This window comes from Bactrocera oleae, chromosome 5, assembly GCF_042242935.1.
Source record: "Bactrocera oleae isolate idBacOlea1 chromosome 5, idBacOlea1, whole genome shotgun sequence".
In the NCBI taxonomy this organism is placed as follows: Eukaryota; Metazoa; Arthropoda; class Insecta; order Diptera; family Tephritidae; genus Bactrocera; species Bactrocera oleae.
In genome coordinates, this window is record NC_091539.1 from 63,156,155 (window position 1) to 63,715,300 (window position 559,146).

General features: G+C 34.3%; 29 protein-coding genes and 1 long non-coding RNA gene across 67 annotated transcripts in view; 13 read left to right on the forward strand and 17 right to left on the reverse strand.

Annotated features, from left to right (window-relative positions):
- Positions 1-7,444, reverse strand: part of HDAC6 (histone deacetylase 6) — a 10,050-nt gene extending 2,606 nt beyond the window's left edge. The window contains exons 1-12 of one of the 6 annotated variants that reach the window (XM_070110392.1): positions 6,875-7,443; positions 5,530-5,715; positions 5,318-5,448; positions 4,109-4,292; positions 3,904-4,040; positions 3,683-3,817; positions 2,916-3,616; positions 2,345-2,849; positions 1,569-1,764; positions 880-1,497; positions 625-712; positions 227-281 (exon numbers count right to left, since the gene is read on the reverse strand). In XM_070110392.1, coding sequence (XP_069966493.1) covers positions 268-281; positions 625-712; positions 880-1,497; positions 1,569-1,764; positions 2,345-2,849; positions 2,916-3,616; positions 3,683-3,817; positions 3,904-4,040; positions 4,109-4,292; positions 5,318-5,448; positions 5,530-5,715; positions 6,875-6,877 — 2,898 coding nt within the window. In that variant the 5' untranslated portion in view covers positions 6,878-7,443 and the 3' untranslated portion in view covers positions 227-267. Of the gene's footprint in view, positions 1-226; positions 282-557; positions 713-879; positions 1,498-1,568; positions 1,765-2,344; positions 2,850-2,915; positions 3,617-3,682; positions 3,818-3,903; positions 4,041-4,108; positions 4,293-5,317; positions 5,449-5,529; positions 5,716-6,874 lie in introns of all 6 variants that reach the window. The other 5 variants (XM_014232262.3, XM_070110394.1, XM_014232263.3 and 2 more) reach the window with 5 other exon arrangements.
- A 183-nt stretch (positions 7,445-7,627) lies between these two features.
- On the forward strand, positions 7,628-10,256 carry LOC106615865 (solute carrier family 35 member E1 homolog). Its single transcript, XM_014232235.3, has 5 exons — positions 7,628-8,351; positions 8,831-9,039; positions 9,095-9,220; positions 9,289-9,528; positions 9,596-10,256. Exons 1-5 carry the CDS (start codon positions 8,018-8,020, stop codon positions 9,845-9,847), a joined length of 1,161 nt encoding a protein of 386 aa, XP_014087710.2. The 5' UTR covers positions 7,628-8,017; the 3' UTR covers positions 9,848-10,256.
- LOC138857552 (uncharacterized) lies at positions 8,477-9,423 on the reverse strand. The gene is made up of 3 exons (XR_011396672.1): positions 9,281-9,423; positions 9,084-9,215; positions 8,477-9,031 (listed from the first exon to the last, which is right to left on the reverse strand). It is a non-coding gene; the product is annotated as an uncharacterized lncRNA (long non-coding RNA).
- Positions 10,257-10,568: 312 nt separating the features above from the next.
- Positions 10,569-12,104, reverse strand: LOC106615877 (uncharacterized). 2 transcript variants are annotated; one of them, XM_014232249.3, is made up of 5 exons: positions 11,942-12,104; positions 11,591-11,861; positions 11,288-11,523; positions 11,027-11,224; positions 10,569-10,967 (listed from the first exon to the last, which is right to left on the reverse strand). In XM_014232249.3, exons 2-5 carry the CDS (start codon positions 11,858-11,860, stop codon positions 10,763-10,765), a joined length of 909 nt encoding a protein of 302 aa, XP_014087724.2. In that variant the 5' UTR covers position 11,861; positions 11,942-12,104; the 3' UTR covers positions 10,569-10,762. The 2 variants fall into 2 exon arrangements, with proteins under 2 accessions (XP_014087724.2, XP_036224950.2); XM_036369057.2 differs by lacking the exon at positions 11,942-12,104 and having other exon boundaries at positions 11,591-11,910.
- A 1,865-nt stretch (positions 12,105-13,969) lies between these two features.
- Positions 13,970-16,933, forward strand: tilB (touch insensitive larva B). Its single transcript, XM_014232247.3, has 5 exons — positions 13,970-14,383; positions 14,447-15,293; positions 15,357-15,565; positions 15,854-15,893; positions 16,784-16,933. Exons 1-5 carry the CDS (start codon positions 14,374-14,376, stop codon positions 16,863-16,865), a joined length of 1,188 nt encoding a protein of 395 aa, XP_014087722.2. The 5' UTR covers positions 13,970-14,373; the 3' UTR covers positions 16,866-16,933.
- A 4,316-nt stretch (positions 16,934-21,249) lies between these two features.
- Positions 21,250-23,902, reverse strand: wap (DDB1 and CUL4 associated factor wap). 2 transcript variants are annotated; one of them, XM_036369053.2, is made up of 6 exons: positions 23,456-23,902; positions 22,729-22,921; positions 22,583-22,668; positions 22,136-22,509; positions 21,891-22,072; positions 21,250-21,821 (listed from the first exon to the last, which is right to left on the reverse strand). In XM_036369053.2, the coding sequence occupies exons 2-6, from the start codon at positions 22,917-22,919 to the stop codon at positions 21,623-21,625; spliced, it is 1,032 nt and encodes a 343-aa protein (XP_036224946.1). In that variant the 5' UTR covers positions 22,920-22,921; positions 23,456-23,902; the 3' UTR covers positions 21,250-21,622. The 2 variants fall into 2 exon arrangements, with proteins under 2 accessions (XP_036224946.1, XP_036224947.1); XM_036369054.2 differs by lacking the exon at positions 23,456-23,902 and adding an exon at positions 23,073-23,203.
- A 920-nt stretch (positions 23,903-24,822) lies between these two features.
- Positions 24,823-27,722, reverse strand: LOC106615864 (aminoacylase-1B). Its single transcript, XM_014232234.3, has 6 exons — positions 27,560-27,722; positions 27,157-27,501; positions 25,770-25,916; positions 25,412-25,695; positions 25,207-25,340; positions 24,823-25,146 (listed from the first exon to the last, which is right to left on the reverse strand). Exons 1-6 carry the CDS (start codon positions 27,651-27,653, stop codon positions 24,942-24,944), a joined length of 1,209 nt encoding a protein of 402 aa, XP_014087709.2. The 5' UTR covers positions 27,654-27,722; the 3' UTR covers positions 24,823-24,941.
- A 5,130-nt stretch (positions 27,723-32,852) lies between these two features.
- On the forward strand, positions 32,853-37,300 carry LOC106615891 (aminoacylase-1). 4 transcript variants are annotated; one of them, XM_070109582.1, is made up of 7 exons: positions 32,853-33,037; positions 34,073-34,171; positions 34,926-35,270; positions 35,443-35,589; positions 35,677-35,960; positions 36,764-36,897; positions 36,979-37,300. In XM_070109582.1, exons 2-7 carry the CDS (start codon positions 34,087-34,089, stop codon positions 37,181-37,183), a joined length of 1,200 nt encoding a protein of 399 aa, XP_069965683.1. In that variant the 5' UTR covers positions 32,853-33,037; positions 34,073-34,086; the 3' UTR covers positions 37,184-37,300. The 4 variants fall into 4 exon arrangements, with proteins under 4 accessions (XP_069965683.1, XP_069965682.1, XP_069965680.1 ...); XM_070109581.1 differs by having other exon boundaries at positions 32,853-33,029; positions 34,004-34,171; XM_070109579.1 differs by having other exon boundaries at positions 32,853-33,029; positions 34,029-34,171.
- Positions 37,301-38,681: 1,381 nt separating this feature from the next.
- LOC106615890 (aminoacylase-1) lies at positions 38,682-41,812 on the forward strand. The gene is made up of 6 exons (XM_014232268.3): positions 38,682-39,086; positions 40,359-40,703; positions 40,757-40,903; positions 40,964-41,247; positions 41,365-41,498; positions 41,572-41,812. The coding sequence occupies exons 1-6, from the start codon at positions 39,002-39,004 to the stop codon at positions 41,780-41,782; spliced, it is 1,206 nt and encodes a 401-aa protein (XP_014087743.2). The 5' UTR covers positions 38,682-39,001; the 3' UTR covers positions 41,783-41,812.
- Positions 41,813-44,304: 2,492 nt separating this feature from the next.
- On the forward strand, positions 44,305-46,939 carry LOC138857375 (aminoacylase-1-like). Of its 3 annotated transcripts, XM_070109834.1 has the most exons (7): positions 44,306-44,433; positions 44,501-44,593; positions 45,213-45,557; positions 45,895-46,041; positions 46,101-46,384; positions 46,447-46,580; positions 46,651-46,939. In XM_070109834.1, the coding sequence occupies exons 2-7, from the start codon at positions 44,509-44,511 to the stop codon at positions 46,853-46,855; spliced, it is 1,200 nt and encodes a 399-aa protein (XP_069965935.1). In that variant the 5' UTR covers positions 44,306-44,433; positions 44,501-44,508; the 3' UTR covers positions 46,856-46,939. The 3 variants fall into 3 exon arrangements, with proteins under 3 accessions (XP_069965937.1, XP_069965935.1, XP_069965936.1); XM_070109836.1 differs by lacking the exon at positions 45,895-46,041 and having other exon boundaries at positions 44,305-44,433; XM_070109835.1 differs by having other exon boundaries at positions 44,389-44,593.
- A 1,173-nt stretch (positions 46,940-48,112) lies between these two features.
- LOC106615870 (band 7 protein AGAP004871) lies at positions 48,113-49,711 on the reverse strand. The gene is made up of 6 exons (XM_070109838.1): positions 49,535-49,711; positions 49,313-49,463; positions 48,887-49,252; positions 48,637-48,802; positions 48,407-48,575; positions 48,113-48,342 (listed from the first exon to the last, which is right to left on the reverse strand). Exons 1-6 carry the CDS (start codon positions 49,572-49,574, stop codon positions 48,257-48,259), a joined length of 978 nt encoding a protein of 325 aa, XP_069965939.1. The 5' UTR covers positions 49,575-49,711; the 3' UTR covers positions 48,113-48,256.
- Positions 49,712-50,367: 656 nt separating this feature from the next.
- LOC106615867 (band 7 protein AGAP004871) lies at positions 50,368-51,702 on the reverse strand. Its single transcript, XM_014232238.3, has 5 exons — positions 51,537-51,702; positions 51,324-51,474; positions 50,894-51,259; positions 50,662-50,827; positions 50,368-50,605 (listed from the first exon to the last, which is right to left on the reverse strand). The coding sequence occupies exons 1-5, from the start codon at positions 51,592-51,594 to the stop codon at positions 50,516-50,518; spliced, it is 831 nt and encodes a 276-aa protein (XP_014087713.2). The 5' UTR covers positions 51,595-51,702; the 3' UTR covers positions 50,368-50,515.
- A 735-nt stretch (positions 51,703-52,437) lies between these two features.
- Positions 52,438-61,439, forward strand: LOC106615889 (cell division cycle and apoptosis regulator protein 1). The gene is made up of 13 exons (XM_014232267.3): positions 52,438-52,967; positions 53,041-53,284; positions 53,346-53,686; positions 53,755-54,258; positions 56,926-57,370; positions 58,169-58,271; positions 58,338-58,654; positions 59,221-59,409; positions 59,561-60,102; positions 60,169-60,350; positions 60,424-60,659; positions 60,727-60,824; positions 60,889-61,439. Exons 1-13 carry the CDS (start codon positions 52,540-52,542, stop codon positions 61,178-61,180), a joined length of 3,921 nt encoding a protein of 1,306 aa, XP_014087742.2. The 5' UTR covers positions 52,438-52,539; the 3' UTR covers positions 61,181-61,439.
- Positions 61,440-62,136: 697 nt separating this feature from the next.
- Positions 62,137-64,544, reverse strand: LOC106615872 (uncharacterized). Of its 2 annotated transcripts, none has more exons than XM_014232244.3 (5): positions 64,332-64,544; positions 64,089-64,212; positions 63,393-63,600; positions 63,059-63,323; positions 62,137-62,975 (listed from the first exon to the last, which is right to left on the reverse strand). In XM_014232244.3, exons 2-4 carry the CDS (start codon positions 64,209-64,211, stop codon positions 63,073-63,075), a joined length of 582 nt encoding a protein of 193 aa, XP_014087719.2. In that variant the 5' UTR covers position 64,212; positions 64,332-64,544; the 3' UTR covers positions 62,137-62,975; positions 63,059-63,072. The 2 variants fall into 2 exon arrangements, with proteins under 2 accessions (XP_014087719.2, XP_014087718.2); XM_014232243.3 differs by having other exon boundaries at positions 63,077-63,323; positions 64,332-64,540.
- Positions 64,545-64,993: 449 nt separating this feature from the next.
- Positions 64,994-71,580, forward strand: LOC106615884 (peptidyl-prolyl cis-trans isomerase). 3 transcript variants are annotated; one of them, XM_036369062.2, is made up of 2 exons: positions 64,994-65,433; positions 70,821-71,580. In XM_036369062.2, exons 1-2 carry the CDS (start codon positions 65,167-65,169, stop codon positions 71,247-71,249), a joined length of 696 nt encoding a protein of 231 aa, XP_036224955.2. In that variant the 5' UTR covers positions 64,994-65,166; the 3' UTR covers positions 71,250-71,580. The 3 variants fall into 3 exon arrangements, with proteins under 3 accessions (XP_036224955.2, XP_014087733.1, XP_036224956.1); XM_014232258.3 differs by lacking the exon at positions 70,821-71,580 and adding an exon at positions 70,004-70,590 and having other exon boundaries at positions 64,995-65,433; XM_036369063.2 differs by lacking the exon at positions 70,821-71,580 and adding an exon at positions 68,257-68,760 and having other exon boundaries at positions 64,996-65,433.
- On the forward strand, positions 69,064-69,730 carry LOC138855626 (peptidyl-prolyl cis-trans isomerase-like). Its single transcript, XM_070109840.1, has one exon. The coding sequence runs from the start codon at positions 69,064-69,066 to the stop codon at positions 69,496-69,498; it is 435 nt and encodes a 144-aa protein (XP_069965941.1). The 3' UTR covers positions 69,499-69,730.
- Positions 71,581-72,490: 910 nt separating the features above from the next.
- Positions 72,491-77,705, reverse strand: LOC106615883 (synaptic vesicle glycoprotein 2B). Its single transcript, XM_070109839.1, is given in 8 exon segments — positions 72,491-72,863; positions 73,938-74,094; positions 74,160-74,307; positions 74,380-74,700; positions 74,760-75,132; positions 75,880-75,940; positions 75,943-76,203; positions 77,470-77,705. Coding segments are annotated over 8 exon segments (1,587 nt in total). The 5' UTR covers positions 77,528-77,705; the 3' UTR covers positions 72,491-72,655.
- Positions 77,706-81,157: 3,452 nt separating this feature from the next.
- On the forward strand, positions 81,158-92,463 carry LOC106615904 (cytokine receptor). Of its 2 annotated transcripts, none has more exons than XM_070109408.1 (12): positions 81,158-81,625; positions 82,744-82,826; positions 82,917-83,065; positions 83,131-83,242; positions 83,343-83,473; positions 86,018-86,228; positions 86,311-86,776; positions 86,853-87,156; positions 89,082-89,532; positions 89,596-89,707; positions 89,775-89,989; positions 90,052-92,463. In XM_070109408.1, exons 1-12 carry the CDS (start codon positions 81,621-81,623, stop codon positions 91,158-91,160), a joined length of 3,348 nt encoding a protein of 1,115 aa, XP_069965509.1. In that variant the 5' UTR covers positions 81,158-81,620; the 3' UTR covers positions 91,161-92,463. The 2 variants fall into 2 exon arrangements, with proteins under 2 accessions (XP_069965509.1, XP_014087768.2); XM_014232293.3 differs by having other exon boundaries at positions 81,159-81,625; positions 86,054-86,228.
- A 4,450-nt stretch (positions 92,464-96,913) lies between these two features.
- Positions 96,914-256,802, reverse strand: LOC106615863 (uncharacterized). 14 transcript variants are annotated; one of them, XR_004977756.2, is made up of 30 exons: positions 256,288-256,793; positions 213,920-213,967; positions 182,343-182,390; positions 142,179-143,713; positions 133,479-134,406; positions 129,666-129,865; positions 127,316-128,755; positions 126,832-127,044; positions 126,297-126,495; positions 125,515-126,227; positions 123,449-123,466; positions 121,237-121,390; positions 121,057-121,180; positions 120,754-120,985; positions 118,859-119,947; positions 118,590-118,798; positions 117,885-118,215; positions 117,673-117,811; positions 117,531-117,606; positions 117,341-117,459; positions 116,368-116,582; positions 114,514-114,756; positions 110,338-110,711; positions 108,897-109,796; positions 106,209-106,645; positions 104,626-105,869; positions 104,492-104,562; positions 104,315-104,418; positions 103,654-104,033; positions 96,914-101,480 (listed from the first exon to the last, which is right to left on the reverse strand). XR_004977756.2 is itself a non-coding variant. In XM_036369035.2 (29 exons), the coding sequence occupies exons 4-29, from the start codon at positions 143,068-143,070 to the stop codon at positions 103,760-103,762; spliced, it is 10,935 nt and encodes a 3,644-aa protein (XP_036224928.2). In that variant the 5' UTR covers positions 143,071-143,713; positions 182,343-182,390; positions 213,920-213,967; positions 256,288-256,793; the 3' UTR covers positions 96,914-103,759. The 14 variants fall into 14 exon arrangements, 13 of the variants coding, with proteins under 13 accessions (XP_036224928.2, XP_036224926.2, XP_036224930.2 ...); XM_036369035.2 differs by having other exon boundaries at positions 96,914-104,033; positions 106,209-106,642; XM_036369033.2 differs by having other exon boundaries at positions 96,914-104,033.
- Positions 256,803-261,432: 4,630 nt separating this feature from the next.
- Positions 261,433-262,369, reverse strand: LOC106615876 (uncharacterized). The gene is made up of 2 exons (XM_014232248.3): positions 262,219-262,369; positions 261,433-262,150 (listed from the first exon to the last, which is right to left on the reverse strand). The coding sequence occupies exons 1-2, from the start codon at positions 262,231-262,233 to the stop codon at positions 261,554-261,556; spliced, it is 612 nt and encodes a 203-aa protein (XP_014087723.2). The 5' UTR covers positions 262,234-262,369; the 3' UTR covers positions 261,433-261,553.
- A 4,367-nt stretch (positions 262,370-266,736) lies between these two features.
- On the forward strand, positions 266,737-269,261 carry Alr (Evr1_Alr domain-containing protein Alr). The gene is made up of 3 exons (XM_014232241.3): positions 266,737-267,062; positions 267,161-267,384; positions 267,461-269,261. The coding sequence occupies exons 1-3, from the start codon at positions 266,952-266,954 to the stop codon at positions 267,621-267,623; spliced, it is 498 nt and encodes a 165-aa protein (XP_014087716.1). The 5' UTR covers positions 266,737-266,951; the 3' UTR covers positions 267,624-269,261.
- LOC106615899 (cytochrome c oxidase subunit 6B2) lies at positions 268,350-272,682 on the reverse strand. Of its 2 annotated transcripts, XM_014232287.3 has the most exons (2): positions 272,543-272,682; positions 268,350-268,876 (listed from the first exon to the last, which is right to left on the reverse strand). In XM_014232287.3, the coding sequence occupies exon 2, from the start codon at positions 268,852-268,854 to the stop codon at positions 268,597-268,599; it is 258 nt and encodes an 85-aa protein (XP_014087762.1). In that variant the 5' UTR covers positions 268,855-268,876; positions 272,543-272,682; the 3' UTR covers positions 268,350-268,596. The 2 variants fall into 2 exon arrangements, with proteins under 2 accessions (XP_014087762.1, XP_036224961.1); XM_036369068.2 differs by lacking the exon at positions 272,543-272,682 and having other exon boundaries at positions 268,350-268,827.
- Positions 269,556-272,661, reverse strand: LOC106615898 (uncharacterized). 4 transcript variants are annotated; one of them, XM_070110469.1, is made up of 3 exons: positions 272,543-272,661; positions 271,992-272,199; positions 270,513-271,686 (listed from the first exon to the last, which is right to left on the reverse strand). In XM_070110469.1, exon 3 carries the CDS (start codon positions 271,639-271,641, stop codon positions 270,649-270,651), a length of 993 nt encoding a protein of 330 aa, XP_069966570.1. In that variant the 5' UTR covers positions 271,642-271,686; positions 271,992-272,199; positions 272,543-272,661; the 3' UTR covers positions 270,513-270,648. The 4 variants fall into 4 exon arrangements, with proteins under 4 accessions (XP_014087761.1, XP_069966570.1, XP_069966571.1 ...); XM_070110470.1 differs by having other exon boundaries at positions 270,513-271,698; XM_070110471.1 differs by lacking the exon at positions 272,543-272,661 and adding an exon at positions 272,359-272,536.
- A 570-nt stretch (positions 272,683-273,252) lies between the features above and the next one.
- Abcd3 (ATP binding cassette subfamily D member Pmp70) lies at positions 273,253-297,419 on the forward strand. The gene is made up of 11 exons (XM_014232278.3): positions 273,253-273,863; positions 288,024-288,136; positions 293,695-293,885; positions 293,951-294,048; positions 294,115-294,295; positions 294,358-294,640; positions 294,731-294,828; positions 295,360-295,450; positions 295,522-295,741; positions 295,805-295,979; positions 296,041-297,419. Exons 1-11 carry the CDS (start codon positions 273,751-273,753, stop codon positions 296,452-296,454), a joined length of 1,977 nt encoding a protein of 658 aa, XP_014087753.2. The 5' UTR covers positions 273,253-273,750; the 3' UTR covers positions 296,455-297,419.
- Positions 292,095-293,122, reverse strand: LOC106615895 (uncharacterized). Its single transcript, XM_014232279.3, has 2 exons — positions 292,990-293,122; positions 292,095-292,922 (listed from the first exon to the last, which is right to left on the reverse strand). Exon 2 carries the CDS (start codon positions 292,904-292,906, stop codon positions 292,295-292,297), a length of 612 nt encoding a protein of 203 aa, XP_014087754.1. The 5' UTR covers positions 292,907-292,922; positions 292,990-293,122; the 3' UTR covers positions 292,095-292,294.
- Positions 297,420-302,519: 5,100 nt separating the features above from the next.
- stx (ubiquitin-like domain-containing protein stuxnet) lies at positions 302,520-367,060 on the reverse strand. Its single transcript, XM_014232261.3, has 4 exons — positions 365,280-367,060; positions 334,004-334,091; positions 306,139-308,094; positions 302,520-306,053 (listed from the first exon to the last, which is right to left on the reverse strand). Exons 1-4 carry the CDS (start codon positions 366,005-366,007, stop codon positions 305,403-305,405), a joined length of 3,423 nt encoding a protein of 1,140 aa, XP_014087736.2. The 5' UTR covers positions 366,008-367,060; the 3' UTR covers positions 302,520-305,402.
- A 4,848-nt stretch (positions 367,061-371,908) lies between these two features.
- On the reverse strand, positions 371,909-521,482 carry X11Lbeta. Of its 5 annotated transcripts, none has more exons than XM_070109583.1 (13): positions 520,538-521,482; positions 419,514-419,560; positions 387,581-390,072; positions 386,192-386,479; positions 385,833-386,119; positions 385,247-385,750; positions 383,742-384,450; positions 382,473-383,018; positions 381,139-382,395; positions 378,514-378,644; positions 376,377-377,144; positions 376,161-376,301; positions 371,909-375,230 (listed from the first exon to the last, which is right to left on the reverse strand). In XM_070109583.1, the coding sequence occupies exons 3-13, from the start codon at positions 390,054-390,056 to the stop codon at positions 375,159-375,161; spliced, it is 7,179 nt and encodes a 2,392-aa protein (XP_069965684.1). In that variant the 5' UTR covers positions 390,057-390,072; positions 419,514-419,560; positions 520,538-521,482; the 3' UTR covers positions 371,909-375,158. The 5 variants fall into 5 exon arrangements, with proteins under 5 accessions (XP_069965684.1, XP_036224922.2, XP_036224925.2 ...); XM_036369029.2 differs by lacking the exon at positions 520,538-521,482 and adding an exon at positions 515,688-516,128 and having other exon boundaries at positions 378,514-378,635; XM_036369032.2 differs by lacking the exon at positions 520,538-521,482 and adding an exon at positions 515,688-516,127 and having other exon boundaries at positions 378,514-378,635; positions 381,154-382,395.
- An 8,256-nt stretch (positions 521,483-529,738) lies between these two features.
- Positions 529,739-546,072, forward strand: LOC106615858 (uncharacterized). Its single transcript, XM_014232228.3, has 8 exons — positions 529,739-531,535; positions 535,670-537,195; positions 537,262-537,618; positions 539,666-539,867; positions 539,964-540,127; positions 540,197-541,707; positions 541,777-542,549; positions 542,610-546,072. Exons 1-8 carry the CDS (start codon positions 530,187-530,189, stop codon positions 543,634-543,636), a joined length of 6,909 nt encoding a protein of 2,302 aa, XP_014087703.3. The 5' UTR covers positions 529,739-530,186; the 3' UTR covers positions 543,637-546,072.
- A 5,487-nt stretch (positions 546,073-551,559) lies between these two features.
- LOC106615397 (mitochondrial ornithine transporter 2) lies at positions 551,560-555,467 on the forward strand. Its single transcript, XM_014231599.3, has 5 exons — positions 551,560-552,351; positions 554,085-554,449; positions 554,524-554,605; positions 554,671-554,776; positions 554,839-555,467. The coding sequence occupies exons 1-5, from the start codon at positions 552,252-552,254 to the stop codon at positions 555,158-555,160; spliced, it is 975 nt and encodes a 324-aa protein (XP_014087074.1). The 5' UTR covers positions 551,560-552,251; the 3' UTR covers positions 555,161-555,467.
- Positions 553,268-558,280, reverse strand: LOC106615396 (FAST kinase domain-containing protein 5, mitochondrial). The gene is made up of 3 exons (XM_036369022.2): positions 556,174-558,280; positions 555,930-556,102; positions 553,268-555,346 (listed from the first exon to the last, which is right to left on the reverse strand). The coding sequence occupies exons 1-3, from the start codon at positions 557,882-557,884 to the stop codon at positions 555,257-555,259; spliced, it is 1,974 nt and encodes a 657-aa protein (XP_036224915.1). The 5' UTR covers positions 557,885-558,280; the 3' UTR covers positions 553,268-555,256.
- Positions 558,281-559,146: the final 866 nt, after the last annotated feature.

Consider the following 559,146-nt stretch of genomic DNA (forward strand, 5'->3'; position numbering starts at 1 on the left):
CGAACTTCGATTTTCTTTTTTCGAAAAGTAATAATTTTAAAAGTACTCTCGATTTAATTACCAATAACTAACTTAGAGCAATAAAAAGCACAAATACATATAAACATATTATAATACTGAAAGAGCGATGAAATATGAACACAATATAATAAATATTTATTTGAAAAATAAAGTTGTTTTGGCAAACCTAAGAAATTATAGATTAAAAAAAAATGATAACGAATACCTCCACTCTCTCTCTCTCTAACAGACGGCTATATCATCCAATCACATTGCGGTATGTATGTAGAAACAGTTATTTTTTGAAACATGCAAATTATAATTTAAGATATATAAAGCAATTTGCAACATGCATAGGCGACAGAGATGTATGTGATAAATATGTATGTATGTATGTACAATGTATTGAGACAGCCGCAATCACACACACAGACACGCACAAACGAAAAGCGAAAGGAGAAGAAGCGACAAATTGAATCATGTATAAACATCAGAAAATAAAAGAAAGCCACAATAACAACAATAAACAATTAAAAGTGTAACAATTTGAAACAAACCTACAAAGTCTAAAACACGACATTGAATTAATGTGTTTTCAAACAAAACAAAAGACACGCTGCTTACTTTTCGGCGCCTCCTCAGGACGCAACTGTTTTAAATGAGGACATGTCTTTAATGGAACAACGGCGAACATTTCGTTATTTTGCAAAGCCTGATGATGATTTGATTTGGAGTTTTTTTTTTTTGAATTTCGCAATTTTTTTATTTTTCATATAGTTAATGTTTGTTTTTGTTTATGTGCAGTCATGAAAAGTAAGAACAAAAACGTAAAGGTTAGCTGGTGATCTCGCACACATAATTCGGTAAATGATAAATTACCTCTAAGTTTTCGGTGAGAAATTCGGTTAGGGTTTTAACTTTTACCTTCGGCTTACTGCCGCTCGGTTCCAACGCCACCTCTGTGTCAGCAACATTTTCACAGCCAACGGCGCCTTTTGCCTCATCCGTTGTGATATCTAAATTTCTCAAAGTAGCAGAAAGAAAATCCTCATTGTTATTTTCGCCAGCGAACTGTGGCAGCCGCTTGTTGAAGACCAAACTCTTCCAATAGCGTTGTTGCACATTCAAACAATTCTGTATAGTCTCAATGCAACTTGTATATGCAGCGCTCAGCCCACGTGCCGCATTGCCGTTAACTTGTATAGCTGGTATTGGATCACCCAGCAGTGATTTCGTGCACATGGTCATCGCATAGGAAATGGAGTGGACATTGTAGCCACCTTCCAAACACAAAATCAGGCGTCCACCGGCCAGTGCTGAGAGCCAATGTGTGAACAGACCATAAGCTTCGGGTGTTACTTTACAGCCGCCAAGTGGATCGCCGATGGCGGCATCAAAGCCGGCTGAGACGAGCACTAATTCCGGATCGAATTCATAAGCAATTGGCATAACGAGCTGTTGGAAGGCCATTACATATTCCATATCGCCCATGCCTTTCTGTAGAGTTAATTTTGTAGGAAAATAATATATTATTATTTTTCTGTTAGTTTACAACAATGCCTGCTCACCTTATTCCAGGGTATATTCACATTAAAGCCGACACCGGCACCTTTACCAACCACATCGTGATCGGCATCTTTACTCTTGGGGAAGAAAGTGCCGTTATCATAGCGATGTATGCTTATATAGAGCACATTCGGGTTCGATTCGAAGATATGTTGTGTGCCGTTGCCATGATGCACGTCCCAGTCAATTATTAAAACGCTAAAATTAGGATTTCAATAAAAAAAGAACGTTCATTTCGGTTGCACCGAAGCTATAATACCCTTCGTAGATACAAAAGATTCCATACAAGAACTTGATTTTGATCGGTCAGTTTGTATGGCAACTATATGCTATAGTGGTCCGATCTGAACAATTTCTGCAGAGATTGTAGAATTGCCTTGGACAATAAGCCATAACAAATTTTGTAAAGATATCTTCTCAAATGAAAATGTATATGAAATACAAGAACTGTATTTTGATCGATTAGTTTGTATGGTAGTTATATGCTATAGTGGTCCGATCTGAACAATTACTTGTCTAAAGCAACGGTACCGCCTCAGACAATAATCGGTTCCGACAAATGAGCAACTTCCTGGAGAGAAAATAACGTGTGCAAAATTTCAGATCGATATCTCAAAAACAAAGGGACTAGTACGCGTATATACAAACAGAAGGACTTTCTGACGGACAGACAGACGGTCATGTCTGAATCGACTGGGTATTACAAACTTCGTGGCAAACTTATTATACTATGTTCAAGGCATAAAAAGTTGCCATATAACCATATGACGAAATTTACCGTTTAAGTCCATGATCGCGTATGGCATACTGCGCCGCGATTGCAACATTATTGAATATACAAAAGCCATGTGGTATATCAGGCTCTGCATGATGACCGGGCGGCCGCACAATGCACACACCGCTGCGCGCTTCGCCTGTCAGCACTTTGTCAACCACTTGCAGCACCGAACCGGCGGCCAGCGTGGCGCAATCGAAAGTCTTCGGATGAAAATAGACCGAATTATATTTCTCGCCCATACCCTGCAGCTCATCCTTATCGCTAATGCGTCGTATGAAGTTGACGTGCGCGCGTGTGTGCGCCAAACAAATCTCATCTGTGGTGGCGATGCGTATCGGCAATTGGTTCATGCGTTCGGTGAGCCTGTAATCGACGTGCATTTCGTAGATACGTCTTATGCGCTCTGGCTGCTCCGGATGACCTTCTTCAAAGGTATTGCTGTGCTGCAACATAAGTTCATCGTAAACATAGCACACACGTACTTTTGGTGCCAACAATTTGGTTTCTAAATAATTTGAGATTTCATTAAAACATATATATTTCGCACTAATTTAAAAAAAAACTGAATTACCTTTTTTAAGAAATTGCAAGCGCTTCGTGTTCTGCGCCACCACTTCGGGTATCGTGACCGGTGCCGTGTCTCTAGTGGGGAAACGTTCGGGCAGTGGTTGGCCGCCAATGAACAGGCGACTGACTTTATGCAATTTCGGTTGTGGATTTACATTATTCAGCTCCTCCATAGTATACATCGGCTGGATTTGTAGGCAGCGCCAGTATTGACGATGTGCATAAATGCAATTGAGTATTGTATCTTGTAGTATATCACTAGGTGGCTCGATTTTCTCCACCAACGTGGGGCATGTGCCGCCCAACAGGGTGCGTAATGTGAGTGCTGCACCCTCAGAGAGGGAGTCAAGGCAGTAGCCACCTTCTAGAACCACGGCAATGCGTGATTGTGCCAATTTCATGAGTGAACTTAGTAAATGTGGATAGAAAGCGGGTGTGACCTCCATTTCACCCTCTGGACAACCTAAAGCTGCATCATAACCGGCCGATATGATTATCAATTCGGGTTGATACTCAACAGCTACGGGTATAACCAACTGTTGGAATATGGCCAGATAATCACCATTACCCATTTTGGTTTTATTTAACGGTACATTGAAATTATAACCCAAACCATTGCCATAACCGATAGCATCAAAATCAGATTCCTGTAGATTTGGCCAAAATGTGCCATGCTCATAACGGTGTATGGAGAAGTAGAGCACCCTATATATATGGGTAAATGAGATATTATACGCTCAATTTTAAATATGGCAAATTTTAGCCACCCACCTTGGATCATTGTAGAAGAAACGCTGTGTGCCTTGCCCATGATGTATGTCCCAATCGACGATCATTATTTTGCTTAACTTCAAAATGTCCAAAGCGTATTGTGCTGCAATGGCCACATTGTTGAAGAAACAGTAACTGAGGAATATACACATACACATACAGTCACAAGCGTTGCATACTATCGAAACTACAGAGACTAGTGTAAGACAATTGTAAAGTACCCATTGAATTCTGCCTTCATCGCATGATGACCCGGTGGCCGTATGATCGCCATGCCATTCTGTACATTGCCGGTTATTATGTTCTCAATTAAGTCAATGGTCGAACCGGTGGCCAGTAGCGACAATTCAAATGTGGACTGAAGCAAGTGGGAGGCAAAATATATATGCAAATCAGAAAAAACAATCAGCTTGTAATAATACCAACCGGATGTAGATAAATTGCATTGAATTTTGAGCTTAGATCTTCCATTCCCGCTTCATCTTGCACACCAGATGTTTGTTGCAGTAGGTCATAATGCTCCCCGCTGTGCAGCAAGAGCACTTCATCCTTTGTCGCACGGCGTGATGGAATTCTCTGGCATTGTTCAATGAGTTGCAGTTCTTTACATCTGGATTTTAGAGCACAAAAAAAAATATACATAAGTTTTTTATTAGTAATTATTCAAAAAAACTTATTTAATTGAATTAATGACTATTTATTATGTTAATAACTTTTTAAAGTATTTAAGATATGCATACAATATTTATTGTAACAGATCATATGATCAATAGAACAAGAGAAAACTTCGGTTGCACCCAATACCCTTCACAAATAAAAAAGTTTTCTCTTAAAAAAAAACTTGATTTTTATTGGTCAGTTTGTATGGCAGCTATATGCTATAGTGGTTCGATCCGAACAATTTGTTTTGTAGGGTGATATCTTGTAAAATGATGTTTTCCATACAACAACTTTCGCTCAGTTTGTATGACAGCTATATGGTATAGTGGCCCGTTATTGGCGTTTCCGACAAATGAGCAGCATCTTGGTGAGAAAAGGACGTGTGAAAATTTCAGATCGATATCTCAAAAACTGAGGGACTAGTTTGCGTATAGCTAGACAGACGGATGGACATGACTACATGTTGTTGCTGTTGTTGTAGCGGCAGACTTCTGCTGAGTTGACAGTCCTTGGCCGGATAAAAATCCGGGTCCGTTCCGGTTACGTAGGCCCGAATGTCGTGCGAACGGGACATAGCTACATCGACTCAGCCAGTTATTCTGATTTTATATATACATACATATATACTTTATACAATAGGTCATAATTACGTTATGTTAATTGTTGGAATACATTGTTGTTGCTGAAATAAGTGTGTTGCTAACTTTGTTTTCTATCTATCTGTCTATATTATCTAAGTTGCTTTGAAATCGAAATATAAATATAGGTGTGACATTAAGTGCAATTGCATTTATATACCAATATAAAAGTGATAAGATTTAACGTGTGATTACAAACGCCTTTATGCATACTAAATGCATATAATACGCCGTTATAGGTACAAATGCTCTCAATAAATTTCCATTATCTTTATATTAATTGAAAGTGCAAGTTAACAATATAATATTATATATGAGCTTTTTCAAAAGTACTCACCTCTCCAGCACACGAGTAAAGCGTTCCGGTCGCTCTGGATGATTTTCGTCCCAGAGGCAACGATGCTGCGCCATCGATTCATCATAAACAATACCAGTAGGCTTTTGTATTATTGTTTTTGCGTTAACCGCCTTAAAACAAAAACAAAAATACATTTCCATAAACCTTGGAATGTCAGTTATTGTATACTATTAAAGCAAATAGAAGCTTACATTTTGGAACACATCCTTTACAACTTGATCTTGTTGGTTTTGTTCCTGCATTTTGAGTAATTTCGCTTTGCGTTTAGCTTCTAGTAGCGCTGCGCTCGGCTTGCTAGCTGCGACTGCAGACTTGACCATTGCGCGAGTTTGTATTTTAGCTTTTTGCGCACCACGACGTGTAACAATTGGAGAGCTCTACAGTTGGTTGTATGTATCAGTATAAGAGAGATGAGTAAAGCGTAAAAAAGCTCGCTAATTAGTATAACTAATATGTATGTATGTTTATGTTTTTTATAAAATATATAAATTAGCACTGTTATCAGATAATTAGGCCACAATTGATAAATTCGAATTTTGTTAAATTTATAGAATCTTTAAGAAAATACGTGTGGTCTTGATGCGGTGATCTAACAGACTGCGGCCTGCAACCAAAAATCAATGCAATATTAATGAAATTGATTTCCGGTTTCTTAAATACGCCAAATAAGTGCAAGTGTTGATGATGTGGGTGTCAACAATATTGATACCAAATCTGTATGTATGTTTGTATTGACATGCTTTTATACCCAATAGTCATTTCTAATTAGTGGCAGCTGTTGAAGTCAAAACAATTAAAATTTTATAATTTGTGATGAGAATGAAAATGTTATTAATGTGAAATAATCAATAGCTAATATGATATAAATAATTCAACTTATATTATATTCGTGAATCACAAATCTTTGAGGTGCTGAAACCTTCTACCAAAAGTTTTCATACTTATTAGTATGTTTAGCATATTTTCATGAAAACAGGAGTTTGAACATCTGATAATCAGGAACAATGGTTACGAGAATTTCGCAATTATTCAATAAACATATATTCCACGATGTTTTTAAACTAGGTACTTCGAGCAGCTCTGTTTATAAAAAAATTTTTTATATGTATATCCTAAGAAGGGTATGTAACAACTTTGATATGCAACAATGATTTTTCTTCTGATTTGCGTACAAATATATAGTCATTGTTACAGTTTATGACCATCTAATACAATTGCTAAAGGTAAGGAAACCGGTTCTTAATAAAGAATAAAAAACGCACAGTGGTTCAATGCACCAGCAAATTATGGCAGTCATCTATGAATCCAGTTCCAGCAATATTTTTTTACCGGCAAGAGAAGAAAAGGAGCTTTCGAAAAGATATGCAAAAGGAGCTGCTCTTTTTATTATTGCCCAAATTTATAACCATTTATGGTATTTCTACGTTATGTCAGCCTATTGTATTTAGGGCTAAATTATTTTTAGGTAGGTATCTTTAGACCTTATAGTTTGACAAAGGTAAAATGAAAGGCTTTTATATTTTATGGTATACTTACCATTTCCGTTTAATAAAAAAATAACAAATATTTTGATTATTTTGTCGCTGTTGTTATATCGACATCAAATCTATTGGCTTTTGGAGTATACAAAACGTATGTTAGACAATATGTAAAGAAATTCTAACAATACATTTCTTTCTTATCCTCCTGTATTTATAAGATTAAATACAATTATAGTTCCATGCAACAAACGCGTCAAGTATAAACTAGCAGTAATGCGAAGCTTCTTATTATTTCAAATAAACCAATATTTTACATGCACTATCGAATTTTCCTTAATTAAATGTATGCGAAATGTTTTTCTTTAGTTTCTTTAGAGTAACGCGCCTAATCACAAAAATTCCGACACACAGACAACAAAAATGGACACACGTTTTAATACTGCTTCTTCTTCTCATTCACCCTAGTCTTGTTTGTTTACATCAACACTGCTCCTGTCAGCTGTAGTTTTGCAATACGTTCAATTTTTAATTTTCAATGTTCTAAATTTAATATATATTTCACGAAGTTTGTGACAATTTTTTAAATTTTATAAGTTGATGTCAACCCGTAAAAACTTGGAAACTATATGAAAATCTGCGTGTAGTTAACAAATTGTGTTTGTCAATCAATGTGACAAATATTCTGCAAAAATTGCCAGATTAAGTTTTAATTGAATACCAATTTAATAATTGAGGAATTTCAATTCTCAAAAGTTAATAATTTCTTGTAGAAAGGCCTATATTTCTTCCTTCCGAAAATTTCAGCGAAATGAGAAGAAATTTTATAAAATATACCATTTTGCATTTTACATGTAACACTAAAGGCTTCCGGAAGCAACTTAAAATGAGAGGATATGCAACAGTTTATGTTAAAATATTACATGTACCGCTATTTTATTTTATTCACGGAAATAACACCAATAACAAGGCCTGGTAACCCTATGTCAGATATTTTGCAATATCTCTCTTCTCCTTTTGCCAACGTAATAATTAAAACAATCTGCCAAAAACTCGGTTTGTTGTAGTTCCCTTACGTATTTTCCCTTAACTTAAAGGGATGTGGTAAAAAGTGTAGAAATTTTATTTTATTAAAATAAACAGCTGTAGAAGGCTGCACTTGAATCGAAGTGTGAATGATTACGTAGTCTAGTGGACAAAAATGCGGAACCGATTACAAACTGAATCAACCAGACATGTCCTGGCTGTTGTAACGTTATGCGTACTGTGGTATGTGATCTCTTCGAGCAACAATGTCATCGGAAAAATGGTATTAAACGAGTTCCCATTTCCTATGACGGTGACAATGGTGCAACTGTGTAGTATAGCCTTGTATAGTGGACCATTCTTTAATCTCTGGCGTATACGAAAGTATCAAAACATTTCTAGAGGATACTATTGGCGATTGATTATTCCACTAGCATTGGGAAAGTTTCTTGCATCTGTCACTTCACACATTTCTCTATGGAAAGTGCCTGTTTCCTATGCTCACACGGGTAAGTAAATAAGTGGTAATATTACTTGCAGCATCTTAAGCATTGAAAATTAGTTAAAATCATCATTTCTTGACACGTTTACCTATTATCTTTGACGTGGTAAGCGTGGACAAAAAAACTATAAGTTGTGATTTTTTATCTTGTTGTTTATTACAAATATATGTAGTTCGTATGTTAAGTGATTTTAAATGATAAAGTTTAAATGTGAAGTACCTACCAAAATAAAGTTTCAGTGTGGAAATGTGTCTAGCAAGTTTTTTTTTATGCTAAAACTCAAATTTGCGCCTGATTATTCTGTGAATTCGAAAAAAAAAAAATATTTTAATAATTTCTTTCCAAAAACTGTTTACTTCTAAAATGCCAGAAGTTTATGGTAAAGTTGTCCCGAATTCATATATATCGAAACAGAAGGAATAACATATAGTATTAAATTTTTTTATAAACGCCACATATTGTATGTACAAATATATATTTTGCAGTCAAAGCGACAATGCCGATGTTTACTGTAATCTTGACACGTTTGTTGTTTCGTGAAAAGCAACCTACTCTCGTGTACCTCAGCTTGGTGCCAATTATAACAGGTGTTGCAATAGCTACCTTAACTGAGATTTCATTCGACATGGTTGGTTTGATAAGTGCGCTCATATCGACGATGGGCTTTTCATTGCAGAACATCTTCTCTAAAAAGGTATTTATTTAAAAAATTTTATTTACAGTTTAATATATACTCACATATCTTAAAGGTGCTTAAGGATACCGGAATGCATCATCTGCGTCTTCTACAGTTATTAGGCAAATTAGCGTTAATCATGTTCTTGCCAATTTGGATATTTGTGGACAGCTTTAAAGTCATACAACATCCTGCTATAGTGAGAAATTTTTTATTATAATTATTTTAACAAAAATTTACAAAAAATATGTAACTTTACAATTTTAGACCAGCTTCGATTATCGCGTGATTGCTTTGCTATTTACTGATGGCCTTTTGAACTGGTTACAAAATGTTATAGCTTTTAATGTGCTTTCACTAGTTTCGCCACTGACTTATGCCGTTGCGAGCGCGTCTAAGCGCATTTTTGTGATAGCCGTGTCACTCTTCATTTTAGGGAATCCCGTGACGTGGTTAAACTGCGTGGGTATGACTTTGGCAATATGCGGCGTATTGTGTTATAATCGGGTAATTGCTTTATACGCATGTTTATTTGTATTTTTGCACACTTTTTCATATACAATTTTATTTACAGGCCAAACAAATTACACGGAAGGCTGAGACGGTATTACCTCTAACCCAGAATCATCGTATTAAATACGAACCACTCAATGGAAATTTTGACTCTTATTATCAGGGTGCAACGACAAGTAACCTAAATGGTTTCGCTAACAAACGTGGTGAAAAACCATTCACAAATACTAATACAATACCAACAAATAGTTTACTAACAAATGGGAATATATTTCCAAATGGTAGTACGGCGACGCGTTTACTTTTTGTTTAATTTATGAAGATATATATTTGTTTAGTAGATGTAAGTAATAATACCGATAGGCAAAGCGTAGTTAGATAGATAATATTTTTTGTTGGCGCATATTACAAAAGATACGGATACAAACCAAATTGTTCAGCTGTGTAAATATAGTATTTTTTACAACTAACTTCAGGAAAATAAAGTCTCGACACAGAGGTAAAAAAATAGTATGCGTATGCAATGCAAAAATAACTATTTTTATGTATATAAATAATAAATATTCCCAGCGAGATTTGTAGCATGTAAATAAATTAAATGTCTGTAAAACAGGGCTAATTTGTATGAATTTATACTAACATTACTTTTCGTTAGCAAATTGTATGTGAAAACAAAATGAAGCAATAAAAAAAGGTGACGCAATTATAAAGCAAACAAACAACTGCTGTTTACATAATTAGGATTTTTTAATTTACTTATATCATACTTGATTTATTGTAATTTTTTCAAATACTCTAGGTGAAAATGTATAATATTTCTTCATTTCTTTGGTGTGAATTTTGAATTATAATAATACTTTCTTAATATGCTATGCTTCTTGCAAAATTTTAAAAATTCTGTAATGATTGAATAATTCAACAACGAACTGCAAAAGTGCTGTTTCTAAAAATTTAACCTTACATATAGGAAGTTTTCGTAAAATGTAAAGTTCAGAATATGTTAAACTAAACATAACTATGAAAAATGCCTAACATAATATTAAATTACAATATTTTTTATTTGTGTTACAACTTTTAAATGGAACATTTAACATTGAGGTTAAAAAAAAAGCATCGTTGTTGTAAAAAATTTTTATGTCAATAATAGTTGTTTGCCAAAAATTTCCAAATGTTTCGTACTATACTGTATATACTTTTACTTTATATCGTTGTTCACATTTTTGATTATCTAAGCTTTGTTTAATTGTATCCACTCGGCCTTGGCCACTACCTGAAAGCCGAGCTTTTCCAACAGTGCTTTAGATTTGAAATTTTCACTAACAATCCAAGCAGATAAAACCACTTTCTCCACAGTTGCCACTTGTTTGCATAAATATGCTGCTAAGAAGGCACCAAAACCCTTCCTTTGTTCCGTTGGCAGAACTTGTAGTATGCTGAATAAAAAAAAAAAAGAATTATTAATAAACACAATAAAATACGAAGGCGCGCTCACCCTAGACCAGAAAAATCATTTTGAAAAGCCCATGCCACCAATTCACCGTCAGTATCTCTATAAATGCCCGCTGTCTGATTTAACGCGATTAGACCACTTACATACGCCAACGAGCCTTCCTTCTTATTGGGCCACACCTCATGCACGAGCGACGCATTATTAACGTTCAGATTTTTAACAGTGTAACCATCTTTTAAGCTTATGAGAGACAGAAAATTTTACGAAAATGTAAATATTTCATATAAAACGATTTTTCCCCACCTCTCCAAAGCATAAGCAGCGGCCTTTTCATGCTCCAATATTAAATATAGGCATAAACGCGCGCGTTGCACACTTGCTCCGTTAGCAAAAGCAATATTTTTAACCACGTCACAGAATTCAAGGTCAACATTTGTTAGTAACGGCCCCTCACGCCACTTGATCAATTTAGTTTCACGCAAGCATTTCAATATTTCCGTCTGACTTGGCTCCCACGAATGAAATAAGACACTTTGCATCTGCGAATAAGTTGCTTATTTGCTTTAAATTAACAAAAAACATTTGAATACACATATCCATACTTACAATATCATAATGCAGACTCACATAGGTGCCATATTTCCTAAAATCACCATCTCGATAGGTGTAAAAGTCTTTCCGGAATGACAGCCATTCGTCTGCCTCGCTAGTTTTCACCTTACAATTCAAATTTTTCAGCTGCTGATTCCATTTATTTTGATTGTACATCAACAGGTAATGGGTATTTTGCTCGCCATATTTTTCACGATATAATTGTAGTAATTCTTGAAATTCGTCCTCGGAAAGTGGACGTAAAATATCGCTGTGGCTGTCCATGCTGGTAATAGAACGTAGTATTTTGATCAATTGTGCTAATATATTTATTAGTTTTCATCTTGATATTGATAGGCTACTTACTAGCAATTGATTACGAATTAATTTAGAATAGAGTTGCCAAACCACAGATACGCATTGTTTTGTTTGTTGTTGTTTTGCCAAATAAAAAAATTTAAAAAAACGCAAATGTCTGAACTTCCGCGTTCGTTGAACTTCAATAAACTCCGACACCGAGTTAAATGAATACAAAACAAAACATTCAAAAACAACAACAACATATGTATGTATGTAAGTACCTACGAATATATTGAGACAAATATGTGTTCGTGTACATACATATGTAAATACGAGTATAATATTTGTTTCTAATTGTATAAGCGGGGGCTTATAAGTTTAATGTAAACATGTATGTCAATTTGTAAATCACATCCACTTGACAGCTTAATTAAAATCAGATAAGAATTACTTGAAGTCGACTGTACTTATACGGCATATAGCCCACACACTTAAGGGCTTATATGGTTTCACGGCTTAAAAAAAAATGTATTGTCTTATTTAATTCTATAACATCTCTAGAATATTGTCCTAAATTCTCAAGTTAAACCCAGTAATAGTGTTGGAGATAAAGCTTTGAAAAGTTGCGCACTCGAGGTCAGCTATATAATTGCTTAAAACTTTAAACGCGTTTTTCTCGAAACTGCGTTTTCAAAGTCGGTTGTCAAGATTTCTCACGAACTACTCAATCGATCTTAATGAAATTTTGCACGTCTTTGAGATATAATTTACAAGGTTTTGCCGTGGTTGATTTTGTTTTCTTCAATTACAACTATTTAAAAAACAAAAACTGTAGAGAAATTTTCACCAAAATATGCATGGTTTTGTAAAAACGTCTGCCAAAAATAAAATTTTCACTTTATTTGTTTTTTTTCGGTCCAATACCTATGTAATGGTCTTAGTTCAAACACGTGTTTTTTTTTCTTTTTACTTTTGATGATCCTGTCAGATATTCTGCTGTCAACACGGAAGCATCTTTTTTCTGAGGGACTGCCGTAAATGACGGCGTAATGACCGAATTGTGAATATTTTCCTTTGAAAATTTCACAAAATCTTTATCAAATATGTATCTTGGGAATAATAAAAAGTTTGAATAAGATATTTCATTTTTTATATAAAAAAAAAATTATTGAAAATAGGGCATTTTTTGCTCGACGAAACCTATGTAATCCTTAAACCAATACTTTTCTACGATAGTCGATTCTACGTAACCGGAATGGAACTCGACTTTTATCCGTCCAAGTATTGATAACTCGGCAGCATTCCTCAAAATTGTTTGAAAAATAACGCCTGTCGCTATAACAACAACCTTTATTGATTCGTTTAAGTCCTATTACTATAGATCGTTCAATATGCTACATGAAATTCAATACAGCAAATACATACTCTATATCCAGCTATACATTTTTAAATTTCTCGAAGTACTTCTTAACGACAGTATCCTAATCAACAAGAGCAACATAAACATAGTTAAATATTGTATGTCTGTCTTTGAAAAGCGTAAAAAGCTCCAACATCATTTTCTATCGAACCATTAGCAGAGCTACTTTACGATCTTATACGTGTTGTATTTTATTACCCCACTGTTTGCTGAGCTTTGGAAGCTCGATCTCGATTTTAGAATACAGGATGTATTCAGAGACAATTTTCGGCTAGAACACTAGTGAATATATGAGCTCCCTCAACAAGCAATAATCGGCATTCGCGATGTGATAGTTAAAGCAAAAGATTGGACATTTGAGTGCGAACTACGAGAGTTCTTCCGTCCAGAAGAATCTTCAGCTGATATCTGCCGACAGAGGAATACTAGGTCATGGCCATGGTCCATGTATTCCGGTTTTCAGTTTATTATTTTGTTAAAACTATGAATTTCATCATTCTGTAGCTTTCTTCTTTTAACAATCATGGACTTAGTAATATTTTTGGAGAAATACGTAGAACTTGCCACCTTAATCATCTTCTGATATATATACAGTATTCTTTATTAAAATAATCATTCAGACAAATTTATAGCTATCCTAACTATCCTTAGGCAAGATCAAAGTATTAGGTTACAGTTTTGAAAACGTGCAATTTCAAAATTTATTTCAAGAACGCTCCGTCTGAGTACTGGTTCAAAAAAGTTCTCACTACATAGATTATATGACGTTCTTCAAACAAATTGTCAGATACTTCGCTCATCCACTCAACCGACCATATATGTTTAAAAGACCTGAGTGCCAAACCTCCCCTTTGTCAAAAGATATTTGTTTTGCTGAAAAATTGAGCCTGAGTGCTCCGTAGACACAAGAAGCCACAGTACTCAACATTATTGTAAGGTTATGTAAAGGTTAAAAAATATTATTATTTGTTGTCAAGGAAACGCGAACTCACTCGTATTGATTTATTTGAAATTAAAACTTGTTTATGCAACAATCATTTTATCAAAACCTGTGTAAAGTCATTAAGTTTTCGAAACAATGGTAAAGAGTAAGTTCGAAAAGCAAATTTGTTAAAATAACGGTACTAAAAATGCTAAACATAATACTGCAGTCACAGAAGAATTGGTTCGCAAGAAATCCGAACATAATGAATGCCTCATCAGCACACTGGAAGAGCTCTCGCTGCACCAAGAAGACATTGAGCGCATTGAGCACTTGCAGAATTGGTGTCGCGATCTGAAGATTTTGCTGCTGCAATCGAATCTGATTGCCAAAATAGAGAATCTGCACAAATTGAAGAACCTAGAATACTTGAACTTGGCCATAAATAATATAGAACGTGTCGAAAATCTCGAGGCACTCGAGGCGCTCAACAAATTAGATTTAACTTTGAATTTCATTGGCGAACTCACATCGATTGAGTGTCTGAAGGGCAACTACAATCTACGCGAGCTCATACTCACTGGCAATCCGTGCTGTGACTACCCACATTATCAAGATTACGTGATGGCCACGTTGCCGCAACTGAATCGGTTGGATTGTGAAGAGATCTACATCTCAGAAAAGTTGCAGGCACAAAAGTTCCTCACCACCTATCGTGCTGTTATTGTACAAAAACAAGCCAATTACTGCATGGAACGGGATGAGCAAAAATTGCGTGTGGCCGAGAAGAAGGCGCAATTGGAAAGCGAAATGGCGCAAATCGACAATGAAGACAGTCGTTTGAAAAAGTTTTGGGACACCAAAAGCGAGCATTGCCCCGAAACACGCATGGATATTGCCAAATATCATAAATTGGGGCGTGAGAAGAAAAACGCAGCGGAGCAAGAAAAGCCAGTTCGTCGAACATTAACACTCTTTGCCCCCTGCGGTCGGCCCTACAATCTTAATCAACCGAAATTGTCATTCAATTTAAAGGACGAATACAATGAGTATATACTGGAGCTCGGGGTTTATAAGTTAGTGTCTGTTTTCACTTTTTCTGTTTTATAATATTTCCTATTTACTAATTTCTTCCGCAGATACTTGGATACATCACAGATCCAAGTGGATGTCGAGTCAAATTATGTGCGCGTCTCAGTGAAAGGGAAAATTTTCCAAATGGCTTTTTCGGAAGAGATCAACATAACCGAGGCAAAAGTCAAGCGTTCGCAGATAACGGGTTATTTACTTGTAACTATGCCAAAGTTACACGTCAAAGAGATGCTCACATTGCGACCGAAAAAATCAGGTAAAATTTTTTAGATCTATATAGTAATGGTTCCCAGTCAGAGTTAAGCAGTAAAGAAGTCTCGAGAATTTTCGATTAAAGCAATATTTTTCGAAGTGATATTAAATCGATCTCTAGCAATCATATTTTTTTAAGCTTATCTGTAAGGTACAATTTTTTATTCTCGAGTATTGGAGAGGTAACGGTGGTTTTGTATGCTGAGAACACAAGACTATTAAATTAAAGCGTAAAATTTTGTCGAAACCGTTTTTGAAAAATAATTTTAGATTCATAATATTTTATTTACAGATAATGCGGACATGAATGTAAAGCCTCAAGAAACGAATTGGTAATTATAATATTATATTTAATTATTTAACTTTTATTTGAAAATGATATCAGTCGAGCTTTTCTAAAAAATGTGGTCTGTGTGCCTTCAGTTTACTAATACTTTTTTTTTATTTTCAATAATGTTTTCTGTGCAGATTTGGTCAACTACAAGCACCAAATAAAACAAAGATCTCAATTAGTTTTTTGGCAGCAGAATCTGAGAGGTCCTACAACTTAGTAAATATTAGGATGTAAACCTAAAAATTTTATGATAAAATCTCATACTCCACGGGTCCTATGAGATAGAAGTTAGATATCTCATGCCGCGATATCTAGTTGAAACGTCGTTGTACTTGGTCAATTTCACCAAAACTTTTTATATCGTGGCGAGGAAAGAGCTCTGTGAGATGACTTAGGTCGCCTCTACCAAATTTGGGGAGAACGGAAACTCAAAGAATATAGCGTTTTTCGGTCTTGCCACTTTTTGTTGTTGTAGCTACATATGTAGTTATCTCACGAATACCTGAATATTTTCATCGCCTATCGAGCTGGTCCAACTTAACTGATAACTTTTGTAGGAATCTTTAGAGTTTTGATTGTCAGATTGATAGGGTAGCCGTTCGCTAGAATGTTCGTAAGTGCGGGCAATTGATGATGTGAAACTATTGTATGGCGACACAAATAAATTTGAGTACTTCGGGTCCGTTTCGGTTACGCAAACCCGATTGATGTGGTTGGCCTCAGGGCGGGTCCAACAACCTGTTTCGGTTGGTTTTAGATTTCGTCAAGATCTCCAGCTGCAAGCCTTTAGTTAGTATATGTTCGACCAATACTACCGATTTCTGATACTCAGTTTACCATTTAAATGCAATTAAACTTTAGATTAATTTCGCCTTCTTTCTTTCGCAGCAAAATGGAATTAAAGGGGTCTGTGGATATAAAAAATATTTACAGCAACGAACATGCGGATCTTCCCGAGCTAATCGATTAAATTATTTATAACCATCGCTAATACTGAATAAAAAAATATTTACTTTATATATATTTTTTAAATAAAAATCGCATTTTTTTATTTCTTGAAAGGGTAGTACTCATTTCTATGTATGTATGTATGTATGTTTGTTGGTTTGTATGTTTTTATGCTTGTAGATTCTTACAGAACAGTGAGTAATTGTTCGTACAACTACCGTTATATATACTATATATATATTATATATATGTATATGTACATACTATGTATATACTTGGAAAATTGTTTGTGTACGTTGTTGGAACCCAATGCATTTATATAAATATGTATGTTCGTTTGTATGTTTTTATTGCGATTGTGAAAAATACGCAATTTCATATTAATTTTTTACATATTAAATACTTTTACGAGTTTATAGTATATGCATTTATGTACATACTTTTATGAGGCGCCTGGTGTCCTTTTTGTCTTGTGAATGCGAAATGAAAATTTCAAATTTTGCTTTTGATGTCCTGTTATGTGACTGCACATACATACATATGCACTCTGTACATATGTACATATGTGTATGTGAGTCTGTGTAGTATTACGAATTCTATATATAATAATTGGTTTTGTTTTTTTTGAATTTTCGTTTTTCATGTATTTTGTTACCCCCTTCTTCATTGGTCTGTGTCTTTTTGTTTGATTTCCTTTAGAAAATTATAAATTCAGCTGCACTTGTTCTTGTTATTTGGTTATTTTGCTTAATTGCTTACTTTTATTGTATTTTTTGCTTTTGTTTTTGTAATCAAAAATGTTGTTCTTGCTATCGATCCGTTATATATAATAAATTATTGCTTTAAAAATTGCAATTAAAAATTAATTTCACATCTTGCTTGCTGCTTTCTAAGTATGTGTCTATGCCCAACTGTTGTTGTTGTAATTTATTTTATTTTCATTTCATTTTTCTTTTTTTTAATTTTCTCACTGCTTTTATTTTTGCTTCCTTGTAGTCATACTCATAAAAATAATAGATTTTATCTATTTCTTGCATTTATGTTTGTTTTGCTTTTGCTTTTGTTTTGTTTTTGTTTCTGGTTTTCGGTTTGCTTTTGTAAAAAATGTAAAGTAGGTCTGTATCTCTTTAACATACTGATATCTGAAGGCGTAAAATATTCGTTTGAAATCAACTTTGAATTTGAGTTGTTAATCTTCTCCTTTTCTTGTTTAGATTTTTGTTCTCTTGTTCTTCTTCCTCTTCTACATATCGATTGCTTCTTAATGCTAAATCTAATTTAATATTTTTTGTTCTGTTTTTTATTTAATTGTCTTCATACAAAATAAATATGTACTTAATTTTTTTCGGTGATTTATTTTACTCGAAGGTTATGTATGTATGCACGAGTATGTTTGTATGTATGTATGTATGTATGGCTTGTGTATTCTATATATCTTATTGCAGTTATGTATGTATATTTACAGCGGTTATACTAATTTACATTTATATATGTATGTATGCATATAGAATGTGCGTGAGAATTTTTTCGATATTTTATTGTGGTTATGGCTATGCAGGTGATGGAGCATTAGGGTTGTTCGAAAGTTGAAATAGTGTGATTTTTATTAAAACATTTCCAGAAGCGATAAAAGACTGAACACAAATGTAATGTGCAACTGAAATACGAGTTTCTAGATGCTCGCTATATCAAATGTAATCTAATTGGTTGCACGCAGAAAAGTATGCTACGACACAAGTAATTTTCACTGTATAAATAGTGTCTTTAATTAATTTATAAAAAAACGGTAAATAAATTTTTCTTGATATATTTTAACTGCAAAATTTTTTTAATTATTTGATTTCAAATAATATTCAAAAACAAATTTTCATCAAATTTTTTAAATAAGTTTTTTTTTTGTTTTTATTTTAATAATTTCAAACGCTGTGTGTCATAAAGACCTGATAACTTCAATACTACACTTTAAAGTGAAAAATTTTCAGCATAACGCTGTTGAACAAAATTCCAAATTAATTTGGAAAAAATGATTTAGCGTTGAATCCGCATAAAATTCATTAAAACTAATAAATAAACGAGAAAATTTGAAAAAACTAATAATTGGTTGCTAAATTCTACAGTCTTAAATTAATGAATTTTATCAAACTTGTATGTTCATATGTATTGGAATTCGAAAATGAATATCTTTGACTCATAAGCATATTTATTAAAAATAACCTTAAATTTTATTAAAAAGAGTGTATTTTTCAAGCAGCAAAGAAAATTCTAAATATTTTTTTTATTCAAAAGTCAAGAAAAGCATATAATCACATAGTTGTACATACATATATGAATTTATAAATGAAATAAGCAATAGTTATAATTTTTAGTTAAAACCTTTTAAAATAAAAATGTTTTTGAAATTCGAAAATAAATATAATTAATTTTCATATATTTTTTGTAAGGAATTCATATGTATATAAATTCATATGTATACAAGTATGTTAAAAATAGTGTCAGATCTTATTAAAATCTATAAAAAAAAATTATCAGTGGCGAAGAAAATTCTAAATTTTTTTTAATTGGCAAAAATATACTAACACAATGTATGTATGTATATACATACAAATTTATATTTGATATGAGAAAAAGTTATTATTATTAGTTTGAAAAAAAAATGGCGAAATACAAAAAAATTAAAATTCCACAAAAGTTTTCAACTTTTTTAAAATAAATGTCAAATATATTTAATATATTTAATATATGGATGTATGTATGTATAAGTTGTGCATGGAGAAATATATGTATGTATAAATATGAATATCTATAGCTTTAACTGATTGAATCTCTTAATTTTTTTGAGTTTAATCTCTTTGGAAATTATCTTAAGCAAAGCTTAAGGCGCATTTTTTTTTAACGATTTCAGAACTAAATCTTCAATGAAAACAATTCGTTTTCCAAAAAAAAAAACTAAATACCATATATTAGGCTTAAAAAGACTTTAAGGTAAAAGGAAAACGCAAAAATCTTATCGCTAACTAAAAACGAAATTAAATACAATAAAAAATACTATTTAATGCATTAAACAATTGATTACAATAACTATAGAAATTGAGATAAACAACATTTTCTGCAAAAAATTGTGTTTTATGAAATAATAACAGTCTCTTGACTTCAAAATTTATTGACGAAACCTTTTGTAAGTAATGTATATGCGAAAATATAGTACATACATTCGATGAACTGTTTTTTTTATAAATTTACATACACATCTTTTATTTGTTGTTTAGCAGGTGGTTGTTCATTTTGTTGTTGTTGTTGTTAGGGAGCACTTCTATTCTATGTCTTTAGTTGCTAGTCATGTGTATTTGAATTTCTTTGCATCCTTTTGTTGATTTGTTTGTTTTTCTTTTTGTCTTTTGTTTCTTGTTGTTTTGGTTTTTTTTTTGTTTTGTTTATTTTTATTTACTCATTTGGTTTTGGCAACAATCTTGTTTTCTCTCTCGCAAAATATTGTTAAATTGTATTTCTTTTTAAGTTGGATTTCTTTGTTTTTGTTGTTTTGTTTCTGTTAATGGTACCATTTGAAATTTCAGTTACTCTACATATTTATTACTTAGTCTGTGCACCTATTTTTATTTGCTTATATTTTTTTATTATTATTATTTACTTCTTCGTGTGTGTAGTTCATTTACGTTTCGATTCGGTTCGCATTGCTGATATAATATATAAAGAAAATTAGAATTATATATATATGTATATATATATATATATACTATTTGTTTTTTGTTGTTGTTTTTTTCTTTTTGTTTTTATTGCATTTACGAGTAAGTAATAATTAGTTTTAGTAAGTTGTAATCAGTTCTATTGATGTGGCTCTGGCTCATGTTATGTATGTATAAATGTATAGTTCGTATTGCTAGGCTAATTTTAGGTTTAGTCACTTTTCCACTGCTTCATTTTTTATATTTATATAAGTGTTTTGCTTTTTAAATCTTAATCGCTTTTGAGTCACTGAAATCGGTATGTATGTATGTATGTTTGTAATTATACATTATGTGTACGTGAATTGCAGAGGTCGTAAGAAATATAGTACATACAATGAAATGTTAAATTACAAATGTTTTAGTGTTATACACGCTGCCACACACACACACAGCACTGTTGACTTCAGTACATGCATATATTAATCGGATTCAGATTCAGATTCAGTATTGCATACGTTAGTTGTCAGTTTGTAATCGTAAACAAAAATAACGGACAGCACACCATAAAGGTCAGCTGTCAGCTGTCAATACAGGCGGATTTGTTAACAAATATAAAAATATAAACAGCTTATACATGAGGATTTGCTTTATATGCATAACTCTTATTTTGTATGGATGTATGTAGGTGTAGGGTAAACAGCAGTAAAATAAAATAAAATGGTATGGAATTTTGTAAAATAAAAACGGTATCCAATTTTTATTTGTGTGTATTTTTCTTTTTGCTAAACTTAAGTTAAACTTAAAAGTTATATGTGTATTAGAAACTAAAGCAAATAAATACAGGCAATTACATATTTGAATAAAATGAACAAAGTTAGCAAGTCTAGCTGCAAAGCAACGCCGGTTGATTGATGTGTTTACATTTGTTACTCAACTGTCAAACGCAAAAATATATATAAGTAACTATATTTGTAATTATCGTCAGATGCGCTACAGAAATTATGTTTGTTGTTGTTGTTTTGGTTGCTGTTGAAAATGTGAGGCGTCGACGTATGTATGTGCGCATGCGTATATTCGAAGTTAACGTACGCCATTTCTAGACACGCAGTATTTCACATGCTTTCTTATAGCAAATCGCTATCCAATCGGGCTGTGTCGCGCCCCATTGTATTTGATTCACTTCGCCTTCAGCGGCTGTGTACGCTAATATTGGATCTTCAATCGCCCGCGGCATTTGTTGAATATCCCAGATCAGTGCTTGGTGATCATCACCGGCAGTGCATATGTGACAGGAACTATTCAAAGAACAAATGGTATGAATTTTCCAATAAGATTGCTCTTTTACAAAAACAAAAACAATTTACCTGTGCGGCGCCCACGCAATACCGTTAACGCACGCTCTATGATTGCTCAGTCTTGCAACTGGTGTACAAGGAACACGAACATCTAAAATAATAACCTCACATGAATCCATCGCTACTGTGGCCAAATAATTTGGGTCCTGCTTATTCCAGGCTAAACGTAGTAAAGCCGTATGCGTTGGATCCTAATAACAAAATTGTATGAAAATAAAGCAATATTACAAAATATGTAATGTTTGGCCGCTTACCTCATAAATAATGGTCGAATGTTCTAAATGTCGCAGATCAAACATTCGAACGGAGCCGTCGGCGCCCACCGATGCGAACATGTCACGTCCACCGCCGGCGCGTGAAAAGGCTATGTCGTAGACTTCTTTGTCGTGCGCAATTAACTGTGTTTTAACATGTCCAGATACATAGACTCGTCCATGGGGTTGCCCTGTTTCCAAGCCCCAGATTGTACACGTCGTATCGATGGATGAGGTACCAACTAAATTCGGGTCTACTTCATTCCAGTCAAAAGATGTCAGTGGTGCGCAGAAATCACTATTTTTGTTGTTATTAAGTATACATTCTAGTCGTGTGTCCGGCTCACCAGCACGCCAAACGCGCAAGTAATCACCTGTAATTTAAAATATTCATGTATTGTATATAGTGGTTACATAACAAACACTATATTTAGAGTTGTCTAGTACCGCTGGTTGCTAGTAAGTCAGGATAGATTCCCTTGGAATCTGGTATCCACATTATTTTCGTCGTGGGGTATGGATGGTCGAAAGTGCTGAAAAATAAATTAGAAACTTAGTCATGTATAAGTAAAATGCATTAACTATCACATTACCTCTTAGCACTGAATTCGCTGGTATCTTCATCGAGGCTGATAATTTGCACCTTGTTGTTGTACTCCTCTATAAAACTACCTAACGCCAAACGGAAACGTTTGTCGGGACGAACACTCCAGTTCATTGAATATAGCGGCCATGGCGCTAAGTACTTGTAGATTTCTTTTCTTTTGCTGGCGGTTGATGACATAACTACAAATGAAAGTAAAATTTATGAGTTTTTAAATAAGTAATCGATATAAATTTTAATGAATTTGAGATTATTGTTATTACTTATATGTTATATAAAAAATAAAAGTATTAGCATCGTTCTACACACGTCATTAAACAAATTTTCTTTTACATGTTTTGCTTGAAATTTTCTGCTGCGAGAGGGTGGCAATTTTATATGTTAGCAGCTTAATATAACTTAGCGTCTTATGGATATTCGAGCTATTATTTAAGATATTTTTTAACAGATTTTTTGTTTTACTAAATTAATACTTGTTTAATATAGTTTGGCAAGCCAACCGAAAGCAACATCTGCATGTGGCAAAGAACTTTCAGCGGTCAATGGCACTTAGTGCGTCAATAAATCAACAAAGCAGTAAAAATAATATAAGTGACTTTCAATTGCTACATATGCATGCAATATTTACCTAATAACACATATCAATATACATACATATGTACATGCATATGTGCATAGTTGTAAATAAGGAAGTACTTATACGTGTGTAGACTTACCTTAGCCTTTTGTTTATATACTGGTATATATGTGAAACGTATTAATTGTGAAAAATCGAAGAGATTCCTTAAAATTAACACAATCTAAATAAAACAAATCTTGAAAATGAAAACGCAAAATTAACGAAATCACTCAGCTAAAAACGACCGATGCACACTAAAAACCCGGTCTCCGGTAATATTTTCACACCATTTTAGCTTTGTTCCTTAATTTGGCTGCCGTCTGATCTGACGCCCGTTCGCTTTGGTCTCACGTTCCGATTATGGAAAAAATGCGTTTCTCTTGCTTGGAGCAAGATTTTCAAATTGTTGTAATGCAAAATATGCAACACCTTATATTTTTAACATTGATTCACTTTTGAATAACACTCGAATATTTAAATAATCTGTTTTAACTTCGTAGTAGCAAAACGAATTCGTCTTCGCAGACGACAAAAAAAGTGTATATAACAACGCGCTATTCTGACACTTTCTTTACTTATGTACAACTTGAGCGAGTGTTTGTGCGGTGCTGCCAGCTGGTGGGAAATAGTAAATCGCTGCAACAGAAGTAAATAATGCTGTTCAATCAGAGAACTTAGAAGAAGCTCTCTGGTTCAATAGTGAATTCTATATTAATAAAACATAATATAATAACGTGTTAAAACAAATAAATCTTTTATAAACACGTTTATTGCCGATGTTCAAAGAAAATAATAATATATAATATTTTTGCAATGTGTACTCCCTTCAAATATATATATTCCTTAAAAAATATATATTTAAGCATATTTTCTGTTACTTTATTTTTTTTCTTAAACCTTTGGAAAATTAAATAATTTTGCAATAAAATTATTTTAAATTATTTGATTTAAATTCATTTCTGTACTAAATACAACCTTGTTAACGGCATATGTATTTATTGTGAATGATTCATATTATTAAAGAAGAGTAAGAAAATATTCATAAAAATATGTAGCATTTGTAAAACGTTAATGCGAAGTAAATGTAAAGAAATATTTATAATTTTATAGTTTATTATATCCAATAACGGAACAACATTGTACATTGCTAACACAATCTGTTAAGTTGTATTCCTTAGTAATATGCTGCAATTTTGTGTAAGTGGCAATGTGGCACAATTTATTGCTTTCGGTACGCTGCTTACGGACATAAATCGCGAATTCCGTTTCCTATTTCCTAATCGGTAATTTAAGTGTTTATAATGTATCTAAGAGTGCGGTTTTGTAAATTAAGTGTCTAAATTATATGTCTAAACGAAAGAAAACTATATTAGCTCTCTAACCGCGGATTTTTATACACATCCATACTAACAAATACATACGAATTTCCATGAGTAAGTAAATAGTAAATATGCAAGACGGCCGTGTTTTTAAAGACTTTTATTGGTATGAGAGTACGTATATTTTATACATTTCTTTACTTACTTTTTACAAATATATAACAATGATAAATAGATATACATATATATTTATAATATGCTAATTTAAGCTTCAGCTAATTTTGGTATAATTTTCTTGTAAATCTCAATTCCACGTAAATACGTATCTGCTCTTATGAATTCATCGTGATCATGCAACAACACTGGAGTGTGGTTCATCGGTGAGAAACCCAAAGCTGGTATACCAACTTCTCTAATATAACGACTATCGGTGCCGCCAGCAAAAATTTGTTTAGATATTTTTAAGTCCCTGGTAAAAATAAATAAATAAATTTTTGTCAAAAAAAAAAAGTAGTTTGCAAAAACTTACAACTCACTGGTGGCACTTTCAAATGCCACCCAAAAAGGATTAGTTTTATCTGTCGGTGTTGGGTTGACACGTGGACGTTTTTGCTCATACTCAAGCTTAATGCCACCGCCAACATCGTTACACCATTGATGAAGCTTAGTGGAATGAAGAAAAGTCGAAAGTACAATCTTAAAAAATATTTTTAAATAACTTTTATTGAATTTACCTTGTTTTCAAACTCCACTTGATCCACATCAATCGCCAAGCGCACATCGAAGCAAACCATCAACAACGGCGGCACAACATTGCTTTGTACTCCACCGCCAGCACGCGTTAAATTGATTGTGGTCACATCGCCAATAGTTAATTCCGGATTATTTTCCAACTTGCGTAGCTCTTGTGCACGCATGGACATCATTTTATTGACAATATAATTCAGTTTCTCGCCAGCTGTGTTCTTCAAGAGTAGTGAACCATGGCCAGCTGTGCCCGAAATCTGGAAATATATACCTGAGAAAGGTGTCGTTATTTTAGCATCCTGTCTTACTCTTGTGATAATTGCAATGTAAGTATATAGTACTTACGCCACACACTCCGCTCGGCATAGAAAACGGGTAGCACGTCGGTGGGTGATGCTAGACCTTCGTCTAGTGAGAATCCGATATTCAGATTTTTGAATGCTGCGGTATGTACAAATGGGCGCATGCCATAACGTCCACCCATTTCCTCATCTACATATATAAAATAGTGAGTTTATTTATTTGTTTTTTTTTCTTTATAGTTACTTAAAAAATGTTTGAGTAGTATATTTTTAGAACTTGTTGGTGGGAATAGAATATAATTTTTATGTTAGAATAAACAAATAATGTGTAAACGGAAAAAAATATTATTAAAAGATAAAAGTTGAAACATCAAATTTTAGAAAAAATTGAATAATAGCTGAATCTTTTGTATATTGTTCTGTGAATAATAAAATTTTTAATGGGAAAAAAAACAGCTATTTTTTGGAATTAATAATATCTTATGTCAGGTGAGAGATATTTACTTTTGAGGGTTAGGGTGTGTAGAAAAAAAATAAAAACTTGATTAATCTCTTATAGTGTTTCCTTTGTTTTCTGGTTAACTGCATTTTTTTGCCTCGGCCAGCTTTGAGGAACTCTTTAGATATTATGTATTAAAGTGTTTTTTTTCTTTTGTAATTTTAGGATTATATAAGCTGCTGTGGAAAATAAATAACCAGCAACTTAATATACACCTGTTAGGGTATAATACTTTCGGTAACCTTATAAAATATATATATAAACGATAACCATGACGAGCTATGTCATATGCGAACTAGTCGCTCAATTTTCGAGATATCGATCCGAAATTGTGTACACGTCCTTTTATCACCATGAGGCTGTTCATTTGACGGAACCGCCGATATTGCACAGCTATAGCTTATAGCTGTCATACAAACTGACCAACAAAATCAAGTCCTTGTATGAAATTTTTTTTTATTTGACAAAGTATCTTCATGAAATTTGGCACAGATTAGCAGCAAATATATTGTTCAGATCGGACCACTATAGCATGTAACTGCCATACAAACTGGCCGATCAAAATCAAGATAAAGCTCATTTTATACTCTCTTATGCTATAAAAAATGCACCTGTGAAGGGTATACAGTGATATCAACAAAACAGGTGCTAAATTTTGTCAAATTTTGTGAAAATCCACTTAACTTACTTACCACTTAATTGTCAAAATGTCCCTCCTATGAGAAACTCTTGTGAAACACCCTCTATATGTACATCTATTACGCGTTAACTACACAGAAAGTATTCTAGATTTACTCGCAGATTAGTTAATGAAAACAAATGGCTAGCTCTCATCTGTGTAATTACGGTATCTCTATTTACTCGCTCTCATAGAATCACTTCTAATTGATATTTTCTAATCTCTCACACACATGCACATCCATACACCCACCTGCGATAAACGATATGTGAATTGTGCGCTTGAATTTTGCTCCGCTCTGCTTGAGAGCACGAATCGCGCCCAGATACTGCATACCCACACATTTCATATCTTGTGTGCCGCGTGCAAATATTCGTCCTTCATCATCGATTTCAGCACCGAATGGTGGGTGCGTCCAATTCTCCACAAATACTGGCACAACATCCATGTGGGAGTGTAATAAGATTGCCGGCAAAGAGGGCTCCTGGCCTTGCCATGTCAAGATCACCGCAGGATTGCGCTCGTTAACGGGATAGTGTACTTGTATCGGCAAATCGAGCAGTTTGGCTTGTTCTCTCAAAAATGCCACGCATGGCTCTGACAAAACAAGAAAATATAGTGATAATAAGCATACAAATTTGTATTCGAAAAGTACCGTAATCGGGATCTGGATGTACACTTGGAATGCGTAGATATTCTTGAAAATATTGTATCTCCTCATTCGCCTGCCAATCTGTTTTTGTCGCCATGTTTTGTTTTGCTTTAGAACAGCGTTCAACACCGAGACTCAACAATGCACTGAACACAATTTCCAACAACGATCCAGCGTTTTAAGTTATTTAAACAAAATTTACATCAATTTGTCTTTTTCTACCATACCCAGTGGTGGGTTGCTGCAAGTTTGGTAGTGAACTCATTTCGTTTAAGTACAATGTGTTACTAGTTGGTAACTAGTTAATGAGGGGTTTATGATAATTCGGTGAGGTTTGGAAGTGCTATTGGTATTTGATTTATAAAAAATTTAATGGAACTTTTAAATTAATTAATACCTATATTTTTCAAAAGAAATCGAGGCAATAAACTTATAATAAATAATAAAATAAAACTTTGGCCAATATCAAACCACCGAATGTATTTCTGTCATAAAAATATTTTTTTTATCACAAAAGTAGATATAAGTCTATCAGCTTTTCGATAGCTATATCAATGTATGTATATCATCAACCATAATAGGTATTCTAAACAATTCTTTGGGAGCAGGAATAATCTGAATATAATTCTTAGAAACTGTTTTAGTAATTTCTTACAAATTCATTATGAAGTTACACTTCAACTTTTCGACAAAGAAAATCTATATAATCGCAAAAGAATCATACCGATTCTTTACTGCTTTTTCCAATTTGTGAATTCGCTAAGAACTTGAAAGAACATCTATTTCGATGGAATTCAAAATCGTCGTAATAAAGTTTTGTTATTCTTCTCATCACTGGGATTTCTAAGTACACAAATTTTTCAACTGCTAGTTTGCTTGAACATATATACATACACAACACCCTGTAGGAAATATCTGTGAAACTTGAGCAATATATTTTATGGAAAAAGTAAATAAAACTCGAATGCGTTTCAGACAAGCAAAGCAGCAGTACAGTAGATTTTATTTTTTGCTTTCTTTCGGCATTCGGATTGTCAAATTTCAGTCAATTTAAATGTATTGTAGTAAGTAGGGAAGGGGTAAGGTAATTATTTAATATTAAATTTAAATAACTTTCAAATGAAAAAATGTCGATGCATATTTTTCTAAAATAGCCTATTATGTATATTTCCCTTAAAAAAAATCATTACTATTTTATATTTCGAATCTTCCTTAAGAAAGCGACTAAATATAATAATATTATATATCCCTTTCAATATACTAAAATTACTAAGTAAATTACTATTACAAAATAATTACCTAGGATAAAACACCACGCCGAGTCGCTTATAAGCTGGAAGTCAGAATAAATCAAATCGGCTTCTTTTACTTAAGTCAACTTAAAATAATTAACATTTTATTGATTCATGCCAGTATAATTTTTTTTATTAAAAAGATTCATTAACCTAAACTTCAATTTGATCTTTCAACAAAAAAAGCTACAACTTTTAGCTGAAATCAAATTTTCCAGTCGAAAATGCTCTCTACTAAATCTACAATAGATACAACTAACTACTATTTTCGCCGATATGGCAACACTTTCAATCCAAAAATAATAAACACCGCTTAATAAATTCACTATTAACTATTTCTTAAACACAATTAATTAAAAACTCATTTTCCGTTTCACAAGTCCACTATTTTCCTACTGGGTCTGTCAACATGCACATATCACTTCAGTACATAGGTGAGACTAACTGCAGCAACGAATGAATACAAGTAGAACGATTTCAACAAGTTGCGTTTGATCAACGGATTTACTTAGTTAATTTATTTAAATTTATGTGCCCCTTATTTACTACTACAACCACAACTAAAGGTATTGTATAAACAACAACCAATACAACAAACTCACTACCTCTCATGCAACTGGTTGGTTTAGTTTTTGTGGTTTTCTCATTGAATAACGAGGCACGTATAATTTTGCATTGGTGCATGTATTAGTTCAAAATAAAGTAAAATATCTAAATAATATTACTCAGCAGTTTCTTGAGATTACCGAGATTATCTGATAGCGCATTTAAGACAAGACAAGTAATAACACTTACTTTTTATCCAGGTGAATGTGCTAGAAGTCATGTTGATTCGTGCTTGTTCGCTATGTTGCATATTATACTTTTAATACATAATAACAAAGTTGTTGAATATAACTCAATTCATCAAAGCTTGAAGAGTGGCGAATCGATAAGCAACTAGCATAAATCACAATATTCTAGCAAAATCAAATCGGGAATTAAACTATATATGACATTTTATTAAGGTATCCACATAATATGAAACGATACCGAGGGCACGAGTGCATGATTCTGAGCAGTGTTTGGGGCAGTTTAATGCTAACTAAACCAAATTTTTGATTCGATATTAGGCAATCGATGATATTTATTAGGCATTTTATTCGGAAATCATCCGAGTGGACTGTACGGAATGAACCGGGTCCGAAATTTGGAAAAACACAACAGTCAGCTAGCAAAGCTGTGGCATCTATATTTTGGAATTATTTTCAAACATTGTCTAGAAAAACATGAATGACTATTCTATAGCCTTATTGGAACGTTTGAAGTATGAAATCGCAGAATAATGGCTCCACTCAAAAACGAAGGAAGGACTGCTCTATCAAAAAAAATATTACACCGTGTCTCAAAGCAATGAAAACGATCGCAAAATGCATGAGTATGAAACCGTTGTTCGCCAGATTTGGTTCTCATCGACATTTTCAGATTCTCAAATCTCAGGAAAGAAAGAGTCAGAGACTGAGGTCCATTTTGAAGAAATAAAAAAATAATAAATCCTTATGACTATAATTAAAAGTTGATGCAAGTTGAATAATAAAATTGAATTTTAAGAGATAAATGGTTTTGTGTAAAACAATACGAACTTTCTAACTTGCCCCTGCCATCTCTAAATCTTATCAAAAAATTTTGCTTCTGAAACTACAATATAAATAAATTAAAAACGAATTAATTTTTTGACAGTTTGTGTTAGAAAAATTTTACTTTTTTTTTTTTTATTCTACATTACGAAATTTGCCAATAATTTATATTATCTCACAACAATTTAAAAATAAATTATTACAAAATTACACTTTGATTGAAAATCAAAAGAGATTTGCTCTTAAAAATTAAAATTTTAAATTTCATGCAACAAAGAGTAAAACACTCCTTTTAATTGCTAAAGTGATCATGCTCTCACTATATCTTTAATTTCTCTCTCACTTTTGTCATATGCTGAGAAGGAAATGTTTACAGGTGGTTGTTGTTTTTGTTTCTGCTCAATGTATTATGCCGGTTTGCATTTTCTCAACAAAAAATAAAGTAAAATAAAAATAATAAAAACAAAAATGGAAGAAACTAAACAAATGTTTGCTTTAACTTTGAGAAGAAAGGCGGCTGTGTATTTACCTTAGTATGCACGCACACTAATGTATACTATACTTGTAATAAGTAACGTACATAACTAGCTAAGAATCATTCAAAATTAAGTTTTACAATTTTCAGTTATTATTTGTCAGTTATAACTATATAAAAGACGTCTGAGTGATTAATATAACTTTTATGAATCCATGCAATTTCATGCTTCTTTAAATCTCTTGTGATAAGATTTATAAGGAATTTAAATAATCGTAAAATTTATATAGTATGTACATATAAGTATGTATAGACGCTATGTGCTTATAATTCAAATTTGTCTTTGGGGTATATGTATATATGATAGATAAACCAAAACATTGCTTTAAGAGAGAAAAGCCTAAACAGAAAAGTATGTTAAAGATGAGTAATGGTGGTTCAAAAACCAATTGGTTCTAAAACGTAAAAAAGAAAATTGCTTGATTAGTGTGGTTTATTTAATTAAATTGCTTAAAAAACACGTTATAATTTTTTCATTAAAAAAAAATAATAATAATAATACATTTCTATTTAAAAAATAAGATACCTTTCATTTGATTTTGATCGTTCAATTTGTATGGCAGCCATATGCTATAGTGCTCCCATATCGGTGGTTCGAATAAATAATCAGCTTCTTGGGAAGAAAAGACCGTGTGCAAAATATCAGATCGATATCTCAAAAACTGTCGAGCATATACAGACGGGCATGGCTGAATCGACTCAAGACCTAATGCCGATCATTGCTATATACATATGTATATTTTATAGGCTCTCCGACGTTTCCTTTTGGGTGTTGCAAACTTCGTAGCAAATTTAATATATCCTGTTCAGGTGTTTCTTCGATTCGTCATTCTTAGTCAATAGCTTATTATGCTTTATGATCTCTATGTTATATTGTTATCATAGCATGTCCTTCTTAAGAAATATGTAATGAATAATTATCGGACCCATCCATTATAACTCTCAAATATCTCATAACTATTCTGCAAAAGTTTGATGAACAGGTGATCCATTTGGGCAACGATTTGAAGTAGACCTGGGTACATGTCAAAAATTGAACATCTCAATTTTCGTGATTGTTTGGCTATTTGATTCGGCTCTGCCAAAGTACAGCCAGACGTCATTGTTAATAATTTCGTAGGAGGGTAAAAACTTCACTGGTCGTAAATTTGTATTCGTGAATTTTGGTGATTATAATGACTATATCACAGTGAAAATTTGTATACATTAAATATTTATTTGGTGATTCGTGAGTGATTAAAGTGCTGTGTTCAAAAAATCACTTGGAACGTGTTTTTCAAGAAAAAAAAAGATTTATATGATTATGAGGCATATCACAAATTCGTGGAACGACGACACTACAGTGGATATTATATTATATAGTATATATATATAATATATATATTTATAACTTAATTAAATATCATTAACATACCTACATTGATTTATTTTTATATATTATAAATAACTGGAAAAAAAGGCATTGCCAGCTGGTTGTCATAGTAAAAAATAGTCTAATTTAAATAGCCAGATTCTGCTTTTTGCGGGAAAATAATATATTGTATATACTATATTGGAGGTCAAAAAATACACCAAATTCTTATTTCAAATATAAAACCTGCTACACAAAAAATTAATTTTTTGTATATACAAAATTCCTAATTTTAATACAAATACATTATCATCTTAACTTGCCGTTAAATTGTTCGAGCAACATTGCAGTTAACTAATGCATTTCCCTAAAGGGTCTATCACACATTGACGGCATCATACTCGCAGATCTCATAGCTTCGCATGAGCATTCGTAAAACGTACGTCTGCTTATCGGCCGGCGCAAAATGCTTAAATACTCTGACGTATCGGTCCAACTCTCCAGTATTAAAAGAGTCTTCGCGATTTGTGTGTAGTTTGCAAATATATTAAAGAAAGTGTAGTAATAGAAAAAAAAACGTATTTCCTACGCAAACACAGCTGATTTATGAGAAAAAATATATAACGCGCAAAAGACTGTGCCTATTCCAATATTACTTAATAAAATACGAAATAAGAAGGTGATTTGGTAGTGTTTCTGGCCAATGTAAACTTTATAAAATGTTTCACTTTCCAAAAAATTTGTGTTTACTATATTACAAACGATAAAGAGCCAAGTTTATTCTGTTTTCCATCTAAAAATTGACGTTGGTCGCAACGATCGCAATGTTGTCCTAAAAAGCTTCGAGTGTCACCCATTGCAGCTCTTTTGTTATTAGTTGTGGGATAATTAAAGTCAATATGGGTTTTTGCTAGTTTCGCTCGCGATCAACATACATTCATACATACCATACTCGTACATATGTATATACCTACTGAATGTATTTGGATTAATCATGAGAGAAAAGTATGCCGATATTTCGCATAAAAACGATGTTTGGACGTGCGTTTATTATTATATTTACCGGTACACAATAAAGAATTCATCCAATGTGATTTTCAATTACTATTGTTATTGTAGTAGTAACTATATAATTCATTAGCCACAATCGTTTGCTAAATGTCGCTGGAATGGCATTCCCCGACCGGATGCAAATTTAGGTCAATTCGGTAATTGTCGTGTGAATGTCGCCATGGTCTAAAAGTATTTCAATGGGCACTTAATTTTGATGACCAGTAGTAAAATGATGACAAAATTTGGCTTTAAAATTTTTTCGAAAATATTCATACAAACATATGTGCAAGAACTCACTTTGGTCCAGCACCCCTATAAATTGAAGTATTGTGCTAGGAGAGTCGATGCGTTCACTGCTAGAATATGTGGATCTCAGGGCCTTGCTCCTAGGTCTACAAGTTGCTACTTACTCTAGAGCAGCACCACATTTTTCAGGATGATATTGAATATTTAATTTTAATTTTAATTGATAGCATAACAGTTGTTATTTTCTTTTTGAAAAGTTGTATCTTCTATCAAGATCTAACTTCAAAGAACATATTGATCATCTATTCTATTTTTAAAAATCTAAGCGGCTTTGATCCGTTCGTCAACTTACAGTTCTCTATAAATTTATTAAAAATAGTGTTTAGTTCCTGAAATTCGTAACTTTAATTGCTTTGTATACAGAGTTTGCCGACAAAATGAGCTCTTGGGAGAATAATCAAGAGATCGAAATATTTCGTGAATACCTGCGTATACCAAGTGTGCATCCGGACATTGATTATTGTAAGTATAAAGTGGATATATGTACCAAAAATTAGAAGGCAATTGTAGCTGGAAATGTTTACATTCTGTTGTCAAACAAATGTGTGATATAAGAGTCAGGTTAGGTATGGACGAGTCCGATAATCATAATAGTGAGGAATCTCTTTCTTCAGTGACAACTTTAAAACTCAATCTTTACTTTTCAGTATTATTTATTGCCGTGTTCCAAATCTGATTTTCATAATTTGTCCATTGTTATAGAAACCAGTGCCATTTTTCACGCGAGATCCTCAAAAGTTTATTGTCCTCAAGAAATCAAAATGTGATTAATTTTAACTTCTCTATAAGCTTTCGGTTTGACCATATTTGAAACTAAATTTTGCAGATCTGAAGCGCCGTTAGTTGCCAACAATTTGTATTATTATTTTTCAATAATTCGCCGAATATCGTCATCGAAAATCTGCTATCAGTTAGAGTCGCCGGTTATGCCATTTATAAACTACATAGGTTTTGTCTGCCACTGTCCATCGCATCCGGTTGTTGTCAGCTCATATTTCCATCATAAGTATAGAGTAACTTGATCTAAAAACATGGCAAACGATCTACCAATTTCAAAGAGTTTCTATACTAAAAAAACTGTTCAGCGTACACCTAAAAACTATTGAGGTTTGCTGAGGTTTATCCTTATTTCTGTGTACTATAAAAACGGTTGCCTCAAAACACTCTCTAAACCACCTCGAATTCAAAAATTCACCAAATAAATCACTCCCCTCAGCGCCCTGCGTGGAATTTCTGAAACGTCAGGCTATCGATTTGGGACTACCTATTGAAATTTACTCTCCCGCGGGTCCGACAAAACCGGTTGTTATCATAACATGGATAGGAAAACAACCAGATTTGCCATCGGTTGTCTTAAATTCACACATGGATGTGGTGCCGGTGTTTCCCGAGAAGTGGACCCACCCACCATTCGCTGCCGACATCGACAAGGAAGGCCGAATATTTGCGCGAGGCGCACAGGACATGAAATGTGTGGGCATGCAATATCTGGCCGCGATAAGGGCGCTGCGTAAAAACGATGTGATCTTAAAGCGTACCATTCATGTGATTTTCGTGCCAGGTAAGTAATTGTGAATATGAATATATGTACATATGTATGTGATCGTAAACATCGCGTAAGAATATTAATCTCATGGTTTAATACAGCGCTTTATGATTTGTTCACGTTCGCATTTATGATAAACCTTTTATCAAATAATAAACATGACTATAAAATGATGACATACTTACAGATGAGGAAATCGGTGGCGCAGAGGGCATGCGCGTGTTCGTCCAATCGAATGAATATAAAAAATTAAATGTTGGCTTCTCGCTTGACGAAGGCATCGCTTCGGCCGATGAAACTTTTCCAGTTTACTATGCGGAGCGCAGCATTTGGCGTAAGAATCGAATGTTTTCCTTATTATTTGTATTTATATTTATTTCCGCATTATAAATTTTAATTTATGTTATCAATTTTCTTCCAGATGTACACTTTATACTTAGCGGCACTGCTGGTCACGGTTCCTTGTTGCATAAAAATACCGTTGGTGAGAAACTTCATTTTATTCTCAACAAACTGATGGAATTCAGAAAACGCGAGGTGGAGCGTTTAGAAAGCGATAGTTCGCTTTCGATTGGTGACGTCACCACTATTAACTTGACCAGTCTGAATGGCGGTGTGCAGAGCAATGTTGTGCCACCAACGTTGGTTGCTGTTTTCGACATGCGCTTGGCGTTGAGTGTTGATCATGACGTCTACGAGAAACAGGTAAGTCGGAAATATTTTTTATTACTACCACATAGGGTTTTAGGAAAATCAAGCAACGGTTACGAAACTTTTATGAAGATTTCAAAGAAATGTGGAACTTGATCAAAAATCATTAACAGGAAAAGGTGCGGTTCACAATGTTAGAGACCCGAAATCCCTCTAGCATTCTAATTTTAAATTTCTATTAATACTCTCTGAGATAACTGAAATAATTTGTAATAGAAATTTTTTTTCAAAAATATATATATTATAGACAGATACTGCTATAGAGTGGTCTCACGATTGCACTTCTTATCCGGAGTGGGCAAACGCAGCACTTGTATGTTGAATTTATATTGTCTTAGCCTTAAATGGGCGCGCTGTTAATAAGAGATTGTGGACTTGGATCTCGTTATCCTCCATGGTGGCCATTTTCGAGACACCATGGCTCATCAAAAACCGACGGCGGATACTTTGAAATTCGTAAAACCAAATTTTGCTGGCGTACAAACGCTTTTTGATTGCACTACGCAAATTCACTTCCAAAAACATAAACTAAAACACCGACAGATATTACTCTTTTTTCAATTTTTCTAATTGCCGCGAACGCGATGCTCGCTTCATTACACGGTCTACACAAAACTAAGATTCGGCTGAAATAAGAGTAGTACTCGACAGTAACCTTTTTCTTACGAGTAGTTATCAGACTGTCCTCGTATTTACAGCCTTAAATGTATGCTGCCACGATACATATACATACATATCTATATATTTTTAAATTTCTTTTGTACTAATTATTTATATTTTACTCCATATTTATACAGCTTAATAAATGGTGCGAGGAAGCTGGTGGCGGTATCGAAATAAAATTTGAACAAAAGCAACCCAAAGTAGAAGCCACGAAAATTGATGATTCCAATCCCTTCTGGTTGGCATTCAAAAAAGCAACAACGGAGCTGTAAGTATTTAATCTATTTGTTAAACTTATTAATTTTACTTGATTGAGTTGTTTTATTTCAAAAACTTCTCATTGTTTTAGTGGCCTGAAAATCAAACCACTTGTATTCCCCGGTGGCACCGACAGTCGCTACATTCGTCAAGTTGGCATTCCAGCCATCGGTTTCTCGCCGATGAACCACACACCCGTCTTGTTGCATGATCATGATGAATTTTTGCAAGCGGATGTTTACTTGAAAGGAATTGAATACTATAAAAAAATCATACCAGCTGTTACAAATGTTTAGTTATTTTCATTGTTTAACTGTATATTATTGTTGATTTGATGGTGTTAAGTTAAATATTAAAATGATTGATTTATATATATTAATGTATGATAAATATAAAAATTATAGATTTATAAATATTTTTTTCTTCTCAAAATAAAATATTGGTAAATATTGCAAGTATTTGGAAAATAAGGAGAAATAGAACTAAGTTTGCTGTTGGTATCGCTCTTGAGCGTATAGCTGGAAAGCCGAAAGAATTCTCTATGATTGACATATACTTGTATATATATATGTATATATATTGTATATATCATTTACTTAAGTATGTGTGTAATTGCACATGCATTTATGCATTACTTTCCCATACCAGCTATCTATTTACATTGCATTATCACAACAATAATTGTTATATGCGTTATCATTCAGTTAAATTGTGGTGTCACAATGATAAGAGCAACAATAATTCAATTCTCTTGTAAATTGAGTGCAATAAACTTCGTGTAGATTAACTGTGAAATTGTGTTCAAATGTAATTACGTATTGAAACATATTAAAATGTAGATACATGCTATTAAACGTCATTTAAACGTCACCGCCACCCATATTTAATGATCAGTATTTTTAGATAAGTGCTTGGATTGATGCTTATCAGTTGATTGGCAGTTAAATCATATGCATATAGTTATGACATAAAAGAGAAAAACATAATTAGACTGGATTTGAATTTTGATTTGATAAAATTGCTCGGAATCGAAGTGCCCGTGATTTTTATACTGAGAAACTTGTTCTCGTTCGACTGACAATAAAACAAGCTACATTTTAATACAAATTATCCATTCAATCCAATTTTTAAACCACTTGTCATAAGCCTCGGCTGGGGTGGTCTTAATTGTATTCTGCGAATTTTGGCTTTTTCGGTTTCGTTTAATTTTTGGAGCGCCATTTGCTTAATTGTTGAACAGTTTGAAGGTCTTCACTGAAAGTTTTGCGTCACTCAAATACTTGTGATCTTGATAACAAAACACTTTTGCAACATTTTCCCAGATAAAATTTCACACATACATAAAAAAAGGGTTTCTAATCTACAATAGAAATTTTAATGAGCCAGTCCAGGTCAAATTTGATCAGATGGTACAACCCTGTGGGATAAATAACTCGTGTAATTACATTTATTGTGTCGACAGAGCCCTTCACAAATGCATCAGAAATCTGCTTATGTGATTTACTTCTATTCCCGTCAAACACTAATTAAAGCATAAGGACAAATAAACTCTTAGCAAACTTTGAAAAACATATGGCCCCATTTTCAATTACATGCTAAACGTAATATTCAAACATAGAAGAACTGTATTGCGGTCGAGTAAAATTATTTGTGGTCACCTTATATTTATCTATACCAATATATACTCGTACATAGTGTTTACATATTCAAATACACTCTTTAGTAAATTTTTCAGTGGTTAACGCTTTACCATACCATATAAATTTTCATAAATATTTAAACAAATCCCCACAAGTGCTCAGTATTTAATGTTCTCTTTAAAGGGACATAGCTAAACAATTGGTGTATTTGAATTTTTTGAGTGTGAAAGTCTAATTGTGTTAAATGCGCGTATTGTATCATAAAGATAATTACAGAGATAAGAATAAACTTATTTACAAAGAGTGGGGACTTGAAAATGCAAAAATTGCAAAAAGTTTAAAAACACAAAATATTACAATTTTTACTGATAACGCGAATGTTAGACCAATTATAAAACCGTTATTTAATTAACTTCAGTTTTATTCTAAGCGATTTGTTCTTAGTGGCTAATTGTTATTATCATTGCTGTTGAAATGAGCTCTTGGAAAGATAATAAAGAGATCGAAATATTTCGTGAATATCTGCGAATACCAAGTGTACATCCGGACATAGACTATGGTGGGTATAAAAAAAATATTTCAAATAAAAGCAGTTAGATTCCTTTATTTACGTGGATATTATTTTAATATAGTATCTTTTGTACGGAAATCTTATTATGCAGTTTGTCACTTGTATTTATGGTCTTAGACGCTTCTTTTGTTGTCCAGCGCGCCTTATGGCTTTTCCTTTGTGAAGTTCGACATATTTTCCTGAAAGCATTTCTGATAAACGTCTTTTGATGATACCGTCCAGTTTTAGAAAAAGGAAAGAGTCCACTATAGCTAAATTCGCTAAATACGATTAATGTTTTTAGCCAAATTGGCTTGGCATAGTCTCCATCTTCTTTCAAGAAATTGCATTATCAGAACCACAGCATGTTTGAACGTTCTTTACTTATGAACTCACTTTATACCATTCTCAATATTACAAGTTTTTTTAAGCATTGCAGTAAATATTTTATAAATTATCAGGCCAAAGCAAACCTTAATTTCCAATTGATTGCCTCAATTATTTTAAATGTAAAGAGGGAAAACAATTTTTGACCACCCAAAAATCGAATTGGTGGACCATCAGCCGTACAGACTTAATTTTGTACCCACATGACATTTTTGTCTTCCTTCACCGAAAATAGAGATTACGACAATTTCCTTCTGCCACTCTTTTGGGGTGCCTTTGACAGAAAATACGTTTTTTCATGACGTCAAAGATTAAAGGGGTCAGTCCACCAAAAAGGCTTAAATGTAACAATTTATTCTGGGAGTACGGAATCAAATTTCTGTCTTTCAGTTTTTATTTAATTATTTTCTTAAATGTTTTAACCAAATGAGAACTACTGGGCTAATGCTCGAAATCACCTCCTTCAAGAGAGCCTCTACATAATACTTGATTGACATCAATTATGATTTATAAAAAAAGTTAAAGTTGCAGTTTGTTGAATATAGAAAAAAACTATTTTGCCAAAATTCAAAAATTCAAATTTTTGAAACGAAAAAGCACACTCCTCTGAAAATTTCAGAATCTCTTTAGATATGTAAGAGGTATAATAAAAAAAATTTTGAGGCCAAAATTTTCCGCGATGGTTACTTTTTGCGATTTTGAAAAATTGTTTAATTTTGGTAATTTTCGAAATTTTTAATACAAGTTTTGATAAACAAAACTTTCCACCGGTGGGGGTCGCGTCCAACTATTCTTCGATTTGACATGGAATGACCCATTACCTAACTGTCTTTCCGTCCGTTTTTAATTAATTAAATCAGATCGCATCAGTAAAATAAGTTGCATTACTTTTAGCACCCACTGTGGAGTTTCTGAAAAAACAGGCCAATGACTTAGGTTTGCCAATTGCGGTGCATCATCCCGGCAGTGTGGAGAAGCCAACTGTTGTAATTACATGGGTGGGACAACAGCCGGAACTACCGACAATTATGTTGAACTCACACATGGATGTGGTGCCAGTTTATCCCGACAAATGGACACATCCACCTTTTGCTGCTGAAATCGATAAGGAGGGTCGAATATTTGCACGTGGGTCACAGGATATGAAATGCGTGGGCATGCAATATCTGGCAGCGATACGAGCGCTGCGTAAAAGCGGTGTCACATTGAAACGCACAGTACATGTGACATTTCTACCAGGTTGGTGAGAACGATAAGTTATTTGAGTTGTTTAAACTTGGTTTACTTTACAGACGAGGAAATAACTGGTCCAATGGGTATGAAGGCTTTTCTACAATCTGAAGATTTTAAAAAACTAAATGTGGGCTTCTGCTTTGACGAAGGCATTGCATCAGCCGATGAAACATTTCCAGTATTCTATGCGGAAAGATGTCTTTGGCGTGAGCATTATCAGTTCACAAATATTTTTTTACTTAAGTTTTCTATTTTATTACCTTTAGATGTACATTTTTTAATTAGTGGCACTGCTGGCCACGGTTCGTTGCTGCACAAAAACACCGTTGGCGAAAAGTTGAACTATATTCTGAATAAATTGTTTGAGTTTAGACAACACGAAGTCGATCGTTTGGATAGAGATAAATCTTTGCTACTTGGCGATGTCACAACCATCAATTTAACCGTTGTGAAAGGTGGTGTACAAAGCAATGTGGTGCCACCGGTTATTGAAGCCGTCTTCGATATGCGTTTAGCGTTGAATGTAGACCACGATGCTTTTGATAGACAGGTACGAAAATACATTTCTAAGTATATGGTATAATTATTAGTTTTTATTCAAAATTAAAGTAAGGTTATGAAACATTTTTTTAAAACCTAAGCAATTTCTATACTTTTTGCGCTAAAGCTCAAGGCGTGGTGTGAAGAAGCTGGCGGTGGTGTGGAAATCGTATATGAACAAAAAGAACCGAAGGTAGCGGCTACAAAAATTGATAACTCTAATCCGTACTGGATGGCATTTGATAAAGCTATAAAAGATTTGTATGTTCTAAAGTTTTTTAGTTGATATTTGAAAAGTTGTAAGTTTGAAAATTTTCTTTTCGCCATATTTTAGAAACCTTAAAATCCAACCACTTGTATTTCCTGCCGGCACAGATAGCTATTATATACGCGGACTGGGCTTACCCGCTTTAGGGTTTTCGCCTATAAACCACACACCCGTGTTGTTGCATGATCACGATGAATTTCTGCAAGCGGACGTCTACTTAAAAGGCATTGAAATTTATAAATACGTTATATCGGCTGTTGCTAATGTTGAAAAATAAAAACCTGAAATTTCAACGTATTTACCTGAATTGAATATCGTTTTTTGACTTGTTTGGTGTAATACTCGGATAGTTTAAAAGAAACGGCCAGAAAGTTACCATCTGTTTAAAGTTTTTAAGTCAACGATATTTTTAAAGTAAAGAAAAATTACAATAGCTGGAAGCTTACAGGTGAAATATTTCATTGAAAATGTTGCCGCAGTGTTTTGGAGCGTCTAATTTATCACGAACACAGGTATTTAAGTAGAATTAAGCATTCAGTGAAGGTCGTGAAGTCAACGAAAACTTCCCTTATGCCAGTCATCTATCCATTGAAAAAGTTAAAGAAACAGTCGTTGAAAAACGTCGTATTGGCACCAGAGATATAACAGAGAACCTCAACACTTCTTATGGGCCAACTTAATACATTTAGGGAAATAGTTTGTGTGTGAAGTGTATTAATGTTAGACTTTTACCAAAAGACCTGAATCTTTTGCTAAAACAATCTCTAGTGGGGATGGCCAAAGAGATGCTGCCAATATAGCTGAGTACCCTACATTCATCGAACGCATCATTACTGATGACGAGATGTGAGATTTTGAATATGATGACGAAACTGTCAAACAATCTAGCAAATGGCGCTGCAAATATGAGCCAAAACCGAGAAAACCAAAATTCGCTGAAGGCATTGAAATCCATCCCAGCCTAGGCTTATGTTATAACAAGTGTATGGAAAATCGGATTAAATGCTGGAATGTTTGAATTGGCTCAAGAGTGATAATAAAGATTTGTATTAAAATACGTGAAAATTTTGTTTTTTCAGTCCGGGTTAAATTTAATCGGACGGGTATATAACTTACATTTTCGGTTAATTTAGTGTAGTCAGTATATAAGATAATTGGATAGAGTTTTTCTCGTAACATTGTGTGATATGGCATAATAAATTTATAAAATCGGTCAATATTTTCCTTGGTCTCACATAAACTTCAGCTGCCCCCTAACTTTAATTTAAGTGCTATATTATTATAATATGCAATAATACTGTCGTACATTACTGACATGATATTTATGATTAAACTGAAACTAATGGGGAAGAATCAAGCGAAAAGATTACAAATGTTTTCAATGTTATCCCATTATCATTTCATTGCTTTAACGGTTGTAAATACTACTTTTACATATAGGTATGTCAACAAAAACATTTTAGTTTATATGAAGGCATATTTAGTATAGTATATACAATAGTAGGCATGTATATGATATTGGTGCATATGATTATATGTATAATTCTTTGATAGAAGTTTTAAATTTTAATTAATTATTATTATTTATTATAAATTAAACTCTTCTTACATTTTTAACAATCCGAAATTATGGTCTAGTAAAAACAAATCCATTATTTTTTAATTATTGATCCGATTTAGGTCAAGTGTGCACCGTTTCGTTCGATAACTCTTTGCTCCTATTGGAAAAAATTAGGATAGTAAATTTTTACAAGTTTCTTTAGAGCCGAATTTTTCACCAGAAAAATCGTTCGCCATATAAAAAACAGATAGTAGGAACTTGGCGCCAGGTGCGAATATAAGGTGGATGTATAGAACCACCAAAACAAGCTACCGGAGCATCTGGCGAGTCACTGTCAATATGCCTGGCCTGGCGTTGTTCCTCTCCTATTGGCCAAAGCTGGTCGCTTCTGAACGATTGCTTGCTTTAGACGCTCCAATCGTTGACAGTAGAGGTAGAACTGGTTACAGCTTTCTAGGATAAGCAAACAAATGTTATTATCGACCCTTTTTCTTAAGCGTGTATACTTTGGGTTGTTCATAAGAAGCTTCTAAAATCTGCTTGTTGTTTTTTGTGAAGAGAAATATTTTATTTAATGATTTGAACAAATATCGAGTCTAATTCGGTTCCTAAGCATTTTTTAGAGTACAAAAAATCGGTTAAAACTGTATTATATGCATATACACTAAATGCATACAATTAAGTCTAAATAAACATTTTTAGCGACTACAGGATTTATATTTAAATTACTGTTTATGATATTATGATGATGGTGATAAGATTCAGAGATGGGAAAGAGACTGAAAGCATTTAACACACGCATTACCAAGCCTCAGCTATATGCAATTCATTTCTTATCAATTGTTGAAAATTACGACCTAAACAAATGCGATTCGACAATGATAGCGGTGACATGATATACTTATGTGTACCGATATATGTATGTTTATTATCGAAAAGCTAATTATATCCTGAACAAGGTATATTAAGTTTGCCACGACATTTGTAACACTCCGAAGGAAAAGTCGGAGACCCTTTAAAATAAATATATATAAATGATCAACTTGATGAGATGAGTCGATTAAGCCATATGCGTCTGCTGTCTGTCTGTCTGTCTGTATATACGCAAACTACTTCCTCAGTTCTAGAGATATCGATCATAAAATGCCATACAAACTGCACGATCCAAATTCAATTCTTGTATGTATCCAGTCCTTGTATGAAAAACTTTTTTATCGGTATCGGCATCGATATTTATCGAAAATACTTCGCCTAAATATATTCTACCTACTTCCATGCTCTTCACACTGATATATAATGGGAAGTTCGGCGAGATAAAAAATAGTTCTATAGGTACTTACACAGCAGGTGGTCTTCCTTAAGTGCAAGTGAGCGTATTAAATATTAGGCACAATCAAAGACTCATTTTAAATTTAATTATAAACAAATTAATAGTTGAAAATATGAGCGACTGGAAGAACAATAAGGAAATACAATTATTTCGAGAATATTTGCGGATACCCAGCGTCCATCCGAACATAGATTACAGTAAGTTTTATATATATACTATATACTAGGGTGGAGCGAAAAAATTTTTTTTTTTGTTTGCTTAGCCTGAGGGTAAAATCTGTAGATGCTAAAAAAAAAAGAAAATTTTTGGACAAAAACAGTTTTAAAGTAAATTTCGAGTTAAAATTTTTTTTGGACAAGAAAAAAATATTTTTGGTTTAAACTCTTTACATTTATATAAAAATTACCGAATGTGACGGTTTTTGACTCAAATTTTATTTTAACGCTTAAGAAAAGCATGTTGTCGTTTAAGACTTTTTTTTAAAACTCCAATAATGACCACAAAATTTTTTTTTTAAGTTGGTAACTTTTAATTGGCCGGAAAGAGGACTCTTCACAGCTGCTAGAACACTTATCAACAAATTTTTACGAGATAAAAATTGTAACTCGAAAATTTACTTTAAAACTGAGTGGGCTGCCTCTAAATGTTAAAAAAACTGTTTTTATTTCCTATATTTTCTTTTTTTATAATTTACAAATTTTATCCTCAGGCTAAGCAAAAAAAAAATGTTTTTTTCCGCACCACCCTACTATATACAATACATATTTATTAAACTTCAAAGTTTTTTAAACTTATTTTAATTTAAATAAAAAATAGCACCTTGCGTGGAGTTTTTGAACAAGCAATCCAAAGATTTAGGCTTAACTGTAGAAATATGCTACCCTGGCGGCCCTACTAAGCCCATTGTTATCATGACATGGTTGGGACAACAACCTGAACTAGCATCGATAATGCTCAATTCACATATGGATGTGGTACCGGTTTATCCAGAAAAGTGGTCGCATCCACCTTTTGCTGCCGAAATGGACGAGCAAGGTCGAATATTTGCACGTGGGTCACAGGATATGAAATGTGTGGGTATGCAGTATTTAGCAGCTATACGAGCACTTAAAAAGAAAGGCGCTACATTCAAACGAACTATACATGTCACTTTTGTGCCCGGTAAGAATATTATTTATTAGCTTTTCGATGCATTTTATGGGGAAAAGGAATATTTTATAATTATTCAACCCGATAAAAATAGAAGCGTTGATTCTATAGAATGAAATACCCACGATAAAACAATTTTGCAATTATGAACCTAGATGTCCCCATTAAATGTTAAAAAATATAAGTAAAATTTATTTATTTGCCAAAGAATATAATATGCAGTCGTATGAAGTAAGTTTAGATAGAGAACAAACAAACCTTTTTAACAAAATTCCCTAAAAACTCGAAAGGTGCGGTAATACCGATTCATTTACTGCCTTAAACTACCTAAATTTTGCAATTATTTTAGATGAGGAAATCAGTGGAGTCCTGGGAATGAAATGTTTCGTACAAACCGATAATTTTCGAAAACTGAATGTTGGTTTTTGTTTAGACGAAGGCATAGCGAGTGTAAAAGATGAATATGCCGTGTACTATGCTGAAAAGACTATTTGGTGTAAGCACCAAAAAAATTTTTAATAAATATCATTTGAAGGAATTATTATTTTTGTTTAGATGTTCATTTCACTATAAGTGGCACAACGGGACATGGATCCTTGTTGCATAAAAATACAGCTGCTCAAAAATTCCAATATATTCTCGGTAAAATGTTGGAGCTAAGGAAAAGAGCAGAAAGTCTCTTAAGCAGCGACCGGTCGCTTGAACTTGGTAATGTCAGTACCGTTAATTTGACAGTGGTGAAAGGTGGCCTGCAGAACAATGTTATACCACCTGTGATTAAGGCAACTTTCGACCTACGCTTGGGCATCCATGAAGACCTTGAGGCACTACAAAAGCAGGTTTGCTAAATGAATAATTATTATTTTTATGGATTTTATTTCATTTTTTTTTTTAATTACAGCTAAAAGTTTGGTGTGACGAAGCTGGTGGTGATATTACAATCAAGTTCCCTACTCAAGACAAAAAAATTCCAGCTACTGTTATAAATGAAACCAATCCCTATTGGGTGGGCATGCAAAATGCGATGAAAAAACTGTAAGACTAAGCCTTCCCAAACATTTTATTGTCTACTTGTACTTATATTTTATGTAAAATTTTTTTTTAGTGGTTTGAAAGTGCGTACTGCAGTGCTTCCCGGTGTCACAGACAGCCGATACGTGCGTCAAATGAATATACCAGCCTTGGGTTTCTCTCCAATGACGAATACACCGATTCTGCTGCACGATAATGATGAGTATTTGCAGGCAGACACCTATTTAAGGGGCATAGAAATATACGAAAATATATTACCAGGCATTGCAAATGCTTGAACTAAATCTTACTATGTATAAAAAATATTTTCAATAAAGAATTTACTTTTAAAATAAATGTAAAAATATTGCAAAGAAATCGAATATCCTGATCGTTTTATACGATTTAAGGCATTCAGAGTGAGGGAGATGATCGGTATATGGGCGCTAGGAGAAGGTGTAGACTTAATTCTCCCATATTTATTATGCCCAATTTCAGATTTTTTTCCAATTTTCATTATAGATATACCTCATAACGGTTTTTATTAGACGTATGGTTTACAATGAGGCAATACTTTTTTCGGACTTGGTCTTTTTTACAGCTGTTACTTGATTTATACTCAGTTTGGTTTACCTTTTCATAATCCAGAAGAACGTTTGCAAATCGTGCAAATTTATTACCGCAACGCACGCTGCGTCCAATATTCGGTCGACATAATCGGCCAGCAGAGTCGGTAATTCGAGCAACCATGGAACAGTTCCGCACCACGTTTACTCTAGTAGTAGTATCCTCAGAGACACTGAATGTCTCAAATGAGTTCATCCGCCATTACGCGCAACTATTCCGGCTATACCATCCACTTTATGGAAGATTTTACGGAAGAATCTTGGTTTGCAGGCTTACAAAATTCGACACGTGTAAGAGTTAAACTTGAACGACCATCAAGCCCGTTGCAAGTTCGGTGAATAGGTCCAAAAGAGGCCTCCCGGTCGGAATTTGTTCTAGCCAACCGCGGCAGCCACTTGCCCGAAACTATTTTTAAAACATAGTGGCAAAATTATATAAATATAATATAAATTATTTGTATGCGTTTTATTTCTTCTGGAAAACCATATGTCAAATGAAAAACACCCTTTAGTATTGGAAAAGTAAGAAGATAAGTGGATAAAATATGTCTACTAGTACCTCTGGTGACAACTTCTGATCACACTATGTTATGTTCAGTTTTGCTAGAATAGACCTCATGACATCTCCTATGACCCCATTAAAAGATGGGTTGACTTGTCGTTTTTTGTCAGTACGGGTCAAAATTGATTATACGGTATACTCGTACATCGATCTTTGTTTCAAAATCACTTTTATAGAAGCTGGTATTGAAATGGTATAAACTAATTAATTTCGTTTTCTTTTTCGGTGTCTTTTGGGACTGTGTCCTTCGTGTTTTCTGATGGGGTGTTAAAAGTTTCGGTGATACTTACTACGCTATGGACTACATTTACTTGTATATCATCATAGTCTTAGGTTTTTGTTGTGGAGATAAAAAATTAAAGCATTAAGAAATAATACGCTGATATTTATTAAGCATTTAGCAAGATAATAAACATATTACGTATAATTTAAATTAAGTAATCTTTATCAAATCAATATGTCGTTTTTCCAAAAGAGTAGTTTGAAATATTCTCACGACTTTTTGATTCTTTTTAGCTTTCCTGTGATAACTTTACAATCTTGCAATCCAAAACTCTATATGCTTCCTCTAATGCTTCGTCAACCTCGCGATTAATTTCTGATTAGTAATATAAAATAAATTAATTAAGGTCATTAAACATATTTACACATAAGACCTCTACCTAATTCTTCCTTTAGATTACTTGAAACTCGTTTCTTGGATGAGCTTCCCTGACTTGGTTCATTACATTTGCCCATCACTAATTGTCTTATCAAATTCACAGGGAATGGAAATATGATATTTTTATTTTGATCACCGGAAATAAGACTTAGGGTTTGCAAATAGCGCAGCTAGAAAAAATATGATCATAAATGTGAATTAAAATATATTCATATATGCGTAGATACTCACCTGCAGCGCTACTGGATTCGATGCTATAACATCGGATGCGGCTTTCAATGATTTCGAGGCGCTCAATTCACCTTCGGCTGAAACCACCTTCGCTTTTGCTTCGCGTATAGCTTCGGCTTCAGCAGCCATAGCACGCTGCAATTGAAGTGGCAAGCGAACATCTTTGCTGAAAATTATTTTTGAAAAAAAAAACATATATATAAATAGTTAGACATTGAGCTCATCGAATGGGAAAAATGTAAAAACTTACATTTCAACACGCTCAACATACACCCCCCACGGTGCTGAAGCGCTTTTTAGTAACGCCGCCATAGCCATCGAGACCGAATCCTTTTCGGACATCAATTCCAGAACGTGCTTCTGTCCGGCTATATTTCGCAGCGTCGCCTGCGCTAACATGCGCGTTGCTAAATGCACATTCTCCACTTGTATTACCGCTAGTAAAGGGTCGAAAATTCGATAGTAAACCGCAGCGTCCAGACTGATTGTCACGTGATCTTTTGTGAGAATTTCTTGCGCTGGGACATCGTAAGAAGTCGTTCGCAAATCAACTTTTACACAAAAATCTACACATGGTATTTTAAAGACAAGACCCGGACCACGTGCTCCACCATGTCTGCAACAAAGTCATAACGCCTCTAATAATAACAAACGAAAATAAGAAAATTAGCAATACCTCAGACGTCCACATCTAAATATGACGGCCCTTTGGTATTCGGATAAGACGATCAGTGACAGAAAGATTGATAACGGAAACGTTAGTATTATCAATATGTGGCTTATGAAGACAACGACCTGTTCAATGCCGCTGGGTGGATTGTTTTCACCTGAAAATAATTAGTAACCTCAATTATACCTATAATATACATATATAGTTTTTATGTGGGTACGATCTCACTTGTTGCAAAATATTTCACTTCTCTTCGCTGACGAGTCATAGTTTGTTGACTGAAAATTTTGCAAAACAAATTAAAATAAATGTGATTTCTTAACGACTTTAATTTTATTCCAATTGACTTTTTATGTTGTTTCAGTTTCTTGAAAATATTGAGGTAGGTACTTTGTTATCCAACGTTCTCTTTGTTGCTACGTTGTTGTATACCTGTTATTAGCATAACTATCAAAATGCGATTCAATTTTTACGCTATTAATTTTTTTTAATTACCAATAACCTCAGATCAGAGGTCCGAAATTAACCAATTTTGCTAACACAATTGGTGGAGTAATTTTTTGATATCTAGTCAACTCATAACCGGAATTTTGAAGTCATCGGCTTTAATGGCACGATCAAGTTAGTGCTTTGTCGTCAATCATTGACAATTTTGTTGAGAATACGGTTGGGCTGCTTGCAGTGAATGAGCGTAGAAAGTTGGTAAGGTAGCTGTTTACTTTGAAGGATGTATCATCAATTCTAGTGTCCGATATCACTATCCGACAATCTTTAGCATTTGAAGTGAGTGAAGTTTTTATATTGACTTGAAAAGATTACTGAAAATTGTCGATAACGATTATAGTCGACCTTTTCAGCCTTCGCTCGGTCGTAATATAATCTCTAGCATTTTCACTGCGCTATCAAATCAGATGCTATAACTTCCGTTCGTTAACGGTTTAACCATAATTTAATAGTGAAACCAACATTTCGAATTGTAACTAATAAGGACTTTTTGCGAAAAAATTTATATCAATGGGACAAGTGAATAACTTATAAAACTAAAATTTCATTAACACAAATATTGTGATCCCTACGATGGACCTGGATGCCTTCATTTTCGTTCATAACTTTAAAAGTCTATCACAGGTTTAGCTAAAAATTCGCACAATTTAATATATTATATATACATCATTAAAAACACTTCGTCCCACAATTCTAATAAAACACTTAAACATCCATAAGCTCAATCGGAAACGGAAATATAATTGTTGTATTGCGTTCCGCCGATATTGTGTTCATTGTTTGCAAGTACCGCAACTAAAAAAAAAACAAATATTTTGTTTTCATTTAGCCAGTTATAGCAGAAGCAATACCTGTAATGCAATTGGATTCATTCCAATTATATCCGAAGCCTGCTTCAGCGCAGTCGACGCTTTGTATTCACCTTCTGCAGCAACAATTTTCGCTTTGGCCTCACGTGCAGCTTCCGCTTCGGCGGCCATGGCGCGTTGCAGCGCAAAAGGCAGGCGGACATCTTTGCTAAAAAAATTAGAGGTGATCATAAGTTTTTCAATACACCTATATACAGCTACACATTTTAGTTACATTTCCACAAGCTCCACCTTTACACCCCAAGGATCGGTTGCTACATCTAAAATATCTTCGATAGATTTGGAAATTGAGTCCTTATCGGCCAAAAGCTCCATGAGCATTTTGGTGCCTGCAACATTACGCAGAGTCGTCTGAGCTAACAGCATTGTCGATGACATAACATTAGCGACTTGAATGACCGCTCTTAGGGGATCATGTACACGGTAGTAGATGACAGCATCGAGTGTAACTGTCACCGAATCTCTTGTGAGTACTTCTTGCGGCGGAACATCAATTGAAACCGTACGCAAATCGACACTGACGATACTATCTATGCAAGGTAAAATGAAAAATATACCCGGACCGCGTGGACCACCCTTTCTATATATTTAAAAATAAAATATAAGTTTATACATATTTGAATTATTATATAGCAGTAGTTTACCTTAATCGTCCCAACCGAAATACAACTGCGCGTTGGAATTCCAACATTACAACCAGACATGCAAATATTGAAATCGGAAAAAGGACTAAAAATAAAATGAACGAAGTCACAAAAGCCAATTTTTCGATTGTGCTGTTGGCTTGATTTTCGGCTAAAACGCACAGTAATTTAAACATTATGAACTTCATGTTCTGGAATTACAAGGGTACCTACTTGTCACAACCGGACGTCCCGTAACATCGTAGCGATTACTTTCGTTTGTCCCGCTCATAACTAGAAATTTTGTATTTCGACTGATATTTGTATTTTACAATATTTTTTATTTCAATTGTCACCAAAATGAATTTTTATTACATTTTATTCTCCTTCGATTTGAAAAAAAATTAGATTGCCGTACTGCTAAAAGCCACTTAGTTGTGAAGGGCTTGAGCAAATAATTACAAAATAATAACAATAACACATCATTTAAAGAAAAAAGTTCATGAAAAATATTGCATGATACTTACGAAATACACAATTTAATTCCCTGAACTTTGCCATGATGTTTGTAGCACCCAAAAACCTCGGAGACCGTTTAAAATATGAATATATATTATATAAATGATCAGCGTGACGAGCTGAGTCGATTTAGCTATGCATATCTGTCTATCCACTGTCTGTCGGTCTGTTTGTCTGTAGTCCTTCAGTTTTTGAGATATCACTCTGAAATTTTGCACATGTTCTTTTCTTCCCAACCCGTCATACAAACTGAACGCACAAAATTAAAACCTTGTATGGCAAACTTTTTTATTTGACAAGATATATACACAAAATTTGGTATGGATTATTTTCTAAGGCAACGCTATAATCTTCAATCAAAACTTTTAGCTCGGTCTGCTATAGCACATAGCTGTTATATAAACTGAATGATGGGAATCAAGTTCTTGTATGGAACACTTTTTTGTTAGACAAGATATTTTTGGCATGTATTATTCAGATCGGACCACTAAAATTAACGTTTTTTCTTGTTTTCATAAAAAATAACTCAACAACTAGTATGTGAACACCCTTAATATAAATGGTACTATTTAAATGCAATACTGAATTGCGTAAAATACCACCCTGTCAAGTTTGACAACTGCAATTATCGGCATAGCAAGAAAAGTGTATAAGCGTGTAGTTCTAACGTTAGAAATTTAATTTTTGCTAATATAATTGTTTTAAAAAAGACAAAATAATGTCTTATGGTGGCCAACAAAATCAGGCTTGGCAGCGAAAAGGCGGTTTTTATCAGGGAGGCGCAAATCAAAGCGGAATGTTTATGCAGCAACAACATGCTGCTTCACAATCTGCTTTTGGGCACTCGGCCATTTTTTCGCAAGGTGGTGGCGGTGCACCCTCTGTAGCTTACCCACAGCAACGGTCGACAACTTTGAACCCAGTTGCTTTTCAGCAACCAAATGCCGGTGGTCAAACGATGACCAATTCTATAGGCACGGTAACAAAAATCAATAATGATTGCGGACTGATCAACGATGAAGTCTTCTTCTACCGCAATGCATGTAAGGGAGCCATTCCTAAATTGGGTGATCGCGTAATGTTTGAAGCATCCTATTCTACAACAGGACAATTTAAGTGGAATGCAACGCTGATACAACTAATGGGGTGAGATATTAATAATTTATTTACAAAAAAATTAAAAATATATATGTATGTATTACCACTTTTATTTCAAAAGTGGAAACATGTCCCACCAAGCTCAACAATTGCCGCCTTTAATGGGCAGCGGAGGTGGCGGTAGAAGTGGAAGTGGTTATAATGCTGTGCCGCCACCGAATGAATATCAACTGGCACAGATGCAGCTACAACAACGACATGGCTCACCGCGCCACTCTTCACCCTTGCGTGGTGAACGAAGAAATGACAGGGAACGAGAACGCCGCGAACGTGAGCGCAATATTCGCTCCCGTGATAGTGAAGATGTAAATAACTAAAACACAAAATAGGTATTAAAAATAATAATGTACTCCTTTTTTTATGAAGTTGGAAAGAGACCGGAAACGTCGACGTGAAGATAATGAACGAAGTCGTGAACGCACCATGTCAGGCATGGGACGAGGTCATGATAGAGATCGTGAACATGAGCGCGAACGAGATCGTACTCGTCCTGATGGCAAGCCTGATCACGCTTTGGAGCGTAGTAATCGTGATCGGGAGCGTGAACGTGAAAAGGAACGAGAAAAGGAAAGGGACCGCGAACGCGAACGTGATAGAGAGCGTGGGGATCGTGTTGAACGCAGTCCACATCGTCCAGCAGCGAAGGGACGCCGTACTCGTGCAATTCGTCGTTATATGGTTCAAATACCCAAAAATATATTAGCCTAGTAAGTTATATATAAAATATCGTGTCTATGGAATGGATCTTACTCAAGAATTCTTTACAAATTTGCAGCAATTCAGCCGATTTGCAAGAATTACGTCAACGTTACTCAACATTGTACATTCCATCGGACTTCTTTCATGCCAACATCTTGTGGCCTAAAGTTTTCACACCCGAAAATGCTTTCTCGCTACGCCGTCCATGCCAATTTCATATAATGCATCGCATTGTGGACTCGCCATTCGAGCTAAACAACGATATACTAGAACCATCGGATGCAGATTATTTGTATTCCGCTAAGGTTATGCTTATGGCTTGCCCACCCATCGTCGATCTTTATCAAAAATGCTTTGAAGATGACGAGAACGACAACGAGCAGAACACGGTGCATCCTTCACGTTTAATTAGTTTCCTCGTAGGTACTAGGGGACGAAATGAACCCATGGCTATTGGTGGTCCATGGAGTCCCTCGCTTGATGGTGAAAATCCAGATAAGGATCCGGCCGTATTAATACGTACAGCTATACGCACTTGCAAAGCACTAACTGGCGTCGATCTATCACAGTGCACCCAATGGTATGTATTTCCCGGTATTTTTAGGGCAATATTTCGAATATTATTAAGAAAGTACGCCACGTTATAAAACAGTTATTTGTATGTTTATAGGATTGGAGTTGAAGGCAGTGTTTCGAAAAGCAAATATTATTTTGATTATGCGATGAAAATAGTTTTTCCTTATTACTCAATTATTAATAAATGACTAAATAGTTTAATAAATAATGTTATAATAATGAACACCTATGGGATTATCTCATAAGTACATAAAATACGCTTTCAAATACAAATAATGTTCAGACCGTTAAGGACCTCTGCCGTTCAAATATCGTATTGAAAATAGGTTTTGTAGGTTATTACCAATATTTCAAAATATTCCAATTCTCAACTTTTATGTCTGACAAGTACTTTGGACTTAGAGGTATGATAGAAAAAATCTATAAGCAAAGTACACAACCCAGCAAAATAACATTAGTTCAAGACGATTAGGGTGAGATATAGTTATAATTGGCATAAACGTTTTTATATTATAAATAGAATTTAATTTTTTAAGGTTATATTCCTGAAAACAAAAATGAGTAATTGCTATATAATTTGAGGTTTTTGTGTATTGTTTACATTATATTATCTGATGAAATTTTATCCGGACTGTCAAAAAAAAAACTATATTTTCACGTATATTTTAATACAAATCTTTATTGTTGCCTTCAAAAAAGGCTACATTATAAATACATACTTGCTTCAATTTTCCATACACTTGTTAGAAGCCTCGGCTGTGGTGCCTTCGGTGCCTTAGCGATTTTTGAAGCGCCATTTGCTAGATTGTTGGATAGTTTCGAAATCATATTAATAAACCCATGTATCGTCACCAGTATTAATGCGTTTAATGAACGTAGGAGCCTCAGTTAAGTTGTCAAGCGTCTCTTTTGCGACCTCTATCGGGCGTCGTTTGTGCTTCAGATCCTTTGATATGAGTCTAGCACTGGCACGCTTTATACCCAAAACATTAACCAAAATGTGTTGAGTCGATCCTTAATAGATGCTGAGATCCTCTGCTATCTATCTAAAGGCAGCACGATGATTTTCAAGCACTGTAATTAAATGAGGTGGATAAACGACTCGCATGAGGCAAGATTTCGATGACTTCACGACCACACACACTAAATATAAATACTTTATACAACTCAACTTTTCTACATAATTTTCAACGATTCCGTAGCCGCCATTGGAAGCACAAAATTTCAAGCAAACTCTTTGATTAATTTAAAAAAAAATGTTCGTATTTAAAATCGACAGATCGCCTTTCGCGTCGTAAAAAAAAAACAGTTGCCGACACACATACTTATTGACATATGGAGATCAAACTTCATCCAAACATACAAAAGGTTGCGCCGATTTAGGCATACCGTGGTTTTATGTACCAGTCCGGGCCAAATTTGATCTGATGGTATAATATATTGCAGACTTATACATAATATATCATATTCAATGGCATCTCATGCGAAATTTAAGATTTCTATTAAATATTAGTTTTTAATATTTATTTTTTCTGGTCTATATTTTACATAGTAGTGTATTTTTTTTATTTTTTCGCTAAATGAAAAACTAAAATTAATAAAACACAAGTACGTTCTAATAAACATAAGCGAGCGCATATTATAATACACACTTTTCAGTATAAAACTAACGAGTACTCATATTCGGTTACAAACAACTATAGTTTTTATAGGTGTCAAATATCTACACATAAATTACTGGTAAACAAAATAATTGTGCTGAGAAGTATACAATTATAAAGCGCACACTAACTTCTAGGTTATGTAATTTTCCGTACTTTAGTTTTCAAATGTACGACATTTCGTGCATTAAAGAGGCATACCTGACTCTGATTAACAGTATGTTATGAATTATTAAAGTAATCTCAAGTAATACCATTGTATTTATTATTAACAAAGTATAATTCTTTACAGCAAGGTGCACACAATTTTATGCAACGAATACAAAACTTATTTCCTAACGTCAATATATCTATTGTGATTGTAAACCACGTTTCCCCTCTCTCATTAAAAAAACAAAAAAAAAAAAAAAAAACTAAATAACTTCAAAACAAAAAAATCAAATCGAGCACATAAAAATTTTCCACATTCCTTATGATTTTTTTCTTTCTTTTCCATGTTTCGTAAATGCGTCTGCTTTGCTTCACCATTTCACTGGTGATTGCACTCATTATATACAATAACAATAAAAATAATCAAAAACCAAATTCACATACTGCATTCTGGACGGACACAACCAACAACCCAACGGAACGACTGAAACGAATGTCAACACAACGTCTTGGTACAACAAAACATAAAAATCAACAATGTGAATGCACTTGGCTGGGCGCCGTAACTGGAACCGATGGTGGCTAATTGCAACTGCGTTCCTTCTCTAATATTTTGTTACTTTTTCTCATTGTTGTTCGATGTGATTACTCAACACCCACAAACAACTTGACGTGCCTGATCTTGAACCGCAACCTAACCACCACACACCACACACTAACAACAACTCTACAATGATGCCGCTGCTGCTACAACTGCTGCAAATTGCCGGGGGCTTTATGTGAAATGGTCAAATATCGCACGGCGCTTGAATATCGATGTAATCGCTTGGGGTTTCTCTTGTTCGAAATTGTTTGCATAGGTATCGCTTTGTGGAGCTTCACTATCATCGTCAAGATCACAAGAAGAAGGACGCACCACCGCGTATCGAAACTGTTGTTATATATTTGCCCGATGTGCATTCGTGTATGCCGAACGCCGCCCAATGGCAAGAGCTTAGTCAAGTCTACAAGAGCGCCGTGGAGAATGTAATCGCGCGTAAAAGTGCTGCTGCAAAGACAGCCGCCGCCAATAATGCCACCACTGATTTAGCTGACGCATCGCCAAACGGTGACGCTGACGATGCTGCTGCTGATACTTCAAATGCCGACGCTGCAACGGATGATGCGGACAAGTCAATGGAAGCTGCCGACACCACAGCAAACAATGAAAATGACGCGCAAGCCACAACCGTCACATCGAACGGAAACGACGAGGCTGCTGCTGCTGCTGCGGATACTACGGCGGAAGTTATTACTATAGAGGAGGTAGAAATGAGCGCTGCTGGCGACAACAGTGATGATCTAAAAGCACACATGCAAATGCTAATTATAAGTTATTAACATAAATACGTTTTTTTTTCTTGATTCTTTAGTATGTTTTGTATGTATGCCGTTGTAGAACTACTGAACCAATTTTTTTTTTTCTGTTTCGTCGAATTCGTTTTTGTATACGTACGATTCGGTTACGCTTTCTTATGCTCACTTTCCTATAAAGCGAGTATAAAACGAAATTGTTATCCAGCCGCAGCGCATAGTTTGAATACAAACGCTTTGTCGTTGTAACAACACCAAAAAAAGGACAAAGTTTTACATAACATATACATATATGCATGTCGTTTTGTAAACCCTTGTAAAGGCTAGCCGATTATGTAACGCCGTGAGCAATGCACATGTCGTAACGCATGCGCACACAACTGCGTCTGCCAAAGCAGCATAATATTTAAGCCTAACGACCGACTTTCAAACCGAACCGCTCCGTTTAATTAGCACGCATTCAGCTTATGCGCAGTTCTGTTCAAATTTTAAAATTCATATTCATATCCCTTTGAATATATTTAATTAAAAAGAAAAAGTATCAAGTATCAACAAAGTTGGTCTGCAATCGGTAAATCAACACACCTCGTGACCAACCCCCCGTTGTGCATATCTATGTGTATATCGTTAACAATACTTATACTAGCTAAAAATTGAATATGAATAATTGCAAACAAGCAAAAAAAAAAAAAATACTGCTCCGAGAAGCTCCGTGCGCAATTTCATTTTAATAACTGTCGCTGATTTCAGAATGACCTACCGGAAGCTACACATTATTCCAAATTGGATTTGAAGTCGATGAAGGTGCAGGACATACGCGATGAGCTAACAGCACGTAATCTATCACCAAAAGGTATTTTATAGCAAATATTGGCAGACAATATTTATTCATGCTTTAAAACTCCACTCTCTCCAACAGGTGCTCGTAATATAATTATGGCACGTTTGGCCAAGGCTTTAAACACAGAAAAGGCTGAGGATAAGGCTGCAAAGAAAACAGCGCCGAAGAATGAGCCTACCAAAGCCCAATCAAAGCCCGCTAAAACGGTTGAGACTAATGCTAATAAGAAAGCAGAAACCAAAACTGAAGAAGTCGAACAGAAAGAAGAAGAAGAAGAAAACGATAAGCCTAAGGATGAAGAGAACGAAGAGCAAGAGGAATGGAACGATGTTATTGATGTGGATATGAGTGACATAGTCATACTGGATGAATATGACTCGAGCAAGAACCCGGAGGTAGCAATGCAATAGACATTTTTTTCGTTTTTAATTTATTTTTTGGTTGTTATTTATAAATTTGTTTTTTGTGTGTTGCCAATATAATTATTTTTTAAGTAATTATTGTTTTTTATAGTAATATGTTTTTATATTATATTGTTATTTATTTATTTTTTATTCATATATTTTTTCTTGTTAATTTAATTTTTATTTATCTTTCATTTGTATTTATTTTTTAATTTTATATAATTTTAATTTTTTTTGTGACATATAAACCTAAAAGCGTTGGTTCTCATACAAAGGAAACCCCCTATACGGGTAGCAATGTAATAGAAATCTATTTATATTTTTTTTACATAATTTTGTGGTTATCATTTTTATTAATTTTTTTTAATGTATTATTATTTCCTAATACTCTATTTTTATAATATTTTTTTTATTACATTATTATTTTATTAGTATTATAATTTTATTATTATTATTTTATCATTATTATTATTATTTATTTATTTATTTTTTTTTTTTTTTAATTTAACTCTATTTTGTTTTGCTAAACAAATCTAATATACATTACTTATACACAGGAGACACCCAAAGAATTAAACGAAAAGGAGAAAAATCAATTAATACGCCGTTATAAATTGCCAACTAAAGAACACATTATTGTACATCCCAATAAAACCGTTAAAGGTGGAAAATTTGATTGCTCAATGATGTCATTATCTGTCTTATTGGATTATGGCCCAGCAGATACAAAGGAGCGCTTCTTTGAGGTTAGTAAATGCCTAGTGAATAAAAAAGAAAGTGAAAATAGATTCTTCTATTAGCTTTTATTGCAGTCTACTATAATAATTGCATTATTACATTGTATACCTTAATATAAGTTATTTGTTTTGTACTCCTTTACCTTTCTTATATATTCAGGTGTCCATTTTCGCTGAGTTATTTAACGAAATGTTAATGCGCGACTTCGGTTTCAACATCTACAAAGAAATGTATCTACACAAGGAGGAAAATAATGAGACCACAGATGAGTCCAAAGACAAACACGATGAGGGCGTCAATGGTGGCAATAAAACGGACGTTGCTCAAACTATGGAAGTGGATGAAGAGTCGAAAACCTCTGCCGATGCAAAATCCAATGTTGATGGCGGCAACGGTAAATCCATAACCGAACGTAGAGCTTCAAAACGTAGTATTGCCGATGACGCTGAAAGCGAACGTAGACACAAATCGGCGGGCGTCAACGGCAAGGAAAAGGAGCGTGAACATGTTTCGGACAAAAAAATGATTGTGGTGAAGCCACAGCTTTTGCTATCTTTCATCTACTTCGACACCACACATTGTGGTTATATTTTTGAAAAAGATTTGGAGGATTTATTCACGGTGTTGGGCTTGAATTTATCGCGTGGCCAAATACGTCGAGTGCTGGGAAAACTTTCAATACGTCAAGCATTTTATTACCGGTAAAATTTGATTTAACGAAAAGTTATAGTAACTTTTTATGCAATCAATGAATTTGCTGCTTTTAGAAAACTTACCGACAAGGAAGAATCCAACGAAGCGCCACCTAAACTTGAGGATGCTGATGATATACCCAGTGAGGAGTTGAGGAAAATTGCGCAGGGCAACGGTATATACATACCGAAAGAGAATGAGTTTAGCGGTGAGGAGAGCGCCATCGCTTCTAATAACGATTCGAATGATAATGATGGTAATTACATAACAATGAATACTATATCACTTTATAAATATGAATAAAATAATTGCTTTTGGTCGCTACTCAGGTCTGGTCAACTATAATGGCATTGTCATACACGTTGGCAAATTATTGGAGCAAATCAAGCGCACCGAGAAGAACTATGGTGATTTGGAGAAATTATATAACGATCTCAGAAAACAACATACCGATTTGCAGCGCGATCATTCCAAGTCAAGCAACAAAGTCAAAGACTTGCAGTCGGAAGTTAAGAGCTTAACACGTAAACTCTCCGATGCAGATCAAGACCTATTCGCGGTGAATGTAAGTATTTTGGAAATATAGTTCTAAAAGTTGGCACTTCAAAAACTTATCGTTTATTTGTTTTCAGCGTAAGTATCGGGATCAGCATAGCACACTCTCGCTCATTTACAGCCGTGTAGCACCATACTTCAGTCGTGAGAAAGACAAGGATCACAAGTCGGACAGGTAAAATATGCTGCTAACGGTTGTTTCTATTAATGCTAATATATCAAACGCTCAAATTATTTAGCGCACGCGATAAGGACGCTGATAAGGATAAAGATAAAGATAAGGACAAAACTAAAGAAAGTACGAAGTCCAGCAAAGATAAGGAGAAGGAAAAGGATAAAGATAAGGAAAAGGAGAAGGAGAAGGAGAAGAATAAAGAAAAAGATAAATCAAAGGTATCTGGCAAAGATGCCGAGAAGGTCCATGAAGTCAAGGATAAAAATGAGAATAAGAAAACAGAAACCGTAAAAGAAGAAACAGATACAACTGAACAGAATGAGCAAGAGGAAGAGCAGGAACCAATGGAAGACTAAAAATGCATTTATTCTAGATCATTGGTTTAATAAGTGTTTTATGCGTGTTATGGTTTTATGTGAACTTGAAAATATTTACAAAACATTTACACAATTTGTCCCATCTTCACTAAAACAACATTAAACAGGACTTGTTATTTGAATATTCCTCTGGCTAAGGATTAGATACATATACACATTAATAAATATTTTATGAATTTTCCAAAATATATATATATATATAATAAAATAAAGGCTGCAAAGGTTTGCTAACGGAAAATATGTCGTCATTTTTTTTTCAAACAAAAACAATTCGTCAATTTTATTGAAATTTAGTTATTTAGAAAGGAGAAAAGTAATTGTTGGTATATCAGCATAATCATTTTCTAAATGATTCGGTTGAATAATGCTGTGTGGTAAATTATGCGGACCAATTCTCACAACAGCAGGTTCTGCGTTACCGGAATTGACCCGGATATTATCTGGCCAAGTTTTGTTATTTCGAGGATCTAACCCTGTTTGAATCGGTAAGTAACAAATCCATTTTGTCATCACTACAGCAACTGCAGGGAGCTGGGCTCCTCTATATCCGCAACTTCGTTTTGGATACTGTAGCAGGTTAACCTCCTACATATCCGAAATAGATCCCGAAATACAAAACTTATGTCCTGCCTGCAAAGAGTCCCCGCGCGACACTACTTCTTCGCATGACCCGCTAAACCAACTTAACACCCCTCCCCCTTTGGCTCGACCCCATCGAAGCAGCTCGGGTTAGGCACTCGCTTCAACAGCAACAACAACATATTATTCGTTTGTTATCGTATTATCGTCAGTTCAGCGGTGATATCGATGGCAAACGTGGCTCATAGCAGACACTTTGGGTCTTTCTATCACTGCAGACAAGGTTAAAGACCTTCAAAAGCTTACCAAGTATGGATGATAATTTTCTTATATAATACAAATAGTTAATTATACCGTTATTTGATTTAAAAAATAAGTATTTACGTTATTTTATTGTTTAAGAAAGCAAATATGTACTTAAATAAATTACAACAAATACGTTTAGAGTAAAATATATATTGCACAAAATAAACAGTTCCACATGATTTCGCGCTTCGTTTGCGTGTACTGCTTAAGTGCTTTATTTATAAATACTTATAAATACATATGTGAACGGACATTTTCCAAAAGTACTAATAATTTAGAGTTACTTATTTGTAGTTAATTACAATATAATTTTATTTTATTTTTATTTGAATTTTCATTTCTTATTTTCATTTTTATTTTACACGAATTAATGTGTTTTTGTGTGTGCGTGGATCAACAAATTGCTGAACTTTGTCTAAGCAATAAATAGTAGCTTACAATTACGAGATTATTTCAATTCTTTTGCTAAGTAAGCCAATGTAAAATTTAATTTATTACATAATTGAGAGCTAAAATCTCCTGTTTTGTGAAAATTAGTTAAATCCTTGTTATTTTAGAAGATCAATAGAAATGAAAAAATCTCACTTAATATATTATTTAAAGCATTTGAAACATTCAAAACTAGTGTTAGTTCCATAACACAACTCTCTAACTAGCTTAACATAATTAAAATTGTAATAATTTAGTGGGTACACAAAATATGAGTAGAATCTCTACAGTTAAATTGACAGTAACAGTAAAGTTACCGCCATACCTCAGCCAGCTGCATAATTTGTCCAATTCCTTCCTTTTCGTTCGATCTTAAGCATCATCTAAGCGACCCATTGGCCGCAAAACAATACGTGGATCTGGCTCCAGCATACGATCCGACTCTTCAGCGCTGCTGAGACTGTAAATTTTAGAAAATAAACAGCAATTATAAATACACGTGCTAATAATAGTTTGTGTAATTCTCTAAAACATCTTATGTACGATAAATGATAAAATCACCAATCTTTGTTGTCGGGCATCAAATTTCTGCGTTCTTCTTCATCGCCTCGATGTGGCAGTTCTGATACCGGTGCGTATTGTGTATGTGAAACCAGAGGATCTGTTGAAGGATTTAACGCCATTATGCCTTCACCACAACCACCTCCGTTTTGGCATTGCAGTTGTCGAGCTAACGATTTCTTCTTATCAAATAATGGACAACGGCAAACACAACTACGTCGCCAATCAGCAACTGATACATATACGCCTGAAAATATGCAATAATTGATCAAGTACTGTAGTAAAATGAAAAGAAAAATAAGTTTCTTCTACTTACCAACGCATACTACACCGGTTACTATGAAAAAAACACACAGAACAACAATACCAGTTGGAATTTCTGAACAGGTCACCACAATATCGTTGTCGGACAGATCTTCGGTATGCTCATTGTAAAATAAATTACTGGGCATACTTGCTAGAACGCTAGAAAATATTGCTAAACCAGTTGCAATTGACAAGAGTCCAAAAATCAGCAGAAATAGCTGAAAGTAGTATGCATGTGTAATTAGAGTTAAGAATAATAAATCAGGGCACGAAAACATAGTTTTATTTCTTTTATGGATAAATGTATTTTTACTAGTACTAAAAACTACATGGGTGCACAATAGTGATACGTATATATGCACATGTACATATATAGTATGTATAAGCATTTATATAGCAAATTGTGTAAACAATTCAGCTTATTTGAGCGTCCCTACCAGCACTTTTAAACAATTTATGCGCATATGTATGTTTGAGTGTTCAAAAAATATTTTGCTGATTAAAAGCATAAATTTAGGAGGATTCGAAATATAAATAAAGAATCGGAGAAATTTATTTTGTTTATCCTGCAGAACTATTTTGTTGATTATTTGAAATAAAAAGTTAAACAAAATTATACTTTGAAATCTAATAAGTACCTAAATTTAATTTAAGCTGAATATCACTTTGGTAATAATAACAAAAAAAACACACATTTCACCAATACCTGAAATCGTGAATTCCTCAGTATTTTAAATGGTAGTAAACGGACATTGTTTCTTCCTGGTCGTGGTTCATATGAGACCGAGACGGTCGTCGGTTGATAAACAGGCTCTGCTCCCATGGGCATTCTATATAAAAATAAAACTTTTTCAATTTTTCTTGTGCTTCATTTAAACAATCATTAAAGTGATTGTTATTTACGATATGAGTGAATTCTTTTGAAGGTCAACATATCCTGATATCATACCTTAATTTTAGCTTTGAACTTGTAATTTATATCTTTAGAAATATTTATGTGTTTTTGTTGGCAAACTTGATTTCTTTTCTAGTTGTGAAAAATTCAATATATTATTTCTCTTACAAAATATATACTCGATTGTCAAATTGGTGTTTTCTTTAACAAAGCAAATGCATCCTTCGATGTCCAGTATGAGCAACGATGCTGCCAAATTAGTCGAATGTCACTGCTAAGAAAAATTTGTAATAAAAAATCTAGACCTTGTCAACCCTCAGAGGTACTTAGATTGTGATTATACTCACTATATAGCAGTTTTAAATAAATATTCAACCATACCATGTAAGATGAGGTTTTCTGTTATCTACGTAAACAATAAATTCGAGAAAATACAATTGTCTATAAATTTTAATTTTTTTATTTTTTTAATATGTTGCTAAAGGAAACATTTGAATGTAAAAGATTATATGTGAACATTGAGTTATTATAAATTTAATAAATAAGTTAAATTCACCTTTTTTATCTTATGAACCTAAATTAAAGAGTAATTATATATAATAAATAAATATCCATTCATGAATAAGCCTCCCTAAGGCATAGAAATAGCAACCCTGTATGTTAAACAACGATGCCTTGCTTAAAAGCGATAACAAACTTTCCATCGCTAAGAAAAATGATTAGGTAACACTAATCTTGACCCGCAAACGGTAAATAAAATAGCTGATCTTTTTTATATTGTTCAGTAGACAGACCGGCTGCAGTTCTGCTTTTGGGTGTGTTCTGGAATTTGAGTGTGCTCAAACATTAATCGGTCTTATCAATTCTCACGTGTTGTTATCGAGTGAAAATGGCGCTTTTCGGTGCAACAGCAACACTGTTACGAGGCTGCTGCCGCCAGCAACGACCGCTCGCCATCTTGGCAAAAAAATCGAATTTTCTACAAACCGGAATCGAAGTTGGGCAGCTTCATTTTGAATTTCAGTCTCAAATAGGATTTCTTGGTGTTCGTTTCGTAAGTAATAGCAGTAAAAGCAATAAGGGCAAAATGGGTCTTCCCCGTGTATTTTTTGATATGGCTGCTGACGGACAGCCGCTTGGACGCATCGTTATGGAGGTAAGCATTGCATTTCCAATCACCATATGTTAATGAAAATTCCGGAGATAGATCATTTCATGCATGAAACATAGAAATTCGATAATTTTAAGTATATCTAATTAGCCGTATATAATTAAACGTGGATTGAGTGTATAACTGAATGTGAAAATGTTAACATTTTTGGGGTTTTTAATCGAAGGAACAGTAACATATTCAAGTTTGAGGTTATGATAATATTACGGAATGTGAAAAAGTACGATTAATCTAAGTGAAATGTATGATTAAATTGTAATTTACAAGTATGTGGATATGTGATATGTAGGTAGTTGCGAATGGCGGGGCCCCAGTGCAATTTCTGTACATCGTTGCGCATATGTATACATACGAGAATACACATATAGTGCTTGCTTTCGCCGGATTTTGTATGTGTTGGTTTATGCGGTGGCCGATGACGCCAACTTTTGGTTAAGTGGCCTGTTTATAATTTATTTCTTTAGTTTTTATTTTCATTTCATATATTGGAGTAAATCAAGTGATTTGTTTGTACATATATTTAAAAGGGATTCTTAAGTCCCCACCAGTATTTGATAATAGATCATGAAGCGGCTGTAATTGAATCAAATAGCTTATTTCCAGGTGGATGTGACACGTGTTAATTTGAATAATCTAGAAAGTATTCTTTAAATTGCATTTTAAAGGGTTTAAGTGTTTTGATTAAAGTCGTTTCTATTTTTATTTAATCAGTTTCAATGATATGTCGGTTAATGGCCGGCTGGATACTCGGTGAGTGTTCATGCTTTTGGGTGAAATCGTGTAAATGCCGATGTTTGCAGCTCTGCTTGTATTATATTGAAAATAGGTATATTAATGTGTGAGTAATATTTTAAAGGGGAGACTGATAGTAATTTTCCATTGCCTACCTTACCAAACTAATTTTTTTTAGCAAATCGTAAAAACTATATTATTTTGTGTGTTTGATGGGTGTTCATCGATATCTTTTTAACATATTTGTTATTTGTATATGCATATTGCACGTGTACACTTGATAAACGTGTATAGCCGAAATGACCATGTGACCTTGAGTGAACAAGTTGTAAATGGCATTGTACGACAGTTCTAGTAAATGGCATAAGAAAGGGATGGGGATATGTTACCTACTTTTTGTATCTATAATTTCAATGGGCAGTGTCCAAAGTTTTAATTTTAAATATTGATTTATTTGTGGTGTACATGCTGCATTTTCGATTGAATTTTGTTTTCTTTAAATAATAAATTAATCTCGGGTTATAATTTAAACCTATACAGAATTCTATTGTATAAACATAACATTTATATGCAAATGTTACTTTCAAGTAATGTAAATAATTGGTAATTATCGAAATGTCGTTTTTTTATTTATATTATTATAATTGTTTTTTTTTTTATTATAATTTTTTTTTTTTTTGTTTTTTAATTATCGCTTTCATATATCCTTATCGATAGCTGCACATTACCACTCAAACGCCAACTTCTTAAATATTGTACACATCTTAATACTTATGTATACGCAAAGAAATAAGTATGTTTTAGCGCCATAACTTACCAAATTTTATTTTAAAAAAAATGTAAATCGTTTTTAATAATTTTTTTCCTCCAATGATGTTTCAAGGAGTTAAAAGTTTAAAACAAATTCTATTATGTACAAATATTATATATTACTGCATCTTCGAAATTCCTTTTCTAAATGTGTATATATGTACATATATTCTAGTATTTACGTTTGTTTATCTAATATTATTTTTTTTAAATTGTTTTCTCAGGTGATGGTTGGATTCATTCCAACATTTTGTTTATTTATTAACAGTCCTAGTACCTTGAACCTTGTGAAACAATTTGAAGTAAAAAATCTGTTAATTGAAATTTTTTTAACTAAATAATTGCTGCAATTTCATGTTGGGCTATTACAATATTTGTATGATGATTCGTATGTGTGCGAATGCTTGCAATATTATCTCTATATGTATGAATGGTGTAGGCAAGTTTGGTTGGACAGTATTTACTAGACAGTAAATTGTGTCGCGACGTGTAGTGAAGCTACGCCTCCTGTCCTTCGTTCTGCATAAACCATTCGCAAGTTCGGGCAAGTGTGGGTTTAATTAGGTATTCCTAGTCGTTGTAAATTTGTGTGTTTTATTTTAGGAGCACAAAAGTGTCCTTAGTCATGCTATAACACACCTAACTACATTTGCATAATTTTAAAACGTTTTGGTTTAAATTTCAACGGCGTGATCTGTATACCGACTAGAACTGTTTATCGATCGATAAGAATATAGGTGGTAACTTTGCAAAGAAATGTACTTACTATAATCGAAATTTTTAAATAATTTATGGTATTTACAATCAGAATTGGGCCACAACAAGCAGAATATGTTTGCTATTATATACACCAGTGTACATTTGTATGCCAAATTTTTTAAACAAATTCATTTTTGAACCACTTGTTATTAATAGTAATTTAACCTTTTTTTTATTTTTATTTTTTTTACCTTTCTACAATTCAACAAATGTCTTTGCTATTGTAGGTGGCTGGTTATTGAGTCATAACTGTATGTATGTACATATGTATATATTTGAATGTTTTACTTTGTTATTTGTTATAACCCGCTTATAAAATAGCTTACGTAACGCAAATTTGATGTCATATTTAAGAAGCAAGTACTATATTAAGTTAATTTTATTGTAGACATTAATGAGTCAGAAATATGAAAATTATTATTTTAATATAATTTGGCATAATTATTAATTATGTAGGAGGTTACATTATATATGTTTGTACAAAACTCTTATACATCATTCTTGTAGCTACGCACAGATGTTGTGCCCAAAACTGCCGAGAATTTTCGTGCCTTGTGCACAGGTGAAAAAGGTTTCGGCTATAAAGGATCGTGCTTTCATCGAGTCATACCGAATTTCATGTGCCAAGGCGGTGACTTCACACAACACAATGGCACTGGCGGAAAATCTATCTTCGGCAATAAGTTTGATGATGAGAATTTTACTTTAAAACATACAGGACCCGGCATTCTATCCATGGCAAATGCTGGACCAAATACCAATGGGTCGCAGTTTTTTGTGTGTACCGTGAAAACTACGTGGTTGGACAATCGCCATGTCGTTTTTGGACAAGTGGTGGAGGGAATGGATGTTGTAAAACGTATTGAAGCACTTGGTAGTCAATCGGGCAAAACATCTAAGAAAATTCTTATCGAAGATTCAGGACAATTAGAATAAAACAATTTATATAAGTACACATACACATTTCGAATAATTTTTGTGAATTATATGAATATGTATTAAATTAAATTAGATTGTCTTATTTATTTGTCTGAAAGATTGTTATGGAAAAATTTTGTGTGTAATTTAAGGAAACACTTTGTATGCAAATTTGCCATTTGGAAATATGTGTGTATATGTTTTAAGTGTTTACAATTTTTTGCTTGCCTTTCTTTGTGATTGTTGTGATTTTGTTGTTGAATATATGAGTGCTGGTTGCAAAATGGAAATCTGCTAAGTTTGACGTGTGATGGTGTGTCGTCTAACCCGTAAATAAGCTAAAATTTTAAGTGAAATCCTAACATAGAAATTGCTAATCATAAATAAACTTGTAATATGTTACAGCTCCGTCCCGATGTTGTGCCCAAAACTGCTGAGAATTTCCGTGCCTTGTGCACCGGCGAAAAAGGCTTCGGTTATAAAGGCTCCTGTTTCCACCGTGTGATCCCCAACTTCATGTGTCAAGGTGGTGATTTCACAAATCACAATGGCACTGGTGGCAAATCGATTTACGGCGCTAAGTTTGCTGATGAGAACTTCTCCTTGAAGCACACCGAACCCGGTATTTTGTCAATGGCTAATGCTGGACCCAACACCAACGGCTCGCAGTTCTTTATTTGTACTGTGAAGACAGCTTGGTTGGACAACAAGCATGTGGTTTTCGGCAAGGTTGTCGAAGGCATGGATGTAGTTAAAGCTATTGAGGGTTTGGGTTCACAATCTGGCAAGACCAGCAAGAAGATTGTCGTCGCTGAGTCTGGAGCGCTTTAAGCAGCGTTTTAAATTAACACACACCTAATATATATATATATATAAAAGCTAAAAGAAATAGCTAAGTATAATGTAACATTCAAGCAGCATTGTCGCATTTAAATTGATCAGTACTTCAACTTTCTAGTAAAGTGTTTGGAAACATGAGTTTAATAATGATTCCCCTGCAGTTTATTTTTTCTATCATGAGCGAATAAAAATTCAATTTGGAACTCTATTAGAATAATCACAATTTTTTGTTTCATTTTCCAATTCTTTCGAGAAAATCAATTCTCCTTTGTTATATTATGGGCGTATTATATGTTCTAAACTTCAGTAGTGTTTTCAGAGTAGTAAAAATATTGCAGCAGACATATCCGGACATTATTGTTGACTGAAACATTACAGTTAGCTGTTTGCGTTTATTTATTGCTCTTGAAGCTTTCAAAATAAATGTCCGGATATGTCTTATTAACGCAAATTTAAGTGTCATACAAAAAGTAAATAAATTTTTCCGAAATTACAGCTTCGCTCAGATGTTGTACCAAAGACTTGTGAAAATTTTCGTGCTTTATGCACTGGCGAAAAAGGCTACGGTTACAAAGGTTCCGCTTTTCATCGTGTCATACCGAATTTTATGTGTCAGGGTGGCGATTTCACCGATAACAACGGCACTGGTGGCAAGTCTATTTATGGCACTAAATTTAAGGATGAGAATTTTACCTTGAAACATGAAGGCCCCGGTACACTATCCATGGCAAATGCTGGTCCGAATACAAACGGTTCTCAATTTTTCATTTGCACTGAAAAGACTGAATGGTTGGATAATAAGCATGTAGTTTTTGGCAAAGTCGTCGAGGGCTTAGATATAGTGAAGAAAATTGAAGGTTTCGGTTCGGATTCTGGCAAGACTAAGCGCAAGATTTTAATTGCCGACTCTGGCGTTTTGGAGTAATGAAATTATTATTGATTTACTGATTTTAGTTTTAAACACATTTTGTGAGCTTGGTTTGGTTGTTGTGTTGGAATGATCTCAATGTCGACTTCATTATTTAATAAAATTGTTTACAATCCCTATGAATCATTTCAAATAAAGGATTGAAATATATCAAACAGTATTAGTTATATTTTGGAATGCACTGCTACATAAACATCAAAACTTTTACACGCATGTGCGCATATTTTAGAAGCATTAAAGTACTGTAAAAATGTATCTTAACGGCATCGGCACATATTTTGTAGAACTCTCATTAGTGTGCATCAAACGATTCCATACATTTCGAGCTCTAATGGAAAATGTTTTCTTTTTTTCTAAAGAAAAAACGAAACTCAATTATTTCCAGCTCCGTAAGGATGTTGTACCCAAAACTGCTGAGAACTTTCGCGTTTTATGCACCGGCAAGAAGGGATACGGCTATAAGGGATGCACATTCCATCGTGTAATACCGAATTTCATGTGTCAAGGTGGTGATTTTACGAACCATGATGGCACTGGTGGCAAATCCATTTATGGCAATACATTCAAGGATGAAAACTTCAAATTGAAGCACACCATACCCGGTGTCTTGTCTATGGCCAATGCCGGACCGAATACCAATGGTTCACAATTCTTCATTTGCACTGTAAAGACACCTTGGCTGGATGGTCAGCATGTAGTTTTTGGGCAGGTCATTCAAGGTATGGAGGTGGTAAAAGCCATGGAAGCTTTGGGCTGTGCAAGCGGCGGGCCGATGAAGAAAATTGTCATTGCTGATTGTGGTGAATTAAAATAGATTTGAAAATCAATAATGTGGCATACAAAGTTATACTGTGATTGTAATAGGTGTGAATTGAAAATTGCATACAAACATATATATATGTAGTATGTATGTTTGGGTGTGTACTAGCAGAGTAATTATATGTTAATAAGAGTGTTAGCATGGAATTAAAATTTTATGGCATTATTAAACGATTTCAAAAGTAAGTAAACTTTAATGTAGCTAATTAAATAGTGTTGAATCAAAGATAAATTGCATATTGCATATGTATGTGTAAAAATTGATTTAAAAACAATTTGAAACAAATTAAATTGGGCTGTGTTGTTTCCCAAAGAATATAGTATAATGTGGATTTGTTTTGAGATATCTAAATTTGGACAAAAATATCTATATCATCAAGCAGATAATCAGGTTGTAATTTATTTACTATATGATGAGAAAACCCATAATTCCCTTGTACCAGAACTACTACCGAGAATATCCGATCAAATGCGGTTTTTAGAGATTTGACCCTTTCTAGTTCGAAAATTGTTAATTTCGGTTGCACCGAAGCTATTGTAGGAGTATAACACACCGGTCTTATGGCATAAAATGGTATAAAAAGATCTTTATCTTGTTTTCGATTGATCAGTTTTTATTGCACCTCTATGTTATTGTGGTCCAATCTGAAAAAATTCTACGCAAATTATATATGGCAAATTTCGGGAGGATATCTGGACACATAAAAAAGTTGTTCATACAAGGACTTTATTTTGATCGTTCAGTTTGTATGGCAGCTACATGCTAGAGCAGAACGATCTGAAATATTTTTTTTTTGTAAATTACAGCGTTGCCTTGGATATTAATCCATGCCAAATTTCGTGATGATATCTTGACATATAAAAAAGTTGTCCACACAAGGACTTTATTTTGATCGTTCAGTTTGTATGGCAGTTATCGGAGGTTCCGACAAATGAGCAGCTTCTTTGTATGAAAAAGATGTATCCGAAAATGATCGATATCAAAAATTAGACTAGTTCACGTATATACAGACGGTCGGTTTCGACGTTTGCTTCTGTGCCTTACAAACTTCGTGGCTAACTTAATGTATCCTGTACAGAGTATACAAGTTGTGAACCCTGTAGCAGGGCTCCATAACTTCTTAATTCCAGATCCGGAGGACTATATCCAAACTCGGTAAGGCGTAATACATGGACCTGGTGACAACTATCTAATTTCAGTACGACACATAGTCGAAATAACGGTTACAACAAAAATTTTAACTAGGAAAAATATAAAATATTTATTATTTATGATTATTTAAATATATCTACAAAGTTATTGTTTTTATCAAATTTTCTGTTTCTTAAATAAATTTATTTCAAACTAGTATTTTTGCATTTTATGTCAAAATCAATTATTAACTTGTGTTAACACGTAAGCTATGAAGTATTTTCCAGATCTTTTGGTTTAGCAACAGGGCTGTTCGAATTCGGTAAAAGGAATCCCAAAGCGCCGGCAGCAATTAGGCCCACCGCTGGGCCATAGAGCGCCATCTCGCAATGTGTTTCAATGAGTATACCTAAAATGTTTGATCCCGAGACGCTGCCAATACGTCCGATCATCAGAGATATGCAAACAGCCATACCCCTAAAAAGAAATTAAAGAATTTAATACAAATACATATATATTTATGTATATCCAAATGTGTGTCCACTATTAACTAAAATTACGTCTTTTGAGAACTTTCGCTCTTCGGTTTAAAGGTAACTTGAAAATTCCGAAATTATTCTCTAAATTGACGGAAAAGTTTGTACCTTCGACGGCTTATAACTATTTTGGAGTTACTTCGATAAAAAGTGAAGTAAAAGGTTACTAAAGAGTGAAGCTCCACTCTCCTTGCTACAATTAAAAGGGGAGTAGGGGTTTTAATTTGTTTTTCGATGAAATGAATGCATAATATTACGAATGTAGGGTCTAAGTTTCAAGCCAATTATAGCAAAATTGACGAGGTTACTATTTCTTTAGTATTTTTATGAATGTTTTACATCAGATTTCAAAACTTTAAAGCGTTTTTTCCCACAATTCATGTTTTCAAAGTCAGTGCCCATCTTAACTTCAAAAATACTGCAACGATTGTTTTGAAATTTTGAATACTCATTCTACACATAAGGTAACATACGAGGTAACGTTGAAGAGTTTTTTTTTAAAATATTTTAATTATAATTTTCAGCAAAAAATATCAATTTTTTTCCTTTAAAATGTCCCAAAAAAAAAATTTTAAATTGCGATTAAGAAGAAGACCCCAGCTTTACCTAGGCAAAGCGATTACCTAACAATAAAATTTTAATTTTTTGATTTCACATGATCCAGCACTGAGTTATGAGGGATACCATAATTCAACTTTTTTTCGAAACACTCCAGAATAATTGCTGGAATTTCTGAATATTTTAATATTTCTCCATTAAAATTCTACATAATATTTTTGAATTGTATACCATGAGTTTTTACATATATATATTTTACCGTTAAAAAAAAATATATATATATAAATAGGCATTGTTTTACACGAATTAACCCTACTCCTTCGTAAACATATTTAATTAAATTTTCTCTACATTTAAGACTAAAGTTTTGCAGACGGAGGAATACCACTAAATATACGCCGTAATGGTCACGCAATCCATTAACTACTTGTGATTTGAGAAGCATTCTTTTATTTACCTTAAATTTGTTGGGAATATTTCGACAGCAATGGCATTGACCACCGTTGTGCCAAGACCGCAGGAAAGCTGAATGACGAATAGATAAATGGCCAGCAAGGGTGTTTTTATGGAAAAGGCTAGAATGCCACAAGTTCCACAAACAAAAAGGATTATAACTACAAAAAATAAAAGTAATTATGAAATGACATTTGCACTGAAGTCACATTATTTTTTTACTCACAAAGCATGGGTTTTCGTCCAACTCGACTAATGACAAACATAATGGTCAGTAGTAGTGATACATATATAACTTCCAGGAATATGGTATGCATATATGTTGATAATTCCAAGTGCATTGCGCACTCTTCAGTCTGTCCATGCTGTCCATGCTGTCCATGTAAAAATATCACAACAAAATTATTAACTTGTGCCCTGTACCAAGGTTGAATAGTGGTACTTACATCTGCTTCCATACTCGTAAGATTTCCCGAGCGTACGAATTTGATAATGTCACAAATGCGCAGTGGCTCGGTAACCTTCTCGGTATATTGCATGGTGTTATTTAGAATATACGGGAACCACATGTAGACGCCGTGGGCGGTAAAGAATATTATATAAAATATTAGGCTACACAGAAAGGTTTTCCTCAAGTGCTCGCGCATGAAAAGTGGCGCTGTCTGTTGCCACATTGACTTCAGAATGGATGCCAATAGAGGTTTGTCCTTTTCTAAACCTTTCACTTTTGCCATTGGTGTATCGGCGTCCGGCAGTATGGTGGTAACCTGCAAATATTAGAAAAAATTAAGAAAAGATTCGTAACGAAATCTTTTTAAGCGCATACCGTGAATGCATTGTCACGTTCCTTGCTCTTAAGATTTATCCTATGCATACGCTTCAAGACTTCTATAGCTTCTTCAGGCCGTCCGGCAGTTAGCAGATATTTCGGACTCTCCGGCAAGAAAAACATTGACAAACCACAAATAAATCCTGGCACACCGCAGGTCAGGAAGTAAGAACGCCATGGCTTGAAAATTATATTAATGTAGGGCACGTGGAACTCCCAGTTTTGATTGATGAACAGCCAGGCGATGACGGGGAAGAGTATTGATACGACTGCACTAACCAAAGCACTGCCTAGTATTGCGCCACTGCGATATTTCTGGCAATGGAACTCTCCGAGGTAAGCGAAAATCGTCGCGGAACCGGCGGAAAGTCTGTTAACAGAATTGTAAAAATATTTTTTTTTATTAAATATATTATATTTGCTGTTTGTCGTTTTAAATTCGACAATAGCTTTAATTATTTTTCCGGAGAAAAGATATTTTACGACTTTCAATTGTTTTTCTATTTTTAATAGCCTTCGTTTCGCCAAAACTTTTACGTCGAACTTCGGTCGAACAAAAAAGAGATTATTTGCCTTGAAATATAAATGCTTGACAAAAGAAAAAAGCTCAAAGAAGTGAGAATTTGTAAAATAAAAAAAGATACAAATTGCGAATTCGCCTCATATCATACAGTGTAAGGTTCCAGCTGTGATATTATTAAAAAAAATAATAAGAAAATATAATTTTTTTTCTAGAGCATATTCTTTCTTATATCCATTAGAATCCAATCAGAAGAATTATGGAAGAATTGAAGTAGTTTAGGACTACACTTCACCAGATAAAATGATGTCAGAGTGGGGGTCCCGCGACAGGACAAGGACGATAAGGACTGTCAATAGGGCGGCATTCATGAAGTTTACTACCGGGGTGTTTTCTGTCGCTACAACAACAACACAACAGATAATTTTTCGAGTCATATCGTCTACATCAGACAAAAAGACGAGTAATCTTAGTTAAATTTGCGCTATGGCTTCCGAAGCTGGTTAAGTTTCTGTAACCAAAGCTTGTGTTGGTGTGATACCTGACAGTTTATTAAAGAAACAAATTATACTTGTTTAAATTACAATAGGTACTTACAGTATGCCATTTAAAAATCGCAGCACAGCGAAGGTTATGAAATTCGGCGATAAACTTGAAGGGCCGTAACAAAAAAGCCCATGAGTAATGCCGGTTGCATTATCCGCTTGCGACCTGTGGTATCGGCTAGAAATCCCCAAAAGTGTGAACTCGTAATGACACCGGCAAAGGAAACAGCGCCTATTATGCCCTGCTCCCGGTGAGATAGATTCAGGTCACATTCTAAGACGGGCAGTGCAAAGCTAACGCCCACCGATTCGAGAACCACATTATTGAGCACGAAGCCGCAAAATAAAATTACGAATATGTTAAATTTGCCATAACCTGTGGGAAGACAAAAATTTTTTTTACAAATATTAAAAAAAAAAAAATATACAACATAAAGCTAATAAATTTCTCAAATGTACATATATGATATCGTTTCACAAAAGTTACAAATTTGCATAAATATTAGGTTTAGGATGCGGATTCAAGCTTAGTATGTGTCTAACAGAAGAAAACCTGTTAGCTTCGGTTGCAACGAAACTATAATAGCCTTCTCAAATAAAATAGATTCCATACAAAAACTTGATTTTGATGTGTGGGCTTGTAAGACAGCTAAATATATGCTATATTGGTCTGATCTGAACAATTTCTTCGGAGATTGTACCGTAGTGATGTAACAATATTTCTAGCCGAATTTCGTGTAGATATTTCGTCAAATAAAAAAGTCTTCCATACAAGGATATGATTTTGAACGTCCAGTTTGTATGGCAGCTGTATGCTAGAGTGGTCCCATATCGGCGGTTCCGGTATATGATATATTGTTTCCGATATTTTCTATTAGCTGTTACAAACACTACAGCGTATAACTAGTTTCTAAAAGCGAGAAGTATTGCCAAACCTCCGAGCATACATATTTCTGCTTTGAAAAATTATCACATAGAAAATCACCATCCTTTGAGAATTGCGTTAAAAATGTGTTCTGTTAATTAACTCGAAGCCTACATATAGGTTATGAAGCTCTACCAAGCATTTGACAATTTCATAAGCTATTTTTTATAATTTGAGGTTATGTTCCTTTGCATTTTAATATTTAATATTTTTAATGTACGTATGTTAAAAGTTGCACGAGTATTGCATAATGGGATTATTTTTACAAGTAAAAGGTCTTGAAAAATCGAAGTCTCGAAATAGAAGCTTAAAAAAACACTAATTTTGGATTGATGATGCCAAAATTTTTGTTAAAAATTGTTATATTTTAGTTATTTCATTTGACGAAACAACTCGATATTATTATGGTTTCCGCGTAGAAAGCGACCGGTTAAATCTGCAATCTTATTGTTTTATAAGAATATCCGCTAGATGCACAACGTTTTTTTTTTAAATTCCCGGTTAGTTATCATTTTATCTTAAATGTAAAGTTAAATGTTTTGAATAAGTTGAAGTAGTGAGGATCCGATGTCATTTTATACTTTTTCCGTCCAACAAATTTTTTAAATATAATTTATTAAAAATCGTATAAATTAAAAAAAAATGTTTTTCACTGTTGATTGAATATTTTTCAACACTTTTGAATTTTAAATTTACTATTTATAGATAGATTCTCACCCGTCCTTTCTAGCGCTTCATCTATAACCACAGTATCCTCTTTATTCTCTCTCGCCATTTTGTTGTTCGAGTCACTTTAAGGGCTAAGCGTTTAAGAAAAAAATCGGTAATTCTACACTTTGGCTACGTTCTTGCTTTTTGCACTACGAATTCACTCGAGAACCGCCACAGATTTAAATTGTCATCTGCGTTCAGTTATTCAACCCCATCGTTAACGGCTAGCAAATGCCATGAGAGAACCCCTCACGGTTTTATTTAAATATCTAAAATAAGTGGTTAGACAGACAGCAGATGCTGAGATAGCATTTGGGTAAATAACTGTTAACGTGCTTTTGTTTGTATGTCTGTGCCTGTTATTGTGTGCTTAAAAATTTGACTGATTACTTAAAGGAAAAGTTTTCTAAATACTCAGACAAATAAATGTAATTACTTCTGATATACAATTGTCCCTACATATATAGAGACGTGATCAAATAAAGGTTTGTTGTCGGAGATAGTTAAACTGTCGGAATAAAATCAAAACAATTGTAATACTATTCATATAAAAATATTCGAGAAAAGTGGTACAGTTATGTTAAAACAGTACAGCAATACAGTCGGCTGACGTTATATATTTGCGGTACACACAAATAATAAATTTCCCCGTTAGACTAATATAATATACTTGTAATGACGGCATTGATATATGTATGTAAATATGAATATGTGTAAAAATGTATCCAAATCTGACATCCGGTATAAATCTTTTTGAAAATATGCATTCGTATATTTTAATTAAATATTTTGCATGCTATACCGTCATTCAAATAGTCTCAGAGAGACCAAATTGCTCGAGAAAGCAAGAAAAAAATTGTGAAATTGAATTCAAGAGAGAGGATAAGGAGAGTGATATAAGCGCTAGCAATTCTAGCTCAATTGTTTACCATTCCATTTGCTAGTTGTTTGTTCTATTCGTAAAAACTTGTAGAGTGGGTAAGAACAATTTATTTACTAGTGGCATTAGCTTGAGTGTGACCTCAGCTAAAGAAGGAGCCAAATAGTTGCTTTTAATGGGAGTTTACGTTACTACTCTAGTTTGAACCAGTCATCAACCCAACGCATTGGTATGAATTCAAAAAAAATGTTTGCTTAGATTGCCGAAAGTGCCACACACACACACACCAGAAATACCATAAATTATATTATATATTATATTTTTCACAGCTTCTCAGACAAAACACATTATGTTTATCTTATAACTAAGGGTATAAATAGATACATTTAGCTCAAAGTAAATGCCGCGGCGGATTAGAAAGACTTAGTTAAAAGTAGGCGTTATTTTCGAAATCCGAAACTTCTCTGGTTGTTTAGATGTGAAAGTTAAACCTTGCAATTATTTGCGTGGATATCAAAATTTTATGAAGATTACTGTAAATGCGTTGAATAACAATAGTAAGTGTTATTATTTATTGCGCTTATACCATTACTAGAAGGCTGGCAGAGATCATTTGCCTGTTTGTGCCCGAATGTTTGTTGTACCTTCACATCAGCGGTATTGCGGTGAATATGAAGCCACCTGTTTTCCAAAAAAGCACAAATTTCTTATCGAAAATAAAGAAAAAACAGTAACGTAATGTTAGCTAAAATACCATTCGCGAATAAAAACGTTTTCCCTGCAAGAACTTGATCAGCTATGTATATGCTATAGTGATCCGATTTGAAACTTTTTTCGGAGATTGTACCGCTGCCTTGAACAATAATCTATGACAAATGTCGTGAAGATATTTTGTTAAATAAGACAGTTTTCCGTACACGAACTAGTTTTTGATGGTTCAGTTTGTATCGCAGCTGTATGCTGTAGTGGTCCGAATCTGAGGTTAAGACAAATGAGCAGCTTATTGTGAGGAAAAGGATGTACAGATATATATATTTGATAGAGTCTCCGATGTTTCCTTTTGGGTGTTATAAACATCGTGGCAAACTTAATATACCTTGTTCAGGGTAATATATAAAATTTAACTGTGTTGCTACTCTGTATCAAAATCTCGAAGCGACATAGGAACTGAGGCGTGGCCAAGCAAATAGAGTGATTTTTTTTATTAAATTAATTAAATATGTATACAGCTCTTTTCTAAAAATAGAAGTGTAAACATTTGGTGGCAACAAATTTGTAGTCAAGTGGTGCGGCCACCTTCAAGATAAGATATCATTTGACACGATTATGCAAAGTGTCTTTTTATTTCATTAAAATGCATTTTTAACTGAGATCATCGCCAGATTAAATATGCAAAAACATGTTTACACAAATAATAACATGAATCTGCTTAGGAACAGTAAAAGTTAAGAACACTTTTTTTATACTTACAAATAAATTACAAAAGTGATCGATTTTGAGGATTTTGAAACAATATTTGAAATGCTTGATTGGTTAAAATTCAAAAGATGGTCGGAAATCGTTATATTTGGTGAATGATGATTAGAGGTTTCAACACTTTCACCGAACTTTACATTTCACAACTTATCTGAGACGACGCAAAACAATATTTAATGAGTGCAGTTAGTATACAAACATATGTATGTATATAACACAAGTAGTTTATGAGATTTATATAGCAAGCGTATTAGAGGCGGGGTCTCGCATCTTTCTCAAACATATTAAAGCTATATATTTTAATTTACTTAGTTTTCTATCTTAATTTGCTTGAGAATTAAAATAGACAATATTTTTTCCGCAATAAATATTTACTCAAGTTAATTAGTGGACAAACAGCTAGACATTACGAAATCGAACATTTCTGAAACACGCACATGAACATGTGTTTTTATAAGAAATATTTTAAAGCACATACATGTGCATGAGCAAAATATGCATTAATGTGCTGCTCATGAGGATGCAAATACGAACCCTAGTTTTACGGCCCCGCTATGACATACAGAAATTCCCAGAAGCAATTTACTATTAACTGATTTTTTTCAAAATTAACACTTCCATACATGTGAGTACATTTGATTTGTTTTGGACAGACTTCAGGGGTTATCTACTAATAATTCTATTTAAAAGGGGCTCCTTCAAAAAATCGTTCTAATTCTTCTGGCTTGGTTAATATACAGTGACTGTAGCTGCGGTAGATGAGTTTCATTTCCGCCTTATACGTAACTTCTAATTTCAATTGCAGATATTCGATTGAAATACTTAAACTTTTATGCTTTATACTATTCAATTATCCTATTATACTTTTAAATTTATAACTTAACCTCCTTTCGTTTTTATGTCACTTGCAAATCAGCTCTTCTCAGTTTTTGAATTTATTAGATGATGTTTTGCCTGCCGACAGAATATGTTTGTAGAATTTGTTGGTTCTTGTCTATGATAGTGCATTTGTAGATCATTCACAGTTCAAGAGTAGAAGTACCGTTTCCGCTACGTTCATGTGTTAAACCATTCACAATGGAGAAAACATTTTGTGTTATAAAACGCAAATAATCTATTTTCTAAGATTTTATTTTTGTATTTACAGAACACAAATAATTTTCTTAGACTAAACGGGTTATATAAATATATACAATCTAGCTACATCAAAATAAACAAGTTTTGACTTTTAGCACAAGTGTCTGCACTTTGGATAAACACAGCCATTCACAGTAGAATTTCTTGCGATTAATAAAAAGTCTACTCAGTATCGATTATCATTTGGTATATATCGTGTTATATCAGTAAACATATAAGAAGGTCGTAAACCGCGCAAGCAAAAATAAAACGATGAAACAATCTAAAATATTCACACACCGTCGATAGGTGTTTTTGAAGTTGTTTTGTTAGTGTGGAAACAATTCATAACTACTGAAATGAATTAATATTCTACAGTGCCTTAGTGTCAAATATATGTTTTATTTAAACAAAATAATAAAGATTTATAACATGAGTGCTTTACAAACAGCAGAATTAATTGAAATTGAGTTATAGGCGTCAGAAAATAGCGATAAAAAATATTTAGTGGTGCTGCGCCGTAATGGAGGCGATATTCATGTGCGTGTAAAATCCTTAAATTTCACATTTCAAATTGTCTGTGTTCTTTGCAAATTCGTTCATTGAGTTATCTGGCTTTCGTATCGCTTTATCAATTACCAAATTCGAAGAATATTATCATCTAACACAGGAAATACCCCGAGCTATGAGGTGAGTACGGTGTCATTGGTAATTTAGAGGGGCGACGTAAAATGTATGCATATACATACGTATATTTAGATAAAGTGTAGGTAGCTAATATAAATACGCATATAAAGATGTGTGTACATGTATGGCATACTAATGTAAATAAGAAGGAACAAAAACAGATGCGACAAGTAGATATGCGCAAATATGTTTGTGCATATGTTAATGGCTATATGATAGCGTTCCGTTGAAATAATGTGCAACAGTGGTAAACTTGTTTTTCAATACCAAATTCGAAATGTTTTATTATGATTTCTAATGAAATATGCAGATCGCAACACAAAAAAAGATAAAACGAAAACAATAACAACTACATATATATAATATGATGATATATAAGGTATTAGCTTAATGACTAGCAATTCGTGGAATTGTTTATTTTGATACATTTAAAAGGCAAAGAAATGTATTTAAAAAAGTTTTGAGTGGTGAAGTAATACTTAAGGTAATGGCTTTTTAAACGTATTCTGATAAATGTTCATATGTAAACCATTTTAAGTATTTTTTCATCAAACACAAAAGCTTTTATCCATGAACTGTCTTACAAATTTGTTAATTAATTTGCATGTTCTTGACTTGATTGAACAAATATTTGAAAATTAATTATAAGTAAGCACATATTTTTGTTATCTTTGGGTATGTTAATGGCGTACAAATTGTGATAAATACGAAAAACAAAGTAAATTAATTTTATGGACTTTTTGATAACATAGTTTTTTATTTTGAAATTTTAGCAACTTACCTTTTTTATGGTTGTCGTTATAAATATTTGCATATGTCATCAGCTTTATCTTCTATTATGTTTACCAAGGCATTTTTATTTCTTTTTTTTATTTGACATTGTTCTACAAACCTAATATTATTAACAAATATGTTTGGAACATTGTATATGAGAAATTTAAAGAATAAAATTAAAAAAGTTTAGATTTTTTTACTTTTGTATAGACGTGTATGTGCTAAAATTAGTTGACAAATCATTACAACTTCCAAATATTCATTAAAAAATAAATCTATATTTTTATATTTTTTAATGCAAAGTAAATATTATAAATAGAATTCCTACACTTCTTTTTTTTGTTTAGTTTCAGATGTCTTCTACTCGCTATTTTTTATTGCATATGTACACTATGTACAATCTCCAACATTTTTGCGCAATCACCAGGTGGTATGTATTGTTAATTAATAATAATATTTATTGATAATTTTGTTTTATTTTTTAATTTAATAACACATCATTGTATGCCTACCTTTTCAGAAACCAGTCCTCGGATTATAATCGAAATCGGTCACAATGCGAACATCACTTGTCGCATGAATTTGAAAATGTTTGACGGTGAAAATAGTTCGTCATTATACTTCACCTCCGATGAACCAGAACAAGAAGTTGTGCATACTAATATAAGAGTAAATAAAACTAAATTTTGCATGCAACGCATTTGTAATTTATTTACTAATTTCATCCGTCATAGATCATTAACGCAACAACGATTGTTTACATGCTGCGCAACGCGAGCGAGCAGTTTACGACTTACACGTGTAAAAGTGGTCAATATGCAATTTCAAGCACGGACGTCATTGTGGGTAAGCTAATTTGTAACAAAAATGTGACTGAAATTTTTATATGCAGTAAAATGATATTCAAATAAAATTGTTTACGCATAAATGTAATTGACTTCCGTAGGTACCAAGCCCACAGAGGTTAAAGATTTCCACTGCCAGGCATTTGACTTCACCTACATGACGTGTGCGTTTACAATACCACAAAATATGGTTCCAACCACATATAATTTGAAATATATAACACAAAATGCTGTAAGTATTTATAATATGATATTGCTTTATAAAATGCATAATAATATTTATTGATATTTGTGTTTATATATACAAATATGCATGTAATATATTAATAATCTTATTAATTGTGTTGAATAAAGGTCATGTCTGTGATTATTGTACTAATTGTTATGCATACAGACATTCATACACAATTTTCTTATTACATATATAATTTTGCTTAGAAATCATTTATTTATAATTCGTTTTATATAAAGTATATATTTTAGACTTACTAATTTTATTATTCCATGGAACAATTTATTCGAAGAATTTTGTTAAATTTATTTACAGTAACATCCGTTTAATAAATAAATATCGTAAAACTTGTTGAATTCACTAATCCGTTTTTAATAAAAAAAAATATCTTAACTTACTAATATTAAACTAATATAGAACACTTAAAACTTATTAAATTCTTTGAAATCAACATCCGTCATTAATAAAAAAAGAAACATGAACAAGTAAGGAAGGGCTAAGTTCGCATGTAACCGAACATTTTATACTCTCGCAAAGTCAAATGGTATACTCGTTTTAGATTTCTTTGTGGATCTTACCGCCTTGTTCTATGTTGAGCGATATTTTCGGTAAAAAGTCAGCTATAGGCACTGGGGTCCACATATTCATTACCTAGGGGCTTGAACAGTTTTGACGCGATTTAGAAAATTTTTGGTCACAAGGTGGCATACTTCAAACGCATTATTCACGCAAAGTTTTACCCCGATACAATCATTTTTGCTTGATATGCATGGTGGAAAGTGAAAGATTTAGATGGAATTGAAAATGGTGTTATATGGGAAATAGGCGTGGTTGTAGTCCGATTTCGCCCATTTTCGCACTATGACATAGAAATATGAAAAGAACGTTATGCACCGAATTTGGTTGAAATCGGTTAAGCAGATCCCAAGATATGGGTTTTCATCTATAAGTGGGCTGTGCCACGCCCACTGTCTAATTTTGAACGCGGTTCCTATAAAGTCATCTCATACCATCCCAGAGATAAGATTTAATGTCTCTGGCGTGTTTAGTGCTTGATTTATCGCGCTTTTAGTAGTTTTTAACAGTACCGTTATATGGGAAGTGGGCGGCGTTGCCATCCGATTTCAACTATTTTCACACTGTAGGTAGAAGTTCTAAAAACATTTGCTTCCAGTGAATTTTGTTATTATAGCATTAGTGGTATAGGAAATATGTACATAAAACTTATTAGGGGCGGGACCACGCCTACTTTAAAAAAAATTTTTAACTGCAGATGCCCCTCCCTAGTGTGATCTCGTGTACCAAATAACAGTCTCTTGTATCTTATTTCGGAGCTTAGTTATGACAATTTATTGTGGGTTTTGTAGGCGTGGCAGTGGTCCGATTACGCCCATCTGCAATACCAACCGTCTTCTGTACCAAGAAACATGTGTACCAAGTTTCATAAAGATATCTCAATTTTTACTCAAGTTACAGCTTGCACGGACGGACGGACGCACAGACGGACATTTATATATACATAACCCTATATCTAACTCTATTAGTTTTAGGTGATACAAACAACCGTTAGGTGAACAAAACTATTATACCCTGTAGCAACATGTTGCGAGAGTATAAAAACGTTAACTTCCGTTGCACCGAAACTATAATAATACCCTTCACAAATCAATTCCATACATGAAGTTGATTTCAGTGATCGGTCAGTTTGTATGGCAGTTATATGCTATAAGAGGCCGATCTGAACAATTTGTTCGAAAATTGTACCGTTGCTTTGGATATTAATTCGTGCCAAATTTCGTAAAGATATCTCTTTAAATTAAAAATTTTTCCATACAAGGTCTTCTTTTGATCGTTAATTTTGTATGACAGCTATATGCTATAGTGGTCCGATCCGAGCACTTTATTCACAGATTGTACCGTTGTCAAATAAAAAGTTTTTCTATACAAAAAAAGCTGAATTTTCATCGATCAGTTTGTATGGGAGCTGTATGCTAAGTGGTCCGATATTGTGTTCAGGGTATAAAAATATTGCTTAACTTACTAATATTAAATGTCTATAGAATACATAAAACGGTGTTGTGGAATGACTAATTTATTTTATAAACGAAATATTTTTTAATTGGAAACTCAATTTGGCGGAAAGTAACACTTAGAATGTGAAAATACAGATTTCTATATTTGAGATCGTATATCCATGTATTGCAGTTATACAATGATCATAGTCATATTATTGTTATAAGGCATTTATTGATTTCCTTTTACACTAATTAGTTTTTTTTAATAATTACGACTTTTTATTTCATTTTGGGTTTGCATGTCATTTACTTACGTATATTTTGTTACTAACATTGAATGAACGGCACGTTTAACACTACTACTGCAACTACTACTCGTTATCACACACACCCACACAAACATACTTCCAACTAAACTTTGAATGCACTTGTGTGTCTTGTCTATAAAATATAACTGTACTAATATGGCAATCGCAAATCGCAATGACACAAAAAAAAAACACCTAAAAAAATTGAAATAAAACTTAAGGCAAGAACGGCTGATAATCGTACGATATATTCACAGAATTACATACTGAATTGTGTAAGGTTGGTGAAAGAAGGCGACAAAGCCACTTGTAACTTTACACTGGAGGATGGCAGCTATAAGCCCAACTTTGAGTTCTACAATTTTCGCTTGACAAGCAACAATACATTGGGCGCGCTTACACAGAATTTCACCATAAATCACAAAGAAATTGGTGAGTGCAAAAATTCTAATCAAAAATATTAATTATTATTATTTTTAAAAATATTTAATATCGTACGCCTTTTAAATTGCAGTTAAACCCGCTATTAGCAACTTTCACATGGAGGACATCTCAACCAACGCTTGTGTGCTGAATTGGGAAATGGAGCGTTACTCTTCGTATAAGCTAAATCGTTTGCAAATGGAGGTGCATTTACAATCACCGCACTATGAAAGCACGAAGACCTTCACTTGCATGAAATGCAACAATCGCGAAATATTTAATTTGTCCATCGACGATCTGCCCTACGCATACTACGAATACAATATAAGTTTGCGCATTAAGATGAGAATGCCAGCGGCAACTTGGAGCGATGCATATAGCATTGTTTTCCGCACGCTGCCGCTGGCGCCCGAAACGCCGCCCGAAGTGGATGTGAGCAGTTTCTACTTGAACGCCACGCATCTGCGTTTGTTTTGGTATCCCACGGCGGAGTATCATCGAAACGGCTCGAATTTTCATTATATTGTGAAGCTTTTGCAACAGGATGGCGCTGCAGTGTATGTGTGATATACAAACAACTCTTTGTGCATTTCATAAACATTAACTAACTGAATACTTCAATTTCTTGTTTAGAAATCAGCCAGCGCTGCATACGGTAGTGCCCACTGTGGCTTTTCCCTGGAACAGCGCGCACAGTTATGATTTCAGCATATGGAGTGGTAATGAGATGGGCGTGTCTTTGCGTAGTAGTCGCATATATGTGCCTGCGCTGCAGAAAAACTACGACAGCCGTACGCCACTGGGTATAAGAAATGTGTATCACTCTTTGGATCGCACTTATACGTTGCTCTGGAATGCGCCGGAAGATTGGAAGCGCGTAGAGAATTATACAGTTTTTTGGTGTCAACCCAAAAGTGTGGCGTCGAATGAGTGTCACGTATGTATACATTTATTTAATTAATAAAATTTTCGAAAGCATGATAAATTTAGGTTATGACTGTCAGATTCTTTTTTTAATATAATTATGAATTCTTAAAATATTGAAATTTTAGCAACATTTTGTTGCTTGAAATTTATTTGTAACGGTTTTATACAAGAAGTGATTTTAAAAATGTCGAACATTGTGCACTCAAAACCTAGATTTGAGGTTATATTTAATATGGTTAAGCCGCTATTGATTGTTCAGTATATAGAGCATTAGAGAGTCTTTATAAAGTTTATATGTATATAAATTATCAGCGTGACGAGCTGAGTCGATTTAGCCATGTCCATTCTGTCTGTATATACCCGAACTAGTCCCTTAGTTTTTGAGATATCGGTCTGAAAATTTGCACATGTCCGTTAATCCATAAGAAGCGGCGCATTTGGTACCAATATCAGACATCTATAGCATATAGCTGTTATACAAACTGAACGATCAAAATGAACTTTTTTATTTGACGAGATTTCTATACGAAATTTTGCATGGATTATTATTTAAGGCAATGGTACAACACCGAACTTATTGTTAAGATCGGATTATTAGCTTCTATAAAAACTGATCTCTCATTTTCCAGTCCTTGTATGTAAAACTTTTTTATTTGGCAATTCACGAAATTTGGCATGGTTTTTATCCAAGACAATGCTACAATCTCCGAGCTTATTGTTCCTATCGGATTACTATGGTAAAGCAAAGAGCTGCCATTCGAACTCACCGATCTAAATCAAGATAAAGTTTCTGCTGGATGCAAATCGTTTGGTTTTGGCTACGTTTTCATATTTATGGTTTCTATAAGAAATGCAGTTGTGAAGAATATTATAGCTTCGTCGAAGTTGACGGGTTTGTTCATTACACAAAGATTTTTTTTTAATTATTATACATACATGCGGTCATATGTACGTTATATATATATAAATGCGGATTCGTTTCGATAATGTATACTCGCATGTCGTGAGAACTCTTAATAATGCTTGTAGCGACAAAAAATATTTCCTGAACTATTTTGCGATTGCTGTGGAGGTCAACAATCTTTCATGTATAAAACGGAAAGCGTATTAGCCACGTAACCCGACGGTCGTAGAAACGATTGTTTGGGTGTAGAATCTCCAATTGATTTAATTATTTTTTATTATTGTATTAATTTACTTTTTTTTATCAGAAATGCATTACGAATTTTGAAGGGCTAAAAACGGGTTTTCTCGATTTACGGCAAAATCTATGAGACTTATTGAAAAAAGTAATATGTCTAAGTTAGTTTTTTATAAGATACTAGCAGATCCCGCCTACGATATGCGATGGCTAAGATGTAATTAAATTATATTATATTATTTATCACGACGAAAAAATACAGGTTTCTAAGTACACAGACACAAATTTCAACGATTACGATCAAAATATGATCACGAATCAATTGTAATGTGAAATGTGAGAATCGACGGTGATTTTGCAAAAAAGGCCTTCGTTAGAATCTTCTGCGGGAATAAACGATTAAATGTGCAAATTTACACGTTTTTTCGTGCTATGGTTCGGACAGTCTGCAGTACATAACGATGATATATAAGATTTAATGTAAACATATCTTTTTTTTTATTTATTTAATATCGGAACATCATCCTAATATTTAATTGAAAACTCTCATGTCAAAATATCTGTTATTTTGTTTATAAAAGTTGGTGGATTTTTTCTCCGTTGAAATCTCTATTTTCTTATGGTATATATATACATACATTACTATGGCAAATTTTCTCAGAAAATGCTAAAGAAGAGCAATTAAAAAATCTATATATCAAATCTGAGAAACATATTACGGTGCCTTAAAGATAATTTTTTTTCATGATATTTACAAATGACAAATAACACAAGCACTTCCTTTATATTTGCAGAACATTATCGGATTTACGCAGCTAGATAAGAACGCGCTCAATTTCTCAATACAGCAGAGTGAATCGTTGGTCTTAGCAGTTGCGGCCAATTATCGCGATTATTACACGGGCATGCACTGGGCAAAGTGCACGGCAGACGTATTAAATGATCTTGAGAAATTAGAACCAGAAATTGAAATAAATGCATATTCGATAACCGCACGATGGAAGTCGGAGCATGTGTGCGCCTCACTTATCAAAGGCTATACAATTAACTACTGCCAAACGAAATCCGCGAAGAAACCAAAGTGTTCGGCTAAACTCGAACACATTAATGTGGACAAAGGAGAAAACAAATATGAGATTGCCGGACTAGTACCAAACTCGCACTATCAAATGCAGATGTATATGTACTCGGACCTAAAGGAGGGACCAATAAGCGATATGCTACACATCCTAACGAAGGAGGCCGGTATGTGACGATTTTAAGTTGTATAATTGAGAAAGTTTAACTTTCATATTTTTCGTTTTACAGCGCCCACACCACCAAGAAACCTGACATTTGCACACATAACAAGTCAGTCGGTGTCGCTGTCATGGCAGTCGCCGCAAGAGGCTAACGGCAAAATACGCTACTATATTGTGACGTAAGTGTGCGCCGTTATTTAACTGCATTAAACAAATCCAATAATTCATGTTTCTTTAACGTTGCAGTTATAATCGCGAAAATCTAACTGTGCCCTGCAATAACTTAAGTGGTTCGCACTGCTTCGGTGCGAGCAAGCGTAGTGAACGTTACGGCATTGAGTATTTATCGTACACGCTGCAAAACCTAAGCAGTTTCACTAACTACAAAATTTGCATAAAAGCATTCACGGTTGCTGAATCGCTACCCAGCAATTGTGTGTATGTAAAAACACACGTTGGCGGTAAGTTTTTCGTTAGCAAGATTTTCTCTATATATTTGACTAATAAATTTACGCATTTGCAGTGCCCAGCAGTCCCACACAGATCAAAGTTGACAGTGCAGGCGACATTGCGATACGTTGGCATGAGCCCGAAGTGCCATCGGGACGTGTAGACTACTATGAAGTGATTGTTGAAGCCAAATTGCGGCAAGTTATCGAAGGTCGTTATATTTCGCGCATAAAAACGGGCAGGCTATGCACTATAAGAAAGAATTGCGATAATGAGAATTTCGAGTATACAATTAGCTTACGCAGCGTTAATATTGCCTATGCGAATGAAACCGATACAAAACTGTCGCAGCACTCCAAAAAGCATTCCGACGATGGCCATTATGTATCGTCCGACAATTATGAGTTGGGTTGCGCTGAAGCGGCGCCCATGTCACCGGTGATTGCGAGTAGTGAATACACCGAATATAGATCGGTTGAGGTGTACGTCTTCAACAACTTTTGTACTCCACCAGCTAAAGCTGATAGCAAATTATGGATTATTATATTTTGTATAATAATGGGCGCTTCATTCATATTCATATGTGGTCTGCTCATCTATAGACGATGTCATGCAATGGCTTCTATTAACTGCAAGATACCAGACAACTTGGAAGATTTGGTTAATCGCACCGAAGACAAATTGCGTGAACATGAGAAGTTTATGAGCTCCTCTACCAAACCAAATCATTATAATAGCGAAAATGGCAGTTTACTAACAAGCATTTCAAATGATTCCAATTACTCTTACAATGGCACACGTTCTTCGGCCACAACAAAAATTAGTTATTGTGATAGCAATACGGGCGATTATTGTGACAGCCATGCGACCGATTACTGTATACAAGATCCCTTGACATTACCTAACGCGGAATTGCTAACGACCGTGCCCGAAACGGGCTACATGGCAATGACCACGCCGCTAAACCACGAGCCGGCTCAAATGAAATCCACAAATGTGGGTAATACTTGTATGTTGGATAACGGTTATGTGCTACAGAATGCATTGCCAACGAATGCCAGCGAAAAGCCATTCATGATCGCCTTTGCTGCAGACGATGGTTACGTACATCCGAATAATAATCGGCAGTCCTTCAATAATGCGGCTATAACTAGCACAAATTATGTAACCACTATGAGGTAGAAGAAATAGCGACGAGCGAAAAGTGTTAAATATACACTGTTATGGCGTACCAAAAAGTAATAGCAAGTGATTTTTGCTTCTGCGTAGCGCCGAGCGTACACGCGCATGTGCACTATGTGGAGACTTTGCAAAAATAATGCTGTTCGCCACATAGCACAAGTGAACGCAGAAATAAAGTCAGATGTGCCTATTATTTATTAATTATAGCACACAGGTGTCCTTTTCTAACAACAAAAACAACAAAGTGAAACGAAGAAGTGCGATTAAATTGTTAGGCAACTGAAAGCTTAACATTTTTAATTTGCTTCACAGCATTTAACATTCTAATTGTTATGTATTATTTGTTTTAAAATTCTAACGAAAGTATAAAACACACCAAAAACAAAAAACAACAACAAAAAAGGAAAGCGGTGGTCACAAATCACATTGTACTACAATACATCACAACGGTATTAGTGAATATTTATTATAGCTTTAAATAACAGTGAATTGGCGTTTATAATTAGACAACGAAGACTAGCAAATAGCAGAAAGTCGTATGGAATTTCATAACCTCAATTTCCTATAATTTAATATAAACTACATATGATATACCTCTATATGTATGTATGTTATATGGTATACGAGTCTATACTAGGCTGTCTGTTATTTCCCAAGTTGATTTTTTTTTTGATCAGACGCTCCCGGAAGTTTCAGTTTTTGCCCTAAAAAGAATTATCCAAGAAAACAAATTTTTTATTCTCAATTCTAACCTTGCTTGCCTAAATCTTTTTATTTTTCTCCTTGTATTTAACATGGGATTTTTTGATATTTTGCAATAAGCAAGTAACTTTACAACTTTGAAAAAATGATATACTAAACTAAAATTTTCCGCTTTACATAAAACGTCTTAGAATAATTTTTATAAAAAAATTCTCTTAAAAGTTATAAGTAGTCAAAGTCAAACATTAAATGTACTGTGCGTTCATACAAGTGAATTACACATTTTGTGTTGCTCATACGACATGGTGTACTGTATGAATTCAGTACATTTGATGCATAACTTTAGCTGCGTATAACTTTTAACGCAGTGGTTTTGTGGCAAAAATTATTAAGCCTTTTTTTGTAGAGCGGAAAATTTTGTTTATCAATATCAAGGATGTAGGTTTACTTGCTTAATACAAAATATTAAAAAAAATTCCATGTAATATACTTGAGAAATGAAATATGATTTAGGCAGGGTGTAAATTGAAAATTTAGCGCTTATTTATGTTAGATAATTCTTTTTAGGGCAAAATCGTCTGCGAAAAAGCATAAAATTTGGGAAATAACGGAAATTCTTATATAGATTTACCTCGCCTAGCGTGAATGCATTACAAGCCAAATTCACTGTTCAAAAACGAAGTGCAGCTACAAATATAATATATAATATATAAATACATATATTATTAAATATATTTATGTATTATAAACACAAAGTCTGTCAAGTGCCTTTATTAAGCAAATTATTAATTGTTTAGCTCATTAATTTAGTTTTATGTATTTTTAGTAAAACACGCTGTATATAAGTATAAATATTATTTTTAAGTTTTTGCATGTATATATATATATATATATATAGAAGCATATACAGCTATCACTTGACGTGAATGTTAACGAAAAAACATAATTTTATTATTAATTTAATTATCACTAAGGTGGCCTTTTACGCAATATTTGTATTAGAAATCTTTAGATTTATAAGCCTCAACAGCATTTTTAGCTTAAATGAAAAAAATGTATTGCAAAAATTAAAATATATTTATAAAAACAACAAACCAAACGATGATTTAATATTTCCTGCCCGCTACCGCACGCAGTACACTGGTTAACTACACCGTTAAGTCTAAATTTTGACACTGAAATTCAATTTAAAGCAAATGCTTAAAAAATATAAACAATAAACTTGTTTAATAAAATATTTTGTTAAATTGAGTTCCAACAAGCTTTACGGATACTAAATGAATTGCTTTGCTATTCGTATTTTCCGCTTAAAAATCTGTTTTGCCTTAAAAATTGTGTGAATGCTACTATTTGTATTTCAAACCGGTTTGGGTTACATAAAGGACCTAAAGTGTAGATAAGTTCATTATAATTTTAAGGAATACACTTGGAGTTTGCATGAATTAACGAATTGGCTCGTCAGGTTTTAAAGGTTTTATGTTATAAAGCGAAAATGTATTTGTATAATTTTTATGAATTTTAGTGAACAAGTATTTGAGTAAAAATTAATTTTTTTAACTAAAAAATGGAGTTTTAATTAATAAATATATATATTTTATACTCTTCCAACATGTTGCTAGAGAGTATAATAGTTTTATCTTAATTTCAGAATTATCCATTTTTAGCTTAAATATTAAATTCATGATTTAAAAACATAAATTTATTAGTTAACAGATTTTCTTTTATTAATAAATTTATTTTATTGTAATTAAAAAAAAATCATAATTAAAAAATATTTTAAGAGGAGAACTATTCATTTTTAATATTTTAACAAGTTAACATGCAATAAAAAAAATTTAATATACAAAAATAATTTTCCATTATTAGTTTAAAAATTAAATTTATGGATACAAAAATCTTTCATTATTTTTATTATATGAATTAGAAAATAAAAAATAAAATTAAAAAATATTTTAGGAGTGCTATATTTTTAATATTTTATCAGTTACAACACAAAAAAAATATATATATTTAATTGCAATACTTTTTTAAAATAAAAAAATACTTCTTTTGAAGTAAATAAAATCCTTTTTTTTTAAAATAAATAATATACTTTTTTGAAATAAATAATATACTTTTTTGAAATAAATAATATACTTTTTTTAAAATAAATAATATACTTTTTCTTAAATAAAATAAATATTTATATTATATTGGAATAAAAGAATTTTTAATAATATCTAAAAATAATATTTTTTTTTATTTTCAATATTAAAATAATTTTTTTTTTTATTTTCAATATTAAAATAATTTTTTTTTATTTTCAATATTAAAATAATTTTTTTTTATTTATACATATATTTTTTATAATGAATTAAATTTATTTATTAAAAATATATCTATAAATAAAAAATAATAATTTATTATAACCTTATTATTAATAGAAATACATTAGCTAATAAAAACTTTTAGTTAATAAAAATTATATTATTAATAAAAAAATACTGAATAATCAATTTTTTTAATCCATAAATTTATTTTTTAAGCTAAAAAAATAAATAAAAATAAAATAATTTTTTTTTTATATAAATATATTTCGTTATATGTACATATTTATTATATAAAATATATTTCTATATGTTTTAATTCTTAATTTAAGTTATAAAATTTAATGGAGATTATTTTCTATATAAGTAATTAGACTAGCTATCAGCACTTTCAGCTTTTGTAGTGTCATATTGAGATTACAAGGTTAGTTCGCAAGTCCTCGTTTATATTTATAAATATTTATTCCAAATGTTTTAAAATTTATTGAAAGTCGCAAACAAATTAAACACATTAAATATTTTTTTTTTCGAAATTTAATTTAATTTTGAACTTTATACAGTGCCTTAATTGTGTGAAAAAGTAATTTTGATATGCATTTTAATTGACGAATCCGAAAAATTTTAAACTAAAACAAACAAACATTGGCAAAAGTGTAATAAATTAAAATTTTTACATAAAATTTTCTATATATTTACACTAATATATAAAACGTACTGAGTAAACTCTAAACAACAAAATAAAAATTTAATTGCTTTCTAACGCAAAGTTATTTTTTATTTTTAAAATATTTTATTCAAATTAACATCTAATGCTTTACTGATTTACGTGTCCATGTCCATTGTACTACTATAAATTAAAAATAATATCTTTACATACCTTTATGCTGTATATAAATTAATTTAGAGTGAAGCAAGTAGAAAATTCTGTAAATTTATATAAATCTTGTTTTCGAAATAAAATTGAAGTTTATTGACTGTTTAACAAATTAATTTTGTTTTTGTTGCTCTTCTCATATATGAAAGCTGTGTTGTTGTTTTTAATGTTTACTAATGATTTATATATGTATACTTTTACCATAAGTGCATAAATTTATGTATTGTAGAACATACTGTTGTGAAAAGGAACTGTTTTTTATATTGTCGACTGGCTGTCCACTCAAGAATATGAAGCCTATAAATATTTTGTAACTCCATACTAGTTTAATTAAATTGGAAACTGGTGGGGGTTATTATCAGTAAAATCCACGCTCCCGTGCCAAATTTTGTATATTTAACCATCTGAAAACCTGTGTACCGACGGTGCTACCGATACCTGTTTTTGATCCAATCTTCTTCTCTTGTAGACGATTATAACCCGTCTCCCAAGAAAGCATGCTTTTATTGGTCAGATGTTCACTATTGCCAGAATTTTATAATTAGGTCGAGTAATACAACGTTTCTCTAATGTTTCGGGTAAGCACCCACATACATAACTAGCATGAAATCGATAAGCCATTTTATTTGAACTCATTAATAGCTCTATAGTTTTTCGTTTTTCTCTTAAAAACCTCTTAAAAAAAATTTGTGTTTAATTTAGGTATCGAATGCGTATGCGGTCGTCATCCATACTTAAGGGGTTGCTTGGCTTTCCTCGAGCAGAAAACGGCATTTTTTTAATAATTTTTTTTTCCATAAAAAATTAAATAATTTATTCAAACTTTTTATTATTCCAAAGATACATATTTTACTAAGATTTTGTGAAATTTTCAAAGGAAAATATTCAAAGCTCGATCATTAGGACGTCATTTCCGGCAGTCCCTCGGGTGCTTCCACGTTGACAGCAGAACTTCTTACAGGATCATTTGAAGTAAAAAGAAAAAAATATGTGTTTAAATTAACATCATAACTACAAGGTGCGTTCCAAAGTAAACAGGAATTTAAAAAAAAAGACAGAACAAATGGATTTATCGGCAAAATCAATTAAATTTATTCAAAATAGTCTCCTTCTGCTTTAATACAGCTTTTTGCACGGTCCAAAAGCATGTCGAACAAGTGTTTTAGCTCGTTGCCCGGTATGGCCGCCAGTATGCCGGTGCAAGCCTTTTGAATGGCCTACACGTCTGCATAACGTTTTCCTTTCATCGGCAAATGCATTTTTCCGAAAAGGTAGAAGTCGCACGATGCCATATCAGGTTAATACGGTGAGTGGTTGATTGTTAAAATGTGATTTTTGGTCAAATAATCGGCCAGAAGCGTCGATCGATAAGCTCGAAACATTTGAAAAATTTCATGACACCTATCAACATATCTGCGACATCAGTAATTTCTCGCATTTATTATTTTGAATAACATATTCAGAGCATATATGTACATATACGAGTATATATGTATGTATGCTCGATAGACGATGCTGTAGTCGAAATATCTCTCAAACCTGCAATCCACCTTATGTTTATACATTTCTTAGGTATTAGACATTTCTGACTAGAAACGAGAAACGAAAAATTTTCCATCTTGCCAACACTCTCCCTTATGTCGCAAGAAAAAAGGAAAACTATTTGTAAAACAGCGGCTGAGAAGTTTTGCTTCAACCGCCTTATTGCCCAGACTTTGCTACTTCTGTCTACCAGGCTCAGCTTTAAGATCTTTACGGGCTACTCGCTAGTTGCTTATGCTTCTAAGAATCCGCTGACAATCCTAAACTTAAGTTCAATACTTACCCAAGTCTCTTAATTGAAGTATATATGTATATAGACAGAAGAGCAGTCATTATCAACATAATTTATTATTTTCAACGTAATTTGGTTTATTCATACGAGTATTCTTACAATTGCATTTATTTTTCGGACAATTCTGGGTTCGTGGATCACGTGACTTTTTTTCTTTCATACGATAGTTTATATTTTTAAATTATTTTTTATTTATTTTTACAATATATATTTGTGGCTTTGCAATAGACAAGTGAACTATTCGGTGTGGGTGTGTAAGTGTGAGGGCGTGAGAGTTGAAGGTGCATTAGAAAAAATATGCCTAAATATATTTATTTATATTATTTTACTTTTCATTCATTTTTCTAATACATATTTGCATGTATTTATATATATATATAATATTTTATTTATATAACTATTTTTTCTCTCTTTTAGCTTAAGTAAAACTTGAATAGCAATATATGCGTAATTAATTATATAGTTTTTTTTGTTTGACTAACTTTTATAGCATTTTCTCTAGCCAACACTGTGCTTGTACATATACATACTCGTATAACACATAATATATAATATGTATGTATATGTAGGTATGTATGCATGTGTGCATGGCCTAACAGTAAAATGAGACTTTAATATAATTCGTTCGCCACTTAAAGACTATTCTCTATTCTATATTCTCTCTTTTCCGCTCTGAAGTTACGACTAGACACTTATTATAGGTGAATGGGTGTGCGATTTGTTTTTGTTAGGTCTTCTACCCCAAATATACATGTACCATATAATATTTTCGAATTAACAGTTGGACACGAACGGCTGGCGTGAGAATTCTCACTTCTTTTGGTTTTTATTTTGAAAATAAATATTGCTCTATAATTTTCACTTTAGTTTCGCTTTCAATTGTCATAATAAGTATAACTTTTACTTTTTTTAGCTCTACAAGTATACCATTTATATTGTATGTATGTAAATATATCATTTATCTTATCGAATACGTTTAGCTTAGTTAGTTTTTTCTATTTAAGATACCACTTTTGAAATTGCAGTGAACTTATTTCAAACACTCTTATATTTGTATGTATGTTTGCAGGTAAGTAAAAGTAGTATGTAGTGCTCTCTGTCTTCAGACTTACAGTCGCGCGCAAGTGTAATGGGACACAGCGTAAGTTTTTATAGAAAAAAATATAATAATGGAATTAAAGTTGTAGAAATTTAAAATTAATGCATATGAAAGAATTCTATGGGACCCTAAAATAACGAGTTATTTGTCCTTAAAATGCTAAAGTGCTAAAATTTAATTTTTAATTCGAACCAGTCATCAATTTTACAGTCGAAAAAAAAAATTGCTCAGAAGCGGTCAGCTTTGGTCATTAGGAGAGAAATTGTGTTCCGTTAAGACAACGCCGGGCCACATACATCAATAGTGACTCGCCAGAAGCTCGGAGAGCTTAGTTGGGAGGGTCTTAACCACCCAGAAAGAAAGTTTGAACTTGGAACCAAGTGAATACAACCTATTCCTGTCTATGCTGAATGATGGTTTTTGGGAAAAAATTGGCTTCAAGAGAGGCTTTTGAAAATCGATTGTCCCAATTTTTTGCCAATAAAGACGAGGAATTCTGAGAGTGTTGAATATTTTTTTACTAGACCTCGTATACTCGGCATGAGGACATTACTATAACGGAAAGTGGTTAAAAAAGTTATATAAATAATTAGGTTGAAAGTGTGCATAGTAAGGCCGACATTTTAAGAGACTTCTTTTGTAGAACATTTCAAACCTCCAAAAATCATAGAATAAAAGAACGGTCCATACTAATAAATGCGCTCTTTAATTTTACTACCTCTTTTTAAAGACGATGTATTGAATTTAGTTTTAGTGGAAATTAATAAAATAATTAGTAATTTGTTTAGCTCTGTCCCATTTCTTTTTCTTGCAACTGTATGCATTCTGCGAATCAACCTACGCAGGCATTTTCGTTTTGATCTATTTTAACAAATTCTTTTAGTTCTTTGTGATTTTTGTATTATTTGTTACATTCACTATAGGATTCCGTTAGACATGCTCATTTATTACGTTTTATGTAGAAGCATAAAATGTGGTGTAAAGTGTTGTTGTTGGTTTATTTTTTTTAATACCCGTTTAAATTTCTGCAAGGATCGTATTTTGAAACTTTTATCACAGAATTTTTATCTAATAGTTATAATACACACGCACATTTATATAGTATTATTTGTGTATGCTATTTGTGTGTGTGTGTGTAAAGCGTTTTTGCACAAAAGCTTTTAAAAAACTGCTATCCACTTCTTTAATTTGAATTAGATCTTTTGGTCTAAATCCTTTATATATGAGAAAAGTAAAAATCATGACAGAAAAACTTCTATAATTGAAAAAATATCGATGAATGCACACAGACCTCCAGAAATCGTTTTTGAGACGGATCAAATAAATTGGAACATCTCAGGGTCAAGCGTATCGAGCCAAAAGCAGACTACTCATACGATGAAAACTAATTCGTAATTTTTCTGAAATTTACATTTTTGTTTTCTTGACTCAGTAATTACCGCACCGCCCTCCTAGGCCATTAGAGGAATTTTGTAAAATATAATTTTCGAAGTAAAGAATTTTTATGTGCAGCAGCATTTCTCCCGATAAATAGCGTGCATGCTTCGCTTATATACCGTGTTTATATGTGTATATGTTTATTAGTTATTTGCCTAGCTAGTATTTGGTAGTGTGCAGTATTTGTTGTAAATATACAACATGTTTTTTTTTTGTAATATGTGATTGCCAGCCAAAATTGCAGCTTGTTATTATTGCAATATTTATATTTTTCTGTGCAAGTAACAACAAATAAAGTACTTAAACGACGTTAATTATACATATACATATACTATATAATATATATTAATTTAAATTTCACAAATTGTTGCAACTAACCGCAAATATTTTTAATTATTTTTATTTAATTAACCACAAATAATATTGCATTAATTTCACAACTATTCACATTTAATTAATTCAATAATTTATATTCAAGATTTGTATTGCAATGGTTTTATCATAACACTGTTTGTTGTTTTTGTTGTTTATTTTTTCATTAGAGTTATCCAATTGTACATTTGCTTAATTATGTATTATTTTTATGTTTAAATTTAGTTTTTATTACAAAATCAGTCTCAATACAATAAGCCATCATCAAAAATTTGCTTAACTGTAAAATCTGAACGCGAAAAAAGAAACGTTTGCCTATATAATATACATGTGTATCATACAAATACATACATATGTACATATGTTATGTCCTTATATACTACCTATTTTATATATCATATATCTATCATATAATTTTCTCTTTGCCGTAATGTTACGTATACGCCTAGTCGACCTGTCACACTGAATAAGGTTTGAGGTGAGGAAATTTTAATGTAATTGTTGTTGTGTTTATGTGAATTTAATGGTAATTGTATGTATACAGTTTGAAAATATTGATAGTTAGAAATATTTAAAATTTTCTTTTTAGTTAAAGATATATAATGTTTGCTGGAACAGTTGTTGTATAACTTTAGCGCATTATTACAATAGAAAAAACGTTGAAATTTAAATGATACTCATTTTTTTTAACAGATATCAACTAAATTTGTAGAATACACACAAAATATACAAAAGAAAAACTAAATTTCTGAATATTTTTGGAATCATGCTTAAATATTATTTTAAAAATTTGTAAAAGTAAAAATTTAAATGAATAAATATCGAAAATTTGCATAATATTTAAATAATTTTCGAGTTTAAATCGAACTTTTGAAATATCACTAACATTAGAACCACAAAACCAACACTTTGCGTATATTTTTGGATTGTTTTGTTTGTAAAGCGCTTAATTTGGCATATTTAAAAAAATTTACAATATTTTTAAAAAATGTCTCTATATGAATTCCGTATAAAAAAAGAAATATTTTTAAGTTTAAAATATATATTAAAGAGTGTAGAAGTAAGAGATAAAAATCATAATTTCAAGAAAATATTGCAGCGAAGTATCTACTGAGGAGATAATGTAATGAGTGCTATTTCAAAAATATCAAGCGCTACATACTTCTATCTACAGTAATCCTTCTTCGTATATTTTGTTAACACAAATTTATTTCTTGAACTTCAAAACCATCAAAATCAATATATTTAAAAGCATTTTCTTCGATGGGTCTTATAATTTATATGGGTGTATATACCCTGTATAATTGCAAAGTGCTTTATAACCTACATTACTCTAGTTTTTTTTGCAAATTACTTGTAATTAACCATAACTACATTTGCTGTTACATAACTAGGTGAATATCGAACTGTTCTTAATTTTGTGCTAGGCTTTGTTATATTATCTGTATTTATATATGTACAGTACAGTTAACTCATTTAGGACTACTACAGTTTTGCACAAGCAATAGTTATTAATGCTTATCTAAAGGTTTACATTCTAAAATTAATCGGTTTTGTTTAGAGTTTTTCATTATTTATTATTATTTTTTTGTATTCAATAAAAATTATATGAACCTTATTGCTAACTGACATATATTATATCGAAATTATTTAATTAATTTATTATTTATGCATGCTTCCTTATCTGCTTATATTGCTTTGGGTTTTGGAGTAGTTTATACGAATTGTGAATATAAAAAATGAATAAAAATCAGAAAAGGTATCAACACGAATAACTATTAGTACATATGTTAAACTATAATTTAATGATTTTATTAACTAAAGTATACTTTTGCGAGGACTAGTAATACATATGTGTGTGCTTTAACATTTGTTTGTGTTTTTAAACAATATCTTAGAGCAATCGATAGAAAAAAATAGATAAATTTTGAAGATATTTAGAAATTTAAGCAATCATACTATATGTAAGTATGTACGGAGGATTTGAAATGAAGGAAGTAAACGAAAGGTTTATAACTTTAAAAAATAATTTTTAGTGTATGAGATCATTGCTTTTGTCTATTTTTCAGATTTAAAGCATCAAACATTTATATGTTTCACCTATTAAATGTGTCTCCTAAATCACATAATGAGATTCAAATAAGAAACTAAGGCTAAATACAAAGTAAAATAGTATTTGAATGAAATTCCACTATATGTTCAGCTTAATATCATCTGATCAAATTGCACTCGGACTGGTCCATTTAAATAACGAGGGCAAACCAATTCGATAAAATCTTGCGAGGTTTCATCAAACAAACAGTATTTTAAAGAAATAGTGCTTCAAAATCGTCGTGTTGTCATCATAGAGATAGCGGAAAATCTTAACATCTCTTATGGATCCACTCAACCCATTTTGTTAAAGGTTTTGTGTATGACGCGTGCCATTATTCGACTCAACGATTTGAATCTTTTGCAAAACGTCGTTGAGTAGAGGTCGCAAAAGAGATGTTTGGCAATGTCGCTGAGTACCCTATATTCATAAATGCATCATAATTGGTGACGAGACGTAGATTATGAAATTGACGACAAAACTTTACAACAATCTAGCAAATGGAAAAAACAAAATTCGCTGAAGCCACTGTCAGCCATCCCAGCCGAGGCTCATAACAAGTGTATGGAAAATTGGATTAAGCGTTGGCATGCTGGTATTGGCTGAGGAGCCTATTGTGAAGGCGATAATAAGAATTTGTATTAAAGTAAAAATAAAATAGAATACGTAGGAATGTTGTTGTTTTTTTTTGTTAGTTTTGATCGAATTTGCTAAGATAGTATTTTTAGTTAAAAAAATATAAATTCTTGCAGTTTTATTTAATTTTTAAGCTAAATAGTTTCCTCCAGTGCTTGGTTATGTATGGTATGCATTTAAAATAAATAGTTGATCTATACAAGCTTAGTTCTTAAAAAACTTAACAAAAAAAATTGTGTTTAAATACGATAAATTAAAATGTTCTAATAATTAGTCTATAAACACTCACAATCGTTTGTTTGATAATTAATAAACTCATTTATATGACAGTAATGATCTATTTTTATACCCGTACAACGTATTGTATAGGGTAGAATACTTTTGTGTTTTGTTTTTTTTTGTCTAATTTGTTGTTTTTGTGTTAGTTTATCATCAAACAAAATTAACACAGCGCAAATTGTTGAGCACATTTCACCTATTATAACTAATTTAATGCTTAAGTTAAGTAATTACTTTATATTATATACTTATATATACTAACTATATATGTATGTACATATATATGGATATACCATGTACATATGTAACATTTGCATATTTTGCTTTTAAGAACTTCGTGTAGCTCAAGTGGAATTTAGAATGCTTTTGCAATGCTATTGCTTCGGATACAACTGTACATATGTTACATACAAGTGGATTTAGGCGTGTCCATTTTCGGTAAGGGCGCACAATAAAACATGTTATTTGTATGTAAATTTTATATATATTCTATATATTCTAACTCACATCTGCAACTGTGTGCGTGTGTATGTGTGGTTCTAAGTACTGGGCACAGTTACTTAGGTCTATGCATATTTACTGCTTAAACATGTATGCATGTAATATACATACGCTATATGTAGCATATACATATATATTATACATACATACAAGTGGATTTATATGTATATTTAACTATGTGCCTACCACTGTTTTACATTCACGAAAAATCAATTCCATATTTAACTAACTTTAATATCTATACTTAAATATATAAGCACTAGTGTCTGCACTATAATCTAGTTTTTTTATAAGCTACAACCTATACAACTACACTTTACGCTATTAATGCATATTTGTTGTAAACACAGTGTATACACACCTAAATATTACGTAATATTCGTAAATTTCAGCCTTACGCTACGCCCCTTAGCGGTTCGCGGCAAACACAACCAACTCGTGCCCGACTTCGTTATAGCGGCATTTGTCTAATCGCTATTTAGATCGTCGCCGATGAGACTGCGATCCATGCCCTTCCAGTTGCTGGAGTTGAGTGCAGCGGCTGTGATGCCATAAGTACCGCTAGGCAGGCGCTTTTGCCGACATAACGCTATGCGCGTCTTGTTGGGCGATGTCGGTTGTAGCAACGGCGATGTGGCTTGTGGTGAGTCCATGTCGTCGGTATTCTCTTCGGGACAACTATCCGATGGTGAGGCTAGACGCTCACGAGTTTTTATGGACTTTTTCAAGCGACGCAAAAATCTATATTGAAGCAATGGGATTAGAATTTTGCAAAATATTTCTGAGAATTTTCGAGTAAGAGGTGTGAAAGGATGTGGATGTGTGGACCTTCAGGTAAGGCTAGCCTTCAACTGTTCCTATTTTAACTTTAAAGCAGAAGCAAAGACTTTTTGGGAATTTGCTTGCCGTGGTTCTTGTTCTATTCTGACTTCAACTTCAGTAGTTATAGGATTAAGGATTGTTAGCACTTGGTTTTACGAACACAATTATATAATCTTACATTAAATATATTAAAACCTTACCTTATTTGATTGCCGATCGCACGCAAACGATTTATTTTACATTTCGGCTTAACAGTTTCAGTATCTTCCTTTACAATGCTGGGTGATATACGACGCAATAAAGCCTTTGTACAGATAGAATGAAAATTTGTATAAACCATAAAAATTAATTTTGAAATTTAAACTAAAAACCCTTACATCGGCCACCTCTTCTTCGCTGAGGCTCTCCTGTTTTCGTGGACGCTTCTCACGATTCGGAGAATTGAGACCTGTAAGAAACAGAAAATATAATTTGAATCGGTATAGAGATCGAGTCATACGCTTTAACTTACGCCGCGGTAGAGGTCGTGTTAGAGCCAACTCTTTGGGTGAAACTAGACTCTCCGATGAGGATGAGCTGCTCGCTACTGGTGGTCGGCTATTGAGACGTCTCTTTGGGCTCTTACGTGTGGTAACTGCCGAAACTGGGCAGGGGTGATGATGCGAAAGACAATGCTTACTACATGTATGTGTACTACTGCTCGGCGTAGTGGTCGATGCAGTCAGCGACTCCTTGCTCGGTAAATCAAGTTGTTGCTTTGTCGGCGATTGTGTGGCTGAACATTTCGATGATTTGCGTTCGCGCTTTTTACTGCTGCTGCGACGCTGATGTGTGAAGGAGCCGCCTTTACCATCCGACGATGGAAAGTCATAGAGGCCATCTGAATCGGTGAATGGCAATTGATCCTTACGTCCATAAAAATGTGGCGAAAAGCGTCCCATACTGGCGCGTTCACTTAGCGGACTTTCCGAACGCGACGACACCGGTGACAGACCCTTTTCGTTACCATCAATTTGTATCACAATAGAAGGCAGTTGTAGTTGTGCCATTTGATGGCTGGCACTCGTGCTGCTGACGGTGCTGGTATTTGCCGCTTGTTGCGGTTCGTCTACCTCGATTAGCACGTGCTCGGCCATGTAGGCACCGAGAGTTTTGAAGCGATTGCTGCTCAAGCGACAGTCATCCATTTTCTCGTCGACGTGATCAGTACCAATACCTTCGTCATTCGACTCCAATATGATTTCGTCCGAGAACGTCTCAGAATCGGAACGTGGTCTATGCAAATGATCAGTACTGCTGCCTGTCGCGCCACTTTCAGCGCCCGCACCTTTACCATTCGTTATGTTCTCTTTACAGCTGGCTAATGCAGAGTTTTTTCGCCTATTCAAAAGATTTACATGCAGTGAAAGACCACCACCGGAATGTCCACTGCCTGGCTCATCCATTTCGCCAGGACATAATGGATTACTAGAGCCGCAGCGACTCGGACCGGGGCTCGCCATGCTTGAATAGCCGGAAGAGCTGAGATTGCTTTCAGAGATGGTGCGATCAGCGCGACTGCACATTGTGAATGGACTCAGGTAGCACATACCAACAGGGTTTGGTGGCATCAAACCGCCTGGATTGCCGGTTTTCGTGGCTGGTGACAATGGCTCGGTATCCGATTCCAGTTCACTCATATTGGAAGTGACGGTAATCATTGGCGGTACAAAGGGAAATTCTAGCGAGTTCGGTTTTTCAAATTGTTTTAAGAGCCTGTCGAAAAGAGTCGGAGGAAAAATTAGATATTTATTTAGTTTTACATATATGATTGAGGATTGTTTTCAGTTTCCAGGCTAGAAAATATAAGCTATGAACTTCTAGGTGATATAGTAGGTGGATTCACTAATACACACGCATGTACATTTCAACATGTGCGCTCGAATAAGTGAGTTAAGAACTAAAACGCTGTGAATGGCTCGCCTAAATGAAGCTAAGGAATACGACTGCACATAATATTAGTGTGAATATAGATAAATAATTAATTGAATTTCGAACACAGTATGGAACAACGAAAAATGAAGAAACGAAAAGCGATGTGCACTACTTATATACCTTTTTTGTTGTTGCTTATTTGGAAACATAAAACTGGTTTCACCTATGCTGGCTCGTTGCGGTGGTGGTGATCCCGGGAATATGATCATCGGGTGACGATTTCTCGTTGGACTCGGATGCTCCACCGTCAATGTTGGTATGATGAGATCACGTGGTCGCGGTGTTCTCTCCTCCGGTGTTGGCGGTTCCACATCAATGACAATCGCTGGTGGCTTCAATGCCACAACTCCAGCATTCATAATGGTGTTAGTTGCCTGGAGACCGCTTGCTGTCGGCGTGGGTGGTGAGAATCTCAAGAGCGGTAGTTTATTCAGTAAATCCGCTCCACGGTTCTGACCTGCCATGGAGGTGGTGGCGGTGTCAGTGGGCGTTGTCTCCACATCACTATCAATAATGACATGCGTTTTACCCGTATGCAGATCCAGTACGATCTTCTCCTTGGACAATGTTTATGAGAAATAAAAACGAAAAATGCAACATTAGAGAAGAAGTAACATCGGAATTTTAAGGGTTTTGCATAGTTTTAAAGCAGCATGGTAAAAATAAATCAATGTAACTGATTTTTAAAAATTACTATGTAATGGAGATAGTAAATCTGATGAATCTTGCGTTCTGCTTTAAATGAGTATTATTAAAGGTCTACCGTTTTGAACCCTTTGGAACATGCTTTACTTTTTATCTCAAGATCTTGTGAACTTCTTGTTGTGTAAGATGTGGTTTAGATAAGGGTAGTGTTAAGTTATAATTATTTTCCTAGTCCATATGTCTTTATTGAACTCGCCTCCATTATTTCATATAGTGTAATATAAAGCGCCGTATGAAAAAAGTTTATAGATCTATATATCGAAGAATGGTTCTCACTAACGTAATTGATCCATCAATCCATCACGATGGGCTTAAATTGCGAGGCAACTCACACGGATTTCAATACGGTACGAGATCATTTGAATACACAAGAATATTTTCTCTCATTTTCTAAATATATTTTTAGGTCTTTCTTAAATTATTGCAAAATTACTAGCTCATCCTACACGTATACGAAATATAAAATACTTCCACCATTGTCGATTAAATATTCAAGAGGTTTTGATGAAGATCGCAGAAAATATCGGATACGGCGAGATTATATCGGTTTTATGGATTGTTAAGAGTGTTCTTTGACTATACCTTTGTAAACTATTTTATTTAGCTATCTATTTAAGAATGTTCTTCTTCCTTACTTAAGACTGTAATTTTTAAGATCTAATAAGTTTTTTAAGCGTTAATATAGATGTATAAGTTTAGCAGTAACCTTAATTTTACATGGTTAGAATAGATGTTCTATAAATTTGTGTTAAGAGGCTAGCATTAAATATGAAATATGAAAGCATGTCCAAGAGTAGAGTAATAGCTTTACATAGCAACAGAGTTTGTAGTTTTTCTCAGCTAAACCACCTATGGTTTTTGCGTCCGAATTGTATAATTATACCATCATCTGAGTCAATCTGCGTTGATTGTGTTTATTAAGAAAAAATGTTTAACCTGATAAATAAGTCTCAAAATGTATTATATGTTATATTCACTTAAGGAAACATTTAGAAATATGCATACGTACAAATTATATGGGAATGAAAAATTAAATGCGATCATGACTCTCTATATATATTATATATATCTCATAACTCTATCAACCATGCTGTGGTTGGTTTAAGGACGGCGGAGTAAACCGAAAACACGAGATTGTTCGTGTTGTTTAGGGCTATGATTTTACTTAGATGAGTGAAATAAGATCATTTTGGGTAATTCGTTGAAGGAGGAAGCAATGTGATTAGTCATCGTCTCTTTTACATGCATTGCTCTTTGAATATAACTAAATTTTTATGTAAACAGCCTTAACAAAGAAATTTTCCGGGAATGAAGAAAATTAGGGCAAACCTAGGTTAAGTTAGGTTAGATGGCTGATCTTTCAACATGACACTTAGACTGTTATGTAAGGTCCTTTGTGAAGCCAGACGAAAAACTGCTGTGGTGGGATATCAGCTAACCTTCCAAACAGCCGATGTAGCAAGCATAATCCCGATCGGACAGTGTCCACTTAGAACTTTCCCTAGACCTCTAACGATTTACCCTGCACCAGAAGGACCTTGCGACTGCACAGCTGCTGATAGTTGACCTACGCTTGTTGAGCTGGTCTGAGATCCAACAGTCCAATAAGCGAAAAACCTAACATTTAAATGAAAATGGATAAATTTACTCATGGGCAAATCTGTCTCTAACTTCTACTCATTTTTTTTAAATGTACTGCTTGAATAGTAGGCTATATCTCAACTTCTATTTCGCTTAGAAAAATGTAGTAAACGCGTTGGATCGAAGATGAAAGAAAGTCGATCACTAAGGATCCTGGATCACTTTGCTGGACTGGCTTTTTGATGGCGGTTGGTAGGACCGAGAATAAATTTTATTCAATTTTAATTCCTATCGGCAATAGTTTTAAGAGATATAGGTTAAAAAGTTATTCATATATTAAGGCTTCTTGACTTTGTGACTTTCAGACTTCGGAGTGGATAGAGGAATTTTCAACTTAAAAATAGTCCAACAAGATAGTTCGGACAGTAATATATTGTATCAACAAATAATGGAGGATATGTGTAGAGTTTATCTTTCGCATATCTTCCTAACCTCAATATTAGTACGGACAATCTTACTCACCGACATCTGTTCATCACTGCAGTCACTGCGTATGCTCTTCTGCTCATCGTCGCTGTAATCACAGGTCGACAGTGGATCTTCCTGGAATATCGGACTGTTTGAACGCTGTGGCCGTGGCATAATCGGTGTGAGAGCTGGCGACGGCATCGGTGTAGGCATCTCACGTATTGGCGATAGACACTTATTATTAATACCATTGCTAGGTATCTCAAGCAGTATAGTCGGTGGGTGCAGTAAGTTCGTAGACGATGACGAGTTCGATGACGATGGTGTTGATGAAGATTTGTGCGCATTAAGAACATCGAGCACGGGCACCTCAATCGTGGTTTGACGATAGAATATCGGCGAATCGGGTGGACCACTCGAAAAACTAACCGGCGTATGCATAGACGAAGTGGAGGATTCATCATCGCCGGGTGCATCATCTTGTGGACTAGAAGCGTTTGGGGTTGTTGATGGTGATACATATACAGATGCACTATGCGTTATGTTAGCAGTGTTTGTGTTGGTACTTGAGGCAGTTGTTATTGCATAGGCGTTTGCATTTGATGAAGAGGAAGCAAGATTACGGAACATAGCTAAAATGGAGTCGGCACTTGAGACTTTCGGGCGTGCAATTGTGCCGATACGACTACGTGATGGTCCGCCAAAGCCCGCGGCAATACCGAGCGGCAGATGGGTATTGTGATTTGTGCCACCGATATCACTGCCACTGGTCTGCATCGAACGCAAACCGAAATCGGTAAGTGCTAAGTCGGAACTGGATAGTGAGTCGCTACCCTGATTCGATGAGGTGCTGTGCGGTGAACGTATATCGTTTGTGCACGGTGACGCAGGCACTGAGCTGCCGCGAAACTGTAAATCAGTTGGTAGGCTGAGGGCACTCGAGTTCCGTGCGTTCTAAGGGTGTGCAGTGATGAGGGAGTAGCGCAGGAGGAGGAGAGAAAAGACAATGTAAGTGAATGAGTTTCAAGTTATATGACAGAAAATGAAAGTAAAACATAAATAATATGATTGGTGCGGTCCTCATCCTTTTTATATTTTAATTTAACATTACCTATAAATGTATTTGAAAATTCGACAACGGACTTAAAAACTTTCGGACAATAATGCACACATTTTCATTTTTTTTTTGACTAGTACTACTTAGAGTAGGGCTTAATGTTAGAAAAGTACAGTTCTGTGATAACAAATAGCAGTTGTTTGTTTGTGGAATGAAGAGTGCAGCGAGTATAAGCACTATATAGCGTTGGTAGTGTTCAAAGAAAAGCCTCTCTCTCTTCCGGATCCTGAGTATATGGACATAAATATTTTGATTTCTTTGCCTGAGAATTTAAAACTCACTTTAGTATACTGTCACAATGTCTAGACTAGAATTTTCTATTAGCTATTATCGTCAGTAATCATTTATCGACCATCTAACATCCAACACCATACTCACCGTCATATGTCCAATATCCATATCCGAACCAGAGCTCATTTCAGCAGACACTTTATTCAGCAGTCGCGCGAATGTCACCTTCTTCTCGAGTTTCGGATCGGCAATTGTGCGTGCAACATTCGCTACATTTGTCGATGTCAGCGAGCCAGAATTCTCAGAGAATGTAGTCTCTTTAACATCGCTCTCGGAGTCGACATTGCTGGCCGAAGCGCGCAGACGATTCTCCGTCATGTTGATGAGCTCGCCGAGGCTAACTTTCGGCTTGTCCACATTCGTTGCCGGCGAGACTAGTTGTTGTAAAATTTGTTTCTTTTCGGCAGCATTTTTCTTTACCGGCGTAGAGTTGTTGCGCTTCTTGCGTGGCGACGGCGAACCTGTGATAGCGTAAAAAATTTTACATATTAGCAGCGGTTCTTCGGAGATTATTCTCTGTATATGTAACTACAAAGATGTCTCACATATAAAACACAAACAAATGCTAGGTAAATAAAGCACATTCAATTACATACAAATGAGTGAAGAGGAGAAAAAGCAGTTGTGTAAGCGTAATGTGATGGTGTTATGTGCTGGGAAATTGGAAAAAGTACAGGTAACTCTCCTTTAAAACTTAGAGAATATATTGACAGCTATTTGAACTGACAGCTTAGGTTCGATGGTTGATACTTAAGATGGTGACCGCACTTGGACTGCTTTGTGTCCTTTGTGTAGCCATAAAAATGGAACTGCTGTATCCGATCTTTTAAGTCGACAAAGTGCCTTGAGGTCAATACAAATTTGATTAGGTGTTTAATTTCTATTTTCACCAGCTCAGTGATATCTCAGATATCTGAAATTGTGAGCTCCCAATTGTTTAAGATTTGTTCTAGCTAAGGCGGTACAATCAAAAATGACGTGTGAGATGTTTCCATTTCGTCTTTTACTATACAGCTGGTCCGTTTACTAACTACAAAATAAAGTTTTCGAATACTTCTTAGGTAATCGGCTAGTATCTGGCTTTAATTGAAGAAAGTCGTTAAGCAAAGTTAAGTCTCTTATAAATTCCGCGTATTCGTATTTACTTTCCAAGATGCAAACATAATACTTAATAATTTTAATGATTTTCATTCTCTTAAAGAAGTGTTACCTGTAACAGATGGTGCTTTTTTTCAAGAAACAAGTGCTTATGTGCGGTTTGTAGAGTACGGCAAGCAGAATATCGTTCAAAAATGTATAGTTTTCGGTGTAAAAATAAATGGCAATGATGTAGATATGTATGTAAATATGTTATACATGTTTGTATGACAATAAGATTGAAATCAACAAGACATACCTCTATAACAGCTAACTACAATACATGGAAATATGTAAATTAAATTGAATAAAATTGTATATATTCAAAATTAAAACAGCATTCACAAAATACTTTCTAAGACTACATAGTAAAAACGATAGTTCTTTTACGCCCACCAGCAGCCGCAATTCGGCGATCAAGAGTAGTTTTGTCGTTTTGTCATTTTCATGTATGTCAGCTGATCAAATCGGGGTCACAATTTTATATTTCAGATATATTTAAGAAAATATATGCTTTATTTGCTCAGATTGTGAATTTATATTTGTATGTAGTTATAATAGAATTGGTTTTAAATTTGTAATTTTATGATGATACACATACACCCTATACACCAAGTTGTAATTAGCTTTTAGAGCTTTTATAGCATCTGATTGAAGCATTTGTTTTCCAATTAACATTAAGCACAAAAAGCTAGCTAAAGTTACATAACTTATTTGTATGAGATCAATCCTTAAAAAAATATTTGCTATGTAAAAGGCCTATCAGTGATGGAGAAGCTCAAGCTAATTTAGACAATCTGCAATTAACAATTTTGCGTATTTAATATTATTTGTTTTGTAAATGAACCTATTACATAAATGGTTTTAAAAATTACATTTACATTATTAGTTCGGAAGAAGAACTTGTTCACGTTTGTATGAAATTGAATTTTATTTAATTTACATTAAAAAATAATCGATTTTTCAGGAGATTAAAATTTTTTAAATAATTTGAATTACAAACAAAAAAAATACTTTTTTCTTACAAAACGCGGCATCAATTGAAATATCGACTTTAGTATTATGAATGTTAAAATTTTATAGTTTATAAAAATTTTTTTTTTGAAAAAAAATAATGGTTTTGATTCGGAATATTTGACTACAAGTTCTGTACGTAATTCACTAACTTTTAATTATTTTTAATATTTGAGAAATTATTGAGTTTCGGGCTGATGATGAAATTTTAGTTATTACTTCCGTTGTTTTGCAAGATCCAAAACCACCTATTTTGGCGGTACTAGCTTGACGACACCTTTTTTTTTATGAGTTCGTAATTGTCACCGCGATTGTAAGCAGCATACTACTTAATAAAATAAATATATTCAAAAACAAAGATAAAATAATAAATATCGGCTTATAGTAGATTCTAAGCATTGTGCAGGTATAGAAATTATTCTAAGCTGCTGTTACGCGGAGCTTCAATAATTATGTACCTCTATGACCTATTTTCAATTTCATACGATTGGAAAATATTTTATACAGTTTGATTTTTTTTGTTGGTGGCAACTCAGTTTTAAATAGGGCTAAATGAAATATTTTTAGAATATTTCTAGTTCATTAGGATCCTCATTTGTTTAAAGTAGTCTCTGAGATGGAAAGTCAATTTTGATGAGCGACGCGGCCCATTTCATAATGCCTTTCGACGTTAAGAATTAACAAGAAAAAACGTTTACTATAATATCCTTCACAAGTACATAATATTTCTTATAAGAGCTTGATTTTGTATGGCAGCTATATGCTCGACTCAGCTTTTTATGGTGGTCATTTATAGAAATCAAATTTTTTTATATGGTCTTCTCCTATTCCTTCTGGCTGTTACAAACTTTGTGGCAATTTTAGTATACCCTGTTTAGGGTATAAAAAGAAGAGATTGTTTGGTCTTGTTTGTTAAAAAGAGGTGATATTGACTGGGCAACCCCTTCAGTTTTTACCATACCTGACAATTTTCACGATTTTGTAGAGTGCTAAAATCATCGCTATATTACCTGAATATAACCTATAATAAATAGTTTTTCGGATTGGTGTAAAAAATCTGTCGTACCCTAATCCTAACACTGCAGCTCCACTTTCAATATTACAGATTATCACACAACCAAACGCGAGTGACTCTGTATGTCAAAAACAAAAGCTCATGTGAAGCGTGCTAGCTAGTGTAAGCACCTAAATATTATACAGCTTTTATGTAGAAATGTTGGGTTTAAGATATCATATATTAATACAGATATACTTGACTTTTGGGATTAACATTTATATTTACATGGTTTTGTATGTATTATATGTGCGTTAGTAGAATTATACTTATTTACGATTAGGTGCTAAGGGGATAGATGAAGCTAGTCTCTACTTGGTTTAGGATTGCTTTTATTTGGTTAGACAACAAAATGTTGAAATTTTAATTCTAAGCAAAATCCAATATTCATTGTATATAGTGCGTATTTGTTGAAGTATAATTTTATTTAATTTATTCAGCATTCTTTTTAGATTTGCGGTGCAGTTTTTTGTGATTTAAGCATACATACATACGAGTACATACTAGGTATATGTATATATACGAGTACATGAATGGCGGTGATGTAACTTAAAGAAATAATGTGTGCAACAATTTAATATTTAATAGGTTATTATGGAAAATTTTGAGTTCAAAACTGTAACGCTTGTTTGAGGAGAGGGGGGGATATACAGCACTGTGTGTACACAACGAGATATTCGTTAAGAGGAAATTTTGCAAAAAAAAAAAACATATTTTTGATAAAAATACGAATCATAAACCAATCAAGTACTTATATGCATATAAAGCTTAACTTATACATACATATGTTAGGGGAAAGTGACAGACAAAAAGAGAGAGAGCGAGAGAGAGAGAGAGAAAGAAACAGGTAGATAGAAATACAACGCTTGAAGTGAGTTGCGGTGGAGTAATTTGCTTTTAGTATATAACTTTTTGTTTTTTGCTATAAAAAGGGTTCATAAATATTTTTGTTGAACAAATTTTTTTGTTTTTGGTTTGTGCTTGCAAATTTGTTTTAATAGTTGTTGTTGTATTGTTTTTTTCGTTTTCAAAATCAAACTCAATTTAGCCTATCTTACGTCGGGGAGGCGGTCGTAATAGATCGTCAAGTGAAAATGTACGCGCTGCTGCCCCTCCCCCTCCGGGTATTGGATTGGGGCTGCTGAGGCTCAAAAGTGACGGTTTTCTGATACCCAATCTGTTGAATATGGAACGCTGTGTGCCCGGTGCTATATTGCCGGTTGACTGTGGAATGGCAGTAGTAAATTGCAATTGCTCGCGTAATGATGTGTGATGATGATGTCCATGTATGGAACCAGGTGCTATATATTTATGAAGAAGAAAAAAAGTTTTCGTAAAAATATACAAACAAACAAACGAGTAGTAGAAGAAACAAAAACAAAAAAACAACAGAGAGAAAAAGAGAAAAAGAGAGAGAGAGAGAGACAGTAAGTGGTAGAAAAAAATTTCTTGCACAAATTTGCAAAATGAGCGCATACACGAGTATCTCAACAAAAGTAAATCGTATGTATTCGGACAAAAATAGATGTTTGCTAGCAATTTTAGTAAATACAGATATACGTATATGCGTAAAAATAAAATATTTATAAGAATCGTAGTTATATAATCTATGTATAACTTATACAAAGGTTCGGGGTTTGATATATTTACTACGCTTCAGTGGTATAGGGTAAACCAGTTTAATAAATCTTCCATATTCTCTGCTTTAGAGTGAATTTAAATAATATTTTTTTTTCATTTCTTTGTTATGTGGTCACTATTACATACACTTATATGTATATAATGAAAACATCATAAGGATTGTTTCCAGTTCTGGTTACTCGTCTAAACTTGAAACAAAACTTGAATGCGTGCATATTATCTATCGGCGATTATATAATTTTTGAAGCATTAAATTTAAAACGAGAACATGAAATCTCAACTTTATCTTTATATTTCTGTAAGGATCTCTTAGTGTGGAAGATTGCATAAATGTATCTTTGAGGAAGCAAAACGAATTTTGAAAGCGATATCAGATGTACTATCCACATGCAATCAATAGATTTCGAGTAACAAATGACATTTTTGCTACAATTTGCAACTTATTTTGACACCTTCTGTGGAATTATTTTTGAAAACTCGATGTTAATGAGACATTCATTTTGACAATTACTAAAATTTCAGAATGTTTCAAATAAGCATACATATATTAAAAAAAAATCGTTTGTAACTACAATATTATAGAAATCAGTAGATAGCTGAAGAAGAAATTGACATGTCGCTATAGGTTGTCATCAGGTTTAAAATAATTGGGAGCTAAACATCTCAGATATTTATAGAAACATTAATGCTAAGTGAGGTTTGGTCACTTAGGCAGTTAAATAACTGTATGGCTTAACTAAATCCTAACAGTTTGTGAACGGAGCCGCTCAAAAGGCTAAGACAATAACTCAGTACTGAAAATTAATAAAATATTTTATACATCAAGTCAAGGTTACACCATTTGATAAACAATTTACAAATAGTTATCTAGATAATGATTTTCATATACTATATGTTAGTTTCAATACTGATATGATATCTACTTAATATAGATATATACATAAACATATAAAATAGTTATATATATTTACATTTCTACTGATTTCAGTTGAAGAAATACAGCTCAATAAACATTAAGTCACTGTTGTTTCCATAGATTACAAAATAAGTAATACTTAAAGTACACTAAACAACTTTGAAGATAGACTTCTAAAACGTGTGCTTTCCAAGCGCTACTTTTGCTCACAATAAGTTACTTTCAATCCTATATCTTTCACCGTCCCCTAATTTAATATTCAAATATACACATATTGATACACATACATATACAATAAACTAGCTTTTAACCTATCAACTCTTAACCTATAAATATATATAAGAGAAACACTTACGTCGATTTCGATCCGCTTCCTCAGCGAGTAACTTTTCGATTTTCTCCGGAAAATGCCGTTTGGCACACCAAACCAAACCGATGACAGCCAATACAACAAATACTGTTATCAATCCCAACCAAAATGGTTCTTGTAGCATGCGTTCCGATAACGGTTTATAGGGTATGTGCAGCATACGACGCTCGCAACGCGCGCCTTCCCACCAAGCGTGACAGCTGTTTAAGAGACAGTAAATTATTGAATCAGCTGTTTATATTGTAAGAACGATTGAGTTAAAAAAAATATATTATATACATATATAACAACAAATTATATTTATGGTATACGTAATTGATTATTTTGAAGTTTATAGCATCCTCATATACGAAAAGAAATATGTCAATAACACCGTATTAGTCGAGAAAACAAAAAAGCCGACGGACGACCCACCTAGCAAAGTTAATTCAGCAATTTAGTATTCTACTTCACTTAACTCACTTAAAAGACTCCACTTTTTCACTCAAATATTTAATCTCACTAAATTTGAATAGTTTTGATTCAAATACATAAGTCTAATTATTATTGTAAAATTAACCGTTTTACTCAAAATCGATGGCGCCTAGTATATTCTTCGCTTTTCTCATTGCAATCAAACTTCTAAAAAATAAATGGGTCATTCCATCCAAAATTTATATTGTATATTTTTATTGTTGTATTTTTTGAGGCAAATATTGGAGACGTATTTTTTTATTTCAACTCAATATTAAAAATTTGGAATTATGAATTTTTAAAATTTCAGCGCTCGAAAAGAGTACAATACCGACTTTTTTCCGACTGTTACAACACCTTGTGGCAAACTTATATACCTTGTTCAGGGTATAAAATATATAATATTTTCTTGAACAATTAAAACTTTTTTTCAAATATTCTAGCAACAATTTTTTACAAATAAATCTGGGGCGAGTAATTTTAGATTTCTTTTAATTATACGCACCGACAAAAGTAGCCACCATTTCTTTCGAAACAAGCGCCGCGACCTTCACAAGGATTCTCAGCACAAGGTCTTTGCTTTAGCTCGCATGTGTGACCCATATAACCCGGCTGGCATTGACACTAGACAGGTGATAACATTAAATATTATTATAATTCAACAGGTAAGTTATAAAAAAAATTTCTAGGCATACCTTGAAGCTATTAGTAGTTAGTTCACATTTACCAAAGACGCACGGCTCCAACTCACAAATGTTTAAGCCACAAAACCTGCGAATGATATTCCCTTATTATATAAGTAGCCAAGAAATACAATATTTAAATCCCAACACGCACCTGCCGGTATAGTGACCTTGGCACTGACAGTAGTTCGAACCATTATTGAACACACATTTACCATTGAACTGACAGGGATTCGGTTGGCATGATTCGACGGTTTTCTCATCAGCAGTCAATTTCATTTTGTATGTGTTGTCTGAGCACAGATTAGGAATGGAAAATTTAGATAATTAAAATTTTTTTAAAAACTATGTTAATATCCAATTTACCCCACTGTATGGTCACGGTTGCATTGAGCAACGCATTGGAGTGTTGGCCTGTGCGTTGGCGTATGTGCAGCGTATTCAAATATGAGGTTATGTATACTGGTGGCGCTGCGGTCGCGACTGTCCTGAGCTGTAGTCTACTGCTCGATTTAGTTGGTGGTAACATCGAATGAGTGCGACTGTAAAATATATCCTGTGGTTGCAAATAATCGTAGGCTGCATTCGGTCGCTCTGCTGGATGCTTTGGTGGACCTGTGTGTGGAAGCGTTGTTGGTGGTTGGAATTTGCACAGCTGCCATCTTGTGCCATTATTATCGGCGTAGTTGTCAAAAACCTAATTTGGAAAGTAAGAGGTGGTAAGGTAAAAATGTCCGAATTAAAGCTTAAAGTTCGGATTTTCAAAACTAAAACGAGCGAATAATGAAGAAGAAAACTTCGTAAACTTGGGAAAAAATCATGGACTGTGAATGAAGTCCTCTAACAGGAAGGAAATTTAAATTGTTGGTAACTTCTCGGAAATTACGTCGAGTATCAGGTCTTTAGGGAGAGACCAGTCATATAGATCTATTTCAGATTAATTATTGATACAATAGTTACTTGAATGTGAGAGGAGACCTACCTAGTTCAAACTTCATGCAGTTATGTCAGAAGTTCATATATCGATGATCTTTAAGAATTTTTAATGAATTTTCAATACAAATTTATTACCTCTAGAAGACTACCATCCGGACAACCGCCGTTGTCGCTGAACTCAACGCCATGTAATTCCAACAGGATATTCTGACCGAAGGGTGCCACCAAATGATGAGTGAAGTCCACATTTTCCGGCATCGGATGTGGATAATTCAGTTGATAAAGAGAACCGCTTGAATTGAGTTGCAAGCTGATGATTCGCTCACGACGTTCCAGTGGCACCACTGTAACATTAGTAAACAGTATGGAAAATGTATATAAATATGAACAATTAATTAACGCACCTGTGCGATAGACAGCTTGGAAGCCTTTGCCACGCGGATGTTGTCCGGTTCGAAATTGTATGCGCAACTGTTCACGTTCACTTACGAATATGCCCTCACTGAGCAGTTCTCTAGTATGAAATGGCCGTAGAAGGCCACTACCAGTATCTACCTCCAAAATCGCGTCCACTTTCAAGTCGAACTCATTGAACTCCAGCCAGACGCGTCTGCCCGTCGGCGCTTGTATCACATAAGCACAATTCAAGTTGTTGAGTAAAAAATTTGGATAGTTGGGACTGTAGACGGTGCCCTCGCGTGAAGTGAGTGTCTGCAGCGGACAGCCCGAAACATCGATTGCCTTCCATGTAGCTGCAAACCCGATGCCATTGACCGAATAATCGCTATGGAAATTCAGCATAGCCTCATTGGACCTAGAGACAAAGTCGAATTTCGACATATTGGAGGTATGTGTGCCGCACCAGCGTACATATGGCAGGAATGATTGTGCATTATCTACAGGTAGTGGTATCATTAATGGATCACTATCCTCTAAAATACTGTTACGTTTCCGTCGCGCCATTTTCGCTTTTCGCCGGCGATGTTTGGGATTTTGATATTTTGTTATTGTACCACTCGCTGTGTTTAACTGACTATTGTTAGTTTGTATTGTTTTCGAGCGCAATTCACTACTAAAATGCTGACTACCCTTGTGCGTTCTTTTGCTATTCTCATATTTCTTCGCATGTGCTAGTTTTGTATATTCAGTACTGGCAGTGTTAGTGGTGGTTTGGTAGCTCCACCGTTTTTTTCTTCTTATACTACGTTTAGGCCTTTGACTATACTTTGTGTCGAACTCGCCTATGCTCACTTCATTGTCGATGGATGTTAGTTCTTCCTCCGACGTAAGCATGGCCATTGGCAGTGGATTGCTGCCGGGCTCCAATGTTATGTGCGAGACTAATTCGTAGTCTTGTATGCTAACGTAATCATAGAGACACTCATCCTGTGGCTCGAGATCGATTTTCTGGAACTGCAGTATTATGCGGGTGCGTTCCGGTGTTTTGATGTGCACCCAATAATCCAGATTTATTGGATATGTGCTGGGATAGGCTTTTTAAGGGCGAATAGAGAACATGAACCGGTTATGAGTAAGTAATTTTCTAAAAATTATAATGGCTCCTTAGGTTAAGAACTAGGGTCGATTATGTTTGGAATAAAATTAAATTGGATTATGTATTATAAATTTAAGATAGACAATCTAACGACGAGTTACACTAATCTAATTTACTCTTAATTTGATTTTTTATGAGATTAAGATCATTCTCCGATAAATTTATTTTAATTCTAAGCTTTGAAACCATATTGTTTAGTTTAACTTCAAAACTGAGCTCTTGGACTGTGTTGGACTGACAGAAATGGTTTCTAGATAGATTGAATCTAAGTAAGGGATTATATGAAAAAGTTGTTTTTAGGGTTTTAATCCACTTAATTGTCATGTTATATTGTAGTACCAGAGTGGTATGTGGTTGGTTTAATGGTATAAATTAGACTTGGGATTCGTCTAAAGCTTCTTGGAAGGGAGTTTTAAAGCTTCACTGTGCCGACAGAGTACGAATACTACAGAAAAGATACAGAAAATATTTCTTGGAAATCTCTCAAAATAAGTTGGTTTCAATAATAAATGTTGTGGCTAAACTTTAGTCTTGAGCTCTTTAGTCGAAGAGACCGAAACCCAAATCGTCGCCTATTTCCGACTTTGACACCTACTTTTGACTTCTGACTCAAACCAAAACAATTATTTGGTTAACATTTTTTGGGTTCAAAATTGTTTCAAATAAATAATTTATTTTATAAGAAAGAAAAATCATAACAGCTTCAGATATCACGCCCAAAATTAAAACATGTAAGCAGCTCACCTGGTGACACAAGTCTGCCCTCAGCACCCGTTATAGTGAGATTATTGGCGGAAAATGTACCAAATGAATCCTTCGGCTTTTTGCACACATAACCGCCGACCTTACTGCATTTTTGTGATTGCCAATACAGGCCCGATGGTAGCATTGGCGTTGGCGACATCTTCCATTGCAGACCCAAACATATGGCGTCTGTAGGCAGTTCTTCGAATTGACCCTGACCGGGTAACCAGCCCTAGAAAAGAAGAAAATAGTAAAATCAGTTTGAAACAATATATGTATTTCCAAACTGTCTGTCTTTCATACCTGAAAGCTCATTCTAGTATCATCGGTCCACTCGAATTGACCGCTTTTCTCCAGCTCGGCACCCAGCCAGTATATCAGCTGCGGCGAATAGTCTATTTGGTTTCGTATGTTCGATGTGATAAATCTGCAAACAAAAAAATTACAAGCCTTCGGTATATAATAACTTTTCCTAGCACCCACCTGTGCTCATCCGAGGACGACACCGACGACAGTTGTGCACCCATACCACGACACACTTGCTGCGCCGTCCACCAATCCACTTCGGGATAGGATATGAAGAGATAACAGGAACCATTGTAATACTTGAGACGTTCGTTGGCGCACTCCGAGGCGGCTGGAATAGAAATGTAGAAAAGCACAAAAGCAATAGGCGATTAATTTCATTAAACAGAAAACGATACTTTTCGCTATTTACAAAATGCTCAATCCATAAAAAGTTAGGCAACACATACACACGCACGTACACGCTAATATTATAACTTCGGCTAAACGTGCAATAAACTACTTACAAACATACATACATGTATTGGTATTAATTTCGGTTTATATTTCATTACACATTATTAGCTTGAATAATAAAAACAGTTATTGCGTGCCTAGTTGGGAACTGCTGTGCTATTTGTTGTTGTGTCTGGTAAGAGCATGTCTTCAACGTAAAGAAAAGTATTATATTGTGTAAAATAATAAATCTATACAAGGGATATTTAGTAATATATTATTTGATTACATAAAACAACTATAAATTTGACAAATATTGCTATAGTTAAATACAACAATGGGTACTGAAATTTTTTTTATAAAAAAGTATATTTAAATTTACATTTAATAAATAAAAATATTCCTATATTATTTTAAATTAGTTACAAAATTAAGGAAGCAGGTCTGGAATACAAATATATACCATAACATGATCAGTAAAACAATTTTAACATATATACGAGGGCGGTCCGACAAGTACTTAGTCTCATCGCGCGATGTAGAATTTTGTTTTGACTTCGTGTGAAGGCTGGCGTGTTCGCAAATTTTAGAAAAATGGAGAAAGATCAATATCGATCGGTTACTCGATTCTGGTTTTTGAAAGGGAAGTCATGCACTGAAAGAAAAGAGCGCTTGTATGATAAACATGGTGACGGTGAGGCTTCTACTTTGGCGGAAACTAACAAACATTGGTTTAACGAGTGACCTGTGTGTCCCACAAACGGCCCCCACGAAGAACAGCGTAACGCGAGAGAACTGAGACAGTAGACAGCTCAAAATACCGCGTGAATTATATCCTGCATCAAATATTGCTTATATGAAGGTTTCGATCAACAAGCGCAACTCAAAGAGTTATAATCGAGTTTGACGCTGTTTAAACGTAATTGGAAGCAGTTTCTGCGTCGTTGGTGATAGTCGACAAAACCTGGGTTCAGTGCTACAAATCAGAGACGAGAAGCCAAGAAATAGACGAAGCTGTGAAATTCACACAGTCTTTTTAGGCGGAAAGGTGAATCGACGCTAAATCGCAGAAAAAGCAGAATCATTTCGTGAGAAAAAAAACTCTTTCACTATGAAAATATACTATTTCACACCTCTTCCTCTGCCACGGTAAAATTAATTAGGCGACGAATCACTATATTTCCACAATTTTCCGTTTTCTAGGCCAAGTACTTATCCGATCGTTCTCGTATGTCTAATTTAATTTCTGGCAATGTCCACTTGTGTCTTTTAACTCATTGAGAAAGAAAAGGGCTTAACAATTTGAATATAGGTAGTTATGTTAACAGAGGAATCACTTGATTAAAAAAGTTTAAATAAATAAAAATTTGAAGAAAAGGACACATTCCTGCAAGCATTGGCTAATTTTAATTAGACTCATTAGTTAAGTAACTCAAAATAACGCTTCATAAGCTAGAAAAATAAATATTTGAAAAATTATTAATAAATAAATAAGTATATACCATAGATAAAAGATAACATAGATAAATGTAATTTGAAATAGAAATAATTTAATACATTGGCAAAAAATATTTATCTAATTCGCCACATCTCTAACAGATAAACATATATTTTGTAAATAAAAACACGCATGCAAATATCCAGGCTAAATACTATAAACCATGTTTAAACTAAACGAAAACTCTAATGAAATTAAAACATTCAGAAAATAGCTGCGGGCGTTGTGTGCTTGCATGGCTTCGATGACATGTATACATACCCTGTTGGAAAAATAACTTAATATGAGTAATAATCCTTTAAAAAATTACTTTGAAGTTATCACATGGTTTTTCGCATTTGCCTTAAAGCCTTCATTTTATTTACAACTTTATCCGTTCGTCTAAAACAATTCTTACAGGGTATGTATAATGCCAACAAAGCACACTGATCTACCTGTGGCACTGAAGAGACTTACCACGGAACGTATAACTTCCTAGTAGTATGTTCAATATTTAAGTTTCGTAGAAATAGTTGGCAATACAAGGTAAAAGTAAAAGTAATTTTACAATAGTAATACATATGTGAATGTGTGATAGAGAAAGAGAGAGAGAGAGCGAGAGAGAGTGGGCATGAAAAATAAAGTGATTTACATGAAATTGAAGAACGAAGAACAAGTGGTGGGCAAGTTGTAAGACAAAGCGTGTTGTAGAAAGTGCCTTAGGACTGTGATGTATGGCAATATGTTTGTGAAATGCGTGAGAGTCCTAGATAGATACATATATCTTATGTATATAAATAACTTTGAAGCAAAAAATTTTGAAACGTACATATGTATGTATATCTTTGAAATATTTTATATAGACACGAAAAAAAACGGCTAATATACCAAAGATGATACTTATTTAGTTAGACATATTAGTAGTTAATAGATATATAGGTATGTACAGATTTACTTTGCATAAAATTTAGTTGAAAGCATTCATCGAGACAAACATACACGCATGTTATTATAGTTAAATATATTAGGTAATTCGAATTTTTGTGTAATTTTTCGAAACTCCGTTAAAAGCAATAAAAATTATATAATCTTCATTATATAGTATTTCTATAAATCCAATTCGAGATTTTAAACTTAATATTTTTTAATTTTTATCTACTTTTAAAATATATCGTAGACTTCTTTGGGAAATGTGTTATGAGAAAAATTGTGATGCAAGTTTTTCGTATTTTTTTTAAAGGAGAGTTCAAAGTCGCGTGAGAGAACTTCAGATTTAAGGTGTTTTTAGAGTTAAAAATTTTATTTGAAATGAAAGTATTTTGGGCTATCTTGTTAGTCCAATTTCGCATCACTTTTTCAGCACCTTGGCTTGCTACTGATCAGAAGGTGAGTGTTTTATCAGCTTAGATTATGGAAACATGATAACAAATTGTTTGATAAAGTTAAAGTGACAAGTGACCATTTGATCAATCTCTTTCTTGACGATCGTATAATATCGAATATATATATAGACTTGTACTGTAAGCAATTGACAGCAAAATCGGCTCTTAGGCTGAGAGAATTCTCTCTATTAGTCGTCTGTAATAAGGGACATTCTAATCTACTTAGCAAATTCACGTTTCTACTCAATAACATGAATACTCGTAGTCGTTTCGAATTGAACTTAAATTCGTTTTTAATTCCCTCCCAGAGAGGTGTGGGATAGGGGTGAAGTGGACGAATATGGGTCCAATCTGGATAAGCGAGTAGGAGCTGGTGTTTTTTCAACAAAATTAGATACCAAAATCATCTTCCGACTACCAAGCCACTCAGTATCTTCCAAGCGGAGATTACAGTAATTAAAGAAAGCCTTCTTGTTTGACAAAAAGGGAGCATACAGTGGATCTAACATCCTATTTCACGTTAAGCCTGATATGGGTTCCATCACATATCACTATGTGGTACGGGTAACCTACAATTAGACTCGGATAAAGAGGGTATATATATGCTTCTGGCTACTTGTAGATATTTAATCGACAAATGTGTTATAGATATAGCTGAGTCTCTGGGTATGGTAGAAGCTGCCAAGAGGTAGAAAAAGAAGATACTGTAAAATACCTACTTTGTGAATGCAAGGCTCAGTACAAGAAAATAATCGAACTATTGGACGAGCGTTTCTTGGCAATTTCTCGAAATTTGCACATATGTATAAAACTTTTTGAATTGGTGGTTCAGAGAGCACATAATACTTGCAGAGTAAGGGGATTTTAGTCTCGATGGTTTCACAATGGGCCCTCTAAAGATCTAGGTGCGTCGTCTAAGAAGCTTTTACAAAAATGAAAATACTATATGATATTTTCAAACTGAGCGGCCAAAAACTTGCAGATGAGTATTATATTGAATGAAATGTTTTATAGTGAAAAAAATGATGTTAACTTCTTTTGATAATGTAATTATAATCGACTACTGCGTGTTTAGCATGAGGCGCGTTATGAACGTTCTCGAGTTTCTTGTAAGCAAATATAAGTATGTGATGATGTTGTTTCCTCAAAAATAATACTCACTATTTTCCATATAAGTTTTTGCTTTATAGCCGCCAAAATGATGCGAGTAATCGGAAACGAAATGCAAGCCTAAGTAGGAGCCAGTGGAGACGTGACGCAGCAGCTTCAGCTTGGAACTCCAATCGCCGCATAAGCGCTTCGGCAAAGCGTTCGTTTCCGCATTTGCATCCGAACGTAAACGATTGTGATGATTCGTTGGATAGTTCGGATTGCCATGTGGATAGTCGGGTGTTTGTATTAGGTAATTCGTATGCGGTCGGTAGAGACTCGAGAAGATGTGCAGGAGCTTTTGATAATTCGTTTGCGCGAGATTGTAGTTGTTATAGCTATTCGAATACAAGTAGTTGTTGTTGTTATTATTGTTATTGTTGTTGGTGTTAGTGTTGAAATTCGCATTCGCATTCGCATTTACATTCGTATTTATATTATTTACAGCATTCGTACTAGCATAATTTGTATAAGTATTAGAATAAGCGTTCGTATTAGAATTACTAGATGTATATGTAGATGTAGATGTAGACATAGGCATAGTATACGATGAACTAAGGCTAGGTTTCTCATAAGAACTTCGCTTTCGAAATGTTTTATTTATATTTATATTACTTTTACTACTATTATTTATATTTAACATATTTTTGTTTTTGGAAGATTTTGTAGTTTTGAAGTTATCGTAGTGTGTTGGTTCGGTAATTTCCAAATAGTCATAGGTACAACTGTGAAAAATTAATAGAACATGAAATTTTATGCAGGTAATTCTATTTGCTTATTGAGAGATTACTCACCCCGCTTCATTCTCGATCACCAGCTCTTCGAATTCGATGACGACACGATAGCCCGTTGGCGCTGTTATTGTTGTAAAACAATTTGCATTATCGGGATATTGTCGTGGAAACGACGGACTCCAAATTGAAGCGCGCGGATGCTCCTTAGTTAATGAGACCGTCTTATTACAGTCGTTTATCCAACTACGTCTCAAAGAGTCTGTGGCATATATAGAGAAATTATTAAAAGCATGATCTATGATGATCCAATAACAAATTTCGTGAAGATGGGTATTAAATCTATAAAAGTATCTATAAAATATGATTAATAGCTATACTTCTTAATAGTATTTTAGTTTTATTAAATCCCGACTGAATATTGTGGGTTCATGATTAAATGAGGTATAATTTTAGAAACTTATTAATAAATTAAATCGAGAAATATTACTTATATTCGTAATATTCTGTTAGAGAGGGAGAGAAACTGTGTATTGAAATGATTTATAATACAGAGTTTCTCTTTCACCAACTCTACATTATTCTTTACACAACTTACCATCGCTCAAAGGCCGCTCACAGATTAGAAAATTCTTTGCACTGCAATCACGATCATTCCACATAAAAGTGCTCGTCAACGGACTGCGATTCGTTTGTATACCCGGTGGTGTACGAAAAAAGCGACGTAACTCTATGCAATCTTGACTGCTAAGACCATCATCGTTGGGCTGCTTATTGTAATGACTGTGTTCCGTCCATCCAGGAAACCAGTCTGTATAAAGAGGGGAAGAGAGAGAAATTTAATATGCCATTTGTACAGGTTTATGTTGGTTAGGATCTTCAACTAAGTCAAAAACTACTATGTAATTGTAACCGACTTTTATTCCTAAATTTATCAGAAATTTTATTCTCTCTCTTTTACGACGACTTAAGCCTGGTCAAACCCTATATTGAAGTGATGGAAAAGTATCTCGTCCGATTATTTTAATTCATTTTATATTTTAATTTTTAGCTTTTCCCTCATATATTAATTTTCTACTCACTTGTATACTGAAACAGCAGTCCGTCGCTCCAGCGAAAGTCACCCTCATAGCTGCTATCCGAGCCACCAACCCAATAGGCATTCTGATCATCATAGCCGGGACTACGAAAAAGGATTTCATGTATGACTTGTTGTTGTTGCTCATTGCGGATGGAAGCCAAGTGACCGCCCAAGTTTACACAATGCTCCTCCGCATCTGGCCACGACATGGCTACTTCAATGGCATTTATGCAAAACTGTTGCATGGCGACCCAACCGAAGTCGCAGCTGGAAATGAGCTCTGCAATGGGTTGCGCCGCATATGACAGATAAACTGTGGGCAGTGAGGTAATGGGCGTGTTGTGATCGATACCGGGCAACGTATCAGCCATAAACGGTATATTGTTGTTGTAGTTTATACGCGTCGCTTTGAAGAGATGTATATTCAGTGTATTGCCAGTTGAGGTTAGAAGAAAGGCTTGCATGCGATTGGTATCGTTTATGCAATAGGACCATCGCGCGGCATCGCTTTCGAATATTTTAACGATAACGCCATCACAGTTAGAGATTTCAATGGCTCCTTGTATAGACTTGCCGCTCGCAGCGAAGCTGAACTCTTTGATTTTGCTCTCCATAATTCTGAGGAAACCATCTAATGAACTTGTGGAACGCTTGTTGACATGCTCTCGCGTTGCATTATACGCACGAAGCGTGTACGCGCTTTGTTCTTGCACTTGCGTACGCGCCGCCGCTTTGGGTTCGGCGCGTCTAAACACTGTCGTTGCAGCGCCACTTTTTTTACTACTCCCGCTACCACTACTCAGCAGGGTCAAATTTATGCGCTGAGTGTCGATTTGTATACCCTCGTTGGTGTAGATATTGAACGTGTCCTCTTCGCCGGCCGCATTTAATTGAATGCCATCATTCGGCTGCATAATCGCGCTGTCGTTGTTCGTCACGAGTGTCAGACTTATGCGATTTCCATACGGCAGGTGTATACGAAAGTAGCACTCGACTGCGTCGCGCATACTCGGTCGTATGTAATACCTGCCGGTTTGATTGCTCGTCGTTATATTATAACAATAGTCCACAAGCTTGTAGCTGAGGCTGAACATTGGACTTTTATGGAAGTATACTGTGGTGTGGCTGCGCACATCGAAGTGATAACTGCGATCGGCGGCGTTGAGTTCTTCCAGTTTTCCGCATAAGCGCGTCCGCTCATTGAAGCGTATGTAGCCGCCACTGTTGCAGGGCACATTCAGTCGTTGGAGCTCAACGAGTATACCAGCCGCTGGGATGTCGCCATTTGCGGCACTCGCAGACCCAGTTGGGTTGTTCTGGTTGTGTTCAGTCTCAAAGAGTCGATACGGAGGGAAATGTACGGTACAATCGATGCTGTACAATGGAAGTGCTGTGTAGTCCAAAGTTCCTCTGGTGACTTCACGCAACAACAATTGGCAGTCTGTGCGGAAGGAGGAGGGGAAAGAAATATAAATAATGGCAAACAATAACTTTTCTAAACGGATCGAAATGTTAAAGAGTTGTGTAGCGTTTATTAAAGAAATGCTTCTTGTGAAAGTTACAGCGATTGTATTGCATTGAAGAACCGAACAATTCGACAGATAAAAGGGTGAATATTGATGGAGATGAAATTATTTTAATGGTGACAAAGCCGCGGTTTAAGACATGGAAGGCTTCAGAGCTCTTACTAAGGTCTTATTAATAAAATTAATTATAAATATCTTATAACTAATTGGTTCAAAGAGTTTAAAAGTGATTGTTCTTGGGTTTTGGATGAGCTATGACCAGGTGCCAGAATATCCTGACAAAAGTCTACTACCTCGTATTGACAGATCGCCAATTTAATGAAGTTTTTGCATAGTTTCACGACTGTCGTTGAAAAATAGCCTCAGAAGTAGACACCAGATACCAAGGAACAGTTGAAACACTGAACTTCACAGGACGGAGGAGGAAAAAAGGATCCTACTATGCCAAAAACCGTCTCATTTGGCGGGGAAGTGACCAAATTGGTCGAACTATCTTAGGAACAGCCTTCACGACCACCATATTCCCAAATTTTGGCGCCGCCTTTTGCTTCCAAACTTGAAAGAATTACTCATTAAACCGCCTTCGTATATACGAGTACCTTTTATATTTATGCAAAAACATAAAGCAATCACTGAGACGTTCTCACCCTAAACAAACTGCCACGAACCAAAAATTTTGAGCAATTAAAAGACTTAAAAGCAAATTTGTTAAGTTTTCCACTTGTACGTTGTTGTAGTGTTGTTAAAATTTCTTGTAATTGTTTCTTTTCACTTCTTTTTCTGTATTTATTGTTTTTGTTTTTGCAATGCTGCTCGTGTACTCACCTTTGCGTAGTTGAAATTTAAAAGTTTTTTTGAACACCACATGTTGTGCGTCGACTTTTATGTTGTTGTTGTTATTATTATTGTTGTTGTTGTTACTGCTGTAACTACTGCCATTGGCATTGTTCATGTGGCTGTTGCTGCTACTGCGACTTCTTGTGTTCCCGGCATGGTCACTATCAAAAGTCGCCCGAAAAAACACTCTGCAAAAAAAGAAAAAAATTAAAGGCGAAATGAAAAGTAAAGAGAGCCAAAAAGAATTGAGGAAAACAAATAGAAATGAGACTTTGTGAGTTTGCCGCCGTTCAAGTCCAAGTTTTCACCATAAAATATCCATTCTTTGAAATTCAACGCATTACCGCAACGGTGGCGAAAAGTTGAAATGTGGTCAAGTTTAATTTGGCTTTGGAATAACGAAATGTCGAGAGCATTTTGCGAGCGAATTCTATTAAGGCACAAGTTTTAGTGGAACTAGCAATTAGTTTGTTCCACTGAAATGCCTTCAGGAAGCTAGTGATCTAATTTTAAGCAATTTACAATACAATAGAAACAAATTTAAACACTTGTATTAATTTATAAGAGGGATTGTCAATTGATGGAAAGGAGAAGCAAACTTCAGCAATAATAATATTGGATTGTGCAGGTGAGGCCTTGATTCTTAATCGTTCAAAACTATTGTTCCGAACCTAATTTGTTTTTATAAGATCGTTTAATGCGACTTATTAGCGGTGTATCGGTATGAACATGAAATATTAATTTTATATAAGAAAGAAAAAAAATTTTATTCAAAGTATTGCCCATTGCTTTTTACACATTTTGACCACCTTTCCGGCAATTTGTAGATACCATATAAATAGAAATGTTCGTCTTCTGAAGCAAACCAATCAGACACCCAATTTTCGATTTCTGCGTAGGAATCCAAGTGCTGCTCAGTCAATGCGTTTCCAATCGATGAAAACAAATGGTAATCGAAAGGTGCCAAGTCTGGTGAATACGGCGGATGGGGTGGCAGCTCCCAGCCAAGTACCTTGATTGTATCCTGAACCGATTCTGCTTTGTGTGCAGGTGCATTGTCGTGTAACAAAATTACTTTGCCGTGTCTTCTGCCGCATTTTCTGGTCGTTGTCCGAGTAGTAACAGAAGATAAACTCGTCTTTGAATACGAGTACGGTATATTAGCAATCAACATCAAATTCATTTATCCATCTGGATTTTGAAGATTTACGCAATATTTTGCTATTCTATTATATTATATTTTACTAAGAACCCTCTCGCCTCAAATATGGCTTTACTAACGTAGTTGGCTGCTAGAAAGCCAACAAGACAGTGCTCGTGTTGGACTTGTGTCAACAAACCACAGAACTTAGATGTTGATACTACATAAATTCACTTTGTCGGTTAATTGCGTATAAATAACTGTTAATGACGCTGTTCATTTCGAATAGTACTTATGTACGCACTTCAACAACAGATCTTCTCGTAATTAAATGCGTTTTACTAACAAATGATGATTTAATCAAATGAACCCAGTACCGCTTCCACTACAAAGTAAATTAAATTAACTGCTCCACTTTGCCCATTTCATTCGTAAAGCAAACCACAATTATGACCTGGCAATTATCTGCTCATTACGCACACATACATAGTATACAATATACGCACACCACATACTCCTCTTATGATTGTGAGTTCCTCAGCTGGCCTTGCCACATTCGGAGCAGACGAGCAATTATAATTCATTTACAAAAGAAGAACATGGAAGATGACAAGACGTGAAAGTACTCTTTCACACACAGACAATGCATATGTACAAAGTGCAATTCAAAAGTTTCAGGACTTATATTAAAAAATGTATATTATTTGTTTTTTTTTGAAAAATTTATTGGTTGCTTTCAAAATAGTCTCCTTCCGCCTGAATACAACGTTTTGCACGTTCAAGAAGGTTATCGAATGACTTTTTTAGGTCATTTGTCGGTATAGCGTTGAGGATGGCGGTCGTCGCCTTTTGGATGGCATCAACGTCAGCATAGCGGTTTTCTTTCATGGCCAAATGTAGTTTTCCGAACAAATAATAATACAGGGTGCCATATCAGGCGAATAGGGTGAATGGTTGATGATATGAATGCGATTTTTGGTCAAAAAATCTGTCTGATTCTGAGGTCTTTTTCGTGTTGTTTCAAAGTGTGCGGGACAAATCGAGCACAAACCTTTCTGAGGCCCAAATTTTCTGTCAAAATACGATAAATCGATGCTGCGGATATTGATAATTCCGATTCCATATATCTAAGCGATAATTTCGGCACAATTTCCGTGTTTTTTTCGTTCACAACATCTTTTGGCCGGACCGAACGTTCGTCGTCTTCCAAGTCCTCCCGTCCCTCTTGAAAACGTTTAAACCACTCGACTACGGGATAGACAATCATCGCCATAAACTTGTTTCATCATTTGATGAGTTTTGGTAAAAGGTTTACCAAGTTTAAAACAAAACTTAATGTTGGCTCTTTGTTCGATGCTCATTTTCTGACCGACACTACAAATGTAATGTCACATGTAGCGCGATATCTCAGCTGTTATATAAATTTTATACGACAACACTGAAGAACACACAATTGAGGGATAACAATTTCAGACAGATGGCGCCACTAGAAGCCGCGTTGTTTGAAAAGTCCTGGAACTTTTGAATTGTACCTTGTATACATATATATTTTTATGAAAGATGCCGAAATTTTAAAACTAGGAGTCAAGTTTGTTGTAAAAAAAGGCTGTAACACCAGAAAACCCAAAAAAATAATATCTTTAAGGAAAGTTAAAGGAAAACTTTTTGTATGGCAAATGTCATGTTTATTAGTAGCTTTTATTGCCAAACGCTAGAATATTCAATAACCTCGAATTTTAGGTTCACAAAATTTGCAGAAAATTGATATTTTTAATCACCGTAGTATACAAAAGAATTAATCGAAAATCTTTTGATCATCTTAATTTTTGTCACTTTTGTACTAAACTCTTTTTCTTCAGTTTATGTAAATAGAAATATTTCTGCACAAGATATGGTTAAACTAAGCTCAGTTAGTTCTTGCATAACTTCGTTCTGGATACTGTGGTAGTTTAAATTACTATTTATCTAGAAGTGAACTTGACATACCTATCTATATACTGCATGTAATAATTCCCCGCATGACTGTAATCACCTCTTTGTATGCCCTACGAAACCAACTCATCTAACACCCTTTTCCTGATGGTCCGACACCGTCGAAACTGCAAGTTTCACGGAAGGCCCCATTAGAGGATTTTGATAAGAATTAACTTTGGCTTTGCTATCCAAACAGCGTCTCAATAACCGCTACAAATACATTAACCGAACTTATGGAACTTGAGTTGGAAACTTAAGATTTGTCTTCGAATGTCATCTACATTGGAATCTCCCACTAATAGGTATTATGAAGTCCTACTAGACCTAAGTTTTTTAAGGAAACAGGGATGTCATATTGAGGATTACTCCTAATTTTGGCTATTTTAATAATATTCAAAAAGCCTTTAGCTTCCTCATTAACTTCACCATTTAATGCATATAATTTTTACATTTAGAGTCAAACCACTCTGCGCTGCTCTACTATTTAGTAATCAGATTAAAACAAATTACAAAATTTTTACACAAATTTTAAAATAGTAAAATTTTTTACTGTACCGTTAAAGCCGAAAATTGTCTTGGCGTCTAGGCACTAGTATACACACATACCTATACCCTACGTAACATCACCAACGATGGACCTTAATGGCTGTTCATCTGCAATTCAAAAGAGACTTTAGTTAACTCACCTAAATTCGATGGTATCATCCTGTTCGCATAGCTCATTTAACATCCAGAAGCCCAAAGACTCTGTGTGCACTTCGTTTCCGTTTGCGTTGTTCTCATCCCTCACATTCGCACCACTCCCACTCCCCGCAACGGGTACGCCACGTACGTGGTACTCACTGCTACCTGTGCTACTGGAGTCACGCTGTCCATTGTGTTGTTGTTGTTGTTGACTTTTAGCACTACCATGCCATTTATTTTCTGGGCACATTTTTCTAGCATTCCGACTACTGTTATTCTGTGACCGTCGATTAGTTGCTTTATCCCAACTTTGTTGCAGCCACTTGGTGGCGAACATCTGTTGCTGTTGTTGTTGCTGTTGCTGCTGCTGCTGCTGTTGAAAGTGGCCATGGCCACTACCAATGGCATCGTAATTATGACCGAAAGCGAAATTCTCTTCATCCGACGCCGATGTGGCCGAGTCGAAATCATTTTTTTCCGCCTCGAAATCCCGACTGTCATCATCGCCAGCGTCAGCATCATCGCCGTTATGGTTGGCGTCGTTGCGCTGAAGTGAACTGAACCATGAAATTGGCAACTTGTTGCTCGTCGCTGCTGAATGGTGATCAACAAAACTGCCACGTTCGCGACCGCTTAATGTCGAAAGTGTTTCCACGAAAAATTCCCCCGTGTAATGCAGCTCGTTGCCGTTGCCGCTGCCACCGTCACCACCGTCAGGGCCGCTGTCATTGTCATTGCCAGCATTAGCCGTATTGCTGTGGTCCCTCATGTCTTCCTGGCTATTCACTTTCGCTTTTGTACTCATATTTTCCGTGGTAGTGGCTTCCACAAAGGCGTTGCCGTCTAATGGCTGCGTTTGTGCGGCATCGGCTCTTGTCGCACGGCCGGCTGCCTTGAGCGTTGATGGCTTGGCGTATGTCAGCAGACGCACTGGAAATATGAGAAGCACAAATTATATTTACTTTTATTTGCCATTTGCCAGTGAAATTAAGTTACAACATTGCCTTGAATGCAAAAAAAAAATGCAATAAAAGTATAATTTTTTGTGGAGACTTGGAGAAGTTTCAATTTGAATGTGAAAATATAAATATATGTGCAATTTTATTATGGATCTGCCTATTAAATCGAATGAGCAAGCAAATAAACATAAATAGTTGGGGTAATTCAGACAAATATCAATGGGGTTCCATCCTTAAGTTTATGTCCGTGTTGACGTCATTGCATGGTGCATTTAATTTGAATTAATTAGTCAAAATGAAATTCTATTAAACACGAAGAGAGGGAGATGTAGAAAGAGAGTGGGAGAGGAAAAGAAGTAGAACGACTCGAAGACGAGTATTCACCAGTATTTCCTAGGATAATAAAAACGTCTTTATATGAAGCTTTTAACTAAGCTCAACTCTAATTCCTTCCGTGGCCATCTATCGATATACTCGTAAAAATATTTGGGGGACAAGTGGTGGGTTTCATAAGACTTACGTCGCATTGGAATAATTACTAAAATTCATTAGATTTTTTCTAATTTAATTTAACGACTACTTTTGTAACGTATTTTAAGTCCTGCTGCCACTTTTGTTATGTGCTTTTGTAATACATCTCACACAAGTGTAATAAGAGCACTAAAAAAGAGGCAATTGGCAGCACTAGTACGTAAATGGATAGAAGTTGTACTGCTCCCTAGGATAGCCGAGACTACTCTTTGGAGAGAGCAAGATTTAGTTTAGCTACTACAAGAGGATACCCTCAGGGCGGAACAAGTTAGAAAACACTCGCCGCTATATCGTACGAAAGGGCTTAAGCCTAGCAAAGGGTATTGCACCATCCCTTTGTTGGGTTGGGTTATATTATATATTAAGTCGTCAAAAAGCGATCTCAGCTTATAAGATCAAATCGCTATTAATGCAGGATCAAAACAGCTTATCGATTTGCAACCTTGTGCACCGTATCTGGGTGCTGGGGCATAAAGGAGTAGCCGGCAATGAACTGATGAACGTGCTTGCTCTGCTGCTGTTTCTAGGCTGGTCGGTCCATAATCTTGTATTGCGGTAAGTTTCCATACCAAAAAGGTGCTGCTTCGCAAAGAGAGAGAGAAAGAGTGGTCAGATAAAGATATTGGCAGCAAGCAACAAGTATTCGCCAAGCCAAGCTGCTAAAGGAGGTTTTACCTCCTAACATGGTTTAAAAGCATCACAAACTTTCCAGAGACAAAAGCCGTGTAGGCTCAGGAAGCACTTGTCCAATATGGGCATTGCCTCTTGTGAAAACTACCCCCCCAAAACCCCTGAGCACCTGATTCTAGACTGTACAGCAATCTACAGACGTAGGTTAAAAGCTCTTGTATCCATATATCCAAATAGGAATCACAGTACCCTAATAGCACCCAGCGTGTTCCTGGAATTCATCACAGTGCTTGACCTTTGAGAGTGTAAAAAAACTTAGGTCGCCGTGCAAACTTCAATTAAATTCTATTCTAGTCTATTTCTCTGAGTTTAGAATTCTTTTAGTTAGAAAAATTTTCAAAAATATACCTAGAACTGAAACAATAGCCAGTTATTATCGAAGTTTTATTTTCATATGCTCCGCGATGGAATTTTTTCTATCTAGGCTGCCAGAAGCGTAGTCTCTACTGGCGGCAAATACGTCTATGATATAAAAATAATATCGCTTATTTAAGCTAAATTGAACGTTTTTGAAACCAGTGAATATCAGTCATCTGCAACCCCAGAAGTATAATTTTGTGAAAAAGACTACTCTTGAAAGCTGTTCATATAACATTAAACCCTACTAATTTAAATCCAGGAGGTACATTGTATTTTCTACCTGTACCAAAATCACCGAAAATAATTTTATTTTTTAGAAGAAAAGAGTATCAAGCTTTCATCTCAGTATTTTAATTCTTAGCCAACAATAACATAGCACTTGAGTAAATTAAAGAAGAGAAACTAAATTCAGCAAAATTTATCAATTTCCGTTCTCAGCGTCCGAAAATAATACAAATTCTGTGAAAATTTCTAACAAAATTAAATGAAAACATACTCATAACACAATTCCCAACACATATAAATGAAAAACTAATTGACGTTCGCAACGAAAACACTGAAATATTTATTACCCAATTACAATTTGTTGAGCTACACATTATCCTCTTTTATCCACTTCTCGTTTGAGTAAGCAAAGTGTTGAAATTCCGCGCACGTAAAATCCAAACAACAACAACGACAATAATAAAGGCAAACCAAGTTTAATACGGATGCAGTATTCTGGTGGCAGATGAATTTATAGATTTTTACCTTTTTACCATTTTTTTCGCAATAACGAAATGTATGTACATATGTATTTACAAGTATTAAAAAAAATGTCTGCAAATGACAGACGAGATTGTACAATCAGCATGGAAGCTCTATAACTCTTTTCGGCTAAAAAATGTGAGTAATTTTATTCAAAAGGCTTGGGTCAGCTCAAAAATTAATGCTTAATAAAACTTTTGCATTGAAATGAGCGCTGAAGTGCGCACGTGATCAATGTGAATTTAAATAAAACTAAATATTATTTTTGCATTTTTTTTGTAATTGTTGGATAAAGGGTGTAACAAGTAAATTGTGATCAATTTTTTTTTTTACTTTTTTAAATAATTTAATATGAGTACAAATTCACATAATTTTTTTTTATCGCCAGTTCTTACCAGCTGGCAACACTATTGAAAGTGTTAATATTCAAATTGCTTAAACAATGACTTCTTTAATTTCAAAAAAAAGTTACCAACAAATTAACATTTTAAAGAGTTAACAACTAAATACCCCTCTGTATTTTCAATAATTCTTGTATTTTTCAAAAAACATTAAAAAAAAGTATTACACACAAATAAACAAGGTTACATATTACAACTACCCAATTTTGCCACATAACTAATAATGTTGAATAAATTAACAGATGGCAAAGGCTCATAAACTATAAATAGTTGGCAACCTTAACAATTTGTTTCAAATAAATATTCAAAGCAATAATTTTTCCAAAAATTTATATGCTTTCTTATTCCAAATACATTTATTTTCAACTTTAAGTAGCAGCTCTATGGAAAAATATATGATAAGCCTTCCCTGATATATTGATAACATGGTCAATACTTAATTAACTTTTTACCTTTTCAGTAACAACAATTTACGGCCAGAAAGTTTTTGCTATATATTATATTTGGTGGGACTAGCAGGGAATAATCTACTATGAACTGCGCACATACGACGAAATTCTTGCTTACGACTTTTACTAAGAACAAGCATTCAATCGTCCAGAAGCTTCGGCTGGTTGGGATCTATAGTGAATGATTTTCTAAATACTTTTTTGTAGAGTGTTAAATTTCCTATAAGAACTATCCGTTAAACCGGTTCAGAGTTGCAATATTCCAAAATTAAGGAAACATTTTTTTGTGTTATTTAAATGGGAAATAGGAATATGCGATGCGCGACCTCTTAATATTAATATTAAGGGTACTGGTTTTCACAGGCGTTTTTTTACATCTCCACGAAAGTTATTACGTGAGGATTTCGAGAAAAAAATTTAATATTTTATTTGAATCAGCCTACTATATAATGATATTTTTTGTTCCAAAACTAAATTTAGATTCTCTCTTGTTTTATTCCAACGGTTTTTGGAAGATCAAAAAAAGACAACGCGTAACGCGATACAGTGGTCTCCGGATGTCTCTCGTACTTCTGATTTTTTACTACGTTCCATTAGCACATTAATTTCTAACGGACTTCAACCAAGCCGACTTACGACCTACCATTACAGCTCAGTTACCTTTACAACTAAAATTCAATTATCAAGAAAGATATCGGAATTGAACTTAGCGCAGCGCAAATAGTGCCTTTGAGATATAGCAATGCTAATATTAAATTAGTCGCCGTCGATACATTCTTTTTAAAAGCCTTCATATACTGAATATGAGGACTGTTTTTGATTGACTTTGTGCCATATATCTCTGGTCAATAAGCGAGGTATCTTAGTGAAATTTAGTGGGGCATTTAATCAAGCATATTTGCTTTTGGTGCCAAATCATAAAATCTATCAGCTCAGAAATTCTCATAGCTGCCATAAATAAATAAATTGAATGACTTTCGCTTCTATGTTCGACTGTATCATGTTCGACTCAAACTTAACTCTTCCATTTCTTATGAAATATTTTAAGCTCTTAAAGTAATACTTTTTTTTAGGATTACGTCGTCTTGTAAATAGATTTCGGTGAAGAAAACTTTTATTTAAAAAAATTTATATTCAAAATACTTTGGCTTTAAAATAATTTCATTTACTTTGTAATCAAACATTTATATCATGTAGTTAGGTGAGTTGGAGTTAATAATCTTTTACTTAATATTTTAATATATTATATGTATTGCATACATATGTATATGCGTACACAACAACGTGCTTCTGCTATGTTGCTTTGAGAATTTGCATCCACCTGTAATTGACAAACATCTATAAGTGCATAACTCTGTAATTACATTGTGGATTTGAGTGATCTGCTGCCAACTTAGCTGTCAACTCGAAAATATCAAATCCCAATTTGCTATGCCCATTCAAGTTCGTCGTTGTGACTGCTTGTTGCATTTGCCTAAAGTATGAGTAGGTACATTGTAGAGACATGCGACTAAAAATATTGACACTTACAATGTAAACATTAGGGTATGTCACGACGTGGTGGAAGTTAAAAATTCAATAAGCTATTAATTATGTTAGCCTACGCAATTCAAAAACAAGTAAGATGACAAGAGGAGAGAGAATTTTAGAGAAATTGTTGGTTGAAACGAAATGATTCGCATAAGAGTGCAGTTGAATAAGAAAGAAATCGGCGAAGCTCCACGCTTCTATCTCATATTTGTAAAATGTTATTTGATAAACATAATGGGTGATGGTGTGGAGTATATGTATTAAAATACAATCAAAATATACTATATCACATACAGCTATATACTACAAGTACATCAAAATTTCGAAAAATAGGCGTGGCTTTAAGATATAACTCAAGAATACATAAAAATTATAAAAGATTTGAGATCTTTCTTATGTCTTCTGTATATGAATAAAATATTTATTTTTTTTAAAAAAATTAGCTTTTCAAAAAAAAAAAACATTATTGCACATATCACTGAACATTTCTGACCAACCCTAATACACAAAAGCGCTTGGGGTGCGATTGTAAAAGTAGCTCAAAATGAAAATGTCACATTGACTTCGACATCGATTGCAGTGCTGACAACAACAAGTGGCAAGGACACACAACCAACATACATTTATCCGATGCGAGCCGTGAAGCCCATAAATATGTTTGTGTGTGTGCAGCGATAAGCGAATAACTGTTGTTGATGGTAGTGCATCATTTGTTAAAGCTATTAAACCCCGTCAACCCCGCCAACCCCGCCGACACCAGCGCGCAACAGTTGCTTTGAGCGATTGTGTTCAACAAATCAGCTCTTGCCACAAGCGAATTCCACACTTGATATGAATGTGAACAATTTTAATGAGCAGCTACTCAAGCATATTCGTTTCCAGAGAATACCGACATGCAGACTTCGATTATACTTGGTAAATTGAGATGTTGAATGCATTTGCAATGTTGCCACCAGGTCATAGTATACATTGTTAGATTATAACTGTTTTTACAGCATATTGTTTCTATGGAATTCGCGCTTTTACTCGATGTGCTGCTCGATTGATTGGTTAAGTGGTTGAATGTGTTAAATCGATAGGGTTCCACAAAATGAAAAGGAATGATATTATTGAGCTTGGATAATAGGTATATGGTCTTAAGATGTGAAATACATATCCCTCTCATATAATATACAAGATATATGTTACGTTGATTGCAGGGCATAAGTACCGTCATAACCTATCTTCGATCCGAAACACAAGTTGTATTGACGAGATTGGACCAAAGGAATATATGTTGTCCGACTGGCATATGGCTTTGTAAATATTTATAAATTTTATAAGAAAATAGGCGAGAAATGGTTTCCATTGTTCAAATCTGTCTTCTTTATAAGAGATTTGTCTCATGGACCTAGGTCTTAGGTGTGTTATTGGACGAATCTCTTGATGTTATTGGTGGGAAAAGCAAGCGCTTTTAACAGGAGTTATTTGAAGACATCTTAAGAATGTACTTAGCGTGATCTCCCGGGGACTTAAGTACGCTTAATGTGTGGTTTATTATCAGTTGACTGAAAGCAGTAATTGGAAGATTGTTCTCTTGTTCTTGCTCAAAAACTCCCGCTCAGTGATAACGCGAGCACAAAGGCAGCGTTACAAAGAGGTAGATAGATATGCAAGACGTATTTACTAAAATAAAAAAAACAGGAGTATGAATATAAAGAGTTAGAAATTAAGACAGATGGAAAGACTCTACGAGATTTTTACTAGCCGGCTAGGTTATGTCGTAGGGCTGAACCTCGTACAAAGGTAACGCCAGATCCTATTTGGAAAGCTGTAAACGCTGATCCTTTGTGATTCCCGAAACACCTAGATATGGACCCGACCCTTAAAAATTGATGGAGCGTTTTAAACCTACTAAAAATTTATTAATGCGGCTAATATTTATCCCAGCCACTTCGTCAGGTTCGCCGAAAGTGTGTCTACCTACAGGTTTCTACCTCAGTCTGCCATAAGCTGGACAGCTGAGAGAAAGTCTCTAGACGAATCCTTCTCGTTTTCTTTTATACAGCTTTGCTATTTTGCGTCCGCTAAAATATATAACCTCATCGCTTGTGAGTTTCTTGGATTCCAGTTAGAATGCCTATCATGGCGGTGAGATGAACTTTGATAAAAGCAAGTAGTTCATAGGACCTTAGCGTTCCACATTAGGCCAGAAGGAGTTGAGGCCAAGAAGGAGGAGAGGCCACACAAGTTTGATTACTAACCAACGCTTGCCAAGCTCAATGGAGGTACATAGATCCAGCGCTAGAACGTAAGAGGGCATCGGAGTATCGACCCGCTGCTGATCTGATGAACTTGGGGTAATGGTGCCTTTTCCAACAAGCTCATCGGCTTTGCAGTTCCGCTGTGACCCGGCATCCAAACAAATGGAATAAGAAGAAGATTCACCAACACGCTTAGCTGGGGAAGAAGCAACGTTTCTATAACAATCGGCTTTACGCAACAGGAATCGATCCATATTTTTATACGACCAGGAATTCTCAACCCAGTAGCGTCCTTAAAAATTATTTGAGGGATATTTCTGCCGCTATACCTCGACAATCTGGTTGAAAATAACCCAATGAAATGCAAGATACTTCGGTGTCTGATTAAGTTTATCTTATACCGAAACGGAAACGTTCTTTCGAACTGTGTGGGAAAGGGCTGCTTAAAGAAGAATTTTAAGGGAGAGAACTAGAAATTACTGGTAGGCAAATGGTGTAAAAAGGCGCTATTTGCTAAAAGTGACCATATGACGTCGGAGCTCAAATTGTGTAGCCTGTGGAAAAAAATTCCACATAAAAACAAAAAACAAATAGGAACTGCGAATACCGAGGCTCGAGCTATTGTCGGATAAAAAATATTATTTCAACTCATTAAATTTCGTAAGGTTCGAGATATTAGAAACAACTGAATCTATTTTGATTTTTAGCAAAATTTCTTTAAAGCGAGTATTGAGCTTAATCAATATTAAATAAAGCACTTTACTCTGAAAACGTATCAACTCAGCCACTTACCTTGATACATCAAACCGCAATTGATGCCAACCGCTGACGTTTCAAAGACATGATGTTCCAGCCGCAAATCGATAAACAAATGATGTCCCATGTGGCCTCCGACTCGTGTGCGGTCATCGAAAACATCCTCGCCATTCGTCTCCGACTGCTCCTCCTCCTCCACGTCGACCACATCGTTGAGGAAGTGGCTAAAGCCATCATGACAGCTTCTAGTATTGCTGATGGTGTTCGTTTTTGTCTGCTGCGCAATTAGCGCTTCAGCGGCAGCCGAGGCACCTGTGGCAGTATTCCTTGAAAGCTCACCGCCATTTGCCACACGCGCCGACGCCATGTGAGCCAAATTATCGTATGTGTAGTGCTCGTCAGTGCGGCCTAAAGCGGAATCGGACACCGTTGCCGCTGCACTGCCGTCGCTGCTCGAGGGTAATTTGCTCAAATTGATGTTAATCTCATCGGTGTTGGTTAACTCTGTGCTACGGGAAACTAATTGTTGTTCGTTGTTGGTGTTTGTATTGCCGTTATTGCTGTTGCCGCTCCTAACTGCTCTCCCATCTTTGTTATTGTTACTATTATTGCCGTAATTGCGGTCGACCGAGTGCGCGCCGTAATGCTCGTTGCCCGCCTGGTTGTTTGGGCCATTGCGGCCATCGGTTTGTGTCGCCGTGGTGGCAGAAGTGGCGAACGCCGGTGCGGGTGCCGTCACAGTGTTGGTATTGGCATCATTTGTCGCACTCGCATTGAGCACAACGGGTGGCAGCGCAGCTGTGGCGAGATTTCGTTTGGCAGGAGGTGGTCCGGGCGAGCGACCTGGCGCTGGGTCACTGTTCATATGGCCGACCGTTTGGATGGCGAATAGTCCGAAAAATAGAAGGCATATAACTAATTTCGTCATTATAACTACTACAACTACAGCGTGAGTTCGCGCTCGGTGGCTGCTGTGGTTCTGATTCTGGCTGTGGCTGTGGCTGAGACTGTCGTTGTTGTTTTAGTGTCTTTTGTTGTGTTTGTTTGTATTGCTGTTGCTTGCTGGTGTATTTTAACTGCTTTGGCAGTTGTCGGTATGGTTGTGGTTGTTGTTGTTGTTGTCGTTGTTGCAATGTTGGTCTTAGTCTTCGCAATGGGATTTCCATAGACGTTGACTGCACTTTTGCCTGTACAAACGGAAGATGTTCTTTGGCTGCTATAATGTTGTTGTTGGTGGTATTATTTTATACTAAGCTAATAGCAATTAACGGCTTCACTAATTACCACCGTTATGCTCACTTCATAAATTTTTTACTTTATTAAACCGTTTATATTGTCTGCCTTGCGCGAAGAGTCCTTTTAACGGTTGTCTTATGAATTTTAATTCTTTTATGACTTATTTAGCATCAGCCACTTTAACCGCGTTCGATGTTTTTGCTGATTGCTAGTTCTTTTGTTGTTGTTCTCGTCGTTATGAAAATCCATTTGGATGCCTCGCTTGCCTTTGGCATTTCAGCCGTGGAAGGGTATTTGTTCGCTAGTAACGGTTTATTTATAGTTAACGGTTTTAGCTGTAAATAAATAAAATAATAAATTATTAGATTTGAGTTAGTGTACAGAAAAAAAATAGATAAACTGTAACAAATGTTTCAATTGGATGAATTCCTAAAGTGTTTCGTAAAGCTTTCTGAATCGTTTATACTATACACAAGTTTTTCATATTTCTTGTTATTTTTTTTAATAGTTGGCAACTCTAAATTGTTTATATTACATATATATGAATTTGCGGAATCATTTCCCATTTAATACCCATATTGTATAATAATTTTTCTAGCTTTCCACGTTCATTTTAGAAATGATATTTAGATGCAAATATCGGAGACGGATTAAGTTCCAATATATAGTATTCCAGGGCGTTTTGGTAAGTACTTTATAACCAATGAAACACGAAAATGTTCTAAAAACGTTGATTTATTGTGTTGGAAGAGCAAAGAGAATTTTTTCCTCGGCAAATATTACAGTTTTTCTACACTTTGGCATACGATTGACCCAATACTGCGACATAATACTACTCGACCATACCTTGTGAATAACAGAAAATGATGGCCATCCCTTTCTGGCCATTAAGACAGTCTCGGTGCATATTCACCGGTGAAGTCCGCTGATTTGATTTGGTATCCAGTGGTTACCAGTCTATCCATATTTCGTCGAAGGTTACGAAACATGCCAGATACTCCTTCATACTGTGCTTAAATAGTGTCAAACACTTAGGTGAAGCGATCCTACCGCTGTGCTTAAAGTCCAAAATTTCGTGCTTAATATGATCCATCACCTCAATCAGCGGTCTGTCAATATTAGATCGGGAACTTTTGACTTGTACTTGTAAGTTTCTCTTCCGATATAGGCGTAATCGGGAGAAGCTAATTACTTATTGGACCGTCGTCGTATTTCATTATTCAGAGTTCGTCGACTCAGTCAAACCTTTTATAATTGACGACTAAATTATTTGACTTCTCCTGATTTTTTTTCTGGCATTAACAGGATAATGCATGTCGTGACATGACCACCTAAATATGTAATTTTACAAAATAGCTACATATAAGCACTTCGATGTGTACGAAAATGTTGAGGAGTCATTAACCGCTGTATTTTTTCATAGAAAACTCAGGTGTGCCATGCTCTTAATAAAATAACTAAACAAAAACCAATTAAATGATTAACACTAATTGAAAAATTGAACCTCTCGAGATTCCACTTAATTAGTAGGCGTACACATACATCAAAAATGTACACGAAAAGCTATATGTACATATGTACTCACATGTAGATGATGCGGTGAACAACATTTTTAATCAAGCCGCAGTCAAATATGTAAACATACTTTAATGTTATACATACAAACACATATTCGAACTCTCTATTAACAAGTATCTACAGTTTACAGTACAACAGAAATTTTGTGCATGGTAAATGGATAATATATTTAATATATTGTAATATGGATATAATAATTATATTTTTTTTATAAAAAATTATTAAAAAAGCTTAGAGTTTTTTATAAATTCATATCTAAAAAAGTATTCTGATAAAAGTTTTGTATTTTTTATTTTTCACTTGGCAAATATATATTAGTAAATAAGTAATTAATAATTATAGGAATATTGAAATACCAACAGATGGCGCTAGAGTCGAACTATTGTAAGAACCCTTATTTATGATTTGATTTGGGTTTTATTCGTTATATTTATTGGCAGGGAAAAGCAAATTTGATCTCACAAACAACTTAAGTACATTGCTGTTCAGTTTCCAGTTATTTAAGCGAGATTAAGCTATTTTTAACCAAACTTTTGCTCCGTGATACCTCAACGTAAAAGCTTATCTCCCTTAAGCAAGCGGGACTTGAAGAACTGCGAAATCCCTAGTGAGGATTTGGTCTGCTTGAGAAACGCAGCAGTATTCTGGGGATAAAGCCGTCTGAGCTAATAAAAAAGTTCGCAACAGTAGGTTGCCTATCAGTCTTTCACTAAGCATAGAGTCGAAACCTCAAGGAAGTTTAAAGCGTTCACACTAGTAGATCTATAATAAAAAGATTTGTGGGTCCGGTATGTATTTAAATCCTAGTAAGCCAATAAACTACTGCTGCTGGTACATTTCATCTGTGATTAGCCCTAGATTTCGAATTAAAAATGATTATCCTTCTTGGTGGGAGCAACAGCACTCTGATTTTAAAATTTTTCCGTGAATATAGCTAATTTAAGCTTACTGAGAATGATGTCAAGACCATGGCGGATATTCCAACAATCTAGGGGACTCGTATTGTTGCAAATGTCATACCCTATATTTAACGCAGTTTATATATTAATTACTTTTTGTCTTCTTTTCTAACTACTCATCTATCAGGCCACGCAATGGATTAGAAAAGCCACAAGGTTCCTACATGAAACTTCAACGCCAATGCCACCAAATCGCTCATTGGGGAGTTGAATGCACTTTGATCTCTAACGTGTAATGCCATTTAAATAAAAGCTAATTGACTTATAACAAAAACTTTATATCAAAGATTTTAATAAGGAAGATTTATAAATTTTTTTCATCACACATTTTAAACTCACTGTATGTGGACAGCCCACATGACATGCCTCAGCGTGTGTTTTATCGCTTACGCCTGCACAATATACGCAAACATCGAAAGTACCTAAATATTAAAACGTGGCTTACCGATGTCGACCGACGAAGTGTGTGAGAAATGCGTTTTCATGGTTTTCATTTCCCCAAAGGATTGCTGTTGCTTCGGGGAAGTTTGCAAATATTCTTCCTACACAATATATATCAGCTTACTTGTTGTATGTCAACACTTATAAGAGCATATACACATATATACATATCTATAGTGGAAAACCTCTGTAAGTGCGTGCCTATATTATGTGGGTATAACCTCATGGGTACTCAAAATAATTTTAAATGTGAATATTATGTTTATTTAGCTTAAAGTCTCTTATCGGTGCAAGCAATTGTATAGGTGTGCGAATTTTCTGAGAACTCAAGTTCTAAGTTTTATTTATTGTGATTTCAGCTTAGATGATTTGCATGAATTTACGTTTAAAGTTAAAAAAAGGCATACATTTTGTTACTATTAGGATTTCTTCATCGTATAGGTCTATATTTTTGCCTGAGAGAAGGTTGATGTTGAGGTTCCCACCAAAACTGTTTTAGTACAATAGAAGAGAAACGTTAGTCAGAATCACTCTCAAAGCTTATGATATTGTCTGAAAAGTAACGACTTACAATTGTAAGTTTCATCTCAACCAGATCTTCTGGGTAATAAACGTGTATCCTAGTTTTATCAGTGATAAATGGAAACATCTATAACAAAAGAGAGACGAGTAGCGTACTAGTTCCCCCTGGCTCTAAGTTCCCGAAGGAGTTTGTTATCGCAGAAGTGCTGACGGCTACTTATTGATTTGACGACAGGTACGGCTGTGGCAAAGAAACTTGCAAGAGTACAACGCTATGCAATTAGACCAGCGTTCCGCCTTTGTAAGCTCTTCCATAACATCTAACTGTCCGGAATACATTTCGGGTGTTAAGTACTATTTTTAAGAGAGAAAGAATATAATTACCTCAGTCTCACTCAGTCTCACTCGGTTTGATGAGCATGTCAGGTATTTCAATTAGCCATAGATCTTCTATTTTCATAAATATTCCAACGTACATTTTTGACGCATTTTTTTAGGGCACACTCATAGCTACTCATCCATCACGCCACGCAATGGATTAGAGAAGCCAGAAGGTTCAAGCATGAAACTTCAACGCCAATGCCACCAAATCACTCTTTGGGGAGTTGAATGCACTTTCACCTCTAACGCATAACGGCATTCAATTCTACCTTCACACACACACGCACACGACCACATGCACGTATTCACACGCCACGCATAAACATATTTACGCCGGAATTTAACTACGCATGTGCTCGGAAATCAGCTTAAATATGCGATATTTCCACTCGCTTGTGGCAAGAAGCTCGACTCGCGCTACCGCACACTTAAACATACACAAGTATATGTGTGGCTGTGCATGTGAGCTCGTTCTCATACTTGGCAACTTGTTGCGACGCGAACTTGTGCTTGTTATCCGCTTAGCATCCGCTTAGCTGACACTGTTGCTTCGAGTGCTCGCTTGCAAGAGTTCACCCGGTTCTCTTTTTTTTTTATTTTCGCCACTTTGTTTTTCGGTTTTACGTTTTATGCTGCTTTGTCGGTTTTATGGTTTTGCGGAATCGCAAAATTATGCGCGGTAAACATTTGCAGCCAAATGCTTTTAGTGTGTGCTTGTATGCGTGGAACGAATGCGCTCGGAGGAGGAAATGAAGTTTTTTATTTCAACACAAAAAAGTTTTGAAATTTTCTTACTTAATTAAGAGTGTGCTACAATATGCAATTTATATGTGAATATAGAGTGGAAACATTTATTATTCGAAAAGATGAAAATTAATGGCAACACTGGCAGACATATGCTTAGGTTAACATTACAAGTTGAATGCTTACGAAAGTGAGATTAGGTTGCGATAAAGTGTGTGAGGTTAGGTTAGAGATTATTTGTAGCTCAACAACACAAGTGTAGATCTCTTGTCTGCTAAAGAAAAGCTGAAGGAGAGCAAAATATATAATTTGTAAGAACTATAGATTACTTAGATAAAAGTTGCTATAAAAGAACTATGTTGGTTAAACGAAAACGCAAAACTAGCTGTTGTCTTTGAGGACCCGGAATAGTAATTATTAAATTAAAAGAGTGTGTATACTGCATAGTCCGGAACACATGACAGTCTGGTAATGTAAGAGTTGAGCTACAGCGTTTATCAGTAGAAATGACGTGATCTTGTCGGGCCTTATTTCTATCGAAAAGAGGCAGGAAATGCATTTACCATCAATAGCAAGCGTTATAGCAGGACAAAAAGTCGGTTACTTTTTTCCCGGAATTTGATGAAATCGACGCCAAAATTCAACGCCTCTAGATTATTTTCTGTAGGGATATGGTAAAACAAAGATTTACGTCCAGTCCCATTTTGACCAAAATTGAGTGTTTTATTTCATTTTATCATCACGTTGTGCTTGTTGGCAGTTCCTTTACAATGCGGTCAAGCTTGAACTTCTCAATTAGTCTCACCGTGAGATCGCTATTGCGATATCTGGCGTAACAATATCTCTTTCGTGGATCCAAGAACTTATATCTGAACGCATTTCCTAGTATATAAGCAAACATAGTAGACTATAAAGAAACGATTTACCCAACGATCTCCGATGACATCAAAATTGTTCACGGTATCAACAACCATGACTACGTTGGCTTTAATACTCTAGTCTACAGTGGCCGGCATGAGTTTAACCTGGCAACTGTTGTTAGAAAAGGTAGAGAGAAGTCTTAATAACCTTAATAATATTACGTGAAGTGCTTGACTACAGTTTATCAGTATTTGTTGCAAAATTCCATAGAGCTGCCAAATGCTGCTCCAGCAATATTTCTTAAATTTGGCAAGGCAAACACTTGTATTTTTTCTGATTAAAGAACTTTTTTTACTATGAATAAGGACTGGCAATCTGAAAAGAATCTTTTATGCATCATCGCAAAATGTTGCCATAGAAAAGCTGCTTCATAACAAGCAAATTTTACTTCTTCAGCTTCTTACTCAGTATTTCTCACATATTATGGATCCTTTCACTTACGATTAAATGAATTAAATTAAGTTGAAATTTTCATTCCACGATGATTTATTTCAATGGAATTCCTCTTTGAATTAAGAGAAATATTAATATCTGAACATACATTTAGTAAGATGCAGGTATTTTTAGTGGACTATATATAGGTGTATGTATGTATGCACCTTTGTCTGCCTTACAAGAGTTCCTTTGGAATTTGCGGGTATGCTTTATGAAATTTTCCGCCACATATTGCCTTTTAACTGTCCGCCATATATTTGTAAGGCTTGAGTTTTGTTGGTTTCCTCTGCCAAGCATCAAAAGAAAACGATAAATGCCATACACCATATGTATATGATTACACATACCTTTATGATGGTGCATTGTGCTAGAGTGACAGCAGAAAGAACTCCTGTCTATATAATTATTAACTAATATATTTTGGAATATAGTAAGTAATAGGTTCTCGGAATAGTTAGTGTTCGCAGTTAATAAGAAATCGTTACAGACAAAAACACAAAAAATCCGCAAAAAGATTTTAGATAAGTATAGTTTAATCTTAAAAACTACCAAGTCCAAAATGGATACCCCTCGAGCTTACAATTAAAGAGCTTCTTCATCTATCATATGCTCCAGATTTGAACCCCAGTGATATTTGTCTGTTCTCCGACTTCAAAAAAAGGCTCGTTGGAAAAAACCGGCGAAACTGAGAACTATTTTTAAGCAACAGACAGGAATGGTTTCGAAAAATAGTAAGTCGGTGTATATTCCTCGATAGCAACTAGGTAAGGTCAGTGAGGTTGTGTTATATCACAGAAGAAACTGATGTACACAAACCAATAAGATAACAAATCGATCACAACGAATCTCATGAATATATTGAAAATTCTGTAAAATTATATAAAGAGCAATTCTTTATTGAACAGGTTAAGACAAAAAGATCAGTTGGGTTTTTTTTACAGACTTTCAGACTATAGATCGAACTGTTATATAACAGCCTCTGCCACTGTCAAGCTATTGTAAGACACAAAACACACAAATTGCAGAAAGTCTCCACTGGTCTACTTAAATTATTAACTATTAGCAATGACTCATTGAGATACGAAAAAACGAAAAAATAACATTTTATGAGCAAGTCGATCAAAATGACGCTCCATACATCACTTGTGCCTTTGTAGTTCACACTGACGGCGCCCACGACCCGTCAACAATCCACCACGCGTCATTGTTCCGTTACATTAAGTGCCAAGATGGTCTATACACAATCGCACAGTGCGGTAGAACTGTATCTCAACTACTTAAAATGCATTTCGGTCGAGGTTTGATTGTTGTACTCCCACATCCGCATTGTAATGTAATACCTAAGAAAGTGTCGAACAAAGGCATAAAGAGAACATTGCAGCAAAGGAAGCGGGCACTTGCGGAAAAAAAACTTGCACGTGGGCACATTTTCACTCACACACACAAACACTAAGTGATTTCTTATTATATGTATTTATTTCTATGTGCTCCTTAGTTGCACTTAGATTTATATGCCAAATGTGCCGATAAAACACGCAAACGTCCAGTCTGGCAATATCGGACGAGTGCAACGCAATGTCCAAAAGTCGAACCAAAGCTTAGATAGTGCCAAGTTAGCGAAGATAGCTTTGTAGGGTGACCAGAAAAATTGTTGATGAAAATAGAGGTTGACTTTTGGCGAAAATTATCGGAGTTGTAAAATTTAGTTAACACTCAGTCTACAGATTAACTATGAAGAAGTAAACATTTGGTCAGCTTATACCTGAAAATACTTGGTGTTACGTTTGACCATATGAAGTGGATAAATTCGCTTAAGATCACGAGATATCGAAAAAATCATCCCGATTGACCCTATTTGTAGGAAACTTGCTGACAGTATCATAAAGAAAGGCTACCTTTAACATAACGACTCTGTTCATTTAAAGATGAAATCATTCTCAAGGGTCCAGTCAATACCAGCTTCTTCAGAGGTATCTTCCCGTGAATAGTATCCTGGCAGTCGAGTTGAGTATTTATCTACGATCGATTCCTTTTTAGTCGGATAAATAAAAAATATCATCCAATTCACTTAATGATTAGACGGAAAACCCGGTTTAACACCAACTACCCTTCAATCAAGTTTCAAGAAGAATTGCTCTTATGACATATCTTCATGTGTTTTTCAATCCACAACCCAGATATATTGCAGTTGAAGAGCTCTTAAGCCATAAATGGCCGGTAAAGGCTCTAAGGAGTCAATAAGTGTTGATTGGTGGATGCAGTTTTTGGGTTATGGGATTCAAACTTTCCGATTTCTCAGTTATTGAATCAACCCATCATAACAAGTCGGAAATTCGTAAACATTTTCGATGAGAAAAGGCTCAAGAGATTGGCAAATCTTATCACATATGTTCTCAGCTGGATACTAATGGCAAATTGTGGGAAAATCTATTATTACTATCTGGTCACCTTTTTATATATAATCATACCTACATATACCTATGTATGTATGTACTCACTTCAGCATTACATAATATTTCCTCTTAGTTGGCGTAACTTTTATATTGGAATTCCACAGCTGTGTAAGACTATATACTCGTATGTGTGCATTTCTGTGTGTGATAGCCCTACTTTTCGGGTGGGAAGTTGGTAATAAATTTTGGCAGAAGTGCACAAGCAAACAGAATGTCAACTTAAATGCACTGCGAAGGTCGCCGATAAGCTGCCGCACCGTTTGTCCGTCATCCGCCCGCCCGTCCGTTGAACTGCGCAATGCGTCACACACCCATACGAGTAGTTTCACCAGTGTGGACTCGTATATTGACTGCCAGATTGCTACCTATAACGTTGGCGCCGCCAACGGTGCAGTCAATTGTCTTGTAGGCCAGTTCACATTACCTCGAGCGTCCTTAAGGCACCACCTCGTTGGCGCGGCACGCCTTTTGGCATTGCGGGAAATGTTGCTTGCCAATGGCGTTTATTGCCAAAATAATATTATCGTTTTGTTTGTTGTCATTATGCACAAAAGATAGCTGCTGAGAAAGCGGATTTCCCATGTTTTTCTGCGCGCTGCATAATGTGCATAAATATTTGTGTAAGTAACTTGAATAAATATATGTCAAGTGAGTTTTTAGGTAATGTCTTCCAAGTGAGTAACGATGAATGGTGAATACAATGCAATTATGTAATCGCGGATCGATTATAATGTTTGTTTGTTTTTCGGCGGAATTGTCAATTATTTCCGGTTGTTTTTATTTTTGAAAACACCTTGAACGTACATGCGTTCTTGTCTTGGGTTCGAGTCGGGGTTGCTATGGGAGCATAGTTTTAAAGCTTATAAGATCATTTGAGAATATATTCAGATTTTTAATAATTATTGGAGCAATGTCCAGCTGCTGACATGTACCTTAATTTCTGCAATCTGCATGGCAATTATTTTCCTGATATTAAATGCATTCCGTTTTAAGCTGGTATGGGTCTTATGAGTCTCAGTTTTGTCTCGGCGGTCACCACTTACGCAGACAAAACCTTCACAAGCCACAAATAGCAATTTGAGTTTCGCAGATTCTGGTATTTTAAAAAAAATTAATATACGTAAAAAGGAATTCCTTTAGCTCATAAAAGGCAAAAGGTTTGCGAAATTCCGTAAAAGTTATACGAGCGCTGAAGATCATGGACTCAATGGCCTTCTCAAAGAGGAGGTTGATGCAAATGAGCTGATGCTCTAAAGATATCAAAGGAAGGTCTGACTTCCAGCGACCATCTATTTCGACAAAATACAAATCGTATTACAAAAATTAAATGGAAAAAGATAACTATAATCAATGTATCGGCTACAGTGGCACTTATGTGGAATAATATTATCGAATTGAACTAAAGGGTGTGTTTTTTAAAGATAAACTTATTTCATAACTTTTATATCGTCTCAAATTTTTTCGTCTAATTGTCGCATGTTGCATTACATCTTTGTCGGGGCTTTTGTTTCTACTCCATACGTCTGCTCTACGTACATAAAACTCCAACAACACTTGCAATTTTAACTGAATCGCCGATTGAGTTATTCCGCTTTATGCTTTTCTCATTAATATCGTTTTGTTGGTATTAGTCCCATTAACGTCAAATACGATGCAAACCTCACCATCACTAACAAGAAAAACGTGCACCAAACTACATCAAAATGAATTTTTAATCTAGTTATCGCTGGAACAAACGAACAAACAGACATCCGGACATTGATTTGCTTTGTCGAGAAATAAATTACATAATTACGTCAATTTACATTTAACATTTCTAAAAGGACTTAATACATTTTCCATAAGAATAACAGCAAACGAAAAAGTATATAAATCTTTACTATCTGCTTCTAAGCAGTCCTTAATGGCTAAAACTGCGACATATGTGCCTAATCGCATTCCTAAATTAAAAGAGTATTAAGAAGGACCAGCGCATAAATTGCGTGCGTAATTAAAATCTGACAGTCGAGTAAGTTTTCCGTAATTATAAGAAAATTTACGTGCATTCAACTTTGCTCAAGTCCATGCTATAGCACTCACACATGACCAGAAAAACATACAAACAAGCAGAGACGTGTATGTAACGTTTACGATTACGATTATAAGCAAATAGAATATACATTTACGATTACAAATAGAAGTACAAGTACTCGCACAAATAAAAATATAAGTTCAAATATAAGAACAAACACGGGTGAGCGCTTGCCGGCTTTGAGACATAGTAATTTAGCTCACGCAACGGCTGCGCCTAATGACCAACCGACGGGTGAAACCATCGACCGAGTGAGTGACTTAGCGGTTGAGCAGGGAAAATGATAGACGTCAAGTGAGTTGCGATGCGATATGCGCTGTCTAATTACAGAATAAATAAGCGAGCAAACGTACAGACATACATATTATATGTATATATTTTAGGGTGTTCGTTATGTCTCAAGTTGATATTTTGCAAACGCTCCCTGAAGTTGTAGTTTTTGTCATAAAAAGAATTATCTAAGGAAAAAAAGCTCCTTAATTTTCAATTTAAATCGTGACCAAATCATAGTTTTTTACCCCATTTATGTAACATGAGATTTTTTGATCATTGGCATTAAATTTTTCATCTTCAAAGCAGCACCTTTGAAAGTGGGATATTTTAATACAAAAATTCTAATATTAAAATGTGCAAAAAAGATCTTATATATTTTTACCATTAAAATATTCCTTTAATACAAGTATTTATAGGTAGTTAAATTTATGCATCAAATGTACTGAGATCATGCAGTACACTATGTCGTATGAGCAACATAGAATTTTTAAAGCGCTCAGTACATTTGATGTATAACTTTAACTAAGTATAACCTTAAAAGGTGTGATTTTATAGGAAAAAATCATTAAAAACTTTTTTATTAAGCGGAAAATTTTGAACTTTAACATCAATTTTCAAGGTTGTAGATATATTTGTTTAATGCAAAATATCGAAAAATCAAATATTTGAAACATGGAAAAAGAAATATGATTTAAGCTCGATTTAAATTTGAAAATAAAAAGTGTTGTATCTTTTTTTAGAGCAAAAACTGAAACTTCAGGAAGCATTTGCACAAAAAAAAATACGGAACTTGGGAAGTAGCTGACACCCTAATGTAGGTATATGTATATACACAGCGGCTAAGTACTCTTGTGGGCCTCGTTGAAAGTACATATTATATGTAAATGTTTACATGCATGTCAACTAAATAATTATATATAGGGTATGTATATATACACATATATACCGCCATATCTAACGATATATATTGACTTCAGTAAGCAATGAATTCATAAAAGTTTTTATTATTTCAACAATGTCGTCGGTCAAATGACTATGTGGCAAGTAAATATGGTAATATAAATATGAATATGTATGCAAGTAAATAAACAAATATATATGTGTGTGTTTACTTCGATAAATACGTATGGAAATAAATAAACAAATAAATATGTATGTGTTTGCCTCGATGAATTGTTCCAAGAATTTGATTGTGGTTTCTTGGAAAAGGCGGCACTATTTGCCAAACTGATTTGTTTTCGTGTTAATAGCAAGAATTCTAATTCGAAGTGGGCGAACGAGATTCGATGTGTGCAGGTTTCAACATAAACAATAAAGTGAAAATTTACACAAAAGGTTAATGATACCTGTCTTTAAACAGAGAGAGATAGAGAGAGTTGAATTTACATCTATGAGAGAGAATATACTAAAACGCTTCCTATAGTCTGTGCACCTTTTTGTTATCCTACAAATGCGATCTAGCAGTTTCAAGCCGATACCGGCAGCTACTTGAATTTACTTTATTGCAGAAGTACGTTCCGAGGGGTTTCAAAACGTGCGAAGGTTAGAAGTAAATAGAAGCTGTTTAGTCTTCCCACTATCAGCAATACCCGAAAGTAACTTTGTGGTATGCCCTGTGTTACTAGTATTCCACGATCTGAGGTTTTCCTCCAAGATCCTTTACTTCAAACAAGATTTGAAGGAACTGGATGATCTAGGGCAGCTTAGAGAAATTGTGGTTCAGGTTCCTTCTGAGCTGACCAAATCGTCTGCACGTCTGGTGAGTCTCTTTATAGATCTGTTAACCCAGATAGGGTCTTATAGATGAGGTGTGGAAAAGGGCTCAGTAAGTTTGTCTCACAGAACCCGAGTTTTGGCAGCGGAGGCATGTATGTCTAACGCTCATCTTTGCTCGGACAGTTTCTCCTCTAAATAAAAAGGAATAGTATATTTATGACAGAAAAACTCGGGCATGCAAGTGCTATGAATTTGAAAAGCCTAAAGAATTACCTTAGTATTTGCTGAGTGGGAACCCTAAACAGTGCTCAGACAACTTTTTGAAAAATATTTCAAAATTTACCATATGTGACAGTCGTGTGAGTTAACATTAAGTTGGGGATACAATTATCTAATCTGAGAGATTCAAGAGAGAAAACACTACATTTTGATTGATCAATATCTGGCTGGAGTTGCTTTCTTTTTGAGAATGGTATTTTTGCAAACCCTCAATTATATAATCTTAATTACCTTGAGAATGAATCTCCATTTATCAGCACCAGCTGCCAAGAAGCTTTAAGTAAATATGTCGCTATTAAGAAAACCAAAAATTAGATTGCAAAAGTCTTAAAATAGTATAAGAGATACCTTTCCCCATACTTAGCAACATACAGGTGAACTAAGCTCTCTAACCTCTCAAACTAAGGCAAGGTTTCGAAGTGCACCACCCGTTGCAACTTTACGATCTGTCATCATTTTATGCATCGCTGTAGCGGAGGAAATAACAGCTGACGCTGCAATATTTTCGTCCTCCTTCGAAAGAGTAGCAAGCGGCCATATTCAACGATGAGTTAGCAAAATTTATTAAACACGAACTTGTAGGGAAAAGGGTTGTAAACACTGCGTGACTATGCTGGCTTTCGGCAAACTACATGGCACTTGTTGCCTTGGTGTAGCTGTCTCATTTTCGAATACTAAGCATATTTCCCTGAAAGCTGGATTACTATACGAACACACATGCAGTTAGTTGCTTCGTACACTCATTTCAAAAACAGGTGAATGTGAATAAGATTATGAAAATACACACGCACACACATAACCGTACAATGCCGAGCGCATGCAAACAAAGAAGTTTTCATGTCGAATGGCACTTGTTCGCATTCAAGGTTGCTTCGCATAGCTGACGGGCGCGTACCCTTGCGGTACTTACATACAAGTATATCTACATAAATCCTGACAATGCTTATAAGCTCAAGAATCTTAAACAAAGGCAGTCAGCGAGCACACGATTGAGTGATGTGTATGTGAGTGTAACGTTTTGTTGGCAACGCTCAAATGATGCCTCAGGTGTTCAGCTTTTATTCAACCGAATATTTTAAAGAGCTGAGACTGTCTTAAAAATTGTGACTTATACTTTTACGCAGCAGCATTAAGCGCACTCGGGGTTTATAAATGGAAGTGTATATAACTGTAAAATATTTTTATTTCATGTGAATTTATTTCTGTTGGCGTCGGAATGCACACATTGTATGCTAATGTATTTAAAGTATGCTTTTTAGTTTTAAAGTGGAAATTTTTGGGGTGACAAAAAAATTATATTTCAGTGATTCATGCATCTGTCATGATTTACTAATGAAGACAAATGGACGGTGTAATGCCAACATTCCCTAAACATTTTTATTTCATTACGAAAGTCTCTTATAAGTGTTGAGTTCAAGAAGAATAAGTAAGAAATTGAATTTACTTTTGTCATTTAGTATTCTCAATGGGTGGCAACCCTAATTTCCAAAACTTAAAAACATTATTTTTAAAATACTTTTCGTTAGTTTATGCCGAGTGTTACTGTTTTATATAGATGGCAGTTCTGCTTCAAAATATTATATACTAAATAAAATTTAGACTTTTCGAAAATTTTCCTGAAGACGTTCTTAAACAACCCATAAAATATTTGGTAGTCCTCTGGTAGGATTTCCAAAAACATCCTGGCTGACTTTTTTAAATGCCTTATCATTTGAATATAATTTGCTATGTGAACTGGTTTTTTATCAATAGGCGGCAACTCATTCCAGAGCATGTCATGTCATTGTGCCGAAGGAAGATAGATTGTTAGATGAGATGGTTGATCGCTCAGCATGGCGAGCCAGACGAAAAATGTGGGTAGTAGAGCGGCAGCCAGGGCTAGTCTTGGCGATCTCGTAATCCAAGTATTTTGGAATGAAATCAAAGTGGGCGAAGATAACAAAGTGCCCAGGCTTGCTCTCATCTATGTACTTAGATTCTCTGAGTCTGAGGGCAGCTTTCCCAGTCTTACACCTTGCGGCTGTATCCACCATGCAGCAAGACATTCAGCGCCATAGTTGATGTGATCCATAGTGCGCTGCAAATACTGATGAGAGCTGCCGAAATCGAAGAAAGGTATCCTCGAGATGATATTCGTCATCCAATTACATGTTGGCATCTATTTAAGGCATTATATTTACTCTGAAGAAGTAGTCGAGTGTGTTAGTTGAAAACGGAGAAATTTTTTCGTCTCTTCCTGATCATGTGTACATTGAAAGTGGTTACCTGGGAAGATCAACGTCGAAATAGTTGAAATGCAATAAGGAGATATATTGGGCGCTAGCTAATCATCTATCCTAAATTTTAATACTCCAAAATTCTTTATGCTCTTCAAGCTTGAAATTAACCCCAAGATATTTTATGAGAAATCGTTAATGCAAAAATCTATTCTAAACATATTGAGGTTATTTTTTTACAATAGTTAAAAAATGCGGGAAATAACAAACTGCCGAAAAGAGTATATTTATCATATAAGCTGTTGCCGACTTTTAAACTATTGCTGTAAGATAGTTTTAAAAAACTATAGAATTTTAAATGAACAAAACAAATGTGCATGGAATACCAAGAAAAAACGAATGACAAAATTCATTTTCAGCCAAAAAATATACATTTTACTCCACTGACCAAATTCACTAAAACACCACCTTATTAAGCAAACAAAAAATTTCACTTAATTAATAAAGTTCGTAGAAACCGTGAAACCATAAACTTTAGCGCCAAAAGTCGGTGAGAAAAAACGCATTTGTAACGCGAAATGAAGTTCCACAACACATAATCTCCCAAGTGCTGGCAATCTGTGCGCAAGTCAAATAAAGTGAAATTGAGTTGTCACAACTTTCGGGAAAACCAAAAAATTTACACGCCAGTGTTGCCGATGCCCCTCAATAAATGAACATAACCAAACAATTTAATTGCTTTTCGCCGGAATAAAAGTTTACTCGCCACGAAATGCTGATGTGGTTTAAATTAAAATGAAAATTAACAGAAAAAAGACGAAAATTAAAATAAAAACAACAAAAATAAGTGTATAAAGAATGTCGTTCGTTCACAGAGCGATCCATTACGAGCTGCCTGTTCGAGCTGCCGCCGGTGTCATGGTGTCACTCCTTGTCGTCATCGATAAACTTGTGCAACATATGAAGAAAACGTAACAACAACAACTGCTACGACACCACTCCTACAACAAATATATGTTGAGACTTAACGAACCGTATAACGAAATGATAACAAATAAAATTAAAGTGAAAGAAGACCAACAAACAAACAGACACAAAGATGCATGGACATGCAGAGAGACAGATAGCCGTTAATGACTGCATACAATGGTTAAATATAGGTATATGGTGCAAAACAGAGTGCTGACTAAAGTAATGTGATTCGAGCAAACCAATGATGATGCATTACTCACACCGATTGAAGGAAAGAAATGCCGGCGGAAGTGGCAAGGCGTATGCAGGCGAAATTAACACCGAGCTGTGTGCGTAAGGGCGTGTAAAAGACGTCATTAACATGTCGATTAATGACTGGTGTGTGTGTGTGAGAGTGCGTGTTTGTGAAGGTGCTAGCAAAAATGGCGCAGCCAGGTAAAGTTGAGTGGGAGGGGTGTAAGTTGCTGGTGTTGGAAATTATTTTGATGGCGTGAAAATGTTGTTTAAGTTAATAGACATACACACACTTAGGCACCTGTTCAAAAACTCGACATAAGTAAACGAGATTGATTGATATTTGAAGGTTGTTTTCTTTTCTTTTTTTTTTTGCTTCAATTTTATGAGCCGATATACGAGAACTTGCAGTAAATGGTTGTAAAAGATTGCACAAATGTAAACACTCAATAACAGTTATATTTAATGTGTATGATTTGTTATATATATTAGAAATAATATTTAGTTCTTAGAGTGTGAAACATTGGAGGCAGCTTAAAATTCTATGGTAGCCAATTAGTCTGGTGGATTTCTTAGGCTGAAATAATTATTAATCGAACTTGTCGAACTTGAAAGTCATCCAATCTCAATTAGTTGCTCATTGATTTATACTGTAGGTTGAACATTTCAACTATTTTTTGCCGGCTAAGTCGTTCAACAGTATAATATAGCGCGCCCGCCTTTTTAAATATTTCCAAATCTCATAGAAAGAAATTTTGTTCTGTTAAAATCTTTCGCTTGGTTTGAGGGTAAGCGATTTACCTCTGAAGTGAATGCTTGATGGACTCGTTCTGCTCGTGTATTTTTAACTCGTTCGTTATTTTGATCGGTTCTATATTTTGATTATCTTACTATGTTAAGAGCCCCTGGATCGACAGATTTTCTTAGCTTGCTTTATAAGCTTCTTAAGTTCTGTAGCGTGGATGCTAGCTTTTATAAAGACTAAACAGATAAAGAGTGTCATTTCCATTATTACTAGTAAATTTTATTGAAAGAAGGTGGTTAATAAAGAGAAAAATATATAATGTTTTAATAAAAGTTTACAATTATTTCGGAAGCTGCAAATTAGCACGCTCAAGTCAATACAATTCCCTTTTGTATCCTTTTTTGTAAGGGCTATCCAAAACAAATACAGCACCGTCTTCAAACACTAAACCATACCCCTGAACAGGGTATATTCAGTTTGCCACGAAGTTTTTAACACCCCCTAAGGAAGCATTGAAGATCCTATAAAGTATATATAATATTTATAAATTATCCGTATGATGGGTGACTCAATTTTGGAATATCTGGTTGTTTGTATAATAGTCTTTACTGGATCTTATTTTCTGATTGAAAATATTAACAGAAATCTTAGAAAAATATTATGAGATAGAATTATGCTTCAATTTACTTCTTTATTGCATTAATATTGCTCTGAATTTTGTATGCATAGCGAGTGAGCCTACTACCTAAAATCACCATATATTTATCATAAAATTCTATTACAACAATATTTTTTCAAAACCAAAAAAACATACCGACGTATGCTATTAAACCACAAGAAAGTACCGTAATGTAATCATAATTTCACTTTCAGAGTTTAAGCGCATATCTTTGACATTGCCTACCTCTAGGCGCAAGTATTTACTGATTGTAAAACACGCCATGAATACATATTTTTTTTGTATATAAGAGTACTTATGTGGAAATTTACTACATTTAAACAAACAAAAACACGCTAATTCTATTTAACAATAATAGCAAAGGAAATATGTACTCCTGTCAAATCAAATTGTGATTGCGAAGTAATAAAAAATGTATTTCATTTGTGAAAAAGTCCCACGCGTGTGTGCGTGCGTGTCTCCTGTGGCACTCACAAGCGAGCAACGCAAAAGCAGAAGGGAAGCGATGGATCGTTTAAAAGCAATGCCGATAAAAGAAAGCAAAAAGAAAAAAAATTACTAGTGTAGGTATGTACGCGTGTATGCTTTCTTTTAGCGAACTGAAACACGCAATAAACCGTTTGCGTGCAATGCGGCGAATTCACGCATTCCATAAAAATTGTAGCGAACATCTACACATTGGCAGCAGTGTCAGCAATGAAGGCTTTTTACAGCAGTCAGCAATGCAGACGACTACATACTGGCATATAAGTGAGTGGTAGTGCGCATTTAATCATACTTTATGTATGTGTGTATGTGAGTATGTTTGTATGCATGTGTGTGTGTGTTCTGGAATACAGCTTGTCGACGATTGGTTTTATTTTTGTGGCCACATATCAAAGGGTATCATCAGCAGGCGCGGCGTGTTTGTCAGCGCGTATACTTAACATCTTGTTGCTTGCGGACATTTATTTACATATTTCATTTGTCATGGCGTATACGTAACATATTATTGTGTCTGCTTGCATTATGGTAAGCAATTAAAACATTTTTAATTTATTCTGATTTGCGATAATTGAAATGTAAAATATTGTTCTTAGTAAGCAGAAATTTTAGTTTTTGTATAGATATGTGTCTTGTTATTGTTTTTGTAAGAGGTCGAAGGTGCAAGTTTGTGAAATTTTTATTAACGCTTAAAAATTAAGGCTTATATTAAGAGGGTATTATTTTATTATTATTATTTCCCATAAAATTAAGTAGAATTGTCACTTGTTCAACATTTTTGTCTCTAAGGAGTAGTAAAATTATATTAGCAAATTTGTAAAGCTACAGACGACTACATACTGGCATATAAGTGAGTGGTAGTGCGCATTTAATCATACTTTATGTATGTGTGTATGTGAGTATGTTTGTATGCATGTGTGTGTGTGTTCTGGAATACAGCTTGTCGACGATTGGTTTTATTTTTGTGGCCACATATCAAAGGGTATCATCAGCAGGCGCGGCGTGTTTGTCAGCGCGTATACTTAACATCTTGTTGCTTGCGGACATTTATTTACATATTTCATTTGTCATGGCGTATACGTAACATATTATTGTGTCTGCTTGCATTATGGTAAGCAATTAAAACATTTTTAATTTATTCTGATTTGCGATAATTGAAATGTAAAATATTGTTCTTAGTAAGCAGAAATTTTAGTTTTTGTATAGATATGTGTCTTGTTATTGTTTTTGTAAGAGGTCGAAGGTGCAAGTTTGTGAAATTTTTATTAACGCTTAAAAATTAAGGCTTATATTAAGAGGGTATTATTTTATTATTATTATTTCCCATAAAATTAAGTAGAATTGTCACTTGTTCAACATTTTTGTCTCTAAGGAGTAGTAAAATTATATTAGCAAATTTGTAAAGCTTTCAGTATCTATCAAATTTCACACGATGAATTAGGTGAGGTAATCAGACTGATATTCGTAAAATCACGAATAATCCCACTTGAACAGCAAGAAAGGCCGGATCGTCGCGTATCAACAAAGCGCCTTGATGCTGTCAAAAATTAATTTTTGTTTGTCAATTTCAGTCTCTGTGCCTGATTAGTAGAGGGTATGACTACCGATATATTTCAGTCTTAATTTAACAAAAGTTGGGCAGTGGAAGAGGTATCGCGTGACACCCAATAAGACAGTGTCCAATGAGAACTCTTATCATTGCGGTGAGATGTTAATAACAAGTAATTCAATAGCTAACTTACGTTCGACTGTGATTCATTAAAATATCACTGATTTCTGATAAAACTTTCGATTTTTTAAGCCACTCTGCAGTGTAAATTCTTTCACAAATAACGACAAAAACGGAAGCCGTGATTTTGTCAAAATTCAGAATTTTGACTAGTCCTTTGATTATTAACTGGAATTGTCTATATTGGTAGGTTTTTTATTTTGTTTATGGATTTGAGATAATTTTAAGCAGAAAACCCTTCTTCACCGCCATACATTTTTTTTATAGGATCTCCTGGAGGAGATCGGTTACGGAAACAAGGCAATCCATCATTTTCACACGAAATTCTGTAAATGCTTATTTAGAATTTATTTTTTAAATAAAATGCTCCCTCAAAAACACAAAACACTAATTCTTACTTGCAAGTGCATATAACCCCTTTAAAATAATAAAATCGGAAATAGATATACTTGTTTCTAGTGATTATCGTGTTTATTTCATTGTTCATATTATTGGCTTACTGAGTATTCCTTTAAATACTTTTTAGACTACTCGATGCACAAGTTGTATAACTAAATTAAAATTAAAATTATTTAATAAATTTCAAACTTTTTTTCTTAATTTCCTCTTAAGAGTTTTGTTTCTGAATACTTCTCAGTATGATACTCGCCACATAAAAAGCACGTAAAGCTACATGCATATATTCAGAACAAAATCATTCCCTAACTCAACTTATATCTTTAAGTACGCAAAAACAAAAAACCCTTTTGATATCTAATTCCATCCAGGGTTAAAACGAAGCAACAGAAAATTATTGAGATTAATCTCGTTTGCTTTATGGTTCTTCGTAGTGCGTAGAGTCAACCAGAATACGAGTACTTGTCAGATTGACGAGTTTGTAGGTGTCTCAAAAAATACCATTTGCAAGAGAATAAATATTTTTTTTGGAGGAAAGTGTTTGCATTTGCTTTCATGCTATTTTTATCGATATTTTCAAAATAATAGAAATCAATTTCTTTTCTCTCAACTAAACCTAAAAATACATAGAATACTGTAGCAATACCGTAGGTAAGCTAGGCTTGAGATTTCATGTCAAAATATTAGTTCTCTTTAATAGTTATAAAAAAATGCCGAAAAACTCAGTTTCTTCTTGAACTTTTTCTAAAAAAAATTTAATAAGAAATTGTTTGTGAAGCTCCTGAAAACCACGTGCGAAGCTGAATAGTCATATGGGTAAGCTGCTGAGTGTCTTTTGAATGCTTTTTCAAGGACAACTCTCTACGTGCTGTTTTAAATGCGTTTTCAGTTTACAATTAAGTGGGGTTTTGAAGTGCCAAATTCTTTTAACGAACTAGTGTTAGTATGTATATAACTAAACTAACTAATTCAACTCCAGTAACCACATAACCTCTATAAGTAGCAATGCTGGTCGAACTCCCCGCTAAGTATTGCTTAAAATTCCATCAGCAAAAGTTTTTTTCTTATTCGATTTTCAAAAAACCGCAGACTTCAACATTTACTTCACATTTATCAACGTCATTCTTTAAACTTGCACTTTTTTCTGCATGTATGTGTGTGTGCATATGCAAAATAATAGCAGCGGTTGCAGGCGAAAATTTCAATATAGCAACACATACACACATACTTGTAAGTGCACACGTACAAGAACGAGAAAATTTAGAAGGCCAAAGTTTGCGGCCAAATGTCGGCAGTTTGGGTAAGCAATGGACGAATAACGAAGAATATGCTAAAAAAGTAACAGCAAGACCAACGATGGGGACAAGCAACACTTGGCCATCATTTACCATACATACACGCTGTTCTGCATGTATGCTTATGTGTATGTGTATGTTTGTATATTTGTATGTGTGTGCGCGTTCGCATGCATGCGCATCCGCCAACCCAAACTTATTATCAACTGTCGCTCTCTTTTGCGGCGACACACAAATTTCGCCCTTCTTACAGACGCTTCAGTAGCTTGCTTATTGTTGTTGTTTTACCTTATGTTCTTGTTGCACTTAAAAGCGTAACAGTTTTCAGTGGATTTTCAATGTTGTTGCGCACAACAACGCGTATATTTATTATAAACGAACACACAACTGAATGTAAATTTGTATATAAAAGAAGAAAAAATGTTAACTTCGGCGACATCGAAGCTATTATACCCTTCTCAGTTGCATTTTCTCTAGCATACAATGATATAAAAAGATCTTTATCTTGTTTTGATCGATCAGTTTGTATGGCAGTTATATGCTATAGGGGCCGATCTGAACAAATGGCTCGGAGATTAGGCCGTTGCCTTGGACAATAATTGATGCCAAATTTCGTGAGGATATCTCGTCAAATAAAAAAATTTTCATACAAGAACTCAATTTTAATCGGTCAGTTTATATGGCAGCTATATGCTATAGTGGTCCGATATCGGCGATTCTCATAAAAGAGCAACTTCTTTCGAAGACAAAGTCATCTGCGAAATTTCCGATCGTTATCTCAAAAACTGAGGGACTAGTTCGCATATATATAGACAAACGGAAGTGGCTAAATCGACTCAGCTCGTCCCACTGATCAATTATATATATACTTTGTAGGATCTCCGACATTTCCTTCTGAGTGTAACAAACGTGATGGCAAACCTAATATAACCCTGTTCAGGGTATAATTATATGTATTTGCCTATGAAAATATTTGCCTGTATCAAGGTTAAGTACTACTGTGCTGTCGGCCACCCGCTACCCAGCAATGTTTTGACATTTTTAAGCGCCTGAATAGTTGCCGTTGTCTGGGTTGTTTACCTGTGCCCCAAAGAGCCTTGCGAAGTTGGGAGTGGAGAGAGGCAAGTGCGCGACGATGAGATGGCGCTCTTGTTACCGCGCAGCTTGTCCTTTGGCCATTTCTAGTGCCATTTTTTCAATTTCACTACTTATTTCGACTTTTGTTTCGCATACAACCTTCGCGTGGACGCGAAAGAGAGCAAAAAATAGAATGTACAATAGAGTAGCGCGTATGAATAAGCAGCCAAAAAGGAATGGCAAAGAATTTTCCATTTCAATTCATTTAAATTTCATGCATTTCGTAGCAAACTTTTTCATGCGTGCTCCTTTTTTCACTTCACGCTCTTTGGCTAATCTGTCAGTTGTGTCATAAATTGTAAATTTTTGACATTTCATTTAAAATTTTTTAATTTCGCAAAATTTACGAATTTCTACAGAAAACAGCAGCGAGTTGGCAGTTAAAGTATTTTTGTTGTTGTAGTTTTCCCGCCGTTGTAAAATGTAAAGTTCGATACAAAGAAAATGCTAAAATAAATAAATATAACGGTTTCGGCAAAAAAAAGTGCGGAACAACAAAGTGACAAAGGCATTGTGATGTTGATGATGATGGGAAAAATGGCAAACAGCGAAATTGCTGCCGCGGGCGAAGGAAAATGACAAGAAGTACACACACACACATACACAAGCATATGTAAACAAAACCTTGCATATTGTTTAAGTATATATATACAAGTGCTTGTATATATATATATGTGTGAGGCGCCATTTTGCCCCATTATACACGCGCTACAACCGCCATTTGTTGTTGCTTTGTTATTCCCTCTTTAATTCGTTTTTATTATTTCACTCATATTTTGCGTTGTCTTCGAGCAATCATTTTATATGCCACCGCAACAATAGCAATGGCAAGTATAGCGAAAATGCTATGACGGTTAACGTCATATCTGTCATCAGAATGAAATTTAAAGCAAACATAAAAATTGTCAAAAAGTTTCCGAAAAACACACACATACATACACACAAGTGTACATCAGTACATGCAAGCCTGTACATGTGAGCAGTCATCAGGCGTAATACTTACTTACATACTTGCCACTCCCCTGCCGCCTGTCGGCTGTCGCTTGACGGATATGTGGCGGAAGATTGACAGACGCGCGTGCATGTGCTCAAGCGCTTTTGCCTATGCTTGTATGTTTGTATGAGTGTATGTGCGTCTATAACCGTTAAGGTGTGAGCTTTTTTGAAATATACCATATCATAATAGGAGGCCTTCCCATTTCGAATGCATATTAAAGTCGAAAACATAATTCTTATTTGACAGTTTCCCATATAGACTAGAATGAGTGTCTAGCCGCAGGGAATTATAAAGCTGAAGAGCTTGCAAGAAGATACACTTCAGTCTCAATATCAGCAGTAGGGACCTGACGAGTGTTGGTCAGTTACTAGCACAGTCGTGAGATCCTTCTAGCTCGGTGTAAATCTGAAAGGACCCAACGAGCTCTTCGCTCACAACGGTCCACGTGTTAAGGTTAGAAGTCTAACCGGATGTCAATTGTAGAGATAGGACCGAAGAATCCGAGGTAGAAGCATCTCAACATTTGCTTATTGAATGTTCGGTTATGAGAGATCAAGGTTAAAATACATCGGATCTCATACCTTTAGACATCCAAGTAACAAAGCTGGAGTAGAAATAAAGTTGCTAAGTGTAATTGTGATGGTTACTAGCAACTTTCTCGATTTAGGTGTTTCAACTACAGCTATTTCTAGTTTCAAAATAGATTGCCTTCAGCAGTACTGTGAAAATCCATCTCGGTGATTTGCTATGGGACTTACTCCTTATTCATGAAACTGGATACTCTGCGATTCCCTTGAAGTGAAGAAATTCTATTCTAGCAATGTAACAAAGCACACTTTAGCCATTCATTTCTAATTCTATGAACTGGGAGTATAAACTCCATGGCATGGAGTTTCTTCCATCCTATCGGCTAATTTTTTATATATTGGATCAGTGAGAGTGTGTGAAGAATATTCCTTCTCAATCAAAGGTTTTCAAAGAGTAACAATTTACCCTTAGAGTCATCCTCACTATATGCTTTACATTCAGTTAATTTTACTATATTTCTCTTTAAGGTGGCCAATTAGTGGTGTCCCTAGAGCTGAGACCTTCCTCACGAACCCATAGCATTTGAAGAAGGTGAATGGTCGTGAGCACTTGACAAGGATCGTAGACAGAGGCTCAGCGGGAAAACTAGATTGCTTTATTTCAGTGGGTCCGCGGTTCTGAGTAAATATCTATAGATATTGACAAAGCTAATATCGGACCTCTTGGCATCATCCTTTTCAACCACGATTCGTCCTGTTAAACGTAGGTAGAGGTTGTCGGTTAATAAAAACTTAATGCTTTCTCAATATAATCCTTACCGTCTATTGACCGAATAGACTCCATGAAACCTCCTACTTGCCAAAAAAAAAAATGTTATCATAAGAATACGCAATGTTGGTTGCAGTATAAATGGCATACGCATCTTTTCATTTATGATATGATTCCACCGTTTCGATAGTTTTTACTTAGCTCTCCACATCCCCAGCGTCCTCCATCTATAATACAGATCACACTGATTGTTGACAGTGTCGCCGGCGGGCTATTGAATGAAACTCGTATGTGGCAATAACAATGTCATAGCTTCAGGCGCGTCGTAGCTTGTTTGCTGGAGCTGGAAGCTAACACCCACACCGTTCGCTTGGCTCCGGACTAACAGCCACAAGGCGACGAGTCGTCTTTGTTGCTCATATTTGCTTATTTATTAATTTATTTTATGGTTGTTTTTCATTTCAAGTGTCTGTGTTAATATTGTTTTTCTGATTCGCTTTCATTTTTATGGCTCAGTTAGCAAAAGCATTCATATGAGACGCACACATACACATACCTATTGGTGAAAGCACACAGCTTAATATGGCAAACAGTAAAATCTGCTAGCAAATAGTGTTGTGCATATGTGTATGTGTGTGGTTATGTGTCTGTGAATTGAGGGTAAATACCATACTCACACACATGCACACACCGATACAAATATTTTTTTGTATGTATATATGCTTGTGTGATGGCATTTGTGTTTACGCTTTTGTGGCTGCTTGTGGTCGTCCCGCTTGATTGTTGTGTATAACTGTCATTACTATAATGATTTCAAATAATTTCTGAGAATGAAACTGTTTTGATTGATTCCCCACTTTGAGTTGTGCGATTTTATACGAAACGTTGGCGAAGAGACGTCCACAGCGGTGAGTGCAATTGGCTTTGTGCGCGCAAATAGAAATGACGTCGGAGAGTGTATGCTTTTGACAGTTATTTAACTAGTGTAGGCGGTGAGAGATAAGCCAATAATAAAATATGTGTCTCAAGAAGAAAATTATTGTAAATAGATAACTATTGATGCATTTGCTATTTCAGATTATATAAAAATATATTTCATTCAACTGAAGGCAAATAAACAAATAATAAATATTTACGCAATAGCATTATTTTCAAATCGAGAGTTAGATATGTAGCACTCGCTGACATTGCGCTTAAAACTAATCAGGGAGTACATGAGCTCATTAGTAATATCTTCAAGCATTTTCTATATTAGACTTGTATGGGTGCCCGATCACAGCGCAATGACCAGAAACTGCAAAGCCGATGAGCTTCCTGAAAAGGGCACCTTTTCGCCGATTACATACGTTGGAAAGTGAGTCGGGTTTCCGATGTACTCTTCGACGTTGGAACGTTGGACCTATAGACCGCCAGGGAGCTCAGCAAACGCTGGTCAACAACCAGAACTTCTGCGCTGATCCTTCTAGTCCAGAGTGAACCATAAAAGGTCTTTCGAAATACTTGCTCTTAGCAAAGTCAATCTCCTCGCGATTGTAGGTCTGACAGGACACTGTCCAATAGGTTCAAACGCGGTGCAGCTAAACATATGGTCGGATGCTCTTTGCCAAAGCTGTATGGCGGAAGGTGAGGTGGAATCATCTTGTCACTTTCTCCTTTTGCCCGGCTTTTGCCAGACTAAGATTGAAATGCTTCGGTAGACGGCGAAGTGCCTGACATATCAAATAATCCATTCATTCACCATTGACCGGCTTAAAAAATTTGGGGTAAGCTCATAATAATTCGTTGATCTATGAGAATCTGGTGATCCCCTTTTAGGAGTTTATGGTTAACAAAAACGACGAATATATGTCCAAGTGAGATCCATCGATTTTGGAGCAGAACTCCGACCTAATCTATTTTATTTCTCTAAATAATAAATTTAAAAAAATCTATTTCGGAAAGAAAAGTATAAAAGAATAAGTAAGAATAGTAAAAAATATTAATTTCTTAGAGAGGTCAAAGCCTCACTATGAGCCATCAAACCGAAACCAAAAAACTCCAGAGATAGTGATCTCACAACTGCTATAAAAGAGAGAGAACGACATTATGCTTGACTACACTTTGTTGGCGACTAAAAATAGTCTAACACAAAACTCCATGACTTTTAAATCACATAAATGGATGTGTGAAAAACACTGAGTGTCACTAGTTTCACCAAAGAGAAAAGATGTTGTGAAGGCAAATCCGTCATAAGTACCATAAACTCTCCTCCAATTTATCCAAAAGTTAACCACTTCAAAAGACATAGAATAACATTAAGCGAACAATTTGCTTGAGAACAATATAAAAATCTACACAAGTATCTAACATACTTGCCATAGACAATAGCAAAAGTTGAAAATTTGAATTAAAGACTCTGATAAATGAAAAGGACTTTGTATGAGAATGTTAATCATACGCCCTGTCAATCAGCAACTTCGTTATTACAACAGTACAATCGTTCGAGTCAGCAAATATATTATAAATTCAGCACATGCAAGTAAGCAAATATAATTTTATTAAATAACTTGAATAACTGGAATTTAATGAAATTAAGTTAATTGTGCAACTAAACAGCTGAAGAACGCTTTAGAGCGCATGAGTCTTTAATTGAATTACTTAGCTCACATCTCTGACTTCTTAAGGCATGCCCGTATAGTAAGAAAGCGATATATTATTGAACATATTAAGAGAATATTAATCAGAAAACATCAATGTCATATCAAAGCAATTGAAGCAAATTAGTTCAAATTGTTCAATTAGTTCAAATAGTTCGTTAAAACTAATTACCCTCCTTTAGTAACTAATTTCAAAAAATCATATTTAATATTCAAACAACTAAACTTATTTATTCATAATTATTATATGCATACTGTCGATATATCTATGTATGAGTGTGCATGGGCGTGCCATTTTTGACAGTTTGCGCTATCACCCGTCGGAATTACATTTTAATAATATGAATTAAAATTGATGACTGTATTTTTCAATTGTGCGTTGCCAGAGCTGTCAGTTAATCGACCAAACCTGTTAATCCACTGACCTTTGACACCTGCAATGACCTCCAATTTGACTGTAAATCGATTAAGGATTAGTATTGTCAATAAATGGGTAGATTAACTTCACATATCAAAATATTTATTTTCATTAAACTGCGTAATTATGTATATATGTGTATTTGTGAGTGTGGATGTATTTGTAGGTTACGGTATCGATTTGTTAAGTTAATTGCCTATTAAGTTGAATGAGTCGAAGGTAATCAGGTTGCGCTCAATGGAACTTCTTGTGGGGTAAATATGTATGTGTGTGTGTATACGAAAATTAAATCGAAATATTTTGTAATCAAAATCAAATCAAAAACATTATTTTTTACGAGAAACTTAGAGTTCTTCAGTAGAGCCATCATAATTTGAAATTAAGTTCAAAAAAAGCCGGTTATTTTAATATTTCTATGGCAGCTTCTTCGGAAATTGTCATATGTTACACAGCTGGGGAACCTATTGCCGATAATTTCAATTTTCTTTGGTTTTCGGGATTTGAAATACTAAATTCGAGACCCCGAAATTTTTTTAGGAATAAAAAGAATTGAGCCTAATGCTCTAAGTTACGGAGCTTATTTCCAAAAAAAATTAATTAAGCTTCGGTTTACCGGGTTTGGAAATACTAACTTCGGGATCTTAAATTTTCCGAACATATATACTAATGTTGTAATGTATGCTGTGAACACAGTAAATTTAAATGATATGAACATATGAACATAAGCTGTGAGAAATTTTGATTATTATGTGAGCGTTACCCACAAAGGTAACCGATAAGGTTCACTCAATAAAATCCGGAAAGGAAACTTCAACAACTAATAAAAATTATTTTGGGTTCGGGAAATCGAATAACAAGGACGAAATTTAAACAGTCTTTAGAGCATTACTTCGGGATCCCGAAATACTTATACTGATTTGGGCAGAAATTTGTGTTAAAGCCACGTTTTGAAAGGTATACGGCCAATTATTACTACTCAAATTATTTTAGAAAATATTTTCAACGACTGCAAGTTGTCAAAGTTGTATGGAAGAAGGTGAGGTAGAAACATCCATCTCCTTCATAGTCCAGTCCGAAACTGATATTAGCCGCCTCAAGAAGTTTATGATAGGCTCAAAGCGATTTGTCGATTTATGGGGTCTTTACGATCAATTATATAGAAGTTTTAGGTACCACGATGAATCGGCGTTCTAAGCTGTTCAAATGAGATCCGGTATTAAGACCGACCTCTTAACCTAACCTAACAATATCAAAAACATTAAAGGATGAACAACTGAATGACAATTTATTTCAGAACAGATTTGTTCAAAAAACTTCGGAAACATAAACCAAGGTATAACAAAACTCTATTTAATTATTGCTGGACATTTGCTAACTATATGTATGATCCCGAATAATTCAAAAATTTATTCGCGTAGGCTCAAGAGAACTGGAAAATAAGGGTATATTCATTTCTTAATGAATTTGATGGAATCAAGTTAGTACACGAACACTTCTTCCGAAGCCACCAATTAGTGTTTATTATTAGACATAAAACTTATAAGAGATTATATGAAACTAGGTCATCAAAATGAGAATACAATCTTTGGTAGGATCAACAGCAATGATACTCGTGTAAATCCAACTACCCTCACAAAAGTTATGCATGTGAACAGCTAGTCTAATTTACAAACACAATTCTGTTTTCAACAAATATTTCTTCGTTAATTTTACTCTTATGTCTAATGGTAGAAGTCCAGTTCCAAGCATAAAGCTTATATGTTATTATCCTGATATACGCCCAATCCACCAAAAGGATGAAGTTTTAATTCACTGTCATAATTAAGACGTAACATTTTAGTACAATTTTATGCCACCAAGCTCGTTAAGCAAGTCGGGACAAACAATGCTACCACATTGCAGTCAAACATAAAAAATTGTGATTGACACGCGTAATTGTTGTCAAAATCATCTCACCTATTTCGTGCTCATCCTTCGAACGTGTATTCCACACACTTCCTACACTATTTTCTTTCCTTTCTTGTTTACACACAAGTGACTTTGTTGCTAGAATGCAGTGTCCGTAGCTTACGGCCATTAATCACAAAATATGGTACACAAGACATGCGAAATTTATGTGAAGCCATTTATGTCATGGCTCGGCCATTTCGGCAACCAGTCTTTCACGTTGTTGCGCTCAAGCCATCTACCAATTTTTCATACGATTCATTGGCAAACAAGTGAACGGTGACTGCTTGCTTCCAGAGAGCATGCACATAGCATGCGGCTGGTCATGTGTTGGACATTGTGTGGGGTCTCACATATGGCGAACAAAAATTATAATGGAGTCATCGTAAAAGTGCTTATTGGTCTCATAAATATTATGTTTAAAGCGATTCGTGCAAGCAAATTTGGAAAAAATTGCATTTTAGGTGAAAAATAAATGAGTTGTGTGAGATTTATTGAGATATTTGGGATAATCGAATTCGGTATGATAAACCGTGTATTTTACAAATTATGTACAAAGAGATACAATATAGATAGTTACATATGTACATATATATATTTGTGTAGATATGTATAACAAAACTGAAAATTTTATTTACGAAAGTCAAAGAATTAAACTAATGTGAATTTAAAAACATATAGATAGAAATAGAATGAAAGGTGGCCACTTTATTGTGTATGTAATTCAGAAATGTTAAACGACGAAAATCTACTATAATAAAACATATAATAATGGTGTCCAAAACTAGGTATTATTAAGAAAAATTATTTATAGAGCTGCCACTTGTTTGAATAAAAATGTTTAAGTAAAAACACTTTAATTTAAAAATCTTAAAAAAATGTTGTTACAAATATGTAAGTTTTTATAGGCTTAAATTTTTTTTACGAGTTGATAAGGAGTTGCCAATCTAACATAATTTTTAAAAGGCATTAATCAAAAATAAAACAATTTTTTGATAATGTAAAATTGATAATAAAAACTTGGAAAGTATTTTTACAAAAATTTTGGCGTTGCCACCTGATTTTAACTAAAAATAGATTAAAGAATCATGGTTATATATATGTAAAATCGCTACAAAAACCAATTTCTTTTCAGCACAAAAATCTTTCTCATAGCGGTGCCAACTGCTTTTACATTAAGAAATAAACTGTTAAATGTGCAATATGTAAAATTCCTGTAAAGAAAATTGTTTTCAAAAGTTAGAAATTCTCTATGATATAGAAAGTTTTTAAATTTTTCTTTTTAGCCACAGGTAAGAGAGGGCTCAATGCGAAAGATTTTAAGAAAGTATTAAAAGAGTGCAAAATATATTCGAATGACGACGACTTCACAATATTATACAACTATTGGTTGCATAAATTAGTTATCCTTATTAGAAAGAGCTTTGGGCCGATTAATACAATTTCTGCAAAAAAGAACTTTATTTTAACATCATTACAAAAATATTTCAGCTATCAAAAATGTCTCAGAAAAGTAAGTTGAATGACAGCATGCATATTTATTTAAAGCTTATGTGATATTTTCAACAAGCAAAACATCCAAAATCTTTTCTATACCGACAAATATTGCGCTTAATATAAAATAATTTACTTTTTCCTGGTATTTTTGAATCAAGAACTGAAACTAAAACAAATTCACTAAACAAACAATAGCAACTAAAGCACACATATATGGTTAATAAATTGTAAGAGATTTTCTCATGCTAAACAGCATCCATTTGCAAATAAATAAAACAAGCGAATGTGCATACAGAAGTGAAGTGAAGTAAGACGAAGTGAGTAACAAAGCCTGTGGGATTAAGCAAAAAATTAAATAAAAATGATTCAGCAGGAAGGAAACAATATAAACAAAGCAAAAACAAAGATTTACATATACATATATATGTGTATCTATAGTCGAACCTACAAATACACCTACAATTTGCAAATTAATGCCTAAATTTAATATAAAACTGTATTTAAACACATTTAACATTGTATGGACTATTGAGATTTTCTAATTAAAACAAGAGGCTTTCCACTTCGGTTGTAAATAATTTTTGGACAAGATTAGTTTGATGTCTGACTTTAAATCGACCTTTTATAATATAATATCTATTATTACCAAGACTAGAATGATCAGTTTTGCATTATCAAGTAACGCACCCAGCTCTCTTAACCAGAGCGACATTCAACGAATATTTATAACTACCAATGCTCAGTCTTTTGTCGAGAGCTTTCAATCAACTCTTGTTTCAGATAGTCAGACCATTGTGATGCTTTTCAAGTAGAAGTGGCAGCCATCAAGGTAGCAGTAGATGTACTTATACGTAGTGCGGCTTTTTTAGGGAGATATGCATCCACACCGATAAAAAGCTGCTGTAGGGGCTTTGAGATCGATGGGTGCCTGATCACTGCAGAATCGTCGTCAAAAATTGTAAAGCCGATGAGCTTACAAGAAGGGGCACCCTTACCCAAACTACATCAGGATGTGAATGAGTAAGTGTTCCCCAGTCCTCTTTCAATCGGGCGAAGGTCCAGAGTGGATTGTAAAATGCATATTGAACTGATTACTTGCTAACATACTTAGGAAGGTTCATATCACTCCATTGAGCGGTGAGGCTAAAGATTTTGGAGAACGCGACACGTCAAAGTTGCAAGGAGGAAGATGAGATGGAAATATTTTTTCACCCACCGTCCAGCTTTCGCTAGACTAAGGTTTCGCCAGAATTGATATTATTCGCCTCAATAAATTTGTATCAGGCTCTAGGCGCTTTGTCGATATGCAACGGTCTTTTTGATCCATACTTAGGAGTTCTGTGTATCACAACGGATATGCGCCTTTAGCTGTCCAAGTGGAATTTTTCATGACCTAACGACAAATCAGGCTATTTACCTAATCTCATACTCAATACTTGTACAAGAACTGAAAAGTTCTTAAAAATTTCCCACAGAAAGATTACAACAAAAAGTACCCGATATTCCTTAAGTACAGTTGTCACGTAACCAAGTTAATTAGTATCTGAATACACAATACAATTATTACAACGTCTCTCTCTCTTATTAGTGGTTATTGCTGCTCTCTACACTATATTTAGCGTGTGAAAAATAGTCAGGTGGACAAAGAAAAGTTCTAGCATAAAGTATATCAAATATACATATATTGAAGATTAGCTGGCAAATAGTTTCGGAGATACGAACATATTAGTAAGTATAATCGGTCCCAAAACTTTAAGAGCGCTTTTTCGAATCAATGTTTTCAGAGTTGGTGAGCAAAATGTTTCATTGGCTTGAAATTTTAGCATCACCTTCTTAGATATATAGTCTGTATTCATCTACGGTAGTAATAAATTTTTATACCCTGCACAGGGTATATTAATTTTGCAACGAAGTTTGTAACACCCCGGAGGAAACGTCGGAGACCCAATAAAATATATATATATATATATACATGTGTATATATATACCATAAATGATCAGCTTGACGAGCTGTATCGACTTGGCTATGTCCGTCTGTCCGTCTGTATATACGCGTTCAGATCGAATCACTATAACATATTGCTGTCATACAAGCCGAATGATCGGAAACAATTTCTTTTAAGGAAACTTTTGTATTTGTGAAGGGTATTATAGTTTCGGTGCAACCGAAGTTAACGTTTTTTCTTGTTTTTTATTTTGGATTTGGGACTTCAGATAATTTTAAGCTCAGCGCCAGACACATCTCTTCGGAGGTGCTCCTGGAGACCGGCTACGGCAACAAGGAAATCTAAAGTTGTTCAAAATAAATAGCCGATTATTAAAGTATATGTAATGCTGTAAATATTATTTGTCATTTATTTATTTAATAAATAAAAACACACAAAAAATTGTTTTTTTCTAACTTGCAAGTGGATATAACCCCTCAAAGTCGCAATGGAGAGTCCGTATTAATGATAGCTTTTTGTTGAATTAGAAACGACAATTTATGCGTGCGTAGAAGAGCAATGGCCTAAATAAATGTAAAAGTTAAAATTTATTTGAGAAAGAGAGAGAAAGTGTGTGTTTTACGAAGTATCGTAGGGACTAAAAGGAACGAGTTAATCAAATAAGGGTTGAGATAGCAAAAAATGTGTGTAAAGAATATCAAAATAGTACTTCCTTACCCAAAGTACCGTTACACATTTGCATATTGACAAATAGAAAATAATTTCTTATTCTAAGCATTACTGTAAATCATTCAAATTTAAGGGATAAAGCAGCACCATAAATAAGTAATATACAAATGTCTGCAAAAATAGCACGAACAGTATGTATGTGCATACACATACACACTCATAAGTATACCATGTTCCATAACAGTACTACTTTGTAAGTAAATAGTAATAAATTCTCAAATATGACTGCATAAAATAATTGCAACGATCCAGCGATTCGTGATGTGAAAGCAAATTACTCTTTGTATGATTTTACTTTGAAAACTTTTCCATTAACTATGTACAACAACTATAAATATACTTTTACATACGTTTGGGTCATAAGCGATTTGTTTCACAAAATTAATCCATTACATCGGCTAAATGCGACGAAACTTTTATATGCTATTATTAAACATGACTAATTTGCTTATGTCTTCATGTCTAAGACGCTCGCACATGCCACTACTTTTATTTGCGACTAACTTTCGGAACACGCTACGCTTGCGGAGCTAATAAAGTTATACGCCCACATATAACTACTTTTATGTACTTGTATGATTAAATAACCCTACAGGGATTTGATTGCGATTTGATAAGAAACTTTAATCGAATTAGTGTAGAAGATTAAATGCAATTGGAAAGATAGAAAGACGTGTGAAATATTCGGAGTGGTCAGCAGAACTTTATAGAAAATAAGTTGCATGTATGGACCGATATCAAACAATTTTGATGAAGCTTAACTTTAGGCTCAGCGAAGTTCTATGTCTTCATCTAACTAAACCGATGGTGCTATTCCGTTTACGGCATGTAGGGATTTAAGGAACGGTGTAGACTGATTCGTGGCATTCAAGCTTGTTGAGGTTAACAATATTAGTACATATTGAAATTTCTCACATAGTGCGCTTTGGAAGTATGAATAGACCAATTTCTTCCAATGTTTTATCAAGTTTATCTGAACTCGAACTATTCCATTTACAAATTTTAACTTTTTTTTTGATTTTTTGGTACACCCTTTTCTTTATGTTCATGTGAAGCTGACAGCTGTTTTTTTACGACATTAAAAGCTAGTTAGGCGTGTTTTAGCATGGAAAAAAAATTTAACCATTTGTGTTTTTAAAGGAAGCACGTCTTGGAAATTGTTGAAAGTGTTGTAAATATGTAGGGAGTCTATCAGAAGCACAAGTATTTGATAGGCATAAAGCGTTCAGTCAAGGTCTAGAAGTCATCGAAAACTTTCCTCATGCGAGTAGCCTTTCCATCTCTGTTAATGTCGTTAACATCGAAAAAGTTAAAGAAACAGTACATAAAAATCATCGTTTGGACATCAGAGAGATAGCAAAAGATCTTAACATCCTTTATCGATTGACTCAACACATTTTGGTTAATATTTTGGGTATATAGCGCCATCTCTTTGTAGCATGATTGGAACAGACTTTTTAGTTAAACACAAAACGAGAGTCGTCGCTGAGCCACCTATTCACTAGATTTGGTTCCCTGTGATATATTCTTGTTTTCGAAACTGAAAAATCTGCTGCGGACAACTCGCCATGAGGCCGTTGAAGCCATTAAAGGTAATTCGCTGAAGGCACTGAAGACCACCCCAGCCAAGGCTTGCCTATAAAAAGTGTATGGAAATATTCGATTAAGCGTTGGCTTGTATTGGTTCAAAAGGAGCATATTTTCAAAGCGATAATACAGATTTGTATTAAAATACGCGAAAATGTGACTTTTTTGTCAGTCCGGGTCAATAGATAAAGCCTTTGTTTCAGTTGCCTCCTGTGAAGAATTTGATTTTTGCAACTTTCTTTTTCAAGTATTCAAATATTTTCGAGATTTCTTACTAAACTAGGATGAGCGAACGTTTGGCCATGGAGTTAAACCATAACTTTTTCAACAATGCAAACGTGGCATAAATTTAAAATTGATTCCGATTACTAAAACTCAAAATGAATGACATAAGCACTTTAGGCGAAGTGCTAACAGGTCACTGTCTAATTGGCAGATAGACTAACAGACTTTTGTAGAAGCTGTTAAGACGAAGAGGAAGAGAAGACTATAGAATATCTTCAATGCGAATACAAAGCTTTGCATAGGTAAATAAATGCAACTATCTGTCGAGGATCTTTTGAAGTTGATTTAGAAGTTGCGCAGATAAAAATTTTTGTATTGATCAGCTTAATCAACAGCAGTAGTGGTGTTGAGAAGAAATAATAGAGTTAGAAGATTTTAGTACCGGTGGTTTCACAATGAGCTTCCTAAAGGCCTACGTGCGTCGTCAGACATTCACTCTTTCAACCTACCTTTCAGTCATGTCAGTTCTTGTAGATAACACCATACCCACCTTTTTTAATTTTATGCCTGCACAAAATTATAATAAGCTTAGCAAACATGTTGCAAGAGTTTAAAGTAAAATAAATTTTTCGAATTTAAAACAAAAATTTAAATGGAAAAAATTGAAATTAAAAACACTTTTCAAAGAAAACGAAAACTAAGCCATGCGTTTTATTTCCTACAAGGCATTTAGGTCTTGAAGCCACAGAGTGATATACTAAATACCAACAATACCCAACACAAGCACTTGCTGAATAATCCTTCGGCAGGTCCAGCATTTAAAGCCTTAGATTTTGCAACATAATAAACTATAACAGCAATAAGTTGGAGTGAAGCGCCAAAGTGGATTTCCTTTTATGGGAGCGGCATTAAGTAGCAGGGAGCAATAAGTTCGCTCGTTACGCAGAAAAACAAAATCAGGCAATGCTCAAATGGTTAAGTATTTCACTCACAAATGTTAGCACAAACACTTTTATATAGATACATGTACATATGTATGCGCGTGTGTGTCTATATAAGCACGTCCTGCTTTTCAGGCATTATACTTTTGCTACACGTTCGTCGTCTCGAAAGTGTTAAACAAACTTGTGGCAAAGTTTCCAGCGGCACAAACTTTATTTGCATTGGGAAACGTGCGTTTGAGCTACACAATGTCACACACACATACACCCACGCACACGCACACCAACAAGCATATATATTTGTGTAAATCTGCGCAGCAAGAACCACTCGTTCGCGTTTGCATTTGTATTCCGAAATTCGATAACTCAAATGTATTTTGGCCTGTCACATGCCACTCGAGTGAACAGCAACAACAACAACAAAAACAACGACTAGCTCACATTTTTGGCGAATTTATTTACTCTTTGCCGCCATTCCGTTTGCCGTTCGCCGTTATCCGTTTCAGCTTTGTTTTGCCGCTGAGCGCGGGTCAATTGATAAGATGAACTTTGACCTTATAACGTGCGCCTGTGCCCTTGTTTTGCCTGGCAGTTGTTGTTCGCATATTTGCGTATTTGTTGAATATGCACATACATCTCTATGTAGGAGTGTATGTGTGTATTTGTATGTATTTATTCATATTCGTGGACATAACAATTGTTCAGCAACATGAATTTACATGCGTGCATAAATGAGTAAGAAAAAATTTAATTAACGCACAATGTTGTTCTTTGATTACATTTAATATTTTTATCCAAAAATAAATATTTTCCTGAATATCCTGTGAATGGTTTTATATAAATATATAAATTATTTTAAGTGCTCCACTTTATTGCACGTATGATACAATTGAATGAGGGTATGGCATTGGATGAGATCATATTTTGTTTCAATTTCTGAGTTGGCTGTTATAATATTTGTATTGGAAAGGTGTCAGAAGCAGAGAAACTGATTTTTTAAGTTAAATAGACATAATTTAAACAGTTGACAGCTCTGCTTGAAATGTTTTTCAGTGAAAATGGATTCATATCCATTTTGTAATAATTCGTTACTTATATATAATATTTCATACAATAAAAATTTTAAACAGGTGGCAACACTTGTTAGAAAATAGTTATTAAAGTTATTTATTAAATTACATTTTTTTTAAACAGTTGGCAACACTTATAAAAAATACTTTCAACTAAAACTTTTTTTAATCAATTTATTGGATATAATTTTTTTTAAACAGTTGGCAACACTTACAAAAATACTTTCAACTAAAAATCTGCTTAATCAATTTATTAAACTAAATTATTTGAACAGGTATTAACAAAATATTTTCAACTAATAATCTTAATATAATTAAATTGGTGAAAATTCTGTAATAATAATTTTTTTATCTTATAAATTGCATGAATTATAAATTTAAAAAGGTGTCAACTCTTCTAAAGAACCATATTTTCAACAGTAGGTTTATTCACATCTTTACAGTTTGTAGAGTTTTTGCGATATTTTACAAAAAATTCCAAACATGTAGCAACTTTCTAGTTTATTTGCCTTAAATCAACGAAAGTTTTATTCCTTTCTAAGATCTCTAATGTTTTGCAGAAAAATAACGACAATTTCAAAACTTAAACTTGCTACGTCGCTATGCAATATCACTCTACTGAGAATCTGATGATTTGGAGAGCCTCACTGATTTATGAACAACATTTATTTAATCGTATGCAGTTAGCCAAAAATCCAAAAATAGCCTAGTAGAAAATCTTGAACTCAACATTGGGTCATAGAAGCAATTCCTATTCAAGGGATGAAAATATTACTTCAAATGGCACCCATTTATTCACTAATACCAAATAATTTTTCGCATTTAGTATATCAGAGCGTTCTCAAAGCGCATTTGAGAGCGTATTAAGGAAGCTTTTCAACATTAGTTTTACTTTCAAACTCAATATAGCAAATTTTTTAAAGTATTCATCCTAAATAGAATCACGTTACATTATTTATAATTATAATTACTTATTCAAATATATATCACAATTAAGATTATTCACTACTACATACCTTGACGAATGGAAACGAACGTTCAAGTACTCAATCCTACTGAGATACCTGCAAAATAAAAAGAATTTAATTTTATGTATATTTTATTTGGCATAAAAAGTCAGTTTTAGAGAGTTGAATAATTAAAAATAATAATTAAAATTAAGTTTTATTTTTATTTTTATAATAAATAAAATATTAGTTGCGCTTGTCATATGAGAAACTTTAGAGAGTTGGAGGATATGAGTATACCTTGTCGTATAAGTAACTTTTTTAATTAGCAGGTTGTAGAGGTAATGAATTAAATGTTCAGATGTACTGGTCGTATGAGCAGCAGGGCAAAATAATTTCCATTTGAAGAGTTTAAGTAACGTATGATTAAATAGTTATTAGATTTATATTTAATTATTAGAATGATAAGTCGAGTACATGATTTTCACGAAAGATTCTACTGAGACTTAAATCAGTGCAAAAATAAACGTTAGAATATTTAAAGATTTTTGTTTTGATTGGTTGATACTGCTAGCTATAAACATTATTGCTTATATGATATTTGGAAAACTTTAGTTTCATAAATGCATTGGAGGCGCATACTTGTATAACAGATCATCAAAGGTATTTCTTGGCACTTCAAATGCAAGATGAGATGAAAGTTAGGAAGGGAACCACTGCCGTCAACGAATATCAGAAACAACTTTAAAATGAAGAAAAAATATGCATACATATATTGTAGGCCTCATATGAATCTAATCTTATTTTCAGGAGCACAAAATTATTCACTCCCAATTTTTCTAAACAGTTTTAAAAGGCTCGAGGAAAATAAAATTTAGTTGACTGGTGTCTCTAGATAAAACTGAAAATTATTCACATTTGCTCCTCATTCTGCTCTTCTTCCTAATTCGTTAAAACAAAAAAGTCTACATGGCATCATACTAAGTTAACCAGAGAAGTAACAGAAAGTCGCAAAGACCTTGCAAACAGATGGTGGACCAGTCGACAGAGTATAAATTTGTAAGTATGAAAAAAAATCTGCGTTAGACCGCAGCCCAGACTTCATAACTAGTTTAAGCCACTGCAGAGAGAAAAATATAAGCTTTAGAGCATTCAGGTGCCATTGACTGTTCCCGAATTAAAGCCAAAATTATCGATAATTATGATAATCGATATTAAAAAATAATCGATAACAATAAGAATCGAGTAATCTATTCTGAAGCACAGTCAAACCACAAATCTTAGAAAATGTTCAGTGAACCAGCTGCTCTTAAATGCTTATAGAAAAGCTCGAAAAATCTTGCTTCCGCGTTAATGCGTAAGACTCATAGAGCAAAACTATTTTAAAAACATTTATTTTACCTGATACACACGTTAAGTAATTCGTTTTACTCATTTCAATACCCTTGGCAAAAGCAATCAAGCAAATGCATTATGAAAATATTATGAGTAAGCCGTGCGGACAGTGCGTATACGTAACATTTTTAAGAGGTTAGAACTAATGAGCGTACATGAGTGCAGTGCTGCAAAAAAACACAAGAAAAAAATGTATATATATGTGCATAAGTATACAGGAACTGTGTTATGCATGCAATGTTTCAGCCACATACACACATAAACAAAAGTTTTCACACGTAAAAACCCTTCAACGCTGCGGCAGCATACGGTGTGGAAGCGCAAAACATTGGAAAAAATTAATTGTTTGTTTTTTTGTATTTGCCAGGTGTCAGTATATTTGTATGTAAGCACAGCACGCTTTGGCAGAATGTTCGCGCAAAGCAAATGTTGATGGCATTTTGCAGTTATGTACACTCATTCATTCATTTATTTAGTTCTATATACTTGTATGTACATATGTTTACAGGTGTCCTTATGTACATACAAGTAACAAAATTTATGTTTACTTATTTGTGTGTATGTATGTATGTACGTGTAGATATCTCATGCTATACAATACAAAATACTCGCTGTGGAATGTGATCATTGCGAGTGAGTAAAGGCTTTAAATACTATTTACTTTGTGTGCAAATAGAAATTAGTATTTTGTAAAAACGTTACACGTGCAACTTCAGCATACAAATTCATTTGTGCACACACTGTTGCGCTTTTTCATTTTCACCTCTATTTTCCTATTCACCTTTTGAGCTAATTTGCGCCTTTGTGTAGACTGTAGAAAAGCAAGTAAAACCAAAATAGGTTCCACTATTTATTGTTGTTGTGCATAGTTGTTTTTTTTTTTGTGGTCTTTGCTATAGTGTGGCTGTGTCACTTTTGATGCACACGCGCACGCTTCATCACCAAACACACACACATACATACGAGTATGTATGAGTATCGTATGTAAGACGTAAAGTGAGTATTTTCCAGAGAATTTCATGGCTTGCCATTTTATGTTTTCCCGCTTTTTCCTTATGCGCCATATAACAGTTATATATGGGTTAGTGAATTTGTAGTGACATTCTTTTTCACACACAGTTGACCTGATTAATGCCTTCGGTTGCCGTGGTTATCCCATCTCAAACAATAGCCAAGCGTATTTTGTATTTTTTGGAATTTTTCTTTGTTGTTTTTGGTGTTATCTTTAGTTATCGTTCCCATTTTGCTGTTGCCGTAAAGGTTCTATCAATTTTGCTACTAAATAGTCACATACGTGTATACGTATGTAAATAGGTATGTCCACTACATATCGGAGTTTTCCAACTATACCCAAATTATCAATTTCGGCGTGGTTTATCGTCTCAAAACAATTTTGAGCTTAAATGCGCGGTTTATAGCGGTTTTTTGTTCTCCACAGCGGTTCTAAAGATTAAGCATTATAGCTTAAACTTTTTAGGCGCAGCTATTAACTGATAAAGGTGCGCAAATGGCTTGAATGCTAGGAAGCAAGTGAGGTCAAATTGAACTGTTTTTTTTTAAGAACATAAAAAATGGGTATTAGAACAACGGAAAATAAAGACTTTAGACATTTTGCCTTTAATACATATATATATACACAAGCATCTAGTTAAATCACGACAAAAAAGTAGCAGGCTACCTGTTTTGAAATTTTACGAATCATTTTTTTACAATATAAACAGTTACCAATTTATTCGCATGAAGGGAGCCGCGATTTAAAAAAGCTTATAATACAAAATATTAAAAATATTTTTGAGAAAGGTTGAACTGCTAGTTTGAATTGAAGAAATTTCGGAAATTTTTCAAAGTAGTAGGCGTCAAACTAAAATTTTGTATCAAATATCAAAAGTTGTTTTGTGAATGGTTCCAGTTATTTCAGAAGTATTACGTGTTAAGATAAGAAATTGGTTATATAAAATAACACTACAGAGTGACATCTACATTAAGAAATTTAGGCAACAAATAGCTGAAATTAGTTTACAAGAAGTTGCCACCTATTTAAAAATAATATTTTAAATTAAATAAATTCTTAATATATATATCAAACTTAAAAACTGTAAGACGGTGTAATTTGAAAAGGATTGCCACGTGCTTAAAATGTGGCTCAACTATTTATGAATTCTAAGTCAAGAAGTGGGAAATATAAAGTGATACAGAATTATTTAACTTAAGATGTTTAGGAAAGCTAATAGCTGCAAGTATTTTTGAGCAGGGTTGCCACCATTTAAAAAAATTAAATTGAAAAAAAAAATTTCAAATATAAATAGCGCTTCGCACTTGAGAAGTAAACTGCGACATAAATATTTATGAGAAAGGTGGCCACCTGTTTAAAAATTTTATTCGGTTTTGAAGATAATAAAATTAATTATTACAATATGCGCACCATGCTTAAATATTAAAAAGAAATTGTATTGAAGAACTTTTAGAGAACGATGAAAAATTAAATTCAATATGGCAATATTGTTATGAAATTAAAGATGTCTAAAGAATCGTTGAGTTACATACCTTATAATTTGTTACAAATAAAATAGAGGTCGTCATTGTCGATATATATATATATATTCATATTATATTATATATATTTCATATTGACACGTTCGCTCGCCGCAAGAACATGTAAATATTTTTTCAAGTGGAATACAAGATGTTTAAAAATTTACTCTGATTGCTCTTAGTTCTGTATAAGTATAAGTTTTAAATTTATTATACGGTTTTTCAGATTTTGATCTCTAATCGGTATTAACCGGTGACATGTCAAGATTTATTGGCTTTAGGGTTGGTAAAAATATAGCATTATCACGGCAGCTATTTCAGAAAGCCCTCAGCTTGGCTTACCGAAATTAGATATTACTAGTGGTACTACATATAGTCTAATTCCAACACTCTACATATATTTAACCGCTATTTGTTTTAACATCGTGCTTATTACCTCCTATCGAAACCAATGTAATTCATGAAAGCATATTTCATAATTATCCTAAAAATACCCAAAATTCGTCCCACCTTAAAATGCCCTCTTCAATGTCACCAAATCACATCAAAACATATAAGTCTTCATTTGCTCACCTACTGTAATTGAAGCAGCAAAATTCTTCCGCTTGGCGGGTTTTAAGGAAGTCGACCTGTACGAGTGACTACAAGTGCACAAATTTTACGCAAGAACTACACACATACTCGTACATATCATGTGCCATGTCTATCGTTAAACATGACAAAGGTAAATTCCTGGAAAAGTGGAAAAGCAAAGCATAACACAACGACAAAATTGATATCGCCTACCAATTCACATTCCGCTGCAGGCTTTCACAATTCGATAGAATAAAGGTTGACAGTGACAACTGTATGCGTTTGTATGGTTGCCGATGACAGACATCAAATGAAGTTGCAGGCTATATGTGTTTGATATATTCTTAATATATAAAGGGTTAAATATTCGTAAGTACATATAGCTCGTGGTTTAAAAGATGCAGAATGCCTGTGGACTTATAGGTAATAACAAGTCAGGCGGGTTAAAGTGTTAATACATCATTGATAATGCTGCAATTTATAGATTTTTTCTTGAATATTTAATATGTTCTCTACGATAACAACATACGTAAGACCTATATTCGAGCTTTAAGTTGGAAAAGGGTTGGCACAAAATTAGGTGAAGATTCCTGGTTGAAAAGGTTTTAATGATACGAAGGCTTATCTCAAAGTAGGTGGTACCACCAAAATTGTATCTATGGCCTTTATTTCTGTCCTTGTCATTGTCAGTACTTACTTCGAGAAACAAAAGGTATCGTGACTATAAATACTTTGTTTCTTAAATACCATTACAGGAGAGGTAAGCATAACGAGTAACCCACATTAAGACATCACTCGAAAAATTTGGATCATTTTCGGAAAACTAAAAATTAGTTGCAACCGCAATGACCCACACTTTCATATAGAGCCCACTCTGAATGTCACCTAAAGATATTTTAATATTTTTTAAATTTAAAAGCCATCGAAGGCTTCTAACTGGTATTCATATTAAGTAATCATAGGAAAACAACCCCATTCCCATCCCTCATTATGCCATTAATCGAAATGAGCCGAATTCTTCCTTTTAATCGAAATCGACAGAAAGCTCTTAAACGGAGGCCTCCGTCTATTTGTAATGACATAAACTCAAAGGTCTCAATCTAGAGTTACTCACATAAGTAACAAAGTAAAATAGAACCTCGCAGTCTCCATGTGTGTCGAATTAGTAAAAAGTTCCGAAGCTGAGCAAGATATTTTTTCAACTTGCTGGAACAACCTATCTCCTCTTCCCAAGATATTAATGAAAAATATCGCTAATTTAATCCATCTCTCCACCTCAGCTCGAATTAATCGACTACACAGCAATAATTTGTACTAAACATGAAAAAAATCGAAACTATGAAGCACCCTGTATTCTTGCAATACTTTGGCAAATATAATATAAGTCTCTACATTCTTTCATATCAATTTAGATTTCCACAACATTCACGCGTTCTTTCCACCCACAACAAATGCAAATACAAAATTTCATATGTAAAACTGTATGTGTGTCATTAGGTATGTATGTATGTAGGTATGCGTGTACACTTGTAATGTCATGGTAAATGTTTCTTCACCGCAATCGATTTATACACAAAGCTGACACTAAACCAATCGATTTTGACTTTAGCAACACCATTATACCTTGAAGCAGACATTGCATCTATGTAGTCACGCTAAAGCCGACGTTGACGTTGACGCAGGCGCTGACGCTGACGCTGACGCCAACATTTCCAGTAAGAATAAAAACAAAACAAAACATTTTGTCGACAGCAACATTTCAATGAGAATTTCTTTCTTTTGTGTCGGAGAATGTAATGGAAATATTGAAATTTATGGTTAGATACCTATGTATATGTGTGCGTACGCACAGTTAAGGAATATAACTACAGTGGAGATATATACTTGTTTGTATAAATATATATTTAAGCAGAGACAATTTATTGTTATTACAGTAAGTCTATGGAAATGATCTACTCAACGATGACCATAATTATAAAATGAAATTCTAGGCAGCTTAAAGTTACAGAGTTGTACCCATCAAAAGCAATATGACTAAGCTCTGTCTGAGATGCAATATTTTGTAACAATTCAGAGAATTATAATAAAGCGATTTAAAATTCCGGGTTACGCCAATATCGTGTAATAAAAACGTTTTTATTTAAATATATATTCTTCACTTGTATCTTCGCGTTGTTCATCGCTAAGCTCAAGTTTCTACACATAAAAATCTGAAAGCTTTTTTAGAAGGAAACTGGCGAAGTACTTTGGTCTCTTAGATCTTATTTAGCTCTCAACCTATGAGTTTAAATAATGAAATATACGAGAATAAATAAGAAATACAAAATTATTACAACACTTTCTTATATTATACACTATTTACAACTCATTTCCCGTGCCAGTTTTCTCTAGAATAATCTCTGCACATCTGCTAATAGTATAGATCTCAGCTTAAACTATACTCGGAAACCTGCTCATGGGTACTGACAGTTTGGTACGTGGCTAAATATACTACTTACTCATATAAGATGGCTAGATCGGTTATTTAGCGATCTTTTAGTAAACTTATACGAAAACGAAACAAATGTTAGAACCCAAATTTAAAAATGCAGGAAGTGATGATTAGAGTAAATAAAATGCTGAAATTTTTGTTAAAATATATTTTAATTTAATATATTTTTAATAAAATAAAGGGGAAAAAAGCATGTGCGCAAATTTCAGATCGATATCTGAAGAATTCAGGAACTAGTTCGCTTATATACAGATAGTCGCAGCGGTATAGGGACATGGCTAAATTGACTAAGCTCATAACGCTGATCATTTATAAGTATATATTTACACTATAAGGTCTCCGACGCTTTCTTCTTGGTCTTACAAACTTCGTGGCCAACTAAATAAACCCTGTTCAGGGTTAATGAGAAGCCTGCTCATTTTATGAATTCCCATCAAAACCGTGAAAAACTCACATAATTTTAGCGAAAACGGACCAGCTCTGAACTACATAGTCCATTCAAATCGTGCATTTTTGTCTGTGAAATAATTACTATAAACAAAATACTAATAAATATTTCTTAATGCATTGGCGTTGATTAACTACAAATTGAAATCGCATGAAAATTGTAGTAACAAAACCGCAACAAAACCACATTTGTTGTAAAATAAGTCAAAGAGATTTTTGGTAAATTGTCAAGCTGAAAGAATGCTCGATACACTAACCACACCCATACACACACTCGCACGAAAAACCGCATTCAAATACTCGATTGCAATTGCAAATAAATCACTTGCAGGAGTATGGGACTAATGTAATCACTTGCGATTCACCACTAAATATGTAAACAACAACTAACATGCTTGTGGAAAACATACAGACAAATTTTCCCACAAACGCATACACACATACTTATATGCAATTAATTTTTGTTTTATTTCGAAATATGCGAGCTCAAGCTGGCGGTAAATGCAGGAATTCATACTGGAAAATTTTCACTTTAAAAATTTGCATTTCTGCTATTATTTTGCACGCCATATATGTATGTGTATATATTATCATGACTGTGATTTAACGGTTTCTGAGGTTTATAATGCATTTAGGCAATTATCTAAATAAATTATTTAAGCGAATTATCAAGCACTCGCTCGATTGACCATTAATAAAAGTGGTAAATTTTAATTGTGATTTCCGCTCAGCGCCACACACACTAACGCATGCATACATATGTAAACGCATTATATGGCGTCATATTTAATAAGCAAATGGCAAACAAACAAAGCAATTAATTGACTACCAGGGCAACAATAACAATGCCAATGAGACCAGCTAATGCAAGCGAACAAATGAATAAATGAGCAAACAAATACAAAAGCACGCACATACTCTTAAATACATATGTACCATATACATACATATATATTAGGGTGTCCATTATTTCTCAAGTTGATTTATCTGACGCCCTCTGTAGTTTCAGTTTTTACCCCAAAAAAGCTACGTGCCTAAATCGTTCTACTTTTGTCATGTATTTAACATGGGTTTTTTTTATATTTTGCATTAAACTTTTTATCACCAAAGCTTATAAACCTACAGCTTCAAAACTTAGTGATCTAAAGTAAAAGATTTAATGGGTTTTTCCAACAAAAACATTAATTTAAAACTTATACGCAGATAAAATTATACATCAAATGTACGGTTGTCATAGAGTACACCATGTCGTATGAGCAACATATAATATAATATTATACATGAGTATAACATTTTTCGGTCCAGCTTACCCAGAAATAAGAACAACCGTTAACATCGACTGCACCGAAGCAATAATACACTTCCTAGGCGCATTTCTTCTAGCAACTATAGACATACTCATATACAAGTATAAACAAATCTGATAACGTATAAGCTACAATAGTCCGATGTGAACAATATGTGCGCAGATTGTAGCGTTGCGTTGGACAATAATCTATGCCAAACTTTGTGAAAATATCTTGTCAAATAAAAAAGTTTTTCACACAAGGACTGGATTCTAAGTGAACAGTTTGTATGGTAGCTATATATTATAGTAGTCCGATTTGAACAATCTGTTCAAAGTTTGTAACATTGTTTTGGAAAATATGATATGCCAAATTTAATGAAAATTAAAAAAATTTTCCCAACAGGAACTAAAATTTGTGATTCGATATCAGGGGTTCCGACTAAGGACCAGCTTCTTGGGGAGAAAAGCACGTGTACAAAATTTCAAATCGATATCTCAAAAGCTGAGGGACTAGTTTGCCTATTAACAAATGGACAGAAAGACGAACAAGGCTAAATCGCCTCAGTTCGTCAAGCTGATCATTTATATATACACATCATAGGGTCTCCGACGGTTTCTTTTGGGCATTACAAACTTCACAGCAAACTGAATATCTTTACGCTTTTCAGAGTATAAAAGGTCGATTTTGCCGCATAGTGCAATATCTAAACATACATATATGTTTCTCCAACACATATGTACATTGCAAATGAATGTATTACGCGCTAACAAAATATGCTCTGGGGGTTTTACTGATTTTGCTTGATTGTTGCTTACAAATGGAATTTAACTTTTGCCAGCTTCGTTACGCACAAATTTACCGAATTGATATGCGTGTTCGATTTGCCACTTCGTTGCGCAATATGACTAAACTCTGTCTCGCTTGTCAAAATTTTGAGAGCAATAAAAATATCTTACAGTTGAGTTCAACACAAGAGAGTAGGTGATTAGCTCAGTGAAGTGTTATCAAGAGCATACTTTTATATCTTTATTTGGGTTTGTCTATGGTTTGTTCGATTCGCCACTCTTCAAGTTTGCGCAGAGCAAAAGCAGCTAGTTTTTGAAAGTGTAGAGCTATCAATAGTTATAAATTATATGAAAATTTTTGTACTTGTATATTAATCTTAACTTAAAACTTGTGTAAAATGTATTACCCACTGCCATGTATTACCCATTCCTCCGACAATTATGTTGCGGGGTCATATAGAACCGCATTAAACTAGGAGCTCAATCATTTTTGGCTTAGATAATTTTCCAATTAGTAAATGTTTCTTCCATAAATACTAAAAATTTCAACATCTATTAGCGCCATCTAGCGAGTAAATAGTTTTTACTTTCTCTTACAGTTTATACATTTTTCGAAATATGAAATAAATTAGAATATAGGATTCGTCTTGTATTTTGTGTGAAACCTCAAGCGTTAAGCATCTTACTCATTTCTATGCTGTAAACCTTTGTTTTGCGGAGCAGCTCGGCGAAGCAATTTACTATTGTCACCATTATCAATAAGAAGTTTTCAAAATTAATTGGATTTATCGAGTGGTATAATTTTTTAAATAATATAACTTGTTTGCACAAATTTGATAAGTTGACTCTTTTGTATTCACTTCGAACTAAGCCAATCAAATATTCCTCATAAATGCATCAATTAATAAGTCCAGTCATTTGTGAGTTGGAAAATCCACCAACAAAAGTATATCCGTAAGTACATATATCCGTTTATAATCAGTTGAATGCGGATTGCAAAATGCAAAATTCAATTATGTCCCAAAATTGTTGATTACCGCATTCGTAACTCAAAGTACTTAAAATCTGTATTGATGCTTTGCGCATTCAAATCCGCCTAAGTATGTTTGTTTAGATTTATTTGGTTGCATGCAAAGTAAAGCCAATCATGGATTAATAAGGTTTTCGGTGAAACTGTGTCAAGCCAATTAATACTAAATATCGATTTTAAACTATTGTTGCATAATGTAGACATACTTACAAATAAAGATATTACAAATATTAGGATGCGACTGTAAGGGAAACGGAGAGTTATGTACAGCAAATGATTTATATGTTCTGCAGCACTTGCGCCATCAAGGTTGCCACTTATTAAAGTAACATAAGGGCTTTAACGTAAAAAAAATTCCACACCCAATGCACCCAACCATTAAACAACTTAAAAAAATAGCTTTAATATTTTTGACTATAAAATCAATAAAAGTTTAGCTATAAATTTTAATTAGAACTAACAGTAGTAGGATTCAGTGGACTCTTATTAAACTGACAAAGTTCCACCTAGATGGGGACAACTCAAAATTTTCTCTTTTGACATATTTTCCAAATACAGCTCATTAGTTTCTCTCTACACTATACAACAAGAGGCAAGCCGCTCAACAAAAAAATAAGAAATTTTTCTTATGCAAAAAAGCAACTCGTCTATTTTTCGGACTATAAAATATAATTTAGGTTGAAAACTTAATTAATTGTAAAGTAAACGCCAAAGTGTAGGCAACATAAAGTGTCAAGTTATCATAGCTACAACATATGTTTCAACCCCATCTATCTGCCCCATTATAGTAAACATCATTACTACCAAGAATTCAAATTTTTTTCTTATTAATGCAATCCAATTAAAAAATATGGTCATAGCAAATTTTTTTTATTTTCATAAGTTTTCTCTGCAAAGAGAATTGACACGCTTCATCAATCAATCTGATTTTAACAGCTTTGTGTTCCTCTTAAAGCGCTTACACTAGATAAGTTTTTGCAAACAAAAGCTGGTTAAGAAAAGTTTGCTACACGTGACGTTAATTGCAAAGTTTAAATAACGTAAATAAAAACAGCATATCACTTTACAATGAGTACCTAAGAAAAGGTTATTTGACATATTTTTTTTTAATTTCTCTCTCAGGGAGTTGCGACTCAACTTAAAAAAAATAGAAAATTCAAAAATTGAAGATTTCTCAGTAAAAATAGAAAGAAAAAAGTGAAAGTAGCGAGAAGTAGATTGAAATTTGATATAACTTGGAAAAAGGTTGCCACTCTTTTTGTATTTCCAAAATATTATTAATATAAAAATTAAAGGAAAAATTAAAGATTTATTAATAATGAATTATTAAGCATGTAATAAGTGATTAAGGGTGTACATATTATTATAAATATATAATTATTAAAGCCACCGAAAAAGTTTCTCTTCCGATTCGTCCACCCACCCCGGTTAATGTCGATAACAACGAAAAATTTGAGAAACAGTCGTGATGACATCAAAGGGATAACATATGATGTGAACCTCTCTTATGGATCGACTCATCCTATTTTGGTTAATGTTTTGGGTATGAAGCGTGTCAACGTCGTCAAATAGAAGTCGCAAAAAAGATGCCTGAGGTCCCTACATTCATCAAGCGCATCATTACTATTGACGTGAGCTGATGAAAATGACATCGAAACTGACCAAAAATCTAGCGAATGGCGCTCCAAAAATGAGCCGAAACCGAAAAAATAAAAATTCGCTGAGGGCACTGAAAGCCTTCCCAGCCGAGGTTTATAACAAGTGTAAAAAAAATTGGATTTAGCATTGGAATGCTTGTTTTGGCTTAAAAGAAGCCTCATTTAAAGGTGATTTAAAAATGCATTTATTTTTTATTTTTTGTTTATAAATCTAATTTGATGTAGAATGAGACTGAAAAATTTTAGAGAATAATATGCAAAGTTTGAATATAGATCAGGAAATCTGTAAGTCATAAACTTAATCTCTTCCTATGCTTCATATTAACTACCGTTTTTAATTCATATGTGGATAAAGCGGACCCAGGGAGTATTATTTTAATATTTTTTAGGGCAATTGACCATATCGTTCCAGACGAAATTGTTTTCCTTTTAATATTATTATATCATTTTTTGGTAAGTTTACCATAGTTATCAAGAGAGATATTTTGCTCTTTATTCATGAAGTTAGATAAAATATAAATTTTATTTTATATTTTTACTCGTTTGTGAATTTTGCAATTGACTAGGCATTTTTAAAAGTGTCTTTCTTCATTCGCGAAACTTTTTAACCCCCTCCCCCCACGCGAATAAAAATTGCTATAAATATATTTAGGCAATGAGTAATATTAAATGAGCTTTTGTGAAGCCTATAGGCTTCAGTGCCGAAATGTGAAAAAAATTATTTTTAGCAAAGCTATTTATAACTGTAAACTGCACAGAAATGCATTTTAAAATTTCTGTATTAAAAATTAATAGACATTTTATCAAGCTGCCACATTTTTAGCGAATATTAGTCAATGCCTGTGTGTCTGTATGTATGTATGTGTGTACTACGTGTGGCGTTTAGTTTTATTATATTATGCCGTTATGTGAACAAAATGAGTAAACACTACACATACAAATACAGATATATGTTTATATATCTGTATATTTGCGCATTTATATGCAACAAAGCCAGTAAGAAGTATGCAAATAAACCAACACACACATACACATACTAAAATTTACCAAAGCGTGTATTCAGTACATGAATTTCCTAATTGTCAACGCCAACGCCAAGCATGTAAATATGTATGCTTTTGTATATATGTAAGTATGTATGCACCAATATATTTGTATGTCTTTCTTGTTTCTGTTTTAGCTGCTATTTCTTGCATTCGTTGTAACCAGCGTTGCTTCATATTATTGACTTATTGCTTTTTGCGCTCAAGGCACTTCCTATATACAATATGCACTAAAAGTAAAAATAATGAATAACAAAAAATGCAATAAAAATAAGAACAACAGCGAACAACGTGCAACCTGAATGTACTCTTCCGCCATCACCTGTTCGCTGTTGTTGTTGTTGTTGTTGTTATTGCTACACAAAATCCAACTACAAACCATTTGTATGTTTTCATTGCAATCATTTGTACGTCTGTTTGTATATGGTATTTGTGTGGGTGTTTTTGTCATTGCACACCGCTTGCTTGTGTTTCAGTTCTCTTTATATTCCAGTTCCTGTTCACCTCTGCCGGAAGCTTTGCTGCGACACGACGACCTTGACAGCCACTGCCAGTGCCAGCGACGCTATCGCGTTTGCTCATTGAATAGTGTTGCCTGGCTGAATGGTGATGAAGGCACCGCTGACGCTGATGATGATGATGATGATGACGGTGTTGGTGGTGTCAGTTGTGGTGCCAGTGTAGGAGAGGTGTGGACCCATTCAAAGGCGCAACATTTAACTAGTGCTTAAGCCAGTGTGAGTGTGTGTGTGTGTTAATATTGTCGTTCACCCACCCGCCAGTCACTGGCCCTCGACCGCAGTTCAAGCGGAAATTCAAATCGAGAAAACCAAAATGAGAATTTTGATTTAAGTGGCAGTTGACAATGAAAAATATACGCCAACTGTAGAATTTATTGAGAAACTAAAAAATTAAAATACGACAGCGAAGGTGACTTGTCGCTGGTAAAAAAAAAAAATTAAGAAAAGAATGCATAGTGAAGAAGCAGTTCAAAGAAACATAAGTAAGAATGGACAAACTTCGGTTGTACCCATAAATATTTACTCTGAGAACTGCGAGATTATTAGGAATTATAATAATTTCACGATATCAGCATATTTGATAGTAAAAAAAGAGTGACTTCAGAGTGGAAGTTCACCTGAACAAATATATATGAGCTGAACTGTTGGCAAAAGACCTGTCCGACATTTTTTAACAAAAATCTTCATCATCGTCTTTATATTAGGTTCTCTGTTAGTTCTAGTAAATTTTAGAGAGTCTTATTGTGAATCCAATCGACTCAAATCGGAGCGTATTTTTAAGTGTAGAATGCTAGAGAGCTTGTGTCTCAAGGAAGCAAAACTATTCAAAAATCTGAGTTTTTCTTGATATACACATTTCTTTTTGGTGACATATACTTAAAGGAGTCGTTGAGATATTGCCTTGGCTGGGATGACCTTCAGTGCCCTCAGCAAAATTTTGAATTTTTCGATTTCGGCTCATTTTTAGAGCGCCATTCGCTATATTGTTGGACAGTTTCAACGTCATATATTCATAAATCCACGTCTCGACACCCTTAATATCTCTAATCGACGTCGTTTTGCAAAAAAATCAGGTCTTTTGGCACGACTCTGGCATTGACAAGCTTCATACGCAAAACATTAACCAAAATGTATTGAGTTGATCTATAAGAGATGTTGAGATTCTCTGCTATCTCTCTGATGCCAACATGATGATTTTCAAGCGCTGTTTCTTCAAATTCGTTATCGTCATTAACAGAGGTTGATGGATGACTCGCGTGAGGAAAGTATTGATGATTTCAAGACCTTCTCGACTTTCACTAAATGCTTTATGAAACTCAAATACTGCGTTCCTGTTAAATTAGTCCTGCCCAAAACACTTCGGCAACATTTTCAACGATTCCGTAGCCATGACTACATTGGAAGCAAAAAATTTCAAGCAAACGCGTTGTTCAGTTTTTTTCTCCATGACAAAAGTTGCCAGATAAACTTTTCGTCATGTAGACGAACAGCTGGCAAACGCATATACATACGTACTAATTGAGATCAAACTTCACACAAACATAAAAGAAAGGTTGTATCAATCTGGTTACTGGCAGACTTCCTAAAAGTGGCATAAGATGTAATCTATCAATATATGTAATCTGTTCGCCGAGTGTAACTACTACGGCTTAAGATATTTTTGGGTTATGTTTATACTGTCTATAAGTGGTCAGGACAGCCTCATTTTGCACGACGAATCTTTTTAAGGTTATTGCTCTTTCATAATTATGGGCTTCGTCGTTTGCTGAAGATAGACGGAACGAGTTTTGTAACGATACCATATTGTGGACGAGACATCAGTTCGAAACGATAATTTAGCAACCTTGTTTTTTTCGAGTTCTAAACATGTCAAAGTTTCTTCAAGGTGTCCTAATAATTCCACCAGGTCCCTTTTTGAAGTACAAATAGACATATGAGCAGAGAGCTCTGCTTTATTTGACTAGTCACTTCTTTCTGGACATTTTATATAATTACTCAAACTATTTTATTTTTAAAAATAAATAAAAACTTCTATGCTCTTGTGCTAACTTCTACTGGGTGTATAAAAATAGAGTAAACGGCAATAAATAATTTGAGTGGCAAAATTTGGAAAGCGAACTTTTTCAATATAAATACAACAAAGTGAGCGGGGATGTAAAAAATGTTAAGCAAAATATGCCTATGTGTATATACATATACGTATATTTTTATACAATATATATGTAAGCACTATACATATACTTCCACCAACGGACAGCACCGTGGCGACCACAAGAGTCTGCCATTTTTGGTGAATTAGAAAAAATTTTGATTTATATTCTCACTCCAAGTGGGCGCCACAACACTCAGAGATGTCATTGTCATGCAGCCAGCCAATTCGGCCACGATTTGTCACGCACACACAGACTCACTTGCACGAAGCTTTCGCACATTGAAACCGTCAACTAAAGTTATTGGCTAGCGAAACGTGTCGAATGCAATGATTTGTAACGGGACAAATAAAAATTTGAGGTATTTCTTGCGAGAGTTTCAATTCTCTTGCTGGTGATCTTTTTTTCTATTTTTGCTGTTGTTGGTGCTTTTTGTGTAAGTGCCTGGCTTGCTTGCCATTAGTCCGCTAATAGAAGCAATTTAATACAAAACGAAATATTTGTCATTTGCTAAGCGATTTTTGTTACCATTGTTAATGTTTTTTGTTGTTGCCGTTACTATAAATTTGGAATATGGCAGAATGTCAAGGTAATTTGAAAGTGAATAACGGTAAAAAGCAACAATTTTGTACAAGAAAGTGTGATTAATTAAATATGCTTGGGGAAGAAGGTAAGGAGAAGGAAATAAGTTAAGGGTATTACTGTAATAAAATATATGGAGACTTTTGTAGAAATCTCAGTAGTCTTCAGGGCTACCATATTGTGAAAAGAGAATTTGTGTTTGCAAGCTTATGTAATTCATATCCCAGATTTCGGCCTTGAGGTTAGTAAAATGTAGCTTCAGAAGTTTAAAAACATAGTTTTGCAAAGAGTTTCGTACAACAATTGCGTGGTCAAGCTCTCAGATGAGAAGCAAAAATATATGGGCTTCAAAAAGTGACTATGGCATTAAAATTTTCTTAAAGATATGTAGTATGCGTTATATGGCTATATTCAACTCCGTTTATTGTTCTTTCTGATTTACTCTAAAAGAGAGCATTAAATATCTTAAAACGAAAGAAGAGAGAGAGTTTGTTAGTGTATTCACACCACCTCAATTGAAGTCTAATATTAGTAAGGAATGTTTAAGCCACATATACTATCAGTGTATACCTTGATGTAGCAGCTTTAACTGAAAATTGTGTTCAACAATAAATTGGGGCAACGCGGATCGTTTGGTGACCGACTTATGAAATCACAACCAGAGTTGAGTGGATTAGAACCTCAATTGATGAGATATATATATTGATTTGAGTATATAAACTTGAAATATACGTAAGACCCCTCTGACTGACTGACTTTATTACTATTTAAGTTTCCGTTGTCATGCCTAAATCTTGTAAAAATTGATCATGAAGTCTCTAATAAAACAATAAAGCGCTTTAAACCTGTCACAAATTTTTGTTGAAGCAGCTAATATCAATTACGGTAGATTCACTAGGTTTCCGAAAGCAGGTTTGAGATGTATCAATCTTGAAGAGAATGGAGAAGAAAATACCTGGATGTTTCCATCTCACCTTCCTACATACAACTGCATTGATGCCTTTTTGACAATAACCAGTAAGAACTCCTGAAATTTTGTTCTATTCTAGTTCAAAAAAATCTCGCAGTCACGAAGGAGCTAGTTGCAGACCAACGCTTGCCAAGCTCACGCGAAGAATACATCGGAGACCCAACTTGTTCCCAAGCCGACTTAATTGGGACAAGAGTTTGCATTCTTGCGAGCTCATCAGTTCTGCAGCTTTCAGCGATTCCACTATGGTCAGGTACTCAAACGAGTCTGATATTGCTCCACCTGAAAATTCCATATCTATTATGTTATTTCTGTTAAAGGTTCTAAGGTTGATCGGTTCCACCGTTAAGAAAGGCATTTCACAGATTCCATTCCGGTTCACTTAACACATTGGCTGCCATGTTGCACGAAATCTTGCGATAGAGGTTGTTCCACATTCAAAGTCGTCATGCTTTTTGCGCAACGCGACATGACGGATCATGAATTTGGTAATGTTTTCTGCGTGAATATTTGTTTCACTTGTGCACTCACCTTTTTCTGGTCTTTAGCACTAAAAAGAGACACCCAAAATTTGATATACCACGGATACGACCGGTATAATAAATATGGAATATATTTATTTTTTTGAAAAATATAAACGGTTTTTACAAAAAATTTAAACGATGCGGGCGGAAACTTCCGGACGTCTTGCTTTTCGAAAAATTTAAAAGTTGAAAAAATTATGTACAAACATATATGTATCATTTATTTGGTAAGAATGTGTTCCATTTGATAAGTATGACTTCAGATATGAAGAAGATTCGAAAAAAAATATTTTTGAGTGGACTTTACAAAATGTGAATGGACACTGAGCTTACGTTTAAACAAACATTTGGGAAAAAAATAATTCAAATAAAACAATTTAAATTTTCTTGCAGTCAAATGATAAAGTTGAAAATCAAAATGTTCGAGAACTTTGCTCTACTAAAATTCAATCTCAACCCCCACAAATTGCAACATTTTAACAGAAAGCCATTTCGCCTTAAACTTGCTGCACTTAATGAATCAAATACTCGTACTCAGCAAATTGTCAGCAAGGTCAGGTGAGCCGTTATTTTGCTGAATACCAATCTTTGCGCACTTCTCCAACTTATGTGTTGCTCTTCAAGCAAACAAATAAACATGTTTGTGCATGTATATTTCTTAGTTAGATGAAGGAAAAACTGGTAATGAAGAATGCCATGCCATTTTAGAGACAGTTTTTCTTCAGGACCAACAACACAACAAGATAGCAACTATAGCATGTCCTTGATAGATGAGTAGTAGAAAGAGAATGTCAACATCTGCGTTTACAATAAAAGCCAAAAGCACTCAAATGTGTATGGCCAAAACAATGTCGGATGCAACAACAACAACGTAACAACATAAATGTAATAACAACAATGTAACGGCCCATGATACGTATAACACACTGCCGTGGGTACACGGCCAAAGAATATGATAATGCTCAGTAGACAGCCATCATAAAAGCCAGAGGAGAGTGAGGTAGGCGGTCTGTGGACTGTATGCGAACGGTGAATGGCAGTTTTGTTGTCCAACCAGATACGTGTAGTTAGTAGCCTGACAGGCAGACAGACATTTATTGTTGTCGCCAGCTGTACCGTTAGGTGAGGCAGTGCGTCACTTGTTGCTACTGCCACTGGATGACTGTTGCTCTTACCAACTGTGTTGTTGTTGCGATTACTGCTATAAGCAGTTTGCGTAAATAAAGCGTACCTTCCGTCGCCAGCATTGCCAGAGTATTCATTGCGTGCTGTGACATGCGGGTGCGTGCTGAAAGATGGGGAGGGGATGCGCTGGTTTAAAGATATATTGTGAAGCAGACTGACAATGCCACCTTGACGCACGCTACATGTATGCGCAGATAGATAACTGTACAAACAATAAGTTCAACCACAAAATATATTCGAAAATATTGCTGCACTCGAGTCGCTAGTGGGTACATAGGTACTTACTTACTTACGGTACTTACTTATGTTAAGCAAATAAACTGAGATGATGTATTGTTCTTCTCTCAATGAATAGCTGGCCTTTATGCGCTTTCAAGAAGATAACTGCACTCTACACAAATGCCATGTGACGGTTCATCAGGAAATTTGTCAGTGGGAATGAGAAATTGAAGAAGGTTATTTACAATGTTGAAGCAGTTTCGTTGAAGAATCACTACTAAAAATGTTGTCATAAAGAATTAACGAATCTCAATGTGAAGGTGCTGAGATAGACAGTTTTATTTGTTGCAGCTCAGCTTTGAAAAACCAGCTCTTATCCCCTTCTATTGTCATTTACTAGTTTTAAAAGTTATTGGAAGTCAACGCAGGTTCTTAATCCACGATAAATATATTTTTATGAGTTACCCAAGAATGACAGAAGTGAGAAATTTAGTTCCGTTATTTTTCTGGAATGAGTTTGACAGGTTTTGTTTACGATGAGTATGGCAGTCTGACAGTACGTTTTGTTTTTGATGTAGGCTGTGACAATCTTATTTCTATCACTCTTGAAGTTACTCAAAATCAGCTAAATTCTATAAAACCATGCGCAAATATTTAAAGAGATCTGAAATAATTTCTTATATTACCTTTCGTTTCGTTTGCACACATCAGCTTATTGTTCAACCCTATACCAATTCCACATGAAAAAGTGGCCTAATTAAAACCCTCCCCGAGGTTGTAATTTGCATACATAAATTCAAGAAAACTCCAGTTATTTGCACATTATAAGAAATTGTTGAACTCGTACTATACTTATATGTAAGAGCGACTTTGTATCACAGACTTTTGAATATTGCTCAGCGCTTTTTCCTTGAACTCAACATTCGCTCGCCTGTGCGAGGCAACCAATTTGAGACGTGATCTTATGCGATTTGCCTAATCGGCTGGAAAATGTATTCAAGTGTAATTAGAATAATTTAAGCAAAAGAGAGCGCCGGAGCGTAAATTACCCACACGCATAAACAAATCAAAGAAAGAAGTTCGCTGGCTAGTACGAGGGTGAGTTGAGAAGTCAAAGAGTTTTTAATACTATTATTTATTATTTTATATGCGAGTACTATATGTATTTGATACATACTATCAAAATCATTTGGTCTTTAGATATAGTTCGATATGAATCTTTCGGTATGTTGAAGATATGTTCATGCCTGCCAATATGATCGATGAGCTTAGATATAGATTTTTGAGACCTTGAGGTCTAATCAATGTCGGAAGCACAAGTTATAATATTAAACTTTATAGAATTAGATTTATTATCACTTCATCACAGAGTTGGTTTTGCTCTAGTTGGATATTTTGCTCGGTGAACTTAATTATTAGCCTTTAAGTAGGCTTGAATTTGATAAATGAGGTTTAGAGTTCGAAAATTCATTAGATCTAGAAGTCATAATGTACATTATTATATTATCTTATTTGGTAAGGAATTTGATTAGAGTGAGTAAGTTATCAAAATGTCTTCTTTAAAGCCCATTAATCTTTTTTTATTTCCTGAATTTATCAAACCACCCCCGTATAAAAATAGCACACAATTTAAAATACATTTAAGAGAAATACACAACTACACTGAAATTCTTGCATGCGCCAACCCCAACGAAACACAATGAAGACGTGATCAAAAACGAGGAAAAATGCGTATAAATCATTTTAAATTTATTTTTCATTAACTCATGTACAACAGAAGTTTAAGCTTCAGCATTTAAGGAAATTTTGCTTCTTTTTTTTAATGGTGTTTTAATTAGGAAAATAATTTCCTGATCTCTTTAAAATTAAGCAACTATATTAAATGGCTTCCAACAACTTAGCCGGCGCTTCAACGGAATGACGCATTGGCCACTCACCGCATGACCTGCATAAATGTGAAGAGAGAAAATGTTTAAAGTTTTCAAGGATTTTCATTAGAACGTGCAGAAAGCGGAGGATAATTACTTCCTCAGAGATATTTGTATGCAATGTATAGCGTAATGGACTTGTAGGGATGCGGACGCAAGTCAAACGATGTGCTAACACATAATTGAGATAATTTTGACAAATTGGAAGCTGTTTATGAAAGCCTGGAATATTGGATTGGATAATTATGGAGATATTTGTATGTAATATATAGCGTAATGGACTTGTAGGGAAGCGGACGCAAGTCAAACGATGTGCTAACATATAATTGAGATAATTTTGACAAATTGGAAGCTGTTTATGAAAGCCTGGAATTTAAACGTGGTGCTAAAAACTTTCTTACAGGGCTGGTACCATCTAATCAGATGACATTATTAGGGCCGATACATTTTATATGGAGTATAACATCAAAAAAATTCTACATTTTTCATAAACAATTTTCATTTCAAATAACTTTTTCAATATTAACATTACATCCACATGCAACTCTGCGGTAGATGCGATATTATTAAATTTGAACACTTTTCACTCGATTATTGAGCTAGTTTTGATACAGTTATAATCAAATTTTAAATTTTTTACTCATATGATTGGCAACTCGCCAAATATGCTAGCCACGCATTTGCTTGTAGTAAGTTAGTTATGCATATATTGTATGTATGTAAATTTACTTGCGCTGTTATATAATAACACATATGTACACATATACTTATATATATTGTATATTTGCGCGTAGTTTCTCATTAAAGTTTGTAAGCATGACGAAGCGCCTGAAATAATGTTCCTAATTGCTTGCAGCCAGTAAGTAATTTTTCCATTTTACAAACTTACAGTGGGCTGAGAATGACGGAAATTAGTGAATTATTAATTTTTTTCTCGAATTGTATATTAGTACTAAATATTGTTAGAAAAGTATTAAAAAAAAGTTTCGGCTTAAACGACTCGGCCAAGAGATGTCGCACTGCGTCAAAAAAGCTGTTTTCATAGAAAAAATGTAACAAGATAGTTTTTATTAGATCTCAATTGATAAACATATAATAATTTATATTTCTATACAAATATTTTGCGGAAGTGCAGGAATCTGGGTAAAATTTTTCGAAGTGGATATGATAGAAAATAAGTGCACAAAGTACAAAAACGACTGGTTTAACCATGTTTCGGTAGCTTACCATAGACAATAAATTTCAACACTTTCAGTCAGACAGACCAACTCGCTCAAAATTCAACTTCTTCAAAAAATCTACTCTCAATAATACGATTGGGCTAACCGGTTGACTTAAAGTATTAGACTTCACGTGAAAAAGCTACGCTAGTGAGCGAAAAGTCTTCAATGTAAGGCTGTTATTACTTCTTGGCAATGGAAATTATAAACCTCTGAGTAATTCTTCTGAACATATTTACTAAATAAAAAAGTCATTCGAAGCCTATTTAGACCTTTAACTATTCGCTTGACTTCGAAAATAATGACATATAAGAGAATAAACCGATATTCCTTCAGTATTTTGGGTCGCACGGCAATATCTGATTGAGATATTATGACAAAAGACGACTCTAACTTGGCTTCTAAGGGTTCAAAACCAGATATAGTGCTCCCTCTAACCGTAATTATAACCTAATTTAGAAAGTATTGGAAAGTCACTCCAAGTAATAGCTGATTAGGAGGGTTCAATGCAATCTAACCTCCTTTTCTTCTTCTTGAAAGGCTGACATTTATATCACATAAAAGCTTACCAAAAGCCCCCATCGCTTCAGTTTTTATGGTTTAGGATAGGCTGACAACAGTTTTAACGGAAGCATCTATGGTATGTATTTTCGCAAGGGTTAGGACTAAAGGTTCATGAAAATCTGCGGAAAACTTAAAAAACTGAGCCTTTTGGTAGTCAAATATTTACATTAAGAGATAATATAGAACCAATTGGTGAAACCTAAGAACAGTGAAATCGAGGTCATATTTTCTGCGGTGTAAGCAATTTGTTTTTAATCAGTAAGTTTCGATTAAATCATAACCGTTAAAGTTAGTTAGTTAAAAATTTTGGGCACAAATTCATTGCTTTTGTCCCACAATGCAATGCCACAAACAACTTTAATGACAACAGCGAGCAAAGTAAGCGATGGCACTGCTTTCAAGGCGCTACGCAGCTATCATACAACGTTCTATTTGTTACTGTTGTTGCTGTTATTTCTTTCCTGCGTTGCGCGTGAACTTTGTCGTTTTTATCAGTCGTGCAAAAAGTTGTAAACTATTTCAACAAACTAAGTGCTGGCATGTGTGTGTATGTATGTTAGTAAGCAGTTGCTGGCAGTTAGTTGCAGCTAGAGTAGTGTAACTACTACCAACAACAAAAACAACGTATGTTTGTATGTAATTAGAAGGATGCAAGTACATATATAGGGGTATGTGTGCAGCCTCAATGAGGGCACTTCAAGCGAAAGCTCAGCAGCGTGGCAGCTTTTTTCATAGTTTTGCATTATCACTGCCGAACTCCAAGCGTTGCCACTTGACTTTTTTCAAATATTTTATTTTCCAACTAAACTTTTTGGCATTTAATGCCGTGTTTGTTTTTAAACTTTTTTTTTTGTTTTTGCTTTTTTTCTAACCAATTTTTTAATTTTCACTTCATAGCACCGAAGAATGCCAGTAATGGAAGGGCTTGTGTACATTCTCTGACACATATGCCAGCAGCTTCTCGTGCGCGTGTCTGTGTGTGTTGGTCAGCTTGCAGCGCTTCACAGCCACTGATGCTGAAGTTTGTCGCTATTCGTGATGTTTTTGCGGTTTTGTCATCGCGTTGTCTGCATACAGTTTTCATTCTATTCACACACACAAACACACCCATAAGAGCACATAGTTATATTACAATGTTAAGCTGGCTGGCGCCCATAAGTCTATAAATGTGTGTGTAGCAATTTTGTCAATAGCAAAGCAGAGGAAAAAAGAGTGTACCTTTGATCAGCGGTTAGCGGTTGGCTGTTCGATTGTGGTCGTTAAGTCTTTCACTCAATCGTAATTGCAGTTGTCGTTTATTGATTACCGTATTGTAATTCCTATTTGATGGCTTTTAGTCAAATCTGCTTACATGTGATTATTCCTCTAAAGGTTTGTCCTTCAGCAAAAACTTTAAATAGCCATAGTTTTTTAATACGGTACCCTAGAGCTAGAAAATAGAAGAAATTTCCTAATTCGATTGAGAAAGAAACAAATTTTCTGCAGTGATAACTGTCAAAGCAACTGTCAAAATAAACATATGTTTCTGACATTTACATTCAGTAGACTTTGGCAAGTTGTCATGCAAAGATTTATTCCGAAAAAATGTTTACTAATCGTAAAAAAAGCAAAATCAACAATCTTAAAAAGGCTGTCCATCTCTTTTACATTCAGAAAAAGGTACTGATCAAACGGTAAAAAATAGATCTCTACTAGAAGATGACGTTAAATAACCCACGATCGAAAACAATCAAAGACTTATAAAAAAAAATTGAGTTGGTCGTTTTTGTCCTACGAAAATTCGATTTGCGATCAAGCAGCTGGTAAGTCATTGTATGGAGAACTATATACAGAACATACAGAAAAAAATTGTTAATTTGTCTGCGAGTTAGCATCGCAAAATGCTGTTTCCAGAAAAAAGCGTTTAAAGGCAACAAAAAATTATGCTGGTTGAAATGAGCGGCTACATTCTGAAACGCTGTAACTTAAAAACTATGTGAGATATCGATTTAATATTTGAGTATGTTTTATAGCCTATTGAAATAAGAGAAAAATAATTTTGCTGATTTCGCACTAGGTGCGCCCCTATAACAAGTTGATTCAGTTCATTTATTTCGTATTAGTTCATAAAAGTGATTTTACAGCGAAAGCGATGAAGAAATGTGTTTAAGTAGTAAAAAAAATAATACAAAAGCTTTGAACTGGGTCAACAGAATATATTTAATGATTAAGAATTTATATATTTAATTCGCATACTTAACGGAAATAAAATTTCTCGCATTCTGGAGCATAAAGTAAAGCTAAAGTTAATTCAACTTATTCAGTATTTTATTACACATTATTATTGTATTCGCCGTTTTATTTTCTTTCATAATAATGAAACAAACTTTATATATTACTTATTCCTTTATTCTAATCCTCGCTCTCTTCCACTTAATATCTACCACTTGTAAAGTTTGTAAAAGTTTTTAAATCTTTGAAAGTTGCACTGTTGTATTTCTTAATTCCTACATCAAAATGTATACCCAGACTTATGCAAATTCCTAAACACATGCATACACACTTACATATAATCTTGAATATGCTGCAATCGCTCTTTTTTCAATTATTCCATTTTAAATGCCTCTTACGAAGTTTTTAAAGCGCTTTCTTCCTTTTTTTTCAGGCTTAGTAAACTTTTTATGGCCAAGATTCTACATATACCATACAGATTTTCATATATACAACACCCATTTGTGGTACATTGCTAAATATCTATTTATTTTTTAATTTATGCGCGATTTAATCGCCATTTTTGCGGTCGCTGCCTTTCTCTAGTATTTTATTATGTATGTGTGCGATTCCCTTCGATTGTACATTTGCTTTCTACAATTCGCGTAATTTAAATAAAATTGCAATATCGAAATGCTTAATTGAATGTTTTATGGAAAGAGTTCGCTGAAATAATGTTATTATGGTCGCGTGCTAAACTGGGGTGTGGTTTGCCTTACTTATTATAAATTCTATATAGTTTTTTTTTTTTGTTTTTTTGTATTGACAATAACTTGTATTTACACGCAGCAATTTGAGAGCAAAAGTGAAACAGCTCACACGCGGGAAACTTAAAAAAATCTATGTTATCATATAACAATAGCTTAAGTCAAATTAAACTAATTTAGGTGTTTCATTTCTAGTAAATAACTTTTGATATTATTTGGCGCTATTTTAAAGTAATTTGAAGTTTTCCTTTGTAAAGTTTAGTAGTAGTAAAGTATTTTAATCTGAAATAGAAAATCGTGTGACGAACAAATTAGTACAAAAAGCCCAATTACTACAATTAATAAAAGTCGACCTAAACTATTTTAACAAATTGATACAGACAAATAACAAATTGACAGATATTCATATAGAATAGTTATTATATTTATAATATGGGGTTTATTTTAATTATAAACATTCTTAATATCATTTTACTGCGCAAATTTATATAGGAAATAAGTTTACAGTATTTCCACTAAATTAAATTAACGTATATTTTGTACATAGATAAAAAGTCCAAAAATACTAAAATATGGGGTTACGATAAAAAATATTTTTAGAAGATTTGCAATCTACAAGTACATTAAATTAATATTTATTTTGTATAGAGATTAAAAGTCAAAGCAACAGTAAATTATGAGGTTATGAAACAAATATTTTTCGAAGAGTTGCCATTTTAAATTAAATTAATGTATATTTTGTGCATGAATAAAAAGTAAATAAAAAAACAGTAAAGTATGGCAATATGATAAAAAATGTTTTGAGAAGAGTTGCCAACTATGAAATAAATTAATATATATTTTTATAGAGATTTAAAGTCAAAAATACACTAATGCATGAAACTAGAAAAGAAAATATTTTAGAGTTGCCACATTAAATGAAAATTATATATATTTTGTATTGAGATAAAAAGTCTAAAAAATACTAAAGTATGGGGTTAAGATAAAAAATATTTTTAGAAGACTTGCCACCTTAAGAATATATACCATACATATATACTTGTATGTACAAGATATTCCGGGAGAGTTTTGAGCTATTTTGAATTAATGCTGAACTCTATTTGGGTTATTTGAAACTACTACTTGATTATTTCAATATTTTGAGGACCAATGCTAACCCATTTCATGACAAAATTTGGCGCTAAACGCCATTTCTCTAATGAAATTTTGCCTCAATAACTTACACAAAGATTTTCCAATTTTAATTCAATACTAGCATACTAATAAAATTTTAAATTGAAGCTATTTAAGAGCTGTATTTCATTTAATAGTCTATTCCACATATCGCTTACATACATACTCCTCTAGATATGCATACTTAACTTCATAGCTTGCAAGCACTTTGATCATACAAAATTATTCTACACAATTTATAATATATATATACTATAGTGATTGCTACAAACTTGCAATTTTAATCTGAGTTTTCGTTTATTTATGCGTTTGTATTTGTGTATTAATACGAGGGAATGCAATATGGTATTCGTTCGCTTGAGCTGCCACAGCAGAAAATTACTCATACGCACCGTAGACCATGAGAGCGTTTAGTTGGTATTGCGTTCAAGACTGCATACAATGTTTGCTACTGTATAAATAGAACATATATACGTACTCATGTGTTTATATTTGTATTCATATTTGTATATTTGTATTCATGAGTGCATACATTTTAAAGGGGCATTAAATTACAACATTCTGAGATATGTAAGATGTAAGGTGAGAGATAGATGTGAGTTTTAATATTTTGCTGTATTAATATGTGCAACATGCAATAATATAGAGTACAGCTGGGTAAAGATATGCAAATTGAAAGTTGTCTACTTCAATTTTATGTTTTATTTATGATTAAACATACTGTTATAGTTATTATTTTTATCTATAAGTAATTGAAGAAGCATTACATTATGGATAACCTACTGAAGTGATGTGAGCAGATTGAGTTGAAACAGTTGATAAGGTAATAAATCATAACTAAATAATTTGAGGAACGTGATAACACCCCCTTATAGTTCGAATCTGGCACCAAGTGTTTACTATGCACCTGTTCTTGTCTAAGGCGACTGATTTTGCTAGTGAAACATTCTCCTCAAAGAATGCTCGAGCAAATCGACTGTTCCAGTTTTTTCCCAAAAGCGACGATGGTTTCTATGAGGGTGATATTATTAAATTACATACAAAATGGACATTATTGATATTATTTTTAATACAACCGCTTCTGGGTCGAATATACTTATTTTCATGCCACAAACGATCTCGTTACAAGAGCCAACCTTCACTGTTTATTCATTTGCACATAAAGCGCACAGAAATATGTGCAGATTTCGGCCAACATTTGCCATTTGATAGTCAAACAGCGCCACAGCATTTCATATATTAAGAAGCAACAGCCGCAGTGAAAAACAATACCCCAGTGTCCGATAATTAACAAGAGCAGCTGACCAAAACCACATTAATTAGTGTCGAAATACGAATATGCGAATTTTGCGTGATACTAAAGTTGAGCTGCCGACAGACGTCAAAGCGTCAAAGGTTATCAATATAATGAAATCGTAGGCGCAATGAATTTTGGCGCGCATACACCCACGCGAACACACACATTTACATATAGCAGATCCAAATGTTAATCGGAAAACCGCTGTGTGTTAATGTGTTTGTGGCGAGCGCATAACAACAACTACAACATAAATGTATAGGAAATATAGCGAAAATCCATATGCCGAAGCGTTGCTGCGAATGCTGGCATATGCTTGGTCGGTTGCATGCATCCGCATCCGAGCCGGATGTGCGCTTAATGAGTCTCATTACGGCGTTTTTCCGCTGTCAACGAGGCAGTTGCGCCGCTGCGACCTCCCATTAACATCATATGCCCCACATAGAGAGTAATAGCAGCAACAAAGTGATTGCTTTGCAGTGTGATAATTTCGATTGCCGAACGAGTGGAAGATGGAATCAGCATTCGATTTGCCTAAACATCATGATGAGTTAGCGTGTGTGTGTATGCTTACATGTGTGTATGTGTATTTTTGTGCCTGTTGAGTGAGTGCTCAGCGTACTCATTAAAATGCAATTCGCATTGCGACAGGTTGCCCCGTTACGCCAATTTGCCTCCGCCCATATCCAAATCGCACTTGACCTTCACGAGAAGCACTTTGACCGATAGAGGTCGCGACGGGCGGGGAGTGTTATGTGTTTATGCAACTGTTTTTTGTTGTTGTAGTTGTTGGTTTAGCTATGTTGCCAGCTATTTGAATTGTGCTACCAAATCTGATTGGTGCATTTTCCTCACTCAACCATCCACTCGTATCCACTTTGAAGCAATTTTCATAAATTTCACTTCATTTCGTTTCACACACATATATACATACATACACACTTGCGCTGGAGAGATCATAGTTGTAATAAAATTTCAAGGCCTTCTACTTTCTAACTCTTTGGCAATATTCATATGCTCCAACAAACATCAGCAGACAAATAGTTACGTTCTCAATGTTAAGTAGACTCTGCTTTTGCGCGCGACCGGAAATGTGCGAAATTCAATTAAAATGTAAATGAGCTTTGATTCGCGAAGAGTCGAGCAGTCAGTCGTAAGATGCGCGCACAAACTTACATTTATGTAATGGAAAGTCGCATGAATTGTGAAAGTCGCATTAAAATAATGCAAATTGTCTACTTAGCTCTAATGGCGCTTATTTAAATGAAGAAATGGCTTTCTTAATACAAACATATAAATGCTTATAAAAAAAAGGAAAATGTTAACTTCAGCTGCACTGACGGATTAATACCCTTTACAGGTGCATTTCATATAACATAGAAGTGTATAAAAATATATTTTTCTTGATTTTGATCAGTCAGCTTGTATGGCAGTTATATGTTATAGTGGTCCGATACGAACAATATACTCGAAAATTGTAGCACGGCCTTGCGTTATAATCTAAGTCAAGTTTCGTGAAGATATCTTGTCAAATAAAAAAGTTTTCTATATAAGGACTTGATTTTGTTCGCTCAACTTGTATTTTAACTATATATCAGTGATTCTGAGATTGCCCCATTCTTGGGGAGAAAAGGTCATGTGAAATCGATAACTCAAAAACTTGTTCGCGTATACACAGACGGACAAACGGATATAGCTACACCAACTCAGCTCGTCATGCTGCTTATTTATATTATATATACGTATGGGTGTTACAAACTTCGTTACTAACTTAATATACTTTGTGCAGGGTATAATAAGCGAAAATGGTTTTTTTGTGTAAGTTTGCATTAACATTTATAAATATTGAAAAACACTGCCTAACAAGATCATGTATTTAGAAATTAGCTGGCAAGGCTGCCAATGTCAATTAAGTCAACTGTGTTGTCCAGCAACAAAGTTTTGACAACTATGGAAAGAGATAAACTCACAGAAATGAGCTAAATATGGAAAAATATTTGAACAAACAATATTAGTAGGCAACGCAGACAACATCAACCCCAAGGATATATTTTTGTCATACAACTGAACTTTGCTTATATATGTATGTATAACTTCATACAAACTAAGCACTACTTTTTTCCTAATTAGTAAGGAATCACTTTTCCAAACCATATATCGAAAATACCGAGACAGTATTATAACTTGAAAGAAGTCTTCGACTGGAGAAATAAAATGACATATGTATATAGCTTACGTCAATTTAAAAGTTGGCAACGTTTGACATACGAAAGATCTGTCAGCGGTTAAGACGTGCTTCCGCTAATGAACTTATGCGCCAAAAACTGATTTCAGATTTTGATTACTTTTATATTTAAAAAGCATTTTTATTGGAAAATTATCGCAAGATTTTGAAACTTGCTTAACAGCAGTCTCAGCCGCAGTTTTCTCCATTCAAAAAAAAAATAGTTACATCTAATTTTTTTGGATTCATAATCATTCAGAAGACTTGCATTCATTCCGATAACAGCTGAGATCATAAAATAATCGAATTCTCTACTAAGTATTAACTGGTTGACTTCGAAAAATCGTTTATTATATTCACTTTAGGTACTAATTCGAGTTTATTGGCTTTTTCCGTGTTTATCATTAAACACTACTAACAAACACCGTGTTTTTCATAAAAAACACTTTAACTGTACTTTGCAACAAAATTTAGTAAAATTTTTGAAAATTTGAATTAAAATCAAATTAAACTCCGAATTTCTTAAACACACAAAATAAAATACTCAAAAGCTTTAACGAAAAGTTTTTGGTACAATGTGAGAATACCATTAGAGATTCCAAATTCATAACTTTGTAGGACGCATGAATAGGAATAAGAGTTGTTCACGTTTTAAAGCTCTTTTAGGTAACTAGAGTGTTGAGGACTTGTTTATTTTTTTGCCATATATTTGAGAAAAGAAGTAATTTCACGGAGCTCAAAAAATATCTATACGAAATATAGAATTTAGCGCGATGATAAATTCCTTTGAAAAAATTAATAAATTATACTTGTAATAAAATTCGTGTTAGCTATAAGTATTTCATAAAAGAATGTAAACTATTTGTATGAACAATGTTTCAATACTTACTTTGTGTTTCTTAATTTATAGTTTCCGAGAAATTTGTCGACGTTTCAACTAAAAGAGAAGGAAAAATATTTTTTATTGGGTTTAATATATGTAGGTACATATACATATATATATATATATATATTATATAAATATCATCTATCATCACATATTTCTTATGTGCTCTCTTCAACAACTTTATTCTCTCTAAACAGAGTTTATTGACCAACGACCATATATTCGATATACATATAATCATATTTATAAATGAAATTATATCACACAATATCCAATTACATGCTCACATTCTGTGAATCTCAGTTTCCAAGAAAGCGATTGGATTTCAATTTAATTCATTTTCCCTTTCAAACTTCTTAAAAGGAAAATGCAATCTGAAACTATTCATATAGATATATAATTACACATATATTGTATATATATATATATATATACATACATATATGCACATACTATACATACATACAAGCATGAGCTTATATTTCATCGCTTAAATAAGCATTTATCACTTCGAGCACTTAAGTTCAAAGTACGAGTAAATAGAAATACAATGTATCCCACAAGCTCACACACACATACGCTTATGATCTAGTTAAGAGCATTTGGTAAATGGCGGGCGTTTAGATGTATCATTAATCAACTTGTCCTTATGCCACACTTTACTATATGTTTGTATTTGTAGTGGTGAGCTCATCCATGAGATTTTGTGCACCTGTACTTGCTTCGATGGATACAGTGCCTTCCAAAACTATGCGTTTAAAGGAAATCCATTTCATCACATAAGATTGTAAGCGAATAATAATGGATCCTAAAAGTTTCTCAAGACTCTACAACTAGAAATTAAAGAGGATGTTATGTGATATTTTGCAGCATGGTGAGTTCTGTTCGTTATATACACCATAGTATGCTATGTAATGAGAATGTGTATCAATAATTTTTAGTTTGGTCTATATAATTTGTGATGTTAACGATTTTGGCGGCTACTTCTGAAAATGTATTGCAAATTGATCACTAAAAAATTTTCTCCACCTGCATTTCCACTAAAAGGACTCTCCCACTAGCTACTATAGGTATGTAGCAACTAAGTACATGTCTGTACACGAATATATATAACATAACCAGATATGCATTCACCTTTAATTGCACCTCAGGCATATTCTAATGTATCTGCATGTCAAAAAGAACAGGTGTTTTCTAGTTTCTCCCCCGCTGTATCGATATTCCACTTAACGGTTCGTGGCGCTTGCCGCTTTCATTGTTTTATTACCGATGTTTAAGTGTCAGGAGTTCCGAGTGTCGAAGTTCATTGTAACATAATAAATTAACTTTCATCAAAGCGTCAACTGTGCAAAAGTGCTAACCGAAGAGCGAATGTAATGTAGCCTGTGTCCGCTGTACGTAAATGTATAAAGGTGGTTCATAACTAATAAAAAAAAATATTTGAGGATTGAAAATATAAATAAAAAAAAGACAATTTGGAAAAAATGTTCAAAAAAAGTTTGAAAGATTTCAAATAAATGTACAGAAAATTAAATAATAGCATTAAAATATAAAAAATATATATTTCATTATTTCAAAAAAATAGTTGTAACGTAAAACCCTGTTAGTTTTAATTATAACTTGAACAGGGTGTATAAAGTTTGCCACGATATTTGTAACAATCAAAAGCAAACATTGGAGACTCTATAACGTAATCAGCGTAACGAGTCATGTCCGTCCGTCCGGCGAACTAGTCTCAAAGTGACCGATCAATATTAAGATAAAGATGTTTTTTGCTGTTAAACTATACCTGTGAAGGGTATTATAGCTTTGGTGGATTCGAAGTTAACGTTTTTACTTGTTTTTGTACATATGTATTTCAGAAAAAAATTTCAAATAAGTTTGATTATACATTTTATATTTGTGTACAGTCATTGTTTATTCATTTTTTATTACCGTTATTATTGCTGTATAAAGTAGAAATACGAAATCAATTTCAACTATTTTTACACTAATAATAATTGTGTTTGATTTTCTAAACTGCCAAGACAACCCTTGTAAAATATCGCACATTCACAAACATACATATCTACACTTATCCATCAACATGCAAGAGCGCTGTATGTAACTAAATGAGCGTCTGTGTGTGCAATCGCCTGCATGTGCGCGCCTATATAATTTAGTTGGGCACCGACATCGACGCACATCATCAATAACGCAAATTAACTTCATATTTCAGCCGCAATGTTGCTATTGTTGTACTCGTTACATACACATTAGAGTTTAATTATGTGCAAACGTGTGCTGAATATGCGTCATAACGGCACAGACTCGGTGCTGATGGCTCTTTGGGGTGAATGATTGTTGTGAGTGTCTTAAGGTGATTGCTGTTGATGATGATGATGATGAGTTATGTAGAGGGAAGTACTTAAAGCCGAATTGTAATTTAGAAGTAAAAGACTGTTACATTTAAACAATTTTTTTTGTTAAAATATATTTATTGTTATTTTAACTCTTCAGGAAGTAGTAAATTGTTCTAGAAAGATGAGTAAAACTCAAGCGCAAGTTTTTCACCTCATGTATCCTGCGTTCTTACCGAATGGTATGTTCACTGATAAAGAATTAACCAATTCCTTTATAATAGTAAAAAAATATTGACTTAGAAATCATTAAGCATCCGTTATCTTTCTTGTTCTCAAAACTAAAATGATCCAATGAAGGAATAATAAGGAAAGCGCTCTCTAAACATTGCAAACTTTCTTTTCGGTCAACTAGATCAAGAACCTGACTAAAGAAACCTGATCTCAGTATTAATAGAAAATGTGCTCTTCAACCATTCTGTAAACACTACCTTAAACTATTGAATGGAAACCATTGAGAAACACTAAGATGAATCGATGATATCGGAATTCATGTTCTATTCAACAAAGGTCGAGCAAGTACAGATTGCTGTGTTTTTGGTAGAGGTGTTGGTTCAACACGGACAATATATCCAAAATTTATTGAATAGTTATTTTTAAGTGAACGCTTTGGTTTAGTGGTTGCATGTTTCCACTGCCAATACTCAGGACCTGGGTTCCGAATAACATAAATATAAACTTAATTTTCTTAAGTGCTCACCACCAGCAGGCAGGCAACGGCAAATCTCCGTGCGTACATCTGCCATAAAGAATCTCTTCGTAACATACATTTTTTGTTCTGCGCCGACTTTAACATTGTAGGCCTCTCCATCCTTTGAGGAGCATCAAGGCCCACACCACAATTTGAAAGAGAAGCTCGCTGGGCTTTAAAAAATCTTATGATACCGTCACTTAATCGAAATTATTTTTCGCAATTTACCATTAAACTGTACTAAGAAACACAGGGGTTTCCATAGAAAAACTTTAAGTCTTAAACACATTATTGGCTGTTTATAGAGATATAAATCCATTGTGCCAAATGTTTAACCGCACAAATAAAATTGTGCTCTTAATTGTTTTACCAGTACAACCAAAATACTCAAAAATAATACACACAACTTTAAATTCGAGTTTATGTTGCAGCGTGAGTGCAGCATTAGATATTCGAGAATGTGATGACGCGTAATACCATCTAATCAAACTTGACTGGGACTAACTGAAAAAAGTGTTCACGTATTTTAAGACAAATCTTTATTATCGCCTTAAAAATAAAGGTCTTGATCCAATAAACGCCGTCCGTGAATTGTGGTTTTTCCGGTTTCGGCTCACTTTTGTAGCGCCATTCGTTAGATTGTTGGACAGTTTCGACGTCTTATTAATAAAAATACGTTACATCATTAATGGTGCATTTTATGAATGGACCTCTATTCGACGTTGTTTTCGCAAATGATTCAGGTGTTTTGGTACGAGTCTAGCAATGACCCGCTTTACACCCGAAACATTAACCAAAATGTTTTAGTCGATCCATAAGAGATGACAGAGGTGGATAGCCAACTGACATGAGGCAAATTTTAGATGACTTTACAACCTTCACTGAACGCTTGCTGCCGCTCAAATGATTGTTTTTGCGATAAAGTAGACTTTACAAAAAACTTCTACAACATTCTCAATGATTCAATGATATTTGAAAAAGCATACCGGCAAGATGGAGATAGAGGATTTCAAATATATTGTAGTGAACTTGAAGACTTTCTCTATGTTAAAAAATTCAAGAAGAATTTGGCTGCATTTGACTTTTGTTATAGAAAGTATGGTTTGGCAGTAATGTGGACTCTGCCGACCCGAGCATTTATGTATAACCCTTAAAAATTCAATCTAGAGTTAAGAGAAACACCTCAAATACTTCTGGTATTCCCGAACACATGTTATACAATTAAAAATTATTGTTTATTTACAAACAATTTATTTAAAATGCATATTTAATTTTCTCCCACACAGAGTTGCATTTCATAAAAACAGTCAGTAGTTTCCGAAATCGTTATCAACAGTTATGCGGGTATGTGTATACTGGCATGGTAAATATTATTTATAAAAAAATGCACAGTGAAAACAATAATTACAAAACTTGCATCCGTTTCCCATTCCCCCCCAACAAGATTTATATTCACACTATCAATGCACTGTTATTCATACCGACATTTCACTGTTTATTAATTTATTTCGTATACAAATACAAATTTCTCCCGACGCGTGAATTGCGGATAGTAATTTTCACAAAGCAGTCAACTCAATTCAATGCCAGCAAAAAATATTATTTGTAGTTTTCAATTAAAGTAGAGCGCTCTCGTTTCACGCGCACCCACCAAGAGGGGGAGGAAGGAAAGCTGCTGCAAGCCAAATGCATAATAAAAGAAATAAACGCTGAAAAGGCAAGTGCAAATGGACATTTACGAATACATATTGTACATATATAAATATACATATATATATATATATATATGTTTATGTATATATATACATATGTACGATTCCATTGCTAGTGTCGAGTGGCAACAACATTCCGAAAAAGCCAGCTAAACCCGCATGAAAAAGTTATAACGGTCGGCTAAGCGCTGGGGGCCGGTGCTCAATTAACCCAAAACATATCTCAACGGCAGCGGAAAACAAAAACAACTTAAAAAACTAAAAGTGAAAAATTATAGAGGGCAATTATTTTTGAATACTTTATATTAAAAATGAATTTATTTTATGCGGGCGCTAAAAATATAAATGCAAAAATAATCAAAACATTATCTAACAGAGGTTTAAACTTTGTAGAATTGCTTATAATGAAGGCAGGTATTAATTAATTAACTGGTATACATTTTTTAGAAAAATTTTATATTTCTGAGAACTTCATCTGAAGGCATTAAGGCTTCCAAGCTAGTTGTGGCTAAGTTAGTGATGGCTGATCAGCGATCAGTAGTATCAACAAAGTTTTTATTCAATAAAGAACAATTCACTTTTTCAAGACAGAACCAAGAAATAAATATCCATCTATCCTTCCGATATTTTTTATTCTTTAAACTAAAACATGGTAAAACTTTCCGGAGTTAGAATATGTAGGACTTTCCAAACTTTCGTAGAAACACCTGAAGTCCACTTAATTTAATTGGCCCTGGCTGTCACCCCATTTATACTTATCTAAAAGCTTGTAATTGGGTAACCTCTAGTAGTAATTGCAATATCACTCAATGCTTAGGGCTGAATAGTCAGCTGCAATAACAACAGTAAAACTAAAAGCAGAGATATGCATGAAACGAAATAGAAGAGAAACTAAAATGAATTCCGGAAACTAAAATATAAAAGGGACTCCGTTACAGCAGCGAACTGTATTTACAAATTGACAGTAGCAGTTAAAAAAAATGGTGGAGCAGAGAAAGAAGCTGAGCAACCGAAAATATAACAATAAAGGGAAATGCCGAGTGTTGAATGCCTTGTGGCGCCAAGTACTGTTCGCATCCCGTTTACATGAAAACAAAATTCAGATGCGCCAGCACACTTTTTGAACACATGCTGGCTTACGAAGTGTGCCTTGTAGGAAAAAATTACATAAGTAGAAGTATATGAAGGTCAAGCAAAACCAAAATAAGAATTTTAACAAATTATTGTGATATTTTGAGAGTGAAGATTTTCAATTCTGTACTCTTTTGAAAGAATTCTATAAAAATATATTATATGCGCTTGATTTGGTACATAGAGTCTTACGAATCACTCCATATCAAACAACATTATTTAGCGTTAAACGAAATATTTTCACCCTAATATCTCTACTACTACTCTTTGTATCACCTTTTCTATATTTTGGCCATATGAAATTATTAGGTATTTACAATGGATTTTCCTACAGGGTCTGCACTACCCAACTATGCAGACACATTGTATGTAAAATTCTGCAGCTAAACAGACGAAATATTCAACCCATATGTGGTTTTTCTGTTGCTTTTTATGCCGTTCCAATGCCGTCACTCAGCAGAGAGTACAAGCTTCGAGGTTCAAGGGTGAAAAACTATTGAGTGCGAGCTATTATCAAAAAGTGAAGCGAAAAAATACCAAAAAACACTTTTGGTGGATATTTTAAACCTCTAATTTGGCAGCAACAAAACCGAAAACTCGGCAAAAAATATGATTGCAATCACGTTGGCAGGATTACATATTTTACAAACGTATGTAGACTTCACTGTGGTGTTGAGTTTTGAAAAAATATTGAAACAGTTGGCTGATGCATTTAGGTTTCTTAAATTTAATTTAGGAATTTAAACTGCAAAGCCTGAACACTTATTTTTTCAACTCTTTCCGCTTGGCTAACATTTTGTAAGAGCTCTTCGTTTTATTTTTTATCAGCAGGTGGCAACTCTGTTCCAAAATTTGTGTAAATTGAAGACATCCGAAATGCTTTTCTCGTAGCTTTCTCAAGCCCTTAAAGTTGGGCACAAATTGTGTTATATATATACTCTCATAATATTACCACGCCTTCAAAATACCGTTAAACGTAAGATATCAAGTGCTACAACAAAGCTACAAATGAAGCTGAAAAATGTATACATATTGAGTACAGAGCACCATAAATATGACTGAGTCAATATGTAGTTTACATCTTTTTTAAAAAGTGGGCGTGGTCTCGGCTTCGTTGCGTTTTTACATATCGCAAAAACTTCTCATACTGATTTGACGAACACATTTCTTTCTATCATTTTGGTCTATATACACAACCATATATTACGGTATTAAAATGAGCGAATTCAGACTGCCACGCCAACTTTCCATACAACACAATTTTAATTTATATTAGATTCTTTGGATGAATAAATCCAACATTTATGAAAATAATTCAATAAAGCTTAACAAAGTAGTGACTGTAATGTGTTTCAACTCTAATTTTAAAGTGGTTGAAATCGCACCATAACTTTTCAGGAGCCCACATACCCAATATGAAGACGTCAGTGCATATGGTTATAATATAATGATTTTCGCCCTCTGATTAACTTAATGCCTAATATATCCTTCAATAAATGTGATATTTTAATGAAAACAAAAATATTTTTATTTCAAACAAAATTTGAATTGTTGCCAAAACTTTAAGAAATCGGTTCATATGTGCTCCGCACCACGATATACTCTACCCAATGATTTACGAACTACTAAATTGAGCTCTTATAAATTACGAGAGTACATAAAGTTCAGCTGCATCCGAACTTAACACTTCCTTACTTTTTTTTTATTTTTTATTTGAAACATTATTTTTTCGATTGTTAGAGTTTTTGCGGCAGCGTGTTCGGTCGACTGCAGTGTCATTTTTCAATGTTCGCTTAAACTGTTGACATTTGTCACCTTTCGTTGACGAAATGCAATTTCAACGCCGGAAGCAGCGGCAGTTAGTGCCATAACAATAAATGTCGAATGAACAAAATTTGAAACGATGTAGTTAACAGGTTTTATTGAAAATGATCACATACACACACACACTTTGAGATGCATGCAACATTTTTCGTAAATTAATGTATGTATGCATGTATATTGTTTTGTGCCAAAAAGCCAACTATGAAAATACAACCACGACATGAGTGATATGTGTCAGCCACAATGATGCCTTCTTCTCAATTAATTGATAAGGTCCAACGTAATCCATATCCATTAGTCAAATTTGAGGTCATCATTTTGTGCTGAACAGGCAAAATTCGTTGGATGTGCGTGCAATTTATTGTGAGCGTGGCATTAATATTCTACGGATTTGTGGCTGTTTGTATACCAGTGTGTCACACACACTTGCGTATACAAATGCATGGCGATTAAATGCTTAGTCAATGATATTTTGACAAGGTAAAGTGAAAGCCATCGTATGTGGAAAATGTAATAATTGCAAATATTTGCAGAAAACTTGACAAATTGAAGGGCTCATTGACTTGAAGACTCTATAGAATCTTAGTTCAAACAACACTAATCGAGATGATTTCAACGAAATTTGTGAAATCTGGGATCACTACAGATAGAGAGAGAGATAGCAATAAATCGTTTGTGAAAGAGAGAGTGAGAGCGGAAAAGGAGTTGTAATAGAGTATAGTACTATATCCATACAGTCCTTTATGGTATATGCCAAATAAGGGAATTGCGAAAACTTAACCTCGAATTGTGCTCAATATATTATAGCACAATTACCATTTAATTAACAATAAGTTGCTTTCAAATACCGCCCACAATACCGTTAGTACGTTTAATACGAGAATGAAAAATATATTTAAGGAGATATTTAAGCTAAATAGAGTACATTTAAACACCAAACATACGATAATTAGTAATCTTAAATGTCTCCATTAATTAAACTATGTGAAAATTGTATTAAATAATTGACTAACAATAAAGACTTCAGAATCAGATTCAAACCATTTCTCTTTCGAAAACCATGTACTAAACATGAATTATTCTTAAATAAGCTCCATATTTGATGCCTAAAACTTCATGGAATTACTTTTTAATGATAGATATAAAGAATCACAACAGTTATGACTCAATCATATAAGGTAAGAGGATTTTGTCGATAAGATGATTCCCTACACACCAAACACAAAGCAAAATCTTGCTGCCCATCGTTTGCACCGCTCCCGTTTGCGCTTGATGTTGTCGTAAGTGACCCACTTTTCATCACATCAATATAAAAGGTTTTTTGTGCAATGTTTACAATTACATTCAAATCAGTGCTTAAATGACGGTCGGACTCGACGATATCCAATATTTTATCGTTATTCTTAACAGTTGGCCCTCTAGAGCTTAGTGCGTCTTTGACTCCAAAATAACCGCAACAGATACGACGAAACCGAAATTGCGAGTGATTGGCTATAAAGTTCACATTACAGCAGTCTATCTTCATTTTATCGCAGAAAAAATTTAAAATATTGCGAATTTTTTTATTGCCAGTATCCATCTTTGACAAGTGTTCAATCAATACTGAGTCAAGCAATTACAAAGCACTCCGTAAAGTTTATTGCCGTATTTATAACAACACGAGTTACAGATTAATAAAGCCATGTATTGAGAAAATAATAGATTTCTTTATACTAAGCTTAGCTGTCCGGGACAGTCCAAGACAGTCCGGAGTCCGAGTCATCCTGGACTTAGAAATTAAAAGAAAAAGAATAAATTGAATAAAATTATGTTGCTCTCGCATCTGTTATATGTCGCGATTTTTAGTGAATTATATTATGGAAAACATCGATTACTAAAAAAACCTTCCCGGATTTTGCCGTGAAAAATATGGTCACCTAATACGAGACTATAAAGTTATAAGCGGTAATGACGATACTTCAAAAATATTATCGAGCCTTTACTCGCTTTCGTTGATAATTTTCTAATTAAAAACCTACACTAAAATTCAAGACCTTCGCTAACTTGGAAATTTTTAAGTTAACTATCTAGTAACTGCCAACTATAATTAATAGACTCAGATGTTGCCACTGATTTTCTGAAGCTTTTTTAGTTTAACCTTTAATGCAGGATTACAACAATACTGTCATGTTTTATACATATTTGATTGAAAATACAGGAATAAAAGATTTCTGTACACTGAAAGTAAATTTCAAAAGTCTTTATAAGATTTTATATTTGCTTTGTTCTTCTTTTTATAGCAGAAACAACCTGATTTAAAATATAATAAGAATTTAAAGAAAAATAATATTGAACTTGAGTTCAACTAAACCCCCGATTCACAAAAAATAAAATAAACAAAATACTTTCTGCTTTCTGCCCGTGATTTTAAGAGTTCTTATTCCTTTGACATGCACTGTAAACCGCAATCTAATATCCAGCGCTCGTTTGCCATGCCACTCAAGTGTTTAGTCACATCAAAGGATTATATAAATTTGTGAGATCATGCTTGCCAACGATGAATCCGCTTTTAAATACAGTATTTTCCCAACCAAAGTCGCAACAGCGCATCAACGGCAACGCGTTACTTTAAGGAAAAAGTCGCATGTCTGTAAAACAAAAAGTGGCATCGTCGTCGTCATCGCCATCGTCAAATGAACCCAACAAAAGTTCTGTTTTCAAAAGCAATGCGTTGTCTGTGGTTAAAAAAATGTAAACACATATGTATGTGTGTGTGTGTGTGTGTACGTGTGCGTCTAGAGTCAGTTGAATGTGTCCACGTGACATCGCCGCTTTCGTCATCATCCAGCCACGCGCCTTGCTAGCATGCTACTGCACCACTTCCCTCCCCCCACAAATTGATATCGCTGTGTCTGCATCTAACGTTCGTTCGTCCACTTGTCTGTGCGCATTTCCAATGAAAGCGTACACATTTTGCTCACCAATGGTGTTGCCACTGTCGCAGTTTTCACTAACAATCTGCGCTCGTTTTCTATGTTCTGCTCTCCCTCTGTATCCTGCCCTTCCTTCGTTGCCTTTCGGCTTTGCTTTACTTTTGTCTGCTGTGGCTTTTTTTCTTTTTCGTTGCTGTGTTGTGTAAAAATAATCCTGTCGCAGCATTTCAAGGATGTTGAGCATCTCAGTCGGCTCTGATTTCCTCGTTGTCGCTGCTGCGCTGTTGTTGTTGTTGGACTGTTTCGCATTGGCAAAATACGCGTAAGTTAACTGTCATTTCAAGCAACAAACTGTGAGCGCTTCAATTGCGCGTTTTTGTTTTGTTGTTGTATTTTTTGTTCGCATTCGCATGTGTCAAACATATAAAATGTGTTCCGTTACATCGCCTTTTTTCTTCTTTCTTCTTTGTTTTACTCCGATCCTAATGACGTTTCTTCGTTTCATTACGCTTTTCCCTTGACGTTTTACTAAAGCTCTTTTGAACAACAACAACACAAATATAGCTAATGGGCACTTCTTCGCTCTATAAAAAAGCCTGTTATATTCTACACTGCTTATTCTGGTAGTTGTTGTAACCATAGGTTTAGGTTTATATTTGTTGTTGTCTAACTCATCCTTCTGTTGTAGCACAAGTAATTGGCATTTGATGAGGTAAATATGTGCTTACATATGTCTATACTTAGTGAGACAGCTCGTTAAGTCATTCGAGATCCCGAACATTGGTACTACAATGCAATTTTTTACGTTCTGAAGATTTTGAAGATGTTTACAGTATTTATCTTGCTCTCAGTCATCGAAGAAGGTCATCTCCCAAATCTCATTGGGTCCCCAATCGAAGCAAATATTCTGAGCTTTTAGTGCTTTATCTCTGATTTGACGAATAACATGTCGGGGCCAAAAATAGGAAGGACTCTAGATTAAAAGTCAAACAGATCCTTATGGTTCCAAACAGATCTATAAATCTCTTTAATTTTGGTCTTTAAAGATTCAAGTTCTTGTTAAGCCTACCCGCTGCATGTCTTCCATGAAAAGAACTGTCTTGATACAAGACCAGTATATGGTATAAATGGGGTTGGTGATGCGAAAATATAGATTATCCTTCCTAACATATCATTATCAACCTTCACTTCGCGCCGTACTCCCTGTTCTTTACGAAGGAGTCTACGATTGCCGAATAAAGACGGTATAGTCTTATCATCAGTGAGGAGGAAACTTCTACCCCACCGTCAGCCTAGAAGCAATGTTGGCAGCCCCGGCCAATCACCAATCATCTTAAACCTCTTGATTATTTAAATCGAAATGAACAAAGATTAATAATACCAGAATAATAATGATATGTTTATTGCAAATATACCAAGATTTCAACGTAACCATTTTCAGATCCCGAAATATCCATATTAGCAAAATTATTCGACGTTAACCGCTTTTATGGAGATGATCTTGTGTGTAACGCTTGTTAACAGTTGTTGCTTGCGGTTGTCATCGGTTATAGCTTTGTATTAATATCTCGTTAACTAAATTTTGATTTCCATTTGATTTCTCCTGAGCTGTTTTTCCAACGATTGTCACTTGACATCAATCAAGCGATTAAATCAAAGTATTTTTAAGTGTGTATGTTTCTTAACTTTAACTTTGTAGTTTTTACTTTATTGACATAAATAAAAGGAAATAATTTAAGGGGACGGGATTGGTGGGGAAACTAAAATCCATTATTCTAAATTTTTGCATAATCTTGAGTTAAAGTGAAAGCTTTTAGCATCCATTTAGAAGCACTAAAGTAGTGCCAATTCGAAAACTACATCACTTCACTCAACTTAAAAGTAGATATTCAATGCTTTAGATCAAATCTATATATCTAATTTCTTCAGACTTTATGCAGCGGATTAAATAAAGCAAATATTTGTTTAATCATTTTCTGTGTCTAAGCTAATCTGCGATTTTCTCAAGCATGTTTTTTAACTCGTCTGCTTTGCTGAAAGTGTGAAGCACTCAAAAATTCGGCTAATATGACGTCAGCGCTGTCGACGAAATAAGAATGTTGCTATATTTCGACTGCTTTAGACTTATACGATATCAAATTGAGAAGAAAATGTAGACAATAGCCTGATGGTGTGTTATATAATATATGTACTTATGATGTAAAATGAAGATGCAAATTCATAATAGGATAGAAATCACTATCATCAATAGTAACTCTGTCAAGATACAATGCTCCTCTGAGATCTATTTTGCTTATGATTAATATGAAAAAATAAGCAATAAGAACATGCATCGATAGTTAATAAACTAAACGAAATCGCCGATATCTTTACAAGGAAGGTAGGAGCTGGGGAAAGCTTTAGTTAACGAGTTTCTTGCATGCTACATTGAAAAATCAATGGTATCTCTCTCAAAAGCTTCCCTTAACTTTTCTGGCATAATTTAGCTGTGATATTTGATAAAAGACGATACACCAGTCTACTTTGCAGTAAATGGTCTGGAACGGAAATGGGGCTTTGCCACGAAGTTCGTAGCATCCATTTGCATAATGATGACGAGCTGAGTTGATTTCGAAAAATCCGCCTGTACGTCTGTATATACACGAACTAGTCCCTCAGTTTTTGAGATATCGCTCTGCAATTTTGCACACATTCTTCTGGCCCCAAGAAGTTGCTCATTTGTTGGAACCGCCGATATCGGATCACTTTAGTATATAGCTGTCGCACAAACTGATAAATCTAAATCAAGTTCTTATATCGAAACCTTTTTTAGTTGACAAGATATCTTCACGAAATTTTGTCAATAATTTATTGTCCAAGGTAACGTTACAATACTCAAACAAATTTTTCAGATCGGGGCAAAGAGGTGCCATACAAATTTATCAATCTAAAGCTAGTCCTTGTATGGAACACTTTATCTAGCTAGGTTCGCACTCGACAGTCCACAGCAAACCTCTAAGAATATATCTGCCACAAGAATCTGTAGAAATCTTCCATTGAAAAATAAATCAATGAATATCAGAATAAGCTCCGACAAAGTTGTACGCGCAGTTTCTTATAAATTCCAATATTCATTTTTTACACAACCAAACTTTCCTTAGTAATCATTCTTTGGCGTTTAAATAATTTTTAATTATATAGAAAATTTTATGTTTCCGCCAACGCGTTTTTCCACCATTTTCCATCCGGCAAAGTCAATTTCAATCATTTTATCATTCAAAACTTTCATTGTTTTAATCTGCAAATGCATCTGCGTGTCCACAAAACTGTTTGCATATTTGCTATAAAACTTTTAATATTCATTCATTTACCGCAATTGCATATATAATTACAAGAGAAAGCCAAAGCGCTGTATGACGATGCTAATGGTCACTCGATGGCGTCATTGCCATGCAAACGCTGTCGGTTTCACCGCTCGTTATGGATTGCTGGTAATGAAACTTTTGTGGTTTGGGTGCGCGTGTATGCAAGTATACATATGTGTGAGTGTGAAAGTCTGCTGTCGATGCGTAATTAGTCGAATTGATTTACCATTCACGCCCATTCAATGCTTTCATTCATTTTGTCTCGGCTCGGTTTTTGACATCTTCATGCCGTCGTGAGCTATTGCCTAGTACGCTGTCGGCACTACAACTCTACTTGCTTACTCTTACTATGTTTTTCTCACACTCTCTTGCTTTCTCTCTCTCTCTCTCTTCCAATACTCTTTATTACCTCCACTGTTCGGCTATCTTTCTCCTTATTCACAATAAAATCCCATTAATTTAACTTTAAAAATCCTCGTCTACGCACCTCTAGTATCTTGCACACCTTTGACTGCCACGGACCATCAGCTGGGGCGGCCCTGTAACGGCACTTCACTGCTGACACATTAACATTTTCATAATGATAATGATTTCTTGTTGTTTTTTCTTCAACCAGCTGATGACCACGCAGCACGTAACACAGTACCGTTGATCATTTGTGCCAAGCAAGTATTGGTATGCATGGAAATGATGGACACAAAATAGACATTATCTAACGGATACCACACCTTTTTAGCCAATATGTTTGAAGGAAACGTGGCAGTAGAACGCCTGAGTGCAACACTGAGAACAACTGAGCGGTTGTTGGGTGCGTTGATAGCTGGTAGGTCGGAAATTACCGTTTTTTAGTTAGGGTAGTTGGCCTTTTGGGTTAATGCAAATGCAAATAAGGGTGTATGTACGTGAGTTGATACGTAGGTGCTAAGGTGTCTATTTGTATTCATATATTCTACCAACGCAACCACCGAGAACCCGCTTGTTTTTGTCTCTCAACAAATTATGAACAACTATGTTAAACATTGTTATATTTCCACGCACGAAAACACAAAAAAAAATATATAAAAAAATGAGCGCAACAAAGGAAACATTTCTACAGCATTCTACCTTAATGTACGCTTTATACCTGTACACATGTGTTAGAGGTGTGGCGTGGGTTGAGTTTCGCCCAAATTGCTAACCTATAAAATAGTTCACGTCAGCATAGTTGTTGTACTCACATAGACGAAGTTGCACTTAAAAATGATAAAATTTTATCGATTTCGATTTTTTTTTTCGCGTATGAAATGAGCACAGGTGAATTGGTATCTACCACAAAAAAAAGAAATATAGACCCAGCAGGAAATTGTAGCAGCGAGATTGCATATATTTCTTAGAAGATTTTCGTGAGCTCGCTTTTAAAGTTAACCCACAGTTTATGGTGAGGATGTATACGTACATATTTTCTCAGAAATTCATAAATTACAATATTATTTAATAATATTTTATATTTGCTTAAAGTTTAGTTTATTTAAAGGTTACTTTACTTGAAGCTTAATGCGTCCTACTCTATATAATTGGTTCTTTTAATTTAAATCCAATTTTGTGTGAGTGTTTCAAGCCACTAATAAGAGAGGGGTAATAAAGGTTTATTTCAACAACGTGTAATTCAAATATTTCTGAAAAATATCGCTATATCTCTTTAGTTTTTATACTATCGGTCGGTTTACAGTACCTATAAATAAAACAATTTAAAATTACTTACTCAAATTTACCATCACTAACCGTCAACTTACAATCTCATAATTTTTGCGTACCCTGAACAGTGTATATTAAGTTTGCCACGAAGTTTGTAACACCTAGAAGGAAACATCGAAAACCCTCTAAAATTTATATGTATATAGGTATATACGAGAACTAGTCCTTCAATCTATCGATATGAATTTTCGCAGACGTCCTTTTCCGCTGCTCATTTGTTAAAACCGTGATATTGAAGAATCAAACCATATAGCTGTTATATAAACTGAATGGTCGGAATGAAGTGCTTGTATGGCAAGTTTTTCCATTTGACGAAATATTATTGTCTTAGATAATGGTGCAATCTCAGAAGAAATTGTTCTAAATATATTCTATTTTGAACTTTGTAGGTATAAACCACTTTTTCTTACCTAGTTTTTGAAGAAAGCTAAAAAAACGTGAGACATACACATTTTAGTATTCAAAGAGCTTTTCTGACTTGTTTAGTTTCCAAGCTCTTAAGAAGAATAACTCATTCATATTAAACTTATAACTCCCCAAGTGGCAATTAAACTTTGCGCCTGATTACGGTAAACACACTTTTTAGAGTGCACCTATTAAAATAACAGTTTATGATTTATAACTTTTCCCCAACAGACAATAATTTCGTCGATAAATCAAGTTAAATTCCTGCTGACATTTTAATGGTTTTGTATGGTATACCGCGTCGAGCATTTCTCCAACCACGAGGGAGTGCTTTGAAGCTCTGACAAGCAGCTATTAAAATGTATCAACCGGACACATATCGGCTTAAAAGCATACATATATGGAGTTTATATAGACCATAAGGGAAATTACAGCGCGATCTACATACAATAACGAGTGTGATTATATGTTGAATATATTTTAAGTGCTTATACTTATAAATTCCAATCCTAATCAATACATACACTACTTTCACCTTGTGGTAATACACCGACCACTTTGCTCTGATTGATAAGCAAATTACGCATACGCCCGAAGTTCTTTCATAGAAGGAAAACCGTTGGTAATACAATGGCTTGGATGTAGGTTTATTGAAATTTACATATTGATTACTATTGCTTGGTGGAGAGTAGTAAAATGGTTTCGATGCGAAAAGTTCTATTAAAACCATGCTCATAAGTGTTTAAAATTATTTATAATAATGGATTTCCATTAAATTTATACATAACCTAAGTTTTTTTCTAACTTTTTTTAACTAACGCGCGTGAAGCCTTCTTTACTATTGGCCAATATTACCGAGAACCTCGCTACATACTTTGAATTCTGACTTCACCAAGACTCAAGCATCCATGGTTTTTCGGCTGACAATTTTTCATAAAAATTCAATGGGTTCAGAGTATAAAAAAGCAGTGCTGGAAACTCGTTGTCTTGGCTTCAGATAGCAGAGGATTTGAACATCTGTTATAAATCGACTCGAACATATTTAGGTTAATGTTTTGCGTATGGAGCCTGTCAATGCTAGACTCGCACCGAAGGGCCTATTTTGAATGCAATAATAAAGATTTAGGTAAAAATACTTGAAAACTTTGTTTTTTTATCAGTCCGGATCAAATTAGATCAGTTTAATCTTAAGTACTCGAAACTGAGATGAAACAAGGAAGATAATAAGCCCTTCTCGGAACCAAACATTTCAAATCCACATATTATTCTCTATTACTAAAGCGCGGCATTGTAATAACAATGTTGTATCACTCAAAGAGTGATTTTTTATGGATATAACATCATAATTGATTATGCGAAGTAACTCCTGTACCTCTAAATGGTGGTCAAAAAAATGTTTGAGGTTTAGTTAGGCTCCGAGGCTGCTAAGTCCGCCAGACAAGGACCAAAAAAGAGCGTCTTTGTAATACCTATGATCATACAATACTAATGATTTCTCCCAGGAAAATAGAAGCTGAGTTAAAGTAAACTGTAGATTATAAGTTATCTTTGATAAGCAGCAGGCAGGACAACATCGTACTTTGAAGGATATATAAACAAGTGACTAGGCACTAGTTTTGTGGTTGAAATTGTTTTGGAATCATGCTACCATCTCGCATTGGAATGTCCAGCTTTAACTAAGTTCTGGTTCAAGTATCTTTCAGTTGATTTCAGAGGTTTAAAGAAATATTTGCCTGTATAAAAAACACGTATGAAATAATCGCGCTTGCTAACTAGCCTCATCACTCATTACACATTGAGCCATTAGTGTTCACTCGATATAACAATGAGCTTCACGATTAGGTACTATATTATAACATCTATCAAAATTATATACGAGTTACTCGTACATACATAGTTACCACGTTAAAAAAAATTCTGCCAGCTCGATAAGCAAATACGAAAAAGATCCCATTTTATTATATATGTATATATCCTATATACATATTCTTAAATATAACCTTGATAACCGAATGAGTTAATTTAACTTCACAAGCACGCGTCCAATGACAATTTCTCTTAATTCACCTCTCGTTAATACGAACATTAAATTAATGAAATGCATATTGCCCTCCAACTCTTAAGCTTTACTGCGAATGTGATTATGCGCATTATATGTGTATGGGTATGCGTAAATGAAGTATAAGATAAACAAAACAACAACAACAACTATTTAATGGCAGCATGAAACGTTTAAATTTATTGAAAAACCATTTAGTGAAATCAAAATGGCATTGCAAGTAAAAATGCTGGAAACAACACGGCGTATACGTAACCTTTTGTATAATGTAGCCGGAAGTGGTCACGAGACGCGAAACAACAAAAAGTATTAAAATAAAATGAAGGCGAACAACTAAAGCATTTAAGAGCATGTGAGCTAAGTAAAAGGACACTTTTCACAAAGGCTATTAAGCACGCAGGCGATTGTTTAACCTAAAGACATGAGCACATTTGTGCTTTCGCACAAGCTCCATTGTAACTATGTAAATATATAATCATGTGGTTTGTATGTGTGTGCGTAAACAGGACTTTTGGTCGCCTGATGGCCATCAATAAATGCAAATATCGGTCACTTGAAACTTTCACGAATCAAAAGCGTCAAGTACATAGAAATATACTCACACTAACGCGCGCGCTTATTAGTTGACACAAGTGAATGTGTGTGACACACTCTATTATGGTTGTTAAGTATATTTTATTAGCTACACGAGTTAGCGATTAGCAAGCTAACAAGGAATAAGAACCTATTTTGCTGAGCTTATGGTAAACAGAGCACTGTGCAAAGGCACACACACACACAATGCATACATATGTACTCGTATGCTCGCATTTGCATGTCGGCACAAGTCAAGAAAGAGCAGCTGTCGCACAGTAACTTACAATTTGTATGCTGTCGGGTGTTGGTGTGTCAGGAGTCGAGTGAAAATCATTGGAATACATGTTCATATGCATTATTAATACCAATTTTTGCATACAAATTTTCTTATAAATATATTTATTTGAAAGCTTACATAAGTACCTACATGTGTTACTGGTGACCTCTAATATTTATTTCTATATATATAACTACAGGGTGTAATTGTTGAGTAACGCTAAGTGAGCACATGACAGAGGCGTTTCAAAGTTAGGTAAGGGCCAGAAAAATCAAAAATCAGAATTAATATTTATTAATCCGCCGGATATGACGCCAAAATGTACTGGTCTCTAAAGCCTGAATTTCTTTACATATATAATGCCGAAAGTATAATTTCATTAACTTTTTCTCTAAAGCTTATACAATAAACTACAACAACATATAATTGACGGGTCAATATGCCCCAGTCGACGGGTTAGTATTAAAAACGGAAGGCGTTAGACACCTCAAGAGAATTTACAACACTTAACTACGACAGTTAATAAATTTTATAGCATTCAATATAATTTACAAATCTCGAAAGTTTTATGATCACTTGGACCCTGTGGCTTCATCGCAGAGTTAATAATTAGGGCGGAAATAGCCACTTCTTACATATCAGATGGGCCAAGTAAAGTAATATATTGTTCAATAGTCCTTTATTAACAAATAACTCTCTGGTCTATGTAATCTTTTCTCATAACCAAAGGGTAAATATTTAAAAAATAAGACTTTAGAAGATCATTTATAGATCTTTGAAATATTCAAAAGAATATTTTTTTAACATCCCAGTATCGATATAGTAATAGATTCCAGGTCTCTCGGAATTCTATTAGCCAACTTGTTTTATATTCGAATACTAGTGTCTTCCAATATATTTATGTAAATATTTGTACTTTACTGACTTACTATGCTGAAAAGAGTCACGGAAACAAATTGATATCTATTGAAGAAAAAATCTTCGATTTGACCATTTTAAACAATAAGATTCAACAGTATCTAAGTCTTGGCAAATTAAGTACCAATTTTGTATGTCGCAGTATACTCAAATCACCGACATTCGAAACTAACCTCGTAAATTGCTTCTAAAGTGCAATCATCGACAATCAAACGAAAATAAACTATAACAGCATATAATGTTCGGCTCCCAACATAATTTTTGACGAGTTCTCAATAAAAAATTAAGCCATGAGACACGTCTAAAATGAAAAAAGGCAAATGGATCCAATTTCAGCGTCGCTTAGACCATATGGTATTATTTCAAAGTTAATATTAGGTAAGAGTGGCAATAGCGACCGCTTAAAGTCCATATAGACTAAGTAATTACGAAATATTACTAAAGTAACTTTTTGTTAACTAATTATTTATCAACAAATAACTTTCTGATCTGTGAGACTCAGACTCATAATCGAGGGGTTAATATTAAAAAATATGACTTTAAAAGCGCATTTATAAGAACTTCCAAATATTCGAAAGACATTTTTTTTAATATCCCTACATCGTTGTAGTAATACACTCCAGCCGCTAAGGCCATCTCTTTTATACCCTGAACAGGGTATATTATGTTTGTAGCACCTAAAACCTAAATGGCTCAAGTTGAAAGATATCGATGAGCCAACTATGTGGTAAAGTCCATCTGCACTGACATTTTAATTATTCCAAATTTGATTCTCAGAACTCACTCCACTTCTTCGAACTAACTTTTAGCAAAAAACAGTTTTGAAAAATTTAAAATTCCGGCGCCCCTCACAACTTTGGGCCTTAAAATCCGTACACACTTGCTGTTCAAATGAGACGTGTTCTACTTGTAGTACAAATATTTATTGCATACAATATGTATGTACATCCCTGAGTTGAGCACTCAACGCTCGACTAAGTTCCTTCCAGCACGCTGAGTATGTCACCCCTCACTGATGACAGCACCCACATGTCGTGCCACTCAAAAGACGACGCTTGATGCTCAGTTGCTTATGTTATTGCACGAGTTCCCTCGATATGAGAGGATATGTACCGTACTTGCGCATATATAATTTGGCGATGACATAGCCACTTGGCGACCGTGAACACGAAGATTTGCATGCACACAGTAGAAGATTCATGAAATTCATTAAAAAAAAATTAAATTGGCTAAAAGTGAAGTGACTGAATTTTAAGCTGGCATAGCTTAATTCAGGACCTAATTGACTAAGAAATAATAATATGCTTTACTTCTTGCATAGAATTATATTCCTAGAAATAGATTGAAGAAGTGCTACAAAAGCTTATAAGAGATTTTGCTTTAAGGTCCAAAAAATTTATAAATATCAACTCAAAATCAATTTTAGTGACAGCCAAAACGAAAAGTTTCCAAATGTCATACGCTTCGAGATTTCCTTCATAAATTCGAGTTTAATTTTTGATTTACTGAGTAATTTAAAAATATAATATATGTATAACCCGGACTGACAAAAATAACTACTTTTTACGTATTTTAATAGAAATCTTTATAATCGTCTTCAAAGTAGGCTCCTACCTCAATATACGCTTTTCCATACATTTTTAAAATCCTCGGTTGGGATAACCTTCACTACCTTAATCGAATTTTGAACTTTTCGGTTTCGACTCATTTTTTGAGCGCCATTCGCTAGATTTGCTAGATTGTTGGATAGTTTCGATGTCATAGTCATAGACGCACATCTCGTTCCCAGTAATCATGTGTTTTATGAATGCAAGATCCTCGGATACTACTCGTCCGCATTTTTGCAAAATATTCAGGTCAGAGACTTGACACGCTTCATACCCAAAACATTAACCAAAATGTGTTGAGGCGATCCATAAGAGATGTTGAGATTCTCTGATACCTCTCTTATGCCAACACGATGATTTTCAAGCTCTGTTCCTTCAACTTTTTCGATGTTATTGCCATTAGCAGAGGTGGATGTGAGTCGTCCACATGAGGCAAGTTTTCGATGACTTCACGAACTTTTTTGAATGCCTTGTGCTACTCAAATACTTGTGTACGTGGTAAAGTAGACTCCCAAAAACCCTTGTGCAACATTTTCAATGATGCCGTAGCCGTCATTCCTTTTGCAGCACAAAATTTCAAGTAATCTCGTAGTTCCATTTTTTTGAATTTTCTTCCAAATCTTTTTACATAGATGTTCATACTTCAGCATCGAAGTAATCGCAAACGATCTAATGAGAAGTTACTATGGTTAAAAGAGGCATAAGAAAATATCTTCAATACCAATTGAAGAAGAAAGTCTACGCTATTGCTTTGTCCATTCTCAACTCGCCATGTTTGAACGTTGCTATCTAGTTGAATTTCTTACAAGATAGTATGTGAAGTCCTTATTCAAGTCGTATAATTTTATTTTATTCTCCTTCTACTTGATTTATGCCAGTTGTTTGTTCGATCCAATACTCGCTAAGTCTTGGAAACTGAGAGACAACTATTGCGGATAAGTTGCAAGCTATTTTAACCCAAAAAACGTATACTTAAATCAGCGAGTCGCAAAACTATCCTCGTAAAATACTGTTAAAGTGAAATTCCTCGACAATAAAGCGAAAACGTAATCGGAAAACTTTTCGCAATTAAAATACCATTCTGCGCTATTTACCGCATGCTTAGATTGGAGTTTGTTCTACTCTACAGTTAGTTAGTGCATAAATTGTTAGCTCTAAAGCACATATGTTACGCATACATGAATACGAACATCCGTGGCTCTACAAAGAGTTTGTGGCACGGCCAATGAACCGAAAATCGATTTTCAACCAAAGCGGCAACTCAAAGTCCCGCACAAACATGTGGACTTACATAAATCTATTAAGTTGCCCCGCGCATGCATGAATGCCTCCCAATAGGGGCCATTTCATGGAATATTCAATGTAATATGTCGCGCCAGTGCGGCTGTGGCTACCTAACAACTACGAAAGCACGAATAGTAAGTAGTAAACTGACGTTTGGCATAAAATTAAAATGAAACTGTCAAAATGCTATAAATGCCAAAGGAAGTCAACTCAACTAGCGCACAGGCGGTACCTGCCATGCGATTGACTCGCAGCCGCACAGGATATTAGGTCCGTTGGCAGTAAGTAGCGGAGGTACATGCGAGTATTTGTATTACTGGGGCAGGAAAGGTAAGGCGCCGTTGTCATGTAAAATATTTCAAGAAGAAGAAAACATTGCAAAACTTACGAGCATAAGCATATAGGGTTACTTTTTAATGATAGTTTATTCAACACTTAATAATAGCACATCTGCCTGTTAACCTGCAAATATTATATGCGATTCGTGGGTATATAATATTAACATAGGTGTGGGACTTTGCTAAAATATAAGAAAACGTTTTCCTATATGCCTAATTGTAGGCAACAATTTATTTAAATGGTTGCTTAGCATTTTTTTATACCAAATAGAAAGTATTGCTAACAATTTCAGTGGAAACATTATCTACCTAAATTTATGAAAAAAAAATTTGCATATTTTATAAGTGAAAAATGTATTTTTTAGTTTCCAACCAATATTCGGTTAATAGTTTTCTCATTGTTTATATATATGCCTAATTGTAGGCAATATTTTATAATAATTTCCGTGCTGTTTTACTAAACCTAATCTAAAGCGATATGAAATAGATATGATGATGAAGAAACTGAAGGATCGACGAGAAACTCCAATCAATCGAAGAAATTTTCGATTTTTCTCAGGTGGTTATGATTTTAAACATCTTTTATCTTATTTTAGAAATTTTCAAATTTTTCTGGTTAGATTTTGAGCATATTTTTTTAAGTTGAGTTAAAAGTTCGCGGTGAAACAATTAGCAGAAATGGTTATTAATGCTAAAGAACCTCTTTGACTATTTTTGTTGCGAGGAAAATTATTATGCTCTAACCAAAAAGTTCGCTAGATTGCGCTTTCTTAGAAAACCAAGAAAAATATCAAATGCTAACGGACATATGTCAAGAAATACATTAAATAGATTAGGATCGTCATCATTCAAATGATACCGGATCTCTTTTATGCACGTAGATATCACCACAACTTTGCGAAAGTCTTTAAATAGTCTCACCTTTGGGGAAAGTAAAGATAGCTCAATTACAAGACCGTAGAGGAATAATATCAATTCATTTTCTAGTCGTTAAAATTACTGATTATCTTAAATTTCGTCGTCTGCGGCAGTTGATTAGATTTTAATTTTCCTGATGATGTCTCTACACTTATCGTCTTGAATTTGCGTGTTAAGCAGCTAGTAGGACTCAACCTTGCCAGTTTGGATATACATGGATTTTCCGTATCTGATATAAATGGATTCTCTTTTGAGATTACGACTCCTCGTAGATATTGTTGTCGATGCAATACTCTTGAATTTTGAGCTTGGAGCTCACGATCAGCATATCAGCTGTAAGCAAAGGTGGCCTTTTTGGTAAAGTAAGTCTAACTTTGTTAAAGGTCCATGTCGATGTCCTTTTCGTCTCGATTTTTTCTTTTACAACGAGTAAAAACTCAAGGCGCTCCCAAAAATTAGTTCAAAAAAATATTCGCCAAGTTTGTGGTAACGGTACACATATTCATACTCTAGGGTATCACCGTATCAACAAAAGTTTTTTTTTTTGACACATGCCACGCAAAAAACCCTTTATTTATGCTATTTATTGTAGGTACGTTATTAAAGCAACCGGCAATATGCTATGCGCTATGCCCTCTGATATTTATACTACGCTAATATAACCAATAAAATATGCTGATTACAACACATACACACTTACATACATATATATGTGTGACTTTAGTAAATCGCGTGCATAATTTACAAATACATTTTATGCCACTTTAGTTTGTGCCACTTTGAAAGCGACCGAAGCGGCTAACAACCAAGAATGGTGTAAGCGAAAAAAGTGGCGTGAAAATATGGCAGCTGGCAGCTGACATCTGCCGCAAAAACAAAGCAGAAACACAAAAAGCGAAACGGCACAAATCAAAGCAACAACAAAACGAAGTTAAAAGTAGGAGAAATATGTACAACAACAAAAAATGTGAATTGAAATTATAAAATGTTTGTCGATTTTAATTTATTGCTGCACGAAAGTGGCCTCATTGCAAATAAATGGATATTTTTGGGCCGCATAGTTTTCTCTATATATACATATGTATGAGTGTATGTGTTTATTTGTTAGTGATTTTTTTATGGCAACATTGTTCTGCAAATACACATAAATATTTGATAAATATTTACTTAAACGATTTATTTGCGGTTTTTTCTTTTTTCTTTCTTACTTTATTTGTGTGTGTATGTTTTTATGTATGCGCTTGTTATTAATGTCTTTAATCAATGTGATTACAAGCGAAATATATAATTCAATGTTTTGTGCGAATATTTGCGTAGCGAAACATTTCATTTATTTATGCCATTATTATTCGTTTCAATTATTTTGAATTATATGTTAAGAAAACAGAGTTTGTTGCTTTGTTGATTTTTTGCTTTTTTGCTGCTCTTAAATAGAAATCACGGCATTTATGAAACACTTTAATGGCAAAAGCATAAAAAAACGGATATTTCACACAATAATTAGTGTTTAATTAATCAAAAAAAATATTATTTTAAACTCAAAAAATAACATAATAAATTACATTTGTGTGAGAACAAGGCAAATCGATTTCAAACGATACTACTACATATCAAAAACCGAAGTCAAAGCGAAGTACTTCATTGTCGCCTTTTTAACAGCGCTTTGTAGTTAGAATTTTACCTTCATGACCACTGATCTTTATACCCTGAACAGAGTATATTAAGTTTGTCACGATGTTTAGAACACCCAAATGAAAACGTCGGAGACCTTAAAAAGTATACCTACAAATTATCAGCGTGACGAGATGAGTCGATTTAACCATGTCCATCGGTCTGTCCGTCTGTATATAAGCGAACTAGTCTCTTAATTTTAGAGATATTGATCTGAAATTTTACACGCGTCCTTTTTTTTCCACAAAGCTGCTCTTTTATTAGAACCACCGATAACAAATATAACATATAGCTGCCATACAAACTGATCGATCAAAATCAAGTCCCTGTATGGAAAACTTTCAAAATCCTGAAAAATTATGTTCGGACAGTAATCCAGGGCTAAAGTCCTTCATTATTATTATTATAATATATTAAGCCATTAGAGCGTACATCGGATCTACCTAACAACTAGTAATAATAATAATTGCTATAAATATTCTAAAAATTGTCTCTGCCGACTATTCAATTTCAACTCTTTACTTGAAGTATCCTTGAAACAATAAAGCGAGAAGGGACAACTAAACAATATTTTTCGAAATAAATTTACTATTTCATCAAACAACAACAATCATAAAAATGGGACGTTTCTTAAACAATTTAACCTTACTCCCTCTTAATATAAAGGTATCATCTTCTTCAAAAATTATCTCCTTAAAAAAGGATCCATATATATATTACGACGAGGACTACCAACTCGGCAGCAAGTTCCACAAATATTTGCGGTTGCTATAACAGCAACAAAGAGAGATTAACAGATATAATATTGTTGTATATGAAGGATTTATAGAAAGAGAATTAAATACCACTTCAAGAACTGAAAAGCAAGAAATCTTAAGATAGTTTCAGTTACAAAAGAACCCCCAAAAGCTGTCGCAAGCCAAGCGTTTTATATTAGAGAATAGAAGTACAGGTCCTTCACTTGTTGTAAACGATTGCGAATGATTTAAAAGTTCAAATGAGAATTGAAGATATTTTTGAACTTAAACTTCTGACTCTTTATGGACGTGGTTAAGTCGTTAATATATCATGTGATATCCATCACTATTCCAAATTTGATTTAAGGAAAATTTGTTACCACTTCGAAGCAGATAATATATGTATATAGTTATGTGGAACCATCAAAAGTCTTTAAAAAACTTTTGAAAAAAAAATATTGCCTACATTTGGGAGCAGAGTAATAATTTCTGCTATCTCGCAAATATACTCAGACCAGAAGAAACTCAAAGCATAAATTTCATTTAAAACATTTTTGCAAGCAAAACTTCGGTATCAAATGATAGATAAATTTTTGAAACATAAATAAAATTATGACAAATTGTGAGATTTTATTTCATGAAATTTTAATTTAAAAATCTTAAACATTTTTCACAATTTAGCTAAATGTTTTCAGCTATTATACATGTTTTATACCACATTGCAACGCAAAAATAAATACACACATATATACACATATGAAATTGAATGTTACGAAAAATCGTAGATAAAATCTACTAAACTGTCCTTGGGAAGTAATGGCAGCATCTTTGCAAATCATAAATTTTCGACTGCTCTCAACCGTTTGCTGATTCACCTCAAGCACACACAACGCGAACGAACGAACGACACAAACAGATGGCAATAAAAAATACCGCATAACAAATAAATATAACAGCACAAACACAACAATAATATAAATTTTCAATTTCAAACATACACATCTACAAGATCATGTATGTATGTATATGTACGAGTTCACATACAGTTAACTTTACAGTTTTGCGTCACCTACTTGATAATTTTATATTTACTCTCACATATATACATTTTATTATATTTTATTATATATTTTACCGTTATGTTGCGAATCTAGAAAGCAATATCGCAACTATGAATTGTCGAGATTCGATTTGCTGCTTGGAAATTCTCAGCAGTAATAATAGCAACAACAAGTTGAGAAATTATTTCTGTCACAAGAGAAGGAGGTTACTTACAATTTACAACTGCCATAAGTTGTATCCCCGACCATGGTGTGCGCGTATTACCGTAAGCCATCACAACAATCGATTTGGTTACGACAATTAACCACCCACTGTGCATTCTTCGCAACGTCTCATTGATGTAGCTAACACACTTCAGTGACTCGCAGCGATAATTCAAAACGGAATATAGAGTTCTGCATATTTCTGTATATATATATATATATATATATATGTGTGTGTGTGTGTGTTTATATCAATAAGTACAATTAGTTAGGCAAACTTTAGAGGTTGACGCAGAGTCGAGTTGTTCTTCAAAATGTAGGAAGAGAGAGATTGAATAGTATTTAAACGATAGGAAAGCTCTGAGCATGAAATTGTTTTTTTTTATATATTCCAAGAAAATATTTGATATAATTCAGGGAACTATACCCATTATATATAATCTGCTTTCCTCAAAGAGGTCCATTTCGCATATCCGTGCCTTCAAGTGGATAATTATTTCCGTGGAAAAGGTCAACTTCTATAGTTTGACATATCTTGTACACAATATATATCTTTTTCACTCGATTTATTATTGTCGAAACATTTCTATAACAACTTCTGTAGTCAAAGACAAATTAATATATAATGGATCGCAAGTACTTTGTTCAACTTTTGTTTGTATATGCTTAGTAGTAGATTCGAGCTGTGAAATACAGTTTTCCCTAATTTTTTACACTTTTTTATTAAAACAAACTCATATTTTAGATTATATTCTAAAATATTCTAAAATAAATACATTTTCTTTCGAAATTAGTTTATACTTAAAAAAATGTATTGTAACTAAGTATTTTCATTGATGACTCTAAATGCAACGTTGCCTACATTTCAGCGCGAAGGAATAATTTTCAGCTGGGAATAGCCTAGTCTGGCATTTAAAAGACTGCATTGATATTAATAAAATCTGTCTGCATTTCATTAGGCCGAACCGCCGAAGGCATCAACTAAATTGTATCAAAATAGCGACCAGATCTCTCAACCTTATCTTTTACAAGGCCTTGAGTGATAGGGAGTAAATAATTCATCATAATTTTTACTTTAATCAAAGCAATGATTTTTTGACACCCAGAAGCAAACGTCGGAGACCCTATAAAACATATATATAAATTATCAGCGTGACGAGCTGAGTCGATTTAGCCGTCCGTCTGTCTGTATATACACGAACTAGTCCCTGAGTTTTTGGGATATCGGTCTGAAATTTTGCACACGTCTTTTTCTCTCTAAGAAGCTGCTCACAAATAGTGGACCTCTATAGGATATTGCTGCCATATAAACTAACCGTTCAAAATCAAGTCCTCATATCGAAACCTTTTTTATTTGACATATTAATTTCATGAAATTTGCCAAAGATCATTGTGCAAGGCAACGCTACAATATCCGAATATATGATTTGACCGATCAAAATTAGGATAAAGATGTTTTATATCCTTTTATGCTATAAGAAATGCACATATGAAGGATATTATAGCTTCGGTGAAGCGGACGTTAACGTATCGGTTCTTACACAAAATTTACTCGAAAAAAAAATTTAGGAGAACAATCTACAGAAACTTTTTGCTAACTAAGGTTGTTTCGTATACCAGGAATTACAAATCTTTTCTATAAGTTCGGTTAAAAACTAATTTCATCAAAATTCACTTTCTTAAATCCCATGTAAGCCTAACTATATATAATATTTATTGACATGATTATATTATATGCGTACATATTTCTAATAAAAAACATATTTCTAACAATAAATTTGTCCTTCTATATGTAAATCATTTCGAAAGTTTTCACTTCACTCGAGTGTTTAGGGAGCTTGTGCTAAGTCAACATTTAATGAATGAGATCGTTAATTAGGCAGCACTTACCGACAATGGCATTACACGATGAGGGCCGTAGAGGTTCGGCCGTTTATTTAGAACAAACAAATAGCTACCTCAGTATATATGTATATATTTATTGTACATTATATAGACTTTGCTATTTTGCTAACGCTAACTAACTGTACACCGCTGTTTTCATACAACAATATTTCGTTGCATACTTTTAGGCGCTGGAGCCCATTAAGCAACCACTATTGTTTGGGTAAACTTTAACTAATATTCCCAGCAGGGATTTTTAACGAGGCAAATTTCATTAGCTGGCCCCCAGCTCTATTATTATTATGAACTTATTTCATTTCTGTTGATTTTTTATTATTTATATGCGCTAATGTTTTCATTTCGTTATGTTTATGTGTTTCATTTGTTCTTCACTATTTCATTTCACTTAATTTAAATACACACAAATACATGTACGCTGACCACACACGCTAATGCACTGTTGTTGTTGCTTTTGCTGTTTTTGGATTTTTCAAAGTTTTTCAAATGCTTTGCGAACACAGGTGCGTGACCCAAAACAAAAAAAAAAGCGGAGCGTTCACACGCTGCATGCTTTGACTTGTGGTCCAGTGCCAGCAACAAGGAGCGTGACGCACACACACACACATTCATTCAGATACAATGGCGTTTTTAATGATTTATAAACACGCGAATGCATAGTTCATTTTTATTACACTTCAAACGAGATGTTTTCGCTGTGAACACTCACACACACCTGCGCAAAGGGAATATATTGTATATATATATATATATATATATGTGTGTGTAGTATAAATTTAATCAACACCAATTTCATTCTCGAAATCGCATGGGAACTTTGTTGCTTCGCAAGCTCGTCCTACATATTGCCCACATTGAGGGCAGACACGCACACACGCACACAAACACACTTCGCAATCTGTGAAATGGAGTTTCACATTACACGCTTTCCGCTCGCATGAATCGCGCACATTCGATAGCGTTTTCCTTGGCGCGCCAAGTGACCCCTTCAAAGGTATGTGTATTTGTGTTTTTGCCCTGCTTTTCGATATGCACCAATCCTTTCGTCCTTAAGTAAGCAGTCTGGCCACCACAAAATGACCGACTAAGCAAATTCAGACAGCGACGTGGCGGGGGGCATCAGCGCTGTTAAGAAATTAGAGCAAAGTAGAAAAAAAAACTCAAAAAAGTTTTTTACGCTTTCATTTAATGCTTTTTTTTTTGTTGTTGTTGCGCCGCTTTGTTGCATGCATATTGAAATGCCACAATGGCAACAGACGGCGCGCCACTAAAAGTTCAACAACAAATACTGAGAAAACGGTACAAAATAAATAATCAAGCGAAATAACCGCCTGACCTAAGCGAGAGCGAGTGCTCCAAGTGGCCCCAACTTGGCAAGCAGACTGTGGAAAATTACAAAAAAATATTTGCTCTGCGCTCTAACTACTCTATAGTGCTATAGATTAAATGGAAGGAAAACTGTTTTCTTTTGCCTGAAGTTTACCCTTCACCGTACGAACTCTCGGCAAGTTTCGAATAGTTGATGGAAAACCAACATTCCTTTTTTCTGTTTATTTGTGTCGCGTATGGACTTTTTGAGCCAAGCGCAGTTTCTTACTATCGGGATATAATGCTTTTGTAAACTTAACGTTTGTTTGAAGTAGTAAAACGATGACTTAACGGTTTTTTGTAGCAATAAAACGATGAGCTGAGTGAGCAGCCAAATAAAATGATGTGCGCATGCTCCACGAGGCTCAAAATACTTTACAGACCATGTCCACTTTCTATATAACAGTATTTTTTAGATCTAAAAAATTCCATATTAACGCGGTAATTTAAAAACACATTGCCAACTTTATTACAAATTATATAAAACCGAGGAAAAGAAAAATATTTCAATTTCCAAACTGTTCAAGAAAAGGGTGTGGCACCACCCACTGTATATAAATTTATATAACCCGATTTCACACACGTGATTTTTTGAATCATCAATAGTAATTTGAGTGTGTGACTATCAGTCAGAGGGTACTTAAGTTCAAATCCGCGTCGGAGCAAAATTGCAATTGTAGAAAATATTTTTCTGCACTGCAATTTGCGTGTATATTTTTGCGTTTAAAAATGTTTCCTAAATTGATTAGCCGATTATCGGTGTACAAAGCCACGCCTATTTAATCTATTTTTTTCGAGAGATTGAACCATCTTTTTTAAAGTCAGTATACAAGTAACTATCTCCAGTTAGATTACTAATGTGCGAAATTTGAATGAATCATCCCGTAACGATACTTTTTAAATATATTTAAAATAAAATACTTCTTGAACAGCATTCGTTCCAAGGAATTCTTTAAACAAATAGGTTTTTATTAAAATAGGTGCGCCGTATTTAACTCCACCTTATTTCTTTAGTTTTTAGCTTGACCCTCATCTCATTACATTGGTTACTTTGAAATAAGAAAACTTTGCCAACGACTTTTTTGGAAAGTTTTTTAGCGTCGCAGCAGGTGATTAAGATGTCAGATACAAGTATCTGAATGACGAAAATGAACATTTTTTATAAGATTTTTCAAAAACAGCAGAAGAAGTTTGCAGAAGGTAGCAGGGAGCTGTTATTCTTAAAATTATTTCGTATATTGCTGCCTTTCGGGCGCCGTGCTGTGATTATTAATTCTTTGGCGAATATAATGGCTGAAAGTTCAGATATTCCTCATAAGGCATAGGCCAGGGACTGTAAATTCGGCAACAACAACATTGTCAAGCTTTTTGACCGACTGAAAATTGTATGTTCTCTGATTTTACCGGTTTTTGTTTAGTCATGGATCTGTATGTCTCCAAATCGGGCTGTCAGAGAAAAAATAATTTGTCTATGCAGCGGAACGCAACATACTCTTTTTATGTAAGGCTTGAAGAGACTGGTTAAGTCAACTGAGAAGCCGAGTAAACGTTATTTTGATATCTAAAATTAATTAAGAATGAAGTAGATACTTTTCGTCAAAGTTAAAGGCAAATCAGAAAAGAAGTGATAATATCAAACCAGACCCATTGAGAACAAGCCAAGCTTCAATAATATAGGACGATATTGAGAAAATAACACCAAATATTTTAGTTAAATAATCAATTCCCTCAATTCAGTATACAAACGAATGAAGCAAAAGTCTAAACAAATCAATCAACAGTCTGCATATATTCGTGGGTTTTGAAGCTTTTTTCGTTGTTAAGACCAGCAGAAGTCTTTAAGCTGCTGTATTTGTTTTGCAGGAAATCGGCTTAGTGAAATTTCTGTCAAAATGTCAAAATGAGAGTTAAGCGTAATGTGAAATCTCCGGTAGACAAAAATTGGTCAGTGTTCCGATTGCTATTATTGACGTTATATACACGAGACATCTACTAGAGTGTCTGCATCATAAGTAATACAATTTCCAGCCTTGAAATCGAATGGGCTGTACCCGAATTGTAAAGCTTAAGAGACGAGTAAATATATACGTTTCTGTGCCTTAAATGTATGAAATTATATCAAACTTAAGAAAGCGTACGGTACATAAGAAAGCGTGAAAGACCACAATCACGACATTGTCAGGTCGTCTACCACGAAGCACCCAGATTTATATATGGTATTTAGAAATATATATTGCTTCAGCGGCGCTCTCCAAAAACCTTTTGGGAACTTATTTAGCAAAAACAATAACAACAACAGTAAAAAGTAAACAACAACTACAAAGAAGACCAAGCTCACAAATATGTCTAATAAGAAAACCGCAAAAGAAGAAACATTTTTTACTTTTATTTAATTACACGCTCTTTATGATGAAATGCAACCTTGCAACCATATTTGTACTTGGTAATTGCCGTTAGTAGCGCAAAAAGTTAAATTAGTTTTAATTAATAATGCTTGAAATGTAAACAAGACAACAGATTTTCGCACAAAACACCATTAATCATGTTCTTTACAAGACATTTGTGCAAATATGAGCGAGCGCCCACACACACACACACACATATGCACGCACACACATAAAAACCAGTAATTCGGTGTTGCAGCAAACAAAATGCGCAGTAAGAGGTGGAGTAAGGGGTGCTTAGTTTGTGGCGTGACAACGTTGAGATGAAATGAGTAACTGTAAACTCGTGTGTGTATGTATTACATAAAGTATTCTGCGCGCCGCCCACATAGTATACCCACATAGTATACCTCACAAACAAGCACACACACACGCACTTACAAAAGCGTGTAAAATGCATTTCGCGCACATTGAGGCTGCCGGAAAGTCGCCTGGCCGTGTTGAGAAGAAACTTCATGGCGCAACAGTATTGTTGTTGCTGTTATTGCAGCGCCTTTATTGCAGTGTACTTTATTTTACGACAACGTTTCAAGCACGATACACGAGGCAGGGGGACGAGGGAAGTAGCATAAAAGTGATGGCGCAAACTTGAAGCCCGCTCTGCACCCTGAGTCCCGCTGAAGAGTCCCGCCAGTACCAATGGCAATGGCAATAGCAGCGTTTACGACGCATTCACGCGCTCGTACGTTCGCTTCGCTCGTTAACGAGACAGAGTGACTACAATGACTAGGAGGACAGCAGCATTTGCCATTCATGGCTGTCAAGTGTTGTGTTGCGACTACAACTTTCACAAAAAAAAAAAAAACCAAATCCAAAGAAAAAGAGTTGAGAGTATGCTGCTTTCAGTCGAGCTAAGACATAGTTGCTTATTTTTCATACATATGTATATTTATCTACTTTTTGTCGGCTCTTGGTGCTCATGGCCAACAACAGCAAGCAAGCGACAATGAATGGCAAAATAGCAAAAGTGAAAGCATCATTTTGGCGCTTTTTAAATTGATGACCACAGAACCAGCTGCCAGGCTGAATGGCAAAAGCCGTCCATGCAAACTTTTGAAAGGGTCAAAAAGATTAACATTTGCATAAACAAAGTATTTTTAGTATGCCCGGTAGGAAATTGTCAACTAAATGTGGTTGGTGTAAAAAAAGTGTTGCCACCATTTTCATTTAACAAAAATTTAAGCTTATGAAATGAAGCCTGTAGGAAGCAGTAACCTGAGAAGCTATAATTTTTTCTTCCAAAATGTCTTACAGTTTGTTCTGTTTAAATTTAGCGTCTATTTTCTCCAAAAGCGCGTACAAGCGCGTACAAGCTCTTATCAAGCATTAATCTTCGGGTGTACCAAAATTGCAGTAATTGTTGTTATTTCGAAATAAAACACAAAAAATAAAACTTTAACTTCAGCTGCACCAAAGCTATTAACAATAATTTGATTTTGTTCAGTCAATTTGTATGGCAGTTATATGCTATAGTCGTCTAATCTAAACAATTTGTTTGGAGATTATACTGCTGCCTTTGACTATAATTCATACCAAATCTCATCAGGATATCTCGTCAAATAAAAAAGTTTTCCATATAAGAACTTGAATTTGTTTGATCAGTTTGTATGGCAGCTATACGCTATAGTGATCCGATAACGGCAGTTACGATAAATGAGCAACTTCTTGAGGAGAAAGAACGTCTGCGAAATTTCAGATCGATATCTCAAAAGCTGAAAGACTAGTTCGCAAACGGACCGACAGACGTACATGGCTAAATTGACTTAGCTCGTCATGCTGTTTATTTATATATATATTTTGTAGGGTCTCTGACGTATCCTTCAGGGTGTTACAAACTTTACGAAAAACCAAATAATCCTTGTTCAGGGTATAAATATTCCTCCGAAAAGTTTAGGACAGTCTGGGCTGAGGTCTTTCACCGAATATAAGTCAGAGTACGTTCCGTTTCTTCCTTTCTTCTTAGATAGAAGCTCTTTTAATAACGTAACGGACTAAAAACTAAGATCCTTCTTAAATCTGCTTTACAATCTCTTAAGATGATAATGATGCTAGTTTCACAGTACACTAGGGACCAAGGCGTAATAATCTTCATTGACTTCGTCTGAATTTTTTGAATATTGAGCAATTACCAAGACGGGCATTATAAGAATCACTTTCACACATTCCTAATCATTTTGGCTCACTATAGCTTTAAAAGTTGAACTGAATACGATATATTCTTAGCCAAATGAATGAGGAAAAAACTAAGCCCTAAATAGAAAGCAATTTTGGACGTCTAATCACAAAATCCATCTTCATTGCAAGACCTTCATTTTTCGCTTCGGTAGTGAACACATCCCGATATATAGCAGAAGGTGAGACTTGTCAATAAATATTTTGACAAGGAAAGAGAGATAGACTGAGTATATTCTATCATGGTAGGTAAAACAAAAAAAATTTTCTGGCATCCGACAAGCTGGCTAAAAAATTTAACTATTATATTCCATTTCAACATATTGGCGACTCAAAAACTCAAGTTACAGAGTTCTAGAGAGCTGTATTTGTGAGCTGAGCAACCGCTTGTACTTCCAAATATATTTTTCCACCCCGCTCATTAATCTTTCCAAGATCTAGTAAAAAAAAAATCGATTGTTTTTTTTAATAGATGGCCTTAATAATTTTTATCTCCATTATAAACCTCAAGAACCGAATATCCATCTGCGAATAACTGCCGTGTCGCAACAAAATTTAACCATTTCTAAAGAGAGTGGTTACTGGTGATAAAAAGTGGGTCCCTTGGGACCACATCGAACAAGAACGGTCGAGATCGAATCGCGGTGAGCCGGCGCAAACAGTGGCCAATCCAGGATTGACGGTCAAAAAGGTTTTGCTATGTGTTTTATAGAACCGGTAGGGAGTCATCTGAGCTTCTTTTCTACTTCCAAGCTTTTAATTTACACTTTTAAGAAGCAATCGCCCAGAAGGGGATAGCTTTATCCATTAGATAGGAATTGTGTGCCATCGAAGAAGGAGTTATACATCAGCAAGACCATTAACGATCTTCAAACCAACATTCTCGCCGCTATTAACTTCTTGATTTGCATGATTTCGAATTATTGTGAACAACATCTTATAAGAAAAATATTCTGTAAAAGCAAATGAGATTAAAAATAATTTTGTATTAACAAACCGCCATTCTCAACCGAATTCTGTCAATATCAGTACTTTAAACGTAGCGAATTTGTCTGCAGGGTAAATTTAGATTGGTTTATAAATAAATTGCAAAAACAAAATTCGCCTCGAACTTCGCGCGAAAATAAAAACAAGCACGCGAATGCAAATAAAGACAAGTAGAGGAAAATGTTTTGAATGCAAAAAAGCTTTTATAAACACACACACACACATACATACTTGCTGGCTTGGGGTACATGTCACCCCGAGTATTTCTTTTTATTACTCCCACTGGATTAACTCAACCGCGGCAGCTGACGAACGATAAAATGACTGAATTACTCGTATTTTTAAATGAGCTTTGTCTATATTATCCGCTTATGGCAAATGCGTCGGTCAGTCTATCGTAATACGAGATATACGAGTAAGAGTCATCTTATTTTAGCGATTTCAATGCAAATGAGATGGAAAAGTGCTTTGCAAGTCCAGGAATATATTATATATACACTTCTATGTGATATGAATACAATACAGCACATAAACAGTTATGCAAATATTTGTTTTAATAATTTTGGGGACTAAAATTACGTGAAAAATGGAAGTAAGGTGGGTGATAAGTACATATAGAACCGGATGTTCATATAGCCGTCGGCTCTTGCGAGAACTTTCTGGCGAGGTTTTCTATATCAAGTGCTACCACAGTATTCTCGTGCTCAGCTTTGTTACTGAAAAGCTCTGAAGCACGCGACAAGAATGTTAGACCGTACCCAAAACAGTCGGGTCTGTATAACCGGAACGGTCCGGGTATTTATCCGGTCAAGGTCTGTGAACTCGGCTGCATTTCTTCACAACAACAGAGTTAGACTTCCATTGACCTCTCTCGATATCTAATACCTTAGTAACTATCTAGTTGTCAAATTAGATTTGAAATTAATTTTAGAAATTCGAAAAAATCTGGAGGCGTTGACAGAAGTTGATGGAGAGCCTTTTGGCGATACTCTCTTACCTCGCTACCACTCAGTCTTGATCAAAATGAAAGTAAAGATAAAGTTCTGGCTTTGAAGCTTCAAACTGACACCTCGCTCCCAATTTATTATAAGATAAAGCTCTATCAATAGTCTAACAAGAAGCTTCGCTTGGTTTTTTTGGTAGAAATGTGGAACAAGTAGCTCGAACTTTCTCAAGAAAATCAAGCTCTCATACGCCAAAACTAAGTCCAAAGCTTTGAGCTTAATCACCAAATGTACAATTTCAGGGTTGCTTTGACAAAATCACTATGATTTTTGCAGTCTTTCTATACAGAAGATAGCTGCCAGGGAAAAACCGATGCCTTCTTGGAGCTTTTTCAATTGTTTACCCTTTAAGAAAGTTTCGGTCAAGAGAACGTCAAGAAAAGTCTTTGAAGATGAGTGATTAACCGATTACCTAGATCAAGTAACGTATAGACGGAATCAAAATACTGTTTAGTCAGAGTTCATTCCTCATTCTGTTATTGTATCGAGAAAAAATATTCCCGAAATAATATGTCGAGTTTGGTAGTTATGGTTCAAATCTGGGTCTGTTACTATTAAGTAGTCTCGACCATCGTACCTCCTCCGAGTCGTTTTCGCGCATCTCTCAACTAAACATTTAAGTCCTAGCTACCTCAAAACTATCACAGTCCGACGTTAGTTCAGCAAATTCATAGTATTCTTATGCGCGAAGCTGCTTTCGGGTATAAAACTATATATTCTGTATTTGAGTACAAGGCAATTTCATAGTTATTTATGCAAAGCATCGAGTCAGACAAAGTGCATAAACTATTTATCATTTACCAGCACTATGCTCAAACTTCAGAAGTGTGTATGTATATAAATGTATATGTGTGTGTATGTGTGCTGAGTTTGCGTTATCCTTGAGCGCATGGATATTGCTCATGACATGGCAATTCAATGCAATAATTTCATTGAACTCTCTTTTGTGTGGTCAAAATATTCCATTGGTTCATAAATAATTCAAAACAAAGAAACTACAAATCTACGTTTAAGCTTTCATTGTGTCTTCTACATTTTGTTTTTGGGTAATATAAATGAGTGCGCGCATTTATTGGTTATTTTATTCAATTGCCGCATAGTTATCGCAAACTATGCTCCGGCCATATGGATAAAGAGGCAAAGTTTACTTTTTATAATTCTAAAAAAAAAATTTACTATGGGATATTAAAAGGAGTTTTGGGTTATGAGAGATTTATTTTTTGCCACCTGAAATCCTATAACTGTAGTAAAAGTAGCAAAGAAAGCTCATTTGGTAGCTGATGAGACATTGTCTTAGCAATAACACAGTTGTGTCTTAAGTCGATTTATGCGCTTTTAGCTTGTAAATGCAGAATTATGTTTAAATAGAATAATATTGCTTTAAATTATTCGTGTTTTCGGCAGAGCTTGATTTTTGTGAATAAAGTTCAGCAAATGCTTTAATCTGCTCGACAAGTAACTTTAGAAATGGTGTTTTTTTTTTTTTTTTTAAGTATTTGTGACCAAAAATTTAGAAATATTCTATGGAAATGACTGTCAAGTACTTAGGAGTTTTATCATAGCTCTACCAAATATGATTGCATTGATAAGTTTTGGTCAAAAATATTTTTGATATCAATTGCGAGAGTGCATCAGAATTTAAGTAGTTTTCTTACCATATTTATTATATAACGGTATAGAACTGATGTTAAAAAGACATAAAAAAATTTTTTCTCAATGGCAATTGGCAATTTAAAGAATTCCAGCTAGAGCTTTTATATGAAAAAGATGGTTTTTACACTTATTCAGAATAGAAATATGCGCTAAAAATGGAAAGCAAGAAGTGAAACTTGTCTAAGGTGAATCGCTTAACCAAGACGATATGTAGAATAGAGTATGTTATTTGAATAATTTTCTAACAAAAATTTGTTTTTTTTTGATTAATTTAATTTTTCGTATATTTTTCGAAATTAATTTTGTCTAATTTTAGTAAAAAAAAATTTCTGATTTATTTGATTTATTCGGTTATTTTTAAACTAGGTTTTTTGCATTTAATTTTTCTACTTTAAGTTTTCGAACAGTTTACGAAATTAATTTTGTTTATTTTTAGCTAAATTATTATTTTTTTCTTGTTAATTTTCGAACTCAAGTTTGTTAATTTTCCAAATAATAATACATATTGACATACGATCACAACCAAAACTGCCATCGGAAATCTAGTTTACAGAGGACTAGTGGTATGTCAAAAAAAACAAATTGGAGAGGTTAGCCAAGGAAGTTATGGCACATATTCTCTGGAATATTTGCATAGATTTTTAGGATAAAAAATTTTGTCGAAATTGAAAAGTCTAGTATATATAATATTTTTTTTTTTCAATCACTAAAGACATACATGATTTAATTTTTAGAAATATCAACATCTTTGTAATGTACATAGAAGATAAAAAAAATTACTCATACGACGTGGGATACCTAATGCTTTTTATATTGAAGTAATTTTTAAGCGATTTTTCGCTATCTTTTTCAATACTTTCATATTTCTTAATTGTAATTATACTACTTTATTATAATTTATTTGTTTTATGTTGAGAAAGCCAAAAAGCAGTCACCAAAAAAGGCAGATCACTCATACGCTGTGTCATACCAGTTGGTATTATTTGATTTTGTGCTAGTAAAAGTTGCTATGAGGAAATATTTAAAATTAAATTTCAGACAGTTATATGTATATATCTATGTGTTATAGATATGTTTTATTCGTTTACTGAATGCTTCACGGCCGATATCATAACAAGATTTTATCTTGATTTTGAGCCGTCAGTTTGTATTGCAACTATATGCTATAGTGGTCTGAATAATATATTTGGAGATTATAGAGTTGCTTTGGAAAGTAATATAAGCCAAATATCTTCAAGATAATTTTTCAAAAAAAAAATTCCACAGAAGGAATTGATTTGGATGAGGGGTTGTATGGCAGCTGCATGCTATAGTAGTCCGATCTTAATAATATCTCCGTAGATTAAAACACTAGTTTGGACAATAAACTGTGTAAAATATCGTGAAGATATATTTTCAAATAAAAAAGTTTTCTATGCACGGATTTGATTTTGTTCCTTTAGTTTGTATGGCACCTATGTATATCCAATAGTGGTTCGATGATCGGCGGTTCCATGAAATGAGTAGCTTCTTGGAGCAAAATTTAAGTTCGATATCTGATAAACTGAGGGACTAGTTCGCGTATGTACTGATTTAAAAACACACAGACAAGACTAATTAGACTCAGCTCGTCCCGCTGATCACATTGATATACACATATATACTTTAAAGGGTCTCTCGGGGTGTTTCAAATTTCGTGGCAAATTTAATACACCTTATTCAGGGTATAAAAATCTTGTATTGTAAATATATTATAAATTCTTTAATTTCTTTATCACAAATTCAATATGAATTTACCAAAATTTATTGCATGTTTTACACTACGACTGAATTCATGGTACTATAAAGCGAATGTAGACTATACTATAGTTAAAAGCATAAGCAAGCCTCTAGCAGAACACGATAAAAAAAATGTCACTCATACGCCACGTTTCACCAATTTCTATTGGTATATATGCAAGCTAGCTGCTATAAAAGTCGTTTTAATGTAATTTGCTGATATTTTTTTATAAAAATACAATTTAATTCAAACATGAGTAATGCAATAAAGACGATTACTTGCGATTCAAGTCATGGAGTTTTATAAAAAATGTTTGAACCACTGTTTTGTATGAGCGGCGAACTTGTTTTTTACGAAATGTGACGAGAACAAACGTTGCATAACAAAATTAAAATTGTTTTATTTTTTGTTTAGCTACATAAATTTGGTATGCAAAGCCGTAAGCGCATTTGGCGCCAAAGAACTAGCAGCAAAGTAAATATTTGTAATTTCCCATGAGCTTTGTAATTTTCAATACTTCACCAAAAATGTTTATAAAATTGACATGCATAATTTATTGACAACAACAAGGTATATGGTAGACGAATATGTTAAACATGTATTTATACTATAGCTACATAGCATGACTTTTATTTATAGGCAAGTGTTATTGGATACATATTAAGTTGACTGGTATTGCATAATTTTAGGAGGCAATCCAATTTATTTAAAATACTAGCTGCAATTAAATAATACCATGACAGTAAAGAGGGAACTGCCATAAAAACATTTATATATATGTATATTAAAAACGGAGAGATGAAAAAAACTGATAGCAAAGACGAAGACGGAAAAAAAGTATAAATGCCTATTAACAAATAAAGGAAGAAGGCCACTAATATATGTACCTATATATGTTTCTCCCAAAACATCTCTACAAGGTTTAGTAATTTTAAATAAGATAAACCTGACAAAAAAATTTATCAAAAGATATTCTATTATTTTTCCAGTGAGTAATAAGTAGGTGTGTGACTTCGATAAGATATGATTTCGATAAACCACCTAAATGTAGGCAACACTTTTTTTATTTTCCCACTTTCTCTTTCTTTATTTAACAAATAATTAATGTCCATACAGCGAATATAAAATTAGACTACATATTATGTATAAACCAGTTCATAAAATTTCGTTATTTTTGAAAAAAAAAAATTTTTAATATTTGAAAACACCGCTTGCTGCACAAATTTGAAAACATTTGCATACTTAATGTTGTTAAACAGATTTACTAGTGTTTAACTCACCTGTTTGCCTTGTTTAGCAATTATTTGGATTTTATATTTTCACGTTGCGATAATTCACAAAATTTTATATTTGTATATTTATGGCGTAATTGTTGTTTTCATTTAAAACTCACATTTAAACACAATTAAATTTAAAGTAGTCACTTGTTTCTATATGCTATGTCTCTTAGTTACTCGTTATTTACATAAACTACCAGCTAGCGCTTGTTTCTAATTAATTTGTAGCTAGTTTTTAGTGCTGATTTAACTATGTACTTTTATTATTTGTTAACAAACTAACTTACAGTGTAACATCAAATCTGTTGTTTGTGCTTAGCTAACAAATCTACTGTTTTTTCTTTTCTGAATTTAGCTTTTAGTATTTTAGGGTGCTCGATTTTCATTTAATAGTTTTATTTTTATTTTTTTCGATCATTTTTTTTTATAATATTTTTTTATAATTTTTTTATAATTTTTTTTTTAATTTTTTTATTATATTATATTTTCTATTTATTTATTTTTGTTTTTTTTTTTTGGTATAATTTCTTTTTATTACACAATGCAGTTTTGAAATCGATTTATTTTTGTTTAATTTTTTCTAAAATTTTTTAAAACTTCACTTTGTTTATTTTTATTTAACTCATTTCTTTTTTTATTTAACTCATTTTTTATTGAAATTTGTTAACACCAAATAGCTCTTTATTTGTTGCATTAAATTTTTCGTATAGTTTTCGAAATTAAGCCTCGCTATTTTCAGTTAATTGAAAGTAACTATTTGAATAATTTTTAACAAAAATGTGTTAATTTTTCGTTTAATTTAATTTACCACATATTTTTAGAAATTAATTTTGTCTAATTTTAGTCAAAAAAAATTTCTGGTTTATTTGCTGTACTCAATTATTTTTAAATTAATAAAATTTTTCTGCATTCAATTTTTCTACTTAAAAACAGTTTTCGAAACTAATTTTTTTTTGTTAACTTTCGAACTCAAGTTTTCGAATAATAAAATTTTTTTCGGTACATTTTTATAATTTACTTCGATATTTTCGTTTCATTCAATTTTTTTAGCTTATTTCTTGAATTCTTATTGCTTTTACTTTATTTTCTTTTAGTTTTAGTTTTCATTTTTATTTCTTTATTTTATTTTATTTTTTATTTTTTTATTTAATTTTGTTTTTTATTTTTTTATTTTATTTTGTTTTTTATTTCCTTATTTTAATTCATTTTATTTTATTTTAATTTATATTTCATTTATTTAATTTTTTTGTTATTTTTTTTAAATTTTTCATTAATTTTCTGAATAATATTTTTTGTAATTTTTTGCTTAATTAATTTGTAATTAATAAGATTTTATATTATGCGAATTTTGTTTTTAAGTTTTTAATTTAATATTTTAATTTTCAATCTTCTTTCTTTGCCTTAACTTTGTAAACATAAGTTTATAATTATTACTGCTTTTATTAATTAATAAATAATTTACTTACTCTTCCATTTGTGTTATTTCATTATTATTTTTTTTTATGTTATTTTCAATTAATTTAAAAAACTTTATTATTGCACTTTATAAAAAAGAATGTTTAATATAATTATGTCTCTCCTCATATCATATCTATACATATTTAGTTTTATTTTGAAGGAGAAAATCCTCTGTATTTCATTAGTTTTTAATACCACTTCATTAACTTTTTTATATTTATTTTATTCTTATTATAATTAATTTTTTTATTATTATAATTTTTTTTAACACTATTTATGAATATAATTTTTCAACTAATTAAATTTTTTTTTTAATTTATTTAAATAATTTTAATTTAATTTAATGTTTTTTTTAATTTAAACAATTTCAATTTTTTTTATTTTTCCAAATTTCACAATTTTTCCACTTAATTCAAATTCACCTTAAACTCTCATAAAACACACACCCTGTTGCATTGCGAAAGCATGAGCTCAGTTCGTAATTTTGTTATTGTAAACTTTTTACTTAATTCCTTTAATCGCATTACAATTTACAACCGTAGAGTACGAGTATTTCATGCCGCCGATTAACAGCGTTGAACAATTAAAATTTCATTTCATGCTTTATGATTCGTTTTCATGCGCATTGCTGTTGTTTTTGCTATTGTTGAGCTTATTATATGCCAAGTTACGCTAGTTACATATTATTTTATTTGCTATCACTTTTTGTTATTACACTTTTAATAACTGGGCGCTTTGATTCTCAAGCGATTTGCCGACGATTTCGCAATTTCACCAAACATTCGCAACACTTTTCGACGTTCGCATATTTCTTAGCGTTAATTTGCTTGCGATAATTTCAGCGTTGCACAACATTGAATTTTACTTATTTTTATTTGCATTTTTATAATAATTTCTCAATTTACGACAAGAAGCCGACTGCCCTGCTGCGGCTCAGTAATTTGCCAAAATCTTAGCACAAGCGATGCAGCCGCTGTTTCTAACGGTATAAGTGTGTTGCTGGCAATCCGACTCCTTGCGAAACAGGTAAGGTCCGCTCCGCTTCTGCCACGCTTCCACGTGAGAGAGGGTAGGGGGCGGCCGGTTGGGAGCACACAATTTATTGCTTTATTTGATTTGAAGTTTAGTTGCTGTAGGAGTTGCCAAGCTTGCTGCTTTGCTCATGGCGGCAGGCAGCCAATCATTCGCACATACACACACGTGTACGTTTGTGTGTGTGTTGTTGTAGTGGTGCTAACAGGAAAACGTTCGTTGTGCTTACTATGTTATTTGCTGTGTTTGTTGTTGTTTTTATATTTATTACACTGCTTTCGCGGCGGTGGCATGTTTGCTTTTGCCGTTGTTGTTGTTGTATTTGTATTTATTATGCTTTTTCATGTTTTCTTTAAATTTTGTTGTTGTTACTGTTTTTTTTGTTGTTGTTTTTTTTTGGTAACTGCTCGCAATTACACGTGTTGTTATTGTTGTTGTTGCGTTTTTGCTTGGATTAGTTAGTCTCTTCGCCTCGACTGCTCTAAGTGGCTACCACGCTGCGTGCCTTTCGCAAATTCACCGTACATTTTTTGTTTTGTTGTTGTTACTATGCTTTACGATACTTTTTTTCTGGTTTTTGTTGCCCCGTGTTTCAGTTGCTTCTTCTACTTTTGGCTTACACAACTTATATAAGATTCAATGTTCCTCAGCAACTTGAGCACTTACTCACACAAACGCACACACACACATCAGACACACGTAACAGTGCGCCTACGCAGATGCGCGAGTCAGTAGTAGGCAAAGGTAGTGAAGCACACACACACTCACATAGAAACGTATATGTGCAGGCAGTCTAAGTGCTGGGGTCTCAGCTTCGTGATTGTGGGGTGGTGATGATTTCACTTTCGACCGCTTTCCATTAAATATTTTGTTTTGTAATTGCATAAACACAACAACACCAACAGTAATGTGTGCGTCACACCAACACACACACCCAAACACATGGCAGTTCTAGCGCATAGCATATAAAGAAATATGCAGAAGCGCGTGCACTTTCACAACGTTGCCTCGTCGTAGTACTACAATTATGTATGTTTATGCACACATACACACACACACACAACTACATACATATATACACCTATAGTAGTAGTAGCTTCAATGTGCCAACTAGCCAGCCAGCCAGCTAGCCCGTGTGTGCGTGTCGGCCAGGAATGTCTGTCCTCATATTATTACTTTAGAATGTTTCTTTGTTTGTTTGTTTTTGCTTTTCTTTTTGTTATTGTTGTTGTTGTTTCAAACACTTGTACATGTGTTAGGGCTAGAACCCTTTTTATTATTCACTATTGACGGCGCGTTAACTCGCATCGAAACGTTGTTAATACGAACAGAACCTCACGAAGACTAAACTAACCGTTGCATGGTAGTCCGTTATTTAGGCACCGTTATGTTCTCAAAAGCTTTTCTTACAAAGTTCTTGTATTTGTGTGCTTTTTTAACGAAGCATTGTGTGAAGAGCGCAAGAAGCTAACGAAATGTCGGCTTACTGGTCGTAAATCAGGCCAAAGAGCTTTCATTTGCGCGCCAAATGAGCTTTTACTACATCTTACAGGTGTGTTGTTGTATGAGCAACAGCAACAGCTGTGTTCTATTGGCAATTGATGACACTTATGTGTTAAGGCTTACACAAAGTTGAAGCCCTTAGCAGTACCTTCTAGGATAATATTTTTTTAAATTGGCTCTAAAAGCTATCGAAGAATTTATTTCGTCAAAAATATTTGAGTGCTGTGATATGTATGAAGTGTAGGGTTTTAAACCATAAATATTTATTCTATATCTAACGATTGAACCTCACGTATATACCGATTTGGTATTTCGACAAGCGGGCATCGGTTAATCGTATGGTGATTATAATCCGTTAGCTTATTTGTTCTCGCATAAGAGTACGCGCTTATAGAATTGCTGTAAATGTTAAGTTAAGCAAAGTTATGTTATGTTAAGCTATGGTATGTTATACAAGGTTATGTTAAGTTATGATACGTTATGTTATGTTATGCTATGTTATGTTATGTTATGTATTGTAATATTAAGTTAAAATTCACTTTTTTTATTTTAGTATTTTTTGTAATATTAATGCTATGTTGTATTGTGTTATGTTATGCTATGTTATGTTATGTTATGTAATCTAATGTTGTGTTAAGTATATTATTTTAAATTATGTTATGTTCCATTATGTAATGTTGTGTTAAGTTAAGTTATGTTATATCACGTTACGTTATGTTAGACTTTGTTAAGTTATGTAATATTAAGTTAAAATTCTATTTTGTTATGTTATGTTAAATCTGAAAGATATACCGAGAGACAAAAAGAGAAGCTTACAGCTTTGAAGAGTTGCTGGGACGAACTTCACCTCCAGTTTGTGGTCTGTCCCTTATATTATCTTAATATTGAAAATCCTAGAATAAGAGTATTTAAGACATCTCTGAGAGAAGGATCGAATACATGAAAGGTTTTGCGCCTATATTACGTACCCAGAAACGAGAGGCATTAGAAAAACTTTTACCGCTGGTCAAAACTCAAATTGAACCCAGGTCCTAAGTAGTCTTACGGATAAGTTAAAGTAGGCGGAGCTAAGATAATGCCACCTATTGGCGATCATGACCTTAACCAAGTCAAACAACCACCCCTCAACGTAAAATTACCCAAAACGAAATGAGGTAGTTATATAAAAACAAATTTATTTTATCAAACATATTCTACGGTTTCTTCCAGACGAAAACTATATACACATATTTTCACAGTTAAAAAATCACAGCAAAATAAAAGCAGTTCATTAAATCTAATAGCCATGCTTTTTGTAACCGCCATGACCGCCACTTGAGCCATGGCCACCACTTGAGCCGAAACCGCCTGCACTGCCTGAGCCGAAGCCGCCACCTGAACCAAAGCCACCACCACCACCACCACCAGAGCCGCCACCGCCACCGCCGCCTGGTCCGAAACCGCCACCGCCGCCTGGTCCGAAACCGCCACCGCCACCTGGTCCGAAACCGCCACCGCCGCCTGGTCCGAAACCACCACCACCGATTCCACCACCACCACCGTGGCCACCACCACCACCAGAGCCGCCGCCGCCACCTGGTCCGAAACCGCCACCACCTCCTGGGCCGATTCCACCACCACCACCTCCGGGGCCGAATCCACCACCACCGCCTCCGGGTCCGAATCCGCCGCCACCACCATGTCCACCGCCACCACCTCCACCAGCGCCACCACCGCCTCCACCGCCTGGACCAAAGCCGCCACCACCGCCGCCTGGTCCAAAGCCGCCACCACCGCCTCCTGGTCCAAAGCCCCCACTACCACCATATTTAGAGCCACCGCCAGCGCCGTAGGCATTAACGGCGCCCAAAACGGCTAAGGCAACAAAAATCACCTGAAAATTGCAAAAGACAAGCGATTGATTACTTGAAAACAAGAATTTTTAATAATTTTTCAATTTACCGTAAATTTGTTCATCTTCACGACAGTTTCGCTGATGTCTCGCACAGCATTCACAGAAAACTGGTTGCGGCACTCGAAAGTGGTGGCTTTTTATTGATTGGAAAATGTTGATGCAAGCGAGCTTGTGGCGTTCGATCTAAACAAACTGGAATTAATCGGAGATGCATATTTGTTGTTTTTGCATGAGATTATTTTTTCGTCGTTTCTTTTTTTGTTGTTGTTTTTTGCTGTCTTTCTCGATCGGTATGAAAAAATAGCAAGCGTTGTTGATTGAAATGTTTCAGCCGCTGTGTTAAGTACCCTACATTTGGCGTTTAATTGATTTATGATGACGTAATTTGATTGATAGCTTCGATCGATTTTGAATTTTAAATGAGAAATTATTGTAATTGTATTTACATATATCCGGTTCAATTGAAGTTATTACACGTGATGTATTCAATTTCCATTCATCACTTAATCGTATTAAAGGTTTTTTAACACACAATTCTAGGAAACTTAACAAAAATGATTTTTTGAAAGATATTTTTAAAATTGCTAATGAATTATAGCAAAACGTTTCACCTTAAATCGGAATTAAGCTTTTATGAGAAACAGACATTACAGCACACCATGTTTTCTGGTAAGCGAAAGTGATTACTCGCTAAAATACGAATTTCCCGAAGTATATGAAATACACATATATAAAATTTACTCAAATTTTCAAAACAACACAGTTAAAGAAGTTACCAGTATTGTTGAATTTCTTCGGGTAAAAATTTATTTGATTTTTTATTTCTACAAAAGCAATTTTAATTTACAAAAGCAAATCTTTACGCCTATTTTTGTCACTTATTTCAATACACATAATAAATTCATTCATTTGAGTCAGCTTAAACTCTCCATACAGGACCAACCATTTATTTAATAGGTGGCGCATAAACAGATCACCCATTGTAAGAAAAATATGTGAAAATTATTAAGAGGCCTCGTAAACAACTTTAAAGGCTAGGGTCAAAACAATAGAGTGTAAGGTAAGGCTTTGATATCGTGCAGATCATACTAAATTACAAGTACAAGGAAATTACTCTGCTTAGCACACATTCCTCTCAAAAATTCCTTCGAGGTATGTCTTCCTTTACAAGCTTTCTGGCCAAGACGAAATCATTTATAATCTGAACAAATTTTACCCGAATTTTTATTTTAATACAAATGTTTATTATAGCCATTAAATAAGGCCAGCGCTTAATCCAATTTTCAATACACTTTTTATAAGCCTTGGCTGTGATGACCTTCAGCGAAATTAAATTTTTTCGTTTACAGCTCGGCCATTAACTAGATTTATGGACTTCGAAACTGTCCTACCTATCATATTCATAAACACATGTCTCATTACCAGTAATGCTGCAATTGATGAATGTAAAATTCTTAGCTATATTGTCAAGCATCTCTTTTGCGACCTCTACACGACGTCATTTTTATAAAAGAATCAGTTCTTTTGGTACGAGTCTGGTATACGCAAAATATTAACCAAAATGATTGAGTTGATCCATAAGAGATGTTGAGAACATCTGCTATCTCTGTTGCAATATTTCTTTTTCTAATTTCTTCTTTTTCAATGTTATCGTCATTAACAGAGGTGGATATGGTCGACTCGTATGAGGCAAGTTTTCGATGACTTCACGACCTTCACTGAATGCTTTATATGACTCAAATACTTCTGTTCGTGATAAACACCTCCGGAATATTTTCAAAGATTCCGTAGACGGTATGCCATTGAAAACACAAAATGTTTAGCAAATTTTAAAATTTAGATTTTTTTCATGGAAAAATCTCCCGACAAATTAAACTTCGCACGAATATAAAAAAAAAGTACCAATCTTACGCACAGTTTAATTGGATCAGTCTGGATCAAATACTCCTGTATCATCATATATTTATCTTAATATATGAGATTTATAAAGATTTATGATTATAATTCCATGGAAAAAATACATGTTTAGGAAATTCCACTTTACCTTTTTTTCACTTAACAATTTATGAGGGTAGACAGTATTCATTACCTAAAAAATTTAAAAATCAATATAGGGTGTCCCATGCGAATAGACACAAGCACTATATAAATGCACAAAATAAAAATTAAAATTAAAATAAAAAGTAAAAATAAATAAATATAATAATAGTAATTGCAAATATGTAATATTTGACAACGAAGTTCATTTATGCAAACTAATCACAAGTGTAAATACATACATACATATATACATACATACACTCGCGGCGCATCTGCAGTGCTAATTACAGTTGAAGCTTGACGTAAAAAGATCACTGCAAGCACACATACACTCATACATATTTACATATTTGTAAACACTGGCTTATGACTGAATATTTATGGTTAGATCATTGCTTTTAAGCGCAGTTTATTTGTACTTCAAGTGGGAATTTTTTCAAAATGTTGTACGAAATGGGTAATTATAAGTTTTTGCAAAAGATTAAAAATTAACAAGCAATAAAAACAGAACACATAAAAGTGCATATATAGGGTGTGCAAAAAAATTTGATTTTAGTTAGAATATAACAAAAATGGATGACAGAATAGTTTTTAAATTTTTAGAACTTTTTTTTCAGTTTTTTATCGAATTTGGTATATAACTAATATTTTAATTACAGTTTCGAAAAAAAACAATTAACTAAAAGAAATTTGAATTTTACTCACTGAAAGCGGTTGCCACATATTTACGAGCCACCCTTTATTACAAATAAACATAGCGTGTGCAGTATTTTGCTGTACAAAATGTCGTTCGGAATATTTTAAAATAATAAAAAATAAATAAATATAGTTATTAAAGCGCAGCATCTGTTAAAGCATTCTCATATGTATGTATGTACGTACGCGAAGTATATAAACTTATTCACAAGCTTAAGCGAAAATCCAGTAATTCTTAATTGGCATTTCCGGTACAATAAATTGCGTCAAAGTAATAATTAACACGTGCTCTGAACATAACATTTTCATATTTGCAAAGTTATGTGTTTTCTGGGAATAAGAGAAATAAAATACAAATTGACGGAGATGTAGTATTTGCGACAACACCAAGACGATAATATTTGTGAAAGGTATTAATTTGTGTTAGAAGAAAAACTTGTTAGTTAAAGAAGGTGTAGTCAACAGCGTCAAAATAACCTTAAAAAGTTGCACATATCCACAAAAGCGTGAAAATTATTAAATAATTGTTTTATGAAAGGAAATAATGAAAATAGTAGATATATACGCTCGACAGCTATCATGCACAGATTTAGATTATACATAGAAAAAGTCTTCTAGGTTAAACTGCGGGCGAGCACCCAGTCGCAACCTCAATCATTGTGAGTTATATAATCGCAGAAAAAGGTCGAAAATTTTCAACAATAACAAATTCACACAACATTATTAAGTGTGACAGCATTTAACTGATAAACTAATGAACTACCACAACGAACATGAACGTACACCGTGAGGCACCGCCGCATTGATAAGCCGCAAGTCTGTTCAAATTGTAAACAATTTCGCAATTACGTTTACATGCGCACTCAAATATATAATAAATATAATTTAGACGTCTGTGAGCTTACATATTAATGAATAGTGCATAATAATTAATAAAATACACATGGCAGCAGTTTTTAAGTATTAATTAAATATATATGTATATATATAAATAAACAACAATGAAAATATTGCAAGGAGACACATTTGATATTTTTCTTATGCGTTAGTTGCAGCACATCATCTTTAGCACGGCTTTTTTTGCACTCTTATACATACATATATATTTAGCAAGAGACTACTACTAGCTTTATTATTATCAGATTGTGTCCATAAGCCATGCTCCTTTGAATATATTAGGCCAATAAGTAAAAGTTAAAAGTCTGTATAAATAGGTATGTATGTACACAGTTGCAGAAATTTCCAAGCTACCACAGCTCACAGTCTCTAATTTTTAAATCAGTTTATGTTTCCGGCGGAACTGCTGCGAATATTTGCATTGAATGCTCTTCGACGAGCTGCACTCGCTTTTTCTATCGCCCATGCAGCAAAGAAATCACGCAAGCTTCTTTTAATGTTGTATGTAGTCACTTTAAACTAAACACCTGATATAATTTATAATAAACACTTACTACACATTTAAACACAATTTGAAACAAATTTCCACAAAATTACTAAATAACGCTTGCAATTCAGCGCAAATTTGATTTGAACTTGACATTTCACAAATACATTTCCTACGTTTTCCGTTCCGTTAGTTGGCGTTGCCATGTGCTTATCAACATTTTAAAAGAATAAATGCAAACATATGCCAGAGAATGTAAAATATATTTTACGTTCTCTGCATATGCTCTTAACAACAGTAAACTAATGTAATTAATGTCACTACATATATAGTTAGAATAACTTAATATAACGCTGCTAATTATTTAAATTAACAACACTTATAAATTAATAATTTAAATAGTGTTTACTGTGAAAACAATGCTGGCATAGCAATTATGAAGTTAATATTACGGCGTTGCAAATGGTCGTCGGCATTGGTATTTGTTCTCTCTCATAACCTCACATCCAACTGGAAAATGTTTATGCGTGTGTTTTCGGCCTATTGACATTTCATCACAGCTGACAGCGATTGCGGCTATAAATTCTTTCATAAATAAAAGGGTGAAAATTTCAAATTTTATTTGATTAATTTTGACTGCAACTTATTTGGAAAAGAAATATGTCCAAACACGATGCTTACGGCGCACCTGCTAAGCCAGATAACAATTGTCGCACATGTACCGATTTTAAATATTGGTCAAAACAACAGCGGCAAATATTTCATAAGGCAGTAAGTGGTTGCACATTCTAGAAACTTGGAAGCATCACATATAAATGTGTTGAAATATTTCGTAACTACACGATTATTAGTGATATGAATTATTGCAGGATACGCCAAAGGAGGAAACAGCCGAAAACAGTCCAGCCTCACGAAATGGCTGTCCATTGGATAAAGTGGCACTAGGTCGTGCAACATGGGGCTTATTGCACACAATGGCAGCATTTTATGAAGACAATCCCTCGGATAATCAAAAGCGTGATATGAAAACATTTCTGGAAGTGCTATCACGTGTCTATCCATGCGAACATTGTGCCAAAGATTTTCGCAAAGAGTATGTCATTACATTCAAAGATGCAATTGCTGTTTTTTTTAAGTGGCATACACTTGAACACTCTTTATCGTTACAGCCTCAAAGAACATCCGGCGCAGGTGAATTCACAATACGAATTCTCACAATGGCTATGTAAGTTCCACAATCGTGTCAATGTAAAGCTAGGTAAAACACAATTTGATTGTTCTAAAGTGAATGAGAGGTGGCGAGATGGCTGGCTAGATGGTTCCTGTGATTGAATGAAGTATTAACCTTATATATACGTATATTTGATTTCAACTATCAATGGAATTGTTACAAAATAAGCTCTTGTAAAGAGTAACAAGTGAGACAATTATTGTTGTTGTTGTAATCGTTTCATAACTGCTCTTACGTAGATTATAATCTACTTAGATAATAATGGTAAACATATTGTAAAATTAAAATGTAAAGATATAAGCTTTGTATATCCTAAACGCAAAAATGTCTACGTTAATCTATATTTTCTTAATTTATTTTATAAAGACAGTTTACTAAAAGTAAAGAGTCAAAATTGCAAAATTTAAAACAAATATGCGTGTATACTAAAAAATATTTGGATTTGGATAGTAAACGTCAGCTGTTCTATTTTTATAATTTATATTAACTGGGCAAGCTATCGGAATAATTCATTAACTTTATCTGGTATATTTGTATGCAATGTACAAGACTCGTTTTCTTTGTTGTCGTTGCAAAACATACATATAATCGGTGATCTGAAAATCCCCAGCTTAATATAAATCAGTCTATAATCTGGTTAATTTGCAGGATTCGAGATTTAGCTCTTGGTTTTGTAACAGCATAAATGATTTCATATATTAGGTTCCAAGGAATTAAACGCTTTTGATTACATACAAATCAGGCCTGGTTTCAATACTTACAACTGTTCCCGATTTCCTCCGAACACAAAATTATTTGATATATAGCCAAATTAAAAAAACTTGCACTTTTTCATTTTATCTATTTATTTATTTATCATTACATAACTCTTTCAGTTTCAATTAGAATTTTTACTGCCGAATAGCCTGTATCTGCTTCGCATATTGAAACAACTTTCTACGTAAATAATACATAATTATATAGATGTGGGAGTGTATTATGTTTTAGTTGGTAGTGTTGCTAGAATTTCTCCCTTCAGCGCAAAGGCAAGGATGTGGGTTTGTTGTTTACTGCCACACATAGAAAAATGCCTATTTAGATTCTGCCAGGGAAAGTACCGGCATCGCGTTGATCATTCCATCTTTCCACCCATGCATTGGGGCACATCGATGAGAATACTTTCTTGAAATAGTTGCATGGCTCGTAGCTTTCTCCGCGCACCTTCTGGCAGCGATGGTAGTCAATGTATGATTGATAACAATAGCGAGTCACGTTCTGGTTGGGGAAGCGTGGATCGAAGGGCGCAGTTTCCAATTTGTACGTCATGGTTTTTTCTTTGCCTTTTTTAGACATGGGAAATGTTTATTATAAATTACTGCAATTAATAAATCGCAACAAGAAGAAAAAGGCAAAGCCAAGGAGCAAGCGAGCGTACGAGCAATATTTGATGATTGTTATATGAAAAATACACGGTATACAAAGACATATAAAAGAAATGGTTATGTTAGTCACTATATGTTATGAATGTCATTAATTTCGTTTACAATCAGTACATACATATATGTACATATATCAATGTCTATATTTTATTTCAAATAGATCAAATCAATATGTATTTCTTAGCGAATAATACACATAAGTAGTGATAGCGTTACGTAAAAAAAAAATAGGATAATAATTTAATCAGCATGTTGTTATAAAAGCGAAAAAACTGGTTATATTTATATATATAAAAAAAAAATAATAATAATAATAATAATAATAATTTAAAAAAAAAAAAATTAAAATTCTAATAATTAAAAAAAAAAAATTAAATTCTAATAATTTAAAAAAAAAAACAATTAAAACAAGAAATTTAAAAAAAAAATTATATAAAAAATTTGTTAAAAAAAAAACCAGTTTACTTCTATGAATTCCATGTAAACACTTCCAGCGAAACTGTACATATTTCTTGCGCATATTATATTCGAAGTGGCCACTTTTGTAGTTCATTATAAATGCAAGACATATTTTTATCAACTTGTGCAGGAATTGTACCGAAAAAAATTTAGTACTTTTCTACACTAAAAAACAATTTTATTTAAGAAATTTATATTAAATAGGTGAAAAAGTGGATTTTCATTGTCAATATGCTTTTATGTAGCTGTAGGTATTGGTGTTTGTGTGTTTTAAAGCGTTTAACAGTTTAGCTAGTAGCGTGGATTATGTCATTTAACAAAAATTTACAGCATATAATAAAGGCAAAAATTTAAATTCGGCCTGGAAAGACACCGGCTTCCAGTTGTTCATTCCACTTTTCCACCCAAGCATTCGGACACATTGTTTTGAAAACTTTTTGAAAATATGCGCATGATTCATGCCCTTCACCACGACTCTTCTGACAGCGATGGAATTCCACATAAGAAAACCAGCAATGTCGCGTCACATTCGAATTGGGAAAACGTGGATCCATCGGAACAGTTTCCAACTTATATTCTGGTTCTTTTGCTTTCTTTTGATCTTTTTTCGACATTGGCAAATTTTCTTGTTGCTCTTCAATCAATCACCTCACGTTATGTAATATTCGTATATGTATACATTTATTGGATTTTAATTTTTGCAAACGAAAAAATGACGAGAATAATGCGTGAATGTTAGTTAAAGGTAAAAGAAATTAAATGAAAATTGAATAAACGATATGAGGATATAAAGCTGAACAAATTAGCAAACAAAGTTACGAAACTTAGACGAACTCATAAAATAACAATAGAAATATATATGTAAATTGTTTACACATATATGACGTAACAGATAGCAATAAATAAATGCTTTACAAACGCTTGTAAAAAATTTAAAGTTACTGATACGAGTACGCATTCAGTTATTTCTTTCTATTACTTCATTATAATACCCACTTAGCCTATTATTAAAAAAAAACTTAAAACTACTTTTAGCTTTAAAATGAAAATTATTCACAGAAAATTTGAAGAAGTGGAATTGATTCGTAATTCAATTTAAATAAACTCCTATCATTTATATATATAGAATATATGTATATTGGTATATTATGTTTATGCACAGAATTCATGTCACATTGGGAAAAACTCGAAGTATTCATTGTTTATATGCACAATTTTCACTCAAGTTCTATTCAACACCTATTTAGGTTCACTTAACCAGTGGCCTTGTACCGCCGTCGGAATCGCAAGCGTGATTTTTGTATTTGTTAACCTCGGCCAAGTAAAGCGACCAAAAGTCTTTCGGATCATCACTTTGTTCAGCTTGAGCTTTCGGCTTGGCCACTACACCGGTTTTGAGAATTTTTCCACCTCGCCGGCGTCCAACTAGCGGCGGTGGTGGTGCAACTTTGCTAGTTGTTGTGGCTGCTACATATGTTGCTGCACTTGAGGAGGACGCTAATACAGGAGCTGCCACGATAGGGGCAACAATGGCAGGCGCAGTGACAACTGGCACATGTGGATGTTGTTGTTGGGCTTGCATTTTTTTGAAAATCTCCAAGAACGAACCATCATTTGCAAATACTGGATGTGAAGCCTCGGGCTTTTTCGGTGGATACACCTTACCTTCTTTGGCAAGTGCTTGACGCAATTTCTCTTCCATTTCACGGTGTATGCGCTCTTTATCGATTGGTTCATCTGTATCGAGATTGTAGTATGCTCCAATGGGCTCACGCTTGGGTAAGGGTAAATGTTGCAAGTCCGTCGTATTTTGCAGATCAAAATCTCCTGCTTTAGAACGGTTGCTTGCCATTGAATTATTTGTAGAACTCTTAGTTACGTTATCATATTGTCTTCGATCAGCATCAATAATATTACGTGAACGCTTTTCTGGGCTGCGTGAGTCTCTTTTGCTACTACGGTGTGAACGTGTATTAGAACGGCTTCGACTACGAGAATCTCTATGTCGCCGGCTAGAGTTGTGTCTATCACGTCGACTATAGCTCCTACTACGGGAACGTCTGTTGTTTCGACGCTTTCGATAGTCTATGGATCGACTACGACTGCGACTGTATGAATGGCTGTCATGGTAGCGACGATGACGCGAACGACTACTGGAGCGGCTACGTCTTTTTCGATCTTCCCTCCGCGTATCGTGATCATATCCAACATCACGTTGCTGCCGGTGACTCATGGAAGACATTTCAAATTTTCACTTTGTGAGCCTTTGGATGGGTGTTGTTTATATCTGTAAATCAAACTATAGCCCTTTTAATAAATCACATTACAATTTCGCGTTCTGCTGCTTTTATACTCATAACAATCTCTATACGATATTGAATACTATTATGTATTTTTTTTCTTTTGTTTAAACGACATATTTTCTTGTTCATTATCAAAGTGCAGCAAAGTAACTGTCTTTGACTATTTGTAATTAGAAATTTTGACGTAATTTGGAAACAAGAAAATATTAACGATAAGTGTTAAAGAAATATATGAAATTAATGTATGTATTTCAATGCTAAAAAAAGGACATTACATGTTCGCTCTTACTGTATTCTTCCACTTTTGCGAAGCACCAAGCGTTCACTACCGTGTGTTTGGTTGGCAAATGCTTCGTTCCAAAGTTTCTTTATCCGGCTTTGTTATGCAGTACAAATGCTGACGTAGTATAGTTGATATTTCTCAGTTGAATTAATTAAATTTGCGGCTCAGCGTGTTATAGTTGTGTCCTATTCATGGAAACGTTTTTTAAAAATTCCTGTGTAAAAAATGAACTTGAAGGCATGAATACTTCGTGTTTTCCCAAACTGTGCATTTCAATTCATTATCTCTTCAAATATATACTTAAATATTTGTTTTCAGTCTTTATACACTTTAACATAAAAATGTAAACGAGTTGTCCACATTTAAAACTTACTTAAGTCAAAAATAATTGTTATGTAATTTTATTTTAAACCCCCCCATGTTAAGAACTTCGCGAGCGATCGTCACCGCCTAGACAATTCTGCTGAATTATCCATCAATTCCATTCCTTTTCAAATTTTTTCCAAGACGTACATAAAACAAAAATAATCAAGCACCAATTTCTGAAATTTCCATACCTTGAGGTCTCCGAAAGAGCTGTGAAAATTTATTCTTTTTAGTGCAACTAAATGTCACGATTCAATGTGGCTGCTTGAGATTTTTCGTCTAAAATCAATATGGCGATTGACGGAACGATTCACAATCGGTTACCGCTGACTTGCTGAATTCGATAGGGTTGCTGCTGCTTTCGAGCTAATTCAAGAAAATCGTTTTCTATAGCAGATGTGATCATTTATAGCAATGAGCTCAAATTAAACGCAGAAGCAGTTAGAAATTTAAATTATATTTTATTATGGGAAGATATGAGACATAGACTTCAACAGATTTCAGATACTTAAACATAAGACCGTAGATCACCGTAAACTATATAACAATATACCAATAGAGGACTATTTTGATTTTATGGCTTTACGCATGATGTTATTATCCATAAAATATTCTACAAATATTGTTGTTGTAATTTTTATTATTAATCAATGTGAAATTTTTTAATCAATAAAATTATTTGTGCAGCTAACAACAGAGAACGTATATCATATTTGACAATTACATCGTTTGACAATTCACACGCTGGACCGCAATTGAAACTTCTCTATAATATACGTTCTCTGGTTTACAGCACATCTGGCAACATAGAGAAAAATTAGGATAAAAGAAAAGCGTTGACAAAACGTTTGACAGCTAAAAGCGCCTGTCTAACGTTTGTCAAAGTAATTGGAGCCACAGTATAACAGTATTATAAATTGTACTTTAGTTGGAGCAAGTGGATGTGGTGTTGAAGTGGAATAGATGTTGCGCAAAAAGAATTAAACTGCTCTGATAGATACTATTAACATATTCAGCGGATTTTTCGGTTTTCGAATAAGAAAATTAAAACAAAAACGTGTGCACATAAAACAAAATCCGATGATAAAATTGCTTGCTGGTGTTTTTGTCGCGTTAAAAAGGAGTATTTTGCTACAATCTGCATGCTAAATGGTGTGAAATTTACTTTCTTGCTGTGTAAAGAAATAAGGCGGAAATTTAAGATAAGTGAATAAAAAAAATTACAAGGTTTAATTAGCGTGTTAACGCGTAGAAAAAGATTAAACGCTTAGAAATACGTGAATTTTCTGGACGTATTCAAGTGATTGAAGCGTTCTGCCAAAAGGCGTGTGGCAGTAATTTGGACGTAGTAAAAAAAAACACAAGCCTAGCGGAAGACCAACTGGCGTAATTGGCAAACATGGCACCAGCGCTAAGTAAAATAACACAAAATCAGAGCGCCATAGTGGGAGTGGCGGGTGTTTCTGCCGCTCTTTGGATAATTGCCTATGGCAAAATGTCTAGCAAGCGTAGGTGAGTGTGTACTTTGAAACAACCATACATAGTATGTACGTATATGATTATTAATTAATTACGTGCTGCTACTTTCTTTATACTTTTATTGAATCTTTGTGGTATGTTTGACATTAAAAAAGCGGCTCAAAAACTTAAACGCTAACATTGAAAAAAAAAAATTTGGCGCTAAGTTTTAACTCACTGCCTATTCTTTGAATTGTGTTTGTGTGTGCTTGTGCATTAAGACAATATTCCGGTTTTTAATAACACAATGGAAAAAAATGTTCAGCATGCGAATTTCCAGTTTTCAAGTGCAATCGTTCAGACTAAATACCTCGGAAGCAAAAGCCCAAAATTTTGCTGTTGCTGTTGCTATCGCTTTGTTGTTGTTAAGAGTCTGAGTAGCCAATCATCATTAAGTCTATAGCAATTATATTATACTTAAATGCAGTTGTACAACTACTTTTATGTATGTGTAAATGATTTTTGATCAACTTCCCATCTTTGTTTTTTCGCGCTCGTCACGATCAGTCTAACTACCTTTAACAATTTAGTTTTTTCTCTTTTTTTTTTTTAGATTTCTATGCTCATATCATTATATCTACCACTTGAATTCGATTTGCTTTAATTCTCTCTACAACAGATATATAACTGCGGTTGATTAAGCTTTTATTTACAGCATCGTATAAATCATTCACAATTACAAACACTACAAGAATAATTGCATTTTTATTATTGCACATAGTAGAAAATGTGCAGTAAGTTTTCCCATTATACGCACTTACGTACATTAATGTCGCTCAATACACCCATACATATGAAAGTACAAACATACAAATATGTACATACCATTCAAAGTATTTTTACTGAGACGAGCTTTTTTGCGTCTTCCCTTTTGATTACACGATCAGCTGAGCGCGCTTCATAAGTTGTCTGGCAACTATCTGATCGGTGTCCAGAGATTTGTCCAAGTATTCATAAATGCGTGTATTTGTAAAGTTTGCTTTTGTATGTATATTGTACATACAAGCATAAAATGCAGTAATGTGCAGTTTGTTTACAAACACCTATTAGCACATTCACTACTTCATTTTAATGCCTTATTTTTCTTGTATTCGTCTTGATTTCGTTATTTAGGTCATTTGACTTATTCCATTTTCGATTTTATTTCTGCATGACGAAATATGCAATTACTGGTGAATGATTGCTTGTTACACATATGGAAGGGTGTTCCAAGTTAATCCAAAATACATTTATTCGACTCGGGCAGACTGTGAATACATATTTCTTGTAAAGCCGTGATAGTTAATGAATGCACTCATTAGAATTTGTAAATTTCCCGTAGTGTCGCCTGATTTTAGTTTTTAATTTGTTGTTCTTTATTTTTTTCTTCACTTTGTACACCCATACTCATGTTTTATAAAAAAGTGAATGTGCTTGTAATGCAGCCATTACTCCATGTTTAAGTAGTACTAAATCAAAGGTTGGAGCAGTATGGCAATAAAATGGTAATTACAAAGACGTGTTATATTTAAGGTGCGTATTCTAGTAGTACATATGTATGTATATACGTAGGTATGTATGTACATACATTCCCTTTCTTTGTAAATGCACCGTTGATTTTTTTTAAATTGAACAACTCATTTTATATAATTAATTCCATTGAACCTATTTTTATTTCACATTTGTGGAAGGCAATATATGTTTCCAATTATTGTTAAACATTTTTTTGTTGTCGCTTTGTTAAATGAGTTTCAATATTAATACGTTGATATATGCGATACCAAGAGTGCGCAATAATTAAAGACAAGTGTATTTATAAGCACATAGTATTACTTTGTTAGACCACCTTTTCCGGGTCAGGGCATGCTCCACATACAATTACGCAAATATAACAGTATTTTAATTGAGGTGAAAAAGTAAACTAAACACTCTCCTAGAAATAGCTGAGAATATTTTATTCAATGTAATTGTTAGAAAGCGATAATTTGAAGCAATCAAACGAAAAGATGTGTGACTAATCCGTTCCGGTTACGTAGACCCGACTTTCGCGGGAACGGCCCGTTTTTATGTGTGTAGGAGCTACATAAATTGATTCACTTCATTTACTTAGTTTAATTTTCAATTGAATATTATTGCTTCTTCTTACTAAACTCTTAGTAAATTTGGCGTGGCATCTGTAAACTATGTGGATATGACATAAATATCTACGTATGCATATGTCCATATTTTTGTGAAAATGAAATACTAATTTTAATGGGAAAGTAAAAAAAAATGTAGATAAATGTATAGTTTAGGTCCCCCAACTAAGGAGGCCTCAAAAATTAAAATTTTTTTTAAGTCGTCTTATTTTTACGCGTAGATTACAAATCCGTGAGCGGAAAGTGAATTTTTTCAATAACTTATGTATATTTTTCAAAATTTCTTCGGCCGCGCTTCAAAAAAATAACCCTGGTCGGTCCAAAACCGGGGTGTTCATAATTCAATCGCGTCAAGCTCCTTTTCGCTGCTCTCCACCTCAATGATAATTTTCATCACATCAGAGTATGTGTAATTATTAATATCACAATAAAAGTGCACTTTTTAATATAAATTTTCAGAAACGTTTATGAAGGAGAGGAGTAAATACACCAAAAAACTTCAACAATATTTGATTTTTTCAAATAAAAAAAATAAAACACCGTATTTAAATGTATCACAATTTTTTATTTTTCATGCATATTTATAAAAAAACAAAAACGATTTAAAAAAAAAATTTTTTTTTGAAAAAAAAAAAAAATAGAAATATTGAAAAAATTCACTTTCCGCAAACGGTAATCGAAAGGTCTCAAGTCTGTTTAATACAGCGGGTGGGGTAGCAGCTCCAAGCCGAGTACTTTGATTATAGCCTGAGCCGATTTTGCTTTGTGTGCAGGTGCATTGTCGTGTAACAGAATTGCTTTGCCGTGTCTTCTGGCACATTCTGGTCGTTTTTCGATCGATGCATGGTTCAAATTAATCATTTGTTGTCTGTAGCGATTAGTATTAATAGTTTCATCAAGGTTTTTAAACCTTCTAAGATACCACACCCTTCTGATTCACCAAGCACAGAGCCATTGTCTACTTACCGAATCGATCTGTTTTTGCAGTCGATGTTGATGATTGTTCCGGATTAATCCACGTTTTTCTCCCTTTAGGATTCTTAAAATAAATCCATTTTTTATCACCTGTGACAATTCGTTGCAAAACTGATTTTCTTTCATGTATTTTAAGAAAAATTTTACAATTGTTTTTTTCGGTTTTCCATTTGTTTTCTATTCAGTTCATGTGGCACCCATTTTCCACGCTTTTGGATCATTCCCATAGCTTTCAAACCGTCTGAAATTATTTGTTGTGCGACATTTAACTTGGCTGCCATTTGCTTTTGACTCAAAGTAGCAGCTTCATCCAATATTGCTTGCAGTTCGGCGTCTTCAAACTTTTTTGGTGGTCTTCCACGTTCTTCATTTCTCACATCAAAATTATGATCTCTGAATCGTTGAAACCATTGCATGTTGCTTCTAATAGCGCATGATCATGATCTTTGCGCAAATCATCACTTTCGGGTACAAAATTTGACATTTTCAACACATTGAAAAAATATGATGTTGTTGCCAACCAAAAAAAAAAAAATTAAGGCTGGTTCACAAGTAATGTTCCCTAGCAACACATTTGTATCTTAATGATTCATGCCGGCTACCAGGTGTAAAGAAATAAAATATGGGTTATATTTCAACTTCGTTTAAAACGTTGCACAAAATTATATGATTATGATGATAAAGTGTTACCAGACTTAAGATTAGAAAGAATAGCAAGATAAAACGTGCGTAGTGAAAGTTTATTTAAGTGTATATGGGATACAAGACACGTGTTTTCGGAAATAATCTAATTGATTTGTTAACATTATAACATTTTTAAGAGAATTTATGAGATCTGTTTGCACTGAAGCTATCATACCGTTCACAAATAAAAATGTTTCCATGCATGAGCTTGATTTCGATCGTTCAGTTTGCATGCCAGCTATATGCTATATTAGTCTGACCTAAACAATTTATTCGAAGTTTGTAACGTTAAATTGGGCAATATTCTATGCCAAATTTCATGAAGATATCTCGTCAAATACAAAAGTTTTCTATACAATGACTTGATTTTTTTTTTGATCAGTTTGTGTGGCAGCTATATGCTATAGTGGTCCGATATCGCGTACTCCGACAAGTGAGCAGCTGCTTGACAAGAAAAGCACATATGAAAAATTTCAGATCAATATCTCAAAAACTGAGGAACTACAAAGTTCGCGTATATGCAGACAAACGGACATGATTAAATCGACTCAGCTCGTCACGTTGATCATTTATACAACTATATATACATATGTATGTACATTTTAAAGGCTCTCCGACATTTCCTTCTGGATGCTACAAACTTTGTGACAAACTTTATATACCCTGTTCAACGTAAAAACACAAAGAATTTAAAGAATTTAATTACCTACTTCATAAAAAACTTTAAACATCCACTCCGTTTGAGCCGCAGTTAAACAATTGTACATACATACATATTTGTATAGCATTATCCATGTACATACAAAATATGTATATTATTTGTATAGCACATGGTAACATGCGATTACAAAGAACTGCCCATTAAGTGAGTGACAAAGCTAAAATGTCGTAGACGCATGACTCAATATGCAATTGTACAGAAAATAATGAACTTTAGACTTTTTCTATCGTTTGATTTAATTTCAAATTTAATTTTAGAAATACATTCGTACATGCACCACTATTTCTGAAGGTAAAATCATTTTTTAATTGCATTCGAAATGCTGGAATAATTTGAAGGCACTATGCAGAGTGCGTCCAATAACTAAAATCAATTTTAATGAATCTGAAAAGTTAATTGTGTTGGAAATGTTGATTTCCATATACTCGTACATATGTACAGCCATAAATACCTACGTGTGGACACTTGCATGAAGTTCCCGTTGAAATTGAGCTGAAATAAAAAAAAAAATATTGATTGACGTTTTCATTAGGCTGCAGCGCTTTATGATAAAGGTTAGAAAATAACTAGACATATTTTGAAACAGACTATTATATTCATATTAATCAATCAATGAATAATATTAAATTTACATACTCTACATATCTATGCATATATTTATGTGAACTTTCTTTTAATTTTTTTTGTTTAAATCAGCACGTAAGTGAAAATTTTATATACAATATTAACTGGACTTTACACTATTGTGAAGATATCTCGTCAAATGAAAAAGTTTTCCATGTAAGCACTTTATTCCTGTTGTTCAGTTTGTATGGCAGCTATGTGTATTAGTGGTTCGATATCGGCGGTATCGGCAAGTGAGCAGCTTCTTACGGAGAAAAGGACGTGTGCAAAATTTCAGATCGATATCTCGAAAACTGAGGGACTAATTCACATATATTAAGTATTAAGATGGATAGACAGTCAGACATGGCTTAATCGACTCAACTCGTCACGCTGATCATTTATGTACATATATAACTTAATGTACACTGCTCAGTAGGGTGATGTAAAAAAAAAAATATTTTTTTGCTTAGCCTAACTGTAAAATTTTTAGATTATAAAAAATTAAAATTTTTGGAAAAAAAAATTTTAACATCTAGATTCGGCTTACTCACTTTTAAAGTAAATTTCGGGTTAAAATTTTTTTGGTAAAAAAAAATTTTTTTTTGGTTTAAACTTTTCACATTTATATAAAAATTACCGAATTTGACGGTTTTTGACTCAAAATTTATTTTAACGCTTAAGGAAAGCATGTTGTCGCATAAGACTTTTTTAAAACTCCAATAATGAACACACAAATTTTTTTTAAGTTGATAACTTTTAATTGGCCAGAAAGAGGACTCTGCACAGCTTTTAGAACACTTATAAAACATTTTTTACAAAATAAAAATTTTAACTCGAAACTTTATTTTAAAAGTAAACCGCCTCTAGATGTTAATAATTTTTTTTTTGTAATCTACAAATTTAACCCTCAGGCAAAGAAAAAAAATATTTGTTCCAACAACAAACCTCAGGGTATAGTAATGATTTATAACCATGCATCGTTAAAATCGATTAAAACTTACATATTATTAATACATACTCATATGTATGCATGCACGAGTATGCACAAAGAACACGTTTTAGTTGAAGTAACACTCCCTGCGCATAGTCGAAATAACGAATAGACCGCATAAGAAAGTCCGAAATTAAATTCTAGACTTTCGTGCATTCTTTCTATTCTTTTTACCTTTGGACTGCACGTACATACATATGTACATATAATATATGCGCTTATGTACCTGCCATCATTACTGATTTCTTGTTGCTGTTGTTCAAAACCGGCCGTTTCAAAACCATATACATTTTACCTGCAAGTTTCCATTTTAAATAACGTAATCTATTTTTATTCCTTTTTATAGCTATAAAAGTTTCCATAACAATACCATCGTCTACTTGCGGTAGAAATCCCGAATTTAATTCGTATTTATTTGCATTGAATTTTAGTAATAAAATATTGCAGACACAAAACAGTCCAAAGTCTATATTTTTGTTTATATGCTCATGTTGTTGTTGTTGCTGCCGAATTAAACCCCTTAGTCGGATATAAACTCGAGTGCAAGCCGTTTGCGCAGACTCGATTGTTGTGCGAGCGCTTCGTTATATTTAATACAGCAGCTTATGGTTTCCGGTTTAGTCGTTAGGTAACGGAATATTTATGTATCTGTTAGTTGTGCTCAGCTGTGGTGTACAATTAACTAAACAATTGAATTTCTATATAAAATACTTTTTTTTTTTTAATTCATTCTATATTTCGTTTATTGTGGAAATGCATAATTCAGTAGTTGCAATATGACGTACTAACAACTAATGTACTTAATACAGTGTTAGTTACTAACGCTATCATAGAATAAGTAATTAAAAATATTATTAAATAAATAGTAAGCACCGAGGAAATACACAATTTGTTGGTTAGCAAAGCGAACATTTTGTGTTAGTAAAAATTACAAAAAAAGTATACATACATATAATGTACATATGTATGTATTTTAGTTCGGCTGTGAAGAGTTGAAGGCAAGTGTGACTTGCACTAGCTTTTGTTATAGGTGATATTCATATATTAAGGGGCACACCTAGTTTGAAATGAAAAAAAAATCTACTTTATATTTGCTTATAGGTTAGCCATTAAAAGTAAGATACTGTATATTTTAAATCGATATCTTAAATAGTCTTTCAGTATTAGATTTCTAAAGTGTTGAGAGATTTTTTTTGTTCCGGGGGAGGTTGAGAAAAATGCCTTCCACATCGTCATTGTGTCGTCACAGCAACTCTCCTCTAGGAAACCGTCGCCCACCCTGGAACCGCTGCGATCGTGAAGAACCATTTTTTGGACGCAGTCCGAGATTGAAAACTATTTAATTTTTTTTTTTCAAAAATTTATCTTTGTTTCACGAAAATATGAAATATATATTAATATCGCCTTTATACAAATGGCACAGTTTTTATTTTTATTACCAAAAACCGCTGTGTGTGCCCCTTAACTCTATATAACAAAGAAGTTCTCTATCGATATTAAATTCTAGCGTCACCACAGTGTTGCTCTATTATTCCTACGCTGCTGTCATTCAGTCAGACTTTAGTGAACTAAAGTTTTCACAGTAACAATAAAATTTAGAAGTAAGGCTTTTAGAATGCCCATTGTGCTGCCACCGGGACCAAAGTCCTCCTTGCATTTTAAGATGCATTTTTATATAATATTTATGTTGTTATTTCATATCTGTTATGCTAATTTCCAAAAATCCATACGAAATTTATTTTGCAATCATGAAATGTTAAACTATTTGAGTGTGATATGGAAATTTTAAATAATTATTATTAATATTATTAATTTTTTTCTGTTTACTTTTTTTTGTGTCGAAAATATTAATTCTTAATGATTATTTTTTAGTTAAATAGTTATATATATAGTTATTTAAAATATTTCTAATAAAAATATTTTAGATTGCTAATAAAAAAATTAAAGCAAATAATATAACTGATATTTAATAATGAAAATAATTGTAAATAAAACTAAATATTATAAAAAAAAATTAAATAAAACTATCAATAAAAATCTTTTCAAGTAGATTTTCAAATATTTTGTTTTAATTTTTTTTTTTTGCCTTTTTTTAAATAGTTTTTTGTTATTTATTAATTTTGTTATATTTTTTTTACGTTTTAATTGGTTTTTTGCTTTTTTTTATAAATTTTTTTTTTGTTTATTTTTTTTTTTATAAAATTTTTATATATATTAATTTTTTTTTTTTGATATTTCTTATGCAAATTGACAGTTAAATTAGTTTTGACATACTTAAAAAATATTAATAGTTATAAAAGTAATAAAATTGCATTTGCTTTGTCGATAATTTCAATTTTTTTGAATTTTCTACCCATAAAAGAAGCTACAATGCATTCAAATGCAAAATCGAATTGCAATGATCGAGTGGGTGTCATAAACGGCCAAGCATTCGGGCCAATGTATGCGACATTGACCGAATGAGAATTAAAAAAACACGGAAGTTTGAAATTATGAACTATGTTCATTACGTATGTGTATCTACAGTTATGTACGTATTTCGTTTTTAAACACGCTAACAAATGTCAAAGTACAAAAAAATTATTATAAAAAAAAAAAACGAATAATAAAAATACAAGAAACAAGTGAGGAAAGGCCAAGTTTGGTTGTTACCGAACATTTTATACTCTTGCAACTTGCAAGAATCAAAGCCGGGGACATACCTTCAATTATTGGCAATATTAAAAAACTCATTTCATTTATTTTAAGCGCCAAACCCATAATATAATTTTATAACGTTTAAGTAAACGTGTCCACTTACTTAATTGTATTAAAATATCATTTTGGCCAACCTAAACGGTTAAAGTCAGGTGGAAAGTCGGAAATTATTATATAGGGTATATTGGGGGCAGAATGAAAAGAAACGGACTGATTGCATTAACTTTTGACATTGCTCAGATATACTTGAGAACATATTTTGCAATTTTATATATAAATAATACTCACTGACCGACATATTCAGCATAAAACGTGTTAGAATAATATAATTATATGTAGTATCTACAAGTATATGGGAGTTTGGGGGTAGTATTAACCCGATTTTATCGTTTGATGTCACAGACTAATAACTGCTCTCAGAATTTCATTAAGTTTCCTCAAATACCAACACCAACATATGTGGAGTAAAGTCATGCGGAGGCTCGAAAATCCTGATATTAGTTATATATAGGGTGCCGAGGTCACGTTTTCACTTTTATCCATTTTAATCAGAAAGTTACACTGTTATGAGTAAAACACGTTCTTTAATTTTCATTGAGATAACTCACATATTGGCCGATATATATATGCGTTATAAAGTCACCCGGAAGTTGAAAAATCTTTATATTAAATATATGGGGGCGATATCGAATCGAACCGATTTCTTATAGCAGCTATATGTATAAATAAATCTGAAAACGTGACCGACCCACGGAAAACTTTTTGCTAGTTCTTGAATGGCAGCGATATGCTATAGTAGTCCGATTTGTCTTAGACAATAATCTATGCCAAATTTCGTGGAGACATGATCGGTCAGTTTGTGGCAGCTATATATACGCATTGCTTAGTGAGAATAGGAAAAAACAGGGGTGCCAGTTCCAGTACAGACAGACATCAACTCAGCTCGTCACGCTGATCATTTATATTACACATATATGTATGTATATATGTAAAAGACTTTTACTCCGAGCTGCGACGTTTTCTTCTGAGTGTTTCAAACTTCGTGGCAAACTTAATACACCCCGTTCAGGGTATAATAAAATATGACTGATAACTGTTGTTGACCTTTGTATTAAGTTAATTTCTAAATTAATGCGACCACACCCCATTTTTAAAGATTAGCAGCAGCTAGGCGCAAGTCCACTGCCACAAAGTGTAAATAATATATGGCTTTATAGTTTCATATACTTATAGTTTTGTCGCAATTTAAATGAGTTAATTCATATGGGGCAATATGATTTTCACTACTACTGTATTATTGCTGACGGAGCAATTTTATTGCCGCTAATCAGATCAGATTAGCGATTATTAAAAATTAATAGTTTTGTGACTTCTAAAAACTCTGCTGCATCATCATAATGTAACAGTAATTCAAATTAAAAAGAAATTTAGTTTTCAAATATTTATTTCCAACGGCAAAAATAAATCATCAAATTTTTAAGGGTTTTTTCAAAAAATATTTTATTGTAAAAAGGTTGTAGCTGTTTATATTAATAAAGCACTTGCATTTCTTCTTCTCCTAAATAGCTTTTAAATGCAAGAAAACCCAGAAATAAAATGTTGACCAGCGTTCTAATGCAATGCCCGAGTATTTTGCCAACATTTATTCTTAGATGGCAAAAATGCAGATAGTTGAGAACCTGTTGAGAAATTACCATGTCATCTTTATGCATGTTTATGTGCATACATATATACAAGTATATATATATATAGTGTATTTCTCACTACCAACAACCAGCTCGACAATAAAATTCTTAATAAACATACAATAATAAATTAGTACAAGTTCGCATATCATCGTTGGGTGGCGCGAACATTTTGTTGTTTGCTAAGCGAAGGGGCGTGTGCACGCGAATGTACCACATAGGCGATGCCACTAGTTCGAATTTAAATATTGACTAGTTCCTTTCGCTTTAAAATTAGTTTTTGTTTTAACCAGTTGCGAATTAATTTCTAGCGACTACATACATATAAAGAAGTACTAACATTATTTCGAAAATGAAGCACAAATATGTTGACATAAAATAAAATGTTATGTATTTACTTCTCTGCTTTACATTTCATTAAATTTTAAGTTACTTTCTGACATGTTAGATTTCACGCAGATCCAAATATTGCAAGTAATCTACGATCAGTTTTTAAGAGTATACTTTACTGGCTGAATCCTTTTTGGCTGTGGGGACGCTTTTTTCCCATGTCATTCTTCCAGTCATTGTTTATAATCATAAGCCATTATTATCTCTGAACCTACATAAGGCTAAGCGCGCAGTGGCTCAAAGAGCAAAAAATTATATAGTTTTCTTTAGATTTTGAAGGTCAATATCGTTTTCCAAAAAATGTAGTTATAAAATTCTTATCCAAAAAAAATATTTATTATATTATTAGCATTTAATAATGCATTTCATATGTTTTTACCAAAATTGAACTGAATATTCTCACAACGCCTGCCTAACTAACCTTTATTTTTGTATATTTTTTTTTCTATCAAAAACCGTTTACTACACAACTAGTGTCAAACAACTCAAAAAACATTAACGCAACTTCAGTCGCAGGTGTAAACCTTATGCAGTGCACTAACAATATTCGATGTACTTCTATGCGATAGTAGATATTTACATACATATACAAATATAAATATGTATATAGTACTAATGTAAATCATATGTATGGTATATGCATTTGGGTGTATGTAAAGCATATATTTTGCATTTTTTAAAGACGATGCTACTACTGCACCTATGTATGTTTGTGTGAGTGCAAAATACGGGCAATTAACAACAATAACAACAACAACACTACGCAGCAAGTGGCACATGGCTTATATGTGCGTTTGCTCGCACGCTGGGCGTATCACCTCATTTGGTTTTCCATTGCCGATTGCCGATCAAAGTTCAACAGTGAATTAATCGGAAGAATAAAAACGAAATAAAAGAAGAAAAGGTGAAGAAGGGAAGCTAAAATAAAACAAACAAAAAAACATCTGCAAATATACACGCAAGTGTTAGCTAGCAGGCAACGTGGGCTGATATATTCGCCGATATATCTATAATTAATACATAGAATTGAATGCATTTAAATAACCAAATAGAGGTGCATTATTAATCATTAGTATTTTTTATAGACAAAAAAACAAAAACCAACAAAAAAAACATATGTTTATTGACAAAACTCGATTTTTGTATGCAACGTAATTGCCATCGAGGTCACAAATCATACATACACCGATCTTCAAAAATTGTCGTTGCAATTTTTGCAAAACAATGTGTTTTTTGCGTCAAAATAAGTTGTATTTTCGGTGATTATCTTTTAATTTTGTTCGTTAAACTTTGTTCGCGCCAGCATTTTCTTCAACGGTTAGACCAGTCTAGGTCCCTAAGAAATTACATAACTTTGAAATTGTATATTGATATTGTGATACAAAATGGCAATCTTCAGAACCACACTTTTCAAGTGGACCTCGATGGATGACGATGATTCCAGCGATTCGTGCTAGCTGACACAACATAAAAAACCGAGTCTTAATCTGCATAAAACTTACATTAATTTTGTAAATAGCGGACATATTCAAAAAATATCAAGTTTCTGCCGCAAAAAGCAATAAATGGCTTATAAACAAGAAAAACTTGAACTTAGACAGCACCAACTCTATAATGCCTTTCACAGGTTCTTTCTTATTATCTTCATCTTTATTTTGGTCGATTAGTTTGAATGGCAGCTATAAAGATCCGATCTTAGTAATTTGTTCGCAGATTTGGAGCTTTGGATCATAGTCTATGCCGAATTACATGAAGATCCTTGTTAAATAAAAAACTTATCAATACAAAGTCTTGAGTTTGATCAATCAGTTTGTGTGGCAGCTATATGCTATAAACTACTGCAGTCCGATATTGGCAACTTCTTGGGGGGAACAGGACATGTGCAAAATTTCAGATCGATATCTCGAAAACTGAGTGACTAGTTATATCGTATCAGCTCGTCATGCTGATTATTTATTATATGCTTTATTGGGTCTCCGACGTTTCCTTCTAGGTGCTACAAACTTCGTGGCAAAATTAATATACCCTGTGCAGGGTATAAAAAGTATTAGCATTCTACCAATTAAATAATGTTTTTAGAAACCTAATACCATATTCCGACCAAAAATTTGAAATGATTAGAGTACATTTATTCTATACACTAATCTAGACTGTCCTCACTGCCATTGGAGATTTATAACGCAGCTGTTTTTGACACTAAAACACACGTACATAACGAAAATTATGAGCGATATATCTTACGTTTACGTTTGACGAATTATATTTGGTATGCTAAACTAATAATACGAGGTATACTATTTTCCAAGCCCTGCACCCCCGCTCAGGTTTCAATTTAAAGTACTTTGGTTATAATTCATATGCTTTGAATTTTTCTGCTTATCAATTTCACTTACAGACTTCTAGTAGACTCTTTGTTGATTTATTTATACGTATTAAATCGTTTTAAGCTTTCACCCTTAATGCGATTTGTACCACTTATTTAATAGACCCATTCATTAAACGTAAATAAACCTTTGAACTGTAGTCTCGCACAGGCCTGATAAGCAATCTATTTCGTGCTTGCTTTCTTGTCTACCATTTTTGTTTTTATTAAATAGCAGCTTGAACTTGAGTCTATTGAACAGCACAAATTTTAATTACTATTTGCTTCAGTGTAAATTGTGCAACAAAGTCCACAAATAAAAAGCTTTCTTACTCCCAATATCAAAGTATAAGTATGAGAGACTAGCCAACTCTGTGCTTATCGAATTTTAAAGACCAGTATAAAATAATTGAAATCTTTAGACGGATTAGGAAAAACAAGCAAGGGTATCTTGATTGATATTCATATATGTTAATGCATATGGTTCTTTAGACATTGTATCGTCGGTGAAAGATCGTATTATATCGGCAGAGTTTGCGAAAATACTCTTTCTTAGAATTTTCTTACTGAAAAAGATTAAACAAATTGAAAAACAAGTTTGGGTGCTCGTGTTTTTTTGCCGGTATAGGGTGTTCTTCGAACAAATTCTCACACAGGGCGTTCTTTCACTTAATATTTGGCGGTATTCTAATTCGAAAATGGTAATTTTTGATAGAATCTTCCATCTCACACTGTCTACAGGTCTTCTAGATCAATTTGTAGCTATCCAAGCAGGATCCTTAGTGGCTTTTATCACAAGGATTGCATTTTTATATTAATCTAACCTAACCTAACCTAGACATATAATTTTAGACAGTACTGTTAATTGCTCTACCTTTCTCAAATTGGATTCTTATTAATAGTAAATGTTTTTCTTTCGCTTGCAGAAAACCGGGCTATGAAGACAAAATACAGTACACAATTGCGGAGAAGAAGGAAAAAAAGGGCGGCAAAGCTCACGTGAATGCGGTATTCTTCAAGCAATTGAGGCAGCTATTGCGTAAGTACGAGTATTATATTAGACATTTTGATACGAGCACCATAAAAAAATGTTTAAAAACTAACCCACCTAATACACAATATTCGCATACAAAAATATGAAAAAAGTACAGTTATATAATATCAATACAACAATTCATAAAGCTGACGATTTACCGTTAATCTCTTTAAAATTTTATCACCAATTATTCCGTCTGAATGAACAATATAAAATGTCGTCATGCTCTATTAGCTTTTGTTGCTGTTATTTTTCTATATAAATAATCGTAACTTTTTCAACAGCTGACGCTGTTTTTAAATAACTGCTATTAAATGCAAATTACGGCCATATTTTTTTTTAGAAATTTTGTTTACATTTTTTTTTTGGTAAAAAAGTCCAATTGTCAACTCTGTTTGTTTGTAATATGCTATTTTAATTTTTTTTTTATAAAGTTGGTAACCCTGCTTAAAAATATTCATATACATATGATATTTTAACTTCGTGGAAATAAAATAATTTCTAAATTAAAGCATTTATAAATTTGCTAGCTTCCATCAACTTAAAAGGTTAATATTAACATAGTATTAACTTTCCGATAATCCCATTGGTATGCAACGGTGCTACGAAATTACAAGCAATAAACATAGCCTCTCCGGCTTATGGGTTTTGTACTCACTTATTTCTTATAGCAGCATAAAACAATGCTCAAATATATTTGCAGAATGCTCTCTCTAGCATTTAAGTAAAAGCTGACAGGGTAGAAGAATCAGGTTTCGATTTGGTTAAGTAGCACCGGCTAATGCGGAAGCACATTATCATGCTTTATTAGTAAAAATATATTCATATATAATATTTTGATAAATACAATAAGTCCAGACAACAATTAATGCCTTGAACTGGAGTTATTTGGTTTTGAGCTACGATTTTGCAACTATAACCTGGGGTAACTCAATTTTAACACTGTCAGCCTCACGACCAAATAAATTACAATAATGTTATTACGATCGTTCCATGTACTCGTGCACTTGTCAATTGTGATTAATTAGAACACGGCTAAAGCTCAAAAGTGTGATTTTGAGAAATATTGTACACTTCATGTCATATCTGTCTTTCTAACAAACGTGAACTACATACAGTGATGTGCATAGAAATAGTACACTTGGCATTAACAATAATAAAAATAATGTTAAATGGTGGCTAATGGAGCTAGTTTGGTTTGCATTAGTAAAACAGTGCCCAAGGCAGATAGTTCTATAAGTTTTATAGCGCCAGCTATTGTTTTGGAAACTTTTGTTAGTTTTCCGGCCGATCTGGCCAAGTAAAAGCGATTTTGTTTTAAGCAGCCTCGGCTTTTCGGTGTTAAAACCATTACTGTGTAATTTGTTGTCTCTTAGCCAGATTATTGCTTTGAAATCTTTGCCAAATACTTTCAAAAATACTACTGTGGCGTCGCAATCCACGAGTGCTCATAAAATCTGGTTCGTTTCGGTTATGTAACCTCTATTGTCTTGTTATTTGATGAAACAGTGATGAAAAGATGGGCGACTCTGAATAAGTCACCAAAACGTTCCTGTTGGAAGTCCTTTTCGTGGTATGATTTGATGAAGTGCTCAGTTACTGCTCCTACTTATATGGCTATCACTGTGCTCATACTCAGTTTCGAATTATAATCTGAGTCATAGCAGTTACGACGTTGACTAAAAGCAAAACGTGATTTGACCAAATAAATTGTTCTTCCTGTAACTGTTCCTACTTATATGGCTATCACTGTACTTAAATATGCTTGTATGTATATTAGTAATAATAATCACAGTCGTTACGTAGATAAATTAACACTTTTCTGTGCTCATAATTTCGTTCGTTTTGTTTTGTAATATCAGGCGAGTTGCCTCGACCGTTCAACAGCCGGTTGTGTAATATAATAATGTAGTCACAGAATAGAGGTATTATGAATTATTGTGCAACAACATGCTAGTGCCATTTAGCACGTTTACGCTGTGAATCACTGTAAATTAAAAGTGAAGAGCGAGCGCAATGCCGGCTTTAGACGACACTTCGTGTGCATTGGGCCACCCATCGGTCGGTTTGTTCTTACTATTAGATTTCATTATTGCTATGTTGTTATTATTGTTATAACAAGAGTCAAGTTTCGTTTTCATTATGATAACCTGATCAGTAGCTCCTGCATTACTGGATACCATTTCTAAAGGTCAAAATTGAGTTGATAGATGATCAATATTAGTGGTTAATTTCATTCATTAATTTTAGTTATCAATTATCAAATATGACAACCTGAGTTTTGACCTTTGTTATATTCAGCAATAAATAGCGGATCGAAAACCGGGCAAATTATCTGTTTATACTGCATATACGGTCCAATTTGGTTCGCTTATAAAATGTAGTACTCCATCTAAACTCAATCATATTTACACAGTTGGATCAATTCGAAAAAAAAAGTTTTATTTGCTTCCTTAAAACAGTGCCAGTTACTATTATTCGTCGTGAGAATTGCTTTGACTATTCACTGCTGTACAATTTTCTAACCCGCAACCATCGATAAAAAGTGAAAATATCCATAAACACCAGACTTATTAGCTAGTAAATTCTCCCTGTTCGGATTTTTTAAGAAGAAAATGCTTGGTAAATGATTTGAAGCTCCAAACAGGGTCGGTGATCTAACCCTATTTCCAAACTTAATTCTTCATACGAGCACAAACCACTCTGTTTTGCCAACAATATTCAAAGCCTCAATCGTACAGATTAGCTATACGTCGTTTGATTTTTTTTGGTAGTAGTTTCGATAATATATTTTGGTCAAGGAACAGGCAGAGGAGAACTCTACGTATAATGTGAGTAGCTAATTTAAAATAGATGGACTTCCATAACCAATTTTAGTATAATCATAATAAACATAAGAGACAGATCTGACTCGTAACTATCCCGCAAAAAGAGGTAGCAATAAGTATTGGATCATTCGAACAACTGTTTGACCTTCTTCCAAGTCACGTGAACGGTGTCTTGGCAATATTTTCTCTGTTACTTTATAAATGGAAACAAACTCAAATTATAATCTCCACTTGCAAGCCAGAAAAAAAACGGTTTTTTTTTTTAAATTTTTTAAGAAGTAATTTTATTGAATAATCAAGGATTCACTACATCCCGTAGGCGATTTCCAGGATGACTTCCGAAAAAAGTGTCTGGCGGTGCTAGATTTTTCTGCTTGAAATTATACTAAATTCAAACCAAAAATAATTATTCTTGCACTAGATGAGTATAGATAGTGATCGAAAAACTAGCCAAAAGTATGATTTTTGCCAAAATCGCGGCTTTCCAAAAAGTTGATTTTAGTGAAAAAATTTAAACTGCCAAGTGCCTTAAAAAATCGAAATACAAAATCCTTCGACTATTATATGGCAAATATTAGATATATTAGAAGGTCTTGAGAAAATTTCGATCGGTCAAGCCGTTTCAGAGAAATTTTGTCACCAACTCTCTAATCATCGTTCATATCTCCAAATTATATCCCGGACCAATTTTAAATTTTCGGAGCGTATTTTCAAATATACATATGTACATTCCATATATCTACATACAAACATTTTTTTTTAATTCACAAGATATAATCCCTTAACACCAAACTGAGCCCTAAATGCGTTTCTCTTGGTTTCTGGGCAACACTATGTCTTGGTCTTGGTCGTTGATAAACTGGATATGAACGATCTTTAACTCTCGTGCTCACCAAAATTCGAATAAATGTGACAAAAGAGATTCTGGGATAGAATTGTATTGAACTCAGACTTCCAAAACATACCCAAATTGTGGCACAGCCTGTAAAATTTCATTATGTATAACTATATACCTATATGATTGAATAACATAATTACACCAGCTCTCCTACCCTGTCTAGCTTTTCCAGTATTCGTTCCGCTAAATATGCATTATTCCGAATAAAGCAACAACAGTAATAAAACAGGCAATGAAAAATTACACTGCATTTTATTATTAACCGCTCGGGTCAAACATATTCTAACTCTTACACACGAGTACATTCAGGGAGACATAGAAAGTTTATACATAAACACATACAAAGTTCTCACACAATACCACAAAACACTTTGCTGGAACGCATAGACATGCAGCCGAATAATTCCGACATTTATGACAATTTCGTGCACATTTTCAACAACTTCGGCGTTTGCGTCGCCGCTTCGGACAACAGATCTCCTCGAAATCTTCCGACGAGCAATCGTACATCGGCTTACAACGGCGACGTGAGCCACCGCAACCATTCACATAATCCCAAAACATTTCCAGGTTCAAAGTGACCTTACGTTCAATACGTTGATACTTCTTACGTATCATGTGAAAGTGATCGGTCGCCTGACCAACAAACGCCAATATGCCCAAACTGATCGAGGTGGTTGTTAGGCCCAATATTAGCGATTCATAGTTGACATAGGTCGCGGTAGACATGCCCATAATTAAGAGGAATGATTTGATCAAACGCCAAAAGAGTTTCTCCAGCGTACACCAGACGACAATGGCGCCGAATTCCGTCAGCAAAATGGTGACAATTGTCTCGACGATCACCTGACAGAAGTACGGTAAATGCATGTAACGTACCGGATAGAGGCATAAATCGGATATGAGATCCAACAGCGCAATGAGGAATATCCAGCTGGCGAGTGAGGGCGCCGGCGAGCAGAGGCCCTTCTCCTGTTCGAAGAAAAAGGAGGTGCGCAGTACAATTTGAAAGAGCGCTGCTATGACAATGGCTGCTGTGACTGTCATTTGGACAATTTATTCTCTGTGCATGATGAAGAGAGCAACGAGTCGTTTTATAACATAATTTCGAGGTTTCAAATAATACTCACTTTAATTTTGATTGCTTTCCTAAATTAAAATCACAATGCTTTAATTACAAATATGCAACTTTTTTTTTTTTAATTTTTCTCTTTAACAAAATAATTTTTTACAACAAATCAAATTTGAGAACTTAACTCATTTATTTTGAAAAGTTTTACAAAGTCAATTTTAAATTGAAAAGCTGTTGTGGTAGTTTTTAAAATTGTTTAATTTGTGCTAAATACCCTTGCAATACTTGAAAAGCAAGTTTTTGAAAGCATTTTCAATGTTCGCATAGGTCATGTATCTTCTGGCTGAACTTCTACTATCTGAACAAATATGAGCAGGACTAACAGAAAAGAAAAATGCTTTTTCACGTATTCAAATCTTTATTATCTTTTATTTAATTTCTTTTCCAATTTTCTTTCGCGTCGTAAACAAACAGCTGTCAAACACCCACTAATTGACATATGACGATCAAACTTCATAAGAATACAAAAACGGAAAAAAAATTTATCGATTCGGTTTGCGCGACCAATCCTTGTGATCAGATGATATATGATAGCGTATTATTATTTTAAAATAATATTATTATTTTAAATTAATAAATTATTTATTTATTTATTTGTGTCATCAAAAAGTATGCTGTGTAAACATCGCATTATACACACTACTTACTTATTTTAGATTAAGGCGCATAATTCCATTAAATAAACTCTCCTTTTTAATTCCAGCAATACTCGTACCCCGCTTCTGGAGCGTTGAAAGCGGTTTGTTGTTATTGGTGGCCGCCTCGCTGATCGGTCGCTCTGTCAGTGATATTTGGATGATACAGAATGCCACCGTGGTGGAGAGTACGATCATACACATGAATAAAGATAAATTCAAATCCGCGCTGGTCAAATATTTAGCTGCTTTGCCAATGGTGAGTGCCACAAATATATTATAAATTTAAAATAATTTTTCAAATAATGCTTATACTCTTGACAGATATCGGTTGTCACAAATGTGCTGAAATGGAGTTTGGGTGAATTAAAACTGCGATTCCGTACAAATTTGACACATCATCTGTACAATCAGTATCTGAGGTAATTTCAGTTCATCTACCATTGAGCTAATGAAAATGGCTAAATCACTCTTTTTACTCCTTACAGCGGTTATACGTATTATAAAATGTCCAATTTGGATAACAGAATAGCCAATGCCGATCAATTACTTACCACAGATATCGATAAGTTCTGCGAGAGCGCCACAGATCTATATTCGAATATCAGCAAGCCCGTGCTGGACATATTTATCTATGTCTATCGGTTAACGGTCAATTTGGGTGGCAAGGTAAGCGCATTTAATCTTTATCTAGCATTAGAGTTGTATAACTCTTTCTCTCGCCTTCACAGACACCTTCAATACTTATGTTGTATTTGCTCTTCGCTGGCATTGTTCTCACGCGCTTGCGTCGCCCAACCGGTCGTCTAACGGTTGAGGAGCAAAAGCTGGAAGGTGAATTCCGTTATGTTAACAGTCGTTTGATCACGAACTCTGAGGAGGTCGCTTTCTATCAGGGCAACACACGCGAGAAGCTCACACTGCTGGCCAGTTATTCGAAATTGCGCACACATCTACGTAAATTCTTGGAATTCCGCGTTAGCATGGGTATTGTCGATAATATTATTGGAAAATGTAAGTATGCGTTATTTTATAACTGCCTTTCTGCTGGTTTTAAGTTTTGGGTGTACTTTATTATTTTGTAAATTTTCGTTCTTTTTTCAGATTTCGCGTCTATTGTCGGTTTTTATGCCGTATCAATTCCATTCTTCGCGGACAATCATCCTTTGTTGTCGGGCGAACACAGTGGTCAACGTTTGCAGGTTTGTATTTTTTATACCCTGAACAAGTTATATTAAGCTTGCCATGTAGTTTATAAGACCCCGAAAGAAAGTTCGGAGACCCTACAAAATATATATATGTATGTATATATGTCTGTCCGTCTTGCTGTCTGTATATACGCGAACTTGTCCTTGAATTTCTGAGATATCGTTCTGATATTTTGCACACGTCCTTTGCGCTCTCATTTGTCGAAACCATCGTTTTCGGATCACTATAGCAATACAAACCGATCGATCAAAATCAAGTCCCTGTATTGAAAACTTTTTTATTTTTCAAGAATATTTACAAAATTTGGCACAGATTACTATCCAAGGAAACGGCACAATCTGCGAAGAAATTGTTTAGATCCGACCACTATGCACGAAATTTCACCTGAATTATTTTCCAAAGCAACTCTACAAGCTCCGAATATATTGTTCAGATCCGATTACTATAGCATATAGCTGCCATACAAATATACATATCGAGTCTCACTCAAATAACCTCAATATATAATATTTCATTTTCCACAGGCATACTACACTTACGGCCGAATGTTGGTGAAATTAGCCGAAGCTATCGGTCGTTTAGTTTTGGCTGGTCGCGAAATGTCGCGCTTGGCAGGTAAAATATTTTATAATATTACAAATAGTGATGATCATGAGTCATCTAACATTTTTACTATAATTTTGAAGGCTTCACGGCGCGCATGACCGAACTAATCAAAGTGTTGAGCGATCTAAATAAAGGACGATACGAACGCACAATGGTAAATAACGCTTTGAATGGCGACAATTGCTTCGGCCCCAACAAGGGTATTATGACATTCATGGATAATATCATACGGTTCGAAAAGGTGCCACTTGTAACGCCGAACGGTGATGTGCTCGTGAAGGAGTTAAGCTTAGAGGTTAAGTAAGTATACAGTCAAAAGTTTTATAAAATAAAAAAAATAATAAAACACGCAACTGATTATAGATCAGGCATGAATGTGCTGGTGTGCGGACCAAATGGCTGTGGTAAATCTAGTTTATTCCGCATACTCGGCGAGCTATGGCCCACATGGGGTGGCAAATTGACGAAACCACCACGTGGTAAACTTTTCTATATACCACAACGTCCATACATGACGCTGGGCTCACTACGCGATCAGGTAAACGGATGCTGTGTAGATTTCTTTAAATTTTTTGCTAATAATTTTCATTTGTTTTTAGATAATCTACCCGCACACACGCGACGAAATGTTACGCAGCGGCAAGAGCGACGAAGATCTTATGAAATACTTGGACATTGTGCAGCTCACCTATTTGGAGCAACGCGAGAATGGACTGAACGCCATCGAAGATTGGATTGACGTGTTGTCGGGTGGTGAAAAGCAGCGCATAGCGATGGCGCGTCTCTTCTACCACAGTCCGCAGTTTGCTATCTTAGATGAATGCACCAGCGCAGTGTCGGTGGATGTTGAGGGTAAAATGTACAGTTATTGTCGCGAAGCAGGCATCACGTTATTCACCGTATCGCATCGCAAATCGCTATGGACGCATCACGATTACTATTTGCAATTCGATGGACGTGGCAGCTACGAGTTCGCACCAATCGATCAGGCGAAGGAGCAGTTCGGCTCGTAAAATCATAAAATAAATATGCAATGCATTAATTTGTATGTAGTTAAAAAACCAATAGGCAACAGCAGTCAATAGTTGTAATGTGGAGAACGCAAGTGCTAAGTGAGCACACAATTAAAGTAATATATTTTAGCGTATTTTCTTCCAAAAAAATATCAACAAAATAAGTGAAACGTTACAAAGCGCCGTAAAATCGTAAAATCAGTTTCAGAAAGGATCGTATATATTTTATATATTTTTTTATTTCATCACGCTGGCTTCCTTACCTATACATATATATTTTCTCTATTTCCGCGCTTTTTTCCCTTTTTACATATTCAAATTGCCTTTTCGTTCCTATAAAAGCTCACTTACGACTTGCGCCCCTTCGCTCATTATTTACAACCGATTCCCCGTGTTTACAGTTAGTTGCTTAGGTGTGAAAACTTTTCGTTAGCATATTTAATGGTGATCTTTTATAGCATAAACAATTTAATTTAAAAGCTTTTATAATGCAATAATTTTTGTGTTGCTTAAATAATATAATAATTTTGTTCTATTGCTCTCGCTTAACTAAGTTGTGTGTATGTTTGTATTTGTAAATTGGTGCTGGAGGCAAAAGTAAATTGTAAAAGTGGCGACACTGAACTGCAACATATTTTATTTGTTTTTAGTTAATTATTTAATTATTAGCGCTGTAGCTATGTATGTATGTATCATACTTCCAAATATATAATTTATATCATATATATTTACCATTTAATATATACAATAATATATATATATATATTTTGCATAGAGATTATTGTAATTTGCTTTTAAAAAATGCTGTTTGAGAAATTTGCTACGCAGCGAAATGGTGAAAACAACTTATTTACAATCTTAACTGTACTTGTATACATAAAAACACTCTTGTATATTAATTATGTAAAGTAATAAAATAAATCGTGTAAACTAAAATTAATAAATGCTAAAAATATTGTATTCTACGAGTAGTTTTTGTTTCGCAATTATGCACTTTGAAATCTTTAATAAGGCAAACAAGTTTTACGACATCTTTTTACTCCGTTGTGAGGCTGAGTGTGATCCTGCGAGTCATCTTACATTAATCTGGGCCTCTTCTAAGAGATAACAGTTTGAAAGCGCTTTTACAGAGTACTGTTAACTTTTCAATATTTTCAGCAACTACGATGGCGGTCTGTTAAGTACTTGAGCTACAAAAGAAAAACGAAATATTTGAAAAAATGGCTCTCGACTTCTCTACATAGTCTCATTATACGCTTAACAAGCTATATTAAGTTTGCCACGAAGTTTGTAACACCCGTCTATCTGTCCATTTTTTTTGTATATACACGAACTAGTCCCTGAGTTTTTGAGAAATCGGTCTGAAATTTTGCACACGTCAATTTTTCCTCAGGGAGCTGCTCATCTGTCGAAGCCACCAAAATCGGACTACTATAACATATAGCTGTCATACAAACTGAACGATCAAAATCAAATGCTTGTATGGAAAACTTTTTTATTTGAAGAGATATCTTCACGAAATTTGGCATAAATTATTGCCCAAGTAGCAACAGTACAATCTCCAAGAAATTTTTTTACATCGTATCACTACAAACTGATCGATCAAAATTAAGTTCTTGTATAGAAAACTTATTTTTTTTATAACATGATAACACTTGACCCAGGAATGCTTCTTTCTTCTTCTTTAACCCCTCTGAAGAATACGTTTTCTGCAGGTCTGTACAGCAGGACCGAGCGACACAGAACCTCCTTCGGTGTTGCGCTTAATATCCAAATTTAGTAAACACGGCACCCTACGCGCAGTTAACTTTCTCATGCCCTATATCCTGTTATAGCTATCTCTAGTGAATTATTGTTTTTTTTTTTAATTTTCTAATCCGCTTGTTGATGCGTATAAAATGTACTAAACGATAATATTATCGTTCTATTGTGATAGTGGCGCCAGCAATAAAGCTATTTCTCGGCTATTAAAAAAGACATAACCTCAAAAGAATTCCACGCATTTTCCTATTTCTTCATGATACACGCAATGAAAGAAAAACACAAACAATATTACACATTATTTCCGTTTATTTAGTGTTGTAATTAATTTATAAGCAGCAAAACATATGCAACTAATTGTATATTTGTAGTCATTTAATAACTGTTTTGAAAATAAATTTGTATTTTATTTTTATTTTTGTATTTTTATTTATTTATTTGAAAAGTATTTTCTTATTTTTATATGTATGTATATTCTTAAATCTGTTATGTTTCTTAATTTTTTTTAAATATTTTGCAACCAATTTTTTACATATATTTTATTATTATTATTTTTTTTTAATATAATTTTGTTTCCCTTTTTGTTTTATGTATCATAGTGTTAGCTAATTGTTTTGCATTTTTGTTGCGATTTTATGAAGAGGAGGCATTGTACATAATATTATTAATAATATTTTTTCATTATATGTATGTATGTACACATGTTTATGTATGTATGTGCTTGTTTGTTAGACAATTTGTCTTGCTTTTTTTTATGATTATTTTTAATTTATTTAGATATTATTTTTTTAATATATTTTTTATATTTTTATATATATTAATATTATTATTTTTATATTTTTATTTTTTTATATTTTTATTTTTTTATATTTTTATTTATTTATTTTATTTTTTATTTATATATTTACTATTTCTGTTTCTTTTTTGTCTCGCTTGATTGCAATATTTTTTTATTTATTGAATAGTGGTATTTGGTTTTCAAGTTCTCTAATGTGTTTTATACAGACTTGTACATACGCGTGCTGAATATATGTAGGTATGTATGTATGTATATAAGAGTATGTGGTATGTAAATGTGTCTATAATTTTTAATACTTTGAAATATTTTTTCGCAATAGATGCCGCTACACTTTTCGCAAACAATGAGTTTTTGCTTAGCACGTGTAACAAAAAAAAATATATTATATATTTTTGTATTTATAATTTAATTAATATTTTTTTATTTTTATATTTTAATTATTATAATTTTTTTTTATATAATTTATTTAACGTAAATTGATTTTATTTTTTTATTTAAACAAATTTTTATTTATAGCTTTACTATTTTTGGTTTATTTTCTTGTTGTTTTTAATTATTTATAGATTTGAATATACATATGTATGTATGTATATGATTTCGTTTTTATAGTTGTTCTGTTATAACATATGGAACATGCGTATTATTTTCTGGATTGATGAATATACTATATACATTATTGCACGTATTTTTTTATTTTTATTTTTTGCAAGCTATTTTTAGGTTATTTTACGAAAAGGTAACATTTTCATTACTTTTCATATTTTTATGTTTTGTTTTTTACAAAAAATGTTTAAGGGAAATATTTTTTGAAAATTGGTACATATTCAGCATATGCTATCATTTAGAATATAAATACCGTTATAACTGCAATCTTTGCTAGATTACAATGTTTATTGTGCAATATTAACAAATTGCAAGATTTTACTAAAAGCAAAAAAATTAATAATACTTTTTTTTGTGTAGAATAATTTTTTTAAGTCGTAGGATAAAAAGTTTATTAACTTAAATTTTGTTTTTATTGAATTTATTATTTTTATTTTTATTGAATTTATTTTTTTAATTTTTATTTAATTTTTTTTTGTATTTGTTCGTTGCTAAACTATCAAATAATTTGCTATGCAACTGTGTTCAATTTTCCGTTATTACATATACACATATAATAACATAAGTACACAGTTACATATGTGTAAGTACGTGTATGTATGTGTTTACTACTTATGGCCATATAAAAATTTTACTATGCAGTCCAAGTTGATGTACTTTTGTTGTTACTTCAGTATGAGTTATCATATACCTCTACGGATATATTCATTACGAATCCTCGTATATAGTTTTGGATTTATTTTTTTACTATATAAATAATATATAATATATGTGCATATTAAATGCGCCTAAAAGTATATTACATTTCAAAATTTAGACGGACATTTGACATAAAAATAGCAAGCTCAGCTTCCAATATACTAACAAATTTAAAAACGCGTACAAAATTTAACAGGCAATTCCAAGAAAGGAAATAAAACATTTATAATATTTGATATTATTATACTAATAATAAAAATTCCAGAAAAAAATAATTTTAGAAATAAATCGTGCGTTAAATTGATGTTCAAAAATATTTCTCAAAGTATCTTTCAAACGCATAACTTATTACAATCATTTATTACGTGTTTTTTTTTTTAATTTTATTGATACATAATTTGTTTGACATTCGCCTAAATGTAGGCCAAATGTTTATTCTCGGAAGCATATTGTAGACTTTTTGTCTGCATTTAGGCGCATTATTAATTTAAAAGATCTAAAAAATGAATCTGTAAGAATACGTCGCAAAGTTTAATTGGAAAAAGTCTTGAAGTCAAAAAATATTTTGAGACTTTTGAGTTTTTACAATTACCTAGAATTCGATAAAGAGCTAGTTCAAAGCTAGGCGATGTTCGGTCTCAATCACTGTGGCAGTATAACAAGGCAACGTATACGACGCAAAAATGCTGCAGTATAATTATCAACTGAGTATCTGCAGCAAAATAACAGTGTCGCAACATTGGTGCAGTTACTTGCTTGCTCGTACATGCCTATAGTTAATGAACTTTGCATATGCCTTTGATATTTCTTTTTTAATATTAAATTGTTATTTCGTTATGGGAATAGTCTTTCTGTTTGATTCTTAGCTATATATGTAACAAATATCACAAGCAACGTGAGCGCCTAAATGTATGCTAATAAAAGTCCACTTTTGCATTTGTGTTTGAGAGTGTATGCAAGCCCAACGTTAAAAACGTTTAGCTAAAATTTAATTTAAATCTGAACTTTCGAAGGAAAAAAGGGATTTTAAGAAATCCACATTTGAAGTTTTCACTTAATTGCTTTGTATTAAAATATCTAAGGAACAATTATATAAATTCTACGTTTAAAACTTTAATTTTCGAGTTGCTGACTTTTTAGCGGTATGTGATGCTCCAGATCAAAGTTTGTATAAAAAAAACTAAAAATTTTCTCGAAATAATCTGACAAAGGATGTTTGGTTCCCAAAGACTTGAAAATTTCCTGGATTTTGCACTGGCTATGTTAAGGTATAGGTAAGAGACCAAGAATACTCAAAAGCAAAAAAAAACATTAATTTTTAGATTTTCGGTGTTTTCATATGGAAAAATATCAAGAATACTCAAAAGCTTATTCATTCCCATGACAGTCGTGTCTCAGTAACCGGAACGTACACCGATTTTTAAGCGGCCAAGCGCTGACAACTAGGCATCATTCCACGGAGTTACGTCAGGAATGTTTTCTGCCGCTAGAACTACAACTCAAAAGCTCATAGCTCTCATATTACAACAACAATAACACTGTCGAACACAAGTCTTTGTAAATAAAACTAATGATTTTTTTTCAAACTAAATATACCATTTCACTAAGTTTTTATTTTCAATTACATAAAGTTTTTATTTAGCATATATATGTATGTAGTATATATGTAAGTGTGTATGTAACTATACATATTTAATAATAAAAATTTAACATAAATTGCAAATTAAATTAACTAAATTGCAATATAAAGCGAATCATTTTCAATTCAAAGGCGACAAAAGGTAGAGCACATAAACATACAAGTCAAAGAGAGTGAAAAGAGTGTAAGAGCAAATGAAGAAAACGAAGAATAAGAAAGAAAATTGCATAAAGTATTACAAATTACGCATAAAAGTAAACATTTACTACACTAACAACTGAATGTATGTATATATTGTACGCGTACATAATTCGGCATTGTAGAGCCGAGCAAAACATGAAACAATTGAGGTTAGAAATAATATTTAATTAATCAAGGTTTAACAATAGGGTTTTTTGTAGTGCCTAGGGAACAATTAAAACTATACATAGATTTATATTATATATTATATATATATATATATGGTATATAATTATATAAATGTGTGTGTGTGTAATTTTAAATATAATTGGTCTTCCCAAAAAACAAAAAAAAAACCAACTTTACTACATACATAAATAACTCTTTTAAAGCGCAACATACATATATTTAATGCATTCATTTATTAGGCAAAATTGCATTTAAGCATTATAATGCAATAAATTTAATTATAAGTAGAATAAGTAGTTACTAGCAACACATACGTTTCTTTTAACGCTCCCGCCGCTCTTCTAACATAAAATTCATTATGAATTAGTAGGTGTGTACACGCTAAACTTTACACTAACAAAATTACAATAACTCATATACCCAAGAAAATTAATTATTTAAACAATATATATATATGTATAATGTATTATTGTTGTTTTTGCAAAGTGTTTGACAGGCAAAACAAAAATTAGACAAAAAAAACTAAACAACTAATGCAAAGTTACATAACATTTCATCATTTATGCTTAAATATAAATTAATTTTAACAAATGAACAATTGTACACACACACAGACACATTAATGATTGCACAATTGTTAATTACATATATACATACACAACGGTATGTACATATAAACTGGTTTTAGTAAACATAGTTGTATATATGTGTTAAGTTGCAGCTGTCACTTAGTTACTATTTAGTAAATTGTATTCAAAACGCTGCAAGTTTTTTAATATCGAATGCAAATGGCGCGAAAATAAAATTTTGTACGCAGATTTTTTATTTTTGTGAAAAAATAGAATACATTTTAGCAAAAAATATTTTTTGTTGGCACAAAATTATTATTTATTTTTATTTTTATTTTATTTTTGAATACGCAGAAATTTTTGAATTTTTTTGTAGCATGTAGCAAATTTTTGGTGCTATAATTTTTATTATAGCAACTTTTTCTTGCAAATTCTGGGGTTAAAAAGAGTTTTTCTTGCAAGTTGCAGCACACTTTTGTAGCATTTTTGTATTTTTTTCGAAGCCTTCAGTAATTTTTAGCGCTATAATTTTTATTATAACAAATTTTTGTTTTAAAAAATGTTTACTCGCAAGCTGAATCAGGCTGTTGTAGCTTTTATGCGAATTTGCTGGCCTACAGTGTTACACGTTTTTTAATTATGTAATATTTTTCAAATTAAATTTTAAAATAACAGAATTTAAAAATTTTCAACGCTATAATATTGCCAAATGCGTTTGTTTTGTTGGCACAAATTATTATTTTTTTATTATGCACGTGTTTTTTAATATATCAGTAGCATTTTAGCGCTATAATTACCGTTATAACAACTTTTTGTTTTAAATTGTCGCATATCTATATGTTTTTTACGATTTTCTCGCTTACAGTAGTACAATTTTATTTCAGTTCGTGAAATTTTTTGAAATAATAAAATTTGCTATGCGTGCGCTTTTCAACATTTTTTGTGCTACAATTTAAGTTATAGTAACTTATTTTTAAATTCCTTTTTTATTTAATTTTTTAGCCTACACTGGTGTAATTTTATTTGAATTCATAAAATATTTTTTTAATTTAATTTTATTTCAAAAATTTTTGAAAAACATTTCTTTTTGTTTGAAAAAATTTAACAAAAAATGTATTGAATATTTTTTCTTATTTAATAGCGTTTGCTATATTTTTTAGTTTTAAATTTTGGTTTAAAATTTTACGTGAACTGTATTTCGCTACAAAAAATTCATAAAACCAAATTTGCATTTTTCAAAACAAAAATGTATTTTCGAAAGTGCAAATTTTTGAATTTCTTTTTAAAATATATTTTGAAAACTACAAAACTGTTGGATTTCTCTACAAAAATATATTTTCGAAAGCACAAAATAATATTTATTTTCATTACAAGCCAGCAAATATCTCTTAAAATAAAATTTTTTCCGAACCAGCGCATAGTTTTCACAACCACTGTACTAAGATGAATAACGTCATAACAAAATACATGATTCAAGTGTTAAATGCTCAAAAAAAGTGTTTTTTTCTTGCAAGCCAAGCTGCCAGCGTACACTACATGCGTATAGTAATGGTACACCGCAAGAGATGCAAAATTATTTAATTTTTCAACAAATTTTTTACAAGCTGCTTCGATAATAAATTCAGTATGCGTTGCTGCATTATTTTTGACAAATTTTTTCTTTAATTTTAATTTACATAAATTACATGTTGCACATTAAATATATAAAGTATACAACAGCGCATTTTTATTTGAAATATTTTCGCACGCAAATGCCAAATTTTTGCCTTCAATGGTAGTTTTGTTGTTGTAAACACGAAATTTTGCGTTTTTAATTTACAAACAATGTTTACTAACTAAAGTTATTTTTCAGCGTTTAGTTCAAAATGTTTTTGTTTTTGCACATTTTTAGTAAAATTAATTAATATTTTATTTTATTTAAAGTGCGAATACTTTTTTCTATAATTTTGCAATTAACTAAATAATTTTCTCTATTTCAGCGAATTTAGTGTATTTAATATTTTTTAAATTTTGTCTACACACATTTCCAATTTTTACTACTTATAAAGTAAAAAATACAAAACTAACATTTTGTATAATTTAACAAAAAAAATAATATTTTCAATTTTTTCATTATTTTTTTTTTTGCAATTATTTTAGTTATTTATTTTTTCAATTGCAAATTATCATTATTTTTGCTTGTTTGTTGTTGTTGCTAAATATTTGTAACATGTAAATTCAGTTGACGCAGTTGTATTCGCGCTGCCGTCATTAAACATTTCTCGCACTAAATATTATTATGCAATAAATTTCGTATTGAATTGTTGTTGCAAGTGTTTGGTTTTTGTTGCCTTCGCGCTTTTTTTTTGCACAAAAGCGCTGAGGCTGATGATTCTCCTAATGAATAAACTAATAAATGCTACAAGTTAGGACAAATGTTGAATAAATGTGAGCTTCCTCATCTACACAGTTATAGCTGTTGCTGTTGTTATTGTAGTTGTGCAGCAATTGCAAGCAATTAAAATGGCATTTAAGCAGCCGTGTCCACCTCTTCCACAATGTGATTCGGCGATACTTCGCTGGGCGCTGTTGTGTTGTTGCTGTTGCTCGCGGCCGCCAGCTGTGGTGAGCTTGTCAATGCGGAGGACGGCGCATTCGCATTCATAGCCGACGTTGTGTTCGTAGCATTAGCGCAGACAGCAGCCACGGCGGTGGCGGTAGGTGCCAACGTTGTTGCTGTTTTGGCTGGTGCGCCGACTACGCGTGCGCCATAGGGAGCGCCCTTCAATTTGCGCGCCTCGCGACGCTGTTTACTCTGCAGCATCACCTGGCGCAGCTGATCGATCTTCGACTTCATTTTTGTGTTCTCCATGTCGGTTATGCATTTCTGACACATTTGCTCGACTTCGCGTTCGCCCGTCTCCGTGTTGTTGCGGTAGCGGCAATTGCATATGGTGCGCTCATTGGCGCCGTTTGTGCTGCTGCCGTTGATGGCGTTGGCGGCACTATCTTTGCAGCAGGCGTGGCTGCTACGGCTGGCTGTTGCTGTTACTTTAGTGCCGGCGTAGTGACCGTTGCATTCGCCGTAAGTGCAGCCACTGCTGCTGCCGTGTTGCTGTTGCGATTTGAGGCATTTCACACAGGACTGCGCGTGGTGGTGGTAGTGGTGCTTCAGGGAGAGCTGCAAGCAAATTGGAAAATATATTAATATTGTATTTCATATACATATAGATATATATAATTGTCTATGTGTACGCTTTACACACCTGTTTGCTGCGTATGCCGTGCACGGCGGTGCCGTTGCTGCCGGAAGCGCCGCTCGCCGCGTTTGAACCACTTGGCGCCTCGAAGCTGATGCGCGCGCCGCGGCTGTATTGCGGTGTAGCGCTTAGTAAGTCATTCAGTATGTGTATAACGGTAGAGATGTCACGCTTTGGACGTCCATAACGGTCCTGCAGCGCTGGATTGAGTGTGCCCGAGAAGGTGCCGGAGTAGATGCCTTTGCCATGGTTCTTCATTGATTCAATAACTGCGCCCGAATTGCTTTTGCGCGGTGCCTCCTCGCTGCTGGATAGATCAATCTTGTTGGTGAATACTTCTTTCGAGAGTTTGCGCAGCGTTTGAGTTAGATTGCGTGAGGCCTCGGCGAGCGTACGTGAATCCGAGACTGCCACGCCGGAATCGTCCAATTCGCCAACGCTATTAGCTGCAGCTGTGGTTGTGGTTGTTGGTGTTGCTGAGAGGGGCGTTGCTGCGGCGCCAGCGGTTGTAGCAGGCGCTGCAGGCGTTTTCGTATCCGCATCAGTGCCGAGTCCGCTATCCTCCAAGCTGCGCGTAGTCAAGGGAATGGGACGCGGCAGTGGGCTAGAGCTGGGCTTTGGGCGCACCAACGGCGATAGCGTCTTGGCATGTAACTGTTGTTGTTGTTGCTGCTGCTGATTATGGTAGTGGTGGTGATGATGATGGTGGTGGTGATGGTGATGGCTGCGATGTTTCGAGCGCGTTATGGGATTATTAGCCGTTTTGTGTAGGGTGGCGGCGACAGGCGCGCTGCAGCCGCTACCGCTACTACCCGACACCAGTTTTTGCAACGTTGACGTTGTTGTTGATGTTCGTGCCTCAGCTACAGCACTGCTGCTGCATTCTGTAATCATTGCCTCTGAATTTGTAGCCGATGGTACACTGGCTCTATTCGTGCCACTCGTTACGGTGTCCATGCAAATGTCGTCCTTAACGACTGTGCCGCCATTGAGGCGTGTACACAGACACGAGGTTAGCTTAGCGGCAATGGGATCTTGGCATGTTGTATCCATAGCGCTAGTGCCGGCCGCTGAGCTGCTGCTGCTACTCTCACAGGCGCTGCCGCTGCAAGCACCCTTCGTGATGGGAATGCTCTTTATGGCGGCGGTTTTGATTGGACTTGACACCAGATTCGATAGCGATTTGATGGGTGACTGTTCTAGCAGTGGTGATGCGCCGGCGACGCTGCTGTCCGCCGTTGCGGTAGTACGCGCGCTGTGGAAGCCTGCATTATTGACGGTGACTGGTTGTGCCAGCGAAGAGGGCACATTGCTTGGCGCGCACTGACGCACATGCTGCGCGAGCATTTGACTAAGCGGTGGCGATGTTAAACGCGCCGGCTGTGACATGGCAATGCTCTTCACAATGCTCTGTAGATTCTCATAGTCGCGTTTGCTGAGAAACGAACTGAGGTCGGAGCTTTTCAGCGTGCCATTGCTGCTGACTGGCAAGCGTGCGGCAGCTGTTGTAGTGCCGTTGTTGCGTTGCTGCTGACTGACGATGATATTTGATGTTGTTGCTGCTGCTGCTGCCGCGACTGTGTTTGTAGTAGCGGATGTGTTGTTGGAAGCGTTAGCGCCAGCTGTTGCCTGCTGCTGCTGCTGTTGGTGATGATGGTGATGATGATGATGATGATGGTGGTTGTGACTGTGGCCGGCAGCTAAGGCGGAGCGATTGTTGCGCTGACTGGAGCGTGCGCGCAGCGCTGCCGAGCTGCTGCTGCCATTGCAACTGCTGCCAGCATTGGCTGAACTGCTGCCGTTTGCCGGATTTACGGTGCTCAATTGTAGTTGTATGAGCATCATGTGATCACCAAGGCGCATACTCAGATTCAATGGTGTCTTACCGCTGAGAAAATCATTCACTTGTGAGTCGTTGAGTGACTCCAAAGCCTGCATGACGGTGTTCTCGGGACGTTGAGCCTGTAAGAGAGAAACGAAAGCGCAATTAATAGTGTTTGTGTGCAAATTTACTTGTGACTTTATATGTATGCTTCCTAACTGAAAGTGTGTCGTAATTCATATTTTACTCGAATTTTACTATTTTTGAGTTATGTCACGTTTCTAGTGAAGAAATTTATGCATAGCTATGAGCAAAGCAGCGTGCGCGCGTCGGCACTAAAAATCCTGCAAGCAATGCGCGCTTATAAACAGTCGGTGGTCACACGCAGCGCCTTGGCAGCTTCACTGGTGGGTGTGGCGCTGTGTTAATGACGCGTGCCGGGACTCATTGCAGGCATATATATGTATGCACATATATATTTGCAACCAACTTGTGCAAGAAAAAAGGAAAATTACACAGTATATATGCACATATATAGGCGTAAAAGCAAATGCGTGCAACCACACCGTGTTATGTAACAGCGTAGACAACAACAACAAAAAGTAAAAAGAAGGAAAACAACAACGTACAAAACACGCCTGTCTGTAGTTGGCACTTTTAATTAAAGTAACAGCGCGGCGCATCATGAATGATCAACTGCGCGCGATGCGGCAGCGCGGCGCGGCAACGGTAACGCAACAGCAACTGCCGCGTAGGTGGGTCAATGTCAGTGTCATAAGTAAATAAAACGCATGCATGCACATGGTTGTGGGCATATTGGCGCGCACATACACACACATGCATACGCGTGTGTATGTATGTGTGTATGCGCTCTCATTAATAAAGTGCAAAAAAGGAAAGCCACCGCGTCACCAAATGATTTCATTCTTGATTGCCTGTCAGCGGCTAGCATTCACACCGCTGCGCCCCCTTACGTCCCCGCCTTTCGTTCGCCAACGGTACATATTTGATTGTTTTACAAGTGACATAATGGCGCTGCAGTATATATGTATGTATGTCGGTATGCTTGCATGTGTTGTAAAATGAAGCAAATAAAACGCATTGCAATGATTAAATGAATTGCGCTGGGCAGCATGTGGGCGTGGGCGTGAACGCATATAATAAATGGGGCGCATGAATTGCGCGTAAAAATTATTTCAATGACAACAAATGCTATACACACACACCCACGACCACTGCATATGTTTGTATGTATGTATGTATGTATGTAAATAAAAGCTTTAAATATATTATTGCCGTCAATAAAGTATAAATAAATTTGTTTGTCTGTAAGTATGTGCAAAACAATTAAGAGCAAGTAAATGAGTGTTAATGTGTGCCATAAATTGATTTATTATTATTTTCTTATTTGTTGGAATATAATCATAAACTCATATGCAATTCGCGCTTTCACGCTCAAACATATAGCTGAGCTCATAGTACATCAAGAAACAAAATTATGAAGGTTGTTGTTATGGTTTCAGAAAGCGAAACAAAAACAAGAAAAAACATTAACTTCCATTATACCGCCGCTATCATACCCTTCACAAATAAAAAAGTTGCCATACAAGAACTTAATTTTGATCGATCAGTTGGTATGACCGCTGTATGCTCTAGTAGTCTAACCTAAACAATTTGTTCGTTGGGAGATTTTAGCATTGTTTTACACAATAATCTATGCAAAATTTCGTGGAAGACCACCAAAAAAGTTTGAAGACGCCGAGCTGCAAGCAATACTGGATGAAGCTGCTACTTAGTGTCAAAAGCAAATGGCAGCCATGTTAAATGTTGCACAACAAATAACTTCAGACGGCTTGATAGCTATGGGAATGATCTAAAAGTGTGGAAAATGGGTGCCACATGAACTGAATAAAAAACAAATGGAGAACCGAAAAAACACTTGTGAAATTTTGCTGCAAAGACACGAAAGAAAATAAGTTTTGCAACGATAAAAAATGGATTTATTTTAAGGGGAGAAATCATGGGTTAATCCGGAACAATCATCAACATCGACTGCAAAAACAGATCGATTCGGTAAGTAGACAATGGCTCTGTGCTTGGTGGAATCAGAAGAGTGTGGTATATTATCAGCTTCTAAAACATTGATGAAACTATTAATACTAATCGCTACAGACAACAAATGATCAATTTGAACCATGCATCGATCGAAAAACGACCAGAATGTGCCAGAAGACACGGCAAAGTAATTTTGTTACACGACAATGCACCTGCACACAAAGCAAAATCGGCTCAGGCTATAATCAAAGTACTCGGCTGGGAGCTGCTGCCTCACCCGCTGTATTAAACAGACTTGAGACCTTTCGATTACCGTTTATTTTCATCGTTGGGACACGCATTGGCTGAGCAGCACTTCGATTGCTACGCTGAAGTCGGAAATTGGGTGTTTGATTGATTTGCTTCAAAAGACGAACATTTCTATTGGCATAGTATCCATAAATTGTCAGAAAAATGGTTAAAATGTGAAAAATACATCTATTTTTTTACTTTCGCATTCAAAAATTAGTAATTCATTTTAACATCACCGGTACAGTTAGTAAAGTTCGAAAAGCTGCCGCATGCAGTCCAAAAAGGTGAATAATATAAGAATGTCGAGTGAAACAAATTGCCTTTCGTAAGCATAGTATTTATAAGAATATTACCAGCTAGTAAGGTGAGCTCATCAGCCACAAAAGCTTCATACTAAACGCACAATTAGATAATCAATTAAACGAAGTAAAGAATATTAAAAATAGTAAACCAGTTGCGGCCGGTTTTTCGGCATAAATCCAAAAATTAAACACTTGTTTTTTGTAAAACGAAAAACTTTTCTGAAGCAAAGTTATTTATTGGACTGAAAATATGGCTTATATTATATGTTTGTATCATACATATATACATGCTGTATGTATGTAAGTATATAGCGGCTGGCGCGTGTAATAGAAAACTAATGTAATATGAACATGTTACGCTGCTAAGCTTTCACGCTTATCTTTATGAGTGGTGGTTGGAGGCATAAAAGTTACAAGTGGGTACATATAACGGCATGTACTCGTATATACAATACATAGATATATGTAAATAGTAATAAAGCGAGGCATGTGCGTTTTTCGCTGTCGTCAAATTCGTTTGCGTTGATTTTCACGCTTTTTACCTTTCTTTATCTCCGAATCTGTATATATATAATGTATGTATGTATTAAAGTTTCTTGCGCGCATTTTGTTACAATTTCTCGGCTGTTCATATTTACATACATATATACATACAAGTACATACAAACAAACGCAAGCGACATGCTTGTAACTGATGACGCAACTGGTGCTCTTCTTTTTGTGGTCGAACGCACAGTTGCGTATCGCTTTCGCGTTATTTTGTGGATTTTCGGATATTTTACAACAACAGTAGCCACACATTTATACATATATACAGGTAGATAGATATGTATGTATTTGCTTGTGAAAACGACAACCGCGTGTGGCGCTGCCGCCAACTGGCGCAGGCTGACCTTGGTACACTTTCTGTAAATGTAATTATAAAAAAATAACAACAGCAACAACACAACAACAAAAGGAAAACCTGAAAACAAATTTTAATTTTACATACAAAGAAAAGAAACGCGCAGCCAACCACACAACACAAAGGCGAATCACTAACTTTCTTTCGACTTTGACTGGTCGGCCGGCGAACGATGGGCTGCCTTGCTGACTAACTGGCTACCCATCAAGCGCTCCTCCAGCCCCCGCATACGTTTGCGCTTGCGCTTTGTACTCTACGTCGCGTTTACGTTTCGCTCCGCAGTACGCGCGTTTACGCATGCGTGCATGAAACGAGCGCGCTTAGCTGGTACGCGAGTCTACGCGACTACGTATTAAATACAAATTATACAAAATTCGTCTATGCATACATACATACGTTAAATACAATCGTCATGACTATGTGTACCAGCGCACGACTGGCTTTTTGGAAAACTTGCGTTTACATATATACTTGTACAAAACGCTTGTTGCTACACGCTTAGCAACAGTTACAGCCACAGCAACCGCAGCGTTGGTGGTGTGGCGGTGTATGACATGGCCGCCTAATTGCGGCGCGTTTCTTTTTTTCCTTCAAATAGATAATAGATCGCTTAAAATGGTTGAAGTTTTCCCACCATTTTATTTATGCACACACACACACACACTCATAGACAACTCTGCATACATAAATTAACTTATTAGTTTTCGAAATGAGACTTGTGCGAAGTTAATTTGCATTTCACATTAGTGATCGCATAGTTCGACATGCTAAATTTATTTATGTGGTTGATTTCTATTTTGAATATTTTGTTTTTTGTTCGTTTTTTGCTTTTTTGTTGTATGCAGCTGATGTAATGCGTTGCTGGCATACATACAAATTATTTTTGACTTATACAGAGTTTTGAATTTGTACTTTGGACATATTGACACATACAATTGACGATTTAAAAAAAAAAAATTTATTCATAATTTTTTTATGTGATATCATTAATTTGGGAAACACTGTAGTGACATGTTTAGACAATTTAACATACGCTTTCTATATTATACGACTTATGGCTAGTTTTAAATACCCATGAGCTATGTAATCACACATTTTAATTTAAATAATTAATTGTCAATTGTCACTTGTCAGCTAATTCAGCTTTTTGTCAAAAAAACAAAAAAAAAACTTAATCTCAACGTAATTTTAGTTCCCGAAATGTTCATTTTTTAAAATTTAGACACTTATAATTGAATTTTCGCTTAAAATTAAATGTTCCACTCTTAACATATTGATTTTCTGCTGTCAGCTGTCATCAGTCACTGGTCATCTGCTTAAAAAGTTTATCGAAAAGCTAGGCAGTGTTATACGAACTTACAAAATGTTCGAAACCAAACTTTTAGCTATTAAAATATATTGATTATCTGCTGTCAGCAGTCATCTGTCACTTGTCATAAGCTTGAAAAATTGATAGAAAAACTCGACTACACCACAGCATACTATTAATCATAAAAAACGACAATTTAAATTCGATTTATTTGAAATTGCAGATGCTTATTTGCAAATTGACAGCTGTCACTTGTCAATTAATGCTTTCTACATGACAAATTTTTCGGCGGGCTTAAATTAAGTATCAAATGTATGACAAAACAACTACTATAACTACAATCAACTTTCATCAGCATCTAAAATTTTAATTTTTTTTGTTGTAATTTTCTGCTAATTCAACCTTTGAACCGCCCTGTACATACAAATTTAACAAAAGTCCGCATGCAAATACAGATTTGGCGTTCAGCTCACTCACTCATTCACGGTTGGAAAAAATTTAAAAATATTACTCTGACACAATTTAAATACAAATGTACAAAAAATTCACATACACACATATATGTACATATGCACACACATATGTAAAGATGTATGCAGCTACAAGCCATTAATCGCGGCGATACAATTTATTTTGTAAATTTCATATGTACACACCAAAATAGATACACTTTTCATTTTCACCATTTTCTACAGCTTAATATGCCTTTGTATAGCTGTATGTATGTTTGTATGTATGTATGTAGATGCGGCCAAGCGAAATGAAAGCAAAAGTGCAGCGCTTATTACTTACATTTATTCATATAAATATATACATATGGTATGATATGAACATTATTGTTTTCATTTTTCATTTATCTATATAAATTTGTATTTATATACATATGTATGTATATATATGCATATGTAGATTTGTGCACCGTCCCGATGGAAATAATAAATTGCATATTTCAATCAAAGCAGAGAAAATGGAGAGTTTATTTTTGTTTTAGTGGTTTGTATATACATACATATGTATTATATATTTAATATATGTATGCGGTACTTTGTATATCTTTATGTAAATATGCTTATTTAAATCAGTAAACGTTTCCATAATGCAAAAATATTGTTGCTCAAAGCAGTGACAGATTTATTATTATTTCAAAAATAATTTTCTTAAAATAGATCGGTTGAAAAATATTAAAAAACTATATAAATTATCTCAAAATTACTATTTTTTACTGCATTATTCTGATTATCAGATTTATTACTGATATCAGTGAATGGTTTTCAGTCAAAAATTTATGATTTAAGAAATTATTATTTTTAGGTTACGGTGAAAAAGTTAGCAATTGCAGAAATTCGTTCAGTTTAAAACTGGTATTACTATGAGATAACCTCGTAAAGGTTGAAGTTATGTAGAAAATTGTTATGTTAGCAGATTCTACTGTTATTTTCAGTCTAAATCTGTTGTTACTAATTAAAAAATATATACTTATAAATTATACATTTTTGGTCGAAAATTGTAAAATGTGATCGTTTTGTAACAAAAAAAAAAAAAAAATTAGGTTATGTTGAAATCTGGTAAACTAAAATTTGTAGTCTTCGATTTTAGCCCAAAAATGATATATGTATGTAGTTACAAGACAGCCTCGAAAAACTAGTTGAGGTTCTGTTGGAAATTGTTAAGTTCGATATATTTGTTATTACTTTTATTTAAGGTTATATGCAATTTTAAACAATTTTGTAAATGCTTTCAACTTAATAATTTCGATATAAAACCGAGTTTGTTGAAAAATATAAAGTTTGAACGTTTTTTGGTTGCTTTCAGAGGTAATTTAAAAAAATGAGGTTACGTTGAAATCAGCTAAACTAAAATTTCTAGTCTATAGTTTCAACCTCAAAATGATATGCTTACGATATATGTAGCTTCGAAAAAATAGTTTAAGTTATGTTGAATAGTGTACAGTACAGAGACCACTGTCATTTGCTCAATCTAAAGTTGGTGCTACAGAGAGGTAATTTGAAAAAACCAAAACTGTTTGGTGTTATACTAAAAAAAAATATTTGTTTTTTTTTTTAAATTTGTTATTACTTTCTGTGGTAATTCCAAAAACAAAATTAAGGTTATGTTGAAATCTGGTTATGTTGGTTCTGGTTACAGCATGAAAAAGATGGCTTCGAGTTATCTTCAAAAGAATAGTTGAGGTTATGTTGAAGATTGTTAAGTTCGAAAGATTTTTTTCTATTAATTTCAGCGCTAATTCCGAAAAATTGAGGCTATAACGAAAACTGCAAAGTTTCTGTTTGATTCTCAAATTTTTTTCAACTTAAAATCACATTGCCATGAGATAATTTCCATACAAAACCGATGTTATGTCAAAAATTTAAAAAATTTTATTTTTCGTAATTCTTTTCGGTCTAAAATCAATTTTACTACCGGCTAATTGTTTATTTTCTTATACCTATGAAAATTAAAATTTTGAAATAATCATCTGTAATTTTTTAATGGAAATTATTAAATAAACAATTTTTCCTATTTGGTATTTATTGGGCTTAAAATTGGTGTAAATTGAAAAAAAACGAGGTTATGTGCAATATTATAAGATCAGCCATTTGTCTCAATATTTTCAGAAGGATAGGACGACATGTAATATATGTATGTTGTTTCAAAAGTGTTGTCTGGAATATCAAGTGAATGATAAAATAACTTTTTTTTCTGAATAGTTTTCTGTTTAACGAGATTTCAACCTTTGGACGACGTTGTTTTGCCTAAACAAAAATAGTTTTATAAAACATAACTCCACTTCTTTCTAATATACTAATTTTCGCGGTAGTTTATCCCACAATTTTTTGTAAACTTACCGATAAATAATGAAAAATACTTATCAAAAGAGTAATATAAAATTATAAAAAAATAATTAATTATTAAATTAAAAAATAAAATTATTAATCACATAGATAATATTTCTATGGTATAAATATGCCGCATCATTCATTCATGTTCTGACTATCAGACATATTATAAGCCACCACGTTATTCAAGAGCAATTAGCGAACAAAACGGCGCACAACACCTGACCGACCACACTGATCAAACGAAGTGATTAAATGCATGCGATTGAAATCAAAGGCGTGAGCCAACTTTGTTGCTTAGAAAATTTCCCAATTTCTTCGCATGTGTGTGTGTGTGTGGGTGTGTGTGCGTTTGATATCGCTTCAATAAAATAAATTAAAAATATTTCGATTGCCTTGGCGCCGCCGTTTAAAACACACTTATCAGCAGCAATTGCACCGGCCCGGGGTATCTACGCCTGTATCAACCCTGACGACGCCACTAGACAACAAAAAACAGCTTATCGCGAATATTTAAAAAATTGTTTAAACTTTATTTTTATTTCGTTGTCTTTGTCTAATATTTGTGTGCAGATTTTTAGCGTGCTTTTTTGGCGTTGTTATTGTTTTTATTATATGTGTATAAGCACATATTTCGATATCGCTGACATTGAAGATATTTTAAATGCCACTGCTCGACTTTCCAAGCGCTAGCGTACAAATACACAGACACATGCATACATATGAGCATATGTATATAATATATGTATGTACAAGTATATATTATTCGCTTGCTCGCTCAACACTTTTGTCATTTTCGGTGTGTGCTGCGCTGCGCTGCTGCTGCTTGGCGCTGTCTTTGTTTCAAATTTGCCTCACGCAAAACGACCCAAGTCGACCGCCCATGCGCTGCGCTCGCATCGCCACCCAATCGGACTGACTGCCTGTTGGCTGTCAGTGGTCTTTGTGTGATTTTTGCAAACATTTTGTTGTTTTTGTTTGGTTAATTTTAGAGATACGTTGAGGTTGCTGCTGTTGAAATTTGCTGAATTTTGCAATAAAAGTATCGTATCTCTGTCATATTGTGTGCGTGTGTGCATATATATGTATGTATGTGTTTATATAAATATATATATTTGCATAGCGATGACTTTCGTTGGTGCGTCGTTTTAGTCATTTTCTTCTCCACATGTGCCCGCATTTTTTAAAGGTCTGGGTTAATTAATCATTTCCATTTCGTTTCAAGTGATGTTTCGGCGTAATTATTACGATGATCACTTTTGGTTTTTGTTTTTGTGTGTTGGAAGTCCTTCATAAACATATATACAAACAACAAATATATGAGTAAACATAAGCCAGTAGTCAGTAGCTTTTCAAGTGTAGTAATCGCTTTTGTTTTGACACATTGCTACTGTCCATTGACCACTCTTCTTCTGTTTACTTTTCCTGTCCTGATCACCATCATCGTCATATCTTCGTAAGTAATAATTATCGCGATTTACTTTTGTTTTCCCTGCATTCCGTTTCATTTTTTAATAAGCTTATTGACACAGTGACCCAATAAAAATCCAAATGTGCATATGTACATATATTATACGCTTCGTTTACAATTCGCTGACGGCATCCACCATATGTGGTGGCCAAGCGCACTAGTCGCCACTAAACGACCGGATGACAGGCGACGCCAAACTCAGCGCGCGCCACCCAAGCACCTGTGTATTTGCTCTATACATTATGTACATAAGGCTTCATTTAAAAGGCGTGTTAAGTATTAATAGTTTCCAGCAAATTTAATTATCATTAATTTTTTTTACTAGCTTTTATTGCGGTATTTAATTTTATTTCAAGAGGCGTGACTCTGTGGTGAATTGAAGATGCACTGTTCAATAAAATTGCTCGTTATATGCTATTATTGAATATTATTAGTGCAGAAAATTGTTAGAAGATCCCGAATACTGGTTTTGGATGAATTCGGGATCCCGAAATAAAAGTTCAATACTTTTAGTGAAGAAAAATTATTTCGGGATTACGAAAACTGGTTTAAGATGAAATCGGGATCCCGAAATAAAAGTTCGATGCTTTTTATTGCTCGTTATATGCAGAAAATTGAAACCAGTATTCGGGATCCCGAAATAAAAGTTCAGTACTTTTAGTAAAGAAAAATTATTTCGGAATCGCGAAAACTGGGTTGAACACATTGGCTGTCATATCACACGTTTTCGAACGACCCTGCGACGGTACGCTGATATCTGCAAAATATTTATTTGGTCCAATTTTCAAAGCACTATGACGATTTCTGTAGGTTTTATGAGAATAAATGGATTTAACAAAAAAAACGTGCTTGGCACCCGGTTAAGGTTTTCGTCCAAACAGCTTGGCAGCCAACGTGTTGAAATGAATCGGGATCCCGAAATATAATTTTGATGCCCTCTAACTTGGCTCAACTGTCAGGTTAAGCAAGTGCACTAAAATTATTGGCATATCGATTAAACTGTAAAAATATGTATGAGCATGTGTAAATGCTTCAATTGAAATACGGGATCTCGGAAGCTTTTAGACCCTTTGTTATAACATTTTATATACAGAGAAATGTATTTACATATCGTAAACAAAAATTCAAATTAATATGTGTACTATTCAAATTCGAAATTCCGAAAAATTGGAAACAAGTTTCTAACAAAAACTTTTAATAATAAAAAAAAACGTTTAATTTCTCAATATTTCATATAAAAATACTATTTACTAAATAACGAAAAAATTGTAATAATGCCGAAGTACATAATTCGGGATCCCGGAATCAAAAATTATACTAATAAAAAAATCATTTACCAGAATTTTAATTAAAAATACAACTATAATACGACAACATCTAAAACCCTGATGAAACTACATACATTATGTATGTACATAATTTGGGATACCGAAATCAAAAATAAAACAAATATTAAACTTTACATTACTCAGAATTTTAAATAAAAATACTACTGAATTACGATAACACATAAAATTGTGATAATACCGAAGTACATAATTCGGGACCCCGTAATGAAAATTTTAAAAACTTTAAATTTCTTTACATACGTCGTTTCAAAAATCATTCAAAATGCAAAATAAAATTTCTTCACTGCGTTAAATTTGAAATCTTACTACTCGAACGTGATGACACCATCTTAAGGTTATATACACGTCAAGTATTAATTAACTCGTTAGCTAAATGCAACCGCAAACACGTTGCCACGCTTGTCGATCAGGTGTTTCAAGTGAAAATAAACGAAATGAAAAGCAGCATAACGCAGCAGAAGAAAGAAAATGTGTTAATAACGTGCGTTGGCTACTGATTTTTGTCTCCACCTTTGTCTTTGTTTGATTGGGTGTGGTTTTGGCGATAGTGAGAACCTTAATAAACAGTTAATTCATTGTTTTATAAAATACTTGCGAATTGTTGTGGTTATGTGTGTGACGCATTGTCAAGTGATGTAATCATTTTCGATAGGCAGTGTGAAAGAAACTTATCGGTAGGGCGTGTAAACTTTCACATTAGTTGTTGGAGGAAAATTTTACTTTAGAGATGGAAAATATGGCAAGGAAGGTGCAAAATCGTTGAATAATCCGTAATTTAGAGCGGTTTGAGTGTAGAAGTTACAAAACTAGTATTAGTTGGTAAAATGCCAAACATGTTCTCGGTAAACGATGTTTTTCGGTGACTTTATTGAAGTAACATTCGCTTCTGTAATTCTCGGCCCGTTTATTATATAATTTTTACAAAAATTTTTAATTATTGGGTACTTGCGAAACTTTTGTAAAGAAAAATTAATATTATCAAGCTAATTTCTATTGAAAAATGGACATTGCAGATGACAAATAAATTAAGTGAGCTTGGAAAGTACAAACTCACATATTTAAATTTATAATTACGTATTGTAGTAGTGTGTAGGTAAATATGGTAGATATAATATGCAGTTGGTAAAATGTCAAGCAGGTGTTTCGTAAACTTTATTTGTCACTGTCAGTTATTTCATTCGAACAAAACCTCACTGCTGTAATTCTCGGACGGTTTATTATATAATTTTTCAATATACAAGCACGATTTGTGCCTTGTGAAACGGATTGTCGGTTGGTTATATATACTTCTTTCATATACTAACTAAGCTTGTGTTTACTATGAAATTGTGAAACATTTACAAAAAGTAAATTGATCAAACTAATTTCGTATTTGTATGAAATACATTTCCGTTTCTCTCTGTTTAATATACTTGTATGACGGTTATTACAAAAACTACTAATCGCTATAGAAAAAATATTAATTTTAGCAACAAATTCTTGCTTCATACATACACACATATGATTGATGTGCTATTTACAACCTGATAACCGCACTATTATTTTCTAATAATTCAATAAATTTTTGCTTTTTAACGATACTAAGCGCCTGTAGCACTTAAAAGAGATTTTTTTAAAATATTTTTGAGTATAGTTATAACGTTAGAACGTTATGCTGATAAAAATATGATAGTCAAAGTGGAAAGCGTAAAATTTTTGTTATCAGTGGAAACTTTTATAACTTTAATTGAGTACGTGTATGCTATGTATATGTGCTGAGGTGTATATAGGGACGCGAGAACGCTTACTATTTACTATTTAGCGCCACCTAGGCATTTCAAATAAATAATTGTAATAAATAGCAGCAAAACCGCAGGACAAAGGCGCAAAGTTAGTAAATAAAATAAAGATTCAAGGTGTGGTTTTGCATTTATGTCATTAGAGAGCCGCACACACAGACACACAAACATAGAAATATTATTAATTTAAAAACTAAACACACTCATATATACAAACGTGTATTTGATAGCAAAAAGTAAACAAATTGCCTTTGCTTGCAAGTGTGTGGGCGTAATTGTTGCTTTTGTAAAGCTTTACTTTACAGTACACTGTATAGTTTATATATAATATTTATACATGATATAGAAAATTTGCATGTGTGCGTAGTTATATTATTGTTTGTTAATTGTTTGCTTTTTGTTTTTGTACTTCTTCGCAACATTTTCGGTTAATTTTCTTTGTTCAAAAGCGTACGGAGCATATTTTCGAAGATCAGTTCTCGCTCACATAAAGGCAAACAACTATTTTTTTGTTTTTAGATTTTTCTTTTTCACTCAGCGAATTGTGGAAATAATATCTGTACAAATACCCACAAGCATATATACAGTAGGTACAAGTTTACCTGTTGATCTTAAACACATACATATATGTATATAACTATGTATATATACAATTTTTTTTTTTTAATTTTTGCGTTCATCGATAAGGTGCAAAGTATCTTTGTGTTGTTCGTTAGTTTCTTATGCGACAATGCCATTAAAAAATAAATAAATAGGGTTAATTATAGGAAATGAATAGTGTCATAGCAGTTAGTATTTACATAGATCCGAGTTACTTCGATTTATTTTTTTTGAAAAGTCCAAGTATTTTACTACTTTTGCACGATTTTGTTATTACTTAGTAAATTTCAATATTTATTGCATATATATATATGCTTAATGAAAAATCAACTTAATTATTAGTCTCATATGTAGATTTTCTGCAGAATTCCTTTGTAGTTTGTTTATTGATGAAAAATTTCAGTTAGTTTTGCTGTGGTGTAGGTAGTTGTACTTGTAAATTATTATTATTGAAAAAAGAATTATATTCCATATACATTGATATACATTTTTTTATTATACTACATTTTTATATATTTTTTTTTTTTTGGTTTTTATAATTCAATATTTTTTTTTTAGTATTATATAATTTAATTTATACTTTTTTTTTAATATCTTTATAATATTTTTAATGTTTTTATAATAATCTTTATTTAAAATTTATTTAATATATATTTTTTTTATAAAATATTTCATATGTATGTTTATATATTTTTTTTTTATAAAATATTTGTTTATAATATTTAATTATTGTTTTTTTGTTAAGTAAGTGACAAACTTGTTTTACTTAAATACTTCTCTCTTTCAATAATTCCGTTAAGTTGATATTGTTTGTATAGAAAATTGTTGAATTTGGAATAGTGTTGCCTACATTTTAGTGTTTATAAGAAAAATGATGACTTTGAGCTTCAAAAAATCGTATTTAGTAGTGAATAAAAAATAAATAGAAAACATGTAGATTTGAGCTCAATACTTCAATAAATGATGCAGAACACTTCAAAAAAGTATTTTTTTTATTACAAAATAAAGAATAAGTTGTGTAGCAAAGACTTAAAAAATAAATTTTGGTATATATATAAATACCTAGGAACAGAGTTTTTACATCGTTCTGATACTGTACGATTTCATATATAAAAATTATCTATAAAAAAAAGCAATCTTAAATTAACTGAGCTTTTGGAAAAGAGAGCCTCTCTATATGTATAAAAAAGCTATAGTTTTTAAAAAGCGTTGCCTGCATTTTGGCGCGCACACTAAAAATTTGCCTCTATATCCAAGTGTCGGATATCTTTCTAAGAATATGCAAACTTTTACCAAAAAAATATTACATATGTATATGCTTATACCGGCTTTTAGACAGGTGGACGATAAGAACACAGTATTTATAAGGCATTAGCTGACATTGACTAGAAGAATTAACGCCTTTAATCGCAAAGCTTATCAGTGACGCCTGCATATTTGTCTATACCAAAGTAAATACATACATATATACGTATGTGTGTGTATATGCAATATCGGCATGTATAGGTGTTTGTGTGTGTTTAATAATAACCACCGGAATTTATTAAATAAATTGTATATGATTTTTAATTATTAGTTATCGACCTTTACGTACACACATGCAAACATATAGTATATATGCGCACATATACATATATATATGTATATGCTCACGTATGTATATACTATATAACATAAAACTTACTGTCACTCGCATTCATCTTTTATATTATTAAATATATGCAGGTATGATTAAACACGAATTTAAACACATTCATACACACATACAGACACATACAAATAATTGCATATAGTATAGACAGCCTAGCAAAACTCAGCCAAGAACAACAATAGCTCTAAGCCGTTGATATATCATACATAAAACGGCGTTCATTCGTCGCTCATCGCCGTTGTCAATCATGCCCACCATTGCTGTTGCTGTTGTTGTGTTGTCATTTTGCTGCTTTTGTTCGAACTTGGAATTTGAATTTGGGTTTGGAATTTCTTTGTTCGCGTCACCACCACTACAACAGCAAACAAACGAACAGCAATCGCTACAATAAAAACATAGCGCGATCAGATGAGCCAGCAACAACAACAACAACAGCAGCAGAAATATTTCAACAAATCAACACACAAAACGTAAAGTCACAAAAATAATAATAATAACAATAATACTTATAGTAAATGTGTGCAAAACAAAAAGTACTGGCTAAAGCAACAACAACAAGAACAACAACCAAACTAAACACAATGACTGCATGAATAAAGAACGACACACCAAATTGAATATATAAATATTTGTTGAAGACGCTTCAAATTGTATGAAAATGTAAATTTGTGAACAAAGCATTGCTACAACGTGCCAACAACAAGAACAATAACAACAACAGCAAATACAGCGACAAAACAATGACAGTCAAATGTACAAATAACCAATACACAGTGAAACGAGATGTTAAATTCGTTTCAAAAAAAAAAAAAAAAAAGACCGACAAAAAATGCAAAAACAAAAAAAAAACAAGAACAATAACACACACACACATATATAGAATATACTGGTAGGCAATATCATATTGACAGACATTATGTGGCTCGGTGATGACCACAACTACATTTCGACAACATTCGCACGTTCGACAGCGATGACAACAACGACAACAACAACTTCGCATAGTAGACAAGAGCACCGAAATTGCCGAAATCAGTCGACATTCAGTCAAGCCACAGCCACAGACACCAGCCAACAGAGTCAACAAGCATTCGGTAGGTAAACAAAGCAAACAGCGCTTGGAGGAGGCAATAAAAAATCCGTAATGATGCATTATCAAGATATATAAAATAGCAATTAACAATATAAGCGTTATTGCGCGCCTCACGCCCCACCGCCACCCCCCTCATTCATTGAAATTGCACAAAAGAACGCTGAGTAATTTAACAGTCAAAATACAGACGAGCGATGTCATCGCGTTGAGCATTCGACGGCCTAAGGCTAAAGGCATAGTGCATAGGCGGGTAAAGTAAGAATTATTTTGAAGTTTTTCGAAAGTCTAAATTGTATATACAATTTAGTATATCAAGCATTTTATCCACTTCAAGAAGGTGCTGCCTTTTATTATAAACAAAGCAATAGTAAAACCTGTCGCTACACTATGCACATAGCCTAAGGGTAATGCAAAAAACCTATTAAAACAAGAAAAAACGCTAACCTCAGCTGCATCGAAGCTATGATACCCCTCACAGCTGCATTTCATATAACATAAAAGGATATAAAACTTATTTTATCATCTTGATTTCGATTGGTTAGCTTGTATGGCAGCTAAATGGTATAGTAGTCCGATCTGAACAATATGTGCGGATATTGGAGCGTTGTCTTGGGCAATAATTAATGCCAAATTTCGAGAAGATGTCTTGTCAAATTAAAAAGTTTTCATGGCAAACTTAATATGCCCTGTTCAGGGCATAAAGAAATAAAAACAATTTTATAGCCAGTAATGAGGTTTTTTCGTGCAATACTGAGATTTGCGAGAAGCACGACTTGAATAATTGCAAGCGTGTGTGACTTGAATAGAAAACCTATTATTATTTGGGTTATTTACAAAGAAGAGCAAAAGTAAATTAAAAAAATGTAAACTGATTTCTTTCAGCTACACACCTATACTGTGTAAAGAGAACATATTGAAAAAGAGCGAGAGCTGAAATTATTATTCCCCAACACCCAAAAATTAATACTGTCAGTCTCTAGCAGACATAAAATACATTTCGAAATGTTGGTGATGCCGCGTGGACTTTTGATTTTTGAAATCTTTCTTTTCTCCTCAGTTTGCTTAGTAATTTCCTTATTAAGTAAGCACAGACAGTTTTAAAATCAAACAGCTGGGTTTCGAATCCACTGTTAACATTATATACGAAGTACTAGATCGATAGCTGGCATATTCTGAATATTCTGAGCTTTAAATATTATGAATTATTTCACACATTGTATTGAGATTTGTGACCAATAACTTCGGAATTCCGATTTTTTTCGGGATTACGATAAATGTTATAAAATAACTGCATTTTTGATCTTAAAATGCATATTCAAGAGTTCGGGATACCGAAACTTTTCGGTATTCAGATATTGAAAACTTTTTAATGAGAAATAAAAGAGATTGCTTCTCATATGCCATTTCGTATTCATACGTGACCTTAAATGCCATAATTCAGAATTTTTTCCATGAGAAATAACAGAAATTATAACTCAGCTATCTTCATTATTTTGCATTTCATATTCGTATGCGACCTTAAAATGCATATTTTTGAGCTACCAGCGCTGCAAATCCCGAACCTGAAATTTCGCTGGGAAATTTGTTGGGTAACAAGAAATATGTATGTAGGTATGTATATTTGTATATGTATGTGTTTGGTATCATACGATGTATTTGAATGTCTAATCGTACTATTTAGAGCGTTCAGTTAAGTTGAGCATGCAATTTTGATAAAGAGAATACTTTTGAAAAGAAGATTTTCAGATTTATGCGGTAAATTTCTTTTTTATAACCAGATATGAGTTTCAAAAATGATTTGGCAAAATATATTGTATTGCAACATACTTACTGACCTGCCAACAACAATGCCAGTATATCGGCTGTTCATATGCATATGGTAGACATGTATGTATGTGAGTAAGTATGTGTGGTAATGTATTTATAGTGGTATGCAAAACAAAGAGCCATTAAAACATGTATTAATATTGCATTTAAGCTGTAATCGTCAATCGACTTCGACCCCGTGTTGCAGCGGTTGGACTCCAGTGCACCATTTGCCATTTACCAAGTGCATCAAAGTCAGTCAGACAGACGGACGGACGCACGGACAAAAGTTGAATGGAGTAGATAAGCGGAGCAGCAGATACAACTCAATTACAACAATAACACAAATATGCGAAAAAGTGCAAAAGAAGCTTGCTCCCTTTATTCTTTGTCATCATCAGCTGAAATCTGAAATCTTTGTCTTGGCCCGTGCTGCTACCGCCGCGCACAGATTGCTGCTGGCTACTTGAGCACTTGACGGCCAACACCGCCGCCTCCTCCACCACTGCTGCAGATGAAGCTGTGTATTGCTGTCCATCGTCATCTGTGCATTACTTTTGATTATTACTGTCCAACTCAAATTCAACTCGACTGCATTCTTTGTACTTGAATGCATTAAACGCGCGCACACATACATATGTACATACTCAGCGAAATATGAATATGAGTAGGCACTTGTAAGAGTTCTGCTTTTGCCGCTGCTTTCTTTGTGTCGCAAAAAACTTAACGAAAATCGCACCCTTCACTCCATCAACGCCACCATCAACAACAACCAACAACAACAATAGCAGCAGCTGCAGCCACCGCACCACTACCAGTGCAATTAGAGTGCTATGCGAGCAATTTTCATAAATCTATTTGCCAAAAAAATTACGGACCAAGCCAAAAAGCAGAGGCGAGCCCGAAATTTATGTAAATATGTGCACATGTATATGTGTATGTGTGTTGTTGTAAGGTGACAGTGCGACCACGACAGACAGTTGTAATTATTGTTGCTGTCGTCAATTCTTTTATTCATTTGTACTTTTTTCGCTTTATTTGCGTTTGTCTTTGTTGTTATGAGCGTTTTTGACGCTGTTATTTTTGGCTTAATTGATTCTTTATTTGTCAGTTGGATGACTCGCACCAACAGTTGGCGGCAAGCAACCCACTAAATTGTTATTGCTGTTGGTGTTGTTTTGCTGATGCTGATGGAAGAGTAGGCGCCCACGTTTGAGGGTGGATGGAAAATCGATGAAGTATGTGCATGTGAAGAAAGAAAACGGGACAGGCGACAAGAACTTCAGGAATTTTGCTCGATTTAATGAACGGAAATTGCAGAAAGTATTTAAGCGAAGTCAATAAATTGGGCTGCGCTACAACGAAAACAACAATAATTAAGATAATAACAATAAGAGATAATTGCAACGCAATTCCTAGCAGCCAATGTCCATCTAAATCACACGCCCAAATAAAAAATTTTGCGAGAAATGTTAAAGCGAAATTTTAAGAAAAATATGAAAAAGTCAAAATATTAAATTCGAAATAAAATATGTAAAACATTACAAAATAAATTCATTCAAAAATGTACTGTTATTAAAAAACAGTTTTTGTGCAAAAATAATTTTAAAAAAGACATTAATATTGTGTAAAAATTAAAAAAGATAGTGCAAATAAATTAATAATAATTAAAAAAATAATAATAATAATTAAAAAGTCATAAAAATAATTTAAAAATAATAATAATTTTAAAAAATATTAATAGTTAAAAAATAATAATTATTAAAAAAATTCTAATAATTTAATATAAATAATTTTTTTAATTTTATATATTAAAAAAAATTTTCAGGTATACAAAAATTAAAAATAATTATTAACAACTAATATAATATTAGTTTATAATTAATAATAATTATAAAAAATAAAAATAACCAACAAAATATAATTAAAAATAAAAAATAACTACATTAATTATATATAAAAATTCAATCTAAGGAAATTAAAAAAAAATAATAATAAAAACAAAAAAATATAAAATTGAAAAATTAGAAATAAACATAAAGTAAGTTATATAATAATAAGTAATAATTTAAAAATGATATGAAAAATGACTAAAAAAATAAAAGCACTTGAAAAAAGACTTATAATTATGAAAAATAAATTAAAACAAAATTTAAATAAAAATTATATAACATTTTAAAATTAAGAATAGAAAGGGTATAGCAAGTAATAAACAACAACTAATACTTGTAAAAAATGTATAATAATTGAAATTTAAAACAATAAAGCTGAAGAAATTCGAAATAAATGTAAAGCTTTACTAAAAATATATAAATATTTCTTAAACATTTAGTGCAAAAAATAAAAAAACTAAGTAAAGATTAAAAACAAAACTATATAAAATTGTAGATAAAGGTAACAAACAGTAAAAAATATAAAATAATTTTAATTGAATAAAAAACAATTAATTTTAAAGTAACAAAAACATTTGGATTTTTTAAAATTAACTGAAAATCAATAAATAGAAGTAAAACAAAAAAAAAGTAAATATTAATAATAAAATTATATAAAATTGACAAAAAATTAAACAATTATAATAATAATAAATTTACACAAAAACAATAAAAACTAAAAATATTTTTTCTTTAATTTTTAGCATCAAAAATTGCTTTAAAAAAATAATAATAAAAATTATGGAAAATAAATAAAAAACACACAATAAGAATAACAAAATTAATATTTTTTAGTTTTTTTTATAACTTAGAATCCTTATAAGAAATATTTTTAAAAAACACACAAGAAGAACCAAAAATATGTATTAATCTTTTTATTAATTTATAAATATTTCTTAACATTTGCAACTATTAATTTCTCTACATAGGTGTCAACCTTAAACCAAAAAGTACAAACACACAGTCACACTCATTAAATATGTCATCTGCAATCTCATTTTTAGACATTTCGAATTGGTGTCGCTTCGTATTTTCTCCAGAAGAATCGAAAAGAAAGGCAAAATTAGCTAAATGACAGGCGAATGCGTCAACGTTGATCTCAATATGGTGATGATGATTGGCATATATGCACACATACATGCATACGTATGTATAGGCACAGACGTACACTGCATGCAAATAATATGCAAATCTCTAGGGTATATATTTATTTTTAGAAAACTGCTTAGCTATTTTTGCGAGCACTCAATACATATACAATTATATGTATATATATCATCTGTGATTAATAACTGCTAGCAACTGTATATATGAATTACATTTGATGCTACAAAGTGTGTCTGTATCTCATTGATATTTGCAATTGTGTAATGTTGGCAATACTCAAATAATATTTACATATATTCTGATTCAAGCAGTTGAGAGCGACCACATTTAAGAATATATTTAGTGTATGGTGGGCGTGCGCTTATTTTGCATCAAATTCTTTGTATGTATGTATGTAAAAATAAAGCGAATAGTTGATTTCTATAATTACAACACTATAAGAGCGATACTTGTTTATTAGAATTTATTACATACTACGTTGGAAATTTCTTTGTAAAGTGTCTACCGTTAGACGCCGATTTTAATGGTAAATATACAATAGATGTATATTTGTCCTGAAGACTACACTTTTAAATTTGATTTACGAAGTAATTTTATTTCAATTTGTTTCAATACCCCAGCTTACAGCGAGGTGAGCGATTATTATTGCATACATATGTGGTGTGAAACTTTACTAAGTATACTAAATATAATAGTTAGCGAAGACACACACTTTTAATTGCCAGGCAATGTGAGTCGATTGAAAATCTTGTTTATGATAGTATATTGATTATTTGATAGTTTTATAAGTCCATACAAGAACTTGATTTTAATCGGTCAGTATCTTTGAAGCTTATTTTTGTTTTAAAGCCTTTAAAACTTAAGTTTTCAGAACGGTTCTACTATTTGTTTATTCTTGGACTATTGAGGCTGGACCAAAGTGTTTTTTGACTATACTGAACTTTTTGAGAGATATAAGATCTTTTAGAAACTGTAATGATGATGGGAGACCTATTATCCCGTAATTATTACATTTTCTTCTACTTTAACTTCATAAAACTGAACTTAAAGGATTCTTGCCTTTATTTCTTTCAAACCAACGTAGATATACATAGCTACATCTACTCGAAGGTATACATATTAATCACCAAATAAAGTTCATCCCGTCGTTGATTTATGTAAATGCCATGCAAATATTCGTATGAAAATGGTGTATCCAATAGGCAAACAGAACAGCTGTGTCTACATACAGCGTAACCTAGCAGTTGCTTTACAAAAGCAACGGTGCTGAAGAGAATAACATTAGCAGTTAAAAAGACATTTAGTAAAGAGATAGAACAAAAGATAAAAAAGAAGCAAATGTTGAATTGAAATTCATACAATTAAACGAGATATGCGCGTTGAGTTACAAAATTCCAAGCAAGAACCAAACTAAACACCGTTATTGTCCCCAATACAAAGCAAACGTTTACCCGTGACGATAATATCTCGGAAATTCGGTCAAAGAGAAGAAAGAACAAATCACAAAATCATATTAATAGCAACAATAAAAGTCAAACATAATTAAACACAAAAATCACGAATTCATATATGTATGTATATGGATATATTTTTAGGTACATATATACCATATACGTATTTAGAAGTGCAGTAGGTGAGTAAACCATCAACAGCAGTTAGAGGAAGTGACGAAAAGAACACTAGCAAAACTAAAGAAGACAAGAGGAAAGAATGACAGCGTTGAGAATGAAAAATTCTTAAATGCTTTACGATAACAGCAGCACCAAATGCGAGTAAGAAGTCGCGGAGGCAAATATACACACAAACACACACAAGAGCAATGATTGGAAGCAATAAAAAATAGCAATAGCAATAACAATAAAAACAAAAACGTTTATAGTATGCACAATAATTTTACAACATTTATTGTTGTTTTGGTCACCAGCAAAGTAACGCTTCCCATAACAATTGAAGACACCGATATGGAGTAACACGCTACTCGCCACAGCGACGAGCTGTTAGTTGTGCCAGAAACAGTGTTACGAAAGCGTATGTTTCGTACTGTAAAAAGCATGGAGCAACGGCAAAGAGCAAATTATACGGCATGCGCTGTTAGAGAACCAGCTGAAGATGACTGACTGACTGTTGTTGCCGCTGGAGAAACCGGCAAAGAAACCGCAGAAAAAGAATTGGGTAATCGTAGCATTAACAGTTTGCTCTAGTTTATGGCGTGTCTTTGACGTGTGGAGCCGCGAGCTGCATATGGCTTAGAGAATAAAAAAACAAAACTGTTGTAAACACTTTGAAAGTCAACTGACAGTAAACGGTTTTCCAGCTGTTTACCTCTACGACTCTTAGTAGACACGTGACACCGCAACAGTTAGTAGCTTTTACCACAAAGAGGACAAGAGAAAGGCTTGCACTTTTTAATGCTAACGGTTTTCAAGTGAGAAACTGGAGTAGCGGTGTTATAGTCTACTCTTTAGGCCATTTCTATGATTAAAAAAGATTAAGTGATTAGCATGTTGGTAGATGCCTAGTAAAATCTGGCGGTTCTACGAATCAGCGATTGTCATATATCACAAAGCAGCTTTAAAGCTTGATTGGCAAAAGCTTTGGTCTAACTATTTACTCTTAGTTAACTTCGTTCTTAATATATACCTATAAATAAAACATTTATATGAAAAAAAAGAGAATAATTTCTTACTCTTTGCTTTGAGTTCAATTGGCTTTAGAATTTCGGATTTTTGCACTTCTTCTTAGTAATTGCTTGAGCGTAGAACCGATCACACAAACTTTTTAGATTCAAAAACCTGGCTCTTTGACAACTTTCCCATAAAATTCTCATTAAAAGCTCAATTTCTGATCTACCTTCCATAAAGACCTTAATTTCTCATTTAATTCTGAGAGAAAGCTTTTGAATCGCCTAAAGTATTAAATGAATTAAAGCTTTGGTAAAATTACTAGGCGACACTCACTTACAAGAACTATATTTGGCATGTATTAATTACGGTAAGCTCAAAAAACTTATTATTAACTCGAAATATTATAAATATATAAAATATTAAGCTTCTTAAATTTGCTGAAAGTACAAGAATTGGTCTTGAGTGCTTTTAAAAATGTTGATAGGAAAGCTCATGCTTTTGTGAAAGCTTGAAAAGCTTTTGAGTAACAATATGCCAAAAAAAAATCAGAGGCGTTTTTATGCAGGTTTTTATCAAAGCTCTAAAAAGCTTATTATTATTAAATTTTTCACACAGTAAAGTTTTAATTAGTTCGCACTGAAATATTTTGAGGTTAGGTATAAAACATACAGAGCTTAATGCTTTTTAATCTTTTGAAAACTAAAAAAAGCGAAGTGCGCTAAGCTAGCATTAAAAAGCTCTCAGAAATAAAGTACCGTAAAATTTTTTTATAAAAACTTCAAAAAAGCTCTCAAGTGTTAAGAGCTTTCTAATAACAAATTTTTAACCTTACATATACATATGTACATAAATATTCATTTATCGGCAAAGTTTTTCAAGTATTCCACGGTTCTTTTTTAATGATAGTAGCAAACAATAGTTTTCGCTCAAGCAGCTTTTAGTAAGGTTATCAGCAATGTTGCCTAGTTGACATACTTTACAGGCGTTTTTTATCAGACAAAGAACGCAGGTATGTATATGTATGTGACTACAACATAAAGCAATAACAAGTGAGCGTCATATTAAATTTCGAAAAACTAAAACTATACAACACAACAAACAAATGCAGATGACAACTACAAAACTACTCACTCACGAGTGAGCATGAGAACTGGCTAAACAAGAGCTCAAGAGACCAGTTGTCAAGCCACCGCAAAGCCACCAACGCGACGGACATACATACAAACACATGTGTACTCCTGACGCGGCAGCAGGCATACGCCAACAAGTCTCTTTGGAAAGCCACCAACAACGCCGCTGTCGGCCGACAAAGGCGATTATGTCAGTGCACAAAGACTTGCGCGACTGCTACCGGTGGATTCCACACCAGGCTTGCATGTGCGACGTCGTGAAGTAAGCCAAGTCAAGCGCTGTGGTCGAATTAGCCGTGTGCGGCTGCGCACAAACGCACGCCCTCAACGTCATCCTCAGCAAAGTGATCAGCAAATCACCTAAAGCGTTGCGACGGTGTCGCTTTGCGTTGCGTGTTTGGTTGTTGTATTTGTTTTCGGCTGTTGATATTGATATAAATTAAACGCATACCAACATACATACATACATTAATATGTACATGTATATATGTATGCTAAATAAAACACTATAATTGCTGTGCGAACGCTTTTAACTAAAAAATAGCTTTTTAAGCACACGCGCTGGATTTACTGGTGTCAAGTACGAAATAGATACACACATATGTGTGTTGGTGGCTTCAAATTTCGAATTCGAACTTTTTAACATGCGTTTCACTCATAGCTTATTTGTAGTTAATTGAAATTTAATTCAAAATACATTTTTTTTTTCATTTTTGGCATTTCGGTCTTTTGTTTGTTGTATATTGTTGTAGTCGCTATGGCGAGGTCGTCAAGCAGGTCTGACTAAAATGAAATTGTTGAAATTTTGGTTAAAAATTTGCCATTACTCGCAGCGAGTTTCGCTTTTTTGTACAAAGGCGGTGTTGATGAAAAATGCATATAAACAAAAGCAAGTCAATTGTATGCATGTATGTGTGTGCGTATGTGGTATAGAAAGGCAGTCGCTTTTAACAAGTTTTATCGAAGTGGATTTAATAAATATTCCGATGAGTCTTTGTCATTTAAATACACGAATGTATGTATGTATGTCTGTTAAAGCGCTTCAATTATATATTTAAATTATTTTTTTGTATCGTATTTGTAAAAAAAACATATCAGCAAAATTACTTTCAATATTGCGTATAGTTGCCAATTGATTTATAATAAAATTGTTTTGTTTGAGGTCAGCGAAAAATGGTTGGAAAATTTGCATTTTTAAAGCAATTTATCTACACTTTTGCCATAGGCTGTACTTTTGATCGCATATTTCATTATTTTTGATTGTAAAGTATAAAATGTATTCGAAAAAATTTCAGAAATTTAGTTTTCTTGTACAAATTTTTTCGATCACTTTAATATGAATAAAGCTCTCATTTAAAATCGAAAAGTTTTTTTTGGGAAAATTATAAAAAAAAGCGAATTTTTGAATTGTAAATCCATCACTGCAAAAAGATTTCGCTCAACACCGATACAAAAATTCACAAAGCCTATATAACTTCATTAAATCTATTGCATACATTAGTGTGAGATTAAATTATGTATATTATATCTGATGTACATACATATACATGTACGCATGTTTAAACTCATTAGGTGTGATGCGGAAGCTTATTATATGTACATATATGACAATGTTATTTATTTCTAATTTTTTGGTAAAATATTTTGTCTGCCTGAATAGTACTAAACTAGTACTAGTCTAAAAATATACAAAATATTTTGAAAATTTTTTTTAGATATTTTTTATGTGGTTCACTGCTCTCTCCTTACATTATTACATTTCTCATGAATTAAATTTTTGATTTTAATTTAAAAATTTCGTTTTCACTTACTAATAAGCCGGTCTCTACATTTGGTATCAATATAATTCTGGAACCATCCATAAGGTTATTATCTTTTAATGTGCCATCTTGCAGTTCTCTGTAAAGAAAGAAAAAAATTATTAGTTTTGAGTTAAAAAGTATAATTCTAAATAATAATAATAATAATATAATTTTTTTGTTAATATTAATATATTTTTATTAAAAAAAAAATTGTTAGTTATAGTTGGCATCAATGAAAGAGCAAACCAAATACCATGTATATGTACATAATTTACTATCTTATGTATTACAGCTGTTACTCTATACTATTGTTATTTTTACATACTAAGTACAGTTTTTGTTCACTTCAATAAAACATTTAGTATCGAACGGACGTCTTTGAATTGAATATTCTAACAAAAATTAATTTCGGAAATTTAACAAAAAAAAATTTAAAATTAAAATATTTTAAATAAAAAAAAATTATTTAAAAAAATTAATTTCTGGTAAAGAATTATCATTATAATAAAAACATACATATAATATTAAATATTAATAGCAATGCATTATATTTTTTGGAAAATTTAAATATAAATTATGCTAAAAAAAGATTTTATTTTTAACAATTAATTTCTGAAAAAAGTGAAAATTTATTAAATATTAAGTATTAAAATTTTAATTTTTAAAAATAAGTTTCTTGTAAAGAATGAAAATTTAACAAAAAATATATTTTTATAAAAGTTATCCTTATAACAAAAACAAAAACAAATTCATGTATTCCACATAATTTATATGTAATTAAAAATAAAAAGTATCATATGCTTTTGTTTGGATTTTCTATTTTTAATATTTAAATTTGTTAAAAATAATATAGCAACATTGGTAATTAAATATATATTAGAAGCTATTTTTTTGTTTTTATTTTAATTTTTTATGTAATTTATTAAATTTTTTATTAATGTTATTTTATTTGTATTCGTTTTTTATTTAATACTATTTTAATGCTGTTGAATTTAAGATATAAAATTAAATACTTAAAATTGTAACAAAAAATTTGGGAAGATACATATGTATATCTTTTTAAGAGTTATTCAATACTATATTTTTAAAGGCTGCTGAATTCGAAGAAATAAATTCTATGCTTAGATTTAAAAAAAAAACATAGAACAATCTTTTTTGTAATATTTTGTATATTTTTTATATATTTTTTCGTTTTTTATACAGAATTCAAAATATATTGCAGAAAACTAATTTATTTAATGTTTATTAATTTTTGATTATACTATATTTGTGTGTAAACGACTTAAGAGCTTTTAATATTAAAATTTATATATTTTAAAAATATAGAATAATATTTTTTGATTTTTAGTAATTTTTTTTTAATATATTTTTTTTTCAAAAGCGATATATTTCAGATATTGTTTTAATATTATTTTTCAAAATATATATATTTTTAGTTGGCAAAAGTAACAGCTAATTTGGAAGCAAATTGCGTCATATTTTGAATAAATAAACAACAAAAATTGACTGCCCAACAGTCTTACAGTAACTTAAAGTACTCAAAATATTTAACTTTGACAGTGAATTGTTTGCAATTACTTTTTGCGTTAATTATTTTAAAAGTGAATTTACTAAATGCAAGCGCATAATTTTGTCGCCGAAAAGTGAATGCACTGATTTGCGTATTAATGGTTTCTCATTAACCACACTGTTGCTGCTTTGTTAATCTGTTCGCGATGCGTTAGTGTGTGTGTGTGTGTGTGGGTTTCTTTGTTGTTTTGTAAATACAATTTACATGAATTAAACAGTTCAGATTGAGATTTTAAACAAATTGGTGTTGCATTCAGTTTCACAAACAGAAAACCTGACAAATGAATGTGTGTATATGTATGTATATTTATATATAAGTGTGTGTAAGATTGTTTACGATTTAATGCGAAAAATTAAATCTTCATACAGTTCGAGCACTCAACTCAACTTCTCGCCTGACAACTCCGCCGTCCAAGTGTCAAAAGTCGAGAGTTGTTCGATTAGTATGTGAAAACATATAAACATATGTATGCATGTATGTATTTCAAAAATAAGTTGTTTTTGTGCGTGTGACTGCCTTTAAGTCTTTAATAAGTTGAATTGATGCACTTTGTTTTAATTGCTCTCGCAACACTCCACACCCAGTTATCTCATAGTTCTTATAGTATACCTATATATAAATGTATTCTAGGTATGTATGTATGTATATTGTATGCATTTCTTACCTAAACGAGTTTCAAAAAGCCTGGCAACTACAAATGGCAGGTGTAAAATTTAAATTGTCTAAAAGTTGTATGAAATTCAACAATTGTGTACTTAATTAATAGTAAACAACGACGACGAGCGCATTCTAGACAAAAGTTGCAAAACTAGCACGCTGTTCGAGATCGCTTAAATAAATGTAGACAAAAATATGTGGAGATCTGTTTGCAAACAGTCATATGTACATAAGATACCGGTTGTTTAAATGAATGAATTTCCAAAATATTTTGGAAAAACAAAAAAAAAAAATTTGTATTTTAAAATTTTTTGGAATACATTTTTTTTAAAAAATCTATTTTTGTGGAGAAAATATTATTTTTAAAATTATATTTTTCTGAGTACCACAGACTCTTACCACTTTTTTTTCAAAATATTTTAAATCGATAAATAAAGTTTTGAAAAATTATTAAATAAATACGAAAAATAAATAAAAATGTATAATTAAAAGGCAGACTTTGCTGGTAATAAAATAACTATTGTTTTTGTTTTAATATACAATTTTATTTTTCTTAAAAAAAAAATCAGAAAAAAATTATAATTAATTAGTATTTCTTTATTTATTTATTTAGAAACTGAAAATTTGTATATATATATATATATATATAATATATGTAATTTCTTACAACTTTTAGTTTAATTTATACTAATTTAAAAAATAATAATAACCCTTCTATCTTTTAACGGTAATTTGATTGAAATAAATATTACTATCTACTAAATAGGTGCTGAGCTATGCTAAATAAATTATATTTAGAACAAACGCCTAAATGTAGACAACACTTTAGCAAACTTGCACATCTATTAGAAAAAATTAATGTAGGTATTTATGTGAGTGTGCGTTCTAGTGTCAGAAATTGAATGAAAAATATAAAACAACGAAGCAAAAATTTATATTACCATTTTTTATTTGAAATTTTTATTGTAATTATTTTTCAAAGTATTTTCTCACACTTTTTATTGAATTTATATAATAATATAAAAGAATTTGACAGAAAAAATAATACTATTAGCTAAATAGGTGCTGAAGTTTACTCATTAAGAGCAAACGCCTAAATGTAGGCAACATTTTATAGTAAAGTTACACACCTATTGGTAAAAATGTATGTAAATATGCTTTTGTTTTTAAGTCAGTGCTTTTTCTAGTTTCAGCAGTGAAAAAATATGGAAAACAAAGGAGTAGCATATGGTGAGACTCAAATTCCCATGAAATTCGGTTTGACATAACCGAAACGAAAACCAAATCTAAACAAAGGACGACTTTAACTCAAAGGGTTTTCGCAGGATAATTTTCTAAACAACATTAATGTGTTTGCTGCAACAATAACAACAAACACAATCCAAAATCTGTGATAATAATGCAAAAAATTTTATTTTCTTATAGCCTCTAGTAAAGTAAAGCGGAACTTGATATTTTATTGTTGAAAATAAAAAAATACAAATTAAATAAAAATTAATGAAATTTAAAAAAGTATTATTTAACAGTTTGCGAATAAATTTTTTTTGTTCAAATATAAAAAAAAGAGAAATATCAAATAAAAATAAATACGAAATAAATTTAAAAAATATACATTACTTAGCAGTTCGCAATTACTTTCTTCTTTGTTTAAATAATTGTTTAACATTTCTTTTCCACCACTGTAAAACTCCTTACTTGGCCTGTATAAAATTTGAATTAATTTTTTTTTTATAATTTTTAATATTTTTTATAATTTTTTTTAATTGCAACCAAGTCTTTAAGATTGCAGATACCTACATGCATGTGTAAATATATTGTAGCCACTTCTGCTATTTACTTTCTTAAAGGCGACACACACACACATATATACTATATGTGTCCGCTGCATTTTCTTTCGTTTCATTTATTTGCACCTCAAATAAATTCGAATTGCAACACCAGAATACAAATAAAAAGGTTAATCAAATTCCAGCTTTATCAGCTTAATTCGCATTTTACTTATTTATTTATTTGATATTGTTGTTCTTGTTTTTAGCATTATTTGTTGTTCATGTGCTCTTTAACATTTTGGTTATTTTTTCACTACTGTGTGGTTGTTATTGTTCCTTTTTTTTATATTTTATTTATTTTTTGTTGCCTGGCAAGTAAAGTGCAAATACTTCAAAAATACTTGCTTACGTACATACATACATACATATGTAGATATATACATAAATAAAGCATATCAAGCAAGTTGCAAGAAAAAAAATTGTCAACTGTACATTTTAAATTTAAGGCTTATTTTATTTTATTCTCGGCAAGTGCCTATAAACGAATTATATCAAAAATATGTACTATATATGATATACAATATATATATATGATAATAAAAACTATGCTGATAACATAACAGGATATAAAATAACGAAAACCACAAAGTTTAAAATAACTGATTTGAATATGTATTAAAGGCCAAGCATGTTACTTTGAAGCTTTTAAAAGCAAAAAATATAATTTACAGTGTCTTACAGTGATAAAAAAAAAAATTATCTAAACTTACTAATGACTGTATTCTGATCGCTTTATAACTTTAGCGAGTCTCAAAACATGTATTTATTGTTGTTGTAATAACTTGAACTATTTTTCGAAAAGTTTTGTGATAACACTACTTGAACAAATAACAATCCCGATCCGACTGTTTTCGGAAAAAATCACGAATTGATGGAGAAAACACCTCAAAATTATCATTGAAAGCGTAAGTGCGATACTAGGAAGATCATATGCGATCGGAAAGCGAATCTAGTTCTTCAGAACTAAACTGAGGTGCAATATAATCATGTTTCTACTGACTGGTACAAATGTTTCGGGAGACAAAGTGGCAATACTTAGGAAAAGAACTGTCGTTACCGAACGCTCCCTGATTTCTATCCAAAAAAAGACTGCCAATTCGGATAAATTTTAACAAAACTTTTATAAGATGTTTTTTAGCACTACAAGAACAACTTATCGATAAATTAAATATCGATTTTTCCTTTTTACTTATCTAGAACTGTTTGTGTTTAGTACACTTTGGAATAATTAAATGCCGTGCTTATAGCATTCTTCTTAGCTTCTTTGTTTATTAATAGTAAGTAGAAACCTTTGACAAGTTACAATTGTAAGCTTTTAAAAGCTACGAATAAACTACCGACATGAAATAGATTAGATCAAAGTTCTATTAGTAGTTGGGAGGGGTCTTAGAACTTGTAAGTCTCCATTTGAGGCATATAATTGTATTAGAAAAAGGAGATTAGTCTCGGCTAATCAAACTAAAATAAGTTAACTGAGAAAGTTAGTTAAAAATAGTATGCTGTTCGATTTTTATCGAAAATGTTTGTAATTAGGGAGTAAAGATACTTAAAGTGACGTATAGTCACAGATAAAATATAATTTTCGCGGGAATTAGGAATCTAAAAGATTCTGTTGATATATTTAAAAATGAAAGAATTACAATAACAATCATGATATAAATAAACTAAGATGATGTAAGCTAAAGATACAACCTGCACGCATATGAAAACACACTGACACACATACAAACACACAACTCTATCTAAGTATGTACATAAATCTGTAAAATCAATTAACTGCACTTTATTTATATTCATAAGGAGACCAATAAGTTTCTGAAGCATTTGTGGCAGTTTGTTTACGCGGCTCAAAGCCTCGTATAACAACGGTATCAATGGCAACAGGACAACACTGGAACATTTCAATGCACCAAAGCGACACCAACTGACACCGACCACAGCACAGCAACGCAGCAACACACAGCGATATGGAACAACACAAAAATAGTTGCACACACTTTGCTGGCGATTGTTTTTGTAGAAGCATTTTTGCTTTTGTTTTTGTATACACATTTTTTTTTGTTTTTTTGTTTCCACGCTGCGGCTGCAAATTCCTTACAAAAGTGTTTGACGCACATAAAATGCTAGGCGACGCTGCCACTTGCCACATGCCACCCATTAGCCAGTCGTATCTTGTCTTGATTATGTAACATAATATCCTTGAACTTTTTGTGCACACACGCAGCTGTTTACATATGTATGTAAGTTTGTATTTGTTTTTCTTTGTGTATGCGCGTGTGTATAGTGCATTGTTTTGCTGCATAGGAGCTTTGGCGCCTACTTTTGGCTTTGTTTGGTACACCATTCGAAAAACCAAAACAAATACCTCAAATAAGTACATACAAACATACATACAGTTAAACTTTTATTGTTTTGTATTTTATTGATATAAATGGCAAAACATCTGTTGCAAGGAGACCATACATACATACATACTTATTGTATGTGTAGTTATACCTTAGCGCTCAGTTTGCTTGCCAGCCGCCTCTCCAGCTTGTTGCTGTGTATAGCTGCTGTTGTTTTTGTTTTTCTTATAATTCTTTTTTTTATTAAAAAATATTTTTTTGTTAAAAGTTTCTGAAAAAAAAAATTATTTTCTATACAGATCTAGATACTTATGCACCGCTATGTCCGCCTATTGTTTCAAGTGCTTGCTTGTTTGTATGTTTGTATGTAGATATGTATGTATGTTTCTAATTGATCAGCAGCCAGCAACTGGGTTAAGCATTTCTGTTTAGTTTAGTGCACTTTGAACATCGAATTAATATTCGGTTGCTAGGTTAAGCCTTTTTGTAAACTCATAACGTAGAATATCCAAACAATAATGAAATGGATCAACAAATGCTAAATCGACCAAAACAACTCATATAACCACAGCAACAATCCGTGACGTTTTACTTACGTACACGGTACGTACCAAGCACCGGACAAGCTGCCAAAACAATGCAACGTTTGGGTCTCCAAGTGTAACCGAAGATGCCTAGGAGATGTCCTTGATTCGAAAACACTCACAACAAATTGAATCATTAAAGGCATTATGCTCTAATATTACTACTAATGTTTGTTAGATTGGTGTTATTAAAGACTTGTGGAGGGCACAAAACAAGCCGAAGCGCTTACTTCGAAGTTAGCTGCAATATTTTCAGTTTTTAGAACTTTCTTGGTATTTTTTGATATTTCATGTTATTTTCACTAAACCTTCTGCCGTTAAGTGGAATATATTTTCCGAACATTTTACTATTTTTATTTATATTTGCTTTTTAAAGCAGTTTCAGTCATTGATTATTTCTTGTTGCCTGAGAAAGCTGTCAAAGTTCTAAATTTCTACGACAATTTGTTGTGCGCATTCGTTAGGTTTTATGGCAGCTATATAGCTATATGCTATGGTAGTCCAATCTCAACCATTTCTACGAAGATTATAGCATTGTCTTAAGCAATAATCCGTGCCAAATTTCGTGAAGATATCTTGTCAAAAAAATATATAAGGACTTGATTTTGATCAAACCAACAGACAGACGAACGTATCTATACTAAAAGGAGGACAATATTAAAAAAAAAACACAATAAAAAATTTGTATGTAACGAGATCTCGAAAATGTTATGATAGAAAAAAGTTTCGGACTAGGCGATCAATTTCACATGGGTAATGACTAACTAAGCTTCTTAATTTTTTGGCTTTGACTTTTAATATTTTCTAAGAATAGTCTAAAATCTATATTTTAGAGATTCTTGAAGTATGTAAACCCTAAGAAAGGCATCTTTAATCTTTATAGCAAACCTTGGAACCTCTGCAACACGGAAATACATTCTACGAAACAATCAAGAGAGCAGAGATAAAAATAAATGAAAAAAAAATTCGCAAGCATTATCAAACCTAATGGAAAACTGCACGCAAAGCGAACGAAATAACAATTGTAATAAACAAGGAAAACTATAATAAAAATTTATAATCCTCAATTTAGATTTCATCTACAAATTTGCCAACTAGCAAACGCAGCCCGATATGTAAGCTTCGTGCATTAATCGTGTGAAAATGCTTTTGAAAACTTTAAGCACACGCATTTTTTAAATAAGTTTACGCATTCGCATGCTACACACACACCCACTTATTGCCATATCCATACATATACACAAACATAAAATTCCTTCCCCATGCATTAGCTCTTTGCCCACCACCTCACCGACCAACGGTCTCCGCTAATGCTTTCCAAAGCTTCGTTAATCAAAATGTACGCGTGTAGCGCTCGCCTTCTCTGCCCGCGTAGCTGCCTTGCTGCGTTCAAATATTTACACACATACAAATACATTCATAGATAGATGGTACACACCATACATTCGGTGTAGATACACAATATGCGCGATGGCATAATCTTCAGAGCTTCTGGGTCGCAACGAGGAGGCTTGGCCGGCGGTGTAAACGGCATGACGAATTTGAAAATGAGTTTGAGTTTGGATTTCGAGGCGGGCAGACAGTTGAGAGCAGCAAATTGCAGCCTAACTTTTCGGGCTGCTAATGAAACTGGGCTGTGGCCGCGTCTGTGAGACAATATGTAGTTGGGTTGACTGGGTTTGGCTTTGACACCGCAACTGTCAGTGCGTGAAAATATCGGTGAGTGTATATTGGTTATGTCATAGCGTTGGCACACGCCTCATATTTGCCATCAAATGTATGAGTGTGTGTGTGTGTGTTGGTGTAGTTTCGTGGAAAGCTCAAAAACGCTGGAAACCACCCGGTTATGTGCGGCACATGCAAATTTTGATTTTATTTACATTTGCCGCTATGTATGTACTTATTTATGTAAGTATGTACATATATAACTGATATTCTAAAATTAGAAAACCTTTGCGGCACTACGTGTCTTAGAAAATTTAATTCGAAGTTATCTTCAATTTTACAATAGAACATTTTGTTTGTGTTTTGTTTACAGTTAGTTACTTAGGAAGCATTAGAAGCGGTTGATTACAGTGCAGCCTCGACTTGTGTGCTCTATGTACGCTCGATTAGAAATGTTGAAAGGTTCAATAAAAAATGTATTTAAAAAATACTGGTATAGCTTAAATCAAATTGATCAGCGAAACATATATATATACATATATTATTTTATATATAAATTTTGTGAAATAATTTTTTTTTATAATCTTGGCCGAAATCATTTGTAATTTAATATTTAAACTATATTTGAAGTTTTTTTTAGAGTTTGAAAAATATTTTTTTAATGATTTTTGTCTCAAAAGCGATTTTTCGGTTTTTTTTTCAAATAATAATTTAAAAATAGTGAAATGTCCACAATCACATAATTTTTTTAAAAGAAATCTCAAAATTCAAAAAAAAAAAAAAAATACAGTTATATATATTTTTTTAACAAAAACCCATCAATTCTAAAAAAAAAAAATAACGTCAAGCATTTTTTTAACAAAAGTCCATGATATGAAAATTTATAAAATTAAAATTATTCTTAATTTTTTGCAATAAAATTGACTTAAAAAACCACACGGCATTGCATTTGTATATATATTTGAACAAAGCCACGAAAGCACAAACACCAACGCGTACATACACACGCATATAAATATTCATACATACATATGTACATACATTTCCATCCATCAGCATCAAGCGATTTGTCCTTTAAATCAAATTCCAACGCTCATACACCCACCGAGTTGATTGTCAACGCCACCCTTATAGGAAGTACAAATGTACTTACATACATACATACATAAATATGTATGTATTTGTATGTGATGTTCAATCCGTCTACACACCTTAACCGAAGCAGCACACATACATAAAAACACGTACAAAGGTAAAAAAAAGTTGCATACATACATATTTGCACATAACTGCACACTCTCTACCCACCGCGCATCACTTATTTGGCGACACAACAGCGAGCACTTCCTATAAGCAGACTCTGTTCTAGACACAGATTTCCACAGATTTTCTTTACTCTTCAATATAAATATGTATATGTACATATGTATGTCAAATAAAATTCAACACGATTGCATCAGAGGGCAGCAACGTTGGCAGCGCTGTTTCGATGCAGTCGTTGCTAAATAACAGTAGCAGCAGCAATACAAACAGGCAGCGCGCTGCAAATGAACAGACAGAGCAACATTAACATTAGAATTAACATTCTCTGTCAATGTTTACAGCTGAGCACCGGCGACTGTTAGCGCACAGAGTGCCAAAGGAGAAATCGCATTTTTATGCGCTGTTATCCCTTATCGACTTTTCTCCATGTGATAACAATAAAAAAAAGAGAGTGGAGTCCGATGCAATCGGGAGGAGCAAATATATGAAGCATAAGCCAATGTACATATGTATGTATGTCACATTATGTGTATATTGTGGAATTAAAGCACACGTAAATGGAGAGCGGTAAATGAAGCGAATAGCGAGAAGATTGATAACACTCGGTTAGTTTGCGGGAGGGGGCGACATGTTCTGTTGGCAGGGAGTTAGTTAAGTGTAGAAAAAAAAACATGTTATGCGACAGTGTTGCCACAACAATGGCAAAGAAAATAAAGAAAGCATATGTAAGTGAGCCAGAAAGATTGTAAATAAAACTAAACAACGGAGCATAAAACAGGTTTTGAGCCGCTGTAACATTGAAAAGGTAAAAGAAGTTAATTCGAGTAAAGGCTTTGTTTAATTTTGCACATATTTAAAGAATTTCAAGATGGCAAAAATACAAACAATTGTAAAATGTAGGTACATATGTGAGTATAAAAGGCAAAAACACGACCTTCCAGTATGACTCCAGCCAGCATAAAATTATCATGCTGACGAACTGGTGGTTGGTTGATATACATACATACATATGCATGCATACAAACATACATTGCTTATACATACAAACACCCATATCTCTGCGTACACATGTAGATTTTAGCTTTATCAAAGGTGCTACCACCAACAGTCTCAAACAAAGGCAACACAAAAAGAAAGTGCTTAGCATCAAATATTTGTTGTATTTTCAATTCAAGGTAAAGTAGCATTTACAGTTACTGCGAATGTGCGTATGTACGTCAATTTATAATTTACAAAATAAGGAGGTTTGGCATGCTGTATGGCAAAGAAGAAGTTCCTTCTTGTTCACATCCTTCTTCCTGGTCGCTCTTTCTCTCTCTCTCTCTCTAATTTTTCGCTCTTAAAACAGCCTCTTTTCAACTGCTGCTAACTCATATTCATTCCATTTGAGATTCATAGAGCAGCTATGACTACTATGACTAGGTACGATGACAAAGAACCACAATCAATATAAATAAGGCAACTAATATTGCAAAAGGGAGAGAACAAAGAGCTACAAGGAGATGGCACAAAGAAATAAAAGTAGTGTGTAAGCCGATAGACTTCACAGCAAAACATTTGTTGTTAGAGGTTTCTTAATACAATTAAAGAAATACAGGGTTGTATTTTCTCATTTAATCAAGTAAATGATGTAATCCAATTTATGCAAATTTTAGAAAATAATTATCTTGAATCTTATCGGATTTCTTACACAAGCGTGCACAGCGTGCATTTTTTTTTTATATAGAGAAGATATTGAAATTTGATTATATACATACATATATAAAATTATAAAAAAAGACTTACTAAGTCTTGGCGCTAATGAAATTAGTTATATATTTCGTATTTCTTTTCTGGAAAAGTGTCGGCAATAACGCGATTATACCAAATGTTTTTTGTGAGGTTATAATTTTTTTGTTTTTAGAAAACAATCGAATTTTCTAATCATACTGTATACCCAGCGCTCTTTTAGCAAGTAATGAGTAATTAAAATCGAGACTGAGTACCTTAAATTTTATATAGCTTCGGGTAAGGTCTCTAAAAACTTATTTTCTTCCATTTTTAAGGTTTTTGGGTTTATAGCACTTATGATTGTGAACTGCGCTCCAAAATTTAAGATTTTGACAGTTCTCTTTACGGTTGCCCTTAGTTCTCAGGCATAGATTAGTAACTAAAATCGTAGTTCCTTGAGAATAAAAGCTTTTTGAAAACGATTTTTTTTCCTATTTTTAGAAAAGAAATCGGTTAGAATAGTTCCAGGCACCATTGTATCATTTAGTAAATGAAAAATAAAGATTATATACGATTTCGCAGGCATTGCCAGAACTGTGAAAGGTTTCTGAGTTTGAAAAATATTCCATAAATTCGTCATAGGAGTTAGAGGTAAGCTTAAAAGATAAATAGTGCAAAATTTGACGAACGAGACCCTCGATCATTTACTTAAGAGACATGTAAACTCCGTAAAATGCATAGTAGAACTTAAGTATCTCTCAGAATTCACGTTTTCGGTCAAATTTACCAACCATCTACTGAGCCGTACATGTAAGTCACCCCTAAAAGTTTTCGAAAACCGGAAATATGCTTTATAATGAATTTACATCAACTACAATTAATTTTGTCGGTATTAATGAGATGACTTCGATTAACATTTAATAGAGCAGCATTTCGCATGCTGCTTAGCCATCACACTATGGATACACCCGCTGTGCTGCGTAGCACAAAATGACGCAACCCAGGAAACTATAAACCCTTTTTACGGTGCGTTACACACAATTTATATGTCAGCAGGGTATATATCGTAAGAATAAGGCACATGAGAAAGAATGGTATTGCGATTCTTGTAATCAAACATAAAACCGAGATTATGTGTATAAAAAAGTAATGGCGTAGTTTAGAAGAAAATAACGCACATAGCAAAGCAACTGCAGAAGCAGAAGAAACAGCGGCAGCAGCAACGCAATATAGAAAATTTACGACTATGATAATGGCAATTTGGAATAAAGAGCAAATTCCACCACCGGCAGCACGGCACGCCGCTACTGGAGGCGATCTGACACACTATGCGATATGGACTGAACAAAAAAGGTAGCATGGCAGCGAGGAAGAAAAAGAACACGAACAAGAGCAGGAAGAAGAAGAAGAAGCGCAAGAAGAAGACCTGCATCAGAGAAAACACCACCAATAACACCAGCAACAACATAACCATCAACAGCAATCGTCATGGACATTCAATTTGAGAAAAGTGGTTAAAGCAACGTGCGACACAAAGTGAAGAACGAAGAATGAACGCATAAGATAATCTAAGTAAGTAAGTACAAATATCCCGAGTATCTAGGCAAATATAAATATAAGTATGCATGTGTACACATATAAATGTTTATTGATATGTGCGGAGAACATGGAAGATTCTTGGCATGGTAAAGCGTGTACATATGTATGTCGGTATGTTCATATGGAAAGTCAAACAAAAGCATAAATTAAAGCAACCGAGTCCGACGAGTTCGAGAGTTAAGGGAAGTTAGTGGAAGCGACTCACCTACATACCATATCGTTTCGAAGTGGTCGAATGTGTGTACGACACAATAGATTTTGAGGCCTGAGTAAAGATGACTGTTAAGGAGCGATTGAGCGAGAGAGAAGCGGTGAGGTGCATGAAAAAGTGTTGGCGTGCAGCGTCGATTGCCACCATTTTGAAGATGTGGGCAGGGTAGCACGGCGCAGATAAGCTACGATGGTTTAACTTCGATTACAAAAGGGAAATTGTATTACAAAACTTTAGTAATCCAAGCAAATAGCTGAACGCTAAAGCTTTTAGAAAAAAGAAAACTTTCAAAAGTTTCCCAAACGCGCGCTAAATAGCGCAAAAAATGCAAGGAATGCAGCGCTACTTGATTAAAATTTGCATTTAAACTACTTTTAATTAAATTGAGTAACTAGCATATTGTAATCTTGTTCACGCGCTCACTGACTCTCTCCCGCTCTGCCATTTTATTACATACGGCTTATCACAACAGTGTGCTGCTGCATTGTTGTTGTACTAATGTTCATTGTTTTTAGTTTTTTTTGTAAATTGTATTGTTGTTGTAATAATTTGTATTTTTTTGTTGGTGGAAGTTGCATTGTTTTTACTGTATATTGTATTACTGTTATTGCAACTTGTATTGTTTTTGTTGTGAATTGCATTAATGTTGTTGTAAATTGCATAGTGTTGTAAGTGGCATTATTGTAACTTATGCTGAGCGCAAACACACTCACGAGTTTCCAGCTGTTAACCGGCACCAGAGCCATGAGCGTGCTTTCGCGGCTCAAACACTATAAGCAGCACTTTTTTGAATCCTCTCTCGCTCCCAATTTGCAATTCGCGTTATTGTAACTAGTCGACTTAAATTTATGCGGCAAAAAAACAAAGAACGACAGAAGTAAACCGGCTTAGCGAGCTAACTAAATAAACAAATAATGACTCTTTTTCCATTCAGGTTCTCGTTGTAGTCAGTCAATACGTCTCAAATCTGCTACATACTGGTCAGCAGCAAAGTCACAATGAAAGCAAAATAAATTGCAAAAAAACAACAAATTAATTGACAATTGCGTGTTTGAAAAATAATAGCGAATACAAAAAAAGACTGAGATCAGCTTTAAGATCGTTTAATTGAGATTTCTAAATTGAATAATTGCGTAAAGGTAATGATTATACAATAAAAATATATCGTAACTGTCTGAAATTTGAGACACTTCGTTTCTGTAATTCAAAGAAATATCAAACAAGAAAATAGACATTTTAGATAAACCAAATATCAACCCTGATTTTAGCATTTTCTGCTCCCATAATTTTGTTCAGCAATATTTTTGAGAGTAGTATCTAAAAAAAATCGGGTTTTAGAGGAATTTTGAATTATGCAGAACAATCTCTCATGAGTCCTTCAAAGAACTTATCAACTACTCAGACATTTGTTTCAAAATTACTTTCATCTGAGGTTAAAATTGATCTTGAAAATAAATGTATTAAAAATTTAAAGAACTTCATACAATTATTGCATAAAATACTAAATAAAACTACTATGTAATCGGACAGAAATAAGTTTGAGCCACTTGAAGCACTAGTTTGTAATGAAAGCGTCGAACGGGTTCGTTTATTAGGCTAACAAAATTGAAAATCATCTACTGATAAAAAAATGTATATGTCATAAGGAAACACAGCACACTGAGTACCTCTGTAACGTATGTATGTTACAACGGATAAGCGATAACGCTCTTATCGAAGTGACGCTTACGTCAAAAGTGGTTGAAATGTCATTTCAATAGAAGACATATTACTAACTATTTTACATCACATACATATATTTATATGGTCACATAAAATTTATAACAGAACAAAGGAAATATATTAAAATTAAACAGAAATAAACTTAGTCAATAAGTAAATATTTATTTAAAGTGTGACAACTAAGCGCGGCTAAGTTAAGTGTGCATGCAAAGGCGTGTTAAAAACGCTGTAAAATTTTAATAAAAAAGAAAATGCATACAAAAATTTAAATAAAAAATAATAACAATAAAAAATAATAACAATAAAAAATAAACAAAAAAAAAGTAAAACACAATATAAAAATATAATAAAAATAAACAAAAAAAAAAAAGTAAAAAACAATATAAAAATATAATTAAATTAAAAAAAAAATTGTGTGAAAAGAATAAATGAATTTAAAAAACAAAATATAAAAAATAAATTAAATTAAATAAATATATGTATATATATATAATAAAATAAAATAAAAAATTAGTTGGAATTAAAAATAATTTTATTAACTCACATACCGTTTTAAGATTAAAACTAATAACTCGTATTTATAGCATAAATCAATAGACGATTTAAGACTTTAGGGAAATTTTTTTATTTTGACGAATTAAACTATTTATAGAAGAAAGTACAAAATAATATAATACTGCAGAAAAATTATATTATACATATTTTTGTGAATAAAAAACATAAAAAAAAATATTAAAAACAAAAATATATTCAAAAAGAATTGGAAAAAATAATATTTATATTAAAAAATATGAAGAATTTTTATAAGAAAAAATATTACATTGTTATAAAATAAAATTAATAATAATTTATAAAAATTTTTTAATTATTAAAAAGCACAAGAGAAGCATAAAAATTTAAGGAAAAAATATTATATTTTTATAACAAAAAAAATGAATAAATTTTTTTTAATTATTAGAAAGCGCAAGTGAAGCATAAATATCCACAAACTGATATATTTTGTTAAATATTTAACAAAAAAATTATTATGCTTTTAAAGAAAATGTTAAATAAAAATTTATTAAATTTTTTAATTATTGAGAAGAATTTTTAATTATTAAAAGCATAAAAATGCAAAAACAAATAAAATATTCTTATAAAATATATTCTATAAAAATTAATAATTTTTTTTAATTATTAAAAAGTATAAGCGAAGCATAAAAATCGGCAAACTGAACTGAAACAAATATTTAGAAGAAAAAAATTTTATAATTTTATACAAAATTTTGATAACAATTTTTTAAACCTTTTTAATTTTTAAAAATGTTTAAAAGAAGCAAAGAATCGACAAATCAATCATGTATTTTGGAAATATGTTAAAAATTAACTAGCAAATTTTGAATGTAACATTTTTTTTTAACAAAAATAAAAAGGTTGCAAAATATACAAAAGATGCAATACTATTTAAATGTGAAAGTATGACATTTGCATATTTTAGTTTTATTATTCCGTTTGCAGTTAAGATAATTAATTATATGCAAATTTTAGCGTAAAAAAAATTAGAAAAATATTTTAAGAGAAATTGGGAATACATTTTCTTCCAAGCTTTATAATATTTTGATATTTTCGAAATTTCGTGAATCGAAAACAAGAAGAGCAATTCATCACTAATTCGTAAAAATGTATTAGATATTTTATTTATATTATTTGTTTATGAAAACAATACTTAAAAACATAATTTTTTAAAATTGTTTCAATAAAAATATGGTTAAAAAAAAAAACAGAAACAACTACAATACAATTTTTGTACTGATATTTGTACATTTCTATTAGTTTAATACATAAACAAATTATATAAATAAATTAAAGTTTATAGAAATAAATAAATTTTTATAATAATATTCCAAAAATGCTAAATTTATCTAATATTTTGTTGCACTTTACCATTTTTAAAAGTTAAATATAGTATAAAACTATATTTCAAGTAAATCGCTTTAAAAAACGTTGAAATTTAGAAACAAAAACCATGTATCTGTATGTGTGCATATATTCTGTTGTGTTAACTATAATATAATCGCAAAGTGGAAGGGGAAAAACGCATCCGCTTGGAACAAAGCGAAAAAAGCAGTGCCGGTTAACTAATACAACAAATAATCATATACAGTTATTTATGTGTGCATGTGTATGTGTATATGTGTGTGTGTGTGGTTGTGCCTGCAAACATATAAAAATATAAGCAGCGGTGAACAAAGAAAACAAGCAGCGCGCCGAGAAGACAAACAAGTTCTAATTTTGAACTATCGATTCATGTACAATAAATGAAAAAAGAAGAAATTAAATCGAATAAAACAAACTACAAACACAAAAGACACGAAGAAGGGAGAGCAGCCAACAGATGATAGTCAAGAAAGGTTTCGCCACATGGCTGTGTGTGTGTGTGGGTGTTAGTGGGTGGACTGACAGCCGAGTTATGGCGACGCAGCATTAGATCTGCTCGAAAGCTAACTACTAGCATAGAAGAAATACCTTTACAGTTACTTTAAAGTACAAAGCGCACATTAGTGGGGGTGAAGTTTCTTGGCAACGCGCTTATTCACTACTTTGCGGTCAGCGATCACGACTTATCACCACCGATCAGCGGTACTTGCACTGTGCATGCCTAATTTCGCATTGTTACACAGTTCGACACAGTTCTACAACAATTATTTGCATTCTATTTGGTATATTATTGTGGAACTCTTACGAAGAAACTGCCACAGAACGCCGGTGTGACGTCATTCATTTATTTATTGTAGCTGCTTTACATTTTACCGTTGAATTGCTAATAGTTCGTAGAATGTGCAAATCTGTTTTCTTTTTTTTTCAAAGGCAAGCTGAATATTAGTAGACTGTGTATATATATGCCTTGTAAGTGTGTTAGAACACGCGCTTGAGTAGTGGAAAACGTTGTTATTGCGAAGGGATTATTGTAAAAGTTCAATAATAGAACGCTTGTGATGAAATAGCGCGCTTGTAATGTATACTATTGGAAAAAAAAATGTAAATAATTATTCTAAAGCACTACAGCAACCTGTTTTAGTTAGGCAATGAAACAAAGAAAGCTCGTAAGAAATATTTTAGTACGAAGATTATGAACATATGATCGGTATATAAGTGATCGTCTGAAGGCGAAATGCTGATACGAGCGGTGAAATGTTGCGGATATAAAAGTCAGTGTGGAAAATTTAGTTTATGCAGAGCCAAAATTATGCTTTAGTTACTGGGAAGAAATTGAAAATCAAATAGTTTTAGGTCCTCATATACTTTCGTTTCTAATACTAGGCAGATGTATGAGTTAATAAGCGCTGTTGGAGCACCTGTTTCGTATATAAAACCATACATAACATACACACATACAATTTAGATTCATACACACATACAAATCAGTTACATCTGTATATATGTATACACAAAATATTTCTATGTATTTCCTCTCGAATATAACATATTTTCTAATTGCTTTCGCCTAGTTTCTAGTTTCTGTGAAAGAATTTAGTAGTCCACCTACCTAATTCCTATGAAATATTTGTTTGTGCATATGTACATGTGTATATGTATGTATGTGTATATGTCATCATTCAAGTGGTTTTAATTGAAAATCTTGCTGAGCTCTTTCCTTTGTTGTTATTATTCTTTATTTTTATGCGACGTTTCTTTCTAATGTCGTCATTTTAATGATAAATACATACATACATACGAAGCTACTTACATAAATAAATATGTAAATATGTACTAACGTCAGCGTAGTGCCTATGAATTAAGAAAATATCTAACAATTGAAAGTACAATATTTGTCTAGTTAGAGCATACTTCATAACCCAGCAGTCAACACCAGTACGCAGTACTAAATCTATTGCCGTTTCACTAGTTCATAATAAAGAAGAGTTGATATAAAATTTTTAAAATCATTTCGAAAGGAAAAGTTTTAAATTTTATAAATTTTTTTTCAATTTTTAATATTAATATTTAAAACAAAAAGAACATACGACATAAAAACAAGAAAAAATGTTAACTTCGACTGTTCTGTAATGCCGTTTACAAGTTGTTTTATTTTTATACCATTAAACGGTACAAAAAGATCTTCATATGGATTTTGAATGGTCCGATTTGAACAATTTGTTTGGAGATTGTATCGCTGCCTTTGAAAATAAACTGTGCCAAAATTGGTGTATGTACATACATCTTTGAATAAATAAAAAATTTACAAGAACTTGTTCGATCATTTTGTCTGGCAGTTATATGCTACGTATGTAGTGGACCGTTATTGGCGGTTCCAACAAATGAACAGCTTCTGGGAGAGAAAAAGTGGTGTGCAAAAATTCAGATCAATATCTCAAAAACTGAGGAACTAGCCCGCGTACACACATGTATATAGAGACGGACTTGGCCAAATCGACTCAGCTCATCACGCTAGTCATTTACATACATATATACGACCTTTCCTTCTGGGTGTTACAAACTTCATGTAAGTTTACCACATGCCTTGTTTAACATAAATACAATAAAGTACGTATACTTTCAGATATGAACGTATTATTTCTTTTGGCAAATATTATCAAAATTAATTTAATTTAATAATTTTCCAAAAAAAATTTTATTTGTAAACGTGTATAAAACCGTTTCAGTTATGGTCTCAAACACATTACACATGAACCAGCTGGTAACTAGTCGCTATAAGTCAATTCAGAATGCATACCGATGATTTTTTACATTCTCTCACTTCATTTTTACTACAAAATATTATAGTGAATTGCTCGTATTTGCATTTACATGCACACAAATACATGAGCACACACATAAAGCGATTATTTGTTAATGAATAAATAGATTTTTGCATAACATTTTTTACTTTTTTTGTTATGCGTGTATTTGCAGTAAGAGCACATTAAGCAAATGCTTGTGTGTGTGTGCTTTTAAGTCGAGCGTCATTGCGATATATGGGACGATCAGCCGGCAAAGTAGTGTACGCGATCGGAACAATATATGTATGTATGTATAAATTCTAATGCGTATAGAACAGGTGTTGTTGCATATGCATTATTTTATTATTTTCGCCATTATAATTAATAAAAGTGTCGAGTAACGCATGAATTATGTGTGTGTGTGTGTGCGTGTGTTTGTGCGAGGAATGCTGAAACTTCAGCTGATTACTCGCGAATGAATCTGCACAATCGATATAGCTTAAAAACACCGTTAATAAAATAACTGCAGTTGCAGCTGCCGGTCGTGCCGCTGTGTTGGAGTAACCTGCACGCACATGAACACAACAACAACAAAAATATATGTACATACATTTCTACGTATGTGGATATCCACCTTGTAAGCACACGACAACTTGTTAGGAGGCGGTCGGTCATTGTATCTAATGTACTCATTGCCGATCGCAACCAACGTCAACAGCAAAACAAAGAAAATTCCAAAAAAAAACAACTACTGCAACAGCAACAACAACAAATTAAAGTGAGCCGCAGCAGCAGCAGCCGGTTGACGTTGATGAAATAAGAAACGGTTGTTGGATGCCAGCAACCGGCAAAAGTTAGCTGAGAAAAAAAAGAGCGCAAAAAAAAACACACACACATAATCATACATACATATGTACATATATACATAAATAAATACACATGCACAAGTACAAATATAAATAGCTTACTTTTGCTATTGAATCTATGTAAATGTTTGTATGTTTGCGCGTATGTACATGTGTTTGTAATTTTATTGCCGTTTAGAATAGCGCAGCGCATTAGCAACAACAATAACTAACAATGAATTCGTTAGAAAAATTATTATTACCATAATAACAAAGCGAAACAAAACAGAAGAGTGAAAAACAACCTACACACTAGCGAAAACATAACAACAACAAATATAAATAAAACAAAAATAGAAAACAAATGAAAATGTGTTGTGTAATACAAAAACAAAAAACAAAATTATAGATAATTCTAAAAATGGCGAAAAGTAGCATTTGATTTCTAAATTCCTAATTAAGAAAGCTTTGTTCTACATTGAGCGTGTGTATGAAGGGCGATTTATCAGCGAGAACTTCATTCTTTTGACATTTTAAGACAACAATATGGTTAAAGAATATAACATTTTATAAAAAAAAATATATAAAAAAAATCCAAGCTAGTTTGTATGTATGTATTAAGAAGAAACTGAACTGAAAAAAGCTTAACTAGATTTTTGTAAATTTGCGAAGTAAGATTTTAAAATTAACTTGAAACTTAATTTTACTATAATAAATATATGTAGGTATATAAACTTTTCTATAAACAATAAATAATATGAAAAAATTTAGTTTTGTATATTTGTAAAGCAAAAGTATAATTTAATAAATTTTCTAGATATTAATAAATTTTCATGTTAATTAAAGTCAATGCTTAAAATTTGCACTCCTTCGGCATAATAACGTCATAGCTCCAAATGGAGGGATACTATTTTTAGATTATACGATAAATACTTTCTGCCTACTTGACTTTTTGTTTCATGCACACTCATATTTCGGGTGAAAACACATACAAGTGCATGTATTAATCCCGTTCATCATTTAACATCTTCAAAATGCTGGAAGGTTCATCACTCTGTGGAAAACACGTGTTTACAACAATAAAATTGGTAAGCGATAATTTAAGGTAGTTAAATGAGTATTGTTGACAATAAAAATGTACATAAATGCAAGCTCATAAAATGAAATGCAAACATTTAATAAACTCGCATACATACATACAAATAAATCGTTTTGCTGGAGCAATTACTCAGTGGGCAGGAATTAAAATTGCCTAAATTCGCTGAATGCCACGAAAATTGGCAGGGCAAACAGTTTTTTACACAAAAAAAGAAGAAGAAACGAAGAATAAAAACAACAAAAATAAATAAAAAATTTTAATTTAAAAAAGCATATAAATTAAAATTAAAGCAAAAGTAAAAACAAAATAATATAAACTAAACAAAAAAATTTTTTTTTTAATTTACTAATTTACTAAATATATATTAAAATAAAAAAAAAAATTTAAAAATAAATTTAAAACGTCAAAAAAAAATATTATAAAAATATAAAAAAATTGTATCAAGAAATCAAAAAGAAATTAAAAAAATATATTGTAAGAAAAATCCAAAAACAAAAAATTTAAAAAATATAATATAGAAGAAACTTGCAGTTAATTTCAAAATAAAATTAACACGGATTTCGAAATTCACTAAAAATACACGTAAACAAACTAAAAATTGTAAAAGTTTTGGTGATTTTCGAATTTGGAAATCGGAATTTTGAAAAATATATGTAGTATACATTACATATATATATTTATATACAAAAATTAATTTTAGCCTGAAAGAGCTTAACATTATTTTATTATAGTGTGTTTTTTGTAAAACAAATACACTTGAAATATTTACGACTTTCAGAGGAATTGGGGTACCTATCAATATTTTGAAAATACTTACTTCGCTTTCAAAATATTTTGCATGTATTAATAATAAATTTTAGGAATTACAGAGTTATGCAATGGTTTTTGTTGTAAAATGCCTCAAATTACTTTTATCTTTGTTAATCTAAAATTTTGTTTAGGAAAATTTTATTTAAAAAGAGTTTCTTTAATAGACATATGTATGTATATAAAAATTTTTTAAAGTAAACAACAACATTAAATTGTATAATATTTTATAAACAATTCTTTTTATACTAATAAATAATTATACACTAAGCACCGTTCTATAGCTGAAATTTTCCAATTGCTTAACATTAAGTCTAAGTTTTTTTTGGGCAGAATGTCCAAAACTTTCAAATTTAACTTTACAGCAGTATCTTTTTTCATGTAAAGACCTTTAACACTATAAAAACTTGTGCGTTTTCGGCTACCCCACAAACCATTTATGCTTGAAATTTGCTAAAAAAAAACTTTCTCAAGTGCGTAAAGTTAATTCTCAAGCACGTAAAATTAAATTTCAATAGTTTCTCAACCAACCGAGTACAACAAACAACTCAGTGTAATTTCGAAACAAATTCTATATACTTTTATATTTATGTATATAGAATTGCTTTTAACTCCGTTTGGAGCATATTGCCAACAATTTACAGTTATTTATTTATTTTAAATACATTTCTAAAGCTAGCAAAAAATATTTAACAGTATCTCAACTTAAAGTATACTTTTACAGCTTTTTTTCTTCAGTTATTACGTAATTTGGAACGTTTGCTGACAGAAATCTACACATAGTAAAAAATGTAAAAAATATAATATAGAAGAAACTTACAGTTAATGCTTGCGAAATATTTAACTTGTAGCGCAATTCCAGTTTGAGTATAATAATTTTCTCAGACATTAACGAAATCTTACTTTTAGTGCTTGCTGGGTAGTTCTGCCTATGTGAATATTTAGCCAGAAAGGTAAACATATATATGTACATAGTATGTATATACAGAAGTATCTGTGAATATATAATATAATCCACCGTCTCTCTATAACATACACATTCACTTTTTAGGGGTAACTAAACAAAATGTGTGTAAATAAGTAACGCTCTAATAATGGGTTAAACGAAATGAAATGGAGTGTCATAAAAGATAAAAAAAAAATTAAATGTATATGAACAGGAAAATAAAACAAAAAAGTAACATTTGCTATCATTTTTGTAGTTCAGTTATGTATAGGTATGCATGTATGTATGTATGATTTATAAAGCATTGCAAATGGAGAAGGGAAACTAATACAGCGCAAAAGGTAAACTTGAAAAACTTTTCAAAAATTCAGACACAGAAAAATACATATAAACACACATAGGACATATATGTATGTACACATTCATATATTGATGTCAATGCGAGTGCTTCAAATACTATTATATTGTGAATAATGCACTCAATAATTGCAGGTTATGTAAGTTTCTTTATATATATTTGCTTTTTTGGAGAGCAAAAGATGCAATTAGATAGGTATGTATATACAGTTATATATATGCATATACATATATCACAGCATATGTGCCAAGAAATAATAATAGTTTTGAGGCAATATAATTGAGCGACGAGACAGTGCAACAGCAGCGTGTTGCAAGTATGCGAATATAAGCGCACAGAATGCTGTAACCAGGCAACGAAGGAGTGTCTACATACAAAGCAGCTGTTGAGTATGGGCTGAGAGGTGTATATGTATGTATGTATGTATGTATGTATATACAGATTTTCGGGCGTAATATTTGTAGAGGCGAAATTGTGTGCACTTGCTTATATGTAGAGTATGTATGTTTGTAACGGAAAGTGTAAATTTTTCAGATGCCACATTGAGTAAACAAGTGGAATGCTGGGCAAGTGTGTATGTGTGTATGTTTCTCTGCTGTACATACACCTGACTTACACGCCTAACGCATTGACTAAATGATGAGGCTATGTATATAACATTGTATATATGTACATATGTATGTATAGATGTATGTTTGTTTGTTTATTGACAAAGCATGTGCGTATGTATGTATTTGCGGCCGTGTGCAGCGAGTACACACAGATTTAGTATACTAAAAATGACTATTCTTGGACCATAAATTCACACATGTGTAGCCACATACATATGTATGTACCTAGTGTTTAACCACCATGAGTAGTATTATATATGTGTATCGATGGCGACAAGTATATGTAGATGTGTGTGTCGCTGCTACACAAACGGAAGCATTTGCTGTACTCGCATATCGTATCTGCCCTCAGTCATAGATGTTGATATCAATAGTAAAAAAGATAAGCGACGTTTGGCTGGCTGGCTGGTTAGTTCGCTAGTAGTAAACCCGTTGTTGATTGGAAACAAAGGAAATCGCTGCTTGCATGCCTATGAAGCCACAGCAAACACAAACACAAAGCCACACATGCATGTATATATGTAAGTATCTATATTTATGCACGTAGTTCATATATATACAAATATATGTATGTACATATGTATGTATGCTTGTTTGTCTCAACTCATTTGGTAGTATATGACTTGCATGTGGCTTGAAAATTGACGATAACAGCAACACCCAGCGCCAACAACGGCAACATACAACAAACACACACACACATACATACACAAAGTCACATTGGACCACTACCCATCAGCAAAGTGAAAAAGAGATTGCAAAAAATATCTCGAGGGCCACAAGTACACACTATTAGCTGCAAAACACAGCAACAACAACGCCAACTAACTCAATAACAAAGAAAAGCAGATATGCAAAACATACAACAACACATTGAGAAAAAGTAAAACTTTAAAAAATATGTACTTTTGCAATCCAAAAATATACCGCAGAAATTCGCCGGCGTGTGGCAGAAACCGAAAAAGCGCAGCTGCTGCAGCAACATTAGGCGCTAAACAGCAATGTTCATATGTAATTGCACATGGCATACACCTCATTTGCCAGCTTTTTCTACGGAAAGGTAAAGACCAAAAACTCAGAAAATGAACGCCAAGAAAAGCCAAAGCCTTTAGGCAATTGTAATTCGAGCGCTTCGAAGCGCGCCGGCGTGAGAGCGCACTGCAGAGAGTTTAGGTGCACGAAATTGTGTGTGAAACTCATTGTGTGTTAGAGAAAACTACGTGTTCTTATCATTTGAAGGTGCTTACGCTGATTCCCGGTCGCCATGACGCAAATGGCGGCACGGTGCGACGCAGAATCAGAGCATCGCATCAAATGAAATTGAGTATACATATAGACGTTGTGAGAATGCTCTAACGTTGCATTTAATTGATGTAAACAGGAAGAATCTTTTCGTAAATTAAACGCAACCTTTGCAAATGCTATGTTCAGCTTTACGGAAGAACTTGCATCTGCGTAGGGAGTGCCGAAAAGACACAAGGCTACTCGAAAGATTATATGAGGCATAGAAAACTATTATTTTTGGTTAATTTATTGAGCGTTTTGATATATGCGGTTCTTTCAATGAGCTGTGTAGTAATTTAGATTTATATTGGGAAGGCCAGAGATGAGAGATGATTTATATTGACGCTAATAATAATAAATCATAGAAGAGTTTGAGAGAGAGAGAGGTGTATTTGAAAGTTGGAAAATATATCAATTTCTGTGGCTTAAAACTGAATACTTTTTTTCTATCAAAGAAGAAAATAAGGCTCGTTATTTTAAAGTACCAAAAAGGTAGACAACTCTAGTTGTTATTCTAGTGATTATCTGTAAGTAACTATTAAAGAAATGTAGGTTAATTATCGTCGAAGTCATCTAACAGTAGGTCCAGCAAACCAGTTGTGTCAGACTTTAAGGAAAGAGCGGGTTTGCCAAGAGCGGATTAGTATCATATTGGAACTCTTTGCATGAATCTATTCTAAATAAGTTGCAAGCTAATCTTATGTTTGTTGTTGTATCGGTTATCTACTCCTGTTTGGAGAGCTAGTCTCAGGATAGTTGTCATCGAAATTATCTAACGGGAGGCCCATGAAACGTGCTGTTTCGACGAGGTCGGACCATAGGTAAAGGGGTGTTAGATGAGTGGGAATCATTGGGCTTGCAAGGAGGCGGTTAGAGACGTGCGAGGACTCATTGCACACAGGACATATATTTGATGTTTTGGAGTCGATTTGGGATAGGTGGGAATTGAACCTGCTACAATATCCAGAACGAAGTTGCGCAAGAGTTATTCTAGATTCGAGAGACAACTCGAGGGACCGTCTGCAATGGGCGCTGGTATGACGCCAAGTACAACATTCACTGGGAAGATATTAAGAAAGGGGTTTAATGGCTCCATTGTGATTGGCGTTCAGTATGAAGGTAATTGCATCCGTAGTCTTGTCAACATATTGTGTCAACTATACAGTCGGTTCTACGTTACCGGTATTGACACGGATTTTATACGGCCCAAGGCTATTGGCATTCGGCTATCTAACGCTGTTTGGATCGGTAAGTTTTAAGCTATGTTTAAACTTATAGTAATCAAGCCTAGGCAATTATATTGCTCACTTTTATTTCTAAATTATCCCACATCTGACTTTTGTGAACTCAGGAAGTTCCAAGGTAGTTTTTAAACATCCAGAAAGACGAGAATTGCTTATTTTTCAAATAGCAATACTCACTACGAAGTTCTGTTAGCATTTTGATTATTAGAAACTGGCTTAAAACTTGAACTTAATTGCTTAAAATCATACTTACTGCTGTGCTTTTTATGAGCACCCGATCGCTAAGCTAGTGTCTTCGTTCGGTTTGTTTTTTTTTTCTTTGCACTTTACTTGAACTTGCGCGACCGAGAATGAATTTCAATGCAGTCAACAAATACTGCAAATGCACAATCAATAACAACAATAGATCGCAAAAGCAACAACAACAAAAGGCAAATAAATTGCATATAGAATGTAGAAGGAAAAAGTGAATTGCAAAAAAGCCTATCAAAACGCAAACACAAAGAATGAATGAATAAAAAATGACGCGAGAACACAGAACTTTAGCCTTATTTGCCGGTGCCGGACTGACGACAGCGCGATGTTAGCAGCGGTATGCGAAGTAGGGCGGTTTTTCTAGTACAGCGCTGTAATAGTAGTAGTAGTAGTAGTGGTCGTATTGTGCACTTAAATGCAATGTAATTACAGCTGCAATTGCTAATGTGCTTATTGAATTGCTCGTACAATGGGCGCACTATGACGCCAGCGAAGGGGCGATATGGTGGGCGCAGCGGAATGCGACGACAGCGAAAGCGAAACGAACAAAGCAAAGTTTGTATGCACATACCTACAATCATATCGATAATATATAGATATAGATAGTGAGTGCTAGTACACTAAATAGCCGACTATAATAATGCGAATAGACGACGCTACAAATAGATAGACGCATACAGAATCAAATAGCACACAAAGTACATACGATCGCGCCCGAGTGCATACAAACTTAACGTAACACACACACACACACACACACATAATTACGAAAACACCCGTTTTGCCAATTTGCCTATTTCAACCGACCGAAAGACCGACCACCCGTTTGTGCAGCAGCCGAAGTCCCCACATTCAACGCCACCGCTTGCCGCTGACTCTCAACACAATTTACGAATTTTTGCCGGCACTTGCTGTGTGCTCTGCTGTTGCTTGGTTAGCCTAGGTACTTGTTTACGACGCTGCTTCGAGTAATCTTGTCATTTTCATTTAATGGTGTGTTGTTGTTGCTGTTTTCGCTGCTGCTTCGTATGCGCTCACTGCGCTGCTCGACTTTATATTTACTTTGATATTTTTATGGCGATAATGATGATAATAATGTAGTGGCCTGCAGTTGTTGTTGTTATTGTTGCAATTCCTGTTGTCTTAGAATAGAAGTTATGCAATACTGTGACTTTTTGCTTTTCCTTTAGTCGATTTTTTACTTTCTTTTTCTTTTTATACAAAGTTTTGGAGATTTGCTAAATAGATATGTACATATGTGTAGACATGTAGTTGTACCGTTGGTATATTTGTATTAGTAGGTGAATTTATGAGTGGAAGTGTGGTATTTGCTAGGCACACACATACGAATTCGTTGTGCTATTCAATTGCACTGGCGAGTAAATGGCAATAATACGTGGAGATATAACATATAGAAGCGTTGATTGGAAGAAGAAGCATAATCTATTTTCCTACTACTTTTACGCATTTTATATAATTTTGATTTAAAATTAGTATATAAAATATATGAATTTCGATAATAACTTAAAAAAAAATATGAAAAAGATTATGAATTTTTCGTTGGAGAATTTCACACAGGTGTAATATTTTTTCTTCACCATAGTTTTTCTAGGAAATTAAGGTTCTGCCTTTTCAGTTAATTTAATTTTATATTGATGTAAGCGTATGTTGTTGTTGTAGCATTGTTTTCAACCCTATTGAGCGGAGAATTTAGTCTGTTTTCATTCACGTCTTTTGATCTCGATGAGATTACACCTTTAACAAAATGGTGTTGGTAAGTGGATTAGCGCTGTCACTATAAGCACAATACATGCTCAGCTCACCACTAATGATGAACCGTACAAATTCTCTCTTTGTTTGTTTTGTAAAAGTGACTTAAGCTTCCAAATCACTAGACTTCTAACGAAGTCAATAAAATACAGGAACTCTATATTTCGAATTATTTTTAACACACCGAAAGTTGTTAAGTGATAGATATTAGTACATCTGAGTTAAATCTGGATATATAAAAGCTTAACTTGCTATAATATTCAGAAGTGGCATGCTAACTACATGAGCTATTAGTATGTTTAGCTGTTGTTAGGATCACTATGAAGGAAGAAAGAAGTTCGCGAATTCTTATCGAAGTAGATTGCGTGTCAATCATTTGAAATTGTGCGCAAAAAAATTCAATGAAAGTCATAAAACACAAATGAATTTTTTTTTTAAATTTTTACGCGTTTTAGTAGTGACTTAAAAACTAACAACAATCGACAGACATAAATGCACATACATACTTACGTATGTCTGACCTCTAGTCGCTCAGACGAGACGGAATTTTTTTAAATTGCAAATTTGCATAGTTTAAGTAATAAATAAACAGAAAAGTTTTCCATACAAGAACTTGATTTTGATCGTTTAGTTTCTATGGCAGCTATATGCTATAGTGGTCCGATCTAAATAATTTCTTCGCAGATTGTACCGTTCCCGTGGAAAATTGTTAAAAATTTTTATAACTGATTCAGGGTATAAATATTTCTAAGCGCAAAATTAAATAATTTCACCATCAATTTTTTGTAATGATAAAATTTTTTTTTTAAGCTATGCATCCAAAAAATGACTTTTATGTATTTAATATAATTAAATCTTATTTTTATTTTTTTTATAATTTTTTTATTACTTATTTTTTTGTTTATTTCCTTTTTATTTTTTATTATTTATTTCATTTTTATTATTTTAAGAGTATATACAATACATACATTCCATGCGTACAGTTTTTGTAAAAAACCAAATCCCAACTCATGTGTAGAAACTAAATTCGTTCATCAGAAAATGCATACATACATATGTACATACCTTCAATGTGTGTATGTAGACCCAACCATACACAGATTTTTATCACCTGCTGCACCACCACCACTAAAATCCAAAAACCTCACTTAGCATTAACTGCATACAAAAATCAATGTCCAAAAGGTTTACACGCTTCAATTCCCGCTTTGCTACCACTTAAACATTTTCAACTTCTTCAACTACTTCGCTCGTTCCTTAAAACTCAATAGCGCTGTAAAACAACCTCCTACTACACCACCAGGCATAACAATATGACATACATACATACATACAAGTGTGCACAACTGAAGGAAGAGTGTAAAAGTATTAAAGAGCAAAACTGGATGGAAGAGGGAATCACTATAGTAGTGTCATAAAATAACACTGTATATGCCGCATCGTGTTGCATAGTTACCACCAGGCAGGCAGCAACATAGCGCGGAGCACTTTGGAGAGGCAGCAAAGCATAACAGCAGCAGCGGTGGCAGCAAACAAATGAACATGGCAAACAAGTACAATATGTATGGCAACGACAATCACAAAGCATAACAAAGAGCAGCCTGGCTGGGAGCTATTACAACACAAAATTGGATGTCTCTATGTACATATGTATATATGTATGTATGTATGTGGCTACATGGAAGCACAGAAAATATGCTGCTGCTGTAGAGGTTGCTTTGGCAATGGCTGTTTAACAGGCAGGGCAGCCTACTTCAATTGTCAAAAGGGAATCATGCAGTTCGTACTATGAACGTCTGTCTGTACAAGCTTTGCCGTGGTGAACACACGAGAGAATGGTCGCAAGCAATGCGGCCATTTCGTTTACCATACCAACGCATGCTGCCGCCAGCCAACGTGTATTGGTTTGCGCTATTTGCTTAGGCTTCGTGAAGAATCAATAGTGTTTATAGCTGGTGGAGGCAGTAATCAATGTTGAACTAAAGCTTGGATTTTTCCACACGCCACACTTGTATACACATTTATAATTAGCAAGATGTTTTGCTGCTGGAGTGCCTTTACAGGATTATATGTACACAAGTATAACAAAAAATTACTTTAAGAAAGCATAACTCTTTAACTCACACACATCACAATATATAACATAAATGCCTACCAATGGAAAAATAGTTAAAGTAAAAAATATATGCATAAATATTTAAATTTACTCACTTTTCACGATGCAACAAGCAAATACGATCCTTGGCCACTTTAAGCTTCTTAGCAATTATCTTCTTTAAGTTTTCCACTGAGATTTGTGGATCTACCGTCACACCAAAGTTACCACCGGTCGTCGTATTTATATTTAAGTTGATGTGGGGTAGTTGTAAAGCATGCGGCGCAATTGTGTGCTGTAATGTGGTGGCGGCAAGTGTGCCGCTCATAGGCATTGTGCGCGAGGGTAGTATGAAGGCGTTATGTCGCGCCATGGCGGCAGCAATTGAGGATGTTGCAGAACCATTACTATTTGATGTTGAAGAGTTGGTGGTTGATGCGGCTGGTGAGGACGACGACGACGACAACGAAAACGGCGATGCGTTACTCGTGGTGGAGGTGGCTGCAACGATGGTATGAGCTTTTGAAGAACTAAGCGCGTTGGGAGCTGCTGCTGTATTCCCATGCTGTGTTGTTAATCTGGTTTCTGACGACATTGATAATGTTGGTGTTGAACCACACCCTATACTTGCATTTTTACTACTAATGTTATTTGTTGGTCTCGATGTGGGTGGTGGCATCATATAGCTGGACAAGGTGGTATTGCTGCCGTCACAATGATTTGCAACCCCATCATGAGGAGATGGTGACGATGTCGTCCTCGTTGCGGAGGATGCTCCACCGACAACAGCACTTGAGGGCGACGGTGACGGTGGCGTTGGAGCAGAATCTGTTGATTTTTCCATGCCGTTATAAAAATGTTTCTAACTATTTTAAGTTTTTCCTTTTTTAATGGTGAACAATTGGGTATTTTTACGCCTTTTTAATAATTCTTTGCAGTTTGAATTTCTTGCTTGTTTTGCCGTTTTCACGATAAGTTTTCTGTGCTTAACAGCACATTGAAACACACAAAATAAAAAGGCAATTATTTTACTGAATTTTTTTTTTGTTTCTACTTTGTTTCCAATCACTTATAAACACACACACTCACGTTATACATATGCAAAGCTACGTAATCGATCGATTTCCCCACACCTTGTGGGATAGTGGAATGAATGGTTATGGCTGCGCGCGGCCTACGTACACGTATGTATATGAGATAGAAATGTAGACGACTTGATAGGCTTCGAAAAAGTCAGTGATGGCGACGGCGTCAACAACAACGACGACAGTTGCGAAACCATACAAAAATTGAAAAAGGCAGCCTTACGGAGTTATTGCAACGGCAACGGCAACTCTATGCCCACAAAAAGTGAATTGAAATTAAAAAAAGAAACAAAATTTGACACCGTCCACTGTTGCTGCTTTACGTCTACGTACGTATTTAGTTTGCTTTGTATATTTGTTTGTATGTGTATGCACTTATGTGAAATCTACGCTTGGCTGGTGCGAAGTGGTGAGGTATTCGATGCTGCTACTGCAGCTCAATCCACAAATAAACACAATGATGATGATGTTAATGTTTGGTGGTTACGTCGTCAACGACAACGACGTTGATTTCTTCTGTTGCTGTAGCTTTCAAAATTTTCGAGGGCACACACGAATGCTGTGTGAAATCCACTTACAACAACAACACAATAACATAAATTAAATACAATCACTACTGCCGCTGCTGCTGCGGTTTCGACGCTCACAGAAATTCAATGAGAGCAAGCAAACGAACTAACTATAGCGACAACGACGATAGCGCCAGGCGATGACGACAACGTTTTACCAAAAAAAAAATCCAGGCCAAACCGACTCACTCTAAATTCAATAAAATCAAACGCACTCACTGAAAGCCGAAAAGCAACTGAAATCAACTGAAATTGTCTATTGCCCGTTGCCTGCTGACTGGCGGCTGCAGCAGCAAGCCCAAGACAGCTCAGCGAAGCAGCGTTGAACCAGAATGGGTTTTTCTTTCTTTGTTGTTTTTGTTGTTGAATACTCTCTTGCGCTTGTAGCAACCTTGCGAGTCGCGAAAATATTTATAAATACATTTTAGTGTAGCGCTCCGGCGTTATGTCGGTCGCTATGTGATAACAGAGCGCCAACAACAGCGCAATGGAGAAGGAAATAATCGTAACAGAGAGCGACGCGCTGCCGACTTCACTCTCAAGCGTTCGGAAACTAGTCGCGTAGCATAAATATTAAAGTGCACGACGCATATACATACATATTTGTACAGTATGTATGTTTGTATGTATTTACGTAAGCTCATCTGTGTGTTTGCATTTTATTTTTGCATTTGCCTCTGGATGGAGTGGCGGTAGCTCAGTGCAAAAAAAAATCAGCAATTGAGAAAAAAACTAAAACGGAATGGGCGGTGGAGCGAGGTGTCGAATTGGGCAATAGGATTGTCTTTGCTTTATTTTTTGCTTTAGCGTTTTGCTCAAGGCGACGCTCATATTAACATATGTAAGTAGATATGTATGTATGTAGCTATGAATAAAATACCACTTAACAAGGTGTTTGAGGAAATTATTAAAATTAGATTGGAAATATTAACGCCTAAGTTTCATAAAATAAATTCCTCAGAATTATACGGTTAACGAAAAATTAACAGTTCTTCTCTTTTTAAGAAAAGTGAGATATTTTAAAATATGTATGTACATACATATTGATATATACATATGTTTATAAGTATGTATGCCACTAAAATGGCAGGCTGATCATTGCGTGGGAGCCAAAAGCAAATAATTTTCGTGTGGTGAAAATTTCAACGCGCACAACATGGAATTGTGTTGCCAACTCCAAAGAGCGCCGTCAACAGTGCTGTTAACGTTGATGTTGCGCTGCTGCTGTAGATTGCGCTGCGCTCGTGACCGGCAAAGCTAACGGTGACGTCAGCTATTGAGCAAACCGCGTGTTAATTGACAAACAGTGGTGACGTTGTGCAAAACAACTACTGGTTTGCCAAAAAGGGGGAAATATATAAAATTAATAAAACATATGGGAAAGGTAAAATTTTAGTTTCAACCCGTTATTACCTAACATTAACATAACAGCGGGTTTAACAAAATGAAATGACATTCCAATGGAGGTTCCACGTGTTTTCGGCTGCACATTTTACTTAAACGTGCGAAAGCTAGTATGTACACCTAAATACATGGGTTTAATAAATATGTATTTATATACAATTATTTTGAAATTCGAGTGTGCATATTAAATATATGCCTTTTTTAAATTTTTTGTGTTCCTTGTTTATATGGTAAACTACAAAAAGAAATGCTAATAATGATGCTCTCTGTAAAGAATTCTGTTTATGCTCGGCAGCGGCGGAAAACATACATAAGTTATATATTTTAAAGAATTTTATGGAATTATCTATAAATTGTGTAGGTCACTTGTACATAGTATATAAGATAGAAAGTTTTGAAAAATGTAATATTTTTTTATATAAGTTTAAGCGAATAATTTTTTATCATTTCGGTTAAAATTTTTATGTTAAATGTTATTCAAATATCTCATATAATGTATCAATATACATACGTATTTCTATTCCCTATACAATCTCATACTCAAAATTTGCTGCTTGCTATTTTATGTGGGTGAACAGCATTTTTTACATATTTCTGCTAAATAGCAGCGAATATGTTAGAAAATGGTGAATACCCTACTGGGTGTTTATTCTACGCACTCTGCTTCAATACAAAATAAAGTGTTGCCGTTACACTTAATTTTCGAAATAAACAGATTGTTAAATCGACGATTTTGAAGTCAGTATGTTAATAATAAATTATATTTTATAAAATCATCAAGTTAATATATTTTATAATTTAGATATATATTCGAGTTAAAGTGTGAAATTTTTGACGTTTTCTAATTCTTCTGATATATTGCATAAATAGGGTTTAATATATAAAAAATTTACACTTTATTTAGAATACTGCATGCAAATTGTATTGAAATAATAATTTAAGAACTCGTCAATGATTTATTTATGCATATATTCAATTTTCATCATTTATTTTCTGAAAATGATCTCTTAATTCGTAAAAGTCATAATCAATTTTATAAAAATCAAGATCTTTATTTTTTTATTCATGTATTATAACATTACTGTACGGCAACACTATCTTACAGAAAACTCTCTATTAGTAAACACCCTGTGCTACGGTTGGTGTCAATGGTTGTCTAAATAATCGCGGGTATATGTCTTTGCTATATTAGTGCTGTCGAGCTGAAATAATTTAATTTTATTAAAGTTTAAACAAAAAAATTAAATTGTCTCAAAATTTGATATAAGCTAAATCTTAAAAAAATCTACATGTAAGAGAATTTTCCAAGTGTCAATCGTTTCGTGACAGAGAAATTGCATTCCAAAAAAATCCGTCTAAAAAAATTTAACTACATGCCAACACAAAACCATTGAGTTTGATACTCATATTGTAATATTGAACATTTTTTTGCCGAAAATATTTTTAAACGGGTTACTGCCTTCTGAAATTTTTTTTTACTGTAAGCCTAATCAAACCCCTTTAGTTTGATATCCATACTGCATTATTTCACTAACTTTTTAAACTAATATTTCCAGACAAGTGGCAATATTCCGAGAAAATATTTTACGACAAAAATATTTTTTAACCCAATTTGATTGCGTGTTTAAACCATAGTACCTTATTTATTTTTTTAATGTAACTGACTCCAAATTTTTAAACGGGTGGCAATCCTTCTGAAACATTAAACGGTCAGCCTATTCAAATCCCTTTAGTTTACTACTCATATTACAATATTTTATTTATGTATAGTATCAATGGTTGTTAAACAAAAATTTATAAACAGGTGGCAATATCTGTCGAAAACGGTTTTCAGCGGCAAGTCTCTTCAAAACGCTTCAGTTAGACCCCCATATTTCAATATTTAAAGTTTTATTTAAAGTTTTCAACTAAAAATTTTAAACAGGTGGCAATATTTTTCGAAAATATTTTCTTTTTAAACCTTTTAATTTTCTTAACCATATTATTATAATATTTATAATTTTACAAATTTTAGAGAATTATAATTTCCACAACAGGTGGCAACCACCCATACTTCTTTTGTGCGTCCTTATTGGCGATTCTCTTCCTTTAGCAATGTTTTATTATGTTATTTTAAGTTAAAAAATATTAAAATACTTTCAGACTACCCTAATGATCTATCATTGTCCTGTAGAAACCTGTGTCCATAATTTCCTCACTATTTCCCCCCACTTTAGTCGTAGCGACAACAACAACGCACGCGATAAACGAAATAAAACTCCATTATTTGTATACTTTAAATATTAATCTTGTATATTTATGTGGTTATATTTGGTTTGTTTGTGTATTAATGCATAGATGTGTGTGTGTGTGTGTCACGTGGTTCATTGGCCCATCAGCTTTTTTCTAGTATGCATTTATATACTATATGTTTTTATATAATTTATGTATTCGTGTGTACACAATTTTACTGTTTTTTATGTGTATGTGTGTGTATATAGTAGCTTCAGTTATGAGAGATCTGCTCATAATCAATTTGCAAATTCAATACAATTCTCAATAGTTGCTAAATAAACATTTCACTGATTATTACAATAATACGAGTATATTCGCAGACGCATACAATTACATAATGTTGCACCCTATGCAATTATGTACATATGTATGTATGTATGTGTGTGAGTGTGCATACATTTGCTTGTATGTGTGTGTGTGTATTTGCATAGCGTTTGCCTCAATAATATCAGTACTTAACAAATTTTCAGAGTCGGTTGAGAGGGAGGCATGAGGAGTATTCTCGTGTTCTAGTAGCAGCGTTGGCAAGTATTTTTTTTTTTAAATTTTTCTCATTATTTCTGTTTTGCCTTTAAAAACAACAAATTATATTTAATTTGCTTATAAATTTTTCTTGAATTGTTTCGCTTTTTTTTGTTCTCTCAAATGCTTTTATTTATGTTTTCTGGCTTTTTTCGCTATGACTGTATTTCCAAACATACATTTAGGCGCTTAAATAAGTTTCTTCGTGTTGTGTGTGTGTATTTATAGGTACAATTGCAATTATATATTTGAATGAAAAGTAAAAATATTTGCAATTTTTCGCTTTAGGAAAATGGAAATAAATCCAAATGTATGTGTGTATGTATGTGTGTGTTTGCCTTTAATTCATGAGCAGTTAGCTTCCATTTTGTATATACATACTTGTATATATGCAAGTATATCCAAAAACGTAAATGTAAGAAGCTAGTGACGTCAGCAGCGCTCGAAATTTTTATTATATAACCGTTACATGTATATAGGATCTAACCAACAACACAAACATACAATTTCGCTACTCTAAGACACACTAACAGAAGGCAGATAGTCTATGCATGGATGTTTGTTTATTTCTATGTATGTACTTTAGTGTTTTTGATACAAATCGATTTTTTTGGAGAAAATGCTAAAAGACATATGATTGGTTAAGAAGGTTAAAAAAAAAATAGAATTGTGAATAGAAAAATTTAAATATAAATATATTAGGAGAAACAATTATAAAAATATACTAATACTAATAAAAAAATATAATATAATACGTAATAAACATTAAAAGATATATATGAGAAGTAAAATTAAAAAAAAAAAATTAAGTATATTAATTTTAGTTTATTAAAATATACTCATTTAAGTTAAAAAAAAAAACATTGCAATAAACTAATAACAAAAATTTTATAAATTTTTTGAAATAATAATAATATTATCATATTTTTTTGAGCACTAATATTTTAGATCGTCTAATTTCTAATTAAAATCACACATATTTAAATTGAAATAATTTTACCTAAAAATTAAAAACAACTAAAATTATTTTTCAAATAATTAGAGTGTCTAATTAAGGAACCAAGGTGGCAAATAATTGCTAGTTATTTTAGTGCTTCCATGAAATTGAAATTTTTTTGGAAATTAAATTTATTTAAAATTTTTTTTTTACTATTTTACTCATTTTCTACGCGCCACTGTTTGCTAAATTAATTTAAAGTCGAAATTTTATTCATTACGAAGCAGCAAGCTACTGAAGTATTAACTACAACAACAAATCTACAATGATTTTCATATACATGCACTGGTATATGCCTGTAAATATATTTATGTATGTAAGTATGTGCTTTTTTCAACACTATATATGCCATTGCTAACACACCATATCAAAACTATATATATGCTTTTTGTTTGCTATTGTTTATATTTAGCTGTATGCACTTGTAAATGTGTATAAATGTTTCACTAAAAGGAAAAACATAAACAAAAAAATTATGAAATAAAACAAAAAATAAAGGAATAAAAAAAAAATAAATAAAAAGGTAATAAAAAAATTCAAATTTATTTAATAATCTCTAATTATTTTTTGTTAAATTAGAGTTTGATTTTTCTTAGTAAAGTAAAACATTTTGAAAAACATCTTTATAATTAAAAATTATATGTAAATAAAATCAATTTTTTTTGTTATATGGTACATATATGCACATAACGAAGTTTAAAAAATATTTTTTAAATTTTCAACAAAAAATATTTTTTTGATGACCGCTTATTATTTTCTAATTAAATTTAATTAAAAATATATTTTTAACAATTTACTCCAAACATGTGTAAGCTTGAAATTCCATTTCACAATAAATCTATGCTTTGAGTCACACTGTATTTAAAATGTACGCAATATTTCCGCAACATGTTGTTGCAGCATTTACATTACAGCTGGCAAATTTAAATTGTTATTAAAAAGTGACATTTTATTTAAATTCAGAGCAAGTTAAAGAATTTAAAAAAATCTCGCTTGTAAAAAAAAAAATATTGTATAATTAAATAAATTAGGTTGTGATGATATTAGTGGAAGAAGTAGAAGCGTTAAATATCATACTTAAGATGTCATGTAGAAATTCAATCCCACATTAATTTATTGAATTGAATTATAACTCAATAACTTGACATGGTAAAGGAAAACAGGTTTCACTATACGCTTTTAGTTTTTCATGGTTTTTCCATGTATTCACATGCCATCGGCACAGTGATTCTAATATTCCGGACAGTGCTCTGACACCAAACATTACAAAGAGACTTCTTAGTTGGACAGAAACAGGTGCAGAGGTGCATCATATTAAAAACTATTAGATATTATTTTTGCAATAACCGATAAACAAATCCATAAAGATGGAAAAGCCATAATCAAAGTAATGTGTTTGGTTTCGGAGCATAGCTTTCCAAGCCATACCAGCTCGGTAAAATATATTGAAATTAATGAGTGCAGCTGAGTTGTGATTTGGACCGACTCAATCATTAATCATATTTTGGTTTTCTTAAAAAAAGTATATCCAGCTGATGGTTCTCCTATTGACTATATTATAAAGGCTTTCTAATTTCTTTAAAACTTAACAGAATATGCGAATCGAATTAAAATTTGTCAAAGCAGCAGCAATTTATGTCTAATAGGCTAAAGGAGAAGCTAAATTAAAAAAAATAAAATTAAAAAATATATAATACATACATACATAAAAAACCTTTGGAGAACGAAAAACAAATGTATGTATTAAAAAAATGAGTTGCAGAAAATATTATGAGCATTTTCAAAAATGTTTGCTCTAAACTTAAAAAAAAGTGAATGTGTAATTCGCCACAGTTATTTGAAAAATAATTTTTTGCAGCTAACATTTAAATATATACACTTCAACTTGTAATATGCATTGCTTTCAACTAGAAAATATATATGTATGTATGTGAGCTATTTGATATACATATATATTCATTTAGTATTTGTATAATTATAGCAACTAAGCTAATGCTAGCACTGTAAGGACGAATTCTGCAAAAGGTCAACGTGTTTACGATTGATTTTTTTTGTTTGGTTTTTGTGTTTGAAATTTGTGGTTTACGGCTTGTGGTTTTATCATTATTATTAATTATAATATTTTTCACTTTATTTACGTTGTGTGTATATAATATATTTATGTATGTTGGTATGTATGCAAGTTTTTTGTTTGTTTGTATATATCTCTCAACACTTTTGTATAATATGCTAACAATTAGTATAACTAAAGTAATTAAATTGTTTGTTTTTTTTTTCTTTTGCTTTATTTCCTTTTTGCTATTTTCCTTTAATATTTACTTTAATTTTGCTAGTTGTGTGTGTGTGTGTGTGTATGTGTTTATGTTTGCTTGTGAAACGCGAGTTTATTGTGGCTTTAATGGCGTCGTTTCATATTTTTTCTTGTTATTGCATATATATTTTTTATTCATGTATAAATATATTTCATATGCGTGTGTGTGTGTTGTATTAGAGCAGAGAACGCTAGTTAGTTAGGCGGCTAACGGGGTAATTACATACATGGAAATCTTCTCTAGTTAATTTCATTTTTAATTGCATTTTAACTTTACGCTTAGAACGCTTATGCTTTACAGTTATTTTGCATTATTCTCCTGCTAGTAAATTTATGCGTGTGAATAATTTTTTTCTTCTCAATTTTCGCTTTTGCAATTTTTGTTTTTTACTTTATGTATTTTATTTTATATTTTATATATGCATGTATGTATCTATATATCCAAGTATGTATGTTTTTGTTTTTTAGTTATACGCATCTTATGAACATTTAATTTCATTTGCTACAGTTTTTTTTTATTGTTTTAGCATAGTTCACCAACTGCAATTTACAATTTATAAATAATAATTTTTTTTTATAATTTTTAAATTTTTTTCTCTATATTTTTTTTTTATTTTATGCTTGTTTGCGTTTTTTGTCTTGGAAATACAGGTGTGAAGTTTCGCTTAAACCGCTAGAAGTGACTTGCAACTATTTTTATATATATACTTGTTTATGTATGTTTTTTATTTTTAATATTTTTTGGTTTTATCAGCATAGTAAATATATATTTTAGCCAGTTTTATAATTTTTTTAATATCTACTTATTACTTTTTATTAAAAAAACGCTTGACTTAAATATATATTGGATTCTCCTGGCCGGTAAGTAATCGGAACATTGATGTCGGCATTGTTTTCATTAGAATCTGGAAGTTATGTAATAAAATTAAATATGTGAAAAAATATGCTTGGAATTATATATATTATATGTATATATACAATTTGGGAAAAGGGACGTGTATATAAATAGTACATCAAATATATCCTAAGTGCCTTATATAATATTCGGTATCCATATTAAACATTTTTTTGTTTATTTTTTTTTAAATTTAGTTTTGTTGTTGTTTTTTTATTATTTGTTTTTTTTGTATTATTTCATTTTATTTTTATTTTTTAGTTTTTTTTTAAATTTATTTATTTTAATTTTTTTTTTAAATTTTTTTTTAAACTTTTATAAAATTTTTTTTCAAAAATTATTTGATTTTTTAATCAGGTGGCAACCCACAAATATTTTCAAATTCAAACTTTTTAATACACTTTAATTTGATACCGAATAATCAAAAATTTTTTTCAATTTAAATGAAACAGATGGCAACTTTTCACAAAAGTATCTTCACCAGAAATATACCTTAACCTCTTTAGTTTGATACAAATATTACAATATTGCATTTTTATGAGGTTAACTAAAAATATTGAAACAGGTGGCTACCCCTCTCAAAATTATATTCAAATGTATGTCATTTTAACTCTCCTTTAGTTTGATACCTCTATTGCAATAATTGGTCTATATTAACAATTTGATGGCAACCCAACCCAAAAAATTATTTACAATTTGGAGCTTTCCGAAAACTTCCATATTTAATGATTTCTCACAATTTTTTTGAACTAAAAATTTCAAAACAGGTTGCAACTTTCTTTCGCCGAAGTCTGTTCCTTTGCGATTACACTAATATTTTTCGAGGTGAAATTTTTGAGAAAATATATAAGCACATTTTCAGTGAAATTCGGATTGGTTGAAAATTCAGATGCCTTTGAGTCACTTAATTTTGTGTATTACTTAATAATGTTTCGCTTACCTCGCCCACTGATGTCGCCAGCAAATTGACGATCTTCTCATGTGGCACCGCCACCACACTTTGATTATTGATTTCAATAATGCGATGGCCCACGCGCACACCACCACGCTCTGCAATGCCGCCACGCAGCAAACTGCAAATCTGTAACGGTAAAATAAATTAGAAACTTCAAACTAAATTCTGAACTTTATATTAATTTTTTTGTATGCCACTCACCACACCATTTTGCACGCTGAAACCCAATTGGTACTTGGTGTTGGGTCGCTTGATCTTCACCTCCACAACGGGTGCGCACGGCACCACTGTGAATTTTACCACAGTCTGGTTTTTCGTATTCTTTATGTACGTCTGACAAGTGGAAAGCGGCAGCCCCACCAAACTCAGGCCGTTAATGGCAATCAACTGATCGCCAATATTCAATTGACCACAACGCGCCGCCGCCCCGGACGACATCAGATTCGCTATGACCACCGTGGGCAACATTGAACCCCAACCACTCTCTACAATGACCACACCTAAGATTTCGCCTTTAGCCTTCGGTACCACCACCTCCTTTTGTAGTTCTTTCTTGGCGAATATCTCCAGTTCATCGCCGAAGATCTCCTGACTGTTGAGCACCTCCTGGTAGTCCATTTCCTTAACAAAACTATGATCCTCAATTCCGTTCGCTTTCAGGAACTCCATGTAGGCCACTTGAAAGGCCTGTCCAATTGATTGTGCGATAAATTGCGCCTCATCACTCTCGAAGACGTGACAGATCATTTTGGGTGTACGATTCGGTTTGGGCGCATCGTCAATGTCTTGTGGCACGAAACGACGTCGCGCCATCAGCACCACGAGATCACCAATATCCGCTATGTAGGAGATGGTGCGCAGCGCATGGTCCATCATGATCTCCTTGAGGTCGGTGTTGAGTACCATTATCTTCTCGGTTGATATGAAGAGATCCACCTCGGTGCTGGGCTGTACATCGCCATCGGGTGCCTGAAAGTTAAGCGAATGGGGGCACAAATTAACTGACAATATCGAGCGGATAGTGAGGTACAGAAATGCGAGCAAATTACTTTCTTTACTACTTTTTTTTAAGCAAGTGATGGCATGACAAATGAGTCGAATACTTACCAGGGCCTTTAGTTGGTCCCGCAGAGCAAAGAAGAATGTTCATGAAAATACAAAGCATATTTAATGTTAAGAATTACATACATATATAGGTACATACGGTACTAACAAATTCTTTAGACTGTTTTTTATTTGTATTATAAAACATTTCATTTCTTGAATTCAACTTAAAATTAATTTTATTGTATTTTTAATAGTATATTTTCCTGGGCTTAGAGCAATTACTATACATGAGCAATATTAATATATAATTCACATAGCTCTCTCGGGATTTGCATGCGACCTCATCTTGCAAAAAACCAAAGACGGTCAAAGTCCGTGTTCTTAATTTTCTGACACGAAAAATGTTCTCCTCATGACTGTGTAAAACCAGCTGTCACTGCCAGGGAATATATCGACTTCTTAAGAATTATTTGTCGGAAGCCAAGATGAAAATGTATTTAGGTCAAGAAGCTCTTACTGCGTAAATAACGTATGTCTTTAAAAATTTCTTATAAGACACCGTGTTTCCTAGTGGACCGACAAACAAACAGATGGTAGTACTAAGGGATCCCAACTTGATGAGTCTGAAAACGGTTGTACACCTAATATATACATATTTATTTCCAATAACCAAGAATTGGAGAAAGATTTTTTCTGAATTCCAATCGGAGAAGAAAAAAATGGTGTACAGTCAAGCAATAACAGATTATTTTTGGTGACCTTCATATACAAGTATAGTAGTCGTCTTCGATTCGTCATTTCTGTACTTACTATGCTTGAGCTCGGTACCGTTATCTAGTTGAATTCAATAAAGGAGAGTAAGATCATAGCTGACCGTTATTTAATTATTTATGTCACTCTCTTTCTTCTATACCAGTTGTTTGTTCGATTCGCTACTCTCCAAGGATTGGAGGTATTATTTATTAATTAAGCTAAATGTTTTGAGCAGCTACGAATCAAACGTAAATATTTAAGAACGGCATACATTTTCCAAAATCAAGTGAAGGTAATTTATAATGGAAGTCTATAGCACCTTACTGTTCTAGCAAGTCCTAGCTTAAAAACTAACAACCTTAAGAAATACTAGGGCAATTTACAGCAAAATACTTAATTTCTGTTCGATTTTGTAGGTTTAAAAATTTATATCATGCAGATTTAATGTACACATGATTAGCAAGATCTAGCCAATATAAACTACCATAACAAACTTTTTTTTCGCCTCTTGGAGGTAAAAATCGATGTGGCGACTCACCTTTATGCGTGAAACCGCTTCTTCGGCTTGCATCATGCGTGTCGACTTCGTGGGTTGGCCCTCACAAACTAGCTGCGTGGAACCGAGATACTTGGCGCGGAAGAGTACGCCCTCGATTAGCACTGCGCCACCTGTTTTTGGTCGAGAGCGTGTGTGTATGCATATTTTTGTTGAACAGTGTTGATTTTTGTTTGAGGTTAGTGGGTGGTAAAAGTGGAATCATATTAGAGGCTTAAATAATTTATTATATTTTCTCTACTGTTTTTATTTAAATTTAGCAAAATTTCTAATATAAAGCAATTACTAAGTGTCCGTGACGCAAGTTGTGGAGTTTGGAGAGTGAGTTTACATGCTTTATTTTAGTCTTGAAAAAAAAAATTCAAATAAAAAGAACCCTTTTAGTCCCTTATATTGTTATGTTCTTGAGATATTTTATTAGCGATGTGCATAGATAAATAAAAAAAAAATGTATCGACCGTTCAAATTCGATTAATAACATTTTCTTTATTCTATATTTATAATTTTTTAATTTAAAGAACGATAAATATTGAATTTCAATTAAATAATCGAAAAAATAGATATTCATATGTTCACTAGATTAATTTTAGTTAAATTCTTTAGAGAAATATCGGCTTCATTTTCGATTATCGATTATTTTTTTATTCATAATTTTCAAACTTCTTCATTCCGGTTTAAAATAAATATTTAAGAATTTACTACAAAATTATTTTTAATTATGCAATTTTTAAAAATCGATTATTAATTCTTAGATATGATTTATTAATAATAAAGAACAACATATCGTCGAAAATGCATTAATCTAGAATAGTATATGCTTCTTTATAATATTTTTTCTATTTTTCATAACATCGACTTTTAGTTCGACCATTTTAAAAATTATCGATAATTTCAGTGTGTGCAAATACTCGATTTTTTCATTATTTGTTTTATTTTTTCAATTTTTAGAACGCTTATCTGAGCAAATTTATCAACGGCGACGGTTGAACTGTTGGAATTGAAAAATAATCGGTTTAGATTTCTTCGGTAATCGATAAGGCTAATAAACAAACAAACCAGTTTAATTTAATCGACACCGAATATTGAAAAAAACCGTGTTCCAAAAGTTGCAAATTTTTTTTTGCATATAAAGATTTGTTTTGATGAACGACATATAATCGGAAATGTATTTGTTGCCAGTTAATTTCTTTTTTTTAAAATGAGTGTATATAACAAAAATAAGAAAATCAATACACAATTGTAATTAAAAACGTTACAAATATATCGATAACTTTCGATTTTTAATATTACACAACACATCAATAATGATCTTCGATATTACAGAATACATAAACAGTGTTATTCAAAAATCTAAGCTAAAAACGTTAATCGATGCATGATGTAGAATAAACGGTTATAATTTAAATTTAAACCGTTAAGTTTAAACCGTTAAAGTATAATCGATTATTTAGTACACACTACTAAATCAAAAAAAAATCATCCAGTTAAACTCTAAAATTCGAAGATTTGAAGGTTTCAATAGTTGATATAAAAATTATTAACGATAACTGAGGTCGAGTAATCGTTTAAACAAGTCGAAATAGTGGTTAAAAATTAATCGATTACTTAGTAGGCGATAAAAATTATATAGCTAAACTACACAGTTTATATATTTGAGCGTTTTGTTGAGATACAAATTATTATCGATTAAAAAAGTAGGAAAATCGATTACTTAGTAGGCGATTAAAATCATATAGCTAAACTACAAGTTTTGGATATTTTATCGTGTAGTTTAGATGAAATTTATTATCGATTACTACCAACTAATCGTTTACAAATATTGAAATAATAGTTTAAAAAAATCGTTAAAAAAAATGTAATATAATGTATTTTGAAAGGTTCAATCTTTGAAAAATGTTATAACGAAGTTTACAAATTTTGTTTTCTTTTCACTCCCCCACTAACTGCCGTCACGGACACTGCACTAAAAATATATAAGTTTCTATGTCTGTATTATATAAAAAACATTTAGAAATATTATCTTACAAAGTATGCGGCGGTTTGAAAGCAGTTTTACATAATTGTTTGTTTTTGTTTTTTTTAGTTCGTCAGAAAACGAAACGTAACGGAACGCATGCAAAAATAAGAGTTATCACAGATTAGCAGAATGTTGAAAATATCTCAGTTGTACTAGAAGAATGTAGTTGAAATAGAAAATCGTCGATCGATCGTGTTGTACAAATTAAAAAATAACAACTGCAAATGGGCGCCACTTAGTCAACACGAACACTACCAACGAACTTCGAAACAAACCAACAAAAATAACATATACGAACATACAAGAGAATTTGGAAAAATATATATATCGAGACTACTACAACAATTTGTATGATGCAATTTTTGATGAAAATTATCGAAAACTCTACACGAACTCATTTGTAGTGTTCGGCAGCGGCGCGAGTGACTCCGCTATTTCGGCAAAACTCAGCGCATCTAACTATGTAATTGAACTCGCACGGCTGCTGCACGCCCATTTACAACAATGCTATTCTAATAGTAACAACAACAACGTTGACTAAAATTGGCATAACGACACTACTTGCGCGAAGATAAACCCAATACATTTACCTTCTTTGTTCTTACTCTTTTTGACTTTTTTCTCGCCACTGGTGCTATTAGAGCCAGCCGAGCTGCTGTGACCACCGCCACCACTGCCACCGCCGCCCACACCGACACCGCTGCCATTGGCACTGCCGTTGCCGCCAACACTGCCATTCGCATTGCCGGTGCTGAGGAGGCCGATGCCAACACCAACACCAACACCACCACTACCCGTACCGCTACCACTGCCGCTGCCGCTGCCACTGTTGCTGCCGCCGCTGTTCGCCAAGCCATTTGAGTTGATCGTCGACAAATCGAGCTCTTTCTTCGAGTTGCCGCTGATGCAGGCGGAGCCTTCGGAGCCACCCGGACTGCCCATACCCACGACGCAATCTTGCACATCAATGGACTTGAGGGGCGACTTGTCGCTGTGCTCCGAGGACGACATGGAACCATCAATGTCGAGCAGTTTGCTAGTGGAATTCTTCGGTGGTATCGGCGGTGGGATTTCGGGCATGGTCGAGAGCAAGGCATTGTAGCCGTTGCGTGTCTTGGTGCTAGCCATTTGTTTGGGCGAGATTTTCGAGAGCAAAGAGGAGCGTGGCTTGCGCGACTCCCACGATTTGTTCTCGTCATAGTAACCCTGATCGTCGAGACGTTGATGGCCGAGCAGGCGATCCGTCTCGAGATCGGTGTCGACATCGTCTTCGTCGGCGCTCAAATTTTTCGAATGATGTCCCGGCGAGGATGCGAGCAGACTTTTGTTGGCGCTATTATCCAAATGGCGTGGCAGCCAAACGGGCGAGTTCATCACAGGCGAAGGCGTACGCGGCATGCTACGTTCGGGTATGGGTGGTGGTGGCGGTTGTGATTGCGTTTGCGATTGTGACTGTGTCTGTGTTGATGGCAACGTTTGCGTGGTTGGCAGCAGTTGTGTCTGCGTGTGCGATTGGTTGGTGGCGCGTAGCGCATTGCTCAGCACTGACGGTGCGTTGCCGCTGCCACTCTGATGCTGTGTGCTGTGTATTTTGTTGCGGTTGAGTGTTGAGCTGATTGCCGAGGCCACCGATGTGACGCCGCTACCGCTATTAGAGCCGATCGCTGTGCCGAGTGCATTTATGGGTGATGTGGCGTTCGGAGGTGGCGCTCCGTGCGAGTTGTTGTCTTTGTAGGGCGTGGGCTGTAGAATCTCCGGTTCTGGACTGAGTATGTTCGGTTTGCGGTGCGGTGCGGGTGCCGGTGGTGGTGGCGTCATCTGCACCATGTCGGGACGATGGAAAATACCTGCGACAATGTGAGAAAACAAAATTTTATTATACAGCCTGACTTTAAATGGGTGAAAAAATATGTATTCGTTATACTTATTGAGTAAAGTGAGTCCAATTCCGGATCGATATTCTTGAATACTTTATTATTGCTATTACTGGTTGGACTCTGACCGAGCAGCTCGCGTTCGCGTCCATCTCGCTTCATGCTCGAACGCACCGACTCGCGTCCAGAATCCTCGTGTATGCCTAGAGCCGAAGTGGGACTATCGTTTTTATGCAAATATGGCGCGTCGTGTATAATATTCGACGATATTGAGTTGTTACGCGGTTCGCCGCCAATACCACCACCACCACCACCGCCATCGGTTGTCGAGATGGTCAAATTATTCATGCTATTTATACTGTTGTTAGTGGATAACCGTTTCATATCCATCAGCATTGATATTCCACCGCTGCCGATGGGGTTGTGATGTATCGCGGTATTCGGCTGTTGCAAATTGTTGTTGAGATTATTTTGGTTTTCCGTATCGGATGTATGACCCGATGACAAGCCATCCTCAAGCACAGGCATGCTGGAGGCATAGTATTTTGTGTAATTCGAACAAGATGTCGAGACGCCATTGATTTCACCCGAGAGACCTGTAAAGTGAATGATATGGTTAGAGCTTTTGACACTTATTTGAGTCTATGTGTATTTTGGGAAAATCGACTTTCAATTTACAGCTAAGAAAGGTGAAAATATCTTAATTTTTTTTTACAGAATTTTAGAAGATCAAAGCTTTTTAAAGGCGATGGGATAAAATTCTTGGGCCGCGAAGTTAAGTTTTGGAATCCTCCAATCTTAAGCACATACTACGGTCTCAATTGGCAACAAATTTTTTAAGGGTTCAGAGGTTTGTTGTAGTCTGTTGAGGGCGACCGTTATATATATATATTTTTTTAAATTTTTTTTCAGAATAGGATATTAAAAATGGACGGAAAAAACGCCAACAACGAAGAGCCCTTGAACGCCTAGCACCGCAGTCCTTAAAGAGGTCATTAAGGTTTTGTATACTGTAATATCTAAAAGACCGGTAGAAGCTCTTTCGTAAAACGATAGAAGTTTATGAGCAACCGTCTGCAAAATTTAAAATGAACTTCTCAGTTCTCTGGGAAGTATTGGAATGAAGAAGCTGGAGATCGGGTTACGGCATCGGATCCGATGATTCTCGATCGACCTTTCTCTTGAAGTTTAACCTACTGAAATGCAACGTAGATGCATTTATATCCGATCAAATATTCGCATCACTTCAGCAACCGCCAAAACAGGCAGAGAGGCTTTACAACAATAATTAGCATTTATTTTTATAAACTTCGACTTACTGTCCAAATCGCCGCAATTCGAATCGTAGTCCGTGGTCTCTGGCGAATAACGGTAAGTACCCGGTGTGTCCAATTGATTATGATTAACGCTATCCTGTTGGTCCAATTGTTCGCCGCTGCTGCGACTAGCCGAGTCCAAGAAGAAATCGAAGTCGCGCTTCAGTGGACTAGCGGTAAAGCGACGCCGATGTGAATTTGTCGAATTGTTATAGTTGTTGCTATTGCTGTTGCTATTATTGCTACTGTTATTGAGTTGTTGTTGCTGGCGTTGTGAGTTGGCTTTCCTCTGGCGTGAATCTTGTGGTGTCTGCAGTTGCTGTTGTGGCTGCTGTTGCAGATATTGTTGAGCGTGTTGATTTTGCTGTTGCTGTTGGTGTTGTTGTTGTTCTGATTGATGTTGACGATACAATGTGGGTGTCGGCGATGTTTGCAAATGTAGCTGGGTCTCACGCTGGTTGTTGCGTTGTTGTATTGTTGTTTGCAGTTGACGCATTTGGTTGTTATGTTGCTGTTGCAGTTGGTGGTGGTGTTGTTGTGGCTGTATACCGTCCATATCTACACCCATTAAACCATCGTCATCATCGTCGTCCTCATCTTCTTCGTCCTCGTCGTCTTCGTCTTCGTCAGCGTCGATATTCACATTTGATGGTGAGTCCAATTCATCATCATCACCATTGTCCAAATTACTATGGAATTCATATTGGATGTCCTAGAAGAGAATACAGGAAATACATGAGCTGTCTAAATTGTCAAGCATATTTTAGTTTGGAGTTCGTTTGTACGAAGCACCATTGCATTTTTTGAATCTAACATTTGAGGTTATGTACTTTTTTCGACCGAAGGCGACATTTATTTCAGTTTGCATGAGGGTACAAGGAGGCAAATCCCACAAATATTGTGGAGAATCAATTGACTTTTATAGGAAATCCGAAGGTTCGTAGTTCGTGCAGTCAAAGTCTGGACTGCCTTTAAAGATAAAAGAATTCCGGATTTGAGCTTAAAGATAGACGCATACAGTCAGGTTCAGTGATATTCTGGTGGTCGATTATTTTTCTGCCGAATTTTTGTCCGACTTTAAAAAACTGGAACTCCAGGAGACTGAATGAAGACAGGACCATCTGGGAACAAGAATTATAGGAAAGAAACAGGCTGAATGCATCTACGCCTCGAAAGAAACAGCGAAGAGCAAACGCAGTGGAGACTATTTGTCAATTTGAACCTTTGTACTCGTAAATTCTCGATCTGCCAGAATTCAGAGCTCAAAATAATGCCTCCGAACTTGAAAGCGACGAAGAGGATAGATAGGGCTGACCGCTGAGATTGTATTTGAAAGAATGCATATAATATATAATAATCTTAAGGTTTCCGATTTCCGGAAATACTTTCAAATCCCGGCAAGTTTAAAATGACTACTAAACTTATCTACGATCTAGGCCCATTGTTGGATCTTGATCGAACTAAGTTATATAAATAAATATCTTTTTTTTAATATTTTATCAACTTACGATACTGTCAACATCGCTGCCATTTTCAAGCGGTCGATCGTCCATCGATGGACACTTGAAGAATTCTTCGAGTACTTTGCGTGTCTCGGAGAATTCATAGAGGTAGTCGAACGTCGAAGATTTGGTTGGTATGCTGAAGGCGCTGCTACCGATCGTCGTCAACGGCTTGCAGGCCGCATTGCTCGCACTTGGCGGCATTGTTGTGGTGTGCGATGCATTAATCGCCGGCGATTCGATGGTGTATGTGGGCGTGGTAGGCACACCCGTTGTGGATATGGCGTCTGGTGTGGTTAAATCGGATATGGTGCCAATTTCGGAGACATCATTGCTCGTATCCTCGGCGTTATTGTCCAAAGTGCATGTTGTGGGCGGTGAAGATTGCCGTTGTGGCAGCGTTTGTGGTTGCTGATAATCCTGTTGTTGCTGCTGCTGTTGTTGTTTAGAGTTGCTGTGATTCAGCAGCATAATTGGTGGAGTGCTTTCACGCGGCGGTGAAATAATACGCTGGAATGTGAAGAAGCAAAATTTTAAATGATGGAAGCGAGATAGGGAAGTAGAGCAGTTTTTAATGGTAGTAGAGCCTCACCTGTGGAAAACCGGGACGCGCCGGGTATTGCTGTTGTGGTGAATTGTGCGTGGTTGTTGTTGCGTTGGTATGTTGACTGCTGCCGCCGCCACCATTATTGGAGGCGTTTGTTGTTGTAGCTGTCTTTGTCAACTGTTGTTGGCTATGCGTTTGCTGCGCATTCGACACTGCCGCATCTGCTTCCAATTCTTCCTCTGCAGCAGAAGGCGCTTCTGTTTCGTCTTCTATGCCAGCGGACATGACGCCACCTGCCTGGCCGCCAATGCGACGTGGTGAACCCTCATATTCTGCGCATAAAATAATAGTAATAACAGTAAACTATGTATGTAAGTGCATGAGATCACTCAGCTCCAACTCACCTATGATGCCGTGTCGTGTTTCGACCGCGCGCATTGTGTAGCTACTTCGATCCAAGTATCTCTTTTGATGATCCTTATACATTATTGACGTGTTATTGTTGCTTGTCTTGTGACTTCCGGTTACCTCTACAACGCCATGCTGGCCGTTGAGGTCTTCTTCAACAGAGTCGTCTTTGTTATCGACCAGTGTCAAGGATGTGGGCTGTCTGTGGTGTTGCTGTTGAAGTTGCTGTCGTGTCGACGCAGGTGGAATTGGGGGGGCACTTGTGTCGGTTGTTACTCTCAAGTCTGAAAGTGGAAAGGAAAGGGCTTAGTTGTTGACGAAAATTCAATTTTTGCATTATTAGCTAAAGTACAATAAATATAGTGTAAAATAGGGTGCAATTGGGCATTTAATATGAATTGAGTTTATAAGACGCCAATTTTGAGCAAAGTTTTACGATTTTTATATTTAAATTAATTTTACATAAGTGGCAACTCTATAAAAAATATATCTAAATGAAGAATTGAAAGGCACTTTCCGAAAAGCTTTCTTAAAGTCCGTGCATTTCTAAAAAATGATTATTTTAAGTTTCAATTAGTTGGCAACTCTAATATAAAAAATGTTTAAAATGAAGAATTCTCAGGCACTAAACAATTTCCAATATTTTTTCCATTAGGTGTGGACTCTATTCTAAAATATGCTTTAAATGAAGACTTTGTTGCCACTTTCCGGAAGGTTTTGCTATGTTTAAGAGATATTTTAAAATATTTCTAAGTTTAATTTGTTTTAAGGATGGCAACTCTGTTGTGATATATGTATATTTTATTCTTATTAACGGATTACTATAGTACTTTCTGTTTAATATCATTTTAGCATTATGTATCTCAATTAAAATAAACATTTTTCCTAGATGAATGCAACCTATTTGGGGCTCGAAGTAAAGTTCAGATATACACATTGCTATTTTCAGGAAATAACGTAAAACTTTCGATCCCTTTTTAGTTAGTTGGATGGTTAAGTTCGAAGGATAGACTATTTTATTAGCAACTGAGGAATTCAACGCTCTGTTGTTATACCCTTCAAAAGACTCGTGCTCAATTAACTTTAAAAATTTGTCACTTTAAGCGATCGTCTTTCGAGCGTATGTCTGTCATTTCTGGGACTTTGCATTTCTTTTGATGAGCACACTCCAAATAATCCCTCGAGGGTTCGTAAGAATACGGAAAATCCATTTTTGGATCAACTTTAGGGACTTACTCTGTTTAAGTATGAAATTACTGTTGTGATGGTGTACAATTTTATCTTTCTAAAATTGGTCCTATGTACATTTACATTTAAACTTTACTATAGCTTTATAGTTCGGTCTGTTTCAAAAATCATAGGAACACTTAAATATTTTTACTCACTTTGCCAACTTTCGGTTATATCATCGAAAACGACCATCTCGCCATTGCTAGCCACAGTATGTCCATTTGTATCACCTACATTGCTATTTTTCATAGAGTTGCGATATTTCACCGCTTGATAGTGTTGTGATCCGCCTGAATAGGGGTCTCTGCAACGAGTTTGCTCCCTTTCATATTCATGTTCACGCTCCTTTTCTCGTTCTCTGCCTTTCTCCTTCTCTCGACCGCGCTCTCTTTCCCTATCGCGTTCCCGCTCACGTTCACATTCAAGCTCCCACTCGCGTTCACGTTCTCTTTCTCTTTCCCACTCACCATAGGCTGCGGCCGCTTTACGCTGTTCCCTTTGTTCACGGTCACGTTCTCTTATTTCCCGTTCTACGAGTATACTGTTATCGCTTACACTAATTACATGTTGTTGTTGGTCCAGCGATGTTTTGCTACCATATAGATAATGACTGGCTAACGGTGTGAGACCCTCCGCGCATGAATCCTGCACAGCTTGTAGACTGTTATGTTGTTGTCTTTGCTGTTGCTTCACGTGATAACCACGCTTGGCAGTCGTTTCGACGAATTGCTCGCCAGCCAGAGGCTCCATCGTGTTGCGTCCCAGTCGACTGATGTGCTGTTGTTGATGATGTTGCCGTGTCGGCATATTATAGCTGGAGTTAGTGTAAGGCTGCTGCTGTTGTTGTTGTTGTTGTTGATGATGATATGAGCGTCGAACCGAGCTCATGGGTGCTGCAGTAGCAATCGGTCCAGTCGTCGCTGTGGAACCGAAACCTGACGACTGCGTGCCCACCGGCGTTGCCATATCGTGTTGCTGCTCCGCATCGGCTAACTCATTATAGTGCGACGGCAAGCGCGTATCTGTATTATCGTCGATCGCTTCATTTGTATTACCATGACGCACGGTGTCCCAGTAGTTGCCATCCTTAATGAAGGGATTCTGGTTCAAGCTTCCAGCGGCCACGTTCGTACCATTATGGTTGTTGGACTGTTTGTGCTGCAGTTGTTGTTGTGTCGATGAGTTCGTATAATGTGCATACGACTGTTGTGAAGGGTGGTGGTGCGAACCATAAGTGGCGCGTTTGCGCGGCATTTCGTAACTGTTGCTATTGTCGCCGGTCTGATGGTGGCGCTGACGCGTTGCACCCTGCGAATGTTTCGTTTCCGTGTGATAGTAGAATGTAGGCGGATACGAGGGCACTGGCAGCTCTTCGTCGTCTATATTATCGCTATTGTTTATATTTTCGTCGTCAACGACGTCGCTAAAGTGGCCCTCGTGACGTTTGTCGTTGTGCGTACGACGTCCGCTCGCGTTGCCCTTATCTTCTTCACCGAATTTGTGCTGTGTGCGCGTGGCGCGCGATAATGCTTTGTCCTCCACGCTGTCGATGTGATTGAGGAAGGGATTAGTCGAAATGCGCGGCGTCACCGACGACAGCGATTCGGATGAGACCGAAGACGTTGAAGGCGGTGGCGGTGATTGCGTGATAATATTGACGCTCTTGTAGTAGTTGACTGGCGGTGGTGGCGGCGGCGGCTGTGAGGCGGCTCGGGTGCTTTCCGCGGGCTCACCGTACACGATATCGCGATCAAAGGTCGAATTCACGCGTTGCTTGTAGCCCGTGCTGGGCTCTTGGCTCTGACTTTTGCTGGGAATGCTACTGTTGCGACTGACTGTCGGCTGATTGCCGTTGGGCGACAACTGACGCGGTCTACACTTGGGAAACAACAACGATATTTGATCGTTTAGCAGTGGCGGCGAGCTCGAGAGTAGCGCTTGCGATAAATTTACAGTTGCTGCTGTTGCTGTTGTTGTCGGTGACTTTGTGTCGCTTGGCGTTTCATGACTTTGTGGCTGCTGCTCAACGCTTGCGGTTTCCTCCTCCAATGCTCTTGTCAAATTGTTTGTTGTTGTTGCTGTTACTGTTGTTGTTGTTGTGGGTGTAGCGCTGCTGCTATTGCTGCTAGACTGGCTGTCGTCAATAGTATTGCCAGCACCGTTGTAGCGTATCGGTGAAGGTCGCGTCGGCTGGTTTGTTGTATTGTGGTCGCCAACAACAACAACGCTCTCTTGCCCCGCGACGCTGCCGCCGGCACTTAATGCGCCAGTGGTTTTTGTTGTAACCCTGCTTTTGACGTTGGCGTTTCTGCTGCTGTTGCTATTATTGTTGTTGTTGCTATTGTTGTTGCCGCCAACACCGTTTAATGCTAATGAGTTGTAATAGCTATGCTGTGCCGTTGACGATGATGGATGGTAATATGATTGTGTGTGCAGCTGCTGCTGATTTTGTTGTTGCTGTGATGTTGATCTCTGGTAATTGGAATTGTTTGCGGTTGCAGTTGTGTTTGCGGTCGAGCCTAGTGTCGCCGCTGTCGCTGATTGCTGTTGTTGCTGATGATGTGAATGATGATTTGCGCTACTCGTTGGTTGTCCAGCAGCATTTGTTGTTGTTGTAGTTGTGCTTACCATTATTATTGCCAATGCACTGTATTCGCGTTGACAGTTAACGGTATAACGGTATGCGTATCCACATTCAGCGTTGCATTTGACATTGTGGAGCCGAAGTGGAATCGGAAAAGAGAAAGAGTTGGGGAAAAAGGTGGTTATAGCATTTTAATTTATTGTAAAATAAGTAAATATATATAAAAGATATTTGTAAATAATTTAATTATTATAAAATAAAAAGACAAGTTTTAGTGAATTAATTTTTTTTATTAATATTTAAATAATGAAAGACTAAAAGAAAGAAAACAGCTTCTCTCAATTTATGGTGGAAACGTTTGTAAAGTGATGATATCAAATGCGTGGCTCAAAGGCTTCAGGTATTAATACTCCTACGTATTTTTTTTTAACATAACCTCTGCCCTTCCAATGGGAGCTGTGATGTGATCGATAACTCTATATGTTAATAAAGACTGTGTATTCTCTTCGATCTAATATATTCTCCATCGTTTTATAACGGTAAATGAAGTGTGGATATATCACAAGACACAGATTTTAGAATATACATTTATGAGAATGGGTCTGCGCCATAAAATGATCTATTGAGAGTCTTGTAAAAGCCGATAAATCGGAAATTATAAAGAATTGTCAAACCGCTGAACAAAATGTTGCTGCATATATACTTTTGGTTTAGAATAGAAGCTTTATATTCGTTGCTACAGATTTTTTACAAACCAATTTGATATTTTATTTTTGAAAGGAGCCCATTCCAGAATGAAGGTGGTCCTAAATGTGCTCGTTTGATAAATTTCGAAGGATATTTTTTGGAAAGACTCCAGTGAGAGTCTTGGCACATTCCTAATTATGTTTTGGTTTTTAAGTCGTGTAGCTTAAATTTTTAAAACAAAGCTCCTGATCAATTAAATTTTTTAAAGTTGGCAACAAAATTCTGAAAATAGGAATCAGAAAAGCTGCGAAAAGTTATCGAGAAATCAATGTATCCTCATAAAGTGTCGGTTTCGTGCGGTTTTTTGAGTATTATTATTAATGACTCTCGAAAATCTGTTTCTCTCATGTGCTATATGAGCCAAATAAAGTGTTTTTTTGGAACCAGTATTTGCAGATATGGGCAGAGGCTAGCTGTTGATATTGAAAAAAAAACCGTGTGGAGGGAGTTCTTCAAGTGAATATGAGGAAAGATTGTCATAAAATAGAACCCAAAATATTTAGAAAGACCTGGAAAAACTGGATTACGTTTACGACTCTATAATGCTTGTTGATTTAAAAAAAAGTGAGAATAATTTATTTTTTTAAATTATTGTTATGAATATTATATTATTACATGTGAAAGAAAGCGTCTTGTGAACATCTTCATAAGTTGCAAGTTTTGTTAAGTCAACACATTCCCTGAGGAAAACTGGACATTTAGTCTACGAAAGGCGAAGTTTTACTCCACATTATTGTACGTATTTACGTCACACATCTCTAGCATAGACAAGCTTACTATTAAAATAAGCCTTTTTTGAAGATTTAAGTTTAGTTACCGGTGGATGTGGCTTTGAAGAGTAGAAAGCAGTATAGAGTTTGCCATTTTACAGTCGTTTCGGAACTAAGAACGCGTTGGAAATAAGAAAATAATTCTTAACATTTTTCAAGTATATATGACTTTATCGCGCAACAGATACGAGACGTTTGGATACCATTAAATACCACACCGGTCATTGCGGTCTACAAGTAAGTCTTTCAAAATGATGCTTGATGCCGTAGTTCGTATCCGTCCTCGTTGGGCACGGCTTTAGTTTAATACAGAGTGCGTCAGCTCTAATTCATGATTAGAATTGTTCTAAATTGAGGTTTCCAAAACATATCTAAGTTATAAAATTTATATATAACAACATAAAATTTGACTTACTCTTATATAAATTGTAAATGTTGCCGAGAGAGAATATATTTGAATTTATCTATTATTATTGAAAAGTTATTTTTTATTGATAAAATAAACTCCGCTAGATACAAAACTTTCTTTTGTTTTTCTTTTATAGTTGAAACAACTCGCTGAATATCAGATTGAAAGCTCACGTGCAATTTAAATAAGTATACATAAATACATATACATATATAAGTACGTATAAAGTACATATAACTGTATTTAGATGTGTATGTGCTTCAATATCTCGATGTTGGAAAAGTTCTTACTTCGCCACATACTCGTAACTATATATATATATATTGGTATGTGAATTGAAAGGAGTTTCTTTTGTAATCAATATCTTCAGCGTTTCCGCACAGCTTGCCATGAGTGTGGTTGGTGTGCATGCTTTTAGGCGCAAAAGCACTTCAAAACGGTATCAACATTGAAGCAAGTTTATTGTATACAGTTTTAACTAAGTTTTGTATACAGTTATCTTTACACATAACAACATACATATTTATTTATAAATCAGTTAACTTAAGTGTAAATTCCATTTAGAATATAGAAATTTGATTTACTGCAATTTTTAAGCAAACAATTTCGTAGTGGGAATTTAAAGTAGAAAGAAGGATGGAAAAAATACATTTTTATACTATTTAAATTTAAGAAAATACATTTTTTTAAGAGAAATTAATCTATGGAAAGACTTTACATTTTCTAGCTATTTTCACTAAAATTGGCATTGGTTATTGCCTAAGACAATGATGCAATCTGCGAAGAAATCATTCAGATCGAATTACTATAGCATAAAGCTATCCTACAACTGTCACACATCTGATCAAAGTACTTTTGTATTTTTAAAATTTTTAAAGGGTAATATTGCTTCGGTGCCACCGTAGTTAACGTTTTTTTTGTTATATATTTATTTTGACCTGTTGTAGTAAATACGATATGATTTCATTGAAAAGAGACTCATATAAGTACAGTTTAGAACTCCATTTTAATATACTTTCTCACATGATCTACTTTGGGAATCAACCAAGTGCCTATTCTTATGCTTATGAATTGTTTCCTCAATATTTATAATATGTATGTAGCTTAAAGAAAGACTGTTCTATAATACAGTTATCTTAGCTGAACCTCCAAGCCTTGAATAATGGCTGAGAGTCTGAGTTTTCCTCGACGAAAGAATAATCGTCAAAAAACAATAAAATTTAAGCAGAGCAACAACATAAATGCGAAAATAGCGAAGATAAAATTCAGGTTCGTCAACAAAGAATACAACAAAGAATCCCTCGAAAGATCACTAACAACAAGTTAATGTTTAACAAGCATTTGAAATCCTAAGATATATATATAATAGAAATGTGCTTTGGAGTTCATTTTGCAGTCTTGCAGTTTAGCAGTTCCACATGTATCGCAGGTCTATCATATTCGGATCCAATATCAACTCAAAATTTGTTGTCGCTTTCGCTTCTGATGCTTCAAATCAACAAGAAACTATCACTATAATTTGACTATTCTTAATGCTGTGTAAAAACCGAATCTGTATCTATAATCTGCTTGGCATAAAGAAAAAATTTGTCTTCAGACTTATCTTCAGAATTACAAAAAAAAAAAAAAAAAACTGTAAAGACAAGTAATCTTGAACTCATCACTGCTCATCATTACTCATACTATCGCTTCAACTCTCTACCAATTTTTTTACTTTGACAGCCTCGCAGTCCTTCCCGTTTAACCCGCTTCATATAATCACATTGTCAGCTTATTGATTGCGCTCAACACGAAGACTTTGGCCGCCGCTTGGCATTATTAACCCCAAAAGTATTGCCGTGGCGCTATTTAACTCACTTAACTCACCGCACAGGAGCACAAAACGCCACAAACTCTTTTCTTTTTCTGCATTACAGCTCCCATCGCTATGAACGCTTTTGGCTGAGGCAAAAACAAACAGCAAGTGGGATTTTCAGCGCCTTATTATTGTTAAAGTTTTGCCAAAAGCTCTCTACTGCCATTCTTATTCATTGCCAATTGTTGTTGTTGCTGTTGCTGTTGTCGAGGGCTTTTCTTGTTCGCTCGCGTCAACGTCGGTAAATGCTTTGTGCAAACTTTTCTTCAGCGCCACAACAACAACACCAACACTTAAGCTGCTGCTGCCACTTGATTAATTGCAAATTCCTTTTTCAGACAACCATAGGCGCAAGGCGTGCTGTTGTTGTTGTATTGCTACGTCCCTTGTTTTTGTAATATGCTCAGTTTTGCTTGAAAGTGAAAATATTCAGTGAGCTTGAAATTAAATACCGACAACTGTGGATGAAATTGCAGTTTTTTGGTCTTCGGCAATTTTTCAAGCTCGCTTCTTCTTTGTTTCCTGTTTCCCAATTTTTTTTGCTGTTACTTTTTTGTGCTTTGTTTAATTTTATTTGTGCGTTCTGTTAGAAAAGAAATATTTCATGAATATCTTTTCTTAAAGTTTTGTTTGTTCACTTAATAATTAATTGAACTTCATACTTGGCGAGCACTTTTAATAGCTTAAGTTGCCCCCCAAAAGAGAAATTAAGCTTTAAAGCGGATAATATGCAAAAACAAAGTTTGGAACAGCAAATATTTTTAAGTTATTAGTAAACGACATGTAAAGTTATGCAGAAATAAAGGCGTGGGTAATTATTTTTTTTAAGCCTCTTATCAAAATGTTTTTAAAGCTCTTTAGGCAAATAAGCAAAGCTTAGCCTATGGAAGCTTTTAAAGCTTCGTGCGGATTTCTCCACCTACAATACGGTTTTAAAAAATTTATGATTTTTCGATAGAACTATTTTTCAAGAGATCCGAAAATTTAATTAAATCTTGTTGCTACTGATGACTTGAGTGCATTTCATTGATCTCCCTTTTTAAAGAACCAAAAAATTCGTGAAGAACCATAAGTGTATATACATACAAACTGATCAACTAACCTCTAGTCCTTGTATGGAAAATTTCTTTTTTTGAAAAGATATCTTCATCAAATTTGACATATATTGTTATTCATCTCCAAACAAATTTTGCACATCGGACCTCTATAGCATTTATGTAGCAGCCGTACAAAATCAAGTCTTTGTATGGGAAACTTTTTTATTTGACAATAAATCTAATCTTCACGAAATTTGGCATGGACTATTTTTCCAGACAACGGTAAAATCTCCGAAGAAATTATTTAAATCAGACCATTATAGCTGTCTTACAAACTGAGCGACCAAAATCAAGGCCTTGTGCGGAAACCTTTTTTATTTGACAAGACATCTTCACGAAATTTGACATACGTTGTTATTCAAGGTAACGATACAAGCTTCGAATATATTGCTCAGATCGGACCACTATAGCATACAAACTGGCCGAACAAAAACATGATAAATATTTCCCCCCTTTAAAGCTATAAGAAATGCACTTTTTACGAGTGCTATAGCCTCGGTGCAGCCGAAGTTAACGTTATTTCTTGTGTTTGAATTATTTTTGGATTTTTATTGACTAATGTTTTCTTCAGTACAATTTTAGCCACCTTAAATTGCTACATAGTGCTGCCAATCCAATCGTTAGCACAGATAAGGAAGTTTAAAAGTTTATTTTATTGTAAAGACAGCAAATTTTGCCTGCAAAATTTTTCAATTCACTAAAATCAGATTACTCTAAAGCCTTTGGAGTCTCACTAGAATTTCGATATATTGCCTTTTGCGAAAACAACAATAAGTCTAGAATAAAATAGCATGCAGCAAGAAGTGGCTTTACATACACATAGGTACATATCTACAGCCAGAGAAACTACGTTAACTTAGCCATTTTTAACTGCATTAAAATCGTTGTTGCATAAATAACTCAGAATTTCCAGAATATCCATTACAAGCTACCTATCTCACACTCTCATTTTCTCTCACCACTCTCACCCTTCAAGCGGCTTGCCAAAAGTATTGATACGAAATTTGTTCGGACTAATCGAATTAAATGGAGATTCTATTGAAAGTCGACAAACAATTCGGTACAAACGACAACAACTGCGCCCACCGAATACCCAAAGCTATTATAAAAGCGTAAGAAGATAAAAGAAGATGAAGCAGAAGATGGAGCTAAAGTTGCAAAGAGGCACATATAATATCCCGCATAGCTTTTAAAGTCAGTCCCAACAAAGCCGCTGCACAAATCGACCGACAACAGACACAACAGCGCAGGCGGCAATTGCTTTTCGCCAGCGGGTGTGCAACTGAGGTGGATTACAAGTTCAGCAACATGAAAGGGTTAAAGTGGTTGGGGCAAGTACACAAGCAACTTTGCGGATGCGGTGTGGAGATTTTCGCTTTAAAATCGATTACAGGAGTTATGAGTGGATATGCACACATACACACGCACATATGTACATACGTATGGAGGTATGCGTGACTGAATGCATGAAGGAATATGTGTGTAAGCGTCTTATGGGATATGAAAGCGGTAAGTTGAGGTAAAGATATTCTGCAGAAGACACCGCATGAAATCGATGCTTGCTACGAGCTATATACTTTCACAGCTAACCATATACTCATACATATGTATACATACTCGTATGTATAATAAATATATACAAACCTCTCCAACGGCATCTGAAATGCCACCTTCTAAACATCACTTTGAACACCTTGAATGCAAAGTGTCCATCACATTTTCACACACTTTTTTTTTTGGGTCCACAAGTTTACATATGTACGTACAAATCCACCTACAAACATATATTTACCGTTACAAATAAAATTTTCGTAAGTATAACTTTTAGTTTGCCTCAATTCAGCTGTTTAACCTCATGTACACGTATTTACACATACATACATACAAACATAAGAAAAATATATATTTATATGTCTATGAGTGTGTTTGTGTTTAGCTTCACTTCACCAAAACTGCCTTTGTTAATGGTTTTTAAACAGAACTGACAGGTGGCAATAACGATTGGCAATTGGCGATGCCATGAGGCAATTTGTTCCTCGAAGGCTACGGCATGAAATTGAGTTTGTATGTAAGTGTGTTGGTGAGGATATATGAAGCAGTGGCAAATAAATATGTATTTCCTGCTTTTCGACATTGTTTCAACGTATTTGCTGCGATCGACAGTTAAGTTATATAAATGATATGCAATAGCGGCTTGACAGCAAGTACTTCGTTATGTAGAAAAGTAATGCATACATTTAAGACAATGTGTAAGGTGCCTAAGTTCTTATGCAGAAAACATTTTTTATAATGTATAAAAGCCAAGTACAGTATTAGCTATGTAGAGGAAAATTTTCCTTCGCTTACACTAAGTAAATATTGAATTTTGTTAATATATCGAGATAAAATTTCTTTTCGGCAAAAAGGTGCGCTATTTTTCAGTTTTATCTCAAGCGTTATATTGAGTATAATTTTTGTCCGAATTATGACAATAAGTCTAGTAAGAAAAAACATTTTTTTTGCATTAAATTGAAGGCTTTAGGTGAAATTTGCACCATTTTGTTTGATAACTTGTTGGCATTTCAAGGTAATGTCTTTGTCTTTATCCATGACAATTTTAATGCCGCTCTCATAGAAACTCTCGTCTCTATTGGCCAAAAACTGGTACAGTCGATTTTCATAAGCTTCTTTACAGTCGAATATTTCACCAGCAAAATCATTTGCTATTAACAGGAGCATATAGTAATCACTTGAGCCCAGGTTCAAAATATAAGTTGGAAGCAAAAACACAGCACAACTAAGCTCTCAGAGCATCGGGAGGAGTCACTGATGGAACACAATTGCCGAATGTCGCCGAGATCATGAGCATCAATTTCAGGCATCAAATAGTAGGTACTCATGGCGCGATATCGGTCGTCATCGACGGTTACGTTCTTACCGGCATCACTTTTTAAGAAATATGGACCGATGGTTCCAACGGTCCAGAAACCACACCAAACCGTGGTTTTTTCTGGATGAAATCGCAGCTCTTGAATCTCTTCAGATTGTTCTTCGTTCTAAATGTGGCAATTTTGCTTGTTTATATACCTATTGAGCCAGAAATGGGCCTTATCGCTGAACAAAATTTAGCTTGAAAACGTCTGATCTTTTTGGAACTCCTCAAGAGCCCATAGAGCGAAGCGATGTCGAATGGGAAGGTCGACAAGCTGTATTTGTACGCTTTCAATTTAAGACCTTGACGTAAAATGCGTCAAGTCGTTCCATACGTCAGTCCGAGTTGCTGCGAACGGCGCCTTCGTGTACACTCTCAGCTACGGCCACTAAAGAAAGGCACGTGTGGTTAGGTTACATGTAAAAGTATCACTTCAAAGAAAATACTTATTAAGCAAAGAGTAACTCTCGGCATACCCTTCAGGTGTATAACAATGGATTTTAAATTCTATTCGACAGACTACCGTTAAACGTATCCATATAAATCAATAGTTCAGTTAGCACTACTACGTCACCCTAACTGAGAGCCGTCGCAAAATGCAACATATTTAAATAATGTATTTATTTATTTATTTATATGTAGATTATCATTCATCAGATGTCAACTTATGCTCAAGTGCCACCAATATGCTTTTAAGCAGCACTTAAGTGCAAATAATCCGCCAATTGAATTTCAATTACAACTGTCGCTGCTGCTACACACACACACACACTCACATACACACACATGCATACAGACGCAAATGCATAATTTATAAAATGCATTTAAAGAGTGCTCACGGAAAATACGAGCACGTAAATGGCCCTATTGTGGGGACAAAAGCCAAATTACGTAGTGTTTTATGCTTACATACATACTTTCATAGATTTACATGTACATACATATGTATATAAACATATATATAAATTTGTAGATTGCAGCTAACACATGAGTTCGCCAGCGCACTTAGCCATTTACACGCGAAAAGTGTTTTAAAATTAAAATTTAATATAACCGTTATTTGTAGCTCGGAGCTAACGTTCAGGCCTGTTGCAGCAATGAAGCGATAAACGCTGCAACGGCGAATTTGCCTAATGAAGCCACTCTATGCATGAGTACGTATATGTATGTGCATATATACAGCACATACCTAAATCCTCCGTTTAATGGGCGTTGAGGGCGTTCGGTGTTCGTGATGAAGTGTGCTTATGCACATATTTAATAAAAGTTAACCCTGCGGGTATTTACACAGCCGCTATGCGAGACTTAAATGCTCTTTAAAATATTTAAACTTCATTTAAACAAAATAGGCAGTTCGCTGTTTGCAGGTAGCATGCTTAGTTAGCATGCAAGCTGGTACAGTAGGAGGTCATATTATTGGGAATTACATTTTTTCACAATGTTAGAAAGTGGATGGCTATATGTTTGAGGACGGTCCGATAAGTACTTAGTCGCATCGACCGAAACTGTCAAATATTACAGCCGAATTGGACATGTTTGTAACCACATGTAGAATAGGTGAATGAACCGCGAGCTAGCTGAGACGGTACGATTGGGCATGAGACAAGTATCGGAACAATGGGTGCCGCGTTTGCTCACACCGGACGCTGTTTAAGCACTGTTAAAGGAAAGAGTCTCGTGGTCGTCTATGAAATATAAATCCAGACCACCAATAGACCACGCAAATCTCCTCCTCCTCCGAAGAAGAGAAAGACTATACTATGTTTTAAGGTGATGGTCACCGTTTTCAGCGACTCACAAGGTATGACAAGAACTACCTAGAGGCAGGTAAGGGAGTCACAGGACTCTACTATGTCGAATTATTGACTCGATTTGACATCGAACTGCAAAAAATGCTCAATTTCGCGAAGAAGAAATTGCTTTCCACCATGACCGGTTCACACCTTCGCCTTTTCCAATGCCATTCACCAATTACCGTATTCACTCGATTCGGTGCCATGCGACTTATTTTTCTTTTCAAACTTGAAAAAGTTACTTGCCGTGCAGAGATTTGAGTTGTGGAGGTTACTGCCGCCACGTATGCCTGCAGACCACGAGAAAACAATATTAAAAAAAAAATCGTTTTTAGGTTTTTTTGTAGGTTAAGTATTTATCGGACTGCCCCTGTCGTTGGTTTTCCTATATATATTGCTTTTATATACATATTTATTAAATGGTTAATTATAAAGTTACATAAAGATATTATTACAAATTCGGTACTATTCCATTGCACAACACTGTAGACTTAGTGTAAACTAAAAGAAACCACATTTCATTGCTGCGAGCAACGCAAAATTCCGCACATTTTTACAGACCAAAATATTCGTAGTAAGTTGATTATAGAAACTAATAAGTTTATGCAAAGCTGTGAGGTTTTAACAAAATTTTAACAAAACCCAAAATGGTAAAAATTGAGTTAGCAAAATAAAGCCGATTTTTCATGCCATGAATACATTGAAAAAGAGCAACGCACATAGTTACACACACACACCCATATACAAGTAAATCTGACCAAATGAAGCAGCCTTACCGCCATTAACCGCAATTTCCTTTCAGAAAAGCAAAATAAGCGATGGAAAGAGAAATAAACGCTCGACTTATAAACGCTTAAGCCGGATATGTGAGAATTTGAATCAAGTGGAAGTAGCAGTTAAGTGCCAGCACGAGACAATCTCATGCATGGACGTGCTCAGGCAGATCGCCAAGAATCAGATACCACTACGTACATACAAGTATATCTACCTATACTAACACATATGTATGCGTGTGCGTACTAAAGCTGTTTGCTTATGTCAATATGTGTTTGTAAGTGGGAAAAGCAAGGAAACCCAACACTCCGCAAATGCGTGAAATTGTTGCTGTTTCTTGGGGCTTTTGCTGACCACACTACCGAAAAAAAAACGTTTTTTTCTCATTGGAAATTTTTTGCTCTCTTCAGCAGTTATCCAACAGATACGACGCTTGAGATGCGCCACATGTAGCATGCTTCCGTCTTGTGCGTATTGCAGTCCATAAGCGTTTGTGGACATATTAGAGTGGAGCTTAAATTCAAGAAGACATTGCATTTTTTAGAGCGTATCGACTAATTGAAGAGAGTAACTACTTCTCTGTAGCGACACAAAAAAATTAAAATGTTAAGAGATTGGAAACGGTTAAGTGATAAGGAAAAATATTACCCTTTGAAGACTCCTTGAAAGTCTTATTGGGCTAATTTGAACTCGCCGACACATCTTAACTGTCTTTCAAGACACGAAAAATGCTATATTTCCGAAAATCCGAAAAATCATATGTTTCTTGCAGTTTAATAAAAATATATAGTAATTGAAATTTTTTAAATTTTCTTTTAAGAACCATCCTAATATACTCTAATATACATAGTATAGGCTATATTAAGCAGTGCAAAAATAAAGAGAAGCACACAAAATGATTCCATTTGCAATTGTGTACACACACCCATTAAGGCGTAGTGTACCTAATGGATTATCACTGTACGATGAGATTTGTGGTTGCTGCCCACACACACACTAATATAAATATGCTCATATATTAGAATGAAATGAAACTTGTAAAGAGCTGAGCATTAATTTCCTACCGAAATTAGGTGTTTGCCACAAACAAGAGAAAAGTGGACTATGGGCACAATAAAATTTTTTGAAAGCGTTGAAAAAATGTTGCCTTAGATTTTGCATAAACTTGGGAAGCACATTTGGAAAATTCTTAAAATGCAGTAGAAATGAGTATTCGAATACACTCAATTCTTCAGAAATGTTAACTTAACTCTCAACCCTAACTGAACAAATTTTCTTGGATAAAATTCGAATTTCTTTTGCTTTTAGTACTAAAACAAAGCAGCTTGAGTAAATCTAACATTTTGTTTTAGAAGGTAGAATCTTCTTGAAATTAAATTCAACGATACCATATACCACGATCCTGATATTCATTGAGCAGGAGCATGGAATTGGTGAACTGAAATTCACTATTTAATGCAGTATATCACTGCACTCTTCAGGAAAGATCTCAGAAAATTCTCATCGATTGACGTTTCAAAGAAAGATATCACTGGAAGGCTCTGTATTTTTTTGAATATAACAGAAGGAATAGAGAGTCAAAGCAGGACAAGGGGAAATATAAATTAAAGGTCACATTATATATATGACACTTCATACAAAACTGTTTGTTACCACACATAGCAAGCTCATCTGCGTTGCCTTGCGAGAATAGTGCAAAAATAAAAATACACCCTTTGATCTTTGTCTAAGGGATTTGGTATTCTGCAAGCGTTCTTAAAAGTAAACTTTTCGAAAAATTGTATTTTTATAAACTTCTATAAAAACTAGATTCTATTCGATTTGTAGGTAAACAATATTACAAAAAGTCTCAGTCCGCCAATCATAAAAAATACCGATATAGTCAATTAACATTAAACCGTAGTTTGTTAAGTCAGGTTGGCTGGTGTGCTACCTAATTTCTGGCCTATTGGAAGCATGTAGAAATATTTAAGTGGCTCCACATCTGCCGAATTATTAATCATACAAGAGCCAACATAAAGCCTTTGTTTTCCAAAAGCCTTTGGGTCCTTAGATACATTTTTTCTGACCACTAAGTTCGCTTGTTTCTAGATCAAATTTTAGGGTTGTCAAATCATCTATCTTATCTCTAATGACTGGCGGTGTCTACGCTATTTAATTTGACCCGTATTTTATCCGACCAAGGGCTGATCAGCGATCTAGTAAATTTAAAGTAGTTAGTATTTTGTAAGCCGTCTGGTGGTACTGGGTAGAAATTACGTTCGACAGCTACAATACTTATTTGGCGCAAAGTTGTCGTGAGGTCATCAGAAGGTTGCCAGAACGGTTGCTTGAGAGATGGACCAAGAGCTTTCGTTACATAAATTGCAAGGATATATAATTTCAAGGGCATTATGCGAACCTCTCAGGCCTTTAATTTCGTTCTGTAGAAGTGCAATATGGCATATGGCATACACTGCCAACTACGAGACTTTTGCGTGCCACACCATAATCCGCATATCCTTTATAGCCATACGCACTTACCGGCTGAGCTTTTGTGCGCCAGCTAAATCAATTAAATTCACACAGCCAGCGAGGGAGCTATGCGAGGTGTCTTCCTTGCGAGGCTCTTCGGTGAAAATTAGGGCTACAAATTGGAAGAAGCGCCCGAACGTGATTGTGGAACGCAGATGCGTGCACTTAAAACAAACACATGCTTACTTATAGAGATATGGAGTATGTAAGTGTGAGTGTATGTGTGTGTGTGTGTGCTTGAAAAGTTCTCAAATTAATGTTATTAAAAGAGAATTACACACAACATATGGTCCAAGTGGTGGCAATTGCGCACAGGCAATACAAAAGCGCCGAGCAACAGTTGCTGAATTAAGGATATCAAGAATAAGAGCGCGCATGTGTGTGTGTGTGTGCTGGGTAAGTGGGCATATAAAATGCTACGCACAAACTTATCAAGGATGCCAGGAAGCGCTTAGCTGTTAGTTAGGAGCGTGTATGTGTGTGTGTGCGTTTGATTGCGCTTGTTGATAGCATCAATTAATTTGGCTGTGCTCTTTATCACTTTCATTGCTGTTGTTGTTGTTGTTGTTTTTCGCATCAAATTGTAATGGCAAATCTGAGTGAAGCTCAACGTGTGATTACAATCACGCAACAATTCGGAAAATTTCGCAGATTTGAAAAATGTGTGCGGACTCAATACAACTGCGTTCACACACGTACACAAACATATAAGAACAAGCAAGTTTTTGATGCGTAAGTATGGTAGTTGCCACTTGTGGTATCTGCTCGTGGCGGCACGCATTTAAACTTTATTATGCCACAACAATCGACGGAAAAGTGAGACGAAAACCAGCACACACCCACACACACAAATCAATGCACCCAAACACTTGGCAGACAGTCGGCTAACCAACCAACAAGTCGCATATACAAAACAAATCCATTAAAAACTTGGCAAGTATAAAATTTACAGCCTTCACCCACTCGCCGCGCATTACCCCCTCACCACTCTACGCTCGCCCTACCACTCAACCAGCCACCAGTAGCGGAACAATCAATGTGGTTGAAGTGAGCAAGCGGCGTGTGGTTGATTTGCTGGCAGTGCCAGGACGTTTTGTCCTGCGTTGGGTGGTGGTGAAACCCTCATTGTTGTTGTTGTTATTTTTGTTGTCTGCTGATGGACACGCAAGGCTATGTGAGTGGAGCGCGTCAAGTTCATTGAACGCTAAAGCGGAACAGCTGAAAAAGAATGCACGACACAATGTGTATTAGCAAAGTTTCTGCCAGTCTCGTGTCTTCCCTCTATTTGCCTAGGCGAGTGAGTGGCGAGTGAGTGACTAGCAGTTTAGCCATGCACAAGCCAACTGATGTCGATGTGTATGTGTGTGGGTGCGTGGCTGTGTATTTGCTTAGAAGGACGTCGAAGAAAGGCAGTTTATTGACAGCAATGTAAGGATCTACAAGCACACATACACTTATACATAGATAGATCTATTTGCTATGAGGACGCCACGTTTGTTGGCAACAACTAACGCTATTACATCACCAGCGGCGCATGTTCGGTGACTCCTTCGTGTTTACACTACGAACGTGACTATGTAGAGATAGTACTTACGTATATCTAACCCTTTTTAGAAAATCATTAAGAACCAAACAATTAAAAGCAATTAAGGTGACATAAAATTTATGAAAAATATTTATTTTTTTAAATCTTAGTAAACAAAGTTTGAGAAAACAACACACAAAAATATTTTATATATAAAACAAAATTAAAAAAAAAGCAATAATACCATTTCCGGGTCAATTTTTACAGCATGCAAGGTTATAAAAATATCTTTATCTTGATTTTGAGTGGTCAATTTGTATGGCAGCTATATGCTATAGTGGCCTGATCTAAGCAATTTCTTCGGAGATTGTAGTTCTGCGTCGGATAATAATTTATATCAAGTTTCGTGAAGATATCTTGTAAAATAAAAAAGTTTTCCATACAAGGACTCGAGTTCGATTGGTCAGTTTGTATGACAGTTATATGCTATAGTTATCCGATCTGAACAATTTATTTAAATATTATAAAATAATTATCCCTTAATATTTAAGATCTCTTACAAATTTCTATTATTTAATAATATAATAAATTGTCTATAATTAAAAACGTTGCCTACATATGGGCGCGATTCTTTAATCATAGGAGCAATTGAAAAGGTTTCGTAAATAATTTATAAACATATAAATTTACTTGTAAAAATCCTTCAAATAAACAAAAAAAAAATTGTATTGTGTGTGATGATACTACTTTTTGCCTTAGCGATCATACTCATCGAACTTGGCTCACATACGCTGTGACCTGTACCTAGGTATATATTAAAATCAAAAATGTTGCTTCTATTTCTTGAAACAATTTGCCTTAACTCCATTAACCTCCATCATATTGTCAAAAAGCAAGCCTGTGTTTGCGCTGACAAAACACGTCGAGCTGGTGAGAATGAAAATTTGCCGGCTAAATAGCGATGGATTAGTGGTTCAATTACTTGGATCAATAAATTGTCATTAGACAAGCGAGCAGAGGGCAGTGCCATTTTCTTCCCACCACTATTCCTGGACTTAATAATTTTTCTTCGAACATTTCGCTTACAAGCGACTTACTCTTTTTAACATTTTTCTTTTAAATGCCACAATTTTTTTCTTTGTCTTCTGCGACTGAGTCCATTAATGGCGGCACATCGCAAACAGACACACACACACAAATACCGTGAATTATTGAGTACGTATGTGTTTGTAGTAAAGTGGAGTAGCAGCAGGAGTTGGAAAGTAAGCTGAAGTGATAAATTTTCTATGTCGCCTAAAAGCATGCTTACTTTTCCCCTTTTTTTTCTTTCAAAGCGTGCAAATAAAGAAAAAAGGCGCAATGCTATGACAAAGAATAAGAAAAAAATAGAAAAAAATTGTACTTGTAAATCTCTGAAAGCTTCGAGCGGAGAGCAAGTGGTAGTTCAGCATTTGAGTCACAGCCATCATTGTGTTAATTTACCCTATAAATTCGCCATACTTGATTATCATGTGAGTCACGTGCGTGCCAAATTGCTAAGTCCTTGACGCCAATACGAATATACACACACACACATGAACACATACATTTACATATGTCAGCTTATGGGCGAAGGAGGTTGGTAATGCGCACACGCAGCCGCAAACATTTTAAATGCATTTCTGTGCAAATTATAGCATAATTTTTGGAATTTTCGCTTAATGCGGCCAATGCACAATGAATAAATTCATATGCACCCTTACAGTGTGCGCCATTTATATGCGTATCAAAGGCGCGCCACATCATACAGCGTTGCATTCCATGTCAAACACATGAGTGGGTTGTTGTTGCATGTAGGTGTGTTGTTGTTGGCATATTGGCATTGCTCTCAACTGTAATAAATCGCTTGCATATGCCTCTGCGCTTTTGCCGCTGCGCTTGTTTTTTCATTAGTTACTTCCCGCTCAGCCACATAAAGCTGTCATTTATGCGTTGCTGCGACCTCAAACCCTCAAACGACCCGCTCACCGCCACCCCGGCGCATATGCTTGGTGTAATTTAGTGGAAGTAATGCTATGTACTTGGCGGCAAAGCGCATGCGAGTCTGTAATTTTAATTGAAACTATCAGATTTTAAAGTTAATTTGCTGGCTGACAGGCGAAAGTGTTGAACGCTAGCGTGTAGCGTTGTTGGTGTGAGTGAATTTGTGGCTATATTTATAGTATGTGGGATGATAAATGCTACACTAATTTGTGTTGTGTTAGGTTGAAGTTAATTAATGTGAGAGCGTGTGGTTCTAGGGTTTCTCCATTACTGGTATGACGTTTTGAAGTTTTGAGTTCAGCACATAGCATTTTTCATTAAAATCTACACTCACTACAGTCTGTTTGCAATGTGAGCCCATACACATGAGTCTAGAAGACTATCATGTGTGGCCATATATTTTGATATATGACGAATTCTTATATTTAAAGTACTCTATAAAACTTTTCTAATAGTAAAACCGACTCCTATTACCTTAAACTCGAGTTTATATATATCATTTATATATTAAAAAAAAATCTTTCAAATATTTCCTATCTGTTCGACTGGACGTTAGCATCAGTTTAAGGTTTTTTATTTAACAAAAACTGTTCAGGATTATCAGTATTTGAAATCTTTGTATTATTTGATATTTTACTGCATGAATACGATGGCAAACAGTGAGACCAAATTGTTCGGCACGTATGACCAAATAAGGTAGCTAAGCGAAAACACTAAAAAAGTGGTGATCAAGCGAGTTAAAAGAATTTGGTATGTGGTAAGCCCCGGGCTTAACATAAAACTCGAGTTTAAGCTATATAAAGAAATTATATTATATATTATTGTTGTAAATACCAAATAACATCTGTCTAAAATATGGCAGTTAACTCAGGAAGTTTAGTTGGTACCAAACAGATCAGTGAGTTTAGATAATCTACATATTTGGATAAAAAGAGCAATTGATAGAGGAAATAATATTATTGACAGCACTCTGTTCGAACAGGCTCATAGCATTTCGAGAGAAAGTAGAGTCACATGTGGCACGTAATACGAAGAAAAAGAAAGCAACAAAATACAATTAAACCTTAAGGGTTTAAAATCACTTGTGAATTAAAAAATTAAAAAATCGATTTCTTTTTTGGAAATATGTCGAATGTACATACATTTAAGAATATTCTTCCAAAATTTTAAGTTGATTCCTCAAATAGTTTCGGAGATAAGAGTGCATTTGTAAGAATTTTCAAAAAATAATGTTCGGTTTTCAAAACTTTTTTCGAAAGGCTGTTTTCAGAGTGGGTGAGCAAAATTTCACCGAAACAGCTGGCTTGTAATTTTCACACGAAATTTTTATAGACAAATTTTTCAAGTAAAGATCAAAGGACTACGACTTTGACAATAATATTTATTTTTTAGCCATTCTGAAGTGTAAATTTTTTTTACCAAAAATGACTTTTATTTGGGAAGCTGTTTTTTGTCAAAAATCTAAATTTTGACTAGTCTTTCTAATATAATATTAATAGTATTTATCAATAATAATAATATATATATTTTTTTGTGGTTTTTGAATTAATGATTATTTTAAGCAGAAAATTTTTGCTTAGCGCCAAACACCTCAATTCAGAGGTCCTCCTAAAGATCAGCTACAGAGTCAAAATTTTTCAAAATGAATAACTGAATGAATAAAGTTCATGAAATTCTGTAAATACACATCTTTTATAACCTGAACAGGATATATTAAGTAAGCCAAGAAGTTTGTAGTACCCAGAAGGAATTGTTAGAGACCCTATAAAATGAATATATTAATATGATTAGCGTGCCGAGCTGAGCCGACTTAGCTATGTCCGTCTGCCTGTATATACGTGAACTAGTCTCTCAGTTTTTCAGATATCGCTCTGAAATTTTGCACACATCCTTTTCTACACAAGGAGTTGCTCATTTGTCGGAACCGCCGATATCAAACCACTATAGCGTATAGCTGCCATACGAACTGAGCGATCGGAATCAAGTTCTTATGAGGAATCTTTCGTATTTGTGATGCGTATTATAGCTTCGGTGCAACCGAAGTTACATTTTTTTTTGTTTTACTTATTTATGAACTTGATTATTAAATACAATTTCTTAAAAAAAAAATTACAAAGAAATGTATTTATTTTGACTTGCAAGTGTATACAACTTCTTAAGGCCTAAAGAGCTTGTAAGCCATAAAACAAAAACTCATCCCACTTTTTCCTCTCAACCCTTCTCAGATAAAAGCAAATATTTTTCGGCTACAAAGCACTTTTGGCAAATTAAAATAATTCTTTTCATCTCTATTTAGTGAAAGCGAGCATATGCCGTAAACTTCTCAAAGCATCCTCAATCGATTTTCGCCATTTCGGTGCTTAATCCTTTAATTTCATAATTTACTTAAGCCACAAAGGTTTATAACGGCAAATATATGCACAAGCATATATGTGTACATATGAGTTTATTGTTGTGTGCACCAGGGGAGCCCTTTTTCAGCAAGCTTTGAAATCCTACGCAGAAACTCACACACACACACATGTAGATATGATATGTCTTGTAATTCCTTATGCTTTACGATTTGTTAATAGCAAGAAAAGTGAAAAACTTTTTACTTTTGCGCTTAATAAAGAAAGTTGTATATATGTATGTATTAACGTGAGCCATGGGTATACCGCTACAGCAGTGTGGTGTCTTCTATGAATAATTGTGCATATATACTCTCACATATACATATTATATGCATACAAATTCTATTTAAAAATAAAGTATTTTTTTCAAGGTAAGAAACGGCCTGCCTGGCTCTATCGCTTCTGATCTCATTTCTTTAATTTCTCTGTCTGTCTGTGTGTGTGTGTGAATTTTCTCAACATTTTTTTACTTCCTTTTTGTGGACTTTGTTTAATGAGGACTTTTATCTTCTGCTGTTGCCACCTCAACTTGTCAACGCCGTCAACGCAATTCTTCGCTCATTGGCATCCAAAGGCAAAAGACACGCGCTCGCCTGTGAATTAGGCAAATAAATACGCGATGCTTTCAACATGCTGCTCGCTTCTTGGCTGCCTATGGTTAATGCTTTTAATTAATTAAAATGTTGTAATCTGCTGGAATTATGCTTCAGATTAAGGTGCACACACACAGAGGCACATACCCAGAGACATTTACTTACACACCCGTGTATGAAAATGCTTCATCACAATATGAGCACAACGCCACCAAGTTGGCAACATGTCTCGGCACAGGTTGTTGCAGCTGAAGTGATTAAGTTGTTTTTGCTTTTTACCAACTTTATAATGGGTGCTTTGTTAAGACTTTTGGGTAGTGAGTAAAAATTTATTCGTGTTTTCTTTTCTTGTAAGAATTTTTTTTAGTGTTGGTTTCCTAAGGGTTGGATCAGCTAACCTTAAATTTTCAGTTGACAGCAGTTCGAGCTTGTTGAGCAACTTCAGATAATTCGAACAAGAAAAACCTATAACTTCGGCTGCACCGAAACTATTATACCCTTCACAGACAAAAATATCTTTATTACGATTTATATAAGCTAGAGTGGTCCGATCAGTTCGATACTCAGAAATTGTAGCAACGATACCTTGACAAATAAAAGAAATAAAGTTTCCGTACAAGCACTTGATTCCGATTGTTCTGTTTGTATGGCAGCTATATGCTATAGTGGTCCGAGATCGATGGTTCCGACAAATGAGCAGCTTCTTGGGGAGAAAAATAGATGTGCAACATTTCAGACTGAGATCTCAAAAACTGTGGAATTAGTTTGCTTATATGCCAACAGATGGACATGACACATCGGCTCAGCTCGTCACGCTGATCATCCTGGCAAACTTAATATACCCTGTTTGGGTATTAAAAGTGCAATATCCAGGAGAAAATATATGGAGGGCTAATGAGACACAAGATTGTTTGATTTATAGTGGGAGAGATGGTTTCAAAAATGTATTTGCCTGCAGTGTCTTCAGTAGTTAAAACTGAAACGGATCAATTAGGTTACGGTCGAGTCAATCAGAAGACACTGCAAATCGATTCAGCCTACGAAAAACAATATCCGAGTTAAATCTCTATCAAAAACTAAATTCTCTATCAAAACTTCAGTTATAAGGTTCCAAAATTAGTATTCACTTATGAAGAGAATGTTCTATAATAATATAATATTGTAATACGTTTTTGAGGAATAGTCAATGTAATAGCCTGGCGGCACGTCGAAAAAGAGAGACATCGTCGAATAAAGTGGGTATACATTATGGTTTCGATGCTTATCATATGGACGGTTAGACCCTCGGTAGTAATAATAGCCTAACAGAGGGCAGTTAATCGCAAGTATATACATCTATCTTATTGGGAGTAGCAGGTATCATCTCTACATACTCAGAAGGTCGAAGTATGCGATAACACTTCAAAGCAAGTCCAATTTTTCAAAATTTTAGAATCAGCTTAGACAAGAGATGGTTTATGCTTTCCGATTTAATACCTATTTATTGGGAGAGGTAAGACTACAAAGACTTATATTGAAAGAGATCAATTCTTTCTGGAAGCACCCACATATACGAAATTTTAGTATAGGCTCATATATCACAAAATATCACCCTTTCAAACCCACAATTAGAGCGAGCACACTGAAATATAACGCAAATGAATAAATACTCTTCGTCGCGTTTTATCTTCACGAAAAGAGTCGTTAAACTTTCGCCAACACTCGCGGCCGTAATGAGGTACAACAAACGTTTTCGCCCGCGCGCTTCTTCTTCCTCCATTTACGATGACACTTCCTCTCCACTACCAAGCCATCTCTTGCAACTTTGCCAAATAATCTGTTGCCAAATTAATAGTGAATCATCATAGTCGGAATTTTTGCAAACGTTGGCCAAATTTGGCAAATGGGCCGCTTGTCGACTGTTGGCTGCCGCCGGTCGTCTACGTATCTCGTCTGGCGATGATTCATTGGTGACAAATTGGCTGTCGATGAGTCATAAAGGACAGAAGAAACATTGTTTGACTCTCATTTCTTGTTTTTTGTAGTAGAACAACGAATTGAAGCGTCAAGATTTATGAGACTGATAGTTGAGGGCTGATGGACGCTTGAATGCGCGAAGTTGCAGTGAGTTGTCGCTAAACTTTCGAGTTTTAATGCAGCGTATTGAAAGTTTTAATTTCTTTGAAGGGTTAATTGCAGTGCAGTTGTGAAACTCTCTGCGCAACAACAACACCAAATATGATATTTCATAATTTTACATTTCTAGTCGAGGCTTGAAAGGAGTTCTAGAGTTGCGCGACCTGATTTCTGCACTTAATTACTACTATTTGTCGAAGAGCATTTGAATGAAAAGAAAACAAGGAAAATTTGGAGACTTTTTGATGAAGCTGATCCGGTAGACACTCAATCAAGCCGCCCATGCTTCAAGTGGATGCCGGAAGCTCTCTACACAAACGATTTGAATGGTATCACTCTTGGTAAGCTGGGACTTTCAATCGTAAACAGGGTGTAGGATGTGAAAAAAAAAATTTCTGAGGGATATAACTGAAGAGACTGAGACAACAATTAACTTAGTACCGCTATATAAACTATTAAAATTTATTCAGAATATGAGAACTCAGGGCCAGAATAGATGAAGTAACTGGATTTTGGACCGAAACTTTGAATAGAAGTGTTATCGAGGGTCCGCGAAACTGTAGTTGAACAATTTTTGTAGAGAACTTTTATCAGTAAAATTTACTAGCAAATGAGACGCTGTTATACTGAAATAACTACAACTCGAGTTTATTGACGATTTCGGTGTTAAGCATTTAACTCTACTTATAAACACTGTGTTTACCATGCTTCAATTTATTTTCGACTGTATAAGGTTTATAAACACCAAGGACCGTTTTCTCAATATCTGTTTAGCAACCATCTGACCAAAGACATTGAGAGAAACGATCTTAAAGACCTACTGAACCAATATTTAACTCGAGTTTATAGAGTAAAGTTAACGTACCATAATAAGTGGAACGAGATTGCTGCCATTTGATTAGGGAACAAATGTGCCTTTTAGTCCGATGAATTTCCAACTTTGGGGTGGTACTGATGTCTTCTAGGTTGATATAGTGATGCGGATATGTTATATATTGAAGAAAAAACCAAATTTCAAAGCACTAAAGAAGAAACACCTTGTAGTCCGTAATTATAAGATTACCAATGGTTCTAAAGTTTAGATGGTGACAGCGTCCATGAAGCTGGCTTTGAGGGAGTTCAAGAAAACGGTTTCGCGAAATTAGCATTCGCTTGAGGTGATACTAGACTAGAAGCTTGTGTCAGTTTTTGTAAAGATCTAGTGGTGCTTAAGGAAAATCTTGAGTCGAATATAAATCCGTTGCTCTTGCACTTGACTCTACTGTCTAATTGAAACTTGCTGGCATTGGTACTTAGAAAATGGATCTTGTGCAGTAGAAAAGCGTTAAGAGGCTTTTGTAATTGGGCACACTACTTTAAGCAGATAAAGCTACAAGCACAAAGTACGGCAATCTATTGTAGTTACAACAGCTGTGTACCGGAAGAACTCATGTGAACTTTAAAGAAAATCATATATATTTTGCAAATTTTCTTCTATAAAATTGTAGCGCAAAACACAAGCTCGCATGTCGCGCTTTCTTCATACCTACTTCATAGTTTCCCACACGCTCACACACATATGTATACAGATATGCACGACAAATTTATACCTTCAGGCTGCATAATAAACACAACACCGCAGAGCAGTAAATTTTCACCTCGCCTGGCAACTTGTCAGCAACATACAAGCCGGCTAACTTTTTCACAGCAACAAAAACAAATGCACACACACACACTCGATTACAATCAAGTCACTGCTTACAGCTTCATCCACAAAACACACACGTCCTTCAAGCAGCGCCAAAGCCACTGTAATACTTCAAACATTTTCCGAAAAGTCTTCATGCAATTTTTTCGCCTTACCAACTCATATTCTTAGCTAGTGACTAACACATGCACATACCTACATACATGTATTGTCGTGTTTGAAAATTTGCAGGCGAAAAAAGCTTTGGGGCAAACAAAAGTTGTAAAGAACAGTTTTGAAGGTGCTCGTTTATAACTGACTTGGTGGCCTGACCTCGTCGACCAAAAAACAACAAAACTAACAGCGGCGCATGATGTGTGTGTGTGTGTATTTTCGAGTGAAATATGCATTTGAGTGAAGCAGTTTGCTGTTTACAGTGGATTGTAGAGCCGAATTGTAATATCTTACGAATCCACAATGACGCATACATTTGCAGACATACACACAATACGCACAAGTATTACCCATACATACATGCATAAGTAAATTTCTTTAATGTGAAATTTATTTTTGAATTTTGCTTTAGGCGATGCCACCTTCGAGCTTTAGAAACTTTAGCAACTTTTCATAGCTTTTGAATATCTGTCAGAATGCCGTTATATGTTTTTGTATTAAAACTTTAAAGTAGTAGCTGAATTCAAAGTAGGTGTTTTTCAGTTCAAAAATTAAATATTTATTCGTACGAATATTTGAGTTATGTGAGATTTGCTTGTGAGCTTTCGAGCTTTAATAGATGGCTGGAGAACTAAAGCTATTCAAAAAAATTACAAGATGAAATTTTTACTAAGCTATCGACTAAGTTGAAAAAATTACTCGTAAATATGTATGTGACTAATATTTTAAAGCTACGAGCATTGCCAACAAGAAAAGCTTTCAAGTATTATGAACATCGTCAGACTTTGTTTGAGGACTCGGTTTGAACAAACCGAGGTCAAGAGTTATCGTGGGTCTGACGAAATTAAAACAAATACGATAAGCTTAAGGTCAGGGTCTCTCAATACGAAGGCAAGTACGATAAGCTCAGGGTGTGGTTCCCTCAATATGAACACAAATACGATAAAGTCGATGATCAAAAACTGGGTCTCTCGTTCTGAAAAGAAATACGGTAGGTTTCGGTTTTAAGTCCAGATCTGGGTCTTTCGTGCTGAAGACAAATACGGTAGATCCCTAGTTTGAGTCCAGATCTCTGTCTCTCGTGCTGGAAACAAATAGAAAAGGACCAGCGTTCTGGTTATGCGTCCAGGCCTCGGTCTCTCGATCTAAAAAAAATACGTAACTTCATATATATTATTATGTTTAAGCCTAATGCTTACAAATCATATTTTTCGCCACAGTGTAGTCGATCGGAATTTATCCGTTTCAGAAAACTATTTATAAAACATCGGCAGGCCCTAAGCCAGACGGACAGACCTTTGGAGTCGTGATGATTGGAGTTATCCTTTTAGGGAACGGATTATTAGTGCCTATCTCACTAAGCTTTTAAAGCTTTATGGGTAAATTTTAAGTTGGTGCAACGTCTGCGTGCAATTCTTAGCTGGACCGGTCCGATACTGTATCCGAAATAGATAGAGAGGAAAATGGCAAGAAAAGCAAATATATATCCACTTGGTAGAAAACATCTCCCCGTTTTCTTTGGTATCTATCTCGAGTCGTCCAAACATGGCCACCTTTAAATATAATTTCTTTGACAGAGCTTGAATATAATATAAGCGAGCAGAGCAATGGCAAATCGAAGACGACGAGTTCGTACAATATTTGGTAACGAATTAGAAAAACATCGAAATGCAATAGGAATAAAATTTCTTTTGCTGTAAATTCTTTTATCGCATTACAGGTAATACATCCATACATATATACCAACACACATACATATTTCTCAAATGTCTTATGTGGTATTTCAGGCGCACTCTCGCTCGTTAGACGGGCACAGAAAAGCACAACTGTAGCATAACGGTAAAAAGGTCAGCAGCGTCACTGGTGAAGTTTATATTTCTTAAATAGATTCAATTCGCAAAGCAAAATTGGCAATTTCGATTTCATTTGGCAGCAGGTCAGACGAAATCGTATTTCCTGCATTGCCGTTGCCTGACATCCGCTGTGATCGAAGGTGTGACGACTCGGATAAGGCATGGAGACCAACAAATGAATGTATGTGTATTTTTCTGTATGTATGTATGTATGTTTGTATGCGTGTAATGTATTGTAATGCAATGTAGGTAAGTGGGTATGACGTGACGTTTGAATAAAATTACCAAGGAGCGGCAGTTGTAAGTGACAAGGAAAGTGTCAAACACACACAATTCCTGTTGCCGGGAAGTTGTAGTGAAAATGTCAGGGAAATGTTCGAAGAAAATGTGAAAATGTGTCACAAGGACACATGTCGCGGTGCAATGCGAGTGCTTGTAAAATGTAAAAGCAATATAATAAAATAATATATACATTTTATTGGTTCATAAGTAACTACGAGCACTATTATGTGTATATAATTGCAATAGTGAAGTTGAGAACTTTGTAGATATCAGAAATTTTGAAGTAGAGGGCAAGGAATTACTTGATCGATTTTAACTAAAAAATAATTACAACAATTTCTTTGACGACATATTTATATTTCTTTATGTTTCATATAAAAATAGTTAAATCGTTGGAAAATTTGTGAATACCTTAGTAGTGCTAAATAAAATTCTGTGCTTGTGGTGAAGATAAACTTGATACTTGTGTTTAAAATATTATATGTAAAAGTCGAATACCAGAATGTTATAAAGACATATATAATAATATTATTTTTAATCATAAAATACAACGCTGATTTTAAATATAAGGACAACTTTTCCTAAGAAATATATAAAAACCTACAATGAAAAAGTTGTACTATAAACCACCCTAACATATTCTGGAGGATTTTTGACAAACATTTGATCAAGTGTGATGCTTCTCCTGGAAATTTTAGTGTCAAATAAAGGGGTTGAAGAAGTCACCGATTTCTCGAACTCGATACCTGTACTGACAAAACATCCAGGACTGAGTAAAAGTCAATATTGAATTGAATTCGCAACTTTCTTAGCCAAGCGGTACTTCCTTTTTCGAATCTCGATCCGTACGAATAAAAAATCAATATTATCTTCGATCTTAGATTTTTTTACGATATAATTTTATGCTTTGGGGTTCTGTAAATATATTTTTTACTGTAAGGAGGGATTGTAATAAATGTAAAATTTTAACGAACACGCTAGAATAAATTATCTTGGTGAGATAAATATTGGAGAAAAGCAGAAGATAAGAGATGTAAAAAGATATGATAGTTAAACAATTTAGGAACAAAATATTTAGCATATGTGTATATATATTTTGATTTTATTAAAAGAATCCGAATGTAAATAAAATTAGTAAAATAATTTTCGAAAAAAAATATTCTGTACACAATTTTTATAAACTCTTTTTGTTTGTAAAAAGCTTTTCTTAGGATTGATAAAGTTAAAACATTAAAAAAAAATGTATAAAAAATATTTCGTCAAAAAATTAAAAAAAAAAATTAATAAGAAAAAATTTTTTGTAAACCAAAAATTTATGAAAAAACAATGTTTTTTTGAATAATAAAATTTAAAAATAGACAGAGAATTTCCACACACTAGTTTTATAAACCTAATGTACAAAAAAATTACTTAAATGATTTTCGAAAAAATATATTGTATAAATTCTTAAGTTAAAAAAAAAACTCTGATAAAAAATAGACATTGAAAAGAGCGTTTCAGCGGAGGATTAAAGTTGAAAAATTAAAAAAAATATTTATAAAAATTATTTCGCCAAAAAATTAAAAAAAAAAAAATTTTGTAAACGAAAAGTTTTGAAAAAAAAATATACACAAAATTCCCAATTAAGACACTTGAACCGATAAAAAAAAACCAAAATCTTGGACAACCCTAATATAAAGATATATGTTTCTTCGTGCAATTTTCTCATGCGCCTGCTGAAGCCGTTGTAGTTTCACACGCTCGAACCGTTGAAGCGGCAATTCGATCGCTTCGACAGTTTTTCAGGCAACTCAAGCAACTATTTTGCAGCGCAACCAATGGAATTACATGCGCACAAATACACGCACTTACAAGCACAATCGCATACACATAGGCACAAGTTTGGCTACGCAGACACTGTTGCCAATGATTCGCAAAAATTCGCCAAAAATTCACTGTTCACCAGCATGCGGGCAATATTTGATAGACAATGTGCTTGCTGCTGGTTGTTGTTATTATTATTGTTGTTGTTAACAATATTTAAACAGCGCTGTTTATGTGCGGCGGTGGGCGACTATGGAATGCCAGCAAGCAGCGTAGTCATTCAAATAAATGAAATAGAGTAAAGCGCGATAATAAAGAAGACCAATAATAGTAAAAAAGGAACAAAGCTAGGAAGCAAAAGAAGGCAAACAGGCAAAAGCGCAAAGGCGATGAAGGCAACCAGATAAGAAACAAGCTGTGAAATATTGTCGAGTTCAAGGCGCATAAGCGGCGTAAAGCGTTATAAGCAGCATGTATGGGAGTGAACGCATGTGTGTTTGTATATATATTACATATATATATATGTGTGTGTGTGTAGACAACACATATAAGCAAACACTTTCAAATATGTATATGAATGTATGCTTGGCCGCCGTTTGCTTTTGGCATTTGTTGGCGTATATTTGCTTCCGTTGTTGTTGTTGCTGCTTTTGTTATTGTTGCTGCTGTTATTGTAGTGCTCCTGCCGGTCCAAAGCCATACAAATTGTATACAATTGCAGTTTGCATTCCAGAGAGTTCCACATTTTGTGCACGACTCAGCTGCTTTACGAAAAATGGCACACGCACACACACACACACACGTACAGCCACAAATAATCGTAAATACTTGTGTGCTGGTGTGTGCGGACGTTTCGTTGTGGCATAGAAAGGAGAACGCCTGCTGACATAGTAGAATGTTACGAATTCCGTTAACCGAAATTCCGTTAGGACTTTAGCTAACTTGCACATACACACATAAATGTATATTTATTTTAATACATGTGTGTATGTGCTTACATAAATATATGCCAACAATTCGTGCAATGCATTTGTGGCAGGAGAAGTTTCGTGAAATGCAACACACAAATATTTATGGATCACACACATACATATATAATATATACATTCACACATACATGCACACATACATATATTGACGCAAGCTTGCATATGTGTTTCTAATGGCAACAAATGTGGCCTTGTCTTTATACAGCGTATGATCAGCTGTTTGTTTGTGGTCAGACGTACTCGGCATAGCTTTCGATAAGTTTAATTTCGTGCCTTCGCCTTTTCGGAATGTTATACACACATACATACATACATATGAAAACAAATATATAGAGTAAATTCTACTTCTTTAGTTTGTTGCTTTAATTTCATGAGTAAAAATGCATGTACATACAGGTGGCAAACATCTGCCAAACATTTTTCAACTGACTTCATAAATCTCATTTGAAATTATTGTTTAGCTTTTTATTACTGTTTTGAATATTGAATTAAGTGGCAACCCTTAGAAAAAATACCTCGACTCGAATTCTCTTCTGAGTTAGTTTGATGCACACAAATAAGTTTTTTTTTGTTTCAATTAAAATACGTAAAAAAATTTAAACAGGTGGCAACCTCTACAAAATTTTTTTCAACCGCCTTCATAAATCGCTTTAAGTCCTTCGTATATTTTTTTATTTTGTAATGTTGTTACACTTAAAAATTTCGAAATGGTGGCAACCTTGTTACTTTTTTTTTATAAAGCTTGCGAATTTGAACAAATGCATAGTAATTACATTTTTTCTTTATTTTTCGAAGTTTACGTCCATTTTCCTGAATAATAAAATGTTGGAAAACCAATAAATAATTCCGAGTCTACATCCTTTAAAATATATAAACAGCTCAACAGCTCACCGTGTTATTATGATTATAACGCTATTGACCACATCTGACTGAGTTATTACTGTAGGCTAGGCTAAGAGGCTATGATGGAAACACAGTTTTTGATAAATATTCTTAAGAATCCATTACTAGTTCGAATACGAGTTTCGAGAAAAGCTCATTCAAAGACCTAACTATGATGTTCATATAGTTCATGCAGGCTCTTTAACTTTTTCAACCTTCCTTTTGTAGAATAAAAATAAGATGCACGACACAAATGGAACAAGAAACTTCGATAAACACCCAAAAAAAATTCAGTATTGTCTTTTATGTTACAGCAAAAAATATTATACACACTTACCATAAAAATTAATGGTTTCACATATATGACATTGGATGGCTTTACACCTGGAATTATACAAAGAGAAGAAATATGAAAATTTATTGTTTAACACTTAATTAAAATTCAAAGATTTCAGATGCAAAAATCAAAATCAAAATATATCTATATATATTCGCACATTGAATTGTCATTTTAGTTAAGCGTGTTTAAAATAAAGACTTCTCATGCCGAATACAGATTTTATCAGCTATCGGCCGTGGCGTATACGTAATATTAGATAATATTGATTTGAGGAGGGAAACTTTGTTGGGATTGCAACTTGGCTAAAGGAACTCTATTTGCTTTTCGTAAAAACCGTAAATACAAATTTGTATTTTATAATTTATTCCCTGATATAATATCTTCACTGAACTGACTTATATTTAATAATAACTAACTTATTTAGTATATACATATATTGTGGTGGGATTATCTATTATAAAATCTTGTGTGTGTTTGGCGTCATAGGTTGTACAGAAAAAACGCGTTTAGTGAAAATTTTGATTTTTAACAAAATAACGGTTTTCCAAACAAAGTGGGATTTTGGGAAAAAAATTACAAAGTAGCTATAAACCCATAAATCGACCAACCTCTAGCAAATCCTTTGTACTACTCGTTATAAAAACACCTTATGAGCAGTTTCAAAGTATAACTTTGAAATTTTCATATCAGAAAGGGCTGTTTGCAGTTAAAGAAGCTATGAATCAAGCTTAAGCTTTCACTGACTTCTAGAGAGCTTTTGAAGCAACCTGTTCATTTTCACAAAGCTTTCACAAGAAATTATATAAAAATCACGCTTAGACTGATAATCGGGCTCCATCCCAACTACGAGTATCAAGTTGACATTATATTCTATAGAAAAATATCACCAAAGACACTATGCTACAATTATTCAATTTTAAATTTAAAAATATTAAAAGACTCATATCCATAAATAACTCGCAAATACGCTCAATGCAAATAAATTTTAATTTTGAAGAAATGTAAATTTATTGTGCTAAAATTGGATTGAAATTCAAATCAAACATTGCCAAGTCGTTAACTGATTGCTTACATAAGCGTATATATAGTAAAATTTGAAATACACATACAAACATATGTATGGACATGTGTCTGTATACAAAAACCAAGCACTTGCACACAATTGCAAGAGTAGCACTTACAAGCCAGGTAGCAAGCACAATAATTCCTGAAATAAAAGCTATAAATATTGAATGGCCATTCATCAATAAACCACCAATATTTCAGCACACCAATACAAACACACACACATATATACATATACAATGCACGAAGTCGGCAAACAAAGCACAAACACACACACACATTTAGAGAATTGTAAACCGAACAAAAAGTGTGTTAAGTAGAAACATGAAAAAACACTTTCGCCTCCGCTTTGCGCTCGTTCTTCTTTTTGCCCTCTGTTTACACATCTCAAAGTGTACTTGTGCAACTAAAACAACTGGCATTAAATTCATTGCCATTCGCCATCGATGCGAATTCAATAGCAACTGTTCGCACTGGTGAAATTGGTGAAAATTCAACGGCAACAGCTATCGACATTACTGCCACAATTGTTGCCAAACAACAACAAAAACAAACAAAACCCGGGAAAAAATCTAAAAAAAACTCAGAAAAAAAATTAAAAGAGCTCAGAAAAAAATTAAAAAAAGCAAAAACAAAGCGGAAAAAAAAACAAAAAGCAGTGAAACAAGAAAAGAAGAAAGAACACGATAAAAAAAAACGGTAAATGGGAAAAATGAAATGTGTGCGAGTTCTTCACCTGAAATGCGGAATTATTAAGTGCCGCTTGCAATTTCAAGCGCGACCGAGAGTGCAGTGCTCCCATTTCCAAGCGAACATTGAAAACGATACTATGCGCCGCTTGTCATATTTGCTGTGTGTAGTAGTATTGTGCGGAGGGGGCAGCGTGAATTTACGATGCTAAAGGTAATGAATTTCCAGCACCACGTGAAATGCGTGAGCGTACAGTAAATCGTAAAAACCGTTACAAAGGTTTAAGCGTAAACGGTGGTAAGGTTGGTGATAGTAGCATAAATTTGAAACCGTTGTTGTCATGGCGTATACGTAATTTGTTCAAACATTGATTTGAGATGCATATGCTTTGCTGGCAGTGCAACTCGGCCATATAGAATCACTTTTTTTTCGAAAAAACTAAATTTTTGTTTTATAATTTGCTTTAAATAAAAAAAATCTATGTTTTTATCGGTCAGTTTGTATGGCAGCTATATGCGATAGTGGTCTGATCTGAAATTTTTTTTTGGAGATCAATCCAGGCGAAGTTTTGTGAAAATAATTGGTCAATAAAGCAGTTTTCTATACAAAAACTCGATATGCAATAGTGGTCTGATCTGTAAAATTTGTTTGGAGACTGTAGCGCTATCTTGTTTAATAATCTATGCAAAATTTCGTCGAGATACCTTGTTTAAAAAAAAAAGTGTTCCATACAAGAATTTGATTTTTATCAATCAGTTTGTATGGCAACTTTCTTCTTCAGTGAAATTAGATGTAAAAAAAAGTAAAAACATTTTTTAAAACTTTTATTTAAAAAATCTTTGTATTACTTTTTTAGTTTATTTACCGAATTTTTCTCTTTTTTTTCTTTTGAGAACCTTAAGTCAGCTTGTTAACGTATGAGGTGGTTGATTTCGGTAGATAATGTCAAAATATTTTGCATTCAATTGTATTTTTTATAGAAAATTACATTTTTCATGTGAAGAAAATATTAACTTTAATCTGTGATATATCCAAAATAAGGTAGTTAATTTGGAATGAAACTAAAAGTTTGCATCTAAATAAGAATTTTAAATTTTTTTAGAAAAAAAATATTTTCTTTAAATTGTTCTCAACAAAGATGTAAAGAAATCGCAAAATAAATGAAAATATTCAAAAAGTTTTTCTGAAATTTTTATCTAAAATAATTTAACAAAACATATTTTAAACTTTGAAATTGAGTAGTAATCTAGTTTACTAGGTCACTAGGTGTGTGGCTTCATTGTATTATGCGAAAAAATGTGTTAACAACCCTATTACACTTATACAAAAGGTGCTTCAAGATCGTTTTTAGAGTAAGTATTAAAAAAATATCTAATTTCAAGTGATTGAAAGCAGCGTGATTGATGGTCCATAAATTGGTTTCAACTCCCGTAGCCTTAAATAGCTCTCAATTAAGGGGGAACTTTAAGAAAGATCTCATTTAAGTTAAAATTGTAAATATAAACTCTCTTCTTATGCTCTCTCTCTTTTCGTATACTTCGTCGAATGGTGAGTATTTGGGAGCTGTTTGTTTACGACGCGAAAAGTTTGTCTAACGATTTTTACTATGGGCTTATGAATTCAATAATTTAGCGCTCCAAAAATGAGCCTAAACCGAAAATACCAATTTACTGAAGACACTGAAGGCCATAGCAGAGCACAGTAGTCACTAACAATTAAAATCAGCTGAAATAAAAGCATTAGTTTAGCATAGAAAACTTCCACTTCACAGAAGTACTTTTCACATAACTTCACACAAATACACACACACTCACATACTAACAACGGACACAACGAAATCCAAAAACACTGCAAACACCTTGCTTCCGGCTAAGTCGACATACAATACAAAAGTGAAAATTTAATTAAAACAGCTCGAGCGCAGCAATTTGTTGTCTATTTTATATTGTCTTATCGCCACGCTCTATGCTTTTGGTCTAGCAAGAAGCAAAGCAGCAAAGTAGAGAGGAGCAAAGTTTTCGGCTCGAAAGGCAAAACCAATGACTTTCGGTTATTTTATTGCCATATCATGAACTTTAGCAACCATGCATAATTTGTCTAGTTATTGTTACCGTTTTGCATAGACGACCTTTTTGTGAGTTTATGTGTGCGTGTGTGTCGCTGTTTTTATTGTAGTAGTTGTTGTTGTTGAATTTTGTCACAAACTAACACAAGGCTATAACGGTTAACTGCCTGAAATCCCAACATGGATTTCGAATATTTCGCTCGCTCGTACTCTGGCTCTTTTCTTCCTCTCTTCTTCTTCTTCTCCTTACTCGTGCTCTACCTCTACGGTTGTGTGTGCAAGTTTCAGTCGTGTGTGTAAATTTAAACATTTTGTTGCTGTTTTTCATTTCCCGCCGCAGCTCAGGACATTTGTTAGCAACACACACACAAAATTTTCTTGTCAACTTTTTCCAATACACACACACACTCACACATACAAATTAACTGCTGCGCATAACAAGTTTGCATTTATGAGAAAATAAATTTCAAAGCGTTTCAAACTTTGACAGCACATTTGTTGTTGTTGTGGTGTTGTTAGTGTTTGTCATTGTAGTTTCGGGCGCTGTTAACTGCTGGAAATTGCTACAATTTCCATATATTTAAATCACGTACACACACTTATACAAAATAGAACGCTGCATTCTTATGGAATTACACAAGCAAAATCCCATTGAAATAGTTTCGACTTATTTGCGTTTGAGGAGTTTTGTTTAAGCCACATTAATTTGTCATACTCATTTGTATTGTATCTATGTGTATGTAATTATGTGTGTGTGTGTGTGTGTTGGCATTTAATTGCTTATTGAATTATGTGCAATGAAGACATTCTGCCGCTTTGCTTAGCAGCAATTTCAGATGAATTATAGGCAGAAACATATTTTACATTTTATTATCAATGTTGTCAGTTGCAGCAATGGAATAGGATGAGTTAATAACAACAATAACATTACTAATGTAGGATAGTAGGTAATAAACTTTGCATATTTTAAGGCTTCATGTGATAGTAAAATCATATATTAATGTAATTATTCCAAATAAAACTTATGCCTGAAGTCTAACAAAATGTGATTAAAATAATGAAATGAGTTGTAAAATTAAGTGGAAGAACTACTGTGAAAATTTAAAATACAATTTTTTTTTTGTATTTCGATATCTTAAACGGTTTTTGAGTTACATACTTCTGTGTGTGTGTGTAGCCGTTCAGTTAAATCAGCTTCTTCAGTTTGTACGTAAACGCGTTTTACTCGAAATTTAAATATTGAGTTATGAAGGGATTACATAGCTTCCACGGCTTCAAAAAAAAAATTTTTTTTACTGTCTTATTTAATTCTATAACATCTCTAGAATATTGTCCTAAATTCTTAGGTTGATATCAGTAATAGTTTTGCAGATACAGCTTTGAAAAATTGAGCACTTGAGGCGCTGATAGTCACGTAAAACTTTAATCGCGTTTTTCTCGTAACTGTGTTTTCAAAGTTAGCCGATCTTAATGAAATTTTACACAGGTCTTTGAGATATAATTTACAAGGTCTTGCCGCGGAGGATTTTTTTTTGGTTCAATTACAACTATTTAACAAAAAAAACAAAAAACGTTTAAAATTTGCATGCTTTTTTAAAAACGTCTGCCAAAGGTACAATTTTCACTTTATTTGTTTTTTTCTCATGCCAATACCCAGTTAATGGTCTTAGTTCAAACACGTATTTTTTTCTTCTTACTTTTGATGATCCTGTCAGAAGTTCTGCTGTCAACGCGAAAGTACCGTTTTTCCGCGCAACTGCTGGAAATTACGTCATAATGACCGATTTTTGAATATTTTCCTTTGAAAATTTTACAAAATCTCTATCAAATATGTATCTTCGGAATAATAAAAAGTTTAAGTTAAATACTTATTTTATGGTATGAAAAAAAATTATTGAAAATAGGGTGTTTTTTGCGAAACCCATGTAAGCCAAGTATATATAGTTCTTTATACAATAATCTGTTCAAAATACCACGATCATTTTAAGTAAAATTCAACTTTTTCTTAAAACCGCCATCATTTTTTATATTTTTCGTTAAGCAGGTTATTGTACGGACAATATCTAAGATGAGAATTTTTGTTAAGCTTTCATCCGCGAAGAAGGCTAGAATCACTGCAGCAGCGGAGGACCTGTGTTTCTGCGTCATTGGAGATATTTAATATAAAATCTTAACAAGAAAAAAATATTTTATTTTACTGAAATTATAAAATAATACAGAAGTTTTTGGTTTAACTATTAAAAATCGTTTTTTTTCAGACTGTCACATCAGATTTGCCTCTTGATTAAGCGGTCGATTTTTTTATGACAGTAGCTCTAAGCTGCTAATCTAAATAACCAAAACAAATACATATATATGTATATATTCGAAACGATGTCGAAAACTTAAATTAGTTTAGGTATTCAGCTAAGCCATATGAAGTCAGTGACAAAGACTTTGAGATGTGGAAATTAAGCCATTTTGAAGGTCAGAGATCTTAATCTCAAATATAATTGCTCGAAGCAATGCCACAGCATGACATTCATTAATTATGATCATAGAAAATATACAATTAACCATAAATCGATAATCTTAAAGTAAATAAAAACAATTTTGTGCCCTGTGTCAACCTCATAATTGTAGTCATAGTAATACTCTAATATATATTTTTCGTAGCTGATTTTCCAAAAATGCTTATAATCCCAACCACTAGTTTAGGTACTCAAAATTAAAATAATCAAATTCATAATCATCATAGTCATCTAAGTCAAAATCTTTATTAAAAAGTCAATCACAGTTATAATAATTTACGTCAAAATCTTAATTGAAAAGCCAATCACAGTTATAATAATCTAAGTCAGCACAGTCATAGTTTTATTCTATCATTTTTTATATACCCTGAACAGACTTTATTAAGTTTGCCACGTAGTTTCTAAATCCCAGAAGGATATGTCGGAAATCCTATAAAATATATCTATATATAAAATATATCTATATATATATATATACATATAAATGGTCAGCGTGACGAGCTGACTCGATTCAGTATATACTTGTATGCGATATAGTCCCTCAATTTCGATTTGAAATTTTGCACCCTTCGTTTTCTCTCAAAGAAGCTGCTCATATATCGGAATCATCGATATCAGACCACTTTCTTGTTTTATCAAAACTCAGTGATCATCTGAGGGTTAAACATGTCCCAGCGTACACTCTGTACCTATAACGGCTTATTTAGGCACAGCCAAGGTGTCTAAAGTAGTCAAGCTGTAAACAACAACAACAACGCCACCAAAAAAAAACCTGCATTACCAATTCTACACAGATTATGCTGTTGCTGTTACTGTTGCTGTTGGAGTTAGAAGGTGTGTGTGTGTGTGTGTAAGTGATCGCATGCTAATGTACAATAGTACATAGAAGCGCATGGCAGCGCGCATAACAGCAGTTGGCAAACTTAATAGCTGACAAGGGCAATGGGCCAGTGGTAGCATAGGGGAGCGGGCGCACTGCCAGCAAGTTGCCAATGCATATGAGTAGAAGTTTTGTGAAAAGTTCGCCGTTGAGATGCCACAACAGCTGCAACAATTCCGAGCGTAAAGCTGCAAAACTTCAGCGTGCCAACACACGCGCATACGCACGCATGAATATTTATGTTTGTAGTAGAACGTTACGTGTCTAGTGGCAACGCTGCATAACTGTAAATAAACTTACTATGAATTCGCATAAAAATTTATTTTTACAATGTCTGCGTAAGTGTGCGTGTGTGTGTGTGATGGAGCAGATGTCAGCTGAGGCTATACCAACAGCTGCATGATTGTTGCTATTTGCTGCATTTTTGTTGTTGTTGTTGTTGTTTCATGTCAATGTTAGTGTTGCAGCTTCTTTCTATGCTCATCATCTCCACGCTGCCACAACTCCCCCGGTGTGCACCGGTGACGTTGGCATAAAATGCATAAAAGATGCCAGCATTGCTGGGGTCTCACAAAGGGCGGGCCAAAGTTTCGTATGCTCAGCAGTGCAAGCGTGCAGCAACTTAAATACAAAAGATAAAGTCACGTTGTCGTAATTTAATTGGAAGTGCAGCAGCGAATTCACGGTAGCAAAAAGGATACAGCCCTCTTCAGGAACAACCTCTGTCTTTCACATGCACTCTCTCTATAACTCTGCTCAATATATTAAAACATTTTTTGTTTTGTCGAAAAAAGTTCGGAATTTCTAAATTCCAAGTAATAATTGACAGCCGAAGGTTTCTGTTGCTAGTTTATTATTTATTTTATCGTCGAATGCTCACAGGAAGCTGTTAAGGCGGTAGCTGCGCTGTGAAGGCCTCACTGCTGTCATAAATACTTTTGCCATAAAATATTCAATTTTACTATAAAAGCCGCACATAAAAGTTATCTGTTGCTAGCGGCTTCTGTATCGACTGTATCATCATATTGTCGTTTACCTCAATCACTGTTTGCTGCGCGTATTTCCGTTTCGTCTTTCGTCACTCTCTTTCATCTCCTGCTTTGCGCTCGCCACAGAATGTTTATAGCTTCCTTAATGTCGCCTGCTTTTCCGCTTCATTTCAACGGACTTTTCCGTTATCTACAGTAACTGTTACCATTGTGGCATATTTTATTATCACTATTTGTTGTTGTTGGTGTTTGTTTGTTATAGTTGGAAATTTAATATCGATTGACTGACTTCGTTTCTACGCCATCATTGGCGCGCTCATCGTCATTGTGCGCACATAAAAATACTTACAGTTATGTTATATGTATCTTGTTGTGAGTCACTGATTTAAAACCTTATTTTGAAATTTTGGTTTTCATTCGCTTAATTAAGTGAATCATACTATTTATATATTTTTTATTGCATATATTTTTATCTGTCTTGAGATTATGTTCGTTTTCTTATTGAAATCAGTTAATAATATCTGATCAAATTTGACCCGGACTAAAACATTTAAAATGTGCGCACAAATCGAATCGAAAAGAAGCTTTTTTTTAAGTTTAAGTTTAAGTTGTGTTTGTTTGTTAAGTTTGATCGCCATATGTCAATTAGTGTGTGTTTGACAGCTGTTTACGGCGCGTAAGGTTTGCTTGGCGATTTTTACCAGAAAACAAATTGAACAACAAGTTTGCTTGAAATTTTATGCTTCCAATAAAATCACGGCTACGAAATCGTTGAAATTGTTGCAGAAATATTTCGTGGAGTTTACTTTATCACGAACACAAGTATTTGAGTGGCACGAAGCATTCAGTGAAAGGCGTGAAGTCATCGAAAACTTGATTCATTCACCGAAAGGAAGAAACAATGCTTGAAAATCGTCGGTTGGCATCGGAGAGATGGCAAAGGATCTCAACATCTCTTATGGAATGACTCAACACATTTTGGTTAAAGTATTGAGTATGCAGCGTATCAATGCTAGACTTTTACCAAAATACCTGAAGCATTTGCAAAAATGACGTCGAGTAAAGGTCGCAAAAAAGATGCTTGACAAATTAGCTGAGGCCTTGCATTCATCAAACGCTTCATTACTGGTGGCGAGATGTGGGTTTATACATATGACGTCGAAACTGTTTAAGGATCTAGCAAATGGCACTTCAAAAATGAGCTGAAACCGAAAAAAACCAAAATTCGTTGAAGTCACTAAAGGCCATCAAAGGCGAGGCTTGTAAATAGTTTCGCTCGTATCGGCTCAGGACTCTATTTTAAAAGCGATAATAAGGATTTGTATTAAAACATGGGAAAATTTTTTTTTTTTTTGTTAGTGCGGATTAAATTTGACCAAATGGTATATAGGATAGTGATGTAATGTGATTTGTAAATAAAGTCAGCGTCATTTAAAAAAAAAAAATTATAGAAACAAGTAAGGAAGGGCTATGTTCGGATGTAACCGAACATTTTATACTCTCGCAAAGTCAAATGGTATACTCGTTTGAGATTTCTTTGTGGATTGACTGATATTTTCGGTAGAAGGTCAACTATAGGCACTGGGGTCCACATATTTAGTACTTGGGGGTTTGAACAGTTTTGGTTCGATTTAGACAATTTTTGGCCGCAGGGTGGCATATTTTAATTGCATTATTCACGCAAAGTTTTACCCCGATATAGTCATTGTTACCTGATTTGCATAGTGGAAAGTGAAAGAATCAGATGGCATTGAAAATGGTGTTACATGGAAAGTAAGCGTGATTGTAGTCCGATTTCGCCCATTTTCGCACTATGATATAGAAACATAAAAAGAACGTTATGCACCGAATTTGGTTGAAATCAGTTGAGCAGATCTCAAGATATGGGTTTTCACCTAAAAGTGGGCTGTGCCACGCCCACTGACTAATTTTGAACGCGGTTCCGGTATAAAGCCAATTTATACCATCTCAGAGATAAGATTTAATGTCTCTGGCGTGTTTAGTGCTTGATTTATCGCGCTTTTAGTAGTTTTTAACAGTACCGTTATATGGGGAGTGGGCGGAGTTGCCACCCGATTTCAACTATTTTCACACCGTCAATAGAAGTTCTAAAAACATTCTGGTGAATTTTGTTATTATAGCATTAGCGGTTTAGGAGATATGCACATTAAACCTATTAGAGGCGGGACCACGCCCACTTTTTAAAAAAATTTTTTAACTGCAGATGCCCCTCCGTAATGTGATCCTGTGTACCAAATAACAGTCTTGTATCTTATTGCGGAGCTTAGTTATGGCAAGTTATTTGTTTTTGATTAATGGCGTTTTGTGGGCGTGGCAGTGGTCCGATTACGCCCATCTGCAATACCAACCGTCTCACGGTACCAAGAAACATGTCTACCAAGTTTCATAAAGATATCTCAATTTTTACTCAAGTTAGAGCTTGCACGGACGGACGGACGGACGGACGGACGGACGGACGGACAGACAGTCACCCGGATTTCGACTCGTCTCTTCATCCTGATCATTTATATATATATAACCCTATATCTAACTCGATTAGTTTTAGGTGATACAAACAACCGTTAGGTGACCAAACTATTATACTCTGTAGCAACAGGTTGCGAGAGTATAAAAAGAAATGCTATTAACGTGAGACTTTAATAGTAGAGGTTATAAATAGCTTATTGGCAAACATATTTTTGATAAGAGTTGCCACCTGATTCAAAGTTGTTTTTAAAAGAGTATCCAATTTGTGTCTCAAGAACAAAAATGTCTGTAAATGTCTTTCAAGTTGGGAGCTTATGGACACTTGAACTGAGACGTATTTTTTAGGGAAGAGCGCTACCTGTTTGAAATTTATTATTATATTAGCTAAATTGGAATAAAATAAAACATTGCGATGTAAATATCAGACTAATAAGTATAAGAAAGCTTACAGCTTAAAATATTTGTGAGCATAGTTGCCATTTGTTCAAAAATTTGTATTTTTTATCATTCATATTATAACAAATTATTGCCAACAAAAAAAAAAACATCAAACTTGCATAAATTACATTAACCTCTAGAAGCCTACAGTTGAAAATATTTCTTGCCGAGGCTTGCCATCTGTGTACTATTTTATATGCAATTATGTTAAAAAGAATATATATATATATACATATATTATACTGCGGATAAGGAACTAAACCGGTTTTAGACATATTTATGATGGGGATATTATCAGCAGTGTTGCCACCTGTTTACTTATTCCAAAAATATTAAAAATGGATGCAAAAGTAAAGGGGTCCCAAATTAAATAGTTTTAAGAAAGTTTTCTATTGAAAATATTTGGAGATAGGTTGCCACCTTTACTTATATTATTATTTCAAAAATATTAAAAATGTATATGATGTGTCTTAAGAAGAGTTTTGCTGCAGATCTAGTGAGAAGTGTTGCTATTTGAAATAGAAAACTTATCTCTAACCTCTATTTGGAGAAGGTTGCCCCGGTTTAATTATTTTAAAACTGTTAAAAAGGGATGCAAAAGTGGAAAGGTCTAGTAAAACACTCTTTCTGCAGATATTGTCAAAAGTGTTGCCCTCAAATTTATTTGAAATTTATTATTTGAAACATATAAATTTTTTACACAAAATGAGTTAAAATTATAATAAATTTTTTACACAAAATAGTTGATTAAATAAGTTTAAGAAAAATTTTGTGTCGAAGATATATGAAAGTTGTTAAAAATGGCTGGAAGAGTAAAAGGGATCTAAAAAAACGCTTTTTGTTGGAGATATTGAGAGAAGCGTTGCCAACTACTTCCAGGAGAGAAAAGTTTCACTGCTGACTAACATGGTTCTCTGTACATTAGCGTATCTTTTATATTTATTTATATTTATTTTATGTACCTACATATGTACATATGCATACAATATTATCGAGCAGATTCACAACAAAAGCTCAGCGAAGGCATACATCATTTGATTGAAAAAATCCCTGCATTGAAAGCAATCAATCAAAAACTTACAGAAAAAGAAAACACAGATAAATAAATGAAAATAAAAGGGCAAGAAATCAGCTGCAATTTTAAGTCATAATACAAAATGCAATCAAACTCAATATAAAGCAGTACTACAAATACAAATACAAAGGCCAACAAAATAAAAGGACATAAAAGCAGACAAAACATAATGCAATCAAATGTGAATATGTGTGTCATACAAAAGCACACACACACGCACGCATGCACCTTTGCAGAATTGAATGGACGCTTATAAAGTCATGAGAGCAACGAGCAAATTCAATTCACGTAAAAATGTCAGAAATTACAAATTTAAACTGGGACATGTGAGACTAGCAGTTAAGCCCGGCACGTGAGCCAAAGCCAAAGTCGATGCTGCGGCAGCAAAAGAATGCCTGCATGTATTATGAATGCATGTGCGATGTCGTGTGTATGTGTGTGTGTGCGTGTCGGTGCATCGCTGATGGCTGTGGTAGGTAACAAATGATCAAATGGATTTGCCATTATTGGCATAGAATTGTCAGCTGTGATGCAGCGAGTGTGTGTATGTATATACCTATATTCATAAATATATATACAAATGTGTGTATATGCGAGTAAATATGTGTGAACGTGTGTTTGTGAGCGTTTTTGTATGCTTTTAGTGTTTGCCAGAAGCACCGTTACTAGCGTTATATGCATTCTAAGCACAGCAATTGCAGTTCAAGGACGTTGCCGCACACATACACACACATACTCGTACGAGCATTGTCACTTCGATATTATAAAATGACTGCATTATAAAAGCGCAACGTTTTCCAAAGAAGTGAAGATGCTGACTTTCCATATAAATAGAGCCTGTCAATATTTATCATGTTTGCAGGCACAAATACAGCCACTCACACATATTATATATATTACATTGTATTATATTATATTTATAAGTATGGTGGTTAGCGAGCTGATTGTGAATAGCTGGATTAAAGTGCATTAGAAAAGAATGTGCATTCAATGCAAAATGCCGGAAAAGTTGCGAATTTTTAGTGAAATTGTGAAATTTTGCATTGTTGCAGCACAAACACAAAGCATTCACTACCGACGGCAGCTACTGCTACTACAATACTAATGTCGTTGGTGGTGGCGTATGAGTAACAATTTCCTGCAGGCACTCTTAGCTTGCTTTGCCTGCCTTTGCGTCAACAATTTATCATTTTTGCATATTGTTGTTTTTGTTTTAGGCAAATTGGCACAGTAATGTCACTCATCATTAGCGCTCATGACGAATGCTGACAGCGGTTGACGGTAATGCGACATTCGGTCGGCCCGCAGTTGACCTTTGGCAGAAATACACAGAGTTCTGCAAGAGCAAGCGGTAAGTGTTAATTAAATTTTTGGTTGTTTAAGATCTTCTTTAACAGAAATAGAGGCAATTTAATTATTTTATTACAAAAAAATGCCAAATCATTTTATTAAACATTTTTTTTTTAATAATTCTTTGGATTTTTCTGAAAAATTTTTAAATCTTTGGCTCATAATGAAATTTTGTGAGCATATTATTTGGTTTATGGACCAAATTTTATTGAAAGCGGTCTATAGACTACTTTAGTTTCTATATATCGTATAGATTGCTGCCCTTTGAATTTTAAAACCTTCCTCAGTCATCAAACACTCAATATTACATATGTTTATACCCTGAAGAGGGTATAGTACATATTAACTTTGCCGCGAAGCTTGAAACACCCAAATAGAGACACCAGAGACCTTATAAAATATATTATATATATAATATATAATAATATTATGAAATGATTCGATTTAGCTATGTCTGTCTGTCGATCCGTCTGTCTGTATATTCCCGAACTAGTCCCTCAGTTTTTGAGTTATCGTTCTGAATTTTTATTCACACGTTTTTTGCTCACAAAGGAGCTGCTCATCAGTCGGAACCACTGATATTACATCTCTATAGCATATAGCTGCCGTAAAAACTGACCGATAAAAATTAACTGCTTGTTGGAAAACTTGAATGAGGGAAGGGTATTATAGCCTTAGTGTAGTCGAAGTTAACGTTTTTTCTTGCTTTAATTAGCTCTATGAAACAGTTATACTTTTTTCGTATTAATTTCTTAATTTTATTTCCAGTAATTGGCTTTTGTGCAATTTTATTAAAATTTCCACAATTTTTAGTTTTTACGCATTTTTTATGCAACTTCACAACCGCTTTACTACTAACTGTATAAAAGTAAATATCAAATTACTTATTTTTTTTTTAGCCAACACTATGCCGTTTTGGCATATTGGATATATCCAATAATTCAATTAAATTGATTGCATATTATGATTTTCGCTTTAAATTCAACAAACCGTTATTTTCTAGTTCCACGAATGCAACATGACACACTTAACTTTGCCTTCAAACACGAACACACGCACACACATATATACATATGATTTACAACTATTTTTTGCTGTGTTTTGTTCACTCTCTTTATTGTTTATGAAACCAATTGGACTTCAGAGCATTCTCATGATATTATTGCTTTTTGCGCTCACTCATCATAAATGCATTTATTTATTAATTTTTTGTTCTTTCAAATTTAATTTAAGTAAATCGTTTCCATGCAAAGTAAATATCAGAAACGCCAATAAATACGATTATTATTTTTTGAAGTGCTATTTTTCAATGCATAATCAAGATTACTTGGTTTAATTAACAGATTAATAAAAAAAAATTCAATATTCATATATTTCTGTTTTTCAAGCGAGTTTTTAGCGAAAAATTATTTTTAAAATTATTATTTTTTAATTTATCCAGTGGAATAGTTTAAAAAAGAGCATCTTCAAAGAGTTAATTAAAAGTTTTGATTCAAACCTTAATGATTTCCAATTTATTTTCTTTGCATTACTTAAAATTACAAAAAATATTTAAATCAGAAAACATATTTATTATCCGTGAAAAAGTAATATGCTCTAATTTGTTGGTATTTTAGGCGAGGCAGGCGTGATGACAGTCCGATTTGGCCTCTTTTCGAGCTGTACTGGTAAAGACTTGGCGAGAATCTTATGTTATATATATTTTGAGATATAAAATTTTGCCTAAACAGAAGCGGTGTCACAGCTTGAAACCAATTTTTTGAAGTGATTGATATATGATATATATAACTCCGTTTCTGTAGTATTCGGGACTTTAGGTACATATAAGCTCCGTAGAATTTCAAGAGTTCAACAGGTCTATTTTAAAAAATATTTAATATTTGTTTTTTCTAACATAATTACATTTTGAGCACCTAACTGTAATCGCTATAAATCGTACCACGATTATCGAGCTCTGCGAACAGAGAAAAAGAGCTTTCCATATAAATACTAGAGCAGATAAGCACGCATTCTATCCACTGTAAAAAAAAAGGTATACATACACCTCCCCCACCAGCATAACCTACTTCTGAACTATTTTTTTTTTTACAAGGCTACAATTAGAAATTTTGGTTGGCGTGTGTAGAACGCGCCACATATGAAACGACATGTTGGTGCAACTTTCTGTGGCATACCACTAAAATAACGGTTAAAAAGTGTAGAAATTAGGTGAAAATGTTTGCAACGCGAAACTTTTCCCTCTTCGCACAACTTTTGGTAATACGCTTGCTGAGTAATAACAACAAACTATGCTGGCGCCTAAATGTATGCTACAGTGAACTGGTTAAATAAAAAGCCATTGCGATTAACAGTAGCGACAACAAGTGTGCAGCACAAGCGACTACAACGAAAACAAACTATGACTGTATCTATATGGGCAAACAAGAGCAGTAGAAGCACTATAAAAACAACAACAACAATAACAAAAGTAATTACTGTAAAGCAACACACACAGTTGGAATTGCAGCAGCAACCGCAACGAATAGTTGCAATTGCTAGCAAATGTGTTTCTTTTTATTTTAATGGCAGAGTATATGTGTAGGTGTGTAGTGAGAAGGTTGATGCCGGAAAAAGAAATAACGGCGAAAACTGAAACAAAAGCGGAACAGCAAACAAAACTAGCAACAAACGACAATGAAACACTTGATTACGTCAAAATGCACTCAATGCACATGCAGCTAAAGATAAAATTATATACATATATTTATATATGTTTGTACATACATGTAGGTGTATATATTTACAACAACAATAAGAAAAGTGACAACAAAAATGCCAGTTGGTATGCGAGTGCCTTTGCGAAGTAGAAATAAATAAAATTGCCACAAAATTAACGTACAAAAACAATAACTACAACAATAAAAATCAAGAAAAACGTTAACTCAGATTGCACTAAAGCTTTAATACCCTTCACAAATAAAAATAAAAAAATTTCCATATAAGAACTTGATTTTGATCGGTAAGTTTGTATGGCAGCTATATGCTATAGTCAACCCATATCGGTGGTTCCAACAAATAAGCAACTTCTTGGAGAGAAAAGGATGTCTGCAAAATTACAGGTCGATAACTTAAAAACTGAGGCACTAGTTTGCGTATATACCGGTATATTGATGGACATGGCTAAATCGACTTAGCTCACTTCTCTAATCATTCATATACATACATATACATATATTTTATATAGTATACAACGTTTCCTACTGGTTGTTTCAATCTTTATGGCAAACCTAATATCTTCCATTCAGGGTATAATGCGCGTACAAAACCAATAACGATAAAAACAAAAACATCAACAACAGCAATAATTCCCATATTAACGTACTCATTGGGCAACAATTGCCAGCGCGTGCACAAAAGTGCAAAATTCGCACGATTTTCCGCGAAAACTTTTGCTACTTCCCCTCCACGCCCACTATCCGCTCTCTCACTGCCAGCTCTAACCCACAAGGTCTGTTTGCTTAAACGCCAAGGACACGCGAAGTTCCAAACTGATTGCAAATACGACGCCGTGGGTTACTCATACGCCATGGCGGCACAGACACATATGCGCGACTTTAAGGTTTGTGTGTGAGCATATAAATATAATACAAGTATATGTGTGTACGTGTGTCAATGCGCTTATTGGCATGCGAGTGCGTTGAAATGAATAAATCCACTTGAAAAGTGCAAGAAAGCAACAAAATCTGCCAGCAAACAAAAACAATGGCAACAGCACAAAAAACAGCAAACAAACAAAAAAATACAAAACAGAAAACGGTAAAACAAATGCAAATGAATTAATGCAGCGAAAATCAGCGGATCGCAATGCAACGACAACTTGCCAAGTGGCGGTTCGGGGAAAAATTAAAGTGAGTGGCGTCAGACAAAGCGCACACAGCAACAACAACAATAACATACTCACATATATGCAAATATGTATTACACATGTGAGTTTGTGTGCGCGGCTTTGGAAAAGGCCGGAGGCATTGTGCGTGAATTAAGTGGGCGTAATTACATTTTGATTCGGCAGCATTCGGCATAAGCACGGGCTGCACACCGCCACAAGCGAACACAGAAATACATATATGTACATATGCATATGTACATACATATAAATGCATGCTAATATTTTTGCTTATTTCGCACTTTTTTGCGCTCCCCACATACTTCGCGACTTCCCCTCCCCACCTCTGTCTCTTCAGCTACTTTCTCCTTTGTCAGTCGGCATCCTGTGAGATCGCGCGCCCCAGCGTTGCAGCGGCAGCCTCATCAGCATAAGCGATGGAGAAAACTCACACACACACACACGCTCACACATACACTCATAATAAACGTCATCAGCAACGTTCAAGGATGTTAGGCAAGGATAATGCATTTGCAATGAGCGCTGTTTGACTGAACTTTGGCGCTTGCACTTGCTGACGGCTAAATGTTGGGGAGTAAACGGCACGCGAGTGAGGCGAGGTGTGCAGGCAGTCGGTTGAAGTATGCTACAGCCAAATTAGCATGTGATTTCACGCTCTCGTGGCAGCGAAAATTACAACGACTACGAATGGGGTCTTGGTTTTATATTGTTTTTTGTTTCTGTTTCCATTGTGACGTTGAAGATTGTGACGGCAGCTATCCACTGAGAGAAATTTGTTAAGAAGTACACGGAATGAAGATAATCTTGAGTTTCCAATAACTTTGCTTAACTAATGCACAAAGCGACAAGATGAGAGAGTGATTATTCAACCAAACATTAATGAACTTTTTGAGAATTATTTCTGACGTCAATCAATTTCCAAAAAATTTCTCTTTCAAGGCGAGACGGCGCTACCTTAAGGAGACAAACACTTTCAGAGGGGCGGCTTTACCTTGAGTTGACAGTCATTTTTAGAGAGACGAATTTATCTCGTCTAGTTCTTTTTAGAGTGACGCTTTAATATTAAGAAGTAGAACTACCTTACCTTGGAAAGATATTTATTTATTAGAGCGGCGATGTTAACTCAAATAGACAGCTCCTGCTTATATAGACGATTTTACCTTGAGGAGGCAGTAACTTTTAGAGAAACATTTCTACCTTAAAAGAGAGCTCTTTCTTTAAGAGCTAACCTTATTATGAATAGACAGCTACCTCCTCCCTCTCTTTACCTTAAGAAGAGACTTTTTAGAGCGGCGATATTAATTTGAATACGCAGTTCTTGAATGACACTTCTTTCTCAGACAGAACCACCTTGAGAAACGGAATTACTTTAAGGTAGCGCTTCTCTTTTAGAGAAAAGATTTGAGGAAAGATTTTGCTAAGAGTAGAGGTTTTTAACATGGAAAGGACGATATGGCCTTCAGTAGACAGCTCTCTCTTAGATAGCAGACATAGATTGACGACTATGCTTTCAGGAGAAGGCTTTATCATCAATAGACAATATTGTCCTGTTAATCAACTTAGTAAACTGAACTTGAATTTCTAATCCAATTACTTTTCTAATCTATAATGCTCTACAGACAAAGCGCGAGAGTCTAGAATAGTTTCTCTCGCCTCACAGATACGGATGTTGAGATGTCTGCTGGTGATTCCTCTGCAGCCTCAAGTCTGTCTGCACTATTCTGACAGTAAGCCTTGCTAGAATTAGTTGAAAATGAAGTAAGTGCGAGTATTTCATCGCTTTTCGAGACTTACCATCAAAACCTTCAATATGATTTCTAATGTGAAAAAACTTTGAAGTTTGAAATGGCTTAAAAGCTTTAGAACCCTTTACTTTGAGCATATCGGAACTTGTAGTCTGGGCAAAATGATAGAATAGTAAGAACTTTGTTCCACTTTAAATTGATTAAAAAATGTTCTCTCAGTGTATAACACACACACACACTCTCTCTCTTTTACATGCATGCCAGCAATCATCGTTTCCATATGACTGATATTAAATGCTAATAAAGATGAAAAAATCTATTCTGACGAATAATATTGTGGGCCAAAGACTGCACACACACACACACCTACACACACACATGACTGTCTAAGTACTTATCATTGCAAGAGCATGCATGAATATTAACTAAGGAGAAGCCGATTGCAAGGAGCGAAATTATTGTACGAACGTCTGAGTGATTCGAGTTTAGAATTAAGTAGCGAAAGAGGTTAATTGACATGAGTGCAGGCCAAACAAAGTCAGATTACAACACATTACAAACAAATTACGCTCAGTATATGTTCTATATATATCTATAGATGTGTGTATATATGTATGTATGTCTGTTGTATGGCCGCATGGTGCGCTCATTGATAATATTCTTGCGGTGCTTGTGCCTTCGACTGTGTAAGTGTGGCAGCAATGCAGTTGATGGATTTGCAATAAAAGGATTATGTGAATGAATGCAATGTTGAAATGCCGTTATTCTTGCTTAAATTGAATAATATGACCTTTTTGAAATCAGAATGCCAAAGCCATATGATAAACTAGTATATATGTAAGTATATAACTAACGGTATCACTTGCATTTGTATAAACCATTTTAATGCTCGAGTGAAGTCGAAGCTGGCAAAAGGATGCATTGCAAAATTGCTTGAAATTGCTTGAATAAACAAATATCGTTTGAATAACAGTTATTTGATATACTAATAATAGAATGGCACACACACATACACACATACAAGTGAACTACGTTGAGAAATAAAGCAAAATAATATTGCAATTTTAAGTGAGACATTGAAGCTGTGTTAGTTTGAAGCTAAAATATTTACTTGAATAAATAAATAGTTACAAATTTTAGATCACTTAGTACGAGGACTGCTTGATATGTCAGATATTTTTTCTTTTGCTTTAAAGTTTGTTTACAAATTTTTAAAAATTTTACAGTTTAAAATAAAAATAGCTTCTACCTGCTAAAATACACAGATTATTTTGAGTGATTATTTTTTCAATCGAGCTAAATTCTTTAGTATCAGGTGCTTTAAGTTTGGTTACAAAAATTACCAAAAAATTATAATCTTTCGACAGTGACAGTGGGGTCATGTTGAACCGTATGAATATATAACTCATCCACTTTTAAACAAGTCAAATTTTTGACTAACCACCACTTTAAGATTGGAAATACGAAGTCATCATAAGAATTTAACCCTTTGATAGTGACATTGGTGACAAAAATTATCGAAAAATCTTAACGAATTCTTTCGACAGTGACAGAGGGGTACCAAATAAATATATAACTCATCATAAAAAATTTAACCCTTTGGTGGTGACCTTGGGTCCTATTGACCTGAATAAAGAATTATATTTTTGCATATAACTCTGTTTTTAAACGAGCTAAATGCTTTATCAGCAAACTAGTACTTAAATCCGTATTGGTCAATGTTAACCTTTCGATAGAGACATTGAGGCACCTAGAACCGATACAAAGTTCTAATATATTTATAATCCATTTTGGATGTAAAAATTAGAGTAAAATGTTTAATTTTTAATCAAAATATTGAAATAATCAGTTACATTAAACCTTTTTTTTCAACTCGATTAGAAACCTCCTCTGAACCGAATGTGTTCGGAAAATGTCCTCAGAAGTGTCCCACGAAAATCATTTCGTTTAAAAATAACTAAAAGGTCTATAATCTTGAAAGTAGAGATGCAAAACCTTACCAATATTCCTTTTGAAATCTAATTATGAAGACATTTGTTTTATTGGAGGGGACCAAAATTCTGTGAGTCGAGATCACAATTCGCATGCATATATGAAAGAAAGAAAAAGCACTCTTTGGGAGGATTTCTCGGAAGAAGCCACTGTTGTCAGAGCGAAATCGTAAAAGACGCCTTGAATTCGGCAAGAAATATCGTCATTGGACTCCAATAGTCCAAAGTTAAATCGAAATTTTAAAATGTGTTTTACGACAAATTAACGAGTTCGTTGTGGTTGAACGGTTGAAAAAATAAATATTAACAGTATTTCGAGATTTTCCTTTATTTAAACTACTTATTGTCGGACGGCTAAATGAGTTCCATAGACATTAGCTTGATTAACGGTTATACTCGTATGTACCTAAGTTTACACCTTATTTCGAAGCCATCAAATGTAGATGGGGTTTGAGGAAAATTTTTCCCATTATCGACCTCTCCGTTTTGGATAAAAAACTTTGGTGTCACTTACATGAGATCTGAATGGCGTCCGATCTAAGTAACATGGGTAGTTCTTGAGAAATATGGTGATGGTTGTGGTTACGTAAGGAGTGATTAGAAGTGAGACACTGAGTCCAGCTCCTTGTACGCAAGAACAGTTTAAAGATCGGGGTCCAAATAATAAAACATTCGACAGATACTTACGAACAGTAATATTATATGAAACAAATGATATTAGAGGATTATGTTGAAGAGAATCCACAAAATATATTTTAATCGAAAGCTAATGCTTTTCAATTGACCGAATACGGCTTCAGTGTCATATGTCAGTATTCTAAGAGAAATATTGATTAAAGAATTTAAAGTTCCATGTAATAGTTGAAGACCTTGATAGTCTATGGTGAAAAAAAATACCCGACTAATGCAACACATTTCATTCAAATCCTTTCGAAAAACATTAATATTTACATAACGCGGATATAACAATAGAGAAACAAAAAAAAAAAAAATATAACAATGAAAAATAATTTTCCACAGATTTTTCATTACTTTTTAATTACGCGCGCTTTGAAGACACTTCGCAGCATTAGAAAGCGCTGAGCGTAGGGGAGAAGTAACAAAGAAAAAATGATGAAGGAAACACAGGAAAAGTGGAAAGCAGCATCGATGACATACAAACACACAAAACCAACAATAACTATAATTCTAGACATAAACTATGAGAACAAAACAGCAAAAGCAACAACAATAACAACTATTACCATTACGAAAAATGCGAAACAAAGGACAAACTTCACTAAAATTACCGGCAATTGCGCCCTTCCGCCAACCCTTAACCCCAAACACCTGTGTTCTCACTTCAGCGCGGCACTTCTACGCGCCTCAACACCGTTAACCCCTCACAGAATTTCAACGTTTGTTGTTTTTACAGCAGCTCACCTTTGCCTGCTGACACACACTTTGCGAGACGAGCTGAAGCTTTGAAAGCGTTAGAAGCGACTAGGCAAAGGAGAAAAGTAAAATGTAGGCGACACATTGCTCTGTCTGTGTGTTATTGCAGCAGCGTTGCATTGTGAGCGTCACCGCCATCGAATTAGTTGCATTGTTTGCGTCCACACAATGGAAGTGGCAGCTTCCTTTCACCCCCGCATTTGTGTGCAGAAGAGCGGAACGAAGCATAGGCAATTGGCGGCACACGAATGGACAGAGGGGCGCGACGGCGGGGGCGAGCGCAGCGCGGGCATTGCGGCGTACAGGAAGTTTTGCACTCGTCTCCTTGCATAACGGAAAAATCTGTTATAAATGCGCTATGTTCTACACACACACACACACACTCCCACACAGCAGCTGTTGTTGAAACAAAGAGTGCGCGAAAAGTAGCGGCACTTCATCAGCTGGCTTCCAGCACGGGTAGACGAAGCTGGTTAGGTGCGAAGTGTGGGCCGAAAGTTAGGTAAACTTTTTAATGGCGCGGAACGCACCTCAAGGACTCGAAGCACTCGAGCACTTGTGGTGCAATTTAAGCGAGCGGCAAATGCGGCAGTCAGCCATATTGCGCTACAATGTGTTGCACGGTCATCTGTGGATGGCGGAACAGACTGACGGATAGGAGGATACTCTCACAGCTTGTTAGGTGTAATGAAACGGAGTGCAAGTGGTCGCTGTGTAATTGTAAATTATTTTTTATACATTTGCTGGCTTCCTTTGTATATAGAGCTTTTTTTTAGACGGTCGTCCTTTTCACGCCTTCTTTAATGTAAATGGTTTCTTATATGGTATACATATTTTTATGGGTTTTTATTTCGTTACTTAGTATTTGGTTGTTGTATAAGCGCGCTTTACAAAAGTTTTATTTAGCAATTAAAAATTGTTTGCCAACCTGTTGCTCGGGCTATGGAACCGCAATTGCGAAACTTTCGATTTTGGTGATGACAAATGACGTGGCTGAAGTGTGACATTTCGAGAGACACTGCATAAGGTTGGGTGAAGGAAAATAATGTTACAAAAAACGAAAAGAGGGACTATTAATTTGGCAAACGCTTAGAAAGTTGAAGTTTTAGGAGCATTAGAAGCTCCTCCGATTAGCCGATAAGAGAAACTTTTCTGGGCAGAAATAAGCTCTAAGGGCAATGACAAAGGCCACCGCCTTTTAGTTTGGTTGAAAGCTGAGTTCAAACGCAGACTCTTCGGAAAGATTTTTCGGCATTCTAGCAACTACATCACGTTGGTATCCAAGCTTCATAGAGAATTCGTAAATATCTTCCTGTAATCCATCAGACTTCTTGCATAGCTTTGACGAAAGCATATGTAGTATTTACCTTTACCACTACCAGAACCTATCTCCTGAAGCGCGATCTAATTTTCATTCATTCCCAAACTACGCCTTAACCAGCGAGCATACATTTTATAATTTTTTAGCTCTTTGTTGGTCTGTTTCCGACTACACCCTTTAATTTTTTAACTTAGTCGTACTTCTTATAAATTTGTGTCTTCCAATAGAAGTGACAATTAACACTTCAATATTGGCTGAAAATATGAATTAATCGGTAATTTTCACGAAAAGTTTACCGATCCAAATTCTCTTAGGTTGAATTCCACAACCAGTAATGCCATTTGTAAAGCATTTCACATGTCCAGTTGGCTATTCTGTGGTCTATCAAGCTGACAGCAGCTCTTTTTGCTAGGCTTAAGCCAAAAATATTTAGCAGCAATTGGTTTTGAATAAGAACGGATTCTCTTAGGAAACATAAAAGTGGTAAGGCCTTTGGTTTCATTAAGTATTAATTACGCTCTTAAATAAGCTGACCTCACTCAATGTAAGTTCCTTAAAGTAGATAAACAATATGATTTCAAGCCAGTAAGCCGATATTGAAAATCAGTTTGCAACGGTCTACAAACTCCGACCCAAAAAGGCAAATCATGGTGAGTTAACATAATCCTCTGGGTACTTTCTGATAAGATTAGTATGGGTGCCAGGCCATAGCAGAATCGCAGGTAGCTATAAAAGTTGCTGAGCTGGCAAGAAGTAGCACGCTAGCCGCGCTTTTAATAGAATGGGAACGGATGCTCCACTCTCTTCGTGCATTCTGCTATTGGATGGCTGGATTTTCATAGGAGAATAGCCAGCGATGGATAAGGATGACGAGGTAAAAACATCTTAACACTTTCTACTTCACTGTTCCGCCTCTGCGAGATCAAGACTTAAACATTTGTGAGCTCACATTTTCTGACATCCTACTGAGCTGATGGCAATGGAAATAAAACGCCTAAGCGCTTTGTCCATTGATAAAATCGAATTACAGGAGTTCCATTTATGGTTTCACAAAGGATTGTATATAGAAATAAAATTGCGATCCCCATCTTGATAATCAGCAATTGTATCTTACCTAATCTAAACTAGAAAGCGCTGGCAGAGGAGAGATGTTCTATCAACAGCCGAAAACGAGAGTATATAAAAATCTTATTTTTAATATATTTCCGTACATTGGTGGTTCCTTTTGCCAAGACTGGAAGGTGACCAGTTTAGCTCGGCCAAATGACAAGACGTTGAGTATAAAATGTTTTTGGATGTGAAGAATGAGTTTTTTGATGATGAGAACGCAAGATACACGAAAAAAAGTTACAAGTGCCTCATCATCTATACAATTGTATATCCTTTGAAAATTATTTAAGCTCCCAATTTAGCTTTCTTGCATCATCGGAATTTCCATAAAGCAGTAAAAACTCATAAATTTCTAACAATCAGCCATCAGTAAATCAGTCTGCACCGAATGACAATTTTAATGTATTATCTGTATTATTATCTTCTTATGTAAATCAAATAATTTCCACTGAAAAACAGTTCATCAACCCGAAGAGTTTTTTTAAATTTTCATTGGTAGCTCTTAAAATATAACAGTAATTTCGCTTCATGAAACTCTTTCATTCAACTTAGAACTGCTTTTGATCCAGGCAATTGCAGTTTCTCATAATCTATCTAATCAAAGCTGATTTCCGGGTGTTCCATTTAATTAGGTTATATTGCTGATTATAAGAATAATTTTTTCGTTGTTGTTAATTTTTTAGAGGTATGTAATTGTATCCAAATCTTGGTTTCGTTTGCTGTCGGGTTGACAGACCTTGTTTCGATTATGTAGTAGCGACTGCTGGCGGAACGGACTACTTGTGCTCATATATTGTAACTCGTTTATATGGAAGAATATAATATTAAACTGTCTTCGAACAAAAGGCGAATTTTTCGGAAAAATCTGGAAGAAAGTCTAAAATTCAAATCATTTTTATTCAAGCTTAAATATGCTCCAAAAATTAACAAATTATTACCTTTCAATGAACAAACCAACAGAATCAGTCCATTAAATCGAATTATTTACAAACCAACAACAAATAGAAAATATAAAAAACAAAAAAAAAACAAACAAAAAACACCCAAAAGAATCGCAATAAAATCACAATTTATTTTACAGAACGTGCCGGTAGCACATTTCGCAACCCCAACTCGTAGCCACACTCTGCTTCCAGCCAAGCAACAGCAGAATGGTAACGAAACTTTTCGAGGCAGAGGAGGCGACTGACCATCATCGTTATGTCGAGCTTAAATTTCAACAACAATATTTTAACAATTCCGACTGGCTACCAAAATAACTTCCATTTCGATATAATCCCATATAGACTTGCAATGGGATGAAGACGAAATGAATTGAAATGCGAGGACGGCGGCGAAATAAGAGACGCAGCGCCGTGCACAACGCAACGGAGTCGCTCTCCTGCGAGTTTACGTCATTGCTGTTGTTATTGTTTTTGAGGTGGGTTTAAAATAAAATACATTTTAAACCATATAGCAGCAGCGGCGGTGCGGAGCTACAGTAGAGGTGCCACAGCGCACAACGCAATGTGCCAGTTAGCGCCAACAGCATGGACCGACTTGAGCTCGTGCGCAAATTGACTTGGTGAAAGCGGCGAAAAGTCAGCAACTCAGGCATGGTAAAATGGCGACAGTTGCGTCCGCGGTGGAGAGCAACAAGGGAGTGTATCGTCAATTTGGGGGCACCAGTGTTGAATTTAGTTTACCGACTGCATTGGCGGCGCATCAAGATTTTGTCAGCTCGACGAAGGCTGCCTGCTAGCTGGCTGCCTGGTGACAGCGGCCGAGTAGTCAACAAGGAAAGCTGACCCCAATTTTCAATCACGTTCACAATGGAAATCCTTCAACTTTACTTTATATTCTTCACATTTTCATTTTATTTCGTTTTTATACACATATTTGTTTGGCTTTTTTCCTCTTCCACTCTCCTTCCTCTACCTCAAGTCGCATTTTAATGCCGTGTACTTGGTTTCCGCTTCGTGCTTGCAATATTTTCGTGCAAATTTTTGTATTCGTTGGCCAAATTTAAAGCTACGATGCTAGGAGGCTAGCAAGTGGAGGCGCCAGTTGTGTTCCCTATTTTTATACGTATGTACATGTATATATACTGTAGGTAAAATATTGGAAGGCCGATCGTGTCGCTCCAATCTAACAGAAATTGTTTGAGATGCAAGAGGCTTAAATAAACGAAACAGAGTGTGTATTACTTTCATATATTTATCTTTTACATACATATGCTTAGATCAGACATGTGGTTTTGAGGTTTTAAGAACTTGAAAACATCATAGATATCACAGTACCGGTAATCCTGAAAATAACTTCAGAGGAAATGTTTAATAATTCTGAAAATCAGAATGTTTCAAAATTCTGAAAGTGAGAGAGAAAAAGTTAGACAGAGAGTATTATAAAATGAGAAAGGTATAGATAGAGAGGGGGATGGAGAGAAGGAGAGTGAAAAATTAGAAACTGGGATAGAGACCAATCAGCTGACTCAATTTTAACACAATCACAAGCTCTCAGATGAAATCAGTCAAACTCTTCTCTACGACAATATTCTCCGATGGTGAGTTTTCATTTTTATGGCGTTCTCAGACACTCTCTCTCTCTCTTGATAGTTCAGCTGACATTTCACACATATATGGGTAACTGTACAACTACTGTCATGGCAATGTTTGGCTAGTCTGAAATTTGTGTCAGTAATAGTGGAATTAGTGACCAACATGCCGCCCTTCCGTGCTTATCGTCTGTATCAAACGTAATTTAACAAAAGTTATGCCCGTAGTGATGATGTAGAAATCAGTTGTACGCTTTCGTTTTCATTTGAGCAATGTTACCAGGGCTGCAGAATTAAGCAAAGAATACTTCGGAAACCTAAAAATTAATCAAGCATTTCACTTTCACGAGAGTATCGGTTTGGTATTATATATTGTATATAGTATAGCCCGATAGAGCTTCGTCCCAAATATATGTGTTATTAGAATGTGATGTTAAGTCATAATTGGACAACAGTTTGCCATGCCAATAATATTTAAATTTGTATTTGCCAAATTAATCAATCACAATAGAAGTACATAAAAAACCTTGAGTGTTAAAATAATAAAATTATATTTAAAATGCATAATATACGCCTTAAAGTATGAGATATTAATTACAAATAATTGCGATCATAAATATTGTATAATACTCATATTTATAAATGTGTATGTGTGACTAATCTCACTAAATCTGCCGTTAATCACACAATGTAGTCACTTATAATTAATTAACTGTTCTTCTGCCACGGTTACTTTGAGCTATCAAGAGCAACCAATTTGATTTATTTAATTACTTATTTCAGCATTAAGCGCAATTATTGATACATGCAAAAATAGGTATATACATATATAATATAATGCCCAGATAACAGCTGTGGGTCTATACACAACTCACATATGTAAGAGTTATAACTGAACTCATTTTCAGGCACACACACACTCACACAGCCTTTCTTTATTTATTAATTTATTTATTTTTGCTACTTCATTAAAAATCCATACACTTAAGTGCAGTCTATATGTTTGTATGTATATGTATGTACATATGTATGCATATAATTCCACATAACACAACAAAGGCACTTAACCTCAATTTTGTAATATTAAAAATGATGACATTCAGCAGTTTTTCCGTAGCAATTAGGCTCAGAAGTCAAGCCGTCATGTGAACCGCCCCCAATAGTGGGCATAACTCACTAACAGGCGCATGCAGGCTTGTTGTTGTCGTAGCAAATTGTTTGCTTTTGTCCTAACTCCTGCTGCTCGCGGCCACTAGAACAAAAACACATACATATGAAATTGTATACCTATATATATATATGTACATTAGGGTGTAAGCGATTTTCTAGACCAATTTAAATTTTTGCGCTAAAAAATTATCCAGCATAGAAAGTTATTTATTTTTCATTTAAACCGTGTCGAAATCATATACCTTTTTCTTTGTACATATATAGAGTGAGATTTTTGGATAATTTGCAATAAATTTTTTACCTCCAAAGCAAGTAAACCTACAACTTTAAAAAAATGATATTCTTATACAAAATTCCGCTCTACAAAAAGGTTTTAATAATTCTTTTTATTAAAACCACTGCTTAAAAAGTTATACGTTAAAGTTTTGAATCAAAAGTATTGTATTCATATAGTACACCATGTCGTATGAGCAACGCAGAATTTATGAAGCATATGTATAAATGCTCAGCTCATTGATCTATAAATTTAACTGCGATAACTTTTAAAGGTTTGTTTTTAATATATTCACACCTTTTGTGTAAAGCCAAAAATTTTCTACCAGAATATGACTTCTTCAAAGTTGTAGATTTACTTGTAAAATATCAAAAAATTCCATGTTCTATACATGGAAAACGGAAAATTATTTAGTTACGGTTTAAATTGAAAACAAGAAAAAACGTTAACTTCGGCTGCACCGGAGCTAGAATGCCCTTCAAAAATAAAAACAAATGCCACACAAGAACTTAATTTTGATCTGTTAGTTTGTATGGCAGCTATATGCTATAGTGGTCCGATTTGAAACTTTTTTTCGGAGATTATACCGTTGCCTAAGACAGTAAACCGTGCCAAATTTCTTGAAGATATTTTGGCAAATAAAAAAATTTTCCATACAAGAACTTGATTTTAATTGTTGTTTGTATGGCAGCTATATGCTATAGTGGTCCGAAATCGGTGGTTTCGACAAATTAACATATATATACATACAGACTAACAGACAGACTGAAATCGACTCAGCTTGCCACGTTGACCATTTATATATAATATATATTTTATAAATTTACGACAGCTTCAAAAGCCAATTTGGGGGAAAAAACGGACCCCCTAATGTATATACATATCTAGCTGTTGTGCGGCTCCTCTAATTGTTGCGCAACATTTTCGCCAATCAGTAATTTATATTCAAGCAAGTATGTGTGAGTATGTATGTATATATAATTTTTATATACATATTCACATGGGTCACCATTGTTACCCTTCGACTTGGCTCCACATGCCACACATGCAGACATACACGGTATGCATTTTTAATGATTTTCGCAAATTAATCGAATTTGATTGCATTTTAAGCGTCCACTAATGGCTAACCGCATTGTTGTTGCCACCGTCACAGCCGCAGCTGCCGTCATTGCCGTTGCCGGTGCCATTTTTGCTCTACCGTTATTCGTCATTGTGACTTTGGCGGAGTGCATGTGGTCACCGAACACCGCAGCGGACATGATTTGCAATGTTTTCGCATAGTTTGCACACACACATATGTTTATAGAGAGATATGCATAAACATTTATTTTGCCTGAGGCACATATGCGCCATATACTCATGTGTGTTTGTATGTGTGTCTGTGCGCGCGTTATTTTCAGCTCCAATTTAATGTATTGTTTCACTCTGCCTTCGCCTTTAGGTTTCATATTTATACCCGAAAATACATACATACACACAAACACATATATATATAATATATATGTATGTATGTGCTTCACCGCCTACTTTGTGCCGCGTAATTCAAAATAAGCTCAATTTTTTTTTTGTTGCCGCTGTTGCTTACCGCGCTGGGTGGGCGTTTAATGTGATTTGTTATGTGTCGGCGTATATGTGTATGTGTGTTTGCATGCAAGCACAATATTTTATGGCTTTTTCGCATGCGTGACCCAAAAGCTTTTTCTTTTATTACTTGAGCAAAAAAATAAAAAATTACAAAAACAAAAATGAAAAACCAAAAACCATGGAACAAAAACAAAACAAAAATGTTGTTGGAGCCATAGTTCGAAGGACAAAATAAGTATGTATGTATTTATGACAGTTACTGAGCATGTCATTAGCTGTAGTATGAACGTCCGTTCGCCGTTTATTTAGACATCTTAAGGTATTAAGCATAGCTATCTTCTAATGCAATTTTAAATTTCGGCATTTGTGGAGATATATACTTCAGAAAAACTTGATGTAAATGTTGTAGCTGTTGTTGTTGTAGCAGTGAAAAACATTCCCGGCATGTAAATCCGAATAATTTTCGGTTGCTGTGACCATACTGCTATGAGAAGGGTCACTTTATCTTTATTTCCTATCCCTATATTAGGAAATTTAATCATATTGCCACTCAACATGCTCTATCTGTCCATTTACCCTAAATATTACTAATACGAACTTAAATTATGATTGAGGTCTCAATGATCTTGAACAATTCTACTTGAGATAGCCTCTATAGATTATTGGAATTTCCTGATGAAACACTTTACTCAAAACTGTCTCAGACTCTACCTGTGTATCTATAAACAACCTACCTTAGACATTTTTGCGAAGTTTGTGAGCGATAGAAAGTTGATATGGTGGTCTTACATTGAAGTTTTGAAGTTGAGAGAGTAGAAAGAGTTGAGAGTTAAGAGATAGTAGAATTATGCCTATTAACTGTTAATAGTCACTTATATTGTAATCATCAATGTTTAATTGGAGATGTTACGGTCACTCAATATCTTTATTAATTGATTAATGAGATTTTGCTTGACTTTTTGCGGAAGAAGATTACCAACGCAGCTACTAATTCAACTAGATCGCCATTGTTGACTGACAGAAGCCGAAATGAACCGTCGAAGTTGAACGGAAATAAATGCATTGCGATTTGTATTCTTTGACTACCGTTATGTACCACGAATCCGTTCTAAAAAGTCAAACATTCAATAGGTAAACTTTCTTTGCCGTTTTGAGATGTCTACGTAAAGCAAAAAGTCATAAACGCCTGCATTTATGGATTTTTCAGAACGATGAAGGAGAGTCATATTATAGACTGATATCGACTGAATTTTTTTCGTATAAATGATTAAATAAAAACATCGTTCAGTCAACTTATTCGATGGTTGTGGTGGTTTCCTGCAAATGTTTGCCTTCAAAGCAGAGCTATTATTATATTTCGATTACTATACTACGAATTAATACCCGGTCTTCTCAGTGCTTTGACTACGACGCCACTCTAATGTGACAAATCTGTTCTCTCTCTTCCACTCTCGCTCTTTTCTATTCACCACTTTCGAAAGTAGTTTTTGTTTCTTCGTACGTTTAACATAAAAACCTGCAATTCTCAGCAAGTTTAAGAGAAAATTATTTTCCGAGATCTTTTAGGCAAAATTTCTGAAGATCAGGTTTTAAGTATATTTTATCAGATATACAAGCCTAAGTATAAATATCAGTTGCTAGTTCCACTAATTTAAATATTATGCCATTATTTTCGTGACATAAACGCAACTAAGAATTCATTGAAACAAAACAAAAATAAACTTTGTTATCGCTAGCCATTTGTCTACACTTTAAATATAGCTACAAAAAGCCGACTAAGAGCTATAATAAGAACTGTCATAAATTCATCCACTCGTCGCTTTAAATTATCAACAAGAGAATTGACAACTATTAAGTTTGTCAGTTAATATTTGCGGACCAGCATGATGTGTGCGAGTGTGTGAGCATGTCTATTTATAGGCTTGTGTTCGTAAACAGAGAAGGCTCCCGCTGTGGGTAGTCGGCAAGTGTGTCCTTCCTGCTCACAGTGTGACATCGTAATACACCTACCTAATGGGCACTATTGATGTGTCTGACTAGTTTGCTACTCTTCAACAGTGGGTGAGCGGCTACTGGTGAAAGAGGAAGTGTGGTTAATGCCATACTTGGACACACAGATCTTGTTTGCAGAAACAGAGTTAATAAAGTAGCAATTGTTTTAAGTTTGCTTTATTTGTTCTCCTTCAGCTCTTTATTTGTGCTTTAATACTTACGTGGCGTAGTGGGTTATTTAATAGAAGGACTCAGAAAAGTTTACTCTGAACTCTGCTTTGTGGTGTTATCTAGAGTTTTAGGTTCCCACGATGTTGTTTAAGAATGCCTCAACGTAGTCTGATTCAGCGGGATAATTTTGTATAGAAAGGTTAAATCGGATAGATAATATCTTAAATCCGTTAGAATTAGAGGCAATTACTTATAACAGAAGTTTTATATAATATTGTTTTGCCAATGAATTCTCCTCTTGGTTAAGTATTCAATTCAGAAGTAAGTCCTCGCTCGACAAACCAAAGTTACCCACTTTAGTCTGATGCGTAAGCTCTTGCGGTGCTTTAGCGATAAAATATGAAGCTATATATACTTCAAAAGGATATGTAAAAGGCAACCGGCAATGTGAAAGGAACCGTATTCAGTTTACAGCTAAAAACATTTTCACTGTTGCAGAAGTTTTTAATAAGCAAAATATCGAAATCTCTGCAAAAACTTTCAAAAACGGAAAAAATGCTATGCGAACGTTTCAACGTGAACACTAACCAACTGCTCTATTAGTTTGGTGGGAAGTCTCCTGTAAAGGCGTCTTCTCTTCACTTCTGTGAAAACGGGTTTAAACTGGGATAAAAGTGTACCAGCAGGATATTTTAGAAGCCGTCGTTAAACAATACTCTCTTCGAAGAAGAGCATTGGATCTTCTAACAAGATTGTGGTTCAGCACACAAGCAAAAACAATACATCAGTGGCTTAAAAGTAGTATTCCTGGTTTCATAGCTGCAGATGATTGGCCGTCTGGAAGTTCTAGATTTTAATACATTGGACTACAGTTTGTGGTTGAAGTTGGAGAACATGAACAACAGAAACTTGTAGAGTCTGAAAAAATCTTGGATTTGACAAGCGTCGTCAATACCAATTAAAATTGTTGGTGCTACTATTGATCAATGTAATTGAAATCATGACAGTGGCTTGAGCCTAGAACCTACTAGATATTTTCGAAAAAAAATGTAGACCTATTTTTGATTTTCGTAAATATTGAATAATCTCAGGCAAGTCAAATCTATGAAAGTAAAGTTGTAAAATATACTATATATTCGTCGGTAGCATTGTTTCACTTAACTAAAAGCTCTTAAATTCTGCTGTTTCTTGATAACTTATTTACCAAAGCCTTTTTAAGCTTTGAATATATATTAATGTTAAATTCCGAAGTGAGGGCCTCAATTGTGAGACCAAACTGTGTAAGAGGCTATGCCTAGTTCTAAAGGCATTAACTATGTATATTCCCCCGGCGTTGGGCGGGATTAACGATGAACCGAGTTCTATGGTGTAGGCGTTCTATATCTAGTTTGGAGATCAAATTTCAGTTCATATATATAATATAATAAAGTAGCTTAAGAAAGCTCTGCCTGTTGATTCAGCCTCATGTAATTTTTTACTGTGTCTGTAGCGCTTATACCCTAAAGAGGGTTTATTAAGTTTGACACAATGTTTGTAACATCTAAAAGGAAACATCGTATACTCTATAAAATATATATGTACATATATAAATTATCAGAGTAACGAGCTGAGTCGATTTAGCTATATCTGTCTATCTATGCGTCCGTCTGTATACACCCGTATTAGTCCCTCAGTTTTTAGTTATCGATCTGAAATTTTTCACAAGTCCTTTCCTCCCCAATAAGTTGTTCATTTTTGGGAAACGCTGATATCGCACCGCTATAGCATACAGCTGCCATACAAATTGATCTATCAAAATCAAGTTTTTGCATGTAAAACTTTTTTATTTAGCAAGATATCTTCACGAAATTTGGTATTGATCATTATCAAAAGCATCTCTACAATCTGCGAACACATTATTCAGATCGAACCGCTATGCGTATAGCTGCCATGTAAACTGACCGATTAAAATCAAGTTAAAGATCTGTTTATGCCCTTTTATGCCATAAGAAATGCACCTGTGTAGGGTATTATAGATTCGGTATAGGTTTGAAGTTAACATTTTTTCTTGTTACATATAAATATGTATGCATAACGTTAGTGGCTTGCTTTTCTAATGACATTCCAGCTAAAAGTATTTATTTTACAACATTCCTTTGCTCTATTTATTTCAACAATTGTCATTATTTATTTATGTGTACTTGTGTGTGTGTTTGTGTGTGGACTTGTAAAAAAGACATTAAAAAATAAGTATGCATTTCATTGTCTGCGCTCCCTGCCCACACTCTCCAGCTCGCCCACTCTCTCACAACCGCTGTTGTGTCTCCTGCTCACAACGGTGAATCGCATATTTGTATTGTTTGCATTTAAGTTGTGAAGCCATTTTCAGTCCATTGTTTTAGTGGTATTTACTTGCGTTTATTTGATTTTATTGTGTTTTACTTCATTTTATTTTATTTAACTTTTATTCTATTCCATTTTGCTTATTCATGTTTATGTTTCTTTTGACTGTTTCGCATTACAGCAATTCGCTAAAAATTTTGTTGTTGTAGTTGTTGGCGACTGTTGTAGTTGTTGTTAGCTTTCAATGCTGTTGTGATTGTGTTTGTTTACTGCTGTTGTTGTTTTATTGTTGTTGTTGCTTGTTTTATGTTGTTGTTGTTGTTACTTTTTATTGTTGTTGTTCGTGCAACTAGGCTACATTGTCTTCGCTGTCATTTGAACATGATTGCATGTCCTTCACTTCATCTCCACTCGCCTGCCAGCGCTTCCTGCAAGTCCTTTAAGAGTTTGTTTGTATGTGTATGTGTTTTCTTTTTTTTTTGTGCTGTACTATCTGGCGCATTAGACATGTAGTTATTGCGGCCACTGATATCGGTGTCATTGTTGTATATTTGAGGTGTAGTTGTTGTGGTTGTTAAATAAAATATCATTTTCAATGGAATTGTCAACGCACGACGACACCGAGGATGAAGCCGATGATGACGGCTAACTGTCGACTGCAGGCCATTTGGCTTCAGCGGCGAGCCAGCCAAGCGACATTGATTAGCTTTACTACAATTTGAGACTGGCACGCGGTGCTCGGTTACCGGTACTCACACATACACACACACTTACAGGCGAAACCCCACTACGCAGCACGAACACACAAACACACACACATTTATAAATAAAGACAAACACAGAGGCACATAAACTCAATTGTGCACCATCAGATGTCATTCAGTGCTGGACGTTAAGCCTCTTTGCCAGCTGTCTTCCAAACATCTTGTCTAACAGGGATTACATTGAGCTCGCGCTTGTGTGTATGTATATGTGTGTGTGTGTGCGTTTTTGGTCCACAATATGGGAATGTTTTGCAATAATAGCATTTGCTTGTGTCTTGTCCGTTACAATATTCGAATTTCCCCATTCTCGCTCACTCATAATCCTCTGTTTTCCTTCTGCGTTGCGGCTTTTGACGCTCCTTGCCTTCCGCTTCCTTCTCTAATCGGCAAATCTTCGGCTGCTTCCTTTCACTTGTGGACTTTTATTGCATTTCTAATTACTTTCAAGTGTTGACATTGTAATATTAATTAAAATTATTCATCCTTTTTATTTTCCCTCGTCATGGGTTGTGTTTTTATTGGTGTAGTCGTTTATTTTAGGCAAATTATGGGAATAATTATGAGTATAATTAAGAAATTTTGAAAGTTGACAAAGCGATTACAAGAAAGCGGTTTCGTTTACTGCGAAGTACAGAGAAAGTTAGAATGAATGGTTTGGAGCTGCTTCTTATAAAAGGTTTTTCCAGAAAGGACAGCAACAAAAAGTTGAATAAATAGACGGATAAAGTGGGGCAATGACCTTGGTTTCACTTCATTGGGGTTTAGGTATTTTAAAGTGAGTTTATGAAACCTCATTTTGAGGCGTTAAGGTGCTTCAGCAATCGTATATCCGTTATAAGTGTCTAACGGAACATTCGCCAGATGATGAGATCAGGGTTCTTAATTAAATTGGAAAAGTAAAGAATACATGAAAATCGATATTTAATATTTTTCGGTTAAAGCAACGAAAGCCCTCTTCTGATCAAATCGGTTTTGAATTTATTTTTCATCATTTTTTATTTTAAAAACCGAAGGGAGGCAATTTAGCATTGATGCACCTGGGTGTGAATCACCGGCCTCAAGACTATTGTTTTTATAAAAATTGTTAAAGTCATTAAATCTGAGCTTCTATGAGCTAAAAACTTGACCGAGAAGACCAAACTGACCAACTTTATACAGAACGATTTATACCAATATTTTCTTCCAGCACACTTAGTATGATTATATATAATATTTTAGCTAAGCGCTACCCATAGCCTTCATATTTTATCTCTAAAAGAATATTTAGAGTCATTATACCTTGAACAGGGTATATTAAGTTTGTAACACTTTTTTCTTACTGGAGCATTTAAAAAGATACATTTTTAATTAGACTTGCCGTATATAATATATGAGACTAAGCTCTAGCCTAATTTGAACACACAACCAACCGAACATTGGTTTTAAACTCGAACAATCCAATAGAAATACTTTGGTGCTCGAGAAATGTTCAACGCTCTCAGCTTTTGAGACAATTTGATAAACTTGGAAGATTATTGTCAAGCTAGCTGTCAAAGTACTAAAATTTCATAGAGCTATAACTGTCAAACTAGCTGTCAAAGCAAACATATGTGTTTGACAGTTATGTTCAGTAAACTTTTGCGTGAATAATCGTCTATTTGAGTTAGTTATATGTAGTACGATGGATCTCCATGGTAGGTTAAGGAGTTATAACCATTTGTGAATTAAAACAAAAAAACGTTTTTATACATTTTTTTAACTAATTTTAATCGGTTCCCAAAATTTTAAACGCGTTTTGCTCGAAATGCGCCTTTCTGAGTAGTTGAGGAAAATTACTTCGACATGACTCTCTTAGATATAATATTTGTCAGGTAATGAGCGAGGCAATAAAATTTTTGATAATAATTTCGATTTTTTAAGCCTCTCTGAGGTGTAAATTTTTGCACAAAATAACGAAATTTTGTAGAAAAATAAAATTTTGACTAGCCTTTCGATCATTATTTGAAATTATCTATAATAAAAAAAATTTGTTTTATTTTTGAATTTGAGATAATTTTAAACAGAAAAATCTTTTTCACTACCAGACTCATTTTTTCGGAGGTCTTCCTGAAGATCGGTTATGGCATCAAGTGAATCCAAAATTGTTTCGAAATAAATCGCCGATTATTAAAGCAGATTAATGTGATTTTTTAATTTTCTTAAAAAATTTCTTAAATAATTCCTGTTCAAAAAAAATTCATATAAAAGCAAGTTTTTTCTGACTTGCAAATGGATGTAACCTCTTAAGTCTTAAGTAAGATCTTTTTTTTTTACATTGCCACATAACTGCAATTTCAAGTAAATAAAGTTTGCATGTCAATAACATATTGCAAACATATATATGAATGTGAGAACTGTTCAGTTCAACAACAACAACCTTTTTTTTGGAAAATTTTTCTGCAACTTTTTTTTGTGGCTTCTAACATTAGTGACGCAACCGCATGTGACTTATAATAAAAATAAAAAAATCGAAATTGTCTGACCTAAATTCGTCACTGAAACCACAGTACAGTTAACACAGTTTTTGACTGCAATAAATATTTATCCGAAAACCAAAGTGACCAGCATAAAGTTCTTTCAACAACGGTTTGGGTTTGAGCTTTGAGCGCACAAGCGCACGCATGCAACCAAAGGCGAAATTTGTGCAATGGATATTTCGGTGGAGCGCCGAGCCCATGGAATTAAGCTGAGTAAACTTTGGAGACTGCGGGCAACCCATTCTGGGACAGACTACACTAACACGCATACACACGCACACGCACACATTTATATGCGTGTATGCGCTTCACTTTTGGGCACAAATGCAAACGCGAAATAATTTCCTGCACCGCTGCGCCTTCTTCAGCGCTGCTTCCTGCATTTTATGTGTCGTGCCACACAGAAGCGCTTTTCGTATGCCAGCCGCGTAACGGTGGATTGCAAACAAATGCAAAAGGATTCGCAACACAAAGTGCAGCACTCAAAAGTGTACGTGACGCCAGTGGTCCATCTGTTTGTATCTGTGTATATCATGTGTGTGTGCGTGTGTGTGTGAGTGGTGTGCTTGACGGAAAATCGCAATGCGCCACGCGAAACGCAGCGTAAATAAACTGTGGCAATTTATTGCGCGTCCAAGCAAACGGAAGCGATGCCACGACAAAAGCGATCGACTGTGCAACAATGCTCCAGCAGCACCATGCACTGTTGAATGCCGTAAGGCAAAAAAAAAGTAAGGTGGAGCTCAGTTCGGATCGTAACGCCATTTTGTAAGCACAGAAGTGATTTGAGGTTATCTGAATTTAGGAAACGTGTTAAAGCCGCTGAAGATGTAGGATGACTTGGGAGTGAGGCATAAGCTCTTTGGTATGAAGTCGCCGAATTTCTAGGAGACTAACTCACATCGATCCAAAGAAATGGATACTTTGTAGTTCCAGTACAGGTCAGAACTCTGCAATCTTTTCTGATATCACAACTACTCCAGAGAAAACTGACATTCCGCCTTATAGGTCAGACCCTTATTGAAGCAGAAGAAAGATGCTCATATTCGACCCAAACCTTATATCCGACATCTACAGAGATTTTACCCGCGGCTAGTGGATCTAGCCTAACAATTATAAAATTTTTATTTTTCTCCGGTATTCAAAATATTTCATAGATACTCATTTTTTCATCCCTCTCTCGGACGAGGATTTACAAACTCCTCACTATCCTTCTGGTTCTTCAAACATGGATGTAAGGACCTCCCTCATGATCTAATCTGAGTCATCATTTTTTTCGTTACCAAAGTGTTCTCTTAACTATACACTTGAATAAGAGCTTAAAGCTTTCAAAATACTATTAAAAAAGCTTGGAACTAAGAGCTCTGTTGAATGGGATTCATGTAGTCCTCACTACCCGTCTGGTTCTTCAAAGATGAATGTAAAGCTCCTCCTCATCTGAGTTCTCATTTTTTTCTATACCAAAGTGCTGTTTTAAGCCGCCCAAAGTTAAGTCTTTGCACTTGCATAAAAGCTTGAAGCTTTAAAAAGCTTGCAACTCAAAGCTCTGGTGGAGCGGCCTGAATCCTCTCCTAGGGACCGGATATGCGAATAGGTGTCTCGGAAGCTTTTATCCATATTTATTACGATCAATAAAACTGAGGTCTTGAACTTTAGTCTCCTATCGTAGGATCAGGGAACTGACAGTTGGACTTATCTAAATTAGAATGGCTTAACATTCCGAACATTTCTGTGCTCTCATATAACTCTCTAGATCAATATAAAACTTAATATGCAGCTAAAAAACTACCGTTATCTCAACAAAGTGATAATACCAATGCGCTACATGTTGCACGCGTCTATCAAAAAAAAAGTAAAGAATGCGTGTGAAATGCGCAACATGCCGATGGTCGTTGGACCATTGTTACGAACGCGCACGAAGATCCGATTGCTGGAATACCAAAAGGCAACATGTCAATAAACTGTGAATGCAATGTCTGCAACATTTTTGCGGTTAGCAGCAGCAATATGCAACGGCGCAACGAAGCAAGAACCAGCGAGAGCGTTGGCAAGGAATGCTGACAGCGCGGCGTTTGGGCAAAATGCGGATTTACATACAAGCCAATTTCGCATGATTTTCCCGTTAAGTGTGTTAAATGTGAAAGATTTACCTGCCACTTGCAACAACTTGTGTTGCAACAATAATTGCAGGAAAGTAGCCAATGTGGTTAACAACACAATTGCAATACGAAAAATCGCATTAATGTCGAAAATTAAATTCTGCCACTTTTCACGCACACAAACATACATACGAACACACACATAGACACAAACAGGCACACAATGCTGACGCGCGCGTGGGTCTTAATAAATTTGCATTACTCGTGCATTATATACACCTTTGCAACTGACAAAGTGACGTTAAGTGCCACATGTTGCAAGTTGGCGCCGTTCGGCTCGAAGTGGCTGCAGATGTCAATGTACAGTTGAGTGGCTGCTGACGTTCTCTGAAATGCACAAACCTTTATGCCTTGTGTTATATAATATAATATGTGTATGTATATATATGTGTTTCCTCATGTGGAAAGTGCATGTGTTGCAGGAAGCTGCTGCAGCCTCTGTGACCAATATCATTTCTGCTCTATGGGCTTTTCATGTACATCTTGTGGGCATTGAGATATTAAAGTCATTATAATATTACGAAATGTCAGAAAATGGCCAACGAGGCACTCAAGGACATTCAAGTGAAGCAATATTTAAGCGGAAAGTGTAGCGAACAGTAATAGCCTTACGGTTGAGGATTAACGAGTAATTAACGAACTAGTTTATATTATACAAGTCCTTTTTCAAAATCAGCACTGTTGGAAACACTTGGCTGATATCCTTCGGAACCGAAGACTGCCAAGTTTTAGATCCAACTCGCTTTTAATAAAAATGTCACCTTACAGATCGAACAACGGCTAACACTTGCCGGTAGGTGCAAAAAAGAACCCGATGACGACGACAACTACAAACAAGAAAAAACGTTAACTTCGGTTGCGCCGAAGCTATAATACCCTTCACAAAAACAAAGGCCCCTTACAAGAACTTGATTCCGAACGTTCAATTTGTATGGCAGCTATATGATATAGTGATCTGATCTGACCAATTTCTGTGGAGAATAATTTGTTGCCTTAAGCAATAACTCGTGCCTAATTTTGTGAAGATACCTCGTCAAATAAAAAAATGTTCCATGCAAGCACTTTACTCCGATCGTTCAGTTAATATGGCAGCTATATGCTATAGTCATCCGATCCATACAATTTCTTCGGAGATTAGATTAATGCTTTAAATAATAATAGATGCCAAATTTCGTGAAGATACCTCGTCAAATGAAAGAGTTTTCCATACAACAACTTCATTCCGATTGTTCAGTTTGTATGGCAGCTATATGCTATAGTCATCCGATCTGAATAATTTCTTCGGAGATTACATTGTTGCCTTAACTAATAATCCGTGCCAAATTTCGTGAAGATACCTCGTCAAATGAAAGAGTTTCCCATACAAACACTTGATTCCGATTGTTCAGTTTGTATGGCAGCTATATGTTATAGTGGTCCGATATCGGCCGTTCCGACAAATGAGCAGTTTCATGGGGAGAAAAAGAAGTGTTCAAAATTTCAGATCGATATCTCAAAAACTGAGGGACTAGTTCGCGTATATACAGACGGACAGACGGACATGGCTAAATCAACTCAGCTCATCACGGTGATCGACGTTTCCTTCTGGGTGTTACAAACTTCGTGGCAAAATTAATATACCCTGTTCAGGGTATAATAAAGAGTATTTTACACACGTTCGGAAACCAATTCGGTTGACCAAAGGATAGCTTCCGAATAATGGAATATTCCACTACGACCTTTCTAGAGACTTGTTTGTCCCATAAGATAGAATGAACCAAGTAGCTTGATTCCTTCATTCAAATACGAAATCGAAGCTGTCACCAGATACACTTCTTCTGTAGGACTGAGGAAACCGGCGAATTTTTGATTACGAGTACTATTTTACCCATCACTGTAGTAGAGTTTTTGACTCACCGCTTATGGTTTCATCAACATCTGGTGACAAGTCATTCTTTCAACGGATATATTTTCTCTTTAGGTATAGTTCATGAAAATTTTGGGTAAAATGTGATATTACCGAGCTCCTCAACTGACGATTTCTCTAAAATAACTTTAGAAGTAAAATTGTCAGCATCAATCAACTGTCTCTTCAGAAATGAAATATTTTCATTCACACCTAGACCTCAAAGACCTTGGTACCAAGTAGAGAGATAGACACCACTCTATGGAAGCAGAAATTATATAGAAAGAGGTAAAATAAATAATATGGTGGGAGCAGGACGTGTTTGCGAAGAAACAATGTTATAAGATTCACCACCTTTACTTAACCCAATCTCATAAGACTGGCAACGAGTCAGCGTTCCACTGACCTCTAGCATTCTAGCACCGTGTCTATGAACCTCGTCTTGATTCTGATTTATTGAGGTGGGTAAATATTTCATTTGAATCAATAGTAAACGTGTTTTACCGTTCTCTCAAGAATCAAATTCACGTAAACGCAACGGAACCGGATTTTTATAGTATTGTCAGCTCGGCAGCATTACCCGAAATTGTTTGGGAAAATTTCTCCTGAGACTACAATAACAACAACAACATCAAAAACTAATCTTGATAACAGTGGAACACTCACAAATTTACTTTAGAAGTGATCAATGCGAATCTCTCATGATAGCGCGTGATTAACGGGGTCCTAATAAATGTTTATTAGTGTGGCTTGCCTAAAACCTCAGTGTGTGCTAGTATTTGCGCTTATCCGCTATTTAATCGCAATTATAAATGTGTACCCACTAAGCCACCCGGATATGCCGTTATTCATTCACAACAACAACAACAAAATCAACATTGGTCAACGATTACAATTTACCTTCGCATTCAGCTCTTAATGGCCGCCTGATGAACTGACGGAATGACTAAGCTGACGAGTTAGCAGAATGACCAACTAAAACTGGCTTTGTTTGCCATTGTCATTGTTGCTGTTTGACTGCTCGGTTAGCTAACTGGTTTTGTGTTTGTATTTGCATACAAAAAAAAAAAACAACAAAAAATGAAATACACGGCTCGCTTTGCTTTTGATTGCATTGTTTACTGTTATTTATTTGTTTATTTCACTTTTATTTGTTGTTGTTTTAAGTATTATTGCGCCTATTGTTGCCATGTTGTACACCGCTATTTTTGTTATTGTTGTTGTATGTGTTAGTCGTCGAAGCATTTATCAACCAATCCTCTCCGCGTAGCTTTCGTTCGCGTGGTGTGTGTCATTGTATGCGTGTGTGTCCTTGTAGCATATATGCATAAGTGTAGCATGTGTGTGTGTGTGTGTGTTTATGCAAATGGATTGTTGTATTGAAAGGAGCAACATTGCTATAATGGCCCTCGAAATCCTGATAAGCGTTTCCAATTAAAAATACATGTTTCCATTTTTAATCTCGTATGAATAAGCAAATAAACGAGTGTCAACACAGGCACACGTGTCCACGCATATATATATACATATATACAAAAGTAGTATGTGTGTGTGTGTGCTGGCGTTTTTGTCTGTGCTCTTGTAACTTCATGAGGGCTTAACACACTTTTATTATTATATAATAACTTTGATCTGCTCTTTCATTTCGCATAATGGTGGCAAATATTTTAACAACAGGCTTAAATCGCAACTTATTTTCATTAATTCGCTGAGTGCAAGATTTTTTAAACTCACCTGCATTGGCATTCGGTATTAGATTAATAAATATAATATACAAAGAGTTAATGAAGTGAAAAAGTAAAGCTTTTTTCTAAAACATTTTCTAGTTCTTTGCTCAGTTTCACTTATTTCTATAGGGTTGCCATCTGTGCATATTTTTATTATTATAAAAAATTTAAATAGCTATTTCAATTTAAGTATAAAATATAGTTTTGAAAAGAGTTACTATTTTTTAGATAGTGTTGCCATATATATTTTTTTATTAAAAAAAAAATTATATATATCAATTTAAGTCTCGAAAGTATTCTTAAATTAGAGTTGCCGCTCTTTTCGATAAGTTACATATATATGTTAAAAGTACTAAAGTAAATAAATATTGCAATTATCGTTTTGAAGATAGTTTTGAGAATGGTTGCCACTTATTATAAAAAAATCAAAACGAGTAATTTTCGGCATTATGTATAATTTAAAATTCTTTTTCACGTTTCGCCTAATAGTAGGCAACAAATATTAATAACTAACTGTTCTATGTTTAATTTAAAAAATTTCACATTTTCTACAATTTTGAGTGCAGTTTCACTTTTTTCGACAGAGCTGCCGTTAGTATATATTTTTGTAATTATAAAATAAAATAAGTATATAAATTTTCTCTAGGTTTTAGAAGAATTGCCAATTTTACGTTAGGGCCGCCATCTTCAAATTTGCATATACATATTGATTTATTAAAAAGTAAATTAAATAGTACAATTTTCGTATTGTTTAGAGGCATTAACACAGTTTGAAAGTATCGAATAATATTAGCATTAAGGATAATTTATAATTATATTCCACGATTGGCAAAATAGTAGGCAGCAGATTTTAAAATCTATATTTGTATAAAGTTTCGATGTTTTCTAACGGGTTATTAAAAAAATACACATTTACTTTTCTTTCCAGTTTAATTTTACTTACTTCGATCTCTTGAAATACATATTTATTATCTTAAACTAAATGAAAGATGTCTAGATAAGTATCGACCATTTTATGGAAAGGCCTATCATCTGTGTGAATAAATTAAATCTAATAAATATTGGGATTTGGGATATTTTCGACACCAATTTAAATACAGTCGTTTGTACAGACGTACAAATCGTGGTATTTTATACAAAAAAATAACAGCACTTTATTTCGAATCACTAGTACAAACTAACAATAACCTTACATGATTTATTAAAAATTATTCAGGAGTGTGTCTTCGCTAAATTATGCCTCAATATTTCCCGGTGCGCCTGATTGTAGGCAGCTGTTGTCAAAATCTTACTAGTATGCTTTTTATATAATATTGATTCTTTTTCGAATTTGAATAAAATTTTGTTGTTACATTTTTTCAGAGCACAGAAATTTACTTATAATTGCGATATATTTTGGAATAAAGTTACCGTCTATCGAAGAAAGTGCACATTTAAAAAAAATATGCTTTAATTTACACACCTATTGGAAGAGCTGCCACTTTTCGCAAGCAAAAAACTTATAAATATATTAAAAAATGCGTGTCAAACACAAGGACTTAAGAAGAACTTTCGGGTAGAAGTACTGCTCAGTTAAAATAGATTTCAAATATGAAAAAATATATGCGATTTTTGGACATCAATCTATTCAAGTATTATATTTTCTAAAGCTTTTGTTCCATTTGAATAAAATCGGTTCAGTATTCATATATTTTTATATACGTATATTCATATTTATTGCAATTTTTGTAGCGGAGACTCACACCAATCTTGTTGAAAAGCAATATAATGGTGAAAAACTAGATTATTTGAGACTTACTGTTATTATCGTGTTTGAAAAAATTAAAAACGAAAAATATGTAAATATGTTGAAACAACAAAATCTGATTGAAAATGTTTCACAACTAACTTAGTCATTAAAACATAACTATTTGTCATAGTAGAATAAGCATTATTATTAGTAAAGCGCCTAATTGTAGGCAACGTTTTAGGCTATTTAGTTATGAATCTCTCTTTTTCTTTGACATATCGTTTATTGTATAGAATTTAACAAAGAAAGAATAATTATAGTACGTATCAAATTTCGTGAACATAACTCGTCATATACAAAGGTCTTCCATAAGGACTTCATTTTGATCGATCAGTATGTATAGCAACTATATGCTGTAGTAGTCCCTTAGTCATTTAGCGGCGGTTCCGATTTAAGGAGAAAAGGATATATACAAAATTCCAGATCGATATCGCAAAAACTGAATGCCTAATGCGCGTAGATACAGACAGACGGGTGTTAAAAACTTTTTGACAAATGAAATATACCCTTTTCAAAGTATAAAAAAGATTAATAAAATAGCTCAAGTGATAAAAATCACGCACAAAACACCACTTGAGCCGCTTGAAAAATTCCATTAATCGACTAAAAATAATGCAATATCACCTCACAGATACCGAAGCACTGATACAAACAAAATTATTTTTTCCCACGCGTTCTTTCACACAACAAATCACGTGACATACGTGCTTTGGCATGCACAATTGCAACTGAATAATTAATAACTTGGCTTTAAGTGTATTTTCGGGCGCACAAACAGCACACAAAATGGCCGCTTGTCTGTGTGACGCACAACTACAAAGCTAAACTTTGATTGATTGCCTAAGCCTTTACCACACAAACACGCTACGCAAATGCCAATTGACTTTTGGGGATAATGCGAAAAGTAACGGAAATATGTTTTGTCGGTGTCAAATCAATTTCTATGCATCATAAATCATCATTAAATTGATGAGCAACATGAAATGCATTAAAAATGTACAGCTAGGCGTGTGATAATGTGTGTCTGTGTGTGTTTAAGTGAGTAAGCTTTAATGCTTTCTAATTAGAATTTAATTTGATAACTTCGTTAAGCTTTGCGGAAGCAGATAAATTGCAATCAAAATAATTTTCTATACAATTTAATATTGCATAAGTGTTGTGCATTGACGGCTTATTTGACGCTTTAATTAATTTGCAAAACATTTCTAATCACTAGCATATTTATTTATTGTGTATTTAATAAGTGGTGACAAGTGCTGATTCATTTTATATTAATTTAAAATGTGAAAGCAAGCGTGAATCGCAAATTGCAAATTGATTTGTTTATGGTTGTGTACATATAATATTTCGATGTGTTTGTTTGCTGGAATTTACACGTTTGGCCGATAATTATGGTTTTGTGTTCGAATTCAGTTAAAATCAGGTGAAAAGCAGACGCTTATTAAAACAAGAAGCAAGGCACAGCAGGCCCCATATGTTGGCTATTTATTTGATGTGGCAGCAATCATGTTGTGTTTATATATATATACATATATATTTTCGACATTTAAATAAATAAATTAATATACAATATTTGAATTGGCTTACCAAAACATTTGGTTTTCAACACAAACATACCTGCAAATAGAAATACAAAGAGTTATAATGAAAATTTTGGACTAAATATGCTTATCTAAATTCATAAATATATATTTAAAAACTAGAGTATATGTACGCTTCGCTTTAGCAAATTATATGATAGTAAAATTATTTTTAATTATAATAAATTATTATCCATTTTCAACTTCATAGAAAGAAATAATAACGAAATTCCCAGTTGCCCCTAAATGTAGGCAATAGCTTTAAGAATAAAAAACAAGAAAAAACGTTAACTTCGGGGTCCTTATGACAAATTTGGTGAAGATATCTCGTCAAATGAAAAAGTTTTACATACAAACAAATGATTCCGATCGTAACTAGTTGCAATTCTTGCTATTTGAAAGGAAAATATAAATTTTTTCTCCACAATGAAGCGAGAGTAGATTATTGTTTTCACAAGTTGACAAATATTTGAAACATTGAGTAAAATAGTAAATTTCCTATACATGTTCCTTTGCATCAACTGGAAGATGCTGGGGTTATGGGATAGTCAGAATATTCGATGATAGATTTTCTTGCAAGTATAATATCTTTTAAATATTCTCTCAAAATTTGAAATAAATCCAACAAATACTTTTTGAGTTATTCGATAATTAGCAAAGAGTTCTCGGATGCTCTGGAACGTTTAAGAGTAGGTAGCCAACAGCTGCTGCAAGCAATTTTTTATCTTTTTCGGGATTTACTTCTCAATCGTCTACACAACCCGAAGAGGCATTTACTGAGAAAGCTTATCCTAAGGTTAAATCAAAGTCGCCACCATAACCATTTGCCTTGATTTTCTATCAAATTAAGAAGAAGAAAAAACATAGCGAACCTATTGAGACCAATCCTTTCGAAGTCATCCGTCTACCTAAGTATATTAGAAGTTGAACGCTCTTATGACAATTATCTCAGATTGGATTTTTAGTAATATAGATATAGGTCGGAAAATAGTTACTAGGCGGAAGAAGTATTGTATTTCATCAATGATTGGTGTTCAGCCAAGATTTGTTTTGTATTCCGAATAAGCTTCTTTAAAACGAAATCGAGTGTACTGAAGCATTGGAGAGAATCCAGCCTTTTTTTACTTCTTGATTTTATCTTTGCATTATCTGACGAATATAAATTTAACGTTTTGAATTTTACGCTTAAAAAGGAAGTCCATTCAATGTTTGCAGCAATAGTCAGTTGCCCCAAAAATTTCGAATAGGCATTTATTAAAGTATCGTGATGGACAACATAGACTCCGTAGGCCTAAGAAGATTTAATATTAGTTATAATAATTAGTTTCTCCAAAAGAAAAATCGCAATTTGGTTCATGACTTCGATAAATATGCCTAAATGTAGGCAACATTTGCTTTCAATCAAAAATAAACTTAGATCCAAAATAAATTTCCTATAATGATGGGGAAACATTTTTTAGTCAACTAAATAATATTGTTATTGGGTACGCTAACTCTAAAGTGGTTCTAAGAGTTGTATAAAATTACACAATTATTTTTCAAAACATCCAGCTAGTTATGGTCCACAGAAAAGTGAGAGAATAGAACTTAAAAGAAATTGTGAGTAGATTTGTTGAAATATTATTGCAGGAAAAAATATTTCAAGATTTAAAATGAAAGTTAAAATAAGTGAACTTTAATCAATTGCTTCGTATTTGCGGAAAATACTTTATTGATCTTTTAAAATTGAACAGTATTTAAGTCACCTGTCATTTCAACTCTCTTCTCTCTAACTCTTTGGTTAGTTAACATTTAGTTGTTTGAGGTTAAATGCACCACAACTACTCATTACATTGTTTTGCAGTGCTAATACTTGTAGTTCCTCTTTGGTTGACTTTTTCCTTGCTTTCAAAGTCATGCTCTGCTTCTCCATGCCTTCGCTTCCTAACTATTGTATTGCGCAAAAGGCGAGCGCCCCTCTTTGGGAGTAACTATTGTCTGCCGCACTTTTTCTCCGCATGCAAACATTTGTCTCCACACATATGCACATACACATCCTTATGTGTACAAGTATACTGTTTGTATGAGGGCTTCCAACCGCAACAACTGCCACAGCGGAAGCCACAAAAATGCACCCATTTCAGTTTCTCTTATTTTCGAAATTATTTATTTTCACATTTAGTTTTTATTATTTTGTAATATTTTCTGCTTTTGGTTGCACATTTTATTTTCTATTTCTTTTTTTTTTTTTGTCTCGTGTTTTGGCTGTGATTTTCCCGTGCGCTACACCATATCCGGAGCGAGCGCCAACAGGAAACCCATGAATTCTCAGTGAAGTGCCATAATTTTTGTTTCAATTCCTCTGCCAGCGACAGGGTAACTAGAATGAAAATTAATGCTTTGCCACCTGCAATCGCTGTGTGCATATGTGTGTGTCTGTTGCTGAGCAAGCGACAAAGGATAAGTGGGGTAAAAAGCAAAGTAGTTAGCCGGGAGCAGGGAGAGAATTTATCTGCATACGAGCACAAATATTTTCCGAGAGCTTTAGGGCTTTTACTTTGAAAATGATTTTCATACACAACCACATATATATGAGTGAGTGTGTGTGTTTAATTGGTGTAGCGCGGTATGACTTACTTTTATTGCATGTTTATTCAGTCTGTTATTCCACGAAATGGTTGTTCTATCTAACCGACACTGCAATTAATTTATTACACACGCTATCGGAAGCTAACCGATTTATATATATATATCTATAAGCATACACCGATTATGTTTACTTGTACACTATATAGCATATAAAATTATTATTGCCTGCAATTGTTATTGTTATTGTAAACCGGATATGCTGTAGTTATAGTTGATGGAAAATTTCTAGGACAGCAATCGATGAGGTGAATAAACTCCCATCGTTTGTTTGGTTCTCGGAATAAAAATAAATAAATTTATTTCTACGAAAAATTTAACAAAAATTAGGTTAGGTTATGTGTAAGACCAATAGAACGCGCATAAGCTACTTACTGACTCAATTACTCTTATGTAGAACTCCTTCCAATTTGTAACTCGGAATAATATCTGAATGTGTGTCTCAAAATTTGTCATCGTTGTTCCGAAAAGTTGTATCAATATTTTTGTTAGATGTGAAAAGCTATGGATAATCGATGACATCACAAGTCGATTATTATGTTTGAATCACTATCGATTCTGGCAATAATCAGTTTTACCTGATTGCGACTTTAAATGAAATATCGATTTTTTGATGTCAAGTTTTAAAACTGTCCATAGTTGTTCTGAAAAGTTGTATCGATTATTTTGTTCGATGTGAAAAGCTATCGATAATCGACAACATCATAAGTCGATTATTATGTTTAAATCGCTATCGATTCTGGCAATAATCACTTTTACCTGATAGCGGCTTTAATCGAAATATCGATTTTTTGTTGTCGATAACAACGAAAGTCAAAAATTTTCATCGATCATGTGAATCAAAAAGCTGTTTTAAATGTTCTTCATTAAGAAAGCTTAAAGCTTCGTTTTTCGTTGCCATAAAATAAGTAATTTTAAACAACCTATATCCTTAAAGCTTTTATATTATGTTAGGTTAGATTAGGTTATACTGGCCGTCAGTCACGCCCTACATAGACCTACTGGTCCTTGGTGATGCCAGTTGGAGGTTCTGTTTAATTCGAGGTGAAGTATTCGTCATACAGGACGTCAACGCTTTTTGCGACCGTTAAGAACGACTTAATGTCAAAGTTTGATACGTCGTCTAGTCCTTTGCAGCTCATAGATATATAAGGCGAGTTCTTAATAGTGCTGAATAGAGGCATAGGTTGCGTCTTTTTCGTGCCTTTTTCTCTACACTTACTAAATATATACTCGTTACTTATGTCTATCCTGCTCGCATGTGGTGTCAGTAGGTTGTGTCCTGTCAAATGGTCAACAACCGTCCGGCAGTCCTTTCGAGACCGTGTGGGTAAAAATCCCCAAATAGTTTCAAAAGTACGACCGTATTTCTTAGATTTTTTAATTTAGTGTAATCGGTTTCCAAAACTTTAAACGCGTTTTTCTCGAAACGCCTCAGAGTCGCTGTGGAAAATTTCTTCAAAACGGCTGGACCGATCGACTTGAATCTTTCACAGGACGTTCTTGGATATATTTTTGTCAGACTTTTGATAACAAGTTCGAATTAAAGGAATCTAAGACAAATTACTATACTAAAATCTCAAAATCGACTTTCAATTTAAGTTCAACCACTGGTACATCTCATACTTAAGCATTTTAAAACACTGTAAACTCCACTCAATTGAGATCATATCCCCAAACAACTAGCTCCACAAACTGCATACAAATAGCAATTTCGACGAAACATTTTATCACTCTCTATGCACAAAATGCCACAAAATGGACGACAGCAATGGCTTTAATGAACCGCCAAATGACTGCTGACGAGCAATAACTAATAGCAAATAGCCGAACGAAATCCCTGCAAAGCTAACAGCAACAACAGTGGTGGCGACAAAGTTAAGAACAAATGAATTTGAGCGCACAAATTTTGGAATTAAACTCAACCCAAAGGCAGTGAGCCCCTCCAAAGCACACACACATCTACATATATATGTATATGTACGTATCAACGAGTTACAGCACATTTTATAACGGGAAACATATACTCGCACACGGCAGTGAATGTCCTTAAACATATGTGAATGCATACCACTATGTGTGTGCGTCGCTCGAATCAAAGAGTCAAAAGTTCATTTTCCAAAACAAAATTCCCTAAGGATAATTGAGTTGAATGGCGAGCGAGCGAACAAAAACCTGCTGTCTGCATTATGCATCACACATCCTGTGTCTATATACATATCTGTGTGTGTGGCATGTAATGGCCGCTCTTCGATCCCGCTCCCAACCCCGTTTCACATTATTGGCGCACGAAATCCCAGCTCGTTTTGCATGTATATTGATATTTACGGAACACAGACATCACAATGCCGAGGAAGGCGATGAGTTGTACGAAATTCGAGAACAAACATCAAATGTTTGGAAAATTCACTCAAATAAAATTGTAGTTGTTATTGCGCCAGAGGCCAAGCGATGTGCGGGTACTCCTCCCCTATATTTTTAGCGCACGTCACTTGACGAAAAGGGTGAAAGTACTAGATGTGTGTTTAAGAAATCAACGACACGTGTATACCATGTAGGAATAATATAATCTGGTGGAAAATTGTTACTTCTAGGTGAAAGTATATAATAAATATACTAAAAGTAAAATATAACGGTATAAATACTTAAACAAAATTTATAAATTAATTTAAATTCTTTTATAGACACAATACTAATGAGAAAACCGAAAAAAATTTATGGAATTCCGTACTAAATTGACAATCCCGAAAACTCGGGATTTGAGTTGCGAACTGCTAAAACATTACTAAAAAATTTATTTAACATTATTTTGTTTTAAATAACAATTTTATGGAACCCCGCACAAAATTGTCAATTCCGAAATTTCGGGATTCGAATACCAAAATTAAACAAAAAAATATGAAACAAATTTAGATAGTACTATTTTGTATAAACATATGTTTGCTCACAAAAGCAAATATCATTATCCTTAAATAAGCTTAAAGCAATAAAATTTTAGGGTAAATTTATATTTGTTCAAATTTTACAATTATAATCGTATTACCTTATTTAGGTAAAATTTTATAAATATTCACTAATTTTTTGTTTATAATAATTTATTTATAGTTATTTATTTATTTATACTTATAATACGTTGACTGCGATTTGCCCCGTCTGACTTTAAAATCGGTTAAGCTGGGTTTTTTGAGCTCTATGTATTTGAAAATACTTATAGAATTACAAATTTAACAGCAACTTATACAGAAATATAAATTTTATGCGTAGTTTAAAAAAAATTTATATAAAATTTATTTATAATTTCGAAATCCCGAAATTTATTTGCGCGCAGGTCGATAGTTTGGTCGGTAAAGCCGCTCTTTATCAAAAAAAAAAAACAAGATAGACACAGCTAAAAATCATATAGTATTTCGGGATCCCGAAATGTTTTTGGGTGCTTATCAATAGTTTTGGCTGCAAAGCTACTACTTATCCGAAAAAATTATACACACAAGCATAAATTTCGTATTTCGGGATCCCGAAATTTTTTTGGGCCAGATCGATAATTTCGACTGTAAGCTACAATTTATATGAAAAAATAGTAGACACAAGTATAAATTACCATACTTAGTATTTCGGGATGCCGAAATATTTTAGTGGCAGAATGCTAGTTCAGGCGGTTCAAAAATTAAGCACGCAAATACCATAACAAGTAACTTTAACTAAAAGCATATATTTAAGATATTCAAAAAACTTCCTACAGGGATACACACACAGTGTGTGCGTGTTTTTAGCACAAAAGTAATTCGATTATATTTGACTGCATTACATTTTGTCGAGGACATTGCCTTTGGCGCTTTTCCGCTGCCGGCGTATTCACATCTTTTGCCCTTTCGGAGATGAGCGACGCATAAAAAGCGATAAAAAAGCAAACTTGTAGCCAAACTTAATCCATCGGGATGGTCAAAGTTGTTGTCTATATACTTATGTAAATTGCATTGTATTTATTTGTCGAAAGTGCCAAGGTTGCTATTATTGCCGTTTTCGCCACCCGCCCCTATTGTTGTTATTGTTGCTCGCTAACTCTGCGACCGCAGTTGGGCGTGTGAAAGCAACAACAACGCACCCTGTTGCTGCTATCGCTGGTGAGTGTCCAGCAGTTCGAGTCGCCTCAAATAACAATGAAGTTTTAAAACTTGCCATTTTCGACTTTTTTATTTGCATCGTAAATATTTGTGATGCTTCTCTTGTATTAGTAGTAGTTGTTGTTGTTTTTTATTTACTTCATATTTGCATTTTAATGTATGCAGCATTAAAATTTAAATGTTGCCATTGCGCCATGTTGCTTAGTGGCTTGTGCGCGCCTGGCCTCGTGCGATAGCGATTCGGCTGCCTTGACTTAGGTTAGGTTGATTTGAATCTGGATCGGACTCTGTCGGAATGTATATGTTTGTGTATGTATTTGGTGGCAGCTTTGCCACAATAAATGACCGAAATGTTCGGCGTCGTTGTTGTGAGCAAACTTTTAATACAAATTGTATTTTTGGCACCACATTTTGGGTGTGGGTTGGCTTTTGTCTCGAATGGTTCGCTAATCCGAAGATATTAAACACATTTTGTGTCGCCTGCTTCGTCTTCTATACTAAACGTTTCATATTTGCTTTGCTTTTTGCTGGACGGGGATTTAATTTTTATGTTAAGATCTCTTTTTTAGTTCTTTAGCAGTGTCTTTTTGGAAATAAATATATAAATTTATAAGCAGCTTGATGGTGAGAAGCAATCGCTACTCGCTCTCTAATGAATATAAAGTTCATGTCACTTCACTCACATCTGTCAAACAGCGATTAAGGCAACTTGATGACCTATGGAAGTCAGCATGCTAGAGGAGAAAGACCAGCTTAGAACGTGGTATTGTCTTACAGTGTACAGATCTTGTTCATAACATACGGTACTAAAATCTTAGTAAGACGGATATTGGGAATTATTACGTCATGTATATCAAGTACTGGACCTATATTAGGTTTCCTGTTACCGAGACTCAATTTTTAGGTAGTCTATAATAAATACAACGAATAGTAGAAAAATGTTGGTCGTTTGAACTGAATTAATATTCACTTAAAGAAGTCGAGAAGACTTATAAGTTTCCATAATCTTTAAAGATAGCTTTACACTTAATTATGAGACTGGAGCTGGCATCTTTCAGATAGAACTGAGAACTAAAATTTTGATTATTAAACTGGAATGGCAAGCCAAAAACTGACGAGCCTGCAGCGGTGGCATCTCATGCTCATTATCAGTAGAATGTTCAGAGACCGATCTTTTCTTGTTTTCTATTTATGGATGAACAGATAACAAGAGTTTCGCGTTTCGAAGCTGTAGGGGTTTTAACTGGCATTACCTAATCAGTGTCCACGCGGTTAGGTTAAAAATCTTATCGGATATTTTCTTGACTCTCTCAATTTCGCGCGATCAATCCTAAAACACCTTAGCTCTCATACCTTCCGACATGCAGATTAACTAACGGGAATAGAAAGAAAACCCCTAAGTAGATTAGTGAAAGCTTCAAGGAGCTTTACAATTACATAATACCCAACTAGGATGCTTTTCTAGTTTTACAATAGACTGTCTTTAACAGTCCAACCTCCATCTTTGGGAACACAAATAGACTGTAAGGTATTCCACTTCTAAATAAAGATTTCTAAATGGAAATGGATCGAGCAGCCGTTGCGTAAGTTCCAAGATGATCATACAAGAACAGCATTAGACTGGAATTCACCAGGGAGCCGCAGAAGCAAAAAATCAGGCCGTTCCTAGGGACAAATCAAAATTTTAACTCTAAATATATATTATAATTTGTTTGTAGAGGTTCTGTGTGCCACCTAGGAAATCTGGGATAATATATTGTATATATATATGTGTTTTGGCGTATATTGGAGCCGCTGCCTTTTATATGCTGTAGTTTTGGACATTTGGAAAAGGACTTATTTAGCGATGAGAATTTGGGGTCTGGACAGCTACTTTTCTACTCTGCTTACCGACTTAGAATAGCCTCAACGATGATAAATAGTTTGGGCACTAGATCGCGTTTTTACAATAACTGAACTTCTGGCTTGAGCTTTACATCAGCAAAAAAAATTATTTTTGATATTAGGAGCACTATCTTCATCTTTAGCGGTATTATGCTTCACTTAAAAGAAGTAAAGCAAACTCTTCCGATCATAAACAACTTTCTAAGTCCTCCAAGATAATTCTGGATCGATCTCATAGTTTCGTATTGTATCGGCAAGCAGATATATATCATACTAATATCATTTCTTTTAAACAATACCAAAAGCTTTTCTACCAACATTACCCAAAAACACTTTTCAGTTCAAAAATAATAGCTCTAGTAGTATGTGGGATATATCATTGAAGACTAGTTCATCGAAAAGTTTCACTTTTTCGAACATGATAAAATAGCAAAATATTTGATATTTTTATAGACCTCTGCGGGTATAACATCTATACAGCACCGAGTAGGAACAACAACATAATAGTAGCATATATATATTTGAATGTCCTTGCTGATTTCAATACTATTTTATTTGATTTCGTAATTTCCAATTTAGTTGTTCGATTAGCGATTATATAAATCACTTCGGATAAAATGATCAGAAACTTTCGATTCGGCTACTTAGGTAGAACTAACCACTTGTAATCAATTATTCCTTCTTATTTCTATGAAGTTATCCTTTCACAAACACACCCTTACACTCACACACACACCCCATAAAAAAACACCCACCAACTTCATAACCGTTCGGAGATTTATGATTGTTAAATAAACAAGAGCGTTGCGAAACTCATTAAAATGACATTAAAGTCTGTTGCAAATCCGAAACGATCCATCATAACGGGTTGTTAGCGAAAGCATTGCCGAGCTATGAGTATTAAAGCCACAAGCGGCCGCAAGTTGAGTGGCCGCATGAAATATGAACTATGGAAAAATCAGAGGAAATGGAAAACCGAAACTAAAAAACAAAAAAAACAAAAATGATAAAAACACATATACGCGCGTATGGACACAAACACGCAGAGAGACATACACACGCGCGCGCAAAGTGACATGTCTTCACCACCGAAAACGCATGTCCGGGTAATGCTGACACATTAATTTGTCCCCCAAGGACCGCCAATGAACTGCACGAGGCAGCGTTGTGGTCGAGCACTGCGATTGCGACCGCACACCCGAGCGCCGCGGCGCAAGCATAACAACAGGAGCAGAAGCACGCCAGTCGCAGGAAAAACGTGAGCCAGCATAATGCGCGGAGCCCAGCGCAACAGACGAGTAGCGGCGGGAATGTATGCCATTCAGGGAAATAGAGTCACTAACACTAGTGGGTATATAGCGGTTAGTATGCACGGAATGATAGTGACAAAAATTAACAATAAATAAAAGTAAGTAAACTATCAACAAGCTGTGTGTGAAAAGCCTTTTTCTTACACACACAGAAATACAGGCGCGCGCCTTCTGGCCAGCCTTGCCACGTCACAGCGTGTAGCGCCCGTGCAGTGCCACGGCGACCGAAGGCAAGCGAATCAGTGTAAACAGCGCGCGATGTGGCCGAGTAAACATGCGAAATAAATTGAGTTGTTAAAGCTGAGATAAGTAAATGAGGACAAAGAAGCCGCAGATGGCGTTGCGCGGACACTAAGCGGGCCGAAAGGGTGCAAGTAAGCAAGTAAGCAAAGAATAAAAGTAATTGGTCAAGTAAAGTGCAAAATAATAAACAGGAAAAAAGTACAAGAACAAAAAATGCTAATGAAAACGCACGTGGCAAAAAAAAAAATTAAAAGAATACCGCTTGATAGCTGCGAGCAGGCCACAGTTTTCCTCAGTTGTCAAAGGCAGTTATTAAAATTGTAAGCAATCGTGTATATGGGTGCGAAATAAATTATTTTTTTTTAAATTATAAGCCTTCATGTATGTTTGAGGGAAATAAATTAATTTGTCTTTTTTGACTTATATATAGCACATTTATAATTTATGTAGGCTCAGTTAGCGCTTTAACCTCTTAAATGACCTTTGCCAATTCATCAATTGCGCGCCAAGCATTGCTTTGTACTGCCGGCAAACACATTTCTGTCTATTATTTTGACTTTTTTAAAGTAGGATATCGTAGCGCCGCCCCTCACCTCCTTTCGCGCAACCACACTTCGTATTGGCAATTTTTTGATCGACAAGTGCATCTCCCTCGTAAATTTCGTTGTTTTTCCTCAATAAAACCTATTACCTTTTCAGCAGAACACAGAGAGCAAGGAGTGTAACCATACTTCTACGACACATTGTTTTAAGAGAGTAGGAAAGAGAGCGCAGCTTTAAAAAGAATGATTGAGTCAATATTGGGACACGCTACGTCATTATTAAACAAATATTCACAGTAATTACAAACAAAACCACTCTTGTGTTCTTGACGTCACTAACGAACGTATTTTCATTACAAACACACACCAAAACAAGAAAAAACGTTAACTTCGGCTGCACTGAAGCTATGATAACCTTCATAGGTGCAGGTGTAGAAAAGTATGTGTGCAAAATTTCAGATTGATAAGTTAAAAACTAAAGGACTTGTTTACTTATGTACAGAGATATGGACGGGCATAGCCAAATCGACTCAGCACGTCACGCTGATCATTTATATGTACACTTTATAGGGTCTTCGACGTTTCGTTTTTGGGTGTTACAAACAAACTTATTATTCTTGTTCAAGGTATAAAAAGTAACAGGACGGAAGTATCTAAATTTCAATCATTCTTGGCTTTTGCCGCATATTCTTAGCTGAGATATATGACTTTTACCCTTCAGAACCTACTCCTGAGATAGTATGGAGGCTTTAAACACAGAACTGCTGTTAATTTCAATGTATCGACCTAGCCGCTTTTCGTATCACCCGTTTGGTTTGGTAAACGTGGGTTCAAGTTCCATCGAAAGGTTCAACTTAATAACAACAATTTCCTGGAGATAGATTTTGCTGAAAACTGAACTATATGCACATAATCTTTGCATACCTGAGTACAAACACGCTGTAGTACTAACTAGGGCAAGTCTTCTATATTTGGAGTGTGAGTCCTATTGTTGTAGTAGTGTCAGAAAACATTCCTGAAGTAATTTCGAGAAATGGTGCCGAGTTGGCAGTCCTTGGCCGGATAAAAATCCGGGTCCGTTCCGGTTACTTAAGTCCGACTGTCGAGGGAACGGTGTGAAGTAAGAAGGTGTGTCCTAAGTGACCTGACTCAATTACCGCAGAAATTGCACAAAAGACTTGATGAGAGATCAATGTCAATCTACTTAAAAGAATCATCATCGTTTGGAGTCAAACTGAGTTCAAACTTCAGCCATGATTAGACATCATCCTTAAAAAATACACTTAGATATCAGAAAGAGATATATATACATATAAATATATATATACATTTACTTATATTAAACTAGCTGTTTACTGTTTGATGTAGACTTGTGTAGACAAAACCAAGATATGTAGTTATAGATTTAGTCTGAAGCTTCGTTGAACGAGTCTCTTTAATATTAAACTTTTTTTCGTAAGAGTGAAATAATTGCTTAAAAAAGAAACGTAATTATTTTTCTCCACTTTTTGAATAATTTTGTGTAGCAAATTTGGTATTAGATCTCCAAGGCACATTCTACCATATCAAACTAAAATCACAGATAATTCCTACTTGTATAATCACTTGAAAGCTTGAAGAAAAAAACTGTTAGAATAAAGGAGAATTTCAAACAACGGTCGTCAGAAATATACTCGGAGGATTAACAGAATTATTACTACCGAGAGTATATATAGTAGAGATTATGTTGCTTCGGAAAATATATTTTGCCATTCTATGTTAATATTAAAAAAATCATAAGCTCGGTGACTTCTCTTCTAAAAAAGATAAGCTGCCTAGGTCTAGCGTATCGATAAAGATTCAAGATTTACAACATCATGGTCCGAATACATCACCTAAATTTACGCAGCTGCCATTGATTACAACAGTGGTTTTCATGTGTTTATACGCAGATACATATGCACACGAGCAGAGGCACACAAATTTGGCCAGCATACTTGATTGCCACACTTGGACGCTATCCAAGAAATTTGTCATAATTTTTCAATGTACCCAATAATTTGTTTCACACAGGATCATACATATCAACTCAAGCATAGAGAAATAAAAGAGGCTGGTTAAAGGGTGTCTCCTAACACCGTTTGCCGTTTTGGCTATAATTTGTCAGCACGGTTGCTGAATGCAAACGATGAGTGGAATTGAGAGGAGAGGAAGAGGGATGCACATACCTGCCCACATGTACACTAATGTGATTGCATGTGTCCGGACGCATTGTTAAATACACAAAGCCATGAAAATGTGTATGTGTGCATGTGTGTACCAGCTGATATTTTGCTAATTATTGTGGCTGGTCAGCGCTGCTCCAATTCCAATACCAAATACAGTGCGCTGAGAAAACAATTTCATTTGGCAGACTGACAATAAATTTAATTACAGAAATTTTACCACAAAAATAAATATATATAATATACATATATATATATATATATGTCTTATTAACAAAATATTATTGTTTGTTTAGTTTTTAACATAAATGAGTTGCCATATGTTCTCTAATTATGTAAAATATTTTCATATAAAAAAATTTTTAATTTCGTTTTTCTTTGTAACCAAAAATTTGCGAAAACAAAACACTATTAATAACACAAAACACTATCTAAAATATAAATAATATAATAAATATTTTTCAAGGGTTACCACCTTTGTTTTATTATAAAAAATTTTGTTTTTAAATTGTATTGAAAATTTTGCTTGTGTTAAAAATTATTAAATTATATATTTTAAAATATATAATATTTTTTCAATCCTTTTTTAATTTTATGAAAAATTGTTAATAAAAAAACTCCCAAAAAAAATTGTGTCCCATAATTGTAACAATTGTTACCACTGTGCAATGCCGAATTGCCGCAATAGAAAAAATCTACAAATCGCTTGGCGCTATGCATTCTAATATCCATGTGCATATAGCATATACCTAAATATATAAATTTGTTTGTGTAAGTATGTGTGTTTCTAAAAGTATAAATCATTTATTTGCATGCGACTGCTGTGTTGTTGCATTGTGCGCACAAAGATGCCATTGCCGATAAATACGCAAAACACACAGACACATGCATATACTCCTCAACATAAAAGCGCACTCGGCCGGTCAGCCACTCGGCCCAAACAACGTTTTGAGTGAGTACCCTGTAGGAAAATTTTACTTGGAAACAAAACCTCTGAGAAAGTTAATTTTCGTTAAGCTAAAAAATTGTTTATGGCCATAAAAATAATGAATTAATTGCTAGCAAAGTTGCTTCAGCTAAAAATTTTGAGTTTGCCTCTACCTGAGAGCGCTTTTCTACCTGAAGAACATATTCATAACATTCAAATTTTTTCTTAAAGAGCACTTTTAGCCAATCTGTTCATTAGTACTATATACACTTGTATGTTTTACCCGACCACCAGCACAACACGCTCACACATCCATACGCTTGTGGCATGCAACCATTAATTATCCTGCGGTTCGTGTTCTGTGGCATGTTGCACTCATTCTTCCCGCCGTCCAGTTTTGGCAATAAGCGCTTTCTTCTTGTTATTGCAATGCTATTATTTGTAATTGTTATGCCGCAAAATATGTAGCACATGAACTGGTAGCTGCAATGCACACACACACACACACAAACCGAATTAAGTCCACAACTAATTTGTAAATTTGTAAATGCGAGTTTTGCTAAATTTCAAACTGTAAATTAAACAAATCGGGGAGGCTTTCAGTTTTTTAGAACTTTTTCATAATAAACTGCATGCGATTTAAGTTGGTTGCTAATTGGTATGTATTAAGTTTTGAGGTTAGTTTAGGTAGATCGAGTTTGAAAACTAACTCTTATGGTGTAACAATGAAACCAAACTATAATACTCTCACAGTTTAATTTTTTATTACATAAAAAGATATAAACAGAATTTATCTTGATTTTGAATGGTCACTGCAAATTTCGTTACGATACTTTTTCAAATAAATCGGTTTGTATGACAACTATATGCTATATTTGTCCAATCTGAACAATTTCTTCGAAGATAGTAACCATGCCTTTATAATAATCTATGCTCAATTTCATGAAGACACCTTGACAGCTAAAAGAGTTCTTCATACAAGGACTTAAGTTTGATCGGTCAGCTGTATGGCTGCCATATGCTATAGTCCGATCTGAACAATTTCTTCTAAAATTTTAGTGATGCCTTAGATAATAGTTTTTGCCAAATGTCTTGAAGATACCACGTCAAGTGATAAAGTTTTCCATGCAAGCACTTGATTACAATCGTTCAGTCTATATGGCAGCTATGTGCGATATATTGTCCGATATCGGCGCAACCGACAAATAAGCAGCTTCTTGGGGAGTAAAAGAAGTATGCAAAATTTCAGGTCGATATGTTCGCAAATATACAGACGGACATGGCTAAATCGAGTCAGCTGGTCACGCTGATCATTTATATATATACTTTATAGAGTCTCCAACTTTTCCTGGTGGGTATTACAAACTTATTGACAAGCTTAATATACTCTGTTCAGGAAAAAAATATTATAGTCCATATATAACTAGTGTAATAAGGCTTACCAATACCATTAGAGATTTGTGTGAACATACCTGAAAATACAATAAGCAATTATTAATGATTATTTTGTTATAATTTGCTACCAGCTTCTTCATCTAAATATAATAGGAATGATGTCTGAGTCGGCTTTGGTAGGCTCTAGCCAAGCAAGTAAGCATTTTCTTCCAAGCTGCCTTAAAAGTGCAACTCCCAAACAGTTTAAGAATAATAGTTTATAAATTTATCGCTCGTTTGAGGTTTTGGTGAGAAATTATTTTTATAATAACTACTCAACTTAATATACACTTATTACTATACCATAATACAATGTTATTTTGTACTAAAACCAATACTGCTTGACACTATTAGTTTCTAATCCTACTTTTGTGTCAAGTGAATAAGCTAGCTGATAGCCATAATTTACGTCAAATATGATAATAAAATACCTCGTCGCTGAAATGTAATTAATCTCTAACGATCCCGATCCAAACTTAATTTGATAAGCAAACAGGGTATAAAGTAATATGGTAGCAGTCATCTCAGGACACTTACTAGTGAGATTTAATTTTCAGGAATTTGGTAAAGGGGAATCGGTGCATAATCGTAGCATAGTCTTGCAAAGACCTAGTACCTAGACTCCGAAAAAGTATTGAAAACAATGGAGTATTATCTTAACTTAAAAAATTATCAAAAGTCTAGAACCATCGTCTATAATCCGGAGGCTACTCCAAACGGGAACAAAGCTAATTTTTACTATTTCTAACACTTCACAATGTTGACGAACATTTTTCCACTAGTTTAAAGAAACAAAGTCTTCCGATAAATACCTTTATCTATCCTCTTTTACATTGTAAAGATTCTTATATGAACATATCAGATATTTTATAAACAAGGACTCATAATTTTAAGAAAAAGATAACTTAAAGAAGATGTTTTACTTTTCAACTAAAAAGAACTTTCGAAAAACGATTGTGAAGATTTGTCTCGCTAATTCTACCATTTTTAACATTTTACTTATTAAATTACATTTTTTTTTTAAGATATTTAATGCATCTGATGATGGGAGAATGAAAGGACGTTATGACACACAGGCATGAATGACTTTCAGTGGTTATCTGTATAACCACAACCACATACATGCATAAACCCTACATATACCTACATACATACATATAATATATACTATATACATATGAAATCATATTTATACATATATACCATATATTACTGTTTAGGTATAGGCACTCCAACACACATGTTCACGGGGCAGCAAAGGTCTGCCTTTTGATAAAATCTTAATGAATGTTATGAAAAGTATAAATCAAATAAATAAGCGCGCACAGAAAAGAAAAAGCACAACAACAAACACATAAACATATATAGAGTCAAAGTGGGATGGGCAATTGTGCCTACAACAGTGCCGAGAAAATAAATTAGAATGCGATTTGAATGAGATACGGAAGCCGGAGGCGGAGATAGTGACGACAGCAAACAGGACAACGGGCATTAAGAGGCAAGAAAAACGAGAAAAAACAACAAAAACAAGAATTACATCAGAGTCAGCTGAGTGTGTGTATAAGCGGCAATTGGACACAAACGACCAGATAAACAATATACGAAGCTGCAAATGGTGTGAATCGAGTTAAGAACACGTGAGCTTAACAGCGAAAAAAAGGCAAATACACACGCACACATAAATGTTTGTGGATATGCAGATGTATGAGATATGAGCGCGGCAATTGCCAAGGCTGTCGACTACAGACGCACATACAAAACACACACATGTCCCTTCATATAGAAATCTTTATATGAGTTACGTATACGCCATGTCGACCTAAAGCGAAGGCGACACAAGCAAGTCTGTGACAGGGCAGTGCAGGCAGTGGGCGCGGTAAGATTTATCAAAAAGCGCACATAAAATACAGAAAAAGGAAAACAATCACAGATAAAGCAGAGTGAAATGTAATGAAAAATGGACGTCAGCAAAATTGTTAAAGCCAAACGAAAACTCATTAAAATTAATGAAACGAGTAGAAACTGTTGAGCATAAAAGCAAACACTGTGAGATAAAGGAAAAAGAAATAAAGGCGAAAAAAATATATATGAAATGTAATGCAAGAATACGTGTCGATAGTGTAAACACATTATGCAATGTAATGTACGTCACACTGATAGATAATAACGGCTTGGTGAATGGCAAGCAATGGAAAAGGGAAATAAAATTAAAAAAATAATAAATTCATTAAAACAGCGCTGACATCAATGCAGAACGTCAGCGCTAATAGCAAGCACTATTGTAGGAAAAATAGTAAAGCAAATTCTGTTTAATTATTTCTGAGTGAGAATACGCATGATTAAATGGAGAATTAAAGTCCAAAAGAAGATTTAAATCTTATGAAAACTTTGCAGTAGAAACAAAGAATGAGAGTGTTTGAACTATATTAAAAGTGCATTTGACAATAGTTCTTACAACCACCCTGGCGTCATCTGTGCCGAATTTACTAACAGTGCAAGAATATGTTAAATGTCAAAAGTCGTGTAAGTGAAGATATAGTATAGTTTAAAGGTGTTTTTTTTTACTTAAGATCCGTTGTCCATTTTTACTTAAAATAAATTGAAAAAAGTTGTACCGAATTTCGGTATTGATGTACCGAATTCGGTATATTTTTAAATATCACTTTTAAGTGATGAAATACACAAAGTTCTAGAAGGAAATAAGTATTGAATGAAATGTATCGAATTTACTAACTGCGCAAAAACAACCTTAAGTGAAGATAGAGTATATTTAAAAGGTGTTTTGGTTCATTTTAATTTGAAATAAATCAAATAATTTGTACCGAATTTCGGTATTGGTGTACCTAATTTGAGATGTAGTATTTTTAAAAAATGTTTTGGTCCATTTTTATTCAAAATAAATCAAATAATTTGTACCGAATTTCGGTATTGGTTTACCTAATTTGGTACATTTTCATTGAACATCACTTCAAAACATTGAAATTTGTAATTGTTTCTACATACTAAACATTCTAATAATTATTATATTTATGAATACTTCATTAGCATTGAAGAAACTGTACCGAATTTATTAAAAATCGATGAATACTTAAATCCATTTTTACTTAAAATAAATTGAAAAAAGTTGTACCGAATTTCGGTATTGATGTACCGAATTCGGTATATTTTTAAAATATCACTTTTAAGTGATGAAATGCACAAAGTTCTCTTAAATTGAACGTTTTGAAATACTTTTATGTTTCTTTGTACTCCAAAATTATCGAAGAAAGTGTACTGAAATTATTAAAAATGTATGAATAACTTTTCAAAACAACTAATTTAGAAGGAAATTAGTATTGGATGAAATGTATCGAATTTACTAACAACGCAAAAATAAACTTATGAGAAGGTAGAGTATATTAAAGATGTTTTGGTTCATTTTTATTTCAAATAAATCAAATAATTTGTACCGAATTTCGGTATTAGCTTACCTAATTCGGGATATAGTATATTTAAAAGGTGTTTTGGTTCTTTTTAATTTATGAATATATAATATTGTAATTTGTACCGAATTTCGGTATTGGTTTACCTAATTTGGTACATTTTAAGAAATATCACTACACAACTTTGAAATTTGTAATTTTTTCTGACTACTGAATATTCTAATAATTGTTTTATTTGTGAATACTTCATAAGTATTGAATAAAGTGTACCGAATTTGTTAAAGTTCGACGAACTATATTTGTTAATATATTTGGTGGCTAAATATTGCTTTTTTATGTTTAATAAAAAATTATCGAATTAGATGTACCAAATTACTGCGAATTACGTGCTAAAAGCGTGTATCATATTTTTTAACGTTCGATGAATACTACTTTAGTATATTTCCATACCTCTCTATTATTTTAGTATCGAATAAGATATACCGATTTTTATGATCCGTAAAGTTCGATTAAATTTTTTTTAAACTTCGGAAGTAATAAATCACCGGACGCTCTCTTAGCCATAAATTTCATTAATTAGTATCTTGGTACCATCACCTAGATATAACCCAACCAAGAGCTTACTGAAGGATAAATCGGAACTCATTTAAACGCTATCATATATCTTGGAACTAAAACTTAAATCAGCAATTATCTATGAAGCCGAAGTACGACAAATGGATCGTGAACAATAAACTGCTGTAGTAAAGTAGCGTAACCGAGGAGTATACGAAATGAGACCTTGCTGGCGTGCACTGATCTCTGTGTTTTAAGAGCAAAAGCCTTACTAAGCAGCACATTTCAGAGGCTCGCCCATTTCGAAGCATGATGCGCTGAGGAAGAACAAGTAGAAAGTTGCTATAGGCTATGATTGTTGTAGCAGCATGAAGCATTTCCTAACTAATTTTGAACACTGAGGGTTCTAAGCTTGCAGCATTTCACATTTTTTAAATCCGCGACCGTTCTGTGGTGAGTATAGGACAAGTTTTAAAATTATTTTTGGAAACTGAACTGAATACGAATTTCTATTGGTTTTCTATTCGACTTTTAGGCGAATATTCTTGTTTTTAGACATTTTCTTTGCAAGACTTGTAATGTGTTTCACAACGGAAGCGAGACAAATTAACCGGAAGCCAACAACACATTAACGCAATGCGTTTCAAAGTATTTCAACACCATCTACTCGACCGCAAAGTTGGACAAATTCGCCACAACTCGCTCGAAGCAATTTGTAATGTAAGAACAAGGGCAGCAAGACCACTTTTTTGCTGCTCGCGGACACTTAAGCGAACGCTGAGAATAGCGTGGCTTTTTAATTTAATAAACAGTGACAGCAAAACAGCACAGAGGAGAAAAAGCAAAAGGAGAGAAGAAAACTAAAAAATAAAGTAAAAAAAAAATATAAAAAAATAAAAAAGTAAAAACTAAAATTGAATCATTTACTGTAACAAATGAAAAGCGCACGGCTTCAAGTTACAAAGCGCCGAAGCTGAGTGAAGACTTCTGCAACATTTAAATTTTAATTCAGCGCAATTTATTTATAAAGCTGCCACAAAGCAGGAACAAAAACAAAAAAAGCAGAAACAAAACGAAAAAAATTAACAAATAAATAAACTTAACGAAAAGGAGCGTAAGTGCAAGCAAAAGTTGGCGCACTTCATGAGCAGTGCAGCGCCGGAGCAGCTAATTTCCGGTTAGAGAGTGTGACGAAAGTTTTATAAACATACACACACATATAATATATACATACATACACAAATCCACACCACAACAGCCACTTTTAATGCAAGTAAAACGCTTGCCCTGGACTTGACTGCCAGTTTCTATTACAAGCCGCTCGGGGCTGGCAGCTGCGCCGTCACTTCAAAATGTCCGTCTGTCATTCGCCTGCTGCTGCCTTCACTCAACGCTCAAGGTTCGCGTTTCCTCCAGCGCATGCCATTAGAGCGCGCAATCACGCCGGCGAGCGACCGAGGGCAGCGCAAAACTTTTGTCCAACAACATTAATTGCTATGCATTTGCTTTGGCAAGTAGACGCCAGCAGCGGCAGCACACACACACTCCCACCTATATATACCGTTAGACCGTTGCAAAAGCGCGTAAGTGCAATAACTCAATCCTTGACCGCGGCCATAAGCGCGAGCGCGTCCAGTCGCCCGCTGCTGCTGGAAAGCTTTCGCAATTACCGACCTCTGTCGCTTCGTCACTTGGTCGCTCCGTCACCGTCAGCGCTTTCGACTTGTCTCACACTGGCGTTTATAATTCACTTTAGAATGCTTCGCCATTTCTCAAGAACTTTTTTATTACCGCTCCATTTTATCATAATTAAGTCATTTGAATGCAAAGTGCGGCTGGCAGCGCAGCGGCCGGCGCTGTAATGAGATATTTTGAAATTCAAAATTTCGAAAAATTATTTATGAGTGAAGTTAGAATTGTAAGTGGACTAGAACGCGGTGTACTTGCTGTACCAGTTTGCGGAGAACAACAGACGTGATTGACCGAACTCGCAGCCGTTATGAGAGAAACTGAAGGTCATGTTAGTAGTTCGAGAGTTCTTCCAGCATGAACAGGAGAGCTCGCTTCTTTTTTGAACGTTCATATTTTAACTTTTAATTTTCCATTTCATTATTTCTTTGTTTTTGAGCGCCAAGAACTATTCCATTGCGTGAGAGTATAAAGAATAGGGTTTCTGCTGTAGTTATGAAGTCAAGCTTTATGGCATTGTATGGATCTGTGGATATTTCGGCTAGTTGATTTATGTTCAAAAAAGATTTCATAACTGTTCAAAGAAGTAACGAAATCATTTAAATTACCATCTTTTTATTAGTTTCATATGCATATAAAGACATTGATAAGCCTGCCGAGAAGTGTAGGCAGACGAATAAAATGAAAACAAAGTAAACGTTTTAGCGCCATTTAATATCTTTTTATTATCATATAGTATTATGTCGCCAAATTATGCTCTGATGCACACCTGAAATAAATCTTCAAAGAATTCGGTCATACTTCACACATCAGAGACAAGTTTTTGAGAGCCGAATATTAAATTTACAAAGGCGATAAGGACGCAAAATTAAGCTGTTCGCAAAAGTCGAAGTGAAGTAAAAGCCCTATGTATGGATGTAACCCTTAGGAATCAATAAAAGTTTCCGATCATTCTTAAATAGTTCATCAAAAAACGCACATCTGCCATAATCGAGGCTTCTATATGCAAAATATATTTGCTCTCCGAAAGCTACCTTAAACTTGTGAAGCTTTAAAGTTTTCTTTTTGAATACTGTCAAAATAAGTGAAAGAATAAGTTATGCATTTAACAAATCGCCAACCCTATAGATTAATCTCAGTACGTTTTTAAAGCCAACGTTTAATACACCCACATACAGTTTCCGGATCATGTTTTACCATAGGTATAATCCCAGATATTCCGCGAGACCAACTGTTTCTTCGAAAGAGTTTCAAACAATCTTGTGCTAAATTTGAAAATCAAAAATGAGGGAGTCACGTGATCTCTAATCCATTATCTACCCCGTTTCACGTATGGGTTCACACTCATCAAGCCTGACAGGTGAATATTATACCCCATTCAAATAAAAGAAAAAATGAGGTTATCTCAATAGTTATATCTAGAACAAGGTATATTAAGTTTGTCACGATTTTTTTAACACCCAAAGCAAACGCCGCAGACCCTACAAAGTACCATATATATATAGAAATGATGAGCTGAGTCGATTTAGCCATGTCCATCTGTCTGTATATACGCGAACTAGTCCCTCAATTATTATTATCACTCTGAAATTTCGCACACGTCCCTTTTTCTCCAAGATACTGCAATACAAACTGAACGATCAAACTGAAGTCCCTGTATGGAAAACTCTATTATTTGTCAGGGTATCTTCACGAAATTTGGCAAGAATTATTGTTTAAGGCAATGGCGCAATCTCTGAAGAAATTGTTCAGATCGTGTCACTATAGCATATAGCTGCCTTACTATCCTGTTTTACTCACAATTTACAAAATAAAATTATTAATAATGATTAAACTAAGCTAAATTGCCATCTTTGAAAATAAATACTTCGAATTTAAAGGCTAGCTTCAATAACGGAGAAATTGTATTTTCGCCTGTGCACAATCTGTAAAAAAAATTTGATTCGGTTCAATACTCCACAATAATCGTTTTTGCTGTATAGTGTCATGAGAGAATAATCATTTTTTCCATATGACCGAAAATTGAAGTGGTTCTCAGCAAAGTAACAAGTTACATAAAAAAATATTGCATGCGACATTAAAATCTGCTAAAAGGTCACGTCGCTCTCTCAGCGTATTGTCGCTAATTGAAGTCGGCGGAATACCAGGCCACTTGTTTAAGTAAGTTCTTCACCAAAAGTCAACGTTACACAAACACCAAAAGCTTCTAAAATATACATGCACACACATGCATACAAGACATCAACACATAAGCAAGCATATACACACATATCCATACATATAATATATGCAATGTAAGTATGTGCATTTAGAAAACACATACAGAGTCAATGCGCATTTAATTAAATTGAATGCGACGCACAAAAGTATGCAACACATTTCGAAATAAAGTTTACGACCTTCGTGCTGCGACACGAAACATAAAAAAATACTTTAAAGTGTGCGTCGCCCTTTTGAATGTACATATCTTACACTCACACACACATATATACATACATACATAAATACATATACACATATGTATATGTGTCGGTAGAACTGATTCACTTTTAAAACGCCGTGCGCCGCGTGATTGTCGTGCGAACACTTTGACGCGGACGTGTGCAAATACCTTTTTGGAGTGTGCTTTTAGGCGCTCAACCCAAATGTGCCAAATGATATGCAATGAAATGAAAGAAAGAATAAACTGAAGTCGTAAGCAAACATTCGACACAAAAGCGGGCGCGCAGACACTCTCTGCTCGGCTACCGAAATGAATGTATTAGTGACAACAGAACTGAATTGTAATGAGTAAATACCTACGAAGAAATTTCAGAAGAAGCTTCGGTGGCAAACGGCTGAAGGTAAGAATGAGCAAAATGAGTTAAATAATAAGTAAAAATGTAAATAAATGCAGTTCATGTGAACTTGTGCCTCGTGTATACGCTTAATGTTGCGCTGCTTGTTTACACTAACTAACTAGCGAAAGGGGCAACAACAAAAAGAAAAAAACAATATTACAAATAACATAAAAATTTACAAATGAGAAAAATAAATATATGCAAGTACAAATAAAATTTTTCTTAAGAAAAAAGTGAGCCTGGAGGGCTTTAAAGATATATATGTAGGTATGAATGTATCTACATACATTTATGTTATATTTAGGCATGTGCTGAGGGTTAGAAATCTATTTTTTTTTGCATAGACACAATGAGAACCTGAAGCATCTAAATAAAACCAAAAATTATAAACTTAATCAATAAAATATATAGAAGTATTTCGGATAAAACAATTTTAATATTCATGTTATTTTAAGGTTGCCATCTAATACAAAAGTAATAATTATTACTTTATAAGAAACTAAAACAATATGACTTTGAAAAAAATATTATTTTATAGCACATTTTTGGACAATTTTATTATAAGCTGCCAACTATTCGAAAATTAACTAATTATTATTTTGAACGAAATATTAACAATAATAAACACTTATTTTAAATATTTCTAGTATTATTTAAACTTTTCGAGAGAAAAATAGACGTATATATTGCCACCTATTCGAAAATGAATTACTTTTTTAACTAAATTATTAGTAACGTTCAAAAATTATGTATAATATAATATTTTAAACGTACAATTTTTACACTTCTAAAGAAAATGTTTGAATACATATTTTTTTTAAGGATGCCAACTTTTCAATAACAAATTATTATTTATAAATTATTATTATTATATAAATTTTTATAATTATAAATATAATATATATTATTATTTATTTTTAAAATAAATTATAACAATGACATTAACTTCTTATAAATACTCTACAAGAAATCAAAATAATATTATTTAGGAACACATACGAGTATTATTTAAATTTTTTGGTTTACCATATACCATTGACATATATTATTTTAAGGCTGTCATCTATTCGATAATAAATATATTTTTTTGCAAGATATTAAAACAATATTACTAACAAAAAAAATTATGTAAAACATTTTAAGCGTACAATCTTTTAGGTACAAGGTTGCCATTTAGCTGAGAATAAAATATACATTTCATTTTTATTTAATCAAAAGATATAAATTACAATATAATTAATTATGAAAAAATATTATTTACATTTCCCGATAAAAAAAAAATTGCAAATAAGTTTCTAAGGTTGCCACTTATTTGAAAATTAATTAATATTTAATTTTGAGTAAAACTATAACAATATTATTAAAAAAATTATTTGTAATACTTTAGTGGACAATTTTTTAGGTAAGGGGTTACCAATTAGCTGAGAATTAAATATACATTTCAGTTTTATTTATTTAAACAAAATCCTACTAAATTACTACTAGAACTACTTTATTCATCATTTTTATTTCAACAAATATTTCATATGATTGCCAAATATTTTGAAAAATATTAGTAACGAATTAAATAAATCAAATAAAAGTTTGTGGGATATGTACATATAATATCAAACGAAATACAAAATACGAAAAAGGAATTTGTTAAGTACTTTAATAATGTCAAAGTTTCAGCATACGTATTGCTTTTTTAAATATTTAAAAAGGATTGCCACGCATTTACAAATATGTATTCAAAATAAAAAATATATAAGTGGTTTACATTATTAAATTCTAATATTTCTAAAACGCACTAAAAATTAATACAAAATATTTAGCAGTTAAATTTTGTTATATGAGAGTTGCCACCTAATTATAAAGTTGATATTAGTAAAGAAACTTCGGTATGTGAGCGTCATATTTAAGCAGAGATTTGTATGGTCTAGTGATGATGGAAAAAAATTACCAACAGTGTAAATTTTAATACACAATTTTTTTTCATATTATTATAAAAGTTGAGTTGCCAATGTATTTTAAAATGATTTTTGTTTTAATTATTTTCAGAGATGTTATGTAAAAACCTTTTGAGTCTTTCGCTTCAAAATATACCACACATACCATACATAAAACACATAGCGCAAAAAGTAACAAATTAGTAATGCGAAAAATACGAAGCGAAAAGAAAACACTTTAAAAGTCAAGGACGAAGTCGTCTCGTCCACTTGGCAAAGCTCATTTGACGCTTAGATTCACAGCTGAAAAATCTACTACAACAACAGAAAATAATTTAAATGCTGCCGTGATATATGTGTATCTGTTTGTCTATATGTATGTTAATCAGAATATGTACAAGTATAGCACGTGCACTCGTATTGTAGATTAGGTCTTTGGTGCAGCGTGTAAAGTATTTACATGAACCTACATAACAGTAAACTCCGCTGTCTGAGTGTAATGAGAATTAATTATACATACAATTACGCCAAGTGTCGGTTGGTGGAAAATTTATTACATCTACTCATTTCCGTTAGATATCAAGTAAACAGCTTGATGTCAAGACAGTTGCAGAATTAAGAGAAGTTTTATAATTCACATTACTAAATTTGACTATAAATTTTCTAGGCTTTACGGAAAAAATAAAATTATTGTCCACAGTTTTTGTAGCATATATTTATTATAAACATAATTACAAAATATCTTTAAATTACTTTGGCAATCTAAATTCTTGAATTTGATAGTATTTTTTATAAAATTTTTTAAATTTTTAAATCTTACATGAGCAGCAGTCAAGAACACGAAACAACCACAATTATTTAAAAAAATTTTGCTTTACCTTTTAGATAATCTGGCAACTTTATTTTTAGGATTATATTGCACAATTTTTTCTTCAACATTGAATTTTTTGTTCGCAGTCATGTAATTGAAACATTTTAATACTTTTTTTAAGTTTGTTTATATATATATTTTTTTTTTATGTGGCAACACTATTTTTAATATTTCCAATAAAATTATTCTTAAAATTTCTTCTTCCACATATTTAGTTTTTTTTCAAAGTCAAGCAGTATTATATATATATATCTTTTTTTTAAGTTTGTTTGCATACATACATTTTTTCTGTATGTGGCAACCTAATTCACACAAACTTGTAAATTTCTAAATATTTTACACTTTTGTGAGTTTTAGTACTTTTTTTACTTTCCTTTTTATTCTTCTTTTAATATTTAAATCTTCGAAATTACTTTATTGATATTTCAAACAATCTGGCCACCTTTTTCTAAATTATTTCACTATCTCCGTAAGTTTTAAAATCTAAGCAATTTCGCAAAAGCCTTAAATATATTTTTAATTTACTGCAATTTTGAATAATCTGGTAACTTCATTTTCTAAAAGTATGTATAGAAATAAAAATAAATTGAATCTCAAAACATAATTTACAGAAATGAATGAGTTATGAGTTTGAAACTGAGATTTTGAAATTCTATTGTCGCCAAAATGTAGGCAACACTTATTTTATTTTCGTTACTTTAATACAGTTAAAAAAAATAGCGCTGATCACAAGTAATTATCTCACTCTATGAGTGTAACAAGTATAAATTTAAACAAGTAAGGAAGGGCTACGTTCGGATGTAACCGAACATTTTATACTCTCGCAAAGTCAAATAGTATACTCGTTTGAGATTTATTTGTGGATTGACTGATATTTTCGGTAGAAGGTCAACTATAGGCACTGGGGTCCACATATTTAGTAGTTAGGGGTTTGAACAGTTTTGGTTCGATTTAGACAATTTTTGGCCGCAAGGTGGCATACTTTAATTGCATTATTCACGCAAAGTTTTACCCCGATATAATCATTGTTACCTGATTTGCATAGTGGAAAGTGAAAGAATCAGATGGAATTGAAAATGGTGTTACATGGGAAGTAAGCGTGGTTGTAGTCCGATTTCGCCCATTTTCGCACTATGGCATAGAAACATGAAAAGAACGTTATGCACCGAATTTGGTTAAGCAGTTTCCAAGATATGGGTTTTCACCTAAAAGTGGGCTGTGCCACGCCCACTGTCTAATTATGAACGCGGTTTCTATAAAGTCATCTTATACCATCTCAGAGATAAAATTTAATGTCTCTGGCGTGTTTAGTGCTTGATTTATCGCGCTTTTAGTAGTTTTTAACAGTACCGTTATATGGGGAGTGGGCGGAGTTGCCACTCGATTTCAACTATTTTCACACCGTCAATAGAAGTGCTAAAAAAATTTGCTTCCAGTGAATCTTGTTATTAAAGCATTAGCGGTTTAGAAGATATGCACATTAAACCTATAAAGGGCGACACATTGCCCACTTAAAAAAATTTGAACTGCAGATGCCCCTGCCTAATGTGATCCTGTGTACCAAATAACAGTTTTGTATTTTATTACGGAGCTTAGTTATGACAATTTATTTGTTTTTGATTAACGACGTTTTGTGGGCGTGGCAGTGGTCCGATTACACTCATCTGCAATACCAACCGTCTTACGGTAGCAAGAAACATATCTACCAAGTTTCATAAAGATATCTCAATTTTTACTCAAGTTAGACCTTGCACGGACGGACGGACAGACAGCCACCCGGCTTTCAACTCGTCTCTTCATCCTGATCATTTATGTATACATAACCCTATATCTACCTCGATTAGTTTTAGGTGATACAAACAACCGTTAGGTGAACAAAACTATTATACTCTGTAGCAACATGTTGCGAGAGTATAAAAAATAATAATACGACCGAATATCTGAGGTTATGTAATAAAATTGGTGCTGAAATATATATTTAATTTTCTTTATAATAATTTATGTAATAACCTTGCGATCAGTCATAATTTCGCCGTATGTTAAAATATGGTATATAGCACTAGTCATGAGAGATAACTTAACTAAGGATTTCCGAATTTTCTCTATTTACTTGAGGTCCTTCACCCGCTTCACTGCTGTAAGTGAAATAAAAATTCTTCCAAAAAATGAAATAAAATTGTCATTCAAATGCTATATGCATTACATTTATGAATAAGACTGCCTTATCTGTCAAGTTGATGCCACTAGAGCTGCCACAGGATGTAGTCAACCATTCTACAAATATCAACATTGATGCACATATGTTATCTCTTTCGAACAGTTCGACTCCAGCCTCCACATACGAAAATTAAACTTCACGTCAAGTCTCGGCAACAGCTAATAAATAACATTACATACCTGTATGTATGCCTGCTCTCAAATAATATCCTCGAAAAGGAGCGCAAAATTAGCTAAGCTCCACCAACCCGACACAATGAAGTCAAAAATAAATTGCAATTGAAACGTGTAAGATGTTATCTGTACCATATGTAGCAGAACGTAAAGTCAGAAAAGCACTCAAGTGAATTGTTTGCAAAGACTGCGCGCTTAAAAGTATGCAACGATTTTTATACGCTACTTCGTATTCACAATTGCTGTTGCCTTGCGAGTTCGTTTACGACATTTCAGTTTAATCGCACACGAGTAATTCGGCCGAGTCAAGCAGCTAGCGAATCACTCAGTTAGCAAGTCAGCGAGTCAGTAAGTCAACGAAGTCAATCAACAGCGTATTGCAAAATTTCCAACCTTTTTGTATTGTACTTTGCAACTTTTTTATTAACACATCCCTATACTTTGCGCTTAGCTGCTTTATTGCGGATTAAAAATTACCTGCTGGGCCACCACTGCACCGACTCTCCACTCTTCAGGCTCGCGACCCAAACTAATGCGGCAACTTTCGAGTATCTCGCTTGAATGCGAACACATTTTTGCGAAACCGTTACTTCCGTGCTAAATGAGCAAAAGCCGAGTAAAGATTTTGCAGCGCTTAACAACGAAAAGATAATGAGTTAGAGGCAGCGCCAGCGAGAACAAATCATTAAGAGTGGCGAAAAGAAAGCACTAGAAATGTGGCATAAGCGAAAGTAAAAAAGAATACGTGATTTTTTTATGCTTTCTATATTATTTTACTCTTCTCACTTCCCTTCAATTGCGCACGTGTCCGTCCATAGCTACTCCAAGCGGCTTTTCTCATGCCATTTTGTAGTTTTGTCCTGCTGATTTGCTTATTGTTGGCCTGGTACTTACTTGGCGCATATTTTAATCCTTTATTTCGTAGAACATAGTGGCCTCAATTTTGTAGCCTCATTATCTGTACATTGTTTTAACGGTTTATTCATGGGAGTTTTTTGCAATAGTGGGTTTATAGACAACTATGAACTAGGCACCACTATATATACAAGTACATATGTACATATGTATGTTGTCAAGCTGAGAATTCTGAAATAAAATATAGCCTGTTTAAGTAAAAATTAAAACCTCTCCTAAAAGCTCCTTGCATTTGTTGCGAATTTATATACCTAAATAATAAAAGTTTTCAAGCCATCTGGTTTTATTTTTGTATAAAATTCTACCTATTAAGGTGTTACATGGGTTTATGGCTCCAAAAAAAAATTTTGTTCAATTACAACTACTAAAAAAACAACAAACCTCGAGAAATGTTCACCAAAATGTGCATGTTTTTGTAAAAACGTCTGTCAAAAACAATTTTCACTTTATTTGTTTTCTCTCACCCTAATACGGAGTTAATGGTCCTTATTCAAACACGTATTTCTTTCTTTTTACTTTTGATAATCCTGTCAGAAATTCTGCTGTCAACGCGGAAGTACCTTTTTACCGAGCGACTGCCGGAAATGACGTCGTAATGACCGAGTTTTGAATATTTTCTTTTGAAAATTTCACAAAATCTTTATCAAATACGTATTTTCGAAATAAAAAAGAGTTTGAATAAAATATTTCATTTTTTATATGAAAAAAATAATTATTGAAAATAGGATGTTTATTGCTCGACCAAACCCATGTTACCTCTTAACCTAACCAGTCGCTTAATACTAAGTCACTTGAGCATTCTGAAAGCAGTGCATAATCATATAGAAGAATAGGGAAATAATACGACAGCTCTTTGCTAAGCTGTAAGAGAGACAAGTTTCTAGCCTGTTTCTTCAATATCACTTTTTCAAAGTTTTTTTTTGAAATAAAATATTTTTTTTTTTGCAACCAGATATTCGCCGTATATCCCTCTCTTATTTTGTAAATGATTGCCTTTCAAATGTCCAATAAAGTCTATGGTTTCGGTTCTTATCGCTGCTTAAAGCCAAAGGGAACTTTACTAAAAACCATTCGTCAGTAAAAATTTAGTATTTGTACTCATGCCGCGGCCTCTAAATTACTTTCTTGCTGGTTTTTGAATCAGCCCAAAAAATGATTTCTTGCTACAATGGAAAGTCGCCAAACCAAACTCTTAGCGACTTCAAATTTCATAAAGACGGAGCTTGAGTTTTGGAGTTTTCTCGATAAAAAGATCTTCTTGTATGCACCTCACGTGTGTTTTGAAAGTTTTTGAGGAATTAGCTTTCAACTACAGAATTTTTAACGTGATTACTAACAGATGTTTCTGTTAGCGCACAACAGTTCTTCGAGAAATTGAAGATATTGACAGAGAGAGAAGGAGAGAGAGAAAGATAGAGATAAAATACAACCTTAAGGGAAAACCTTTTTTCTCTACTATTTTGCTCTTTCGATGAATCTGACCAACAATTAAGTAATTAAGTTTCCCTTTTAAATTGATGTCAGAAATTTAAATTTATATTATATATGAAGTAAGAAAAGCCTTTGCAATTAGGAAACTATAGCATCATACAGTATTGAATATTTTAAGGGGTCAAATTTTATTGCGAACCTGTCAACATGAATTATATACTCGTATATATATTTGTCTAAACAATTTGCTCCCAAAAAGATTGCTGTGAGATTTATGTGTTTAAATGCTATCTCCAACATCAGAACTTCGAGCATAAGACAAAAATATTTATGTTTCAAAGCAACCATTTACTTTATAAATCGAATGGTAAACTATTTTACTAGCTTCAACTAGGTTAGGTTAGGTCGTAGTAGGGCTGATGTTCGCACCAAGGATAACGCAGGAGCTCACTTGGGCTGCTATGAACGCTGATTTCCAAAACTCCAAAATATAGATCACCAGACCCTTATAGCTCGTCAAACTATAATATTTTGCTAGATGTTTAATATTTTTTTTTGAAGTTAGCGATTTTTTTGCATACTGAAAAAAATGTTACTCTAAGTAATACATTTAAGATTTTACTGTCTGAGAATCTTACGAAATTTGTAGCGTTTTGACATCTTTAAGATACAGACATTCCCTCAAGCAAAAAGAGCATAATTTCGATTTCAATACTCCGTAGATGCTTTATCCGTAGTAGTATCTTACCCCGGCTCTCGCATGGGGTGCAATAGTCAAGTAGCGAGTTTGAGGTACACGCGGTATGTATGTAATTATGGAACCTCAATAAAATATGTTTTAACTAGCAGAGGAAAAAATCAACCCCCCATTGCTTAATTTTTGTTGTTGTGATTGTCTTCATGCCTATTACAAATGATAACATCGCTTACAATTTGAGGCGTACTATTGTGTTCTGACTTCCTTCCATCGCAACAACAAAACCCCGTTTGATTGTTGTTGATAATTTCACTTTTGAGTTACAAAAGTATAGACACACACACACACAGCAGCAATACTAACACACTCTCCCTTCCACAAACACTTCGTTCGTCACTTGATTGCTAACCACTTCCAAACAAATTTTATCGATTTTCCTTTGGGGCAACTCGAAGGCACCACACGGCGATTGACACCGTCGTAAATTAGTATGAGTGTGGGTGCAATACATAGATACAAAAATGTATAAGTACATACATATGTATACATATATATGTGTGTGGGTGGTGGTAACATGCCCGACAGCGCAAGTTGTTCACTTGGTTGCTTAGAGCTTGCTGCTTGTTACACTTAAATACGTTTAGGTATTATACATACTTGTACATATATTACTTATTTGTGGCATGTTGTATATATGTGTGTGTATTACTGTCTGTGCATAAGTGTGCGTGTTAACGGTGCGGTCGATGACAACAATAATCAAAGCGAGTGATTTTAGCGTAACGCGGTTTGCAATCAAGTGACTACAACGCGGAGTAAGTACACATGCATATCAGGGTGGTCCTTAAGTACAGGAAACAAAACACGATTTCCAAAATACATACATCGTAACTATTATATAGTAGAAAATCACATGTAAAGGATAGTACTCTCAGAAGACCACTAAGAGGATCCTAGAGAGCGAAAATTCTACAACCACTATGAAATACCAAATATTAAAAAAAGAAATGTTTTTTTTTAATTTTAGTGGAATTTGAGAATTGTTCAACTTATCTCTAACAAGCTAGATCAAAACTATCAACATTTTTGTTCTTTACATCGATCCGATCGAACAGTTTAGACTGAAACGTAATACATTTTTTTTTGTACCACCCTAATATTCCGAATATTTAGCTTTATATACACATTTGCTGGTTTCCGTCTTCTATGCAACATTTTGCTCGGAAACAAATGTTAACAGAAATGGTCGCACGGTGCGTATGAGTGACGCTCATTTGTCCAGGCACATATTATGCATATAATTAGGAATATATATATATAAGTAAGAATATGCTTTTATACATAGAATTGCGTATATAATTATGCAAACAATTCTCGCATGCTGAGCATATGAATGAGAAAATTAATTCACAAGAATATTCATTTCAACTTGAATTGTGTTGTTGTAAGCAAATGTGTGTATTTTGGACGAATGTTATAGCGGAATCCCAAATTTTGTTTTTCCATTTCAACAAAAGAGTCATATGTAGAGTGAATATAACATGATTTGTATTAAAATAATAGTTCATAGATTCCTAAACACCTTTTGACCAGTCATATATCATAGAGTAAATTCTTTGCCTTACCTTAAAACCAGTTGGCAACTCCTGGCTTTTATTATATGGTGAAAGCGAAAATATAAAAAAAAGCAATTAAAACTCCAATAAATTTATTATATATAAAATCTCTTCATTATAATGGTAACCCAATTTCAATATTTTTAATTAGGTTAGATGAGGAAACTGTAAATTTTCTTTTTTTATTTTACGATATATTTTGTTTAAATATCTAATTAAATTTCTATACAATCCTATCGCCCAAATTTATACACATCCCAAATACAGTTCTTCTCGTATCACTATTGAAATTTTGAATTTGTTTTATTAATTTAATTGGTTCAATTTTTCAAATAGCTGCCAACGCTTTTGAAAATAATCTCCATTATCTTAGAAGTTTTTAAAATCTGCTTAGTTTATGTAATGCTTCTATTTTAATTCTTTAATTTATTTATTTCATTTAGTTGAAAAAAAAGGTTAATTGCTTTACAAAATTTAAACATGTGGCAATCCTGCTCAAAAAAAATTTCTAACTGTTAGCCTTTCTAAAACTCTTTAGATTTATGACTTCAATTCTATAGTAAAACTTTGTTAATCTTATTTATTTTATTGAGTTAAAGTTCTAAACACGTGGCAACCACTTAGAAATATTTTAAGTCTAAAAATGTCTTTACATCGACATCTAGTGTATATTGAAAAACTGCGTTGATCTCTTTCATTTTATTGAACTAAAATTTGAAACAGGTGGCAACTCTCCTAAAAGTTTGCTGCACTGCTGGCATTATATTATATGTGGTACAAAATCCATGAATGGAATTAGAAATTACGACAGTTTTGTACCGCTACTTTATTGCAGTAAGTTTGACAGATGAGTAAATTTGTTCGTGATGTCATAAACAATAGAGAACAAATGCTTCCTTTACAATTACTATAAAGGTTTGACCAATCGCTTTTTTATAAAAAAAAAGATATGTGTTTTGGAAAGTGTTGGTTAAAGTATGAAAAGCAAACTGGTTTTAGACTCAAATATGGCAGTATTGCTATATTTAAATATTATTGAGTATAAATGAATTGAATGAATGATATTAATGAGTGTATTAATAAAATGTGGTATATAAATTGCTTAAAATCATTTCGTTAATTGTTGTCTATAATCCCATCTATTCAAACCCATACTTCATAACTGTACATTTTTTGTGTAACCTGGCAACTTGTTGCATTAAATTTAATATTCTTTTATTGCAATAAAATAATGATATACTCAAGTATATATACAAATATCTATATTTATGCTTATGTTAATTTGTTAAACTTTCGTCCCATTTAAATTAATAATAATTTAATGCACTTTTGATGGCACTTTGCAAATTTACTTTGACACTAATTTAGTCGGCTTTGTTTTTGTGTGTAAACTTCCATTTTCATTATGCAAATAAATGCAGTTTTTTTTTGCTTTATTTACCGACACTTTTACACTAAATGCACTCTACAATTATAAAAGTGTTTATTATGAATATTTAATGTTACGAATTTACGTATTATTACACTTCCCTGTAATTACTTACTGCAAATGAAGGGTTATTGCTTTAGATAATGCTCTTTGATGCGAAATGACAACAGCTGCTGGGTCAAAGGTTCAGTTTTATTCCACTAACGTCATTCCTACAAGAATCATTTTATATTTTCAATAAGAGGATTGTGCCGCCTCTTCTGTGGAAAAAACTTGCCGAGGGTTATACTCGTAGACCGACATGATTCATTGTCCAAATATCGTCTTGTAGAATTCAGAAGTAGAATTCCCGTTTGTCATTTACAATTCGACTATTACATATTTCTCTAAATATTCGATAAAAATTTTGGTGAACTGAAGGTTCGGAGAGATATTAGAGAAAAATTAAGGTTAGGAGAAATTAGATCGAATTTAAAATTTTAGTTTATGATAAAACCAAAGGTTCGGTTTTAACGGGGCATACCTGGTGACAGACTAAAGCAGGCGATTTTTGAATGCAACCAAAAAACATTCTACCAGAACATATTGTTTCTTAAATGACCTACGGTCGAAAAAAAAATTGATAAAATGACGCCGTTTAAAAAAAGTTGTATTTTACTCAAATTTTTTTCTGTACGACCTGTCTTGATTTGCTCAACAATTTTTAAAGAAAATTGTATCGGATCATGCAAATTTGAAAAATGCAGTTTTAAGAAAAATTCTTTTAAAGATATACTGATGCAGCTTTTTATAAACCTATAACTCAAAAACTATTTGAGATATCGAGACAAAATTTTAATATGTTATTTTAAAAGTTATTACTATAGTATATTACTATAGTTATTACTCACCGAAAAATAATTATTGATTTCGAAAAATTGCCCGTTAAAGCGCTTTTGCGATCACTGACATTGTACTTATATAGCTACCTACCACCCCTATTACGTTCCGTAGCAACAAGAGATTGTCTGAGAGCAATTGTGAGTGACAAAGACAAATTTTAAATTATTAAAAAAAATATATTTTATACTCAAACCCTATTTGACCCTCAATTTATGAAATTACCTCTGGATACAAAAGATATGTGAAAAAGAGATAGTTAAGTGGTTGTCTTAAAAGCTAAACAGTTCATATAGCTTTAAACGAATAATACTTTTTTTTTTACAAATTTCGATTCTACCAATGATAACGATCTTCTAAAGTTTCCATTCTCTTAAAATCTAAGAACAACAAAAAAAAAAAAAATATTGCTGGAAACCAAATCCAGAAAACGGTGAGACGTTTTCATTTGAAAAATTATGACTTTTCTTTGTTATAAAAAAAATATTTACCTTGAAAAGCTTTGGAGTGTCAGCTATCTAGACCAACATCATTTTAAGATCTTCCAAAATTATTTTGTAGCTTTTTTTATATTTTCATCGGTAAGAGATCTTTTGGATGCCTACTGCACTCATCATTTGCGGTGCTTATATGACCTCCACGAAATTTGGGAAGGTTAGGTTAGGTTAGATTAGGTTAGGTTAGGTCCTATTGTTGATTCTCACACCAAGGCTACTAGATGAGGTTCACCAGATCGACGAAGCGGCTAATATTAATCCCAGCCACTTCGCCAGGTTCGCCGAATATTTGCCTACCGATATGCTTTAAACTCACTCTGGCAAAAACTATACAGTTAAGAAGCAAGTGTCTAGATGATTTCCCCTCGCCTTCTTTCATACAGCTGTGGCAATTTTCATCCAACAGGATATCTAACATTACCGCATGTGAGCATATTGAACAGTGACAGTAACATCTAACATGGCGGCGCGATGAACCTTTTCAGAAGCAAGGAGTTCACAGAACCTCTCGCGTTCCACTTTGAACCAAAACAATCTCACAGCCTCACCCGCTTTGGTTGGTAACCAGCGTTTGTCAAGCTCATGGGAGGTCTATAAGTAGATCCAATGCCAGAGCACAAGAGTACAGCGAAGTATCGACTCCTTGCCAATTTGAAGAAATTGGGGTAAGGGTGCCCTCTCTAACAAGTTTATCAGCTTTACAATTTCCAGCAATTCCGCTATGATATTTAGAAAACCACTGGTAAACGATTTCTTCGCTTGACTCAAAGTACATACAACACTTCTCAAACCATATTTTGGTATCTTTTGGGAACAACGGCAGTTCATCCATAGAAAAAAATAATAAAATTATAAAATTTTACTTAACATAGTTATCATGATGAAAAAAACTTCTAACAGTTTGTAGAACATACTGCCTTTGTTTTGCCAACAACAAATTCTAACTGAATCCACAAGCAAACAAAGAGCGAATATTATTAACATAATCGAGTTTGAAGGCATTCGCAACAGATAAGCGATAGCTTAGTCTCATTTGCCGATAAAAGCTTTCTAATAAACAAATATATTTAAGGCTTACAAGTGACCAGCAATGTTGACAACGAACGACCCACACCGCCCGGAACGCCTATCAAATCATATTTACCTTGAGCCACTTTGAAATTTTGGCTTTTGTTGAGATTGTTACAATGCCGCAGCTCTTCCGCCGCTCAACCAACAAGCGCTGGGCCATTGTTTGCATAAAAAGTGTTGATACAGCAAGAACAACAGAAATATTTAAACCACAAGAACAACAAGAGAAAACAAATAAAAGAAGTGGTTGAACCAAGACCAAGAAGGCGAACAAAACCGAACTTCAAAGAGTGTCCGAGACAGGACAACAAGCAATAGGTTTGGCGACTTGACAACGCAACAACAACACAGAGATATACAGGCACATAGACACACAAATACTTGCACAAAGTTATGCCTGAACTAAATATATCCCTCAAAGTCAAATTAAGACCAAACAGTTGAAACTTTCTAAAATGACATAAGCAACAAAAGCAACATGAACAAAAGCAAAAGTGAAAAAAGTCGGCAGAACAACGAGGCGTAAACGACTATGAGAAGGAGGAGAGAGAGGGGGCGAAAGTGCGTTAGCGCGCAAGGGCCCACATCAGCAAATAACGGTCTGGCATAGTTCGTGTTTCGTTTTTCGGCCCGTCTCACCGTCGACGGACCGGTTGGCAGTGATGATGGCTTCACTTGCCCAACAAATTTTAAGATTGCGCTCGGCTAGCCACACACAAGCAAATATATGTATGTCTACACATATACATACATACATATATACTATATAGTTGACTCATAAGTCTGGTGAATAAAGGCGGGTGCGTGTAGATTTGGCTCGTGCGTTGAGGTCAGCTGCCTCTTCCTTGATTGCTGTTGTTGTTGCGTTAATTTGCTCAGCTCATGCACTAAACTGAGCATGAAATCTCTCGCCTTCAATCGTCCGATTCTGCTTGGTCCCGAAAATGGCGTTGGCTAAATAGTTTGCATAGCTAATGCTATCATACGCACCGAGGTACACACTCGTACATATGTATGTTTGTTTGTTGTAATTGTTTGTAGACGCTTTGCTCAAGTGATTTCATGGGCATTGCTTGCACCACTCATATTCGAATGTGGCATGACTTGGTGTGGCATGTAAAATATTTACATTTAATTGAATGGTTTCATTATGCTAATGATATCGCTCCGATTAACCCCACACATTAGGGTCGCATTCGAGCTTAGTTGGAGAATTCTTCGTGAACTCGCGTTAAACTTTGCGCTTGTGAATATTTGCTGAACTTTGTGAACTACTTTTTGAAGATTTAAAAGTACCTTTTGCTGAGTAAATATAAATTTGATGACACTTAAGAAGTTTGAATGGCAACCCTGATTGATTTTTTATTTCTATATGGTGTGGTAAAATATCTAGATTATATAATGGCCAATAAAAAAAATTCATCCACTGGGACAATCGATTTTCACAAACTTCTCTTGCGACAAACTTTTCACCAGCAAAACCGTTCGTTATATACAGGAAAAGGCAACTTAGGGCTTCATCCGGAGTACGAGGTACATACATAATAACAACCTCACAACCAAGCTCCTGGAGCTTCTTTCGAGTCATTATGGATGTGTGTGGCCTGGCGTTCTGCTGATGAAACACAATTCTTCTCTATTGGCCAAAGCTGGCCACTTCTGGCAGCTCACAGTGACGCTTCCTTTTGAAAGATATTCGATTTTATTACGATTACAGTGAATACGTATTTCTCGTTTGTTGTAAACCACATCCAAAGCTCATTTAATGGAAATTGTTTTGTTTGATGCGCAGAATTTTTTGCTGCAATTGAGTTTTACCCTTCAACTAAAGAGCTTATGGTGTCTTAAGCCACAGCTGGTATAATTCAAAAGAAGCCTTCTACTGCAAACTGGATAATAAATAGTCGTCGAACATAGGCAACTAACAGGCTCAGTTTAAGTTAAGTTAAATACTATTTTTGGTCTTCTCTCTCTCTCTCTCTCTCTGCGCTCAGTAAAAGGATGTTTGTTCGACTCTTGAAACTACTTTTTTCAGTTACACGCTTTAAAAAAATTATGAATTGCTAGAATATCTCGATGTCTCCGCTTTCCACGTCGACATGAAACCTCCAACTGACCTCATGCGGTGTCTATTTTGAGTCTTCCTGTGTGTGATATACGCTTGTTTTAAACAAGTAAATCACACAGACGCATGCCCAACGTTAAAAGGAACCATAAAAAACATATTTTCTACAAAAAAGATTGTGTATAATTTTAGCAAAAGCAGATAGACGGGCGGACAGACAAACAATGGTAAGACCGACTACACCTGTCCGCAGACTCGTCTCTTTGTAGATATGTAAGGTCAGTATGTGTGGAATTGGGTTGCAATGCGGTTGGTTTTTATGCCTCAGAGCACATAGAGAAATAACAAAAACAATAACTTTTGATATTTATATGCCATACAGTGAGATGGATGTATATATGCGGTACAAACAGGTGGTAAAAGGAACGAGAAAAGAAATATTAAGTAAAGAAATAAAAATAAAGCTTCGCATAAACGGAAATATATGCCGAAATATAATGTAATAATATAAATTCCTTGAAATATGATGTTAAAGTCAGCTCTATTAAAAAGCTATATAGGGTGGCCAACTATATTTTAAATTTTTTTAGTAAAGCTCAGATATATGAAAAAGCTTAGTTAATGAAATATAAATATATTGAAAAGCCATACTTGCAATGTACAGGGAACAGGGTTGCCAACTTTTCACATATGTTAGTTTTTACATTTTTCTAGTGGTTTGTTCTGCTGGAGAACAAGAAAAAATACAAGTAATATTACTTTGTAGCAAAAAATCTCCTTTTCCTTAGTTTTATATTTCTTCTTTCACCGGAGTGTATTAGAGACCCGCTAAGTATGTTCTTATGATGCATCTATTATTTACTTTCATTTATTTTGGGTTTGTAAAGCGATGTATCGCATAGTTTCTGCAACTCAATTCATATTTATATTATTATATCTCAATTTGACGGCCTTGCGCACATAAGGGTACTATTTAACAAAATTTTTAAGATTTAAACTTGTCTAAGACTTTACTCAATTCTATTCTGACGCTAAAGACACAGGTGAATCAGTAGATAAGTGCTCCGTATTTCAACTTTAAACGACTAGAACCATTTTGAACTCAGTTAGTCTGCTTCGCAAGGCATTATTGCTCAATGGCTACCAAGGTAAAAAGTAGTTACTGCAGAAAGGAGATGCTCTTAAACGAGCAAGGCTAATCGTATTTTTAATCACTAGAAATGTTAAAGACTTCGACGGGTCGAAAATGTTTCTCAGTGATTCTTAGAGTAAATACTTATAAGAAAAGAATGGTCGAAAAATATTTCTCAGTGATTCTTAGAGTAAATACTTACAAGAAAAGAATGCGGCTGCGTCTAGTCTTAATAGGAATTCAGATTTTTTTCGGTAGCAGAAAGTATTATATTAACGGAGAAACAATTATAGGTCGAAAAAAAGTCTGGATCCGTTTCGATTATTCGGCTAAAAGCTTCATCATCATCATTTTGGATCCGTATAATTATATGTCTTAGACTATTGAAGAAACGCCTACCATGGAGCTGAAACTTAACTCCAGGTATACAAACGATCGTGAAGGTCTTTATAACTAAAGTTTTTAACTTTGAAAGATTAAAACATAATCCTTACTCAAGATTTGCTATAAGAGTATTACAAAACGTTCCCTAAAAAATTGTTCATAAGTATATGCTGCAGTAGATTATTGTTGTTTAAGCAACATAAAATAAGTCTCGATTAGGTGACGCTTCTTGATCGAATTTGAAGCGAATCGCTGCCCTTACATAGCTACGGCAATCTTGGAAACAAATTTCGAATCACTGAAACAACTTTTGCATATAAAAACTACTAATATAAGCCAACTACGTGTCATTCGAAACATGCTTAGTAAATGTAAACTAAATTGAATAATCTTGTGTGAACATAACTAGCGGATTAGTAATTTGATATGTACACACATAACCTAAAAGCCACGCCAGTCGGTTTCATATAACTAAAAGTCGTAGTTTCCGCCAAACAACAGCTGTCGCCATAAGTAACTTAAATCGGTTTTCGGAAATCACTTTGGCTCGTGTTTGTCAATAATAAATGACCATGTAAATTTTGCTCGTTAATTTTTGCCTTCCTCTTTGATAATTTTTTCTACCGCTTCTAGTATGTGAATTTATTGGGCACATAAACTGTGAAAAACGCTGAATCAGGTCAAAAGCATAAAAAATGCGAAATTTCTTAAGCTGAAATTGATATCCCTACGTTATTGGCCACACGAAAGCGTCGCACGCCGCAGCTCTCTGACGCACTTTCACAATTCGCTTGTGTGTATGGTAAATATATTACATAAACATAGGTATATACATACGTAGAAGTGTGTAAATGTTTGTTGTTGTTGCACATGTGTATTTGCATTCAAGGAATGATATCAAATTTTACACATACAGTATATGGTTAAATTAATAGTGGCGTGTGCGTTGATGCCTGAAAGTAACGGACTAAAGGATACAAAAAGGTTTTGCTCGGCTGAAAACAAACATATATATGTGTGAGTATATGCTTTGTTGTCAGAATTTGTGTGGTAGCTACTTAACGGAACCCTATGTGTTTCTAATTTGTATGCAAAATTCGAAAAAACTCAGGAGAAAGATCAATTTTAAATTTAAGCAGCACGATACTTGCATACTTTTAACTGTTAGAAATGTAATCGGAAGAAGAAGAGTTCAAAATTTTAAGTTATTCATAAAACCTTTAACATTATTTGACTTCATATGCTGAAGAAAAAAACATTAAAAATGCCCGACGCGACTTTTCGGACGTCTCAGCTACGTTTGTCAAGTTTCACAGATCCATATCTCATAAGAACCAATTGATTCGAACATAAGCTATAATACATTGAGGGTTTGAGAATGCAAATCCATCGATTTTACTTTATAATTTAAAATATCGGCTAGCTGTAAGTTCATATTTTGCAATTCTATATAGTTCAGATAACCCAAGTTTGCACGACTAATTTCGAGGTCTAAAGGCGTTAAAAGAGGCCTTGTGAAAGACCATATGGCTATATTTATAAGCTTAAATTTGGATATAATCATATCTGGAAAGGATCTAGTTCCACATCTAACATTAATGACTACTAAAATCAGGTCTAACCAGTTTGATAACAATTTCGAAAACTCTTTAGAAAATGGTTTTTACAACAACAACAATAATAACGGTTTGACCTTGATGCTCTAGGGAGTCCTTGACAACAACAAAACCAGCCCAGCGTTACCAGTTACGGTAGCCTTTACACTGCGAACCTTCGTATTAACTAGAATTATCTCCGACTTATTTTGCTGTGGAAATGCCAAATAGTCGAATCGATTTAATTGCGTGGTAGACGCAGTCATTAAACTTATATTATGCATCTTTCCACATTAGGACGATGCAATTTTTTTGCATTATTAAAAATTTTTGTTGTTTAAAGAAAAGAAAAAATTTGTTGTATTTGTTTTTATTATTTATCTAAAACTATTTATAAAAAAAATTTAAAAATCAATAAAAAAAATTATAATATTTTCAAACAATTTTTTTCTGGGTGTTGAGCCAAACCAAATTTTTTCGAGAGATCCTAAATAAAAGAGAGATATTAAGTAAAAAGTAATTTCTTCGTTTTTCAATGTAAACCTCCATAATCGAATTTAGAAGTCAACTTTATGAAAACATCATTTTTAATTGCAATTCCTAAAAAAGTTAAAATATGTGCACCATCCACGATTTTCTCTCATCTCAATGGTTTATAACATTTTTCGGTCCAGATAATACCGATGTATGTGTTCGACCAACAATTGATCACAAGACTTAGGCTGTTATCACACTAATCTACTGGATTTAGCAAGATTTCGCCATACAAATATGACACTCTTTAATCTCGTCACCGAGGTGATTTTAATCTAATCTACTCGAAATCTAACTGAGCGGCTCTGATTTAGCGCCATCTGTTCATCTGCTCATCATATTTTGTTTTATGAAACTGATGTTGACACTACAACTGTTAAAGTGAAAAAAAAATATTAAACAAACAAATAAAGTAAAGAGTATTATTAGTTAGAGTTATTAATAATTTTTACAAAATTAACATAAAGTATTTTTGTGAACGAACTAAATCCACTTAAACTGCCCTAAAGTACACTTTCTAAATTTTTTAGTATCAACTTAATTTATATTTGCCGTATTTTTTGGTATCACCCTTATATGCATTTTCCAAATTTGTGCCATAATTATATTGATTATGGATTAAGCCGGAAATGTTTATGTGTTTGTGTGTGATATAGGTATAATTCATTTCGAATAAATTGCTTGTTGATTTAATACGAAGTATAGTATATATGTATGTACTTGTACATATATGCGAGTATGTATGTATGGTATATGTAATGATATTATTATACATAAATATTGATAGCTAGTAAGCGTTTAAGGAGTGCCAGCTATTAGAATTTTAGATATACTATTGTATATATTTACAATACTTAATTTCAATAATATATTATATATGTACTATATAAAAATATATAACATATATATATTACATACGAGTATACTGCAGAACAACTTTTGTAACAATATTTGCCTTCTTAAAAGACAAACCGCAATGTGTCACCGACTTGAAGAACTGACTATAAATGCCGAAATATGTAAAGCGGTGACTGTTAGGGTGGTCACAAAAGAAAATTGTTTTTAATTTTTACAGTTCAATATATGTCTGTACATATGTATAATGTGCAGCTTTAGTATAGTCAAGAGTATATAAAATCATATAAATTGATGTAGTAAGAGTTTATTTACTTCGGTTTAACACGCCCACAAAACAATTGTTTTTATACAAATAGACATACTCATATACCATATATCTTCTTAGATAAACATTTAGCAAAAAAAATATATAAACAAAAATCTTTATACCTAAAAGTGCATTTACCAAAAGCGCAAACATATCTGTCGAGAAAAAATTAAGTCAATTCCGTGCAGCCTTCGAATACACATACACACATATGTAATACACATACATATATGTAAAACACATACATACAAAATGTTGAATGAGTCATCATAAATACTTCTTGCTCACATACATTTCAGCTTGATTGAATGTTAATACAATTATCTGTGAAAATGAAAATGGTTTGTTACAACAACAAAAAAATAATAATAGATAATTGTAAGAAAAAATGTGGGCAAAAAGTTTCCATAAATGGAGGGTTGCAATTTGGGGATGAGTTTGTGATTACAAATAATTATTTACTTCACTTCACGGTAAACAAATAATATAGATAAACGAATCGCATTAGGGTGATTCTTAATAGGTTAAGGGAACGTCTTTTTTAATTATACCATAAATTTGTGGGTTATGATTAAAGACGCTTAAGACTGATCTGAACTTTGAAAAATGTGTTAAGTTTGCCCCGAAGTTTATTAAACCTAGAAAACAAAAGTCAGTGACCATTTAGAGTATATATATAAACACAACAGCGTGACAAGCTGAGTAGATTTTGCCATGTCCATCTGTATATACGTAAACTCGACCCCTAGTATGAAATTTTGCACACGCCTTTTTCTCTCCAAGAAGCTGCTCATTTGTTGGAACCGACGATATCGGACCACTATAGCATACAACGGCCATACAAACTGAGCGATCAAAATCAAGATACAGATCTTTCTATACCCTCTTATCCCATAGCTGATGTTGTATTATACAATAGTTTTGGTGCAGCCGAAGTTAACGTTTTTTCTACATTTGAGAACAACCCTATTGGCCATACAAGCAATTAATGGATAATACGAAAATATTTAATGGAATACTGTAAGCATATAACTTAGTATATTAATTGCATTTCTCAAACTACTTGGCCTAAAAAGTCTAAATAGTAGTTTGGAAATGATTACTAACTATGGATCAATTGGAAAAGTTGCCACGTGTTCCAAATTTTACAAAAATAATAGTTAGGGTAAGGAAACAATTATATGTAGTAATCAAACTGAATAGGTCAAAACAAGGTTACCAGCTCAATTAATTATTTAATGAGAGTTGCCACAGCTTCAAAATTATAAACCCATCTATTATAGTTAATATCAGCATACTGTTAGAATATGGGTATACAACTGTAGATGGTTTAAAAAGTTTATTGTTGCAATTTTTTTCTGAAAAGAGCTGCCACTTATTTAAAAAATTCAAGTGTAATAAAATTATTAAAGTGAAATAATAAGTACAGCATGGTTATAAAACTTTAGAAGTTTTTAGAATTTTAACAGTTTAAAACTTTATTTAATGAGGGTTGCCACAAGCTAAAAAGAAATTAAAAAGAAAAAGAATTGATAATATTGATAAAATATTGAATAACATATTGACTAACATATATTTATCAAACTAAAAATGTCTAAGAAAACTTAAGAGAAAGAGTGGCCGCAGATATTTTGGAAAGAGTTGCCATATGTTTCAGAAATTTAATTCAAACAATTAAATTTAAAAAATTTAAAAATTCAATTGAAAGATCTAAATATATTGTATAATTACAAAAAATCACAAATACTTAGCCCATACCATACTAACTTCAATACTCAGTTGGTACAGCACAGGTGCAAAAGTCTCGCAAGCCTCAAATTTTGAAAAAATAATAAACAATTTAACACAACTAGAAACTAGGCCAGATAGTTTAATATGCATATGAACATTTTAAAAGATTTAACCAAATACAAAACGTGTGTAAAGTGTGACTTCACTAAAGCAAGATTTATGAATTCAGTTGCAAACCTAAATGCAGGCAATATTTCTTTCTGGCACAACTTTTGTGGATAGAATATATCAATATTGAAAGGTAGCATATATATGGATAATATTTATTACACAAAAAAGTATCTACACAAGTCATGAGCAAGTTATTTGCAAATTTTCGAAATAAAAAATTATTGCAACATTTTCCAACAGCAATCCAACAAACCGATATTAATGTGGGAAGTAACCGAATTTTAAAAATAATTGACATTTACATACGAATCTATTTTATTAGTGTAATAATTTCGCATGTAAAATATTTGTTATTGCATACAGCATACAGTTAGAACGCCTTCGAGCGCATAAAATAGCTCACCGACTGCTCCTAAACCAGCTTAAAGTATGCAATGGAAAAAGAATAAAACCGAATTTGCAATAAATTTCCATTGCTCTGACATCAACAGCGGACCAGCGCAAATAAAATTGTCTTTGAACTACGTGTATATGTGTGTGTGTGTGTATAAAGGACTGTGTATGGGCATGTGTATTTGCAAAACTGTATCCGCGCTGGTATTTGCTTGGGTCTCACTCGTATCTAAGCTGGCGAAGACAATCGCAAACTAATGCTTATGGCATATAAAATATAGTTAACACACACAGGCATACATATATATCCATATATAATATTATATATGTACTTTGGTCTAAATATATACATATATAAGGATTTGTGTGAGTGGCCGTTGCTGATTCAAGAATCTATAAATAACTGAGCTATCCACAAGCAGAAGACACTTAGTACATATACACATATACCAATGTGCTGTGAATGTGTGCTTGTATCGTTGCAGTTGTTTGTAAACTCTCTGAGCGCCTGTAAGCAGACACCATTTTGCGACAATTCGACGCCTTTTCAGCGTTTACATAATGGATTTCCCACTCGAGGTGAGTCAACCAATTTCACATCTAACATATAACTGTATATATTTGCATAAATATATGTATACTCAATTAGAGCTGTACAATATTATAGTTTAAAGTTCAGATGCTCGGAAAAAGGTTTTGTGACCCTTAGTAAACCCTTAAGGGACAAGCTTCGATATTCAAAAACGAAACCGGAGATAACAGTTATAGATGGGAGGTTGAAGAATACAGCTGGAGACATTTAATTTGTTCACTTATGGTGTTGTTTGATAAGATTAAACACTGCTTAAGTTGAGAGAAATCGCTCGCTGGATTGCTTTACGCAAGAATTTATGGAAAGAGAGCGACTCAGGATATAGTGGTTTTTGTTTACTATTTTGAACTTTTGAACCTATTAGTGATAATTCTCGAGAAAATTTTGCTCAAAAATAATTATTGCACACAATAATAATAAATTATTGGTTCTCGCTGCATGCGAATGAGGAGAGCCTCTCTATAAATCCATAAATTTGGTTTCTTGGAGTAGCGATGGGCTTTTTGGTAAACAGCGTGAGCTCATATTGTATCAATATGGTTCGTAGGAATAAACATGAGCATAAATTGATTCATCGTACTGCATATAACCTGTTCAGATGGACGATTATTCGCACAAAGGTTTGCATAATATAAATGTCAAACACATATGTTTGCTTTGACAGCTGATTTGACAGTTATCCCTCAAGAAAATTGTATACTCTTAAAAATACCCTTTAGTACTTTGACAGTAAGCATGACAATTATCCCCAAGCATATTCTATAGTTTTAAGAAAACACCATTTATTATACTACTTTATTCCAGAAGCTGAGAACGTCGAAAACCTCTCGAGCACTAAAAAGAAAAAAATTCTAATGGGTGGATTGAGTTCCAAACTAGACACTTGGTTGATGGCAGGAAACAATAATTTAAACTCTAGAAGACGGTTTCTGTTAATACCAATTTCGGTCATAAAGAAGCTTCGCACAGACGACCTTTTAAATAACATCGAACTGTTTTTTTGTAAGATCAAAACAAAACGCATAGAGCAAACTTTTTGTTATTAAAATAGAGAGAGAGAAAGAAAGAGAGGGAGAGAATCAAGTCTTAAGTGAGCGAAGTAGAGAGAGAGAGAGATAATCAAGTCTTAAGAGAGTCATTCTAGCTTAATCTAACCTAATTTTAGTTTTCATGAGTATGTTCGGATCCATAAACGTTTTTGAGTATATAAGTAAAAAATGTCTTTAATGAAAATAGTGCTTAACATTAGCGCTTGATTATTTTTTATTTCGCTTAACGATTTTTAAATATCGCTCTCTCTTTCTGCTCACATATAAGAAAGATATAATAAGATATTTTAAGATTTTTAAAAAGAACTAACAAATAATTTATATAGAAAGAAAAAATTAATATTTCAAATCACTCACCTTTAAATCACGAATCGGTCGTGTATGATGTGTTCGGCGTAAGCGTCGTTTTTGTGGGAAGGAAGATACAAAGCAGACGATTTATTTATTAATTTTTAATTTGTGAATTATTTTTTGTTGTAAGTATTCAATTAAACGAGTATGTAGAAGTTTAAGAACGAGTGGTAGTAGATATAGAAGGATTCAGTAGTTGTCAGTAGTGTAAACGAACGAACGAACGAACAACGTATGTATGTATGTATGTTTTTTTTAAATAATTTTTTTTTTTATTAAACTTGTACAGGCAATTCAACTAACATCACGAAAGAGTAATTATTGAGTTAATTGTAGTTTTTTTATTGTTTTCGCATTGTCAAATAACCAACAAATATATTGATAAGAAACGCAACTACATCATCAAACCAATCACGGGAAAGAACAAACGACTGGAAAAGAACAGGAACAAAGTTAACGCTACTTAGTATGAGGACCTTTCTGATGCATAAATAGTAACAAACATAGATACAGAGTTTTTTCTGAGGGTAGTGTACTAGTTGAGTATGAGAGAGAGAGAAAGAGAGAGAATGAACGAACCCATGTTATGATTCAATTATTTTACGTACTTTTTTTTTATTATTTTACATAATTTTTGTTAATAATTTCAAATAAATAAATTTGTTTTTGGAATTTGGAAATGTTTTTTAACACTTTTTGGCTCTATGGCGATCAATATGTTTGAACACTAAATTGAATAATCTAAATTAATGTCAAAGCATGCAGAAGAGCGTTCGAAAAGGAGAAGAGAGTGTACAATTTTTGGATAAGAGGAGGGAAGAGAATACATTTCTTTACTATTATGAATTTTTTTTTTGTATTTTGGTGTTATTTTAAGAAATATATTATATGTATGTATTATTTACACAATTTAATTTTTGGAAAAAAAATAAATAAAAAATTTAACTTAAAAAATAATAATAATAAATTACAAAATTTAATTTTCAAAAAAAAAAAAACAAGTAAGGAAGGGCTATGTTCGGATGTAACCGAACATTTTATACTCTCGCAAAGTCAAATGGTCTACTCGTTTGAGATTTCTTTGTGGATTGACTGATATTTTCGGTAGAAGGTCAACTATAGGCAATGGGGTCCATATATTTAGTACTTAGGGGTTTGAACAGTTTTGGTTCGATTTAGACAATTTTTGGCCGCAAGGTGGCATACTTTAATTGCATTATTCACGCAAAGTTTTACCCCGATATAATCATTGTTACCTGATTTGCATAGTGGAAAGTGAAAGAATCAGATGGAATTGAAAATGGTGTTACATGGGAAGTAAGCGTGGTTGTAGTCCGATTTCGCCCATTTCGCACTATGACATAGAAACATGAAAAGAACGTTACGCACCGAATTTGGTTGAAATCGGTAAAGCAGATCTCAAGATATGGGTTTTCACCTAAAAGTGGGCTGTGCCACGCCCACTGACTAATTTTAAACGCGGTTCCTATAAAGCCAATTTATACCATCTCAGAGATAAAATTTAATGTCTCTGGCGTGTTTAGGGCTTGATTTATCGCGCTTTTAGTAGTTTTTAACAGTACCGTTATATGGGGAGTGGGCGGAGTTGCCACCCCATTTCAACTATTTTCACATCGTCAATAGAAGTGCTAAAAACATTTGCTTCTAGTAAATTTTGTTATTATAGCTTTAGCGGTTTAGGAGATATGCACATTAAACCTATTAGAGGCGGGACCACGCCCACTTTAAAAAAAAAAATTTAACTGCAGATGCCCCCACCTAATGTGATCCTGTGTACCAAACAACAGTATTGTATCTTATTGGGGAGCTTAGTTATACCAATTTATTTGTTTTTGATTAATGGCGATTTGTGGGCGTGGCAGTGGTCCGATTACGCCCATCTGCAAAACCAACTGTCTCACGGTACCAAGAAACATGTCTACCAAGTTTCATAAAGATATCTCAATTTTTACTCAAGTTAGAGCTTGCACGGACGGACGGACGGACAGACGGACGGACGGACGGACGGACAGACAGTCACCCGGATTTCAACTCGTCTCTTCATCCTGATCATTTATATATATATTACCCTATATCTAACTCGATTAGTTTTAGGTGATACAAACAACCGTTAGGTGAACAAAACTATTATACTCTGTAGCAACAGGTTGCGAGAGTATAAAAAAAATTTTCGTTTAATTTATATTGTGTCAGCTTCTATTTCGCACTTGATTCAAAAAAGTGTCGAAAATATATATTTTGTTAGGTTAGGTTAGGCTAAGAATCATATCTCATGCTCACAGAAACCATTTAAATAGGGAAAATTTTAAACTGGCCCGGTAGGAGATTACGTAGTTATACCCTGGTAAGAAGTTAAACATGTTAAGCCAATCAACAACATTAATTCCGTGATTATGTTTTGAGGTTTGATTAGAGTTTAGACTGCACAAAAGATACTACCAATCGTTGACCATTTCGTGAAAATTAACGATATTTCGGGCAGGAAGACCTTTTGATTTATTTCAAGATCAAGATTTTTGGATGTTCTATGATCTATGTTATCTTAATATTACGGAACAGGTAATCTAAAGAAGCTGTTGATAGTAAATATTCGATGAGTCGGTTCTTAGGATACTAAAGAAAAAAATCTGTAAAATATTTAAAAAATAATTTGTGTGCATTAGCATCGACGGATATCTAATAATAAGAAATGTAAGGTCTTTGTGACAAAAATCCTACTTATTAGAAAATACGCCGTTTGAATGAAAAAACAGTAAAGGCTCCAGGGGTAGTAATATGCTTGTCTTTACTCTCAAGTAAAAAACTCAATCCTAATTTTTCAACCCATACAATGACCGAAAGTGGCTTGTGAAATTGTGTCTACCAAGCGGAGGTCACTGCCATAAAAGTAGCAGTAGATCTACTCTGGATCTACTGCGAAGCCTTCTTCAGAGTGTTAACTATCCCTCCAATAGTAGGGCAGCAATATTAGCCTTGAGCGCGCTAACTGTGCGCTGAATACTAGTGAAAGGATAACTAGGCTCCCTTTCTCTACAAGTAACATCGCGTTATTTTATGATTAGACTGATTTGGGTACCTGGCCACAGCGGCATTGCAGGAAACTGCAACGCTGATGAGTTTGCTAGGACTGGTACCTCAATCACATTAACTGCGAAATGGGAACGGTTAGGAGCTCCGTTTACTTCTTGTGATTCACTACTGGACCCTTGGGTCTCAGACCAGCACGGAAAGCTTTGATCAACTACTAGCAACTGTGCAGTCGCAAGGTCCTTCTAACTTAGGATAAATCTTAAGAGCTCTGGGGAACTCTTCGATCTCAGCAAAGTCAATGGTTGTAATAATTCTAGCCGGACGCTGTCCGATCAAGATTCATGCGGTAAGATTCAACATCTAACCGAATGCCAGCTGGCTCAGCTGTTTGAAAGAAGATGAGATATAATCATCTCAATACTTTCTCTTCGAATGTCCGGCTTGTGTCAGATCAAAGCAAAAATACCACGAATCTCATACTTTTAGACACTCTATTGAAATAGAATTCAAACACCGCTGTTACCGATAGTTGATATCCAACTACAGGAGGTCTCGTCTGGCTTTACAAAAAAACTATACGTAACAGTCTAAGTGTGATCCCCCACCATATTGAGGGATCAGCCTTCTAACCTAACCTCCCGAAATTCACCCAAATTTACTTGTAACATAATAGTATGCCCTCTCGTTTGGATCTATGGAGAATTTCTTGCTCAGGATCTCTAAAATTTCTTCAATAAATACCCTAACCTCAATAATTGGATGTTTTAATATGGAGAGTGTTCAATCTAAACTTTAAAAAAAAAAAGACAAGTAGAGTAGTGGTCGTAAAAGAGATGCTTGACAACGTAGCTAAGTACTCTACATTCATCAAACGCTTGATTACTGGTGGCGAGACGTGGACTTATGAATAAGACGTTGAAACTGTCCAACAATCTAGCGAATGGCGTTCCTAAAATGAGTCGAAAGCGAAAAAACCAAAATTCGCAGAAGGCACTAAAGGCCAGTCCAGCCGAGCCTTTTAACAAGTGTATGGAAAATTGGGTTATACGTTTTTTTTTTATGAAATTTTTTTTTTTAGTCAGTCCGGGTCAAATCTGATCAGATAGCATAACTGTATAAAGTGACAAGATTTTTAAGAACAGTTTTTGGAATCAATAGCTCTTAGAAGGCATATAAAAATACACAGAAACTTAATAACACAAGTAATTATATAAAATAATCAGTATTAATCCGATTGTGACGGATGAAAGAAAAGTAATTTCTAGTACTTAGTAGTAATTTAACACGAAACTAAGTACTAAATGAGTATATGTATGTTATTACATCAGTATTAGCTCTTTTCAGCTTGTGCATTAAATAAATAAAATGAAAAAGTAAGTTAGAATGATTGTGACAAAGAAATATTCGAAAGGAAGTGACTTTTTCTATTATTTTTATTTCTCTTTTCTTTGATTTCTTTTTAGATTACTTCTATGTAATTTTTTTTGTTAGCTTTTTATGTACGCAAAATCGCATGTGGTAGGTAAGTGAGTGGTAATTTTATTTCTTTATTATTGTTGTAATACAAAGGTTAATTATATGCAGGATTAAAAGGACATAGCAAAGGAAACGCAAAACACTTTATGAAAACAACAAATGAACGACTAGGGAATCATACGAGTTGTAACGCTAACGAATACTAGTATTTAGTAGTAGTTGTTGTTTGTTGTAGTAATGGAAGTTTTAGTTGTAGTTGCTACTTATGTTATATGTTTGCAGATATATTAATATGCAAGTATGGATAGATATTTGTTGTTGGCGCTCACATTTTAATTGATTGATTTGACACATTTTGCGTGTTTGCCGTGCATTAACAGTTAGACAAGTTCAAAGCGTGGCATACGAAACGCATATATGTATGTAAGGACTAATACTATATGCAGGCTATGAGTAGTAGGTGCGTGCTTGGATTGTGCAGTAACGGAAGCGGAAACAGTTGCGGCAACGTAAAAGCACCAAAGCACGGAATGAATAAATGCGGTTCTTTGGAGCTTTTTTAGATGTTTTTATGAATTTTGTGGAGATTTTTTTTTTATATATTTTTTTTGTTTGTTGGACTTCGCAGCCGTCTGCGCTAGTGAATTTGTGGGCGAGTTTAGCAGGTGAGCAGGTGGCGCTGCGCCTTTAAACGTGTGTGCGTGTACGTGCAAGTATCACTTTACGCACGCATGCAAGCAGCAAACTTACACACTCACACACACACCTACACTTATGCATAGATTAGCGCCTCAGCTAAGTGCAAGCACACACACAAATACGCACTGACGTTAATATCACTTCCGGCTGCGCGTCTAGTGCACTTGGAGGCGCGCCTGTGATTGATTGCGGAGTTCCGTTGGCTTTTTCATGCACTTTTGCTAGCTATTTGTTTTTGTTATTATTGTAATTATTGTTTATTAATCTTTTTTATTATTTTTTAGTGTTTTTTTTATTTATTAATATTTTTTATTATTTATTACAGTTTTTTATTATTTAATCGATATTACTGCGCGCTCGTTAGTCTGTCTTTGCATAAGCACAGCTTTTTTACGGCTTTTTTTTATTGTATTTTGTTGTATTGCCACTTTATTACGCTTGGCGGCGACTAGATGACGACATTCAGGGTGAAATGTGACACAAAAACAGCAAAAAATTTAATATTCACGCAGAGAGAAAGCAAAAACAAGAAAATTTTAAAGCGACGACGTCATCAACAAACGCAAACCCAACAACAATGCGAACAAAATATTGTTGCTTATGGTAGAACAACGCGCGCTGATGGCAAAATGCGAAGAAAAATGTGAGAGACAATAAAAAATAAATTTTAATTTTAATTATACCGAAAATTAAACCCTAAAAACTATGCCAAACCAAAAACAAGTAAAAATTTTACCAAAATTAAGCACCCTAAAAGCAAAAATAAAAGTTATGCAATTTATTTGTAAACATAAAAACACGCAAAACCAAACCAATTTGAGCGTAAAACCACCGAAAAATCACAAAAATTATGCAACAACAATAACAAACTGCCTGCTATTCGCAAACGCGAAGGACTAAAGCGAACAAATTGCTGAGTTATAAAAACCACATAGTGTTATTGGTGTTGTTGCACGAGCGAAAAACCACTGGAGGCGTTGAATAAGTAAAAAAAATATCAAAAGAAGTTTAACAATAAAAACAATGAAAATAAAGAAATAAATGAGTGAATTAAAAAATTAAAAAAACAATATAGTATAAAACTTAACAATAGTAAAAAAAGGATACAAACAAATTAAATAAAAAATGTAAAAAAAACTTCTTTTTTTAATTTAATTAAATGAAAATAAATTAATTAAAAATTAAAACATAAAAAATTTAAAAATTAAAAAGATTTTAAAAAATTTAATTTTGTACTTTTTTAAAATTATTTTTTTTAATTTCTAATTGCAAAAAAAATTAAAAACAAAGTAATTTAAATATTAAGTAAAAAAAAAATAATTAAAATCAAATTCAATACAAAAAGCACTAAAACGCGTCATAGCAAAACAAACACACACACACATACACACAATCAGCGCGTACGCACAAGAGCCAGCGCCACAGCAACGGCAACGAAAGCACTAACAATGGCACGCGCTGCGCGCATAGCCGAAGGGACTTTTTTTCTTCGTACTACCAAAACCACGAAGCAACGCACACAACACAGCAAGTCAAATAGCTTATGACTAAATCGTATTTTTTTCTTTCGCTTTATTTTATAAAATTACATTGCGTTTTATGGTTCATTTTTTATTTGCTTATTTTTATTAAAAAGCGCGAGTGTTAATTTTTCGCGCAGAAAATACCGTTAATAATTAAATTTGCATTGTTTTTGCTTTTGCGCTCACTTGTATTGCAATTTTCTTCCACTATTATTTCAACTCCTTTGTCTAATTAGCAGTAGTGGCTTGAAGATTTGTCGCGTTTTTCCACCGCCTTAAAACACTTTTCTGCTCCGAGTTCACTGAAGGACTAAAAAATTCAATAGCAAATGCATTGCTGTCAGGATATGCGAGTGCAAGTGAAATGCGTGTGACAATGGCGCTGAATATGCGAGAGAACGAGTGCTCATGGGAAAAGCGTGCTGGGCTGGAGAGTGGTAAAGTGGCGGGAGTTGGATAGAGAGAGAGAGAGAGAGAGAGAGAATGAAACCTGTATGCGGGCGTACACGTGGTGGTGGGTGCGTAAAAGCTCAGTGGTATGAACGGTGCTGCCAGAAAGTTGTTTCTTGTTGATTGCTTTTGATTTACTTAATGAGGGAAATGAAAGAGAAATCAAGTATTCTCATTGGACAGCTAATTGAGTGAGTGTAGATTTTGTTTCTATAAAAGAAAGATAACAGAGTTGAATATAAAGGAGATACATACGTCTATTTTCAGGAGATTTATTAAACGAAGAATCGAGGAGCTAACGATATACCCGTCGTATACATTCGTCAAAATAGTTTTGAAAACCAAATAAGAAAATTTCTCCTTAAAACAGCGCTCTAAAGGTTGGTACCCTGATCGAGATCATGTCGAGACGTATGCAGTTCAAACTGAGTATTTCCAACATTTTTTTTTTCAAGTAGAAAACGTCAAGTACTTTAAATGACCTTTCTGGACTGTCATATTTAGGACAACTCGACTTTTTCGACCTTAACGAATACTACTTTCTGTCGGAAAATTACATAAAAAAGTGTAAAATCCCAAATTAATCAATTTGGGACCATCTGAAAGAGTAGACCGCTCTTATTGCTGTAAATCTCATACCTAATCCATTTAAGAACGCCGTGTAAGTCACCAAAAACTTCGACGAGGATCGATGTACGACTTAAGTAACCGTAGAGTCTATTTTCAAACTCTACCTATGGAACTTGTTGAAATAATTTATATTTTGAGTAAATGTCGTTGCTCAAAGCTTCTTTAATCGTTCATATATATTGAACTTGATTATGTAAGTTTCATACAAATAAAGATCTATTAGTAAGTCAGCGTTGAATCTTATGAGCATGGATGTGAATTGCTTCTATCTCGCATTAAAAAAAAATTTCCGAAGTTTATTCAACCAATAACAGCACCAGAGTACAGATGTCGCTATCAAAAAATCTGGCAACACTGTACAGGAGAGTAGCGTAAAAGCTTGCCTCATTAGAAAATTTCCATGAAAATTATGCCTTTGACATTTCGTAATATGGAAATGACATGTTGCGCTACGGACCCAACTTTTTTCTAATACTATGACTAACTCACGAAGAGTGCAAAATATTAAATTGACAAAAAAAAAATCACAAGCATATGCAGCACAATCGATTGCCGCACAAAATTTTTAATTTTTTTAAACAATTCCAAAAAATGACAGTCGCACACACAATAATAAGAACACTACACTTTCACAGCAATATGTCAACCAGAACGGCGCTTCAATGTCAAGCGAGTCAAATGCAAATTATTAGCTTAACATTTTCGCCAGCAAAACACCGTACGTATGACGTATGAGCGCACAAAGCAAAGCAAAAAAACGAAAATAAAATTAAATATACTTTTTAACACGCGTTTTTGTTGATTATAAACGTTTCTATTTTATTCTTGAGTTTTCACACTTTTGATATTGAACTTCCGTACGAGACGTCAAGCAACCCGCTCACTCACTCACTAACTAAATGGCTGGCTGGCTGATTGTTTGTCTGTCTGTCGGCCAAAGCGAACAGCGCTGGAAATACAACTGAGTATTTTGACATATTTCCGTTCAATATTCAATATCCAATGTCAACACTGGCACAACAATAAAAACAACCACAATTTTTTTTGTTTTCCCTTTACACTTGTACACACATGTGTGTTTGTATGTGTGTCGTCACAGTTCCCCCACGTAGACTGCACACCGACAGAGGGTTGCTCAACAACGTCAAACTCCCTCGCAAGCGCACACTTTTCGCCTGCAATATAAGGGCTGTATAAACCGTCGCACGAGCTGCCACAACGTCGGTGCGACCGACTGTGCGTTTACGATACTGTCTGTCGGCCTGTCTGTTCGTGGCAATTTTATTGGCTATTTATTTGCATTTTCCGTTGCCCCAACTTCTTTGTTCTTCGGAGCAAAGTTTTCTTGCTTTTTCGCACTTTTTCTTCTTGTTTTCAAAGCACCCCACCAAGTAGACTCACCACTTGGTCGGTCCGTCTGTCACACTGTCGCGTGTGTGCACTGAATGAAGAACGAACACTTGCTAACTATCGAATTTTACATGTGACTATATTGCCACCCTCTAAATTGACGTGCTCTGCATGTGTATGTATGTGTGTTCGTGTGTGCAGTTACAGCGATTTGACAATTTTCCTCGTTGGTTTCAAATGTCAAAAGTATTGAAGAGCTCTCTTCTCTCTGTTGCTGAATAAGTTTTGGAAAGTCTGCAACACACGAGCGACATCTGACCGCTGCTGGTAATATGGACGATGAAATAAAGGGTGTATGAACCCAAACCCTCCGGAGACTTTAAAGTCAGTTGGTTTCTTCTTCAAAAGAAGTGTTGATTAGATTTTACTAAATTAATTAATATCTAAGATTAAATTACATGAGATTAGTTTTATATTATACTCGAATATATTTTAATATATTAAGTCAGTTTAGATTCGAGTGGGTTATGATTTTCCAATTATAATTAATTACATTAGACTAAATTAGATGTCTTTAGATTAGACAAGGTTATATTTAATTTCATAAGATAGGGATTAAAAATAAAATGGTGAGAAAAAAAAATTACACTTTTAATTTTTTAAATTTTCTTACGTCAATATGATTTGAGATCATCCAGTTCGTTATAGAAACCCTTATCTAAACATTTCCTCTTGCAATATATTTTTACCTGAAGTCAAAGCCTTTGATGGAACAAAATGAGTGTTTTTTTTTTGTTGTAAGGAGGAAGTACAATTTCGACAAAAAGAAAAAACATAAATCTTCTTAAACATTTGCTACCAATATGACGCACCAGATTTGTTTGGAAAAACAGCAAAAAGTATCGCTAAAGCTAGTGACGAGAAATCTTCTAATTGACGACTATAAGTGTATGGTAATGTACGAAGTAAATGATTTAAAGACTACGAATACTCTTAAGTAATTATTATGCGATTGGTCAAACTGCTTACTTCGATGTCAGAACCTCAAATAATGCTCACTTTAACGGCAAAGAATGACATTTAAACAAAGAGCCATAATATATATTTTAGATTCGCCATTGGCAAATAAGTTCTTAATGGTTGGAACCAAATAGCTTCATAACCATAAATAGAATTAAATTTGCATCATTAGTAAAATATATATTTTCTCTAATTAAAGCAAGGTATCAAATATAGTCAATTATTATATATTATAGTAAGACTTAACAGCTTTAAGGTTTTTTCAGAAGGCGGCAGCTTTATAAAAATTATTTCATAAACTTGGTAAGAATTACAGGCAGTAGTGAAAAAATAGGATATATCAGTATGATCTATCAGAATAATACTAAAAACACGTGTTGCAAAGAACTTGCCAGCATTAGCGTAGGCTTAATTTCGGCTTTCAACATTGAGTACACTTGTATTTGAGACAGGAGGAAATCAAGATAGTCTTAGGTTCCATTCCCTTCCCAGCATAAATTTAAATACATTACAAATTTTATTTGAATAACATATGTATATCAAGAGAGCCTTGAGCGGATATACTCGACTAACGATCGCTTTGATCAGAAGAAACCAAAATCACTTCTCAATGTTTATTTTACTTGATTGACAGTATCATCTCTCTTCCTCTCTTCTTTTTAATGTATTTAATCAAATATTTACCACTTTTGTAGAAGATTCTCAATAATTGTAGTAGAATAAGAATAGCGCCAGGACTTCAACTGTCACCTTTCAATTTACTTTTATAGATATTTTCGTACTACAAAAATCAACATAAAAGGGAAATAAAGAAAATTAGTGGAGCCTTTGTGGGCAACCACCCTCAAGGCAGTGACATATACCCAAAGACAGTGAAAAGTGTGAACAAACGAAACGGCTAAAGAGAAGAAGAGAGAAAGCTGGGAAGTGGATAGTAAGAAACTAACAGCAACCCAACCACCCACATAGAGATATGGCAAATATGGTAACACATAAAGCTCTCACAGGCACACGCGCGCACACAAGCAAACTAACGCTACGAAGAAACGGCAGCAGCAAGCAGCAATACAATGACAGCAACGCGGCTAAAATGCGAACACGAATACACAACAAACAGCAAAGCATAACAAACCGTAAAGCATCCTGCGAAGACACGGCGACACGAAGCGATGAGTGCTCAGCGAAATCACAACACACACACCAGCGCGCACACTAAAATACACAAACAATGACTAGCGCATAAACATAACGGTGGGTCGTACGAATACGAGTGGTTGGCGCTTGAGTTTGAGCGCCGCGAGGTGGCGCGACGAAAGCGGCGATAAATACTTGTACGCGACGATGCCAACACTCGGGCATAAAGCAAACTTCGATTTATGACCAACACATGGAAAAATTATGCGCGAGAGCAAATGAGCGTACGCGTACGACAAAGCGTAGCGAAGCGCCGAAGGATGGCGCTATGGAGTATAGACAAGGCAAGGAATTGCGCCCACACAGTGTCGCGAGGGCGGCAATGCGGAGGGTCTTGACAACGGCAACGAGTACAGCACCCCGGCCACTCATACCCACACACACATACACACATCGATTGCGACAGCGCGTTTGTTTGTGTACCAGCTGAGCGGCGCGTTGTATTTTGGGGAGCGCAACGGCGCTGAAGGACGATATGGCGGCAGGAAGTGGCGCGAGAGCAACGCGTCGCGCGGCTAGAGAGGCAAACAGGCGATAAACTTTCGCACTGACAGCAACTTTCAGGCAACATAAATAGCAGAAAAAAACACTTTTCATTCCGACGACTGCAAAACGGCGAATGACACGAAATACCGAAAGAAAAAATTTCCCAGCCACACAGTAGCAATATAGCGACGACTTTAATAGCAGATTTATTGATGTGTAGCCAGAAAAAATAGCAAATATTTGAAAAAGTGTGAATTTACATTTGTAGCTAAATAAAAAGTGGAATTTATAGCATTATTAAATAAAGAAGGCATCTGAGGCGTGTGTGTGTGTGTATGTGCGCTGATGATATTGCAAATAATTCGTGGCTAAGACGACGAGTGCTTTCGCGAACAAAGGACATAGCAGCCAGCAGGCGCAGCGACTGTAGTTTAACGGTGGTGTGAAAATTTTTTCTTCAAGTGGCGAGCAACGTATGAAAGTAGACAGAAATTTAATTTTGTTAACGAAAACGCAAAAATATACTCGGCTATTCAGGTGTAACGCGAAAAAATATTGAACCTTGGCACAGCCGTTGCTGTGGTAAAACAGCAGCCTGAGTTAGTGTGGCGGGGAGGCGCTGCGAACCCGCGACAGCAGTGTTGGTATTAGAACATTTTGGTTGCTGCGCGAATTTATGGGCGTTGTTGGAGGTGAAAAATGACGCGACGCGTACGCGTAAAGACCACAGCGCTACGCAAGAAAATCAAATAAAGTCAATATTAACGATTTTTAATAACCAAATTACAACTCTTGAAGTGAAAATTCGATATTAAACGCGAACAAATAAGGCTGAAAACGGAAGTGAAGGCGGCGCACACATTGCGAACGATCCTCAGGCAGCGCGCTATGTTGACGCTCGTGCCGACATACGCCATAAATACAACAGCAACAATGAAGGCAATAATGGCAAACAACACCACCAACACCGTCAACAACAGCACCTTTTAGGGAGTGTTCGAAACAGCAAGCTTAGGCGCAGACATAGCCAAAGCCACCAGCATAGACATAGGCAAAATTAGAGGCACAAGAGACAAGCAAAATAAAAAAAACTTATGCTCCAGCGCAGGCATAGTGCCGCATGAGGACGAGGCATACACTGAACTCCTTACAAAGCCAAAGTGCAAAGACTATAGCTCGTGCGCTGCCGCGACGCGACACGCATACTGCTAGCGCGTCGTAACACGCGGATCGAAACGGCGCGGGTGTAGATAGTTATTTATATATATATATGTGTACAGAGCGCAGAGATAAAACAACGGACAAAATGAAATAATGCGAAAAAATTTCTGATACTGAATCACAATCGAAATCAGAAAGCTAAAGCTGGGGCTGAAATTGACGGTGCAGCGCGTCAGCTGTGAAAGAAGCAAGGGCGGCAATGGCAATTGGCGTATGAAATCCCTTTTGTATTGTTGAGAGCGAAGTGCGCGCTTGTGTGTGTGCGTGTGTTGGTATGTGCGCAAATGTTGTGAGACGCAGCATAATAGATGAAAGCGAGGTAAAGCCAAATGTAATGAAAACAAAAATACAAAGTATATAAAAAGTGAAAGAAAAAAAAAATCAGAATACCACGAAAAAGAAAGTAGAGAGTAAAAAAAAAACTACAAAAGTGGTAAAGGAAGTGTGCGCACGGATGTGTGCGTAAGAAAGTGGAATGGTGATGGTGTATAGTGGCAAAGCGCAAGTGGCAATGGAAATAAAATAGAGGAAAATTAACTTCCTGCGTGGGAAGGATACGCCACACTCCCGACAAGCTTGAGCGCTAGTCGATTTTTATACGCGCTGTGGCAGGCGCGGAGTAAAGTAAGAGCAGCGCTGTGCACAAACCAAAGCAAAATGCAAAAATTGTGCTAAACTATTACTAGTGGTTTGGTTGCGGTCAACGCGCGCGGTATAAGGGAAGACCACATTGCTGTGCGCTAAAAAAATATATGTATTTAGTTCAAGCGCGGGCATATTTTAATGCAAAAAAATGTATTTCAAACGCTCTAAATAATTGTGGCAACACAAAGCTTGTGCGCGTTTAAGTAGAAAACTAGTTTTAAGTGCAAATTGTGAGGCGGTGCCACACGCGTTCATTATTACATAGTGCGCGTAAGATTTTTTATACACAAGTTGTTTTTATTAAAACGCCAAAGTGACGCGGACAAAGCGGAAAGCGTTGCCGAAAGCAACAAAACCGGCGAAAGCGCAGTTGGTAACACATGCGGCGACACTGCGTAGCGCAACGCAACGCAGCGCTGCAGATGCTGCCGCCAACGAGGTGTCCAAATCGAATGCGGCCGACTTCAGCGCGTTCGACTTCAATGACAGCTCCGATAATTCTGATATACAGGCGCGCCCGCCATCCTACCTCAGTCGCGCGAATCTGCATAACAATATAAGCAGTGGCGGCGGCAGCGGCGGTAACAACAGCAATGGCAACAATACCAGCAACAGTATTAACAGCTGTAACAGTAACAACAACAACAATAGATTAAATAATAGTAGTAATTTAGTGAACAACAACAACAATAATGCGAGTTGTCACGAAGTGGAAGCGTCGAGTAATGCGGGAGCGCGCAGTGGGAGGAATGGCGCTGAAATGCATGAAGTCAACGGCGACGCGATGGAGCAAGATGAAGAGGACAATGATGCTGGCGGAGATGGTGGCGATGACGATGATGAAGAGGATGACGACGATGAGGAAGAAGCAATCAATGAGGCTGAAAACACAAAGCAGCGTGAACAACGAACACGCACGAAAGCGGAAGAGAAAGGCGGCGGCAACGACGATGACGACGACGATGAGGAGGAGGACGAGGCGGACGATGATGCTCAGAATGAAGCGTTCAATGTCACCGCGCGACAGTTGCGCGCTGTCACGGATGCATTGGCTAGTGTGACCAATGACAATGACAGGTTTCTCGAGTCGCCAAATGCGTCCACTGCCGGTGCGGCTGCAAACGCTGGCGCGGCTGTTAATGTGTCCAATATTAGTAATGGCAGAGATGGTGATGACAACAACGTCACCAATAATAACAACAGTAGTAGCAACCACAGCCACAGCAATATTGCGTATCAAACAAACAACAACAACACTACCAACAATGATGACAATAGCAATGCCAGCAGTGAAGATGATGATGGCGAGGACGATGATGACGACGACATGGTCTGTCATGGCATGCGCGCACTAGATGGCATGGGTGTGGGCGACGCACATCGCTCAGCAGTTAATACACACAACAGCAACAACAATAACAATAGTCATCATAACAGCAATAGCGCTGCAGATGCATTGCTGATGGCAGCGATTGCCAATGCAAGTAGCAATGGCACAAACAGCAATGGTGGCGCTGCGGGCGTACTCAACAACGCGCTGACTACAAATGCGGCCACAGAGTCACACAACCAATGCGCGACGCAGCAAAATGCAGCCACCGGCGTTAGTTCACTTTTTGAAGGCGCCTTAGGCGCGAGCAGCGGCAACAATTGTAATGAATTGGCGCGTAGCAGCAGCGCCAGCCTGAGCAATAACAGCTCATCCACTGCTGCGCTAGGTGTTGGTGGAGGTGGTGGCAGCGTTATTGGCGCGGGTGATGCGAATAGCATTGGCATTGGTGGCAGCGGTGGTGGTGGCGGCGGCGGTAATGGCAGTATTTGTGGTGGTGTCGGTGGAGGCGGCGGTAACGGTATCGCGGCCGGCATTGGTGGTGAGAGTATGTGTGGCGGTGCGCCTAGCGAGGCAGGTAGCGCGGCTGGGACAACGGGTTCGGGCCATAGTGAGCGTAAGAAGTATCGCCATCAAAATTATAGCAAAAATATTTACATCGGCACCAAGAACGCGGAAAAGTGGGAGCACACACGCACGCGTCTGCAATTCAAAAACGATGTGGAGTTCGTGACGTACTTGTTGAATTTGGCCGACAATGATACGGAACGTTTGGCGAAGTGAGTATAAAGAAATGTCTATGTTTTAGTATGAATACAATTAGATTAGAAACGATGTTTTCAAACCTTGGTGTTGGCAGGACATACTATTCGGCGGAGTTTAAAATATTTTGATATTTGCTGCTTTGATTCCAAGGCCATTAGAATATCTGATGATCTATGATCTGATCAACTTCGGAAATTATCAATTCTTAGTTTTTATTTATAACCAGTATCAGGCCAGAAAGCTCTAGTTTTTTCCGCCAGTAAAGATCAAATGTGGTCTTGAAATGGTAGATACATATATATATATTGGTCGTAAGTGCACTGTAGAGTCGCTCTTAGGTTGACGAGTTGACTAAGACCCAGGCTACATAAAAAATCATTGTTTCGTCAGAATTTACTATTCATTGAATCCGCGATTTTACTTAGGATACCTAGGAATCTTAAGACTGATGCTCTCATGGGCCTATTTTGAAAGGAAGGAAATTGGAAAATGAAGGAATTTTCAACCCAAAACACACAAAAGTATTTTGGAAAATGTGTGACATTGGCTTCAACAGACGTTATAAGATCAACGGAGAATCGAAACCATGAGCTTTGAATGGACTTTTATGCATTTAACCTACACGGATTTAAACACTGATTGGCTTTGTACATAAAATAAAGCTTAATATTCCTCTGAGCACCAATCAGAGTCTCTAAAAGCTTCACAAGACCGCTCAGTTTCTTCAAACGGCATACCTTCAATAAAAGGCGTACCATAAAATGGCTTCGAAATTGGGTGGTTAGTAGGCAGACAAAAAGGCTTCTATTTCTAGAAAAGAACATATTTTAATATGATAGGAGTCATCACAGAGCCTCAATTCCGGAGGTCTCAATTCCAAATAATTGGTAAAAAGAAATAGACAAAATGCAAAGGATGATGAAAAGTTAGAACATCAACCTCGAGAATGCCAGAATTTCAACCGGTTGCGACGGAATATCTGTCAAGGCACTCAATGTTCGTAACTTAAATAAATTAGCCGCCTAGCATGGTAAAAAACTAAGGAATTTTAAGGAATTCAGAGAGTTGGTAATTACTAGAAGCTACAATGAGCCTAACGATGGCTTATGTGCAGCAGGTATTTTTTCGGCCAGCCAAAACTTGACTCTCGGGAATATCAAGTTTGATTTTGCTATTGTAATAAAAAAACTGTCTGAGTAAAAACGCGTTTTAATTATAACCCACCCAATTCTTCGTTTTTTAAAGTTGAAAGGAATTTTAGTCTCAAAAATGGTTAGGTTGCTACTACTAAGTAAACTTGAAACTGTAAGTGTCTTCTTGTTATCATAAACTTCGTTATACCGTTTTTCTATGAGCGGCTAAGCAATTTTCGTCGAGTAAAGCCGTAATTTCATCCGAATAAGTGGTCGGCAAAGTGTCGAGTAAAGTAAAGCTCTTCTACACATTTAATAAAACCGAAGCCCCTTCCCTAATTCGCTTAACTGCTAGCAAGTATCGCGTGGAAAACCGTTTTAGTGGTGAGGCATTTCGGTGCTTTTCGGCCATCGTACTTAGCTCAAGGTAAAGAAATGTCGTCAAGAAATTCACAAGGCTATGATTACAGTTTCTACAAATGCGATTTTTTCGAGTGATCGCAAGCGGAGGCGTGGTTTCACGAAGTGTTTTTTTTTTATTAACAAAATATGTATATTTAGTTTCGAAATCTCGAAAATGTTCTTTCGATTGAAAAACGCAAAACCCCATCTAGTATCAAAAGGGTTGAAGAGAACCTTATACTTTTTAACGAAGCTGGTAGTATAAATCAACGATATTTTGCTCAATTTGACAATGCGAAAGAACTTTGTACATATTCGTCTGTGTGATAAGGTCCCACGTCGGAGAGTGCTCTAAAACGAATTTCTATTTTGCGCTAGAAGATTTATTACCTCCCAAAATAATAAGATTTGGCTTAAGCTTTTAGTATTTACCCTAAAGGCAGGTTATGGGCTGTAGCTCTAGCACTCAGTGCATAATGTTGTCTGCTGGTAGATGGCAGCGCTCAGGTTTCGCCTCGATTTCTGCAGCTCCGCGTTACGCTTGAATGATTCCACAGTTCTTGCTTGTTTGCCGTATGGACGCGATATGCCGATGCGTGCATAATGACTTCGAATATTAAACAATCTGCCATGGCTGCTCACTTGGCAGGCGGGCAACAACAACAAGAAAGACAAAACCAAACAAATAAGGTATGCAATGAAAGGCGACGCATAAAAGAGCGACAATATAAAAGGCGATTCATGCGCGAATGGTTTGTGTGCGCGACAAAAGCTTTGCCGCCACTTTGCCAACCGAGTGCATGCGAGCATATATGCAGCAGTGATATACTCGTACCTCCAGTATATATATGTACATATACATGTATATGTAAGTGTGTTTGTGTGTGGCATTAAGAGTCGATATGCGGGCTGCAAGAGTCCGCGCGTGTATGTATGTGTGTGCCTGACTCCAAGGAATATAGCGCCGCGCACTCTTATCGCCGCACAAATGTGCGCGCGTGTATGTGTGCGTGTGTGCATGAATGCGTGCTGATGATAGCGTGTTAGCGGAAGCGGAAATACAAAACACGAGGCAGCTAAATAACCAAGCGAGCAGCCATTGCTAGTGAGTGCTCGCGCGCGCGTGTGTATGTGTGTGTAGTTATTGCTATTGCACGGCGCTCTAGAGTGTTGCATGCCACATGCATGCGCACATACACAGCCACAAAGCGCTTGCTACGAATTTCACAATGCAACGTCAGCGCTAGCCAAGTGCTGGCAGTCGTCATATTGCGTGCTTCCCTGGACCTACAAGGCGTATGAGCTCGTTAAGGCAACTAGGAGTATGCAAGTATGCAAGCAGTGCACAAACATACCCACACATGATCATACACACACAAACACACACAAGTGCGTTGCATCTGCTCGGTCGATTGTATGCATATGCAAGTGCATTCAGGCACTCGCGTGCTCTTGTGCATTATCTACTTATACGCGCATACACTAACGGTACATGCAGGCATACACCCAGCCATACTCACACACACACACAAATGCATATACTATTTATGCGTCTACTACTGAGTTGGAGGCTTTTGCATACGACCCTGCGGTAGTTGATTTTTGGTGAAATGCAAAACAAAAACAACAACGAAATGTTGAAAATTCAAATTCAGAAGCGCATGCAAACTGCATATTCCGTGTGTTCTAGTGCACTGCAGGCTTACACAAGCACACGACAACAGCTTGTTAAGGCAAAAAACAAAAACGAGAATAAAAAAAGACCAAAAACTCGCACAATTTGTGTACAGTTGTGTTGGTGCGTTTGCAACGGCGCCAATGGTAACGTTGGTAGCAACAAGCGCGCATTGCAAATGTCAGCCACCTGAAGTGGCGCAGCTCTTAACCGTTGCCTTGCCGTCCCGACCCGCCATCACCATATATGTTATCTAGGCACTTTCAGTCAAAAGTGTCTTCGGAATTCTACAGGTATTCCCTTATTATCGTACATATCTTGCGAATGCCAAGAAACCTCCGGTTTTGGCAATCGTATTGAAATTTCGAATGCTCGCTTAGGACGCCTTCGTAAATGACTCTAAATTTTTTTACATTTTTAGTCAATATAAAGCTTATTAAACTTTTAAAGGTCCCCGAAATTTTTTACTCTTATACAAATAATATATGGTGTATGTACTTTACACTTTCGAACTTTCATTAATGAAATAATATCGCCGAAAGTTGTTCATTCGGGGGTCCTTAAGACTACCGAAGTAGTTGCAACGTGAACTTGTGAAACACTTTTTCTTACCTACAACATACATTACAACGCAATCGCTACTAGTTTAGTTGACGTTTCTGTCAAGATCATGCTGGGACTATATATTAAGATAAACGATTTTCTAACCTCAGTCGAACTTTGAACCTGGAACGATTTCAATGAAACCAATCGAATTTTTGTTATCAAAGACAATATCATCTCAGCTTTCCCTACAGACATCGCAAAATTTTAATCAGATTTCCTCAAGAAATTTTTCATTCTATGGACAATAAATATTATTATTATTCACTTTCATAGTCTTAGTATGTTAACGGTATCTAAATAATATTTAAATTCTATATATTTATACTTCACAGTTTACCACCGCCCTCGGCGCCAACAACACCCACAAAGAGTTTCGCCAACAACTTCAAACTGGAACCCAACCTCAGCGTGAAGGAGTTCAGCAAAAGTCAAACTGAGAATAGTAGCGAGGCACCAGCACCCGCGCCGATACGCAGGAAATACAAAAAGCGCGTACAGTTCAGTGACGCACTTAATGGCTTTCCGAAAATTAAAGACTTTTCGAATTTCTCCGCAAAAGCGAAGAAACACGATCAAAAAATGAAGAATGCCACAAACACGAGCGGTGCAGGCAACGATACCTTGCCCGAGGTGTTGGACTGTCGCATAGCAGAGAAGATCAAGAGCGAGCTGGAAGAAAAGGGCGCTACGAAAGGATCAACGCATCAAAATGCATTGTGTCTGAAGAAACCAGGTGAGGCGGGAGATGAAACCGAACAGCACAACCACAGCGACGAAGACGATGATGAGGAAGCAGAAGCAGAGACCACCGGCGCTGACTCTACCAGCGCAGCTGCTCTTTCAACTGCTGCCAACGTCGCTGCAGCGGCTAACGGCGACGTAGTCGATGCTAACAATGGCGTCGGGGCAGGAGCAACACCAACGCCCACACTGACAGCACCAACCGCAATGGCCACCACCAGCAATTTCCGTGCGCGAGTGAAAGGCAAACGTGGCCCTAAACCCGCAACGACGCTGCCGGTCAACAATGCGTTCAGCAGTCTGGGCACCAGCCTTGCCGATGATGAAGAAGATGAGCTCGACGGCGATACCGATGGCGATGATGAAGATGAGGAAATGGATGAAGAAGCGTTGGCGCGTGAAATGAAAAACGAACAGAATTTCGTTGAAGAGGAGGACGAACACGACATAGCCTTTCGTTCGCAGCAATCGTGTCGCGAATGCTCCATCACGCATGACTATAAAATTTGTCCATTACGCACTGCAATTGGCACCATTACCGATGCGGTGGATTTGTCTGAGTGGATAGAACGTAAAAACTTGGAGGCTTTGGCCAAACTAAAACATGATGCTCAACGACAAGCGAAACAGGATCACGATCCCGATGATGAGGATATGGACGAAACGTCGCAAATGTCTGAGCTTGAAACGAAGCCGTTGATAACGTTCGCCGAAGCTTCGGTGCCAGCCGAATTCGAGCTGCATAATGTCGAACCGAATGTGACGGGCGTGTTTGCGCGCACCGAAGTGCGTTCCTACACAAAACTGGGACCGCTTATCGGACAACCTGTGCAGAATAGTGAGGTACGCGAAGGCAGCGATATGAAGTGGATATTTGAGATATGCGAAGCTGGTGCGGAGTTGTCTCAACTATTGGCTTGCGACAATCCAAACACTTCCAATTGGTTGCGCTATATACGACCGGCGCCCAGTTACGAGGAGCGCAACGTGAACTTAGTTTCGATTGAACGGCAAGCGTTCTTCGTCACCTGTCGCGATGTGAAGAATGGCATGGAACTGCTCTACTGGAGCGACGACTGCAACACGATGTGGCGCAAGAAGCACACGGAGAAAACGAGTGAGTTCATTTTGCTATATGTATATCTAAATTTTTGAATCAATAATCCATCACTTGTCCGCACAGATTGTGGCGGCTGCAATTTACGCTTCGACCATCCGCTCTACTATCGCACGCATTGCTCGATTTTCCACGATCCCTCGATGAGTCTCACCATACGCAAGTATCACTGCAAGGTGTGCGGCGAAGCGGTGCTTGGCAAGGACAACATTATGAAGCATGCGGCCGAGAAGCATGAGGGCAAAGGCGCCTACCAATGCCAATTTTGCAACAAGTTCTTCCTGCGACTCAACTACTTGGAAATGCATCGCACCTACGGCTGTGCGGCCAATCCGAATCGTGCGCGACCACTTTGCGATTTCTGCGGTCGTAAATTCTGCCAACCGCAAAAGCTCAAGGCTCACATCAAGCGCATGCACAGTGGTAAGATGTTGCAGAATTCGTAATTTCCGGTAGTCGTGCGGTCACATCTGAGCGCTCAAAGTTGTGCGTGCGTGTGCATGTTTGTATGCGTGAGTGTGTGCAATTATAACCTCAATCCGCATACTTTGATTGCTGCGCGTTTGTGTGCGTGCGTGTTTGTAGTAGTGCTTTGTAATGTATAACTGTAGTTTGCGTGTGCGAAATGCATTCGACGTATAACCTTAAATAATTACATGTGTATGTTTGTGTGTGTTTGCTGTTTTTATTGTTGTAAGCCAGTACTAATACATTCATTCCATAATTCGCCTTACATAACAAACATTCATCACATATTTTCTCGCATTAAGTTCGAAAATTGGAAAACACATTGTTGCCATATTTTTTCACTTTCATAAATATTTTTGCTATTTTTTCGTACTCAATACCTTTTTTTCGAATTATCCTCAAACCAATTCTGATGTTCAGTTAAGAATCCTAGAAACCACATTAGTATATAGACAAGTCCTCAACTATTCTTCGTCAAATGAACCGAACCCTCAGCAGAAACTGAGACCTAAAAGCTTCTGTATATGATTTTCTAGATTTCCTTGTAGTACTGCTTGAGGTTTCTATTAACCAATCTCAGATTTCCTTTGATCATATCCATTTGGCATTACGTCTTTAGGGGTCCTAGTAGAGTGAGTTTTTTTCCGTGAATTTACAAATTTTAGGATCGACTTCAATCTCAAGTTTATACTGATCCTAAAGGAGACGAGCCTCACCCGTAATATTCTATAGGCTCAATTGTTCCAAAAGATGGATCTCAAAAATCCCGTTAACCTCATATAAAATAGTTTCCAAACCCGGCATTTTTCTTCTTCCGGCAAGGCACATACGATCAGATCTCCAAAATAACTTCGCTTTGCAAACTGGTTGTCCTAATTCAGAAATCAAAGCCACCACAGTCAATCTGATAAGCAACAATGGACGAATCGCTGTGAACACCGATATACTCAAGCCCCAGGTTGCAACAACTTTCTAATACAGATCAAAAAGTCTTTCTATGGAAATCTCTGAATAAATTCCAAAAGAGTCCCGATAGAGAAGTACCGAGGGAGAAGAATTTCGAATGAGAAAAATTAACAGAGAAGATTGAAAATCTTAAACTTAGGAAGGACCACTAGCCGCTTGGGAATGACTAAACTATGGTTTTGTTGTAAATCAATTAAACTGTTTAGTAATCTGTAAATGGATTAATTGTCAAGTCCTTTATGTTAATTTCTATGCCTGATTCCTAAAATGGGGATCACACTTAGACTGCTAAAGGCAAAAAAAATTCCTATAGTTGTATCACATGTAGCCACAAACAGTCCTGAACCTATCACTGCTATCTGCTTAAACGTTTTAATTATATTACCGCTAGTTCAGTTCAATGTCTTAGGTTGTGAGATCGAAACTGTTTCAACCTTGATTTTAAACAGGCGGGATTGGTCCGAAAAAAGTTCTTCGATGATTTTTTCGGGGTGAAACCGCGCTGTATTGAAGCAAAGCAGATATTATCGAGAGGGATTACATGTATATTTTGTGGCCATTAGCTATAATATAGAGCTTCTTGCCAGATCATAACCGTAAGATTTATCTATTAACAGAGAAAAGAGAGTCTAAAATTGCGAGTTTACCAAAGATCCCCGAATTTCTAGAACGATTTGTGATCCTACCTTTACTAACAGTGCGTACCTAGAACTAGTAAATCTTATAGTTTAGAACTAACTGCTTATGTAACTACCAAAATAATGTTCTATATATAATAAAAAATGTATATATAATACTAAATTGTAAACTTACTAACCTCTAATTGTAGTCTTTTTCAAAGAACATATTAACCTACATACTAGTTGGATAATACCCGCTTATGGAACAATACTAACCACGGTAGCCCTATATATTGCTACGACAATATCGAAATACGCTTTCTTGTATATTATGTTTGCTCATTTTCCTTTTTATCATTTTCAAAATCACCACAATCCACCACAAAATTTCATTTTCTTCATAAATTTCATTTTAGATATGGCTGAAGTTTTACGAGATTTTCAGTGTAAATTATGTTCAAAACTTCTAGGATCACGCGCCGCGCTGCAGCGTCACTCCAAGGAGGTGCACAGTCGCAACTCGACGGTGGTCAGCTGTCCGCGATGTCAGAAGCTCTTCCAGAATCGCAGTAATTTGAAAATCCATATGCTCACACATTCGGGCGTCCGACCATTCAAGTATGTCTCGCTCTTTCGCCGATCTAACTCAGTCTTTTTGAATTTAAAGATCTCGTTAACGTACATTTACTTGCATTGCTTCTTTCTTTCTTTCAGATGTTCGGAGCCCGAGTGTAATGCCGCTTTCACCACGAAGCAATGTCTTCAGTTTCATTATAAGAAGGTGCATAACTATACACAGGAGCAGATGCCCAGGATTGAGCGTAGTGTCGCGTATACCTTCGATGCTTATTCGGGTGGCATGAAGGTGGACTTTCTGGGTAAGTTCTTATGTTAGACTCCATCTAAACAATTCTGTACTTAATTGTATTCCCTTTGTGTACACACAGAACAAGCGCCGCGCCGCCGACGTAAGAGCCTGGAGGATCAAAACTCACGACTGAGCTCGAGCATACAAAGCGACACTGAGTTCTCGGACGACAATATTTTCGAAGCCATCAAGAAATCGGGCAAATCCATCAAAGATCTGTGCCGTAATGAGCCAAACCTCTCATTACTTTCATCTAAGATATCCAGCATATTTGGCGAAAAAGTTGTGGGCAGTCGAAAACGCAAGAAAAAGAAGGAACCACCAACAGCAAATATGAATTTGATGGGTGCAGTCGCTGGCGGTGCTGGGGTCAGTGTAGGCAACGCCACTGAGGAGGATGATGAAGACGAGCATATGGAGCAGGTACGTCGTAAACAAGCCAATGCGCAATTGAGTCTCGTCGAATCCTTTTTGACCACGACGGCACAGCGTCTCACCGCACAGCAACAAGTCCAACAGGTGGTCGCCGCCGCAGCGGCTGTATCGGCGATGGCCGGTGCTGGAGCGGCAGCCGTAGCTGAAGATCCCACCAAAATGCACATGATGTCTGGGCTCAATAGTCAACATCACGCGATGGCTATGAGTGGACATGCAGTAGCGGGTATGCTGAATGACGATGATGACGAAGAGGACGACGAGGATGACAATGGAGCGGATGATGTACATGATGGCGGGCATGGTGAAACGCATGACGACAATAACGGTTACCGCCATCATGCTGGCATGAATGCTTTGGGACAGAATTTGGTTGTGAGTAAAGGCAGCAAGAAATGGATTAGCGGTGACGATCGTCATCTGTCGCGCGACTGTGTAAACACGGTGGATCGCTGTGGCATGGGTGGTGGCGGTGTTGGTAGTGGTGGTGTTGGAGTAGGTGTCGGCGTTGGTGGCGGTGTAGGGACTGATGCAGCCGTCGCTGCGGCTATGGGTGGCGCCGCGGCTGTGGCGGCTGCCTGTGGTATGAGCGGCAATGGTGGTGGTGTTGGCGTCGGTGTGGGCAATGATATGGGTATGCCACCGTTTGCGGTGCCACCCAGCACAGTAGATGATGCGAACAAATTGATTGGCCACAATCGCGACTTTTTAGCGCGTCTAATGAATTCCGCTAATGCTAGTCATGCGCATCATAACAATCGCGGCGAAGAGGATGAGAACTCCTCTTTCCTCGATGTGGTCGAATCCAATAATAATAATAACAACCAAATTGCACAATACCATCACAATAGCGGCGGCGGTGGTGGCGGTGTAGTTGGAAATGTTGGCGGCGGAGGACATGTGGTCAACACGGGCAATGGCAATACGAATAATATGGTTGGCGGTACGAACAACACACCGGGCCACCAAGCGGAGGAGGCACAGTTGCAAATGAATTCGTTGGCGCATTCGCAATCGTTTATGAGTTCGTTTTACAACAATGCAAATGCAAGACTGAGCGGTGCAGGTGGCGCCTCGACATCGGCGAGCATGCTTGTAGAGGCAGCATTGAATTCTGTGGGTAATATGATCGATTCGGAAAATAATGACATGAAGGTGCGTATTATTATTAAAAAAAAATTTTATCCAGCCATATAAATTAATAATTTTTCTATCTATTTTTAGGTGCCGAATGATGCGAACATTAACACCGATAGTCCAATGAGCGCTCATCACGTTGACAACGAGACGAATCGCTTCAACACAGACACTGCCGCCAATCACCACTCCATTAACAGCATTGACAACCTGGAGAACGAGCTGAAGATGATGAAGAATCTCAGTAGCTTCCCAATGCAAATTCCACCACTGCCAATGTTCCCGAACTCAGGCAACGCTATGACCTCCTGCAACATATCGCCAAACGCTTCGACACCGACAAATCCTCAAAGCAACCAAAATAATAACGACGTAGATGTGGATGCCAGCTCCACGCCACGCCCACAGCATTTAGGTGCCGGCGCTGCTGATTCCGACGGCTTCTCCTCGGTACATCATCGCACACCGCCCACGCCGCAACCCATATCGCCTGGTCGCGATTATGGTATGTTCAGCAATGCGAATGCTACTGGCGCTAATGGTACACCCGGCGGACCAGGCACAGCAGGCAGCAACAGCAGCGGTAATAGCGTCAGTGGTAATAGCAACAATAACATATCAGCCTCCTCACCTTTGCCCACAATGCAAGGGCATAGACGTAATGCATCAAGTGTTGGCAGCGCATATCCAGAACATGAGCTCATATCGCCCGCATCATCGCCGTCTATACCACGCTACAATTTCAACGGCGAAATGATGCGACACAAACGCGCGGAGCATGAGAATGATAGACGGCAAGCGATTGGACATAATCCACATCTATCTAGTGACGATGAGAACAGTATTATGCCACAAAATAGGTACGTGCACTTGTCGAAAGCAACAGAATCACAAATTGACTTTCCAAACTCTCCAAACAGCTCGGGTCAAGATATGCGCATGAAATTCTCACAGTCGCAAATGGACCTCATGTATACCAAGTACGAAAGTATGGCTGCCAATGCGGCGAATCTTAAGTACAACAGCCAAGAGCTCGATTCGCCGGCAGAATATCGCAGTGCGAACAGCAATACCGCCTCTGCGCCCACCGCCAACGATCTGTCGGACTTGCAGGGTCTCGACATGTCACGCTCCAGTGTCAGCGCTTCGAACTATCACCACAACTTCCAGCTGCCTGGCAGCGCCAGCTCCAATATACCTGGTATCGGTCGCTACCATCATCACATCTACGATATACTCTCCGAGCGTGAACAACAGTCGCAACAAGCGCAGACACAGCAGCAACAACATCATAGTTCTGCAGTGGCGGCCGCCGCTGCTGTGGCAGCACAACATCAACAACAACAGGAACACTCCAGCCAATTGGCTATGCAACAACATCAAACGGCGATGCATAATATGCTACCCGATCAGCTGGGCGAACAAGATCACGATCAAACCACTTCAGTAGACTTGAGTCGTACCGCTAATTATGTGGTGCCATCACCACCACAGTTACCGTATAATCATCCACATCACGATATGCTGCGTATGGCATCATTGGATTTGACGCCAAATACCAATATGTCTGTCGGCAATAATCGTTCCTTTCTCTCCTCGCAAATGCAACATCAGAGTCGTGAGAGTTTGGAGCATCACCGTCTATTGTCTACTGTGGAACAGCATCGCATATTGGCTGCGTCCAATGTGGCGGCTGATCAGCATCGCTTACTGGTCGATCCCACCGCTCATCTGCTGATGGAGCAAAATAATCGACTCTTGGGCACCGATCAATCACGTCTTCTTGGCGAGTCGGCGCAAAATAGGCATATGGCGCGTAGTTTTGGCGCCTACCATCAGGTCGCATCGGGCAATTATCATCCTGGTGTGCGTCCACCAGTACTGCCATCTGCTAATCATCATGCTTCCAATCCATCAAACTACCACCCCTTCCCGGCTTATTATTAAAAGTGAGTGCGCTGTAAATATGAACTTTTGAAGTGTTGAATATTTTGCAGGGGTTTCAACAGGTGATTAGTGCTTTTAATGAGGTTTCGAGAAATTAGTTTGGGTTTTTTAGGAACTATGTCAGTCAGTCAATCGAAACTTAAGTACAGATTTCCAATATTTTAGATAATCCCTTATGTAAAAAAGCCGTCGCTGTGTAGCGAGTAGATTCCAGCTAAAAAAGAACTAAATTCACCTCTCAACAGATGGTGCTGAACCTCCGAGAGCATTTCTACGATGAACAAAGCGCTAGCTGGTTACTTTCGGCGAATCACTGGCCTACATAAGTATAATATATGTTTCTGAAACTGATTCTGTGGATGCTCTTGCCTTTATTATCCAATCATCTATGCCATCCAGAAACTTCGATCAACTTTCTTCTTAACAACAATATATGTTGAGAGTTTCGGGTAGATTTTTGCACATTGAGAGAGTCTTCTTCGGCTATAAATCAACAAATTACTGGAGAGTACTGATATAATAAATTTTGAGTGCATAAAGCTTTGTATGATCCCGCTGTCAGCTCTTCATATAGAGTCAAAAGTGTTGAAATTTCCGAGAAGTTATGATTATATGAATTTTGCTTCATCATTAAATATCCAACCAAAAGGATTATAATAACATCGCATTTTTAAGAACCCTTCGTGCCATATAGAGAAGCTTAGCAGCAGGTATATCCCATCTTTCGAATAGTTTGTCTAGCTTCGAAAGTTTTGGATAAGATTGGAAGCTTTCAAAGGCGGATTTACATTGGATTTGCGGAGTCAGGGCAAACTAGTTCTTAATGCTAGTGCTAGGCTTATTTTATACATATATTCCATGAATTTATGCACTGTTGAATTGTTTTAAAAATATAGACTTTGATACTTATTATTACACTTCCTACTTCGGTACCACAAGACCGATTTTGTAACACACCACACTTCGAATTGACACTACATTTCTGTTAGATGGTGAAAACAACATTTTTCGGCAAGAAAGAATATGATATTGGTTTCGCCGCTAGTTGGCCTACTAAATTTAAGACTTCATCGTGAAGTCTTTGTAAAGTAATATTAAAAAAAAGGTATCTTATAGGTATATATGAGAAAAAATTATAAAAAAAAGCTTTCGATGCGTTTATGGGCGCAAAAGTTAGTTGAGTCGTAAAAGGACGAAAACAATTCTTTAAAAAAGTTGTAGCTACTTAAAAATATGCTAATTTACTTAAAAATATTGATGTAAAAATATTTATTGAGTAAACCATATATAAACAGAATTTAATGTAAGTAATTTATATACTACTAAAAGCTTTTTTTATTATTTTTATTATTTTAGTTTTGCTTCTTTATATTAAACGTGCAATTATTTAGTGTAAAAATAAACAATTCAGCTACTTTTCAAAAAAAAACTTTTTTCTGTGGAAAACTGGTAGCGCTGTCAGGTTTAGGTAATTTTTAATGGATATGCAACCAGGAAAGTTGCTTAGTAACAAGTAAATTCACTCCAGCTATCCTTAATTGCTTGGGCGAGGCGCAAAAGCACTCGCAAATTTTTTAAGGTTAATTTCCTGAATTGTCAAGTTACTTTTCTGACGTTACAAACTTATTGTGATTTTTTCCAATCTATTGATATAAAACTTCTAGAACTGCTTTCTGTTATTCTACTGATGATTATACTTTGAAATATTTTTTTTTAAATTAGAAGCATACATTTAGGATGGTTAAAAAAACATATTTTTCATATTGGTAGCATACATTTAGGATGAGGAGCATTTTTAGTGTACATTTAGGATGAGTTGTGCGAAAGAAAAATTTCGAAATCTGCGGCATACATTTAGGATGTGAAATGAAAATCAAATGCAATAATGTTTAATAAATAAACACTTTATTCTCAGTTGGACTATTTTTTGCCCCCTTCAAACTTTTTTTAAGAAGACTAAGAAGCATAAAATATACCAAAAAATCTCTACCCTAAGTAAATAGCTGTAAATGTATGTAATTATGCCCATTTGAGGCGGTTATATATAATTATATATAATATATTGAAGAGTATATATATTTTCAAGAATATGTATTTATTTATTACTTTATTTACCAACTGCATAGTTATGTATTAATGTACTGCTTATGTATGTATTGTAATGTCTAGAAGCAACTAATAAATGTGTTTGTTCCTTTCCCTTTGTGGTATTATTATTAGAACTCTACTATATTTAATGAATTTCAAAGTGAATTATTACAAAAAATAATTTACATAAAATAAAAAAAGTATATAAATATATAAATAAAATACTATGTGCCAATATTTAAATAAAAAAAAAATTATAATAAAAAAAATATGTTTTTAGCAAAGTAAGCTTAGCTGTATAAAAAAGAAATAAATACAAATTAAAAACAAAACACTCAAAAATTAAAAAAAAAAAATATTTAAAAATTAAAAAAAAAATATTTAAAAATTAAAAAAAAAATATTATACATACACATACATAAATACATATATACATAACTGTAATCATACAAAATTGAAAAACAATTTTTGCAAATTAAAAATCTTAGCAGAGACCAACGCCATACCCTAAACTACTCCACAGACATTATCAATTGTATTTTATATTGATGAAATTGTAATACATAACCTTAAAAATATAAATAAAATAATTGAAAAATATGCAATTTGAAATTGAGGTTATAAAAAACTGAGATCCGCAACGATTTTGCTAAATTTCTTGCTAAGAAATGCTAAGCAGCGAAAGCTTGTCTGTAAAAATCACTGAATATATCTCAAATAACCGTATAAAATTATTCACAAAAAAAATTGAGAAAAATAAGAAAATATTGAGTAAAGAAATACTGTAACGCAGATTCGACGCTATTTTTACACCCTGTATAAGCATGATTAGCGTAAGATTACAAGTACAAACATCAAAGAACAAAACATATAAGAAAGTAGAAAGCGAAAGCGAACGCAAGCATGGAAGCAAGAGCAAGAGAGAGCAAAAAGTATAAAACTTAGATTTATGCTCACGTGATTTTCTTTTTTTTTTCAAATTTTATCAGCGCAGCTCAGGGTCACAGTTTTTTATTTTATTTTTTTATTTAAACAATACATTTTAATTACAGTAATATTTACTTAAAAAAAAACTATTAAAAAAATTAAAACCCATAATTTGAAGAAAGAGATACTTAATTAAAATACAAGAAATAGTATGAAAGTATATAATAAACCTCGAGATCTAATTTTTCGACTTCGGTGAACTTCGAAATTTAGAAAATCTCTACAGCATATTTTCAATATTCCGGAAATCAAAACATTCATACATGCTATGAACTCCACTAATTTGAAAAATTATTTAAAGGAATATGTTATTTCAAAAATTCTAAAAAATAAAAAACATTCGGAAATCAGATGTTCATATTAATTAAGAGTTTTATATTTCGAAAATCTCCAAAATATATTTTCGTCGATCCGACATTCATAACACATTTCTTTATGCTCAGCTAATACGAAAATCTTCTTCATTTCAAAACTACGTGAGGTTTCGAAACTTTGTGAATATCAATATGCAAAGCAATAATTTCGAAAAGGCGAACATTTTCTTCAGTAAAAAGCCTTTAGAATTTCTGAAATTTGAATTCGAAATTTTGGTTATAATTTTCCAAATTGCTCCACACTATCTAACCTCAAAACTATACTCAACATATTTTCAATGTTAGATAGTTTTGAAATAAGCATATAATAGATTTAGATTGGTATTTTCAAGAAGATTTCGAAAAACGTTTAGCCTCTTTTATTCACTGAATTCAAAATTTTTTACTTCATTTGAGTGAGGTTAAAATATGGTGACAAGAGTGTGATTGGATAAATTTGAATATTTATCGCTTGATATTATAATTTTTTTTTCAAAAATATATTTTTAGGGTTTTTACTAATTTATTGATTTTTTTTTTTTTGTAATAAATATATAGTTATATAATTTATTTAATCGCGAATTCGGCTTGTACATGTACTTCCAATATAAAAAAAAAAGATTTAAAAAATACATAAGCTGTAAAAAGTTTGCTATTTCATACATAACAAATGCATATATGTACGTCAAAGCATATAACCACTACACATATTGTATAAGTTAAAAGAGAAATGTATAAAAAAATAGAAAAAAAACTTAACTATTTAATACAAGGCAACGGAAGGCATTATAGCTATTAAAAATAATAAATAACGATTCAAAATTAAAATAATAATTAAATTAAAAAAGCATTAGTATTAAAAACTAAAAAAATAAACTAGTTCATAAATATTGAAAAAAAAGTAATTAATTAATAAAAATTAAAACAAAAAACACACAAAATTAAAAAAAAACATGAATCAAAATAAAAAAGAAATAATTAATAAAAATTTAAAAAAACAAACTATTTAATAAAAATTAAAAAAAATGTATCAATAAAAATTGAAAAAAAAATTAATAAATATTAAAAAAAAAATAATTAATAAAAATTTAAAAAAAATAATTAATAAATATTAAGAAATAAATAATTAATAAAAATATATTTAATTAATAAAAATTAAAAAAATATATAATTTATATAAAAATTAATTAAATTTATTAAATAATATTAATAAAATATTTATAATAATAATAACATACAATAATTAATAATATATAAACTTTAAAATTAATAAATAAGTATTAAAGACATTAATACCGCACATCAGGAAATTAATCTCAAGCTGTATACAAATTAAAAACCAAAAAACTAAAACAAAAATGTCTACATAAGAACCAGAAATTAGCGTTGCTTCCAAAGGCAAAATTAAAAAAAAAAATAATAATTAATTAAAAATATTGTACATACAATTATATATAGACATAAAAATATGTACTTTGCTATAATTTGTGACTGCAACCACAAAAATTAAACAAAAAATATTGCGTTGGCAGCGCATAACGGTTAATGAGCGATGATCGGATATGCACCTAGAATTTGTTGGTGCATTGTATGTAGTATATAATAAGCTATGTACTGCTAATTTTGTATGTAAATGTATTTACTTGTCACTTAAGAATGTCTCCCAACCTTAAGAAACGCACACACACACACGCACGCATGCGTGAAAACACATTCCTACACACATATACATTTAAAAACATAATATATACATACGTACACATACATATACAGATATATAATTTAGCGAAGTTTAGTACTATGTATCGTAATTAGAAAATATAAGAATCTTATGGTTAGCATTTCGTGTAAATTACTTATCAAAAATACACCATATAAATATAAAAATACTTATAAATATATATATATATATATACATAAAATATAAATGAATATTACATTTAATACATTATATACCACAAACAATAAATAAAGCGTATAAATAAATAAATAAAAAATTAATAAACCTAAATTACATATGGAGCAAACATTTTGGATGTTTCGAATTATTTTTGTGGGCCTTTTTCAGCGACAAAATTTGTTATAAATGAGATGTGTAAGCCAAAATCCCCAAGTAGTGCATGTCAAAATATAAATTCAACAAGTAAGGAAGGGCTAAGTTCGGATGTAACCGAACATTTTATACTCTCGCAAAGTCAAATAGTATACTCGTTTGAGATTTCTTTGTGGATTGGCTGATATTTTCGGTAGAAGGTCAACTATAGGCACTGGGGTCCACATATTTAGTACTTAGGGGCTTAAACAGTTTTGGTTCGATTTAGACAATTTTTGGCCACAAGGTGGCATACTTTAATCGCATTATTCACGCAAAGTTTTATCCCGATACAGTCATTGTTGCCTGATTTGCATAGTGGAAAGTGAAATAATCAGATGGAATTTAAAATGGTGTTATATGGAAAGTAGGCGTGGTTGTAGTCCGATTTCGCCCATTTTTGCACTGTGACATAGAAACATGAAAAGAACGTTATGCATGAATTTGGTTGAAATCAGTTAAGCAGATCTCAAGATATGGGTTTTCACCTAAAAGTGGGCTGTGCCACGCCCACTGTCTAATTTTGAACGCGGTTCCTATAAAGTCATCTCATACCATCCCAGAGATAAAATTTAATGACTCTGGCGTGTTTAGTGCTTGATTTATCGCGCTTTTAGTAGTTTTTAACAGTACCGTTATATGGGGAGTGGGCGGAGTTGCCACCCGATTTCAACTATTTTCACACCGTCAATAGAAGTGCTAAAAATATTTGCTTCCAGTGAATTTTGTTATTATAGCATTAGCGGTTTAGGAGATATGCACATTAAACCTATTAGAGGCGGGACCACGCCCACTTTTTTAAAAAAAATTTTAACTGCAGATGCCCCTCCCTAATATGATCCTGTGTACCAAATAACAGTCTTGTATCTTATTGCGGAGCTTAGTTATGGCAAGTTATTTGTTTTTGATTAATGGCGTTTTGTGGGCGTGGCAGTGGTCCGATTACGCCCATCTGCAATACCAACCGTCTCACGGTACCATGAAACATGTCTACCAAGTTTCATAAAGATATCTCAATTTTTACTCAAGTTAGAGCTTGCACGGACGGACGGACAGACGGACGGACGGACAGACAGTCACCCGGATTTCAACTCGTCTCTTCATCCTGATCATTTATATATATATAACCCTATATCTAACTCGATTAGTTTTAGGTGATACAAACAACCGTTAGGTGAACAAAACTATTATACTCTGTAGCAACAGGTTGCGAGAGTATAAAAATGTCTCACGTGATATTCGGGCAGGGGGAGAAGTTAAGGAAAAATCTTACGAAATCTCACCAGGGGAGGCGCAGCGCTCAAAAAATACTGAAAAATGTCGCATGTAACATATGGACATCCCCAAGCCACTAAAAAGTTTAAGTTAAGTTTAGAAGACTCATTCTCAGAGTTAGGAAAAACAAACTATAGAAAAAGTTAAAGTCACTTGGTATTTTCAATTAACGCCACTTTTGAAATGGAAAAATGACTGGCGCGCCGTCAAAAATGTTAATAGAAGTTACGTTTCGTTATTTTGCGTCTGACAGCAAAAAACATTTGTTCGTGACGCCATTAATGAAAGAAGTGAAAGACTTTGCTTAAGCTTACTATGAGAGTTTGATAATTCGTTACGTAAGTAGTTCTAATCTTGTCTCTATCTTTCTGAAAGCCAGCGTGGACTCGGCGAAGTTTGTTGAAGTGGTAGTAGGGGAAATCAAGGAGAACTAAGTAATAAGAAAGCACTTATATTAGAAGTTTAATTAGACGATAACTTTTCGAGAATCGATAGAAAAAATTTTCTAAATTGGTAAAAACTTTTTTATTTTCGTTGTTTACAGATTGATAGAGATCAGAGAAATAGCATAAGATCTCAACATCGTTTATGGGTCGACGCAACCATTTTGGATAATATTTTGTAAAAACGACGTGGAGTAGAGGTCGCAAAAGAGATGCTTTACAACTTATAAGGACCCTACATTCATCAAACGCTTGATTACTGGTGACGAGACGCGGGTTTATAAATATAGAAAATTGAGTTAAGCGGTAATGCTTGTATTGGCTAACGAGCCGTTAGCAAAGATTTTTATTAAAATACGTGAAAATGTTTTATTTTGTCCGAGTCAAATTTGATCAGATGTTACTTTCAAATCATAAAAAAATGACGATGGCCGAAAAATCTTTCATCGAAAATGAGGTTAAGGGGATTTTTTTTTAATTTTAAATACTATAATTATTAATGATTACTCTATATTGTAGCGTAATAGTTTAAAAAAAAAAGAAAAAATTCTGTAAAAATTACTGTATTTTACTTCGAAAAAATTCATAACTGTTAATGTTTTCATATTTTTTTCGTTTATTTTAAGCTGTCAGTCGCAAGGCAATGAACAGAAACAAGCAAAACATTTCAAAATAAACTTTTGCTAACAACTAAAAATAAATATTTCCTGTTCAATTATAAATTCCCATGTAGCTCGCTTATCAGCGCTACGTAATTCACTTCAACGCTTTTATCAGTTCGAAAATAAGTATTGAAAACAATAGTATAGCTACTTGAATAACTGACAAGAATCTAAACACGCTAAAAAAAGTTTAATAGCGATTAGTATTTGTTGCCGAAGCATTGAAGCTGGAGAAAACCAACAACACAACCATAAAATATTATTTTTTTGTGCATACTATTATTAAATATAACAACACAAGAGAGCGCTGTAGCGCGCGAATTCTCGCCAAAGGCCGAGTCAACTTCTGTGTTTCGCGCTCACGCTGATAAGCGATCGATCAGTAGAAACGGTGCGCGCTAGCAACGAACGCTCGGCGCCTGAGCAGTTTTCGGTGACAGTCACCAAGTGACAGTCGCGCTCAGCAGATCAGCGCTCAAATCCAGAGTGAAGTAGTGTGTGTCGCGTTTGACGCTCCGTTGCGGTCTCGAGAGTTTCAGCACACGACCAAAATTGCTCCCGCGCCTTTGAATGATAAGTCGATGCGTGGAAAAGTTTGAGGCGCCAAGTGATATTGCGTGGCGGTAGTGTTGATAATTAGATAAAGTCGAAGAAAACACTTTTTTTTACTTGTGTATGATCAACTCAGTGCTGTAAGCAAGCGTAAGTGAAGCAAATGGATCTGTTTTGGTGGAGAAAGGAACCGGAGCCACTACCGCCGCCGCCGCCAAGCGCCATGCAGAATCGATTGATTGAGTTTGTGGCGGGCTCGTTGGGTAAGTGGATGTCATTACACATAGTAAATGGACAGAGTACATACATATATATTTACACATACATAAGCTGTCAATGCGCCATGTGCTGCTATGTAAACGAAATATGGTAGACAGTAAACACATTTGCATATATTTATGTATGTGTATAAAGCTGAAAATTAATGAATGAATGAAGCAAAAATTTAAATGAAATCGTAATATGTTGCTGAGTGAAGAGTTTTATTCTTTTTTAAATATTTTGATAAGAACTTATTGTTGTTGTAGTGCTAAAAATTATTCTACAAACATTTTCGTAGAATGTCGCCGAGTTAACAATTTCTAGCTGGTTATAAATCCGTGTTTGTTCCAGTTGCGTGAGACCGCCTATCGGTAGCATGGAAGATAAGAATGAGAAGCTCACTGATGGGTTTTTGCCATTCAAAATATTGGGTAGAACCCAAAAGGAAATGTTTAGAGCCCCTATAAAATACATATATAAATGATCAGCGTAACGAGCTAAGTCGATTTAGCCATGTCCGTCTGTATAATCAGTTTTTGATATATCGATCTGTAATTTTTTTTTTCTACCCAAGAAGCTGTCGGGATCGCCCATATCAAAACCGCTAACGCATATAACTGCGATACTAACTGACCGATCAAAATCAAGTTCTTGTATGGGAAACTTTTTTATTTGACAATATATCTTCCAAGGCAAGGTTATAATCTCCGTATAAAATGTTCAGATCGGACCGTTATAGCATATAGCTGCCATACAAACTGTGCGATCAATATGAATATAAAAATCACGCATGAGTGTGTTCTGGCTTCGGTGCAACCGTGTTTTCTTATTTTAAAATAATTAATGAATATTTCCTCTCATTTTTTTTTAAATAAATATCACGTTGGCTACACTGTTGACGAAGTAAACAAAAAAATATAAGTTATAAAAATTTATTTGATGTGAATCAACACTTTTACATTTTTAGTAAATATTTCCTTTTTAATTGCAATATTCGTAAAAATTCGCTTTAACCTTATGTTAAACTGAACGCCCAATGAGGATAGCACTTATGTAGATCAAACGGACCCGGATTATCCGTTCAAGAATAGTCTACTCGCCAGTCTCCCTCAAAATTATATAGTATATATTTTCTGTCACTACAACAAGAACAACACATATCAAACATCATTCAAAAATAAAAAAAAGGACTTTAAAAGCTGTTACAGCAAATATAGGTGCCAGATAAAAGGCTCAGCCACACTAAATTTTCTTTAATAAAAAAAAGCACTGGCGCCACATAAATAGACCTCTGAGACAATTGGAGTGGTCATTCAACAATACCGGAAGAATAGACTGAGGCCTGAGAGCTATCGTAAGGGGGTTTAAACTCACTCGGAGCGAAGCTAATAGAGTTGATTTTGATAAGAATTTTTTATTCCCATTAAGTCACTTGGCAAACTGCAAAAGGTGTAGTTAGTGAGCAAATTTAATTTGTTATTAATGATTTTCAGATTGTTTTTCGAAAATGCGAACCTAACCTAAAACTGTATTACTTCAAAAATCAAAATATAAGCTAAAAATGTTTAAATAACTTAAAGGTACCTACCTTAATCATCAAATTCATATATAACAGTAATTGTTGTTGTAGTTACTTGCAAAACAATTTTGAGGCTATTGAACCCGTGCTTCATTTCATGCAAAGCTTTTTTCAAAACACAATTTAAAATTTCTTGTTTTTTTTTATTTGCACTAGGTGGCGCCGCGCAGGTGTATGTCTCACAGCCGCTGGACACGGTTAAAGTGAAACAGCAAACATTTCCCTTTCTCTACAAAAACATGTTTGAATGTTTTGTGAACACTTATAAGAAGGATGGCATATTTCGTGGCCTTTACGCGGGCAGTGTGCCGGCCGTTATAGCGAATGTGGCTGAAAACTCCGTGCTTTTTGCGGCCTATGGCGGTTGTCAGTCCTTTGTGGCATATCTGGTGGGTAAAGAGAACCACAGCCAATTGAACACGACGGAAAATGCATTTGCTGGCTTCTTTGCGGCGTTCTTTTCGACATTCACGCTATGCCCCACCGAGTTGGTGAAGTGCAAATTGCAGGCGATACGCGAGGTTGGTGAAATTAACTGTTAAATATATATAAAAGTTGGTTTTTTTAATTCTATAACATTCTCTAACATTTTCAGTCGCATGAATGTTGCCCTGGCATACCAGCTAACGAGCATATGACGCCTTGGAAATTAACAAAAATTATCTACAAAGCAGAGGGTGAGTTAGTTTTTATAAAATAAAGTAGTTTTTGTTTAAAATTACTATATTCCATTTAAATTTAGGTTTGGCCGGCTTTTTCCGCGGTCTCACGTCGACGTTTATGCGCGAAATGCCCGGCTACTTCTTCTTCTTCGGCAGTTATGAGGCAACGCGTGAGCTGCTAACTAAGTAAGTTCTAACTATAGCGCTTAATTGCTAGGCAGTCAAAAAATTTTTAATTATATTTACAGACCCGGTCAGACGAAAGACGATATTGGTCCACTTAGAACCATGTTTGCGGGCGCCGTTGGCGGCGTTATGCTGTGGACAATGATTTTCCCCGCCGATGTTATCAAAAGTCGCATACAAGTGCAGAATTTAGATCACGGCATGTTAACGGTGGGTTTCGACATTGTCCGCAAGGAGGGCATACTGGCACTCTACAATGGTCTGTTGCCGTCTGTGTTACGCACGATACCGGCGACAGCGACGCTATTCGTAATTTACGAATATACGAAAAAAATTTTGCACGAGAAATTCGATCCCAAAAGCGTGCCGACGAACAAGAAATAATAGTTTTTTGTTCTTTTCAACATTTGATTTTACATTGTGTTCCTTAGGTATATGATTTGCTAACTAATATTAGTACGGTTATTTGTACATTTAATGTTACAAATTTATTGTATTGGCTAATTTTCTTTTCAAGAATTGTTGACGATCCGTGGGGGTCTCCAAAGCGCGCCATTCGTGCCAATATATCTGCAAATAATTAAGTAGGTGTAAGAAATATTGATTGTTAATTTTAAGTAAAACAACAATTTAGAATAATTTTTGTAAAAAATAAAAATTATGAAAAATAAATGAATGTGTAAATATGAAACATTAGCTTCTTGTGCTATAAATATGCATACGTTCTAATTAAAATTCGTAAAACGACAAAATTTGCAGTTTAAATGTGTTGATAATTATTTTTAAAAAATCCTAACCTAAAATTTGAAAAAAGTAACAAAACGAATTAATTATAAAACAACTCGTTAACTTCGGTTGCAGCGAAGTTAGAATAACCTTCACAAACAAAGAAAAGCTTCCATACAAGAACTTGATTTTCTTCAGTCGGTTTGTATGGCCGTTATATGCCATAGTGGTCCGATCGGAAACATTTATTCGGAGACTATAGTATTGACTTGGAAAATAATCCATTGGAATATTGGTGACCGAATTCTTGACAAATAACAGGCAGACGGACATTGCTAAATAGACCCACCTTATTACGTTGATCTTTTATGTTATAAACTTTGTGGCAAACCTAATATACCCTGTTCAGGGTATAAAAAATACTCACCAAAATCGGTTTATGTCCTAGCATACGCAATTGCTTCAGTTTCATCTCAAATAATCCCGTGAATCTTTGTTTATCCTTTACGACATTGTTCCAGCCAACTATGACAACAGCAATGGTGGCCACATCCGTTTTTTCTGACTCACCTAACAGCAGATTGCGTGTCAAGATTGCGCCTGGGGATAAAAAAAAAATAATTAATATTAACTTTGCAGTGCTACGACGCCAGTCACATTCTATAATTTACCGCTATAATCCTCCGGACAGTCAGCTGCAAGTGGTATTGTCTGACGCAGCGTGTTATTATAGCAAACAACGACATCGGGCCGCTCGAAATGTGGCAATATGTGTTTCAATGTATTAGGGCGCAGTATGCGCTCTAGAGCCTCCTTAATCTCTAAGAGAATGCGATCTGTTTTATGTAGTCTAAACTTTTGATTACGTTCAGGTATATACTGCGTCAGCATTTTGCCCATGGAACGTCGCCGTTTTTCGGGCAATTCATTGCCCTCATAGTTAGAGGCCTTTAAATTTATTTTCACAAAAGAGTCTAAATTAAATATTTCACGGCCGATGGTCATATTTTTACCATAAGCAAGATCTACAAATCGCTTATCTAACACAGATGTTATCATCTCTTCATTAGAATGACCACATAAAGTCAAATAATACAAGCAAGCGACGAAACAACGCGGATATTTCAAGATTTCATCGACTTTGGTTTCAAGCAGAGACAGAATTTTAGCACACAACTCTTGTTCCACACCTGTTGGGCTGCGATAGTTAAACACAGATATTGCCAAGCATATGCGTTCCATATCTTTTAAGCGTGCATTTTCGATGTCTTGATTAAAACGTTGTAGTACCAACTCTAGAACGCCATCATGACAGCACTGCAGCTCCACACCGAAAAGCGCAACATGCAAGCAGCTCATTAATGAGATGCGAGATATTTGTGTTTGTAACACTTCCATCAGCTCCATCACCTGTCGCACTTGTGGCAGTTTACTGCTATAACGCAGTACTTTTAATATTGCCACCAATGTGATATCATCTACTGTTTGTATTTCCGCTATCAGACGTTTGAACAAGTGATCCAACAGTTCAGGATTACGTATAGGTGTTTGTGTCTTGAAGAAACCCATTGACATTACACCCAACTCCTGTAGTGTCATTGTGTCAACAAAACGTGCTAAATTCACTTCAAAATCAAACATTTCGAATACAGGTCGGCGGAGCACATTGCAATAAAACATGGCTTGCACCAGCTGTTCAGATTGCATGCGTCGTAACTTGCGGCCCAGCTTACGTAATGCCTCCCAGACAAATTCACAAACACGCGCCAAATTCAATGTGTACCAAGCATCACAAACCAATAGCAGCTCATCGTTGGACCAGCGCTCAACGCGGCGGCAGCACTCCACATCCAAATTATTCCACAAATGCATATAGTTGGGTTCACGCACCGATGCCTCTGTTGGCAGTTGGGATAGTAGTCGTAACGCGGATAGCAATTGCTCATCGCTGAGTTTATGAGTTTGTTCACAGAAAAATTGACAGAATTGTTCGAAACGGCTGTCAGAAATGCAGGTGTTTGTCCTTATGCAATAATGTGCCAAGGCGTTGAATGTGTCAAAGACTTCTTCAAAAGTTACACGAGACAGATCCGAAGTTGACACCAATGCAGGCAGTTCTGATGCAACAGGTTCGTTTGTTGGTGGTGTGGTTGCATCCAAGCGGAAGATTTGATAGGGTTTCAGTGATTGCACCAACACTTCATGTGCATGTTTATTCTCTTTGTCAACAAACACTTTAGCGGCACTTGCATGATTCAGATGAAAGCAAGCTGATGCAACTCGTGGAAATCTTGGTACACTCGCTCTGCTTTGATTAGCCACTAATTGATATATCCCGCGCACTTTTTGCAGACTACGGCGTATTAACGGCATATTGAACATGTCAAAATTTATTTTATTTAACTTATTATCACTGTACTATTCCATAACTAAAAGAAATGGTTGTAATTTAATGAATTAATATAACACCGTCTGCTGCTGTGCACGCTTGCATGTGGTAACATTGGCGCCAAATCAGCTGTTTTTCAATGGGCTTCTTTACGGCTTCCGACTTTGTTTTTGCGCGCAGCATTGATAAATATTTATCAAGGAATTGTAAGCATATTTTGACGAAACAAGTTGGTTGTTTTTCAGAAAATTATCATAAAATATTTTTCAACATATTCGTAGAGCACAAAAATAAATATTAATTACGACTTGTGCACTCTAAGAATTTTTACATTTCCATTAACATTTCGCTGTTAGTTTACTTTCTGTTTAGCGTTTTGCTGTGTTTCTCTTATGATATTTTTGGTTTTTCTTTTTCATTCTTGTATCTCGACTGCTTGCGATGCGCTGATCTACGAATATAAAAGTATGAGTACCGTTAATATATCTATCCTGCTTCATTGTAATAAGAAAATTAAATGGTCAAGTTTGCCGGCATTAACGACTCGTTTATACATTACAGAAAATACATAAGTATATAATTCCGAAATTGCTATCTTGATTGCATACTCGTACTTAGCTACTAAGTACATCATAAGTAATAAATGAAAGAGATGTTACTACTGATATACAAGAGGATTGTTCAAAAATTCATTGCTGAAATTTTTCAATAATTCATTGTGCGTGGAAAATGTCAAAATTCTACAGAATAATCATATTTTATAAGACAAAGGAAATCTATAATAACTTATATACAAGTACCTTTAACAGGGTATTTGAAGTGTGCCACAAAGTTTGTAACACCCAGAAGGAAACCTCGGAGACTCTATAATCTTATATATTAATGATCAGTACGCCGAGCTGAGTCGATATAGCCATGTCCGTCGGTATATATACGAAAAAGTCCCTCAATTTTGTGATTCCGATCTGAAAATCTTCATATGTGCTTTTATTCATATAAAGCTGCTCATTTTTAGTAACCGCAAATATTGGACAACTTAAGCATATAGCTGTCATACAAACTGTCTGATCAAAATCAAGTTCTTGTATTGAAAGCTTTTTTGTTTGACAAGATATCCTCACGAAATTTGGCATGAATTCTTGTCTAAGGCAACGTTTCAAGCTTCGAATAAATTGCTCAGATCGGACCACTATAGCATATAGCTGCCATTCAAACTTAACGATCAAAATCAAATTCTTGTATGGAAAACTTTTTT

What these genes read in the sequence shown, in the direction of transcription:
- LOC106615396 (XM_036369022.2), bottom strand. Translation starts at nt 557,884, where the DNA reads ATGTTCAATATGCCGTTAATACGCCGTAGTCTGCAAAAAGTGCGCGGG. An exon ending in CTGTCCGGAGGATTATAGCG is followed by an intron (nt 556,103 to 556,173) that starts GTAAATTATAGA and finishes TTTTATCCCCAG; the next exon opens with GCGCAATCTTGACACGCAAT. An exon ending in TAGGACATAAACCGATTTTG is followed by an intron (nt 555,347 to 555,929) that starts GTGAGTATTTTT and finishes AATTATTTGCAG; the next exon opens with ATATATTGGCACGAATGGCG.
- LOC106615397 (XM_014231599.3), top strand. Translation starts at nt 552,252, where the DNA reads ATGGATCTGTTTTGGTGGAGAAAGGAACCGGAGCCACTACCGCCGCCG. An exon ending in GTTTGTGGCGGGCTCGTTGG is followed by an intron (nt 552,352 to 554,084) that starts GTAAGTGGATGT and finishes TATTTGCACTAG; the next exon opens with GTGGCGCCGCGCAGGTGTAT. An exon ending in ACGCGTGAGCTGCTAACTAA is followed by an intron (nt 554,777 to 554,838) that starts GTAAGTTCTAAC and finishes TTATATTTACAG; the next exon opens with ACCCGGTCAGACGAAAGACG.
- Abcd3 (XM_014232278.3), top strand. Translation starts at nt 273,751, where the DNA reads ATGGCACCAGCGCTAAGTAAAATAACACAAAATCAGAGCGCCATAGTG. An exon ending in ATTTAGCTGCTTTGCCAATG is followed by an intron (nt 293,886 to 293,950) that starts GTGAGTGCCACA and finishes TACTCTTGACAG; the next exon opens with ATATCGGTTGTCACAAATGT. An exon ending in GAGTTAAGCTTAGAGGTTAA is followed by an intron (nt 295,742 to 295,804) that starts GTAAGTATACAG and finishes AACTGATTATAG; the next exon opens with ATCAGGCATGAATGTGCTGG.
- LOC106615895 (XM_014232279.3), bottom strand. Translation starts at nt 292,906, where the DNA reads ATGACAGTCACAGCAGCCATTGTCATAGCAGCGCTCTTTCAAATTGTA.
- LOC106615870 (XM_070109838.1), bottom strand. Translation starts at nt 49,574, where the DNA reads ATGACTCGTCAGCGAAGAGAAGTGAAATATTTTGCAACAA. An exon ending in CGAATCCAGTAGCGCTGCAG is followed by an intron (nt 48,576 to 48,636) that starts GTGAGTATCTAC and finishes TATTTTTTCTAG; the next exon opens with CTGCGCTATTTGCAAACCCT. An exon ending in TAATCTAAAGGAAGAATTAG is followed by an intron (nt 48,343 to 48,406) that starts GTAGAGGTCTTA and finishes ATTACTAATCAG; the next exon opens with AAATTAATCGCGAGGTTGAC.
- LOC106615877 (XM_014232249.3), bottom strand. Translation starts at nt 11,860, where the DNA reads ATGGACAGCCACAGCGATATTTTACGTCCACTTTCCGAGGACGAATTT. An exon ending in TGAGTCTGCATTATGATATT is followed by an intron (nt 11,524 to 11,590) that starts GTAAGTATGGAT and finishes ACTTATTCGCAG; the next exon opens with ATGCAAAGTGTCTTATTTCA. An exon ending in AATGATTTTTCTGGTCTAGG is followed by an intron (nt 10,968 to 11,026) that starts GTGAGCGCGCCT and finishes TTTTTTATTCAG; the next exon opens with CATACTACAAGTTCTGCCAA.
- LOC138855626 (XM_070109840.1), top strand. Translation starts at nt 69,064, where the DNA reads ATGTTACAGCTCCGTCCCGATGTTGTGCCCAAAACTGCTGAGAATTTC.
- wap (XM_036369053.2), bottom strand. Translation starts at nt 22,919, where the DNA reads ATGTCATCAACCGCCAGCAAAAGAAAAGAAATCTACAAGTACTTAGCG. An exon ending in TGACTTACTAGCAACCAGCG is followed by an intron (nt 22,510 to 22,582) that starts GTACTAGACAAC and finishes TTTAAATTACAG; the next exon opens with GTGATTACTTGCGCGTTTGG. An exon ending in ATTGCGTGGGCGCCGCACAG is followed by an intron (nt 21,822 to 21,890) that starts GTAAATTGTTTT and finishes TTCTTTGAATAG; the next exon opens with TTCCTGTCACATATGCACTG.
- LOC106615863 (XM_036369034.2), bottom strand. Translation starts at nt 143,070, where the DNA reads ATGACGAAATTAGTTATATGCCTTCTATTTTTCGGACTATTCGCCATC. An exon ending in GATGATACCATCGAATTTAG is followed by an intron (nt 129,866 to 133,478) that starts GTGAGTTAACTA and finishes CTTTTTTTGCAG; the next exon opens with AGTGTTTTTTCGGGCGACTT. An exon ending in GCAGTGATGAACAGATGTCG is followed by an intron (nt 106,646 to 108,896) that starts GTGAGTAAGATT and finishes ACATTGTCCAAG; the next exon opens with GAGAAGATCGTACTGGATCT.
- X11Lbeta (XM_070109583.1), bottom strand. Translation starts at nt 390,056, where the DNA reads ATGGTAAGCACAACTACAACAACAACAAATGCTGCTGGACAACCAACG. An exon ending in CGCGTCCCGGTTTTCCACAG is followed by an intron (nt 385,751 to 385,832) that starts GTGAGGCTCTAC and finishes TTCACATTCCAG; the next exon opens with CGTATTATTTCACCGCCGCG. An exon ending in GAATTGCGGCGATTTGGACA is followed by an intron (nt 383,019 to 383,741) that starts GTAAGTCGAAGT and finishes TTCACTTTACAG; the next exon opens with GTCTCTCGGGTGAAATCAAT.
- LOC106615890 (XM_014232268.3), top strand. Translation starts at nt 39,002, where the DNA reads ATGAGCTCTTGGAAAGATAATAAAGAGATCGAAATATTTCGTGAATAT. An exon ending in ACGATGCTTTTGATAGACAG is followed by an intron (nt 41,248 to 41,364) that starts GTACGAAAATAC and finishes TTTGCGCTAAAG; the next exon opens with CTCAAGGCGTGGTGTGAAGA. An exon ending in GATAAAGCTATAAAAGATTT is followed by an intron (nt 41,499 to 41,571) that starts GTATGTTCTAAA and finishes GCCATATTTTAG; the next exon opens with AAACCTTAAAATCCAACCAC.
- LOC106615899 (XM_014232287.3), bottom strand. Translation starts at nt 268,854, where the DNA reads ATGTCTAAAAAAGGCAAAGAAAAAACCATGACGTACAAATTGGAAACT.
- LOC106615884 (XM_036369062.2), top strand. Translation starts at nt 65,167, where the DNA reads ATGGCGCTTTTCGGTGCAACAGCAACACTGTTACGAGGCTGCTGCCGC. An exon ending in TTGGACGCATCGTTATGGAG is followed by an intron (nt 65,434 to 70,820) that starts GTAAGCATTGCA and finishes AATTATTTCCAG; the next exon opens with CTCCGTAAGGATGTTGTACC.
- LOC106615864 (XM_014232234.3), bottom strand. Translation starts at nt 27,653, where the DNA reads ATGGCGACAAAAACAGATTGGCAGGCGAATGAGGAGATACAATATTTT. An exon ending in ACATCCAGATCCCGATTACG is followed by an intron (nt 27,502 to 27,559) that starts GTACTTTTCGAA and finishes TTGTTTTGTCAG; the next exon opens with AGCCATGCGTGGCATTTTTG. An exon ending in GAAAGTGCCACCAGTGAGTT is followed by an intron (nt 25,147 to 25,206) that starts GTAAGTTTTTGC and finishes TATTTTTACCAG; the next exon opens with GGACTTAAAAATATCTAAAC.
- LOC138857375 (XM_070109834.1), top strand. Translation starts at nt 44,509, where the DNA reads ATGAGCGACTGGAAGAACAATAAGGAAATACAATTATTTCGAGAATAT. An exon ending in CCATCCGAACATAGATTACA is followed by an intron (nt 44,594 to 45,212) that starts GTAAGTTTTATA and finishes AATAAAAAATAG; the next exon opens with CACCTTGCGTGGAGTTTTTG. An exon ending in CAAAATGCGATGAAAAAACT is followed by an intron (nt 46,581 to 46,650) that starts GTAAGACTAAGC and finishes ATTTTTTTTTAG; the next exon opens with TGGTTTGAAAGTGCGTACTG.
- LOC106615858 (XM_014232228.3), top strand. Translation starts at nt 530,187, where the DNA reads ATGCATGAAGTCAACGGCGACGCGATGGAGCAAGATGAAGAGGACAAT. An exon ending in CATCAAGCGCATGCACAGTG is followed by an intron (nt 537,619 to 539,665) that starts GTAAGATGTTGC and finishes ATTTCATTTTAG; the next exon opens with ATATGGCTGAAGTTTTACGA. An exon ending in CGGAAAATAATGACATGAAG is followed by an intron (nt 541,708 to 541,776) that starts GTGCGTATTATT and finishes ATCTATTTTTAG; the next exon opens with GTGCCGAATGATGCGAACAT.
- tilB (XM_014232247.3), top strand. An exon ending in CTGGAGCTCGGGGTTTATAA is followed by an intron (nt 15,294 to 15,356) that starts GTTAGTGTCTGT and finishes TTTCTTCCGCAG; the next exon opens with ATACTTGGATACATCACAGA. An exon ending in ATTGCGACCGAAAAAATCAG is followed by an intron (nt 15,566 to 15,853) that starts GTAAAATTTTTT and finishes TTTTATTTACAG; the next exon opens with ATAATGCGGACATGAATGTA.
- Alr (XM_014232241.3), top strand. Translation starts at nt 266,952, where the DNA reads ATGTCCAAACACGATGCTTACGGCGCACCTGCTAAGCCAGATAACAAT. An exon ending in GGCAAATATTTCATAAGGCA is followed by an intron (nt 267,063 to 267,160) that starts GTAAGTGGTTGC and finishes GAATTATTGCAG; the next exon opens with GATACGCCAAAGGAGGAAAC. An exon ending in GCCAAAGATTTTCGCAAAGA is followed by an intron (nt 267,385 to 267,460) that starts GTATGTCATTAC and finishes TTATCGTTACAG; the next exon opens with CCTCAAAGAACATCCGGCGC.
- LOC106615891 (XM_070109582.1), top strand. Translation starts at nt 34,087, where the DNA reads ATGAGCTCTTGGGAGAATAATCAAGAGATCGAAATATTTCGTGAATAC. An exon ending in GCATCCGGACATTGATTATT is followed by an intron (nt 34,172 to 34,925) that starts GTAAGTATAAAG and finishes CACTCCCCTCAG; the next exon opens with CGCCCTGCGTGGAATTTCTG. An exon ending in TCATGTGATTTTCGTGCCAG is followed by an intron (nt 35,271 to 35,442) that starts GTAAGTAATTGT and finishes ACATACTTACAG; the next exon opens with ATGAGGAAATCGGTGGCGCA.
- LOC106615889 (XM_014232267.3), top strand. Translation starts at nt 52,540, where the DNA reads ATGTCTTATGGTGGCCAACAAAATCAGGCTTGGCAGCGAAAAGGCGGT. An exon ending in AAGTTATTACTATAGAGGAG is followed by an intron (nt 57,371 to 58,168) that starts GTAGAAATGAGC and finishes CGCTGATTTCAG; the next exon opens with AATGACCTACCGGAAGCTAC. An exon ending in CGATTCGAATGATAATGATG is followed by an intron (nt 60,351 to 60,423) that starts GTAATTACATAA and finishes GTCGCTACTCAG; the next exon opens with GTCTGGTCAACTATAATGGC.
- LOC106615904 (XM_070109408.1), top strand. An exon ending in CATAAATCACAAAGAAATTG is followed by an intron (nt 86,229 to 86,310) that starts GTGAGTGCAAAA and finishes TTTAAATTGCAG; the next exon opens with TTAAACCCGCTATTAGCAAC. An exon ending in TGGCGTCGAATGAGTGTCAC is followed by an intron (nt 87,157 to 89,081) that starts GTATGTATACAT and finishes TTATATTTGCAG; the next exon opens with AACATTATCGGATTTACGCA.
- stx (XM_014232261.3), bottom strand. Translation starts at nt 366,007, where the DNA reads ATGGAAAAATCAACAGATTCTGCTCCAACGCCACCGTCACCGTCGCCC. An exon ending in TGCTTGTTGCATCGTGAAAA is followed by an intron (nt 334,092 to 365,279) that starts GTGAGTAAATTT and finishes CTTTCTTTACAG; the next exon opens with AGAACTGCAAGATGGCACAT. An exon ending in ACGGCATACGCAGCAAACAG is followed by an intron (nt 306,054 to 306,138) that starts GTGTGTAAAGCG and finishes ATTTGCTTGCAG; the next exon opens with CTCTCCCTGAAGCACCACTA.
- LOC106615865 (XM_014232235.3), top strand. Translation starts at nt 8,018, where the DNA reads ATGCGGAACCGATTACAAACTGAATCAACCAGACATGTCCTGGCTGTT. An exon ending in TGTTTCCTATGCTCACACGG is followed by an intron (nt 8,352 to 8,830) that starts GTAAGTAAATAA and finishes TATATTTTGCAG; the next exon opens with TCAAAGCGACAATGCCGATG. An exon ending in TCATACAACATCCTGCTATA is followed by an intron (nt 9,221 to 9,288) that starts GTGAGAAATTTT and finishes TTACAATTTTAG; the next exon opens with ACCAGCTTCGATTATCGCGT.
- LOC106615872 (XM_014232243.3), bottom strand. Translation starts at nt 64,211, where the DNA reads ATGCCCATGGGAGCAGAGCCTGTTTATCAACCGACGACCGTCTCGGTC. An exon ending in TGAGGAATTCACGATTTCAG is followed by an intron (nt 63,601 to 64,088) that starts GTATTGGTGAAA and finishes TACTACTTTCAG; the next exon opens with CTATTTCTGCTGATTTTTGG. An exon ending in AACCGGTGTAGTATGCGTTG is followed by an intron (nt 63,324 to 63,392) that starts GTAAGTAGAAGA and finishes GCATATTTTCAG; the next exon opens with GCGTATATGTATCAGTTGCT.
- LOC106615898 (XM_070110469.1), bottom strand. Translation starts at nt 271,641, where the DNA reads ATGTCTTCCATGAGTCACCGGCAGCAACGTGATGTTGGATATGATCAC.
- LOC106615867 (XM_014232238.3), bottom strand. Translation starts at nt 51,594, where the DNA reads ATGAGCGGGACAAACGAAAGTAATCGCTACGATGTTACGGGACGTCCG. An exon ending in GGGACGTCCGGTTGTGACAA is followed by an intron (nt 51,475 to 51,536) that starts GTAGGTACCCTT and finishes TGTGCGTTTTAG; the next exon opens with CCGAAAATCAAGCCAACAGC. An exon ending in TTTCGGTTGGGACGATTAAG is followed by an intron (nt 51,260 to 51,323) that starts GTAAACTACTGC and finishes TTAAATATATAG; the next exon opens with AAAGGGTGGTCCACGCGGTC.